The sequence below is a fragment of the Ambystoma mexicanum genome, chromosome 4p (genome assembly GCF_040938575.1).
Source record: "Ambystoma mexicanum isolate Mex_15411 chromosome 4p, UKY_AmexF1_1, whole genome shotgun sequence".
Classification (NCBI taxonomy): Eukaryota; Metazoa; Chordata; class Amphibia; order Caudata; family Ambystomatidae; genus Ambystoma; species Ambystoma mexicanum.
Window position 1 is genome coordinate 305,578,374 of NC_090927.1, and position 520,114 is coordinate 306,098,487.

The following is a 520,114-nucleotide window of genomic DNA, read 5'->3' on the forward strand; positions in this document are numbered from 1 at the left end:
CACTGTGCCTTACAAGAGGAGAAGTATTAATTTGCATAATGTGTATATCAGTCTGGCCCTGCCCACAACGACTGTGCAGCACAGAAATCCTAGTAAATCCTCCCCCAAAGATAGGTACCAAGAGCAGCCCCACACACGCTTCTGACTTGTGGAGCCTCACATCATCAGTGAGGTGAAGCTATGTCTCTAAGCACAGAGAGCAAGCAACCATGTCTGATTTACCCTTCATAATGTAGGGTTAAACCCTGAGCCTTTTGAAAATAGGCCGAATTGTGGGAACCACTCTACGGAGGACAAACACAGCTTACATTACCTGCTCTATGGCAAGGGGGCCACTCAGGAAAGTCTGCAGTCACATTTCTACCCACAGTTCCATGTTAATGAGGTTGGGGAGCATTTCATGATCCTGTAAATGTTTGGTGGAGGGTAGCAGTACTGAGAAGGTTCTGGTAAAGTTGCCAGGGGTAATGTTCCTAGCGCTCCTGAAAGATAAGGATGGGATTCTGCTAAGGTGGTTTGCTTTGACTTTCTGGGAGGAACAGCACTTTGCTAGGGGTCAGTATGTGGCTTGTAACGTTTGGGGGGACGGAAAGCAGAAAAGGCAACATAGGAAATGGCTGAGGCAGACCCCTAGACTCAACAGTGTAGTTAGGAAAGGGAGATGGCATCAAACTCACATGAAAATGGGTTCAGTTGGAGCATTGTGCAGCTCCTACAACAAGCTAATCAAGAACGAGTCCACCTTTCCCCATTAACCTGTAACCCTGCTTTTAACCTTCTATATCCCCTCTCTCCATGACCTTCTATTAACAGTGACAGTCTTTACTTCCAATTGTATACATATGCTTGTACCCTATTAATGTATTCCCTTTGTGCTCTGTTGATTCACAGTTAGGTTGGCCCTATATAAGGCTAGCATATAATGGCACACACGATTAATGTTAGTGGAGACCAATGTGTGAGGGCATGTGCATTCATTTCAATGAGAGCATTGACCCACTGGGCGAGGCCCAGGTTGGATATGTTGGTGAGGAAGACCTGAGCTGCATTGTTTTTAATATCTTCAATTCACAGAAAGATGCCGCTTACCAGCAGCTGTCTGTGTGTCCAAGCTATTTAATGAGGAAGGAGGGGCTATAACCTGGGAGGCAAATATGGTACTACTACTACTGTGTTGGATAATATGTGGCTCGTGGCTCCTTTAATAAAGAGCTCCACAAGTAAGGGAATGCCTTCAGACTTGATAAAGGATCAGGTCCATCAGAGGGGCTATTTTGCCTGTTCTGTTTCTCACCAGATGGTTGCTTAGTGACTATGGATGCTGTATAGTGGTCCAGAATCCAGGCTTCAGTGAGCCAGAGCAGGCCTTGCTTTTGATCCTAGATTAGGTAGAGCATGTTAATGATATTTTTTAGGGTAGATCTTGTGTTTATGAAGACAAGGTTTACCACATTTCTGATTCTGTACTATTGTGATTATTCCGTATAAAAGGAGTTCCCTCTATCAAGTCCTAAAGAGATGTAAATGTTACTTGTAAAACAGATTGTGGTAACACTCTTCAGATGCCGGCTGCCTTCACCCACAAATTTGCCTCATGTGCCAAAATGTCACAAAATGGAAGCGGTCTTCGATGGACCATTTTCACTTTGCAGATTGTTGCTGCCTTCTCCGGTCAGCTGGTATTCCTTCACATTCCTTGTCACTGCACAGTTCATCACAAACAGTGGTGGCCCACACCTATGGGTGGGTGCTGCTTCTGTTGCCTCAGACCAGCAAAGTGAAACCATTCAGCGCTCCTTCCCTGTCTGGTAGTGTGTCTATGTTGTATAGAAGAGGGGAGGACCATTTGGTCCTAAGTGCAGGTAAAATAACTGTATTTCATTTATTTAATGTGTATGTAGTTATGTTTGCATGTTGGTGTTATGCAAGTTGTTCTATGAATGATGTGTGAATGCACAGGTGAAAGAATGTGTGTCCAAGTGTATTTGTGTGTGCAAGTGTATATGTGTGTCAGCCCCGACTGCTATGTTTAAGGATGTGGGTTGCTGTGGGCATGACATTCATGTTTGCTTTACCCTTGATGCACAAAACCATGCATCAAGGGTATAGCAAAAATGGTAAGTGAAATGTTAATGCACAGTTACTGTGCATTAAGGGTAAAAGAACATGATAAGTGTCATTACGAGGATAGACTGGCCTACATTGAATGCAGGCCAGTCTAACCACATAATGACACTTATCATGTTTGTTTTACACTTGATCCAAAGTTACTATGCATCAAGGGTAAAGCAAACATGATATGTGTTATTATGTTTCTGGACTGTCCTACTTTGTGGTACCAGTCTACATATACTTTCATATTGTAGCATAGCATTCTGTACTTGGCATCAATGGTAATGCAAAGATGATAAGTGTTATTACCTGGCTGGACTGGCCTATATGTCATGTAGGTCAGTCTAGCTAGATAATAACACTTATTATGTTTGCATTACCATTGATACCAAGTACAAAATGCCATCCCACATTACAAAGGTATGTGTAGACTGGCAATCTCAGTGTCAGTCTGAATATACTTTCTTAATGTGCCATGGAATTGTTTACTTGGCATCAAGGGAAAAACAAACCTAAGTGTTGTTACGTAGCTAGACCTAGCTACATTAGTAGTGCTAGTCTGCATTTACTTTCTTAATGTGGCATGATATTTTTACTTGATATCAAGGGTAAAGAAAGCATGATACATTTTATAACGTGGCTTGCTTGACCTATGATGTTGGTTTGCATTTACGTCCTTACTGTGATATGGCCTTTGTTACTTTTTAACTTGACATCAAGCGCAAAGCAAATGTGATGAGTGTTATGGAAGGAAGGCATGGTATCAAAGCAAGACAGACACAAATGATCACAGTTCAAGGGTGTTTATCAGACTGCAAAAATGGGTGAGATAAACGCCTAAACTAAACCTAAATCTAAGATGGGAGCAAGCTACGACCATCAAATAATAATAATACATTCCTAGTGGAGTCTAGTCAAATAAAAAGTGCCTATACTAAGAAAAACCTATTGCCAATCCTTAGCGCTATGCTGCAAAATAGTGTGGGATGAAGTTCACAAAGAAAGAAAGAAGTGTTCTCGAATGATAAGTCAGGATGTTATGGTCGGGGTCTCACTTCCTCACGTTTGAAGCACGGGACAAGTCAGGAATTTCGAGCACAGGACACTTCTGGGCTTCCCCGGCCAGAGTTTACAGTTCCTTTTTCCAATATCAGGGCCTTCTGTGCCCAAGACTCTTTTATGCAAACTCTCTTGCTTCAGAGGACCTGATGTATCACAAACAACAAACAAAAGTTCCTTCTATTAATCTTCACATTGGGTGATTACTCTTCACGCATGGATCCCCCTCATCCGGGCTCTGATCCCCTTCACAACATCAGCCTCCCACCATCGGGCTCAGACCAACAACTCACTGTGGACATCCCTCATTCGGGTTCCCGTTTGTCACCACAATGGAGTTCACTTAGTTTTTCAGTTCACAGCATCATCATCTTGTAATATTCAGGAATCTTAATGTCTTTTTAAACAATCCTCTGAGTTACCTTCTCCACTTTTGTTAGGTCCCCCTCGTTCAGGCTCAGACCTTCCTTCACCTGCCTCCCAAAACAATTGCCAATTCTCACAGAGACTTCCAACGGGTGGTTATGCCTCGCTGGGTCACTCCATGATTCGTTGACAAGTGCAGGTTTCACACTATCACACATTTCCTGGTGTTTCCCTCAGTAACACAGTTCACTTCATTTTCACAACATGTCAAAGGCCTTCAACTGTACGAGGGGTTTTGACTTTACTCTAGTATGACCACTTTGACATCTCTCACTGGCCTCCCCTAGGGACTCTTGGTTCCTTTAGTTTTCTCAGCTCAACATATCCTCCTTGTTCAGGAGCGGGGCATTCGTTAGAATCTTTGGAAAGAGCGCCTATGCAGCGCCGGACCCCTCTAATCCTAACACCTCAGTTGTTCACAAAAGAACTTGGTCTATTATCTTCTTTTCTTTTACGCAAATGTTGCCACTGCAACTCTGAGCTTGATACAGTCCAGGCCACTATCGGTTTCCTCTGACTCACCGGCTGTGCTGAACTCGTTGGCTTTTCTTCCGCTGGAGTGAAGGACAGTATCAAGGTGGTAAGCTATTTTCCCCGCCCTGGCTATCAGTGCAGGAGGGCCCCGTGTACCGTTGACATCTGTCACACCAATCGCCAGCTGCAACTCCCAGTCATTCTGTTCTTTTATTGAAGGCTTTGCAACTCTGGGTTGGAATGGGCAAGGGTAATTCCCTCCTTGATGTCCTTTCGGTTTCCACCTCCGTTCTCCTCCGTTTGAACTGCCGCCCCAGAAGAGCTGCCTCCTCATGCGTTCGGCCTCGCTCAAACTGTGCTCTCATGCTCTACCTTTTATCCCTGTGGGGAAGGGAAAGGGCGTCAGGTGTGTGTAGTTATCGGCAATTGCCTGACTCTGCCTGACCCTTGTGGTGGGACATGTCAGATAAATGGCTCTGGTGTTAGTTTGTTGCCTTTCGCAGTGTGAGAAGGTGTTTGTGTAGGAAAGAGGGGAGGAGTAGATTTTCTAAATATCCGATGGGGCTGGAAGGGGAAAAGGTGTCATAAGGAAGGGGGTACTGTGTCTCACCCGTCAGCGTCCCATTTCACTCCCTGAAGATCCCCTATCCAGGTGATCCTCCCGCACTGGTCCACCCTCAGGAACTGGAGCCAATAGCAATGGCCATGCCCTGGCAGCCTGGATGACAGATCCCCGGGACTAGCAAGTGAGACACCTTCAGGTTTCTCACAGTTATTATGTGGCTAGACTGTCATACAGTCTCTGTGTGTCATGGCATTTCTTTACTTTGCATCAAAGGTATAAGCAAACATAAGTGTAATCACTTGGTACAGCTAGTGTTGATATACTTTCATTCTGTGGCATGGCATTTTTTACTGGTGGGAGTCCTTTTATGGTAATACTGGCATTCATAGGTGCGCTTGCATGGCCATGTATAGGTGCTGCCAGCATGAACATGTTTCATATACTGGCATATGTTGTGGGTAAAGACATAGTGAAAATGTGTTGGAAAATGGTCCTATACATGTTTGGTAACTTGCATCTATTGGGTCTTTTCATGTGCTAGCATACAAAATGTATTGCAAACTGTGTTTTTTCACATAAAATGCTGTAAAATGAAAAATTTTAACACATTGTTTTACAAACTTTCTCGGATGGATAACCCCCAAACTTCCTTTGGATAGTTTGCATGCCTTGCTGTGGTCAGTCCCTCCCACATATTACTCACATACATTTATGCTCCTTCATTCATAAATTCTCCAGCCACCACTGGTCGCAAAGCACTGTTCGATGTGAGTCTTAAGGAGGGGAAGATACCTAGTATCTTACCATTTTCTGCTCGCGGCTCAGAGTAATTTTCTTTGCAAATGTGGGCTTTTCATCGGCAAAGTCACCAGATTATTATAATACAGCTTTTGCAAATGCAAACCTACTTAATTTGTATTTATTTGTATTTATTAAGTGTATATAGCAATTTACGCCAAAGCGCTTTACATTGTAACAACAAGAATACATTAGAATAGCATAGAATCATAAAATTACAAAATCATGAAACAAACCATCAAAAATAGTATGTAGAACAATTTACCAAGGTCGAAAAAGAGGCATACAAGCGAGGGAAAATGAGAGGGAAATGGTAAGGGAAGTCAGGGCGGGGGTAGAAGGAGAGATTTCAGGAGGAGGGAAGGAGGGATGAGAGAGAATGGGGATGGTAGGGAGATGTAGGAAGGAGGGAAAGAATGGTGCAGAAGGAGGATTAAGAGGGAATGGAACGGATATAGAGAGGTAAAGAGTTCCAATGTAGGGGGGCAAGGAGCTGAAAGGATCGGAAATGAGAAGAAGCACAAGGGGATGGTGGAACCGTGAGTAAGAAGAGATCAGCGGATCGGAGGGAGCGAGAAGGATTGTAGAAAGAAAGGACAGGGGCAAGGTATGGGGGCGAGATCATGAAGAGATTTAAAAGCGAGACAGAGGAAGTTAAATTTAAGTTGGGAGTGAAAGGGAAGCCGGCCAAGCAAGGAAAGGGAAGAGGATACATTTGGCCTCTGATTGTTTAATGGATTTTTCACATTAGCGCGCAAAGAGTCCTAAGCATGGCACTGACTACCCAGCTGCTTCCGTCTTTTGCACTTGCGCTATCGGAAAACCCCCAATATAAATGGATGGGCAGTTGAATGAAGAACAGATACTATTAGTTTCAATGTAGGAGCTTTGTGAGCACCACCACCACCCACCACTACACAGCCCCTTCCTTCAAACCACATCTAATTGAACCGTTGCTTGCAGATACACAATTACACAGAATATTTGCACAACTTTGTTCAGAGAGTATTTTCAGAGTCCATCAGGAATGCGGAATTGGTCAAATTCCATGTTTCCCATTCATTAGTGAAATTCACTCCCATTCTTAGTCGTAATGAGAGAGTGGGTTGTTTTGGTAGCACTGGGAAATGGGTCAGATTTGCATTTTATAAATAGGAGGTCAGGGTGACTCACTGCAGTGTTAGTGTCCAGGTGAAGACCAGTTGAATCACCAATTCTTCAACACGATGTTGGTTGAGCAATGACGGCCATTTTTGGCCAGGGTGCAAGTGATATTTGATCAGTGATACACCTGAAATGAGTACCGTCTGGCTATCCGATTTCTTAGGGCATGATAGAAGAGCTGTTCAATCATCGTCATTCATCTGCCCAATGCCACCTAGCCATATTAGACGGGGCTGCATGTCCCTTCATGGCCAGGTTGGGCTCTGTACCACCAGGTTCCGGTGAAGTTTCCCTGCCCTCTGCGACTTTCAGGATTTGTCGCTCATCCCATGTTTATTTATTTTCCCATTTGTATAGCGCACATACAGCCCAAAGGCATCACAGCACTGTTGCGTGTGGCAGTCTTAGTTACAGAAGAGTTACATGCATGTGATGATAACATAATTCAGGTATACAGAAGTACAGTTTCAGGGTTAGAGTAGATTATGCCTTCATTATACCATCATTCAAATAAAGATTTCAGCTTAAAACATATTATGCAGGTGTCTAGGTATGCTTATTCCCAGTGTGAAGATAAGTAGAGTTCCTGTCTTGGATGAGTTTTAGTTGAAGAGCATAGTTTTCACCACTTTACGGAATGCTAGGTGGGAGACTTCTGCTCGCAAGGGTGGTGGTAGAACATTCCATTGTAGCGCTGCTAGGTATGGGAAGCGGACCCCCCCGCTCTCGCTCTCTTGACTCTAGGGATCGTGAGCATGTTTGCATATGGTGTTCTGTTCGGTCTGATGGATCTAGTGGGGTGGATTCTCTCAGAGAGGTAGGGTGGGGCAGTGTGGTGGATGCTCTTATGGGTGAGGGCAAGTGCTTTAAAGAGGACTCTTTCTCTTACTGGGAGACAGTGTGCCTGTTTCCTAGCTGCCGGCTGTGATGTGCTCTTTCTTGGGTATTCCAATGTCTACTCTCACAGCGCTGTTTTGTACAGTTTGAAGTTTGGTCATGTTTTTGGTGGAGGTGCCCAGGAACAGTGCATTAGAGTAGTCAAGTCTTGATCCTGTGATTGCTCTGGCAATTGTGATGCAGTTATCCTTAGATAGGAAGGGTCTGGCTGCTGTCAGCAGTTTGGCATGGTAGGCTGCTGTTGAGATAATGGTGTTCACTTGCCTAATCATCGTTAAATTCGAGTCCAGATAGACACCTAGTGTTTTTACTGAATATGCCACTGGGATTTTAATGCTGTCAATCGTAAAATGACTGAATTGGGAGTCAAGGTTCTAAAGTGTTTCCTTAGAGCCAACCATGAGTGGCTCGGTTTTGTCTTGAGTTGAGGCATAGGCCATTAGCTGCCATTCATGCTTGAATTGTGTTGTATATGTGGTTTAGTGTTTTAGAGTCAGTATCATAGTCTCCTGTTAGGGTGAGGAGGATCTGGGTATCATCAGCGTAGTTTGTGTATGAAATACCCAGACAGTCAAGGATGAGGAAGAGGGGCCGTGTGAAAATGTTGTAAAGGGTGGCGAGATGCATGAGCGTTGTGGGATGCCGCATAGGATAATGGTGGGCGAGGCTGAAGCAAGGTCTGAGAAAACTTGCATGGTCCCCCTTTGCAGGAAGGAGGCGATCCAGGCGGCGGCGTTTGGGGAGAGGTTGGCTGTAGTGGAGAGGTGGTGGCATAGGATTTGGTGGTTGACGAGGTCGAATGCGGCCGATAGGTCTAGGAGGAGGAGGAGAGCGGGTTTCCCTTTGTCTCTCGCATCGTCCATTTGGTTTTTTTAGGTCAGGTAGGGCTGTCTCAGTACTGTGACCTGGGCGGAAACCTGATTGACGTAGTCCAAGAAGTTTGTTCTCCTCAATAAATTGTTGTACCTGTAAAATGTTTCTCTACTCTCCCTCACCCACTGTACCCAAGGTTACCAACAACATTCTGACTCCCCGTATAAAACAGGACACCCAACTGTGAGTTGTTACAAAGTAAGGGAATTAACAATATATTAGCGCTCAGATTTACTCTGGTATCAGATGAGCTTGATCTGATTTCTGTCATCTCCAGTCATTTTAAGTTTCTGGAGTTTTCTTCAAGTTCTGTTTAATAGAATGTTTCTTTATGTCATCTAGTGTATTTCCTGAAACATTTAGGCCTGTTATTCAACAGGTTCCATTGAGATGGGAGTTTTGCGGAAGTGCTTATGAGATGTCTGACTTTTTTATATGTTAACAGCTTCTGACTGTACATGAAGGCTATGCAATGGTTCTTCAGATGTTTTTGATGTATACCTGTTTTATTCATTCATGTTTTTCTCTGGCGCCTGTGCTCAGCTAGCATGTACCAACCTGGTGGCAGGTTACAGGAAAGCAGTTCTCACCTCGAGGCCCGGGCCTTACTTCATACATGGTGCAGAAGATTTCACCTACATTTAACCCTACATATTGTGTCTAGTTGTGGCAAGGTAGTGCATACGATTCATGAACTGATAGTATCTGTTTATAGGAGCCTGAGCTTGGCATATCATGGAAGTAACTTGATATTTCTTGCTCTTCCTTACACATTATGTCGACTCTTGGCATATGACACTAGAACACGCATACAATGGCAATAGCGGCACTTGGCATACTATGGCAGTACTTCGGAATGTGGGGCTGTATTTATAATATGATCATACTTGGCATATACGCCTTGACCAGCCATGCAATGGCAGTAACTGGCTATGGGAAACTAGACTGGCATATGAAGGCAGTGCTCCTGGCCTTTGTTGTTGTTGGGTTTACCCGTGTGATATCAATCCACACATGGTTTATCGAGACAGCGCCACTTGGGCCTGATTCACAGAAGGCTTGTATAATGGCACAATCCCATTGAAAAATGCTCTCTGAATCAGGCCCGACATATGTTTGGGACCTAAAATAGTCATGTGTCTACATTGTTTGTTTGTCTACATTGTTCATTATTTTATTGAACGGTTTTGCATCCGCAACGCCACTTTCTGCATCGCCATCAGAGCCAAAGGCCATCTGAGGGCACTTTTTGTGACCTCGTTGGTGGTGTGAAAGGTCACTTCCTGGGGGCGTGCGCACAGACACACGTCACAGGCATGTGGATGTTGGCATCCATGGGTTCTTATTAGCATGCATAATGATGAATGGTGCAGCCAATCAGTGACTAGCATGGCCTGGTTTGGGTCACTCTGCACCCCGCAGCCGAGCACTGGGATGGGGGCCTGTGCAGGCTTCAGCACCAGACGTTCAGCAGTCGGAGCAGTTTTCCTGAAAACAAGTGCTCAGGCAGATGGTGTCTTATTCGAACATTTGAAAAAAGCAGAGGCATGACAGATTAATTATGGATATTTGTATTGCTTATTTGGGAATACAGAACTTTTGAACTGAAACCTTTTTTGTTTGAATTTTTTGCGTTTGAGTAGTTCTTGTTCTCATTCCATTGACAGTGCAGGTTGTTGAAGATTGCAAAATGGACAATTCACCTCTCTCTCTGCCCCCTGGCAGCCTATATATTGCTATAATTTCAATAAGTTAAATTCCCTTTCTTAAGTAGGCATCAGGCACGTGTATTGTGTTGGTGGGTGGATTAACATTTTCTTTATACGCATGCGTGATCAGAATATCGCTGTTCGTTTCTCCCTGCAAACATTTAAGATCCACTCTCAATTCTGGGAGAGATGCAGCTGTGACATGGCTCATACAGGCCGTGCACACGTGAGTGGCGTGTCATGGGGCTCCAGCATGGCTGTGGTGTTGCGGTGGGGGACGTTGATGAGGGCCCCAGAGGTTTGTCCGCTGTGTGACTGAACAAGGTTTACCAGGGAAGCAGCACATAATCAATGAGTGAAACCTGTAGTTGGGCACCACTCTTGGCAAACCTTGTTTAACGCACTGCTGTTACAAGATGACTGGCACGATTCGCTTCTCCGCTCTTGTTCCCACCCTTGCAGCCATGCCTGAGGGGTCTATCTAGTACTGGACTTTCATATCAATGTATCTGGAGTAGTACTTTAGTGACCTGGCGGTTCTAGGACTGCATTTCAGAATGATCCTCTCATCCAGGTCCTTTCTGAAGTCTTGGCAGCCTGCATCCGTTTTGATGTACAGTTTCCCAGGATTCCTCACGCTGCTTCATCTCCACCTTTGCAGATCAAGGCTGGGCGGCGGATGCTGGACACCGGCACCCGGCAGGCCAGGTTTAGGTTTAACATTCATCCCACCTGAGGCACGAGATCATTCATCAGATGTAAAGCCTCCTATTCCATCATCATTTCTTGATCATGGTTCCTTGTCCTTAATGTCTAGATCAGCGTCCCATGCTCCAGAATTCCTGAATTTAGATGTTGTTCTGCTTTTCAGAGTTGTCCTGATTCCAAATCCTTCCCTTCATGGCAAACCCTCTTGGTGTGTGTTCAGCCAGCACCTTTGCAGTGTTCCTTAAAGAGGAGGTATCCTGAAATGAGATATTTTAAAACATTAAAGTAATTGCCAGTGACAGCTTGGTGAATTATACTGCCTTCTTTTATGATATGATATGGCATTTATAATGCGCCTATACACAAGTGTTTCAAGGCGCGACGAGGCAAGGCAGGGGGAGCCAGGGAGGACAGAGACAACGATCTTACTAGGCCAGGTGACATTGAGATCACACAAGAGCAGGGTGGGGGGAAAGGAAAAGTGCAGGGGGAAGGCGGGAGTTCAGTACATGGGATCAACAGTAATATAAATAAAAACCAATAAATAGAAAGTGAGGCCAGCTGGTGGCAAGTGCAAGGGTAAGTGCAGACATCAAGCGTCAAGTGCCTTGCATTGTGCTGTGGCTCTGGTCACAAAGTCTCAGTGGTAGACTAAACTGATCACAGGAGGACACGTTTACAACCAGAGGGAATGCCTGACACTGCAGTGTATCAATCATGGACTTTCATTACCTTTCATGGTTTTCGAAAGTACCTGCATGCATCAATTAGGCATCAATGAGTGTATCAATCATTGTCTAAACGAAAACCATTTTCAATTCAACTCCATGCAATCATACAATAAATAAACGGATTCATTCACAAGCAGCACACGTGCAATGCTATTTTGCAATGACACTGCGACCCTCTTTCCACAAGCCTTTGCTTCTTTCCATTCTGATTTCATTCTATTCCTGTTCTTCTTACTTCATATTTCTTTTTTTATATCTGTTTCTTTTTCCTTTCATTATTCTCTTTTCCTTTCTTCCCTTCCACCTATCCTTCTCTTTCCGTCCTTTTCCTTTTCTTTGCATCTCCTCCATTCTCATTTCAATTTCGGTGTCCTTGAGGTCGTCTCTCTCTTTGTTTCTGCCTTTCTTTCATACATTCAATCCTACTTGCCTCATGCAATATTTTCCTCTTTGCTTTCCTTGTGCCATTCTTTTAATTTCCTTCTTTTTCTCTTTCTCGCACTTTGTCTCACTCTTTCTCTTTCTGTCTCTTACATGCTCTTACTCATTGTCTCTCACTTCTTTGTCTTTCTGCCGTGCACTCTCTCTTTCTGCCTTTCACTCTCTCTTTCTCTTTTTCTCTGCTTCCCTTCTTTTTTATTCTTTCTTCCTTTCGGACTTTAATTATTTCTCTTTTATTTTTTCCACCATTCCATCTTTCATTCGTTCTCTAATTCCTACTTTCTATGCTTTTTTCAACACAGTTGAAGCTTTACCATGTTTAAAATTCTTGCAGCTGTTTTCTGTGCGATGTTCCTAGTGGACGAAGCATTGCAGCATGGGAAATCGAACTGAAATAACGGAAGACCAACCTTACTTCCGGTCCCTGGAGATCCTGATGCGAGCACTCAAGAATCGGCCCTTTCCAGCACTGGTGACCAAGTCTCTGCACTCCTCCAGCCTGGAGGAGCCCATCTCTGGAGTGAGCCTATTACAGAGGGAATCACTTCACAGGTCACAGCATCCTCTCCTATTGGTCATTATGCCACCACGATCAGTTATTTTTCGGAACATTTATTTTTCTCATTTGCTCATGAAAGATTATTAACGTTGTGGCTGAATAGTCACCCTCACATCAGCTGGTGAGCGTGATGGAAATGTTTTCATTGGCCATTCAGTGAGCCTTCAATGGTGATGGGAGCGGGGATTTAAATGAAGTCTTCTGGTATTATTTTACTTTAAATCCTCATTTTTATTTGTTGTCATAGCAACAAACAATGGTGCATTTTGAGTGGTTTCTTTTCCAAACGTCCACAATGGCATGTCCGTAGGCCGCGGCTGGGGGTAAATGCTAGTTTGGCGAGGACCCACCTTACCACAAAAAATAGAGAACATATGTCCATCCAGTGAGGCTGAATATCTGTGTTAACTATTGCACTATATATTCTGCTTTTTATTTTAGACTTAATACGTCCCCTGGCATCTTATTACGGGTTGGTAAGCAAGGTTGCTCTTACTTTTCGAAAAATGTTTGACAACGGTTTCAATTTGGTTTATCAGATTTTCTAATGTGTCCTCCAACAGATAATTGCACTGGTGGCAAGAAAGTTGAAAGTGGTGCAGCTGGTATTACCAGTTGAAAGAGAAAACGAAGAAAAGGGAGAACAAGGAAGCAAGAAAGAGTGAGAAAAAAAGAAAAAGAGAACGTGAGAACATTAAAATGAATGGAAAAAAGAAAGTAGGAGAAAAAGGAAATAGATATATGGTTAGAAGGTAGAAAGGAAAAAATAAGAACAATAATTGGTAGATGGAATGAAAGCAAGAAAGGAGGAAAAGAAAGAAAGGTGATAAAGAAACCAAGAAAGAAAGAAACAAAGAAAGAAAGAGAGAAAGAAAGAAAGTGAAACAAGAAAAGAAAGAACAAGTGTGGTGGAAGGAGAAAAGGAAAAAGGAACAATGCCACTGGTGTCTTCAAAGAGCCGTGTTGTCTGCCTCTTCAGCGAGCATCATGTTCAAGACAGCCCGCTACACCCAAAAAGTAGTCACTACCAAAGCACCACACTACCAGCAGTGAATCCTACAATCCCTGGAGGCCAGGGCACCACCAAAAATCTCATCATCCTGAACTGGAAACAAAGAATTGCAAGGGTGAGAAAAACATGAAAGAAGCCTTTTCTGCTCCACACATCGTCTCTGGGACAAGTTACCAATGCAGATAAGACTGGACGCCTCCATCATACACTTCAGGAAGGGCAGTTTAACAACATCTTGCCAATCACTGTTCTCAATACTACCTATCCTCAGTCTGAATTCCCGTCCCTTTCTCCCTCTCCTGCATCCCGCACCCATGCCAGCCCTCTGCCATGACTGCACCCTACGTGTCACCCCCCAGGGGAGGCCCCTCTGTACAGCACTCCCAGCTAGCTAGCTTTATGAATCCTATATATACAACGAAAGAAAGAGGAAAAGAGAGAATGCAAGACGTAAAGAATGAAAGCTGGAAAGAACTAAAGGTAATGTATAGAATACAAGATGAAAAAAGGAAGAAAATAGAGTGAAAGAGGTAAAGATAAAGACACAATGAAGATGTGAAGGAAGGAAAGACTGTGGCAAAGAAATATGGAAATGAGGATTGAAAATATAAAAGAAAGAAACAAAGGAAGATGGAGGGAAAAGCATTAGGGGAAGGTGAAATGAAGGAAAGGACGATGGAAAGAAAGATGTAAGAAACTACAAAAAGTAAAAAAGAAACACATAGATGGAATTAAGGAAAGAACAAAATTAAAATGAAGAGCAGATGGAATGGAGTGAAGAAGAATTACATGAAAGAAAGACAGAAAAAGGAAAGAAAATGGTAAGATGGAATGGGAAGGAAGGAAAAGTGGAAAGAAAAGGTAAATAAGGGAAAAATAAGGATAGATGATACAAAAAGGAAGGAAAACAGAAAAGGTAGAAAAGAAATGAAGAAGCCGAAAACTAAATCATTGAAAAAGGAAAGAAAAATGAAGATAGAATATTTAGAATGTTATATAGGTTGAAGGAGTGTAAAAATATCGTAAAATATGAATTTCGGAGTTGTTTCATTCCACTTCACAGTTGTGAAATGGTTTCCTATAGTCAAGTTTATTATTGACACATTGCGACAGCAGCCATTTTATCTCATTGTTGTGTGAAATGTCTTTCAGTGATTAGTTCAGCTTTTTTTTTATCAATACCTTCCAATGGGAGACATGGCACGATGTCAGGCAGTGAGAAAGATGGAAGTCCCAAAGGGTCAACTGGATGGCTCCTTTTTAGGGCTATTTAGCATTGTTTATTTCCCTGTTAGCGTTTGTGTGTCACTGCCTATTACTTTATTGTTGGAAAAACTAAACATTTCATATCAGATCCCCTTTAGCACTGTGGACTAGCACCTATCGATGTATTTTATGCGCAGAATAGAATTACCATAATAAATGATCTTGGACCCAAATAACCCACAAGACTCAAAGAAAAAGCAAAGTACTACTTTATTGTCAGCTGAAATAAAGTACGGAAATCTGGCAAGCATAACAAGTCGCAGCTTACTCCCTCTCAGTTACTTTTCCATTATACAAGGGCTTTATACCTCAATGTACGTCAGCTATGATGTCATCCTACGTGGCAAATAATAGAACACATATACCTTTTCTATGCATAAGTGTTAATAACACCATTGGCTGCACCTTGTCTGGTAGGCACGCCTTGAACTACCTCTAAATATGTATAAAACAGATTATAGACAACCAAAAACAGCGGATTGGTTTCTGCAGCATTGTATAGCATGCTGCATACATAGCCCCTTATGATTGGTTGGCATACTCTCCTAACCTTGGACATTCATCTCATTGGTAGCACATAAGTAAAATGAAACCCAGGTGCACGGAACAACGTCTGACCACTGCCCACTTTGGTCAATTAGCCTACCATCTCTCATCTGTTAGAAAATGAGCCAAGACTTCTCCTTTGTAGATGACCTTGCTGGCTGTTCTCTTCTCTGGGACTTTTAATCGTGTATAGGCACATCGCTATCTTCAGTTCGAGCTTAATGCATAGGCCTTGTTTTTTAATCCTGCAACACGTGTCAGTAGACCACGAATTTGTCAATTTCGTCCTTATATTTAGTGCTATTTGATTTAACTATGCTGGGAGTTATTACTCATTTTGGCCTCTGGACACGTGGTCGCTCCATCTGATATATACTTTCTGCATCCTTGATTGTTCAATGCTTGGCACTTGCAAATGTTTTTGCTTCTGCTTAATCTAAGAGAAATATGTCCTTCGTTCATAGCTTGTCAATGTTGACTCCCTCTGTACCTTCCAATTATTTCTTGATATATCATCCTGAGCCAAACAGATATCCTTTGTTCCTTGCATGAAAATTGTTTCTTCAGCGTCTTTCAGCCTTGGTTTGTCTCTGAGGTAGTTTTGACACAATCCGACGTCCATCTTTTCATCATGGCCACTTCCCTCATGTTTTAGTTTCTGCTGCAGCAAGCTTCTATATATCTAACCTACCTTATATGTCTGGCTATATACTTTCGCTAAGTTTTATCTCACTTGTCTTCTCAGCATACATGATCTCTCCATCTCTCTTCATTCGATTACCTTTAATTCATTGATTACATCTTCATTCTTGAAGTATCTGCATATCGTTTCTGTGCGTACTTGTGTCTTCTCCTTACAATGTCTCTTTACACTTGTCAGTTTTTACTTACAGCTCCTCTATTTCCAATGGTGTGAGCCGACATCCTTCTACCACATTAGTGCAGGGGTACATTCAATTTGGTTGTCTGAGTGAAGAATACCTACCATATCTTCGATGCAGTGTGATGCACTGAGTCTTCCTGCTATTCTTCCAGTATGACGGAGGTGAGGGGGCGGGCACTAGAGATGATGTCATCTGCTTCTCTTCATTCCCCCCTCTGGTCGAGTACTCTACCACCTACTCAGTTTTCTCCACTATCTCTCCACACTGGGGTTTCTTTGGAATCCATATCTTCGTCACCCCCCTCAGGTGACCTACATTTTGTATGTGTTCATCCACACTCCAAGTCATATAGCAGCACTCCCCAGATGGTTGACAGAACACCCAACGTCCTATATATTTCTTATGATCCTTAGGGTAGTAGAACTTTGTTCCTGGGGGTGCCAGAGGACTTCCCTTTATATTCTCATGGATGGTGCTCTTGTTATGCACATTTTCACCAATTTCAGCATTTATGTTGATCATTGTCTTCATCCCAACAACTTTCTTTTCTGTTTTCTAACACTGTCCAATGATGATTTTCACAAAGCAGAATTCCAGCATCACCAGCACTAGTATTGCTCCTGGTAGCTCAAAGGCATTTGCCATCTGGGGCGGAATCCACGAAATCAGGGGCGAGAACCAGTCATCTCCTTCAGTCTTGTCTACTTCTTCTTCCATTTTCGTATGTAGGCTTGACAACATCGTTATTGCCACTGTCAGAGTTCCATTTTATCCATCATGCACAGGTAGTATGTACAGCAAGAAGGTCCAATCTTGGCAAAAACACCTTTTATTGTTGTGTTAATTGTTTGCAGCAGCTCCCATCTGGTGATTTGTAACCACTTGGCATTCACTGCAGTCTGGAGTCCTGGCATGAATATGGATGTAAGTATCATTGCCATTTTGACAAATAGTTTATGCTAATCTGGAATATTGTCATAAGCTTTTATCAATTTTGCTGAAAAATAGTTCTCTCTCTTCAGCCGAAGGAGGTTGAGCGACTTATTTTCTTCTTTGATGCACATCCATTTTTGAAAAGTCTTCAACGTGGAGGTAACTTTGAGGAATCACCAATGCAGGAACATGTATGACCACTATATAACACATTCATCCCCAGTTTTTAGGTAACTGCATATAAGTGTTCGATCCAGAGATCCAGTAGTGGTCCATCAGCCCGGCAGTTCCTCCATTCATTCCTGGGACATCAATTATCTGTTTGCATTTTTTATTTTATCCAACTTTAATCAGTCCCTATTTTGGAAAAATATTGTGGAATTCTTCATTGACATTATGGATACAGGCCCTGTTTCATCCTGGAAAGAGAGAAAAGATTTCCTAGGTAGGAAACCTGCATCCCCTGCACACATCTATTTGGCCAAGGCCTGCATGTGTATTTGTATTTGTGGGTGGCTCTGGTGTTGCAGACTCCAATGTAGGAGCTACTAATCAGACCTTTCTCATTTTCTGATTAATGTTTTCATTAAGATTTTAGACATTTATAACCTCCTTAACACAAGGTAATTTCAGAAATGACACAATTATCATTTGACAACTTTTGAGTTATGTTATAAAACAAGTATTTTTATTATACATTTGATGTAACTAGCCCAATGCTTTTTGAGTTTGTATTACTCTTCTTCAGGGGCAAACATTCATTTTCATACACATTTCTACAAGAAAATAAAACATTTAAATGTAAATTTGATGTATCAACTCATATTTCATCCATTCAAATATAAATTCATCACATTTCAAAGATTCACATATAAATCAAACGACATTATGTCCACTTATAACAGGAAGTAAAATAAATGCACCTAAATGATGAACATGCTTATGCTGGTATCTTGATAATACGGGAGGTTTTCCTGACAACAATGTGATTTTTTGCGTAGTTCTTCATAATTTAGGTTTATTGGTTTGTGCCATATGAGATTTGGTAGTTGCCTCGTGGTGTCCCAATCATATTAGGTAATAGATATTATAGTGCTTACCAATATGGTTCTAGTCTTGTTCTTCTATTGTGGGCTTACAGATAAAAGGAACCCTGTGTCCTCAAACGTCTGTGGAATCTGTCGAGGTAAGTACCTAATTAGTGATCTAATTTGAGTATAACTCTTCTAGCAAGTCAACAAAACTCTAGAAAATGCTGGTGCACCTACCAAATTGAAGACCCATATCAATAACCTTGAATATTTGGCCCATGATTTCAGGCATTAGTCATTCACTATTTTCACAATCTGCACTCGTGCTGTGATCAATAAATGTGGGCTGCAAGCTAGCATTCCATCTTCCCATCCTGTGCTGGTTGTCACCCATCCATATACCAACATCTGAGGTCTTTCCCAACATCCTGGAAATCCTGGTGTTTCCCAATTGTCTGCACAATTCAATCATTTCAGTTCGACGATTCTTATCTGGTCTCCGGTTATGCCACTGTGTTCATACAACAGCATTTGGCTCACCCAAGCTGGATCTTTCTACATCTTCTGCGTTTTTACATATTCATCATCATATGGGAATGTCTTCCTTGACCTCCATCTTAGAATTGACAATTTTCCATTGAATTGTCCTCTTGTTGTGCAAGCTGCTAGATGGCTGAGACACTTCAGATCATGTAAAGGTATTTCTCTTGCAATACATGTTATGGCTGTGCTCATGGCATAAGGGATGAAAGAACACATGTAACAGCTTTCCTCCGACGTTCTCCCCCCAACCTCCCTCATGTGCTGATACCATATATTATTCTTTAAATGGGCAGAATTATCAAGATATGAGTTTATGTCCTCATTATCTTCCTCAGCATCTCTCTTTGCTCAAACAATTTGTTCAGAAACATTAGGGAAAATATTGTTTGTACCTTTGTTAGGGATAACCATTGAAGTATCATCACTTAATATTTAATCCCTATTATTAGAAATCAACTGTTGAAGGCCATAATAATGAGGAAGAAAAGACAGATCATTTTACAGAATGACAATACAAGCATCACTCCAAATGAACGTATTGGTCTTCTCACTGACATTGTATCTCTTGTACTCTGCAACATTCTCATTCTCTTTTTTCTCAATATATATACTTAGGTCACCTTTATGAATGATTCCTTTCTATAAGAAGATGTGCAGAATGATCACAATGAGAATTCTGAAAGTAATAGGACTGTTTTAGGATTCCCGAAAATGTCACAGCATCCACGTGCCATCTTACTGAAGTAGGGTTAGACCAACGAATATAGATAAAAAGAGCATACAGAAATGTGTGCAATGTTATAATTATGGATAACATGAAGTGTTATATATGTATGTTTTCTTGCTTTGTTTCTGGCACATTGTTCATTTTTCCTAACTAAACGTGTTCTGGAATTACTGCAATGTTCACTTCCCTTCAGACTTGGGAATGGCTGAAAAGTTCAGAAATGTTCTTTGTTCTGATAAGTCTTTGTTTTGGCCCTTGGCAGCCACTCTTGTTGTCATTCGTGGTACATATTCTCTTCCCTCACTGTCATCGGTTACTGGAGGGGTAGGGATATCTCCTTTGTAGAGCTTCACATCATTCAGATGCAACCAGGCTCTTCTGTTTTTTAATTTAACTGCTGTAGGTATGGTCCTTCAAAGCAGGGCCTAGCACATGGTGTCCTGGGTACAAACTATGCTGTTTTAACAATTTAACAATTTGCTGTGATCACCAGTTTGGCTGTCTTCTTCAATCTTCTTCGACCCTTCCCTCTGATGTTTGATCTGTTGAGAAATAAAAGAAACAGAAGCAGTCACACTTGTTAAATAATCATGCATCTCATCAACTAAAGTGTCTTCTACACTGTGGGCATCAGTTTCTGTTCGAGTGCGAGGAGCAATGGGTATTCTCATGCGATGTCCAGGCACCAACTCATGGGGAGTCAGGTGGTGATCTGAACCAGGCTGGTTTCTTAATGAAAATAAAGCGAGGGGTAGACAATGTAGCCACCCCTTTTTCAGAGTCATGTTTATTTTAGCTATTCTTTCTTTAAGATGTCTGTTTAATCTCTCACAGATACCATTGGCCTGTGGGTGATAAGCAGACAAAAACATTTTTTATGCCAAATAGAAGGACTATCTGGTCAAATAACTTGTTTACAAAATGCAGTCCATTATCAGACCACAGGACTTCGCACACACCCAATCTAGAAAACACCTTGTACACAAGGAACTTGGCCTTTGCATGTGGCATCAGGGTGCGTGCATGGACCTGTCTCAATCCATCTGGAAAAAGGAGAAACTATCACTAACATGTACCTGTACCTGTTGCATTTCCACATAATCTATATGTAGATTCATTTATTTATTTAATGTATTTATTTGTTTATATCGTGCCGTAGCCTGCACACATCAGGGAACTACAAAAACTTAAAACCAGATACAAACATATACATATGTTATATACATCTTTTAGACAAAAAAAACAATAAGGACAAACTGTTATTCAATTTGGGCTGATATCAAGTATCAGAAATTATTTCAGAAGCTATCACACCAACATCTTGATGTGCATGCCAGTGAAGAAGGCAAAAACAATACAGTCATCTCCGCCCGAATCAATGTTTCTGTGAAGGAACAGGGTCAGCAACTAAGTTCATGTCTGAGGTAGCACTACAAGAAACATCAATAAGAGAAAGGAAGGACGGGAGATGACTTTTACCACACCCCACCAAAATGCAGTGTCTGCCAGGCTGGACACACCACTGTTTGATCTTAATCCTTCTGATAAACTTAAGGTTACACATTCTGACCACACCAGGTCCAGTTGGCGATTCCAACCAAATACCTTGTTCCTTAAGGCATCCAGGGGTTCATAGCCGGCTGGAGACTACACATTGGTAATCACCATATCTCTAGGGTCCACTACTCTCTTTCTCACTATTTCATCAGTATTTTTGGGAATAGACGTTTTACTGGTGCGTAAATGCCTAGATGCTGACAAGCGCCATTAGGCCTTGGGATTGCTCCTCTCACTATCCTTAAGGTGTGGCCTGCTGTGAACCTCTGGCATACAATACAGTACGCAATAAACTGTGCCACCTGTTCTAATACATTTGGTGAGAACCAGTCTTCTGCAATCATGGCATCAAGATTCTCTCTAGTTGTATGTGCAGGACAGTGAAGCTGCTCCAGCGCCACCATCAATAATGCTAGAAGCATAACTGGCTTTCCTGTGCTATGTTGTCTCCATATAACCTCAGTGGGGGATAAAGAACATCACCAATTTTTTCCATAAATCCTGTTCTTCCTGTGGCGTTCGACCTTGCAGCTCAATTAACTTTACAATGGATAACGTGTTCAAGCCTTCTTTCATCTGCATGCAACGTCCTGACAATTGCGCAATACTCTCTACTTCAAAATCGGAAATACTTGGGAAATATCTTGCCCTTTTGAATTCAATGTCTGTGGCTTCGATACCACGAAAAATCAAATCTGTCTTTTTAGTATGGGCTGAGCAATTCACCACTGTGATAGCCAATGGAAGCTTCAGTACTGTAATAAGCTTATCCAATAGTGGTGCATGTTGCACTGGTGAGCTGTCTGCACAGAGGAATCCCCTCCTTTTCCAGTGTGACAATCCTGCATGTACGGTTGACGTCACATAGGCGGAGCTACAGTACACTGTCACTTCCTCATCCTCATATCTCTGAAGTGTAGTGATAAGCGCCACTTATTCTGCAGCCTGTGTTGAGTAATGTGAAGGCAATCTCGCACTGTCACTACCTCAAATTCACCATCCTTTTTCAACTTCACTTGTGCCATCCCAGTACGCCATTCGCCCAGTTGTTTGGTTCATTTTTGAAGAGCCATCAATAAAGAGAACTATACCCCCCTCCAAGGGGATTTTCTCTAAAATGGGGAATGTCGTCATAAAACTCAATATTAGATCTGCAATCATGTACATAATCCTCTTTCCCTACCAACTCTGCTAGAAATGTCACTGGATTCACTATTCTACATCTAAGAATTTTAATAGCTGGACTTGAAATAACTACCTCATATCCTGATGCTCTTTGTGTAGTCAATGTACTTTTAGGCTTCTCTAATATAGCAAGTAGGGAGTGCTTGACAAATAACATCATTGAGCACCCCATTGTAATACCACCTTTTCAATTGCAAAAGCGGCAGCAGCTAAAGCTTGTTTTCAAGGGTAATGTCCTTTCATCACTGGGTCTAAAATCTCTCTGTAGTTAAGGGTTTGGGTCCATGTCCTAAAATCAGTTTCTGTGTGAGGACTGCTGTCATTACCTCTCCATTTGAATGTGAAAACCAATAAAACTCTTCATAATAATCTGGGATTCCTAGCACATGGGCTGTGTAAAACGCCCTTTTTAACTCTTTGAATCCTTCAGTCATGTCATCTGTCCATATTATCCTGTTCTTGCCCACCTCTGTTTCGTTGAGTCCTTTTAAAAGTGGTCAAGAATATGTACTGTAATCAAAATCCCAGGGCCTACAGTAATTGCATTGGCCTAGAAATTGTTACATCTCCCTTACTGTCTCTGGTTTAGGAGTCTTCTGAATTGCCTCTGCTCTCTCAGGTGTTACTTTTCTCCCATCTTGAGAGATTACCTGTCCTATGTACAGGACCTCTTGATGACAGTATTGTACCTTCTCTTTGTCTACCTTATATCCTTTTTCTGCTAGTATGGTTATGAGTTGAACAGAGTCTTTTCTGCATCTTTGTTCTGTATCGCTGCACACTATTATAGCATATACGTACTGAATAATTGCACTCTCAAGCTGTACATTCCCTGGGACCATCTGGAGGACCATATTAAAAATTGAGGGGGACTCACAGTACCGCTGAGGAAGTTGAGTATGTTTTAGGTGCTGATTTCTATTAAAAAATGAGGTTGAATCCTGTGAGTCCTCATGAAGGGGAATTGAGAAGAACTTGTTTTTTGAATCTATTACTGTAAAATATTTCGCTGTGGCTGGACTATTACATAATATTGTAGCTGGATTTGGAATTAGAGGAATCTCTGCTTCGGCAATACTATTGAGAGGGCGCAGATCCTGAATAAATCTCCACGACCCCCTTTCTATTTCTTCACGGGGTACACAGCCGTGTTACCTGCGCATTCTGATAGCACCAATAGTCCATGCTCCATTTAATGGTTTCAAATATACCTTCATCCACTTCTCTGGACATGGGGTACGGCTTTACTCATGGCAATATAGATGCAGGCCTGAGCTTAATTTTAATTGCTCCTACTCCACTCAGCAGACCTACATCATAAGGACTACTAGTACACAGGTTTCACGTCACCTTTTCTAAATCTTCCTGAAAAAATGACGGTTTCTTTTTCACTCATGCCACTCTCTGTGGTATTTCTCTGCCCTCTATTTTAATCCAATAAGTAAGAATAATCATCTATGAACAACTCCTTGTCTGTCAATCTATATCCTTCACCGAGGGCTATCACTGCTCTCCATCCTCTTCCCTCATCATCTGTCCCATGGACAACCACCCTTCTTCTCTTACAGCTGCTGCTTCTAACTCTATGGGAATTACCTGTCTGTCTTCACCCTCCAGAGGTATTTCTGGTCTAAACAAAAATTCCTCAGGTGTTCTCAATATTTTACCTACTTTTCTGAGGAGCCATGTTAACAGAACAGTTACACTGTACAAAATATTTTCTGGGTATAGGGGAACCCCTCGTAATGCTTTTTGGTCTGCAAATACCACTATTAACTCGCTTACATTCAGAAGATATATTCCCGTAGTGGAACACACAATCCCTTTATCAGTAAAAGATATTGTCATGATTAATTTTGTCATCAGATCATGTCCTAATATGTTAACTGGTATCTGTCGAGAAAACAAAAGTGGCATAGACACATCATGTACTCCTTTAGAAATTGCCAACTCATCAGTAAAAGGAACTAAATTTGCATCCCGTGTGAATCCATGCGCATTCATGGCATACAATGGGTATTTTCCTGCTCGAACACAGGAACAAGTCGCTCCAGTGTCTACAAGAAATGAAAATGTCTTGCTTCCTATCGTTACCCTGACCCTTGGTTCCTCTTAGGGGTCCAGTGTCACGGATGGTACTGAACACATCAGCTCACTTTGCGGGCTGTGCTTTTATTGATATAAATTCATCCCAGTACCAGTGAAAGGATTTCCTCCTACCACTGTCACACTCCCTATCCTGGGTGTGGATGCTTGTGGGACTCCTGCATTCATATTCCACTGTTGTGCCATTGCTTGCTGGGTTTGTACTTACAGGGTTTGTATGGGTGCTTGCTGTAGATTCCCTTGAGGCATCTGCACTTGTGCCGGGCTTTGCTGTGCCTCCTGTATTTGCAGCGCATGTTTCTGATTATGTGTGAGATCTTGGGCACAATACTCCTGTGGTTCTGTATTATACTGTGGAGAATAGCCCAACCCCCCTCTTGGAGCCTGACAATTCTGCTGCATGGCCCCTCTACTTTACACGTTCGGGCTATGTGTCCAATTCTATCACAATTCTAACATTGCTGCAGTTGTCCTCCATTAAAGCCTCCTCCTCCATGGGAGTTTTAAAATCCCCCTTGTCCACCTCTAGATCCATTCCCTCTGCTTTGTGGGCAGAAATTAAATCCACATTGATTTGTAGGATAACCTACATTGCCTGACTGCACTGCTGTGCTCCTTGTGTTACCACACCTTTGCCACTTGTCAATACTGTTCCCTCTTTAGCAAATCTGGAGAAAAGAAATCAGAACTAATTTTGCTTCGTCTTGCATTCTAACCTCAGCTTTCTTCTGGTTCTTCTCTTGGACCAATCTACAATGATGTACAATAGTTAACTGTATTTCTGGCCATGGCTTCGCTTCCATTCCTACCTGTTTCTTCATCTGCCGTTGTGCTGGCTCGGGCAGTCCCTGACATAAAATATGATAAAATGATTGCACTGTTTCATGCCACAGTTCTCTCGTCTCGAGACGCCAATGTTCCTGAATCTCTTAAATAAAGGCAATAGGATCTTCATCCTCACCCCTTTTGCATGTCATAATTGCACCCATGTCTGATGTGTTGGGGTACTGTACTCTAAGCGCTCTCCATAAACCTGCTCTACAGTTGTTAAATGGCGCTCTGTCATGTGCGGTGTCTGTGTCGTTACACTTGCATGCCCTGCTCATCTCCAAATGTCGTCAGCTCTCTCTCATAGAATGGCTGCTAGTAGGCCATTTGCATCACCCACTGCTAACGTCATTCCCGCTGTCATTCTTTCTAACTCATAAATCAATTTTCCTGTATCCGCAGTCAAACTAGGAAATGTACATTTCCAATTGTTTTTATCCATTTGTGACCATGGTATATATTGCTGTCATCCTCCCCTTTCGCTAATAATGGGAATTGTGCATACCCTCGCCCATAAGCATACTCACCTAAACTTCTTATTTTCCAGGTGGGGCTACTTTCACCCGTCTGTCTTCGTCCTGGCAGTGACCTTAGCCTGCTCACATATGGCTGGGATATATCCCCTGCACTGCATGATTGTGCTGGTGGTATTCAGAATATGGTGTTGGTCCCGGTGTTTTCTCTTTAGGATCTTCTAAGTTTGACCATTTTACCCCTTTTTCTATGCTGGGTCTGTCGAAAAATCACATGCACCTTCTCTCTGTGCTTTATCATTTTGCTCCCTTTCTTCGTCTGACATTATTATACCCCAGCATGTATGACTATTCTCCCTTTCGTCATCATCAAGATTTAACCCACTCAAGAATGGCGCTCTATGCTCATCTGTCATTATCTCATCCAATCTAATTCCTGTTCCCTCTATTAGAGATCCTTCGATATTCCTTTTATTTTTGTAACCATCCTTATCCCACATTTGCCTATATAAATCCCCTATCCTTTTCCCTATATCTTCTGCCTCAAGCTCATCAGCCCATGTCTGTATTCTTGGTATTCCCTGCAACTCCCTACAGGACAGTTGTGACCCTCTTTCTTCTTCTCACCATTCTCGTGCTTCAACTGGCACCATGCATCTGTTAACAAGATAGTCTATCTCATTTTGTTCCCTGCTCCTTTTAATTTCTTCTTCCCTTCTCTTCATCTCCATTTTCTCTTCTTCCTCTCACCTTCTGTTCAACCAGTGTTCTTTCATTCCTTGGGCTTCTATTTCACTCCATTTCTTCTCCTCTAACTTCTCTTTCTTTTGTTTCTCATACCTTCTTTGTTCTTCCTTTTGCTTCCCCGCTTTTTCTTCTCTTCTTTATATACTCTTTCTTGTTCCTTTTCTTTCTCTTCCCACTCTTCTCTTTCTTCCCTCTCTCTAACCATCAATATCCTTTCCGTCTAACTTGAGTAATATTTGTCCTCCCATTCATTCATTTTGCACTATCATCCCTTCCTTCGGTCTGCCATTCCCGTCTTTTTATCTCTTAGCTTCCTCCTCTACTTCTGTCTACCTCTTTGCTCATCACGCTCCTTATGTTCATCGTGTGTGGACATATATTTACGTTCTTTATTCTTACTTTCTTCCATGTTGTGCTCACTATTATAAGCGGGAGGTGCGTATGTTTCATTAACATACCCTGCCTTTAATTCCTTTAGAGGATAAATTCCCTGTTCATCTTCTGTCGTGTTATATTTTTTAGGAGGGGAAAGAGCAGCTGAGACGTTACGTCCTCCTCTTTATGCTGATTGAGCATCCACTCCTTCTCAGGCGGGGATGATTTCTCACTTTGATGCATCTTCCATAGTTCTAAAACAGCTAACCTTTTTGGAGCTTCTTCCGCGTATATGTAGCATGCAAACATGTTGTCATGTGTCGCAGTACCGTTTTTGATAATGAGCCTTCTTGGGGCCATGGCATGAGTGTTTTATTAGTCGTGCCATTTACCCATTCAGCGTGGTACTTCCTAATTTTAGGTGTGTACATTGGTAGTGCCCTACATAGATGTAAAAGGGGAGTGTCCCCAATTATGACAAGTCGATTTCGACTGCCAATACGTACCAGGTCCTTCAGTCACTCAACACAAAAATCGATTTGGGCATGCGTTATCAATCGCCGCCCTTTCTTAATTTGTATCCTCTGATTGACGTCAATCACTTGATCTTAAAGCCGAATAATCAATACATTTTATTACTATTGTTTTTTTATATTTTTCGGTTTATAAACAATAAAAGTTTTATACTGATATATTTATAACCCCAAACAAATCTCCACTTTTCTTTTTCTGCGATTACCTTCCTTTACTTTTCTCTCAGTAAATGTATCTCATCTCGATATTTACTCCATTTTGGAGTGTAACACGCATGCTTCATATTGGAACTTACCTCAGAAATCCTTAACATATACTCTTCTTAGAGTTTAATGCATATTCTTCTGCCCCCTTGGAACCAGGAATCGAGCTATCCCTCTATCTCTTTCAAAACAAATCCTGTTGCTATATATTTACAGTTATACTATAGTCCCTCCCCTTTATTTTCACTTTCAATGCTCTACTTATATCCGTTGCTGAGCTCGAGTCCCTCTGCAACAACTCTTCCCCAATCAACCAGTTTGCCTTCAGTCTGCGGGGCACCTGCAGGGATCAGACAGGAGTTTCTTCGAAGGAGCACCTGCCAAACGATTCTTTCCACATGTGTGTTATGTACACTACTCTCCACAGGAAGCTCTGTGATCTTCTGGCTAATGGTGAAAGTCATCAATTGTACGAGAGTCTAGATCAGGGTCCAGTTAACTGAATCAGAACCATGCTCAGCTATCAAAATGTGCACTGGCACCTTTGGGTGTATCTTATGCACAGAATGGAATTACCATAATAAATTATCTTGGACCAAAATATCCAAAAAAGACTTTAGGATTATGGCAAAGTGCTACTTTACTATCAGCTCAAATAAAGTAGGGAAATCTGGCAAGCATAACAAGTCACAGCGTACTCACTCTCAGTTTCTTTTACATTAAACAAAGGATTTATACCTTGATGTACGTCATCTAAGACGTCATCCTACGCAGCAAATAATAAAACCTTTAGAGGGGAGAGATTGATTAGGGGGGACACATATTCCTATAATATGCATAAGTGTTAATAACACCATTGGCTACCACTTGTCTGGTAGGCACGCCTTGAACTATCTCTAAAAACATATAATACAGATTATAGAGAAACAATAACAGCAGATTGGCTTCTCTAACATTGTATAGCATACTGCTACATAGCCTCTTATGATCGGTTGGCATACTCTCCTATCCTTGGACATTCGGCTCGTTAGCAGCACGTAAGCAAAACGAAACCCAGGTGCAGGGAACAACGTCAGACCACTTCCCACTCTGGTCAATTAGCCTACCATCTCTCATTGGTTAGACCATGAGTCAAAGCTTCTCCTTTGTAGATGACCTTGCTGGCTATTCTCTTCTCTGGGACTTTTAAGGGAGTGTAGTTGCATCGCTATCTTCAGTTGGAGCTTAACGAATAGGCCTTGTTTTCGAGTTTTGCACCACGTGTCAGTAGACCGCTATTTGATTTAATTATGCTGGGTGTTATTACTCATTTTGGTCTCTGGAGACTTGGTTGCTTCATCTGACAAATACTTTCTGCATCCTTGATTGTTCAATACTTGGCAATTGCAAATGTTTTTGCTTCTGCTTAATCTAAAAGAAATATGTCCTTTGTTCATAGCTTATCCATGTTGACTCCCTCTGTACCGTAAAGTTATTTCTTGATGTGCCATCCCCAGTCAAGCAGATATCCTTTGTTCCTTGCAAGAAAACTGTTTCTTCAGCGTCTTTCATCCTTGCAGCCTTGGTTTGTCTCTAAGGTAGATTTTTCACGAACCAACGTCCATCTTTTCATCATGACCGCTTCCCTCATGTTAGAGCTTCTGCTGCAGCAAGCGTCTATATATCTTATTCACCTTCCATTTCTGCATATATACATTCTCTACGTTTCATCTCACTCGTCTACTCAGCATAAATGAACTCTGCATCTCTCTTCATTCGATTACCTTTACTTCATCTTTATTCTTTAAGTATCTGCATATCGTTTCTGTGCCTCCTCGTGTCTTCTACTTACGACATCACTTTACTTGTGTCAATTTTCACTTATAGATCCTCAATGTCCAATGGTGTATGCCAACATCCTTCTACCGCATCAGTGCCAGGGTACATTCGATATGGTTGTCTGAGCGAATAACTTCTCTCATATCTTCGATGCAGTATTGGGATAATACCTGGTGTCATGCACAGAGTCGTCCTGCTATTCTTCCAGTTAGACAGAGTTGAGGGGGCGGGCACTAGAGATGATGTCATGTGCTTCTCTAGAGCACAGTTTAAGTGTATGATACAGATGTCTTTACCTTGCTTCCCTTTGCAGTTCAGCCCTATTTCCTGAAACCTCCCCCATTTTGATAGATTTCCTGTTTCTAGGTCCCTTCTCTTTTCCTTTCCTGGGCTGGTCTGGAAGGTATTTGGGATTTTTCCTTGGTTTTCCTTTCTGCGTGATCTTGTAAAGTGTGCTGCTGAGGCTCTGAGTCTGCTGCATGGCTGTTGTTGACAACTATGTTTCGATCTAATCAATTGATCCAATGCATCCAGTTCTGAGTTCACTGCAGGGCAACTTGTGTAACATGTTTACCCATTTTAGAGGTTTTATTGACCATGTGCAGAAATTGAAGCTGAAATGCATATTGATAGGTTGTGGCACAACGATGGTTGAGTTTTAAGATAGTGTGTTAATAGAGATACGCATTCACACTCGAAATCACATTGCCAAATTCCAAAAAGGCCAACTCAGCCTTTCTTCTCTCTGAGGTTGATTAACCTAAGAATACACATTTTGGCAATATTAATAACTAATGTGATAAAAAACAACAATGGTCCTGCACCAGAAAGCCACAGTTATAATATAGCCTAAAATAGCACCAATGTAGCGGAGGCCTAGAGCTTTGTCGTTCCAAAGAAGGGCTATATCGGCAGAGGTTGCTTGGTAGCCAAAATGGAGACAATGGAGCCAAAGTGTCGAGGCTCACATTCCGGATCTCCCACTGGGTGGCTGTGTATTTTGTACAGATCATTTTATATCACTCTGCAGGTCTGTGGTGTCCTTGTTAAAACAGTGTGTCTTCTCGCATTCTCCTGGCATTCTTTAGCCCATTGTCTGCTCTTTTGTTTGATAAGGGCCATTTAAGTGGAAGGGGCCTGAGCCAAAAGAAAGCCACCCAATTCTCGCACACCTCTCCTTTCATTTATTCTAGAATATTTAAAACTCCTCTTCTCATCATGATTAAAAAAAAGTATGTCTGTGCCAAACAAAAAATATATGCACAGTTTCTTTTGCAGGGAATATTTAAATCTGCAATAAGCAGTAATAAAACCCAGATAGGATTTTGAATGCTTGCATAGATAAGCATTTTATTTATTTATTTATTTATTTATTTATTTATATTGTGATTAATTTTTATGATGGAGAAAATTTAGGCTAGCATGCCACTTCCGTATAATATGTTTGTACACGCATTTTTAAAAATGTCAATTTGATTTACCATGTGATATATCTATTTTTAAAGTCAGGTCTACAAAATGGTAGTATTGTAGTTCAGGAGGGTCAAACATTCACAAATAATTGCGCCATGGAGAACAAGTACTTCAAAACTATGCAGTCAGGTGCTGGTGACTAGGCTCACATTTCATCTTCCCCACTTAACCAAAATGTGTGAGCTTGAGCTACTCATTTAATCTCATAGTGCCCAACTTCTCAAAATGGTGACTCACTAAATGTTGAAAAATGGTCAGTCCTTCAGAGTGAGTCACATCTCAATGTATGTTCTTCACACAAAGTCTCACTCATGGTTTAATTGGCAACAGTGTTTCATCATATATAATAATAGTGACCATTTATCGACTGCACGTCACTTGCATGGATCACTCATGGCGCACACACCATGCTCCATTCCCAGTATATGTGTCGGATATGTGCACCTTCCTGGTAACTTCTGATCCATAGCATCTATGCGCAACTTCCTGTCTCCCACATCCATCCTTGAGCAGCTGTGTATTTAGTGGGGCTGCTACTCTGAGTTCTCTATCGAATTTGTGGCTGCTGATCTGTGCCCAGAATGCACTGGGCAGCCTGCATAGCTTCCTAATGTTTTTAGAAGGTGTCCAGTACTTATGCTAGAAGCCATTTCTCTCTAGTGAACCGCTGTTTCCCTTGAAGGGGGACTTGACGTGAGAGCCCATGCTTTTTTAATTGCAGCCTGGGGAGTCTATCAAACTATGGGTTGTGGTTGAAACAAATGCGAGTGGGGGCAGAGCAGAGGTTCATTGGTCCCTTCATTTCTTTTGTTTGAGGCAGGACACATGTTTCTGTGTCCTCGGCACCAAGAGCCCTAAAGATGGCCCTGCCTGCAAGCACTAATTTCTCCCCTGTCTAGTGCCCTTGTGCATTAAAATACCCACCGTTTACTGTAACAGATTGTTTGAGGGCCCTGTTTGATGGCCAGGGTTTGTGGAGCTTTGCTGGAATTTGATTTGATGTTTCTTCTACTGAATTTTGCCTTTTTCACAGACCCTGTCATTGCTTGCCCAGTATGTGAGATATTACACAGACAGTAATTGTAACAGCAATTGTGGGTGACGAGTTTACTGATATTCTGTGTTATAACTCGTAGTTTCTGACTGCTTACGCCAAAAGTTAATGTTTCAACTTCCACAACCTAGTGGTTTACGTATATGCATCTTGGCTCCTGAGCCCATGCTTTTCCTAAGTATTAACTCCCTGTGTGATCTTGCACATATTCTCCATGCCAGTATGCTTTGCCTTGTGTTTTTCCTCGACAAGAGCTGGGTGTGTCTTCCTGGACTACCAATGCAGACAGGCACACTCTTGAGACCTGTCCAAATACTCTATGGCAACATTCAAAATCAAGGTATTAAATGTGTGGCCATAAGCAAAGATTGTGTCATGGGTACAAAAAACAGAAAGAAATGGATAGTATCAGTGGACACATGGGGCCAGATTACAGAAATGTTACACCGCTGCAAGTGAAAAGATGCACCGTATTAACACTAGAGCAACGTTTGCCCTAGTGCAAAAAACATTGGGGCCATATTAAACACCAATTGCACCATGACAAGTAGTTTTCCATGTTATAATTAAAAATAAAAAAATGTATTACTTGTTTTAATTGAAATTTGAACAATTTTTACAAGGACCCTTTCCTGAGACTTCCCAAGTATCTTTCCTCAGTTCATAAAATCTTGTTAAAATCCAGCTTTAGAAGTTTTGTCTCTTGTCCTCCAAAGGCCTTGCCTCCACTGAAACGATGCAAAGAGATTGTAATCAGCCGATCTCCACTTTCAATTTTCTGTAGTATGTCTCTCCAACAGCCCGGTCTCTTGGAAAAAGCCAACCACTGCGATTACCCAAGAGGTTTTCTCTCCACTCAAGAGCCGACACCACCATTCTTCTTCGTCATAGAACTGAAGATTTTTAAACAAGTTGCCTAGATGACGATAGCGTATCCCAGTCAGGACCCGACAACCCAGTAGAAGATGTTTTATAGTTTCTTTCATATCTTTCTGGGTGCAGAAACGGCAGTCAGGTGAAGGACTACGTTTTCGCCTTGCAAGGATCTCGTTAGTATGCAGAATGTTCAGACGAATATGCAGGAAGTTATCACAGAGCTTCCTGTCTGGACATTTTGCCAAATTGGTGCAGGTTGTATTAACTTTCGTTAACTCGATTGGGAGATCCAACATCGACTTGACTGCACTGGCATCTTCCAGTGTTTGAATCCAGTCTGTTTCGACAATCTGTTTTTTTACCCGTTCCGGATTCTGGATAAGTTCTACTTCGGAACTGCCAATCTTTTCCAGCTGTAGTTTATTCCTGGCTGCCCATTCGCTTAACATTTTACAAGAACCTGCTTTGATTTCTTTGCCAATTGCCTTGAGGATGTAAGGTGGGGAGGGCAACAATATTTTTCTGTATAGCAGAAGTTCGTTCCTGGCCACTATAGAGCTTAACATGCCACAATAGAGCTTAATGATTGAAGTGATAGCTCCCGCCTGATCACAGAAATTGGAATGGATACAGGCAAATTCAAGCTTTTCTTCCAATATAAACCTTCCAGCTTTGGCCATATTTTCTCTGGAAGGTTCGGCATCGCCTCCGTTCCATAGGTGAGACTAGGAATAAAAAAGAGAAAGGGTCAGGTGCGCACTCTAGTTCCCAGTCTTTTTAATCCTTAAACTAGTAATAACAGGGTTTGATCCCAGCAATGTTCAACAACAAATATACCAGGGTTAAATCCCAACTGCCACAAATTGTTCAAAAAATATATCAGGGTTAAATCCCAACTGCCAATTCAAATGCACAAAAGTTCTGCTCCTCCAAGTACTTTCAAGTCTCCAACTCTATTCAGGGAAGTTGTGTTGCTTTTCAGCTGTTGCCAATTGCTTTTTTAATTACAGTCTCAAGGAATTCTGGTCTTTGTAGTGATGGCACAATGTTTTGTTCAGGAGACCAGGAACTAACTCCCCTCCTAACACACACATCTTACCCAAAATTGGGCGAGGGGAAAAACCATGATTATGGTTCTCTAAAGTGAGGGCATGACAACCCCCGCTTCTGCTGCCTCCAGGTGCCGGGCTGACTGCAATATTAAGTAAAAAAGAGAAAGGATCAGGCCCACACTCTAGTTCCCAGTCTTTTTAATCCTTAAACTAGTAATAACAGGGTTTGATCCCAGCAATGTTCAACAACAAATATACCAGGGTTAAATCCCAACTGCCACAAATTGTTCAAAAAATATATCAGGGTTAAATCCCAACTGCCAATTCAAATGCACAAAAGTTCTGCTCATCTAAGTACTTTCAAGTCTCCAACTCTCTTCAGGGAGGCTGTGTTGCTTTTCAGCTGTTGACAATTACAGTCTCAAGGAATTCTGGTGTTTGTAGTGATGGCACAATGTTTTGTTCAGGAGACCAGGGACTAACTCTCCTCCTAACACACACATCTTACCCAAAATTGGGGGAAGGGGAAAAACCATGATTATGGTTCTCCAAAGTGAGGGCATAACAACCCTCGCTGCTGCTGCCTTCAGGACCCAGGCGTCCTGCAACATTAAGTAAAAAAGAGAAAGGGTCAGGAGTGCACTCTTGTTCCCAGTCTTTTTAATCCTTAAACTAGTAATAACAGGGTTTGATCCGAGCAATGTTCAACAAAAAATATACCAGGGTTAAATCCCAACTGTCACAAATTGTTCAAAGAATATATCAGGGTTAAATCCCAACTGCCAATTCAAATGCACAAAAGTTCTGCTCCTCCAAGTATGTTTATTTTTATTTTTTTTGAGACCAGGAATAATTTTGGATTTATAAAATGTCAGAAGCAGAGAGATTGTGAATTGACCATATTTCCTGTTGATGGTGTTTGTCTGAGGGATCAGGATGCGTGTTTTTCGCTCCAAACTTTCTTGCATTGGAACCTCTTTGATGTAATTGTTTAGGAGTACACCTAAATATTTAAAGTTTTCCACTAGTTCGAGTGGGAGATTATCAATTGACCACGGGAAGTGCTTTCTTCTGGTCTTGTACTTCTTGAAGATCATGATCCTTGTCTTCTCACGGTTCAACTGCAGATGGTTTTCTTTCAGATAGATTGCCAGGTTGGAGATTTGCCTCTGCAGACCTATTGGCGTGTAATCAATTAAGATAATGTTGTCTGCGTACAAAAGGCATGATATTTTTGCATCTCCCATTGTTGGTGGAAAGGAGCGAACTCTGTTTTTGAACTCCCCTAGATCGGCAATATAGGCATTGTATAGAGCCGCGGCCAGAGGGCACCCTTGTTTGACGCCCTGGTCAGTTTCGATCCAGGAAGAGAGTAAACCCATTTGATTTAGCCGGACACATATTGAAGTGCCTGAGTATAAGGCCTTGATAGGGTTCAAGATTTCGGAGAGGCAGGCTCGATGTTCAAGCTTTTTCCAAAGAGTTGGTCTATCGATCTGGTCAAACGCTTGAACCAGATCTATAAATGCGATGTATATTTTCGGCCGTCCCTCTAAAACCTTGGCTTTGAATACACTCAATGCAAGGATGTTCGCAGACGTGCCCAGATTTTTTACAAAACCGGCTTGCAGTGGGTCTGCCGTGTTTGAAGCTGTTGTCCACTGTTGAAAGTTATTCAGAAGCATAGGACCAAAGATCTTCCCTATTGAGTCAAGGAGTGCGATGGGGTGATAGTGATTAGGGTTGTCCCTGGCCTCTTTTTTAAATATCGGGACCACAATTGCCCTTTTCCAAGTTTGGGGGACTGTTGCTGACTCCACGCATTTTTTGAAGACTCCAGAATGTTATAATGAGTATAGCAAAAACTGCTATAGTCCAAAAAACATGTATTTTTGCACAATGAAAAGTGTGCCCTAGTGCTAATACGGATTGGTATTAGCACTAGTACAAACTTTGCCCTGGTGCATCAATGCACTGAGAGTGCATGTTTTTTGCACTATGGGAATATTTGTGCTAATGCTTATTCCATGAAAAGTTGCATTTGGCATTTTGCAAATGTTTTCTAATATGCCCCGAATGATTTTTGCACTAGGGCTAACATGGTGCAAGTTTGCACTTGCACCAGTGCAAAGTTTCTGGCATCTTGCCCATGGATGGAACAGTGATAAAATAGCAGCTAGAACAATGATGCCATTAGATATGTATGGAATGTATTAAGGTAATGTTGGCATTCTCTACCAATCTTATATTGGGCCATAGGAAAAGGCAATATTGTGAGGCTTATAACTTTGGCCACCGTGGACGGAAGTGGATGTAACCATCCAAAACAATTCTGTGTGACACTTTGAATACGTTTGGAAAGTTTTGTGAAATTCTGTGCAGAGGTAAAATATAGGGTAGCCCCCCTAAATAAACTTCCATTCAACTTCCCATAGGGAAGTCATCATGAGTATAGTATAACACCTGCTGGATGGATGGACACCAAAGCAGGATGAGATGCTGGCAGATTGAGTCACTGTGTCATAGCACTGCAGGAAGGGTAGCTGGGCAAGGGTCATGGCTACGGGTAATGCCCAGCAGTCACTGAAGGCAAGGTCACTGGGATCGGAGTGGTCAGAGTGACCACTGGGCATGTCCTCAGGGTAGCTGTAGGATAGCTGTGGTCAATGGGCACTACAGGCAGGCTGCTGTAGAGGAGCAGCTGCATGCTTCTGCAGGAAATCCTGCCCCTTTACATCCTATATGTTGGAAAGCGGAGATCGTGCCATGTTGACACCAGCAGTTGTGCCAATACGCAGCGAATATTCGAAAGAAGGTATCCACTGAGAAAACCCTATTGAATGTATCCCCGAAGAAGAGACAACAATCTGAAGAGGAAGTCCAGCAATATGAAAAGAAGCAAAGAGAGAAGCTAGTGATGTCACAAGAAACATGTGTGACGCCCCGAGAATACTGGCTGAAGATAATGCATGGATCTTACAGAAACTGATGACGAAATTAAGAATCGAGTAAACTTTCATATGCGAAAAGAAGATTGCACATGTGCGAAGTGCTGCATAAAATCAACCGTTCAATAATTGTATAGATGCAAGTAGACCAAGTCATCATAGAAGCTGGCTATATGTATTGAATAGACTGCAGGAGAGGCCGTTATTGTATAGGAGCTGGACATCGGTGTCATGAATTTAGTAAGCTAGGACCCATGGAGAGGAAAGGCAGAGAATTGTGTCACAGCAAAAATAAGCTGAGATCGTGGAAGCGTATGGTGAGGCTGTCTGGCCTGGTATCAGCCAAGGTCAGTTATCTATTCTTGAAAGAAATGAATGTGCGAAGGAGGAATCATACCTTGTTAAGATGCAAAGAAAGAACACCAAGAGTGCCAGGTTTTATTCATTTAAGACATTAAAATGCTGCAAAATGGACCAAATTGTGGTCTCCTGTCGCATGAGCCAAGGATGAAAATAGAGTTGAGCTTGGAATGCTAGAAGAACGATAGTGAGTGCCTGCATTTCCCTATCTTCCCAGAGACAAGGATACTTTGCAAGGCCAAGTTCAAAGACAATCTTCATGGCAGAAAGCATGGGTGATGACAGATGTTGGACTAATTGGGTAGGGAGGTAAAGTCAAGTCCACATCCTGGGATCTGGGTCTGAGCTTACGTGCTGCTAAGTGAACCGAACGTTCCAGTCATGACACGAGCGTGCCAACCAATTGTAGAGGCCCGTATAACAAAGGGCCTTATAGTTTCAAAACCAATGATAAACCGTGTACTTAATAGTGTTGAAGATGACATGTTTTAGAGGTAGGCATAAGTTGTCCACCTGACAGTGGGCAGCCAATCTCAATCCCAGTGCCTATAGAAAGTATACTTAGATGTTTCCCATTTTCAATCCCTCATAAGTTTTTCTTATTTGCCACATAGTATCATGTCACCTCTGACGTATTTGTAGTATAAAGTCTATGTTTTCTGAGAACATCGTTGAGAGCTGAGCGAACGTCCGTTGATGTCTGTTGTAAACTCCCTGTTTTAGATAATTGTTAATAAAACAGCAACTTTGCCATCTTCCTGAGTTGGTTTGATTATTTGGAGTCTGAGTTATTCTGCCTCCCCATCCAATGCATGCACGTTACTAAAGGGCCATGAGCTCACTACCCATCCCCAGACATGGCACTAGGCATGCTCCATGCAGGTTTCCCACTGGGACACTGAAGATAGGGTTGCTTTGCCTGGATTATGGCTGCAGGCCATGCCTAGCGGGTGCTGTCTATAAGGTCGCGTGCAATATTGCCAAGGTCCATTCCTCATGCATAGTGGTTGATGGGCATGCACAGGGGACACACAGACAATGTCTCTCTACCTGGGGCATGCTCAAATATGATGCCTAGATGGCACTCTAAGTAATTGAACTGTGAACAGAGCATGGTCAAAGACTATGCCATGGGAACAGCGCCTGCTTGCTAAAGCATCAGGCCATAGGGCCATAGGTACGGACACTCTGCCTGGGGCGTAAACGTATACCTCAAATTCCCTGAAGGCCGTGCCTCAGTCAGAGAGCCAGGTGGACACGAAAAATGGCAAGTAGGGTATGCAGCTGGAGCATGGCCAAAGAACACACACTTCTTCTGATGACACAGACAACATCCCTCATTTGCAACATTGATGACATCATTTTTGAAACCATTGATGTATGCATGATGTATGCAGCATTGTGTGTTGGGTACGCAGAAGATCAGAGTAAAGTCCTCAGGCCATGGGCAGTAAACGGAGGCTCTCTGAGTAAGCTATATGGGGCATATCCCAGAAGGAGTACTCAGTGGGCACAGCTGACTGGACATGGCCTAGCCACAGCACCTCCATCCCCCATGGCTGTTCTCTTCTGAGATCTCATGTGTCACATCATAAGCAGTGCATGGCAGGGGCCAGTTATAGTTGCCCTGTTAACCATAAAAGGTGAATGTCAGTGTTTCTCAGATTCACATTGAAACCAAAACATTCCATTAAGGGAATTAATGTGTTAATATATAGTACACATACACTTTCTACACCACTCCAAAGACATGGGCATGATAGTTCAGATGGGGAAGGAGGTATTGTTAAGAATGTGGCAACACTTATGCGTGAGTCTTGCATAGCGAGACCTGGCCCGCTGCACAAATGTGTGGGTTCAGTGAGTCACTCTGCAGACTGATGGGTGCTGCTCCTTCCCACGCGTGGAACGTGCTTTTTGCAGCTGAGTGGGCTGCTGGCTGACTAAGCAGAGTAGGAGGGAGTTCATCCGGAGGAACAGAACAGTTTCTGTCCTAAATTGAATGGTTAAGTGTTCTCAAGTGAAGGGCGATCATATTGGGCCTGTCCCTAAAATCTGAGAATGTATCTTCTCCCAGACCTAAACCCTGGAAGCGCTTCATGAATGATCAGCACCACCCGTCTCTCGAAAATTGGAGGCCTGTGAATGAAGAACTGGGAATGTGCACAAGTCAGTTCTGAAGGGCTGCCTAGATGGACCACCTCTGCACTTCTGCTGAATCCTTTGCCTCACGTGCCAGGTGGCGATCCGTTTGAGGCAGCAAAGTGAAGCGATGATCAAGGTATGAGGTTGGAGTTTCGTGACAGAGAGCCTACGTAGAGTCCTGTGCCTTAGGGTAGGTTACAGGAGAAATAGTAACACTGAATTCAAAGCCATTGTTAAAGTGTTGTTAAAAAGAAAAAATGAAATTGCATTCTAATGCAATGACATTTCACCGGGAGGTGATTGCCAACTCACTGAAAAAGTAGAATCCAGTCTGGTTTTCAGGATAGCCACCATAAAGGTGTCAGAAGAAGGTTGCCTGTACTGCATTTCAGTGGAGATTATTACCATAGGTTTTGGGCATTATAGAATACAAATTGAACTTGTTATTCATTGAGCATACATACCCATTCCTAAGCAGTGACACTATTTCCATCAAGACTGATTAGATATTACTGGTCAACCCGGTTCCAAGACCAGAATGAAAGGTCCGTTTTTACAGCCTCAAAACCATTTGAAGAAGTATTATCGGCTGATCGTACTCCACAACGAATGCTAAAATCTGGGAGAAACAACAAGGGATTCTGGCCCCAGCTCAGATTGCCTGACAGACACCTGACAGACACCTGACAATTGTTGTTTGTTACCTCAATGGAAAACAAATCCCAGCAGGGTCCACTGTGCAAGACACCTGAGTGTGGCTTAGGACAGTAGTCAGCCATGCAACCAACATACTAAGCCAGGTGCCCCCTCTAATCTGACAACTCACCGATCCTTGATGCACACAGTGCACAATATCTCTATTTGAGTGAGAAAATCTCGAGAGAGAGAGAGCGAGGGACAGAGTTTGACAGTGAGAAAGTGAAATAAGATGTTTCTAGAAAGCCCAAATGGTAGGAGGGGAGGCAGAGAGGATGCCAGGCTGTTTTGCCTTGTAGGATTTTCAATGCTCTGCTATAAATTCTAATGTTTTGTTATGCCTTTTATGAATTGTCATGCCCTTACTATGCCTTGCTAGACCATGTTATGCTTTGCTATATGTGGCTTGATTGTCTGTGCCCCTCACTAACTTTCTCACCATTCTAATTCTTTGGCTTTATGCTATACTGCTCCCCAAGTGCCCCACTGTGTTTCTCCTCAATGGGATTCAACCATCAACCAGCAGATGGGAGCGAGGCATACGGGTACAGCTGTGTTGGTTCTTGTGGATGAAGAGTACCGGGTCAGATTGTAGAAATAGTTGTCTTCTCATTACTCTGCGCAAGCAGCGTAACTGGTAGCACTCACAGAAGCGCTAGAAATGAGCAAGGGAAGGCGGTTCCTATTTATACTGATTCTGCATAAGTCACCTCCACTGTCCATTCTGTGTTATCAATATGGCAGAGAAGAGGGTTAAGGAGGTCTGATGGGTCCCCTGTCCAGCATGCTGCGCTGCTATCCTGATTATTAACTTTGCCAGCAGAGATAGGTTTAGTTAAAGGTGCTGCCCACACTAAGCGCACAAATTCAATAGCTCTCAGGAATGATGCCGCAGACAAGGCAGTGAAGGAAGCAGCATATTTACCTTTTACAGATTCCCAGGAAATGAAAACCGTGTCCCAACAGGTACAGTTACCAGGCCTGTAAACCGCAGTCCTGGTGCTTCAGATAATAGAAATTAAAGGGAAAGCATCTAGAGAAACAAAGGAGCTCTGGAAAAAGAGAGGATGTATTCTTTCGCCCACGGATTTGCTCTGGAGCCAAAAGGTGATGGGGAAGGTAGTAATGTCTGTAGAGCTGCTTATTTTGGCTCAAGAGCAACTACACTATCCATCACATTCTTCTCAGTGGCAAATTGCAGCAGATCTACAGGAGGACTGGTTTAACCCTAACTTACAATAACAGGTAAGTAGATTTGTAGGGGATTTTGTAGTGTGCAAGGAGTTTAATCCCAGATATACCATGAGGTCGGTGAGGGGGGTATTGCCTGTGCCCTCTGGTCCATTCAAGGAGTTCCATATTGATTTTGTGGATATGATCACAAGGTGCAGTAATTTCAGATATTTAATCATGGTAGCTTGTCCATTCTCCTGGGGGCTTGAGGTTGGTCTCTGCATACATTCTGATGCTAAATCAGCACTGGGATATCTGGTGAGGGTGATGTTTCTGCAGTGGGGAATTTGAGAAGTTTTCAAATCTGACAACGGAACCCACTTCTTTAATGCTTTTTTCGCAGAAATCACTTTGCTTTTACGAATAAAGCATAGGTTGTGCTTGGTGTACCACCCGCAGGCCAACAGGACAATGGACAGGCTAAATGGGGTCCTTAAGGCCCAGTTGCCAAATTGTGTGCAGAATTGAATACATCATGGTATGTTTGCCTGCCACTGCCGTTAATTGATCTAAGAAACCAGCTGGGGAAGGACCATCATTTGAGCCCCCATGAAATCGTGACAGGGTGTAGATCGCACACACCTCTCTCTGCCCTACATGCATGGCATCAGACACTCACAAGACCACAGCGGTCCTAGGAGAGGAGGTTAGGGAGTAATTTAGGACTTTAACGAAAAGTGTTAAAATGATATCTTTACAGGTTGTGTCTTCTCAGCAACAGACAACAGGAGAAAACTGCTAGACTACAGACAATCAGCACAATGCACAGCTTCTCCCCGGGGACCGGATTAATATCTGCACTTTCATACATCATTGGAACGATCAGCATTTCCATGGGCCACGCCAAGTTATCTATGCGACTCTGGCTACTGTGAAGGTGGAGTGCAAAAAGACTTGAATTCATCTTAGTGATACTTGAAGGGATACCGCCAGCCCTCCATCCGCACAGGAGCAGGCATAAAAGTAAAGTACGCCCTGGGGATTCACTGTTTGTTCAGTACAAAGGGGGTTGCAAATAGAGATCTGGAATTTAAATAATTTTGTCTAGGAAAAGAAATATCTAGATTTGTACATTTTGTGAAAATGAATGCTCTTTTGGTTTTCTTGGTCCTTGTGTCATCATGTTCGATGGTGGCAACTAGTGTAAATATAGAAAATTTAAAATGTTCTCGTTTTATGGAATCCGGGGAGAAAATGTTAAGAGGAAAAATAAATGTTGACAATGATCTTTTTGAAAATGGTGATGATGAACTAGATCCCACAATGAATGCTCATGGTTATGCAGCAGATAACATTTGGTATAGCCACATGAGGAAGGTGGGCAAAGAGAGATCCATAGGATATTGCTACATCTGCTCTCTCATCCCCCATGCTTATGGTGTTCCTAGAGTGAGGTAGGAGATAGCAGATACTTATGTCTGGTGCACCTGCCCCTGTGCATGGTTTGAGGGCATTTTAAAGGGCTGTCCATTATGGAATCAATCTTACCAATTGAGGAAAATTGTTCAGTGGCTGACCAGGCAGAGCAGAAAAACATAAGGTATGTCCAAAGAGCCCAATTTACTATTTCATCTAAGAATCGATGGGAGCAAGGGGTGAAGAGTTGCACGGCTGGAGGAATAAGGGGTTTCTCAGAAGAAGGGGTGGCATGAATAAATCAAGAATGTATTCATGGTATGGAGAAATAATTACCAATATTTTACGTGGCTCAAGGAGCCAGAAAGACCTGTTAAGATACAGACACCCAACCATATTTCTCTGTGTTTTAAGGGAGATGGCACGGTGCCCGCTAGCACAAATGGGAAGTGCAGCTGCACCCTTTTGCAGACCTCGTTAGAGGTATGGCTGATCTTTTTGATAGTTTTTGGACCTGTGGCAAGCATCCATATAGGCAGTTGCCTCCAGCCTGGCGAGGTGTGTGCAGTGTATCTACCCTTCATGTGCTCATCCTAGTAATCCCTGAAGAACACCTCTCATTTTGCCCCATCCAAAGCACAAAGCTACATCTGTGCCCCCGTTGTGCCCTGTGCCCCTTGCATCCCTGTCATTGCCATGAATGGACAAACCAAAGACTATGTTTGAGGGTGAAAATCAGGAACAATTACAACAAAGGAGTAGATCTAACTACCTTTCAGTAGCAACATTACAGGATTTAGCAGACATTCCCAATCGATACCGGCTGTTTAGCTACACTGAGACCTTTTTTGCTTCCCTCCTGGCACCTTGCGTCCAAGCAGCGGACAATGCCAAGTGGTCCCAGGTGACCAGATATGAACTATTGCTCTTCGTGAACACTTCCAAATCAGCGTTTATTGCCGTTAGGGAAGAATTGAAGGCACTCAGACTTATGAGTCTGTAAAACCGGTATATTTTTGACCTCCTGACAGCAATGCAGGGCTGAGTATGTCAAAAGATCGGGAGTGCCTGCTGCACGTTTGTGCCTCCCAATGACACAGAAAATGGTACCCTCACACTAAATATTGCTGCCTTGCATAAACCGAAAGTGATCATGGAGACTAAGGCTGGAATCAACAATGATTCATGGATAAACTCCTTGTTTTTGTGGATACCTTCTTGGTTGAGCCTCACTGTGGAGATTTCTTTTAACAATTTCTGTCTTTTCTCTCATTCTTTTCTGTTCCTGCCAAATGCTCTTATGATGTTGCTCTGCCCAGGTACCAACAGCTGCTGCCATGATGACAGTAACCCTGTCCAAGGCTAGGTTCTCCACCACTACATCCCATATGGGTACTCAAACTGAAGTTGTTTTGTGTCCACCAATTGGCATGTTTGTGTGGAGCAGCGGGTAGCTTGCAGGAATGGTGGGGGGACGAGTTTGGTTTGTTCGGCAGAGGAGTATGACCATATTGAGACCTGTGTGAAAAATAGTTGTGGGATTGTTCCCCAAGAAGATGATTATGATTCAGCGCCACGATGCCCAAGAACCGTTTTGTACACTTTTATAAATAAATGATTTGTTAGTTAAGGGGGAATGTTGAGGAGTCCCCATGATTGCGAGGGGTTCATGTTGCGCGTGCCATATTGATAACTGGGGATTGCGATGAACTTGGTGCCATGTTGCAAATTCATATGTATCAGAGTGTAGTTAAAACTGTTTGTCTCAAATTGATACATATTAGCTTGCATGCGCACGGAAAGAGAAAATGTTAAACCCACCAAAATGTAAAAACATATATGCACCTTACAAAAAAAGGTAGCAGGCGCACCTTTCTAAAAAAATCATGGCATGATAACCTGTTCTGTAGTTTTTTCCCACTTTGACAGTACACAGCCATCGCTTTTTGCTCACTGTACTTTTTACAAAGGAGCAATAACCATTTGCATATGAGTCTTTGTCCTGCCCAACCGGGCAGTCCAGCACCGAAATGCCAGGCAAACCTCCTTTGTGAAAAGTACAGTGAGAAAAAAGTGATGGCTCCGGACTCTCAAAGTGGGTACAAAAACACAGCACAGGTTATCATGCCATGTTCTTTCTAGAGAGGGGTGCCTACTACCTTTTTCGTATTTTTGCAAGGAACTTGGGGTTGGTCACCCTAAATTTGCTAGGGGAACCCAGACGTGGACCCATTGCTCACTGTGCTCAGAGAGGCACAGCTCCACCTCACTGATGAGGTCCGACTAGGCCGAAACGGTTTGGGTCTATTTGACCTAAAACATTTGACCTAATCACATTTGATTGACTTTATTTGACCTTTTTCTCGGTCAAACCACCTACTTCCCCCAACCTAATCTATACCCTTACCGACCCCTATATATATATATTACTCGGCCCACGGTAGTGGCCGTGTAGTTATGGTTAAGTTGCTAAACCCATAGGAAGAGCACTTTTTGGGCGGCTTATAACTTCGCTCCCCCTGGACGAATCCACACCAAACTTTGCAAAAATAGTTATGGCCCAGTCTGATTTTTTTAGCAAAGTTTGGTGAGGTTTGGTCCAGGTGGGGTAACGTAATAGGGGGGTTCCAAAATGTATTTTTTTCCCATAGACTGAATGGGGGAAAAAACTTTGCTCACGCCTACAGCCCAAACCACTGGATGGATTTTCACCAAGTTTGAAGCAGGAGCAGCTGCTTGCTCCCAAAAGCGTGCTTTTGTAAATTTGCTGAAAATACATCCAGTAGTTTTTTAAAAAACGACCATAAAGTAGGTCACAAAACATTTGTGATATCTATGTCCGCTACGCGGACACACTTCCCTGTTCGTTCCGCGGACAGGACACTGATTGGTTAATCGGGTTGCGTGATGTCCGCGGACATGCAACGTGTTCGCTGATTGGATGGTGAAGAGCGTGAAGTGCGTCAGAATTTTGGAAATGCCCGCCATCTTGGATTTGCGGATTTTGCTGCTGTCCGCCGACATCGCAGTAAAAAACACAACATTGCACTTGTCAAACTTATCAAATAATCTCTGGGGAGGTGAGGGGTGATGAGGATGATGAGGATGGGATGGGATATGGCTGCAAGAAGCAAAAAAAATGGGTGTTTTGACACGAAAGTCCGCAAACAGTTTGGATGTTCGCGGACAGTCCTGAAAAGTTTGCGGGCACCTCAGCATTACACAGTTGGTGAAATACAGTTCTTGGACGGCTTATAATTTTGGCGCCACTTAATGGGACTGCATGAAATTTTGCATGTATATTTCTGAGCTGATTCTGAGTGAGTATGCAAAGCTTGGTGGGATTCTGTCATGAGGTGGCAGAATTAGAGGGGGGTTCCAAAATAATGTAAAGACTTATAAATGAGGTGCCATTTGACGAATCTACACTTAATTTGGGAAACTGATAATACATTTAGATATGAATGTTTTTCCGAAGTTTGATAGGATTTTGTGAAGAGGGGGCAACATTAGAGGGGGGTCCCAAAATAATGTAAAGGCTTATAAATGAGGTGCCATTTGATGAATCTACACTTCATTTGGCAAACTGATAATAGATCAAGATATACATGTTTTTGCAAAGTTTGGTGGGATTCTGTGACGAGGGAGCAAAATTAGAGGGGGGTCCCAAAATATTACTTATACATGTGGTGCCATTTGACAAATCTTCACAAAGGTTTGCAAAAAGATTATAGATCTAGATATAGATGTTTTTGTAAAGTCTGAATGGATTTTGTCAAGTGGGGGCTAGGTTATATGACAATTGTATGTGCATACATTTGACACCTTAGAAAAAATAAAACACGAGTGGATTTCCAGCAAACTTGCATAAGGAGCATTGGCAAGGACCTACAAGCATGGTTTTGCAAATGTGCCAGTGGTTTATTATTTGACAAGTGTGATAATGTAGCTACAAAAAATAGTGGTATACCTTTAGTGACTGAGGGGTAGCCTGTGGCCATGGACAGTGGCCAGCTTGTCCGGGTCATGGAATAAGGTCATGATCCGGACAATCTGGCGACTGGCCATGACCAAAAGGGACAAAACATAGAATTAAAGTGGACATGTCCACCTGGGACTGGCTTTGTGGTAAAGTTATTCGAAATTAGGATAGATCTGAAAGGGAAGAAAAATGTGCTTGTGGTAATATGGTCATAGGTTTTTCTTTTTGCTTTCTGCAGGCTGTCATGCAAAGCGAAGAGGGGCCCTGAATGGAACCCTCGCCTTCCCTTTCCATGGTGGCCATCTTGGAAAAGGATGTTCCTTCCTACAATGGTCCGCCACAGGCGTCCCGGTGTAGGAAGTAAAATTCTCTTTTTTAGCACCCCGGGTTCCCGCTTTGGGAACCTAGGTTGCTAATGGCCTCATCCCCCATTTCAGGGGCTGGAATGGGGGGATAATGGTCCGGAGACCTCGTTATCCACCCTCACTTTGCTTGGGCTGATAACTTGGGCTGCTGAGCTGGTATCCACCGTTCCAGTCCCTGGAACGGAGGATGAACGCCACAATATTCCCATTAGCATAACACAAAATGCAAATGGAAATGTTGGAATATCTTATTGAGTCTATGTACTTTACTGAGAAATATAAAGTAGATGGAGTCTATACATGTTTTTTTTGTTCTATTTTTTAACTGTGAAAGGTGGTTCCTAAAGGAATATGTCTTTTGTTGTTTTTGGATGTATTTTTTTGCCATGAGATCTGAGATTGAAAGGTGGGGAGGGAAATGAGGGAAGAGGAACCAAACACTAACATGGAGGGGTAGGTGGACAAGGGAAAATGTTACGCGTGTGTTATTCCTAAGGTAGGGGGCAGTGTTTCTCATGCTCCTTGATTACAGCAGTGGTGGTGGCTCTTGGGGAGGAGGGATGGCATTAGCTGATGCCATTTTAAGATAAATAGCAGTTTTGCTAAAAGTATGTACTGTGTACTAGATTTTTAATGAATAATGAGTAGGAATAGGTGTTGGAGCTGTGCAAGGGAAATTTTGAAGTTGAAAGTTCCTAGATCAGTAGAAAATGCAGTTCTGAACTGTCCGTGAAGCAGAGATTTTATCGTGAAGTGCGGACGGGTTCTCGGACACGCCATCATGCCGCGCGCTAGCGTATGGTCATGTGGCACTGTCCGGAAGGTCCACATAGAAGTCAGATGTTCGTAGACGGCTACAGATGAAAAACTAGTTGAATTAGTTGCAAAAAGTGTATAGAAGTGTTAAAAATGATTCCAGAAGGTGGGAAATGGCAGGGTTTTAAGGTGACACTTTGTAAATGGGACACAAATATTGCTATATTGGGTAAGTATGATATTAGTAAGTTGTAGGAAAATAGCATGCACTGGTAAAGAACTATGAAATTCACTGAAACAAACTTGTTAAAGGGGCGTTATGGTTAAGTTGCACCAATAAAAACCTATGAAATTCAATGAAAAACTTTGTTAAGGGGACGTTATGGTTATGTTGGACTAATAAAAACCTATGAAATTCAAAGAAAAAACTTTGTTAAAATGACATTTGTGATGTCAACTTTGATGTCCTGGGTGTTAGTCTTAGCAGTGCACGGTGGTGGCGCGAGTTATGGTTGTTTAGCTTACCATAACGGACGAATTTCTGGGGTTTTTGATTTTACTTGAAACCATAACGTCCCTTAAACAAAGTTTTTTCTTTGAATTTCCTAGGTTTTTATTAGTCCAACATAACCATAACCTCCCTTTAACAAAGTTTTCGAATAACTTTACCACAAAGCCAGTCCAAGGTGGAAATGGCCACTTTAATTCTATGTTTTGTCCCTTGTGGTCATGGCCAGTAGCCAGATTGTCCGGATCATGACCGTATTCCATGACCCGGACAATCTGGCCGTCTTCTACCTTTTTTGTATTTTTGAAAGGAATTTAGGGTTGGTCACCCTGGATTACCTGGGGGCATACAGACATGGACCCATTACTCACTGTGCTCAGAGAGGCACACATCTCCACCTCACTGATGTGACCAGACTAGTTCGAAACACGTGTCTGGGTTGCTGTTGACACACTTGTACAAAGGAGGCTTGGCAGACATTTAAGTGCTGGACTGCTTTTGTTGGTGGGACAAAGACTGATATGCAAATGGATATTCCTATTTTGTTTGTTTAAAGTACTTTGAGCAAAACACAATGGCTGCGCACTCTCAAAGTGGGTAAAAACCACATAACAGGTTATCAGGCCAGGTTCTTTCTAGAGAGGGGTGTCTGCTCCCTTTTTTGTATTTTTGCAAGGAAGTTGGGGTTGGTCACCCTAAGTTACCAGCGGGAAGCCAGACGTGGCCCCTTGCTCACTGTGCTCAGAGAGGCACAGCTCCACCTCAATGATGAAGCCTGACTATGCCGAAACACATGTCTGGGGTTGCTGTTGGCACTCTTGTTCAAAGGAGGCTTGGCAGGCATTTTGGTGCTTTAATGCCTTTGTGAAAAGTACATTGAGCAAAAAGCGATGGCTGCGCCCTCTCAAGTGGGTAAAAACCACAGAACAGGTTATCATGCCATGTTCTTTCTAGGGGGGGGCGCTTGCTACATTTTTTGTATTCATGCACAATAATAGGAGGTCATCGGCATATGAATCCCCATGTATGTACATGGGGATTCATATGCCGATGACCTCCTATTATTAGATTATACACCCAAGGGACTCCAAGCAAAGTTGGATGAACTGGTAAAGTTTGCTGCTGCGAAGGATCTGGTGATGAATATAGATTAAACTAAAATAATGAAGTTCAAATATAAAACCCTGAATAAAAACAAAATTCTAAGATTGGTGATAGACAAGAGACAGATCGAAGTTGTAAACAAATACAAAAATTTGGCTGTAATAATAGACAACAAGCTTAATTGGAAAAAAATTGGAGGGAAACTAAGCGAAAATGTATGATAGCTACCATGGCATTTAGTACATTTATTGGATGCCCAGGGAATTTTTCAGTGAGTACGGTGTTGAAACTATATTCTGCTAAAATTGTATCCTGTATGGTATATGGTGCAGAAATTTGGGGGAGTCATTTTAAAAATGAGTTGGAAATATTTGAAGCAAAATTGTTGAAGATATTAATGAGAATGGCCACAAATCGTTTGTATGAATACATCTGATTAGAATGTGAGTTGCCAAGTGTTACTAGCCATATTTAACTGATGGTGGCTATGTTGTATGTTAAGTTGACAAGACTTACCAACGGTACCTTTGTGGTAAAGTTAATGGAACAATGTGGACGGGGACATTACAAGGTTGACTTTGTAACCCAAATAGATGGAGAGGGGTTTACTATAAGTGGATCAAGAATGATAGTGTTGAATGGCTGCAATATTCCATTGTACAGACAAAGCGGAAACTAAAAAGTCTGATATATGATCTGGACTATGAACAAATGCTAATAAACCTTGGGACAAAAGCAAATAGTAGGTTATTTTTTAGTCATCAGGCTATGAGAGAAAGCAAACCAACTTATCAATGTGCATATTCAGATTGTATCACGATCCGCTGGTACCTGATGTTCAAATTTAACATATGTAATGACTTAGAAATCCTAAGAGCTAAACTCAGTATCCAAAAAGAATTTAGCTACTGTAAATTATATGGAGTAAATACTCTTGAAACAGCATACCATATAATATGTGAGTGTGACAGTCTTGCCGAGCTATGATGTAAATGTTTGATGAAATATAATAATAATATGCATTGATGTTTTATGCATGATACTTGGCGAAGACTGCTTGATGGGAATGATATGAATTTAATTTTTTATATGATGACATTTTATGTGATGACATTAGATATTTAAAAGAGTTATCAAATGGTATGTTGGTGTTTTAATTGTGATGTGTTGACTTTTTAGTGGCTGACTGATCAATTTTTATGTGAATCCATGTGATTTTATATGCACAACTTGTTTGTTATAAGCATATTATTAAATAAATAAAATACATGTGGATTTATGAATCTCAATATAGTGGGCCTTTAGAAATGAATCAAAACCACAGCAGTCAGGATTGATTGCAAGGTGAACTTTGACTGTTAAGTAACTGATTCTGTGAGGTTTTAGAAGCCAGGGGATGGGTGCATAAGTAACTCCATAACCTACACGGTCAGCGCAGGTGCAGAAACTGACCATCAGATTTTATGGTTTGATAAATTTCACAGATGGCAGTGGTAATCTCCTGATGAATGGGAGTGTGACAAAAGGAGTTTCGCTGTTTGTTAAGGCTAGAAGTGAAACGCGGGGTAAGTCAATTCCCAAAGCTAACTAATAAGAAACCAGGGGTTACAATTGTATTGTCAGATGTGCTATAAGTAATAAAGCGGCAGGGTATTTAGAATAGAATTTTCCCCTGAAATCAATGACCGGGGGCATGTGATAGCATCACTAGCTCAAACAGAAATTATTTACCCAGCCTTCCTTGTATCGCTGGGAATATTCATGGGCACCATGTGAAAATCAAGAGTTAATGTTTAAACATCTTAGGCCAGTTATTGCTAGTAATTAATTATGTTTGCATATAAATTTTTTAGTAAATAATGAAGTCATGACTCACCACAACGAGCCCTAAGTAGAGGTGTGTTCTACACATGAGCTGAAGATGATAGTTAAGATAGTTAAGATAAAACTGGCCAATGAAAACATAGGAATTGGAGAAAGATGGGATTTCTTTGAAGAGGGTTTTGTCCAATCGCAACACTATCTAACTGCTCCCTGGATAACTGTAGAATAAATTTGATTCATGTACAAAGCACGCACTCATTATTCAAGAGGTGGGCCCGCTTGGATTGAGGTGATTAAGGGTCTCACTCCTACAAATTTGGAGAGCCAGCCAGGAGCCCAGGCTTTCTGAGACATTGGGGGTCTTCTGTCCGCACCACTCAGCTGCAGCACCTCACTGCTACCCAGAGAGGTGGTGCAGTGGCAGAGCTGTGCAGGATGACTTGAGGGAGCTTCAGTGGCTTCGAGTTCTCATGAGTGCATGTTTGGGGTGCAAAGCAGGAGGGGAAATAGGGGTAGAAAAGGGCTGATTTAAGGTGTTTGGTAAGGGTAGACTTGGAGTGTGGGTTTGAAATTAGTTGCAAACCATGCACTCATTCTTCAAGTTGGGGCGGCTCGCTTGGGTTGAGGTGATTAAGGGGCCCTCCCCTACAATAGAAAAAGAACTGTGACAAATCAACTTCTGGGGCACCAGTGGTCCAGGGATGAATATAGTTTCAAAAACATCAATGAGCCCCACAACTCTAGTACATCAGAAGGGATCCGAACAGATTGGAAACACAAGTAAATTATAAACCCGCTGGTCCAATTTTGGTAACGTGGACAGAATGGTAGGCTTATCTCCGCAATGTCGAGGATCATTGGTTAGTTGCAACACAGCGAAAATACAATTATTACCCAATGATAAAAGGGACTGTCCAGTGAAGGTTGCATACAAATATCTACTTTATTATTATTACAACAGACAGTGCTAGCACACCACAAAATACAGCCCAAACTGTAAAGGAACACAGAGGACACAAAGGAAAGGGATGGTACTGACATGAGGGTAGTCAATCAGTCTTAACTGTTCAAGGTTATTTGGTTTCAGCACCAAGAGAGCAAGAGGTCTAAATGTCACTAGGGGCCTTCGGAGAAGGACCAGGGAGACCGAACTACAATGTACCTGGTGCTTGAGATGATCTTGGTACTCACAGAGTTCAAGATGGGTGACAGCTACTGGTATCAGGCGGCAGGCAGTTCGGCAAGTGTAGCTGGATGGACGGCTGCAGGCTGGCCTACATGGAGGCTCGGGGTCAAGAATCATTGTCTCTGTGCTGGTAGGCAGATCTAGAATGCTGGTTGAGGTGTCTTGGGTGGCATTAGTGACTGCAGCGTGACAACAGTGAGTGGTGCAGTCGGTCGCGATCGATTCGAGGTCTCGACTGCGTCTACTATGTCCTTAAAAGATGGACACTGGTTGATGCTTGTTGTGGCACTCCTCCCAGCTTCTTCGCAGGGCTTGTGTCATCCTTTAAGGCAGACAGCCCAAAGCTGAGGAGAGTGTTTGCAGGCAACAGCCTTGTCCTTTGTTCAGAAACTCTCTGGAACTTCCCACCTAGGAAGCTTGCTGGCAGAACCTGGCTGGGCACGCTATGTGCTGGCTGGGCACTGGTTCTGGAGCTGCTGGACAGGTCCTCTGAGGTTGGTATCTCCCTCTGTTCCCTGGGAGATGTTTAGGGGAGGGATCTTGCTGCCCTCCTGTAAATCCTGGTCTTGCTTCACTGGCGGAAGCTGTAAGGCAGACTGTACTTTCAGCCACGGTCCAAATGAGTCCTTTTTCATACCCCTTTCGAAGTCGTCGGATGATCTGCCAAAAGAGGGGCTCAACCCGCTTTTAAAGCCAAATGGGCCCCAGTGATTGGTGCAGGCTATCCCCACCAACAGTCTTCTGTTATGTGTGAGGTCATAACCAGCGTGCTTTGCAACAGGAAAGGTAAGGGGTGACAACATGTACTACTAAGTCCCACCCATCTTCCTGTCTGTTGTGGATCAAAGTGTCTCTCTGGTTAATTGAGCTCTCTATGACTCCTGATCAAAGAGCAGCTCTCTCTTGAGGTTTATGGCGAGAACTGACTTTCTGTCTCCATCAAATCACATACTTCTTCCCTCTGAAAGCGGGTTCCCTGCAGGGGTTGCCTACTGTAAATAGTTGTCCCAGACATGATATTCACTGTCCTTCATACAGAGGGGAGGGAGCTAGCTTCAAGTTGACAAATTGCATATCAAAGAGGTGTTAGTTTCCTGTCTGTTGTGTTAGTTCTGTGACCAGGCCTCTTCGCAGGCCTGCTTTCGTTTACTCTCATCAGTATGCGCTGCCACCAAACTGAACTTTGACAACTGAATAGAGCGGATCCATGGAGCCTTTGATATTTAATGAGGCTGTCCATGGTAGTAGGAAGGTGTTGCCTTCCCCCTTCCTGAGATGCTTTGATGTAACTATGGCTGTCACATTCCAGCTAAATGTGACAGGGAGGAATGCGCATGTAGGCTATGTTCCCCCGGAATACACTTTGCTATATGTTTGTTGTGCGGCGAGCAGGAAAATATGTGCAGATCTGACCCAGACATTCTCTGAGGATGATCTCCCATCATTCTATTTCTTACAAAATTTCAAAATAGCCCAGGCGAGAACACACTCCCCCATGCGGATGGTCAAATTCCTCACAAGAACTTAATATGGTGTACGGTTCTGGATGCTAAAAGGCATTGCTTGCATCATAAAGACACGAAGGCTGGAGTACTTGTAAGATTTACCTAACAATACCGTATTTCCGATCAATACTGGACACCATTCAAGAAACACAGAGCAATACATGTAGACTCTGATATTTATTGGTCAGATCAGGGAGTGGAAGGATCAATGACTCACAAATTATGTTCTTTTGGCAAAATCTGTCTGTTCAAATCAGATGTAATACTGAGATTAAATATGATACTTTGCTTCTTTATCCATCTTTATTCCAAGACATCCCTGGATGATGATACTTGGATTAATTTCTGACAGCCTCATGATCAATTTCACCTAAAATGCCTTTGTCAACTCACAGAGTTGCCAAAAATAAATTCTAAAACTTTGCAAGGGCAAATTAAACTCTAAATTTAAAACTGAACACATGAGATGGTGGACTTAATGGGCTTCATTACGAGTAGCCCGGTAAAAGCAGGTTCATTACCGGCATGCCGGAATGAGTGGGTCCGTGCTCGTATGAACCCGCTAAAAGCGGATGATTACGAGTGCGCGAGCACGCGCGTTCCCCCATGCCGGTAATGGCAATACCACCATGCCGCTAAAGGGCCTCCAACTCCCATATACCGGCATCGCGGGACCCGCCCATAGCGGTACCGTCTCATACCAACCCCTAAATACCGGCACGGAAATACCACCATGGTAATACCGTGTTTGCAAAAAACGGACCCGGAAATTACGTCATCGCGCAGGAACGGGAAATGGGCCGGCGGCCATCTTTAAAAACACAATCCATTGCCATACTCCCCAACCACCAGTCCATTTGTGTTGTGCTGTGGCAGAAAATAACCAGGATGTCCAAGGCAACCAGGAAGATGACCCCCAGGAAGCGCAAACAGCATTTTTCAGACGGTGAGCTTAGTATGCTCGCTGACACCCTGGCCCAGCATGCGGACACCATCAGGAGTACCGACATGAAATATGCGGCCCAGACCAAAAAGAAGGAAGTCTGGCAGGAGGTCGCACAGAGGGTGTCGGCAGTGGGAACCACCCCAAGGAGTGTGCGTGACTCTCGCAAGCGGTGGGATGACCGCCGCCTCAGGGTGAGGAAGATCCTGGCAGACAACAGGAGGGCCGCCATGGCGACAGGCCACACTCACCAGTGAAGTTGACTCCATGGGAGGAGACCGCCAGTACCTTTATAGACCCAGAGTCCATAGAGGGAATGGGAGAGCAGGAGGTGGGCACTGCATCATACCAAGAAGAAGGTGAGCGACCCATCACATCCCTGTAGGGTAAACCATGATGTGGCACAAGTGACGTGGAAGTGAGACTAGGCAAGGTAATGCATGTCCCAGGCCCACATCAACATATCCAGTCAAGAATGTGTGCCACACCCTGCCACACACAAATGCATGTGGAGTGCCAATCCCAATCCCAACACATGTGCAACATGGCTTAACCGTGCCCATGTAACTCACCACACAGACACCATGCCAATGCCATGCCACCAGCCATGCATTGATTGCCCACATGCCCCCTCAGAACACCAAATGCCACACCCCTGTAAGAATTGGATGCATGAATGTATGAACATATCACAGCGCAATAGATTATCGCTGCCATGTGACACCATCACTGATGACCTGCATCTCTTCTATCCCCCAGGCACCAATGTGGAAGATGGCAGGCAGGACAGGGGTGCAAGTGCATCTACTTCACGGCAAGGGACCACGGCCACCGCCACCGCCACCCCTCAGCCCCACAAACTGCCCCGACCAACAGGCAGTGTGCCACACCGGGCAGAAAACCAGCAGGAAACACCTGCAGCCAGAGTCCAGCAGCAGCCACCCACAACAGTGGGAGGCGTTTCCATTCCCGCTCCGCCAACCACCGCAGACGTTGTGGATGCTGATGTGGAGAACGAGGGTGACACAGTCATGTCCACCACACCCACCCCAAGCCCCATTACCAGCCCCCCCCCTACAAAGGCTGAGAGCAGCGATGATCCATGCCTCCACGACTCAGACCTTGGAGAGTCTGACATATGCCTCTTTGAGGAGGACAGTGCCCTGGGCGTGGGCCCCACTCAAGTGCCATCCACCACCCTGCCTACCACCACCCTGCTTCCACCACCCTGCCTACCACCACCCCGGCCACCAGCAGTCCTGCTGCCAACGACTCCTTCGAGGCTCGCCTGTCAAGGGTTGAGGCACGACAGGAGTCGATGCTTGAACTAATGCGGCAACAAATTGCCGATGGTAATGACTCCATGAGGGCCATTGCTACAGCGATCGCTGCTAACACTGCTGCTGTTGAGGCATCCACAACTGCCATGAGGGAGTGTCTGGGGGCACGTACGCAAGCCCTGATGTCAAACCTGCCTCAAATGCAGCGCCCACACCTTGGGGCAGGCATGGGACCTGCCACTGACACCTCCACTGCCACAACCCTTTCGACCTCAGCCCAATCAAGCCCCGTGCGGATGACGCGGAGGAGTGCACGGCAGACAATGCCATTGGACAAATGGACGTTGGTCAAGGGAACAGTGTTTGGTGTACATTTGGGGACATTTGGGGTTTGTAGGGTGGGTGAGGGAGTTCACTGGGGTATTTTTGGGGTTTATAGGGTGGGTGAGGGAGTTAACTGAGGTATTTTTGGGGTTTGTAGGGTGGGTGAGGGAGGTCACTGGGGGTTGTGTGGGGAATATGTTTACATTATCACGTGTCTGAAAAATACACCCGTTGTTTGCAAGAAAATCAATGGCTGGACATACTTCATTTTGTGCATGTACATTTAATGTGTGATGGTGTAAAGTGGCGAACTTCTAACAAAACAAGTGTGCATGTCCACATGCAGCCAGTGTGTCACGGCACATTACTTTCATGGTCCCTGCGTTTCAAAAGTATTTTTCGATTAGTGCTTGGCATACAGCATGGCCATCCCGAGCATCACGTACTGGCAGGGGGGCTCCTTCGCCTCCATCTCCATCCCCTTCATCCTCACCCAGCCCATGCATGTCAATGTCAGGTGGCAGTAGTACATTCCTCCGGACGCACATGTTGTGCAGCATGACACAGGCCATGGTGATCTTTGCCACCTTCTCAGGCCTATAAAGGAGTGCCCCACCAGACCTGCTTAGGCAGCGGAACTGCGCCTTCAACAGGCCAAAGGTCTGCTCAATCACAACACGGGTACAAGTGTGCACACGATTGTACTCCTCTTCATGGCTGTTCTGCGGGTTCCGCACAGGGGTAAGTAGCCACGGCCTCAAGGGATGTCCTCCATCACCTGCAAGCAGATAGGTGTGTGTCACTCTGAACTGCCACCTTCAGGGAGCACAGTCATGGCAGCAGCTATTTGGTGTGGGCATGCACATGTCCCTGTACGTATACAAAATAGTCACCTAGATGCAATGTATACTGTAATGAGGTGTGGTACACTGGATGGGGTTAAATAGATGCTGCAGGGTGTAATCATGCTTGCTGAGGCAGATGTGCTGTGGTAGTGCGACAATGTTTAGCCTCCAATTCATGCTGTATATTCTTCACTATGCATGGTCACACTAGCCACATTGCCACAGTTGCCATCCTGTTCAGTCATGCATTGCTTGCCATCACCATGGTGGCCTGGTTGTGCCTCTTACTTGTTGTCATCCATATGCATTATTTGTGATATGTGGCCCAGTGATGTGTCATGTTCTGTTTGGCTGGTTCAGGTGAGGAGTGTTTAGCTCTGCATGCATTCTCCACTCACTGGCTATTGCCACCCAGGTGCACTATTCCCCCCCTTTCCCACCCTGGTGAACTATTCCCCCCCTTTCCCACCCTGGTGAACTATTCCCCCCCCTTTCCCTCCCTGGTGAACTATTCCCCCCCTTTCCCATCCTGGTGCACTATTTCCCTCCCTTTCCCACCCTGGTGAACTATTCCCCCCCTTTCCCATCCTGGTGCAGTAGCCCCCCCCTTCTGTGTCCGCACACATCAGTACCCCACAGCACAGCCATGGGACAGTTGTGCAACTCACCAAGTAACCAGGCACGTGTTCCAGCATGTCGCTCCATGTGACGGGGTAGCGTGGAGTTGCGCAAGTACCATGGCATCATGTGTGGATCCCGGAAATCGGGCGCAGCAATGGGTGATGATCTTGCAGGTTAAATGGGCTGGGTCTGGTGCGAGGGATTGGTGGCTGCCTACGAGGCACTGGTGGCTGCGCTGGTGGTAATTGCTGGGCCTGTCTCACCCTCCTTCTCCTCCCGCGTCTCCTCTGTGCTGCCTGCTGTTGCTGCTGTAGTTGTTGTTGTTGCTGTTGTTGCTGTAGTTGTAGCAGTATAGGCATGTCCTCCAGCGCCATGATTGCAACAGCTAGTGCTAGCATTTTGGTGTAGGAAGGGGTGTGGTGTGTAGGTGTGCTCCTTTTGTACTGGGCCAGCCTACATTGCCTCCACCTGTGGGGGGGTGTGGTGTGTGGGTGTGCTCAGTTTATACTGGCCCAGCCTCCATTGACTCCACCTGTGGGAATTGTATGCACCTGTGGCAGCTGCCTTGTATCCTGATTGCTGTTTGCGGGTGGTCCGCGATGCCTGTATGGCCGGCATCGTGCAGCCCGTGATTACCGGCTTTGCGATGCCGGTATTTGCATGTCTGCGTAGGTTGGGATTTCCCCCTATTGCCGGCATGCCAGTATTTGCTCCCTGAAGGGGCGCGTGTACGCGCCTACGCCGTTATTAGCGGCACCGGTATTTAGAGTGCCGCTAATACCGGGTTTGCGGGTCGGAATGCAACGGGACGGTAAACGATGCTGGTAATACCATACCGGCATCGTTTTTGTCTTACCGGGCAACCTCGTAATGAGGCCCAATGAGTTGCCAACTATAGGCTTGCAGACTGAGGAAGGGGACATTATCATGGGATACCTGTTACCAAGTTATGGCCCAAGCGATCATGACCCCTTCCAAGGTCTATACGGCTACAAGCATATGGAGGTAGCAGCAATACATTTTTGGGAGTTTTGGTGATGAAGTCAAAAATGGTGCTTTAAGAGTGTATAAAGTAAATAGAGAAATTGAGTTAGTACAATATATGTGGTTTTATTTTGTAGTATGTAAATAACATGGTTGCCTCCATATGTTACATATTTGTTTTGCAACTTGGTTGAACTGGAACAAGTTTAACATGAGCATGCATTAGGTGGCACATAATAGTTCCTCTATAAGAACGTGAAGGGCCTCCTAGAGAGGAATTGTCTTCTTGAAACAAAATCGTGCCTGGAAATTGCCTGGTTGTTTCCCTGTCTGCTTTTGAAGACAGACGGGTCAGAATACAGTCAATACCAGTAGCTATTGGCTGCACTCTTTTTATTTATTGTTTGCTTGTTAGGTGCTTATACAGCAAGTACAATACTGTTTCAAAGCACCCACAGGGCGAGGGGAGGGAACAAGGGAGTGAAATGCATTACGAAACACAATAATTGATAAGAGCTGTGGAGGGAAAACGAGGAAGGGCGAACCTACTATGCCTTGTGAATATTCAGAACGTGCAAGTGCAGCAAGAAAAAACATTCTGATTGGCTGAGAGGAGATCAATAATGATTTCCATGTGCTGACAGACGTGTATGACCTGATTTAGTCTACTTCTTATGATAAATCTGATTTACATAGGTTTGTGTTGAAACATGTTGTCTAGGAATAAGATATGTGCATTACTTTACTTATGCGAGTTCCTCTTTTCAGTTACTACACACATCTAATGCCTTCCACCCTCCCCACCCCCTTTTCCCAATAACTGCTCCCTCCTAAACCTGGGCCTGGATTGTTGCTTTCAATTATCTTTTTCGTTTCACTTTTTGCAACTGCTTGATTACAAGTTGTTTAAAATAGAATATATTATATGTATGCACCTTAACTGTTGCTCAAAACTCTTTTACTAGAAGATTATTTGGAGCATGGGCAATGTTCGTTTTTATGTTCATTGTAAAACTCCAATGAGTGCTATTGAAAGAAAACAAGAATTCCCATATGATCTGACACCAATGTAGGCCTGCTTTTGCCTGGAGTTATAACTTGGGGCAGCCAATTATCTCAGCACAAATACTGTCACTGCCATTAATAAGTCAACATGTTGAGCTGCCATTTGGCCACATGCTATGAGGGTCACCTTCTTCTGGGCTTTAGAAAGGGACCTGTAACTCGCCTTTTCCCATTAATAGCATCCCAGCATGCAGCGTGACGAGACTAGTCTGGAGCTGATGGTGGTGACACTTGTGACAATTGTCTGCCTTGGTTATTCCAACCACACTGCCATGAACTGATACGGGCTGCCCTTTTTTAAGCTTGCAAGTAGCAATTCTGAACGTTACACAGAGCTGAATAGCCGATTGTTTCACTTTTCAATCTGCCACCATGACAATTGGGATTCAGTTGCATTTTACAAACCCAGTTTAATGGGTTATATACGAATTGTTCGAATGACAATTGGCCGAATGACAATTGACATTCTGCACAATTGACCGAATTTAAATGGTCAATTAGGATATATATGCGGGGGGGGGGGCCCTGAAACCCTCCACCCATTCCAACCCCCTTAACCGCCCACCCAATCCCCTTATATTATTATTACCCCAACCCAACCCATTATATATAGAAAAATAACCATACAGTCAATAATGCAGAAGGTCAATTAGGACCACTGTAATACGATCAATTGTGGAATTCGGTCAATTGTACTCAAACAATTCGGGAAATGCCGTTTAATGTTGGTGATAAGTGTGATCTTGGCTAAGAAATGCTTGCGAAGGTTTCAGCGTATGAAAATACTGCGTTTTGTAGCTTGACATCCTGTAACATGTGAATACCTTGTTTGAAGATTTGCAACAACCAGGTCCTATTGTAATTGATCACTGTTCCTATTTAATAATGACTATCAGAGAGAGAAATATTCTACACTGCACTGCACACCAGATCACCGCTATCATGGGGTGTCTTCCATTTATGTAACAGTACAGTTTTCCACAATATGTCCTCGTAATTTATTTAACAAAACAAATAATATGACAAAGAGCTAGAAGCAAAAATGAAATCGGGAACAGAAAGACTACGTAAAAAGTTAGGCAGCGCTCCAGATATATTGCACTGCGATTCCCATGATTCCTCATCATTGACTATGCCGGCACTGACTCATTGGACTTGTAGTTCAAAACATCTAGCGAGTCAAAGGTTTAATGGGGGCAAAATATGAGGTTTATTAATGTACAGTTTAAATGGTGGACATGCCTGAAGGTGCATAGCTGCCAGGTGGCTCCAGCAATAAGTGACACCTCCACTGTCATGATGCATATAGTTACATGGCATGACCGTGCCACACGCCATGCAACACAGGGGATAGACCGGGAGTGGGGAGAGCAACAGTTGGGGAAAATGGATTAGGACGTTGGTGGTCTCCATTCTGTATAGGCGTGGGCCAAAATAAAGGAGTTGGTTCACTTACTTTGAGTCAGTCACTTCGTGAACCACTACATTGTGGTGACGAGGATGGGATCTTACAAGCACACAGACCTGTTTTGGAAGACAAACTCTGAAGCCTAAAGGGTTTTGTGCATCGTATTAAATTAAAGCAAGGTGCAGTGTCAATGAAAAATGGAGATCGTGAAGTGACATTTAGCGTGCAAAAAGAACTAGTGGCTTATTTGGACCCTAATCGTGGAAGAGATAATTGAACCAATTGCGTCGCCAATGTGGTTATCACTAAGAGTGGTGGCAAGGATGAAAGGTTGAGACATTTGGTTGTGTGTGGACGTAAGAGGACTGAATGCAGTAATCTGGGTGGACTATCACCCTTTGCCAAAGATTGAAGATTTGTTGACTAAGGTGGTGAATACAAAGTATTTTTCAGCACTTGACTTGAGAGCAACATACCATCAGGTTTTATTAAATCCTGACTCTAGGCCGTTTAATAAAATCAGTGTAATACAAAACGTTTTTAAATTATTAAATAATGTATTGAACAAGCTCCAGGACTGAAGTTATTCCAAAAGGGCATACCATGCTCTTGACTTTCTTTAATATTTTGAAAACTGTTCTCCCTCACCTCATTCCATTCATACTTTACTCCCTTGTGCAACAACTTTCTTAACGGCTCTACTGTTGGCATGCACAGGTGAGCAGAGCCCTTGCATCATGACTGGTAAGGTCACTCCAATGTTATCCAGATTAGCATCAAAACATCATGAATATGTGTATCAAATGGAGTATGTGCCTGTAACCAGAAATGTCAGAGCTGATTTTTTGTGTCAATTGCCATTACCAAATGATGGATGAAAGGGGAGGAGGATAAGGAGATGGTAGCATTTCTAGGTGATGGGTGGTGTGCAATTGCTAGTGAGGAGTGGAAGCGGACGACACAGCAATATAGAGTGCTGGGGGAGGTGATCCAAAATGTGAAGAATAGTTGGCCCAAGCAACACAATCTTGAGTGTGAGTTGCAGGTTTTTGCCAAAATTCAAGAGGAGCTGCCTGTGGAAGATGGTGTACTTATTCAGGATCACATGGTCCTACCACCTTTGAGTGTCAGAGCAAGGTTGTTGAGAATTGCACATGAAGGGCGTGGTGCATCTACACAACAAAGGGATGTGCACGTAAAATGTACTGTGGCCATAGATGGACAAGGAAAAGGGTACTGCATTTACCAATGTCAACATCCATGCCAATCTTGCATTTTGATTTGGGGTTGATTCCATTGTCGATATGTGTGTTGTGGAAGAAATGTGTTTTTTTTCGAAAATGTTTATTGGGAATGCATTTGAACAATATTTTAGGTGTAGTGGCTCATTACATGGTCAGTCATCTCATCCATTTCCTTCGAATTGGAGACGGGAAGTTCTAAATGCCTTGTCCGATGCAAGAGTTACTCTACAGGTTTTATTAGAGAATCCAACACAAGCTAAATTGAAGCTATATCAATATAGCTGGATTATGAATAGGGAGAAATGCTTATTATATAAGGATTTTTCGTCAGCTCTGTTTGGTTTTAAGAGATTTCGCTATATGTCAGACTATTTGGCAAAATGTCCTTCAGCATATATAAGAGGGAAATATTTGAGATTCAGACTAAATTTGTGGCCTACAAATGACATCATGGCGAGGAGGTGTAAGATATCTATAGAACTAAACTATTGTCGGTTTAGTAAAAAAGTGGCACAAAGAGAGACCCTAGAAAACATCATAGTTTCTTGTCCTAAATTAGCTGTCCAAAGGAACATTTTATTTGCTAAACAGCTTTGCATATTTAAACCATCTGGTCTGGATGAAATTTGGCAGCTAATTTTTTCTAGCACAAAATTTGTCGTGAGAAAATGGTTGAGATTTTTGAAATATTTGTGCTAGAAACTTTGAATGAAATATGATTATATGTATGTGTAAAGATTTTTAATGTTTTAACGTATGTGAATATTTTATGTGAAGTTTATTTGTTTTTAAGCAATTTTGTAAAATCAAATTTGAAAGGTTGATGCAATTAACCAAACAAATAAAACATTTTTTTTAAAAAAAAAGACAAGGAAGTGCATTAGTTATCGGACAGATGTGGTGTGTGCCAAGCAGCTGACATAGATATGCAATGCAGAAAGTAGCATTATTAATTGTTGATTGGCCTAAAACACCATTGACTAAATTTGCAGTGGAGTTTATAGGTCCCAGGCATTGATTGAGCCCAGATGAGCAATATACGCAAATAGATACAGACAATGTGGCTTGAGGTATAATTTATGGCAGTTCCTACCACTGCTAGTGTGATTGAATTTGTATGTGATTCGTTTGGGAGAGAGAATACTGCAGAAATGTTTATAACAGATAATGGCGTGTGGTTTACATCAAGGAAGGTGTAATGGTTTATGAATGAGTTAGGCATCAAAACTTGGACAGCAGCCCTACATCATCCTCTGGCTAATGGTCTGGTAGAGAGAGCCAATGGGGCTATCAAGGGATGCATTCAATGGGCTATGATGAATTATGTACCCATACAGAGAGCTATAAGTGATATGCTGTGGGAATTACGTACCAAGCCCCACTTGGTAACACGAATTTCACCATTTGAATTACTGGGGAGAAGGAAAGCGGTTTTGAAATTGGTGCCTGCATGGATAAGCCATTTAGCAGGAGTACACCAAAGATGTGGGGGAAATTCATGAAAGAGTGTTGGAGTTGCAGTGGAAGAACAATATGCACTTTGAGAGCCCCAAGTGCGTGAGAGAATGTAACATTGAGGTAGGGGATATGGTGCATGTGAAAAAAACATTCAAGGGAGCCAAAGGAGAGACACAGTATTTTGACTCGGATGTGGTCACTGACACTAGTTGCAGTGCTGCAAAGCTTGGAAAGAGTGGATGGTGGAATAAGGAGCGAAAAGTCAAGGCGGGTAGAAAGATGGAAGCATTGGATGGCAGTGGTGGTAGTATGGATTTTGTGAACAAGAGCAATTGGTCAACATCATGGGCAGAACCCAGTAGTGAAAACATCAGGGGAAGTGAGTGTGTTGAATGGCACTGGGGACGAAGACAATGTTGAGGTGAATGACTGACAGCTCGATGAAGTTGTGGGAGAGGACGAAAGAGGAAGTAGGTAAGATATGAGAGATCAACTCAGATGCAAGGTAGTTTGGCCTAGTAGGTACAAAGACTGTCACACCCCTGGAGTGTCTCGCAACTCCTTCCTGACCACAGAAACCAAATGCAGTTGACCTCTCGCACCTTGGTGGACACTGGCTCCTGATTCTAGTATACACAGGAAACCTTGAGGTAGCCAATGGGGCGGGGGTTAGGGAGAAGTTGTGGATAGGTAGCGGGTGTTTAGGGTAACCGGAAAGAGGTTTAGGATTCTTTAATTGGATAGGTTTGGGGGATAACAGGAAAAATCATGCACATTATGGAACACAGTCATGTCACATGAAATACCTACTGCACCTACACCTTGCAGCACTACAACACCCTTCTTAATTAGGATATTGCCCCTAAAACCTGCATCACACACCTTTCATTCCTAATCCAGCGACTAACATATGTTATCAGAATAACCTCCAGACAACAGTTATAGCACACAGTATGAAAAGGAACATACAGAAGAAAAACACTATATACATTTACATATATCAAAATAGCAGCCCAAGTGGTTCTCAGGACACCTCTTGTCTTGCCACCTGGCAGAGGTGATTTCCATAGGATGCACTTATGAATTGTAATGTGACTTGAACATACTTTCCCCCTTAGGAGTTGACAAGAGCAAGCAGCCACGAACAATACATTGCATCCCCTCAAACTTCAGTTAGCATACAAAGAACGTTCAGGACCTAAATCTCTGCTTTCCACGGCTTCCACAAATTAGAGTTCCTGTGATAGTGCTACTCCGTAGCGCACGTGGAAGCAAACAAACACCCAGTGCCTCCGCACTCCGCAGAGTGCACTAATTAGCGTTCTTGAAAGAAATAGCATGGAGACGCTCGTAACATAGGATTGAGTCACAATGTTCACTGTTCCCAGATCACCCGCGTGCACTTAACTGAGGCCTGGGGGGGGGGACAATGGCACCTCCCCAGGCAATCCATCTCCCGCATTCAGAAGCCACACCGCCATCACCATCAGGCTGTCTTGAGCCTCCGGGAGGGACAGGGGGGAAGCCGAGGCTCCACCAACTCCATCAACCGTGTCCTGCACCTTCACTCACCACCGGCGACCCGGGTTCATCAGCTCCGCAACCTGCTCTCCTCTGGCCCCTGCCTGCAACACCAACAATCACCAACAAGCAGCACGGGCCGGGGAGGGGTTTAAAAAGCATACAAGGGCATGCGCATGCGCGCATCCTCCAAAACCCCATGTCCTCAAGCGAAATGTAGTCTTCTGGCTTTCACAGCACGCAGACAGGCCTGCCGCGCCCCAAAACAGCCCCTTTTCCTCCCAAAGACTATTTGTATTATGATTAATACTGTTTGGCATTTGGTTTTGATATTAAGGTTAATTCATTCAGTGTTGAGTAGTTGAAAGGGAGATGTGTCATGATGTTTAGTTCCATGGCGTAAGTCACGTGACCATGGGACGCACTATGGAATACAGGGGATTTAACGTTGGGAGAGGTAAAAGTGACAGTTGGGGGAAGGCAGATGGTGCCTGGTTGCCATTATGTATACGCATGGGCCCAAATAAAGTCGTTTGCTCACTTGCTTTAAGTCTGTCACTTTGTGAAATGCAACATTCACCCAGTTCTGACCTTGTTCATTGCATGCTGGGAGTTACCGTCATGCAATGGGTCTATTTGGCAGCAATACACATGTACTTTGGGTGTTTTATTCATACGTATTGATGTACTTATTTATAAAGCACAACTAAATCACTTATAGGTCTCGTAGTTTAGAAACACCAACCCACACAGAATCAACTTGCTATATTTAAAAACGATGGCAAAACTCCAATACAAAATGAAACGATGCATGGGTTCATGGACATCTCCCATATTCTATTTGTTATTTTCTGAAAATGGCCGCACGGCTATGCCACTTTTCCATGTGGTTCAGTAAACATAATTGTTTTGAAGCCGGTAGTTATTGTCGCTTTGAAGTGCGTTTCCCGCCTGAATGCGCCGGCGACTGGCGAAAGAGACTTTGCATGCTGCAATGGTTTAATCAATGTACGCAGCACAGCTGCAGAACAGGCGACAAGTGGCAGTTGAGAGGCAAATGGACTGAAATTGAATGACATGTCCTGGCCTGGAAAGGATGGGTCTGAAGGACTAGGAGCCCAAGGAAGAGCCAGCGTTGGGGCGGTGTTCCCACTCCACCTCTGATAGTCACGCCCAATCCTAACTCTCCTCAAAGACCGAGCCAATGATGTGGGACAGGCCGGCGCTCTGCGCTATTGATCTTTTCATGGAAAATTATACTCACGTTCAGTCTTCTGATATGGGGCAGACCTGGCTCACACTAAGGTGGAGAGCTTGGAGTGCTTCTTCAGCAGGGGTGGGTGTGGCTGAGATCGGCCTATAGAAACCAGGGAAACCTGTAGTTTGCAGAGCACTATTTAGCATGTTTACAGATGTCCTTTTTCATAATTCCATTAAACAGATTTCCATTTGAGTCACGTGGATTTGCCCAGAGTCGTGGATTTGTTTTTGGTCATGTGACTATAACCCATGTCTCTGCAAGCAACATACAGTAGATCAGAGTCCAGACCCACTTTCCTTTACCTCCCTATAAATTGAATTTTTCAGACATGCAGTGACAAGTATATATGTACTAAATCCATTTTCTTGGATGCACTCATGGCTTCTAGCGAATTAATAAAGTGATTGGTGCGCATTCATATCACCACTGTTCTTTTACTATCTCGATATGTCACAGCATCTCTCATGCCCGAGCCGGTTAGTCGGTTAGTGCCAAGCAAAAGGGATGCGACCAGTGCTTAATTTGTAAAAAAAGAAATAAGTGCCAGGGCCTAAATATGTTCAACTACTCCTGTGATGCATTGGGAGGGCAGCTGCCCACCACTGTTGCCACCACCCCTGGCAGCACCCCCACAGTGTCAACATATTTGGGATTAAAGCTGCAACCGGCACTGGCTCATTGGGGCTGATGGTTGCCTGACTGTAGCAGCTATGTGATTTGCAAATACCAATCAACATAACATAAACCACCATAACATACTGGCTGTATCCTGAAACACAACACATAATCATTGTTAACATTTTCCTATGATTCTATGAGTAGCACTTATAGATATGGACGTCATTTGGGGGAGCCAGGTGTGGCATCTGCGACCCCTGAGGCCCCTCTTGTTTCCCCTGGGGTCTCCCTTGGAACCCCTAAAAAAATGTTTTGCATTCAAATCTTTTTTTTTTTTAATTGAAGCTACTGGGCTATGGCCAGTGACATGTGGCTCTTTCTTTCTGGAGAGGCTGCTTTTTTCGTTGAGGTCTCTTAAAAAAACAGGGCTTCTGGAAGTCAAAAACTTTGAGCAGTGACCCTAAATAAGAAAGAATAGGAATAACAAACACTTTGGGCCTCATTAGGACCCTGGCGGCCCGGAACGAACGGTGCTGGTAAGGGACCGGCACCGTTCATTCCGGGCAGCCTCATTATGAGGTCTGCTACGGGTTCCGCTCAGGTCCTTAGCGGGACCCGCTAGCAGACCAGGATGCTAACAGCGGGCCCGTTGTTAGCATCCTCCCCATTCCCATTGATCCCTTTGGGGCTCAAATGGGAATGCCGATTAATTTTTACCGGAGCCCAGAAAAGGGCAATTACCGGGTCTGCCAAGGTCGGTATGAGCCGGTTATTGCCCTTTTCTGGGCTCCGGTAAAAAAATCATTACCAGTGGCAGCTGTGCCCTCAATAAGGGCACGGCTACCGCCAGGGTCGCAATGAGGCCCTTTGTCTTTCTGGATTTCTTTACAATAATTGTTAGACCCATTAAAGGAGTGAAAGTTTGCATTCCATTGCTTCCCTCGGGTCACTTCGGGTTGGGGCCAAATGACATCACTTCTTGTGATGTCATCCGAGGTCAAGGGCCGTGTGATGTCACTTCTGCTACCCCTATATGTATGAAGAGGATACAGGCTACCCCTCCCTTCTACACCTATAGGTCTGAGTAATGCACACACCACTATTGCAGATACATTAATTAATCTGTATTTTCTATGAAGCAGACCATCACTTCTTGTTAATTGTAAAAACAATTTTGTCATCAACCAGATTTGTTACATGCACTCAGTTTTTTTTTAACTGAGCCACTGCAGAACAACATATTAACATTCAGATGGTGCTTAACAGCAAGCTCTTTGACCATGCAGTACAACTGCGAGGTGTTAGTGAACCATGCAGTACAACTGCGAGGTGTTAGTGAACAGTAACTTTATGTGTTGTTCTTCTTTCAATACAAACATAGAGTTTGCGCCCCCTTCTTGAATACGCATGCGCGTGTCTGGAGCCAATTGACAGCATGTAATGGATATGTATTGCGGAGCAATATTCGGAAATTAGAGTCCCCATGTTTCGCCAACACTTACTAATGCACTTTGATGGTTTGATCGTGCCGCGATGTTAGACTAGCTTTCAGCTGCACGGACCCACACGAGCCTCTCAGTCCCCTCCCCCTTTCTTGTGTTAATAGAATCCAAAGAAGACTCACCCAGCATCATGACCACGCGGCACATCCAATCAGAAACTAGTAATAAGTATCGAGCCCCCCCCATCTCGAGTATGCATGCGTGGTACTCGTGAATGGAGATAGAAGCCACCCGGCTCACGATCAGTAGATAGGATAAGTAAGTTGCAGCCCTTTTAAAACCCTTTTTAAATATTAAATCATTTGTACAGAGACTGAAAATGGATCGCAGTAGATTCACACGCAGATCCACAACACACCATCAAGCGTTGGGCCATATTCGTGCCAGGGCATGGAAAACAACAGCGCTTGCTTAGCAACGCGGTTGTACGGCATATACGCTGGCATTTTGTTAAACTGAGGCTCATTAATTCACCTTGACAGAGCCGTTTTAAAAGCATGTAACGTCCCCTCCATAGTTAGTGTTCAAACCATTGTTATTTTTTTTTATTTTAATAATTTTTATTGTTTAAGGTAATAATGATAATACATAATATATCATTTACAGACTTTGAGATGAGTTGGTGTTAAAATAGAAAGTGAACAGAAGTTGATTGTTATGTAACAGATAGTGACAAAACCGTTCTCATCACATTACAGAACCAACCAGAAGATGTGAGAAACAGCGCCATCAAGAAATTGAAAACAACAAAAAGGACCTAAGCCAACCAAAATTGTCATACTGGTGCATATGAGACACTGCCAAAAGAAATACTGCCCAATACACCAAAAGTCCAAGTACAGGTATGAGTAGCAGCCATTTTTAGTTTGATAAAGCAAACATGTGCAGATACACTTTTTTACTAAATGTCATAATTTCCAGTATGTTTTAGCGTAAATAAACCCAGGGTCCCTTCATTTTGGATAAGAAGACATCCCCCCGTAAATTCCAGTCCTGAGGAAAGCATGAGAAGAGCTACATTAACAGCCATGCAGACTCATCTCATGCTGGAAACACCAACAGTGTTGACTTGTAATATGTATTTAAAGAAGAACAACACATAAAGTCACTGTTCATTAACCCCTCACAGTTGTACCACATGGTCAAAGAGCTTGCTGTTAAGCAGCATATGAATGTTAATATGTTGTTCTGCAGTGGCTCAGTTAAAAAAAAACTGAATGCATGTAACAAATGTGGTTTATGTTATAGTGCCAAGCCTGAATGCAGGTTTTTTAGAGTGTATGATGACAAATAAAATCGTTTTTACTGTTAACAAGAAGTGATGATCTGCTTCATAGAAAATACAGACTAATTAAGGTATCTGTAATAGTGGTGTGTGCATTACTCATACCTATAGGTGTAGAAGGGAGGGGTAGCCTCTATCCTCTTCATGCATATATTTCACATAATCCCTCTAGATACAGGCTCCTCGATAACAAAGCAGAGGGTGCTCTACCCCAATTCATTGAACTTCTGCTACCCCTGACATTTTTGTGAAAAGTCCCTGATAGATATCCACTTAAATTAGGGCAAAAATGCTATCCTCCTACGGTCAACTCATGGCCAAATGCAGGCAAAATCATTGAACTGCTTAACTTTCTTGGCAAACATTGCAGCACGATTCTCTTGTGTAGACCGTCACTCAGAACAGGCACTCCTTGGCGATGGCCACTTCCCTAGGATGCCCCCCGTGTTGGTGCTAATGGCTGTTCCTGTTGTTGTCAATCCACCCTGCTGTGGAACTGCTGACCGTTATTACAGTATTGACGCTTCACCAATGTCATGAAGGCTGACTGGAGTAGTGTGCTGGGATGACCAGCATGAGCGACCAGCATTACAAAAAAACAACAAAGCTTGTCCCCAGAGGCAGTGATATAAAGGTAGTGTGGTGTATGAATTACCTACACCCCCACCGTTTTGTCTCAACACAAAAACCGCAGAAATTGGATATGGATATGTTAGTCAATATTTACCAGATAGTGTCCTATTGTTGACTGTATATTCAAGATAACATCATGTATATACAGAATCCCACCAGTTGTACCTTATTCTGAACCATTTCCATCAGTCAAGAGAAAAGGACCTTCACTTAACATGAAGTTTAACAATAAACTGAAAATTGCTTTTCATGGTTTATTACAAAGCTTGTACCAATTTTTTGTATACAAAATCTCACAGAATATTGCAAGACATGTGACAATATTGTTTAAAACAAACTCAACTTTAAACATACTACAGAAACACAAAAACAGCAAATGAAAAATCTTATCAGAAAAGATTTTTTGATAACAAATAATAAAGTAGAAAAAACAACAGCAAACGAAAAGAAAACTTTCCAATCTGCATGTAAATTCACTGAAAAGTCATAACAATTAAATGTGTGTCCTACAGTGAGAAATGCTAGAAAATAATTAAAGCAGATGTATTACTATCCAGGAAAACCATCCAATTAACATGACATTAGTAAGCTGATGGTTTTCAGAACACAGTCTCAATAGTGGTCCAACTCAATTTCAATTTTGAGAGTTGAAAGCATCTCACAATAACAAACAGAGGTTTTTTAATTATTTTTGTTGTAGGACTTGAGATTGAATCTCTCATAGAAACTAGTTCATGTGTGAACACTATCGCTCTTTCTTACAATTCTGCTAGAGGTCTGCTGGTGTATCCAGGCACATCACTCACTCCTGCTAGAAAAGTCAAGGTGGCGTGGTGAAATACGTTTCGGGGTGTTGATATGAAGGTAACCGCCTTCCTCAGGGCCTAAGGTCAGATATGTAAGAGCAATGTCCCTGTGACAGCACAGAGCGCAGTCAGCCCACTGTAGATTCTAGTGAGGTCCATCCAATTCTGCGCTGAGATGAGAGCATGCTAGAGTGCAGAAAATTGGGCTGCAATAAGTGCAGACAACCAGCACAGCGGCAGCTTTTGTTGTTGCTTGTAAAGTAGCCAAATTAAGCCTGCATAAGCACGCCAGGCATACACCTCCTCGGGAAAAAGCAGCGGGTGCTCCCGAATGTAAATCTCGTGCTAGAGAGACGCTGAGCCAGTGGACAGATTGTCTCCTTGCTAAAGATCCAAGTTGAGAGACCAGCATTGTCACCTTCCAACTTATTGTTACTCATTCAACTGCCTAGCCACAATGGGCCGCCGGGTTCTTGCATTACAATGACCCGGCCCAGGATGCAGAGATCGTGGTCAGGGCACACTGTTGTTGCTTGTTGTCTGACTATTACTGACCGACTGTTAAAACAATAAAGTTTCCAAAAATCCATATCAAAATCTAACTAAGGCTGAGACAGAAAGTGCTGGAGCTCATAAATAAGACGCCCACAAAGTAAGCACTGGATGTAGGGACGTCATTTAGGGGTCGCCAGGGGTTGCGCTTGCGACCCCTGAGGTCTCCCTTGCTACCCCTGTGGTCTCCCTTGCTACACCAAAAGAAAATGTACAAAAAAGAAAAGAAATCAAAACAAATTCTTTTTTTTTTACAAATTGTAGCTCCTGGGCTGTGGCCAATGCCATGTGTCTATTTGAGCTATTTGTATTTCTGGAATTCCATACAATGTTTGCTAGACTCATTAAAGGTGTTTTTCAGGTACACTTCAGGGGGTGAGTCATGGATTTAGCCTGTTCATAAACACCTCAAATTCACAATGCAGACACAATCCTCCAAAAAACATTTAGCTTTTCACAAGTTGCAGTTATAGCATGTTTTTTTTCTGCTGATACATTTGGTGATCCATTCTTGTACGAAATGTATATCACGTTACAGTATTATTGTAATCATATTTTTCATAGTGTACTTAGAAACAATGCTATGTGATGCCACTTCCTATTTTGTGAAGGGGTAAATGGTCATGTTCCACCGCTTGCCGCGATGTCACTTCAGGGTGGGGACAAATGAGATCGCTTCCTGTGATGTCATCAGATGTCGAGGGTCATGTGATGTCACTTCCGCTACTCCTGACCTTTTGGTGAAATGACGTCCCTGACTGGATGTGACCTAGCAGATCGGGCTGGACTGCCGCTTTTGAGATGGGAAGGTGCCGATAGTCCCATAGACTTTCCACTTCTATAATGGCATCGCAGGCTGAATAATGATGGGCAGGAGGGCCCAGAGAAATGTCAGTGGTTAAGATTCACTAAAAACCTCAAGCCTGGTGCTTTAAATGGATCAGTCTTAGCCAGCATCAATCCCTGCATTTAATATTTTTGCCAATATTGAGGATCAGCACTTCTCCAAGCTGAAAGACACCACTGGTACTCACACATGTGGCTATCAGCAAGCTCATAACACTTTATTGAAAGGTGCTGAATGCAGGACAAAGCTGCTGCAGCCTTCTCTGCTGGAAGTCATGCTCACTCGCCTCTCCCGCTCTCACCCACTCGGTGTCCCATCCTTTATACCCCCCTCCCAACATTGCATTACAAAAGAAGAAAAATACACATATGGGACCACAGACGAGAATAAACCCTGTACTTCCTCGAGAATAAACCCTGTACATCATCCTGAAGGTATTCACACACAGATAAAGCACAGGTAGGGTTTACTGGGTGGGTCAAGAAAACTGCTATTTCCTAACTTATGAAGCCCGCCAATCGTGACTAACTGAGCCCTGAGTGGTGTGACAAGCCCTAGATAGCGGTGGATCTCGATATGTTTTTAAAATCTTTCATAACATAATTGTGTAGATTCGATTGTTTGGTAACTAAAAGGGAACAATAATTCCCAACCACTTTTTTTAGACTCCTATCTGAGAGAAATTTAAGGCAAGATAGAGGAACACAAATAGACACTATTGAGACAGCCATACGATCCTCGGGATAGTCCTTTAATTGACATTCAAACATCAGCCCAGGTACTGGACACTGTTCAGGTTAATAGCACTACTATATTGTTGGATAATTCTACCAATTCTAATATCAAACTGTACAATAATCTGATAACAATTATAGTCCAAATCAGAAATCGCAATCAATGACAAGTGATCATTTATACGCCAAACTTTCTCCATTGATTACAATCCTTACTACGGATCTGGACAAAGCACAGATTTCTAAATTCATAAGTACTAGCATGGAAATTCAAAACCTGGCACCAACTACCGCCTCTACTTTACCACAAATAACAAAGCAACTATCTGAGGCTCTTAAAGAAAAACCCAACCAATGATGGAGTTTGTAATAACAGTCAAACAAATGATGCTTAACTCTCTTTCATAATAGATGACATGATAAGAGACATAAAGTAATGGCTTGCAGACATAAACAGCAAACTACTACCGAACCCCCAACAGGATATGGCCCACGATATTGCCTCTGTATCTCCAAGGACAACTAATATAGTATCTCAGCGCAATAAAGACAAGGAGAGTGTACTGCGTTGTGTCATGGCATATAGCTGTGCGATTGTCATACTCAACAGCCAAACACGACCCATCTCAACCCACGTAAGTGTTCACCTCCAAGAGAAATTATGGTGATGAGGAGATGCTCAACATACGTCCTGCAGCAGCACCCTTAGTAGAATAATCATTGATACCTCTATTCTTACTCAGGGTACCAAAGAAACTACTGCTTCTTTGATCCACAAAGCTACACATTAGATCAATAGTAGGTTGTAAAGACCAGTCCACAAGGGATCCTTATGGCTAGAAGGGTTGGTTGGCTAGTTAAGACATCCAAAACTAGCAGGGGGGATTGTATAGTTTGTAACCCAAACTTAACAGCTTATCTGACCAACTCTAATCTAGCTAGTTGTCTGCAAAATGGTCATCTTAACCATCAGATAAGATTGATCGCTTTTTCCTTATCCTATCCTCCCACCTTTGTCCCCTCAAGGGTCTCTGTAATAAAATTCAATCTCAAGCTCCACACATAGAGATAACTCAAGCATCTGTAGTGAAAATGGGTCCCCTAAACTCTCTGGAGATTTCCACTGATTCTAACCCCAAGCAAAGAGGCATATGAGGAAGTTGGGTGGAACAGTGGTTATTGGCAATAGATTAGGCATCTTGTCTACCATAGACGAGGATAAATGACTAACGGAGGTGACGTCCCATGTCTCGTCTGATCAGTTGATCACCTCACCCAATCCATTACCAACCCTGACTACTGCCATGGATAATCTCATAATGATCGGATATTCTCCTTCAGTTGCTTTGCTTTCATGGAACATTGCAGGTGCATGTTCCAAATTGTTAGATAGAGAAAAGATGGCTTTTTTAATGACTCGAGATCTGGTATTAGATGGTTTTTCTACCTATGCCATTCATGCTTAAAAAAACCCAAGAGGGTGATATTGTAGGGGCCTGACCATTATTTTTAGGGCTTCTTTGAGCTTTTGTGTCTAGAATTACATCACCAATCTGAATTTTCTTCAGATGCTAGTTTTTGCCTCTAGTTCTGGTGAAAGTTTATGAATTGTGTATTTTTATAATAGCCCCCAAAAATATGCAGAGGTTTTGCCACTTTATGACAGAAACAGTTCCAAAGGAGTTCAAGCCTGGTCCTGTGATCATAGGTGGTGATTTTAATGCTAAAATTGGGAATGGACTTTCTTTAGACCTATTTGATGAAACCGGAGATTTAACCCGTAATTCTAGACCTTCGATCTTGTTCTAATAGTTTACTTTTGTACACATGGTTCACAGGGTGGGGCATTTGTCTCCATAAATGGCTGTGTATCTTCAGATAACCCTGCATAGTATACCTTCAAAAGCCATCAGGGCACCAACACTATGGATTATTTTTACATTACTGTAGACAAGTGGCATATTATTGAAGAATTCAGGGTGGTTAAAGATGTTTACATTTATCACCACTCAATTTTTCTTCACATTAAATGGCAACCTGGTTTGAAAAGTCCAAACGAGACTATACAAATAGAGGGAGCAAACATCTTTATCATCGGCAACAAAATAATTAAATGAAAATAAATGTAGAAAATAACTGTTAATTGGGGAAACATAGCCCTTAATCTCGCCCATTTAATTATAATATTTAATGGAAAGTGAGACCATTTTAGCTTAATTTAATGAAAAGTTGGTAATGACCTCAGAATATTTCAAAAAGAATACGGGGCACGTAAAAACAACCAACTAAGGGGATGGTTTAATGATGAGTGCAGAATAGCAAAAGAAAATGTACTTACAGTATTAAAAAATGCAGCCTCTCTAAGAATAGAGAAAACTAAAGCAAGGCCGACATATAAGAAGGCCCTTAAAGAAATCGAATTGGACCAAATAGCCTGGGATGAATTAACATCCACTAACAATAACTCAAAAATGCTGGGACTTAGTGGCAAATTGACCCTTATATAAAAGAAAATTAAAGGGTACTGAAACAAAGATAACGGATAGAGCATGGATCGAGCATTTTAAAACTCTCCATAAAGGCGTAGAAGAGCAAGAGATTAGCGTCCAATCACATTCTCTGTTGGAATTTTTGGTGAAAGAGGGGACAGAAGCAATCTTCGCTCAGGCCCACAATTGCCCCCCCACCCCTGGTGGAATACCAGCGGACTGCTTTCAGGACTTGATTGAGGTCTAGGCCCTTTTGCTCACCATTTCATTTAACACTATCTTGAAGTCACGTAGAATCCCTGCATCTTGGAAATTGGTGATCATATTTCCTGTCTTCAAAAAAGGCAACAGGGATATGCCGTCGGCCTATAGATCATTATCACTTCTTGACACTAGCTTCAAGATATTTGGGAGGTCAATACTAGCAAGAATAGAACATGGGGTACATTCAGAAAACATATTGGCTGACATACAACTGGGCTTCTGACCAGGACTAGGGATGGGAGAGCAAATCCTGAATTTGTGTTTACTGGCCACATATTCCATTTACATCAAAAATGAGCCAATATATTTGGCGTTTATGGACCCGAGCACAGCTTTTGATAAAGTGAATAGGGCAAAACTCTGGAATGTACTCAGGTCCTTAGACTGCCCTGCGGATCTTACAAGTGGGTTGATGGAGATACACCTTAATAATTATGCTTGTGTCAGAAGTGATGCTCAGAGCCATTGTACCCAATACTTTCCCATAATGTCTGTAGACCGCCTGGGTTGCGTCCTAGCCTCATTATTATTTTCACCATAAATAAATGCACTACATGATGCTTTGGTGGAAACCAACTCCGATTTTATCAGGCTGGGCACTAGAGAGTTACCCGTCCTGGCCTATGCAGATAATGCAGTTTTAATTACCATACATCAAGGGCCTTGCAAGAACTGATCAATGCCTACACACGATTAATGAACAGCTTGGACCTTTAGATTAACAGCAAATAATCGGCATTATGGCATGTCAAAGAGGGAAGAAATTGACCAAAAGGCTCAAGATGTCAAGTAACAGGTGTATTATACCAAGAGTCTCGAAATGTGACTATTTGGCCCGCTTTAACTCAGGTATAACAGGGAGGCCCATATTAAGAAACAGGGTTCAAGAATGAAACAAATGCTAGGGGGGGGTTTACTTGTTTTTTGGCCATGTGCAAATGCCATCTACTTACTATGATTCTTATAGTGTATTGTACACAAACAAAAGCAGCTATGAAACAAGGTTCATTGCTTTGGGCTTTTGTAATACTGCTAATCTTCAAATAATGGAAAATTGCTTTGCTAAGAAATTCTTGTATCTCCTGAGATCAGCCTCAAATTACGCGGTACATGATGAGCTAGGCCTAAGTTTTCTGAAGGGTGATATCTGTCTAGAACCAGTTCTACATTGGCTAAGGATCTGGTCAAACCATAGGGCAACATTGACTCAATGCATCATTAAAGAAATGACGAATAGAAAGGGCAACATCGACATTCCATGGTCCCAACACATAGAAAAATGCTTAACAGGAATTAATGCACAAGAACCTTTGTCATCCCCTTACCTGACAGATAAAACACATCAGATACACTATACGGCACTTTTTATACTTCTTATACCAAAGATATATGTGCGACTCGAGAGCTCTCAACTAATTTAATCGTAGGTTTGTTGTTTATTCTAGTCCCGATACACAGCAAGATAATTTTACCTGTAGTAACAAGATCCATGACAGATGTCTCATTACCAGAGCATGTTTTTATTGTTTTCCTCTAAAGGCCATTGCTGCAAAATGGCAAGGCCAGCCTAGGGACATCAGTTGCCATCATGCAATGAACCTATAGAAGATCTGTTACATTTTGTTAGGGTTTGCCCCATGGAAAGAGAACAATTTTATTAATCTTAAAACAGATTCATTTTTCCAATGTCATTCAGCATTGTGTTATCTTATTACGGCCAACTCACCCTGTACTTCATGGGCCTTTTTGCAATACCTTAGACAGGCAACCAAGATTAGAAAGAATCACAATGCGTGAAGGCATCATGAAGTAGACACAGACAATAGATTCAAGTTTGGTTCACCAAAAAATGTATTAACTTAAAAGACAGGATGGAGTAATACCTAATTTGCCCTATGCTAAGGTGGGATTTCCCTACCTAAAGAAAACTAGGGATAGTCTGTGTCAGGAAGTCCAAATTGAATGTCTGTATGTGTCCAAAACCTATACTTGCCCCCACAGCCAACTCTATACCATGTGCAGGGGTGTCAGCACCAAAATGAGTAGTGTTCAAAGTAAAGTTCAGATCACAGCTTCTTCTAGCTATTGACTTGTAATCAGCATCCCTTTCCCCAAGTTCAAAACAGTTCACAAAGCATCAGGGTTCCCTTCCCCAAAGGTTCAAATCTTCCAGCTTTTGAAAAACAACACAGTTCATTGGGAAACTTCCCAGCTCTTTGGAGATTGGCACTCTTCACTATTTCAGATAGGAAACAGTCAAAGTTAAGAAACAGAACTGCCTATCAGCAAGGTGCCACTGCTTCCATTTGGCAGTGGTGATTGATTTATCCACCTGTGTCACACTCTTAACACTTTACCGTGGCTTGATTGGCCACCATGCATTTGTTACATTTTCTTGCATTTTTCTGGCTCTTGCCAATGCAGGCATTCTCATAACATGCAGTTCCTTGGACTCTTTTGGCTGTTGCCCATCCTCATTTCTTACAACATACCCTTCTTGATAGTCTCTAGACTTTGCCAATAATACAGTTCATGGTATCTGCCAAATTCACCACCTTTCTTTCACTCCATTCAGTATTCACGATTGCTCAAAACTAGCTTTCACGCTGTTCTGTATTCAAAAGCACTTATAATGGTCCTCATTTCATTCAGCATTCAAAAGTACTTGTAATTCCAAACTTCATACGGGCTCAACCGTTCCCTAGCAGTGCCTTCTTCTCCAGGCAGACTCACTGGTTTATGAGTACAGCGGTTATGCGGGTCTCCCACCTGCCATGGTTCATTATCATTATCATGATAATACGTTTATTATCATGATAATACGTTTATGGGTTTTATGATGTCAATGTGTCATGGAAGACTTGATTCCACAATAAACAAATTGATGATGATGATAAACGACATAAAGCAAACATTGGAAGGTGCTTTTGCACCTGAAAGCAACATCGCAAAATGGATCCCGACAGCCTAGGTAACCATCTCCCCATCATCCATCTTCCCTTCCTCAGTAAGATCATCGAGAAAGCAGTAGCCACACAACTGCATCTACACATCAACAACAACAAGCTCCTCCAAACCTACCAATCTGGGTTCTGACCCAAATGCAGCAGAGAGACCACAATAGACCACCAGGCGCTTACAGAGACCCTATATCGGCAAATGGGGATCAGAAACCTTGTCCTTTGTTGGTTATAGTCATATCTCGCCAACTGCTTGCAGTTTGTTCAGATGGACTCCTCTAGATCGCCGATTCTACTGTCAACCATGGAGTCCCGCAGGGTTCCATCCTCTCCCCAGTGATATTCAATCTTTACCTGGAGCTGCTGAGAGCCTGCCTAGCAACACACAACATCCACATCGACCAATACTGATGACATACAGCTATAGCTCAAGATCAACTGCATCAAGGACATCCATAGGCTCAAATCCTGCCTCACGCTGGTCCAGTAATGGACGTCAAGTGCATACTTGAAGTTCAACCCCTCCAAGACCGAATTCCTACTCCTCACCAACAACATCAAACACCCAGACAAATAAACCTGGATATCCACCATGAACACTGAGGGTTTCACACCCGAGCTAACCTCCTACTCCAAGTCCTTCGGGTTCCACATCGACAAACACCTCTCCTTCAAGACACAAATAGCTAAGAAAACTCAGACAGCTTGGTATCAGCTCTCCTTCCTGTGGAAAGTCAAGCCCTTCCTGCCTCTGGAAAGCTTTAGGTCCACTGTTCATGCACTGGTCCTATTCCACCTAGAAGGGGGCAATGCGCTCCTCAAAGGCCTGCCCTCATCCTCCCTTACATCCCTCAGAAGTGCCCTACACATGCCTGCATGCCTCATCAAGGGTCTAAGTTGATATGACCACATCACCCCGGCCCTCATCGACCTTCACTGGCTCCCACTGCACGCACAAATCACCTTCAAGTCTTGATGCATCATCTATAAGGCAGTCTCCCTCAAGTCACCCAGCTACCTTGCAGAGAAACTCAGCATCTCCAGCATACAGCACACCATCAGAAGCAAGGACCCATGCAGACTTGAAATCCGCCTCTGCAAAAAGGAAAGCAGCAGACCGCAAGCCTTCTCTGCCTATGCCCCAAGATTAAGGAACCCCCTCCCTGTCAGCATCAGACTCGCCCCCACTCTCCTAACATTCAGAAAAGAACTCAAGACCCACCGCTTCAAGGAGTCTCTCCTCCTCAACACCTAGGGCATCACGTCGCCCCTTGCACCACCTGACTCACATGACGCTGCCTTCTCATCTGGTATTGGTATGGTATGGTATGTTATTGTTTATTTATAAAGCGCCTATACACAAAGCAACTCTTTCAAAGCGCTCAAGGAGGGAGGGAACAAGGGGAAAAACAGTCATTCAAAGCCCTTGAATTTCTGAATGATACAAGTCTGCACGGGCAGAGTGGGTGCATGGAAAAAGTGCATATAACACAATCAATGGTGTAGATAACAGCAAATAGGTCTGACAACGATTCTGCAGTGTTCCAAGTGCATTGAGGCACCACCATGCAAGGAGGGGAGACAAGAGAAAACAGATAGACCGTCTTCAAGGCATGGTTCATTCAGATCGTGCAAGTGCGCGAACATGTGCAGGAGAGGGGAGGGGAGAAATGTGCAGGGGGAACCAAGTGCGCCCGGTCAGTCAAAAGCTGGGGTAAGTGCCGAGAGATGCCACTCTCCTGGGTCATTGGCCAAGTGTACTAACAATGAGGCAAGTACAAGGCCCAGAGGCAAGTGCGAGAGGACTGGCGAGGGTGCCAAGGACCTGTGAGACTCTGAGATACACCAGGCAGCCAGTCAGCAGGCTGCGCAGAAAAGGAGGCAGAGAGGGGTAGAGCGGAGAGCTTGGTTAGCAGGGTAGAGGGAGGGAAAAGGAAGAGAAGAAGAGGAATATCTTAAGGAGTTTCCGGAACATAAGGAGAACAGGCTCAAGATGGAGTGCGACAGGGAGGCTATACCAGAGGGAGGCCCCTGCAGAGGATAAAGATCACCCTCCAAATCTCTGCTTGGAGAACCGGCTCACTCGCAGAAGGTTGGAGGTAGGTGAACGGAGGGCTCGGGAAGGACAGTATTTAGGTAGGCATCATTGCAGATAGGTAGGTCCCAGGCCCCAGAAAGCCTTGTGGACAATGCAGAGGGTCTTGAACCTGATCCTTGCAGCCACGGGGAGCCAGTGGAAGGATTTCAGCGCCAGAGCGATGCGGTCCCTGGGCTTGAGGCCAAGGATAAGTCTTGCGGTTCTGTTCTGGATGGGTTGTAGAGGGCGCAGAGCAGAGGCAGTGAGATTGAGAAAGAGGCTGTTGCAGTAGTCCAGCCTTGAGAGAACCAGGGCTCTGGAGACAGTGAAGCGCTGGGGGAAAGTGAGAAAAGGAAGAGTACCTCTGAGGAGGTGTAGCTGGTAGTTGGACTTTTTAGAGATGTCTGAAATGTGAGTGGAAAAGGAGAGAGTGGAGTTGAAAATGACCCCAAGGTTTTTTGCCTAGCCGGTGGGTGTGGGCGCAGGGCCAAGGGAGGCCAGCCAGAGTGAGAGTGGGGAAGCGGGAGCAGGAGTCCCAATGCGAACAATCTCAGTCTTTCTGGCGATGAGGCAGAGGTCGTTTGCAGCTCACCATGACTGAATTGCGGACAGACAGTCAGATATGAGCGAGGTAGAGGAGGTGGCTGAGGGTAGCCTGAATGAGAGTTGCCTGTCATCCGCATAACACTGGAGGTTAGAGATGAAAGTGGCAATCACACATGCAAGGGCAGCCATGTAGATGTTGAAGAACCAGGGGGATAGGTTAGAACCCTGGGGAACACTGCAGGTTTAAAGAGTGATAGTAGAGAGAAAGACCCCAAGTTCCACCTGGGATGGGTGGTTTGAACGGAAGGAGGTCACCCACGCCAGAGCCTGACCTGTGATTCCCAGGGTGTCATGCAGACGTGCAACCAGGATGTTGTGGTTTACCATGTCAAAGGAAGAGGAGTGGTCAAGAAGAATGAGGACGGAGGGAGTGTTAGTGCTGAGATTTGAGAGCAGGTCTTCACGGGTGTTCAGAAGAGCGGTTTCTGTGCCTCTGAATGCTCTAAAGCCAGACTGATGGTTGTGGAAGCAACCAGCAGTTTCAGTGTGGAGGGTAAGCTGAGAGATAGCCAGCTTCTCCAGGAGCTTGCCTAGGAAAGGGGTGATAGAGATAGGGTGGTATTTTGCTGGAATGGAGGGGTCGGTAGAGGGTTTCTTAAGTAGAGGGTGGACAAGGGAGTTCTTAAGAGAAGTTGGTTAATCTCCAGTGGCAAAAGAGAGATTTCAGAGATCAGCCAAGGCTTGATAGAGAGAGAATGAATGTTGTCCTTCATGGTTTTGGAGGGGTAGGGGTCCACCTGTTTAAATGAAACCTTCATAGACCAGACTTTTTTGGCGACCTCATCGGGTGTGAGGGCATTGAGAGAACAGAGGAGAAGTGGTGGAGGGGCCAAGGGAGATCTCCAGAGGTGTTGGTGAATGAGGTGGTGTGGAGGAGAGAGAATAAAGGATGTCTTGGGTTCTTGGTGTGAAGTGTGCAGCAATGGCCGAACAAAGGTCTTGGGTGGGTGTGCTAGAAGAGAAAGCTGCTGCAGGATTGGCGAGTCCCTTACAGACTTTGAAATGTTTGGCTGTGTTGTTTGATGCCACAGAGAGGTGGGCTTGAATATAGACTCTTTTCTTGGTGTGGATGCAGAGTCGATATTGCCTATGAATGAGGCGGCAGGCCAGTTTGTCAGAGGGTCTGCCTGACGAATTCCATTTCCGCTCAGCTGCCCTACACTTGCGTTTAAGGGCAGCCAGATCGGAGTCGTACCAATAGTTGCACATTTTGGAAGGCTTCATTCGAACACTCATGACAGGGGCAAGAGTATCAGGGGTGTTAGAGATAGAGAGATTGAAGTTAGCGAGGGCTGTGTCAGGGTTGGAGTCAGCCGCAGGAGTAGGAGGCCGAGAGTAGGCGGAGGCAAAGGCAGCTGCAGTCACTCTTTTCATGGGTTTGGTGACTTTGAGACTGAGTGGCCAATGCAAGAGGAGATGAGAGCTTCAAGTGTGATGAGAGAAGAGAGTTGTCTGCCCAAGAGAGAGAGGTAGTCATAGGGATAAAGAGAGGGATGTTGAGATGAAAGCATCCAAAGAGTGGGCTACTGTGTGCGTGGAACCAGAGGGTAAGATAGAGAGGGAGAGAGAATTGAATAGGTTGCATAAGGGTCCTGAGGAGTCAGGAGAGCCCAGATGGATGCTGAGATCACCCAGCAGGAGGAGTTGAGAGCAGGAGGAAAGTAGATAAAAGGCCAGGTGGGCCCATTCCAATAGGAAAAGAGTGGACTATCCTGGTGGTCGATAGAAGGTGGCCATAAGGAGAGAAGATTCAGGAGAGAGTGAGAGCCTGCAGACTAGGCACACGAATGAGGAATAGGCCTGAGTAGGGAGGATGGACACAGGTATCCATTCTGGGAAGATCAGGGCCACTCTCCCTCCTGTCCTCTTGGGCCTGGGCACACAGAGGATCTTGTATCCTTCAGGGAAGAGTATGTCAAAGCTTGTGACAGAGCTGTCCTTGAACCAGAACACATCAAGATCCATGAGTTCAAGGAGGTTGCAGATGTTAGACGAGTGTTTGATAGCAGAGCGAGAGTTAAGCGTGGCAATATGGAGCAGCTTGCCATCGTTGAAGGTCTTCTGCGGGTGGTGCAGGGGACAGTGGTCCCCCCCGAGGGTCGCAGGAGAGCCAGAGGGATAATTGAGGGTGTCTGAGGAGCCAAGGCTGACAAGGGAGCCCCGACAGTGAGGAAAGGTGAGGGAGCCTGTGCAGAGGAGGAGGAGGGCACAGTATGCAAGGGAGCCTGTGCAGAGGAGGAGGAAGGCACAACAAGCAAAGGAGCCTGTGCGGAGGAAGAGGAAGGCACAGTAGGCAAGGTAACCTGTGTGGAGGAGGTGGATGGCACAGCAGGCAAGGGAGCCTGTATGCAGGAGGGGGAAGGCACAGCAGGCAAGGGAGCCTGTAGCTAGGAGGAGGAAGGGCCAGTAGGCAAGGGAGACTGTGCAGAGGAGGAGGAAGACCCAGTAGGCAAGGGAGCCTATCCAGGGGAAGAGGTAAGGTTTGAGAGGTGAGGTAGGAGCCTGTCAAAGAGGAGAAGGTTGGGTTGAGGACCCTGAACCATGATGGTTCCATTCAGATAGACAATAACGATGACCCTGGAAATAGCGAAGAGGTCAAGGAAGAACTCCCAGTGGGTGCCACCACTAATGGGAGAAGAGGGGCTAGGAGAGATAAAGGCGACCATGTGGAGAGTCCACAAGTAAGGTGAGGGAATGACAAAGAGGATGTCGGTGAGAGTCTCTCTGGCGGAAGCCGCAACATAGGTGTCTGCAATGGGAAGGCCTGGGTTGGAGCTCAGTATGTCCTTCTTAAGTTTCTTCTGGCCAGATTTAGTGATAGGAGAGGGATAGGGAATATAGAAGCAGTTAGAGAAGATAGGAGAGATAGTTAGCAACATAGCTAGCTATACCCCAAAAACGTTTTTAGATGCGCAACACTGAATGCAGATGGTGCACAGGGAAACAAAAGCCCTGATATACATGTATGAAAGAAGTGGATGTAGTAAAAAGGAATGAGGTTAATTAAGAAAATGGATTGAGAGTACAGCATTGGCAATGCCTCAGGAGAGTTAATATTGATAGAACACTCAAACTCACAGTCATTACTGCAGGGGTCATGGGATGCCTTTGATCCAGAGACAGAGGACCAGTCCAGGAATTATTCTGGTAGACGGAACAAAGTTAGAATAGAGTTTGCTATGGCACTCCATGTCCTCCACAGCCCGGACAGGCACAGGCAGGCTCCTTAAAAAGTGGTCCGTTGAAACAGTGACCGGCTAGAAAGTAAGTAAGGGAGAGAGTGACTTTGACCACAGAAGCGGGGATGTGTAACAGAGATGTGTGTGCTACATCCCTGAGTGTAGATCAGTGAGCAGAGTACTATATCCCTGCGAGTATAAGGATGATAGGAGGGGAGAGCAACTGGCCCTGGAAGAGGGGAATAAGGGAAGAGGGGAATAAGTAACAGAGAGAAGGTGAGCCCCAATGAAGGGGAGGACTTTCAGGGCCCTTGACAAAGGCAGGAAGCCCTAAATCCCAAGAGGGACTGGACATCTTGTGGTCTCCAGAAGTCTTGGAGATGAAATGTAGAGCAACATAAACAGAAGATCTTCCTGTCTGAAACTTTCTTAATGTCTTTTTGCTTGCTGTCCTTCATTTCCCAAGACACCTTTTGTTACAGCCATCGTGACCCAGTTTCCATACAATAGTCTCATGTTTTACTTTTGTTTAATAAAACCCTTTAAGCTTATTCTGGTGTAAGTAGTTCTGCGCTACCTCAGCCGTGTGACCAGTGGCGGAGCCGGGAGTGTGCGGGGCAAGAAGGGTGGTTGCCCCTCCTGGCTCCCCACTGGTACCCGATGCACCCCCCAGTAGCCTCTGTGAAGGCTGGCGCTCTAAGTGCCAGCCTCGATTTCAAAGAAAAACAAAAATCACCCTGTGAGTGGCACGGTCGGCCGCACAGAATGGCGCGTCACTCACAGGGTTGTTTTATATTTAATATCAGCACTGGCTGGCTGAGGAGCACCAGCTAGCGCTGATACAACGTCAGTGCAGAGTACCACTCTTTGCCATGGTTCGTGTGGCGATGGCGCACCCCGGAAAGACTTGAATCATTTCGGTGCGTGCCATTGTTGCACGCCAGGTCTGGCTCATGTGTGGGGGAGCAAAAACAGTCAGAGGAACCAGGCACCCGCCACAAAGGCCTCCAGACAACATAGTCTGTCTGCGTCTCCAAGGGCCCTGGCAGACCGCAATTGACCTGTAGATTGCAATGCATCATGCTAAGGAGGCCTCACAGTGGGTGAGCTTCCACGGAGAACCAAGTGGGAACTGTAAGGCCTAGGGTGATGTCTGTGCAGGAGTGTTGTTCTTACACTAACATTTGTTCCCAGCCCGTAAAGCTGATCTACTGAGACACCATGGCTGTACATAGGTGCAGGCAGCTCAGACAGGCCATCGGAGAACAAGCAGTAAAGAGGGTATGTTTTTTCTCTCTCACACACGTACCATTTAAAAATGTACGCTTGGTCCACAGAGGTGAAGCAGTCTACGGCAGTCGCCTTTGTTTTTCCTTTTTCCTTTCGTGCAGTCTTTCTACAGTGCCTCTTGCCAGGAGGAGGAGCTGCTTAAAACCCACATATCCGCGCAAAGCGGTACGCGGAATGTGTCCGCAGAGGTGAAGCAGTCTACGACAGTCGGCTTTGTTTTTCCATTCGTGCAGTCTTTCTACAGTGCCTCTTGCCAGGAGGTGGAGCTGCTTAAAACCGCAATGCCGCGGGAAGCCATGGGAGACATGGACCCGACGGAAGATCTGCACGTGTTCCACCCTAACAAAAAAAAAGACAGATACGCTGACAAGCAGGTCCCCTTGGACCAACCTAAGAGCCCATCGGACCGAGTACTGAGAAGTCAGTATGCGCGATCAGACCACCCAAACGGGCAGAGCAAAGCCGTGGACTTACAGCATCAAGAAGGGAGGAAGTGACTGACGCCTTTTCGGCCTCGACTCCCGTCAGTTTGCAAAGTGCTCGCCCTCCATCAGGGGCCATAGATGAAGAATCGAGGTGGATCCGGAGCCACGTTCAGGAGGCACAGGGTGAGGTGAACAAGGTGCTCTCCGATAGCACTCCGGCCACCGCAGCGCCTCCCAATTCTCTGCACCTACCTTCAGGGAGAACAGAAGAAATAACTCCCGAAATAACTTCCGCCGAACAGCATGCGTCAAAAAATGGAACGTTGGAGGCGGTAGAAGGTCGAGCGGAGTCAATTTCAACGGGCTGGCAAGCCTCCGCTGCAGCGAGTGGGGACATGACCGGTGGTGTCGAAGGACGCCCCCGCTCTGACCCCAGCATGCCGGCCAGGTTGGAAACCACACTCACAAATTCTGATGAGTTTGGTAGCTTCGAACCACAAACTCCAACAGAAGAACAATCGGAACAAACAAGAATGGATAAAGACGCGGCATTAATGACTTCGACTCCTTCTTTGAACAAAGGTCGAAATCAGGACAAATCAATAATAACAACTAATGCAGAGGTACATAAAATGTGAAACGCAAGGGTTCCCGACTTGGACTTGGTAGAATTAGAAATTGAGGTGGAAGTTGGCTGCCTCCACCAGTGAACAACACAATTGAACTTTTACCCAACCTCTCTTTAGTTGATAATGTTGGAAGCAGGACAGGCGGAACATCAGAGATATACATCACCGCGTTTGACAAAACTCCCAATCAACGAGCCATATGCACAGAAAAGAGAAAAAGCAATTGAAATTCTCAAAAAGAAATCTCTCTGTAAAAGAAAAGGAACAGAGACACTGGAAACAGTGAATAACGGAACTCAGCACAGAAAGCAGCATGCCATAACCAAAAAGGCAGACGCAGGAAAAATTACTTTCCCGAACCCTTTAATGTCACATGCATTAAAAGACTTAATTAAAATTAGAAACTGATTCCGAACTCTCAGACGCCAGAAATCCTAGATGCAGTACTGGAAATACCATCAGCACCAAAGCAAAGGAAAACAGCTGACAAAATTCACCAAAATCCACACGTAGAAAGTCCAATACAAACGGAAGCTAGCCCACGGAAAGAGTTGAGTATAGTCTACCCCCCATTGGAAAATCTTGTAACCCCAACTCTTTCTTTGCCGGGAGCTATAAATCCATGGAGGGAAATTTGTATAGACCCCCCCCTCAAACTTAGAGTTAAACTCTGACCTTCCCAATGCTACAAATGGGGCGCAAGAGGATGCAAGAATAGAACCAGACATGCACAAAACCAAATCCACAGTCTCGGTGGCCTCGCAAGAAAGGACAGGAAACAGAGAATGCTCTGAAGCCTTGAGTTGCAACAGGTTGGAAAATGACCCAAGAGAGTCTCTAATTCAAGCGCAAACCTATGAATTCGATCGAAGGGGTAAGCGACCATATGTATCCGACCACCCATTGATGGTACCACCTAGAGCGAAACCAAAGGCCATCGACCTTTCCCAAGAGAACTTGCGACTAGATAGCGATTACCAAAAAGAAGACCCCACGCCAGTAAAAAATAGAAGGTCGAGTGAAATCTTTGCAACCACTCACAAAGATGCTCCAAGCAAGACACCCGACTTACTAACAGTTATGTCAGCTATAACTATTGGTCTAGCTCCTTTTGTCAAGCTGTTCAAATCGATCAATGACACAATAAAAGACTCACTCACATTAGCGGCCATGACAAATTCGAAAGTAATCTTTGTAGAGGGGTACATAACTGCTTTGGAACAAAACATGCTGACCGGGAACGATATTGGGACTCAAAATTTGCATTACTGGAAATCAGATTAAATTAAGAAATTTAACAAACGCTTCTTCAATGAATCAGATAAAGACATCAAGAGGAACACAAACACTGTCTGAGAGAATCGTTGTTGAACATACTGATGTGGTGGACAACACTGCCAACCCCTCTCAAAGACACGTTGGGACGACCCAAATATCAACGATAATAGTGCCAGGCGCACTGCGACGAGGCGACCCTGAAATTTCTACACAGGCTCCACAAAAAAAAACCTCCTAAAAAAATCTGGCAATATTTAAACCATTAAAATTATCGATGACAACGCAAACAATAGCAGCAACAACTAATCCATTGACTCGGAAGTCTACCCCCAAAGAAATTCAACAGCCGGAGTTAGAGATAATTGAGTTGGATAAATCACTGGCAACGCCTCAAGATTTTATGGTCAATTCATCACAAATGAACTTAACCATTCACAGTGACCAAGTTGAAGACATCGAGTTATCTCTCAATCCACCAAAGATTCTGGAACCAGTGCCAAATGTAGAGCTACCATCTAGTGCCCCCAACATAAAAAATAACCGGGAGGCTAGTTCCACCGTATCAACAAATCCTTATCAGAATCAAACAGCAAGGGACCAAAATCTGCCGGCATATAGAGGGGAATCAAATCCGACCTCACCAATTAAGAAGTGCAAAAAGCCGGAGCTACATAAACTCAGTGATTCAGCACACCAAATCGAGGTGCAACAGACAGGTAGCCACTTAGATAAACAAAAACAAAAATCACATATCCCCACATCGTTACAGCAACCTCAGACTAAGCAAATCCGCATTTTCAAGATGGAGCAACTAGCACCAGGTAAAACTACCAGGATTTAAACAGAAAATCAGTGCTAAAAATACTAGCCAAAGTACCTAAGTTACAAACACTGAAGACGGCAGATTTCATCCTGATTGAGCCGTATCACAGGGACAAGAAAGCTAAAGCATACCCCCAATATAAATAAATCAGCGCTACAGGAAATCAAAGAAGAAGTCTTCACTGATCTGGAGCAACTGGGTTTCGGTCTATCGGAAATACTTACCTCCCTAGCCCTGCCCAGTAAATCGGCTATCTCAAAATATTTGGATGGCACGCGCTACCATTCTAGATCTAGAACTGAAGACCTTTACAAAAGAAAAAAACAGCCATTGGGAAGAGGGCGAACACCGTCGACCGAGACCTCAAGGAGCAGACAGATCACGATTCGACAAATCAAATTATCTAAGAAATGAAAAAGGGGAAAATACTAAAAAAAGAAGACTGAGATCAGACAGAAACTATGCACCTGACAAATTTCCAAAAGACAAACCAGAGCTGAACCAAAATAAAGAACATACACCGTCAGGACCTTGGAAATGGCTCAAAAATGTTTTGCAACCGAATCAATCAAACTAGCAACGAACCACATTAGAGTCGCAGCTAAGTGGTCAGTCTAATCAACACGTCGAGCAGGATACCCCAAAACTACTAACAATGTGCTTGTGGAATACGAGAGGTCATGAACATCTCTCTAACCCCAAGACTCAAGATCTAGGTTTATTTGACATAATTTGTCTCCAAGAAACGTGGCTATTGGAAAATCTTGCCCTGGATGGTTATGAAACACAAATATCACCAGCGTTAAAAGGCATTTTAGGCCGCCCGTTATCAGGTTTGTTGACAGCAGTCCATGCTGGATCAGGAATCACCATAAAAAAAGGTGGAGGAGGCCTATGGAATCTTGGCTCTTTTAACTTCCTGGTGTCACCCAGATATGGGGCACACGGGCGAAAGGGAAACAAATTTAGCAATTATAAACCTATATTGGAATCCTCTAAGAGTGAACAACGCGGACTTCTGTGACTCAGTGATTGAAACAATCGACAACTTCATAACTGAACTAGAAACTAACAATATTATCATCTGTGGTGATTTAAATGCTAAGTGCGAAGTATCAGCTAGAAATATCACAGCTACAGCGGCGACGGAAAGAGGTTGCTCTGGTCAAATCTCATGGATGCAAGAAACTTCCATAACATTGCAGTACTTCAAGGACTCCAGCCAGCACTTCCAACATGGGAACGAGCTGATTCAACAGCCGCTTTAGATTACATCTTTGTGACCCATACCCTACTCCCCTATATTGACTCTTTTGAAGTCCACAGGACAAAAGAAAGTGATCACAATTTGCTAGCTATGTCATGGAAAACTTTAACTCCTCAAAATGAATTTTACAAAACATGTATAGAATCCACCACCAACCAGTCTTGCCTTAGACTAACAGGGGACAACATAAGAGACATAACAAATAAATATACCTCAGATACACGGAACAACAGTGAAAATTCAACTAGACCGAAATATTTGCCGCTCCTTTTAAGTTACAGAACAAAGTCAAAGAAAGTAAACACCATAAAGAAAAATGGAACTTACGAGTACGACAAAATCTTAGTACATAAGAGAAGAGAGCTAAGAAAACATAGGCAAATCTACAGACTCTCTGACCTTGATATCCATAAAAACATCTTAAAAGAAGCTACGAGGAGTTATAAATCCTGGCTAAAGCAGCATAAAGTCACAATGTATCAAAACGATGCAGCATAAATGCTAAAAGTCTTAATCTCAAAAAGCCAGAGAGACTTTTGGGCATTGATAAAGAAAAAAGAACTGCACACGGACAACCAGCTGATAAATTCTGTTTCTGAAGCTGAAAGGATAAGATTGTTCTCGAAACAATTTGACCCCCTGCGACTAACTGCAAATAAGTGTATATTCCATGAAGACTCTACTTGGGTGGACCTGACTGATCGTGAAGATATCCAAAGAACGATTTCCAAACTCAAATCATCCAGAGTTCCTGGCCCTGATGGGTTAACCAATATAGACCTGAAACAGCACCCCTTGGAATGGTCCTCTCTTATAAGCAAAATTTTTGAGCAATGTCAAGCTACCAAACAAATTCCTAAAACATGGACAGAAGCGGTGGTGGTCCCCATCTTTAAAAAAAGAAAGAGAGATGATCCGGTTAATTATCGCCCAATTGCTCTACTTGACATCATGGCCAAAACTTTCATAACCCTCCTTTTGGCGAAATTCCAAAAATGGGCAAGATCATCTCCTTGTTCAGATCCCCTACAAACAGGTTTATTAAAGAACACCAGTACCAGCGTAAACATTCTGATTCTGAACATTATAAAAGACAACATCAAGAGGGGAGCGCTGAGAGTTTTTCTTGCATTCATAGATTTGTCATAAGTGTTCGACAAAATCAGTCGACCAAAACTATGGAACAAGCTAATCAACTGGAAGTGCCCAATGGAAATCTTGGAGCCGGTGTTCGCACTCCACACTGACACCAAGATCAGGGTCCGACTAAGCCAGCAGGGCCGATTGTCAGACCAAATTAAATCAGAACGCGGAGTGAAACAAGGCTGCCCACTCGCTCTGGCGCTCTTCATTGACTTTTTGGGTGACTACCAACATACAGAATCATCAGTCCGATCATTCCCTCCAAAAATCGGAAATAAACCAATGCCAAGAATTCTTTATGCTGACAACCTGATCCTTATGGATCAAATGCAAATTGGCCTCCAGCGCCAATTATGCAACTTGGCGAATGATACAGGAGTCAACGATCTGGAGATCAATACATCAAAAACAAAAATTCTGCTGATTTAAAAAAACAGTACCATAATCAAGGGAAAATGTCATTGGTCACTCAACAACACAAAGATTGAGGTAGTGTCTTCCATCAAGTACTTGGGAATAATGGTGGATTCTACGAAGACTGAAAAGGCGATGCAACTGGAACTGTGAAACAAAATAAAGACCATGACCTCTCAAACGAAATTGGTCGATAAGGAATACGGGAAATTCTCTATTGTACCGGCAATTCAATTCTATAAATCGAAAGTAGTGCCCTCTTTGATTTATGGAATGGATGCAGCACTAAATATTCAAGCAACCATCTGGCCGAAACTTGAGGGTTACCTCTGGAAATCTGTCCTGCGGCTTCCAAAATCAACTTCTATATCAGCAATCATGCGTGAACTAGGCCTCCTGTATTTAGCTGCATCATTTGAGCAAAGTCAAATCAATATGCTCAGAAAGATTATAATGCCAGAGAGTCTTCCCATCTATAAGCCGATTCACTCGGAACTCCAGCAAGGCCAGTGCAAAGCACTGAAAACCTGTGAACAAAATCTGAAGAGCAAGCTGACTGAATTAGCATGTACACAAGAGGATCTGGTCCACAATCCTGAAAGAGTAAAAACTAAAATTGGACTGCAAGATTGGATCAAAACATGTGAAATTGCAACAGCAAACAAACTATTGGCACATTTGCCGCCGACGATGAATAAACTGAAACTACCGCTGGCTTATTGCCTAAAATTTCCGAACAAACAGTACCAAAAATCTTTTATGAGAATTAGGCTAAATTTGCTACCAACTCAAGAGATTCGGGCTATTCGATCATTATCAACCTCCAAAGCCTGCAGACTATGTGCCGAAGACTCTGCGGTGGGAACATTAAGACATCTGTTGACAAATTGTCAAAAAACAGTATATCTGCGTGAAGCCTTTTTCTTGCCGCTCTTTGGCGATACCACGCTCAGAGATGAAGAAACGTGGTGGCGCCACTTAATTGCAGGTGAAAACTCCAGATGGGCTACAGCAACAGTAAAGATGCTGGAAGCAGCGATGAAAATGGCCACAGAGATACAAAATGTTTGACCAAAGGATTGTGACCCGATGCCCTCTCTCAATCCTACTGGGCTCAACACACATATTCTTGTACAGTCATGAACCAGCAAACATCCGAGGTCAAACTTATTTGGAGTCTGTATAAATGGAAACATTGTCTTTTCTATTCTTCAAATGAAAAACTTGTAAAAATCTTTTTTAGATTATGAACAAGTAAATAAAATAAAAATATGTACTCTTATTTGATCACGCGGGTGTACGCTTGGAGGGAGGTCCCTTATTGAGAAGGCAATGTCACTTCTAACCGTGTGGTAAAACAGTGAACATGCCTCAGAATGTATTGTTTCACACTTAAGCAGTGCACACACAATCTGATTAATTTCTTTGCTATTCTAAGTACATTTTATTTTTCATTCATCGTTTGCAGCTCTAGTAACTGTGGTGTCAGTGTTACCCATTTCCAAACACAATAGTGCTCATGCCATTCAGCCTCAGAAGACAGACAGGCAAAGTTGGCCCTGAAGGAATTTGAACCTGAAGTGGTTAATCACTCAGTTGATATTCCACTAGCATTTTTAAATCTGATACTTTTTTCTTTCCCATTTTATGAAACCGGAACCACAAGTACCAGAATGCATACAAAACATGAGCCGGAGACACCTCCCACTTGCGTACGTCTACTTGAGTTCTGTGATTCGATAATCACAATGATTTTGGGCTTTGTTTACTGAGTTTTAATGTGTGTTACCTGTCAGACATGCATCATGAGACGGTAGAGCACTGTTGACTGTGCTGTCAGTGCTGTTCTTTCTGCTGCGCTGCTGGTGTAGTGGAGATGCAGAGCAGGTTGCTGAAGATCACAAGGCAGTGCTCCGTCTGTCATCCTTTTCTTATTATTTTCCTCTGTATGGTCTACGGGTAAGACATCTAAGTTTAAAGACATTCTAGGGCTCTGGGATGGGTAGCAAAAAGGAAGAGACTGCAGTAGCACTGATTAGGTGTATCTCACATGTGACAGTGTTAGAATGGCTACTGCCATTGGAACTGAAACTGCACTAGTCACCTGGCTACCCTCTGATCTCGGGCCCATGTCCCCTCCCCGCCAGTTGCACACCTGCACTGCCCGCTGGCAGCCCTTGCACTCGGGGGCTGTTTCAGTATCCCTACAGTCCCCTACTAGCACTTGACACTTGATATTGCACTTACCGTTGCACTTGACACAAGCTGGCCACATTTTTAGTTTATTGGTTTTTATTTATTTGCATTTAAAATTTACTGTTGATCCCATGTAGTGCACTTCCCGCTCCCCCTTTCCCCTCCCACTTTTCCCCTCGCCCTTCCCCTGTACTTGCACAATCTCAATGTCACCTGGCCTAGTAGGATCGTTGTCTCTGTCTTCCCTCTGTTCCCCGTCCCTTGGCTTGTCACACCTTGAAACACTTGTGTATAGGCACGTTACAAATGCCATATCATATCATATCATATCCCCATGGTCCCATGTATACGTGCACCAGTGACCAGGAAGGGGAGAAACATTGAACAGAGAAGGAAAAAAAGGTGGATGACAGACTGAAATAATTTAAGTGAGAGTGTGAATTTAAGAAAAGGGTCAGAGGGGTGGAGAGACCAAGTGAGAGAAAGAGGCAAATGGAAGCAAAAGTGAAAAAGCTGGAAATAGTGAAGGGGGAAGTATCAGTCAGAGGAATCCTTTTTTTATAAAAGAACTATTAGCACTTGGAAGTCATTACTGACCTCCTCTGAACCAATGAAAATGGTCAGAATGTCATCAATAACTAGTACTGGTACTGACTGCATTCCAGACCTGGTGACTTCAAAAGAAAGCAGCATATTTCTCTACTTTCAACAAACAGCAATGCAATGTCCCAGCAAGATTTCCTTCAGCAATGCAATCAATACATCCAAGCGAAACATAAAACATGAAACAATGCTAAAAACTGTTCACTTTACCTTTGCACCTAAAGCAAGCTCATTCTAAAACCGTTCCACTCCTAACAAGTTTAAACTTCAAATACTCACCTTACAAACCACAGTTAATTTACCAACACATTTTGTGCACTTTACTCGCTATTAAGCTTACACTTCACCACCACAATTAAAAAACCTTTATAGCCGTAGGCTATCGGCCTCGGGCCAACATTTGGGTTCCGGTTATTATCCTGCATTAATGACCCTCCCTTGGTCTATAAGGCTATATTAATTTGAGATATAGAAAATAGACATTTGAATAGACATTTGTAGTCTAATTTCTATCAGTGATGTAGGTACTGTGTAAATATTCTCTAAGGCTCTCTGTACATTGCTGACTGGGAACATGCACAACCCCATGCGGGCAAACATCCCTACACTTTCCCATCGCAATGAACCCATCCCTTCTAAAATTCTGCCAGGCTCATAAACCCAGAAGGCTCTTCTAAGACTGTCGCAGCCATTTTATCTTAACCCAAATGCTGAGGCGGTCTTTATGAGTTTGTATGGACCATCTCTGCAAACACTTTAATGTCAGGGTAAGTATTGGGAAAAATGAAAGGATCACCAAACCCAGTTTGCATTTGGTACTTTGTGATATAATCATAAAAACCATTTAGTCACACATATATTTGCCAACTATAAAGATCTTTTGTCATTTTTATGTCCCCAAAATGCTTCTTTTCTGAGAAGCAGCCAAGAACCCTCATTGGTGCTATTGGTACCATTCCCCTGTCTCATGGAGGTATTTCCAAAGAGTACAATAGATGTGTATCAGACTTTCCTCCTTTAAATGAAAACCTTGGATCAGAACATAATTTATATGTCTAGTCTAGGTTTTGATAATGTCCTTTGCTCAGTATGAGAAGTGTATCATTCTTATTAAGGCTAGAATATATCCTGGAAGTGAGCATTATAAAATAACATTTTAACAAGTGCAAGTACCCAATGTTATCACAACTACTTATGTTTCTTATTTAATAGCTTCTTTTGTGGAGAACATATTCGATGTTGCCTCTCAATGTGTCTTTCCTTCTTGGAAAGGGTCTGGCTAATATTATAACCAATAATCTGTTTCTTCATTGAGCAACAAGGCAAAGTTAATTTTGAATGCTGGCCACTGATTGGTTGGTAGTCCTGCAACACGTGTGCATTTGTTACAGTATGTACAAATATTAATAGTTAACACAAAAAAAGACAAACACAAATACAGAGCTGGTCCTCTGGTCCCTAACAAGGTCTATCAGAAGCCCAGCCCCCTCAATGAGCCTCCCATTTCACCAACCCGAGTATGAACAGTGTGCCCTCAGTGCAGGAGAAAGGCAGAGTACAATCATTATTGCACACTACATAACACAATAGAATAAACAAAAACATTCTCATGTATCAAGCTCACGGAGTGCATGCTGTTAGGGAGAATTCTCATTTATGGCTAATTTCCCTTACCTAGTGAGTCCCTCAGCAGCTTTGCTGGATTTCTGGGGTTTATTTTTTTCCACCTGGTAAGAGTGTGAGCCTTTTTCCCACTCTACCATGTGTATTTCTACTGTTTGTGTGATCTAGGGCTCTGGAGCTACACCACTCCGTGAGCCCCACTTTTTGTGTGTGTTACACACCACCTTCAGTGCAGTGACACAGTGTTGTCTTTGAGACTTCCCACTGACTCCATTTTTCTGGGGCTGACTACTGTCCCCCAGAAACATGTAAAGTTGCCATTAACTTTATATAGTCATTTTAAACTACAGACCCAGTGCACCCCATCATGCATGGAGTATTGGAAAGGGTTAGTGTCATGATTTCTGCCCCTCATGTCCCCAGCCCTCCAAGATGTCAGGCTGGAGCCAGGCCACAATCACCTACATGGCCCTCGAGGGCTTTTCCATCCCTCCACAGACCCACTTGGAGTCAGACTTGGCGCTTGTGGCACCAGACTTACTCACTCCCATAGGATAACATTGGGGATTGGACTTGTAGTGCATTGATGGGGACAAGATCGATGCACCCACATATTTCGGTTCCCAGAACTGCATGTGCGGTCTACTCTTTTGGGTGTGGTTCAGCCCAGAGGCACCTGGGATACCCAGAGACTATTTAAGCCACACCCAGGCTGAGAAACATGCTTTGCGTTTTCTATACCTGCAGTGTGACACTCACCGTGTTCAGATCAGTCTCCAGCAGGCCTGCATCTTTCTTCTGCGCTCAGCTCCTGCAAGAACAAGAACACTGTTAGGAACAGCCTTACCTTGCGGCGCTTCTGCCCATCAGTCATCGCTCCTTCTGTTCTGCGGGCATCTTCGGCGGTGTCATTCCCATCCCGGCATGCCGTTTCCTAAGGAAAAGGGAAAAGAACAGAAAAAAGGCATTAATAAGCATTCTGCAAATCTTCGCTTATTTTTAAATACTGTACGAGCTTCAAACGTTTATCTGAATCCCAGCCACTCTGGGGAACTCTGTCTCCGGAACTTCTCATCCATTTGCAAGAGGGAAAAGACACTCCAGGTTAGCGTGGAAACATCCAGAGGCACCGCATAAAGCGCTTACCCACCGCATTTGTTCTTCATAACCGGCATCCACGCTGATAACGTCGCAGCACCTAAAAGACACAGAAAAATAACTCAGTTCAATGCAAATACGAAAGCGGTGCATCGCGCTCTCACTCACCTTCAGCGCTACTCATCTCAGCAGCACGCCGCCATCCCCGGACGCTGGCCATCATCTAAGGAAGGAAAGGAACGAAGTTAGAGAACTGTTCAAAAGACTCATTATACTTACCTGTCGGACTCGTGCCAGTGAAGTAACTAGGCAGCAACAAGCCTGCATCAATCAACGTGCCCCTGCGCTGAAGGAAGGATGGAGAGCACCCTATCCAAGAAAACAAGGTGAGCTGTGGATCAAAGGGAAGGGTTGGACCCCGGGGAAGAAGGGTTCAAGCACACAGAGACAATAGGGAGTTAAACTCTACCAATCCTGTGTTTCAGGCCCAGTCTCCAGTCGAATAGCCTCCAGGGAAGGGTTCAAGGTCGTAAAAGGTCAGAACAGGCTGAGTGACGTCCCCGTGGATACCAGGTGAGCGTTACAGAACGCAAAGACCCACATCAAAATCTACCTGGGCATCATGGAAACGTCAGAAACCGACCAGTTAGCCCACATGTTGGGGCAGCTACGTTCCGAAGTACATGCAGCCAGGCAAGAGACCAACACCCTGAGGAGAGAGCTGATAGTAGCCAAAGAACGCACTGATGATTTAAGCCGGCAACTTCTCCAGTCACAAGCACGGCATGCACCATTGCCGGGAAGCGTGCCCTCGATGCCAGCGCCATCAGCCAATCCCGTTCAGATAACCCTTCCTGGGGCAGTTCCCTTGGCCCCGCCCAAACGATTTACGGGGGATCCCAAGAGGTTTGCAACGTTCATGAACCAGTGCCGCCTGCACTTCCTTTGTAGGCCAGGGGCCTTTCCGAATGACCAACCACGGGTAGCTTGTGTGCTATCCTATCTGAGTGGTAGCGCCGCGGACTGTCTGTACCCTTTGTGGTCCAAGATGATCCTTTGCTGCCTGACATCAGGGGCTTTCAGCAGGAGATGGAAAAGCTGTTCGTCCGTCGTACTCATGGGCAGACATTAGACAACAAACTTCTGTCCCTACGCCAAGGGAATCAAGACTTATTAACATACATGGCCACATTCAATAGACTCGTAGTTGAAGCAGAATGGCCAGTGGAGAAGAGAACCACGTTATTTCATCAGGGGTTGCGGGGGGAGGTCAAGAATGTTCTCGCACAAGTAGTGAACCCCCTGAAAGACTGCTCAGAATTCATTGACCTTGTTGTTGAACTGGATCATAGGTTGCAGGACCGAAGAGCAGATCGAACCAGACCGGACCATCGCCCTATGTATGTGCGTTCAAAGGACAATACTGCCCGAACAACGGAAGGTTCAGGAGAACCAATGTAAATCGGGGGGGTCAGATCCCCCTTGACTAAAGCGGAAAGGGATAAGAGGAGACAACAGTCTGTACTGTAGAATGTCAGGTCATTTCCTTAAAGAGTGCCCTGTGAAGCCACCGAGGAGGACGGTAGGGGCCACGGACAAGGAAGATACCATCAAGGAATTGGAAAACTCCCCAGCCCGGCAAGTGTAGGGGTCTACTTATCGAGTGAAGAAAGTGAACTACAGACCTCCCATTTTGCACTATCTGTCGTCTTGATCAATCACCAATGACCATCTTGGATGCACACAGTAAGAGTGTACATAGACAGTGGAGCCGTTGGGAATTACATCGACCAGGATCTTGCAGCAAAGATGGGGCTCCGTTACGCCCTAAATCAACCACCGACACTGTTACCACAGTCGACGGCATGGAAATAGCTTCTGGTCTAGTATCCCAATGCACTGCAGCTTTAACCCTTCTGTGCCAGGATGGACACCAAGAATCTATCGTTTTCGACCTCATTAAGGCACCACAGTTCCGGTTGATTTTGGGAATGCCATGGTTGGTTTCTCCCAATCCTCAAATCGATTGGCGAGCAAAAGAATCGGCCTTTCCCGAGACTTGCACCCACACATGTTATCGCCAAGAGAAACAACCAATAGACACCAGAACCTCCACGCTTCCGACTGTGGCAATAGTCACCCTACCAAGTGAATACCAGGACTTTCAAGATGTCGTTCAGAAAGAACAGGCTAATATCCTGCCACCGCATAGACCATACGTTTGCCAAATCGACCTGATACCCGGCGCACAAATCCCTTGTGGGCGAATTTACGCACTCACTGAACCAGAAAAACTGCACCTGAAGGCCTATTTTAACCAATACCTGGCCAACGGGTTCATCCGTCCCACGAAGTCTCCAGCAGCCAGTCGTCTATTCTTCGTACCGAAAAAGGAGGGGGACTTGAGAATGTGCATCGACTATCGCGCACTGATCCAGATTACCATAAAAAATCGCTACCCCCTGCCACTGATCCCCGAATTGCTTGATAAAGTCAAAGATGCCCAAATCTATACAAAACTATACCTGTGGGGGGCATATCACCTTGTTCGCGTAAAACAGGGGGACGAATGGAAAACCGCTTTTCGCACCAAATACGGCTTGTACGAATATCAAGTAATGCCATTTGGCCTTTGCAACACGCCTGCTGCATTTCAATACTTCATGAACGATGTCCTACGGGAATTGATTGATGTCTGTGCTCTAGTGTACATCAACGATATCCTAATATATTCCACATCAAAGCAGGACCACGTTAAACACATCCGATCCGTATTGGAGAAACTCCGTCAACACCAGCTCTACCCCAAGCTCAAAAAGTGCTCATTCCACGTCTCCGAGGTGGAATTCCTGGGCTTTATTCTCAGCCCGAATGGAATCCGAATGGATGTACACAAGGTAGATGCTGTCCTGAACTGGCCATCCCCAAATTCATTCAAGGGGGTTCAAAGTATGCTGGGTTTTGCAAACTTCTACCGCCGGTTCATCCCAGGATTTTCGCAAATCGTGCATCCCATCATGTCATTACTCAGGAAAAGCAACAAAAAGTTCCAGTGGACAACAGAAGCCGAGGAGGCTTTCCAGGAACTCAAAGCAAGATTCACATCTGCCCCAATCTAACGCCACCCTCGCCCTGATCTCCCATACCTGGTGGAAACGGACGCCTCAAGCATGGCTATGGGAGCCGTCCTCTCACAAAAGGACCCCAAAACGGGCCAGTTACACCCTGTTGCCTTCTGGTCGCGTAAATTCACACCCCCTGAACTCAGTTACGCTATCACAGACAAAGAACTCTTAGCCATTAAGTCAGCCTTTAAGGCATGGCGGCACTACCTCTTGGGCGCCAGACACACAATCACCGTAATAACTGACCACCAGAACCTCCAGTACCTAAAAACGGCAAAGGCCCAATCCTCACGACAACTACGTTGGGCTCTTTTTTTTGCTGAATATTACTACGTGATTACATTTCGACCAGGGGTGAAAAACGGGAAGGCTGATGCCCTTTCCCATATGGGGATGGAAGAGCAAGGGTATCAGACCCCTGAACCAATAGCAATCATCCCGAGTGACAAGCTCCTAGGAATCACAGCACCCATAACTCAGAGATAATTACATGAAGAAATCCAAAACCTGATGAGTCTGGAGCAATTACAAGCGTAGAGTGCACAAGGAGAACATTACATGATAAAAGATCAGTTGCCCTACTTCAGGAATCGTTTATTCTTACCAAACCAAGAACCACGAGAACAAGTCATGTCCGGTTATCATGATTCCTTGATCGAGGGCCACCAGGAATTGCTAAAACCCTAGCCACGGTCAAACGAAATTATTGGTGGCCCATGTGGCGTAAAGACATTATCCAATTCATCCTATCTTGTGGAGTGTGTGCTCAAAACAAGTCATCCAAGCAGAAACCGGCTGGGCTATTACAACCATTGGAAATCCCACCAGCACCCTGGCACACGTTGTTCCTCGATTTTATTACTGACTTACCACCCAGTGAAGGGTTTAACACTATTCTTGTGGTTGTGGACCTATTTTCAAAAATGGCCTCTTAATGGGCTCCCAAATGCTTCCACTCTGGCAAAGGTGTTTCTTTTTTTTTAACACTTTTTTTTATTAGTGGTTCAGAAGATATATAACACAGTTACAGCTAGAAATAAACATGACAAAATAGAAGATCGGTACACATATCATGCATCTCATCGAGGTGTTAAGTTTACATAGCTTCATCTTCGTCGGAGATCATATCACACAAAAACATTCTGAAGGGCCCCCAAATGTCATTAGGTCTGCTCGCCGATGGACGGGTGAGGACAAACTGTTCTTCAGCCTCATTTACATATGTCAATTCCCGGAGGAACTGCTTTACAGTGGGTGGCGCAGCATTCTTCCATTGTTGTAGAATACATTTTTTGGCAACTGCGCACGAGACATTAAACAGTCTTCTGATTTTCCCAGAGCACTTGCCTATATCTCCAAATAAATATTTCTGTGGGGTCAATGTCGGGGGAATTTGTGTAATTTCTTCAAGGCTATCCGCCACCTCCCTCCAGAAGCCAGCCACCATCGGACAACTCCAGTACATGTGGAACGAATCCGCCTGATTCGCCTTGCATTTGGGACATTTGCCTGGACTATCTGGAACAAACTTGGCTATTTTGGCCGGGGTGTAGTGCAATCTGTTTATAATTTTAAACTGTATTAGGTGCAGTCTAGTGTTCAGGGAAACACTCTTGGTAAGGGAACAATACCTGTCCCAGGTCTTGTCGTCTGTAGGGATTCAGAGATCATTTTCCCATTTATCTGTGATCAGGTTAGTCGAGGGTGAGTGTGCCTGTATTACAGTGTACAGACTGGACACCCCCAACCGATCGCCAGCCGTTATCATCTGCACGCAGGGATGCGTAGGGGGTTCATTGGGGAAAGACGCCCAGCACCTCTGGAAGGCCGATCTCATACGATAGTTCTGCAGTGTCCTAAGTGGGCCCCCGCCAAATGCCCCATAATCAGCTGAAGGGTCGCAAACTTCCCATCAATAAACATATCTCCCAGTCTCATCTCTCCATCGGGATCCCAGGCCTCATGTAGGCTGGCGTTGTGTGTCAGTGGCATGTCAGGGTAATTCCAAGGGGAAACCTCTGGATTTTAGGGGGCCAGTACTCCCAGTCTTTTAAATATAGCTTTCCATGCACCAATCGTACAGCTCACCGGGTTGAAGTCGCATGTGCCCCTGTAGTGTGCATCAAAGATTACGGACTGTATGTTCGTGGGGGAAGTGGTGAGCTCCTCTACCTACACATGGGGGGGACCCTCGCCTTTGGAATACCAATATTTCGAGAATTGGGCCTGGGAAACATAATAATATAGTTCAAAGTTAGGTGCTGCTAAACCGCCTGAGGAGTATGGTTCAGTCAGTTTTTCCCACCCTATTCTGGGAGTCTTCCCATTCCAAAGAAAGGTTGTCGCCATTGACCTAAGTTTATTAAAGAAGGGTCTTCCCGGCCATATTGGGATGTTCACGAATAGGTATAATAGCTTGGGCAGGACTATCATTTTAAGGACTGCTATCCTACCATGCAATGACATCGGCAGGCGGTCCCACAACAGCAATTTAGTCTTCAAGGCCTGTAGTGTGGAATCGTAATTGTCTGTGTACAGCGTGTGTTTCCCACGTGAGACAAGTATCCCCAGATATCGGATGGACTTCCCAGACCACTTCAGACCACATAGGGAGCCGGGGCAGCTGGCTGACAGTGTGAGGGGGAAAACCTCCGACTTGTCTCTGTTTATGGAATACACCGAGTGTGCGGTGAATTCTTGAATCTCCGCCATAATAGGTGCTAAGTTGTTTTCTGGTTCACGGATATAGAAAAGCGTGTCGTCCACGTATAGAGAGATTAGCTGCGTAGCCCCTTTAAGGTTGATGCCCCTGTTGGAGTGTCGCAGTCGTACCGCTATAGCCATTGGCTCTATTGTCAAGGCAAATAGTATGGGCGAGAATGGGCAGCCTTGCTTAGTGCCCCTTCCCAATAGAAACAGATCCGAAATTGACTGGTTGGTCAATACCCGCGCCCCAGGTTCCGTGTAGAGTAGTTCCACGTATCTAATGAAGTTAGGGCCAACACCAAATGCCTCCAGTACTGCCAGCAAGTAGGCCCACGACACAGAATCGAAGGCCTTCTCTGCGTCTAATGATACGGCTACCGCGTTTCTGCCTGGGTCTATTTGGGCCATAATACCAAAGAGCCTACGCAGGTTAAGAGCCGTAGATGTAGTGGGGATAAACCCATTCTGGTCAGGGTGAACAAGTGTAGGAACTGCCGACAGAAGCCTACTGGCCAGTACTTTGGCAAATATCTTAGCATCTGTGTTAATAAGAGATAGTGGCCTATATGACGACATGTCCTGGGGCGGGCGGCGCGGTTTAGGGAGAACAGTTATCAGGGCCTCTCTCATGGACGGGGGCATTATTTTACATTGGAGGGATTCCTCCCAAACGCGCAATAGCAATGGAACCAGTTCTGCACTAAACTCCTTGTAAAACTCAGCACCCAGGCCGTCTAGCCCTGGAGCTTTATTGGATGCCAAGTCCTTAATCGCCTCAGCAAGCTCATCAGCAGTGAGAGGTTGGTCCATTGCCAGGCGGGTCTCTTCAGGGAGTTTCGGCATTGTCAGTGTCTCCAAGTATGCCCTGATTTCTGTGATCGTCTTAGTGTCTCTATTGCTATACAGCTGTTGATAAAATTGAGCAAACTCAACATTGATCTCACTCTCATTCAGTAAAATCTCTCCGCCAGACATTTGTATGCTAGTAATTCGATTAGGGTGCCTGTCCTGTTTCAGTAACTTAGACAGTGTCCTTCCCGCTTTGTTGCCCTCACCATATTTAAGGGCTTGGACCGGGGCCGCCATGTACTGTACTTCCTAGCAGCTAGTCTGCCAAATTCCTGGAGATGTTGCTGTATTCCAGCTAGTATGGCCTTATAATGTGTACGAGCATACTCGTCCTCCAGTTTCCCCAGTTCGTCTTCAGTCTGGGTCAGGTCAGCTCTAACCCCTTTCAGGAGACCCACGGATTTGGATAGCAACGTCCCCCTAGTCCAGACCTTCAAGGATTCCCATACCATGGAACATCTATCAACTGAGTCAATGTTAATTTCGAGGAACTCCGCGATTTCGGTGTGTAGCCCCTCTACCACCCCAGGATCACTCAGCAACCCCCCGGGCATCCTCCATCCTCTGGGAGATCCAGGGCAGTTTTAAAATGTAACCTCAAGTGTTATCGGGGAGTGGTCAGACAGTGTACGGGACAGTATCTCACACGACTTTGTTACAGCAAGCATAGCAGTGGAAACAAACCAATAGACATTTCTGGACTGGAGTCGTGAACCGAAGAGTAGTATGTGTAGGCCTTTCCTCTCGGATGCATCACTCGCCAAGCATCTTCGAGGGAGAGCTGAGAGAGGACATGCCACAAAGTAAGAACAGCCCTACTCGGTGCTCTAACGACCGTGCTGGATCTGTCCAGTCTAGGGTCCATAGCAATGCTGAAGTCCCCACCCCAGACTATAGTAGGAATATCAATGGCAGAAAGAAATTGGTATATATTTGTATAAAAGGCGGGGTCATCAATGTTCGGGCCATATGTGTTAACCAGTAGCATCTGCTGTCCTGCAATCGAGCCCCACACCAGAGCATACCTACCAAGGGGATCTAATTTATGGCCATCGGGCCGGAATCCCAGATTTGGATGTATGAGCGTGGCGACACCCCTGGACTGAGATGAATAGCTTGTACAGAACCTGGATTTGCCCCAGCCGGGCAGTATGCACTCATTACTAGTATCAACATTATGCGTTTCTTGTAGCATAACAATTTGAGCGCCATGCCTGACAATATAATTTCCAACCTTCTTAGTCTTCAACCGATCATTCAGTCCCCTTACATTCCATGACAATAGTTTAATCCTCAATGCGTGGTCCAAGTCTTACATCGAAATGTTTGAATAGCATCTCCAAACTCTTGGATGTATCTTTCAAATATCATGGATCGTGTCAGAATCTCACAGACCACTTGTTTAAACAGTAACGTATAACCAATTCCCCCGATAACACCCTCAGGGCAAAGTGCCATAAGATGGGGGGCCTTTCCCAATTCAAACCATGGGAAATTATATTGCCAACAACCCCATCCAACCGCCCCACAACCCTCATCGTCACCCCCAACTTGACGATGTCTGTCCCTTAACTTGTGGAATATTCCCGGGGTAGTCATGTTGCCTCACACGACCGCCATCCCCGGCTCCCAACCACCACCAAACACAGAAGATGGCCATCTTTTGTGTCAGTTTACCAGGGACCCTGAAGTAAGGCCCATACTCGCTGCAACCAGATCAGAAAAGTATGTACATCTTAGTCCGCCGGCCGGGGTCTATTGTTCGGCGCAGGTTGTTCCCCTCTTGGAGGGAGGGGTATAGAGGAGTCAATATAAAATAGAGCTTCAGATGGGTTTTTAAAAAAGTGTGCCCTTCCTGCATACTGAATTCTCATTTTGGCCGGGAACATCAAGGCCTACGTGATCTGCCATGCTCTAAGGAGTTTCTTAACCGGTTCATAAGAGCGTCTGTTTGCCTGGACAGAGGCTGAGAAATCTGGGTATATATGTATACGGTTTCCCTCATATTGCAATGTACCGGCCTCCCTTGCCAACCGAAGAATTGTATCTCTGTCTCTGTAATTCAGGAGGTGAGCAATTATTGTACGTGGCGGGGCTTCTGGTTTGGGTACTGGTGCTAGAGTACGATGCACCCTCTCCACAAGGAAATGCTCAGAGAGCGATTTGGGCCTGAATAAGGATTTGAAAAGTTCTTCCACATGTTTCTCCATTTGGCCCCTGCCGAAGGATTCCGCCACTCCGACCACGCGGACTTTGTTCCTCCTTGACCTGGATTCGAGGTCCTCACATTTGCTCTGTAATTTGTTCATCGTGTCTTTGATGTAGGATATATCTCGACTGTGGTGGGCAATAGTATCTTCGTTCACACTTATCCTGTTCTCAGTCTCCGTGACACGTGCACTCTCCTTATCTATTCTGGCTCTCAAGGAGCCGATGGTGGCAACTATTTGGTCCAGTTTAATGTTCACTGCAAGGAATCCGTTCTGTACTAGTGCGGTCAGTTTATCCTCTCTATCCATCCCGTCTTGTTCGCCCTGAGCACCCTCATCCGGATGTATGTCCACCGTCACAGCGTGGCTAGCCATGTTGGTAAACGTGTCCATAGGGCCCTTCTTCCTGCCAGCGGGGGTTTTGTATGCCCTGTTTGACTTGCTTGGCTCCCCCATGCTTACACTGAGTCGCGTGTGTATATTGGATTTGTCACAGAAGCTCAGGAGGGTCTAAACCTCAGTCCGTGGGTGAGGGCCAGCAGTACTCCCAGGCGCCACGGCCAGTGTAGTAGCACCACAAGGTTTGACCAAGCTTGCAGGGCGTATAAAGAAATGCCGTGCAGCAGCGGTATGGCGGAGGCGATGCACCACTTCAATCAACTGAGAGCTGAGCCCGCCAAGGTGCCCGGTGCGCCCCATTCGGCTTCAGAGAGTATTTGAAGGCCTAAAGAGGTGGGCAGGGATCAGGAAGTCCACAGCCCTAAATTAGCAGGTCTCGTGTGTCATTCCGGAGAATATTTCTGAATTGCGTCCCCCCACATGAACAATGTCAACAGAGCCCACTCCTGGGCACCTCGCCCAGTTTGTAGTATGCCGGGTGTATAAGAGTCTGCGGGTCGTCCAGAATGCGGCAGTATGTCAGCCGTGTGCCGACCCTGGAACCCCCACAAGTCCACAAGGGGTCTAATCCTTCAGACTGCTGTGTGTTTGCTAAACGATCCCGCACAATTTCTTGCAGGCGCGCCCGGAGGCGTCAGGAGTTACCGAGGAATCTGAACATTTCATAAATCACAATGCGGTAGTGAAATGTCTGCCGGGAGCATCCAGTGCACAGAAGCGCTTCATATGTTGAAACACGGCAAGGAGCGGCAGGACCGGCACACCGTGTCCCCCCTTCCCCTCTCGCTGGCCGCTAACTTGGTTGTCCAGCTCCGCTGCCTGCAGGTCTATGTGCGGGCGGGGGCTCCGATACTCCGCGATCAGGGTTAAGGAGGCGGTCGAGTATCAAGCAGGCCGCCGCCGAGGGCCAGGATAGAGCCGGACCATCCACAGAAGAGACAGGCACCTCCAAACGCCACCTCGTGAAGAGCGCGGGCCGGCTAGCAGGCTCCGCCCAATCACGGCCTGCAGCGCTCAGCAACCACGGCCGCCGGGTGAATTCTCCTGGTTCCGTGCGTCGGCACAACGCCGCTGCCCGCGTCAGCGGGTCTGTTAACAGCCAGATCTCAGCAGTCCGGTACCGCAGCGGGCTCAGATTTTCACAAGTTGTGGATAAGTACACCGGCAACCGCTCCAGCAGGTTTTAGCCCTCTATACGGCCTATGAGCGGATCTTCAAGCGCAGGATCTTGAGGTGATGAAGGAGCAACGGGTTTAGGCGGCTATTTTCTACGTGCTCAACAGCGCCCCTCGCAAAGGTATTTCTTGAAGGCATCGTACGGCTCCATGGGTTTCCTTCAGTTTTGGTCTCAGACCGAGGTACTCAATTCGTATCTAACTTCTGGAGAAAATGCTGCTCTATGGCCCAGATCGACATCCGGCTATCCACCATTCACCATCCCCAAACGGATGGTCAAACTGAGAGGACAAATCAGACGCTCGAGCAGTATTTGCGTTGCATGTTACACCAAGCTGAAGGAAGCTGGTTCAACTTATTATGGATAGCTGAATATGCTTATAATAATTCCCTACACACCAGCACTGGGCAGACACCCTTTTATACCATGTATGGCAGGCACGAACGTACTTCCGAGTTGGACGTTCCTAAAACCCTGGAAATTCCAGTAGTCAAAACCTTGCACACAACCATTTCTCAAACCTTTAAAAGGGCAGCTGAACACCTACTTCAAGCTAAGAATCGCCAAAAGAAGTTTGCGGATCAACACCGAGCAAAGGCCCCCAACTACCAAGTGGGAGACAAAGTCTGGCTGGCATCTAAACATGTGTCCATTAAAGGAGCCCAAACTTTCCGTCCAAGATACCTGGGTCCATTGACCGTCACCTGCGTGATAAATCCTGTGGCGGTCAGACTAGCTTTGAAATCAAACCTGCTAATTCATCCTGTGTTCCACGTGTCTCTCCTTAAACCTGTTCAACCTGGGACTCGGGTAGCAACGCCACGGCAGCCAGTAGTAGTCGCCGGGGAGCCAGATTCGAAGCCAAGGACATCCTAGATTCAAAGTACGTCAGATCCAAATTATACTACTTAGCAGACTGGAAGGGGTATGGTCCACAAGATAGGACATGGGAGCCTTGTGAGTACATCCATGCACCTTGCTTGCTTAGATAATTTCATCAAAACCATCCAACCAAACCAGGACCAGACAGAAGAGCCACCTTGAGAGGGGCCTTGGGGGGGGAGTGCTGTCATGATTCCTGCCCCTCATGCCTCAGCCCTCCAAGATGTCAGGCTGGAGCCAGCTCACGATCACCTACATGGCCCTCAAGGGCCTCTCCATCCTCCAAAGACCCACTTGGAGTCAGACTTGGCGCTTGTGGCACCAGACTCACTCACTCCCATAGGATAACATTGGGGATTGGACTTGTAGTGCATTGATGCCCCACATATTTCGGTTCCCAGAACTGCATGAGCGGTCTAGTCTTTTCGGTGTGGTTCAGCCCAGAGGCACCTGGGATACCCAGAGACTATTTAAGCCACACCCAGGCTGAGAAACATGCTTTGCGTTTTCTGCACCTGCAGCGTGACACTCACCGTGTTCGGATCAGTCTCCAGCAGGCCTGCATCTTTCTTCTGCGCTCAGCTCCTGCAAGAACAAGAACACTGTTAGGAACAGCCTTACCTTGCGGCGCTTCTGCCCATCAGTCATCGCTCCTTCTATTCTGCGGGCATCTTTGGCGGTGTCATTCCCATCCCGGCACGCTGCTTCCTAAGGAAAAGGAAAAGGCAAAAGAACAGAAAAAAGGCATTAGTAAGCATTTTGCAAATCTTTGCTTATTTTTAAATACTGTACGAGCTTCAAACGCTTACCTGAATCCCGGACACTGGCCATCATCTAAGGAAGGAAAGGAACAAAGTTAGAGAACTGTTCAAAAGACTCATTATACTTACCTGTCGGAATCTTGCCAGTGAAGTAACTAGGCAGCAACGAGCCCGCATCAATCAACGCGCCCCTGCGCTGAAGGCAGGACGGAGAGCACACTATCCAAGAAAACAAGGTGAGCTGTGGATCAAAGGGAAGGGTTGGACCCCGGGGAAGAAGGGGTTCAAGCACACAGACACAATAGGGAGTTAAACTCTACCAATCCTGTGTTTCAGGCCCAGTCTCCAGTTATATAGCCTCCAGGGAAGGGTTCGAGGTCATAAGAGGTCAGAACAGGCTGAGTGACGTCCCCGTGGATACCAGGTGAGCGTTACAGTTAGTTTCTATCCCTTTTTGTCTGTGCCACTCTGAGTTTTATTTTGCTCTCTTAACACTAAGACTTGGCTGGTGGCAGTGGTATCTACCCTATCTTTTCTACCACAATTATACCATATAAATGAGGTACTGTTTTGGGCTATTATATCAGCCTCAAACTTAAACCCGCTTGACCAAATACTTTTTATTTTGGCTCCGGTCAGGTTTTATCACCATTTCTTTTTGTTAAAGTCCTTCTTGTGTTTTACTTTGCGCAGCAAACCAGGTTTGCCTTCTTTGTTCGCCGACCTTTGGCGGGCTTCTGTCGAGAAGCCCTCCTTTGGCATCTGGGTGTCTAGGTGGGCTGAATGTGAGGGAGGGGTTTAGTCACCCCCTGCACAGGGTCTCCTTGGAGACCCAAGTCGCACTTTGTGTCGATTGGCTGAGGTGGTTGTCCGGGCCGGACAACCCCCCTGCTGAGTGATTGACAGCCAGGCTGTTTGAATGGGGGATTTTGGCATAAAAGGCAAGACTCTTGGGCTGGAAGTCAGAGTCGGCACTGGAACTGCAAAGAACCGAAGAGAAGCAGAGAAGAAGATGGCTGCTGCAACTCCCGAGTCCCGGTGAAGCCCTGCTGCAGTTCTGAGCTATCTACCCTTCAACGACAAGAGAAGATCCAGTCTGGAGTCTTCTTCCCTTGAGCCTGGTGGGATCAACCAGCTCACCTTCCACAGTCTGAGGACCCTCTTCTTGGTCGAAATTGCTGCACACAGCTGTAGTTGTCTGGATAGGCATCTGAAAAGCCTCTCCTGTTTTAAAGGAGCGCACCTTTTATTCACCGTTGCTTCGCTGCTGCTGGCCTCATCCCTGGGTAGTGCAGATCGCTCCAGACGTCCTCCTTGTCCCCACGACTGAAGCTCCAGGAACCATGAGTCTGCAGGAACTACCAGGAACAACTGCTGTAGCACCAGCTTTTCTTCAAACGAATAAGGTACCGACTTCGAGGAATTGGGGTCAACCCTTTCTCCTCACCCAACGATTGCCTTTGTGTTCCTTCCCTCTTATAACGTTTGCTTCCCTTGTGACAATATCCAAGTACTCCTGGCATCTCGAATCGTGAACTGTTCGAACCTTGTGATCCTCGACAAGAGGACCCTGTCCCATTTGACACTGGCGCAGGCCTATTGACTTTTATCTACATTTTAAAAAGTGTACTCGGATTCTAACTGTCTTGACAAAAGTATTGTCTATGATTTTTATCCCCTATTCTCTTGTGTTAATTCATGTGCTAAGTGTGTTCGACTACAGTAGCATTTCTTCTCGCGGGTACGCCTTTCTTTGGTAAAACCGAACTGTCATTACTGTCAAAAAGTTATCGCGTATTAACCCACGGTAACATCTTTGTTTCACAACACTGGTCTGTCAAATCCAAAAGTACTTACCTTGAATTGTTCTGCACAAGGGGAATTAGTCGTGTGTAGTATATTTGAAGTGTGGTTTTAATTTAATAGAAGTGAATTGTTTTGTGAACAGATGGTCTAAAAATAAATGTACTTTTACTTTTTAAAAAGAAACCTTGAGTCAGTGTTTGCTTGAGTCACAGTAATTGTAGTCCTTTGTGTAATCTCTACTACTGCTAATTTGCTCTTGAGATAAGTCTGGCTGCTCAGCCATTGCTTCCACTTTTTCTGTGTAGTACGGGCTTGTACCAAAGGTGAAATTGTACTACCACTTGTAGCCTTAATCGTGTGTAGTGGTCCCTAAGGGCACTGCACAGGAGTCTGCCTAACACATGTGTTCTGCTTTCTAATGTACACCCACTATTTTATTTCTTGAATTAGTGACTCCACTGCCACAAAAGCATGTAAGTCACTCATGTTCTGATGATTGGTTGGTCATTGGGGTCCCAGTTGGGATATCTTTCTGGAACCTGTGGGTTGTAAGTGATTTCAACCCGGCACTCCACCTAAGTCAATGCCTAGCGTGTGATGCACAGCTGGAACCCTTAATTATATATTTGTGTCTATAAGTTCTTTTATTTCTGAATGATGTTCCCTTATATCACGCCCCTCTCTTTGAATCCCCCCGGTCTCACTGAACCAGGAAGCAGGCTGTTTTGCAAAGTTAAAAGATTTATTTTATGAATTTGAACAATATATATATCACACTATTAATATTTATACAATGATCACCAATGGGTGATGTTACAATCAACAATCTCTTTAATCAGAATGAGTATGGATAGGAAAAATAATGCAGCACAGAATAAAACTTTGTGTGGGTTCAGTCAAATGCAATGTCACTCTTTCCCCCTGCACACTACTCAATCCCCCCCAATATGCAAGATAAAGATATGGAAGGAGAAAACACAGGTTTCAGGAAATACAGAATTCAACAAATACAGTTTCAATCCCAATTTCCCCCAGCAAACTCAGAGAGAAACAGGAATGATTTCAAACAGGTCAAATGCCTTTGAATGGCTTTGAATGAATGGTTAAAAACACTGAAAAATGGATTTAATTCACTTAATTGGATTCAACACTAGTGGGAGCCGCTTTGTATAGTTTCAGATAAACACTAGCAATGATTAATAAATAACTAGCAGATTGAGAACTGAATTCTGAGGTCAGATGCAAAGAGCAGCTGTTTTACACGTGATGAAATTTAGCCAAACGCAAAATTTGTAGCAAACTTTTCTGCGCGCAAGAAACGCAATTGCGGGAAAACTATAAAGAGTTGGAATGCGGTTTTGGATGCGTTGGAAAGCTGAGAATGTTATGTTCAATTTGACACTTACATCTTTTTTCCAGCATGCATGGTACGGAAGTTATAGAGGCTGTAAATGAGGTTGGTTTTTCTCGGAAAGAGTCAAGATTTTCAAATGAAAGATGCGCTTTTGAATTACAAACAGGATTTTCTTTACACTAGGGAGTCTATGAATATACAAGATACCCAACGGTACAACCACCAGATCCGTAACACCTCTGTCTGGCTTTTGCCCGCCAAGACACTTGTCTTTCTTCAGCAATTATGTTAGCGCAAAGATGATATTATCACTACCATTACAAAGGGACTATAGGAATGAGAGAAAGACTCAGGAAAGACAAAAGGATTTTCTACAATGCAGTTCCGGATATGATAGAATTGGTTGGATAGGATTACTTAAGGATAAGAGATTGGCTATGGACAATTCTATGCTATAGAAACTCACAACTACTGTTTGGAATAGGCCCATCAAGGATCTGGTCAAAGATTTCTGGACTGGAATTCTGCTAGCCCACTGGACAGGATTCAGGGCGCTCGGTTCTGCACTCAGCACGGCACTCTGGAAACTGCACGGCCCTCTGGACTGGATCCGATGGGTTGGTTCTGGGTTGCAGCTATATGGTTACATCTCTGCTCTACTGGTTTGGATCTCTGGATTCTAGCAAGAGTTCTTGGAAAGAAAGCAGAAACAGCACAGCAGGCTGTTCTTTTTTGTGTGCCCCTTGGAGGTCTGGGGTAAAATCAGGTTTCAAGAGTTTAAAGGCCAAGCTGAGAAGGGTTCAGCTTTGGAATTAGGCCTCTCTGCTTTCAAAATTCTAGAGTCTTGGATATGGGTTTCTCCTGCAAAGTGCTTCGCCAGTAATCAGTTGATGGGTGAATCTGTGTGTCTCTCCAGGTCCTAAGCTGTCTCTATTTATGTATTTCCCTAAGGGGTGGGTAGGCTGAATTATACTAGGCACACCCTCTAGGAATCCTATTGGTTAGGGTCTGTCCTCTCTCCTGATTTGAGAAGGAACTCTGGTGCCATGATGATGCTGTATTTCACAATCCAGGGAGTCCCTCCCCTTTGTTTCTGTACAGTAATGTCAGATCTGTCCACATTTTTCTACATATATGCGCATGACATCTGGGCATAATCCTGTGAAGTTTCATATTTCTATCATCACCACAATTGCTACAAAAGCACAATTTCTGAAGTCCTGTCTCTGAACATAGCACAGAGTTCAGAGTAGTTTGATAATGTGAGCAGAATTTTCATGTTAACAACCTATATTTTACAGATTGTTACAAATTTTGCATAGTTCTCTGTGAGTCTTTTTCAAAAAGATACTTTCTTGTGGTTTAAGATACACATATCTGTCTGGTCCCGCCCCCATGGTTTTGCTGGCCAAGAGCAATTCAGGCCTCTCTTCCTGCTGGCAGTAGTTTCTGTTGACACTTGAATTTGCATTCCCTTTCAATCCAGGAAGCCTATTGTCTCTCCCCAGAGAAGCAGAGCAAAAACTCCTCCTCCTTTCATTAGCATCTAACTGAGAGTTCCTGGGCAGAGAGCAAAAGGAAGGCACCTTTGTTTGGGGCACGGTGTGGAATTTTCCTTTGAAGTTCTGGGGCTGGCATCAGAGGTTACTTTAACACACTTTGTTTAAAATCGTCTTTGATAAAATAAACTTACATTTCAAAATAGGCAAACAGATCTCTAATTCCAGTCTTTTTAAAACATAGAGATTAAATAGTGGCAACCTATATTGCTTTTGATGGCAAGTCACTTCTTTTCAACAGTTTGATTTTAATGTACAAGTTTTAAACTGCCAGTGTAATTAAATGGCAGCTTTGATACAGGCAGGCGGTGGTACTGCGCCCATATCCTGACAGATTTTTCCAGGCAAGCACCTTTTTTAATGTGGATATTCTTGTGATGAAATCTGCTTCTCCTGACATTGTGCCTAGGTGGATTCTTTAAATAAGGTGATGGTTAAAGGATAGTTCCGGGACTTTTTTTTTATTGTTCCTATGGTTCGGCCATGTGTTTTTAAGCATAAATCGGTAGATCGTAGAAAACTTTCCTATGGACCTTACCCGACTTTTCGTCCATTAACGCACTCGAAATCAGCCGCCATTTTCTGATAATCCTATCATTTCCCCCCATCGCCCTGGCTCACCTGCTTTTGCGGCACTAAATCAAATCCCCCGCCCCTGAAACAGACTTGATCAAAACATTCATATTCCCCGCCTCTATCCGTGACGTGACTGAGCTGCGTAGGCAAACGCGCCCAGGCGTCTTCTACGCGACTCCACACAGAACCAGGAAATCAACACAGATGAGCTCACACAACACAGCGCGCCACAATTGGGAATATGAAACTGTACTTTTAAATTAAACCGCAAGATTGTAAATTTGGTAAAGTACATTTATTTGACATCAAATGTTTTGAGAATATTCAGCGATTTGCATTTTTATTTGCTCATGTTCCAAAAAGTTCGTCTTGAGGCACACGATGTTCCTTTGCTGTACACAGGGTCTTAGATCATCTCACAATACAGCGCCACAATTCGGAATATGAAACTGTGGTTCAAAAGCAAACGGCATTCCAAGATGGCCGCCGGGATAGGGAGACGCACATAGGTCGCGCTCCGCCCGGGCCGCCGCAGAATTGATTATAAAGCACCTCGGAATCGTGGAATCTACCGCGACAACATTCCCGGAAATTGCAGGGCAGCACTCGGCAGCGGGAGACGACCTCGCATCAGTGAGGGACACCCAGACGTGGCGCGCGGGAGCCGAGCGGAGCGGCCGCCCCTCCCCCTCCGGAGCCGCTCACGAGCTCCCGCAGACGAGGGGAACCATCAGGGAGACTCAGGCGGCCGCTGCAGCGCCCGGCCCACGGCGCGGCACCCGGACAGAGCACACAAGGGAGAGGGAGGGTGCCAGCACGGCCCCCCCTCCCCCCCAAGGAGGAGACGAACAGTGGCTGGGGCGAGGGTCGGCAGAACACCGCGCGGCCCACGCAGAAGAAGGAAGGCCAGGCACCACGAAACTCATCATCGGTCGCCCGGAGGCGCACAAGGTGAGCGCACCCCCCCTCCACAACACCAATAGACTCGGGGGGCCACCCCCCAAACATCATACCAGCCCAACTCCAGGGCCGAGAGGAGAGGGGGAGCGCCAAAGAAGGGGGAAAACAAGGACAAATCAGGCTCGGCCGCCCCTCCCCCCCCGGAGCCGCTCACGAGCTCCCGCAGAAGGGGGGGAACCAACGGGGGGGCGCGGGCGGCCGCTCCAGCACCCAGCCTACGGCCCGGCACCCGGACAGAGCACACGAGTGAGAGGGGGGTCCCGGCAGGCCCGCGCCCCCCCTCCACCCACCCCCCAAGGAGGAGACGAGCGGTCGTGGGGGCGAGAGACGGCATAACACTGCGCGGCCCGCACAGAAGAAGAAAGGCCCGGCACCACGAAACTTGACATCGGTCGTCTGGAGGCGCACAAGTTGAGCACGCCCCCCCCCCCCACAGCACTAATAGACTCGGGGGGCCACCCCCCCCCAAAACATCATATCAGCCCAACTACAGGGCCGAGAAGAGAGCGGGAGCGCCGAAGGGGGAAACAAGGCCAATCAGGCTTGACCACAGACAAAGCCCTCTCGAGGGCACCCGCCTCACGCAGGAAGACCCTCAACCCCACCAAACAACCCCACATAACGGGGGGAAGCCAGCGAGGACTACAAGCAAGACACACCCCCCGAGGCCTCCCAAAAGCACACCGCCATTCCCCATACCGGGAGGAGAAGGGGATCCCCCAAGGAAGGCATGTCTAAAACAAAGGGGAAGGGGAACACGGTACTCCCGAATTCGCAGTCCTCTAAACAGGATGCGAACCTTGTCCAAATGTGGTCGGCTGAATCACAGATCCACACCAGGGGGAGACCCCGGGAAGACTCCCCAGAGGACCGCAACCACACCAATGCAACTCCAGCGCTTCCATCAAGGGAAGACATGCACTCTTGGTTCGCGGAGCTACAGGAAAGGTTTATGACCACGGTCCAAGACCAGTTCACCTCAATGCGAAACGAAATGAAACAGGTAGTCCAAGAAGTGAAGAGAGACATCGCCCAACTGGAAGAGAGAACCGACACGGTGGAAAAAATAATCCAAAACCTAGAAGAAGAGACAATCCAAAACAGTGAGACCCAGGAACACCTAGCACGCCTAACCCACAACCTAGAGATCCAGTGCGAGGACTTAGAAAACCGATCACGCAGATCTAACATACGGATCAAGAACATTACGGAGGCAGTACTCGACAAGGACCTCAAGAATGCAGTACAGGAAGTCTTTAGAGACATTCTGGGGGCACAGGAAACGGACACCATAGGGATAGACAGAATCCACAGAGTGGGCCCAAAAAGAACAGGGGCGCCCGGAGAAAGACCCAGAGATGTTCTAGTAGCCCTATCTTCATACCCACAAAAAGAACTTATTTTAAGAAAGGCGCGACAACTGGACCACATCAGGATGAACGGGACGGACATACAACTGTACCAAGATCTAGCCTCAATCACACTACAAAAAAGGAGAGATATGGCACCACTAATCAAGGTACTGGTGTCAAAGGAAATTAGATACAAATGGACATTCCCTTTCGGCCTACTGTTCAGCTGGGAAGGCAAACAACGAAGAGTGACAACATGCGATGAGGGACTGCAGATAATGGACATACAAACAGAGGAAACAGCGGAATTGCACGACAGAACAAGGGGCGGCTTGCAGAAAAGGCCGAGAGGATGGGAAGAGATACGGAAAAGAAAGAAGCAAAATGGGTAATCATACAACTCAACATTAGTCCACGGAAAACACAAATTGGCGGCCCGGGAAGGGCCCTCTTGGGATCGCAACTCAGGAAAGTCTGAGATCATGCGGGGTTTAGGACCCCCCGCGAAACTGTTACCGAGCTCTTTGAGGGCCGGGAGCGATAGGCGTAACGCCCTAGCAACCATAGGTACCCGGGCCCTCCTCGGGAAGTTATACGTTCAAAAGTTGGAAGTTGGGGGGTCGGTGAGGGAGGGGGGGAGTGAAAGATTCCGGAAGACGCAAAGTTCTCACATCGTAAGGAAATGGGATTCTCCCAATCTCATAGTACGAAATGGGAAAACTTAGAATCCTAACATACAGCGTACGAGGATTGAACTCCCCGATAAAGAGAAAGAAAGTGGAGTCCCTGCTGAGGAGAGAAAAGGCGAACATCCTCCTGCTACAAGAAACGCACATCAAAGCACAGGACAAGCAGAATATACGCCTCAGGGGATATCGGATATGGGCACAATCGAATGCCACGGACAAAAAAGCGGGAGTCCTCATAGCCATTAAAGAAGGGGCAAAGGTCACTCTAACGGACAGGCACACGGATAAAGAAGGGAGACTAGCAATGGTCAACGTCCACCTGGACGGGTCCCATCTAACTCTGGCCACAATCTATGCACCAAACACGGGACAAGACGGATTCATTCGAGAGGCTCTGGAGAAGCTAGAGGGCTTCGCTAAGGGAGAGGTGATCTTGGGAGGAGACCTAAACCTGGCATGGCAGCCACAAATTGACAGAAGCACAGCGGGCCCCTCCACACAGGGCGCCCCCTCCAAACGACCCAAACAAAAAATGGACCAACTCGCACTCTGCAATGTGTGGAGATTGCAAAAGGGCCAGCAGAGAGGCTACACCTACTTCTCTCACGTCTACAATACGATGTCAAGAATAGACTATTTTTGGGTTTCGGTGGGTCTTATGGGGAAAATCCAAGATATTGAAACATGGTCGATATCCCTGTCGGACCACGCCCCACTGAGGCTGGAGTTAACAACCCCATAAAAAGGAGGAGGGCTGTGGCGCTGGAGGCTACCACAGGATATCCTACAGGATCCAGTAATGGGAGAATCGATTAGGGACAAGATAACGGAATACTTCTCACAAAACGACACAGGCGAGGCCCCACTAAGCACGGTCTGGGAGGCATTCAAAGCAGTGACCAGAGGCAACTTCATAGCCCTGAAAGCCTCCAAAGACAACCAAAGACATCGCTGGGAAAAAGAACTCGAAAAGAAAATTTCGGACATACAGGAAGAAATTATATCCCACCCTACTAGAGCCTCAAAAAAGCCCCTAAAACACACACAGGGACAATTGGAAATGCTTCGAACAAAAGTAGCAGAAAGATCCCTCCAATTTCTAAAACAACGGCTATACATAAAAGCCAACAAGGCGGACAGATTCTTAGCAAGACAGCTGCGAGAGAAACAAAAGTCAATAAACATAATGAGCATGCAGGACAAGCAGGGAGAACTACATACACAAACCTCAAATATAGGGAGAATCTTCAAGGATTTTTACCAAAATCTCTACACCTCGGAACATCCGATCGAAGCAGACCAAGACGCTTATTTGCAATCCCTCCCCTTAAAAAGAATCCCAGAGGAAGACAAAATAGCACTAGAGAACCCGATCACGGAGGAGGAAGTAAAAAAGGCAATTGCGGCACTCCCAACAGAGAAGGCACCCGGACCAGACGGTTTCACCTCCCCATTCTACAAAAAATATGCAGATTTGCTTACCCCCGTCCTCACGAGACTTCTAAACACCTTTAAAGAACAGGGCAACGTGACCCAATCAATGAATGAAGCAAAGGTCCTGGTATTCCACAAAAAAGGGAAAGACCCATCCCTCCCCAGTTCATACCGCCCCATAGCACTGATTAACATTGATGCAAAAATATACACTAAAATTCTGGCAAACAGGTTATCCCCACTTCTCCCGTCTCTAATAAACCCAGACCAATCAGGATTTATCCCAGGGAGACTCACGCATGACAACTTGAGAAGAATAATACACCTGGTTGAGAAGTCCGAGATCACCCAAACACAAGCAGCCCTGCTCTCATTAGATGCCGAGAAGGCTTTCGATCGGGTGGAATGGTCAATACTATTTAAAACACTAAAACATATGGGTTTCGGAGACCAGTACATAAAAATGGTGAAAGCCAACTATACTTCCCCGTCCATCAGGATAGCCATTAACGGGGCGGTCAGGGACAAAATAGAAATAACACGAGGCACAAAACAGGGAAGCCCACTGTCCCCTCTGCTATATGCCATTTTCCTGGAACCACTTCTAACTAGAATAAGGGAGACAGAAGCCATTACGGGAATAGAAATGGGAGGCTCACAACACAAAGTAATAGCATACGCAGATGACATGCTGCTAGCCCTTAGGAACCCGGGAACAGCACTTCCCCAAGCTATTAGAGAGCTAGAAACCTTCGGGGCGATATCGGGCCTCAAAATTAACAAGAACAAATCAGAACTCTTGCTCTTGTCCGGAGGGGGGCAGGAAACGGAAAGAATAGCAATCTCGCAAAACCTGAAAATAGCCGATAAAGGAATTAAATACTTAGGGGTCACACTAACCAGTAAGATAGAAACATTATATAATAAAAACTACCCCCCCCTGATGAGAAGGGTAAAGAGAGACCTGGAGCGCTGGAACCCCCTAAAGGTTTCATGGTGGGGTAGAATTCAAGCCATAAAAATGGTCATCCTTCCCAAAATGCTATACTACTTTCAGGCTCTCCCAATCAAGGTCCCCAAATCATTCTTTAGAGCACTGACTAAAGCCATCTCATCCCATATATGGAACAAAAAACCCCCTAGGATTGCCAGAGCGACCCTCACTGCCCCAACAAAGGAGGGGGGAATGGCCCTTCCACACTTTCGCAAATACTACATGGCCGCGCAACTATGGGTCCTGAGAGAATGGCTGGGGGACAATCAACAAACAATATGGGTGTCACAGGACAGAGCGGTAGCTAGAGCCCCATTGGAGGAAACACTATGGAAAGCAAAACAACATAGGCACCCCAACCTTCGCATAAGCAAAATCATGACAACCTCCCTCGAGGCCTGGGACGAGCAGACAAGGAAGGGCATCATGACCACAGTGGAGGGGCCTTTCACACCCATCTGTCGGAACCCACTGTTCCCACCGGGAATGGAACAGGGAGCCTACGAGAAATGGGAAGCAGCAGGAGTCACAAAGATAGGCGAAATGTTCCAAGACAAAGAAATAAGGACTTTCGAAGACTGCAGAGAATTAATAAATCTAACGGAAACAGACAAATACAAATACGGACAGCTAAGACACTGGCTCACAACCTCAGACATCAAAACGCAGCCACAAGGGATCTCAAGCCATTCGAGAAGTTTCTAATCACCAACTCAGGAACAAGAAAATTGATCTCCTCGCTCTACACATTCATTAACTCCACTGGGGAGGAACTCAAATGGTCATACATGGTCAAGTGGACGAAAACATTGGGGGAGGAAATCCACAAAGCCAGTGGGAAGATCTATGGAACTCCATACCGAAAATGACCCGATCAGTCCAAAAAAGAGAAATGTGGATAAAAATAGTAACCCAATGGCACTACACTCCAGAGAGACTACACGCCATGTACCCACAAACAACAAACACGTGTTGGAGAGGCTGCCAGGAGGTGGGCACATGGAGACACATCTGGTGGGACTGCCGGGAAATCAAAGCCTTCTGGTCTGAACTAAAGGTGGAAATTGTAAAATTTTTCCAGAGGCCGAATTCCTAGGCGAAAAAGTATGGCTTTGCGGATTCAAAGATCAGGCAGCTAAGAAATTCAGGAAATCACAATGGCAGGGCTTCATGGGTCTACTAATACCCGCCTGGGCGTCAATAGCCCAAAACTGGAAAAAACGAGAGCCCCCACTTATGTTCACTTGGCTCCAGAAAGTATGGACACAACTGACCATGGAGAAGCTAACACATACATTACAAGGGACGAAAGAGACCTTTACAAAGGAATGGGGAGAAATACTTGAATATCTGCAATCAGATTACATGGAGCAATGGTGCCCTCATAATATAAGAATATCGGACTTATTGAGAACATAAACCTGCACAGAAATGAAGAACTAACGAGAACCTTCCGGGGTGGGAGGGGGGTGGGAGTTGGGGGGGAGTTGGGGAACGGCCTGGGGTTCACATTGTTGTAATTGAAAATGTTAAATAAATCTTTTAAAAAAAATAAAATAAAAGCAAACGGCAAGATTGTACATTTGGCAAAGTACATTTATTTGACATCAAATGTTTTGAGAATATTCAGCGATTTGAATATTCAGCGGTCGCACTGATAATCGCATGGCTGTTCCAACAACGAGGCACTAGGCCACCACAACGGTCTGTATGTTGCATCTAGCCGTTAGTACCGCGTAAGGGCATACTTGTACTTGGCGATCGTCCCATAAAATGGTCAGGGTGGTAACGTTGTTCACGCGGAGAAGCAACTGGCGGTTGAAAAACCCATCCGCCGGTGTCTGGTACTCGTGACACAGACAATAATGGATGATGTACCTGTTTGACAAACATAAAAAATGAAATTAGTCTCACCATCAGATCTTTATTAAAATTATTCATTTTATATATTAGGTCGGGAAATTATTTCATAGCTAGGACAGTGCAACTGGGTATTATACGTCAAGTGGGGGCTGTAGGATACTGAGACAGTCCCCCAGTGCAGGGGTTGACAGGGAGGCAGTGCAGGTGGAGAGTGGAAGGGGCCAGGACCGAGGTCGCAGACAGTGGACCAGTTGTAGCAGGGGAGAGGGAGAGAGAAAGCAGAAGCAAAGAGGAAGGTTTTGAGGTGCTTCCGTAAAAGGAGATGGTTCTCCTCAAGATAGTGCGCCGTACAAAACAATATGCCACATAGAACGAACAAGTACAACTTAACCCGTCTTTAAAGCTACTGTATAGTAATTAAATTGCGGTATAAACTCATCTAAAGAGTTACTTACATTATATTTGCATTTTCCATTGTGTCTGTGCGTAGGGCAGCCCCGAAATACCACTCCTTCTATGCCGACGTTATTTCTTCTAATGAACGAACATGAAATGGCTTTCGTTTCTGAAATTATATTCATTATCGTTTCTTATGTTATTGCCCCACACCCCCAAAAAGAAGTCTTTCGGGATGGTCCCGGCCTGTCAAGGTCAAATAACAATAGAACCTTATACTGAGTCGTGGGCCATTCTGGCACCCGAGCAAAAAATCAAAGCAGCTGACCTTCACTTTGAACGAGCACACATTCCTAGTTAGCTACATTCAGTGTAAGGCCATCTCACAGGACTTGAAATTTACACTCCATCTTTGCATTTTGTCTGCGTGCTTTGCAGCCCCAGAGAACCATAAATACGGAGACATTCTATATTTTTTGAAAAATGATTTATATTACTGTTTGGTTTAATTTAATGTGCAAATGAACAAGGTTGGATAGACACATTGCATGTACACTGAGCAATCACTTTTATTTACACATTACATAGATACACATATTCAATTGGCCTGCGACATGAGGAGACTCGAGAGAACAGACAATCAAATTACAATCATTTAAACCGTGATGTGTATTTCTTAATGAGCTCTTATTTAGGTGGACATGGAACAGAGGCAATGTTGGGTGGCAATGCAGTTGTCCCCTGCACAGGTTCGTTCACAACTCCATTTATGTGCCTATCTAGGACGTCAACAATAAGTCTCTCAATAAACTCATATTGCATATCCTCAAACACTGGTTTGATCACCCATTGTTTACTTCTTTTAGTGAAGGCCTTATTGTAGCGAAGCGTCCCTAAAGTTCCGATCGTCCTACCTTGTTGACGGCCAACATTATGGTTATGTGCCAAGACCGCTAGAAGAGTCCGATTTATCATGCCCTCCATGCCAAAATGCAATCGTTTTGGCCTGTACTTTAGGCACATATTGTGGAACACCTCCAAATCTCCTGTGTGGCAGAATTCCGTGAGTCCCCTCAAATCTCTTGTTATAGTTTTATCAAATACAATCTTTTCAATGGCTTTGTGAGTGGGTGATGAAGGAATCAACCACTTCTTCTTCCGTGCCTCCTCTGTGGACAAATGGCCATGTTCACAATTGTGGAAATGTTGGTTTGTGTTCCAACGGTGAACGTTGGTACAGTGTAGCATTACTGACCGCCATTTTTCCAGTAGAATTTCCAACGACCCTCCACATGTTTTTGAGCTCCACCAAAGATGGTTGCTGATTGACTTGGACCACTGTGAAATACCTTGCATTTCTTTTTTTTTACCTGCAGCCGACATTTTTTTATTGATTGTTTTTGCAAGATGCCAAACGTCAAATTGGTGATTTATATTTTTGTACTCTTCTCTCATTGTCTTGGCAATTGAAACGTGTCTGTCCGTGGCTATCAGGTCGATCACCATTCCCCGCGATTGTAGTTCTTGCAATGATGCTACAAAGCCAACTTTGTCCATGGCCACTGAGGATGTACTTTGTGACACCTGCACGACCACCGAACTCACAATTTTCTTACTTTCCATGTCCTGAAAGTGGTAGGTGCAGTACTTGGCTGAAAATCCTGGGCTGTCGCACTGTCCATCACCGGCTAGCCTGAACCGTTTGCCCGCGAATGTACTATCAATAGACATTTTTTCCATTCTCCAAGCTTCGCTAATGGCTGGAAATAGATAATCGGTTTGGTATTTGTAGAACTGAGTTTTCGCAATGAAATGGATTCCCACAAACTGAAAGAAAGACTCTAACTTTTTAAAACTTGAACCACTAAAAAGTGCAGCCGCTGCACAAAGTAGATTGCCTGCTGGCAGTTGTCCCAGCATGGGTTGTGCAGACCATGAGAAAGGATGATATTTTGTACAGGTGGCATGTATTTTAAGGTTAGTGCCTCGAATTGCACAAGTCACATTAATCAATGGCTCCCCACATACTTCCCCACCTACCGAATGCCCACATTTCAACCGAATAATAATATCAATCAAACAACTATCGAATACAATGAATTTGGCCTCTTTCCTTATACTGTCACTCTGCATCGCAGCTGGTTCGGCCTGTAACGTTGAGGACATGTCACTCACATGAAAGGTAGAATCTCTGATATCGTCTTCCGCTATGTTCAGTGATATTGATGGTGTTTCATTGTAGTCCACTTCATTCTCTTCCATTGCAGCATCTGTTCCTTCTCCGGCGATGGGTGAATAAGACAATTTCTTCAACTTTCTCGCGGTCTTAGTTTTTGCGGGTGTGGATTCTGTGAATTGATCTCCGACTGCATCTGAACTACCAGGAGGACATTCACTATCAATGGCTGGTGGTGGTATAGCTCCGTTGTCAATCACTTCATATTCTTCCCATTGGCACGATGCATCTCCAGTCTCAAGTCCCTGCCAAAAGGTTTGACAAGCAACATCTCTCGTTCGCTTCACTGTCTGTGTAGATCTAGTTCGTACACCCACTCGCAACTAGAGGACAGATTGGAAAAGGGATGTTCAGTTTAAACACAACTTACAGTATTGAACTATTAACAGTGAAAAACAACATAATATAGTGACCAGGACACTAACCTTCTTTTGCTTTCTTTTCTTTGAAACTTTCTTGCCTCGAACTTCAACATCAGGACGCTGTTGCTCCGACTCGTGTGTGCATGTCTCCACTTCCTCTTGCGCTGCAACGACTATATTTTCATGATAAGCACATCCATCACGCACTGACGCTCCATCGACTCCCTGAAACATAGAACTTTCATTAGTATGTATAATAATATCGAAAACACAAAATGTACTTGGGGACCAATACCCACGTACATCTCAATAGCAAAACACGAATGAACGCTTTGTGTAGAACATTCAAACGACAATTATTCACGCATAGTTGATCTAGTTAGATGGAACTGTCTCGATCCATACCTCGGGCTCCTCATAGACTTCCATTGATGATATTATTGAAGATGATGCTTCAGTAACTCCCTGAAACACAGTAATTGCATTAGTATGGTTTTCTATTTTGATAAAAAGAACAGAAACTTTGTGCAGGCGTCAACGGCTCATCTAAATAGACCTGCACAAATGATCAGTTGTCTAAAATAAATAATGGATATGTAAATATGATTCGATTTGCTCGATCGTTGGAAGTGTCACCACCCAGAGATCTGCATCAACTACTAGGGGTGATGTTCTTGTAGAAGAAGGTCCGTCATCTCCCTGAAACATAGTACTTGCGTTAATAAAGAAGGAAGTATAGCGGATGTAATCACGTCATATGATTTCGCTTGATCGAACTGTCAGTATCCATACCTCGAAATGCATAAGAACATCAAGGGACGATGTAACTGCGGTGCACACTTCTGCAAGCTGTTGCGCCGACCCGTAACTGCATGCTCCCCCTTCTTCTTGGACTAATGCTCCATCGACTCCCTGAAACATAGGACTTTCATTAGTAATGAACACAATATTGAAAAAAGAAGACACATAGGAGGGCGACGACAGAAGGACATATCAATGGCTAAAAACGAAAGAAACATTGTGTGTAACAATCACGCTACAAGAATGCAAGATCTGATGATCTCCATCGATGGAACTGTCCGGAAACGTACCTCGAGCATCTGAGTGACATCAACGGTAGTCGTCAATACGTTGGACTCCTCAGCATCTCCCTGAAAGACAGTACTTGCATTATTTTGGATAACAATAATTATAACTGAAAACAAAGACTAGAGGACGAGTACAAGGGTGTACCATTAGGTAAAATAATTACACGATAAATTAAAACTATTGATTTACATGCCTAAAACAAGTCAGTGGCAGAATAGCCAAGTAAGATTACCCGATAGGCGCTTGAAGTGGCTGATGACTGCAATAACGACACGGATGGAGAATCTTCCGCCTTCATATTGAGTGGATACATAAATGGGGAAATTATTGTTAGCTAATGCTACACACTACCGCAAGGCCGAGAGATAAATACGTAAACTTGACTCACCAGTGGAGGGATGTGGACGAATAGAGTGGGAATAGCGGTTGAGAGCAATTTTCGCCTCGCTCGCGGTGTGTTCTTCTTTATTAGCAATGATGTGGAGTACATGTCAGAGGTAAAGTGCCTGCTGCAGATGCTGTATCGATCACCCCTCTTGTCCGCAAAGACTTCTAGGACTCTACTTTCAAGCTCAGACGGTGGATATCCGCAATATCGGACCCATTCTCTTATCTGATCTATTGTCTTAGGGAAAACATGCATTATAGTACCTTCAGATTTATTATGGGTCTTCGAAGGGCAACCGCCAATGGAACAGGCAGGCATTGTGGAAAGTTCTGAAAAGTAAAGATCAACAATTCTCTATGAATACCAATGTAAACTCAGAACATGTGACTAGTTCCTTGCATGTACTGTCTTGAAAGAAAAGAAATTGGACGCAAAATGATTATGGTACATGGCCTTACCTTGACGAACAAACAGTTAGATGCAGGGATCAGAGTAGTTTCTTGTCGTAGAACAGGGAGCAGTTCACAGGTTGCAAACTGAGGAGTTTCCTCGAAGTGGTCACGGAAGTTCACAGAGACGAAGAGCAGATAACCAGCACCTTCACGGGTTGACTAGCAAAGCGCAAAGAAGTGCTCATTAGAAATATGAAGTGGGTTATAAAGGATTCGAAACAGGGGTGTGTTTGTGAATGAATGACGTGTATATGTCGTGGCATTATGCGGTTTGCAGGGGGGCATCCAGCGTGAGGGGGGATGCTTGGCAGGAGACACGGGGTCTGGAGGTAGACATGGGAACAACAACCCATGCTCTATAGACCACTTTGAAGTGTACATGGTCTTTGGCACCTCTTGGCCTTTATCGCTCCCTGACAGCTCCACTTGCCAGCACAAGTACCCCGGTGCGAACTGCCTTTGATAGGGCGGGGGGTGGATTGGGGCGGTGGTCGTGCAGACAAGACACAGGAAGACTCGTGAATGGAGACACACTTATGTGGATTGCAGGGGGGCGTCCAGCGTGAGGGGGATGCTTGGCAGGAGACACGGGGTCTGGAGGTAGACATGGGAACAACAACCCATGCTCTATAGACCACTTTGAAGTGTACATGGTCTTTGGCACCTCTTGGCCTTTATCGCTCCCTGACAGCTCCACTTGCCAGCACAAGTACCCCGGTGCTAACTGCCTTTGATAGGGCGGGGGGGGGGTGTGGATTGGGGCGGTGGTCGTGCAGACAAGACTCGCTTGCCGCAGGGCCTCACCAAGGAGAGGCCATCTAACTGCATGTAAGAGGCAGGCTGCAGGATCTAGTACATGGAAGGCAGGGGGTGAGTTTATAAATACCTCACCCTCCCAGGAGAAAATATGGGTGCAGTTCACCCTGGAGACCTTGGATGCCTAGGCAGTTAGTCAGCAGCATGCTGGCCTGTGGTGGCAAGGCGGCACAGGCCAGAGGGGGTCATCTCTGTACCCGGTGCCCAAAAGGATGATTTATTATGATCAACCATATTGATTATTTACCTATAACCATGTTTTGTGTCAATAAAATCCAACGGCCTTCCTTTTATTGCCAACGCTTGAACAAAGTGGTGTGGTAAGTATTTTTGGGGGAGGAGGCAAGGCCGGGAGGCTTGATGCCAACCCGCAAAATAACATATGTATGTCTGCTGCATATGGGTTCAACGGTTATGTGGATTGAAGGTGGGCGGCCTGCGTGAGGGAGGATGCTGGCCGGAGACATGTGGTGTGACAAGACAAGGCACAGGAAGACTATTCAATGGAGACACACTAGATTCATTTAAAAAATCAAAACAACCATTGTTAAAATATATGTTGGGTTTTATTTTAGATCTTAATTTCAATTGAACATAAATAATAAACATTACACATTATAAAGTTCCGGTTGCAGCACATCCAGGGAAAATCCGCGGTATTGTCCACTGTCGCTGGGGAAATGTTGTCTAATGGCAAGTACCGCACAGGCAGGTATTACTCTCCGAACGCGGTGTCCGAGCCTCCCGTGAAGCCACCAAGTGAAGCAACGATAGGCCACCAGCCTGTACCACCTGTGAAAATGAAAGATGCAAACTGTATTAAAATGACAAAACTTTCGTATCACTGTCGATTCAGGTAAAAAATGTCATTCTGCTTTGAAAAAAATTCTATCTAGAAAATGCACAATATGGAACCAATTTACATGCATTCGAATGATATGTAGATGTAATTTTATATGTGGGAGACGACCATGACATAGTAGTGGCATCACTGACATCACAACCAGAGTATACTTACTCGTTACTCGGATTACGCGGACGAACAGTGCCGCGAAGTTCGTGCATAAGCACCATCATCATCCTCAACACGGTCCGTGAGAGGCAGGCTTCCCTGAACTCTGGCAGCTCGGTGATGCATTGCGGACTTGGCTCGCCTTCCGAAATGTAGGCCAAGCACCCGGAATTTTCACGGCAGCAGCAGTTCTCCTCCTCAGTTGGCATTAGCTCGCACCGATTGCATGTGCACCAGGTGGAGACGCCGTCCATGCGACATGGTCCAGGCTCTTCATCCGTTGACTGGTCCTCCCAACTGCCGTCCGAATCCCCATCGTTTCCGCGTGCTTGCCTTTCCAGTAGTTCCTCCTCGGTGTACTCGGGCTCGTACATATACAGCATTATTGTAGCCATTGTGTGGTAAAGAAAGTAAAATAATTTACAGAGATGGTACAGGTGTTCACAAGGCCTAGAAGCGGCGAAGGTAGCTGACCAGAGCACTGAAACGAGTCACAGAATACTCAAAGTAACACAGAGAGAGGAATGGAATCGAAAATCTGCTGCTGTGTGTTGTGAAACGGTGTGTTTATACTTATTGAGGAAAGAGGCGTCCTGCCATTTCCATGGCGACACTTCATTAGCTGAGGCGCAGCGATTGTTGACACGAAACGTGCTTTGGCGTTGGGAAATGGGCGGTACGCGTCTGCTGATGTCAGGCTCAGGGGCGGGGGATTTGATTTAGTGCCGCAAAAGCAGGTGAGCCAGGGCGATGGGGGGAAATGATAGGATTATCAGAAAATGGCGGCTGATTTCGTTAATGAGTGCGTTAATGGACGAAAAGTCGGGTAAGGTCCATAGGAAAGTTTTCTACGATCTACCGATTTATGCTTAAAAACACATGGCCGAACCATAGGAACAATAAAAAAAAAGTCCCGGAACTATCCTTTAACACCCAACAAGGATGTTTGATCTTTTCTGATGTTTGGGAACCATTATTTTGCAATTTCAACAGCCAAGGAAAAACGGGTTTTAGAGCACTTCTGGGGTTTCCTGGCAATGAAGCACTGCCTTTTCAGGTAGTTCCATTTCACTCTGTGGGCAGCCCAATGACAGGTTTTGGCAGTGTGGTCTCCTGTTCTACCACTGACACAGGCAAAGTAGATTGGCAGCCTATTTTTCCGGTTTCCATGCGCACTTCTCAGAGGTTTTTAGCACGCATAGGGCTTTTTGGCGACCATTCTGTTGTTTCTGGTGAAAGCAGCACACAGTGATGTTGCAGGGCAGAGTCTAGTGGGTCAATGCATCATACAGGGTTTCATGTAGAATCGCCTTCCTTAAACGCCAACGTCCTAATCTTATCTCACCCCAAATCTAATTCCATAGCAGCATAAAACGGACTTGCCTAATGTGATCCTCACAATATGGGCAAATTGGCAATGGTGCACACTTAATGGTGAGCACAAGAGAAAGAAAACCATCCACACTACATGAGTGCACTGGCTCCAAGAATTAAACTGTATTAAACAAATTACAGCCAGATGTTAGAAATGACTAAAAGCCTTGAAGCCACCACTCATTGCCCGATATTATTTTTGTTCTGTTCCACGGCAACCTGAACTCAATGATCCCATTGCTGTAATGTACCCATGAAAAATGCACTAGTATGATACAAGGACCATTATTGCCATCTAAAAGGAAAGTACACGTATTCTCCCCCCACACATGCATACACGCGGATACACAGGCAACAAGCCTCCAAATGATACCGTCATTAAATATAAACAGGAGGGGCCTCCATATGAAATGGCACAGATACTTAACTCCCCACTCTGCGAAAGCCAATGTTCAAACCCACAGCAAAGACATCTGAAAGGCCCATGCTATTTCAATTCAACATCCTCTGAATCCAAGAAACCATCCATTTCTGCCACCCCCTGCTCCCCCACTCCCCGCAAAACCTTTAATTTAAATGACTTGATCCCCATTGGGTTGAAAACTCAACAGTGAGACCCACAAACAAGTCAGCAATTTTGAAATTCTAATTTATGGGCTCATAGGAAATCATTTTTTGGAGATGTCTCCATCAAGATCCCCACTGAGGTGCTCCCTCCAGCAACAAAATGATGCAGAGCGTTCACAAGAGGCAAATGTTTTACCACTGCTTTTACATAAAGATGACATACCCCACTGCATAGAGAGGTCAAACACCTACCCCATTGAAGAAGTAAACAACTACACCCCTGCACACAATGCCCCCCACCACCCTCACATACAGTCATCAGCTAAGCACATCGCCAGCAAACAGAGGCCCAGACAACACTGGCATTAAGACAGCCAATGGGCAAACAGGCAACAAAGCTAATAGGCAATGTGGATTCTCTGGGCTTCAAACAAATGATGCAAGAATGGTCTGGCACAGATCTATGTGATGCTACCGAATGGAAATGTCACAGAATGCTTTTCTACCGAACCCCTTTTTTAGCCCAAAAATATCAATGTATTTGTTTATATTTTATTTGGGGGGTTCCCCCTCCAAACCCCCCCATTTCCCTGTGCGTCTAAACCCTCCCCAAATCCCTACGGACCCCTTTTTACCCCACCCCATATACATTTTAATTAAAAATTTGATATTTATTTCTGAATTTCCGTTTTAGTCAAAAAGTTGTTCTCTGTTTTCTATTCGGCAACATCGCTGGATACTGTTTGGCACATCTAGACACACAGTGGACCTTTTGTTAATATATATTGATGCACAAAACTGAGTGATGCAACCTGTCATATGATTAGACCACTTAGCTTTCACCATATAGCTCTACAAACTAAATAGAGTCCGGCCAGCATAAAAATCACCAACCCAGGCCCAACCAATGGAGGAAGATTAAAATAGTAAACAAGATGGACTCTCTAAATGCCTAGAATGAATGCAAAGAAAGGAAGCAATATAGATGTGTTACTGCCGGGGTATCTTCCGGGAAGCCCTCCTGCGCAACATAACGGAGCCTCCTGATGGATTGGGCACACTCAAAAGACAGGCTACAAACAGAGAGAACTCCTACCAAGGAAGGAAGAGAACAAATTACAGCCAGATGTTAGAAATGACTAAAAGCCTTGAAGCCGCCACTCATCAGTGTTATTTATTTCACCCTGCGCAGGATGGGTGTACCTAGATGTGGCTCCCCAGCCGGTTGTACCTGGATACCTAAGCTAAACCTTGTTGTCTCGTGCAGAAGGGATGTGATCTAGGGGTTCGGTTAGGGCTGCCTCTTTTGGGGTGGGGCCAAGCCTGACATGCATTTGATCTTTCCCCTTGTGTAATGGCATGGTACTGGAAAAACGATGGCCTGCAGGGCTGCCCAGTGCAATGCCAGAGGTTATGATTGATTATAAATCTTCCAGCCATTAATGTTCAGTTTTGGTATAATTGACCTCACCCACCTCACAATTTCACATGTGCTGGCAACTCCATACATATTCAAGCCTTGGACATGGACAAGGTTTTGAAGCTTGCAAATAATATTGAAGTCCTCAGACTGGATGCATTCAATACCATCTGGACAATGCAGAGTGTCTCAAAGTACATGCTTGCAGGGTCTTAGGGTGTGTTGTTTGGGTCAGGCTGCTCCCCCTTCTGGCCACTACAAGTACCAAAATGCACATTTAAAACCGGGAATAGATGAGCTACTCAAACATGTCAATTTGAGAGCTCTCAGGAAAATAAAGGAGCTGTGGATGAAGCAAACGATATTTATGGACCGAACTCCATGAGGTTGAAAGAGAACGTCAATATGAGCGGGGGCTCAAGGGAAGAGCTTTCAAACACTTAATTTGGACTTCTTCCAGGATATTGATAGGTTCCCATGGCCCAACTGGACTCCCTGGGCCACACCTTGCAGACATGGCCCAGGTTGAGAAGTGCTGTGGGGTGCTCCCCACACTGCCTCTGAGTGCTGGGCTGCATCCGACATACGCAGTCCAGCCCATATAAAGACTTTTGGGGCCCCCACACACTGTTGCTGCTGCTGCCTGCCGTCCACTGCCAGAAGAGCCACCATCAAAGAGCGCAGAAAGAAGCAAGAGCAAGAGAGGAGCAAGTACCTTGAAACAGCCCATGCCAGGCTGTCTTGTAAGTAAGGTCTTTTAAAATAGTTTTTTAATACAAAGCACTGCATAGACCCTGTATATATTTTTAAAGACAGTATATATTTTTAAAGGATGCTTTATCTGTTTGGTGTTCTATAAGTAACACAGCTGTTAAGGGGTAATTTAAGTTGTATACAGTGTCTTGTGCTCTGCCCATTTTTGTGAAATAAACTCACAACACCCTGCTGGTGTCCTGGAAAAGTATAAAAGAAAACTAAAAAGAACCGTACACCAGCATTCCCTTAGTCCACCTCCCCTTTTGTGCTCCAGATACTCTGCTAGTGTTTTCTTCTTAGGGGTATTTGGGGAGCCTACCTGCCCTAACCTCTTGATCTTCCCTACCCTTACCTTCTTCCTATCGAAGCACACCAGGGTGATCTCCAACCCAGGAGAGTGGGGTTTGCAGAAAGGTAAGAGGTGCAGCAAGTTATAAGTGATGAGTTAAGCTGTATATTTTGTGCTTGCTTACACCTGTCTCCCTATTAGGTGCGTTGGAAGATCACCCCGCTACATTTTTGGGAGGCACTGTTGAGATCACCTTTTTTGTGTGTATACCCTCACTATCCTATCGACTTACCCTATATCTCCCCTTTTCCCTTCCTGGTGTAGTGTATAGTTTTCTAGCGTACACTTCCGTATTTTTGGATAGGGATTTGTATGTAGTATCACAATCACTGTGTTTTTTTATTTTACCGGATTTGCTCCTGATCTGACAGACAGGTACCATCCTCATAGATCTTCTTCAGGTAGCCAGCTGGGCTGAGGGTGAGGGGATTAGGCCTGGCCTTGCTTTATCATAGGTGACGTCCATTGGAGCACATCTCTACACCAGGTGCTCAGGCTGACGGAGTCCCTGGAGTCCCTCAATGGCCAGGGTAAATGCCTAGGTAAAGCATGTGGCCTAGCAGGAACCAGTATCCTGCTCTGCTAAGGGCCTAAGGAAGTTGATGCTGAGTCATTACCCCTTACCATCCATGGTGGGTGGACCCAATAGAGTCCTATCCTCGCTAGGCATTGAACATATGGTCAGGGTTGCAGGCTAGTGCACCAATCACGCCGGCCTCGACCAGCGCTGCACCCCATCACCCTGCCGCGCCCAGTGTAGATGCTATCATGGCTGCCCTCGTAAGCACCCCTATTCTAGCAGGGCCTAGAGCGCGTGCCAGTGCTACAACAGAGGATAGAGGCGCAACACTGATCGCTTCCTCCATGGCAGATGCTTTCAAGGACAGAAGGTCATCACAACACCATCTGAGCATGGCCTCTATGTCCACCTGAGACCCTCCTCTGGGGAGAAACCAACCCCAAGGGGTGAAGAGGAATACCAACTTTGAGTGGTCTAGACCAACCAGATGACCCACGACTGGAGAGCTACAGACCCGGAGAAGAGGCATCATTGAGAGTCTGCACAGTCCTGCATTGAGAATCATCCAGGCTTTGCGCCGCGCATTCCAGACCCCACAGCGAAGGACATCATGGACACGCTGGATGGAGTGTTTGGAGCCACCAAGTCCGGTGCAGAGCTGATGGTGAAGTACTATGTAACCCACCTCCAACAGGGTGAGTATCTCTCCGAATATCTGGCCAGTACTGAGCCGATTCTTCAGCTGGCTTTGCAACGGAAGGAGATTGAGTCAAACAGCCTCAACCTGGTCAGGCTGCAACAGGTCATGCGTGCAGCCAAATCTCTGCCGCTGTTAATTCTGCAGCCACGACTCCGAGAACGGACACAAAGACCCCAATACTTTGATGAACTGGTTCAAGAGGTGCATACTCTGAAGGACGAGAGGGAGGACACAGTGTACAGTTTACCAAGTCAACTGGTGTCTCCATATGCTGCCCCAGAGTATGATCTGCGACATCAAGTGGAGGAGTTGTGCCAAACCATCCAGGCAATGCAGCTGCAGAGGGTGCAGGCCAGGCCACCGCTTGTAATGACATCCCGGCAACCAGAGCACGGGAGAGGCTCTACACCACCACCCCGAGAGCGAGAACACCAGCTCTTCCGGCGTGCTCAAGGCGCGGCAGCCCCAAATGAACCAACGGAGTACTGTACCGGTACAACCTTGGCAGTTGCCATAGGTATGGAAGGGAGGGCCACACCTTCCATATGTGTATGAAGCAACCGGATTACAACCAAGTTGTGGCAAGGTTCTAGGCCTTGAATAGTCCAACACACACAATGGTTGTAAACAACAGCGAGGACCAGGAAGCAGAGCACCTCAATCCTCAATACTACTACGCTCAAACCGAGTAGAGGTGACAACTAACAGGTCTGCCCTACCAGAAGGGCCAAAGGCTGCAGTGAGACTACCGGTGGGCAAGTCATCGGACAGTAAAGAATTTGTTAATACGTTTTTCCATGCGCTGCCAAAATACATCATGACCCAGCTAGTGAGAGATTTTCATGAGAAAAGGTCACTAGACTGGATCATTGAACAGGCCACCGAAATCTATGAGGTGCAGAAGCCCATAGAAAATAAAAATAATGCTAAAAGCCCCACACCAACCAGCATCCCTGACGCTGCTAAGATGGCAGAGGTAAAAGGTGCCCCCATTTTAGATTTGGAAATGGGGGGGCCTAAAAACCTGCCTGCACAGAATAATCCCAAGCCCAGAAGGCCCTCGGGCCAGTCACAGACAGGGAGGCAAGAAGGTAGTCGCACAAATGGGGTCCCTCACTCCCCTGACTATATAAATCCCCAATACAAGGGGAACCGACCCATCCCGGGTTATGTGTGGACTCCTCCAGCCCAAAGTGGGGGATCCAACCAAGCACCTAACCCAGGGAAGTTCCCTCCTAACTTCTCCCAGGAGGGCAGAAATTCCCCGAATCCTGGGCAGAACTTTTTCCCCAGGTACCCACAGAACTTCCAACCCCAAAATCATCCATCCTTCTTCCCCACTTTCCTGAGCCCAGACAACCTAATCCAGGAGAGGGGAGGCCAAGGGTGGAGGAGTACCCAAATCTTCCCAACCCGGAGTACTACCAGAGAAGGGATAGCTACCCTTCCCGGGATCAGCCCAGGGGAGAAAACAGAACCCCGTATCAGCCTGAGCGGGTTTCACAGTTAGAGCGCCAGGTCCAAAACATGGCACAGTATCTGGGTCGCATGCTGAGGGCTCAGGAGAACCCTCAGATGAGCATGCCGGCACAGAATGCCCCAAACTCTGGACCTGGTGCTCTAGAACAATGACGGGGGCAGCACCCCGATAACTCACCAGTTCCCAAGGAGGAGGCACAAGGGGAAGGGGGGGTGTAAAGCCTTGGAGGAAGCTTCCTTCCCCACTTGTAAACAGCCCCTGGAAACCCAGGAACCGGAAACAAAATCTCCTACCCCTGAAAGACTTCCACCCAAGGAGCAGAGGGGGGGTAGGAGAAACAAAGGACCCAAACAGACCCATTTTGAGGAGGTGGTACAGATCCTCCAATTTGAAGGAGAGGGATCCTCAGAGGATCCTGGGAAAAGGATCTTCTCCTTCAGAGATGGGGGAACTCCTCCCAAAGAAAAATGGGTCCCTAGGGATTCAAATTCAGACTGGGTAGATGTGGGGACTGAGCTAGTGCTGCCCATCATCCAATCCCAGAACCAACAGCATCAAAATCCCCTGGTTCAAACCCATCCTGGTGACTGCCTCCAAAAAGGGAGCAGAGGGGGGGCCCACAACCGGAACCAGGGGAACTCAAAACTTCTCTTATCTGCAGTTGCCAACTTTTTCTTTTAGATTCCCAAGACTCTCCACAGAATTCTTCCCAAATCTCTTCCCTCTCAATGTCCAAAACAAGAAAACTAGCCCACCAGTTGTCCAAAAATTTGCATTATCTGCACCCCCTTGCGGAGAAGGAGGGAAGATACTATGGCCCGGTTCAAGTACAGGGGCAGGGTACAATTTTGGCACTGGTGGACACTGGATCCCAAGCTACCCTTCTGTCCAAAAAGGCCTTTGATTAATTAAATTCAGGAAGGGGGGAGAATTACCAAATTCCTCTCACCTTTCTTCCTGGACAACTTCAGGACTTTGACGGGAAGGAAATTCCCGTCGAGGGGTCTGCGGATTTGGACCTCAAAATTGGGCGACACAAGGTGAAACACCCAGTCATTGTAGTGACTCCGGGGGGCACCCCTTTTTTACTAGGGAATGACCTCCTGCGAAGGTTGTCACCCCAAATAGATTTCATAAACAAGGTCCTCTGGACCCAGACTAGCCGACCAATAAAATTGAAACAGAGTGTCAACCATGTTAGTTTAAACGGCACCTGCCACATGGTTGAACAAAAAGCTGACCAATTAGAATTTCACTTCCAGAACAACCAAATTCCAGACGTAACAGTAATAGCAGTAGGACAACAGACTGGTGATGGGCGGGTTCTCTCTATTTCTGAAAATCAACCTTCCTTCCAGTCTAAGGTGGCATTCCACACTGGAAGGAAACACTCTGAAATTCTTTACCAATCCACAATCAGACATTCCCACTCCTATAGTTCAGAAAGATGTGAAATCAGCTCAGAGCCTGGCTGATATTCAGCAAATTGGAGAGCAGTTGTTCATCCCTGTTCAGTTAAATGAAGGGAAGGATTCTGTTCTCGCCCGAGTGTGTGTGAACAACGGTAAGAGCTTCATCAGCAAAGCCATGTTCCGCCAACTCCCAAATGATCCAGCCATTCCCACATTTAGACTCATAGACAAATGGGAAATAGATCTGGAAGCACCCAATTCCAAACATCTCCTGCCAAGCAGGTCTATGCTCAAAATCTCCATAGGCAACAACAGCATAATCCATAACTTTGGGTCGTGCGAGACGTCGCTGCCGCCTTTTACTTAGGCAGTGACATTCTCAATCGCTTTGCCATTGGTTTGGACCTAATAAACTTCAAAGCTTGGTCCTGATTAGCGGATAATCCTATGGGCTTTGATGATCCAGAGAAAGCATTTAGGTCAGCTCAACTGCTGCCTTATGCAGTTGAAATTCAGATTGGAGAGGAAGTCACCATCCCAGAAAGGACCCGACAATTCTCCCTGGAAGTGAAAGTTAAAAGAGGACAGAAATTGAAAAACCCTGATGCCTATGTTCATCTGAATGCTTCTCTCCAACAGCAAGGGTTGGGGGTAAACCCAAAACCACTAGTCAATGTAGAAATTGGTGGATAACAGCGACTTAAAGAGTATCACTCTAGCCGCAGGCACCATTATTGGAATGGCGGTTGATGACTGACATTTTTCCATTGATCTAGGTAATGAACTGTTAGGGCCAATACCCAAGGACTGTTTTGACAGTGACAGTGATGACAACACATCACTAGACAGGTTCTTTAACTGGCATGGGGGGAACTTCCTGGTGTACACCTCCTGCCCTTATGTTAAGGAAGATTTGACTTGTGACTTCAGGAGGGATGAGGTGATTTTCCAGGTCCATGAGGGCTGCCTTTCCCCCCTGAAGCCACCAGTCCAAATCAGCACTCTGACTAGGGACTTCTCCACCCAGCTGGAGGAGGCCGCTGAGATAGCAAGACCAGAAGTCTTTCCAGGCTTCAGGCAGATGGTTGAAGAGAGAATCAACTTAGCTGATGCCTGTGAGACTCTGGAGCAGAAGCAAAAGTTGAAACAAGTTTTCTTGGATTTTCAAGATCTCTTTGCGGTGGACTCATATGACTGTGGTCGCACCGACATCCACACAACAACAATTCCCACGGACCCTGGCATGACTCCAGTGTTTGTGAAGCAATATCGCTTGCCTCTCGCAACAATGGAGTCCCTTACTGAAATCATTAAGAACCTTGAGTCCCATGGGATAATCCGTCCAGTCCACAGCACCTTCAATAATCCGGTGCTGGGGATATTGAAGCCAAACGGCCAGTGGAGACTCTGCGCTGACCTTAGGGAGGTCAACAAACGGGTCCATATTTCCCGGATGGCCTCTTCCCTACATTGACCAATGGCTGGTCCAGATCCAGGGGTCACAGGTATTCACTGCAATAGACCTGACCAATGGGTACTGAACTGTACCTGTCAGTAGGAAAGACCAATACAAGCTGGCTTTTACCTTTGGGGGCCAGCAGTACTCGGGGGACCCGGACTCCCCTCGGATACATAAACTCCGGCAATGAGTTCAACATTTTTCTACATAAGGACATGCCCGACCTGGGTGAGAGGAGTAACCTGGCTTATGTAGATGATGTCCTCATCAAGAGCTCAACTGTTGAGGAACACATAGCGGAGATCTGTTATGTTCTGACACAGTTGAGGACTGCCGGAGCAAAACTTTCCTTTCAGAAAGCACAGCGGTGCAGAAACCGTGTTAATTTCTTGGGGCATGAGATTCCTCCTCAGGGTCTCTGTCCCCAGGAAAAGAAAATGGAAGCCCTACAGAAACTGAAGGACCCCACAACTATGCGGGAACTAAGGAGCCTCCTTGGACTGACTAATTATAGTAGAAAGTTCATTGAGGGCTACGCAGAGATCACCAGACCTGTGATTCATCTTTTGAAGGGGGGGTCAAGTGGGAATGGGGTCCAGAACAAGCCAAGGCAGTAAGCAAACTCAAAAGAAGCCTCTCACAAGCGCCTTGCCTAGCTTACCCTGTCAGAAACAAGGAGTTCTTCTCAGAGACAGGGTTCTCTAATACATGCTTGACTGCAGTATTATACCAAAAGCATGACAAGGTCAATAAAGTAATCTCCTATGCGAGCAAACCTTTATCCTCTGTGGAGGAAAAATTCAATGATTGTGAGAAGGCACTCCTGGCAACGGTGTGGGCATTGAAGAATTACTGCCCGTTTATCCAGGGGGAACACATCATAGTGGAGACTCCACACCAGCCTCTGCAATATCTCCAAAGTCACAGAATCCGGGCCGGAAATGTGAGTAATTCCCGAATTACTTCCTGGATTCTGTCAATGCAAGGCTTTCCTGTGGAGGTCAGATATAGCCAAATTAAGAAGAGACCCCTCGCGCAAGGTCTGGCTGACTTGCATGATTGTGCCAGAGAAAACTGTCTCGAGGATGAAAGTCTAAAAATCAAGGATAACATGGAGGCATACCTCAATTCCCCACACAAAGTCTTTGAAGAAGACACGTGTGAGGGAATGCCCACTGTCTATGTGGATAGATGCTCTTACCATGTTGACAACGGGGAAAAAGAACATGTGGCCAGCGTAGGGAATGCATGGGTGAATGAGACCCCAGAACCCTCTGCTGGGTACCAGATTGGTCCCCGAAGTAGTCAAGTGGCAGAGTTTATGGCTGTGCATCAAGCCATCCTCACTGCTGTCCAACATCAACTCCACGAACTGGTCATAATCACAGATTCAGATTATGTACGGAACGGGTTCGTGGAGCACCTGGTTAACTGGAAAACCATAGGCATGCTATGTGCTAATAAGAAACCCTTGAAACATGGGAAATTAATTCCAAATATTGATGATCTGGTCACCTCGAATGGGATGACCATCTACTGGAAAAAGATCAAGGGTCATTCCAAAGTAGAGGGACCAGACAAAACTGGAAATGACTTAGCTGATCAGCTGGCCAAAACCGGGGCCATCCAAAGGGATCTAATTGAGATCGAGTCCCTGTTGGGGGAAATCCAGGTCACTGCTATCACTAGGTCCCAGACAAATGCTCACAATGATCTTTCAACTGCACAATGGAGTAAGGAGGCCACAGATGCTGATTTGATTACGGCTCAAAAAGGGGATCCAATAATTGGTAAGTTTATCAACACATTGAGGACCCTGAGAACTTTCCCCTGACGGATACCGATTACATAGGGAAAGAGGACCTCAGTGTGTTGATGAAATGTCCAAAAATGTTCCGAATCCAAGACGGTTTGTTGGTGAGGAAATCCCGTGCTGACCATGATCAGTGGGTGATTCCGAAGCCTGATGTTAAGTCACGCCCATGATGCGGCCCCAGCCGGTCATAGGGGGTTTCATACAACACTTGACATCTTAAGAGAGGTTGCATACTGGCCACACATGGGGCAGGAACTCGACCACTACTTGAAGGGGTGTCTTGTGTGTGCACAATTTCAGCCAGCATCCCTCACACACTGTGCGCCTCTCCAAAAGAGTGGGATGACACTGACATGGTCAGATTTGCAAGTAGATTTCATTGGGCCTGTGATTCGCTCCTCTAGGGGGAACATGTTGACCGTGACATGCTTGTTTACTAAATGGGTGGAATGTCTCCCGGCCCCAAACTGCAAGGCAGAAACAGCAGCTGCCCTGATGATCACCCACATCTTTTTGCGTTTTGGTCTACCCCAAAGGATCGAATTAGACAGAGGTAGCCATTTCACCAGCGAAGTAATGACAAAGATGTGGGAGATATTTGGGGTTAAAAGGAAGCTACATATTGCTTACCGGCCAGCCTCTAGTGGTGCAGTAGAACGATACAACAAAACCATTGTGAGCATATTAAAAAAGTTTGTGGCAGATTGTGGGCCAAGTTGGGATATTCGATTACCTCTTGTCCTAATGGCCATCAGATCTACCCCTTCATCTGCAACCAAAATGTCACAGTTTGAGCTGATGACTGGACGCAGGATGGTGCTTCCCCAGCATCTGCTCTATAGGACCCAAGAGCAGACATTGATCAATGCCTCCACAACTCATGAGTATGTTGAAAATTTAAGAAAACACCTTCAACATGCTTTTGCCTATGCTCAGCGAAATCTAGAAAGATCAGCCGACAGCATGAAGACCCACTATGACTTAAAGACTACCAGGAAAGTATACAATCTAGGAGACCGGGTTTATCTATACAATTTCCAAAGGAACCAGTCCAAACAGTGAACATTTCTGCCTACCTGGAAGGGACCTTTTGAAATTGTAGACAAGATCTCACCAGTCGCCTACAAGATCCGCATCCCCAAAGGCAGTTTGGCAGAGGGGGAAGACAAGTGGGTCCATATTAATCAGCTGAAGTGTTGCCATCCTAGGCACACTCTGCAGCAACTGGAGGAGTCTTCTGGAACCCCAGAGGGGGCCACTCCAGATCCATAAAATTCCAACCCTAAAATATTCCACATATAGTCTATAAAATACAATAATGCAAATGTCACCCGTCATCCTAGGGGAGAGAGAGAAAGAGAGAGAGATAAACCATGGAGACTGACCAAGGAGGAAGACCCGGGGACCGGGAGCAAAGATCCGAGGGGCCCGGAGTATCGCTCAATACTCCCATCAGGACTGGCGAGGAGAACCAAGCGATCCATCCCTGATGGAGGAAAAGATGCTGAATTTTGCCATTTGTGGAATCCGGAGAGATGAGGCTGACATCCCAGTCTTGCGAATTTCCATTGATTGAAGATCAACGGCCATCGCAAGAGGGCGGCTTGTGGGATGTCTTAACCCACTAATCCAAGCCCAATAACATCACTGAAACATCATAAAGGCTGCCGGAAAGCATGCTGCTCGCCAGAAATCACCAGAAAGTGCGCAGTGAAAACCTGAAAAATAGGCCACCATCTACTTTTGCCTATGTCAGTGGTAACACAAGAGACCACTGCCAAAACCCATCATTTGCCTGCTCACAGAGCAAAATCATTGCAAAAGAAACAGAGCTGGTTTCAAAAATCCGCTTTTATTTGGTGTCAAATTTGTAGAAATCATGGCTTACAAACCACCCAAAAAGATCCAACCTCCTTGTTGGGTGGCCAACATCATTCTCCAGCAAGAATCTACATAAATATAAGGTCCACAGAAGTGTATCTATATCTGAACAAAGTATACTTTTGAGAATTGCTTGCTGGAAGAAATCTGTCAAAAATGGGTGTAATACTGTTACTCACCTCTACCAGAAGCAGGCGTTTTAAAACCATTTTGGGTAAAGTTGAACATGGAACTCAAACTATGCCAAAGAAAGAGTTGCTAAAAGGTGGATACAATTTAAAACTATATTCTGAAAAGGCTTGAAGCAAATAATTGTTTAATGTATGTGTTAAAAATGTGAGTTATATTATAAGAAAAGACAATTTGTAGACATTGGGTTAAGAGTTAACGTTTCCCACACTGTGTTCAAATGAATTCCACACCTTCTCCCTGGACAAAGGAGACTTCCCCCTACCCTGGCCTGTTGTTCTCAGTGCAGACAAAGGAATCCTTGGGCTGAATAGAAAATGCTTATTCGGGTGTGACTGACAACAAACTGCTGGCAGGAAGGAGAGACATGTGACCTCTGAGTCAGCCCAGACCTTGGAGGCGGAGACAAACCATTGTGTGGATTCAGAAAGCACAGCATATCTATGTTTTAGAAAAATGCTTATAAAATATTGTACCAAACTGACAAAAATGTGAAACTTTGAGACTGTTAAAATGAATAATTCGCTCACAGTTGAAGACTAAACTGGACTCCATGCCATGTACTGAGACCAAACCCCGGAATTATTCATATTGTAGCTACTGTGTTTATGCCAGGAACCGGAAAAATTACAGAATTGTGCTCAGATGGGGTGTGCATGCATGTCTAAAAATTGGTGCAGAAATAATATTGAGAAACCCACCAAAAGCGCAAGAAGTGGTCATTTCTGAACCAAAGCTCTTAGGAAGATGAGAATTGAACAGACATGTACCTTAGTTAATCTGTGATGTGATTTATGTTGTATTAACAAGTTGTGCATATTGTAAATATGTGTTTTATGAAAAATAAGATACTCTGTACAGAGGCACAGGGGAGGTTTTTCCCCTAAACCATAAAGATGACACAGGATGACACGCTGATCTTTTCTCCAATCAGGGGACACGGAATCCTATGACCTATCAGATCCTTAGAGGGTTGGGCATTGTAGAATCAGCCTCCCTACCCACTTTGTAAATACATAAATAGGGACTGCTGAGGACAGATAGGACACACACGTTTCCACTACTCAACTGATTTCTTGGCGAAGCACCCTGCGAGAAGATCCAGACAATATCCAGACAGAAACTCTAGAACCAACTCTAGAACTCTGAAGCAGAGAGGCCTAACCCACAAGCTGAACCCTTCTCAGCAGGCCTGCAGAATCTTTAGCAACCTGATTCTAACCCCTAAACTTCCAAGGGGCTCTCACATTCAACAGCCGGGCTGTGCTGTGTTGCTATTCTAGCTAAGAACCCTGTGCTAGAACCAAGATCCAGACCCAGAAAGCAGAGCTGTATCCAGAACCCCTCAGATCCAGTCCAAGAGGCCGCGCAGACCGCAGTGCAGTGCTGAGAGCAGAACTGAGACCTGTCGGTGGCGAGAGAATCCCAGCCAAACCCTTGACCAGATCTTTGACGGGGCCCACTCCATTCCAAAGCCATAGGAGTAAGTATCTAGTCTAGTCTAGTCTAGTATCTAGTTGTACATAACCAATCACTTAGTTTAAAGTAATACTATTCCATCCATTTCAATCTGTCCAGAAGTGCATTACAAAACCTCTGTTGTCTATCCTAAACACTTCTCTCCTCCACATAATCCTTGATAATTGTAGTGATAATCATCTTGGCGCTAATATATATTTTCTGGAGAAAGGCAATCGTCTCGTTCAGACAGAAACCATCCGGAGGTGCCTCTGGATAGGTGGCTGGGCTGTCCTGTAGTTTGCGGCTCCATAGACTCTTTAGTGTTAAGAAATCTTTGTTTCTAATCTTTAAAGCGCATCTGTCATGTTTGAAATCTTGACTTTGTTTCTGAAATATCTACCTTGATTAAAACCTCTGTAACTTTTGAACCGAACGTCCTAGAACCGAAATGTAACTGTCATTTTAAAGCTGAGATCCTAATCTTTCCAACCAACCCAATTCCTTATAGTTTTGCTGTAATCACTTTTCCCGCACACGGAAAAATTGCCGCGAATTGCAATTTAGCTCCATTTCACCACATGTCAAAATAGCTGTTTCTTGTTTTCAACTGTTGAATTTCGTTTTCAATCTGATAACCATTCATGAATCATTGCTAGGGTTGACCTGAACCAATTCAAAGTAACTCTCACTGATCCTGAATCTCCTTTAGTGAATTAAAATTATGTTAGCATATTTTCCCATTCATTGCAATCACATTGAAAAGCATTTTTGGCCTGTTTTAAAATCATACCTGTTTTCTCTAAGCTTGCTGGGGAACTGGGATTGATCTGCATTATTGATTGTATTCCTGAAACCTGTGTGCCCTCATTTCCATCTCTTCATATTGCATAGTGGGGGAGTGAGTAATAACAGGGGAAAAAGTGATTATATTATCTTTTGATTGAAATCATATCTAGTTTATTTCTGTGTTGCATTCTTTCCCATCATTGCATTTCCTTGAACCATATAAAGTATTCTTTGCTACCTTATCCTTTCTATTCCTACTCCTAACTGATTAAAGAGATTGTTGATATTGTAATATTACCCATTGTTGATCACTGTACATATTCATATGTGTGCTATTCAGATATTATTCTATTAAAGAAAGTGTGATATATTGTTCAATTCTTCAAATAAACCTTTTAATTTGCAAAACAAACCTACTTCTTGGCTCAGTGAGGTCGGGGAGATTCAAAGAGAGGGGCGTTATATAAGGGTTCATCATCCAGATTTAACGAACTTTGACATAAAAATATATATAAATAAGGGCTTCCATTGGGCATCCCATACTAAGCATTGACTTAGTTGGAGTGCTGGATTGAAGTCACTTACATGGTTGCAGTGAACTGAAACTATTTGCCCTACCTCTGAAATAATTTGTGCTTTAATTCTTTTAACCTTGGCTTTTTACCCCTTTTTAAAGTAACTGAAGTGCCATTTTGCTCCCACTTCAGGGGAGATTAACTTGTTCAGAAACTGATTGGTTGTGTATTGTAGTATACTAGATTGTAGTATTGAGCTGCTCTTATTAGTGGAATGTTTTCCAACTGACTGTGTAAATAAATGTATATTATTTTACCAATAAACCTTGAGTAAGTGTTTGTTTGAACCGCTGTGATTGCTGCCCCTTTGTGTAATCTCTTGTACTGCTCACTTTACTCATGAGATAGGTCTAGCTGCTCAGCCACTGCTACCACATTACTGTGTAGTACAGGCTTGTACCAAATGGGAAATTGTACTTACACTTGTAGATATAATTGTGTGTAGTGTTCCCAAAGTGTGCTGCATGTGATTCTGCCTAACACTGGTGTACAGTGGTGAGGATAAAGTATAGTTGTTTCATTGAGAGTGCTGCTTTTACCTTTGTTCAAATAAACTTCACAAGGCTAAACAACACTAGAGAAGCAATTGTTTATCATGCCTGATATGGATAGCTACAGACAGGAGACCCTAGTCACGTTAACAGTTGATCAATTGAGAGAAATGTGTAAAGCTAGGAACCTCACTGTAAAAGGCAAAAAGGTTGAATTGATAAAAAAGTTGTTGGAATATCAAAGTCTGAGGAGTGGGTCTGAAATACCTACCCCTGCAGCAAATGTGGAAAATGATGATGAGGATGATAATGTTTCAGAGTCCAACTCAAATGTTATTGATGAGTTAGATGAGGCAGAAGAGTCTCAAAATGTAGGCCCTGTTTTACCTCTACCTGCTCATAGGCCTCAGCCTTTGGCCACAGGGACCCCATCAGGTCCAACACTAAGTCCTGAATATGTCTCTCTTGAAAGGATTAGACTTGAATTGGAATTCAAAAGAATTCAAGCCCAAAGTGAAAGTAAGCATCAAGAACTTCAGCTCAGTAAAATGGAGTTGAATCATGCCCTTGAAATGAAAATGTCTCTTGAGAATGGTCCTCTCCCAGAGTCTTTTAGGTCTTCCAATCCTAAGAGGCCTCGCATGCCCAAAGATGCAGTAAGTATGTATGAGGTTAAGCTTGATATTTTGGATTGGCTGGCACCTTTTGAATATAAGATATATATAGAAAGGACCTAGGCTACCCCTCCCTTTAACACTTACAGGTATATTGTCCACCCCATCAAACAGATGACCAAAGTAATCTGTATTTTACATTCAGGAGATCACCACTGTATTGTTACACAAAAATCACAAACATTTTTATTTAGCACATATAATTAAAAGGGCCTACTTGAGGCTATAAAAGTTTTTTAGCATGTATCACCAAAATGCAATCAATTATCTTGGTCCACCACGCGACACATCATATTATACAATCATATAATGTTCCTGCAGGGTGCTGAATACACAGTGAGAGGGTTAGTAGTTGAAAGTGACTTATAATGTAGGATTCATTGCAATACACATGTCAAGTCGACACATTTTGTGTTTCCAGCATGATCATAATCTCTACTGTTGTTGTAGTAGTTTTCATGCTTTCCTCAGGACTGGTAAAGAGGCAAGGGGCTCTTGGTGTTATCTTGCTCATCCAACCTTTTCTAAGCTAAAAATCAAAGGGTTTTAAAAATTGGAAGTGGGTGTATCTACATATGTGTCTTGATTCACTAAACATTGTGGGTGTCATTCATACCTGTATTTATTTAATCAGTGTCTCGGGGCCAACATTTCTTGCGTAGGGTGCCTTCTGTGGATCTTAAATTGCTTTCTATTCCTTGTCAAGAACGAATCACAGTGTTGTGATTAGGATAACTTGCGTTATTGCCATCTTGCAGTAAGTCTGCAAAACATAATGGCAAATGTTCAGGACCATAGACTCACTGATTATTATTGTCCAAAGCATATCTAATTATCCACCATTTTGTAAAGCTGGTGCCTTATATTGTCTGCTCTCTTAGTAACTGTCACTCGTTTTGTATTCATCTAAAGTTGTTTATTAGCTCGATTTATTCCGTGTCACGAAAGGTTGCTATTGCTTTCCTGTCCACGCTGTGCCTGATAAAACATCTTCTCCTGGTGTTTGTGATGACTAGATCAATGTCGCTAAGAGACAATGACCATTATCGTTATGCGTGTCTCGTGGCTACAAAAATCCTGTTGCTAGTGGATGTACTACAAGGTGGATACATTTGCTTGTGCCTGACTGGCCTAAGCTAAGTTGGCCCTATCTACTTCATTTATTTAATAAGGATATTGTGTGGACACTTACGATTTCTGCTGCTCATATCTGCGAAGGCGTGAAGGTGCCGTGTAACACTATCCGGGTACCACACATGCGTACTCTCGAGCAGGGGCTTGATTTCATTACAGAAAACTGATTCGGTGCACGTACACGCTGTGTTCGTTGCTAGGCACCGCGTCACAGCTATTTTGAGTACTGCTCATGCGTACTCTCGAAACGCTGCATGGTTTCGCTTTGAAATCTAATTGGATGCACTTACGATGTATGTTGCTGAGCAGTGCTGCGTTGCTGTTTAAATATTTAATGGCTGAAAGCCAGCTTCGGCGATAGTGGTGCATTCCACACAAGTGTGCTTGATGTCACATGAGGTCTACTTGTATTGATAACCTGGTTGCAACTAATGACTCTTGTGATTGTGTAGTGTGATGATGGAATTTACTGTTTTAACCAGCCTGTGAGTTGGATAAATGGACCCATATGTCTAAATGTAGGGTAGATTGTACATGATTGACTAGCGTGAACAGTTCATTATATACATCTCATAGCCATGTCTCGCACGGGCTGGTTTGTTACATAGATTTTAAAAACCAGTTTCACATTAAGTTATACAGATTTTGATTGAAACATCAAATAAGTTTTGTTGTTACATTCACAGTTGACTTAATCAATCTTTGTACATGTATGGTGCATTGCAAACTGTAGCATTATTCAGTTGTTTATAACCACAATACAAACTCCGTTTTCACTTATTAGGTTGACATCATTTGAATAATTCAGTATCTTAGTGTCGGTTAGACATTTAGTTATGCAAATATTGTCAAGAATACGGCAAAACGAGATCACTGTTATTTGCCCATTTTTGTCCACAGTTACCTTAATTGAGCTTCACATGTATTCATACATATAATTGTGTGGTTCTAGACACTACACTTTACACTTTCAACACATCAGAAGTTGATTTGGCGTGGACAGACAAATGACTTATTTTGTTCTTATTGTCAAGTCATATGTGATATTACATGTGGTTACTTAGTATATGGTGTTGTATAATAATACAATTTTTTGAAATTACATGTGGTACTAATATGCTATGATTTTTTTAATATACTTTTGCGAGTTGTTTAGAAAAAAATATTCCACTCTATGGAAACTTTAAGTACCTTTTTTACAGTATCCAACCGGTGGATCCATTTTTGTCCCAGTTTCCTCAAAGCGAGATCACGGTTTCAAGTCACACAGACATTTTATGGCGTAAATACTCCACTTTGTTAGACAATTCGGGAAGGTTTTGTATTTCCACATTACCCCTTTTAGGGAGATTTCTTTTTGGTGCTGAGTCAAACTGCAGACCGAGCACTTCCCACACCTGAAGTGTCCTATTGGCGGTGGGCGGTACCACAGATCGGTTTGTGTCCTTTTTTGAATTGCCGAGCTGGGATATGTATGGACTAATGGGTCTTTCAGATTTTGGTTACGCTTAAAGGCGAAGCAATGTTTTTCTGGTTGAAAGGTGTCTGTTTGTAAAAGACTCCATTTTGTGAGGATGACTCTCCTAATGTCATTACTTACTGGTGTAAAAGTGGTTACACATGTCATTTTCTCTTTATGTTCTTCCCTTTGGTGTTTGGTTAGACATGTGTCTCTGTTGGTATTTCTCACTGTTTTGCGTGCTTTTCGAATGGTATGCGAGGGATATCCGCGCGCTTTAAGGCGGTTCTCTAGTTCCTTTCCATTGCGGTCATATTCTGGTAATGTTGTACAATTTCTACTTATCCTTAAAAATTGGCCGAATGGCAAGTTTTCTTTCAATGCTTGTGGATGGAAACTTTTGAAGTTCAGCAATGTGTTTTTATCTGTTGGTTTCCTGTATAATGTAGTAGCAAAATTGCCATTCTCTGTTGTCTGGATATCCAGGTCCAGGTATGGTATATGAGTCATGTCCCAGTGCAAAGTGAACTTGATGCATGGATCTACACTGTTTAGCCATATTAGGAACTCTCGTAGTTTTTCTGTTTCTCTCCATACCGTGAAAATATCGTCAATGTACCGGACCCAGCCGACCATCTGTGTTTTGTATCAGTTATTGTCATTGTAAATGTGAACATTTTCTAGGCTGTTCATATATAGGTTTGCTACATCCGTGCGAATGTTGACCCCATGCTTGTTCCACGTATTTGTTGATAGTATTGTCCCTGGTCCATGAAGAAGCTTTCGGTAAGTGCAAGGCGAATGCACTCCAAGATGAATGATGTGGGAGTAGACTGATCCGTTCTTCGATCCAAGTAGAACTTCAGTACATCTATGCATTCCTTCTGTGGAATGCTGTATAAAGCGATTCGACATCTAAGGTGACCAGAATGTTGTTGTGTTCCAACTTGATGGTTGCTAGATGGTGTATCATTGCTGTCATCATTGCTGTCGTATCTTAAATGTAGGGCTTCATTTTCCTAACAAATGGTCGTAAAAATACATCTGTGTACACGGATAAGGGCTATAGAAGTGAGCCTATCCCTGATACAATTAGTCTCCCTGGTGGTATTGTCTCGTGTTTGTGCATCTTTGGGATACAATAAAAAGCAAGTGTCACGGAATGTTCTTTGATGAGAAAAGACCTTTCATCTTCATCTATCCACCCTTGTGTCTCAGGAAACAGCATCAGGATTTTGATCTCCTCTGCTATGCATATTGTTGGACTCACATCTAGTTTCTTGTAGAAAGGTACATCATTAAGGTGTTTCTGTAATTCAGCTTCATACAGTTGTTTACCCCATAGCACTATTCCCCCTCCTTTGTCCGCTGGCTTCACCAGGAAGTCTTCATGATTTTCCTAAATGTTCAAAGCCTTTCTTTTGTGTCTATTAAGATTGTCTCTGTAATGATTCTTGGTTTTAAAGATGGAATCCATTTCTCTTAACATTTTGTTTTCAAAGGATAAGATCTCTGGGCACACCATTAATGTTAACAGGGTAAATGTCGATTTAGGTTTTAGTCCAGTCGTTGTAAGATCCTTTGGTTTTTCTTGTGTGGAATCACGGAAAAAGTAGCATATGTGTATAATTCTAAAAAACTTCCTCAGACTCTACGAACAGTGGTCCCCAAACATCAACAGGAGGAAAACAGAGAGGTCAGTTTTTTCAAGGGCGAGGCAAACAAGGGAGAACACACCAGCAGGGATATCACGGACTGAGAACAAGACAGTGGGCACCTCCACCACAACAACAGACTTGGTGATACCCATCTTTAACTTGAGTAACTACAATCCTACCTCAGATGACATCAGTGTATTAAGTAAAGAATTGAGTTTTGTAACCAAAAAAAAATTAGTTTTCTTTGGATATGGAGTTTTAAAACAACTCCATAGGCATAATCTTTTTCTTGTGTGTCACACAGCACCTTCAGTGCAGTGGCACAGGGATGTCTTTCAGACTTCCCGAGGTTTAAATACCTTCTCTGGGACTGACACTGTCTCCCAGAGCATGTAAAGTTAAATTGACTTTACTAGTCTTTTTAAATTTACAGACCCAGCCAACACTATCTTCCTATAGAGTGCTGGAGGGGTTGCCTAGCAGCCCCTGAGTCTAAACACTCAAGTAACAGTCAAATGTTACCCTTTTCCCCTTGAAATGGCTGGTGGCAGTGGTTTATGACAAACTACCATGATTTTCCCAGGCCATGAACACCGGTAGCGAAAAATCAGGGCAGCCATGTTTTTCAATATGGTGCCCAAGACCTATCTGTAAAAACAGACTCCGGTCAACCTTTTTCACCATTTCTTTTAGGAAAGGTCCTTCTAATGTTTGTCTCTGCACGCCAAACCAGGTTTGGTCCCTTTGTTCTTTGGCCTTTGGTGGGCTTCAGTGCTGAAGCCCTCCTCTGGCGCCTGAGTGTCTGGGGTGGACAGGATGTGAGGGAGGTGCCTGAAACTCCCTGTGCTTAGTCTCCTAGGAGACCTGAATGCATGCTGGTGTGATTGGCTGGCTGGCTGTCTGGCAAGGACAGCCACCCTGCTGGGTGAGTGACAGCTATGCTGGAATGAATGGGGAAAACTGTTTAAAAGCAGGCCTCTGGAACTTGGAAAGCAGAGTCGACTACTGGAACGAAAGAACCGAAAACGCGCTGAAGGAAGACTACTGCTGCAACTCATGGTCCTCCTGTGAAGCCCTGCTGCAGGTCCGAATTGCCCGAAACTCCATCGACAGAGAAGCCCTTCAAGGTTAACTTCTTCCCTTGAGTTTGGTGGGAACAACCAACTCAGAAATCACCTGGACACCATCTCTGTACTGGTCGAATTTTCTTCATAGTGCTGTTGAAACCCAGATAGCCAGTGAGAAGGATACCAGTTTGTGGTCTTCAAGGCACTCATACCTTAAACCGACGTTTTGCAAAGCTTGTGGCCTCTTCGCTGGGCAGTGCAGGAACCTCCCGACGTCCTCCTTCTTGTCCCCATGACTGAAGCTCAGGAACAGCGAGATCTGCAGGAACTGCCAGGAACAACTTCCTCAGCTACAGCTCTTCTATTCTCAAAAGGTACTGTGCAAGTGCAGAAAGGAAATCCTTTCTGCCGCGGTGAAAGTTTCTGAAACTTTCCCAACTTTGAAGGCTTGTCCTTCCCCGAATCGACATATAACTTTTCATCTGACCAACTACTTCTAAAACTATGGCAAAAGAATTAACCATTTACTACCAGAACTGTGCTATCCTATCCAAGACTCTGAACCATTGACTTTGTCCCAGGCCTATTGAATTGAATTGCTGGTTGTAGGGGACTGAAACTATTTACCATACCTGAACATATTTATGCTTTAATTCTTTTAACCTTGACTTTTTACCCCTTTTTAAAGTAAATGAAGTCCCATTTTGCTCCCACTTCAGGGGAGCTGAACTTGTTCAGAAACGGATTGGTTGTGTATTGTAGTGTGCTAGATTGTGATATTGAGCTGCTCTTACTAGTGTGTTTTCAACTGACTGTGTAATTAAATGTATATTCTTTTACCAAGAGACCTTGAGTAAGTGTTTGTTTGAACCACTGCGATTGCTGCCCCTTTGTGTAACCTCTTGTACTGCTCACTTTACTCTTGAGATAAGTCTGGCTGCTCAGCCACTGCTACCACATTACTGTGTAGCACAGGATTGTACCAATGGTGAAATTGTACTTACACTTGTAGTCTTAATTGTGTGTAGTGTTCCCAAAGGCTACTGCATGTGATTCTGCCTAACATTTGGCCCCAAATTAAGGATGATATTTTTAAAGGATAAGGACAGAGCACAAATGATTGTAATCTCAGAATCTGGAACATTCTTCATAGATGAAGGAAAAAGAAAACAACTCTGATAGCCAAACTGCTGGTCAATTAAAAGCATACAAAGTTCATATGAGATAGAGTGAGCAACTCTCTGGAGGCCAAGAGGAGGAAAAGCACCCTGCATAATGAAATCAAATAGCAGTAAATGGAAGGCTGAAATTAACAAATTTGTGATCTCTTCACACGTGATTCAGAAGTCGAAAACTAAGGCTTTTTATTAGAGCCATAAACTAAGATAGTGGTGTGCTCACACTCCCTTGAATGTTCCAGGACAGCGAGCAGGCAACAAGGTCGAACTACAAACGGAAGACTTTTGCTGGTAGCCTACTGATGAGAGATGATGGACTAATTGGGAAAATGGGGAGTAATCTGATGGTATTAAAACACCTATGTATTGTTTCACATACCTAATGCTAAAGAGCCAAAAGTCCAAGTTTGGGATCGTATGCCAACCAATTAGTGGGGTCGAGGGACAACCTATCCACTGTTGTTTTATCAGTATTATACGTATTTAGAGGTAGTTCAAGGCATGCCCTACATACAAGAGGTAGCCAATGATGCACTAATCCTTATATATTGGATAACTAGATTTGTTCCATTAAACCAATCCCTTCCCTCGATAGGTTTTCTATTTTCCATGTATAATGACATCATAGATGATGCATATTGGGGTATAAGACCTTCATGTAATCAAGGTTCTATGCGATTATGCATACATCAGTCAGATGTCTGTTAGATCACCCTACTTTATTAAATTGATAATAAAGAAGTACTTTTCCATATTGTTTTAGTCCGTCCGATTATTTGGTCTGAGATTCCATCAGGCACAAAAGACGCTTTAAGGTGCTAGAGTACATTAGGGTAGAAATGCGTATGGTTACGGTCTAGTTGACCTAGGCCAGATCCAGACCCCCAGATGCTTGGTTACTCCCGCCATTAGCCAGAAGAACGCAGAGCTGCCTTAGGAGATCAGCGCGCAGAGTCACATGTGAAGAAGATTTGGTCGGCAGGACCCCCTTTGATAAAATTCCTGTCTGGTCCCCGCAGGTGCCCGTAGACGGAAGGCGTAAAAATTGTAAATTGAGGGAGAGTTGATGCCAGAGGACTTGAACTGAGTCACAGATGTAAGTAGAACAATGAAAGTGGCAAAATAAGGGGAGGGATTGTCTTGTAAATAAGTGTAAAAAGTAACAGGATTTTTCTTGGGGAAATTATAAAGAGAAATAGATGACTCCATTCCTGGTTACAAGGGGACAGAAGGGTACACACTAAATTAAAGGGTATTAAGGGTTCCTGAGGCAAGGCCCGCAGAAGAGTGCGTATCAAACTCCAGAATGGACTGAAATAGAGAAAAGATACATTTACTAAGATAGTAAATAAAGGCGTACACATTCAAAATTTAAAAATGCATATCTGTGGGGTTATGAAACTGTTAATATACATCTTTTGTTGTGTCTAGACGGATGAATATAAAACGATAGTAAATAATTAAAGTGATCAGTGAAAAATTTAGATCAAGAGACTGACTTCACTCAGGAAGAGAAAAATCAAAGGAAAGTAATATATAAACAAAGGAGAGACTTTTAAAATACTAATAATAAAATAATGATATAATAGAAATTGATTGAAAGTCTAAACGAAAGAGGAAACAGAATATCATAGCATAGATTTTTAAAATGAAAATAAAGTGAGCAGTTAAAATATTTCCTGATTGGGATTATAACCAGTGATTGATGGTGTCTGCGCCAATTGAGCGGCATGGTATATTTGATCAAATAAAGAATCAAATAAAACAACGGGTATATGGGTAAGTATTGATGATCAAAATCGATCCGTTATCATGGGGATACACCTCTTTTATATCGGAAATTGCCCAGATATACAGCGAAAATAAGGAAATACCATTTGGAATGGGTTTTAGGCACAACCAATAAGACACTCATGCCGTGGCTTCAGGGGGTTCGCTGTCAAATGATGTATTGCAGCATATGATGACATATTTGCATGCCACATATAGGGGGAAAAAAAACTGCAGAAAAGGCTTGCCAATTTAGAACTTTGGAAAATGAACCAGAGTGAGAAAGAAGATCCAGTTTACAGGGAGTGTATTTGTATTTTGTTCATTTATAAAGCACACCTGGCCCAAGGGCATCCAGGCGCATAAAATGTGATGCAGACAATATAGGCATTACAGATAATATACATGAGGCAATTACATAAAATATGAATGACAAGTGACAAATAAACCATAGTTAAACAATAATTATACAGTAAATAGACAACAACAATTCCATATGTACAAGCAGGAAGAGGACAGGTTGTCTAGGTGTGTGGCTGGTGAGCAGCCTGGCTCAGCGGAGGTACCGGGCAGACAGCCAGGCTTTAGCTTGCCCCTTGAATGTTGGGAATGAAGGTTCCACTCTGAGGGTGTTAGGTAGTGAGTTCCAGAGTTTAGACGCCAGGACGGGGAAGCTAGTTCCCCCAGATCTCTGGAGGTTGAGGTGGAGTATGGCTAGACAGTTGGTCTGGGCGTTTCTGAGGGGTCTGTTAGAGGTATGGATGGTAAATCTATTGGTGAGGTATCTTGGAGCTTGGTTGGGGATGCATTTATGAGTTAAGGCAAGGGTTTTTAGGAATTGTGTTACTGATAACCAGCAGAGACTTTGTCTAGTGTCAGAGATGTGGTGATTCCTACAAATGTTTAATGCAGCTCTAATGGCATTGTTCTGAATGATCTGTAACTTGTTAAGGTTACATTTGTTAGTGCCAAGATAGAGGGCATTGCAATAGTCAATTTTAGACATTAACGAGGTCCTGGCTCATGTGGTGCAGTTGGCTGGGAATAAGAAGGGGCGGCAGGCTGTGATGAGCTTGCATGTGCAGGCTGCTGTGGAAGATACTGCGTTGGTTTGCCTGGAAAGGGAAAGAGTGGAGTTGATGTTAATGCCTAGGGTTTTGGTGTCCTTTGTGACTTTAATGATGTTCCCATCAATGGTAAAGGAATTAAACAAAGGGTCGAGTTTGTTGAGTCTGTCTTTTCATCATTCAGACAGAGTTCATGTTGCGCCATCCAGGCTTGGATGACATGGTTGATAGAGTTAACAACGAGAGAATCAGCTGTGTGGTCTCCAGTAATGGGTATGAGTATCTGTGTGTCATCCGCGTAGTTGGTATAGATGACACCCAGATAATCCAACATATTGAAAAGTGGCTTTGTAAACACATTATACAGTTTAGGTGAAACACACGATCCTTGCGGTACTCCACATGTGACAGGTGAGGGTTCAGCAGATGCGGACAGGGAAAAGACCCTCATAGACCTGTTGTCCAGAAAGGAGCTGATCCAGGCCGTAGCTTTATCTGAGAAATGTGCTGTTAGTTTAAGATGTCGACAGAGGATTTGGTGATTGACTAGGTCAAACGCAGCGGATAAGTCGAGTAGGAGTAAGAGGACACGTTTACCCTTATCTTTCAGATCCTCGATCTGTGTTTTAAGATCAATCAGTGAGTTTTGGGTGCATGACGCGGCCGGAACCCCGATTGTCTAAGTCCCAGTAGTTTGTTAGTTTCCAAGTAGTCTTGGATCTGCAGATAGGCCGCTCGATCCAGGATTTTTAGCAGGAAAGGCACAGTGGTGATGGGCCTGTAGTTGGTAGGTATGTTGGCATCCAATGATGTTTTTTTAAGAAGCGGGATAACCCAGGTGTCCTTAAGGTTTTCGGGGACAAGCCCAGAGCTGAAGGAGGAATTTATAAATGCAGTAATGAAAAGGTGCTAGATTGTGAGAAGCCTCCTCGATAATAGTGGCCGGACATGGGTCTCCTTGACAATTTGAGGGTTTAAGGTTGCTGATAATATTTTCAACTTCAGAAATAGTGAGGGAGGAGAAGTTAAATGGTTTCTGGGTGTGGAAGTTGATGTTAGTATTAGTATAGTGAGATTTGTCTAGAGGATCGAATTGCAGGCTGATTTTTTTATTATTGATTTTGGTTTGGAGAGTGGCTATTTTACCAAGGAGTGTGTTTTGTATATTGGCACACCAGGAGCTGTCTTTGATACAAGTGGCAGGGGGAAGGACCAGCGATTCCAATTCTTTTAATATTATGAAAAGCTCTTTGGTGTTAGATTTAGCTTGTTCAATACGTTTGTCATAAGTATCTTTTTTCGCCTGAGGTATAGCCTCTTTGTAGTTCAACGTGGCTAAAGCTAAACTTGCTTTGTTCATTTCGGTAAGGTTACTTTTCCAGAGCGCTTCTAGATTATGTTTGTCTTTGCTTAGGACTCTCAACTGAGGTGTGAACCAGGAGTTCAGGTGAGCCCTTGGTTTCGGTTTTCTAAGTTTGATAGGTGCAATTTGGTCTAGCGCTTTTAGTATAGTCTGGTTAAACAGATCTACCATGACAGTGGGGTCAGAGCAAATAGAGACATGATCATTGAGAATAGGGAGGATAAGTGGGAGCAATTTAGCACATGTTATGTCTCTCTTATTTCTAGTGGAGATAGCAGGTACGATGTCAGTTTTGGTATGGGTGATTTTGGCAGAGATGCTGAATGTGATTAAATGGTGGCCTGTCCAGACGCACGGTTGAACAGAGTCAACATTTATTTTGCAGTTGAGGCCAGATACCCAGTCGAGGATTCTGCCCTTAGAGTGTGTTGGCTCATTAATATATTGCGTAAAACCTATGTTGGTAAGCAAGTTATTAATGTCGTGTGCTGGGGAGTCACTGGGGTCGTGTAGACCCAGATTGAGATCACCTAATATGATGATTTGAGATTTAGTTTTAGTGTTGGAGGCGAGAATGTGAGATAAGTCTTCAGCAAATGTGTAGATAGAGCCAGGAAACCGTCCACTTCAATTCGATATGGGCAGCTCGCTGGTATCGCCAGATCGGCTCCCTGGACTGGGAAGAGTATGGATGTACCCCAGTTTACTTGTAGTCCACTGAATGCTCTGTATACCTGCATTAGGTATGTCACAATAGGGCATGAGTGGGTTGGATTGCCCAGGTATATCAGTAAGTCATCTGCATAGAGCGAAACCTTGGGGGTCATTACGAGGTTGGAGGTAGTCATGGCGCTATTAGCGCCACGGCTACCCCCTTACCGCATTCCAGGTCCGGGTTCCCGGAATAGGGACTTAACGGGTCATTCTGACCTTGGAGGACCCGGTAAATCCCCATTCCGGGAACCATTCCCCATTCCCATAGGGCTCAATGGGAATGGGGATGGAGCTAATAACGGGCCCGCTTTAAGCAGGCCCGTTATTAGCTCTGACGTCCCTTAACGGGTCCCTTCCATAACGCCTGGTAAAACCAGGCGTTATGGAAGGGACCCGCTAAGGGACCTCGTAGTAGGGCGGTAAGGGATTACCGGCACCGGTGCCCTAACCGGTGCCGGTAATCCCTCACCACCCACCTCGTAATGATCCCCCTTGTCTTCAGTCCCGGTCGGCCAACGAAAACCTGCCTGTGATGTGTCTTGCCGAAGTAGTGTGTTGAGAGGCTCAACAGCAAGCGTGAATAAGATAGGGGCCAGAGGACACTCCTGATGTGTTCCCCATCCTAGCGGGAAAGCTGCAGAACAGACGTATGGCAGGCGCTCAGAGTGCTATATTCTGATACATCGGATATGGGTGCTATTTTACTAGGAAGATGGGCAAGGATGAAGATCATGTTGCCTTTATTCAAGATATTCTGGACAAATGGCAGCAGGAGACTTGTGAACCGTGGGATAAAACAGAAGCATTATTTGGTTGGCAGAGCCAGTGCAACGGCAGTTAAAACAGGTGGGAATGGAAGTGAAGGCATGATCAGAAATACAATTGACAATCGTTTATCACTGCTGATTAATGTAGGGGAAAAATATGAAGAAAGCTGAGAACAGAATGCAGGAGAAAGCAAAGTTATTTCAGAAAAAGTTGCCAAAATAGCAATTGAGGGAGCGGTTTTGACAAGTAATGAAGGAGGGGTGACACAGGAGATACAGTGAGTGCAGCAAAATAACACAGGATATACAGCAGATCAGAGTGGGTACAATTTCTGGCCAAGAGGAAGAAGGAAAGAGCCTAGAGGAGTAGGGCGAGGGGGATTTCAAAACTCTCAGGGAAGAGGAGGATTTAATGGTGGACAGCCACAACAATGTTTGTATTGTGGAAGAATGGTAACATAGCTAGGACATGCAGAAGCAGAGGAGGCATGCAACAGAATTGGAAACCTCCAAGAGGGGGGTTTGGTTATGCACCACAATATAATGCAGATCCAGAGTAATAGTAGGCCCAAGATCACACTTATGCTCAGACATATGCGCCACAATTTAAACAAATGCAGCCAGCACCGCTGCAAATGCAATTGCCGCAAGGACAACCACAGCAGGCACCCATGCAAACACAACAGGCACAACCGCAGCAAGTGAAGATACAGCAGACTATGGCAGCACAATGGAATATGACCCCACGAGTCCAACAGGCACCCGCACTCAAATTGGGGAGTGTGCCTGTGATAAGAGGACATCCTTTCACAGGTACAAAGATTAATTTATATCCACAATAGGACAGCCCACAGAGTGACTTGAAGTGTTCAGTACTATCAGTGACACCAGACCCCCAAGAGGAACCATGGGTTAAGGTGATGAGAGGATGCAAGACGTTTTCATTTCTAGTGGACCCTGGAGCCACTCATTCCTGTGTCCAAGAGGGAAAATACACAATGTCAGGTACTGGCAGGAATACTCAAAGATTCTCTGGGGCGATAAGTTTAGTTCCTTTTACAGACAACTTACCAATCTCTATAGGAGAACATGATATCTCAACACCGTTATTGCACTCTAGGCAGATGCCAGTCAATATATTGGGATGTGACTTAATGACAAAACTTAATTAGCCTGTACAGGCCAGAAAGCAATACGAAGAGTGCCTTCAGATCCAGAAGTATTTTTGTATGGAATGACTATCCTATTATCATGGTTACCCAGGTTGGTGGGCAACATATTGAGAATACCTGATGAATTTTTTTTCAGACCAGAAATCCCCACCCATGGACAATGATGACGGGCAGATCATTCCCTTAGAATTAGAAGCAGCAGTAGTCACAGAAGAAAGGGTGATGCTTCATGGGACAAATTCAAGGAAGGGGATGGAAGACAGTAATAGCCCTCAGTGAAGGATACAGGTTGACAGATTTAACAGGCAAAGAACTGTTTAGAGATGATTATTCTGATGATGAACTGGTGTTTCTTGTAAGTATCATTTATTGGATTAAAGTAAAGAATATAGAAATACTGCAGAGAATGGCATTGGTAAAAAGAAGACCGCCATTCTTTCAGGAAGACTTAGAGAAGGAGCCCATATGATGTGGGTTTATTAAAAGGGATAGGTGCAATTAAAACCAAATTAAAACCAGGAGCTGTTTTACCATGAGCAAACCAATACCCCATATCCAGAAAGAAGGATGAAGGTATATTTGAGACCATCTCCACTTTAATGAAGCAAGGTGTATTGGTGCCATCAGACTCATTATGTAACACGTCCATGTACACTGTGAGAAAATCAAAGGGCGGGTCGTGGAGATTTTTTCAGGACCTTCGCCCTCTAAACATTAAGTCAAAGCTGAGTTTCTTTTAGTTCCAAATCCTGCGACAAAACTGTGTAACATCCCATCCACGGCAAAATATTTTACAGTTGTTGATTTAAGTAATGCATTCTTTTTGTTTCCCCTACATGAAGACTCACAAGATTTGACTTCCTTTTCATATAGAAATACACACCTGAAACATAATAGTTTTCCCCATTGTACTGTGAGTCCCCTTCAATTTTTAACAGAGTCCTCCAGATGGACTTGGGTAATGTCGAACTCGAAAATGCAATAATTCAGTATGTTGATGACATTTTGGTGTGTAGTGAGACAGAGGAAAGATGCAGAGAAGACTCAGTTAAACACACAATAATAGACAGATGAGATGACTGAAGGGTTTGAAAAATTAAAAAAGAAAATCAGTACTGCTCCTGTGTTGGGAATCCCAGATTACAATGAACATTTTTATTTATTCTCCCATTCAAATGGATAGGTCACGACAGCAGTTCCTACACAGAAGACGACATTAGGACATGGAAATAAACCAGTGGCTTATTACAGTGGGATTTTAGATCTGGTAATGAAGGAACATTATCTTTGTGAGCAATCTTTAGCTGCTGGTGCATTCACAATTGAAAAAGGTTCAAGTATAACGATGGGGTGCTCAATAACATTATTTGTAGAACATGCATTATTTGCAATTTTAGAGAAGCCTAAAAGTACATTAACCACACAAAGAGTATCGGGGTAAGAGGTGATTATTTTCAACCCTGCAATTAAAATTGTTAGGTCTAAAACAGTAAACCCAGCAACGTTTATAGCAGAACCAGTAGGAGATGATGACTATTACCTGATTGCAAAACGTATACTGACTGTTATAATGACATTCCCCAAGCTAGGGAAAATGCCCTCGGGAGGGAGGAGATTGTTTTTATTGATGGCTCATTGAAAATTGACCAGACAACTGGAGAAAGGCACATTGGTGCAGCGGTAGTGAAACTGAATAGAGAAGGTGAATTTGAGGTAGTAACAAGTAAGAGGTTGTCTTTGAATTATTCAGCACAGGCTGCAGAACTAGTGGCGCTCATCGAGATGCTGCAGAGCTTCGAGGATGAGGAAGTGACGATGTAATCAGATTCCGCCTATGTGACATCTACTGTGCACGTAGGTTTGTCACGCTGGAATAGGAGGGGCTTCCTACATGCAGACAGCACTCCAGTGCAACATAGGGCCCTATTGGATAGGCTTATAGAGGCATTGAGTCTTTCCATTGACCGTAGCTGTCATTAAATGCCCAGTACATTCTAGACGAACAGACATCATTTCCTGCTGAAACAAAGTAGCAGAATTATAGTCCAAAAAAGCAGCCTATTATCCACCCCCATCTAGTTTAGAGAGAGAAGATGTTAAACAAATGACTGTCATGATTCCTGCCCCTCATGTCCCCAGCCCTCCAAGATGTCAGGCTGGAGCCAGGCCACGATCACCTACATGGCCCGCAAGGGCCTCTCCATCCCTCCAAAGACCCACTTGGAGTCAGACTTGGCGCTTGTGGCACCAGACTCACTCACTCCCATAGGATAACAATGGGGATTGGCCTTGTAGTGCATTGATGGGGACAAGATGGATGCCCCCACATATTTCGGTTCCCAGAACTGCATGTGCGGTCTAGTCCTTTGGGTGTGGTTCAGCCCAGAGACACGTTGGATACCCAGAGACTATTTAAGCCACACCCAGGCTGAGAAACATGCTTTGCGTTTTCTGTACCTGCAGCGTGACGCTCACCGTGTTCGGATCGGTCACCAGTAGGCCTGCAACTTTCTTCTGCACTCAGCTCCTACAAGAACAAGAACACCGTTAGGAACAGCCTTACCTTGCGGCGCTTCTGCGCATCATTCATTGCTCCTTCTGTTCTGCGGGCATCTTCAGCGTTGTCATTCCCATCCCGGCATGCCGCTTCCTAAGGAAAAGGGAAAAGAACATAAAAAGGCATTAGTAAGCATTCTGCAAATCTTCGCTTATTTTTAAATACTGTACGAGCTTCAAACGCTTACCTGAATCCCAGCCGATCTGGGTGAACCTTGTCTCCGGAACTTCTCATGCATCTGCAAGAGGGAAAAGACACTCCAGGTTAGCATGGAAACATCTAGAGGCGCCGCACACCGTGCTTACCCACCGCATTTGTTCTTCATAACCGGCATCCACGCTGAAAACGTCGCGGCACCTAAAAGACACAGAAAAAGAACTCAGTTCAATGCAAATACGAAAGGGGTGCATCGCGCATCGTGCTCTCACTCACCTTCAGCGCTACTCATCTCAGCAGCACCCCGCCATGCCCGGACCCCAGCCATCATCTAAGGAAGGAAAGGAACGAAGTTAGAGAACTGTTCAAAAGACTCATTATACTTACCTGTCGGACTCTTGCCAGTGAAGTAACTAGGCAGCAACGAGCCTGCATCAATCAACGCGCCCCTGCGCTGAAAGCAGGATGGAGAGCACACTATCCAAGAAAACAAGGTGAGCTGTGGATCAAAGGGAAGAGTTGGACCCCGGAGAAGAAGGGGTTCAAGCACACAGAGACAATAGGGAGTTAAACTCTACCAATACTGTGTTTCAGGCCCAGTCTCCGGTCGAATAGCCTCCAGGGAAGGGTTCAAGGTCGTAAGAGGTCAGAACAGGCTGAGTGACGTCCCCGTGGATACCAGGTGAGTGTTACAGAATGCAAAGCCTCACATCAAAATCCACCTGGGCGTCATGGAAATGTCAGAAACCGACCAGTTAGCCCACATGTTGGGGCAGCTACGTTCTGAAGTACATGCAGCCAGGCAGGAGACCTACAACCTGAGGAGAGAGCTGATAGTAGCCAAAGGACGCACTGATGATTTAAGCCGGCAACTTCTCCAGTCACAACCAGGGCATGCACCATTGCCGTGAAACGTGCCCTCGATGCCAGCGCCATCAGCCAATCCCGTTCAGATAACCCTTCCTGGGGCAGTTCCCTTGGCCCCGCCCGAACGATTTACGGGGGATCCCAAGAGGTTTGCAACGTTCATGAAACAGTGCCGCCTGCACTTCCTTTGTAGGCCAGGGGCCTTTCCGAATGACCAATCACGGGTCGCTTTTGTGCTATCCTACCTGAGTGGTAGCGCCGCGGACTGGTCTGTACCCTTTGTGGCCCAAGACGATCCTTTGCTGCATGACTTCAGGGGCTTTCAGCAGGAGATGGAAAAGCTGTTCGCCCGTCGTACTCATGGGCAGGCATTAGACAACGAACTTCTGTCCCTACGCCAAGGGAATCAAGACCTATTAACATACATAGCCACGTTCAATAGACTCGTAGTTGAAGCAGAATGGCCAGTGGAGAAGAGAACCACGTTATTTCATCAGGGGTTCCGGGGGGAGCTCAAGGATGTTCTCGCACAAGTAGTGAACCCCCCGAAAGGCTGCTCAGAATTCATTGACCTTGTTGTTCAACTGGATCATAGGTTGCAGGAGAGCAGATCGACCCAGACCGGACCCTCGCCCTATGTATGTGCGTTCAAAGGACAATACTGCCTGAACAACGGAAGGTTCAGGAGAACCAATGCAAATCGGGGGGGTCAGATCCCCCTTGACTAAAGCGAAAAGGGATAAAAGGAGACAGCAGCAGTTATGTCTGTACTGTGGAAGGTCAGGTCATTTCCTTAAAGAGTGCCCTGTGAAACCACCGAGGAGGACGGTAGCGGCCACGGACAAGGAAGATACCATCAAGGAATTGGAAAAGTCCCCAGCCTGGCAAGAGTAGGGGTCTACTTGTCGAGTGAAGAAAGTGAACTGCAGACCTCCCATTTTGCACTATCTGTCATCTTGATCAATCACCAACGACCATCTTGGATGCACGCAGTAAGAGTGTACATAGACAGTGGAGCCGTTGGGAATTACATCGACTAGGATCTTGCGGCAAAGATGGGGCTTCCGTTACGCCGTAAATCAACCACCGACACTGTTACCACTGTCGACGGCACAGAAATAGCTTCTGGTCCAGTATTCCAATGCACTGCAGCTTTAACCCTTCTGTGCCAGGATGGACACCAAGAATCTATCGTTTTCGACCTCATTAAGGCACCGCAGTTCCGGTTGATTTTGGGAATGCCATGGTTGGTATCTCACAATCCCCGACTCGATTGGCGAGCAAAAGAATTGGCCTTTCCCGAGACTTGCGCCCACACATGTTATCGCCAAGAAAAACAACCAATAGACACCAGAACCTCCACGTTTGCAACTGTGGCAATCGGCACCCTACCAAGTGAATACCAGGACTTTCAAGATGTCGTTCAGAAAGAACAGGCTAATATCCTGCCACCGCATAGACCATACGTTTGCCAAATCGACCTGATACCCGGCGCACAAATCCCTTGTGGGCGAATTTACGCACTCACTGAACCAGAAAAACTGCACCTGAAGGCCTATTTTAACCAATACCTGGCCAACGGGTTCATCCATCCCTCGAAGTCTCCAGCAGCCAGTCGTCTATTCTTCGTACCGAAAAAGGAGGGGGACTTGAGAATGTGCATCGACTATCGCGCACTGATCCAGATTACCGTAAAAAATCGCTACCCCCTGCCACTGATCCCCGAATTGCTTGATCAAGTCAAAGATGCCCAAATCTATACAAAATTAGACCTGAGGGGGGCATATCACCTTGTTTGCGTAAAACAGGAGGACAAATGGAAAATCGCTTTTCGCACCAAATACGGCTTGTACGAATATCAAGTAATGCCCTTTGGCCTTTGCAAAATGCCTGCTGCATTTCAATACTTCATGAACGGGAATTGATTGATGTCTGTGCTCTAGTGTACATCGACGATATCCTAGTATATTCCACATTAAAGCAGGACCACGTTAAACACATCCGATCCGTATTGGAGAAACTCCGTCAACAACAGCTCTACGCCAAGCTTGAAAGTGCTCATTCCACGTCTCCAAGGAGAAATTCCTGGGCTTTATTCTCAGCCCAAATGGAATCCGAATGGATGTACACAAGGTAGATGCTATCCTGAACTGGCCACCCCCAAATTCATTCAAGGGGGTTCAAAGTATGCTGGGTTTTGCAAACTTCTACCGCCGGTTCATCCCAGGATTCTCGCAAATCGTGCATCCCATCACGTCATTACTAAGGAAAAGCAACAAAATATTCCAGTGGACAACAGAAGTCGAGGAGGCTTTCCAGGAACTCAAAGCAAGATTCACATCTGCTGTCATGATCACTGCTTCCAAGGAGCCAGGACCAGCCCAACGTCCTTGGAAGCAGGCCCCTAACCCTAATCCTAGGCACCAGCCGGTCCCCACAGGGACCTTTTGGACCTTGTCCTGGCGCCGGTGGCACCAGGCTCATCAGAATCATCGGTCCCGGCACTGGAAGCGCCGGGCTCATAATATGTGTGCAGATGCTTGGGTGGACTTACCTGCAGCAGGCCATGCTGCTTACTTACCAGCCACTTAGAAGTCCTCTGTGAACAGGAACTACTTTCTTACCTGGGTGGGGCAGGCTCCACTCCCTGGATTCAGCACTGGAAAGCTTCTGGAACTGGAACTCTTTTCTTACCTAGGCGGGGCCGTGGAGGAAGACGCCTCATCACTCCAAGGCTATTTAAAACACACCCGATAGACGATACGTGCTTCGCGTTATTCTGCATCTGCAGCAGAACGCTCACCGAGTCTGTTCCAGCCTTTCTTCTTTCGATCCTGAATCTGCAAGAATCATACTCACCATTCCTGTATCCAGTCGACAGCAGCACCTGCAGAGACAAGAAACAGCAGGTTAGCAAGGCAGCCTTAACTCGCAGTGCTACTCACCTGATCCATCGGCTGCGGTCATTTCGGCACGCTGCACCTCCGCCTGTGAAGACAAAAGCATTGTCATTACTTACCGGCACTCCGTGAATTCTGGATTTCTTCACGCTGCATCGCCGCCTGCGGAGATAAAAGCATTATATCTACTTACGGGCATTCCGCGGACTCCGGCGCTGCAAACCAACTTCTGAAAGACAAAAGAAGAGACATTAGACAGGTAGTTACTTACGCCCATCACGCTCTTCGCAATAGAACGCCTGCAAATACTCCGGCGTCTCTTCAGCACGAACTACGCTGCAAGGGAAAAGACAGTTAGAGCGCTTGCATTTACTCACGCATTTCCAGGCGCTTCACTCCATCTTCCTCAAGAGTCCTGCAAGACAAAAGGGAGAAAAGCATTATACGAAGTCCTGTTCAATGTTAACGTGCCTTGCACCTAAAGACTATAAAGACTAAAAAGGTGTCTGGAAACTCACTGCTCGTGCAGTTAACGACGGTAACGGTCCTCTGAGTCCAAGAGGCCTATGTTTCACCAGTGAAGGAACTGGGAACAGCACCATGCACCAGACGCAGATGGAGAGCCCAGCATTCACCTATTTAAGGTGAGCACGTTGACCTGGGGGCTCTACGGAGAAGCTCGGGAGAGAGAGGAAGAGGGACATTGAACAACCCAGACCATTAACCCCCATATTCTTTCACCTGCAGAAACCTCACCCTACGAGTTCGACACACAGTGCGAAGAGGTTCGACCCCAGAAGCCCATCGAGTTCTGCACATCACCTTTCGAGTCACAGACACCTTCCTGCCAAGACCAGCGCCTCCGTGGGAATCAGGTGAGCGTTACAGAACGCGAAGCCCACTGCAAAACTCCTACCCAGGCGCAATGGAAACCTCAGACACTGATCACTTAGCCCAGTTGCTCGGGGAATTAAGAGCAGAAGTACATGCAGCTCGTCAGGAAACAAGCTCTCTAAGAAGAGAACTGATAATTTCCAAGGAGCGAACAGAGGACCTCGCTAGGCAATTGCTACAAACGCAGGCAGGACAGACACCCCTGCCCGCTCCAGGAGGAAGCTATCCTTCTGCATCATCTGTAAATCCAGCGCAAATCAATCTACCTGGTAATGTGCCCTTGGCTCCGCCCGAACGTTTTTCTGGTGACCCAAAGAAATTTGCAGTGCTCATCAACCAGTGCCGCTTACATTTCTTATGTCGACCAGCTGCATTCCCAAAAGACCAGACCAAAGTGGCTTTCGTGCTTTCTTATCTCAGTGGCAGCGCCGCAGATTGGTCGATCCCTTTAGTCCCCCAGGATGATCCGGTTTTACATGATTTCCAGGCCTTCCAGTCTAGCATGGAGAAACTGTTTGCAAGACATGCACAAGGGCAGGCCTTGGACAATGAACTTCTTTCATTACGACAGGGTAATCAAGACCTCTTGACCTATATAGCCTCATTCAACAGACTCATAGTGGAAACTCAATGGCCCGAGGATAAGAGAATAACGCTTTTCTACAGAGGCCTGCGTGGAGAGCTCAAGGATGTGTTAGCTCAAGTTGTGAACCCTCCACAAGAATGTTCAGACTATATTGACTTAGTCGTCCAATTGGACCACAGATTACAGAACAGGAAGGCTGATCGTTCTAAATTTGATACCCGAGTGTTTTCTAAACCACAGACTTCTACTAAGGGAGCTGACACTGTGGAACCCATGCAAATAGGGGGGATGAAAGCTCCTTTAACCCAAAAGGAGCGGGAAAGAAGAAGACAGCTGCAATTATGCCTCTATTGCGGGAACTCGGGGCACTTTCTTCGAGACTGTCCAGTGAAACCAGCTAAGAAGGCTGTAGGAGCCGCAGATTCCAGTACCACATGTTCTGAGCAGGGAAACGACCTAGCCCGGCAAGTGTAGAGGTCCTCTTGCCGAGCGTTAAGATCTGTCCCGTGACCTCGCATTTCGTGGTGCCCATGGTCCTCATTAGTCCTGCACGTCCGGATCGTTTGCATGCAATTGAAGCTTACATCGACAGCGGAGCAAACGGCAATTATGTGGACCGTGAAATGGCATCAAGGATGAATCTACCATTGTCCCTAAGGCAGTAAAAGACGTCATTACTACAGTGGATGGCACGGAGATAGCCTCTGGACCAGTAACGCACGCCACCCAAGAAGTGACGCTAGTGAGCCAAGATGGACACCGGGAGAAAATCGTGTTCGATGTGATCAAGGCCCCTCAGTTCCAGATCATTCTGGGAATCCCTTGGTTAGAGAAGCACAATCCTCAGATCAACTGGCGAGCAAAGACGGTTCAGTTTCCAGAATGTTTTACCACTTGTTATCCTCGGCCTGAAGTTTCAGTGGCGGCAATCTCTTCTGAGGTTCCCACATTACCTCCCGACTACCAAGAATTCCAAGATGTCTTTCGGAAGGATCAAGCTAACACCCTGCCTCCTCATAGGTCTTACGACTGTCAAATAGACCTGATACCTGGAACAACTCCTCCTTGCAGTAGGATTTATGCCCTCACCGAGCCAGAGAATCTTCACCTCAGACAATATCTGGACCAATACCTAGCTAACGGGTTTATCCGTCCTTCTAAATCTCCAGCTTCCTCGGCTTTGTTCTTCGTTCCGAAAAAGGAAGGAGACCTTAGGACTTGTATAGATTACCGCGCCCTGAATCAAATCACCGTTAAAAATAGATACCCGTTACCTTTGATCCCTGAACTCCTGGACCAAGTCAAAGAAGCATGTATATATACAAAGTTGGATCTCAGAGGAGCCTACCACTTGGTACGAATAAAAGAAGGCGATGAATGGAAGACGGCCTTTCGCACCAAGTATGGGCTATTCGAATATCAAGTGATGCCCTTTGGACTTTGTAACGCTCCTGCCGCTTTCCAGTATTTTATGAACAATGTCCTTAGAGAACTCATAGATGTGTGTGTTGTTGTCTACATTGATGACATCCTTGTCTATTCATCATCTGAAGAGGAACATCAGAGACACGTTAAAAAGGTTCTCGAGAGACTGCGTCAACATAACCTTTTTGCCAAGCTTGAAAAATGCGTTTTCAACGTAACTGAAGTTGAGTTCCTGGGATTCATATTGTCACCTAATGGGGTTCATATGGATTCAAAGAAGGTCGATGCAATCATCAAGTGGCCATCACCAACCTCGGTAAAAGGAGTTCAAAGCATGTTAGGCTTCGCTAACTTTTACCGCAGATTCATTCCTGAATTCTCTCGGATAGTCCAGCCCATCACCGCTCTGTTAAAGAAGAACAAACGTTTTGAATGGTCTACTGAAGCAGAACTAGCTTTTCAGGACTTAAAAGCTAAATTCATTTCTGCACCTGTTCTAAAACATCCTCGCCCAGAACTCCCCTACATCGTGGAAACGGATGCTTCTAGCCTTGCTATGGGGGCAGTGTTATCACAAAGAGATCCGGTCACACACCAATTACATCCAGCAGCCTTTTGGTCCCGCAAATTCTCGGCTTCCGAGATCAACTATTCAATTACAGACAAGGAACTTTTAGCTATCAGATCGGCCTTTAAAGCCTGGCGGCATTATCTTTTGGGAGCCAGACACACAGTCACCGTAATGACTGATCACCGCAATCTACAATATCTGAAGACGGCCAAAGCTCAGTCTTCCAGACAGCTTCGCTGGGCTCTGTTTCTGGCTGAGTTTGACTTTATAATTACTTATCGACCCGGCAGTAAAAACGGAAAAGCAGGTGCCCTCTCTCGGGTGGGGGTAGATGAACATTTGACCAATCCAGAACCAATACCCATAATCCCAGAACAAAGGATTTTGGGGTTGGTCAGGGCTCAATCCTTTGAAGAAATCAAGACTACAGTCAAGTCACTCCTAACTCCGGCCGATTTGCAGGACTGGCAATTGAAGGGAAAAGAATTCTCAGTGGATCAAGACCTACCATATTTCCAAGGGCGATTGTACTTGCCCTGTGAGAAAATGCAAAAACAAGTAATCTCCGGTTATCACGACTCTCTAATGGAGGGTCACCCTGGCATTACCAAAACCATGGAAAAGATCAAAAGACATTTCTGGTGGCCATCATGGAAGAAGGATATTAGAGACTTTGTAATCTCCTGCGGTGTGTGTGCCCAGAATAAAAGTCAGAAGGAGAAACCAGCCGGCCTTTTACACCCTCTGGATATTCCTCCCTGTCCATGGCATACCCTGTCCATGGATTTCATCACGGACTTACCTCCATGCTCAGGGTATAATACCATTTTAGTAGTCGTGGATCTATTCTCCAAGATGGCTCACTTCATTCCCCTGAAGGGCCTACCTTCGGCTTCGGTATTGGCCCGAGAATTCTTAGAAAACATCGTTCGGTTACACGGTTTTCCCTCGGTTTTAATCTCCGATAGGGGAAGTCAATTCATCTCCCACTTTTGGCGAAGTTGCTGTCGTCTAGCCCAAATTGATGTAAGACTTTCAACCAGTCACCATCCACAAACTGACGGACAAACCGAGAGGACAAATCAGACTCTAGAGCAATATCTGCGTTGCATGCTCCAACAAACTGAAAACCCTTGGAAGGATATTCTTTGGATCGCTGAATACGCTTACAACAATTCGACTCATTCTGGAACCGGGAAGACTCCCTTCTTCCTATTATACGGACATCATCCTAGAACCTCTAATCTGGATCCTCCCCAAGAATTCGAAACACCTGCTGTGGATCATTTACACTCTGAGATTACCCGTGCTTTTAAGGAAGCCACTGCCCATCTGCAAAGAGCTAAAGCTCAAGTCAAAAAAGGAGCAGATCGACACCATAAAGAGGCCCCTCACTACGCAGTAGGAGATCAGGTCTGGTTATCCACTAAGCACCTGCCTCTAAAAGGACCCCGCACCTTCAACCCGAGATACCTTGGACCCTACCCCATCTCTACCATAGTTAATCCGGTGGCGGTCAAATTGGAATTACCTGCGCATATGAAAATACATCCAGTATTCCATGTCTCCTTATTAAAACCAGTACAACCATAAACCCGATTGACTGAACTCCCAGAACCTGTTTTGGTAGACGGAGAACTCGAATTCGAAGTAAAGAACATCCTAGACTCCAAAATCTCCAAATCTAAGTTATATTATCTGGTTGATTGGAAAGGATACGGCCCCCAGGAAAGGTCTTGGGAACCCTCAGAATATGTCCACGCACCTCGTCTGGTCAAGAGATTCCATCTGAATCACCCCGACAAGCCAAAACCCCCGGAGAAGACACGCTTAGGAGGGGCCTTGAGGGGGGGTACTGTCATGATCACTGCTTCCAAGGAGCCAGGACCAGCCCAACGTCCTTGGAAGCAGGCCCCTAACCCTAATCCTAGGCACCAGCCGGTCCCCACGGGGACCTTTTGGACCTTGTCCTGGCGCCGGTGGCACCAGGCTCATCAGAATCATCGGTCCCGGCACTGGAAGCGCCGGGCTCATAATATGTGTGCAGATGCTTGGGTGGACTTACCTGCAGCAGACCATGCTGCTTACTTACCAGCCACTTAGAAGTCCTCTGTGAACAGGAACTACTTTCTCACCTGGGTGGGGCAAGCTCCACTCCCTGGATTCAGCACTGGAAAGCTTCTGGAACTGGAACTCTTTTCTTACCTAGGCGGGGCCGTGGAGGAAGACGCCTCATCACTCCAAGGCTATTTAAACCACACCCGATAGACGAAACGTGCTTCGCGTTATTCTGCATCTGCAGCAGAACGCTCACCGAGTCTGTTCCAGCCTTTCTTCTTTCGATCCTGAATCTGCAAGAATCATACTCACCATTCCTGTATCCAGTCGACAGCAGCACCTGCAGAGACAAGAAACAGCAGGTTAGCAAGGCAGCCTTAACTCGCAGTGCTACTCACCTGATCCATCGGCTGCGGTCATTTCGGCACGCTGCACCTCCGCCTGTGAAGACAAAAGCATTGTCATTACTTACCGGCACTCCGTGAATTCTGGATTTCTTCACGCTGCATCGCCGCCTGCGGAGATAAAAGCATTGTATCTACTTACGGGCATTCCGCGGACTCCGGCGCTGCAAACCAACTTCTGAAAGACAAAAGAAGAGACATTAGACAGGTAGTTACTTACGCCCATCGCGCTCTCCGCAATAGAACGCCTGCAAATACTCCGGCGTCTCTTCAGCACGAACTACGCTGCAAGGGAAAAGACAGTTAGAGCGCTTGCATTTACTCACGCATTTCCAGGCGCTTCACTCCATCTTCCTCAAGAGTCCTGCAAGACAAAAGGGAGAAAAGCATTATACGAAGTCCTGTTTAATGTTAACGTGCCTTGCACCTAAAGACTATAAAGACTAAAAAGGTGTCTGGAAACTCACCGCTCATGCAGTTAACGACGGTAACGGTCCTCTGAGTCCAAGAGGCCTATGTTTCACCAGTGAAGGAACTGGCAACAGCGCCCTGCACCAGACGCAGATGGAGAGCCCAGCATTCACCTATCTAAGGTGAGCTCGTTGACCTGGGGGCTCTACGGAGAAGCTCGGGAGAGAGAGGAAGAGGGACATTGAACAACCCAGACCATTAACCCCCATATTCTTACCTGCAGAAACCTCACCCTACGAGTTCGACACACAGTGCGAAGAGGTTCGACCCCAGAAGCCCATCGAGTTCTGCACATCACCTTTCGAGTCACAGACACCTTCCTGCCAAGACCAGCGCCTCTGTGGGAATCAGGTGAGCGTTACATCTGCCCCAATCTTACGTCACCCTCGCCCTGATCTCCCATACCTGGTGGAAACGGACGCCTCAAGCATGGCTATGGGAGCCGTCCTCTCACAAAAGGACCCCGAAACGGGCCAGTTACACCCTGTTGCCTTCTGGTCGTGTAAATTCACACCCCCTGAACTCAATTACGCTATCACAGACAAAGAACTCCTGGCCATTAAGTCAGCCTTTAAGGCATGGCGGCACTACCTCTTGGGCGCCAGACACACAATCACTGTAATAACTGACTACTGGAACCTCCAGTACCTAAAAACGGCAAAGGCCCAATCCTCACGACAACTAAGTTGGGCTCTCTTTTTTTGCTGAATATGACTACGTGATTACATTTCGCCCAGGGGTGAAAAACGGGAAGGCTGATGCCCTTTCCCGTACGGGGGTGGAAGAGCAAGGGTATCAGACCCCTGACCCAATACAATCATCCCGAGTGACAAGCTCCTAGGAATCACAGCAACCATAACTCAGAAAGAATTACATGAACAAATCCAAAACCTGAGGAGTCTGGAGCAATTACAAGCGTGGAGTGCACAAGGAGAACATTACATAATAAAAGATCAGTTGCACTACTTCAGGAATCGTTTATTCTTACCAAACCAAGAACTACGAGAACAAGTCATGTCCGGTTATCATGATTCCTTGATCGAGGGCCACCCCGGAATCGATAAAATCCTAGCCAAGGTAAAACGAAAACTATTGGTGGCTCACATGGCGTAAAGACATTATCCTATTCATCTTATCTTGTGGAGTGTGTGCTCAAAACAAGTCATCCAAGCAGAAACCGGCTGGGCTATTACAACCATTGGAAATCCCACCAGCACCCTGGCACACGTTGTCCCTCGATTTTATTACTGACTTACTACCCAGTTAAGGGTTTAACACTATTCTTGTGGTCGTGGACCTTTTTTCAAAAATGGCACATTTCATTCCTCTTAAGGGGCTCCCAAATGCTTCCACTCTGGAAAAGGTATTTCTTGAAGGCATAGTACGGCTCCATGGGTTTCCTTCAGTTTTGGCCTCAGACCGAGGTCGAATAGCCTCCAGGGAAGGGTTCGAGGTCGTAAGAGGTCAGAACAGGCTGAGTGACGTCCCTGTGGATACCAGGTGAACGTTACAACGACAGGACGATGCATGTTCATAAAGGAGGGCTTTAACATGCTGTCTATTGGCCAGTTAATTGAAATACAAGTTCGAGCTCCACAAGAATTACAGGATTTATGGAGAAAGCAGGGGTGTTCTTTATTCCCCAATGAGGCAATCTAAGGGCAGGATAGCACTGGAAAGCCAGTTATGCCTCTAGCATTATTGAGAGAGGCCTGGAGCAGTTTCGCTCCCCAGCACACATAACTCAATAGAGTCTAGCTGCAACAATTGCAGAAGAGTGGCTCTCACCCAATCTACTGGAGCATGTGGAACAGTTCATTGTGAATTGCATAGTGTGCCAGAAGTTTACCGCTGGGAACACTTTGGGAACAGTGAGAGGAGCAATCCCTAGACTCAATGGCCCATTTCAGCATCTACATATAGATTATGTAGATATGCTACACAAACGCAACAGCTACAGATATATGTTTGTCGTGGTATGTCCTTTTTCTAGATGGATAGAGTCGGTTCCATGCACACACCCTGATGCCCCGTGCGCTGCCAAGTTTCTTGTGTACAAGGTGTTCCCCAGGTGGGGAGTGTGTGAGGTTTTGCGGTCTGACAATGGACCGCATTTTGTAAATGAACATTTTGAACAGATAGTTCTCCTATTAGGTATAAAACACAAATTGTCCTCCGCTTATCACCCACAGGCAAATGGTGTCTGGAGAAATTAAACTGATTGTTAAAAGAATGTATTACCAAGTTAAAAATCACTTTGAAAAAGGGATGGCTTAATTGCATGCCCCTTTCCTTGTAGGCCCTGAGAAATAAGCCTGGTTCAGATCACCATCTAACTCCTCATGAGTTGGTTACTGGACACTGTGTGAGAACCCTATGAACTGCTCCAACTAGGGTATGAACTGACGCCCATAGTGTAGCGAGGCCATAAGGCGACGAGATGCATGATTATCTAACAACAATGATTGCAAGTGTTCCTTTCATGTTTCAACAGTTCAAGAACAGAAAGGAAGGTCAAAAGGAAGTGGCAAATACAATCAATCTCATGAAACAGAAGATTTGATGAAATCTCCAACATTGTATCCAGGCGACCAGGTGTTAGTGCGTTAGTGCATACATTTATATGCACCTGGAGTACGCCCCACCTTGAGGGGCCTTATGAGGTAGAAGAAGCTAGCCCCACAACAGTCAAATTGAAGGGGTGAAGTGTGTGGCTACATCTACACAACGTCAAAAATCATAAAGGCAAAACATCGACCCCTCCCGTAAATATCCTCAGTGAAGCAAGAGAATTAGTTCTGCATGTACAGACCCATTCAAGTGAATCAAGAGAAGAAGTTCCACTCATGCAGACCCGCCAGATGGCTAGAAACGAGAATTAGGAAAATGAAGTGTACAACAGTACTATAGATTAGGGACCAACGTTGCTTAAAAATCAACTAAAGACCAGAGTTTCTCAAATTTGACAGGTAGAAAATAGACTTGCAGATACCTTGGAACTCTTTTAGTAAGGCCTCAAGGAAAAATGTGAGAAGAGTCCTGAATTTGAAGAAAAAAGAAGATCGATGGGTATCATCGTTTATGATACCCATTCTTACACTTGTATACACACTCATGTCTGTTTTTGTTCCTACATATTACAGACTTATCCATCTTTAATACGAAGGGGAATACATATTATCATGTTTCTGGAAGACCCCAAGAATACCTGTATTGTCTGGAGAGTGATAATTGCAATTATACTCCAGTTTCTGTTATAAGACTGAATAAAGAGGAGATAACACATTTGCATACTAAAGTGAATACAAAATAGAGAGGATTCAACAGTTCAGAGATTCATTGCCATCCAGAAAATCGATAGGTTTTCATGGAATATTGATGATGATATCAGTTTGTATTATGATTTGAGTTTTTCTCATTATTATGGCAGTTCGAAATGTAGCGAATTGAGGGTATTAATGAAACATCTAATATTGTCCCTACTAATGGCAAAGACAGTTTTTTTCTCCAATATAGCTAGGAGTTTATTTCACGTTAAAAGGGATGTTGAGGAGGACCATGAAGATATAAATACATATGTTGATAATTCGGCTCATTTAAAAAATAACCTATGGTATCAGCATATGAAGGAAGTGGCAGAGAGAACATCAGATGAAAGCTGCTATGTCTGTTCCTTAATACTGTATGCCATGAATGCAACAAGGCCATTTATTGCAAAAGAAATACCTGTACAAGATGCAAGATGTCTCAGTCATTTAGCAGCGTGCACAATAAGAGGACAATTTGATGGAAAATGGGCAAACCTAGGATGCAGTTCGAGAATTACATTCCCATATGAAGATGAATACATAAAAATGCAGCAAATGGAAAAGGACCCAGGTTGGACTTGTAGGATGCTCACGTATTCCTTTAGTGGTATGACTGGAGAGCAGATAAGGATTTTCGAGCAGAAGAGACTAGGATGTACAGATATATGGGAGACACCAGGATTGCCAGGATGCTGGGAAAGACATCAGCTATTATTACATGGATGAGTAGCAACCAGCACAGGATGGGAAGACGGAATGCTGGCATGTAGGGCACACTTATTGATGACAGTATTAGTACAGGTAGTACAAGTGGTAAATGCGGAATGCCTGAAATCATGGACCAAGTATGCAAAACTACTAACATGGGTCAAGAATGAGGCAGGACCTGTGTCCATACTACCAATGAAGAATGCCACATTGTGCTTCAGAAACAGCAGACCAATTAAAATAGGAGAAAACAAGGAATACAAACAGATCATTGATGTCCCAGGAATGAATGGAGGAACTACTGTACTGATGGATCGATTTTGGGCCTGTGGATCCAGAGCTTACATGCAGCTGCTTCAGAATTGAGGAGGAATATGCACTATCATGGTTATACATGTTTCCTATATGTAATTCCCCGAAGTGATCTCCATATTGATGAATTTCCATAGATGGATGAGCATATGAGGGAGAAGATGTCGCTCAACCCCTATCGCAAGAAGAGAAGTCATTATTTCTCAGCAAAATCAATAGAGGCCTATGATAATATTCCATATGAGCATAAACTGTTTAGCAAGACGGGACTGATAATGACATCTATATTCCTGCCAGGACTCCAGAATGCAGTGAATGCCAAGTGGCAAAAGATTGCCAGATGGGAGCTGTTACAGACAATTATTGCAACAGTAAAATGATTCAATGCAATCAGGGAGGAATTAAGGGCCATCAGGCTGATGACTCTCCAGAACAGGTATGTGCTGGACTTAATTACAGCAATGGAAGGAGGCGTGTGTGCCAAGATCGGGCCTTCTTGATGTACATTTAACCATCCCATGATGAAGAGAATGAAACCCTGATAGAAGCAATAACTATGCTGACAATTTTGCAGACAGAGATGGAAGATGAAGCTGATGAGACAGCAGGACATGACTGTTTTCTCGTCTCTGTTTTCATGGATTCCAACCTGGCTGGGGAATGCCTTCAAATTACTTGGAGCAATACTAATGTTGATATTGCTAGGATTCTGTCTTATAAGGATCAACTTGGGATCATGCCAGAAGATATCAAAGAAAGCTATTGCGCTGAAGATAATGATTGACGCTGGAACGGGTGAGCAGAGACAAAATGAAGAATCTTCCCATGAGAATATAAACGAAGGTACCCTTGCACCTCCAGCTACCAAGTTCCATTATCCCAAAGATCGAAAAAGATATATGGGATGTTGGACATTCTGTTCACCATCTGGAGAGTGATGTCGCATGACCTGGAGTATGGGTGAACACATAAAGAATGCAGGTCACCTGAGGGGTGGTGACAAATATTTGAATCCCCAAAAAGAAGCAGGATGAAGAGAAGATGCTGATAAATGATGAAGAGGAGATGAAGACCATGGAAGAAGATAATTTGGTCAAAGAATCGAGCAGAGGGAGAATGTAGAGCAAAAGTTGGACGCTATCTTGCCAGTTACCAACCCCTCACCACCATCATATTGTAACAGTTGAAGAAAAACAATAAATGGGACTTTCTGTATTGTTCCTATACTGCATCAAGTGTATGAGAGATGAAGAAGCATGTTATATGGAAGGATATTGCCTGTCAAGATGTCTGAATGCATCAATAAATACTATGGACGGACATTAAAGTGAAATCTGACAAGGACAAAGTGATGTTATAAAGAAGATATATGAACCTATGTTGAAACGATATGAAAATATTTAGAAGTAACAATGTAACAGAAGCACTAAGAGAAACATGTACCTCAACCTAAAGTAATCATGGATCTAAAGAGGATGAAGTAACTCACTTACCAATAGCTGTAAATACGCAGTAACGAAAGGTAGAAAGAAAATGTATAGAAGCTTGCTATAGAGGAATATATAATGTGGAAATGATGGCCAGAGTAGTAAAATGGACGCTGGCTCAAGTTGAATTTAACCAAGCTACTTCAGAGACATACTGAGGCTGTAGAATCAGGAGACACAGAAAATCAGCTCTGTCTGCAGAGCCGACGATGAGTCAAGGTTGGCCCCGAAATAAAGATGATATTATTAAAGGATAAGTGTAGAGCACAAAGGGAGTATGTGCATAATCTCTGAATGTGGAACATTCTTACTAGATGAAGGAAGAAGAAAACATCTGTGAGAGCCAAACTGCTGGTCAAATAAAAGCATATAATGTACATATGACATAGAATGAGCAAGTCTCTAGGGGCCAAGAGGAGCAACAGCATCCTGCATAATAAAATCATATAGCAGTAAATAGAAGGTTAAAATTTAACAGTTTGTGGTCTCTTCACACGTGACTCAGAGTTCGAAAACAAATGCTATTCACAAGAGCCTTAAGCTAAGATAGTGGTGTGCTCACACTCCCTTAAATGTTTCAGGACAGTGTGCAGGCAACAAGGTCAAACTACAAATGGAAGATTTTGGCTGATAGCCTACTGATGAGAGATGATGGACTAATTGGGAAAATGGGGACTAATCTGTTGGAATTCAAACACCTAGGTTTAATTTCACGTACGTGCTGCTAAAGAGCCAAAAGTCCAACTTTGGAATAGTATGCCAACCAATCAGTGGGGTCGGGGACAACCTAACGTGCAATGTAGAATAGACCAATCCACTGTTCTTTTGTCTGCTATAATCAGTATTATACCTGTTTAGAGGTAGTTCAAGGCGTGCCCTAAAGACAAGGGGTAGCCAATGGTGCATTAATCCTTACATGTTCTATAAGTAGACATGTTATCTTAAACCAATGCCTTCTCTTGATAGGTTTTGTATTTGGCCATGTAGAATGACGTCATAAACGATCCATATTGGGGTATAAGACCTTCATGTAATCAAGATTGTATGCGAGTGTGCATGCATCAGTTCGATGTCTGTGAGATCACCCTACTTTATTAAATTGATAATAAAGTAGTACTTTGTCATATTCTTTGAGTCCGTCCGATTATTTTGTCTGAGATCATTATTGTAATGCCATCTAGCACAAAAGACGCTTCAAGGTGCTAGAGCACAGCTTAACATAGTTTCTGATGAGAGAGAGCTTAGCTTGCTTGCAGCATTATTTCAGGGGCCCTGATGTCAATCCGTGGTTTCACGATGCATAGAGAGTGCACTATCATAACAAAGTTCTGTTAAATGTTGTCCATTTTGTAGAAGCTTGTGCAACCGTGTCGGTTGCGGAGACAGTTGTCAAACACAGTTTTTAAAAGTTTATTTTTCTAGCATGCAACTTGATATAGTGATGTTTTTCACTGTTGTGCTGCTTAATACGGTGGTTAGAGGGTTTAATAACACACCTCCAGCCTCCCAATCCATAACAACTAGCTGCTCTTTGATCCAGAGGTAGATTGCATGTTAATTAAAGCTCCACCATCATGGAATCTAGAACCAGCATGATAATGTTTATGTGTGTGTGATATCTTCCAACTGCAGTATATAACAAAGTGATTGCATCAATGCATTATATCATAGGAGAACATTGTTTCTCTATGTCCTTCGTCTTTGAGTTGTGTGACATGTAATGTAACACTATATTGTAGTGAATGAATTTCATCAGCATCAATTGATACAGGCCACCACAAAATGATGTATGGCAACCTGCTTCTAGTTTATTGATTTCTCAAAGCCTGAAGTGCAAAGAAACTAAAATAGGAATTATTGGCACACCTGGAATGTTTAAAAAACTATATTCACTGCATGTTTATTTTAATACATGAAAGGGCAACAAAATCACAAATTAAACATACAAAACAATTTCTTCAAAGTACCCAGTACTTCAATGTTTTCTTGAAAAACAAAACGGAATAAATTCGGCTTTATGGGACAGCAACAATTTCCACACATGAAAATATTCAGCAAATTAGATACTACTGTTGATGCTACTGTTACACAATTGCATAACACAAGGTTGACTTGGAACATTGTATTGGTTAAGTTAAACTGCTGAAAAAAGACAACCCTGATTCATACAGCCTGCCAAAAATATGGACCGTCAATTATTGATGAATTAGGAGAACAATACTCATTTGCCACTTTGAATTTTTACAACTAAATGGGCCATTTCATACTGCATTTAAAGAGCATAGTATGACAGCTGTTATAATAGGATGGTGTCAAAGAGGGTGGGCGGTTCATAACTATAGCACGTGATGCCATGTGATCTTGGAATATGTTCAGAGGGCGTGTATTAATGGAGAGGAAAGGGAAGCAATCAGCACACGAAGATGAAGGGTTTCATTTCAGTGCAGCCTTGTGATCCTAGGCAAAGGATGAAATATAAACCCAGTTCTGGGAGATGGAGACATTCATACTCGTGTATTCCTGTGATCTTTGCCAGGCAGTACATGTTATGCTCTTGTGATCCAGGTGGAAGAAAGAGAAGGAATACGCACGGGGAGATGGAATGATTAATTAAAATACAGCAGAAAGAAAAGTAATATGCACCTGGAGGTGAATAGATCAAATGCAGTGCAGCCTTGCGCGCATCCCAGCGCAGTTCTTTGTTGAACAGTGTATTGTGACTTGGTGAAGAACGCAAACAACAGAGCATTTGTTTCTGGGGCTGGCGAGATTCACTACAATGCAGCCTTCTGATCTTGGAGAACACTGCACTCTCTTGTGCTCGAACCTAGAAGTAGAATTGAAGCAATCAGTGATGAAAAGTCAATGTTTTATTGGAGAGCAGCCTTGGGATCTTGGGCAATTAGTATAGTTTTGGCCCATATATTATATTATGAATCATGACACCCAACACGGCCAAGGAGCCTTTCTTCATGTGTGGGCATTTCTTCTAAACCTCACCCACCACTCCCCAATATTCATCTTTGGCATGGGGCCCAGCTTACCCACCATCCCCTGGGCACTGACAGTTGTTGCCCGGGGCAGGCTTAAGAGTCAGGAGCTTGCCTGCTGGACAGATTCTGTTTGCAGTAACTAAATCTGCAACTGCTCTATCTTCCATTGGTAACTTAGAAGGGCCCACAACATCCTTTTTTGTTCCTGAAATCTTTCTGTTTTCTGAAAACAGACTTTTAGAATTTGCAAATAGTTTCTTGGCAGCTGTGATTCTAGGTTTGGAGTCCAGGTCAAAAGCATTTATTTTTAGTAGCCCCTGGTCTCACATACGCTTATTTAAGAGGCATTAGGTCATGTTTAGGATTGGTCAAATGTACAATACTATTAAAAAGGCTTCTCTTGATCCAAACTGTTTGTCCAACTATCAGCTCATAACATCCTTGACTTTTCGGAACAAAACTATGGAGCATGTTGAATCGCTTCAGCTTAGTAGATGTGATACTGATGTCCAAGAACCTTACCAGTCTGGTTTTCATCCATGCTGCAGTATGGACACTGTGAGCCTGTGGATGAGGTTCTCACGGATGGCAGCTCTGCCTGTCACCATGGGTTGCCGGACCTTTCTACGGCTTTCAATACAATTGACCATGGGGTTGGCTTAACATCCTGAAGTACCAAATGGGATATGAAGGGACAGCCATTGCTTGGTTTCCTGCATTCCTGGGTTGCCGATCTCAGCTGGGTAGGTTGCGGGCGGGACGTAAGGCCTGTCCCTTGGCCTGTCCTGTCTGGTGCCCCCCAGGGGTCTATTCTTTCTCCTTTTCTTTTAAACCTTTGTATGGAATGGCTGAGGGATCTGCGTGCCAGGTGAGGCTTCTTTGTTAGCTATACCTGCCGCTGTTGGGTATCCGAGATATTCAGCTATTTAGAGATAGTAAATCACGGATGGCTCAGCATTTTCTGAAAAGAAACCCTGAAAGACTGAGTATTTTCTTGTCAGTGTTTCCAGATTTCGGGTGCATGATCAGGTGTGGATGCTGGAATTCACAGAGGATGGGACTGTTGCCATCTTGTCCCCGTTTGTTAAGTGTTTGGCCTTTCTCTGGACCCAGATTTATACGTGAGACTGCAAAACGCTATAACTGCCACCCCTACTCCCTGCCTGCCAGCCCCCCAGCCCTTTACTCCCTTTGCTGATCTTCCCACCTTGGTGCAGGCACTCGTGATCTCCCATGTTGATCTAGGCAACTCTATTTTGGCAGGGCCTGCAGCCTCCACTCTTGCACCTCTTAAGCCAGCATTCCACGCCACAGCAAGGGTGCTAACTGATGCAAGGAAGCCTGCGACTCCTTTGCCAAAACAACTTCACTGGCTGTCTCGCAAGTCTCGGATCATCTTGAATGTGCTTGCCAGACCTTCAGACTCTATAGTATTTGTTGGACACATTGCATGTTTCAGGGATAACTGGGCTTTGATGAGCAGAGATCATCTTCGTTTGGGGACTCCCAAGTGGCGAGAAATTACTAGATTAGAGAGCAATTATTTCCTCTGTCGGTTTTTCCTCAGTCAATTAAAAAGCCTATACAAAATGTCCAACACTTCAGAAAAAGTAAATGCCTGACTGTGGGCCTCCACCTTTGGTTAGTGGCCTTCTGCATTGTTTAACTGATGTTCCTTTTATCTGGAAAGGGGGGTCCTAAGTGCTGGCTGGTGTCTTTATCTTTTCTTCTATGTATCCTTATTGTTTTTCATTTTAACTCTTTTGTTTTTCAAAGAATGTAGAGCACTCTGGTACATTTTGTGTTTCGTATCTGCGTTATTATATTGAACAATAAATAAACACCTGTATCTAGGGAGAGCAGTGCATTCTGGGACGTATGGTTCACTATGTGGGCTTCTATCCTGAGCAAGACCGGTGCATTCTGATTCACCTAACCCTATGCAGGAATTTGCCCAGAGTGGGGCAAATGTGACATGGAACTTCAAGCAAAGTAGGGGACCTAAAATGAGTGAATTCATATGGGGACATCATTAATGAGTGGGAAATGATGCATTCTGGGACATGCAGTCCTGCCCCAACATCCACTCTGAGTAATGCAAAGCACATACTGGAGCATGCAATAACCTGGGGCGTATGTACTGGGTTATGCAGAGTGCACTGTGCGCCAAATATTCCTTAGTGAGGGTTAGTGTTCTTTTAGGAAATGTTGGGACTTCTGTACTAAATAACACAGTATATAATATGCAAAATATAGTCCAGCCATGACTCCGTACTGAGCGAAGGGGCTTGGATTCTGATATCTGATTGTGATACCTGGGCATATGGTGGCAAAAATGACAAAGCATGGTTTGCTATGAGTGTAGCCCTGGAGGCAGGCTCTACCTGATATGTGAGGCTACATTTGGCATCACATCCCTCATGTTACCACCACAGAGAAAGGTCTGGAAAACCAGGCCTAGGAACAATACATGTTTGTTTAAACTCGTTGAGACATAAAGGTTTTGCACAAGACATGTAGAGCAAACAAAAATGTAAACATCTTACACTCAATTTGAATAAATAGGAAACCAGAAGTCCGAATTTAGGCTGTAGAAAAAGAGTGAGGTTAATGACAAAATACACAGGGGTAGAGTCGACGGGCCTCATTATGAGAATCTCGCTAAAACGCAGTCATTACTGGCATGGATGTAATAGCGCGTCTGTGCTCCCTTGACGCGCTAATAGCAGCTGATTACCAGTGCGCAAGCCCGCGCGAACCCCCATGCCGGTAATGACTGCACCGCCATGGCGCAAAAGGCCCTCCAACCCCCCGATAGTGAAATCACGGGACCCGCCGATACCGCCTCCGCCAAGGAGCAACCCCTTAATAACGACCCGGTAATATCATCATGCAAATACCGGGCTCGTAATACCGGACCCGGAGGTAACATCATCACGTCGGAACAGGAAATGCGCCGGCGGCCATCTTTAAAAACACTATCCATTGCAATCCTCTCAATCCAGCAGTGATACAGAGGAGAGAGCAGGGCCATACCATCCAGCATGTCCAAGGCTACCCACAAGACAACCCCCCGCCTGCGCAAGAAGCGCTTCTCCGATGAGGAGCTAAACATGCTGGCTGATACCCTTGCAGCCCATGCAGATGAGGTTTTTGCTAACAACCTCAAAAGGGAAGTTCAGCTAAGAAAGAAAGAAATCTGGGAGGAGGTTGCGCTCAAGTTGTCAGAGGTTGGCACCACCCCCCGCACAGTCAAAGACTGTAAAAAACGATGGGACGACCTCCGTCTCCGGGTCCGTAACATCCTGTCCTCCAATGGCAGGAGGCCATGGCCACAGGCGGGGGTGCCCACTCACCAGTGAAACTGATGCGCTGGGAAGAGACCTGCAGCAAGACCATACAAATGGAGTCCATAGAGGACTTTGGCGAAATGGAGACGGGTGCCGCGACATCGGGAGATGGCGGTGAGTGACCCTGCAAACCCCAGTAGGCCAAACTATGGCGTAGTACAACTGATGTGAAAGTGAGCCAAGATAATGCATGGCCCATCATACACACATATACAGATCCATGTCCAGATGGAGGCCCAAACCCTGGCACAGTGAAATGCATGCTGCTGCCAAACCCATTACCAACAGACACCCAACACACAGGGACCATTTGCATGTCATACATCACACAAACCTCAATACAATGGCATGCCACCTGGTACGCATCAGTGCCGAATGGAGACGCCACGGTTTATGCCAATATGCACCCCCCCCTTGAAAGTACCCTGTGTGACACACCTGTAAGATTGCAATGCATGAGAAATGAAATACTATACAGCAGCAACTCATGCATCTTGCATGTACCATCATCACTGATGCCCTGCATCTCTTGTTCCCCCTGAGGCACTGATGCAGAAGGTGAAAGTCAGGACAAGGGCATCTACATCCAGGGCCAGACCACAGGGCACTGGGCATTCCACCTCCGTGGCTGAACTACGGCCCAGAGTGCAACCCAGGGCACGTGTACAGGCCAGGCAGTCTGATGAGGAGACAACAGCAGCGGACGAGACTGTGAATACTGAGCTGGCAACAACAGCTGAAGGTGAGGCTGATGGCACGCAGTCCGTTGCCACCAGTTCAGTGGGTGAGGCAGCAGCCACAGCCCCACTCAGCGATGTGGATGTGGAATCGGAGGAGTACGAGGACATTGACGGCACAATCCATGTTGAATGTCCCCACACCCCAAGCCCCCCATACACCCCCCAACACACCACTCAGGGCACACCGTCCAGCCCCATGCAGGATTCAGTGGTTCAACTGCACAGTCCGCATCTTACATGGTCCCCAGAGGCAAGCCCTGCAATGTCCCACCCAGCCGCAGCACCCTCTACCTCCACAGCCCCTACTGACAAGGGTAGAGGCCCGCCAGGACTCGATGATCGAGCTGGTGTGCCAGTATGTGTCTGAGGGCAAGGAAACACACTGTGAGATCCGGGAGGCCAATGATGGAACCATTGCGGCCATCAATTCAAGTGCCATTATGATACGTGACAGTTTGGGGGTCGTCACACAGGTCCTAAACAGCATGCTCGAACACATGCAGCGCCAACAACCTGCACCGGCGGTGCAAATCCCATCCGCATCCACCCCATCGTCCCCACCTGCAAGCTCCATGCCCTCAAGCCCTGTGCGGATGACGAGGTGCAGTGCAAGGCAGACAGAAATGCTGTCCCCGACACAAAAAAAGTCCGGAAATAATGTGGGATGACAATGGGTGAGGGGGGAGGTGGTGTTGGTGGTGTTGAGGGGATTAAGGGGGTATTTATTGAGGGGTAGGGGTGTTTGGGAGTATGGGGTGTTTGGGGGGTTGTTTGGGCGGATGGGGTGTTTGGGTGTTTTGGGGGAGGGCATGTGAGTGGTGGAGGGAGGAAGCACTATGTTGTAATTTTTCTTAATACACCCGTTGTGTTCAAGATCATTTAATGCCTGGACATTGTTCATTTCGTGTGTGTTCATTCTATTAATGACAGCGCACAGTGCCCAACTCCCCACACACCCTGTGTCCATGTCCACAAGATCCCAGTGCTCAGTGTAGCACTGACACATAACCATTAACGTCCCTGTGGTTCAGAAGTAATCGTCAATCAGTGATTGGCATACAGCACGGCCATCTTGTGCATCACGTACTGGCAGGGGTGCTGCTTCTCCTCCATCATCATCCTCATCATCCTCACCCGGTGCATGCATGTCAATGTCAGGTGGCAGTGATACATTTCTCCGGATGCACATGTTGTGCAGCATGACACAGACCATGGTGATCTTTGCCACCTTCTCAGGGACATAAAGGAGTGCTCCACCAGACCTGCCTAGGCAGCGGAACCGTGTCTTCAACAGGCCTGTTACGTGGGTTCCGCACAGGGGTAAGAAGCCACGGCTTCAAGGGATAGCCTCCATTACCTGCATGGGAGCACAAAGAGGTATGTGTGAGTCAATCTGAGCTGACACCTTAAGTATTAACCGCCATGGCTGCAGCTATTTGGTGTCGACATGCACATGTCCCTGTATGTATGCACACAGGTTCATTTGATGCATTGTGTACTGCACTATGGTCTGCTAGTGGGATTGCGTTGTACAGATGATGCAGGGTGTTCATTTGCATGCTGATGCGGATGTACTGTGGATGCGGAACAATGTCTTGCCACCCATAATTGTAGTGTATGCTACTCTGAACCTAATCACACCAGCGGCATTGGCACAGTTGTAATCATGTTTAGTCATGCATCGCTTGACATACCCATGGTGGCCTGCTTGTGCGTCTAGCATGTTGTCATTGATGTACGACATTGGCCTTATTTATGGCATTGATGTGTCATGTTCAAGTTGGGATGTTCAGGACAACAGTGTTTAGCTCGGAGTGCATTGTCCACTCACCGCCCAATCCAACCTAGGTGGAGTATGCATCCCCCCCCAATCCCACCCAGGTGGAGTATGCATCCCCCCTAAACCCACCCAGGTGGAGTATGCATCCCCCCACCTCACAACCCCAATGCACTACCATGGCCCAGTAAGGCAACTTACCGAGCAGCCAGGCACGTCATCCAGCATGTCACTCCATGTAGCAGGGTAGCGTGGAGTTACGCAGCACCATGGCATCATATGTAGATCCGGAATATCGGGCGCAACAATGTGTGATCTTGCTGGAGTCACATGCCATCTGCACATTGATGGAGTGGTATCGCTTGCGATTGCAGTACACCACCTCATTGGCATGAGGGGCCACCAATTCTACATGGGTGCAGTCGAGGGCACCGACGCAATTGGGCATGCCTGCCAGTGCATGGAAGCCTACTTTGGTGTCAGCCAGCTCCTGGCCAGTCCGTGGTAGGGAAATGTGGATGCTTGCATGCTTCAGGAGGGCATCAAGCACTTCGGTCAGCATGCGGGACAAGAGTGGTTGTGATATGCCATGCAGCTACCCCACTGTGTGCTGGTAGATGCCTGCGGCCAGGAAGTGGAGCACAGACACCACCTTTAGTAGAGGGGTGATGGCAGTGAGGATTTCTATCAGGCTGACAATGTCGTGTAACATGTCCACTATGGTGGTGATGGTGTCCGGTCCAACCGGTACAGGGTGTGGATCTGCTCAGGGGTTAGATTGAATGGACTGGGTCTGATGTGAGGGATTGGTGGCTGCCTACGTGATACCACTGGCTGCACTGGTGGTACTTGCTGGGCCTGTCTCACCCTCCTTCTCCTGCGTCTCCTCTGTGCTGCCTGTTGTTGTAGCTGTAGTTGTTGTTGTTGCTGTTGTTGTAGCATGTCCTCCAGCCCCAGGATTGCAGCAGCTAGTGGGATCATTTTGGTGTTGCAAGGGGTGTGGTGTGTTGGTGTACTCCTTTTGTACTGGGACAGGCTCCATTGACTCCACCTGTGGTGATTGTGTCCACCTGTGGCAGTTGCCTGCACTGCAGGTTGCTGTTTGCGGGTGGTCCGCGATGCCGGTATTGCCGCAGTCATGCAGGCCCTAATTACTGCCTTCAGGATGCCGGTATGTGGGATGTTCTGACCCACTGGCTCTGCCCTGCAACATTACTGTGTGTTGCTTTCATCAAAAACAACAGAATGGTGCCGGAAAGCATTATGCGCGCTAAAAATCGCAGAGAAGTGCGCAGGGACCTGAAAAATAGGCCGCCAATCCATTTTGCCTATGTCAGTGGTAAAACAGGAGACCACACTGCCAAAACCTATTGTTGGGCTGCCCGCAGAGTGAAATGAAACTGCTTGAAAAGGCAGTGCTGCATTGCCAGGTAAATCCAGAAGTGTTTAAAATCCGTTTTTCCTTGGCTGTTGAAAGTACAAAATCATGGTTCCCAAACAGCAGAGAAGATCCAACATCCTTGTGGGGTGTTCACCATCGCCTTATTTAAGGAATCCCCATAAGCACAATGACAGGAGAAGTACCTTTCATCATAAAAAAATCCACATTCAAAAGGTGCTTGCCTTGGAAAAATATGTCAGATATGGGCGCAGTACCACCGCTCGCCTGTGTCAGAAGCTCTCATTTACTTAACCTGTCAGTTTAAACTTGTCTTAAAATCAAATTGTGGAAAAGAAGAGACTTGCCATCAAAAGCAATATGGGTCGTTACAGTTCAATCTCTATGTTTGAAAAAGACTGAAATGAAGAGATCTGTGGGTATATTTGTAGAAAATGTAAATTGTATTTTAGAAAAGCCCAAGTTTAAGCAGTGTTTTAAAGTGAACTAATGTAGCCACACTGAACCAAAGAGGCTTCCCCCACTGAGAAACACACCACCCTTCTCCTTCCTACCAAAGGGCAGGAATTCTCAGTTGGATGTTAATGGAGGGTGGAGGAGATTTTCTCTGCTGCTCAAGGAAAGAGACAATAGGCTTCTTGAACTGAAAGGAAATGCAAATTCGGGTGTCGACAGAAAACAACTGCTGGCAGGAAGAGGCTCAGGTTGCTCTGGCCCAGCCAAACCTTGGAGGCAGGGGCAGACAGTTTTGTTTATTCTGAAAGCACAGAAAAGTATTTTTTGAAAAAGACTCATAGAAAACTGAACAAAATTGGTAAAAATCTGTAAATATAGTGTTGTTAAAATGAAATTTCTGCTCACAGTTTGAAACTACTCTGGAATCTGTGGATATTCAGAGACCGGACCACTAAAATGTTGATATTGTAGCAATTGTGATCATGCGAGGAATATGAAAATTTACAGGATTATGCCCAGATGTCATGCGCATGTATATGGAAAAATGTGTGCAGATCTGACACTGGGTAACCAACCAAAAGCGCGAAAAACTGTCAGTTTTGAACCGAAACTCTCAAGAAGATGAAACTTGGACGGATATGTGCTTTATTAAATCTGTGATGTGAATATGTATTATTAGCAAGTTGGTGATATTGTAAATATGTTTTATCTGAAACATAGATTTTCTGTGTAGAAACAAAGGGGAGGTGCTTTTCAAATCAGGGGAGAGGAAATTCTCTGACCAATCGGATTCCTAGAGGTTGGGCTTACTATAATCAGCCTACCCACACCTTTGGGAAATAGATAAATAGGGACTGTTTAGGACCTAGACAGACACACACATTCACCCATCAACTGATTTATTGTCGAAGCACTCTGCAGGAGAATCCACATCCAGACTCCAGAACTCTGAAAGCAGAAGGCCCAATTCCAAAGCTGAACCTTTCTCAGCTTGGCCTTTAAAATCTTGCAACCTGATTTTAACCCCAGACTTCCAAGGGGCACACCAAAATTGAACAGCCCGGCTGTCCTGTTTTCTGCTTCTTGCCAAGAACGCTTGCCAGAACCCAGAGATCCAAACCAGTAGAGCAGAGCTGAACCCAGATAGCTGTAAACTCCAGAACCAACCCGTCAGATCCAGAACCAGAGGCCGTGCAGGGACCCAGTGCCGTGCTGCATGCAGAACCGGGTGCCTGAGTCCTGTCTGGTGGGCGAGCAGAATTCCAGTCCAGAATCCTCTGACTAGATCTTTGATGGGCCTATTCCAAACCATAGTTGTGAGTATCCAGCATAGAATTGTCCATAGCCAATCTCTTAGCTTTAAGTAATCCAATCCCAAACCATTCTAGCATATCCATAACTGCATTGTAGAATCTCTTTTGTCTGTTCTGAATCTTTCCCTCATCCATATAGTCCTTTGTTAATTGTAGTGATAGAATCATCTTTGCGCTGATATATTTGCTGAAGAAAGGCAAGCGTCTCGGCAGATAGAAACCATCCGGGGGCATCACTGGATCGGTGGCTGTGCTGTCGTGTAGCTTGTGGCTTCATAGACTCCCTAGTGTAAAAAATCTTTGTTTAAAATATTCAAAAGCGCATCTTTCATTTGAAAATCTTGACTCTTTTGAGAAAAATTGACCTCTACTAAAACCTTCATAACTTCTGAACCGTACATGCTAGAAACGAAACTGAAGCTAATATCCTCAGCTTTCAAACGAACCTAGAACCGCATTCCAACTCCTTATAGGTTTTCTGTAATCACGTTTCTCGCGCGCTGAAAAGTTTGCCACGATCCTGCATTTGGCTCAATTTCATCACATGTAAAATAGCTATTTCTTGCACTCAACCGCTGAATTCAGCCAGTCATTCAAACATCATTGCTAGTCTTTACCTGAAGCTATCCAAAGCGGCTCCCACTAGTTTTGAATCCCATTTAGTGATTTAAAGTCATTTTTCAGTGTTTTCCCTATTCATGTAAAATCACATTCAAAACCATTCGACCTGTTTTAAAATCATTCCTGTTTTTCTCTAAGCTTGCTAGGGGGAATTGGGATTGAAACTGCATTTGTAGAGTGTTTATTCCTGAAACCTGTTTTCTCTCCTTCCATCTCTATATTGCATATTAGGGGGGATTGAGTAGTGTCAGGGGGAAAGAGTGATACATTGCATTTGATTGAATTCATATCAAGTTTTATGTCTGTGCTGCATTCATTTCCTATCATTGCATTTCATTGAACCCACACAAAATTGTATTCTATGCTACATTATTCTTCTCATCTGTACTCCTATTGATTAAAGAGATTGTTGATTGTAATATCACCCAACGCTGATCATTGTATAAAAATAAATAGTGTGATATCTAGATATTGTTCAAATTCATAAAAGTGTGATATATATATTGTTCATTTCATAAAATAAATCTTTCAACTTTGAAAAACAACCTACTTCTTGGTTCAGTGAGACCGGGGGGGAATTCAAAGAGAGGGGCGTGATATAAGGGTACATCATTCAGAAATAAAAGACCTTTAGACATAAAATATATAATTAAGGGTTCCAGCTGGGCATCACACGCTAGGCATTGACTTAGGTGGAGTGCTGGGTTGAAACCACTTACAGGTAAGTGCATACCCACGTAACTTGTGATGTCCTTCTGTTAGCAGCATTCCGGTATTGGCGCTGTGAAGGGATGCATGTATGCGCGCATGCTGGTAAGAAGAGGCAAGGTATGGGCGGTGGCGGTATTGGCGGGTTATTGGCTCGTAATGGCCCGGACCCGTTAACGATGCCGGTAATGCCATTCCGCCTTCCTTTTTTCCTTACCTCCATACTCGTAATGAGGGCCGACGGCTCTAATCACTCGCATTCTAGAGGGGTCTCAGCCAAGGAGTATCAGCTGTGGGCATTTAACCATGTGTCATAGTAGTCGGTCCCGAGAACACTAGCCTCCTTGGAATATTTACCATGCCATAGCCTCTGGGTTCCATTGCAGTAGTCCCGGGGGTTGACATTGTGCCAGGAAACTCAATATACCTCTAGCAGAGCCTGGATCCCTAAAACCAATTTGAATAGAATCAAGGTTATTGCTCCCCTGCTGGCAAACCCTGGTGCAACTCTGGATTTGTTCCCGTGTGGCAAAAAGACATCCTGTCGTCGCCCGGATGCAGGGTATGCATTTGTTGACCAAGGCTTCCCTGGATTCGCAACACATTGGATACCAATTCTGGGACCCTATGCAAATATAAAGAGCCCCCTGTTCGCGGCAATAGTTGCCTACCAGCTTTTACATTGGGGTTGGTTGAGGCGAGACAAGCATAATCAGTAGTTCTTCCTGCATTATCACATACAGGTTTGGACCTGGACCCCCTAACAGCATCCAGGATGGCATTCTTCATAAAAGGTCAGGGGAGCTTGTTTTAGGTCGCTCCCACGATGGGGTATCAGGTAATGAAATTGCTGCCAAAATGTCGCCGGTAAAACAAAATCGCGGCAAAAATGCCATGTTTTGACCTGGTAAAGGTGTACCCCATTATACCATTTAAGTGGAGCGGGGGTTGAGGGGGTGTCCCCCGCACCCTTTAAATGGTATAATGGGTCCAGGGGTTGCAGAGGTGTGCCCCGCATCCTTTACATGATTGTGGCGGCAAAACCACAGTATTTTTGCCACAATATTTTGATTTCACAGCCATTTTTGCCACGATTTTAAGACATGGAACCCACAATGGTTATTACTCTTAGAAAAGTCCTTTACAGGCGGGAACCCTTTAGCCGCATGTGCCGGTACAAATATAGGGATGATGCTCAAATTGCTCCCAGTGGACGGCCCCGTCACCCTGTCCCAACCCCATTAATAATGGGAGCTATAATGGCTTCAATCTCGCTAGGGCGGATTTAAAAAGAAAGATGGCAGCCCTGGTACCGCCATAGAAGGTGGAGCCCTTTTCTCGTTTTCCTGGATGTTCTGTGGATCACCCTTGATCAAACCCTTCCCAACAGTATCCACCACTGACAAGACCAGTTTTTTAAGGATGCAAAGTTCGCCAAGAGGAGTACTACTTTGGCAGCCTGTGCGCACTACGCCCGCCTTGCCAGTTTGCATTAGAGAATGATTGGCCCCTTGGTCGCAGGCTGGGAATGTGATGGAAGTCCCTCTCTCCATGCCGGCATGTCTGGATTCTCCTTCCAACTTCCCTTAGGGCGGCTCAGCATTAAGAGAGATATTACAGGGATTTTTATTTTAACAACGAATACGGGTCTAATGCTGTGGGCAGAACTGGCTCTGAAATGCAGCGTTATTGTACTCCTCCCCTCCTTGTTTCACATCTAGACAAACCAGCAGCCAAAGTGTATAAATAAAGTGTTTAAATCAATAAAGTGTGTGAGCCAATTAGACTTGCCTCAAGTGTGCGACCTCCAGAAGCTGCACAGCGACTTCGGCAGTAAAGATGAGTTCCGCCCTCACTTGAATCCCAGGGAACGGGGGCCCTTAACCCCAACAGGCTTCACCCAGGAAGATTTGTGTGATGGTGGGCTGGGCCTCGCGCCACATCAGATGCAGTGTCCTCCCAGCACCATCTCTCGCGCCATTATTAATCCCCCCCACCCCAAACCCCCCCTCATCCTCGTGGCCTACACAATATCCACTCGGACAAGCCTTAGCTTTGGGAGACCACTATGGGGGTAACAGGCTCATAATAAAGGCCTACTGCATTACATCACGTTTCCTGTGAGCTACTTGTGGGCATATGATGATCGTAACTGGCAAACAAGGTTTGGCATGGGCTGGCTGTACATGGGCCCATGAGGCTGCCCCTGGCATACAGTGGCAGTTCCTGGTTGTGGATGCTCCTATTACATGATGGCCGCCCTGGTGCACGTGAGGCTTCCATAGGCATATTAGGCAGGAGGCAAGCTCATTAAGGACATCCAGACATGTGTGCTTGATTTACTGTTTCAGCTGCAGAGCTGCACACATTTCATTCCCATTGAATCACTACAACGGGCTCCCAGATGGTTTTTGAAGTCAATAAAAAAAAGAGGAGGCTATGTTCAAGTTAAATTCAGATCCTGTAAAGATTGCCTTTTATTTATTTATTTATTTATTTATTTATTTATTTATATATATAGCGCTCCTAACTCCAGGGTATGTGGGCAAAAGTCAAGTATCAGGGCTGTAGGCCATAACATGCCATGCATGCGATAAATAGCACCACTGTTCCCCATTCACTAAAGACGAAGCGGTTCTTGTGCTCATTTCAACTACGCTGCTATTTTAAGATCTGATTTACCAAGGATTCCTAAAAATAGATGCTTTAGTTAATGTCAGTGGAGAGTAATTGGCTAAGCCCAATTACGCATCGCAGTGGACCTTCAGTTGCTGTCAGGAAAACACAGGCTGAAATGAGCTTTGCAGGGATTTGCACTTACCGGAGCGGCTCAAGAAGTCAAACTGGCAAAGGAAGGACTTCACAGACTCGTTGGTGTCTGAAAGAAGCAGCAGCCTGCTAAACCGCCCCGCCGCGGAGCGAGCATGCTGGCTTGCTGCCGTTTGCGCGTGGCTGACTCTACCGGTTGTGTTGGCATGCGCGTTTGACATAGAATGGAACTGGGGAAGGCAAAGCTGCTGAGAACTGGACTCAATGCCCTGGGCCGTGCCTTCCATCCGGTGCATGGTTTGGTCTGGACCGACGGCAGGCGCGTGGTGCTCACCGACCTACACCTTCAGAACGGAGAACCAAAGTTTGGAACCTCAAGCGTCATTGGAGAGTTTGAACATGTTCATGGACTCTCGTGGGGGCCTCTCGGCACCCCTGACGTCCCAGCTCTGCTCGCTGTCCAGCACAAAAAACACGTCACTGTGTGGCAGGTGCAGACCATCCCAATGGAAAAGAATAGGCTTCTGCTCTCCCAGACATGTCAGAAGGGGGAGCCATTTCCCGTGCTCCCTCAAGGCTCAGTGTGGCATCCACAAAAAGAAATGCTGGTCATATTGACCAAACAAGACGCTTCGCTCCTGCATTCTGTGCGTTTTGACAGCTCCAACATAAGAGTGGACTTCAAGAGCGATGGGTTCATCCATTGTGCATGTTGGACTACGGATGGCAATCGCCTGGTCATCGCTGCTGGAGGCGCAATTCACTCCTACATATGGGATGACACGCAGAAAACTCTGAACGTGTGTATGTTTTGTCCTGTATTTGAGGTTGGTGGCTACATATGCGCTATTGAATCGACTCTGGATTCCGAAGTTGCTGTAGCTACTGAACTCTCCCTTGGAAAGGTCTGCGGATTAAGCATGGGCTCATCATTTGATGTGCCAGTGTCTGCTAAAACCTCCTCTTTAAGCCCACAGTCTTCCCTGTTGTACTTGAGCGAAAGACTTGCCAGGGACTTGAGAAGAAACTCTATCGACTCAGAGCAATCCATAGCTACGGATTCAGTGGTTTCATCCTCATCAGGTCCAGTGGATCTCACGCCTATACTTGCCAAGCATCGAAGCTCGGACCCAAGTCCGCTTATTCATTTGAGGCGTCCGGACTTCAGGAGAAAGAACCAAGATGCTTCATACCTGATTCTGGTGACTTTTGGGAACAATGTAACCACCACCCGTAAAATTCACATCCCTGCTCGCCTCATGCCTGACATCGTGACCTTTGACCGAAGAGGCCAGCTTGCGGCAGTGGCTTCCAACACCTGCAATGTCATCTTGGTTTACTCCTTAGCGCCATCCACTGTGCCAAATATCCAGCAAATTCAGCTCGAGAAAAATGAGCGCTCAAAGGGATTGTGTTTTCTAACAGATAGCAGGTTGCTGGTTTTGGTGGGAAGGCAGAAGTTCAATGAGCCTGCCTTTTATCCCTCGTCTAGCTCAGAAAAGTACATCGTCCGCTTGGTGATCAAAGAACTGATGCTTCGAGATGGTTCTTCAACAGTGTCGAGTGCCTGCCAGAGTCTTCTGATTGACTTTGACGCTACTGTGAATGAACCAGACGGTAGACTCTCCTTAGAAAATGGATCAAGAGAAGAGTGTCTTGTAAGTAGAGAACACCTAATGCCGAATTGTACCACACGCCAGTCTCCCAGTGCCCAGCAAAGGCTGATAGAATTAGTGACGTGCAATAGTTCGGGTGGTGACCAAAGTCCAATATCGAGTTCTGGCGACTTTGATGACAATAAGATATCTATGGACTCAACGGTGGTCGTGGAAACCCTAGATACTGAACCCATCAATCGCTTAATGGCCATGATAAACATGGGGGCAACTTCCAGGGCATCGAGCAGATATTCGTCTTCCAAGACTCCGCTGAAAAAACACAATAGACCGCCTTACGAAGGTGCACACATTCCTGGAGATCGCGAGAGACTATGTGGAGGATGTGCACGGTTGGAGCAACATCTACCGCAACTCAAAGGCTCTGCCAAAAATGGGAAGACATTTCCTGCAGTTTACCCATCAGTGCTGGATCCCCCATATGTGTTAATCAGTTTACAGGTAATTTGAATCGGCTTAATTGAATTGTTGCCTTAATTTAAGGAGAATTGTATAATGCTCGCGCCTATGCTACAGTGTATCTGTGAGGGAACAGCCATGTAGTGCACCATGCCACCTCTTTACATGCTTTTGCTCATGCACATTCTCAAAAGATATCAAAATAAATACATCATTACAGTGTGAAAGAGACGGGCTCTGAATAGGGAAGTGAAGTGAATGTACAATAATTCAACCAGTCTATTTATGATAAGTAACATTTTAAGACCACTGCATTGGCACATTGAACCCACAATATGGTATATAATAGTGTTGGTGAGAATCTGACAATAGCCACTCGGGTCACTAATAAAGGTATGGAAATGAAGCAACCATTTCCTCAATGACATAAATGACATAAAATAAGATTGTACAGATACCCGCACTATAATAGGCAGGGTATCTAGGCCTTGTGCTCTTACTTAGGCCACCTGCACCCCAGACATTTTAGGTCATGTCTCTCTACTCGGCCGAGCGCACCCCTTCTTTCCTCAGCTGCAGCGTTCCCGCATTCCCCGTGGTCACTTTCCTTCCCCTCATCTTAGCTCCCTCCCCTGATCTCTTGTGTACTGTTATTGACGTTTTGTTCTCCATGGTTGTTTGCTTACATTGCACTGCCTGCATTCCTGCTGTGTTAATTCCTTACTTCTAGGTTCCTTTGGTAATTATTCTGTGACTTGTCATGTTTGTTTCCCCAGGGTTGTTTGGTTAAATTCCTGCTGTGTTAATTCTTTATCTTGGTTCCTTTGGTGATTGTTCTGTGACTTGTCGTTTATATGTCTCCCGTGTTATTTGCTTACAGTCTACTGCCTCTATTCCTGCTGTGTTAATTCCTTACTTCTAGGTTCCTTTGGTGATTGTTTTGTGACTTGTAATTTTTGTTTCTCCAGGGTTGTTTGCTTGCATTCCTGCTGTGTTAATTCTTTACTCTCGGTTACTTTGGTGATTGTTCTGTGACGTTTTTGTTTCCCCAGGGTTGTTTGCTTACATCATACTGCCTGCATCCCTGCTGTGTTAATTCCTTACTTCTAGGTTCCTTTGGTGATAGACTTGTCTATGCATTGCACTTGATTTTCTGTCCTTTGTTTTGTCCTCTGTGTGTACCTCCTGCTTCAGTGTCCTCCCCTAGTATTTGCCTCCTGCCTGCCTGATACCCAGCGCTATCCCCCCTCTCTGCTTGGGCCCCCCATTCTTCTTGACCTAGCTCTTCCTCTCTGCTCCCTCTATGGTGCTCTCTGTCTCACCTATCCTCTGCATCTAAACCTAGGAATGTACCCTTACTAATAATTCTTCTTCTAAGAGAGTAAATACAAACATATAGGGTGGACAGATATCTGATTCTATAAATCTGTCAACTGGTTTTAAATAAAGTTTCCTTAATGCGGAAATCTTAGGACTTAATCTGCCGCAATTCAAAACTTTCCACTCATGAGATGTGCTTGCTGTATATTTCAACGACAAGCATATAAATGGGAATGACAAATCTTAACAGGTAAATGAACACTATGAATAGAAAGAAAAAACAATCAACTCTAAATTCATAAAAGGTATGAATCATATATTTTTAACAAGACAGTATAACAAAAAATCAATCAATCAATATGGTTAAAGTCTCAACCAAGGGCATAGGAGGAAAATAAATATATCCACATTGTACATACAGTAAAAAATTCTAAAATATTGTGAGAGAAACATGAAAAAAGCAGAAACAGTAAAATAAAAGAACAATGTCATCTAGTTGATTCACTAAGAGAACATATATAGCAAATAATGGGATGCAGAAAGGAAGAAACAGATGCCTGATAATGATTCAATAGATATTTGGCATCATGGCTCCCAAAAGTGGGGACTTTTTCTTAGTAGTCCCTTCTGTAATTGTTTCTATGCAGAGCAGTTAATGCTGCAGGGTCTTTGGATATAAGATATCTTTTATTCTTGCGCTGGGGGTCGCGTAACTAGTTAGCATGGAGGAGTCTCGTTCATTATCGGAATTAACCAGACAAATCGCTCCACCAACTAATAACGGCCATGCACCACCACCCACAGAATCGAGAAAGAGCTATCAATCTGTCAATCCTTTCCGTGTCCGGGCCGGGTGAGGTTTCCCGTGTGTCACCTATCTTCTGAAACTGCTTTTCTATTGACTATCCTATCCATCTCACTAAGTCTGGCAGGAAGAAGCTCAAAAGGGACATCCTGGTCTCCAACCCAGGCCTCGCTATCGCTGATACCTACACCAGTGCTTCCTTCAGACAGACCCTTACTGATATCCTCTTTGTTGTTCCCTCTTCAGGCCGATGGACCCCCCATATGGTCTCTGTTCTCTCTCCTTTTTTCTCTTCGTTCATTAATGTGGCACCCGGTGAGAGGCCCTCCTGGCCCCCTTCCACTCCTCAAAGACCATCATTAATGTTTGCCTAAACGGCCCTGTCTTGGTCCAAGGCCCTCAGGCCAACCTCCTACGTTTTGATAGATGCTTCCCGCGCCTTATCAACTTCCTTTCTTCTCCTGCTGTCCCTTCTTTCCCCTCTCTGGCTCTTCTGCCGCCTCTATCCCCTGCCACTTCTACAGCTGCCTCTGCTGCTTCCACCCTGTTGACTCCTTCCTCCGCCACCCCTCCTGCACCCACCTCCTCCTCCTTCCTCCACAGCCATCCTCGGGAAACTGCAACACTTCCGCAAGGCTCTGACCTGTTCCCCTCTGCGGAACTCCTTTAAAGGGGACAACCTGCTCCACATTGCTACTCTCAACTCTCGCTCAGCTGTCAAACACTCCTCTGACATCTGCAGTCTCCTGGAAGAACTCGATTTGGATGTGCTGGGTCTGACAGAGACTTGGTTCACGGCCAGCTCTGTGACGAGCTTTGACACTCTCTTTCCTGATGGCTACATGATCCTCTCTGAACCCAGAACCAACCATCCCGATGGGGGTGTAGCCCTGATATTCCTGGAGTGGATCCCTGCTTCTATCATTCCTAAACTACTCCTCCTTTGAATGCCTGGTCTGCAGGCTCTCTATCTCTCCTGGCCTTTCTCTTACTGTGACCACTATCTACAGGCCGCCTGGCCAGCTCACCCCCTTCCTCAGTGAGTGGGCTGACCTCGCCTCCTCTCTCCTCACCTCTACCTCTCAACTTCTCCTCCTCAGAGACTTAACATCCACCTGGATGCTACCTACTCTTCTTCAGAACTCTTTCTCAACCTCTGCAACTCTCTCTCTATTCTTCCCTCTGGCCCGACTCACTCTGCAGGGCACACCCTGGATGTTCTGATCTTCTCAGACCTCCCCCTCTCCAACTCTCTCTGACCACTCCTCTCTCCTAGAGTGATCACTTTCTCTTTTCCTACCACCTCTCTCTCTCTACCCCTCAGGCCAAGCTGACTCCAGCATTGCCACCTACCTTCTCGGTCATCCATCCCATGAAGCATGTGTCAGTTGAGGCTTTTACCACCACTTTATCTCCTCCTGCTGCACCTTTGGCTGACTCACACCCTGACACAGCCCTCTCTAACCTTCATCTCTCTATTTCTATCATGCTTGATGTACTTGCCCCTGTCATGAGGATCCGCTTGAACTCCAAATCCAAGTGCAACTCTTGGTCATGACTACGACCTCGTCACCCTCAAATGCAAGTGCAGGGTGGCTGAGAGGAAGTGGAGGGCATCCAGTGCACCCTCTGACAAACTGGCCTGCCGCCTGCTCCAAAGACAATGCAGACTCTCTGTCCTTGCCAAGAAGAGAGCCCACTGAACCCCAGGAGCCAATCATGGAGACACTTTTTAAAATAGTTTTCAGGTGAACTTACCAACAAAGAACATGTCATTACCTCATGCCTATGGCCTGCTTGCAGAACGCTTATCAGAGTGAGAACTGTCTATGCGTGGTACTACTCTGCCTGGCACAGTCACATGCCCCTCCCAGGCCCTCTGTACAGCCTTGTCTTCTCATTTCATCACTAAAACTCAGGACATCCTGTCCACTCTCTCTTCCTCTTCCTCCTCCTCCACTCCTGGCCCGCCTGTGACCGCCTCTCCTCCTCCCTTCTCTGCTTCCCTTGTTGACCCCAGACAATGTTTCTAGACAAGTCTGACCTATGAAAATCTCATCAAAGCAGGTTCTCCCCTGTTCACCCAGAACCATCAAGGACCACATTGAAACCCTTGTTCCAGCCTTGGCTGATTTCTGCAATCAGTCCTTTGCCACTGGAACCTTACCCTGCCCTCTTAAGCACTCTCTTGTGCACCCCCTTCGAAAGAAGCCCTCTGCCCATCCTTCCTCCCTGGCTAACTATCGTGCGATCTCCATCGCTCCTTTCCTGGGCAAACTCTTGGAAAAGCTGCCCATCTCCCAGCTTAATCTGCACACTGAATCTGTTGGTTGTCTCCATGACCACCAGTCTGGCTTTAGATTTGCCAGAAGCATGGAAACTGCTCTCCCGGACACCTGTGAAGACATGCTCTCTAGCCTTGATTCTAACCTTCCTTCTGTCCTCATTCTCCTCGATCTTTCTTCTGCCTTTAATATGGTGAACTATGCCACCCTGCTCAATCGCCTACGTGATAACCTGGGTATCACTGATCAGGCGTTGGCCTGGCTGATCTCCTTTCTCACTGACTGATCCTCTCAGATCTAACTGGGGTCTTTCCTCTCTTCTATCTCTCTCTCTACTTGTGGTGTTCACCAGGGGTCTAACCTCCCCTCCTGGTTTGTCAACCAATACCTGGCACCTCTTGCCTACTGCATCGCTGCCTTCTGCTCCAACTTTCAGTGTTATGCAGATGACACCCAGCTCTCTTTCAGGCTCCCCTCAGCTGCCTCATCTCCTTCTCTCATTCTAGATTGTCTGGCTGCAATTCAGGAATGGTGTGCCGACAATGATCTCTGCATTAATGCCAGTAAGTCTGAGATCCTCCTAATCGGATCACCAGCTCCCTCCTTTCCTCTCTCTCTGGCCGCCCACGCTGGGCCCTCTTCCTGCTTCTACCTGTGAGGCTAAGAACCTCGGGGTCATCTTCGACCCCACCCTCTCCTTCTCTCCTCAAATCTCTGATGTCTCTAAGAAGCCAAACTATCAGTTAAACCTCCTCAGAGGTATTCTTCTTTTCCTCACTCCCCCCCCAGAAGTTCACTGTCTCCAGAGCTCTGGTCCCCTCTAGGCTGGACTACTGCAACAGCCTCTTTCTAAATCTTACTGCCTCTACTCTCCGACCTCTACAACTTATCCAGAACAGGACTATGAGACTTGTCCTCGGCCTCAAGCCCAGGGATCTTCTCTCTCCAGCTCTGAAATCTCTTCATTGGCTCCCAGTGGTGGCAAGGATCAAGTTCAAGGCCCTATCGTCCACAAGGCTTTCTGGGGCCTGGGACCGCACTACCGCCAACTCTCTCTTCCTAAACATCTCCCTTCTCGAGCTCTCCACTCATCCACTTTCAACTCTCTGAGGGTCAGAGGCTTCTCCAAGCAGAGAGTTGGGGCCAGATCTCTATCTTCGTCTGGGGCTTCTACCTGGAACAGCCTCCCTGCCTCTCTCAAACTTGAGCAGAACCACCGCCGGTTTGGGAAGCAACTCAAGACCATCCTCTCTGCTTATGCTTTTTCTCTTCATCTCCCCTGCTGATGTCCAGACTGCTCGATGCACTGGTAACCTGGCTACCCTCTGAACTTGGGCCCAGGCGCCTGCATGTCCAGTTGCACTTCGCACTGCCTCTCGGCTCCCCCAGCACTTGTGGCCTGTATCTCCAACCCCACAGTCCCTTCTCACTGCACTTATAAGCCACCCGTTGGATGCACTTTTTGAGTTACCTGTACTAAGCCACACGCTAGCTGCACTTTTTGAGTTACCTGCACTCCTCCCCCCTCCTCTCGGAACTTCTCCCCTTCAACTCCCCTGCACTTGCGCGATCTGAATGTCACAGGGCCTAGTAAGATTGTTGTTTTGTCCTCCCTTTGTTTGCCCCTCCTTGTCTTGTCGCGCCTTGAAACACTTATGTACATCTGCGTTATAAATGCCATATCATATCATATCAATAGATACAACCCAAAACATATTTCAAACTTCTAATTAGAATAGAGAGCCTCAAAAGATATCCGAAGTTAAGCAGCTTTCATTCAGTATAATGTCTAATGCCTGTGACTTCTAAGCATCAGTACATGAATAAAATTAATATTAATAAACTACCTATCATACAATCAGTCAGTAGACCGTATAATCATGTATTTCCCATGTGATCATATTGTTTATTATTTTAATATGCCGAGAGAGAGAATTGGAGGGTACTGTGTCCTTGGTTCGGCTCTAGTTTGGCTCTGCATTCACCAGACCCTAGAGCCGAGCCAGAGCCAGACATTTCATTTCATCCAGGATCGAGGCTTCACTGGCTCACCCACCTCTCCTCACTGGCCACTGTTAAGGTTCGTGAAAATGATGAATAGACAAAATATAGAATTGCTATCTTTCCATTATAATTGTAGCAAAATCGAAACTGGAAAATGTAATATTTTAAAAACATAAATTGTTGCTTTAACCTCTACTCTACTTATTTTTACCCTTTCTGGGCTTGTTTTTTTCAAAATCAACAACTTCTTTCACGTGGCAACCCACCTTACACTAATTATAGCCATTCACCCAGTACTGTCCCTTTCTATCTCACACGTGCCATTTTCATTTGAAAACTTGTGTTTTTTGTTTATTGCACATTTTGAAATTCGAAGATTTCGAGGAGTTTTTTTAGATCCTCAATTCTACTTTTTTTTTATTCGCATTTGTTTAGCGCACATGCAGCCCAGGGGGCATCGTGGCGCTTGTTACAGATATGATTTGTTGTACATACATTGAAGTCATTAATTAGTTGCAGGAGAAGATTGCAGCTATGAGAAATGGCTAGTTGTGTATACATTGAAATCATTACTTAGTTGCAAGGGAACGAGAAGTAGCTACAGGAGAGGAAGAGAGGAGAGGAGATAGATGAGGAGAGCGTAGCGAACTAGAAGAAGAGGAATTAGTTAAACAAGGTGGTTAAACGTAGTTAATTAGTTAAACTTTGTCAACCTTTTACCTTTGTCTTGATATATTTTGAGTAGTTGCCAAAGTTCATAGCAGCATTTGCTCCCCACATATGTTCCTTTGTTGGGAGTTAGGACGATTCATTCATTGCTACTTTATTTGTTAGGCGGGAAGTAGCCGACAGGCTTTTCGTGCAAGTGCTTCCATGTTACTTGATGGTGCACACCTACTGAGAGCAGGAGAGCGCTGGAGAATGTTCCACAGAACCTTGCTTTCATGTTTTATGTTTTTCTTCATGAACCAGAGCCATTGGGGCGCGAACCCCTGCCAGGGCACTCTGAATGGAGCGGCGCAGCCAGGTCTGTGGGTGGGTGATTGATTTGGATTTGTAAGGCGCCAAAGCCCGCAGGCATCAGGGTGCAGAGAACCCAACAAGAGTGGCAAAAGCTAACAGCGAGTAGGTATAAGAAGCACCTAAGCTACTCAAAAAGAACGGTCTTTAGCCTCTTCCTGAATCTCAAGAGGTTTGACTCAGACCGTAGCTGCTTGGGCGACTGATTCTACAGGGTGGCGTGTTCCTCGTTCTTCTACTTATTGGGACCGATAAGCGCACTGACTCACTTGCTCTAGTAGATCTAGCATGATGCGGTATCACAACACAATCTGCAGTGACGTCAGAGTGAGGAGATAGGAACTTCGGAAAACTGCACAGTCTTTCATAGCATTCAGTCGACTCTATACACAGCATAGGGCTTCTAAAATCGGAAAAGTGCAAGATTAGACAGCGCACAAAAAAGCAGCCCCACTTCGTGGAGCCTGACAACATGTTTATCTTGGCCAAGCAGATTCCAGTGTGATGGCTGCTCCAAGTCACGAACGTCTTTTCACTTACTAGGGGATGACTGATGTGGGGGGTAGGGTGGGGAGGCAGAACTGCTATGATGAATGTGTCCCACAAGCAGAAGCACACCTGCGACTAGAGTGGCACAGAAGTAGCAAGGTGTAAAGGACATCTCAAATGTAATATTCCCGGCTGCCAGCTGCAAGACACGTGTATTCTGCAGACAATTCAGGCCACCGGTGTACCACTGCCACACTGCAAGACCTTACATGAGGCCTAAATGGTTCCATGCAGAACCAGGTGGGGAATCGGGCAGAGCAAGATGCACACAGGAAGTGAGGAGAGGGGCGCGCGGGCCAGCTGCTTTCCAATGCAGTCCAATGTGCACGAGGTCTACTCAGAAAAGGCATTATAGCTCACGTCTAGCCGCTTGAGAAGCTCAAGATTCAGGCGGGCATCTCACAAAGTCAAAGAGCGGGTGCATTCAGTACACGTTTCTTCTCTGTTTACAGACAACTGCAGCATTTTACAACTGATTCTCAGCTTCCCCTCGGACCAGCAGGGGGTGAGTCCAACAGTGGCAGTGTCTTCACACAGTGTGTTTAGGAAAGCAGTTAGATTATCAATGGGTGGGGGGGAAGGATTGCAGTGCATTATAAACATGTGGTCTTGGGCAATGATTACTATTTTTGATCTCTTGCATTCTAGACGAATAAATTCCATCCAATATTAAAGATATCATTAATCAGTGCCTAGCATGTAGCAAGCCGCATTATCTTTACTTGAAATCGATCACATTGCAATCAATTGCCAGCCCTCTCCTCCTCAGATACCCATTTACATTTGTAAAAATAACCCCTTTGGGGCCCCACCAATGATGATCTGGACGAATGATGGTATTTTGCTCATGTACTTTGGATAATAAAGGGCTTCTGTGTTTCCAGCCGGTATATACTGTAATCAGTGTTGAGGGTAGTTGTGCCTGACCTTGTAGCGCCAAGCAATGCATATCTCCAACCGTCCACAGTATTGTACGCGGCTCGCACATGGCGGAATCTACACTGAAACCGCTGCTCGACAAAATAGATTTGCATGTTGATGACTGCCCTGGGCTGAGGTTCTATACGTTATCAACGCTGGGTGGCCAGATGGTCCGCGAGGGTACCGATGAATGCATTGCATTCTAGTACGATACTGCAGTAGGATGTCAGTGGCTGTTCGGCACCCCGGTATGTGGCGGTGCTGGAAGGCTCCCTGTGCTACTCTGAGGTAGAACATTGTCAGTCAGGCAGTGCGGGGATTACTAGAAGAACTTTTAATGCAATTGAAACCCCCATACAGTATTCAAAAAAGGCTAAAATAGTTGCATTATTTCTCCCTACCCTACTGGAGGCATTTGGTGCCCTTTTGCAGATGACGCAGGATCCAATTTGTGTCCCACACCAACAGGAGTCATCGCAATCATCCTTTATGATGGCACCGATTGGGCCATCTTTTATGGGGGCCAAGCCTGCCCCGAAACATCTTGTCTCCAAAAGAGAAGTAAGCATGTTGACTTCGTACACATATGATACCTATTGTACAGTAGCTTGTCTCGATGACATTATGTATGGCCTACAATGTAAATTATCTGTAAAAATACACACAGACAAAACAGAAAATAAAAAAGTGAAAGTGGTCGGGGGCATCGAGTACTGTGACCAGCTGATTGGGGTCAACCAATTTATGAGATGCTTGCCAAATTGGCGGGCAAGCAACCGCCTCAAATCTATTTCAGGGAAAATTTCAGCCGTAGCTCAAAGCCATCGCCACCACTGACCCGCGCATCACTGGATATTGGAATGAATGAGGACTTGAATGGACATCTACATCACACGGTCCTGCTACTCACACTGCCCCCGAGGTCAGTCCAAGAAAGCACAGGTGCTCGGACAACATTCAATGGCAACCCCCAGTAGCGAAATGAAAAACAGCATCACGAAAGGTTGTGTACGGCCACCGTCACTGATAGATTGGGGCCACATCCTCAATAAAAGAGGTGCCCAAGGCAGCTTTTCGGCTGATAAAAGCTTCAAGATTTTAAGAACTCAATCACACCAACTGTAGGCTTATTTCCCCTTGTAGTTGCTGTTTTAAGGACATCAGATGGGTGACTCCATGTCACAGCGGCACCACTTCCTCACCCCGACACTTTCCTTGAAAAAACATTATAACATTCTTTGCTGGTACTTATGGCTAATTAAAAATCACTAAGGTTACAATTTCCAGAGTGTTCAATTTAAGCTCAGGATTGCAGTGTGGGTTCCTGGGTGACAAGGAGTCAACTGGCCATTGGTTGAAGTTAACTGAGAGACAGAAAGAAAAGTGTGCACAAGTAGGGTAAGAAAAGCTATATTTGTACCCCTTGTGTTTGTTGCTGTTCTTCAAGTTTTCGGCAGAAAAACCACCAGTTTTAAAAAGGTCATATGAATGGCGTACAGAAGATGAAGTTTAGAGGTTTCACTGTGTGTGCTTGAGGTGATAAAGGAATTGCCTACAGAAGATGAAGTTACAGGTGTGACGGTGTGTGCTTGATGTGATATAGGAATGGCCCACAGAAGATGAAGTTTAGAGGTGTGACGGTGTGTGCTTGAGGTGATATAGGAATGGCCTACTAAAGATGAAGTTTAGCGGTGTGACAATGGGGGCTTGAGGTGATATAGAAATGGCCCACAGAAGATGAAGTTTAGAGGTGTGACAGTGTGTACTTGAGGTGATATAGGAATGGCCTACAGAAGATGAAGTTTAGAGGTGTGACGGTGTGTGCTTGAGGTGATATAGGAATGGCCTGCATAAGATTAAGTTTAGAGGTGTGATGGTGGGTGCTTGAGGAGATATAGGAATGGCCTACAGAAGATGAAGTTTAGAGGTGTGACAGTGTGTGCTTGAGGTGATATAGGAATGGCCTGCAGACGATGCAGTTTAGAGGTGTGACAGTGTGTGCTTGAGGGGATATAGGAATGGCCTGCAGAAGATGAAGTTTAGAGGTGTGACGGTGTGTGCTTGAGATGGTATAGGAATGGCCTGCTGAAGATGAAGTTTAGAGGCGTGACGGTGGGTGCTTGAGGTGATATAGAAATTGCCCACAGAAGATGAAGTTTAGAAGTGTGACGGTGTGTGCTTGAGGAGATATAGGAATGGCCTACAGAAGATGAAGTTTAAAGGTGTGACGGTGTGTGCTTGAGGAGATATAGGAATGGCCTACAGAAGATGAAGTTTAGAGGTTTGACAGTGTGTGCTTGAGGTGATATAGGAATGGCCTGCAGACAATGCAGTTTAGAGGTGTGACAGTGTGTGCTTGAGGGGATATAGGAATGGCCTGCAGAAGATGAAGTTTAGAGGTGTGACGGTGTGTGCTTGAGGTGGTATAGGAATGGCGTGCTGAAGATGAAGTTTAAAGGTGTGACGGTGGGTGCTTGAGGTGATATAGAAATTACCCACAGAAGATGAAGTTTAGAAGTGTGACGGTGTGTGCTTCAGGAGATATAGGAATGGCCTACAGAAGATGAAGTTTAGAGGTGTGACGGTGTGTGCTTGAGGTGATATAAGAATGGCCTGCAGAAGATGAAGTTTAGAGGTGTGACGGTGTGTGTTTGAGGTGATATAGGAATGGCCTATAGAAGGGCAAGTTTAGAGGTGTAACGGTGTGTGTTTGAGGTGATATAGGAATGGCCTGCAGAAGATGAAGTTTAGAGGTGTGATGGTGTGTGTTTGAGGTGATATAAGAATGACCTGCAGAAGATGAAGTTTAGAGATGTGACGGTGTGTGCTTGAGGTGATACTGCATATTGTTTGGTGTCAGTATGAGGAGGCAATTTATTGCATCTGCTATCAAAAATGTATGTGCTGTGTGTGCACATCTGGAAACCAAGCATTGAACACTACAACAGATTTGGCCTGTGTATGTATGTATCGCTGCAACACACTGTCATCACACTCCCAGGTACCCGCACGGTATTGCATTTCCATCATTTGTCAGGTTGTGCCATGATGTGCTCACATATTCACACCCTATGAGGAGTACTGCCATCATATGGCAAGGCACTCACATTTCCCATTGCTCTCTCACTAATGGATAGCGGTTGCCCCTGTCAGTTGCTCTTCGGCACTAACCATGTAAAATAACTTTACTTAATACATCTTGACACTGCCTCACACAGCACGGGGGCATCAAGGCGCTGTTACAGGAATATGTCTCTTACCTGCGTATTTATAATACGATTAATAGACGGAGGTTTCTAAGCGCGGACCCGGCGAATCGAACCTGTGTTTCTTTATGTCGTCTTGTTTCTAAGGCGAACACGTTGCTGCTGAGCTACCCCCACAGAACAATCCTTTCCCATTCTTATTTTGTCGCATTCGGAAAGTCACATATTTACTTTTTGATCAGCTTGGCTGCATTTCCAGGCACAGCTGATAATGGTGAGAGAGATTCTAGTGCATTCAAACTTATGAAAACGTGTTCACGGTATTCACTGGAGCAAGAGAAGTCACTGACTTTTGCCATACTTGAACTTGACAGCGAAATGGTCCGAAAATTCGATTAGCAACCATAAATGCGTTGGAGGTGCTCTTCGGTTAGAGACTACATGAATACATGTATGAGATAAACTGGGATGCAGTGTGGGGTTTATGGCACGAGTGCAAGGTGTAGGGGCGACTGCTAGCATTTGCCTCTGGGCACCGCATTGCCCAGAAACGTCCCTGGTTCATGTACTGCTGGGGCAAACAAACTGCAGTCTGCCATTTCAGTTCCGAACAGTTCACACAATCAGATTATTGTCATTGCAATGCAAGAAAATACACTGTATTCTCGTCTGACTAACTGAACCCCAGGAGCCAGTCATGGAGACACTTTTAAAAATAATGTTCAGGTGGACTTACTAACAAAGAACATGCCAACCTCATGCCCATGGCCCTGCTTACAGACCCCTTATCAGAGCGAGAACTGACTATGCGAGGCACTTCTCTGCCTGCCACGGTCGCATGCCTCAATTCTCACTTCTCCAGTTTATGTCAGTTTCCTATATGATATGACATTTATAACGCGCCTATACACAAGTGTTTCACTCTCACGGGTCTGTTGATGGCAACTCATACATTTTATGTAATTGTCTACCACCACAACACCAAGCACTCGCACGCACTGCAATACTACAATCAATAATACACTTAGAAGGACACATCTAATTGTGGCTTAGAATGGCCTTTTACTTGTTCATGGAATTCAAGTCATCTTTGTGATCCCTTAACCTGGGATGAGAGAGGTTCAAGCTTTACAGACACCAGATTCCACTGGAGTGCTTATGACTGGCAGTAGATATTGTGTGTGTGTGTGCTGCATCATTTTAAGCATTGTTTTTGGGATATTATGTTACATGTGAGTTGTAACAGACATCTGTCTGAATGTGGAGGGTCCTGTCGCTTTAATCTTCCCCAGCACACTTGAGGGTGTTGTCAGTTTGGGGGGCTGTGTGTGGTGTCCATGGGCATGATGGCCAGAAGGTTTGGTCTGCAGAGCGGAGTAGATTGCAGGTAGTTCTCTGATTTGTGGGGAGCCAGCGGGGACCCAAGCGGGCAGGTATGACTCCAGCTGACAGATACATCCGCTTTGTTCCAGGCCAATGTTCCAATCACCCTATCTTCCAAGCATGATGAAACTCGCTTATTTTCTCCCATGGTTGGTTGGGGGAGAACCGCTCTCAGGCCGAGGGGCTGGAAGTTAACTATATTTAAGATTGCATGACTTTCTAGTTGGAGGAAGAAGGTAAAATGTAAGGTCACCACACTAGATGTTGACGTTGTCCACCTGGGTTGGTTGGAGCTCTAGCCATAGATCTGTGTGAGGGAGAAGATGTGGGGTTCTCTCTATTGGAAAGGGTGTCTGATTGATAAGGCTCTTGTTAGGCATGAGAAGATGCAAAGTTGATCAGATTTGACACTTAGGTCCTTCTCAACAGTGGTGTGGATCCATCTTTGGATTAGCCACTTATATTTGGACCTTTAGGTTATGTCGGCTAATCAGCCAGTTATGGTGACTTGTGCGTTCAAATGTCTAAGTTATGTTATGTTATGTTGATTTATACCAGGCAGTGCTACCACCCAGGGGCAGTCTCCAGGCGCTCCCGTGGCTCTGCAAGAGAAGAGGGCGGGGTGTGTTAGCGAGGATAGGATGATAGGATAGGTTCAGAACCAGGAGAACCTAGTGCCTGTGTGCGTTGACTTGCACGTGGGAGATGGTTGAGAGTCCTGGTTTGTTGTAACCATAGGGGTAGGACTCAGCGCCTCGGAGGCGTGTGCTAGTGTTTTATGTTAGATGTGTAGGTCGTCTGCGGTTAGGGTGGAATGATGGTTGAGCACACTGGTCGGTTGTTTCCATAAGGGGAACCAGGGTGGCGGATGTCTCTTAGGTGTTTGATTGATTGTGTTGGTGTGTGCTTGTAGTGTGTATGGATTTATGGATTATGTGCATTGGTATGTTCCATCTAAGGTCTCAGAGAGCTAGTTGAGTGTGAGAATTAGATTAATGCTAGTTGTGTCTATGTGTAGTGTGGGTAGCCCATATTAATGACTATTGGCCTAGGTTATGTTGGAGGGGCAGGATACGGGGGATTGGTTAGTACATCGGTTAGTTTTGACAGTGCTTCGGAAGCATGTCTCTGGTTGCCGCTTAATGGTACCTTCCTATTTGAAAGGTATGATTCAATGTTTCACTTTTGGGTTCTCTTTGAATTGGATCTGGAATTCAATGTGTTCAATATGAAAAGACGCATTGCTTTGAGTTTTCTGACAATGTCCACGTGGGTGTTTGTCCCTTGGAACCCTAAACAAATAATGACTTCCTGTATCTGTGATGGTTTGTACACTTGATTGGCAGTTCTCTAGTTTAACTCTCCTGTAGGCTTCATGGCCAATGTCCATGTATTTTTAAGTTACTTGGCCATCTATTCAAATCTTTCTCTTTTGTTTTTGTCTGGGAAGAAACCCATCTCTGAAGGAGCTGTGATAGAAAACACAAGAGCTGTTCTTCTCTGCGATGGAAAACTCCAGCTGAGCACAGTCCAGCACATCTTCCATCTGACAGTGATGGAAATCAAACACGGTAAGATGGGCAGGTGGAGTCCCCCCTCTGTGTCAGGCAGGTAAACTCTCCCACATTGGGTGCTTTACTCTCTCTCTCTCTTTGGCACTATGTCACTCTTCACAAGTCTCAACTAAACCATACATTGCATAGAATCTCACACCAGGTTATATGTTCTGTTAAAACATCTTTGGGAAGAGAATTAACCCTTCCACCACCGGCACGCCAATACTTTCTTATGGAAATTAGAACATACATTAATTCATCCAAAGAGGATTAAATGGGCTAGCTGCTTTAAATTCATTTAGTCCTCCATCCCAAGTGAATATGGTTCATTTCAAAATTGTGGAATGTATAAATAAGGTTGAATTCCTGGGTGGGGCTTCATACTGGCCATTGCTATTAACCCCCTGGCAAAACATCTGGGGTGCTAATGGTTTATGTGAACAAAGGTTATTTGTGATGAACAGACGTATGAGGGTGAGCATCTTTTCATAATGGAAAAAGAAGTCCAAAACAAAATGGTCCCCCTGGAAACCAGAAGAGAGAGCTAATAACAAAAAGAGACCCTTTTCTATTTTCATGACTATGGCCCATGAGATATGGTGTGGAGTAGAAGGTAAGTTAAAGCATTTTGGGAGACGGGTGGAAGATTGTAGAGGGCAGGTGGCAGGGCAAGAGGGGAAGGAGTGGGTACAGCCAGCCTTGAGAATACTCAGAAACTGGTCTTGCACCCGCAATTACAGTTATGATCCAAATTTCAGTTGGCCATTTTCACACATTGCCTCATACAGGTTCTTGTTTGCATTGTCTATTCCTTCTGTGGAGTCTTCTAAATGTTTGATTTTCTCTTTTTTATGCAAAACTCTTTGGGACATATTCTCAAAAACAGGTGCATCTAAATGAGAAGCGCAATTGGGCAAAGGCACACCTGCACTCCTGCACATCACGTTGGGGATGGCAAATTCACAAAGAAAATACCCCAAAATGTCCAGTGCGGAAAGTGTGGTGTAAAAGAGATGCAAATAGGTGGGCATTTAAATGCACATCTGTTGAGATGCACACGTTTTTGGGAGATCTGTCAGAAGCCCACTTTTTATATGTGCAAATGCTGACATGAGCATCACTTTGTGCCAAACACATGTCCATCTCATCCGATCCCCCCCCCCCCCAAAACAGTGTGTCTACCCTAAAAACGCAAGCAAAGTATTTTGGACTATTTGTTTGAAGTCCATTCTCTTTTTTTGTCTTATGTGCACAATATGTTTGAGAATAAGACAATGCATATTTCTTAACTTCAGCTTTGTGGTGAGTTTACTTTGTACAGTGGATCACTTCCCATGGGAGTAAGTGCATATCATTGAAATGTCTCTGGTGGTAGTTTTTCCAGGGCATTCAGGAATGTCATAGAGCGATGTCTAGGACTGTATTGATGTGTAGTAGTATTATGCATTCAATTCAAATAAGTGCGTAAAGACTGGCAGTGTGATTGCTAGACACATGGAAAGTGTTCCAGTGTGTAATGTCCTCTCATTCCTGTAGAAGTGTTCTATAGTTGCGGGGCACGAGGGCACATGGGTGCAAGCAATGGCGACACAAACTCACAGTACCCAGCTATGTGCTAAAATGCCCTCACTTATCCTGCCCTGGCACATGTATAATGAGGTATGCCTATATGTATCCTGGAAGATGTAAGCATCATGTTGAAGACCTTGTGTAGGGACCGTGACTGTGAGGATTATGATATCACCACCATGACACTACTGGTGATCTGGAAGGAGGCTTCGGAGAAGAAATGCAGGGCTGTCAGTGCATTGCCTGGTGGCAGTGTAGCATGGGCTGCCATGGGAGTGCTAAGGGCCCCCTCTGACTGACGCACCATCCCCAGTATGATACGGGTGGGATGCAGTTCCCCTGGGTGACCTCTTCCTCGGCCACTTGAGATACAGTGATCCTCCCATGCATCACTTCCATCCTCATCAGTCGGTGCAGAAGCATGATGACTTCTAGGTTTGCCAATGTTGGGAATATGTGCTGTTCTTTTATACTGTGTTGTTGTTTGTGATTGGGCTGCACTGTGTGCTTTTTTCATTGGATAGGTCACTTGCACTCTTTTCCGGGCCACTTGCTCCACTTTTAAATGGAGAAAATGTTGAAAGGCCTGTTTTGGAGCACAATCTGTGTTCTGGTTCTGTACACAGGATTGTGGAGCATTTATGTGGTCACTCTCCCGTTGTATGCTTAATTTGGTGTATTTGCAAGCTTTCCTGTCCCACTGTGTGCACTTTTGCGCCCATTTTGCGCTCCTTTTCAAAAGTGCTGCTTCTCTGAGATGAACACTTCCATGATTTAGGCGCACCAATGTATGGCGCATTGGTGGTACATCTTAGATTTGCACATGTTTTTATTTTTGCAAATCTGGTCCCTCGCTTTGAATTTAGAAAAGTAACACTGATATCAGATACGTGCATCCTATTGGATGAGCCAGTGCCATACATCTCTTGATGCGAATGGTTAATCCATGCGGTAGATGGCGTTTAAAATGTATGGGCTGCCTCCCTGAAAAACAGTGAGGTATTTTGAAACAGTTCACAATTCACTTGCCTAGGACTATCATCTTGATTATAAGGTAGACAGCAATGTTTATGTAGCGAATGCATATGGCTACAGCTGAATTCACTGCTATGAGTAAAGTTAAATATAATCAGGGCTCAAGTAGAGGGTACACGCAGGGGGACGGAAGTCCACCCACTTTTTTCAGAGCGTGGACTCAGTCCCCCCAGCTAAAATGAGAAGCAATTAATGTCCTCTTTGAATTTATGCATTAATGCCAATCACGGGTATCGAACCACAGTCAGATTTGTAGGCCGGACACTTCACCACTGCACCACTGATGAAAAATTACAAACAACTAAAGGTAACATGTCCCATTTCGGTAGTGCAAGTGCCAGGGAAAACATTTGTATTGGTTCTTGGAGTTTAAACATGCACACCTTTTAACGTGTTCAAAAACACTATTCGAAGAAAAGAAAATGTCCTCTCTTGGTTGTGTGTGTGTGTGTTGATTTTATGAAAGGCAAATGCCATTCGTCCTGTCCAATTTGCCTGGTTATGCAAAGCCAATTTAATGAAATGTGCATGTTTCACTTTGATATGCTAATCGACGTCACATCCTATTGCATTTGTTGATGAGTCCCCCCCATTTTAATTTTTAGGACTTTGCCCCTGAATATAATCTAAATAAAAAATACATCAACGGTCGGTCCACAACGGTTTGTCACATCTCGGGCGCGGTGACAAAGCTTGACATCTCCAGGGATCACTGGCAGCATTCCATTTCCCTTTCGTCAGAAACGCGCAGAATGGCGGCGGAACCCACAGACCTGGGCAAGCTGTTCCTCCACGGGCGCTGCATGCCACGCTACACAGAAATATCTGCGCAGATTTTCCCACTTCCGCGCCATATGCGCGCCTGTTTTCTTGTTCCGTGTGGGAACAGAGGGGCTCCCTCTGAAATGACTCATTCTCGAGCCCGATTGCCCACAGCAATCTGCGAGCTCTTGTCTCTCTCGGTGGAAAAAGCCAGAAGCTTTGATAAACCTGTCAATCATCGAGAGAAGCTGGAAGGGGCCTCCTCACTTAATCTCGGTTTCACACTGAAAAGAAACACGAAAAATGCCTCTTAACAAAGCACCAGCTTTCATGCCTGCAACACACATATCCTCTCACCTCCAACACATATTTATTAGTTTTCTCTCATTTTGGAAGAGGCTTGTTGCTTTTCTGATACAGACCCAATTGAATCTGGCCTTCTCCCGCCCCCGTGTACGCCGCCTTGAGATATGGGGGTGGCCTCTCAGCTCTGCATCACAACAAAGCCTTCATTTCCTGCAAGCATTTCTTTGCCCCCATTATGAATTGGCTGCAGCAGCAGCACTGCCTTCTGCCTTTTTTGGCACTGCACCCGGTGTCGTGCTGAAGCTACATTGTAGGTGGAACCAACAACATGTACCTAATCTGCCCGAGCACGCAGAGGTGGAGTAGACAATCTTAAAAGTGTAACTTCTTGGTGGGCCTCCCGGGTCTGTGGTACACGGCGTCATGTAGTAATACAAATATAAAAGTCAGAACAGTGGCGTGGACGGTCTCTCTTTCCGCAGAGATTCGACCTACAACTTCCAATTTATGAACAATCTACACACAAAAATCGAAGAGAAGGACTCCACTGGCTGTTGGCGACCACACAACATCCACACATTTAACCACGTGGCGGAGGAGGTAGGGGGGGGGGATTGCCTCAGATGCTTCAGGGAGAAGTACAACTTGCCAAATTTGAGCATACTTAAGGTGAAAAGGGGCCTAGAGGCAGTTGTATGGAGATTCTAAGGCATGGCACAGAGGCTCTGATAATGAGGCGCATTCTTTATTATATTTCAGTGGCAAGAAACAAATAAAAATACTGCTCCCACAACTCCCTTCTCTTAGTTCCTACCAATCATGTTCCAATCAATTGTCACTTCCTCCCATTACACCTTCTCCTTTAACTGCGTCCTCCTATTTTCTTTCTGCTCCGGCACCTACTTGGGTAGGGTATTTTTCTTCAAATATAACGTAATGCTGTGATTTATGTTGCCTACGTACTAGGGGCTGGAGTGCTGAGCACAGTATAGAACAGAAGCACAGTTTGTTGAGCATAGCGGGTTTAATGCATGGGTGCTGCAGCAAAGGCGTCAGGTAGAAAATGGGGCACAGCCATGATAGGGATGATAACTAAGCAGTGCAAGGTTCTTAGAAGGTCCTGCAAGGTAGTCACAGGATATTCTCAGCAAATCATTGCACTGCCCGCAGTGTGCTGATATTCGTGTCCCAGGTTAGAGGAAGGAACCCTATGAAAGTCTGTGTTCATAAAGGAGATAGCAATAGGACTATCATCAGTTGTAAGGAAGAGCTGGCTTTGCCAGGATGGAAAAGAAAGAACAGAAGAAGGCCAAACAGATAGCTGAAATAAATTTGAGGATGTAACTAGCCCCTTTCATCCAATAGACTGAGGTCTCTGCAGTCCAGAAAAATGTGGGTGCTCAAGTAGAAAATGCTATAAATGTTTCTATGGCCAGTCTATCTTAAAGGTTTGGAGTGGCAGTTTCTACTGCAGTGTCAGGGGCCCTGGCATGGAAATAATTTGGCTCGAGTAGGTAGTGTTGAGTTGACATGGGGCATGTCTCAGAGCATAAGAGCCATGCTGAATAAAGGCATGAGATAGAAATAAGCCAAACTACCAGTGATTGTAGGATACAGTTTGCATGCCTCAGTACTGAGTATCCACTTAAGAGAGCCCGGGATGGATGCAGCCCTGTGGTAGAGTGCTGCGGGCTACCAACTACTCCAAGCTCTATGTTCACTTTACCGCTAGTTATTCTCCCTGACTCCTTTGATGTTGATGATTAGGCCCAAGTACACCGGGCGTGATAGATTGGACAGGGGAACCAATGTTCAATCCCCTGGGTTTGACTCATCTTAACACCTTTGTTCTGTCTGCCTGATAACATGTGGAGTATTTTGCCTAATATTATTTAAACAGAATTTCTTTAACAAGTGCAGGAAGAAAATTAAGGTGGAGTGTCCTATGCTGGCTATGGAGGGCAAACAACACACCACACCTGCAGTGGACCCCAAATTGGCTATATTTTTTCCTGATATGAAAATGGTAGAGTGAAAGGGGTTGTTAAAGCATAGGCCTCATGAAAATCATAGCTATGATTGAGGGGGCCCACAGTAACGCGAGAACCACAGGATCCAGACATAATAAGTGGACAGGCCCAGATGGTGTTATGTTTCATTAGGGATGTGAAAGCATCCATCATTCAAGAAATGAGGAAGGGTATCCCCATGAAGGTTAACCCTATGTTGGGGGGTCTTGCGGGGGCACAAGAAGATGACAAGGAGGTTGAAGTGTTATTTGGGCAAACTGCATTGAAGTAAATTGGTCTATTTGTATCCACTTTTATGGCACTAGATAAAGCCCAGACATCATTGAAAATATTGATCCAGCCACAGGTGTTCAGCATTTCTGCCAAGGTCAGCTCAGTTCAACAGAAGGCCTGAGAGGGATAACACTTATGGAGCCAGTCCAGGTGTAACAGATCAACCTTGTAGGAATATAGTGATCGACGGCAGATACAAGGAGTAGGGGTGGAAGATTGTTGCAACATCATAGGTTCGGTGGATGACCGCATTCAGTTCTTTCTGAAAAACTGGACTTTTACACAACAGGGGTTTCACATAGATTTTGTCCACATCCAGTTCAAAAGTACTGTCCACTGATCTTTCACTGGTCAGAAGAACAGGCTCAGGCACAAGGCACAGAAATTAGACAATTATGGGAAATAAGAGATTCATTTGAGGTGTAGCATCCAGGCAATGTCTCCAGCAATATTTTTCTGGTCAAGAATAAAGACAAAGGTTATAGAACAGTCTTAAAATTAAAGTTTATGAATCAGTTTGTGAAATTCAATCACTTCAAGATGGAGACAATTGCTCTGTTACAAGACGTGTGGAAGCCAGGCAATGTGTTGGTAGGTTTGGCTGTCAAGACGCCACCTAACAGTTCTGTAGCTCAGGAATACAGGCATTTTCCATCATTTCATTGGCACAGTTGAGTATTTCAGTTTGGTGCCTTGCCCATTGGTCTTTCATCAGCACTGTGGTGCTTTACAAGTCTTCTAAGTTCATCAATAGGGTTTCTGAGAAGCCAGGGCATCGGTTTATTTATATATTTGGATGATAGCCTCATTAGGGACCAAAATCCAGATACTGCTTGGTTACACAGAGATTTCCAGCTATTTATGCAGCAACTGAGAGAAGTTGGCCACAGGATCTAAGGCCCAAAGTAAAACATATGGCGGTTATTAGCTAGACAGGTGATCACACAGCGGCATCTCGGCCAAGTGATAGGTCTTCTCATGGCTTCCATTCAAGAGAAATTCCGGGTTGTCCTTTAATACAGGGCTTTGCAGGTGTTAAAAACAACCATTAAAACAAGGAGAAGATTACTCAGATTGGGTGCTACTTTAGCAAGACGTCAGAGGAGAACTAATGTGGTGGTTAATTCACATGAAGGCATGGAACGGAAGGGCAGTTTTTCAGGAGCAGTAGTTTTCTTTGTTTCTTGTGGCTGAAAAATAATAAAGAAAAGAGTGTATTGCATAATACGCTGCTCCATGCTATTAATAGAATCACGACTGTCGATCGTAACCTACTAGGGCAAGTCAAAATTCAGCATGGCCTCCAAAAACTGAATACGATTTACCACTGTGACCACTGGAGCCCAAGTTGGAGAATCAAAATCCTCAAACATATACTAAATTATGCAATATATATATATACTTTAAATGAATGATTGTGTTAGATCTCCCCCAGGAAAAAGTGCAGATGGTATTGGGAGCAATAGTTCTGAAAAGCAAAATAGCAGACAAATGGCAGGGGACGCGCCCAGCAACGGAAGGACTTGGTGGATGTTGCCTTAACTGTGGCGCACGACAGGCCTCCGGAGGACCCTGCCCCCCCAAGCATATGGTGACACCAGAGGCAGACATAGGGGTGCCAGGTAAAAAGGAAATGGGTGGGGATGAGGGACCCTAGATGAGAAAAGGGCCGAGAAGGGGAAGTGAAGCAAGGACTGGCCAACGCACAAAAGGGGTTTAAAACCCAGCACCCACAGGCAGACACCCTCTTTTCCGGGATCTGCAGCTGAGGACAAGTGAGTATGAGAAGGTGAACAGAGGCCTCCAGCCTCTGTGGGTGAGGCATGAGTTTGCATCATTGTGACGCGCTCTCTCTCACCTGTAGATCGCACGCGGCTCTGAATGGTAAACGGTACCTGGTATTGGCTAGCTTGTTTGCCTTTCACGGTTCGGATACCCCTTGTCAGTCGAGCCGAGGGTTCTGTGGGTGTTCGCGTGGTGGTAATGCGCTCTGGGTTGCACGTCATGACATGCTATGGGAAGAGCCATATCCACAGCGATGCCCCTGAGGGCAGGTGCCGTCATGTTAACTGCCCACAAAAACAGGCCTAGGCTCCTAATGGGAATGCCACTTGTGCACCAGGCTAAACGGGGACCCCCGCAGACCATGAACAACACCCCACCCCGCATCCTCCCGCTCCGTGAGCTTGTTAGACACCGATCAATGGGTCATTGTTGAGGGGAAAAGGGCGCTCTGGGATTGGGCTGGGGGACAGACTTGATAGGTGCCGACCCTCGCGTGGCAACAAAGGCGCGTTAAAGATCAAGCTCTTTGTGTCCCCGGCCCGGGGAAGTGGCCTGCTGAGATATCAGGGAACAGCAGAACTGTATGGGACATAGCCACCCCAGTGTTAGCTCATATGATGGGGGCTGAAAGGCGACAGCCCTTTGCCATACACTACACACGATGGGCATGCACCGTTCGGGCAGCTCAAGCGGTTTGCTGTTACCAGCAGCCAGTGCCAGATTGTGCAAAGGGACACATAAGGAGCAGAATTAAAAGATAACCTTGTATACCCACCTATGGTCTCTTGCAAAGGCAACATGACAGGGAGGCAGCAAGTGTGTCCAGCGTAGAGGAGTACTGTCGAAAGATGCAAAGAGCCTGCCTGGCGCTGGGGAAGGTGGTGGGATCAGGTGAGGGGATGCGAGGAGTGCACAAAGGGCCTATGCACCATGCGGCATGGCGCGGACACAACACACAAAGTGGGGAACAAGTGGTGAGGAAGTGGGGGGCGCGGGCTAGGTCATAGGTCGGACACAAAGCGCAGTGCCGTGGGCGCAGGTCAAGCTGCCGTACACCCATATGAGAACCCTCTGCCGGGGCAAAGGGCAGCAGGGCGGTTCGAACACACCACGTGCACTGGCCATTTGGAAATTTCTCGATGCAGTCCCCCCCCCCCCAAAAAAAATATTTAAGAAATCAAATATAACAAAATAAATAGGGACCCATGGCACCCGCGCGTTCTTAGAGAGCGGAAAGGGGGCAGGTTTAAACGAGCAATTGTAGGACGTGGGCACAAAACAAAAGCCACAGAAAAATAACAGCAAGTGTACATATGTATGGCCTTACCATTACATTGGCAAAAGACGGACATTTGAGCACCGCATTGCGCGCCTGATATCATTTAATTGGCATCGATTGGGATAGCGCCATACAGGGGTGTTGCTAGGACTGGAAAAGACCCAGGGCTAAGAACTGTCGGGACTGGGGGCTAGCTAGCCTTTTGGCTGTAGCTCCTGAGATTCTATCCGGGGCTACAACCAAAAGACCAGGGGCTATAACCCCCTTAGCCCCCCCCCCCTCGCATCGCCTCTGGCGCCATACATGCACGAATGAACATGTGCTTTCTAATCAGTGATGTCCAGTTCAATAGATCGTACAGTGGCAATGGTGAGCATGAGTGGGGCGAATATCTCAGTTAACGTGTATGTACTAACTCATAGTGAAGGGCACTGATGGGGTTAAACCCAGCATCTTTCATGCTGTGTTCTCTCTTTCCACCCTACACGGAAACACAAGCCAGTCACCTGAGGAATGCCATTGCTTTGACGTTGCTGGTGTTCGCTTTGAATAAGAAGGAGGGAATGGGGCGGGCACATACATCCAGCATGTGCAGCCGCGGGCAGATCAGAAAGCCTTCTGTTGGCACGCCCATAACCGCAAGGGCATTTTAACATTGCATGAGCATATTTATGATTTATAACGCACCACAGATGCCGCTTCTCTTTACTGGCGGGAACCCGTGGGAGAGAAGGGCATTGGGAGATTCACAGGATCTGACTGTGCATCGCACTCTAATGGGTCTCCACAGTCATACCATGCAAGGCCTCCTCCCTGGGGTTTCAAGGCATAAAGGTTAACATAAGTCTTTAATGGAGTAGGTGCCCTGGCCGGAAGGGAGAAGTTCATCAGTGATATTTTCTTGTCAACAGAATGCATGTTTAAACAGCAGGGTTGTGTAGTAGCACGAGTGCGTGCCTACCTCACCCAGCCTCCCTGCATCTCTCTCAGGCCCTGACAAATCTCACCCCCAGTCCCAACACCTTTTCAAAGGGAGGATTTTTGGATTGCGCCGCTCTAAATTCAATGAGGTGGAATTATTTTTTTAATGCAACGCGTCAAGCTAGCCATTGGTGTTCGATCAACAGCGACTATATGTGGAATAGATGTGTAAACATCAGTTCCATCAGGGAGGGTGGCCAACTTTGTCAGATCCTTTTGCGGGACACAAGGTGGTGGTGACGTCACGGCGTCATTCACCGGGCAGAATCAATGCATTGCACCCGCAGCTGCTGTTGCCGGCCTGCAGGCCTGTCACGTCAGCAGCTGCGGGTGTAATGCAATGCAATAGGACTCTTATTTACAGATTAGCTGCCACTTGGCAGCCAATGTTATTCCCATACCCGGAAAATGTATCTATATGACCACCTTCCCGCTCCTATTATAGGAAAAAGAAATACATACATTTCTCGCGAATGGGAATAACAGTGACTGGCAAATGGCAGCTAGTCTGTGAGACAGCGCCCTGCAGCAGCCGACCCCAGCCCCCAGCATGGCTAATTTTTTACTCCTGACTTGCTCTGTTCGAGCACAAGTCGGGACAACCTGCGTCCCGCAGAGCCACTCGGCAAACTACGGGACACAGGCCCCAATTGCGGGACAATCCCGCAAATTACGGGACTGTTGGACACCCTAGTTGGCAGTGGCAGGATTTATCAAAGCCCCAAACCTGTCAAATCCTGTCTGACGAATTGCTGAAGTCTTTTTTTTGCAACACCACGATGACAGTTCTTGTGCTTACCTCCTTTTGTCTTCTACTGTACTGATGAATGTTATTTGAAGTTTTATCGATTTGTACTGGAAGGTTTTTGTGAATCCTGTTTGATGAATTACTGAATGGCAATTTTAATCTTTTAAACACTAGTATGTTTTTTGTGATGAACTATTGTATAATTCTGTGTGTGTTATTGTACCATCGGGATTTTTTTGTACCATCGGGATTTTTTATTGTTTTTCTGTAATAATATTCTGGACCTTTTAATAATATCTGTGCTCAACATGTTAGCATTTTGGATTTTTATGGACAGTTTTGTGTTATCGAAGGACGTATTGATTTGTTTTTTGTTTTCGCTTTTGTAAAGGTTTGTTGTAAACCAATTGCAAATAAATGAAAAGGGAGGGCGTTGCTCGGAGTGAGCAACTTGCTCCTGTGTAACACCCTGTTGCGACTCCCTTTAGTAGCGGGATGCAAAGAGGGTCTGCAGGGATGGGCGTCCAGTAACAGGTGAACATAGGGCGCACAGCCTCGGACAGTTGGGCATGAGAGGGAGAGCCGAGGACCTGCAGAGGGCAGCATGGGGGGCCTGGGTCATAAAGAATCAGATGATTAATCCCCCTCCTGTCTCCTTCATATCCTGAGAAGATGTTCTTCCCTCTGTGACCCTCATTCCCTTTGCACTTTGTTGCCTCGGAATTTGCCCCAAAAGCATCCCCCATCACCACAGAAAATCGTGGCCTGCAATGCCTCATACGCCTCCAGTGTGCACTTACTGCTACCTGCTGCACCCCCTATTCCCCACCTGGCTTCCCACACCCGTCTCGGTGTCCTTGCGGGCCGGTGTCCTGGTGCACTCTCTGTCGTCGGATGTAACACGTGGTTGGACGCTTGGTTCCCTGCATACCATTAACACACCCTCCCGCTCCGTGCCAGGAAGTTCCTCCATTGCGCTTACTACCAGCAGCTTGCTACCCCCGCCCCCTTAGAGGCTACAAATACCAGAATGCAATTGGCCAAAATGCAAAAAATGGTCTTTGGGTTTTTTTTAAACAACCCACTGCATTCTGGGATGTGTGGTTTGTGCAGTGCCCAAGCAAAGTGGCCTAAGAAGTGGCCTGTTGAGTCTGTTGTTCCCGCTTGACGAGTTCTCAGAAGATTTCAGAAGTATCCCGAAGTTTGTGTACACTCCACAAGGATTATAGATGGACTTGTCTTGGTGAATATATCATTCAAGGACTTTAAATTAATTCAAACAGTCTGTATCTTATAGCAAGTCACTAAAACACTACTATATCCATTATTTACTTAGGCCACACCCCCAGTATTGGTGAACAACCTAAAAACGGACGTGCGCGCGCCCATGCGAAGGGGCCTTGGAAGTGGCCTGTTGAGTCTGTTGTTCCCGCTTGACGAGTTCTCAGAAGATTTCAGAAGTATCCCAAAGTTTGTGTATACTCCACAAGGATTATAGATGGACTTGTCTTGGTGAATATATTATACAAGGACTTTACATTCATTATCAAACAGTCTGTATGTTATAGCAAGTCACTAAAACACTACTACATCCATTATTTACTTAGGCCACGCCCCCAGTATTGGTGAACAATGTAAAAACGGCTGCGTGCCCGCCCATGCCCGTCGCCCATGCGAAGTGGCCTAAAAAGTGGCCTGTTGAGTCTGTTTGGTCTGTGCGGGCTAGAGGGTTAGCGGGCAATATTTAAGAGTAAGTGTACTCAGTTTCACAATGCATTATGTGTGTTTAAAGTAGGCCTAATGTACCGCGAAGTAGTAAATCGTAGATATAATTTCACCGAGTGCAATAAAAATTAGAGTCAGAGAACTCATACAAAGAGGCACGTAAGGCATCTGTATAAGCAATGAGCTCGAGGAACGTGAAGAAAAAAAACATCAATCTATTACCAAATCTAACTATTACTACCCGTAGAGCTAGCATGGCGCAAGCAGCAGCAGTTGCAACGCCCATACCAGGGCAAATCGACACTGACGACTAGATACTGCAATGCGCCCAGGCATTCTCGGCAGGTGATGGATACTTTAAGGAAGGTGAGAAGGAGGCGAATATCGACCCTCCTATAGTGGAGGTCCCAGATATGGCCTGCACTCCAGCCACCCAGTTTGAGATACCAGGAACATACTCGCCAAGATATGTGATGTATGAGGAGCAAATAAACCAACAGAAAGCAGTGCTAGGGCTCTGCCCAGTGCCCATCAGAAGAGCAATACCTGTTGACGTGCCTATAACCAGACAACCGTGGGCATCACGTTACCCGTTGAGACAACCGTACCAGCAGTTGACACAAAATGAAGACTACTTACAAACTGTCCCCCGAAAGAGACCCAAAAGGCCTTAATGGAAGACGAATGGTGATGACACAAGGGCCTTGACAGGCGTACTAATGAACGAAACGACAAGCAAGGAACGACACGTAAAGACGAAATATAAGGAATAATGGCGTAATGGACTTAAAAGAAGAAACGATGTTGCAACACAAAGAACGTAACCACGAAAGAAGGATGAAAATTTGCAACTGGCTAAATGCCAGTTGCAAGAAGCTAAGGAAACGGTACTGCTTGCAATGCTTAGTAGAAGGATAGAGTGGCAAGTGCCAACTATATATCTACCTCAAGAAGCACATTATACAAGTGTGACTCCATTTTATAAAAGCAGAATTAAGCCCTGGATGGTGGAGGAAAAACAGGCCAGGATTCATATACTAGCTCAAAGACAGACGGAAGAGCAGAATCGAAACTCAGTAAGAAGCAGCTCATGCCTGGGAATTCGAGGTCAACTCTAGGAAGGAAGGAGAGCGGCAACTTCGAAGAAACGAAAGTTAAGAGCATAGCAGCCAGCCAGTGACGGTCGAGATAAAGAGGCCCAGGCAGGTGGCAAGGCTAAAGGAAGAATCAAATACAGAAATAGAGGGAAAATGAAGCAGACTCATGGTGAACTAACACGTGACCAGCCAAGCGCGAAGAGGTACCAACGTCTGATGTCACCCAGAACCCAGAATGTTGTATACGTTTTCCTGATAAGAAGCTACAGTTTCTAGGCCATCCGCAGCCAACTAATTGACACATAGCCCTAGGTACTGATTGATAGAAGGGAGGCAGGGTGAATCCTGGGGCACACCACATCTGGGTGTCCATTCTGCATGCTGCTAATTAAAGAGGAGATTTATGTCTAGGGGTGTAACCTACCCAATCACTATGGACCAAATAATCTAGGGTCCTATAGCTAGTAGAACCAATGAGACGTCGTACTTGTAGTGACGTCTATCACGAGTGATGTAGAGGGAAGGGCGTAGACACCCACCCGATAAGAGTTATCCAATCCTCACACTCTGTTACCATATACAGATATAGCACCTATACTTAAGTTACCTTTTCCGGCCAATAGAATTGCATGACAAACTTATGAGAGTAATACGTCAACGATGACGAAAATCTGCTATAACTGTTGCTGTCTGAAGGAAGAATTTGGAAGTTGAAGCGAGACGGGCGATCGCATCATTGTTGATTTCCATTTGTTTCCCTGTTTTTTGTACTTGTCATTAAACAGACTTCCCTTTGCCAAACCATTGACTTGTCCGTATTGATTGGTGTTGGAGTAAGAGAGTGCTGCACCCCATCGTCCTCAAGGTGCAGCTATCGCGTCTTAAAGTACTTGAGGGTGAGCTCCGATCCCATGGGCCCATCAGAGGTCACTCCGCCCTCATGTACACTTGGAAGCGGAGAGGGTGGTTTTGACCTTCAACTATTGAATATTGATTATTGATAAGACACCTATTGACCGTCGATACGAAGTAACTGTAGGTCTTCGGCAATATCACAAGTCCTTCGCCATTTTGGCCGAGTAGACTGTGAAGCTTCCCGTGGACAATAATATCTTAAACTTGACCAGAAAACTGCAGTGGGTTTGAAGACACCCGTTTTACAAACATAAACCCTTCCATTCATACGGGCAGTGGATCAGACGAAAGACTAAAAAAGGCGGTAACAGAGGTGGTGATCCCCAGGGTCCAGAGAGGAACGAGGCGAGCGGTGAGTGAAACAAAAAATGGATGCTTTGCCAAATGTAGGCAATAGAAAAGGTAACGGAGGGAGGTGGAGAAAAACAAAATAGTCAGAAGTAGAGAGGACTGTATATATATATAAGGGGATAGTGACTCGAGAATAACTGAATAAATAGTGAATACCGGGGTGGACACCTGAGATAAAAGAGAGAGAATGCCGGGGCCGATACCCGAGAAGAGAGAGGATACGCATTGTTCCTGTGCTTTAATATAGCGGTCAGAAGAAACGTGAACTCATAGTCCCACATAATAGGGAAAGACTAGGCTACTACGACGTTTAAAGAAGTCGTAAAAGGAGTTTGTTTAAACTCCATGTCGGGGTATTGATTAGAAGGCAGAGATATCTGTGTCCAGCTGGTGTCTGTCTAGTCTGTTTAATGTTTGTCATACATGTTATATTGATGTGTCACACGCAAGGAAATTTGTCTCCTTGTTTGAAATTGATCAAGGGATTTTACGCGATTCTATAGTTGAGAGGGAATCGCACATGAATTGATGTTGTTGAATAAATTGGTGATATAACATTTTGGTGGGAAAAGATTGAATTGGAGCTTGCGGTATTGGTGCTCGCTCATATTATAAGGAATGGTGAAGTTACATGGAAGTATTGTTAGAAACAGGTTTAAGCATGGAAGATATTACTCCACTAGCACACTTATGTAAACAACTGCCTAAACATGCACCCAAGCTTAAAAAATACAGTACCTAGTGGGTTAAGGGTACCGCCCACAAGATGTTTATGCCGTGGCCACAGAATGGGGCCTTTTCAAAAGCCGTCTTACAACACATGACTACTTACTTGCATGCCACATCTACAGGCAAAAAACTAGAGAAACGCCTCGCTATTCTAGAACTTTGGAAAATGTTCGAACAGTCGAAGGATGAAGAGCCACCTGCTGACTGGATATTAAACGTGTGCACGGAGGGGGGTGAGACGCCTACCGTGCCACCTGCCCCGCCTGAAATAGAAACCGAGGGAAGTAAGTCAGAGGGAGTATACCCATTAAGAGAGCTTAAGGCAGCCACGGGGTATAGCAACCCCGCATATGAGTCACCTACATACAGTAGTGACGAAAATAAAGGGAAAGATCAGAATAAGAATCTTGCCCCCGCAGTCCAGAGGGACAGGGAGAGACGCGATGATGAGAGGAAGGATCAGGCACAGATTAGTGCACCTCTCGATAAAGATAGAGAGGGAAAGAAATAGAAAGGAAGTGAAGACAGAACTGATGAGATAGCATTCGCAAAAGACGAATGGATGGGAGGACAGATATTGTTGAAACTTGATGGAAAAGGAAGTGATGATGTGAGACCAAGAGATAGGTCTGATGAGGCACAGAGAAGGGAGAAGGAGAAGGAAAAGGAAGTAAGGGACGAAAGGATAAGAAGGAAAGATAGGCTGAGGCGAGAACAGCTATATCGCGAGGAGCAAGAAAAGCAGCTCGACCACAAACAGAAAGCAGCCTATGACCAGTACAGAAAGAATCAGAAAAGGTTGGAAGCAGAGTAAAGAGTGCATGAAAAAAGAATAAAGAGACAAGAAGATGAGGAAGTTAGAAGGGCAAATGAATGTAGAAATGAAAGGAGAAGGGAAGTAGATAAGGTCAGAGAAGAAGCGAGGAAGCGCAAAGAATTTGATGATGATATTGAACGTAAGCGTAGACAGAGGGCACACGATCTGGAGCAGGAAGTTAAAAAACCCGATCCTGTTGTAGAATGGGAAGACATTGAAGAATTATTTCCTGCGCATGCAATTCAGTACCAGGCACGAGTGGGGCAAATATTGAAGATGACTTCGACACCAGAAGAATCGGGGAAACGATCGCTAAAATATATGATGAAATGGGGCTAGAAAAAATATCCCAAGGGGAAGACGAGTGCTTGGAAAGCACTCAGCTGTATGACACTGAGGACATCACCCGAAGTAGTGGGAGCAGGAGGCTGTCCCTGGATAGGCTAGAAACCAGACACAAGGAGTTGCATGAATTGGGAACAATCAATGTCCGACTCCGGAAAGGAGACGGAGTGCGAGGCAAATGAAGAAGGGAGATGGCTCAAAACAGCGGCTCCGAAGGGACAAAGGGGTACGATGGTCAGATGCTAGTGAGTCTGCACCGAGGGCATCAGAGTCTGCCTCGCAGCCTGACCGGCATGAAGGAACACCCCATGGTCAGAGGGGGGTGTCAGCACCCGCATATGTAGACAGGTTGAGGACATTGCCAGGCAGACGGCGATGCAGGAATGTTACCCCAGCGATAGAAAGAAGAGCTATGGGGAAAGAAAAAGAAGGCTGCACATTCCAATTTCCGTTGTTAGAAAAGGGGGGAGCAAGACCACAATATATCCCATGGCCACACATTGATCGGGAAAACCTGAAAAACAAGCTTCCAATTCTGATATCGGGAGCCGGGAAGCGGATACACGAGTTAGAAAAAATGACAGTGGGTGTCATGTTAGCTATAGGGGACATTAAAGGTCTCCTGATCGCCATACTCGGTGAGAGAGCAGACGATGTGTGGAAACGGGCAGGATACCCTGGTGTAACCATTATTAACACTACACACGACGGAGCACCATTTAATAATTGCAGAGCAGCAGTATGGAAAGCGCTATAAGTGCTTTACTCAGACACTTCCGATATGGGAGCTATAATGACTCGAAAAATGAAGGAGTCAGAAGATCCGTTGATTTATATACAGAATTTCCAAGACGCATGGGTGCTCGAAACGCATGAATCTTGGACAAAATCTATACCTGTATTTTACCACATATTGTGCCTGGGTTTACCAGAGCCAGTACAAAAACAGTTTAAGAAATTGGTAAGAGTTGAGGCTAAACCTTGGGCCGAAATACAGTTGACTATTGCACATTACTGTAGATTGTTACAAGAAAAGAATCGGAAAAAGGAGGCAACTCGAAAAGGTGAGGAAGCGAAGCTTGTGCCAAAGAAATTATCAAAGTATGTTCTTAAAGGAGCCATGCTGACCAGCCCAGCTGAACAGAACATACAACAGGTGGCCAAACCACAGCAGAACAACCAGGGTAATATAGGATTGTACCTAAGGGGAAGGGGATTTAGAGGAAGAGAATGGCAGAGTAATCAGGGAGGTTTCCAGAGTAATCAAGGAGGCTTTCAAAATGTGCAGATGGGCAGTCCAGATATTTGAAATGGACAAATAGCCTGACCCGCGCCAGTGTGCTGGCTGTGTGGATTGACAGGGCATCTGGTGCGCTCGTGCAGAAGCCAAGGCGCGTGGTAAATTGTCCAAGGAATGGGAGCAGGCACGGTGAATCCGCCTGCAATCTCCCAACAGGGCGGTGCACAGAATCAAACAGTGCAGCAGCAAGCGCCAGGCATGCTGCAAGGTGCGCAACAAGGGGTTCAACCCCTAACGCGGGGAACCTGCCGCAAGGGCAATTCCAACAGGCACCACCACAAACTTCTCAGGGCACAAACTCCGGAAGGGGAGGCAACCCTGGAAATGGAGAGAATCCACAAGTGTACAGTGTACCAAACATATATTTGAACTAGGACAGCTCACTGGGAACCCTGATGTGCTCTATCCTATCAGTGACACCAGACCCTAACAGGGAACCGAGGGTGAATGTCATCATAGGGGGTAAAGATTATTCCTTCTTAGTTGACATGGGTGCAACACGCTCACGCATACGAGAAGGAACACTTTCCTAGTCCGGCAATGCCATAGATGCTCAGAGTTTTACAGAAGCTCACAGTCGAGTTCCCTTTTACAGACACACTCCCAGTCTCTGTAGGAGGGTGCGCAATGAATGTACCTTTGTTGTATTCACGTCAGACCCCAGTAAACATTTTGGGTCAAGACTTAATGACAAAATTGAATATGACAATCTCGTTCACGGAGGAGGGCATAGTATACTCCACTCCAGGAATGCATTATTCGAATGTGTGCGAAATAATCGGGGCATACTCAGGACACATAGCCATGAGGGCCATGCCTCTAGAGCCAGAGGTCTACGCATATGGCATGCGTGTGCTTATGGCAGGATTGCCAGTCCTCACAGATAGAACTATGAGAACCCCTGATGAGTTTTTATTCAGACCAAGAATACCTATGCATGAAGAGGAGGGACAAGTATTTCCCTTGATGATACATGATGCAGCAGTGTGAGGGAAAGTAGCATTGGTTGAAGGATACGACGATGAAGGCAGACAATGGTGTGCAATTATCGCCATTGAAGAAGGGTATCGAGTGACTGACGTCACGTATGACGATCTGTTTGAAGAACAACCAGACTCAGAAGAGACAAGAGTGGAAGTGAGTCTCATATTTTGGGTAAAGATGATTAAAAGAGAAGTACCTCAGAGAATGATGTTGGCACTGGTACGTCCGGAATACTTTGATGATGACATGGCCCAAGTGCCTGTCTCAGTATGGACTACAGATCCATATGACGTAGGCCTCCTGAAGGGGGTGGGAGAAGTGAGAGAGCGCGACAATATCCCATGTACAGAGAGGCGGATAAAGGGATCGGCAAGACAATTTCCGCCATTATGGATCAGGGCATCCTGGTGACGTCAGAGTCACCCTGTAACACAGTGATCTATCCTGTCAAGAAGTCAAAGGGAGGATCTAGTCGTTTAATCCAAGATTTAAGAGCATTAAACAATATTGTTGAAAGCCAAGTTCCCTCTAGTCCCCAATCCATCTACAATCCTATGTAACATACCCATTGAGGCAAAATATTTCACAGTGATTGACTTGAAAAATGCCTTTTCCTCAATCCCATTGCACGGTGACTCTCAAGATCAGACGTCATTTACATTCAGACAAATGCGTCTGAAAAGCACGAGGTTGCCACAGGGGTACTGTGAGTCCCCATCCATATTTAACAGAGTCCTACAGATGGACCTAGGCAATATTGCATTAGATAGTGTTGTCTTGCAGTATGTGGATGACATCCTAATCTGCAGCACCACTGAAGAGCAATGTAGGTGCGATTTGGTTGAGCTACTGACCATACTGGCTGAGAAAGGATATAAGGTTGACAAGGAAAAGCTACAGTATTGTCAACAGGAAGTGCTGTACATAGGCCAACTCATCTCGCATGAAGGAAAAAGGTGACCCCAGAAAGGGCTGAAACTATCATGAACACGGCAAAACCACTCACGATAAAGCGAATGCAGAGCTTTTTAGGACTGTGCAATTATGTTAGAGCCTTCGACAACAGCTCGAATACCAAGCCCTTGCTCCAGGCGTTAAAGAAGGTCCAGGTGACAAAGGGAAAGATTGAATGGACCGAGGGAATGGAAAAGGGGTTTACAGAACCCAAGAGAGCAATTTACAATTTGCACAGCTCCAGTTCTCGGGATCCCTAATTATGCAGAGGAATTCTACCTATTCTCACACATGGATGGCAGCGTTATGACGGCAGTACTCACTCAAAGACCCTCGTTGGGGTACAAGACCCTGGCGTACTACAGTGGGAACCTGGACCCAGTCATGAGAGGCCACTTCCCTTGCGAACAAAGCTTAGCTGCTGCAGCGTTCACCATAGAGAAGGCGACTACCATTGTAATGGGATGTTCCATGGCGTTATACGTCGAGCACTCATTGTTTGCCATCTTAGAGAAACCAAAGGGTACGTTGATATCTCAAAGAGCTTCCGCCTATGAAGTCATCATATCTAATCCATTGATCAAAATAGTCCGATGTAAAACAGTAAACCCAGCTACGTTCATAGCTGAGCCAGTCACTGAAGGAGAGCCGATACATGACTGTGCAAACTATGAAGAATTCTATGATGAAATCCCCATGGTGAAAGAAAATTCCCTGGAGGGAGGTGAGATATTTTTATTGACGGTTCTTCGAGAATCGACCAAGAAGATGGACAAAGATATACAGGCGTTGCCGTAATGAAACACACAGCAAACAGAGAATTTCAAGTACTCATCAGTGCACGAATACCATCTCATTATTCAGCATAGGCTGCAGAATTATTGGCGTTGATACTCGCCATTGAGAATCACGCTGACCAGGAATTTACGGTGTACAGTGACTTTGCCTATGTGATGTCTACAGTGCACGCAGGCCTAGCACGCTGGAAAATGAGGGGCTACTTCCGAGCGGACAGCACGCCAGTGCAGCACGCAGCCTTATTGGACAGGCTGATAAAGGCACTACAGCTCCCAGTGGGCATAGTGGTCGTGAAATGTGCTGCCCATACCAAAGGGACAGATTCGTGTCACGCGGAACCCATGCAGCAGACACGGAAGCCAAGCGTATGGCATCCAAGAGTGAGACAATCATGGAAGTAGAAGTGGCATGCACCCATGAATGGATGATGATAGCACGAGCCACACCAGAAGCCTATAGCAATATGGGGCAGACACAACTGGTGGAGCTTCAAGGGGAGGCACCTCAGGACGAAAAGAATCTGTGGAAACGTCGGGGGTGTTCCTTAAACCCCTCTGACAGATTGTGGCAACAAGACAGCACTGGTAAACCAGTAATGCCTGTAGCCCTACTAAAGATAGCATTGGAACAATTGCATTACCCATTTCACATGTCAAAAGAGAATCTAGCAGCAACGCTTGCAGAAGACTGGTTTATACCGAATTTAGCAGAGCATGTTTCATTCTTCATGGTGAACTGCATAATCTGCCAGCAATTCACCGCTGGGCACACATTAAAAGTAGTGAGAGGAATCATCCCCCGGCCAAATGGGCCTTTTCAGCACTTACATATCGACTACGTTGACATGATTCAAGTGTGTAACGGGTACAGGTACTTAATTGTAGTGGTGTGTCCATTCTCTAGATGGATAGAAGCAGGTCCTTGTACACACCCAGACTCAACCTGTGCGGCCAAATTCCTGGTGAGGGAAGTGTTCCCTAGATGGGGGGTATGTGAGGTGATGAGATCAGACAACGGGGCTCATTTTATTAACACAGTCTTTGAGCAGATCAGCTTGCTGCTTGGTATAAAGCACAAGTTCTCGTCAGTGTATAATCCGGAAGGTAATGGCATTTGTGAGAAGCTCAACGGTTTGCTAAAGGAAAGTATAGCCACGTTGAAGCTTACTCTAAAGAGGGGATGGTTGCACTGCCTTCCACTGGCATTGTATGCTCTTCGGAACCAACCAGGCTCCGACCATCATCTTACGCAGCATGAGATAGTCATAGGAAGAAGAATGAGTGCCCCCCTTACCCCCTGAGATAGAGCTAGATGTGATGCCCAGTCAACCCGAGAGGTCCTGCGAACCGAGTTAAAGGAGTACCTGAACTGCATGACATCCAGCCTTACTGTAATTTCAGACCAACTACAGTGACAACGAAAAGGAGGGAGCACAAAACACAGCAAGAGACGCTGAAACAGACGCAGTTCAAAGTCTACGTGCTCCACTCATCTTTCCTGGAGACGCTGTGTTGGTGAAAAACCACACGAGAAAAAGGTGGGACGAGCCAACATTCAATGGTCCCTTCACCGTGGAGGATTGCACCCCTTCGGCTGTCAAACTGCAAGGCAGAAGAGCATGGATCTTTCTCAATGACATTAAGCCCTATATCGGAGAAAGCCCTCAAGCTGCACCCCACCGTGAAGAAATTACTGACAACGGGGAAGAACCTCAGCACGTGCAGACGAGATCCATGACGAGGAAGAAGAACGCATGAGCAGCAAAATCTAGAAAAAAGAACCCGTTTGCAAGTTGTGGCTTAAACTGAACATTTCCTCTAAGCAAAAAAGGGGATAAGGACATAACGGACACTCTGTGTATCCTAGTTGCAGGGTGAAGAAGAAGATTGCGCATGTAAGCCACAACACGTTTGTTGACACAAACTTGTAAATCAATCACACTAAAGTGTTGGTGAGAAACAAGACTCAAATAGATTGTGATCAAAGACTTGTGCCTAAGGAACTAAATGCAGCATCCTCAATCATCAAAGAGCAAGATGTCGCTTTGCAGCATTTATGGTGTCTCCCAGCAGAAATATAACAAGCGATGTGCTAACCTATTTCCAGGTAGTTCTAGTTTCTCTCCGTCACTTGTAGGGAGAGTCACCAGGGTCACAGACTTCATCCAAGATCCTGCCAACAAGAAAGTAATCCGGCAACTGCTTACTGTCATCACGGAAGCCTTCATTGTGTTACCAGAATACAGTGATAAGGACACAAATGCTTCCACTGCAGGCAATTATAGATGAACTCGTCAAAACGCTCTTCTTTCGCATCATAGAGGAGTGCCCAGCTATTGTCGGAAGAACCACAGACACTCTCACTTTCATTAGAGATCCAGCAAACTCTGAACATTTGAGCCAACTGTGGACTAAACTAAATTACTTAGTCGCAATCCACGCAGCAGGAAAGTACAAATGTCCCTGTTGCCCGAGAACAGCCGACTGGCGCATAACGTCCTGTTTCACCTAGTCACTGACTTTCCAGAAATGGTGGGGAGACCTATCGAGGTTGACGTCATCACCTTCATCAGAGATCCAGCTAATGTTGCTCATATGGGAACACTCCTCCATGGAATTATGCTGCAAGTGGAGCTGTCCAACTTTCAGAGAGATTATATGAGGAGATTCCAATGAAACTTTCCGCCGAGGGACAGATCGAGGGAGCAGAGACAAGAACTTCACCTTTTTATTATTTTTTTGATTTTGATAAATTGCCATTTTTCCATTTTTCACATTGAACAGGTTCCAGCATGTCCTCAGGACTGAAACAGATTCGGTGGGTGGACTGGGAACTCACCTATTTTAAATATGCACAATGAATGTGACTCACCAAAGGTGTTAGTGTAATCTATTTTCCATAGTCTAGCAAGGGAACTGTATCCCATATCCAGAGACAATCATCACCCGCAAGAGGGGGGACACTTGCGAAGCACCAGACACTTTATGATACAAACTTTCTGAGAAACAATAATGGAGTAAGTGAAAAGAATAAAACATTGACATTTGTTATGATTAAGATGGGGGCCCAGAATAGTAACCTGGTCCTCCCACAAACAGAGGGGCGCCCCTGCTTGCCTGGAAGGAAATGCTGCCACCTTTCATACTGCACGATTATGTGTATATGTATAATGATTATCATTGTCTTTCTGTCATTAACAATCAGAACTGCATTCTTTATTGGTGCACGAAGCGTTCCAATTTCAGTGCTTCCAATTTCAGTGCAACCACCGGATAATGTACACATAGGTCCCACAAAACCACCCAGACCCTATATAGTTATTCCAGTCCCGAGAAAATCTGATGGTAAGGTAAACAAACTAAAATTGAATGAAATTAGCAGTGATACATACACACTTGAGGTAACGAATGAAGAGAAAAGCTGGAGACAGGGTCAGCGCGGAATGAATGAAAATGTAGCACTGACCACTACACACGCACACACACTGAATGCACACGAACAAGGGCAAGTGTCAATGGCCACAGAACCTCAAGCGAAGACGACAGAGAGCACAAGACTACCTACCAAACAACCAGTCCCAGTAAACAATGAAAGAGACCAAAAAGAATCCAGTGAAAGACCAACTAAAGCAGACATAGCAAAAGCTCTGAAGAAGACAGAAGCAACTACGGGAGAATTCACTGCAAGGACACAAATGTTGATAGATCATTTATTCCCGTTCATAGCTAGAGCGAAGAAACTACATGAGGAACTGAAAAATAAACCTGCAGAGGCTGTACTGACAAGCACATCAGTTCCAACACAGGGAACAAGTACCAAGCCAACGATGCAGCCTTACGTTGGGCTGGTGAGACAGGTGGTGGTTAAAGGCACTTATAGAGGGCAGGAAAAGAATGCAAGAAGAGAGGAAGAGATTTGCAAAACCTCCACCTATCACATCGATGCAGATAAAGAAACCTGCTCCACCGACCAGCATGCCCGAGAGACCCCCAGCAAAGAAATGTCACACAGACGCGTTTAGAGATGTAGTTAAAGCTAACTACAGAAAGACACTAAGAATCAAGAGAAGCCCACATGAAGATAACAATGAACTTAACGATTACCTGGACAGCACAGCACATCTAGGAAACAACATTTGGTACCAACACATGAAAGAAGTTGGGAGAAGGAAATCAGAAGGAGACTGTTTCGTTTGTGCACTCCCACTGTACAGCATGGGAAAATCCAAAATCTTTGTGGCAGTAGAAATTGACATCCCGACAGCACACTGTCTTTCACACGTAGCAATGTGCACCACCAGGGGACAGTTTATGGGGAGGGACGCCTCATTGATATGGGCAACTGAAACGGATTACCCCGATGAAGATAGCTACGTCCAGGACACTAAGACGAGAAATAGAGCTCATACTAGGAATCACATGATCATGTATGCAAACCCTGAAGTTAAAGGAACAGAAATAAGATGGGAAATAAACCCAAGACTGAACATCCAGGGAAAAACCCCAGAAGCAGCTCAAATTTGGAAAAACAGAGGCCAAATGCATTTTGGGGGACAGTGGTTTCCCCAAACGAATGGGAAGAAGGAGTGGTGATCTGCCGAGCTTGGATGGTCCTTGGAGCCTGCCAGGAAGCAATAGAAAACTCACAAGTATGGCCGAAGTTGGTAAAGTTACTAACATGGGTCAAAGACAGAGGAGGACCCTTGCAGATAGTGCCACTGGAAAGCTCAAAATTGTTCTTCAGGAACAATGGCACGAGGAAGATGGGAGAGAATCAGAACTGTGGACGAATCTTCGAAGCCCCAGGAATGACTCACGGAACTGCAGTAATTATGGATCACTACTGGGCGTGTGAGTCCAAAGCATACATAAGACTGCCGAGAAACTGGGGAGGCATATGCACAATAGTGAATGTCCACGTTCTTGTGCTGGTGATCCCGAAAAGTGACCTGAAAATTGACATTTTCCCAAAAGCAGATGCTCACCTGAGGAAAAGGAGATCAATGGAGCTGGTATCCTGAATGAAGAGAGGCAATTACTTTTCTGCCAAATCTGAAGAAGCATTCCATGCAATCCCATATGAACACAGGCTGTTCAGCCTCACCTCATCAGTGTTCACAACAACCATCATGCCAAGATTCCAGGTTGGAGCAAACACTAAATGGTTGCAAATAACCAGATGGGAATTATTACCGACCATCAACACCACCATAAAAGGATTCAACACAATTAAAGAACAACTAAGAGCAATCCGATTGATGACTCTCCAGAACAGATATGTACTTGACAATAAAAAAGCGGAGAATCATGTTGCACATTTATACCTTCGCATGATGAAGAAAATGGAACTTTAACAGAAGCCATAAGTATGCTGACAAACCTACAGAACCAGATGATCTGTGAAACTGATGAAGTAGATGATGACAGCTGGTTTGGAACTCTATTCTCATGGGTTCCACAATGGATGGCAGACATATTCAAGTTTCTGGGAGCCGTGCTATTGATGATACTACTAGGATTTTGTGTTATCAAGATAATCATCACACAATGCCAGAAAACTGCGAAGAAAGCCATTGGGATGAAGATCATGATCGATGTCAAACCAGGATGGAAGCCCAGAGACCTGACTGATGAAGAAATAAGAGACTTTGTGAAGGCCAACGAATTTGCACCAGAAGGAACAAAGTTTGTGTATCCCAGAAAACAAAGAAAGTATGAAGGAAAATGGATCTATTGCAGCCCAAATGGACAGTGCCAACTTATTACCTGGAACAAAGACGAACATGTAAAAACAGCAGGAAGTCTGAAAGGAGTGATAAAAATATGGACTCCAAAGAAACACACGTTCACACCATCATGTACAAACCCAGAAGACGATGAACAAGATACAGAAGAACCAAGTAAGACAAATCCGAAGGAGGAAGCAGAAGTGGTCGATGAACCGACCAGAGGGGGGAGTGTAGTGGAGGTCCCAGATATGGCCTGCACTCCAGCCACCCAGTTTGAGATACCAGGAACATACTCACCAAGATTTGTGACGTATGAGGAGTAAATAAACCAACAGAGATCAGCGCTAGGGCTCTGCCCAGTGCCCATCAGAAGAGCAATATCTGTTGACGTGCCCATAACCAGACAACAGTGGGCAGCACGGTACCTGTTGAGACAACCGTACCAGCAGTTGACACGAAATGAAGACTACTTAGAAACTGTCCCCGAAGAGACCCAAAGGGCCTTAATGGAAGACAAATGGTGACGACACAAGGGCCTTGACAGGCGTACTAATGAATGAAACGACAAGCAAGGAACGACACGTAAAGACGAAATATAAGGAATAATGGTGTAGTGGACTTAAAAGAAGAAACAATGTTGCAACACAAAGAACGTAACCACGAAAGAAGGATGAAAATTTGCAACTGGCTAAATGCCAGTTGCAAGAAGCTAAGGAAACGGTACTGCTTGCAATGCTTAGTAGAAGGATAGAGTGGCAAGTGCCAACTATATATCTACCTCAAGAAGCACATTATACAAGTGTGACTCCATTATATAAAAGCCGAATTAAGCCCTGGATGGTGGAGGAAAAACAGGCCAGGATTCATATACTAGCTCAAAGACAGACGGAAGAGCAGAATCGAAACTCAGTAAGAAGCAAAGAAGCAGCTCATGCCTGGGAATTCGAGGTCAACTCTAGGAAGGAAGGAGAGCGGCAACTTCGAAGAAACGAAAGTTAAGAGCATAGCAGCCAGCCAGTGACGGTCGAGATAAAGAGGCCCAGGCAGGTGGCAAGGCTAAAGGAAGAATCAAATACAGAAATAGAGGGAAAATGAAGCAGATTCATGGTGAACTAACACGTGACCAGCCAAGCGCGAAGAGGTACCAACGTCTGATGTCACCCAGAACCCAGAATGTTGTATACGTTTTCCTGATAAGAAGCTACAGTTTCGAGGCCATCCGCAGCCAACTAATTGACACATAGCCCTAGGTACTGATTGATAGAAGGGAGGCAGGGTGAATCCTGGGGCACACCACATCTGGGTGTCCATTCTGCATGCTGCTAATTAAAGAGGAGATTTATGTCTAGGGGTGTAACCTACCCAATCACTATGGACCAAATAATCTAGGGTCCTATAGCTAGTAGAACCAATGAGACGTCGTACTTGTAGTGACGTCTATCACGAGTGATGTAGAGGGAAGGGCGTAGACACCCACCCGATAAGAGTTATCCAATCCTCACACTCTGTTACCATATACAGATATAGCACCTATACTTAAGTTACCTTTTCCGGCCAATAGAATTGCATGACAAACTTATGAGAGTAATACGTCAACGATGACGAAAATCTGCTATAACTGTTGCTGTCTGAAGGAAGAATTTGGAAGTTGAAGCGAGACGGGCGATCGCATCATTGTTGATTTCCATTTGTTTCCCCGTTTTTTGTACTTGTCATTAAACAGACTTCCCTTTGCCAAACCATTGACTTGTCCGTATTGATTGGTGTTGGAGTAAGAGAGTGCTGCACCCCATCGTCCTCAAGGTGCAGCTATCTCGTCTTAAAGTACTTGAGGGTGAGCTCCGATCCCATGGGCCCATCAGAGGTCACTCCGCCCTCATGTACACTTGGAAGCGGAGAGGGTGGTTTTGACCTTCAACTATTGAATATTGATTATTGATAAGACACCTATTGACCGTCGATACGAAGTAACTGTAGGTCTTCGGCAATATCACAAGTCCTTCGCCATTTTGGCCGAGTAGACTGTGAAGCTTCCCGTGGACAATAATATCTTAAACTTGTCCAGAAAACTGCAGTGGGTTTGAAGACACCCGTTTTACAAACATAAACCCTTCCATTCATACGGGCAGTGGATCAGACGAAAGACTAAAAAAGGCGGTAACAGAGGTGGTGATCCCCAGGGTCCAGAGAGGAACGAGGCGAGCGGTGAGTGAAACAAAAAATGGATGCTTTGCCAAATGTAGGCAATAGAACAAGTAAGGGAAAAGGTAACGGAGGGAGGTGGAGAAAAACAAAATAGTCAGAAGTAGAGAGGACTGTATATATATATAAGGGGATAGTGACTCGAGAATAACTGAATAAATAGTGAATACCGGGGTGGACACCTGAGATAAAAGAGAGAGAATGCCGGGGCCGATACTCGAGAAGAGAGAGGATACGCATTGTTCCTGTGCTTTAATATAGCGGTCAGAAGAAACGTGAACTCATAGTCCCACATAATAGGGAAAGACTAGGCTACTACGACGTTTAAAGAAGTCGTAAAAGGAGTTTGTTTAAACTCCATGTCGGGGTATTGATTAGAAGGCAGAGATATCTGTGTCCAGCTGGTGTCTGTCTGGTCTGTTTAATGTTTGTCATACATGTTATATTGATGTGTCACACGCAAGGAAATTTGTCTCCTTGTTTGAAATTGATCAAGGGATTTTACGCGATTCTATAGTTGAGAGGGAATCGCACATGAATTGATGTTGTTGAATAAATTGGTGATATAACATTTTGGTGGGAAAAGATTGGATTGGAGCTTGCGGTATTGGTGCTCGCTCATATTATAAGGAATGGTGAAGTTACATGGAAGTATTGTTAGAAACAGGTTTAAGCATGGAAGATATTACTCCACTAGCACACTTATGTAAACAACTGCCTAAACATGCACCCAAGCTTAAAAAATACAGTACCTAGTGGGTTAAGGGTACCGCCCACAAGATGTTTATGCCGTGGCCACAGAATGGGGCCTTTTCAAAAGCCGTCTTACAACACATGACTACTTACTTGCATGCCACATCTACAGGCAAAAAACTAGAGAAACGCCTCGCTATTCTAGAACTTTGGAAAATGTTCGAACAGTCGAAGGATGAAGAGCCACCTGCTGACTGGATATTAAACGTGTGCACGGAGGGGGGTGAGACGCCTACCGTGCCACCTGCCCCGCCTGAAATAGAAACCGAGGGAAGTAAGTCAGAGGGAGTATACCCATTAAGAGAGCTTAAGGCAGCCACGGGGTATAGCAACCCCGCATATGAGTCACCTACATACAGTAGTGACGAAAATAAAGGGAAAGATCAGAATAAGAATCTTGCCCCCGCAGTCCAGAGGGACAGGGAGAGACGCGATGATGAGAGGAAGGATCAGGCACAGATTAGTGCACCTCTCGATAAAGATAGAGAGGGAAAGAAATAGAAAGGAAGTGAAGACAGAACTGATGAGATAGCATTCGCAAAAGACGAATGGATGGGAGGACAGATATTGTTGAAACTTGATGGAAAAGGAAGTGATGATGTGAGACCAAGAGATAGGTCTGATGAGGCACAGAGAAGGAAGAAGGAGAAGGAAAAGGAAGTAAGGGACGAAAGGATAAGAAGGAAAGATAGGCTGAGGCGAGAACAGCTATATCGCGAGGAGCAAGAAAAGCAGCTCGACCACAAACAGAAAGCAGCCTATGACCAGTACAGAAAGAATCAGAAAAGGTTGGAAGCAGAGTAAAGAGTGCATGAAAAAAGAATAAAGAGACGAGAAGATGAGGAAGTTAGAAGGGCAAATGAATGTAGAAATGAAAGGAGAAGGGAAGTAGATAAGGTCAGAGAAGAAGCGAGGAAGCGCAAAGAATTTGATGATGATATTGAACGTAAGCGTAGACAGAGGGCACACGATCTGGAGCAGGAAGTTAAAAAACCCGATCCTGTTGTAGAATGGGAAGACATTGAAGAATTATTTCCTGCGCATGCAATTCAGTACCAGGCACGAGTGGGGCAAATATTGAAGATGACTTCGACACCAGAAGAATCGGGGAAACGATCGATAAAATATATGATGAAATGGGGCTAGAAAAAATATCCCAAGGGGAAGACGAGTGCTTGGAAAGCACTCAGCTGTATGACACTGAGGACATCACCCGAAGTAGTGGGAGCAGGAGGCTGTCCCTGGATAGGCTAGAAACCAGACACAAGGAGTTGCATGAATTGGGAACAATCAATGTCCGACTCCGGAAAGGAGACGGAGTGCGAGGCAAATGAAGAAGGGAGATGGCTCAAAACAGCGGCTCCGAAGGGACAAAGGGGTACGATGGTCAGATGCTAGTGAGTCTGCACCGAGGGCATCAGAGTCTGCCTCGCAGCCTGACCGGCATGAAGGAACACCCCATGGTCAGAAGGGGGTGTCAGCACCCGCATATGTAGACAGGTTGAGGACATTGCCAGGCAGACGGCGATGCAGGAATGTTACCCCAGCGATAGAAAGAAGAGCTATGGGGAAAGAAAAAGAAGGCTGCACATTCCAATTTCCGTTGTTAGAAAAGGGGGGAGCAAGACCACAATATATCCCATGGCCACACATTGATCGGGAAAACCTGAAAAACAAGCTTCCAATTCTGATATCGGGAGCCGGGAAGCGGATACACGAGTTAGAAAAAATGACAGTGGGTGTCATGTTAGCTATATGGGACATTAAAGGTCTCCTGATCGCCATACTCGGTGAGAGAGCAGACGATGTGTGGAAACGGGCAGGATACCCTGGTGTAACCATTATTAACACTACACACGACGGAGCACCATTTAATAATTGCAGAGCAGCAGTATGGAAAGCGCTATAAGTGCTTTACTCAGACACTTCCGATATGGGAGCTATAATGACTCGAAAAATGAAGGAGTCAGAAGATCCGTTGATTTATATACAGAATTTCCAAGACGCATGGGTGCTCGAAACGCATGAATCTTGGACAAAATCTATACCTGTATTTTACCACATATTGTGCCTGGGTTTACCAGAGCCAGTACAAAAACAGTTTAAGAAATTGGTAAGAGTTGAGGCTAAACCTTGGGCCGAAATACAGTTGACTATTGCACATTACTGTAGATTGTTACAAGAAAAGAATCGGAAAAAGGAGGCAACTCGAAAAGGTGAGGAAGCGAAGCTTGTGCCAAAGAAATTATCAAAGTATGCTCTTAAAGGAGCCATGCTGACCAGCCCAGCTGAACAGAACATACAACAGGTGGCTAAACCACAGCAGAACAACCAGGGTAATATAGGATTGTACCTAAGGGGAAGGGGATTTAGAGGAAGAGAATGGCAGAGTAATCAGGGAGGTTTCCAGAGTAATCAAGGAGGCTTTCAAAATGTGCAGATGGGCAGTCCAGATATGTGAAATGGACAAATAGCCTGACCCGCGCCAGTGTGCTGGCTGTGTGGATTGACAGGGCATCTGGTGCGCTCGTGCAGAAGCCAAGGCGCGTGGTAAATTGTCCAAGGAATGGGAGCAGGCACGGTGAATCTGCCTGCAATCTCCCAACAGGGCGGTGCACAGAATCAAACAGTGCAGCAGCAAGCGCCAGGCATGCTGCAAGGTGCGCAACAAGGGGTTCAACCCCTAACGCGGGGAACCTGCCGCAAGGGCAATTCCAACAGGCACCACCACAAACTTCTCAGGGCACAAACTCCGGAAGGGGAGGCAACCCTGGAAATGGAGAGAATCCACAAGTGTACAGTGTACCAAACATATATTTGAACTAGGACAGCTCACTGGGAACCCTGATGTGCTCTATCCTATCAGTGACACCAGACCCTAACAGGGAACCGAGGGTGAATGTCATCATAGGGGGTAAAGATTATTCCTTCTTAGTTGACATGGGTGCAACACGCTCACGCATACGAGAAGGAACACTTTCCTAGTCCGGCAATGCCATAGATGCTCAGAGTTTTACAGGAGCTCACAGTCGAGTTCCCTTTTACAGACACACTCCCAGTCTCTGTAGGAGGGTGCGCAATGAATGTACCTTTGTTGTATTCACGTCAGACCCCAGTAAACATTTTGGGTCAAGACTTAATGACAAAATTGAATATGACAATCTCGTTCACGGAGGAGGGCATAGTATACTCCACTCCAGGAATGCATTATTCGAACGTGTGCGAAATAATCGGGGCATACTCAGGACACATAGCCATGAGGGCCATGCCTCTAGAGCCAGAGGTCTACCCATATGGCATGCGTGTGCTTATGGCAGGATTGCCAGTCCTCACAGATAGAACTATGAGAACCCCTGATGAGTTTTTATTCAGACCAAGAATACCTATGCATGAAGAGGAGGGACAAGTATTTCCCTTGATGATACATGATGCAGCAGTGTGAGGGAAAGTAGCATTGGTTGAAGGATACGACGATGAAGGCAGACAATGGTGTGCAATTATCGCCATTGAAGAAGGGTATCGAGTGACTGACGTCACGTATGACGATCTGTTTGAAGAACAACCAGACTCAGAAGAGACAAGAGTGGAAGTGAGTCTCATATTTTGGGTAAAGATGATTAAAAGAGAAGTACCTCAGAGAATGATGTTGGCACTGGTACGTCCGGAATACTTTGATGATGACATGGCCCAAGTGCCTGTCTCAGTATGGACTACAGATCCATATGACGTAGGCCTCCTGAAGGGGGTGGGAGAAGTGAGAGAGCGCGACAATATCCCATGTACAGAGAGGCGGATAAAGGGATCGGCAAGACAATTTCCGCCATTATGGATCAGGGCATCCTGGTGACGTCAGAGTCACCCTGTAACACAGTGATCTATCCTGTCAAGAAGTCAAAGGGAGGATCTAGTCGTTTAATCCAAGATTTAAGAGCATTAAACAATATTGTTGAAAGCCAAGTTCCCTCTAGTCCCCAATCCATCTACAATCCTATGTAACATACCCATTGAGGCAAAATATTTCACAGTGATTGACTTGAAAAATGCCTTTTCCTCAATCCCATTGCACGGTGACTCTCAAGATCAGACGTCATTTACATTCAGACAAATGCGTCTGAAAAGCACGAGGTTGCCACAGGGGTACTGTGAGTCCCCATCCATATTTAACAGAGTCCTACAGATGGACCTAGGCAATATTGCATTAGATAGTGTTGTCTTGCAGTATGTGGATGACATCCTAATCTGCAGCACCACTGAAGAGCAATGTAGGTGCGATTTGGTTGAGCTACTGACCATACTGGCTGAGAAAGGATATAAGGTTGACAAGGAAAAGCTACAGTATTGTCAACAGGAAGTGCTGTACATAGGCCAACTCATCTCGCATGAAGGAAAAAGGTGACCCCAGAAAGGGCTGAAACTATCATGAACACGGCAAAACCACTCACGATAAAGCGAATGCAGAGCTTTTTAGGACTGTGCAATTATGTTAGAGCCTTCGACAACAGCTCGAATACCAAGCCCTTGCTCCAGGCGTTAAAGAAGGTCCAGGTGACAAAGGGAAAGATTGAATGGACCGAGGGAATGGAAAAGGGGTTTACAGAACCCAAGAGAGCAATTTACAATTTGCACAGCTCCAGTTCTCGGGATCCCTAATTATGCAGAGGAATTTTACCTATTCTCACACACGGATGGCAGCGTTATGACGGCAGTACTCACTCAAAGACCCTCGTTGGGGTACAAGACCCTGGCGTACTACAGTGGGAACCTGGACCCAGTCATGAGAGGCCACTTCCCTTGCGAACAAAGCTTAGCTGCTGCAGCGTTCACCATAGAGAAGGCGACTACCATTGTAATGGGATGTTCCATGGCGTTATACGTCGAGCACTCATTGTTTGCCATCTTAGAGAAACCAAAGGGTACGTTGATATCTCAAAGAGCTTCCGCCTATGAAGTCATCATATCTAATCCATTGATCAAAATAGTCCGATGTAAAACAGTAAACCCAGCTACGTTCATAGCTGAGCCAGTCACTGAAGGAGAGCCGATACATGACTGTGCAAACTATGAAGAATTCTATGATGAAATCCCCATGGTGAAAGAAAATTCCCTGGAGGGAGGTGAGATATTTTTATTGACGGTTCTTCGAGAATCGACCAAGAAGATGGACAAAGATATACAGGCGTTGCCGTAATGAAACACACAGCAAACAGAGAATTTCAAGTACTCATCAGTGCACGAATACCATCTCATTATTCAGCATAGGCTGCAGAATTATTGGCGTTGATACTCGCCATTGAGAATCACGCTGACCAGGAATTTACGGTGTACAGTGACTTTGCCTATGTGATGTCTACAGTGCACGCAGGCCTAGCACGCTGGAAAATGAGGGGCTACCTCCGAGCGGACAGCACGCCAGTGCAGCACGCAGCCTTATTGGACAGGCTGATAAAGGCACTACAGCTCCCAGTGGGCATAGTGGTCGTGAAATGTGCTGCCCATACCAAAGGGACAGATTCGTGTCACGCGGAACCCATGCAGCAGACACGGAAGCCAAGCGTATGGCATCCAAGAGTGAGACAATCATGGAAGTAGAAGTGGCATGCACCCATGAATGGATGATGATAGCACGAGCCACACCAGAAGCCTATAGCAATATGGGGCAGACACAACTGGTGGAGCTTCAAGGGGAGGCACCTCAGGACGAAAAGAATCTGTGGAAACGTCGGGGGTGTTCCTTAAACCCCTCTGACAGATTGTGGCAACAAGACAGCACTGGTAAACCAGTAATGCCTGTAGCCCTACTAAAGATAGCATTGGAACAATTGCATTACCCATTTCACATGTCAAAAGAGAATCTAGCAGCAACGCTTGCAGAAGACTGGTTTATACCGAATTTAGCAGAGCATGTTTCATTCTTCATGGTGAACTGCATAATCTGCCAGCAATTCACCGCTGGGCACACATTAAAAGTAGTGAGAGGAATCATCCCCCGGCCAAATGGGCCTTTTCAGCACTTACATATCGACTACGTTGACATGATTCAAGTGTGTAACGGGTACAGGTACTTAATTGTAGTGGTGTGTCCATTCTCTAGATGGATAGAAGCAGGTCCTTGTACACACCCAGACTCAACCTGTGCGGCCAAATTCCTGGTGAGGGAAGTGTTCCCTAGATGGGGGGTATGTGAGGTGATGAGATCAGACAACGGGGCTCATTTTATTAACACAGTCTTTGAGCAGATCAGCTTGCTGCTTGGTATAAAGCACAAGTTCTCGTCGGTGTATAATCCGGAAGGTAATGGTATTTGTGAGAAGCTCAACGGTTTGCTAAAGGAAAGTATAGCCACGTTGAAGCTTACTCTAAAGAGGGGATGGTTGCACTGCCTTCCACTGGCATTGTATGCTCTTCGGAACCAACCAGGCTCCGACCATCATCTTACGCAGCATGAGATAGTCATAGGAAGAAGAATGAGTGCCCCCCTTACCCCCTGAGATAGAGCTAGATGTGATGCCCAGTCAACCCGAGAGGTCCTGCGAACCGAGTTAAAGGAGTACCTGAACTGCATGACATCCAGCCTTACTGTAATTTCAGACCAACTACAGTGACAACGAAAAGGAGGGAGCACAAAACACAGCAAGAGACGCTGAAACAGACGCAGTTCAAAGTCTACGTGCTCCACTCATCTTTCCTGGAGACGCTGTGTTGGTGAAAAACCACACGAGAAAAAGGTGGGACGAGCCAACATTCAATGGTCCCTTCACCGTGGAGGATTGCACCCCTTCGGCTGTCAAACTGCAAGGCAGAAGAGCATGGATCTTTCTCAATGACATTAAGCCCTATATCGGAGAAAGCCCTCAAGCTGCACCCCACCGTGAAGAAATTACTGACAACGGGGAAGAACCTCAGCACGTGCAGACGAGATCCATGACGAGGAAGAAGAACGCATGAGCAGCAAAATCTAGAAAAAAGAACCCGTTTGCAAGTTGTGGCTTAAACTGAACATTTCCTCTAAGCAAAAAAGGGGATAAGGACATAACGGACACTCTGTGTATCCTAGTTGCAGGGTGAAGAAGAAGATTGCGCATGTAAGCCACAACACGTTTGTTGACACAAACTTGTAAATCAATCACACTAAAGTGTTGGTGAGAAACAAGACTCAAATAGATTGTGATCAAAGACTTGTGCCTAAGGAACTAAATGCAGCATCCTCAATCATCAAAGAGCAAGATGTCGCTTTGCAGCATTTATGGTGTCTCCCAGCAGAAATATAACAAGCGATGTGCTAACCTATTTCCAGGTAGTTCTAGTTTCCTATCCGTCACTTGTAGGGAGAGTCACCAGGGTCACAGACTTCATCCAAGATCCTGCCAACAAGAAAGTAATCCGGCAACTGCTTACTGTCATCACGGAAGCCTTCATTGTGTTACCAGAATACAGTGATAAGGACACAAATGCTTCCACTGCAGGCAATTATAGATGAACTCGTCAATACGCTCTTCTTTCGCATCATAGAGGAGTGCCCAGCTATTGTCGGAAGAACCACAGACACTCTCACTTTCATTAGAGATCCAGCAAACTCTGAACATTTGAGCCAACTGTGGACTAAACTAAATTACTTAGTCGCAATCCACGCAGCAGGAAAGTACAAATGTCCCTGTTGCCCGAGAACAGCCGACTGGCGCATAACGTCCTGTTTCACCTAGTCACTGACTTTCCAGAAATGGTGGGGAGACCTATCGAGGTTGACGTCATCACCTTCATCAGAGATCCAGCTAATGTTGCTCATATGGGAACACTCCTCCATGGAATTATGCTGCAAGTGGAGCTGTCCAACTTTCAGAGAGATTATATGAGGAGATTCCAATGAAACTTTCCGCCGAGGGACAGATCGAGGGAGCAGAGACAAGAACTTCACCTTTTTATTATTTTTTTGATTTTGATAAATTGCCATTTTTCCATTTTTCACATTGAACAGGTTCCAGCATGTCCTCAGGACTGAAACAGATTCGGTGGGTGGACTGGGAACTCACCTATTTTAAATATGCACAATGAATGTGACTCACCAAAGGTGTTAGTGTAATCTATTTTCCATAGTCTAGCAAGGGAACTGTATCCCATATCCAGAGACAATCATCACCCGCAAGAGGGGGGACACTTGCGAAGCACCAGACACTTTATGATACAAACTTTCTGAGAAACAATAATGGAGTAAGTGAAAAGAATACAACATTGACATTTGTTATGATTAAGATGGGGGCCCAGAATAGTAACCTGGTCCTCCCACAAACAGAGGGGCGCCCCTGCTTGCCTGGAAGGAAATGCTGCCACCTTTCATACTGCACGATTATGTGTATATGTATAATGATTATCATTGTCTTTCTGTCATTAACAATCAGAACTGCATTCTTTATTGGTGCACGAAGCGTTCCAATTTCAGTGCTTCCAATTTCAGTGCACCCACCGGATAATGTACACATAGGTCCCACAAAACCACCCAGACCCTATATAGTTATTCCAGTCCCGAGAAAATCTGATGGTAAGGTAAACAAACTAAAATTGAATGTAATTAGCAGTGATACATACACACTTGAGGTAACGAATGAAGAGAAAAGCTGGAGACAGGGTCAGCGCGGAATGAATGAAAATGTAGCACTGACCACTACACACGCACACACACTGAATGCACACGAACAAGGGCAAGTGTCAATGGCCACAGAACCTAAAGCGAAGACGACAGAGAGCACAAGACTATCTACCAAACAACCAGTCCCAGTAAACAATGAAAGAGACCAAAAAGAATCCAGTGAAAGACCAACTAAAGCAGACATAGCAAAAGCTCTGAAGAAGACAGAAGCAACTACGGGAGAATTCACTGCAAGGACACAAATGTTGATAGATCATTTATTCCCGTTCATAGCTAGAGCGAAGAAACTACATGAGGAACTGAAAAATAAACCTGCAGAGGCTGTACTGACAAGCACATCAGTTCCAACACAGGGAACAAGTACCAAGCCAACGATGCAGCCTTACGTTGGGCTGGTGAGACAGGTGGTGGTTAAAGGCACTTATAGAGGGCAGGAAAAGAATGCAAGAAGAGAGGAAGAGATTTGCAAAACCTCCACCTATCACATCGATGCAGATAAAGAAACCTGCTCCCCCGACCAGCATGCCCGAGAGACCCCCAGCAAGGAAATGTCACACAGACGCGTTTAGAGATGTAGTTAAAGCTAACTACAGAAAGACACAGAATCAAGAGAAGCCCACATGAAGATAACAATGAACTTAACGATTACCTGGACAGCACAGCACATCTAGGAAACAACATTTGGTACCAACACATGAAAGAAGTTGGGAGAAGGAAATCAGAAGGAGACTGTTTCGTTTGTGCACTCCCACTGTACAGCATGGGAAAATCCAAAATCTTTGTGGCAGTAGAAATTGACATCCCGACAGCACACTGTCTTTCACACGTAGCAATGTGCACCACCAGGGGACAGTTTATGGGGAGGGACGCCTCATTGATATGGGCAACTGAAACGGATTACCCCGATGAAGATAGCTACGTCCAGGACACTAAGACGAGAAATAGAGCTCATACTAGGAATCACATGATCATGTATGCAAACCCTGAAGTTAAAGGAACAGAAATAAGATGGGAAATAAACCCAAGACTGAACATCCAGGGAAAAACCCCAGAAGCAGCTCAAATTTGGAAAAACAGAGGCCAAATGCATTTTGGGGGACAGTGGTTTCCCCAAACGAATGGGAAGAAGGAGTGGTGATCTGCCGAGCTTGGATGGTCCTTGGAGCCTGCCAGGAAGCAATAGAAAACTCACAAGTATGGCCGAAGTTGGTAAAGTTACTAACATGGGTCAAAGACAGAGGAGGACCCTTGCAGATAGTGCCACTGGAAAGCTCAAAATTGTTCTTCAGGAACAATGGCACGAGGAAGATGGGAGAGAATCAGAACTGTGGACGAATCTTCGAAGCCCCAGGAATGACTCACGGAACTGCAGTAATTATGGATCACTACTGGGCGTGTGAGTCCAAAGCATACATAAGACTGCCGAGAAACTGGGGAGGCATATGCACAATAGTGAATGTCCACGTTCTTGTGCTGGTGATCCCGAAAAGTGACCTGAAAATTGACATTTTCCCAAAAGCAGATGCTCACCTGAGGAAAAGGAGATCAATGGAGCTGGTATCCTGAATGAAGAGAGACAATTACTTTTCTGCCAAATCTGAAGAAGCATTCCATGCAATCCCATATGAACACAGGCTGTTCAGCCTCACCTCATCAGTGTTCACAACAACCATCATGCCAAGATTCCAGGTTGGAGCAAACACTAAATGGTTGCAAATAACCAGATGGGAATTATTACCGACCATCAACACCACCATAAAAGGATTCAACACAATTAAAGAACAACTAAGAGCAATCCGATTGATGACTCTCCAGAACAGATATGTACTTGACAATAAAAAAGCGGAGAATCATGTTGCACATTTATACCTTCGCATGATGAAGAAAATGGAACTTTAACAGAAGCCATAAGTATGCTGACAAACCTACAGAACCAGATGATCTGTGAAACTGATGAAGTAGATGATGACAGCTGGTTTGGAACTCTATTCTCATGGGTTCCACAATGGATGGCAGACATATTCAAGTTTCTGGGAGCCGTGCTATTGATGATACTACTAGGATTTTGTGTTATCAAGATAATCATCACACAATGCCAGAAAACTGCGAAGAAAGCCATTGGGATGAAGATCATGATCGATGTCAAACCAGGATGGAAGCCCAGAGACCTGACTGATGATGAAATAAGAGACTTTGTGAAGGCCAACGAATTTGCACCAGAAGGAACAAAGTTTGTGTATCCCAGAAAACAAAGAAAGTATGAAGGAAAATGGATCTATTGCAGCCCAAATGGACAGTGCCAACTTATTACCTGGAACAAAGACGAACATGTAAAAACAGCAGGAAGTCTGAAAGGAGTGATAAAAATATGGACTCCAAAGAAACACACGTTCACACCATCATGTACAAACCCAGAAGACGATGAACAAGATACAGAAGAACCAAGTAAGACAAATCCGAAGGAGGAAGCAGAAGTGGTCGATGAACCGACCAGAGGGGGGAGTGTAGTGGAGGTCCCAGATATGGCCTGCACTCCAGCCACCCAGTTTGAGATACCAGGAACATACTCACCAAGATTTGTGACGTATGAGGAGTAAATAAACCAACAGAGATCAGCGCTAGGGCTCTGCCCAGTGCCCATCAGAAGAGCAATATCTGTTGACTTGCCCATAACCAGACAACAGTGGGCAGCACGGTACCTGTTGAGACAACCGTACCAGCAGTTGACACGAAATGAAGACTACTTAGAAACTGTCCCCGAAGAGACCCAAAGGGCCTTAATGGAAGACAAATGGTGACGACACAAGGGCCTTGACAGGCATACTAATGAATGAAGCGACAAGCAAGGAACGACACGTAAAGACGAAATATAAGGAATAATGGTGTAGTGGACTTAAAAGAAGAAACAATGTTGCAACACAAAGAACATAACCATGAAAGAAGGATGAAAATTTGCAACTGGCTAAATGCCTGTAAATAGGCTTGGAACGCAAGAAGCTAAGGAAACGGTACTGTTTGCAATGCTTAGTAGAAGGATAGAGCGGCAAGCGCCAATTATATATCTACCTCAAGAAGCACATTATACAAGCGCAACTCCATTTTATAAAAGCAGAATTAAGCCCTGGATGGTGGAGGACAAACAGGCCAGGATTCATATACTAGCTCAAAGACAGACGGAAGAGCAGAATCGAAACTCAGTAAGAAGCAGCTCATGCCTGGGAATTCGAGGTCAACTCCAGGAAGGGAGGAGAACGGCAACTTCGAAGAAAAGAAACTTAAGAGCATAGCAGCCAGCCAGTGATGGTCGAGATAAAGAGGCCCAGGCAGGTGGCAAGACTAAAGGAAGAATCAAACACACAAATAGAGGGAAAATGAAGCAGATTCATGGTGAACTAACACGTGACCAGCCAAGCGCGAAGAGGTACCAACGTCTGATGTCACCCAGAACCCGAGGATGCCATAACTTTTCCTGATAAGAAGCTACAGTTTCAAGGCCATTCTCAGCCAACTAATTGACACATAGCCCTAAGTTACTGATTGATGGAAGGGATGCAGGGTGAATCTTGGGGCACACCGCATCTGGGTGTCCATTCTGCATGCTGCTAATTAAAGTGGAGATTTATGTCTAGGGGTGTATCCTACCCAATCACAATGGGCCAAATAATCTAGGGTCCTATAGCTAGTAGAACCAATGAGAAGTCGTACTTGTAATGACGTCTATCATGAGTGATGTAGAGGGATGGGCGTAGACGCCCACCCGATAACAATTATCCAATCCTCACACTCTGTTACCATATACAGATATAGCACCTATACTTAAGTTACCTTTTCCGGCCAATAGAATTGCATGACAAATTTATGAGAGTAACACATCAATCTGCTATAACTGTTGCTGTCTGAATGAAGAATTTGGAAGTTGAAGCGAGACGGGCGATCGCATCATTGCTGATTTCCATTTGTTTCCCCGTTTTTTGTACTTGTCATTAAACAGACTTCCCTTAGCCAAACCATTGACTTGTCCTTATTGATTGGTGTTGGAGTAAGAGAGTGCTGCACCCCATCCTCCTCAAGGTGCAGCTATCTCGTCTTAAAGTACTTGAGGGTGAGCTCTGATCCCATGGGCCCGTCAGAGGTCACTCTGCCCTCCTGTACACCTCACAATCATTGTTTTGTGAGGGGGAGAATAGCAATCCCTTTAACGAGTTGAATTCCCAGTACTCTAAGAGTATGTAAACAAGCGACCTGTTTACAGATACTCCCCCTATCTTTGGAACAGGTGACATGTCCCTGTTCTGTTTTACGCAGCATTTAGAAACCATGGAATGGTCCAATGACTGTGATTGTATCGCTTCAAGTGATAAAGACAAGTTTGATATCATGGTTGAAGAACTCAAAGTGCATTCAGGACTCCTTAAAGAAATAGTCATGGCTTTAACAGCTTTACCAGACTTATGTAGAATGATGATGGCGGAATGGCGTATCGTACCCAACCAAGAGGCAACTATTGTGTTAAAAGATAGATCACTGTGGTTGGTTTATTAGGTAAACCCACAATAAATGAGGCTCAGGAAGCATTAGAAGGGACCTCACCTGATACAAAACAGAAAGAGGATGGGAGGTTAAGTGTCCTTCAGAAGGATGTTATTGACTATGGAATTCCGAAAAAGCGTAAGACTATATTAAGTGAAAACCGGAATCTTCCCGAGTCAAAAACAACTAAGAAAAAAGAAAAAAAAGAGGCCCTGCGAAAGAAAAACATGAATGCCATCAAGAATCAAAACATGTCTTCCAGGAAGTTTATGCGTGGCATGGACTTGAGGGAAGACATGGAAATGTTTATCAAAGAAAGAGAAGAGCAAAAAGTTAGTAAGGAAAGGGAGGAGGATACGGATTCAACGTCTGATTTGTTAAATAATAAGCCCAAAAGTAGTGAAAATGTTATAGAGATGAATGATGATGGTACTTATATAGATGGCACTGAAAACCTATTTGATGTAATGAAGCAGAACAGGATGGAGACGAGAATAGAAAGGAATCTAAAAAAACTGGAACGAGGGATGCTAGATATATTTGATATTTTCAAAAATCCAGAGGCTAAGTCCTGACCTAATACACCCATATCGGCTAAAATAATATCACCTCTAACACCAATAAATTGAAATGGTAAAATCATAACCTTGGAAGATGACCCCCTTTCTAGAAGAGGTTGAAGTTACAAAGTATGAAAAGGGGGCGGGGGATTCAAAAGGCATTTCAAACCCAGTAAATGAAGGCACTAGAGATTTTCCCCAGTCACCTATAAATACATTTGAGGAAACAAGAAAAAGTGTGAATGTGGACAGATTGATTGAAGAAGGGGCATCTAAGAATGCTGATGGATTAATGAAAGAATCCGATGAAATATTATTGAGTGGAATGATAGAAGCCATAGTGGAAAAAAAACTAAAAGAAAGTCGAACTGAAATAACTTCAGGGTCTTCTAAGGCTTTAGATAAGATCTCAGCCAGTGCTAACTTTAATGATGACTTTCGGTGAGAAGAATGGAATCCGAGGGAGATTCATTGCATGTCAACTCAAGAAGGTATTGAGAATTTATGTCCTGTAATGAGTAACCCAACCCAAAACTCTAATAACCCTCACGGTGACATCCGGCAATCTCCAACAGATAGCGATACTGATGCCTTTAGGGCCCCTATGTTCCCAAATGAACTGAGTCTTGTCCTCTATTTTGTGTTTGAGGAAGGTGGTCCCCGGTCCCTCAACAGGTCTTATATGTTAAAAATGTTCAGTTCCATACGCGAACTTAGTCTGATTACATTGTCAGATATTCAATTAGTGGATTATATACATAACTATCGTTATGACTATGTTAGATTGATAATACAATCCCCTTTAGTAAGAATTTTACTTCTGAAAGAGGCCGGGTCATTGCAGAAAAAGGGGTTCGATATCTTGCCATTTATAGTCAATCATTCCACCAGTTATGGAAAATCCAGTACATTAAGTGGAACAGACATGAAAAGTAAACGTGAACATCCTATACTAACCAGCCTGAAGAGCATAAGTATGATGAAGGGATCAAGAACCAATTCAAGGACATGAAGGAATGGCGTTGGTTGGCAATATTATTACCGGATTCAATAGAAAAACTCAAGAAGGTCCAAAAGCCCCTTTAGCAAAGACCATCAGTTGAACTTAGTGTCTTGGAATATTAGGGGGTTAAGCACGTTTGATTTCATTATGCTTCAGGAGACTTGGGCGTTAGGATACCTCTCCCTAGATGGGTTTTGTACTATATGTCTACATGGAAATAAAGGAACATGGGGGCGCCCTAGAAGAGGTCTTGCATTAGCCTACAGAAATAACCCTGAAATTATTCTGGAGTTCTCTGAATTGGTTATGGAGTGTGCAATCTTGGCCAGTTTTAAGTTAGTTAAAACTGACTGCATGATTCAAATACTATTGATTAATATTTACTGGAATAGTTGCATGGCCAAAGATGATCAATTGGCAGTTTTCTTTTTGGATTTAAATACGAGAATTGGATTAAGGTTGGATGAGAATCCCTCAGCAGAAATTATCATTGCAGGAGATATGAATGCCGACTGCAACATAGAAAAATATGAGATGATTACTGTATCGTCAAATTTTCGCTTGTGGAATCAAAAGGAATCTAGTAACAAAATAAGAGGCTATTTGTGGGTAGAATTTGGCCATGCTGGGGACTGTCTCCAATGTATAACAGTAAGTCCACCTGGAAAGCAAGAGGAGTTCAGTCCATCATAGATTATATTTTTGCAAGCAACAAAGTAATATCAACAAGTAGCAATATAGAAGTGATTGAACAAACATCTAGTCACAATGCAATTCTGTGCTTGACTTTGCCTTGGAATTTAGTGTGTGTGGAATTGGTATACTTTAAAGAAGGGGTAGAAGTTACAAATCTTTGTGAAAGGGTAAAATGGACCCCTAAAAGAATTGTACAATTTAATAAAATGTTGATCCATGACTATGCCTGCTCAAATTATGATAGTAAAATGTGTATGTATTCAGTAGGGATTTTTACAGACTACATTGGCATAACAGACCAATGAAGTAAGGTCCTGAGCAATGGGCATACTAACAATATAAAAGCACACATACATAGTTATGACCAGGAAGTAAAGGTGGCCAAAATAAACAGCAGAAAAGATATACGTGATATAAAAAAGAGCGATGCTGATATAGAGACGAAAGAAATCATGGTAAAACAACGTAAACAAACATATAGAAACGGGAACCTAGCATATGGATCTTTGAAGTTCCAAAAAGATGGCAAAAAGATGCTCATGGCCATGAATGAGAATAACTCAAGGAGCTACTGGTCGATCATTAATGGGATGCAAGTAACCCAATCTCATGTCCAATTAAATCTGATAGATGGCTCTATTTGGTCTTTGGCTACATCCATTGAAAACATAGGGAAAGCTATTAGGAAGACAAAGCCTACGACGACTCCAGGTCCCAATTTGCTTTCCTTTGCCACTCTGAAAAGTAGTGTGGAAATTTGGTCCGTAATACTTTATATATTATTTGTGGATATATGTGTGAAAAGGAGGATTCCGGGTTTCTGGAAAATGTCGTATGTTGTGCTGATATATAAAAAAGGGAACAGGTTATGTCCAAATAACTATAGCTCCATCAGCCTTATGAATACAGAAGCCAAAATCTTTGCTGCCTTGGTGCTAGAAAAGTTAACAGCATGGATGGACCAAAGCTCAATCTTTGACAGGAGACAGATTGGTTTCAGGAGCAAAATGGGTACAGATGCAGGCGGGCTCTTAATGATGCAACTACTGAGTCATACTAGAATAAAAACTATGAGCAACTTACACATAGCAGCAATGGATCTTACTAAAGCATTTGATTTGGTGGACCGCCCCAAATTATGGTAAACCCTAACAGACCTAGGCATTGAAGAAGAGGTACTTAACATCATAATTGCTCTATATACTGATACAGTCATGAGAGTCAGATTGAATAATAGGGGTCTGATGGCAAACGTAATTGTAACCCAAAACGGTTTAAAGCAAGGCTGTAGATTAGCCTCAATCCTCTTAACATCAATGTTTCGCAGGCAGGAAAGTCATTAAATCAACAACAAATTGGTGGAGAAGCGATTCAGTGCGTAGCATACGCAGATGACTTTCTCTTGCTTGACTTTACTAAAGTTGGGCTACAGAGAATGATTAGAGCTTTCGAAGAATTTATCTCAGAAAGAAAATTAGTAATTAACCCAAGTAAAACTAAACTACTATCTTCTCTGTAGGCAACACGAGTGCAAAGCAATCATCAATGTCCTGGGTCTGCTGTGGTGAGAGAATTTATGCACAAACATCACTACATTATTTGGGTTATCTCTTTAGTAGTAGGAATACATTCATGATCACAAAAATGAAATGATGGTAAAAGCAAAAGAATCAATTAATCAAATAGAGCTATTGAAAGAAAATTCGGGAAATTCACTCTGGAACCTTATATAAAATGTTATAGGCTAAAAGATATACCCAGACTGACATATGGTGTAGAATTCTGGCCCATTGAGCTTAGCCCATACCTGAGAAAAATGTAATCAATGATCTGGCGGAAAATATTGTATTTCATACCGAAATGTGTAACATTAGAACTGATAAGATATGAATTGGGGCTATACTCTTTGCTCAGCCTGATGTATATGAAGAAACTAAATCTGTTGAGAAAATGCTTACTGGCTGAAAAGGACACTTTGTACTATCATCTAAATGCTGTGTCAAAGGACACTTTTGTGGTTACATTGAAGGCCAATTGTATGAAAATTCTATCAGATATGGGTCTATCATTACCAACTTTGATTAGAAATCCAATGAAGGTGAAAGAAATTATCAAAGGGTATGACTGGATAGAAAATAATGTAGTAATTCTGAACTCCCGATTATATAGCCAAGCTATATCTTTTTGGAAATGGTGCCCAAGGCCTGAAGCATATTTACTGAAATACCAGTCAAGAGTATACAGAAACTGGTCGATGCGTTTTAGGTTTAATGTTTTAAACATAAATCAGATTTTGAGTATTCGTAATGCTGAGATGTTTATTATGTGTCATTTTTGCAAAGAAGATGCAATAGAGTCCTTATCACATCTGATCTTAGTTTGCCCAATTCTTCTACAAGAGAGAATAAAACATTTTGCAAAATTTGTTAAAGATCAATCGGAAGTTGATAGAGAAAAACTCTGGGGAGAGATGCTCCATGGAAATTCAGTCTCGCTAAAAATAAGGGTCATTGAATATCTTATAAATGTATGCTCTCTCACGTGAAAATGTCTCACTGTAATGCCAGCTGCAATAATAGAGGTTGGAAATATAATGTAATGTAACTGTAAATGTAGTAATATATGACCTCAGTTGAAAAATCCTTGAAAACTGTGATTAATTGGGATAATTGGCAGAAGTGTGATTGTAAAACATTGTGCAAATTGAAGAGTAGTATAAAGACGTATAAAGGAAAAAAATGAATTTGACACATTTTTGGAGGAAGATGAATTTATAAGTAGCGACAAGGTTTTCATAGTTATGATTAGCTGATCTTCTATTAAGGAATCTGCAATAAGTGTGAATCTTTGTAAATGATTCTTAAGGTGTATTTTTAGTCTTGTATATACTAACTGTTTTTCGAGTGTTTTGTGATTTTATTGAAATTTTTTGCAATTTTGTAGAGGTTTATATAAACCAAAACAATAAAAAAAATATATATGTTTGTGCAGGGCTGGTAGCTGTGGGGCCAAAATGTGCTTTTTGGTATTCTCACAGTGCAAGGGCCCGACCCTAAAGGACATTCGCCTTGGTGGCATAAGGGGTCAGATCAATAGACGGAGTGTGTTTGGAACTTTGGAAAAAGTTAGAAGGTTACAGAGATGAGTTCCGTTGAATATCGTGGGGATTCTTTACTGAACAGGTTTTAATTAGTGATGAGGGAACGTGCTTGTTGGGACTACCTCTTCAATTGTTTCATGAGGTTTATACCGCTTTAACTGTTTCATGGCCAGCTCCTCCATCAGGACTGAACCCACTGCTGCCCTGCCCTAGGCCTGACCCTGCCCCAGCCCCGCCAGCAGGACTGAACCCACTGCTGCCCCGCCCTAGGTCTGACCGTGCCCCAGCCCCGCCAGCAGGACTGAACCCACTGCTGCCCTGCCCTAGGCCTGACCCTGCCCCAGCCCCGCCAGCAGGACTGAACCCACTGCTGCCCCGCCCTAGGTCTGACCGTGCCCCAGCCCCGCCAGCAGGACTGAACCCACTGCTGCCCCGCCCTAGGTCTGACCCTGCCCCAGCCCCGCCAGCTGGACTGAACCCACTGCTGGCCCGCCCTAGGTCTGACCCTGCCCCAGCCCCGCCAGCTGGACTGAACCCACTGCTGGCCCGCCCTAGGTCTGACCGTGCCCCAGCCCCACCAGCAGGACTGAACCACTGCTGCCCCGCCCTAGGTCTGACCCTGCCCTAGCCCCGCCAGCAGGACTGATCCCACTGCTGCCCCGCCCTAGGTCTGACCCTGCCCCAGCCCCGCCAGCAGGACTGATCCCACTGCTGCCCCGCCCTAGGCCTGACCCTGCCCCAGCCCCGCCAGCAGGATTGAACCCACTGCTGGCAGAAATGGGTTTGGGGTGGAGTCAGATGGCGGAAGGGATTAACATCCCAATCCTGAAACCTGTGCTCTCCTACAGAGCTATGCCCCTGATGCCTGCGACTTCTGTGACTCTGCAGGTCCTTAAGGTGCTCAGGTCACACACATATTCCTTTTATCAGTGGCAGAGGCTTTCATATGCATGATGATTCCACATTTCCAACTCAAAGAGCTTGTAAGCACCGGATACCCTGCACAACTGTGAGAGTTAAAGTGAGCACACGCAGCAGCCAGTTAAATATGTGTTTATATCCATGATCTCTATCTTGACATACAAAATAAAAAAGTAGTTGCTTCATGACACAAATCAAATGTTTTCGACATCAGCATATCTACCCGAGTTTATTACACACCTTCTTTTATTGCATGGCTTAAATCGCTGACAGCATAGTGGGCTTAAATGAATCTATGTGAGTATTGCGACCCTCACAAATGCCAACCTTTTTTTTTTTAAAGCCCCTTTACACCACATATATATGCGGGGGGAGACCCCCGCAGACTCGCCCCATATTAATATTATATTCTATACCCCCCCACATATATATGTGGTGTAAGGGGGGGGTCTAAAAAAATAATTCTGCAATTTCGGCCGTCGTAATTGTGAGGGCGACATTTTGGTGCGATTCTGCTTAAAAAAAGTTCATGGTCGGCATTGTCTTGCATTCTGAGACTCCTAGTTTACCATTTGGGGTGGAAACATTAAAGCTACGATGAGATTCTTTAGCTTAACATGTTGCTATAGTGATTTACATGTTGTCACGTGGCTTTATAGGTAAACTCAATAAGACATGATTGCTGCAGGCCTTGAAAGCCAAACTAATTGCACTGAGTAAAGCTTGGAAGGTATGTGGTTAAAAGTGAAGAGCGGATTAGGATCCCTGCTTCACTGTTCAGCCAAAGCTTGGGATCCTGGTGCAGCCCCCTCACCCCATGGCACATACCTAGCAGATTAGTACCTTGGGCATTTCGGGAAGGTTTCCTCGCGGTTTGCTTGGATTATATTGAATGGGGAAAGAATAGATGAGGAAACGAGGGATGCCTGCCGCAGGGCAGTGGACTTGCCCAAGGTGGTGGGCTCAGGTAAGGCCGCACAGCAAGGCTCCAGAAACACAGGTAAAGATGGGCCTGGCCCGCCGCAGGTGGAATGCATGGCGGTGACGTGATGCACCATACGGTAGAACAGCAGAGTATCAAGTGCAGGCACACATTTGGGGGGGAAACAGATTAGTACTAAGTCGTGTTTGGTGTAGGGCGCTTCGGTTGCATCCCTTTCTCCCCTGGCAAGTGGGTGCAGGGGAGTGGGGTGCTCTGGCCAGCGCAAACAGGAGGCGGGATGAAGTGTGGTAGGCAGTGGGGAAATGCAAGGAAGTAGGAAAGCTATCAATGCAGGGTTGGTACAGAGTTATAAGTACAGAGGATGGGAAGGAAGGGGAACAAGTAAGGATAGGAGGGTTCGCCGCCGAAGAGCGCGTTGGCTTGGGGCAAGCAGGTAGGGTGCACTGGATGCCCAATGCTCTAAGAGCAATCAGAAGGATGACACAAATGGGGCAAGGGGCTAACCTTTTTCCCCATCCAGAAGGGATGTTGTAACTAGGAGGCGGGAAAACAAGTAGAACCTCCAGAAGAGCACTATTAAAACTTGGAAGACAGTTGTAAGTCTGTCTCACCTAGTAGACTGTGTTTCTTTCCATTTGATTATGGTTGGTTAGAATGAATCTGGACAGCTATGCTTACGGTATTGTCTTCAGGATATATTTATATATATATATATATGCTAATGGTGTATTTAAAAAAAACATACCTTTAACCCACGACTCGGGGACACATAGTGCTGATTGTCAGATGAGTACATTTTCAGTGTTGATGACTGATGTTATCAACATGAACACGGACTTCCCTGGCAAGCAGCACTGCGTGACGCCAGGCTGCGGAATAAAGGTACGTTTCTAGGACACCATTAGCACCCGTGTAGGAAACTACTCAGATGTTGTGTGGGGAAGGGAAGCGGTTTCTTGCTGTGCAGGATGCTCAGAACATGGTACCATACAGTAGAGCCCGCGTTCTGAGCCACCTGAATGGCCAGCACCCCCACCCAGGGTGCTAAGTAAGACCCCACTCTACCATAATTGGCATTATTATTATTATTTGCATTTTTAAAGCGCTCAAACAGCCGGCGGGCATCGAGGCGCTTTGACAGGAATTGTGTTGTTTTGTTTTTCAGTTGCTTCATTGTTTTTTGTTGTTGTTGTCTTAGATGCGTATTTATAACGCGCTTAAATACCCAGAGGTTTCGAAGCGCGGACCGAGATCGAACCTGTGTTGCTTCGTGGTCTTGCTTCCAAGCCGCGCACGTTGCCGCGGAGCTATCCTCCCGGGACACTGCTGCTAAATGTGTTGCCTTGAGACCCAGAGCCCCCCCCCAGCCCCCTTTCATTATACATCTGCATATTCTGTGTCTCGGCGTTTTTGAGTAGTGCGTTTGTACTGCCGATGTAATGAAAGTATCCTCTTATTGTAGCACTTGGGTGGACTCACTTTTATTTTGATGCCACAGTACTAGTGTGTTAGGACTGCTTCTGTGCTGGCTCCGGCCCACCGCCCCCCTCCCCGAACCCCCTGAAGAGTATAGCCTCCCCTTGCTACCCTAAAGAGGAGATGGAGGCATACATGTCAGGCTGTGCCTGTTTCACCTTTATGGCTGGCATCACTGCAGGTTCAGTAGGAGTTTTATCCACTACTCATCTCGGAGCCGCAGTCATTTCATCACAAACACGATGACTACAAAATAGCCATTACATGGACATTCCCAAATACTTTCTTCACATGGCTACAAAATATCCAGAACACAGCAGCGTCGCGCCACCCTGATCGTGGCTGCACCTGACATGTAAAGCAGTGTGCCTGCTTTATAGCTCACCGGGCAGTTAGAAACGAGGGCCCTGCGTTCACTAAGACTGGATGTAACCGGTCCCAAGACGGCCTCTGCGTTTGGAACATTCCCAGGGCACGGCTTGGAAGTCGTGCCTTTTCATTAACTGCAGCCAAGTGGTGGAACACAATTTAAATGGCATTTAGACCTACCTCGGACCACTTGGCCTTTTGGAAGGTTTTGGAAACCTGCCTGTTCAGTAAAAATATGTCAATCTTTCTTCACAGCGCCATGAAGCTTCCTTGGAAATAACATAGCACCCTATGCAAGTACCATAACTTGATGTCCACTATCTTCTCTTTAAAAAGGGTTAAAGGATGTGTTCACATAACAGCACACATATGGAAGGAAGCCCAAGATAAACCTACTCTACCGACAGCCAACTAATACATACTGCAAATGCTCTTGTTGTATAAAATTGTATGCTGAGCTATTTTCTTCTTTCCTATGTTGTAACTAAGTCGCGCTATTCCTGTAACCAGCGCTATCTCTGTAACCAGCGCCACGATGCCTCAGGGCTGCTCCTGTGCGCTTAACAAATACGAATAAATAAATAAATAAAGGCGTGCTCATGCTTTGTGCTTCCTCCCAGGGATTGCATTTATTAATATGGCCCCCGTTTTAGTGGGTTGGGGTTAGCTGGGATTAACCGCAGAGGTCACACATATTGATAGCAGCATGGAGAGGGCACTCAGGGCAACGTGGTCTCATTGGTGTCCCACTATCTCTTTTTGTTAAGCATTCCTGGGGCTGTCTCTTAGGTCCCATTGCCAGCCACGCGAGACCCGGCCGCAGCGCCCAGGCCCACTACATAGCAAACATTATTTAAACAGAACCCAGGAATGCACACTCCCTTGGGGGTATCTATCCCCTTCGATAACGGAGGCTTCCATGACCCAGTTCTCGGGGTCATTCCTAAATTAATCTACATGGGTAGGGTGCTCCCAGGGAGTAGGAGTAGAAAGAAACCCCCGCACACGCAACTTGTGAATAAAAAATAACAGTGCTTTGGAGTAGGGCGAATATCGGAAAGAGGCGCTATTTGATAAAAGTGACATTATAATTGTTTACATGGCCTTTTGCGCATCAGCAGAAGCTAAGAGGCAGAGAAGAGTTGCCTTGTGGCGAACATTGCACCTGTGCCCCTACCGACGGGCCTGTATTCTAATCGCATTTTCCCCATTTGAGGAACTTGTGTGATCCTGGGCAGATAATTCACTGCAAAAATAACTGCGACCTGAAATGACTGTGCGGCCATTAGACGGGCCAGCATAATGTGCTTCACTATGTTTAACACTTCTCCGCATGATGGGGCCTTGGAATGCAGCAAAGGATTCAGAGACCCTGTGCCACACTCGGGCATGCATCCCTCATGGACTGCCATCGTCTCCCAGAGGGTGTGTCGCCTTGCTGCAACGTATGCGTCTATATACAGGCATCTGCCACGGTGGGACCAGCTGGAGCGAGGCCCTGGGAACTCTCTGTCACAACACTGGCTATTTATGCGGCATGTTGAGGTGTCCCGGGGCATGACTAAACCCTCGTGCTGAAATCTTCTGGCGGCAGCTCATCTCCTTATCGGCTCAACGTCTGGGATGTCATTAACGCGAATCTAGCTGGCTACCAAGAAAGCGCTGCACACAAAAGAGGTGGGGACCGGGGGGCGAGGGGGGCTCCATTCTAATGATATGAACGCGGTTATGTGTAGGATTTCTCCCGCTTCAAAGCACCGTAATAGTAGGTGGTGTTATCTATGTGCTCAGTGTATCTAAATTGGAGAGAGGCAGAGGGAGAGGGAGAGAGAGAGAGATGTTGTTGTGCATTGAGTCTGAGCAGCCATCTTTGCTGAGGTCACCCTATCAGAGCGTCCTGCTGGGAACGCAAGTGCCTTTTCCTTCTTTCTGCTTTGCACCATGCTCTAACAAGTCAAGGGCTGCCCAGTACCAAGCAACTGATGGGAAACGTGTCACGAGGGTAATGCTCATCTCCAGTGATACCTTTTTGTGATTACATTCAAATCTTTGTGAAACGTGTAAATGAGGCAATGTAAACCGAAGGGTCGGGCCATCCCTGCCAGTAACGGCCCACCCCCCAAGTTAAGGGCCCAGAGTAAAGCAAGGGTCCCTTAACGACATGGGCGGCCGGCGATTATAGGCAGTGGTCGGCCTGACCTGAGGGTTATATTGCCATTAACACCCATGTAGTTTGAACGCAGGTTCTAAGGGTGGTTTGACTTTAAAAAAGAAAATTTACCTTGCAGTGCAGTGCCGCGTGGTACTCCCATGTCCAATTTCTGTGTCGATGAGTGTGATGTCATCAACAAGGAAACTAACTTCAGAAACTACTGTGCTGCACCATACGTTTTAGACGCACCCTTAGCACCGTGTGTGAACTACACTGGTGCAAAGACGCGAGAAGGGAAGAGGGCACTTAGCAGCAACACTCATCCTGCTCGGAACGAGAGTTTACATCAGAGAATATAGTCCGCATTCGAGCTTTGGGTGCTAATGTGAATTTTGTTCAGACTGTGATGGGCCATCTAAATTTGAAAGCCTAATTCCCACCACAGTCTGAAGTTAATAGGATCATTTTTTGAAAGAAAAGCTAAAATAAATAGTTTATAAAATGTACAACAGCTAGATCATCTGCGCTGTGCAAGCGCTGCACATGCAATCATTGGGATTGCGCTGCGCAGCATGACCTGCACATGTGACTGCTTGCTCACGCTTGAGCAACCCGTCCAGTCCAGATTTTATTTTTTCTTTGCATTCTGGTACCTCTAGCCTGGATTCTATTTTTATAAGCATTAAGTATGGGTCAAATGTTAACTTGAGCAGGAAACAATCCCTCACTGCCAAAGGGCTGGGCTCCATCCATCGGAGAACACACCAGCCATCCCGGCCCAAAAGAAGCCATCAGCCGAGGAGACAATCAGGGTGGCTTATCAACCTGAGACCCAAACCTTCTATCTTGACGCCATCCAAAAAGCTGTCAAGTGCTTGGAAGCAATCAGAGAGTGGCATGTAGCACTCAAGAGAACAGCCAAATTAATAAACAAAACATTTAGAGCAACGCATACACCATCAAGAACGAAGATCTGAGAATGCAAGTTTGTTAAGCTGCCTCTGCACCCTGGTTGGATCTAAGGGCAACCTGCTGCCCTCAAGACCGGGCAATGGAACTGCATCCCAGACAGAGAAGGCTAGGAAAGGCTAGATAATGCAGGTAACCACCAGAAGAGCCTCAACCTCAGGAGAATTGAGCCTCCCACACCACTATAACCGGTTCTATGTACATTCTTTGCCCGTTTTTTTTCGTGGCACTTTTTGGCAAAAGTCTTTCACTGAAAAAAAACGTACTTTCTTTTATTTGGAGGGGGTCCCACCAATCCCCCCTCTGCTATTATGTATTCCATATACACCCCCCAACCTACCCCTTATACACCCCTACCCCATATTTTTCAATGTTTTTTCGGCAAAACCTGGCAAAAAGTGCCGTGAAAGTAAACAGGGGGTGAATGAACGTCTTACCCTATAACCATCCCCATAGAGCTCAGGGAAGGCCTTCAGTACTTCCAGGCAGCCGGTCCAGGCCTTTGCTACCAGAGAAGCCACAGTTCGAGCCTTGCCTTGCCCACCCTTCCTGCCTGAAGAACCTGGGCCGGTCAGAGTTTAGGAAGTCAGCAGAAGTGAATTTACTCTTCTCTGCATCAACTCAACCATCCCAAACCGCTAGCAATTCTAACACCCCGGCATCACTGAAGACCTAAAAGGTAACCACCCCTTAGCCAAAGACATACTCACATCCTACTCTACGGTATCGACGAAGGTGTAACAGTGACTGCCACTTTGGGGAAACATTCTCTGAGGGCAATCCACCCCAGGCCAAATAGCCTCTCGCCTCTCGGACAGCCATCAATGCAAAGAAGCCACAGAAATGCAGAATATTGCCCTCTTACAAATATATCAAGATAACATACAAAAGACCCAAATAAATAAATAAACCTGCACACGGTATTTGTGTCGTCAATCATCTAAAGGCGCACACAGTCCTGTGCAGCTGCACTCCCCCAGCGTATGCACTCACATTGTGTCCTAGCATCCCTATAACTCAAAAGAGCTGTGCAGTTAAACTCCTACCATGTGTGACATCAACATCACACATTTAGAGCTGCGCATGCACCATTTCTGTAATGCGCACTTTCCTGTGCGGTTACGCAAATGTAAACTTATGGTTTTATATATAGTTTATTCCACAAATATTCCGTAAACCTAATACATAGCAGATAAAATATTTAATTTAAAGTTGATCGAAGGAAATCCTGTTAGACACTGTGGGCCAGATTCTAAAAAAATAATGAAGGGTGTAAACATGAGCTGTGGCATATTTATATGCCCCACGTTCACAGAAGTGCGCATCGCAGAGATGCGCGAGTTTATAGAAGGGGCACAGAATTTGGGCAAAAGATGCACAAAGTGGGAGGAAGTTATGCAAATACACCAAATTAGGCATGAAGAGAGAAGTGACCACAGAAAGTGAGCAAAGATGCACACAAATCCTGGTTCCCATAATCCGACCACAGAAGTGACGCCAAAAAAAGCCCCTTCAACATTGGCTCCATTTAAAAGTGGAGCCAATGGCCCAAAAAAGAGTGCAAGTGACCTATCCAACCAAAGAGGGACACAGTACACCCCAATTTCAAGCAACAACACAGTATAAAAGCACAGCACACATTCCCAAAATTGGCAAACCTAGAAGTCATCATGCTTCTGCACCGACTGATGAGGATGGAAATGATGCAAGGGAGGATCACTGTATCTCAAGTGGCCGAGGAAGAGGTCACCCAGGGGAACTACATCCCACCCGTACCATACTGGGGATGGTGCGTCAGTCAGAGGGGGCCATTAGCACACCCATGGCAGCCCATGCTACACCACCACCAGGCAATGCACTGACAGCCCTGCATTTCTTCTCCGAAGGCTCCTTCCAGATCACCACTAGTGTCATGGTGGCAAGTACACCAGTGCTGCTGGGCCTGGACACCCGCCCCGGGGAAAACCCATCTGCTCTAAAAGTCCCTATAGGTTCAATGGAACCTCCTATAAATCTGTCCATTGGCACCTCCCCAGGGAAAATTAAGGGTAAGGTAATCCTCACAGTCACAGGCCCTATGCAAGGCCTTCAACATGATCCTTACATTTCCCATGGGATATTTACTGTAGATTAAAGTGCTATGTAAAAAACGATTCTTATTTTATTACATGTACCAGGGCAGGATTAGGGAGGGCATTTTACGACATATCTGGGTACTGTGCTTTTGAGTTGGCGTTGATGGCACCCATGTGGCTCTCATGTCCCCGCTTCTATAGGACACTTGTAGAGGAGTGAAAGGACATTAGGCAGTAGAGCGCTTTCCATATGGCATCATCCTACTCTACATCAACACAATCCTAGACATCGCTCTATGGCATTCCTGAATGCGCTGGCACAACTACCACCAGAGACATTTCAATGATATGCACTTACTCCCATGGGAAGTGATCCACTGTACAAAGGGGGTGCTAGGCACATTCCGGCCGCAGGGAAGGGCCAGCAGTGTTTTAATAGTCTTCCAGCCATGCTGTGGCCAAATGACATCCTTCCCTCAGTTTTACACACCAGATAATGAGGCACACAATGTGGGAGTTTGAGGAGAGCGCCGAGGACAGCACACCAACAACATTATCATCTACATTGCTGTCACGGGTTCTCTTTTCATTCAAAAATCAAATGCAATTTAAACATACATTACGAAATGCATCCAACTACAAGAATACAAAAAATCATGATTGCCTGAAACAATGGACATAAAAACACAGAATGGATTTCATTTCCCTTCACAACAATGAAACAAACCACGCGTAGCCTCGCACACAGCATATGACAACTACCAACCAAAAAATCAAACCTACGCTCAACGAACGGTGTAAACAGAAGTGAAGCTGCCAACAGCACATCACCACTCTCTTGCACTTTTCCCGCTCAGTCCTACTAACTTACCCTACCCTCTTGCTGTTCAGATCCGCCAGAGCGCCAGGGGACCACTCGGTGGAGAAAGTGCTTGGTATAAATATCCTTTAACATACCATCTGAATTCCCACTTTTCCAAATTTTAATGCATAAATGTAGTCTCTTATGCAAGGGCCTGACCATCCTCTAAATAGTATTTTGTTCTCTCGCAGTTTCTGGAATTGTCACGGGGGTGGGGGACATTTACGGTTTGGGGTATTTTTTCCTGCCTGTTGTTGGTCGCTTTAAAAAAGACAAACTTTTGTAGCCCGTCTTGGAGTGGGGAGATTTCCCCCCTTAAGTCCCATGGTATATGCCTCTGGTCGCCCCCTCCCCACCTCACCCTCCACCCCGCAACTTCCGCCCTTCCTTATTAGGTGACCCCAAACCACACATGCGCCTAGCCCTCTGCCCCCACCCTGCCCCACCCAAAGAATACTTGAACCCCTGTTCCCATGACCCGCCACTCCCTAAATCCCCCCATCTTGCCAACCCCCTCATACACCTACCTGCTCTACTGCGACATCACACTTTCTGTTTTAGGTGCAGGTCCAACGGTATGCAGTCTTCTGTAGGTGGCATTTCCTTGGCGGCCTCATTGAGAGGTGGCCCAGGAAACGCCGTGTAAAGACTGCATCTCACTTCAGCCATGGCCCGGCTGAACTATCCATAGTTCAAATCAGATCTTCTAGTGCCCCTGTATATAGCCCCAGTTCTTCAATCATCCATAGTCATAACCAGAAAAGTACTGCTTTAAGGCGCTCTGCATAATCTATCCCGTTCAGCCCCACTCCCATCTTTGCTGGGGTTATTGTGTCCCCTTAGGCAGGGGCAGGAACTCTCCCATGAATGCATTCTCTCCCACTATTGAACCGTCGACCTTCTCATGTCCTCCGAGCTCTGCCCCATCCAGCGCTGCACTGCGGCCTTCATTCAATAGACTTCAATAGATGAATTTACACTCCTGACCCCAAGTCTTTCAGGAAATGTCAAGGGGGTGCCTGCCCTTCTCTTCAACTTCAATTCACGTTTAACTATTTAATTTTTCTAAAACCCATTTTTGCTCATCCAGATGCTAAGATAATGAAAACCTCTCACCAGCCGTATCTCCGTGGCACCCACATGTATATGTATCATTAACTTCCTTTTTACATTGCTGACCTTTGCACATGCCCTCTTCACATTCCTTTCCTGGCGTTGCTTCTCGCAGAAGAACTGTAGTAAGTTGAATTGTCTGACGCTTTTAGAAATGAGAAGAGCATTGTCCACAAACAGCCCAATATCAAGGGAGTCATTTTTGCCTTGTAGATAGCAATCAGGGAAGAGATTCAGTACACCCGTGCTCTGCTGCAAACATTCTGATGGCCCCTATTTGCCAGAAGACTTCCACACAGATTCTCTCCTACTGTAAATTCCTGTTCAGTGTATGGTCGATGATGTCTCAAAGTAGTTATAATATTAAACTTTTTCTAAGAGGTACTCAAAGAGCCTCCAAGAAACGTTTTTGCTCTGCTGTTTTTTCCCGCGATGAAAGGATAGAACCTTGGACTTCTTAATAGTTATAAGATTTATTTTGCTCTACACCGGTATTTAACCTATTTAGCTCAGCATTGAAGGCCCTTTGGAGTAATGTCCATGAGAATAAGGTCCCCTGCATAACCCATCCACTACAGATGTTTGTTTACCTAATTTAGATTGGAACTTATTTTTGGAAGCTAAGACATTTGTTAAATCACCCAAATATACATTAACAAGTATGGGGGCTAGTATGCAACCCTGTTTTAGCCTATAATAAGTAGGTACAGTCTCCGTCAATTCACCAGTTTCACCCAATCTAACACCGACTGTGGTATTTTGGTGTAAAGCCATATTCATTTGGAGGAGTCTGCAAGGGATACCCCACTCGCACAGTTTATGCCAGAGTTTGCCATGATTTACAGTGTCAAAGTTGAAGTCAATGGAAGCCACATATACAAGCGGTCCATAATGGCTGGAAGCACACTCAATAATAGTCATTTGAGGCAGGATATTATCTAAAGTCGAAGATGCTTTCCTAAAGCCCGTTTCATTAAATGGCAAAATCTGATGTTCAGTCACCCAGTCATTGAGTTCTAGCAAGAAAACTCTGGCAAATATCTTAGCTGGGGCATCCATCATACCACCAATAAGATCATTCTTGGGGTCCTCCCTAGGGCCCCGTTTATATTTGAGGACAATGATGCTTTTAGTCCAACTCTCAGGCAAATTCCCAGTTAGACTAATAGTGCGGAATAAATGAGGCACATTTTTTTAAATTAAAGCATTACATATGCCATCCGGGCCCAGGGCTCCAGAATCCTTAATTTATTTGAGGATGCTAATGACACTATATGGCGATATAGCCATTTGCATCCATCCGGCCTTATCTGTGAGTCTCACCTGAAACTGTCTCGGTGGGCTTGTGGGATGTATTTACCCATGCATCCAAGCCGTACCTCAAAACTGTGCAGTACTGACATGGAAAACATCATGATGGCCAGAGCTTCCCAGAAAATGCACAGGGAAATGCATGAAGAATAGGCTGCCACTCATTTTTGCCGATGTTATGGGCACAGAAGGACACTGCCTAAAACCACCAGTGGACTACCCACACAGTAGTCTGAAACCATTGGGAATGGCAATGCTGTTTGCCAAAAGCAAACCCATAACTGTTGGGAATTCATTTTCTTAAATCCCAAAAAGGGGTGCAGTACCAGTACTCACCACTATCCAAAAGCCGGCGTTTTAAAACCAACAGATTTTGTAGAAAACTGAATAAATGAACCCAAAACTTGCCAAAGAAAGACATTTTAAGAGGTGGATCCAATGTAAAGCTATATTCTGAAGTGACTTGAAGGTTTATAACAAGACTGGCTGAGCTGGGGATTTCAGCAGTTTAAGTAAATTTGGACTGAAAGACATTAAAAATCTCAAGGTTTAAGAGAAATGAGTGACCTACTTTGAGTGTCACATAGGTTGCAATTGTTTAAATGTCATAGTTTTGAACTTAGAATCAGCATTCTAGCTGCATATGTAAAAAAAATTGTCTTGACTTAAACTGGGAAACAAAAAGTGACATTTTATCTGTAACCTGGCTTAAGGAACTGAATTCTGCCTGGCAACTACCCCCATCAGGAGTGAAACTTGAGTCACAGCTGTGTTCCCAGGCCTAGCTGCCCTTTTGCTGCTCACACCAAAAGGGATATGACACTTCCCTGATTGAATTACCTGGGCTTTGCAGGAAATTGAACAAAGCCCTGTCCTGACTCAGGCAAATGTTTTATTGGCGGGAGTCGTAAATGGAGCTTCCTCTTGGCAGAAGCTGGGAGGGGCAGGGTCTCTGAGCTTGCCAGAAACTTGAAAGACTGGTTTCTGTACCATGTGACATGAAAAGACACACCTCTATAGCCAGAATATGGTTTTAGAAAAAGATGAATAACTCATAGAGCGGACTTGTGAAAATTATTTAAATGACACCATAATTCTTGTGATTTTTCTGCCCACATTTTAAGAGGTTTTTAGAACCGGTGGCATGTTCAGGGGGGTTTTAGCGGAAAAGAGGATATTACTCAAAATGTGTGCATGTGAAAAATCTGACACTTCATCAACTAATGTCCATACTCCTTGCGCACATGTGTGTAAATTTGGGGTAATGTCCGGGATTGCAAACCAGTTAAAAAGTGCAAAATATCGCTATTTCTGAATGCAAGCCCCCAGGAAGAGCAGAGTTTGAACAGGGTATACCTCCTGTGATATGTGATGGGTGCATGTAATTTCAAACCACTGTGTAGTTATGAAATATGTATTTGGTTCAAATCTAGATTTGTGTGTAAGTTGACAGGAGGAGTGGACTTTCTGCAGGCTGTAAAATGACATCACTCTGACACAACCTAGCTCCCCCAATCAAGTGAGAAATGGAAGTTTGACCAATTAGAAGCTGAGAGAGAGGTAGGGTCAGTGATGCTAGAACACACCTACATTCTAAACACATAAAAGCAGACAGACAGGACAGATAGGGACTTTTCAAATCCATTTGCAGCTGGAAGCTCTGCCGGGAAAATCCATACTTTACCTCCATCAATCTCCAGAGAAAGCTGTGCAGAAAGATCCAGACTTTAAATCCCTCAATCTTCAGAATCCAGAGAGAGAGCAGACCCAGATCACTGTGAAGTGCAGAGACCAGAGTCCCGTCTAAAACCTGACCAGATCCATGGCGAGGCCCATTTAACTCAAGAATATAGTGTGAGTACCTAGAAAACTGTGCAGAACCAATCTCTTAGTTAAAATAATATAATTCAATCCTATTTTAATCTAAGTAGAACTGTCTCCTAACTGTCACTTGTCATTTGTAAAGCTGTCACTTGTCATTTTCTAGTTGCAAGCTGCACTTGTCTTTTTGAACTTTAAAATTTCAAATCTGAAAAACGACCTTTATTTAATCGCTCATATCTCCGTGACCGTTCGTGCTAGAGACTTGCAGTAACTTTCATCTGGAAGCTGAGATCATTGGCTTTCCTAGGACCCCAAAACGATAGTGATAGTCCTTGTAGTTCCTCTGTAATCGCGCCAGACGCATCCGCGAATTTTGCCGCGATTTGAAAATTTCTCCACTTGCAAAAAGATAGCTGCTTTTGCTTTCCTCTGAAAAAAAATCGTTTGCCTCATAAAAACTATCCCTGAATCACTGCTAGAGTGAGCCTGAGCTAATATTAACTTGATTTCACTCACCCTGAACCTCCTAGAGGGAATTAAAAGCATTTTAACATATTTTTTTCTTCATTTCCAGCACATTTAAAAGCATTTTGCCTGTGTTTTCAACTTCTGTAGTCTAAGTTGCTGGAATGAACTGAATCACATTTGATTGCATTTCTGAGAACTGTGTGCTTCCCTCCATTTCCTTGCATTGCATAAAAGGGGGGGTGAATTGCCAGAGAAAAGGGATTACATTGTTTTGTTGAAATCATATTGAGTATTTTCTATACTGCATTTCATTCATTCAACCTTGCATATTCTTGAACCCTATAAAACATTCTCTTCCACATTATTCTTCTGTCCCTATTTACCAGTGTGCTATCTTATCCATTTCATGTCAACTCCTTAGTGATTATAAAGAAGTGTGCTAGTGCCAGATTCTCCGTTGTTAATCTTTATCATATCAGATTAAGTGTGATATTCAATTATTAATTTATTATAAAGTCTGATATATATATCTATTGTTTAAATTATCAAATAAACCTTTTACTTGCAAAACAGAACTACTTCTTGGCTCAGTGGGGTCAGGAGGATTCCAAGAGAGGGGTGTTATATAGGGGTAGTCATCCAGAACGCATGAACTGGACATAAAGATATATCAATAAGGGTTTTCATTCAGTATTCTAGACTAGGCGTCGACTTGGCTGTAGTGCTGAATTGAATCCTCTTACAAATTGGGGGCTCGTCTGGGACGTTTGGGTTAGATTTACCATTTGTGCAGATTAATACAGCGTGCCAGCTGACCAGATACACATATCCAGTCGGATCACCACGCTGCATTACGCTGTGAAGCATTCCTCAAAAGGGACACTCCAAGAAAAGTTCTGTTCTGCAAAAATAAAATACAAACTTCTGTAAGTCAGGACAGAGACCAATCTCTAGAATGACGACCTTAGTAGACATGAAAATAGCCAGAGAGCACCTCTTGCATAAGCTATTTGTGAGAGGTGAATGGACCGAACAGGGCCAGGATGCGTGGTTGCAGGCCATCACGCGACAGGTCACTGAAACAGGGTCAGACTTATGGAGAGATCAGGGTCCATTACATGTGGCCCTGAGTGAACTATATATGGCTCCTAAGGCCAAAGATGAACACGACAAGATCGTTAGGATAGCGGCATATTTATATTTATATATGGGAGCCATACAGAATAAATGTGCTGAAGGCCATGATCTGGCAAAAAGACAACAGATGGCGTTAGAGAAGGCCCAATCTGATCTGGACTCTTCTGAGCAAAGGCTGCACAGAAGCCAGGAGTCAGAAAATGAGACCAGACAGTACATCACTAAAATAAAGGAGGATATGGATGTGCTGCAAAAGGAAAAGTCAGAACAGGATACCAGATTTCTGGCCTTGCAGAAGGAACACCAAGAAGGTTTGGACTCCCTACTGCAAAGCCAGAAAAAGCTGGAGCAACAACTGGACTTCAACAGGGTATGTGCTGAGCAGGTAGTCACCCTGCAAGGCCACCTAGATAGGGAAAAGGCAGAAAGCAATAAACTGATTCTGAAAGACCTGGATACCCAGGCAGAGTTTGATGAAGAGCGCCGGAAAGCTGGTGCCCTTCAAAGGCAGAGGGACGACCTGGCAGCACAGATGCAGGCTCTCAGTCAGGAAAGAGACACTTTAGGCCAGGAAGTCTGCCACTTAAAAAAGGAAATTGAAGAAAATCACCTGGCCCTCCAGGGGCTGGGTGACCTCCAAAAAGAAAACCAGAACTTGGTAGAGCACACCAGAAGGGTGGAAGATGCTCTGGCAAGAAAGGAGCAGGCCAGTAGGGATGGGACTCAGGAGGTAAACCTCCTGCAGCAAAGACTGGCCCAGTTCTCCAGGACCAACCAGGAAGCACAGAGGGAAAATGAGGCTCTCTGCCAGCACAATGAGAGGCTCCAGCAACAGGTAGCGATGCAGGAGAAACTGATAGAGTCGAGTAAGGCCTTAACAGAGGAACTGAAAGCACAAATGCAGGCTCTTGCATTGCAACAGGGAGCAGTGGCGGATAGAGATGAGGTCCGCTGGGAAAGAGAGATTCCTGACCATAACCGCAGGAGCCCTAACACCAGGGGCCTTCATCTCCCCCAGTCCCTGGACTCTACCACCCCCATGTACCCTGGCGCACATGAGCACAGGGCCACAGGGATGGCAGATTACTATCCAGCTAAGAGTATGGGGCTCATAGGCCAGTACCACTCAGGAATGGAGGGGTGGGCATCCGGGTATGGGCACCCAAGTACAGTACAGTTCAATGGGGAACCCCTGGAGAGTAGGCCCATTAAGGGCATCCTGAAAACCTCTGCCCAGTTAGGTCAGTGGAGGGGGTACCCATCAAATCCTGGCAGCAAGGAGGAATCTGAAGACTCCTCTGAACTGCGCAGGACACAGGAGACCAGGTCCCCACAGTCTGCCAGCCATTCCCAGGCTCGCAGAATCCGGGAAAACCTGGAAGAACAGACGGGAACCTCTGGGAGCAGTGCCTCTGAGTCCGAGGACGAATGGACAAGGATTACCCGAACCAAAAAGGCCAATAAGGCAAAAAGGGCCTTGCTTAAGGACCCCTTAAAGCAGATTAAGGCGATCAGGAGCGTCATCACGCCTTACCATAAGAACGCTAAGTATTCTGTTTGGGAGCACTTAGAGTTGTTTGAACAAATGATGGAGACTTTCCATTTGAAGGACAGCCAAAGCTGTATTCAATATGTAAAGTGGATCTTCTCCCCGGAATACTCCAGTTTCTTTGCGGGGCTGGAGGACCAAAATCATTTAAGATGGTCCACCTATAAGGCGGCCATCTTGAAACATTTTTCTGTTCACAGAAATCCTCAAGAGGCTCGCAAGGCAGCCTACAATTTGCAATGTGGGGAGGATCAGGCCCCACAAGAATTTGTGCAGGAGTTAAAGCGTGCTTTTGCACAGACCACAAGAAGGGTGCGCACGGATAGCAGAGAATTTATTAATACGTTTTTCCATGCCTTGCCCAAATATATCATGACCCAGCTCGTGAGGGATTTTCACGAGAAAAGATCTTTAGACTGGGTCATTGAACAGGCTACCCGGATCTATGAGGTGCAGAAACCGATAGATAGCAAAAGTAATGCCCAGAAAAACCCCAAAGCCAACAGCACCCCTGCTGCTGCCAAGGTGGCAGAGGTAAAGGTCACCCCCGTTTTAGAGTTGGAGATGAGGGGGCCTAAAAACCTACCTGCACCTAATAATGCTAGGCCCAGAAGGTCCTCGGGCCAGTCACAGACAGGGAGCCAGGGAGGCAGCCCCACAAATGGGGTCCCTCGCTCTCCTGATTATGTAAGTCCCCGTTACAAGGGAAATCGACCCATCCTGGGTTATGTGTGGACTCCTCCAGCCCAAGGGGGGGGATCCAGCCAAGCACCTAACCCAGGGAACTTCCCTCCCAACTTCTCACAGGAGGGCAGAAACTCACCAAACCCTGGGCAGAACTTCTTCCCCAGGTATCCACGCAACTTCCAGCCCCAAAATCCTCCATCCTTCTTTCCCCAATTCCCTGAGCCCAGACAACCTAATCCGGGAGAGGGGAGGCCAAGGGTGGAGGGGTACCCAAATCTTCCCAACCCGGGGTACTACCAGAGAAGGGATAGCTACCCTTCCCGGGATCAGCCCAGGGGAGAAAACAGGGCCCCGTATCAGCCTGAGCGGGTTTCCCAGTTAGAGCGCCAGGTTCAAAACATGGCGCGGGATCTGGGACACATACTGAGGGCTCAGCAGAACCCTCAGATCGGCGTGCCGGCGCAGAACGCACCCAACTCTGGACCTGGTGCTCCAGAACAATGACGGGGCAGCACCCCGATAACACACCGGTTCCCAGGGAGGAGGCACAAGGGGAAGGGGGGTGTAAAGCCTTGGAGGAAGCTTCCTTCCTCACTTGTAAACAGCCCCTGGAAACCCAGGAACCGGAAACAAAATCTCCTGCCCCTGAAAGTCTGCCTCCTAAGGAGCAGAGGGGGGGTAGGAGAAACAAAAGACCCAAACAGACTCAGTTTGAGGAGGAGGTACAGATCTTCCAATTTGAGGGAGAGGGATCCTCAGAGGATCCTGGGAAAAGGATCTTCTCCTTCAGAGAGGGGGGAACTCCTCCCAAAGAAAAATGGGTCCCTAGGGATGCAAATCCAGACTGGGGAGATGTGGAGACTGAGCTACCGCCGCCCACTATCTCATCCCAGAACCAACAGCAAGAAAATCCCCTGGTTCAAACCCATCCTGGTGACTGCCTCCAAAAAGGGGGGGGCGGCCCAGAACCGGAGCCAGGGGAACCCAAAATGGCTCTGATCTCCAGTTGCCAACTTTTTCTTTCAGATTCCCAAGGCTCTCCACAGAATTCTGCCCAAATCTCTTCGCTAGCGATGTCCAAAACCAGAAAGTTAGCCCACCAGTTGTCCAAAAATGTGCATTATCTGTGCCCCCTTGAGGAGAAGGAGGGAAGATACTATGCCCCGGTACAAGTACAGGGGCAGGGTACAATTTCAGCGCTGGTGGACACGGGATCTCAAGCTACCCTTCTGTCCAGAAGGGCCTTTGACGAACTGAATGCAGGAAGGGGAGAGAATTACCAAATTCCTCTCACCTCCCTTCCTGGACAACTGCAGAACTTTGACGGGAAGGAAATTCCCGTCGAGGGGACGGCAGACTTGGACATTAAAATTGGGCGACACAAGTTGAAACACCCGGTCATAGTTGTGACTCCAGAGGGCACCCCTTGTTTACTGGGGAATGACCTCCTGAGAAGGTTGTCACTCCTAATAGATTGTGTAAACAAGGTCCTCTGGACCCAGACTAGCCGACCAATAAAATTAAAACAGAGTGTCAACCATGTTAGTTTAAACGGCACCTGCCACATGGTTGAACAAAAACCTGACCAAGTAGAATTTCACTTCCAGAATAGCCAAATTCCAGACGTGACAGTAATAGCAGTAGGACAACAGACTGGTGATGGGGGGTCCTCTCTGTTTCTGAAAATCAACCTTCCTTCCAGTTTAAGGTGGTATTCCACGCTGGAAGGAAACACTCTGAAATTCTTTACTAATACACAATCAGAAACTCCCACTCCTATAGTCCAGAAAGATGTGAAATCAGCTCAGAGCCTGGCTGATATTCAGCAAATTGGAGAGCAGTTGTTCATCCCTGTCCAGTTAAATGATGGGAAGGACTCTGTTCTCGCTCGAGTGTGTGTGAACAACGGTAAGAGCTTCATCAGCGAAGCCATGTTCCGCCAACTCCCAAAAGATCCAGCCATTCCCACCTTCAAACTGATAGACAAATGGGAAATGGACCTGGAAGCACCTAATTCCAAACATCTCCTGCCAAGCAGGTGTATGCTCAAAATCTCCATTGGCAACAAGAGCATTGTCCATAATTGTTGGGTCGTGCGAGACGTCCCTGCCGCCTTTTACTTAGGCAGTGACATTCTCAATCGCTTTGCCATTAGTTTGGACCTAATAAACTTCAAAGCTTGGTCCCGATTAGCGGATAATCCCATGGGCTTTGATGATCCAGAAAAAGCATTTAGGTCAGCTCAATTGCTACCTTATGCAGTTGAAATTCAGATTAAAGAGGAAGTCACCATCCCAGAAAGGACCCGACAATTCTCCCTGGAAGTGAAAGTTAAAAGAGGACAACATTTGAAAAACCCTGATGCTTACATACATCTAAATGCTTCTCTCCAACAGCAAGGGTTAGGGGTAAACCCAACACCATTAGTCAACATAGAACATGACACCATTCCAATAGAGGTGGATAACAGCGACTTAAAGAGTATTACTCTAGCCGCAGGCACCATTATTGGAATGGCGGTTGATGACCGACATTTCTCCATTGATCTTGGAAATGAACTGTTAGGGCCAATCCCCAAGGACTGCTTTGACAGTGACAGTGATGACAACACAACACCAGACAGGATTTTTACCCGGCATGGGGGGAACTTCCTGGTGTACACTTCCTGCCCCTATGGTAAGGAAGATGTGACTTGTGACTTCAGGAGGGATGAGGTGATTTTCCAGGTCCATGAGGGCTGCCTTTCCCACCTGAAGCCTCCAGTCCAAATCAGCACTCTGACCAGGGACTTCTCCACCCAGCTGGAGGAGGCCGCTGAAATAGCCAAACCAGAAGTCTTTCCAGGCTTCAGGCAGATGGTGGAAGAGAGAGTCAACCTAGCTGATGCCTGTGTGACTCTGGAACAAAAGCAAAAGTTGAAACAAGTTTTCTTGGATTTCCAAGATCTCTTTGCGGTAGACTCATATGACTGTGGTCGCACTGACATCCACACAACAACAATCCCCACGGACCCTGGCATGACTCCTGTGTTTGTGAAGCAATATCGCTTGCCTCTCGCATCAATGGAGTCCCTTACTGAAATAATTAAGAACCTTGAGTCCCGGGGAATAATCCGTCCAGTCCACAGCACCTTCAATAATCCGGTGCTGGGAATATTGAAGCCAAACGGCCAGTGGAGACTCTGCGCTGACCTCAGGGAGCTCAACAAACGGGTCCATACTTCCCGATGGCCTCTGCCCTACATTGACCAAGGGCTGGCCCAGATTCAGGGGTCACAGGTATTCACTGCAATAGACCTGACCAATGGATACTGGACTGTGCCTGTCAGTAGGGAGGACCAATACAAACTAGCTTTTACCTTTGGGGGCCAACAGTATACATGGACCCGGACGCCCTTCGGATACCTTAACTCCGGTAATGAGTTCAATATTTTCCTACATAAGGCCATGCCCGACCTGGGTGCAAGGGATAACCTGGCTTATGTAGATGATGTCCTCATCAAAAGTTCATCTGTGGAGGAACACATAGCGGAGATCCGTTATGTTCTGACCCAGTTGAGGGCCGCCGGAGCAAAACTTTCCTTTCAGAAAGCACAGTGGTGTAGAACCCGTGTTAATTTCTTGGGGCATGAGATTACTCCTCAGGGCCTCTGTCCCCAGGAAAAGAAAGTGGAAGCACTTCAGAAACTGAAAGACCCCACAACTCTGCGGGAACTAAGGAGCCTCCTTGGACTGACTAATTACAGCAGAAAGTTCATTGAGGGCTACGCAGAGATCACCAGACCCCTGATTCATCTCCTGAAGGGGGGGGTCAAGTGGGAATGGGGTCCAGAACAATCCGAGGCAGTAAGACAACTCAAAAGAAGCCTCTCACAAGCGCCTTGCCTAGCTTACCCTGTCAGAAACAAGGAGTTCTTCCTGGAGACGGGGTTCTCTAATACGTGCTTGACGGCAGTATTATACCAAAAGCATGACAAGGTCAATAAAGTAATCTCCTATGCGAGCAAAACTTTATCCTCTGTGGAGGAAAAATTCAACGATTGTGAGAAGGCACTCCTGGCGACGGTGTGGGCATTGAAGAATTACCGCCCGTTTATCCAGGGGGAGCACATCATAGTGGAGACTCCACACCAGCCTCTGCAATATCTCCAAAGTGACAGAATCCGGGCCGGAAATGTGAGTAATTCCCGAATTACTTCCTGGATTCTGTCAATGCAAGGTTTTCCTGTGGAGGTCAGATATGGCCAAAACAAGAAGAGGCCCCTCGCGCAAGGTCTGGCTGACTTGCATGATTGTGCCAGAGAAAACTGTCTCGAGTACGAGAGTCTAAAAATAAAGGACAACACGGAGGCATACCTTAATTCCCCACACAAAGTCTTTGAAGAGGACAAGTGTGAGGGAATGCCCACTGTCTATGTGGATGGATGCTCTTACCATGTTGACAACAACGGGGAGAAAGAACTGGTGGCCGGCGTAGGGAATGCATGGGTGAATGAGTTCCCAGAACCCTCCGCTGGATACAAAATTGGTCCCCGAAGTAGTCAGGTGGCAGAATTGATGGCTGTGCATCAGGCCATCCTCACTGCTGTCCACCATCAACTCCGCGAACTGGTCATAATCACAGATTCGGATTATGTACGGAACGGGTTTGTGGAGCACCTGGTTAATTGGAAAACCAGAGGCATGTTATGTGCTAACAACAAACCCTTGAAACATGGGAAGTTGATCCAAAACATTGATGATCTGGTCACCTCGAATGAGATGACCATCTATTGGAAAAAGATCAAGGGTCATTCCAAAGTAGAGGGACCAGACAAAACTGGAAATGACTTAGATGATCAGCTGGCCAAAACCGGGGCCATCCAAGGGGATCTAATTGAGATTGAGTCCCTGTTGGGGGAAATCCAGGTCACTGCTATCACTAGGTCCCAGACAAATGCTCACAACGACCTTTCAATTGCACAATGGAGTAAGGAGACCCCTGATGCTGATTTGATTACAGCTCAGAAGGGGGATCCAATAATTGGTAAATTTTACCAGCACCTTGAGGACCCTGAGAACTTTCCCCTGACGGATACCGATTACATTGGGAAAGAGGACCTAAGAGTGTTGATGAAATGTCCAAAAATGTTCCGAATCCAAGACGGTTTGTTGGTAAGGAAATCCAAAGCTGGCCACGATCAGTGGGTGGTTCCTACCTCATTCCGAAGCCTGATGTTAAATCACGCCCATGATGCGGCCACCGCCGGTCATAGGGGGTTTCACACAACACTGGAAATCTTAAGAGAGGTTGCATACTGGCCACACATGGGGCAGGACCTCGACCAATACTTGAAGGGGTGTCTTGTGTGTGCACAATTTCAGCCATCATCCCTCACGCACCGTGCGCCTCTCCAAAAGAGGGGGATGACCCTGCCATGGTCAGATTTACAAATCGACTTTGTAGGCCCTGTGATTCGCTCGGCTAGGGGGAATAAGTACATGTTGACTGTGACATGCTTGTTTACCAAGTGGGTGGAATGTCTCCCAGCCCCAAACTGCAAGGCAGAAACAGCAGCTGCCTTGATGATTAACCACATCTTTTCCCGTTTTGGTCTACCTCAAAGGATTGAGTCAGACAGAGGTAGCCACTTCACCAGTGAAGTAATGACAAAGATGTGGGAGATACTGGGGGTCAAGAGAAAGCTGCATATTGCTTATAGACCAGCTTCTTCTGGGGCAGTAGAGAGATATAACCGAACCATTGTGAGCATATTAAAGAAGTTTGTGGCAGATTCTGGGCCAAGTTGGGATATCCGATTACCTCTGGTCCTAATGGCCATCAGATCTACCCCTTCTTCTGCAACCAAAATGTCACCATTTGAGTTGATGACTGGGCGCAAGATGGTGCTTCCGCAGCATTTGCTCTACAGGACCCAAGAGCAGACACTGATAAATGCCTCCACTACTCATGAGTATGTGGAGAATTTAAGGAAACACCTTCAACATGCTTTTGCTTATGCTCAGCGGAATCTAGAAAGATCGGCTGATAGCATGAAGACCCATTATGACCTGAAAACTTCCAGGAAGGAATATCAGGTGGGAGACCGGGTCTATCTATACAACTTCCAAAGGAACCAGGCCAAGCAGCGCAAATTTTTGCCTACATGGAAGGGACCCTTTGAGATCATCGACAAGATCTCTCCTGTGGCCTACAAAATCCACATCCCCAAAGGTCCTTTGGCAGCGGGGGAAGACAAGTGGGTCCACATAAACCAGTTGAAATGTTGCCATCCCAGGCACACTCTGCAACAACTGGAGGAATCCTCTGGAATCCTAGCGGGCACTGTCTCAGACTAATTCAGTTCCAACCATAAAACATACCACATCTAGTCTCTAAAATATTGTGATTTGCATGAAACTGTCTCTTAGTTATACTGGTTTTTTTTTCAAAATAAGAATGTAATATTTTGTTATGATGAAATGCATATGCTGCCCCACTATCTCAACAGTGGTGGAAAAACGTCTATGAGTAGGTATTGCCGCTTTTGCTTTATCATCCTAGGAGAGATGAAACCATGGAGAATGACCAAGGAGGACGATCCGGAGACCGCGAGCAGAGACGCAACGGGCCCGGGGTACCGCCCAATCTTCCCATCAGGACCGGCGAGGAGAACCGATCGATCAGTACCGGATGGAGGAAAAGATGCTGAACTGTGCCATCTATTGGAAGAAGATGAGGAAACATCCCAGGTCTTGCGAGTCCCATTCGTGAAATAGAATGGCCATCGCAAGAGGGGGGCTTGTGGGATGTATTTACCCATGCATCTGAGCCATACCTCAAAACTGTGCAGTACTGACATGGAAAACATCATGATGGCCAGAGCTTCCCAGAAAATGCACAGGGAAATGCATGAAGAATAGGCTGCCACTCATTTTTGCCGATGTTATGGGCACAGAAGGACACTGCCTAAAACCACCAGTGGACTACCCACACAGTAGTCTGAAACCATTGGGAATGGCAATGCTGTTTGCCAAAAGCAAACCCATAACTGTTGGGAATTCATTTTCTTAAATCCCAAAAAGGGGTGCAGTACCAGTACTCACCACTATCCAAAAGCCGGCGTTTTAAAACCAACAGATTTTGTAGAAAACTGAATAAATGAACCCAAAACATGCCAAAGAAAGACATTTTAAGAGGTGGATCCAATGTAAAGTTATATTCTGAAGTGACTTGAAGGTTTATAACAAGACTGGCTGAGCTGGGGATTTCAGCAGTTTAAGTAAATTTGGACTGAAAGACATTAAAAATCTCAAGGTTTAAGAGAAATGAGTGACCTACTTTGAGTGTCACATAGGTTGCAATTGTTTAAATGTCATAGTTTTGAACTTAGAATCAGCATTCTAGCCGCATATGTAAAAAAAATTGTCTTGACTTAAACTGGGAAACAAAAAGTGACATTTTATCTGTAACCTGGCTTAAGGAACTGAATTCTGCCTGGCAACTACCCCCATCAGGAGTGAAACTTGAGTCACAGCTGTGTTCCCAGGCCTAGCTGCCCTTTTGCTGCTCACACCAAAAGGGATATGACACTTCCCTGATTGAATTACCTGGGCTCTGCAGGAAATTGAACAAAGCCCTGTCCTGACTCAGGCAAATGTTTTATTGGCGGGAGTCGTAAATGGAGCTTCCTCTTGGCAGAAGCTGGGAGGGGCAGGGTCTCTGAGCTTGCCAGAAACTGGAAAGACTGGTTTCTGTACCGTGTGACATGAAAAGACACACCTCTATAGCCAGAATATGGTTTTAGAAAAAGATGAATAACTCATAGAGCGGACTTGTGAAAATTATTTAAATGACACCATAATTCTTGTGTTTTTTCTGCCCACATTTTAAGAGGTTTTTAGAACCGGTGGCATGTTCAGGGGGGTTTTAGCGGAAAAGAGGATATTACTCAAAATGTGTGCATGTGAAAAATCTGACACTTCATCAACTAATGTCCATACTCCTTGCGCACATGTGTGTAAATTTGGGGTAATGTCCGGGATTGCAAACCAGTTAAAAAGTGCAAAATATCGCTATTTCTGAATGCAAGCCCCCAGGAAGAGCAGAGTTTGAACAGGGTATACCTCCTGTGATATGTGATGGGTGCATGTAATTTCAAACCACTGTGTAGTTATGAAATATGTATTTGGTTCAAATCTAGATTTGTGTGTAAGTTGACAGGAGGAGTGGACTTTCTGCAGGCTGTAAAATGACATCACTCTGACACAACCTAGCTCCCCCAATCAAGTGAGAAATGGAAGTTTGACCAATTAGAAGCTGAGAGAGAGGTAGGGTCAGTGATGCTAGAACACACCTACATTCTAAACACATAAAAGCAGACAGACAGGACAGATAGGGACTTTTCAAATCCATTTGCAGCTGGAAGCTCTGCCGGGAAAATCCATACTTTACCTCCATCAATCTCCAGAGAAAGCTGTGCAGAAAGATCCAGACTTTAAATCCCTCAATCTTCAGAATCCAGAGAGAGAGCAGACCCAGATCACTGTGAAGTGCAGAGACCAGAGTCCCGTCTAAAACCTGACCAGATCCATGGCGAGGCCCATTTAACTCAAGAATATAGTGTGAGTACCTAGAAAACTGTGCAGAACCAATCTCTTAGTTAAAATAATATAATTCAATCCTATTTTAATCTAAGTAGAACTGCCTCCTAACTGTCACCTGTCATTTGTAAAGCTGTCACTTGTCATTTTCTAGTTGCAAGCTGCACTTGTCTTTTTGAACTTTAAAATTTCAAATCTGAAAAACGACCTTTATTTAATCGCTCATATCTCCGTGACCGTTCGTGCTAGAGACTTGCAGTAACTTTCATCTGGAAGCTGAGATCATTGGCTTTCCTAGGACCCCAAAACGATAGTGATAGTCCTTGTAGTTCCTCTGTAATCGCGCCAGACGCATCCGCGAATTTTGCCGCGATTTGAAAATTTCTCCACTTGCAAAAAGATAGCTGCTTTTGCTTTCCTCTGAAAAAAAATCGTTTGCCTCATAAAAACTATCCCTGCATCACTGCTAGAGTGAGCCTGAGCTAATATTAACTTGATTTCACTCGCCCTGAACCTCCTAGAGGGAATTAAAAGCATTTTAACATATTTTTTTCTTCATTTCCAGCACATTTAAAAGCATTTTGCCTGTGTTTTCAACTTCTGTAGTCTAAGTTGCTGGAATGAACTGAATCACATTTGATTGCATTTCTGAGAACTGTGTGCTTCCCTCCATTTCCTTGCATTGCATAAAAGGGGGGGGTGAATTGCCAGAGAAAAGGGATTACATTGTTTTGTTGAAATCATATTGAGTATTTTCTATACTGCATTTCATTCATTCAACCTTGCATATTCTTGAACCCTATAAAACATTCTCTTCCACATTATTCTCTGTCCCTATTTACCAGTGTGCTATCTTATCCATTTCATGTCAACTCCTTAGTGATTATAAAGAAGTGTGCTAGTGCCAGATTCTCCGTTGTTAATCTTTATCATATCAGATTAAGTGTGATATTCAAATATTAATTTATTATAAAGTCTGATATATATATCTATTGTTTAAATTATCAAATAAACCTTTTAACTTGCAAAACAGAACTACTTCTTGGCTCAGTGGGGTCAGGAGGATTCCAAGAGAGGGGTGTTATATAGGGGTAGTCATCCAGAACGCATGAACTGGACATAAAGATATATCAATAAGGGTTTTCATTCAGTATTCTAGACTAGGCGTCGACTTGGCTGTAGTGCTGAATTGAATCCTCTTACAGTATTCCCATTCCTCTCTCGACACCCCCTCCATCAAGCGGGAGCAATTTGTTTATCATATATCACCTCCCAGAATAGATGAGTGTCATTCAGTTTACAGATTTCAGATTGGGTTTGCCAGAGTTCCATTTCCATTTTACACTGGTGGATGCTAAGCCATCTTTCGGAGGTTGATAACTGCTTACATCACTTGGCCGGAGCCTCCCCTTGCACACATTTCTCCTAAGTTCCTTTTTCTCATTTATAATGTCAAGGTCAAAAGGATGGCAATGGCCTCTGTTACATTCTGGATCTAGAAATCTATTGTTTATTGCATGTTTTATGGAATATGTGCATTGCACAAAATTGCTCAAAGGAGACACATATGTATCCCAAGATAATGTGCAAATGAGTGAAGTTCCTCAATAATGATTGCTAGATCCAGGTTGATTAGGGCCATTTCCCTACATTCCCGAGGCAGAATGGTTAGTAACTCTCATTCCTTATCTGTTAATAGTGCATTAGCTCTAGTTTAGGGGATTCTTCAAATAATAGGGTTTGCACCCAAAGTGGCCCCAACGTTAGTGAGGTCTGCATATTTAGCTTGTGGTTCTGCCATGCATGTCTGAAATGCATAGCATATGCATAGCTCTCCCTGCAGGCCCTGCCAGTGCTATAGAGTAAAGAAGTGTGGGCTTCCTCCAGATTCACAGATTCCTCCTATTGCCGCCAGTGCTATAGCAGTGTGAGTCTCCTCCACAGGCACACTCAGTGCTATGGGATGTTAACAGGGCCGGGAGGATGTTCATTGTTTGAGATGGGGCCCTGTATCAATGGCTGGGACAGCCGGGGGAGGGAAGAACCAGAAGAAGAAAGGTAGGGACATGGCATTATTTTGACTCAGGGAAGAGGAGTGCAAGGGTGTTGCTTCCAAGTACTTGTGACTAACCTGAGGCGGAGCCCTCCGTATAGGTGTCACTGAGAGCAATGGGGGTCACAGGCAGAATAATGCAACCATCAAAGCGAGGGGCTTTGACCTGATCAGGGGGTGCAGCCTGTGGAAGCGGTGAGTGGTGATGGACAGGATTGAGAGGAATGGGTTCTGCTGAGACCTGCATACTGTGCTAGGTTCCAAGCTGCTGGTGCCTGCACTTACTAAGCACATTCAGAGAATCCTCTAACTTCAACAGAAACAGACATGCTACCAGACGTGCCCGATTAAATAGCAGCAGGTTGCTTGCAAAGGGAGAAAAAAGCAGCTATGGGTTTACAGGCCCAGAAACTCAGGCGGCTCAAGGGGAATTTGCTGATCTCCAAATTGCCCAAAGCACCTATACTCTAAACCTCCTGTGATGCTAACATCTCTAAATCATTGTCGTCCTTTGCCTTGTAGGCGGACCTCCAGACAACCAGACGAGAGAAAATGCAACCCTCTAGGGAAAAAAGTGTGATACGCCTTTTGCAAGGATAACAAAGTTTTCATTCTCATAAAAGTAAATGCATGCCAGTAGGGGCATTCAAACCCTATTGCCATGGAGCGCACTGACTGGTTCAAAGCAGACAAAACATTTTAAAGGGCAGCAGCGTCACTCATGACACAAACACTATAGAGTATTATCTCATCATTCTCATTGGTAAGGGCCTATTTACATGTGGTTTCTTTCGTAGCACGCACCAGCTGATTGGCCACTGCTCATCTTGTCAATCTTCTTCCACGTGTTCTTCGGCCTTGCTGGCTTTCGGCCCTAGCAACACTATTGGTTCATTAATTAGAAAAGCTACACCTCCCACATATTGACCATGTGACGTGCACCTCGTAATTAGACATGAGCTCAGTGGATACTCTCGAGATCAGATAACTATCTGAAATGTGAGGAGCCTTGTTCGATCCCCGACTCTCCGGTGCCCCCTCTAGATCTCCCCATCATTTGCCTAAATTTGTTATTCTCACCCTGTGCACCTCGCAGGACAGATCACATAGCCTCTTGCTTTGGCTCCCCCCTTGGTATTTGCCCCCTCCCTGGCCGCCTCAATAAGTGCACTAATCACTAGAATGTTGAGAGATTTAGGGGTTCCAAAAGTGGGCTTTAGGCAGTTCAAATAGAATGGTGGTGGGCCTGGGGGCATGGGCACTCTAAGTATGAAATGGTTGTTTTGGCAGATCCAGACTTCTGTCCTGCCTCCAATGTGATCATCCTTCAGGGACGGGCGCAGCCCTACCTACCCGTGCTCTGCTGTTCGCATTCCTTTCATGATACGTGGGTCTGCAGTGTGAAACAATGAAGGGCTATGTCTTAATTGATAGAATGGCCTTTGATTCTTCTGCCTGGGATGAGAGTGTGAATAGCAGCGTGCACTACCGCTGTGGTTCATACCTATTATTCTCTGGTGGGAGGTCCTGGCCACTAGGCCTAGCTTCTAAAATTGCAGCGGCTCAGTGTATATTTCACCACTACAAATACCTAGTTGCTACAATCTCTACACTTACTACTAGCTCCAATATGCAACTGTCCCTTGTGTATACCTCCCCCTGCTGCCTCGTGTTAGCATCTGCAAAATGCTCCTAACTTATGGCTCTCAATCTAAACGTCTTGGGCGGCAGGGGATCTAGGCATGCATGCCAATAGCCTTGACTTCCGAACTGTAATTTCATTCATCACTTTAGCGGCCAGTGGACCACATATATGATACATTCATTCTTTAAGTCGTTGCGGCCCATTTCCTCTCATTGACCTCGCCTTTCTAATGGCTGCCCCCACATGCCAGTACCTTTGCTGCCTATCTCGCCTGCCACCTGTCTTCCTCTCTATGCATTGCAATATGACCTGGGCTCTCGCTCAAACCATTTACATATTCATACAAAAGATTGAACCGTTTCAGGAGTCAGCAAATAGCCAAGATTTCCACTGACCTCTTATCCTGCAACCCTTGCTTCTGAGGTTCTGAAATTAATTTTAGAAGATGCAGTAAGATTATATATATATATATATTTATTTTTAGATTTGTGGTGCGCTGAAAACCTCAGAAGAGGCACCAAAGCTCAGAATAGCCAACAGGCAGCAATTAAAAAATATCTAAGAAACCCAAGAAAACAAATCTGAGTAATGAAGAGATAAACACAGCGGAAGGTCAAGACAGAAAAAGCAGTCCCATCAGAAGAGCAGTGGCTCGAGTCTCTTCTTGAAAGTGGGTAGCTCAGAGATGAGCCAAAGTTCAAGAGGGAGCTGATTCTACAAATCGGGTGCTTTAACATCAAAACAGCGGCCTCCACAGTGCGCCAGCTTAAAGCGTGGAAAATATAGCGGTGCTTTAGTGGATGAGCACCATTTCCTGCTAGCGCTATAAGGAATGATACGATCCTTAAGGTACTGAGGAACGCTATACACTTATGGACAGTGATCAATACAATTGTATATAAACAGTTTGCAATTGTAAATGTGCAATGACAGCATCATTTCTATACAATTTCACTGCTTTGAAGTATATTATACGGATTTAAAAAGATCACTGAAAATACTTTGATTCATTAGTAACCGGCGCACCAAACAGAAAATTAAATCTACGCTCTGATTGGAGTGATTGCGAGCTTTATAATCCTGATTACATTGCAGTGCGTCCAATTCCTTTCTCCCGTCAGGCCGCCATGGAAAGGGAGAAGAGATTACACATAGTCCCTTCTCCCTTTCCATTGCGTCCATTTTTTTTTTAACTTTTTTTTCCATTGGATTAAATGGCCGCCATGGAAAGGGAGAAGGGACGACTTGTAGTCCCTTCTCCCGATGTTTGGCGGCCATTGGTTTTGCTTTTCTTTTCTCACGAAAAATTGTAATTAGTACCCCGGTACGACATGCCGTGGTACTAATGGCAATATGACCCTTGGAGTGGGGCCATTACGGGTTGGGTAATGCCCCAGAGGCTCTGTTAAAACCCTTGCTTCGCTCTGGCTTCCAACTCTGGCCCTGGGGGCTTTACCCGACCAGTAATGGCCCCTCCATATGCCTAACCTCCGGATTTCTCCCGGAGACTCAGGAATTTTAACCATTTCTCCGGGAAAAATCCTGGAATCTCAGGAATTTTGGTGGGAGCTTTCACTGATTGCTTTTTTTGTTTGTTATGCTTGCAGGACTGTGCCGCCTCGACTCCCTGTCTGAGTGTGGCTTTGTCTCTGCAGCAATGACTGTAACGCTTCCAGCTCATTAGCAAAAAGAATGCAGGTGAAGCAAAATAATAACGCGCGTTTATTTTGCTTCATCTTTCATTCTTTTTTGTCGACTTACAATGCAACGCGTGTTTCTCTTGATTTCGTTATTTTTGCCCAGGTTAGGGTGGCCCCATTGAACCACAGCCATCAGGTTTGCAGGCTGGACAACTCACCACTGCACTACATAACCTGATGAAATACAACTAAGGTGAAATGTCCATTTTCGGTACTACAAAATTCAGGGAAAACCTTTGTATTGGTTCTTGGAGTTTACATGTGCACATTTTAACGTGTTGATTTTATGGAAGGCGAATGCCTTTTGTCCTATGCAACGTGGGTGGTTGTGAAAAGGTAATTTAATTAAATGTGCATATTTCAATTTGAACAGCACATTTCTGACGTCACATCACAACAGAGTTTACCTTTTGACATGTGGGCGGAGTAATGTGAAAATGGGCAGCATTTTGTGTGACTGTGGGTGGGGCATAAATCTCAAGAATTTTGATTTTCAAATGTAGGCAGGTATGCCCCCCTCCTCGGGTCATATTGCCTAAGTAAATGTTCAAGTGAAAAAGAGCCCTGCTAAATGATCCTGGTTTATTAACAGATGGAGGGATTTACTTATGTGTGTGTATTAAAACATATTATTTCCCACATGCACATGAAAGTCTACAGCACATGCCCTTCCAACCACAACATTGCCCCGTGAACGTTCGTGGGGTTTGCCCCATGCTGGGTGTACCTGTTGGAACAGTTCAAAGCAGTACACATTTGGTGCGAGCACCCTGTCACAGCATGCACACTTCGAGGCACGGAGTACAGAACTCTGCACAGCCCTTCCACTTCCAGCCTCTTCCCATGCCATCACACACATTACTCAGGTGCATCTGGCCCTGTGTGTCCCACCCAACAGCGCCACGCCGGCTGCTCCTCTGCTTCTGTGTGCTGCTCAGGGGAGTTACAGGGAGATGGGCCCGTGGCCTGAGGTCCATGCAGTCTGTGAGCCGAGCGATAATACAGAATCGAGGCACTTGTGTTTTGCCCACACTGTGCTGCTTCTGCGCCATGCCGGGCTGCTGCACCCGGTCTGCGTGGACACTTATCTTTTTGGGGTGTCAGGGAACGAGAATGCTGGAATTGTTAGGGTCACTTTAATATCTATTATATTGATTGGAAAGCTCACCAGTTCATCCTTCCGAGGCCAATGAAGTGAGCGCTATTGAGCAGACTAACGGCGATGAGCAGTGAGAGGCAGTGTGTTCTGAAGAGTCACTGTAATTATTCTGATTGATATTATTACTAACACGATCATCATCATCATTATTATTATGTCTTCTTGCCGAAAGCTTGTGATTAGTACTACTGCTTCCACAGAACACATTGTTCCCGTTTACGCAGTTCATGGGCGAGTGCGTCGTCATTCTTGCACCAAAAACCGGTGCGCTCTTCACACATGGCCTCTGGATGTCAGCGTCATGGATCTACATGTTCAGATGCCACCCCCATAACCTGGGCATCTGTCCATTTATTATTCCAACATACATCACCCTTGCTCATTCTTCTGGCCCTTCTTTTTCCCCTCAGTAGGGTGCAGAATGAGATATGTCTTCTTTTGGCATAAAATGCCGCAGATTTATTTTCACACATAATAAAACACAGCAAATAATAGTGAAAATAGTTCCGAAGGTGCGGCGACTGCGCCGTGTCCCAAACCTGCTTCCCCCTTTTCCCTGCAAAGTCCATAATAGGCACAACTCCCCCAACCCTTTGCGCCTGAGACCCGCCTGCCCCTGCGGGTGTTCCTGGGCTGAGAGAGTGCCGTTTGTTGGGGGGGAAGCTGAGCCCTCATTGCTACCACCAGATGCCCCCGCCGCTTAGGCTCCCAAGAGGTGCTGGTCCAAAAGAGCGAAGACCCTTCTGGCTTTGCAATGGCTTATTCGGAGTCTGTCTCTTGTCACTGGTCGCCAAATGGCCGCCTCGTCGTCCCGTAACGTCAACGGCCAGGCTTGCCGTAGCTGTTCCCCATGCAAGGTGGTTGGGAGGAAAACAAAATCCTCTTCCGTGGCGGCGAGCGTCCTCCTGTTGGAAGCTGAAAGTTCTTTCCAGCAGGACGCCCGCTACATATATGGGGCTTGGCCCGTCCCTTTCTTTTGTCACCCTTTCGCTGGCTTTTCCAGCGCTTTGGCGTGCTTGTGTTCATCCCTCCCCCTTACCCAGGGGAGAGGGAGGAGGAGGAGGACCCTGCCCCGTTATCAGGGTTCCTCCTCCATTTTGTTGTATTTTCCGTCGACACCTTCACACCCGTATGTAAAGCAGGGTGCGGATGGGGGCATTTATGTGCATTTTAAAGTGCTTCCTGAATTCACAAATCAGATGAGCTCCAAAATGTACATAAAACAGAGACAATCCCCAGCGCCTGTTTGGAACTATCAAGAGGGTGGAGGTTTAGGTGGAGGCATGCATAAGCCTTTCATTTTGGACTTTTTCGTAGTTTATTTGTTAAGTGGAACTGCAGCGCAATGAACCACTGATGTCCCACTTGCTTTTGCATGCCTTAAACGGGGGAAGAAAACACTTGTGTTGCTGCATTTCAGAACGATTGTCTTCCCAGGTGTGCTGACAGCACCCATGTGAGCGCTGGGAGCCAATCTCAAGCCAGTATTGGGCGCATGCTTCTGACAGCGGGGCAAAGCAGGTCAGAGCATATTTTGCACACACATTCACAGATCACATCTGCTGATAAGAGGACAAGCACATTTATTAAATTCAAGCAAGTAAAAATAGAGCATCTGTGTCCTTTTTTTGGCTTGATTTTCCGAAAAGCAGGCCATTTGCATCTGCAACTGCCTCACGTGCTCCAGTGCGGGTACTTGTTTATCCTGGGATGCGCACATGTCTATTTCAAACATTTCTCTCAGTATGGTGGTCGCGCCTTCTCGGTGGCGGCCGCAAAAGGGTGGAACAACTTGCCCCTTCCCCTGTGGGAGACTACCGACCACCTCACATTTCAGCGGAACCTGAAAATTCTGCTCTTCTAATAATGGCGCCCTGAAACCATATCCCTCACAATCTTCTCTCTCAGCGCCATGATGCCCTTGGGTGTACGTGCGCTTGATAAGTGCTATTAACATAACATAACATAACATAACATAACATAACATAACATAACATAACACAACGAATTGAGGAACACATCACCCTCATCTAATTTACTGCTCAAACAACCATCTGTCCTCCCATTAACATCCCGTCCCCATTGCCACCGCAACACGAAAGCTCACCTTCTTACCATCACATTGATGATGACAAGGGACCACATGATCCTGTATCCAAGTCACAAGCCTCACACTTGCGACATTCCAATTCTGTCTGGTGTGAAGACTTGTGTGTAGAAAATGGCACTTTGATCAGCAGCAAAGAATAAAAAGCAATGGTAAACTTCTAAGATGATTCATTTTGGGAATTCTGTGAATCCCAGTTAAAAGAGGGCACCCACACACCAGCCGATTACAAGCTCAACACACCTTGAAACCCACTTGGTTGGGTGGATCCTAATACAATATCACCTCACTTACTAGAACACTGATCCCCTAAAGGCCATGGTTTTACTGAATCCAGCTCGCTCTCATCTCTGCCCTTAGTGCTGCAATCCCTTATAATACTCCATGACAATATTTGTTACGAGACTAAAAAGCATAGAGCCTTTTTGTGTGAAACGCTTCGTTGAAAGGATCAACTAGAAACACTCCTCGAATCCAAGACTCAAGGAGGGAGAAAAGAAGGGTGGGGCACAACATTTCAAAGGGCCAGTTTGCACGCCTGTGAACATAACTTGGTGACTCTGACTATTTCTTCCAGCCCTCAGAGTGCCCAAGTCTCAAACAAACAAATTGATATGGAAGTGGCATTGAAAGTTGTGCAGTGCATGGATTTCAGTAGCATAACGACCCAAGATGGCCCACAAGTCCTACATTACACCATTAACGATGACCAACAGGGAACAAGGATATAGAGTCTATGCAAACTAATCCAACAACACAATGTGATCCACCGCCTAGCATAAAAAACAAATGGAAAAGGGGCGCAGAATGCACATGGACCTAGGAAGAGAGGTTCTGGGAAACATTTTGGGTTGCTCAACATAGAGACAACCAAATCCCTGCTGTGTTCGAGGCAGTAAATCCCAAAATGGTCAATGAACCATCATTCAACCCAGGCAGAAATGAGCAGCAACTTCGATCAAAGTAGAAGGCACAGCCACCAAGTGCGACTGTAAAGGCTGCCCCCTTCACCAAGTCCCACAACACAAAAATATAATTGTCCAAAACATTGTCATTTGTACTTTCTTGCAACAGATAAGGGTTGCAGAAACGTACCTGTTGCAGATGACAGCATGCTAAACTCTTCGCTATCACTGCACTCAATAAACTTATCAACCCGCTCTATGGAAGTGGTGGTTTCTGCCGAAGATATTCATTACGTAGATCCAGCGCCCCAGCTTGCTACCAGAACTGCACAAAAGATACCATCAGTGAAAGGGACTTTGGACAAAAGAACTTATGAGTTTACAGAAATGAAGAAATCCAGGTTCACACCAAACATACAAGGGGACAATGCCATTGACATTTTTCAACAAGCTGTCACTCGAGACTTACACACCCTCGAGGACAACATGAGACATCAACAAGGAAGTAGACACTGCAACCTCACAACAGAGGAATTATGAGCATTGAAGAAACTAAGGCTCAACACAACGATAATCATCAATAAGCGGGTAAAGGTGGCAATATAGTAATCCTAGACAGACCAAACTACATCAAGATGGCAACAACACACCTGGCGACTAGAGGATGCTATGAAGCTCTAGTAACCAACCCGACTGCAACCATTGTGGCAGTCGGGTTGGTTACCACAGAACCACAGAACCAATTGCTAAATATATTAACAATGTAATTGCCATTGAAGTCCGTAAAATACCGAGCTACCTCATGGACATCATGCACACATAATTTATCTCATAGGATGTGATTTGAAAACCTGAATACTTGTTCTTGACCCTGGACGTTAAGGCACTCTACACTGCCATTGACCATGCTCTGGCTCTTGAAGCCATAGATTCCACATATGCCAAAGCCTCGGCATCTTTCTGTTCTCACTTAGAAATGACCAAAGAGTTCTCCCTAACAAACAATGTATTTATCTTTAATAGGCATAATACAGACAGACAAAGGGAATTGCAATGAGGGCAGTATATGCCCCTCCAATGGCAAACCAATTCATAAACTATTATGGACAGGTTCATGCCTTTTCCAATCCTTACTTTAACTGGTACACAAATGGCACAGATACATCAATGATGGTTTGATGAAATGGTCAGGTACATCAGAACAACTTGAGACCTACAAGGAATACCTCAACAATAACACATTTGGGATTGAACTAACGGGACCCATAGTGATCACACCATTGATTTTCAAGACATTAAAATCATGGTTCATAACACTGGACTACACACTACCACTTACAGAAAACCAACTGAAGTCAACTCGGTCTTGTTTGCAAGAAGCTGCCACCGGAAATTTGTGATAGAAAATATCCCCAAGGGGGAATCCATACGAGCTAAGAGAAAGTGCAGCATCAATCAGGCATTTAAAGCTGAATGCAGTCTATTAAAAGATAGATTCACTAACAAAGGATACAAAGAGAAGTTTATTGAATCAGAAATCTCAATGGCCACCAACAGGGCCAGGAAGACACTACTGACTCCCAAAGCTAAGTCAGAACGAAAGGAAGATGACATAATATAAGTTACTAGGTTTCACCAAGATAGTCACCAGGTTCAGAAAATTCTCAACAGGCACTGGCATCTATTAGACATTGACACGGATATCCAAAATGGATTCCCTCCAGGCCCCAACTCTCATTCACCAAAGCACTCAGCCCGCCTCACCTCAACAAAAGCCTCAGGTTTCCACTGATGTGGAACATGCACCATGTGTCCCCATGCCTTGAATGCTAAGTCTATCTACTTCAGCGAAACTCAATGTCACAAAATCACTCAATGGGCCTCATTATAAGTTTGCTGGTCCGGTATTAACGGTACCAGTAAGCTTGCCGGTTCCGTTGTTACCGGACCGGCAAACTACGAGTTCTGCTCGCAGGTGCCTTTTCTCCCGCCAGGTCTAACGGAACGGCACCCGCGAGCAAAGCATGTCAGATGCACCCTCACCATTCTGAATGGTGCCGTTGCATCTGATCTCCCCATTTCCATTTGAGCCCTGTGTGGCTCAAATGGGAATGGGGCGCATTTCATTACAGCGCCCTCGAATGGGCAATTACTGGGCCCAGTAGGGCCGTAATGACCCGGTAATTGCCCATTCGCGGGTGCCGGAATTATTCGCAAGTTTGGCGGCAGGCTGCCGGTTATACCACCAAGGCTACCACCAAACTTGTAATGAGGCCCAATGTATTAACTGCAAGTCTAAATATGTCATATATGTGATCATCTGCACATGTAATTTGAAGTATATCGGGAGAACTCAGAAAAAAAGACCAGAGAACTCCTGAGCCTCCTAAATTCACAGGACACCAGATGTCCATTGACATTACACTGGCAGGAAAATCATGAATTTGGAAAGAAAGAGGACATCAGATTTGTTGGACTTCAACTCATCAAATGCGATACCAGAGGAGGTGACCGGGAGCTCAGGCTCTGTCAATGTGAAGCCAAACTCATCTGTAAATACAGAAGCGTGAGCCAAGGCCTCAACTCTGATCATGAACTAAATGTGTTTCTTTTGAGCTTGTGGACATTAACCTCAGTCACCCTCATGACTAGAAACACATTAATCTTACCCACTCCTCCCTGGATACGTTAAGCTGTCCTCATGTACCAAACCTTGCCCTCTCAATCTCCCAACAACTCTGTCCAACCTGAGCTCCCTAGCCAGAACACTTGTACCATACCACCCCCCCACACACATACATATGTACTACACACATGCCACACCACTCCCCAATACAGTCTATCCAGCAGTTTCACTGCATTCCTATATATCTCTCCACCACTGGGCTGATCTCCACATTGGCCCCCTTTACCAGTAACTGCTGAACCTTCTGTTAACAACATCGCTATCAGATAACACATGGTGCTATATATAAATGTGCTAAATTGAGCGCCACAGGCACACTAACTTCAACAATTCCCGCCTGACTTACAATTACATCACTTACAACCTGCAGTAACAGGATGCCCTACTGGCAGGATCGAACTGGGACAAGAAATAGTCCCAGACACTCAAGAAAAAGTGGCCCACACCTTGCCTCAAAAAAGTGGGCCGCCCCTCACCTCACGACCCTTGACCTCTGATGACATCACTGCAAGTGATGTAATTCGACCCCACTGAAAAGTGACATCGGTACTGTTCTGAGTGTAGTAGGTATAGTGTTCAATAACGTGTATGATTCAATAACCATCACTCGCGCCTCACATCGCTTAATTTGTCAAATGTTACTCTCATGCAATTATGTCACTTGGCAATGTATGAAAATGACTGCAATTGAGGGTGTAACCATTGGCGAGTACACTTGGGCCACTTGAAATCTGAAATGTGGCAAGCTGCGTCTCCGGAACCAAGGGGTCCAAGCACAAAAAGCCCCTTTCTCGCACTTGGCAATGTACACTGTCACAATTTGCATTGCTACTCACGGCCGATTTCCACTCTCCACACTACAATAATGTCAAACTCACCACGTTATTGTAACACAACCTTGACAAAGACCTTATCGAAACACGTGTCACCACTCTTCATGTGAATAGGCACTAGAAGCGCACTAAGTTCCTGGCAACCATATGCCAATAAAGCAACATTTCAATTAAATTGAAGCAGCTAGACTCATCATTTACTCGCGTCTGACGTACTAGCTTAACTGGTGATAATATTCAAAGTCCAGCGCTGCAACAAACAGGGTTCTTACTAACCTCTTCTATGAGACATTCCAATGGCCTATATCAACGAGAAAGCATTAGTGATCATTTTAAAAGACACAATGAGGCTGCCAATCATACCCAGACTACACGTAAGTCTATAAAGTACCCAACTGGTAGAGATAATCATTCCTTAACGCTAGTTTTTGAAAGTCTTTTAATGACCCTGATTGCACTATCCTTAATCAAAGATTCTCTCAATTTTTACATGTATCCCAGGCCTGATAGTCCTCGAATCCAGAGATCTGGAGCATATAGAATTAATTGATGAGTCTGAACACAATCTTGCAGTTCTGCACTTGAAAGCAAGATTATTTCTGGAGGTACTGGTATCTCCTCTTCTCTCAGCATTTTTGGGATCCTCTAATTTTCTTGATCCCTTCCAGTCCGGCTTTCAGCCGGGCAGAGGCACCGAGTCTGACCTAAACTGAGTAATGGACGGCTTGTTGTGTCTGGTTGATCAGGGCAGTGCCAGGGCAGTCCTGCTGTTAAATCGTCTGCTGCCTTTGACACCGTCGACCACTCTATCCTCATCTCCCGGCTCGCTGAGGGTGGGATTTCTGGCCAAGTGCTTGACTGGTTCACTGCGTTCCTTGCGGATCACTCTCAATCCGTCTCTCTCCATCCCTTCCGAACTGCCCCCGCCCTCCTATCTTGCGGAAGTTCCCCAGGGATCTGCACTATCCCCTATTTTATTTAATATCTATATAAGATATCTCCTGCTCCTCATTACAGCACACAGGTTCAGTTTTTACTCTTATGTGGACGACACTCAGATCTTGATCCGTGTTGATCTCACTAAATCTGAAACAGCACCCCGTCTTAGACGCTGCTTCGAGGAACTGAGAATATGGATGTCGCAGAACTGGTTGAAACTTAATGGAAGCAAAACCGAGTTTCTTATTGTGGGTACCTCCAGTCATCTATTATTCTGCACAGCTGATTTTTGGCCATCGTCCCTCGGTCCCTTTCCTATACCAGTCTCGTCCGTGCGGAATCTTGGTGTGCGGATGTCGGCCACACTGACCATGGACGAACAAGTCAGTGCGATATGTAAATCCGGCCATTTTAAACTTCGGATTCTCTGAAAGGTTCTTCCCTTCATTCCGACAGTAAACCAGGCACCAGTGGTTGCTGCGCTGGTTCTGAGTGTTCTGGACTACTGCAATTCACTATATCTGGCCCAACCTGGCTATCTGACTGGGCGGCTGCAACTGCTTCAAAACGCCACGGCCAGATTTATCATCCGTCCTCCATTTATCTCTGGAGGAAAGCTCAGCGGCAACGTGCACGCCTTGGAAGCAAGACGACACAGAGCCACACAGGTTCGATCCCCGGTCCGCGCTTAGAAACCTCTGGGTATTAAGCGTGTTATAAATAACCTATCATATCATATTTGGTGCTCACATGATCCCTTTGCTGAGGAAGTTGCACTTGCTCCCCGTTGCTCAGCGGATTATGTTTAAATCCATGTGCATTGTGCATAGGGCCTTCTATGGCACTGGAGCTGAGTACCTGCAGGCCAAATTTCCTTGTTACCTACCTACTCGTGCTCTCTGCTTACAAGCAGCCTTTTCGAGTGGTGGTGCCCTGCTTTAGGCTAATTCGCAAAGGTGGTTGCGCCTTCTCGGTGGTGGCCGCAAAAGGGTGGAACAACTTGCCCCTTCCCCTGTGGGAGTCTACCGACCACCTCATATTTCAGCGTAACCTGAAAATTCTGCTCTTCTAATAATGGCGCCCTGAAACCATATCCTCAGCGCCATGATGCCCTTGGGTGTACGTGTGCTTGATAAGTGCTATTAACATAACATAACATAACACAATGAACTGAGTAACACAGCACTCTCATCTAATTTACTACTCAAACAACCTCTGTCCTCCCATTAACATCCCATCCCCATTGCCACCGCAACACGAAAGCTCACCCACTTACCATCACATTGATGATAACAAGGGACCACATGATCCTGTATCCGTGTCACAAGCCTCACACTTGCGACATTCCAATTCTGTCTGGTGTGAAGACTTGTGTGTAGAAAATGGCACTTTGATCAGCAGCAAAGAATAAAAAGCAATAGTAACCTTCCAAGATGATTCATTTTGGGAATTCTGTGAATCACAGTTAAAAGAGGGCACCCACACCCCAGCCGATTACAAGCTCAACACACCTTGAAACCCACTTGGTTGGCTCGATCCTAATACAATATCACCTCACTTACTAGAACACTGATCCCCTACAGGCCATGGTCTTACTGAATCCAGCTCGCTCTCATCTCTGCACTTAGTGCTGCAATCCCTTATAATACTCCATGACAATATTTGTTACGAGACTAAAAAGCATAGAGCCTTTTTGTGTGAAACGCTTCGTTGAAAGGATCAACTAGAAACACTCCTCGAATCCAAGACTCAAGGAGGGAGAAAAGAAGGGTGGGGCACAACATTTCAAAGGGCCAGTTTGCACGCCTGTGAACATAACTTGGTGACTCTGACTATTTCTTCCAGCCCTCAGAGTGCCCAAGTCTCAAACAAACAAATTGATATGGAAGTGGCATTGAAAGTTGTGCAGTGCATGGATTTCAGTAGCATAACGACCCAAGATGGCCCACAAGTCCTACATTACACCATTAACGATGACCAACAGGGAACAAGGATATAGAGTCTATGCAAACTAATCCAACAACACAATGTGATCCACCGCCTAGCGTAAAAAACAAATGGAAAAGGGGCGCAGAATGCACATGGACCTAGGAAGAGAGGTTCTGGGAAACATTTTGGGTTGCTCAACATAGAGACAACAAAATCCCTGCTGTGTTCGAGGCAGTAAATCCCAAAATGGACAATGAACCATCATTCAACCCAGGCAGAAATGAGCAGCAACTTCGATCAAAGTAGAAGGCACTACCACCTAGTGCGACTGTAAAGACTGCCCCCTTCACCAAGCCCCACAAAAACAAAAATATAATTGTCCAAAACATTGTCATTTGTACTTTCTTGCAACAGATAAGGGTTGCAGAAACGTACCTGTTGCAGATGACAGCATGCTAAACTCTTCGCAATCACTGCACCCAATAAACGTATCAAACCGCTCTATGGAAGTGGTGGTTTCTGCCGAAGATTTTCATTACGTACATCCAGCGCCCAAGCTTGCTACCAGCACTGCACAAAAGATACCATCAGTGAAAGGGAATTTGCCCACAAGAACCTATGAGATAATAGAACTGAAGAAATCCAGGTTCATACCAAACATACAAGGGGATAATGCCATTGACATTTTTCAACAAGCTGTCACTCGAGACTTACACACCCTGGAGGACAACATGAGCCATCCACAAGGAAGAAGACACTGAATCCTCACAACAGAGGAATTATGAGCATTGAAGAAACTAAGGCTCAACACAACGATAATCATCAAATAAGCGGGTAAAGGTGGCAATATAGTAATCCTAGACAGACCAGACTACATCAAGATGGCAACAACACACCTGGCGACTACAGGATGCTATGAAGCTCTAGTAACCAACCCGACTGCCACAATTGTGGGGAGCATTTCATTACGGCGCCCGCAAATGGGCAATTACTTGGTCCAGCAGGGCCGTTATGACCCGGTAATTGCCCATTCACAGGTGCCGGAATTATTCACAAGTTTGGCGACCGCCTGCCGGTTTTACTGGCAAGGCTACCGCCAAACTTGTAAGGAGGTCCAATGTATTAACTACAGTCTAAATATGTCATATAGGTGATCATCTGCAACTGTAATTTGAAGTATATGGGGAGAACTATCAGAGAACTCAGAAAAAAAGACCAGAGAACTCCTGAGCCTCCTAAATTCACAGGACACCAGATGTCCATTGACATTACACTGGCAAGAAAATCATGAATTTGGAAAGAAAGAGGACATCAGATTTGTTGGACTTCAACTCATCAAATGCGATACCAGAGGAGGTGACCGGGAGCTCAGACTCTGTCAATGTGAAGCCAAGCTCATCTGTAAATATAGAAGCGTGAGCTAAGGCCTCAACTCTGATCATGAACTAAATGTGTTTTTTTGAGCTTGTGGACATTAACCTCAGTCACCCTCATGACTAGAAACACATATATCTTACCCTCTCCTCCCTGGATACGTTAAGCTGTCATCAAGTACGAAACCTTGCCCTCTCAATCTCCCAACAACTCTGTCCAACCTGAGCTCCCTAGCCAGAACACTTTTACCATACCTTCCCCCCCACACACATACATATGTACTACACACATGCCACACCACTCCCCAATACAGTCTATCCAGCAGTTTCTCTGCATTCCTATATATCTCTCCACCACTGGGCTGATCTCCACATTGGCCCCCTTTACCAGTAACTGCCGAACCTTCAGTTAACAACATCGCTATCAGATAACACATGGTGCTATATATAAATGTGCTAAATTGAGCGCCACAGGCACACTCATTTCAACAATTCCCACCTGACTTTCAATTACATCACTCACAACCTGCAGTAACCGGATGCCCTACTGGCAGGGTTGGACTGGGACAAGAAATAGTCCCAGACACCCAAGAAAAAGTGGGCCACACCTCGCCTCAAAAAAGTGGGCTGCCCCTCGCCTCACGAACCTTGACCTCTGATGACATCAACAGAAGTGATGTCACTTGACCCCATTGAAAAGTGACATCCGAGGAAGCAATGAAACACGACATTTCACCCCTTGACAAAACAGGAAGTGGCATCAAATAGCATTGTTCCTAAGTACATTACAAAAAATATGGTTATGATTTCACTAATGCGATATACATTTCATACAAGAATGGATTACCATATGTATCATTAATATCTGTGTGTATAGATCCATATATTCAAATGACTGTGAATGCAAGCAGACGCCCAAGGCCAGATGATAATATGTTATTGTATAGCACTTACGCTTAAGATCTTTTTTTATAGAACAAACATGCATACAATATCACCCAACCTGTGCTGGTACTTATTTATCAACCTCAGGAGAATGAAAGGCGGAGATGGCATTGCTGGGATTCGAACCTGCAACCTGCGGATCACACACACATCGCAGCAGCGAGCTCGCAAAACACACTGAGCTATCATATCAGCTACAGTTAAATTAGCAATTATTCTGTGGTGGATACCATTAAACTGGTAACTGAGATTTAACAGCAGACCAGTTAAGTTAATCTGCAGGTCTGGTGAAACGTTGGCAGCATGTGAAACCTGCGTGCATCTAATTTCAGACTTCAGAGGTTGGCAAAATAGGGAAAGCAGTGCACTCACAGGGCATCCCATACTCTGAGCACTCGTTACCTCATAGTCTATGAGGTAACGAGTGCTCAGACTATGGAAATAAACATCTTGTACAGCATGCCAGGGAGATGGGAAAGATAGACACATTACAACAAAGCATTCATTGTGGCACAATTAAGTTAATGGCCACTTGATGTGCTATGGTCAAATATTTCTACACTGTACAGAAGCTTTTAGGCACAAGGATTTTGTCAAGTGACCGAGGACACCGAGATGGAAGGTCTTGTGATGACCGTAACAGTGACAATGGCAAAAAAAAAACATGCTATTACTATAACTTGTGAAAAGCAAAATACATTGTTCGAAATGTAAGTGGTCGTTTATCACTAATATCACTAATACATATTTATCACTAATACAACAGCACAGCCACTCCAGGGGGCACCATGCCCCCTGGAGTGGTGGTATAGTGACAGCCGCCGGCCCGGCGGTAGGACTGGCCCCTCATCGTTGCATGCTGCAGCAGCATGTGAATGATGCATGCATCATGATTTATGATGCACACATCATGCATGCAAATCAATCATCAAGGGAAGGTAACATGTGTTTCTTTGCTTTGATGAGTTATGCTGTTGCGGGTGTTATTTTTTTCTCCGAATTATTGTTATTTTTTTTACAAATCTTTTTTTTTTTTTTTTTAAACCGCCCCAGTCGTGAGCAGAACCCAGCCCCCAGGGACTACACATGATTTCGGCCTGGCCACGGGGTACTACATATACGTTCTGCTTCTACCCCTAAACGTCATTGGACATTTTTGCTATAATAGTATACATAGTTCTCCCACACCATGGACACCATGGACACAGTGCCTCTCCCTCTCCCCATTTTCACACAATAAACTTGTGTATATTATTATGTGCTTATCATGCACAATATTAACCACACCTCCACCCTTCACCTTTCAATCGTGTCACTGGATTAGTACATCCCGCCACCCGAGTCTGCACTAATTGCAAATCCTATGACCAGCCCAGCCACAAATCAGAGCGCAGCATACAACAGGCTCACAGCCAATCAGCATTCAGGTATCTTATTTAATGCAATGCAAGATGGCGGCCGGGTTCGAAAGATCACTGCAACCGCACATTTACTTTCCAGACGACTTGCTGGCCTTACAGGTTAGCCTGCCTATTTCCCTGCATTGTTCTAGCCCTGTTAATCACTGGGGTACCGTGTCGCACACAGACGCTGCAGCAACTATTTTAACCTATAACGCTAAGGTCCACATGGACTTCCTCTTAAATATTTATAGCAGCCCGCTACCAACAGGCCCGGCGCTCACAAATGCAGGCACACGTTTCATTATACCACAGTGATGTTCACCCTTAGGCCACGCTCCCACCACCACCTAGAACTCTCTCACATCTCTCTAATCTCACAGGGGGGATTCACACGTGCAAGATACACCAATTGCCCTTTCCTCATTTACACAGATAACCCCAGTATTTACTACAATTAACTGAATTTTTTCCAATACACCCAGCACGAATGGCCAACATTGGCATTAATAACAGAATAGGCTTCTCGACCTAGTGGCAAGCAATTTGGACATCTTAGTCTGCACAAGCCCAAAGGACGGTCATGCCCACCATCCATCTGCAACAACGCACACCCTGCTTAGTACCCCAGCACGGGTTCCCTCTTTCAATCCACACAGCCGCATGGCAACCGCCATGAGCCAGCACTAAACCAGCCATTCCAACCTTCTACCACACTGAGAGACACCAGGCACTTGCTGACCATGGACGATTCAGACACCTACCCACCCCCACAATGCCAGGGGGCCTCAGCATGCATGCATGACACCTACCTCCTCCCGTGCAGCTGCAATCTAATGGGGACCCCTGCCCTAAATGAATCCCACCAGTGACCAGGCTATTTTTGAACAATTAATTATTATTATTATTAGTATTATTACTAGGGCATACAGCAGATTACGCTCAAATAAAAGGGTAGATCAAGGAAACAGGTGAGGAGTGACAAGTGCCGAAGAGACAGGCCGCAAATAAGGCCTGGGAGTATGTTAGGTGGATGAGGTAGATGAGTCTATCTCGAAGAGCCAAAGTTTGATTTTGTTCTTGAAGGAGTGGAAGGTCGGTACTGTTCTGAGTGTAGTAGGTATAGTCTTCAATAACGTGTATGATTCAATAACCATCACTTGCGCCTCACATCGCTTAATTGGTCAATTGTTACACTCATGCAATTATGTCACTTGGCAATGTATGAAAATGACTGCAATTGAGGGTGTAACCATTGGCGAGTGCACTTGGGCCACTTGAAATCTGAAATGTGGCAAGCTGCGTCTCCGGAACCAAGGGGTCCAACCACAAAAAGCCCCTTTCTCACACTTGGCAATGTACACTGTCACAATTTGCATTGCGAATCACGGCCGATTGCCACTCTCCAGACAACAATATTGTCAAACTCACCACGTTATTGTAACACAGCCTTTATAAAGACCTTCTTATCGAAACACGTGTCACCACTCTTCATGTGAATAGGCACTAGAAGCGCTCTAAGTTCCTGGCAACCATATGCCAATAAAGCAACATTTCAACTAAATTGAAGCAGCTAGACTCATCATTTACTCGCGTCTGATGTACTAGCTTAACTGGTGATAATATTCAAAGTCCAGCGCTGCAACAAACAGGGTTCTTACTAACCTCTTCTATGAGACATTCCAATGGCCTATATCAACGAGAAAGCATTAGTGATCATTTTAAAAGACACAATGAGGCTGCCAATCATACCCAGACTACACGTAAGTCTATAAAGTACCCAACTGGTAGAGATAATCATTCCTTAACGCTAGTTTTTGAAAGTCTTTTAATGACCCTGATTGCACTATCCTTAATCAAAGATTCTCTCAATTTTTACATGTATCCCAGGCCTGATAGTCCTCGAATCCAGAGATCTGGAGCATATAGAATTAATTGATGAGTCTGAACACAATCTTGCAGTTCTGCACTTGAAAGCAAGATTAGTTTATATCTTGATTTTGAATCAAACCGCAGATCTACTGTCCCCAAGTATCAACGTCTTCCTTTTCACAAATAGTATGCTTAGGAAATCTTCCTTAGCGGACAGTAGAGCCAGAATACTGTGTACAAGGGAAAGAATCCATGAACTACTGCCTGTTAATTGCACTTTAAACAATAGGGGCATACCTTAGATTTCTATAATCCAACATGAGAAGGCGAAGGAGTCATCCCCACCCAGGTGAGGTGACTGGTCCTGGTTTCCAGGGTTACTCTCATTCAACAGGAATCCGTGGGTGGCGACTGACTGTAATCTTATGAAATAGAAGCTTCTGTCCTGGAACACTCGCGGCTACAACAGTTTCATTAACGAGGCTGCGGGCAAGTTCGTTTTGGCTGACCACCACATCCTAATTTTCCAAGAGGATTGGCTAACAGACATGCTATTATGAGATGGATATATTATCATACTGAAAGAGCCATAAAGAGAAGCTCAGGGCTTTTATGGAGGTCTATTAAATAGTTTTGATAATGCTTACCGCTATGGGATACAAGAATGGTCCTCGCAATGCAATGGAACTGTAGCCGCAAGTATGTCATGGAATGGTGGCATAGTATTGTTTATAAACTTATACTTCTCAACATTTGCAATTTACTCGATAACGGCCCTTCTGAATGACTAATACTATATCACTGGATCCACCCAGGCAATCATAGCAGGAGAGTTAAACTATACCTAGACTGTACACTACACATTTAACAAATGTTAACAGCGATCATGCACAGCTTGCTCTGACCCTCAACATGCTCAATGTGCCTCCAAAATCCCTTCCTCAAACAATCTTATGGTTAATCATTCTGGGAACAGACTACATTGGTCCCGCCGTTTATATGAGAAATTCTATGAGAAATTGTTTATTATCTTAGAAACAAGTAATGAATAATTGACTACTGCGAATTACAACAAGGTAATCAGGGAAATCATGTCTAACATCAGCATCAATATTAGAACTACCAAAACTAATATGTGTAAACCATTCCAGACTCAAATAATTGGGAGAACCGCTAGGGGGCGCAGAGAAAATGGCTGCCTAAAGTGACTACTCCCGACCGACCCCCGCTCAGATCCATTGAATCATCCAACAGACAAGAGGCAGAAATCAAGACCTGAAAACAGGCACCAGAGTGGATGTGGAACCGGTGAAGCGTGGCTCTGGTGCAATCAGAACATCGTGTTCATCTTAATCGTCGTCTGGTAGCAGTGCAGGATGAACAGAGGGCAGCTCCCTCCGGCAATGAAAAGCCGTTGATTGCATGACTGGCCCATGACATCAGGGGGCGTGCAGCAGAGGCGTCAGCGATGTGCACACTCTCTGAGCGGAGTCTTGACGGCCTCGCTCGCCCCCATTCTCCTGAGCCGTCGGCTTTGCCTGGATCACCTGTGGGTGCTTCTGGTGATCTGCACCATGGGGCTGAGGCCCGGTACACCGGGCGAGGCGAGGAGGAAGAGGAGGGGTTCTCCATGAGAGAGGCACCTGCTCAGCTCCCAGAAGCAGCAGGGAAAACGACACAAAGCAGGAGAGGCCCCAAGGTGAGCTGGTGAGAGGGGGGCGCAGCATGGAATACCAGGACAAGTGGGAGGAGCTGGTACTGAGGGTCCCGTGGCATAGTGATACCAGAGGAAAAAGGTGGTCAGGGACTCACAGGGGAATGCGAAGGGGGTGCCCTCCCACATAAAAAGGCTAAAGTTAAGGCAGAGGTCCTAGGAAATGGACTGGGCCCTTAGGAGTAGATGACAGAGCCAGAAGTGGCCCAAGACATGAAGCCTTCAAGACTGATGTTGTGCACAGGAGAAGGGTGGAAGAGTGGGACACAAAAGGGGCACCCAATACAACCGGGATTGAGATATGGTGAGAACTGGAGGCGGACCTGGAAATGCTGGAGCCCCAGCTTTAAAGAAGTGAAGTGGCCGAATGGACTCCAAGTGGAGATGAAGGACACTGACTGAAGCCATGAGAAAGGAAAGGGTGGAGGGCCGGCCATGAGCCTATTCTTGGAGCAATGGATTATAGAGGAGCTACGCCTAAAAGGATTAACACACTATAGAAAGGGTGCACATGGTCTGGGGCAGGCCACCCCCACCAGGAGCTCTGCCGAGACCAGTAGTAGCAAATCTGTTTCATTTTCGAGACAGAGACACCATATTGCAGGCCGCAACAGCCAGGGGTTCCATCAAAGTTGGCAAGCCAGAATCATGATTTTTCCAGATTATACCCAACAAGTCCAATGGGCAAGGAGATCCTTCGAGGAAGTCAAAAGACAACTGCACAACAATCATTTCAAATAAATGCAAATATTGCTTGCGAAGCTGAAAGTCATAACGGGAGAGAGATTTTTTATTTACCAGGAACCTGGAGAAGCCTGGGACTGGTTGGAGAGCAGAGGAATACAGCTGATATGTTCAATGGCAACAGCGAGGAGGCCATCAATCAAAGGAGTCGGCGGAAGGGGGGACGTACCTACCGGAGAGGGGGAGGACAATTACCGAAAGAGGCAACAAGACTCCGCAGCAAAGACAAAAGATTCAAGGTGGGCTCAGACGGCACAATCAACAGAATCCAATTGCGCACGACCGTGAAGAAAGATGGTGGCCTCCCAGGCTATGGAAGTGGCCGGTTGCGCGGCGGACTGAGAGATCGAACAGATGGGCCCTTGATTTGAAATAGCCACATAGTCAGGTGGAGGACATTGGAAAGGTGGTGGGAGCATTGATGGGGCAAGTAGAGGGTTAAGATGAAGTAGGAAGGGAGGGAGTAAACAGGAAGAAGGGCAGTCAGGGGAGGGGGTAGTGAAGGTTGGGAAGTAGGTAGTGTAGTTTTGTGGGGTTTTGCAGGGCTGACAGTCACTTCGCAGTTGGGGAGCAAGTATGGGGAGGGAAAAGTGGGGTACAAACGGGAAGGGAAGTCAAGGGAATGGGAGTTGGGGTAGGTTTAGTAGTCAAACTAAAAACACAGTAGGGAAGAGAGACAAAAAAGGGAGACCAGGGATGCAATACAGATTGCAGCTCTTTCAGTGTACATAGCTCAGGTACGAAATATATCTCTTGGAATGTTAACGGACTTAACGATAAATATAAAAGAAAAGCAGTGTTCCAGTACCTGAAACAACACAAACCAGATGTGACCTTGCTCCAAGAAGCACACCTATTGGGGGACTGTTGTGGTATACTGGGAAGGGGCCCATATAAATATGTAGTGCATGCAGGGTTCACAAGGGGATCTAAGGGAGTAGGGATACTCATCAAGAACTCATCGGTGATCCAGATCATGAAAACTGTCCAAGACAGGCGGGGAATGGTGGTGGAGGTGTCTGGGAAAATAGGGAAAGAAAACATTTCCTTCATTAACATGTACGCCCCTTCCACGCTGCAGTGTGACACATGGGAGGATGTGAAACAGGTGGTTCTGGAGAGGCTACCTGGAATGACAGTAGTGTCAAGAGATTTTAACGCAGTGGTGCAGCCCACACTGGGTAGGTGTAAAGGGAACTCATGGGAGGACAATAGGGATACCAAACTGGGGGAGTCCCTAGAGGCATTGGGGTTAGTGGACATGTGGAAGGTGGGCCATCCGGCGGGTCAGGACTTCTCTTTAGCGGCGCATAAATCCTTCTCAGAAAGTGATCACGTTTTTCTCCATACTCACACAGGCACAAAGGGGGGGGGGGACTAACCCTATGGGGAATCTCAGATCATGTGCCACTGATGTGGTAAATCCGGGTACATGGAAGCTGGGAACCTTCAATTTACATGGCAAGGAAATAGTAACCGAATTAAGGGAGGAAATGGTGCAATACTTTCACCTAAGCAAGAACACTGTGGAATTAAAACAAACGCTATGTGAGGCTTAAAAAACCTTGCTGAGGGGGTTGGCCATGGCAGGGACCTTGGCCAAGGTGAAAACCAGAGAGAGACAGTGTGAGCATAAAGAGGCCAAAGTGAGAGAACTAGAGGGAAAATGGAAGGAAGCCCAGTTAGAGGATTTATTACGGTAGCTCAAGAAGGTGAAGAAAGAGGTTAGAATCAGGACGCTGGAAGGGGCCAAGGTCCGATGGTGGCAAAAGGGGGCGTGCATGTATGAATGGGGGGACACAACCAGTAAACTACTAGTTTGGCTAGCACAGAGAGAGGAAGGGGGCTGACTGATACATGAAATTAGAAAGGGAGAGGACAGGGGACATAACAAGGGAACCACAAGAAATTCACTAGGTCTTTGGCTCATACTATCAGACTTTGTATAAAACCCAGCTGATCATCCCAGTGACAGAGATACAGGGGTCCCTAGAGCAGTTACCCATGGCCCACCTGTCAACTGAACAGAGAAAGGGGACTGTAAGGATGCAGAAGGAGGAGACCGACACATAGGTAGCATAGGGATTTCTATAGACTTTTATTTGAGATGAAAATTAAGAGAAAACCTGCCTCTCCCTATATCTATGAGGGGTTCCCCTGCCTCAACAAAAGTGCTAATAGATCTGGCAGGATATCTTATTAACTTAAACAGTCCACGGTCCTGTGTCAAAACGTCCCTATCTCTGTCCCTTCGCTTATAACGTTTTTGGTCCGGGAGAATGACTCCCTCCTCCTGAACTAGGTGCCACAGTTCTGGTTGAAAGCTCTGCACCAGGGGGGAATGACTCCCTTCCCCTGGTTGTAGTGCTTCACAAACAAACAAAAGGGTTGCAGGCCCTCTAACACTCTGCGTTAGAAGGTTCAATACTTTGTATCCCAGGGGGAATGACTCCCTTCCCCTGGATCACTGGTTTGAGCCTCCTTCAGTGGTTATTTGTGATCTTACCGACCACAATTACAGAGTGGTAAATTTAATCATGGATAAAATACCTTATAACGCCCCCCCAACCCCATCCTTTGCGTGATCTGATTAACACCTGGACTAGTAAAATCGTTGTCTATCTTGCCTCTGTTCCCCCTCCCTTGCCTCGTCGCGCCTTGAAACACTTGTGTATGGGCGCGTTATAAATGCCATATCATATCATATCATATCATTATAACCCTTTACCCCACTACCCTTTATTTATTTTATTAGTGTTTGCAGTGTTTTTTGGTATTATGGTCCACTCTGAAATGTACCACTCTGTCATTTTTTAGATATATTGGGGGTCATTGCGACCCAGACGTTAACCATGGCGCTATTAGCGCCATGGTTGACGCCAGTATTTTACCGATTGTGCCATGGTGGATAGCAGAATTACCGCCCCATTCCAAGGTTGGCGGGTCGGTAATTCCCCATTCGCCATTGGCCCTTCCCCATTCCCATTTTTGCCCCCATAGGGCTCAATGGCAATGGGGAAGGCGGTAATTACGGTACCGCAAATTGCGATACCGTAATTACCTCAAAAATCCCTTTCCAGGTTCCTTCTTTAACGGCTGGTAAAACCAGCCGTTAAGGTGGGGACCCGCAAAGGGACCTCGTAATTAGGCGGTAAGGGGTTAACGGCGCCACCACCTTTTACGGAGCCGTTAACCCCTTACTGCCTGGGTCGTAATGAGGCCCATTGACTGGATACCATTCCCAGCACTAGGGGGAATGACTCCCTTCCCCTGGCCTTTCTCAGGATCTATTTTAGTTCACAATACCAGGGGAAATGACTCTCTTCTCTTGGTCATTCCGAGCACAGTTCACAACACCAGGGGGAGTGACACACTTCCCCTGGTCTTTCTCATAAAGCAAAGATCCAATTGTGATGAGGGTCCTAAACCCAGGTTTCTCTTCTGCCCCCAGGAGTACTTGGTATGCTCTCCTGCCAAGTACTATAATGTGGGGAATTATTTGCATTCTCCTCTTCCTGTGGGTGCGGGTCCCAGACCCATACTTCTTTGTGACTTGGTTTTGGCAGACCTTGCTCACTCTCCCGCCAGGTGCTTCCAAGAGAAAATTGACTTGCAATATACTTTCTCTTATTATCTGCTTCAAAAATGGTTTGCAACCGACCACTGAACCGAGGAGGATGACTCCTGAGGCACTCTCTATTCTGGTTATCTTTAGTAGTGGTATGTGACCAACCACTATGCTGAGGAAGATGACCCCTGAGGCACTCTCTCGCTTCTTTCACTATTGCTGTTACACCCGGTCCCCATCCTGACTTTCTCATTCTCGAATCACCTCTTTCTCGGGAGCTCTTTGCCGGTTCTTGATGGGTCTGTAGGTCTTGCTTCGTGCTGTCTCTTTCCGTTCAGTGTGCTCCTGTGCGGCTCTGCTGCACGATGTTGCTGGCGGTCATGGTGTTCTTTGGTGACCATTCGGTCCACCCGCTTCTGGTTACGCCTCTGCCTTCTTGCTCCCAGCTCTGCTCTGGACTTGTTCCATGCCAGCGAACCAAGGATTCCCCTCTCCATTCTCCAGTCTTGGAGAGCGGGTTGCTTGCGTCTTCCTTGGTGTCCTCTCGTTGAACTTCCCAGGCTGGACTGCCTCTCCTGCTGGCTCCTCTCATATAGTCCTTTGTCTATCTTTATATTGGCTGGTTGGCAATGGTTGGCATTATGTTTTAAGTCCCTTTTCAATGTCGTTGGCCCTTCGATCTTTATTCCACTGTGTCTCCTCCTCATCCAACTACTTCTATCATCACTCTCCCTTGGGAAGTCTATGTTCTTCCTCACCTCAATGGAAGTCATGTCTATGGACCTACATAGGTACATGGGTTGGTTTGGTATATGACTGGGGTTTACAAAGTGAGGCGGTACATAGAATGTGGGGTGAGGGGATTTATACCACATCTCACTTAGATGGTTGTGCTTGTCCCTAGAGGAGAGTCTCTACCCATGAGATCCTCCTGCTGAGTACCAGCCCCAGGGGGACTATCGGGTAGCAACCTCGACTCCCTGGCCTCAGGGGAAGGGACTCCCCTTGGGAAAAGTGCCAACATCCAAGGATTCATCACAGAAACTACAGATTGAGGAAATTGAAGCGACTATGTCACAATTGGGGAAAGGGAAGACAAAAGGACTGAATGGACTCACAGTGGAGCTCAGGGTAAAACTGAAAGGGGACACATTTGGCCCCATGAAGCAAATGTTGCAACAACCGTGGTACTCCTGAAGGAAAGGAAGCTGAAGGATCAGTGTTGGTCCTACAAACACATCTCTCTAATCAATATTGAGACCAGAATTTTCACCAGGGTACTGGCAAATAGATTGCAAAAGGTAATATCAGAGACTGTGAGAGATGACCAATGTGGGTTTATCCCCAACAGATCTACAAGAATGAATATCTAAAGTTGGCCATTGGCATGGCAAAAATCAAACAATAATCACTGTATATACTAGCACTAGACGCACAGAAGGCGTTCAACTCAATTGAATGGGAGTACATGTTCGCAGTAATGAGGAGAATGGAATTTGGGAGGGTTTAATTGGTTGGGTTGCAATATTGTATAACATCCCGAGTTAAAGTAGAGTCTGTTATCAGAAAAATTCACCTTCAAACGGGGAACCAGGCAGGGGTTTCCCCTATCATCCATGCTCTTTGCAATTGCATTAGAGTCACTGGCGGAATGGGTCAGGAGAAGCCCAGAAGTAATGGGCTACTGCACAGTGGATGGAAAGGAGGAACAAAATCTCTATACAAACATGATATTTTGATGTATCTGATGAACCCAGTACACTCGATACCAAGGGCTCTGGCCATTATAAAAGAAATTTAACGATATTTGGGCCTCAGAATAAATTGGGGCAAATCTATCCACTACCCTGTGGAGTGGGGGAGGGAGACCAGAGACGATCCCCACTACTGAAAACGAGTTGCGATGGCTTTAGGTATCTAAGACAGGACAAGGATGGGGAAAGGGAACCCACAATAACGATTTTACCAGGCCTTGTGTCATTCAGTTTGCACAAGTGTGCGGAAGAGGGAAGGAGAGAAGTGCCAGAGGGGAGGGGAAGTGCAGTTAACTCACAAGTGCAGGCAGCGGGTGGCTCATAAGTGCAGAGAGAAGGGACTGGTGGGCTTAAGATACAGGCCCGTAAGTGCTGGGGAGCCCAGAAGCAGTGTGAGGGCTACTGGACATGCAGGAGCCTGGCCCCGAGTTCAGAGGGTGACCAGGTGACCAGTGTGCAGAAGAGTCAGGTACATCAGCCAAGAAGAGCATGAGAGAAAGGAGAAGTGAAAAGGAAGTTCTTGAGTTGCTTCCCGAACCGGAGGTGTTCTGCTCAAGTTTGAGAGAGGTAGGGTGACTGTTCCAGAGGAAGGCCCCAGCTGAGGAGATAGATCTGCCCCAACTCTCTGCTTGGAGAGGTGTCTGACCCTCAGAGAGTTGGAGATGGATGAGCGGAGAGCTCGAGAAGGAAGATGTTTTGGAAGAGAAAGTTGGAGGTACAGCGGTCCCAGGCCCCAGAAAGTCTTGTGGACAATGCATAGGGTCTTGAACTTGATCGTTGCACCCGCGGGGAGGCAGTGAAGAGATTTCAGAGCTGGAGAGATACAATCCCTGGGCTTGAGGGCAAGGACAAGTCTCACAGTCCTGTTCTGGATAAGTTGCAAAGGTTGAAGAGTAGAGGCAGGAAGATTTAGAAAGACGCTGTTGCAATTGTCCAGCCTTGAGAGGACGAGAGCTTCTGGGGGAAAGTGAGAAAAGGAAGAATACCTCTGCAGCTGATAATTTGACTTCTTAGAGACATCAGAGATGTGAGGTGAGAAGGAGAGAGTAGAGTAGAAGCTGGAACCAAGGTTCTTTGCCTCATATGAAGGGGGCCCAGAGTGTGCGGTCAGAGAGAGAGAGGAAAGGAGGGAGCAGGTTTCCCAATGAGGAGGATCTCAGTCTTACTGGCATTAAGGCAGCGATCATTGGTGGCACACCATCCCTGAATTATGGGCAGACAGTCTGTTATGAGAGATGAAGCAGAAGTGGCTGAGAGGAGTCTGAAAGAGAGCAGAGTGTAATCCGAATAACATTGAAAATTTGAGCAGAAAGTAGTGATGCAGTGGGCATGAGGTGCCAGGTAGTGGTCTAAGTGCCAGGGAGAGAGGTTAGGCCCCTGGGGAACACCACAAGTAGAGAGAGAGATAGAAGAGAGGAAAGACCCTAGTTGGACCTGAAAGGGTCGGTCGATGAGAAAGGAGGTCAACCAGACCAGGACCTGATCAGTAATACCAAGGTTGTTGCAAAGGCGATTAAGCAGGATGGCATGGTTGACCAGTTCCAAAGCAAAGGATAGATTGATGAGAATGAGGACAGAAGGCAGATTAGAGTCAAGATGGGAGAGGAAGTATTCACATGTGTTCAGGAGAGCAGTTTGCCTGCTTCTGGCAGCTCTGAAGCCAGACTGGTAGTCATGGAGGGCACCAACAGATTAAGTATGCAGATTAAGCTGGGAGATGGACAGCTTTTCCCAGAGTTTCCCCAGGAAAGCAGTGATGAAGATTGGGCGATAGTTAGCCGGAGAGGAAGGATCGGCCGAGGGCTTCTTTAGGAGGGGTGCACAAGGGAGTGCTTAAGGTGGAAGGGGAAAGTTCCAGTGGCAAAGGAGTGATTTTAAGACTATCACTTGCCTGCCATCACACCACCTGTACTCCTACCCCATCTCGCCAGTGATGCTATCGATTTCCAACACTCCATGTGTGAAGCCTGCTTGTCTGTCTGGCCTTCTCTTTCCCAGCCAAGTATTAAGGAGACCTGGATTAATGGCTTAGGAGTGGGCCTGAGACAGGTCAGTTGGAAGCAACTAGCAGGTCTCAACCCTGCGCTCTCTTTTCAAATGCGCTGCTACCTGGAGGAGGACAAAGGACAGCATGCAGACCCTCAGAAGGGATGGGGGCTCTGAACCAGACTATTTCAGGCCTTTGTGATTGGCCACCTATAGAGCCATCTGGTCCACCACCAATCCCAGCACTTTTTCATGGCATCCCCACCACTTCCAGTGATGATAAGGTCACTTCTGGTGGCAACTAAAGAATGCTATTCTATCCCAGAAAATGTCAAAGCTGAATCTTCTGACACTGTTAATAGCTGGGATAGCCCACTCCACCATTTAATATCATGATAAGCAGTCAGGTGCAATGGCGATCATTTTTGGTGAGGGCGGGTTTGAGTAGGAAACGCAAACTTGCTAATCAAAAAGATAATAATGACTCATTTGAAAACAGCAAAGGAAGCTGGCTCAAAAGGGAATAATTAGGCCTGATGTATGTTTCTATGGCCACATAAAAGATGAAGGGGGACGCATAGCTAGAAACCATCGGATGCAAAGCAATGAGGTTCATGTATGTTTATCTAAGGAGGGATTTGGGAATCACGGGGGTGGGGGAAAGTAGGGTAAATGAGAAAGTGCAGTCATTAGCCATCTTGGAATGCAGGCATGTACCCAGGGGTGGACTGGCAACCAAAAGAGACCTGGAAATAATTTTCAAAGTGGTCCCATATTACAGATTTTCAGCAAGCCCAACATTTTTCCTATGGGAATACCACACAAAAGAGGCCCAGGCTGCAAAGGCCTTCCCGGGAAATCCTTGGAGTTCCCTATAGGCCAGTCCACCCCTGCTTGCACCACCAGATAAAGTCTGTCTGTGGTGTGAGGTTTATGATTGGTTGGCAGACACTCGGAAGGCACTAATAGAATGATAATCCATTGCGGGATAGGCCATCCCACCAGGTAATGGCCCGTAAGTGCTAGCATACTGAAGGCCCCATAACGCGGAAAGTACAGTGCAGTTACCACCCAGGAAAGTTGTTCAGCCAAATATTATCAGCATTAGCAGCTGCTGATAAAGTGTTTAAAACAATACTGGGTACCTCAGTAGAAAACAGTCCCTTTTCTGTTTCTACTACACTGAAACCTAAAAAGGACTGTTTTCCTCAGAAGTAATCATCTTGTTCCATGTACGAAGGGGCATGGAACAGCAAAGTACCAAGAAAGGACATGGCAAGAGGAATCGGGCAAGAGGGAAAGTCATTTGTCTTCTTAAGTATTATTTTATATATAATAGGGTGTTGAATTTGAAGGGAGTGGGAATCAGTGCCCATCAGCCAGCTTGGCATGTAGTCATTGATTGGATGACCCCCCCTCACTCAAAGTGATAACATAAAGTAATAAATATTAATCACAAACAAATTGGAGGATTTTAAATGTTTCTGCATTTTTGTGTTTTAGCAGTAGAACCCTTTACTTAATATTTATCATGGACTAATTTTCAACAGCTGGCAAAGAAAACAAAGAAACTAACACCAACACCAACAAAATACTTGTTGTTCTTATAGAACTTTAATGTCACTTATAAAATGCAGTCCTATACGATGAGAAAATATATGATACTCATTCTTTATTAAAGTGAGCTACGAAGAAAGGATTCCCCCAGATGAAAGGTGACAATACAACCTTTAATTTCGAAAGAATGTACATGCAGGCTACAGCTTAACATATTTACTCGTTTGCTGCAGAAAGCTTCTGCTTTACTGGGCGGAAGCAAGGGTGGCTAAAAATAACATCATATCAGTGCCTGTCAGGCTTCCAAAGGGGATCTTTGCACTGACTTTGTGCAATAGACGGAATTAATGCTTTCATTGGGGTGTTAGTATTTACCATGAATGTGCTTAAGTGAGAGAACAATAAGGGAGCCTTAGGTAACCCCATTCCCCACCCCGAGAAATATTTGTTAAAAAAATTGGTTAGCAGACTTAGGGACAAATTCACAGAAGAACTCCATTGAAAAGCACTCTGTGAGTTAGGCCCGTAGTCATTTGTGCCAAGTCAGACACAGTGCAGCGCCAGTTCAGAGCCAAATGGGCAAGGCATTGTGGGTTTGCAAGTTAACTCAAGTGACAAGCATTTGACCTGGAAAATGTCTGACAATAGGGCAGTGCTACTTTATACATTGCATTTGCCACCCCAAGACAGATAGCTCTTAAGGTTTTAGACAACTCCAAACATGTTTCACCCTTATTAGTGTTGGGGTGGTCAGGAAAGGTCCCAACGATAAAGAGGGGTTCATGTTGCATGAGCCATATTTGTGAATGGCGGTGCGGCGAACTGGGCGCAATGTTGCATTTACATATGTATCCAGTGTAGTTAAATGTGAACGGGCTGTTACTTAGTGTTACTTTTTGGTTAAATTGATCAATTCTAGCTTGGCACGTGCATAGGAAGACAAATGCCCAAAGCACCAAATGAAATATCAAACACGATCAACAAGGAGTTTTCTTAATGCGCATGCAAACAAGAGGACTGGTCATCGGGAACCCACTGGGAAGAAAATATGACAGTTAAACATGCATGCACACTGATATACATACACTGGGAATTTATAAAATCTACATGCAGTGGGCCTTTTTTTACAAATGGATTAAAACACGGCAGTCAGAATTTGACTTTGAGAAACTGGTTTTGCAGAGTTTCAGAGGTCAGAGGATGGGTAAATATGTAACTACGTCCTAGCCAATGGCCAGCTCAGTTAATGACACCAGTCATGTTTTTTATGGCTTGGTCATATTGCAGAAAGCAGATGTAATCTTAAGTACATGGGAGCATGAAGAAGGGTTTCAGCTATTTGTTTTGACCCACAATAAATATGGGGTGAAATAGCACCCAAGGCTAAAGTGATTAAAACCCAGGAGTTTCAATTGCAATCTGTGCTGTGTGTGATGAAATGTCAGTTATTTAGATTAGACTGTTTCAAAGGAGCCAGTAAGCTGGGGCAGATGGGATAGATATCGTCATTTCAAAGAGAACCTTTATACTCAGCCTCCTCCATATCAATTGAAGTAGCTAGGCAAACCTTGTGCAATTAGGATGAAGGTTAAAGTGCTCAGGCCAGTTGTTACTAGTAATGAATTATGTTTGCACACACATGTTTAACTGTTCGATGATGTCACGACCTACCACTGAGGAATCCCAAGAAGGGGTGTGATAAGAATATGATCTGAAGATGGTAGTTAAGATAATCAATGACCAATGAGAATGGAAGATTTGGAGAAAGATGGGATTTATTTGTACATGTTTTGTACAATCATGTGTGGGACGTGGATTGTAATAAAAGATATGGGAGTGTTTTAACTGTGGCAATATTGTATATAATGTGTCAACATATGTGGTTAGTTGATACTTGGGTTAGTTTGGCTCAGTAGAGACATCAAGCTCTTCCCCAGATGATTGTACAATAAACTTGAATTACATACAAACGTGCACTTGTTAATTAAGTGAGGACCTGCATTTGGTTGGGGTGATTAGGGGCCTGCCCCTACATTAGGGTTATCAGCAGTACAGTATAGTCTGAACACTTCCTCTTCTTCTTCTTCTTCTTCTTCTTCTTCTTCTTCTTCTTCTTCTTGGGAAGGCTCCTCAAGGACCAGGACCGGCGATTTCTGTGTGGAGAGATGATGTTCACCATTAGTCACACTTGCCAGCCGTACACCTTTGCTAAAGCTCCTCCCACATCCCAGTCTCCCTAACATACTGAAGGAGGAACCGGCACAGCTTATCCTCTGACCCCATTTTGAGGTGAAACAAGTCAGGTATACTCCTCACTGATACCCTGGTGTTACTGATCCTGGCTATCAGCAATTCCCTCTGAAGTCTGAACATTTTGCATACATATGTGATACTACTCTAACTACCCCACTTTCCTCATGACTCTGGCTACATGTTTGTTTGTTTTGTTAGGTGTGCACCCTAAGGCCCATGGGTATGTCACCGAAATATGAAATGAAATAAAATAAATAAATCCCATCATATAGTGATCGACCGTTTCTGAGCTTCTGCATGCTTCTGCACACTTCACAATTCACAGAAGTGACTCTACCCATCTTAAACTTCCATCCTCTCAAAGCTGCATAGCCCACTCTGAACCGGTTCAAGATAGTTCCCTCTCTGCGTCCCAACTCTGCAATCCCCCCACATCTCTTACACTGAACTTTCCTTTGTACCGCGTACAAGTGCCTCCCATTGTCGCTGGAGAATTGCGGCTCATTGAGCAAACACCCGCAAAGCTCTTGTGGGTTTAAAATGCTTGAAAAAAAAACTTCCACCTGAAATGTGAAAGCAGAATCAATCATTTGAGCCACAGCACAGCGTCACCCAGTAGCCATCACAGGAAGTGTAACTCCAGTTCAAAGCCAAATAAGCAATGCATTGTGGGTATGAAATTTTGCTCAAGTTCCAAGCTTTTTCTCCAGGAAAATGTCTTTGTCTATTGGGCAGTGCTACTTTATAGATAGCATTTTTCAAATCAAAACAGACAGCTCTCGAGGCCTCACACAACTGCAAATAATTGGTTAAAATTATGCCTTTACAGCATATATTGTGTGAAAAATTTGACAAAAAGCCATTAATTAACATTCAGAATGTAGGGCAACACATGTGAAAATGTAATAGAAGCCAGGTTGTCAACACCACACAGGAGAATTGTCATGATGCCTTTGCCAACAGTATATGCTAGTGTAATAGGACATTTTCATGCTGGCTTTGCCTAATAATGGCAGTGGGGCCACTGTAATAAAAACACGTCCATGCTAGCTATGTCAATGTATGATAATATCCCCGCAAATAAACATACTCATAATGCCACTGCAAGAACACATGTCCATGCTGGCTGCAGCAATATATGCAAGTATCCCATTTAAGTACACACTCAAGTTGCCTTTACCCATAAGGTATTTACACCATTGTATGAAAACCCATGCCTGCTGTCCGTGTTTCAGTACAGATACCAGTTGGTAGCACTATCTTTCCCGCCATTCCCTCGCCCCCACTACAGCTGCATTGGGTCCCTCTCCACAAAGACCCAAACACAAGTAAACACTGCAATAATTCACACGCGCACACTCAAAGGCTACACTCGTTCACATGCTCCAAATTTACAGTCCCACGTATTCAATGTGTCCACTCACAGACACACACAAACCATTGCACACATGCATAGAGCCATACAATCTTCTACATGTACCTGCCTAGCACGGCACCATCCCAAAACCGCACTTCTGCGCCACACACCACGTGCTGACCAGTATGTCTTCCCTCAGCTGTTCACTGGCCCAGTGATGCCGCTAATGCAGAGTCAGAGAGGCAGTGGGACCAGACCACTGGCAGCCCACCAGCCTCCTAATGGAAATACCCAGAGCACACCCAATACAATACTAATGAAATGTTTGTGGTGTGGGACGCGCTCATGCTCTTCATCCTGCCCTGCCTGCTGCTGACAACCGTCACGTGATGTCCCTGTGTAGGGCTAAACGATAGCTGGGTACAAATGTAATATGTAAGGTTTGAATGAATTGGAATCAAACGTTTTATCTTCTTTTCTCTTATAGCAGAAACAAGGGGGCTGGTGACCCTGTGCCAAACATACCAGCTGCCATTGCCAGTGCAATATGTTCTTTTGAAAGTACATTGATCAGATGGTCCGACCAATATGTGTATTGCTGCAGTAATGTCGACCCGAAATTAGCCTTGCATTCAATTAATGGGAAACGTGTGGGCTTCTTAGTGGGCATTAGATTTCAGACCCATTTAGAGATACTCTGACGCTTCTACACAAGTGTTGTATTATCTCTGAATTCCGGATCCAAGGGAACAAGAAGCCCCTCCATGCCTGGGTCAGCATGTTGCAGCCATTTTACCCTCCCATCAGAATCCTGGGGCTGCCTGAAGGAGTACGCAAGCGTCATGGATATACACACTTTACTGATGAGGAAATCAGCATGACGCCACGTGTGCATCATGTATTTAGTGATTCAATCATACATCCCTTTTAGTATGGACATAGTTTTCGAATATAAACATATATTGCAAAAATACGATTTGATTTCATGAAAAGCAGTCAGAAATCCTGAGTGGTGTTATTGTACTCCTCCCACTTTCTTAGAGGGGCATTACAAAAGAGAAGAATGTGTGTGTGTCTCAGGAAGTATGTTTCATTGCTTTTATTCCATTTCTTTTAGTAGCTTCGTTGAACAAATGAGGAACGTTGTTATTCTAAGATGGTCAGTCAATCTGATAAGAACCTATTGGGGATTCCAAGATTGGCTAATGTGCTTTCCTCGGTATGACACGTGCAACATCCTTATTATGACTATGGTGTATACTGAAAGTGATCATTGCAAACAAACGTTGTAAAGGATTCGTACAATTAAGCATATATACGTTTCAAAGACTTTCTTCCGAGAATGCACGCCATTTTGTCTTTCAAAATGTCCTTTATTCTTGGAAGGGTTCATGTTCAGATAAAAACCGACGATCTGCTTCTTCTGCAAAGACACAGGCTATTCCTAATGGTGCATGCTGCTTGTTTGTAGTCCTGCTGAACCTGAACATTTGTCACAGTACAGTTGCTTTGTGGAAATTAGTTCGAAAATAATTTCACTCACCCTATCACATCCCTGTCTAGCCCCACTCCCATCAAACCCACAGGAAGTCTAATCACATTCTAATTCCATTCCCAGCACTCTGCTCTATGCAACACCCTCTCTTTAATCATCAATTGGATCGTTTTGCTAGCGTTTGGTGGTTTTGCTATCTGAGGCTGTGGGAGTGAGCACGGCTTCATGAGAGGCATAATGTTCTGTGCTTCAAATGTTTCATCATAGTATTTCTTTTTCTATGGTGATTGTGCATGTTTCTGAAGTATGTATGAGTTTGTATTCCTGACAAGATTGTGGTTTGTGTATGTGTGTGTTATCTATATACGTGTGTGACTGTGTGATCTTGGTTGATGTGTGACTGTGAGATGAACATCCCTGTCATGTGACAGTGTCTGGTATATGTGATTCAACTCACCTTACTAATCATTTTTCATCAGACTCTGAACTAACCAACAATCTACTTACGAACGTACCCCCATCACCAGCCGTCAAATTAACCTCCAAGGGCCGTGGAGCATTTTGATTACTTTCATGTGCTGTACCAAACAGTTTCCTAAAAATAGAACGTGCTCATGCCTCCCACCACACACCCCAAGCAGTGCCTAATCGTGCAGCACTTCAGATAAGCACCGCCAGGGAAAAACCATCATGAAAGAAGAATGCAGCCAAATTATTAGCGCCAGCTCAGAGTCTGCAAGGGGGTGGTCAAACTGTGGAGTCAGTTATGAATGCTGTCTAGCCAGCCATTGCGCCTCTCTCACTTTGGGAGGGGAACGCTAAGCGCTGCCCGCTATCAGCGTACACTCCAACACCAGATGTGTCTAGCAGTTTAATTTATTTTATACTTATATTCTATTATATGATATGAGATGTCATGTATAACACGCTTGTACACAAGTGTTTTTAGGCGCGACAAGGCAAGGGGGGAGGGGTCGGAGACAGAGGGAGGACAAGACAAACGATCTTGTTAGGCCTTGGGCCTCATTCCGAGTATGGTGGTAGTCATGGCGCTATTTGCACCATGACTACCTCCCATACCGGTACTGACTCCGACTTGGTTCAATGGGGACTTACCGGTGTAGTCCGACCTTTGCGGGACCGGTAAGTGCCCATTGAAAAAAAAAACATTCCCCATTCCCATTTGAGCCCCCATAGGGCTCAATGGGAATGGGGAAGTAGCTAATAACGGTACCGTAATTTGCGGTACCGTTACTAGCTCTGAAGTCCCTTAGCGGGTCCCGTCCATAACGCCTGGTAAAACCAGACGTTGAAGGAGGGTCCCGCTAAGGGAACTCGTAGTAGGGCGGTAAGGGATTACCGGCACCGGTCTTCTTAATGGTGCCCAGTATCCCTTACCGCCCTACTTGTAATGAGGCGCCTTGTGTCATTCAGATCGTGCAAGTGCGACAGCGCAAAAGTGCAGGGGAAAGGAGAGTAGGGAAGTGCCACGGAGAGGGACGCCTTGTGTGACGGCTGCGGCCACCAGAGAGGAAAATACTATTAACGGATATGTGCAATCATGTGTTGCCATGGAAAGGAGGAAGAAGTTCTCTCTAGTGATGGATATCAACACTGCCTTTCTCTGTTCATCCCTGAATCTTTTTTCAATAGTATAATTTCTAAAATAAAGAATGCAGTCGACACAGCAGTTTAAGGAGTTGTACTAATATGTCATTGTAGATTTACACCACTGTATTAAAAATCCATCAGGGCAGTGATCATTGGGCACATGCAAATGACAGCAGATCAACATTTGCATATCATCCTTTGCCAGTCTCCAACCATGTTGCTTTGAATAGCGAATTCTAATTGAAACAAGTCTGTGGTGTGTAGGTGCCAATGTTTCTGAATGAGTCAAAGTTGCTTTCATTCCAGATGTTGACCATGGTGGTAATCTTCCTGACATTTGGAAGCCAGTTCAAAATTAGGTCATCCCCAAAACCGAGGGATGCGAACATATTTTCATTCCTTAATATGCAACTCTAATGTCAGGCCGTGATATATTTTCCAATTGTTGTCTTTTAATAGTGGTCAAGTCTTCATCTGCATTTCACAGCAGAATCAATATTGTGACACTGTAAATAACAGTAACCACGTGCAGGCAAATCAGCATTCATGAGTCCATTGTCATAACTGAGATCAGTTCCTCACTAGTAAGGAATGCCACTTAATGGTTACTGAAGAAACCGTTGTGCGGTAGAATAAGACAGGACAAGTCTGCAGGCACGGTCTGTGGAATTCAAAAACAGAACAGCAGTTACCCACAGAACCATGCCTTTCCCCTCCCTCAAAACATATCAAACACGCGTCTTGTAACTAGTTAGTAGCTCAACACATTGCAAAGCATTACACCTGGTGCCATTCATTGTTTCCCCATTGTATGCTGGGACTTGTAGGCCCATGCTTACAATGGAAATGATTCAACTACAAGTCCCAGCATGCAATGGTAAAGATGAGGACTGACTTGAGGTGTCACACATGGCGCAGGGCTACTTGGCAGCTAGTTAGGCAGTGACTAATCAACTGTTTTTTGAAAACACATTTTCAAAAAAATATTTTCTGTATTTAGACAACAGTAACGTATCCATTTCTGTAGTTTCTCTCTGGTGCCTGCCCACTCTCAAGCCTTTCCTAATGAATTGAAATACATATTTTTCTTGTTCTCATTCCTTTGGTCTACAAAAAGTGCATTGTGAATCCCGCTAGTTGGTACATTTCTATGTATTATATAAACCTTCAACACTCCCCGCCACCTTTCGTATTTCATTGCTGGGACTTGGAATCCCAAGGACAGGACAGATATAGAAAGCGTCATTTTTCTCCAATGTAACTTCCTTCTCTTAGACGTGAATGCCAACACCTGCTATTCACCAGCACGAGATTCTAACAGCACATTGTATGTTGCCACTTTTATATTTAGATCCCATTAATAAATTAAACGAATAGTGTTTCATTCAAATTAACCAATCCTTCAAAAGTAGCAATGGTGGGTTTTTAGAACCGGGACATGGCGCGTCTGATGAAGTTATTTGCAGGAGCACAACACTCGATGCTGCAATGAGCCTTGAACTGTTACACCAATACATTTCTAGTGTAACCGGCATGACCCTGCTAACCACAGTGAGAACAAGAACTTTCCGGCATTTCAATACATATGTTCTTATGTGACAAGCATGCACAACAGGGCATATCAGGCAAAAGCCCAAGGAGCACTTCTCCTCCTTTCACGTCCATAGAGCGTCAAGCCACATTTCAGTATTTATTTTAAAACCGTACTGTGAATGCATCATGAAGCAAGACACCGACAACAGATTCAATGTTCATTTATTCATTATATTCATTTTCCCCCTTCTAACCTTCCCATCTGCACCCATGCTCCTAATTTAGGCATTCACTTTGATTCTTCCCTCTCCTTTACCCATATTTCCCTCACTTCTCGCGCATGTCGCTAACACCTCTTCAATATTCGTAAAGTCCACTCTTCTCTTACCTTCCATGGTACCAAACTCTTAATCTCCTCCCTCATCTTTTCTCACCTCTTCTACTGTTCTTCTCTCTTCTTCGGACTCCCCGCTTGCCATCTCGCCGCACTCAAATCCCTCTACCACTCTGCCATCCGTACCCTCTATCTTCTCTCTCCTCATGACTCCATCTCCAACTCACTCTCCTCCCTAGGCTGGCTCCCCTTCCACTCCCAGCTTACATTTAACTTCCTTTGTCTTGTCTTTGAATCTCTTCATGATCTCGCCCCCCATATCTCTCCTCTCTTCTCTCATTTTACACCCCCTCTCGCTCCCTTCGATCTGCCGATCTCTTCTTACCTTCTGTTCCTCCTCCCCCTTGTGCTTCTTCTCGTTTCTGCTCCTTTCAGCTCCTCGCTCCCCTACACTGGAACTCCCTACCTCTTTCTATCTGCTCCATCCCTACCTATTCCTCTTTCCCCTCCTCCTTGAATTGACTCCTTCTTCATTCTCCACCCTGACACCTTTCCCCCTTCCCCTTTCACCTTTCTCTCTCACCCCTCTTGTACCCCTGTCTTAATTCTCTTTACCTTCCCCCTTCTCTCCTACGTCCTCCCTTCTTCCTACTGACTCTCTCTACTCCCTTCACCTTCTCCCTCTTTCTTTCCTTCCCCACCTCCTTCTCCCTTCTTCATTCTCATATGCACATTGTTCTACATGCTGTTTTACTGGTTTGATTCATATATATTGTCATTGCTTCTACTGTTCATGTTCTATGTATTCTTGTGTGGATTAAAGCGCTATATAAAAACAATAAATACAAATACAAATACAATGCTCTAAATAAAATACTTTTATTTACTCTATATGTCAGGATGATGTAAGGCCTATCTTGGCCAGTGCTAAGGTGGGACTTCCCTCCCTAAAGAAACTATGGATAGTCTGAGTCAGCAAGTTCAATTTAAAAGTCTGTCTGTGTCCAAAACCTGTACCTGCCCTCACAACTAAAGATACACAATGTGTAGGGATGTCAGCAACACATGAAATAGTGTCCCAAATACATTTCTGAGCTTGTTGCAGCACTTAGCTTATTTTCCAGGTCCCCTTCCCCAACAGTTCAACAAGGCCTCAGGGATTCCTTCCCAAGAAGACAATACAGTTCCAAAAAGGCCTCAGGGTTCCCTTCCCCAAGGCATCGGTTCTTCCAGCTTCTAAACTTACAATCACTTAATCTTAGTTTTCAAAACCAGTTCCAGGTCAACTTTATAATCCTACAGGCTCTTCAATAGTTCATACAGGTTGCTCTCTTTCACATTCACTTCAGCAATCATGTTCCAAAGGGTAGATTCTTATCTTTACTTTCCTTGGCTTTTTCCAAGCAGGATATCCTCGGTCTAGGTGCAGTAGTTGGACCACACAGTCTACCCATTACAGGTCACGAAACTGATAACCCACGGCACTCTGCTAGCTTTCATTATTCTTTAGAGTTTCTTGCCAACAGGTTTCTCTCTCACTGCACCTGTGTTTTGGTTTACATTAGCCTTTGACTTTCCTTGGCAGTCTCTTGGCTTTGCCACAATGTGTTCTTCCACTCTGTGGTGCTCACTCTCTTCCGCCGCCTTGCTTTCACAGTATTGATGAGTGCTCATCACTTGCATTTTACTTTATTCAGAAAGATTCATCAATTGCCTTTCAGTGTTCATCACTTGCTCTTTCACGTGGTTCAAAAACATTTACTTCAGAAATGTTCATTACTTGTGTTTCACGCTGGTTTCCACTTCATTTCTCGGTTCATCAGAACCTTCCTTTCATTTGTTATTCAATAATACTTGCTTTGCATTCAAGTTCATTTAAATACAATTTGCAGCTTGCTCGATATCCAAAAATGCCTCACTTTGGGTTCAGCATTAACTGTTACACGTTTCAGTTAATTTGGAGTAACTATATGCACAGCTGTAGCCCCAGCAGCACCCCGGTATGAGTGCTTTCTCTATTTCCATCACCGGTTCTCGGCAGCTCTTCTGGGCGTTCTCTCTCTTCTTTCTTCTGGCATCCTTCAGCTCTGCGTACCCTATTCAGGAGCCCGGCGAGCCTCGCTGTGGGTTGCTGGTAGCTCCGCTCTTCACTCGTGGATGCTACTGGTGGCCTGCAGTGCTTGGGAGTCTTCTGTGCCCCACAGATCTGGCTGTGGGCACAAGGCAAAGGACACTCTAGCGATCTCGACCCTCTCACGGGTCTGCTCGGGCCCCGGTCTGACGGTCTCACCTCTGCAGTAGAAGGCATCCTGTCCTCCAGGCAGGAACCTCCTCAGCAGCTCCCTCCTGGGCAGGATTCTTCCCCTCTCAGGCCAGTTCCGCTGAGGCCTGTCTCTCCCAACCCAGTTTCTCTCCTGCCTGTTTTCTCCTGCTTGCTCGTAGTTTCACCTTTTATGCACCTGTGGCCAGTTAACAGGTTGCAGGTGCAATACCTTGATTTCAATTGCCTGGCCACAATTACTTCGATTCTCTGGACATGCCTGACCCTCGCAATAATCTTCAAGTCTCTTCCTTGTTTCATTACCAGAGTGGTGTAAATGAATGTTAGTGTGCACAACTCCTAGTCGCCCCTTCCTCGTCCCAGTACTAGTGACTGAGTGGAAGTAGGCATAACTCCTGATTGCTTCTTCCCTATTTTGGCCTGATATCTCTCTGAAATAATACTAAGGGTTTGATATGTGTTTATCCTCCTATTTAACCTCTTCCTAGTGACAGTATATCGATGGCATTTCCTGGGGTCATTGAGAAGGGAAGAAAAGGGGAAAGGATGAAATCATCCCACAAAGGCTGCTGGGACTAAAGGTTCATCGTGAAAAGGGAATTAGGGACACCATGTCTCACCCATGGACGTCCTCGCCTCACTCCCCAGATCTCCTCCGTGGTTCTAGGTCAAAGGAGCGACAGTAAAAGGGTCGACAGGTCAAAGGATCGACACCAAAGGGTCTACAGGTCAAAGGACCGAAAACATTTTTTCTGTTTTTTTCACATTTGTTTTGGGGGGGGGGTTCCCTCCAAACCCCCTTTTTTTTGCTAAAAAACACTTTTTCCCCCCAAAAAATAAAAAATGTGGAAAAAAAATAACAAAATATGATCCTTTGACCTGTCGACCCTTTGGTGTCAATCCTTTGACCTGTCGACCCTTTATATTCGGTCCTTTGACTAGACACCTCCTCCGTCCAGGTGATCGTCCCTCGTATATCCACCTCCAGGGTCAGGATCCAAAAGGATGGCCTTTCCGTGGCCACCTGAGAAGAGGATGGTTGGGATAAGAAAGTGAGGATGCCTTCAGGTACCTCACAGTGCACAGGCCTGGATACACACATAATACAGACTATAAGAGGGAAATCATTTGCAAGTGGTGTTGCCACAAGTGCACGTTTGCGTTGTGCAGCATACTAATGGCCATTATTATTATGTATGGACCAAATTTATAGGGTGATAGTTTTCTGATTGCCTACCCAGGAACAATATTCACTCATAGATTGTCACTATTATGACAGATTCAGTGTGTGGCAATTTACACAACTCATGGACCATGCGACTGAATGAGATGCACAGGATCATACAACTTGGTTCTGAGGTGACTATGCCATTTCATCCTAGTCAACTATTTCTGCATGTGACCATATTAGTCTCCCACCTCTTGTTACTGCAAGCCGCAATTTGTGACTGTTTTACTTCAGTAATTACCTGTTTGGTATGCATGAATTTCAAACTGCACAAATCACATAATAAACAATGTTGATACTATTTTAAAAACAATTCGGAGGCAGGCCTATTGGGGAATGATTGCACCTAGTGTTAAACACACTGAACACACATGCTTGCCGGATGCTATTCATGATGTGCAGAAAAAAATGAAATTAAACAAGGAGCAAACTGTTGCTTGTTCTAAAAATGCAGCAATACCAGAGGTCTGAAACGTTGCGTGGATCATGTCCTACCCAAAACCCATTCCCCTCAAAAGGCCTACTTAAAACAAAGAGCATGCACAGTGCTGAAAAATGGAGTAAAAAAGTAAATCAATAAAGCTTTTCACAGGAGACATCACTGTGCTAGACAGTGCGATAAGACCATTTTAACTTGTTTATTGTATCATGCATTAGCAAAGGCATGATAGTGTCTGCTTGCTTCCCATGCATGTTTGTTGGCAGCAAAGTGCAGAAGTGAATCCCACTTATTCACCAGTTTGTCTTCTGATTCATCCCAATTGCGAGGACTCCACCAGAGATGATTATTTATTGACTTTTACCAATTTATTAGTTCTTTACAATCTTTTTTCCCTAAAGCATTTATTTTCTTGGTAACTGACTTAGACAAAAGAGGCCTGATCTCGCATGGCTTTGGCTATACCTAAATATCTGTCAGTGGCAACCAGTCAATTACTAAACCTCTGGTTTGAAGAAGTTCAATCAATTGTACAGACCCATTCTCCTCCATCACAACGGAGGAAGGACATTCTGTAACCTAAATCACCACAGAGGTTAACAATTTTAGTGCACTAACCCTGGAAATTATGAGCACAATATTTTGCACGAAATCCAGGACTGTCACCCTCAACATCACCAGTCAACCATTTTCCTGCAAAAGCATTGTTCGGTGATGCCTGCCCTTGTCACCATGCCTCATCTATTGCAGAGAAAATGTATTTTCTCTGGTGTTTAAAGTAGGAGTTCTTTGTCATGAACTGTAGTTCCAAAAACACCACATTTTGGTGAACGTTGAACCACTAAATAAAGGTGCATGTGAACTTAGAGGATTTCCCACTGCGACATTGCCAAGGAGAGGTTGAGAAAATTATGAATGTCTTCAGAAGCATGTTGAATTGTGAAGTTGGTAGAAATTACATGTTTTTAATGAAATCAATGGTTTGAACCCTCATTCCATAGGGTGCATTTCAGCATATTTAAAATAACCAGCAGATAGCCCTCACAAACAATATATTTAGGTTCCCACAACATGCCTTTAATTGGCAATTCACTTTCTTTTGCCTCAGACCTGTAGTAATTTCTCTACCCTAGAAATAGAGTAGTCTGGGTCAGGGGAGGACTGGCAGTTTTTGGCCTGGGGTGCAAGTATAATTGTATGGCCCATGGCGCAATGCACTGACCCAAATCCATAATACAGAAGCCCCGACTTCCAGAACAAGTAAACCCAATACCGACCTCTCCCCCCTCCCACACATTCTCAAGTACATATAGTGGACATTGGTGACCTTACTTTCCTTTTCTGAAACATCTTTCAGTTATGTTTGTGGTTTCTTAGAGAGCCAGACCCCTGGAAACTCTCCCCCATACCAAGCATAGTACACTGACATATTTTAGGAGTACATTGTATGATGGTTTGGATTGCTGCAACATCAAATCTTCCCAAATCAATGTCGTTTCACATATTGCTTCCACTGTTTGAGGCGTGGTCTGTGTTTTTTTCGGTCCTTCTTTTCCTAGACCTTCTATGAGGAGGTAATGCAATACAAACATTGTGATGTCTTGAAAATTTAAGTAATACCTCTGAATAAAAACACTTTTTTTAACACAGTAAATATACTTTAAAAAATGCTTAACAGTTTACTCAACAGCGTAAGCATAGTAGATAAAGTCAGAAAAAAAGTTCCAGTGCCGTTTCTCGGTACTCACCCTTGTTATTTTGGATGATGGGTTGGTACAAAGGGACTTTTCTCCTGTGGCAGCATGAGACTACAATAAAAATACTAAAATGAGAATTATTCTTATAGCTGTAGTGTCTGGCTTGGTATGCTTTTTATTATGCACCTACATTGAATAGAGCCAAAAGATCCAGAAGATTTTAAAGGTGTTTGCTAATTTGTTGGAAAACAGTTGCAAGAACTATTAAAAATGCTAAACATTTACACAATTCAAGCTTTATCAGTGAAAGAGAATATTCTCATTAATGGACAAAGCAACCATAACTGGCATACCTGTTGTGTTAGTGTGGGAGGTTGTGGAGAAAGCACCGGCTATCCTAATTTCCCCATGTAGACCCTGTCATTAAATTGGCCTAGAGGAACAAGAACTGTTATGACAATAGAAAATGGGAAGGGCAATATATTCCACTCGGCGTAGATACTACACAGACAGACATTAGTGACATGCTTGCTTGCAATGCTAAGCCATGAGACCATTCACACAATGCAATTGAAACTAGAATACAGCAGCCTGGGATGTGTACGAGGGTGAGGAGAAGGCATTGGCCATCCCTCGAGGACAAATAATGAAATGCGCCAAGAGGAAAAGGCACAATGATGAAAAGAGCAAATGGGATGGGGCAATACCTTCCACTCAGCCTAGACACTACACAGACAGAAATGAGTTACATGGCTGCTTGCAATTGCAACAAGGAGACCATTAATTCGAATGCACACAGCAACCATGACTGGCATACACGTGTTGGCTGCAATGTGTAGGATGGTAACAAAACAGCACTGGACACCCCTGTCTCCTCCCGCAGAAAATAAAGGAAATGTGGCAACATGCAAAGTGGAAATTGAGAAATGCAAAGGTGCAATACTCATGCCTTTAAACCATTCATCTATATTATACTCACAGGCCTACATTGAAGTTGAAAGGTCATTGGAACAACAGCAGCAAGTAATCTCTTAGTCAGTCTGGGATGGCACTTCTTTGTAAATATCTCCAACTCGTACACATGCACACTGAACTACGTGGAATCGATTTCCTCCTTTCTCTACAAAGACTTAATTCTTTCATCTCTCAGTGTCAACTTGTTGAATGCCAAAGTTGAATAGTCATTCTCGGATCAACAGAGTGGACCTCATTACGAGGTAGGAGGTAGCCATGGTGCTATTAATACCATGGCTACCCTCTTACCACATTCCGGGTCCAGGTTCCCGAAATAGGGACTTACCGGGTCATTCCAACCTTGGAGGACCCGGTAAATCCCTATTCCTGGAACCATTGCCCATTCCTATTCGAGCCCCCATAGGGCTCAATGGCAATGGGGATGGAGCTAATAACGGTACCGCAATTTGCGCTACCATTATTAGTTCTGAAGTCCCTTAACGGGTCCCATCCATAACGCCTGGTAAAACCAGACCTTAAGGAAGGGACCCGCTAAGGAACCCCGGAATAGGGCTGTAAGGGATTACTGGCACCGATGCCCTTACCGTTGCCGGTAATCCCTTACCACTTCCCTTGTAATGAGGCCCAGTATCTTTTGTAAAATGCGTAGTATTGTCCCGTGCATCTCGGTATGTGCAGTGTTGTGACATATGATGGTGATGCAAGATGGCATTTTATTAACAAGAGCAACTTCTTGAATGAAAACGGTCATTTTAGACTACACTTTGCAATGAGTAAAATAAAAGCACAGAATATAAAAATTGTACAAATATTTATACAGCTTTACAAAGTCCAAATGGTCATTTTTAAAATTGTAAATACAAGTTACTGTACACTTTTAAGTAACGTTTGGGCACTTTTATAATTTACTAAAATTAATGATGTGGAGGACTCTTAGTTCGTGGAACCATCTTTAAACCAAACATTACATTAGAAAATACTAACTTGCCTTTAGTGCTATGTGTGATTGGAAAATGCTGCCATGGCTGTCAGTGGGGGTCATTACGACCCGGACGCAAATGGATACCGGGCACCGGTAATGACACCGGTGCCGGTAATCCCTTTGCGCCCTATTCTGAGGTCCCTTTGCGGGTCCTTCCTTAATGCCTGGTTTTAGCAGGCACTAAGGACGGGACATGCTAAGGGACTTCAGAGCTAATAACGGTACCGTAATTTACGGTACTGTTATTAGCACCCTCCCCATTTCCATTGAGCCCTATGGGGGCTCAAATGGGAATGGGGAATGGTATTTTCAATGGGGACTTACCGGTCCCGCAAAGGTCGGACTAGACCGGTAAGTCCCCATCGAACCAGGGCAGACATGGTACCAGTAATGGCGCTAGTCATGGCGCTAATAGCTAATAGCGCCATGACTAGCATCAACCTCGGAATGAGGCCCAGTGTGTGCCTAATTGAATCTGCTGTAATGATGGAATATATGAGTCAAATGCTATTTTATATCCCTGTGCTCTGGAAATGTGCTTGCGAAATGGGGGCAGACACTATATGGGCAGGCCTTTGGTTTTTGTGTGTGTGACTGTTCTGCATTTGACCTGCCAGACACACAATCTGTCAAGATGATGATGACTGTGTGAGGACAGATTATGGGATGTCTTTGAATCTTTTATAACAAATGTACCTACATGCTCAATGTCATCAAAAGTTACATTATGTGATCAAGTTAAGATGGTGACCAAATGGCTGGTGTGCTGATTCCAAAGACTTGTACCACACCCAGAAGACCCACACCCTGATGGGACATCCTGCTCAATTTGATTGGAAAGATCTATTGTGAACAGTGGTTTCTTTATTTAGTTATTTCAACCTTTAAGCAGACACAGGATGGGATGTTTTTTAAAATGTATCCTGAGCACATGGCTTTGCTCAGCAAGACAAACCATGTAAAAAAGATGTTTCTGGTGTGGGAGGGCAGATTGTGGCATGACATTTAAGCTTTCATCCATTTGAGAAGGACATTGACAATGGAAAGAGGATTATTTTCCCATCTTCCCTAGAGGGTCATCCTGCATAATTTAACTAGCAAGTTGTAGTGTGTATAGTGGACTCTTGATGTAGTTATGCAACATGTAGGCGGAGGCCGGATGGTCTGTTTGTTCGTTTTTGTGTTTCTTGATTGTGTACCTTTGTCCAGCTTGTCACCTCAAGTGTCAAGAAGCCCAAGGCTGTGGGTGGGCAGACTGTGGAATGTCTCTGAAGCTGATATAATTTTGATAAGCAAATAGAAACAAAAGCACAATGTGCAGAAATAATCAAATTATCACATAAAGCTAAGATGGTGCAAGGATGGGTGTAGTGTGATGTATGAAGAGTTGCCCCACAACCCAATGGAACATGTTGGCCAATTTTCAATTTTACATGCAATACACGCAATATCCGATAACAGAAGTTGATAGTGAAAAACATCCAGTTTGGGCAACTGATCTTCATGTTTGTCTAACCAGCGGCAAACACACTGGCCCCGATACATCAGAGTTAAGGTCAGAGAACTGACCAGAGTGTCAACTCTTTGATACTGAGAAATGTCTTATCTCATTGAAAATCACAGCTATCATGCTATCGTACAGCCAATGAAAACGTTGCCATAGGTAACATTTTACAACTTCTTTCAAATATGTAAGAGCATTGTGTTCTCAGTAGAGCTCATGGTTTTCATAGACGCGGAATGTTGAGAAGGTGCTCCAGGGCATTGTTCAATGAGAGCTGATGCCACACATTGCTCCCACCAAATGCCATGATGTGAAGCCTCCAAAACCTCACATATTTACATTTCTTACCATTGCTGTGTCATCTTACGAAAAGAGTCTGCAGCCTTCTGGTGCATACAATATTATAGCCTCCTCGCACCACCCCAAAATACCAGTTAATCGGATGCTTATCATGGCAGTGGATCGCTGAGCCAAGTAGAAACAAGCTACACCATTGGACCTTATCCCCAATTTGGAATAAGAGGTAATCTCTTTGAAAATAAAACTATCATGCTAAACTATTCATCGACTTGAACTTGTCAGAACTAGTTGGATGAACATAAAATTTCCTATTGGAATACACATCCTCTCCTGATGAACCATTGTTAGTAACAATGGGGAAACACGTGTTGAGAGAGGTGCAGTAAGGCAAAGTAAACCTGCAAAAATTAAGGATTTAAAAAAACTACTTTTTTGAAGAGTTATCATTCCATATCAAGTTGCATTAAGGATTGAATAATCTATGTGGAAATTATACAGCTGTCTGTACTAAGGATATGTGACTAATTTATGTGGATATTATAAGGTGTGAAGAAAACACCTAATTTGAATACTTTTTGTTTGTACATCCTTTAACAAATTGTGAAAAATATAAAGTAACAACAGGTCTGAAGAAAACACCTAATTGGAATACTTTTTGTTTGTACATTCTTTAATAAATTGTGAAAAAGAAGAAATAACAGACTCACCTTTGAACAATATTTGAAAAAGGATGGCGCATTTGAGCAACCTCTCCAAACCTTTTCTCTTTACTTATATTGCATCTGTGTAGCAGCCACACAGTTTTGGAGAAACACTCATGCTGACAACCTAGCACAATTATCCCGAATTGTGCATTTGACTAAATTTATTTAACACTATAATTGGCGTTTGCCAAGGGAACACTTCTTCACTCAAGGCTGTAAAAGTTTTTTCTAAAAATACCACAACTGCTTATAAATTCTACAGAGACACAATTCTGTATTTTGAAAGTGCCTCACATAACTATACACTGCATCCCATGCCACACATTACCCACCATGGACATTATCAGTGCTTCCTTTTGTTGCTCGGGGTGGGGGGTAAGCCAGTTTTGCAACCATTTCCATTGAAACACAGCCCTAGCAGTGTCCCAGTGCTTTAACTCTTTGTGTGTGTCAAGAACAGCTCAGATGTGATGCTTTGTACATACCAGCTGTGTGAGAAATCCCAAGATTTTGACAAATCCAGTAGGTCTGTGTGGGTGAGGAATGGATGCAGAGTGCAGACACAACTTGTGAAATGTGTTATCAACTAAAAGAAATGTGTATTGAATGTCTCCACCAAATGTGGATGAAAGGCTGACACAGTAGAGTTAATAGTCAAAATGGCAACCTGATATCACACATGCGTACTGGGTTTAACTGGTCGATATGGTAGTATAACAGTTCTCAAAGTGGCATAACATGTTGCTAGAGTATTAAAAGCGTTTAGAGATATTGGTTTGACAATGATTTATGTCTATGTACTGTACAGTTGCTACTTAACACAAATATTATAAATTATGACAATTGGCACATCCAATTCACGGATATGCCAGTAGATTAGCTCCTCCTTTTAGCAAACATAAACTGTATGCGTGTTTGAACTTGAGGTCCTGTTTTAAAAGAGCAGTGAAGAGTTGGTGAAAAACAGGATGCTCCAGGAATAAACTGAAATCTTTTTTAATAGCCATTTTTTCAATGGTGATAATTGTCACTTTCACATTGACTTGTTTTATGTAAAGATTAAGAAAAATCAAACAACATTCAATGTATATGCGTTTAAAAAATACTTTTATCTTGGCCATGCTTTTTGGACATCCTCTATACTATAACCACATAACACCATGAGGAACTTGTGAATCCTTTGTGGATGGAATGTACAGGGCAGGCATGGAGCACTCGACGCATTTTAGTTCCAAGTCTGCTACACATCCACCAAGTGTATGCTCTGTATACCACAGGATGGCACCATCTGTTGAGAGGGTGTACAATGTTCAAGTGATTAAAGAGATATGCAATTGATGATGCTTTTAAAATATTTTTTTTAAGTATTAGCTATGAGACATTTTCATTATTCAAGTCAGACATCCCTTCCAAGGCCCGCATATAGCCTTACTGCACACTGCAAAGTAAGATGAGGCTGTGGCTGGCATGGGGGAAAACACGACAATGAAGAAAGTGCAGGGCCACTGTGACAATGCGGGTCTGGTTTTCGGTTAAACTGTGCAATTTTAATAAGTTGCATCATTGTGTATCCACAATTGTTGACCATTCTAGATGAACAAATATTTATATAAATTCACATTACATGAAGAATTGTATACAACAAAAAATCCACATATAGCATTACTCCAACAGTAGCTTCCAAATGTAGTAATTTGACATTTACAAGAGTGTGCCACTGTTTGATTGAATAATGAATTAATTTTAATATGACAGTGAAAGAAGGCTCAGGGATAGCTACACAACAGTTTAAAAAAATTAGACTTTGATACATAGACCTGCTAAAGTCAAATATATCTTCATAATATAGTTGTGGATGGAAGGAGTGACGTCAAGTGCCACACTTGTGCGAGGATATGTGTTATTCATATAGAACATAGTCCGATACCATGGAAAAGAACACATCCAATCAGTTTGATGAAAGTGAAGCCATGTTTGTAAATTACATTTTAATTAGGGGTGCACTGAACTTTGGCTTCGAGTACGTATTCGGCCGAATTTTGGCTGAAAGCCAGCTATTCGGGTTCGGCCGAAGGTTCCTGGATACTTACTCAAAGCCGAAGTTAAAAAAAATAATAATTTTTCAAAAAATATTTTTTTTAAAAGTCCTCTTTCGATGATTGCCAATCTTCTCTCAGTGTGATTACTGGCTGCTGCACGCAACACAAGCAAAAATACCCTGCACAGCGGCCGAGAAAGGAGCCGGTTCCTACAGGAGGGCATTGTGTCAGAAGTTTTTTTAATTTGTTTTTTAATCACTCCCTGAAATAAGTCACTCCCGGTCTACAATAGGCCTCGATAAAGCATCCTGCGGGCGGCATGTCCCCGGGTGGAAGGCGAAGCAGTGCAAAGACAGCGTGCAACAAAAGGGCTGCTGCGGAAGTGGTGCATTAGCGCTTCCGTGGCTTTCGTTGCAGCCCGCGGCACACCAATACGCGTTTCCAGCTGGCTGTCTTAACTCATGGACTTAAGAAGCTTGGGAATTTGTGTGCAGAGGCAGAAGAGCTGAGCCGAGCCAGGGGCTCTGACCTGGCTCCCACAACTCAAAATCGAGCATAGTCCGGAAAATGGACATGAAAACGTGGGGTGACATTTTGCAAATTACTTGGATAGTTGAACAAACATGAACTTCTGCTTGAAAGCTATGCTGCTGCTGAAACAAGGGTCCGGAGATGGACCAAGAGTCTGTGCACTAACCTACAAGTTGAGAACGTTCATGTCACCAGCAGCTTCAGTCCACTCACTGCTTGTCTCTACTCCTCTATGCCTCTCATACCTCTGCACCATGGTAGTGACCCCCTGTCCTGCCACAGCCAATTAATTCTCTGTAGAGGTGGCAGCAGAGTGGGGCAGGAAGTCATCCATCAGACCTGTAAGTGCAGCTTTTTGTTCAATATCTTTCTTGTGGGGCACGCAACAAACCTCCCTTTTAGGGCAGATGGGGCTCATGGCTGGACTCCTGCACCGACCCAAAATGAGAGTTGGCTTACAGCTCCCATTTTGGTCCGGGCCAGCGTGAGCGTTTACAGGATCACCCAGCTCCTATTTTCACCCTATTTTTTTCTTGCTTTCATCCCTCTTCTTGTGTCATTACTGCTCCAGTTTATTTTGTTGTGATATGTGCATTTTGGGATTAATGCTCGTTTGATGAGGTGGAGGTGGACGCTAGGGGCTGAAAGAGTAACACCCCAGCTTGAATGTAAAGAAAATTAAGTAGTGCTCCCTGCGCAATGACCATTGGGCAAATGGGGCTTTAGTTCTCCCCCAGAAATTTTGGGCCATGTTTACTTGACCTGGCTGACCTAGAGGTCTGTGATTAATCAATTTATGGAATACCAGTGGTCCAGGGGTGAAAATCGGTTTCTAAACCATCAATTATCCCCACACCTCTAATACACCAGCAGGGATCCGAACATATTGGAATAACAAGCAAATTATTAACCTCCTTGTCCAAGTTTGGTAACGTGGACGGAACGGCAGGCTTATCTCCGAAAGGTCGTGGATCATTGGCTAGTTGCAAGGCAGCGAATATACAATTATTACCCAATGATAAAAGGAGTGCCCAGTCAAGGTTGTATTAAAAATATCTTGGAGGAATTCGACCATCCGCACAGTGGGTGTGTGCTCATCTCGGCTTTTTTGAAATTGTGTATGAAATTGAATTATGATAGATCATCCTCTGGAAAATGTGTGACAATATCACCAGGGGCGGACTGGCCGTAGGGAACTCTGGAGATTTCCTGGTAGGCCTTGGCACACTGGGCCTCTTTTCTGTAGTATTTCCTAATTTTCCCATAGGAAAATGGTTAGGCTTGCTGAAAATGTGTAATATGGGGCCAATTTTAAAATTATTTCTAGGGCCTCTTTTGGTTTTGCAAATGCTCAAATGGGGTTGAAAAGGGCAGCTGAATGTGTGCATCCATGATGTGTGCATTCACATGCTCTTTACTGTCTTGCAGAGCAGTATTTCTCATGTGCTGGACAAACTATTTAAAAAATCAACTATTCGGCTCACTATTCGGCTTCGGCCGAATAGTTTTGCTAACTATTCGGTATTCGGCCAAATAGTAATTTCACTATTCGGTACACCCCTAATTTTAATAATTTCATGCATACTCACTCATTAGTAGGGACAGGGGAATGAACAGTGACTTGAATGTCATGCATTAGTACCATGAGCATACGAAGAACCAAACAGGCAAGACATGATGCCCGAAATGCCTTCTGCAAAGCATTGCAGTGTTGCGAGGGATCCTCTTTAGATATGTAGATCCTACACGGTATTTGTGTGGTAGTCCTACAAAAAGAGAAACACTTGGTTCAGGTTCTGAAAATGCACCATCAGTGTTACTGCTTTGCACCAGTAGTAGTTGACTTTTCCTTGCTTCCCTTTCTTCAGCTGTATACTCCGGTTCCAGCAAGAGTGCATGCAGACCACCCAATGTAAATTTGAAAATGTCTTGGTAGAAAAAATTGTAATAGTGCTTGACGACCAAAAGACGCTCTCAAATTGGTATGGATAAAACATGTATTAGCGAAAGTTATTATAAATGATTGAACAATGGTAGTCAAATAGTTTGTTAAATAAACTAGTCAAGTGGGATATAACCAGGAAATGTGTAACACAAAATGATTTAGCACAGTCTATATCAATGTAAAAAAACCGAGTGAAATGCAGACAAGACAGTGAAACATTCTTTGTTTGTTAAAACAAAGATCTTGTTGTACGTTGATGCACCTTTAGGACTCTCATAAACCCTGCGCGGGAAGCGCCAGGGGCAGAAAGGAAGGGGAGGAGTTTGGGAAAAGTTCATCAGTTCCTGTCCCTATTTAAACGAGTGCAATCAATCTATTGCTGTGTTGAAGCATTCCTCATTGGTAGCTTAACAGGTACTTCAAAATAATGCCATCAGAGCAGCCCTCAGTATCCCACGAAACGCCCACATCTCCAGCTTCAGACAAGATGCTCACTGGCTCCCAGTACGAGACAGAATCTCCCTCAGATCCCTCGTCATCGTCCATAAATGCCGCTCTAACGACGCACCCAAATACCTGGCAGACAAGTTCCACAATCACACCTCAACTAGACCAACTAGAACTCCATACGCACACTGCCTCTCTGTTCCCAAATTCTCCCTAAAAAAAGCAGGCGGCGCCAGCTTCCCGGTCCTAGCTGCCAAACTATGGAATGCTTTGCCACCATACCTTAGAGCAGAACCCTCATTTTGGACTTTTAGAGCCAAAACAAAAACATGGCTTTCCAACAAAAATGCCGTTTAATGCACTTTCTCTCTGCTTGCCTCTGTTGACCACCTGTAACCCGGTCTACTAAGCTGTTGTTGTTTTTTCACAATCTGTACTGTATATTTTTGCCATGCTGTAACTGTTTTTAAGTCTCCGGCGCCCAGCTACCCCAGGGTTCGGTGCGCGGTACAAATAAATAAACTAAACTAAACTAAACTAACATATATAACAATAAAGACTTATTCTAGGAGATGAACAGGACGCTTGAGTATCTTGTAATGTTACCAAGATGTAGAAAGTGATCCGATAAGCAAAATATGTGTTTGAAACACTATGGGGGTCATTACGACCCTGTCGTTAAGGGTTTAACGGCGCCGTAAAAGGTGTCGGCGCCGTTATACCCTTAAAGCCTGATTACAAGGTCCCTTTGCGGCTCCCGACCTTAACGGCTGGTCTGGACCAGCCGTTAAAGTAGGGACCCGCAAAGGGACTTCCGAGGTAATTAAGGTACCGCAATTTGCGGTACCGTAATTACCGCCGTCCCCAGTCCCATTGAGCCCTATGGGGCAAAAATGGGAATGGGGAAGGGCCAATGGTAAATGGGAAATTACCGCCCCGCCAACCTTGGATTGGGCGGTATTTCCCCATTTACCATTGGCGGACTCGTTACAATACCGGCAGCAACCATGGTGCTAATAGCGCCATTGGTTAATGCCGGTGTTGTAAATAGGGCCCATATGTATTGCAGGCAAAAGCTCTTTGCTCTGATCTCCACAGGCCTCACCAGGCGGGGTGCATGGCCAGGCTTGCGTGGCCTGAGCAGTCAAGCCAAATTCGCCCGTGTCTGACTTCAATTTACCACAAGTTGGGCGTGGCAAACAAGGGTAGGTTGCAGTGATAAGTATATTGAAATGTAAATAATGCTCCACAGAAAGCACACTTGTCACTATGCAGAGTGGGTCTAATGATGATTCAGTGAGAAAATGTGCAGTGGTGACCCTTCCTTTAATCCGTAATGTGAGTCAGCTCATGCGACTCCTGCACTAGGAAAAGCAGAGATGATCCCATTATTCAAGAAAAGTGTTTGCACACCCATTGTCATACTCCTATATCACATCATCTGTTTGCATCTGACCTCCCTCCTGCCCTCCTATCTAACCCGAAGCACTGTAAGTGAGCCAGTGCCACTGTGGAAAGTAAAGGGTTCATGGGGAGAATACTGGAGTGCAGTGATTTTCCAGAGTGAGGGGAACCGGTAATAGATTTAGGAAATGGAATATGAATGATCAAGGTTAATAGAGGGGACTGGGAAGCATTACCCTGAGCAGAGGTGGTAGGCATTCCGGTTGCTCAGAACAGATGCCAAATATGTTGATATTTATTAGTCTGGTGTTCCGAGAGGCTTGAGTGCTAAACTCCACACGCCAGTACTTTTTCAGCATGCCCCGAACAGCAGCTGCATTCAGATGCAGGTGCAAAAGGCGAAATTAAATGATGAAATGAAAATTAAACTCAGCTTTTTTCCTGCAACGATGCATCTGACAGTTGGAGTCTGTTTTCAGTGTTGATTACAGTCACAATGAACACTAAAAATGGACTGCATCGGCCAGAAGTGTGCTTGGCACAAGGAAAAGTGTGTTTTCTTTTCTTTTCTTTAATGTAATCTCAACTTTAGCACGTGCATGTGCACATCGCGGGACCTGATTGCAATATAACCAGCAGTGTTGGGGTGGCACTGCCACTCTCACCACATTCCAAGAGTGTCTAATATTAATCTCCCTTTTTGATATTTTCTCCATGTTCTTTGGAATAGTGACTGTCAATGTCCTTAGTTCAAAAAGTCTGCATTTCAATGCAATCAACACACATTCTTACCATGCAAAATCAAGGAGTCTCTTCACTTTGCTTATTTCTCTGTTTTTGGTGACAATTTGATTCGAGGGGAGATTTCAGACCGTGCTCTGGTCCCTTCCTAGTACTGTAAAGATGGCAAATTAAAATGAATATCTACAGCCTGGGAACTCTGCCTCTGCTCACAGAAGGAACCAATGTAATTGCTCGCCATACCCATGTGCTGAATCGTGAGCACCGGGCCTATTCTGGACAACCAGAGCATTATGGGAGTCTAGTTCTCCAACTGACACATGTGGATGAGCATCTTGTGAGACAGTACATGTATTCATGAAGGGAAACACAGCTTAATTGTGTCCTTTTCAGTGCCTCCCACAAAATTGCTGCCGCCAAGGATACCATACTCCACTCGTCGAATCTTCATTAGGCGGAACCACTGCCACAGTCCTGCGAGTAACCCCCTCATCAGACGGGCAGCGCCCATATGGTTTGTCTGGATAGAGTTTTGGGCATTTTGTAGTCATTTTTTTTAGCATGAACATTATGATAGGGTCCCAAACAGTGATTCACTAAAACATCCCTGCTTTAATCCAGCAAATAGCATATATGTGTTCCAGGTGCGTGTGAATCTAGAATTTGCAATACCTTATATTCCGGTTCCCAACGTGTTAGGAACAGTGGTGCTCAAGGAGTTTTCACATGAGCTGGAGCAGGTTTCAACAACGAAACATGAAATACAGGATGAAACTTGAAGGGTTAATCTTTCGTTGAGTTATAAAGAAAATATTACATGTTAGTTGGAAATTAAGAGGTCATTTATTGGAGGTATAGTTCACCCACACCTTTTTACCACCATGATAGTCAAATGCCAGTCTTGTTTTCTAATCCACATGTACTTTGCATGTGCAGTCTAACTCTGGCAAGGTCATCTTGACATCCTGTGTGAGAGTGCAAGGTCATCTGGACATCCTGTCTAAGAGTACAAGGACAACTTGGAGTGCAAAGACATCTGGACATCCTGTCTAAGAGTACAAGGACAACTTGGAGTGCAAGGACATCTGGACATCCTGTGTGAGAGTGCAAGGACATCTGGACATCCTGTTTGAGAGTGCAAGGTCATCTGGACATCCTGTGTGAGAGTGCAAGGACATCTGGACATCCTGTTTGACAGTGCAAGGTCATCTGGACATCCTGTGTGAGAGTGCAAGGACATCTGGACATCCTGTTTGAGAGTGCAAGGTCATCTGGACATCCTGTGTGAGAGTGCAAGGTCATCTGGACATCCTGTTTGATAGGGCTTGTGGTGAGTAGTCATGATTTGTAATTTGCCACAGGTGGCAAATCAACTAACAGGATTTCTGCATTTGCTCAGCCTGTTTTGTTTGTTCTGGCCTGAAAGGGACACCACAGGAGTTAATGGGCCATAACTGTCACTGGGGTGTGGGCCATCACCGTTAAAAGAAGGCTTTCTACATGCTGGACACACTATTGTTTTCAAAATGTGCATCTTATACTTTCTTTAAATAAAACAATAATAATTTCTAAACTCAAAAATGCTGCGTAAACTTGTTTTCACTAGTTTTCTTTGAAATGTGTTTGTTTTTGTTTTGTAGGACTAACACACAAATACTCCGTGATTTGTGTGCCCCTCCCTTTGTGTTTTATCATAGGTTATATTTATAAAGATGTGATATACTTGTCAAACTGATTAATCACAAATAAATGCTTCTGTTGTGTGGACAGCAGTTATTAGGAAATTAAACTCTGGGTTCATGGGCGCCAACTTTTGATTTTCACTACAGGGACAGAAATACCCCCCCACCTCTGACCTGAATATAAGCAAGCGACTAACCCAACCCAAACCCTGGCCAAACACATTTTATAGCACTTGTTTTTAATTGCAAAAAGTGATGTGATGAACACGCAGTTATTAATATATAACATCTCAGCAATGGTCTCTCACCTGCTGAGCTACCCCGATAGCCCTCTACTGTAGAGTGTGTCTATGGATCCCTTAATTTACAAAAGAATCACTGCATTAACAACAGTATTTTGGGAGCACCGCTGCCATGGAAGTGACTTCAAGTGGAATTGATGTACAGTGTGGAGTTTGGAAAAAAAGCAGCATGATAGAAGTTGCCCCATTTTAAAACTATTATTTTGAACATTTCCTTTGAGCGCAGTCCAACTGTGCCCCCTTTGAACACGGCCCCCTCCTTCAAACTCTGTCCCCACCGTCCCCTTGTGGGACCCGACCTTTAGATATTTCCCGTTTCCACCACTGGCTGTGATGGTATCATGGCACCAGCATCGGGTCTTTTCTTGTAATGATTCAGTGGGATGTATAACCAGGAAACGTGATATGAAAACACATCTCTAACTGGCCAGATATCAGCTGCTTCTGCCGGGAAACTCGGCTCTCCTTATTATTAACATTTTCAATTATTTGAACTTAAAAAGTGAGTGTGATGGAACTGAACATATATTTACCTAAAGGGCAGCTGTGTGTACAACTTTTTTGTTGCGTGCACACTCTGAATAACACACCAACAAATCAGCTTGTTTGGTTGATTCATTTCAACATAAATGATTACGATGTTGTAACCAAGGAAAATGGATTCCATCTCAGATGGCACCTGCTTAAATTCTTGGCAGAACTAAAATAAGGCAAATTGAGAGATCTGTGCGAAAGTGCATCATATGGTGTGTTCCATGGAATGCATCCATCCTCAGAAGGCTTCCTTAATTGGCAGAAATGTTTTATGCAATTGGATAACTATTATTAATATTAAATAGTTGTATATCATGAATCTAGCTCCAGAGCAATGGAGAACTGTCCCGGTTAGAGAGCAGAACATTGATAGCAAGAATTTAACAAGTCATCAAGTAAATATCAGTAATAATTGTCACAGTACAATATATGGATGGCAGTGTGTACAAGATAAGCAGAGCCTAGTTTACATCAATGTATTGTTAGAAGAGCCAGGTCTTCAGATCTTTCCTAAACTGAAGGAGACTTGGAGCAGTCTAGATTGCCACCGGGATGGAGCACCAGAGGACCGGAGAGTACCATGAGAAGTACTGTTTCCTAGTTTTCTTCTTGCAAGTAGTCTAGTTTCCAGTCTGGAGATGTTCTTATGGTGAGATGACTCTGTGCCGCCCAATGTTTTTAGTTTGGCTGTCGGGTAGTGTAGCGTACTGGCAGGGGGTGCCATATAGGCGAGTCACACAGTTTTGAATCAGAGCCTAGCCAGGATGGGGAGCAAGTTTAATTAACTGGTAGAGAATGATGTAAACATTTCCTTAAACTGGTGATGAGGCAATCTGTGGCCTGGTGGGCCACTTTAAGGGGGGTCAAGTGAGCTGATAGGAGCCTTGATGTTGGGTGTTACCCCTATTGATATGCAAGTTCACTGGAGTCAGCAAAACTGTTCAGAGGTCCTTGGGTGGGAGGAACAGTTTGACCTTGCAGAATAAAGAGATCTTATACCAAGCCACTGGAGCCTTTTTTGATATGTATTGTTTGAAGGATATATTGCTTTCCACAGTAAAGCCTATGGATTTTGCTGAGGAGGTGAGTTGAGGATTGGCCCCCTCCAAGCACATTTCGTCCAGCCATCACTCAGTGGATTCCTGCTTTGAGGGGTAATCCAGGAGTATGAATTCAGTCGCTTTGGTGATAAGCTTTAAATAGGCACTATTGTGTATCATCGTAATGTTGGGGTCATCATGTGGTGAGCCTAGCAGCTCCATATAGAGGTTGAAGATGATTGGGGAGAGAATAGAACCCTAAAAGACTCTACAGCTGACAGGGCATCATTCGAGAACTGAGGGAGCCCATTTGGACTACCTGGCATCTGACAGATAGGTAGGATGTGAAGCATTTCAGGGCAGTGCCAGAGGAGTCCATCCTTTGTGGCAGGAGGGTGAGTAGTGTGTGATGGTTGATGTGTCGAACGAAGCTGAGAGGTCATGAAAACTAGCAGGTACGCATCCCCTTTCTCCATAATCGGAAGGGCGTTATTAACCACATGGATGTTCGCTGTTTCCGTGCTGTATTTGTGGACGGAACCCTGATTGGTAATCCGTAGCAGATAAACAAGAAGCTAGCAAATTGGTAGGTCTTTCGGGTTGAGATTTTCAGGAGTGGTGATATAAGCCCTGTTTTTAGGACATCAGGGACTGTACTCTCATTGAGGGAGGGATTGACTATCCTAAGAAGAGCAGTAAGGGCAGGATCAGTACATGCTTTAAGAATGGTGGCAGGGAGGATGTCATCAGTGAAAGAGGTTAATTTCAAAGATGCATCTCTGTATAAGTGGTTCTCAGAAGAGAGATCAAAGAAGTCGATCCTGAGTTGAAGCGACCATGGTGGGGATTGTGGGAGAGTGGAAAGAGGATTTATCTGTATGTAACCAAATTGGAGTTGTAGTAAATGGGGCTTATTACGGGGTTGCCAGAAAAACCCGTCAGAGTTACCGGCAACTCCATAATACCCTTGCAGCCACCTGATATCCTGGTGCCACCGGGATATCAAAAGCTGCGGCGGTAACGGTAAGTCCAATAGGACTTCATGGAAATGGGGTCAGTGAAGCACCAGCACCGTTGATAATGGTGCCGGTGCTTTAGTGACAACCATGCCGGTAGGCCGGCATTCTTGTAGTGTGGTGGTCCAGAAAGGGTGCCAGTACGTTGCTACCAGCACCTTTATTTCCAAACCGCCATACTTTTATTTTCTTTTTTTTTAATACTCTTTATTGGGTTTTTTAATAACATTACAAGACAAACGAGCATAACATATAACATGTAACTTGACTGGCTGCTTAGCACTCTGCATAAGTGTCCCTCCTCTCTACGTCTCCGAGTGGGCAGGTGTTTCTATCATTTGGGCTTCCCTTGTCCTTGTGCCAATTTGGCAATTTGGCAGTTCTATTTTGCCTTCCTGCTCTGGGGGGTGCCTCGAGTGTCTTCTTCTACTGTTTTCCCTCCCCTCTCGGGTCTTCTTCTTCACTGTCCTCTCTTCGTTCAAATAAGTCCTGCATTAGGGAGTTCAATGCCATCATTTTTTGTCCTATTCCCCCTTCTCCTTTCTGTGCTACCCTTATCCACACCGCTGTTTCTGTCACTGCCCACTTTTTAAAATCTGCCCACCATGAGTCTATGCTTGGGCCCTCTTTCGAGTTCCACGGCATTGCTATCCGCCGTTTGGCTAATATGCATATTAGGTCTTTCATTTTTGCGAGATGTGACCCATGTCTATCTCCTCTTGGGAAGAGGCCCAGCAGGTAGAGCTCAGGATTTCCTTCTTGTATGTGGAGTCCGCTTCCTGCCACCCTGTGTCTGATTTCGTCCCAGAAGACCTGTATCACTGGGCAGGTCCAAAACATGTGTATCATGCCTGCCTGCTCCTCTGGGCAGCGGGGGCATGTATGGGGGTCTCCCAGCTTCATTGTATTCATCCATTTGGGTGTGAGGTACGCCCTATGCGTGACATATAATTGTGCTTGCCTGAAACTTGCGTTCCTTGATACTTTTTTGGGATATCTCAACGCCCTGGCCCATTCTTGGTCGATGAGGGGTCTCCTGAGTTCTTCTTCCCAGCTTCCTTTTGTGTGCGACGCCTGTGAATTATTGGATCTTAGCAGTTGTCCACATAGCCTCGAGGTTGTGTGTCCCCCTTCTGCTATATCGTACCATGTATCCAGTTTTCCTTCTGTGTCCTCTTGTTCTGGCCATTCTGGCCACCTCTTCTTGATTGTTAGTATCATCCTGTTATACAGGATGTATTGGCCTTCGTGTATGTCAAATCCCTCCACCATATCTTGGAACTCCGCCCATTGTTCATCTATCCTCAAATCTCCTATTTGTGCTACTCCTTTGGCTTCCCTTTGGGATCTGTAAATTACAAGCGTATTTGGATCTGTGCCCAGTAACCCTGCTAGTGGAATCTGTGAAGAGCAGGGGTCTTCAGCCCTCTGGAGTGTCCACGCCCTTGCCCACACTTTCATTACGAGCTTGAGTATGTTTGATAGGGTCTTCCATAAGGATTTGTCTAGCCGTGGGATTTCTCGTAGGTAGTATGATTTCAGTGCTGGTTGAAAGAGTGTTTTATCTATTGATTTGTCCTCTCCCAGCCATTTAACCACAAATTGCAGTTGCCCTGCTAAATGGTATTTTTCGAAATCAGGTAACCTAATGCCCCCTTCCTCGTACTCTCTTTGTAAAGTTGTCATGGCAATCTTACACCTCCCCCCTCCCCACAGGAACCTTCCCGCCATCGTGTCTAACTTTCTGAAGAAGACTCTGGGTATGGCATGCGGGATATTTGTAAAATAGTACAACAGTCTCGGGAGTACCACCATCTTCAAGATGGCCGCTCTTCCCATCATCCCCAGTGGGAGTGTCTCCCAGAAGCTCATAGCTTTTTGTATTTTGTCAAGTGCTGCTTGTGTATTGCGGTCATGTGATTCTGTAGTGGTGTGGTGTATCTCTATTCCTAAATATCTAAAGGAGTTCGGTGCCCATCTCAGACCCATGTCCGGGAGTTTGTCTCGGGGGACTCTCTTTAGGTCGGCCAGGGGGAAGAGGACAGACTTCTCTTTGTTGATGGCTATCCCTGAGAGTCTAGTATATGTGTTAGCTGCTTCTTGGATGCATGGTAGGTTAGTGCCTGGGTTTTCTACGAAGAGGAGGATGTCGTCTGCATATAACGAAATCTGATGTATCACTCCATCTATGTCTATTCCTGTGTCTCCGTATTCAGCCCTGAGGAAAACTGCCCACGGCTCCAGGGCCAGTATATATAACATTGGTGACAGTGGGCAGCCCTGTTTAGTACCCCTGTACATTCTCCAGGCTTTTGAGATATGTCTTCCTGTTTTCACTCTTGCTCTAGGATCTTTGTATAATACCCTGATCCATCTAAGGAACCCTTCTCCTATACCAAAGTGGGCCAAAACACTCAGCAGCCACTTCCAACTAACCAAATCGAATGCTTTAACGGCGTCTAGTGACACCACTGCGCATTCACCTAGTCTTCCATTCGCCTGCTCTATAACGTGATGTAGTCTACGGAGGTTCCATGATGTGTTGTGCCCTGGGACATATCCCGTTTGGTCTGAGTGGATCAGTGTGGATATCACTGTTTTCAAGCAGTTCGCTAAGACCGCTGTGAGTATCTTGGTATCCTGATTGATAAGGGAGATCGGCCTGTACGAGGCACATTCCCTTGGGGATTTCCCAGGTTTAAGGATAGGTACAATTGTCGTTTCCAACATGCCATTTGGTAATTGTGTGTTTTCATATGCCTCCTGGTATGTTTCTAGTAGTTTCGGGGCAACAGTGTTCTTATATATCTTATAAAACTCTCCCGGGAGTCCGTCTGGACCCGGGGCTTTGCCCGAGGGGAGCTCAGAGATCACTGTCTCGATTTCGTCTAATGTAATGGGGGCATCTAATAGTTGGACCTGTTCTGCTGTTAGCCTTGGTAACCTTATCTCAGCCAGGGCGTCCGGAATATCCTCCGGTTCCACTTCCGGATTAGGGGCATAAAGCCGCTCGTAAAAGCGGGCAAATAAGTTGTTTATTTTCTCTTGGTCCCTGACCTCTGTCCCTGTTTCGTCTTCTAATACCACTATGGGGTCCCTTTTGTTTTCTTGTTTAGTGAGCCATGCTAAGTGTCTGCTGGGTTTATCCCCTTCTGCATGCAGTCTCTGTAGGTATTTTCCATAATTTAGCTTCCCCAATTTCTCCCAGAGTTCCATACATCTTGTTCTTAGTATTAATAATTCCCTGGGTTCCTCGCCTGCCTTTTCTGCCCTTCGTTCCTCCTTTTTAATTTCTTTTTCTAGTTTGTACAGTTCCTCCATGACCGCCCCTTTTAACCCTCCTGTTTTCCCAATCGCCGCCCCCCCTTATTACTACCTTGAATGTGTCCCGGAGCGTGCATTACTCCCTACGATTCCCTCATTGTTTTCAAAGTAATCTTCTATCACTTCTTGTAGGTATTCTTCCAGTTCGCTGTCCCCAAGCGCTTCTGCCCGGAGGCGCCACGTTGGTATCGGGGCTTTCCTATGGGTGTGTGCCCATGTTGCTATTATCAGGGCATGGTCTGATAATGTTCGTGCTTTAATGTCAATTCCCGTAAATTCTATTAGGGATTCGGCGCCCGTAAATAGGTACTCTATTCACGTGAATATTCCATGGGGTGCGCTATAGTGTGTGTACCCCTTCCCACCTCCATGTACCTGCCTCCAGACGTCCACCAGCTGCAGGCGTACAAGAGTCCTTTGGAGTTCCTTAGCCGGGGGTGCCGGTCACCTGTGCTTGTCGTCCGACCTGTCGAGGAGTGGGTCCAGGGTGCAATTGAAATCTCCTGCCCAGATGAGTGTAGCCTCTCTATATTTGGCCACTTTAGGCGCCACATTCCTGAAAAACTCAGTTACGTCGTGGTTTGGAGCGTAGGTGTTGATCAGGCATATTTCCTTGTTTTCTAACATTCCATGCACCAGCACTAGCCTCCCTTCTGAGTCGTTTTCCTGCTTTATTAGCTGGAACGGCACTCCCGGTGCAATCCATATTAGTGCCCCTCTAACATAGTTCGAGTATGTAGTGCTGTATACTTGTCCTCCCCATTACTTGCTCATCTTGGCCTGTTTTTCTGATGTCAGGTGGGTCTCTTGGAGCATCGCTATTTTAACCTTCATCCTGTTTAGCCAGGCGTACACTCTGAGTCTCTTAACATAGGCGTTGAGTCCCCGCACATTCCAGGTTGCTATTTTAATCTCGTCAGGGTTCATGTATGTGTTGTTTACTTCGGCTCTGTTGTCCCATAGCCATCTTTTCGCCTATCGCCCTGCTTTTTCTCTTTCCTTCCAGTTCTTGGGGCCTCCCTCTTCCTTCCAAGTTTTCCCGCCTTTTCCTCTGGGGTGAGTGCTCTTGATTTGCTGCCGTGTATCTCCTTGAACATTGCCCACTCGGACTATGCTGTGATCGAATGAGTTGTCCTTTCCATCGATGGTGCCGTATGCCAGTCGGCTGTACCTATTGTTAACCAACACATAAGCCATAACTACCTTAACCCAAACTTCAACGTTGAAACTAATGCCCAGCCACCCTCCCCCTGCTCGGGCCTCGCCGCTTCTCTCGTCTTACTCCTCTGGATAAAGCAGACTCGCCGCAGCGCGATGCCTTAAAACTAGCATCCAAACTCGCATTGCGCTCTTCTTGGGGCTTTGGTTCTTCTTGGCCTGCGCATCTGCGTGGAGCTGGTCACTCCTATCTATTTGCCGTTAATCTCCCGACTCCCTTTGTATATTGCATGTTTGGCGTCATTGTTCCTGGTTAGCTGCGGATCCTTTCACCGGGGTTGGTCCCTTCTGTTATTGGTGTCCCTCTGCCCCAGCTGGGGGATCCCCTGCGCGTCTTCCATGGATTCAAAAAAGCATGATTTCCCTTTGTATATCACCTTCAGCTTTGCCGGAATCTTTGTATCGTATCTCCGCTCTCCTGAAACGTTCTTTCGTGGGGCCGAACTGGGCTCTTTGTTTCTGGACTGTGGCTGTGTAATCCGGGTATATTGCGATTCTGGAGGAGTTCCTAATGATCTCACCCCCTCCTCTCGAGAATGCCAGTATCCTCTCTCTGTCTTTAAAGTTCATTATCTTGGCAATCATAGCTCTCGGCGGAGCCCCGGGACGAGGTTTCCTAGCGTCCATGACTTTGTCCAGTTTTTGTTCTAAGGATGCTTTTAGGGCACCTAGAGCCATGTCCATTTTGTTTTCCAGACTCGTCTTCATGGAGGCGATCGCCTCTAGGATTTCTCCTTTTTCCCCCTTTTCTGGTTGGTGTGGGGCACTCGCCTCTGATGTTGCCAGGTCCGGTGGGTTTGATTGCTTGTTCCCGGGTGCTTTGGCAAAAGTATCCATGCTGGCCTGTTTGGTCTTCACTTCTGTTTTCTTATTAGGCATTGTTAGTATGTGGGTGTCAAGTATGGCTCCTCTCCTGTTCCCCCCACGCGCAGCCTGATGTCAGCTTGAGACTACTAATGTTTTATCTGGAATCCAGCTTCCATGAGGGGTGAGTTCCCCCTTAGAATTTCAGTCAACTGTGGCTGCTGGATTGGTGGGCGGCGTAGACTTGTCTGTGTTCGTTGCCTGCGCCCTTATTGGGATGAGGGTTGTGGGAACAGATCCTGCCCTTGCTTCACCGGAGGATGCGTGGTATTGTGTGCGGTCGTAGATTGCCAGGGGTCGCCCAGGTCCTACTGTCACGCAGCCCAGAGGGGAATATCCACTTGCGTCTGGTGGTGCTACTTAGTCCCTCCTGGGGTATCTTCCTGTGCCTGCCGCCCCGCGGGAGCATGTGGCTTTGTCAGGGGTGAGGGACGGCAGCCGCCCACTCGGTGCCACAGGGTGTTTTGGCAAAGGGTGGTTTATTGTCCCCCCGGACCGCGTTGCAGCTAGGGGGGGACAGGAGCGTGTGCGAGCACCAATCCTCGGCCTGTTTCCCGAGCGATTCGGGTCTCCGGGTACCTGTGTTCTGGATGCGGCCTCGTAGTCAGGCACTCCAGGGACGCCTCCGCCTTCCTTCACCCTCTGCCAAGCTTGCGTTCCGCCCCCCCGGAGCCCGGCACCTCGGGGGTGTGTCCAGGGGGCCGCTCGATCTCACCGTCTCTGGTCGCGGGAGGCTCCGTCTCTCGCTGCGTCCTGGTTTGCTCCCTGCCACCCCCGCTCCACGAGTCAGCTCCGGGCCAGTCAGCCGGCGAGTCAGCGATCGCTGTGGAGGGCTGCCCGAAGCCGTGCTCGAGCCCAGAAACTGCAGGGCTCACCTCTTGCTGCCAGCGCACAATCGGCTCACTAGGCGTTCGGACCAGGACGACGGTCCGCCTGGATTTACGCGCCTCGGGGAGCCTCGGAGAGCCTACGGCGCCATTTTGGAGGACGCAGGGGGCTCTGCAGAACAGCCGCTACCGTGGTTTCCCTGGTCCGTTTTCTTGTCGGAAGGGCTCTGGAGTGTGGGAAAATGGTTCTGCTAGCCTTTTTTGTCTTCATTTAATGTCGGATAAGTCTTAATCTGCCATAACAGGATCTGTTGCAGGATCTCAGACGGGAGCCGCGTAGATCCACGTCTTCACTCCATGCGTGCTGGCCACGCCCCTCACCAAACCGCCATACTTATGATGAGGGCCAAGGTCTCTTTCAGAACCGAAAGGCTTTTTGTCTTTTGGATCCTACTTAAGTAGTGTTCCTTCATTGAGCAATCGGGTGGCAGATAACTTTTTATGAAAGGAATATCCCTTTTCCAGATTTGCAAACAGATGATGCTCACATTTTATTTCAAGGACACTTATAAAAAGGGAATTATGTTTACAATCTGAAGTCGGAAACATGAGAATATCAATGATTTAAGCAATAGCAACTAGATCCAGAAAGTCACATGCCACCTCTTTAGTAAAACTGCTATGTTGTTGCAAAGACCAAAGAGTATGACCTGGCATTCAAATAGGTGAACCATATTTTTGAAAGCTGTTTGTCACTTATTCCCATCACACATTCATGTTCAGTGGTAGGCATTGCCTAGGTCTAATGTGGAGTACATTACTACACAGTGAACATGGTCTAATAGCACAGATATCCACAGTAAATGTAATCTGCTCTTACTGCTTACCCTATTCATTGCTCTATCATCTATATAGGTCCTAAACTCTGCTCCCTTCTTTGGTTCACAAAATGAAAGGGGCAGCACCAGGAGACTTTGAGTGTCTTATGAACCCAATTGCTAGTTTGTGTCCTACGTATTGCTTTGTTTCCCCTCCGTGGGTGAATATATTTGTGTTCACAAGATGGCATCAACTAGGCTCCAGATTTAGCTATTAAACAAAGGAGTAATGAGGTAGAAAGATAGTGTTTTGGTGAAAATGTCAAGACATGATAGAGTTTTCCAGGGCATGTCTGAAATATTTGCACATTAAAATGGAAGGAATATGGCCAAATAATGAATTTTAAAATGATGATTTGAAGCATAAATCAATGGCAGGGTTCTTGTGTGCATTGTAGTTGGTCCGGATATTAAGCTAGATCTAGTCACAGACAGTATGGTTCCCATCTGGCTTTTAGAAATCACAGGGACAAGCAATTTCTGTGTACTCAGTATTAAAAAAAACGTAAGCCCCACCATCAATTTATTGGGGAACAATTTCATAGCAACCCATATCGTGAAGTTCTGATCCATTAGGAAGAAGAATGTAAAGTTTTCCTAATGCTGAATTTGGTCTTTTTGAAAGAGTTAATGGATCCACATTGATTTTGATTTTGAGCATTTGTAACACACATAAAACAGACTCATCCGTATAAAGGCGCAACTGATACACAAGAAAGAAACCATCCGGGGACTGTGCAGAGATCCAGTTCACAAAGAACGAAAACACCATAAAGACCCCAGAACCTTCCCCTCATTTGAGCGCTCCACGGAACTGATAAACAGAATCAGGGGCTCTGATTTCTCGAGGGACACCGTTGCAGAATCTGGAGACGTAGACTGCAAACCTTCTATCTCGTCTTGAGACAAATGAAGAAGGGGGAATTGTCAACAACTATTGATCTCCTAAACGTAACAACCTTTTTGGTTAGTATTGGCTGCTTATTTCCCCCAGATCAGCAGGGACAAGTCAGTTCAGGCATTTATAAATCATACATGCCACCTTAAAGTTGATTCTATACTCCACAGCCAGCCAGTGAAGTGTTCAGCGGGAAGCCGAAACATGGGCGGACTTACCCAGTCGCCAGACCAACCTTATGCCATTATTCTGTGCTTTTTATAACCTTTGTAGATGGTTAGCAGGAATGCCAGCCAGAAGGCTGTTGCACAAATCCAGGTGTGGATTCACCAGTGTACTGACCACATCCACATGGTCCACACCTGGAACAAATGGTAAAACTGGCTGTGGAAGACGCAATGAGCAAAAGATCGCCAGCACCTCGGCACTAACCTGGCCTTCACTGCCAAGGTTATCCTGCCAGATGCAACCCCGATTTTTTATCTTGGTAACGAACTTCAGCTCAGTACCCAGGAAGCTTGGGACATGGGGGAGCTTCCCTGCAATAAGTAAGTGTTTGGGTCTGAACAAAGCCACCTCAGTCTTGGTCGAGGTAAGTTGGAGCAGGTTGTACAACATCCATTTGCTCACTTCATCGAGGCACTGTTTGACCCTGAGGAATGTTTCCTCAACATTTCCTATTTTAATAAAGACCTTGGTGTCATCGGCATGGTAATTAGAATTCACCCGATGACTCCTCAGGATATCCATTATAGACCAAGAATAAAGATTGGAAAGCAATGGTAATTATGAGGAGCCTCGTAGTACTCCACACTCCAGCGATATGGGGTCTGAAATGAACCCCCCAAGTTTAACCTGTTGTTGATGGTTGGATAGAAAGGATCCAAACCGCTTGGTTGCTTGCTCAGAAAGGTTACCTATCTCTCTCAAGCAGCTGAGTAGCATGTGATGATCTTTCATTTTAAAGGCCATGGAGAGATCCAGCATTACCAACAATGATAACTCTCCTCCATCCGTGACCTTTAAGAGGTCATCCTGTATGGCCCATAAAGCCATCTCGGTATCAAACTTGGGCCGAAATCCAGTTTGAAAGGAGTCCAACAGCCTTCTCCACTTAATCTTGCAGCTGACTGGTAACCACTTTCTCTAGAATTTTCCTGGGCCACGGGAGACCAGCTACCGGCTGGCAGTTCTGAAGAGTAGCTGGATCGAGATCTGTTTTTTAAAAAGTGGCATAACAATAGCTTTCTTTAGATCCCAGGGCACTAAGTCCTGCTCAAGTGATTTATTTATGGATTGAGTCATAAATGGAGTAATCTCCACAGCCAAACAACCAGCAGTAAATGCTGGCTTGGAAAAACGTAATCATTAGTAGGGTTGAGTGTTGCTATTAAAGATTGGACATAGTCCTCTGAGACAGCTACACAATCAAATGGAGCAACATAACAGAGGGTCTCAGCTTGCACAGGTGAAGAAGATGCCACCTGTCTAGGTGTGCTGTTTGAAAAAGATTGAAGGCTTGTACGAATCTTTTCTTGAATGATTTCCATTTTTTTCCTTAAAGAAAGTATTAAATGCATTGGCCTGTTCTAAAGGAGGCTCGATGGCTGAGGACACATGGCTCAGATGACAGAACTTTGATATAACTGAGAACTACTCTCTTGAATGATTTTTCGCGACACCAATTTACTTGTGAAGAAACCCTGCTTTACCTTGAAAAATTACTTGTTGATATTCCTAAGGCCAATTTGGTCTTGGAAGCCCAATAACTTGTTCTAAGCTCCCTCCATTTCCGATCTCTTATTCTAAAATGTTTATGCATGGGGCCTACATTTTGGGTAAACCATGGTTTAGCTGATTTTGTCTTTTTAGGTTTCAGGGGTGCTGTTTCAGAGCATATCTCATTCATAATCGTAGCACGGGAAGTGAAAAAATCATCGCTTTGTAATGAAGGATCAATGATGGCTAAGGCATGGTTCACTTCAGGTCCTGAAATATGAACTAAATCATTGAATTTATGAGAAAATAACATAGGCCTACCTTTGGTGAGTATTCATTTCTCCATAGGTTGACTCAATGAGAATAGTCAGCAAAGTGATCTGACCATCGAATAGGCAATGTGTCAGTCAAAGTTACACTATTTCTTCTCACAAACAAGATGACTAAACAATGGCCTTTGATGTGAGATGGAGAAGTATCCAACGGTGTCAACCCGTGATTATCTATAATCTCCCAGAGTTCCTGGGACTGCGGAGTAGAATGGTCATCTTACCAAACATTAAAATCACCCATGCAGAGAAAGTCTTTGTGTTTGCTCCCAATGAGGGAAAAAAATAGATCAAACTGCTCTAGAAAAGCTCTGGCCGGTCCTGGGGTTCTATATCCCAACACAATTTAAACCGAGGATGTAGTTGTCATGTAGTAGCTGTCAACTGACCAAATTATGACATATCGTCCCACACGAATGCCTCTAGGTGAGAAATTTGTAAAGAGGGTCTATAAAGTACCACTAAGCCTTCTACCTTTTCCCCACCCGGGTTACGGACTGTAATAGATAGCCTTCTGGTACTAAATAGTGGAGAGTGGCCTAAGAAGTATCAGAAAACCAAGTCTCTGTGATAAAAATAATGTTGAGTTCATATTCGTAAAAAACCTCAGACACTTCCATTTCATGAGCAATTTCAGACTTGGCATTAATCAAGGTTGCTTTCATTAACAGCTTGGCAGACGTAGTAGATACTGGACACATGGTGGTTAGGTGGATCCAAAGCCCCAAATCCCGTATTTTGTTCAATGCACAGTGAGTGAACCTACCCACATTATTGTTTAGTTGTTGCAGGGTTGGACTGTCGTATTTGTAACCCACCATATTTGTCACTGTCACAACTAGGCGCAATAAGAAGCTCAATTCCATGGCCTGACCCATCAAGGCGTCCTGCACCCAGTTCAGAAGATCCAGAACCCCTGTAGCTGAGAACAGGCAGCGTTTCCTGCCGACTTCCGTCCCGGCCCCAAACAGGACTAAACAGGCTTGGCATCAGCGTTTTGTACTGACGCGGACCAGTTAAAGCCTGCGATGCGTAAAAATGACATGTCGGCAGAAGTGCCCGGAGCAGTCCCAGGCACTGTGTCGGGTCAGCCGGCAGTAGTAAGCCGGTGATCCCTGAGGATGTGAATTGCGGGACCAATCTCGGAAGCGCACAACTAATTAATAATTGTTGCACGCATAGAGCATTAGGTTGTTTCAATATTAGAATATCTAAAAAGTCAAGCTATTTTTAAAATAAGCACACACACTCAACTTAAATATAATAAAAATTATTATTTCTGTTTCTAGTTCCCATAAACTGGCTCCTCACACAGTCAATGGGCCTCATTACACTGTTGCGGTAAGGCAACAATGGCGCCGGTAATGTCGTTGCCATGCCACAACATTACGAGTTTGCTCGTGGGTGCTGCTCTGGGCGCCTGGTCAGACCAGGCGTGCAGAGCGCCACCGCGAGCAGACAAGGATGGTAGCAACGGTACCATTATGAACGGTACACCTGCTACCATCCTCCCCATTCCCATTGAGCACTATGGAGGCTCAAATGGGAATGGGGACATACCGGGTCCTGTGAAAGGGAAATTACCGGGCCCTCCAAGGTCAGAATGGCCCAGTAATTCCCCTTTCGCAGGACCCGGAGCCGGACCCGAGTTTAAGGGCATGGCTACCTCCAACCTTGTAATGAGGCCCAAAGTCGCCAACAGCATGGCAACCAAAGATCACGTTAAGTTTTACAGTGCATTTAAAGAATGCACAGTTTGTTAAACTTTCTCATACGCCCTTACCTCTGAAGTGCTTTGGCCCCTCATGCTACTCATCTGCACTGGTTCACCATCATGTGGTTTATCTGTAGTCTCTTTTGATTTATCTAATGCATTGTAATATGTCAGAAAATGTTGACGAAAGCGTAACTATGCGAAAATGTTACTTGACTAGCCACCCTGTTAAACAATTCTCGTTTACTCTTGGCTTAACGATGATCCAGGCAAAGGACTTGATCACTAAGTTAAATTGGCACCACAGGATCCAGATCAATGTGTAATCACATGACTTCTAAATCATTTCAGAGCCCTTGATGGAACAAGGCCTCGGGCCCTTCTGACCTCATCGAAAGATGCTTGTAATGAGTAGAATAAGCGACTAAGGTCCTAATTCACCGAAACATTTTATGATAGCAAAACCCCACTTGGGGAAGAACACTATATGAATCAGGGCCTACACATAGTGATCGCTGACCAAGGTTCTTCGTCCACAGTCAATAACACTCTCCTTCAATCTAATATGCAGCCAAAATCAGTCTTAAGTAGCTTCTAGATGCAAAATACTGCATTGTCCTTGTGGGCCATTGTAAACCCACACACAGCAGCATCTCCAAATCCATATGAGATAATAAAGGTAGTCTGTACTTGAGAATCTGTGAAGGTAGTTGGAGACAACAACATGCTGCTGACGCCGTTAGGAACAGGTTCTTTGGAGTTCCATTGTAGAATGCTGGAGTTATTATTATTACAACTGTGGCCAAACGCACCACAATATCAGTGGAGCTGTTTCGTGTCATCGCAGGAGGAAGAGATGCAGTTTGAGGAGCAGGTGGATGTTGATCTGATGGAAATTAGTAACTTGTGCAGTAAAACCATGTGTTTTCAAATTTAAGTTCTCACCTGAGCGCTACCAGTTCCTCCATTTAATTCACCCAAGGGGCAACCACCTCCATTTTGAGCATATAATAGATTTGACACATTTCTATTAACACTGCATTTTTGGACAAAAGTGCCTGGCTGGTGTTTATCACTTACAATTCTGCTAGGCTCCTACAACCCAACAGAAGCTTTATGCATTTGATCTATTCTATTGAATTTACAATAACCTGGAAGTGAGATAGTGCCTCTGAGGAAACCATGGATGGAAAAACACGGGTAGGGTTACTGGATACGTGTCGGACAGTTGGGGCAAATGGACGTAGGTTTAGGTAAAGCAATCTTTCTGTCTAGGGAAATGACTGTTATATGTGATACAACAGGACAGGGGCGTGTCAGTTCATTTTGTCAGGATAGTGGTAGGGTTTTTGAGTGACCCCAAAACCCCCTAACCCCACCCTCCCCAGGCACTGAACATGTTGCAAAGTCTCTGTGTTTACAAAACATCTATGGGTAAAATTAAAATATATGGCACTTGCAATCATCAAACCATGGTCCCTTAATGGGATATCTTCTCCCTTTTCCCTCGCTCACAGTCTGGGACGTTGGAGGTGCTTATACATTCACCTTGCCTCCTCAATGTGTAGATTCAGGCCCTCTGCCTCCTGTCCTTGTCTCCTGCGAACCTGCAAAAACCCTTTGTCTTGGTCTCATGTCCTTGTTTCCAGCTGCACCTTAGGATGGCCAGTGGCGATAGCTAGGGTCGAATGAAGGGGAAATGCCCCCTACCCCTTCAAGAACTTCCTCCAAGAGGTTGGCCACCTGAACTTCTCTACAGGTTTGGACAGGGTGCATTCTTCACCTCCTTCTCTTGAGGTCTTGACTCCAGTTCCCAACGCCCCGTCATTGGCTACTTCCTAGATGGGTTGCATTTGTTTTGTAGATTTCCTGCATCTCCTGTTCTATTCTCTTTTCCCCCTTATTTCCATCTCCTTATTGTCTTGCCACAGAGTTGCACCTCCAATCCTATTCCACTTATTATACCCATCAGTTTGGGGGCATGTCAGCTCCTCTCTCACCTTCTTCTTCTCTTATTTTGACTAGTTTCTTCTCCTTCCCCACTCTTCTTATAACCGTCTTCATAATACACTGTTCCTCTTCGTTTTCATTACCATCTCCAACCTTCTGCTGACACACTCCCCCTCCTCTCTGCCTTATGCAATCTTCTGTACATGCTTTCCTCCCTTCTCTCCTCCATAGATCACCCTTTCACCTCCTCACTCCTCCCATTGTTCCTTCCTCCTTAACATCTTGTTTCACATCACCACATCCTCACTTTCAACCTCATTACTCTTTACCACCCCCTTACAGTGGTTAGACAAGATGTGTGTGGACTGAGAGGCAAGGCCTGCCCTCTATTCACTAGCACCCATACTGTAACATTTGATGCTGGGAAGGCGACGACTGAACAGTGAGAAACAGCCCTGCTCATGATTTAGTTACAATATTGATCAAATTGCACTGAAAAGTGAAAAACCCTGGGAGGGGCCGCTACCTGGTTGCCTGATACAAAGAAGTCAGTGCTCATTTATTTTTATAGAAATGAATAAAACCAAATGATATTGATAGTGAACTGCTGAGGCCCTGAACATGCTGCCTGGCTGTTATTGACAGATAAGGTCTGAATTGATCAATTAATCCTGCAACGCATTCTGAAATCACTGTAGTTGATACAGTGTGTGTGTTCACCATACCACAACTTATGTCACATTTTCAGCTTTCTTTGGGGACTACATCAATCACGAGCAATAACCACTTTTGAAATATTTGTTGATGGGCTATGGGTCAGATGATTGCTCAGTGTGTCTAGCACTTGTTACAGAGATCTGTGTTCATATTCCAGATCACATTTCAAAATCACTGCAAGGCAGAATTAGCCTTTCTTAACTCGCTGAGGTTAATAATCTTGAGTATATAAACTCTGGTGATAGCAACACCTACTATGCTACAAAACAATGCACTGCTCAGAAAATGCTAGTTATAAAAATAAACATAGGATCAGTATGGTGCAGGTCTAGTGCTTGTTTCTGCAAAAGAGGTTTGTAAAAACTGGGTAGTGTAAGGAACTCATGGTGGCAACAGTAAAGGCAGACACAAGTGATCCTGTGATCCCACTTTGGCTATCAGCGCGGGGGAGCCCTGTGTGCCGTTGACACCTATCACACCACACACCAGCTGGACTTTCTGGTTTTATGATTTCCCTTTCAGAGACTTCGCAGGTCAGAGTTGAAAAGGGCAAGGACAGTTACCCTTTCATCATCCTTCCAGGTCTCGCTGCCTTTCTCCTCAGTTTGTACTGCCAGTCTGGTGTAACTTGTTTCCTCTTGAGTTCGGCCTTTCTCAAAGTATGCTCTTATGCTCCGCCTTTTATCCCTGTGGGGAAGGAAAAGGGCTGTCAGGTGTGCGTTGTTATTGTCAATTGACTGACTCTGCCTGACCCTTGTGTTGGGACATGCCAGGTAAACGGCTCTGGTGTTAGTCTATTGTCTTTCATGGTGTAGGAAAGTGTTGTGTTGGAAAAGGGGGGGTAGAGCTTCTAATTATCCTATGGAGTAGGATGGGGAAAAAGGGGTTCGAAGAAAGTGGGTACCATGTCTCACCCATCAGTGTCCCACTTCCACTCCCCAAAGACCCCCCCATCCAGGTGATCCTCCCCCACTGGTCCACCCCCAGGAACTGGATCCAATAGTGATGGCCGTGTCCTGGCCACCTAGATGACAGATCTCTGGGGACTAGCGGGTGAGACACCTTCAGGCTTCTCACAGTAGCCACTCCCAATGAAGAGTGAAATGCATTAGTCAAAATAGATCATTAGGTAGCTAAGACAGTGAAGAAAAAGTGTCAATCATCATATCTGTGCTTTGCCACTGGATGATACTGTGATCCTAAACAGATAATCGTGACTCACTGTATAACACTGTGCTGTGTTTGGTGAAAGAACTTGCCTTCTCACATTCCGATGGCATTGTTTAGCCCATCGTCTGCTCTTTCTTTTCAAGTAGGCCATTTGAGAGGAAGGATAGGAGAGAGCTGACCAAATGTCACACGCCTTTAGCAAGCTTATTTTAAGGTCTGCTTATTTGACACAAAAACAGTTTGCTTTATTGTTTACAATTTCAAAACTTCCTGCTCACATCATGTATAACAACCTGCACGTATGTGTAAAGAAGTAGCTATAAGCTAAAGAGATAATGAGAAAGAATAAAGGACTGGAGAGTGCAAGAAGGAACTGCAGACCGTAAGGTATGATTTGGGAGTCTGCCTGTGAGCATAGTAGGGCCTGGAGAGTGTGAGGTTGCGACTGGCTAGTGTGACAGTGAGTAATTTCTTGACTGGCAGAGGGAGAGGTTTGGGTTTGTAAATTGTGAAGGAGAATCTGTGAGCGTGATCAGTGTTTATGAGTGGTGGGAGTGACTGGGGATTATCAGAACAAAGATGGAGAATATTTTCACAATTGCAAGTGATAATGATCAATATGGTTAATTAAATAAAATAGACACACCTGCCAAATAAAAAAAGGTAGGGTAAAACGCAGTGTTCTATCAAGCCTAGCACACCTGGGACTTGTCCCATTATACGAAAGTTACAAATAAAGACAGTGTGGCTCTCTTCAATCCTCACACACACTTTCTCTTTCTTCTGAATTCTTATACCCTGGTTCTCTCAACAACTCCAGTAAAAAAAAATGTGCTATAAAATTGCCTCAAAAAATATCATTTTGTGCTGGAAAAAATGTGCTTTTTTGTGCCGCAAAATGTTTACTTTCATACCAGAATATCATGGCTACATGCATGATGAAGTACATCTACAGTCATTCCACTTTTTGCACAGCATATTTGCACACATAAAAATAAAGGGGGTAATTCATAGAATTCAGCGCACAAGTGGCGCACGCGGCTGGCGCACAGTGTGCGCGTGCGAATCCCTGCGCCAGCCGCGTGCGCTAAAATCCATTTCCGCGCACAGCGCATTCATGGATTCCAGCCACCAAAACCAGCCGTGGCGCACAGTGGCGCAGCGACCCTGCAGCAGCGCCAGTTACGCCCCCAAGAACGCCTCTCGCGCAGGGAAAAGCCATCAATATACGTAATCCAGCGCAAAGGGCTGCGCTAACCCTGTACCAGCATGGCAAGCGGGCTACGTGTATCACTGGGGTGCGCGGGAAGTACCTCACGCGATTGGCCCTGTGCGAGCAGGTACGCGTATTTCAGGGGTGCGCGGGAAGTTACACACGCGATTTCCGCAGGGTACGCATATCTCAGGGGTGCGCGAGAATTTCCACACGCAATTGGGCCCGTGCGAGCAGGGTACGCGTTTCTCAGGGGTGCGCAGGAAGTGCCACACGCGATTTCAGCAGGGTACGTGTATTTCAGGGGTGCGCGGGAATTTCGACACGTGATTGGGGGTACGCGTATCTCAGGAGTGCGCGGGAAGTGCCACACGCGATTTCAGCAGGATACGTGTATTTCAGGGGTGCGCGGGAAATTCCACACGCGATTTCATCATGGTACGTGTATTTTAGGGTGCGGGGGAAGTTTCACACGCAAAATCAGCAGGGCACGTGTATTTCAGGGGTGCGCGGGAAGTTCCACACGCGATTCCATCAGGGTACGTGTATTACAGGGGTGCGCGGGGAGCACCACACGTGAATTGCACGTGTGGGTCCTCCCAGGTGTTCCCTCTACACCCTCCACGGCCCCTGCAGGTGGCTCACACCACAGGGGCCTACCCTGCACATGTCCTGCAGGCACACCATCCACCATGGCCATGAGCCCCCAGCCAACCCACATGTCAACTTCCACTACTGCCCACCAACGCATGTCCCCCTGCACCCCCAGTCACCAGGGGCACCCTCCACCAGGCCCCCACCCATGTCTCCCACCACCCCCACCCCCCAGCCACCAGGGGCACCCACCACCAGGCCCCCACCCATGTCTCCCAGCACCCCCAACCCCCAGCAGTGCAGGGGCAGCCTCCACCAGGCCCCCACCCATGTCCAACTCATTTCTCCCACCACCCCCACCCCCCAGCACTGTGGGGCACCTGCCAGCAGGCCCCCACCTATGTCCAACTCATGTTCCCCACCACCCCCACCCCCCAGCACTGTGGGGCACCTGCCAGCAGGCCCCCACCCATGTCCAACTCATGTTCCCCACCACCCCCACCCCCCAGCACTGTGGGGCACCTGCCGGCAGGCCCCCACCCATGTCCAACTCATGTTCCCCACCACCCCCACCCCCCAGCACTGTGGGGCACCTGCCAGCAGGCCCCCACCCATGCCCAACTCATGCTCCCCACCACCCCCACCCCCCAGCACTGTGGGGCACCTGCCAGCAGGCCCCCACCCATGTCCACCTCATGTTCCTCACCACCCCCACCCCCCAGCAGTGCAGGGGCACCCACCACCAGGCCCCCACCCATGTCTCCCACCACCCCCACCCCCAGCACTGTGGGACACCTGCCAGCAGGCCCCCACCCATGTCCAACTCATGTTCCCCACCACCCCCACCCCCCAGCACTGTGGGGCACCTACCAGCAGGCCCCCACCCATGTCCAACTCATGTTCCCCACCACCCCCACCCCCCAGTCACCAGGGGCAGCCTCCACCAGGCCCCCACCCATGTCTCCCAGCACCCCCACCCCCCAGCCACCAGGGGCAGCCTCCACCAGGCCCCCACCCATGTCTCCCACCACCCCCACCCCCAAGCAGTGCAGGGGCAGCCTCCACCAGGCCCCCACCCATGTCTCCCAGCACCCCCACGCCCCAGCCACCAGGGGCAGCCTCCACCAGGCCCCCACCCATGTCTCCCAGCACCCCCACCCCCCAGCCACCAGGGGCAGCCTCCACCAGGCCCCCACCCATGTCCAACTCATGTTCCCCACCACCCCCACCCCCCAGCACTGTGGGGCACCTGCCAGCAGGCCCCCACCCATGCCCAACTCATGCTCCCCACCACCCCCACCCCCCAGCACTGTGGGGCACCTGCCAGCAGGCCCCCACCCATGTCCACCTCATGTTCCTCACCACCCCCACCCCCCAGCAGTGCAGGGGCACCCACCACCAGGCCCCCACCCATGTCTCCCACCACCCCCACCCCCAGCACTGTGGGACACCTGCCAGCAGGCCCCCACCCATGTCCAACTCATGTTCCCCACCACCCCCACCCCCCAGCACTGTGGGGCACCTACCAGCAGGCCCCCACCCATGTCCAACTCATGTTCCCCACCACCCCCACCCCCCAGTCACCAGGGGCAGCCTCCACCAGGCCCCCACCCATGTCTCCCAGCACCCCCACCCCCCAGCCACCAGGGGCAGCCTCCACCAGGCCCCCACCCATGTCTCCCACCACCCCCACCCCCAAGCAGTGCAGGGGCAGCCTCCACCAGGCCCCCACCCATGTCTCCCAGCACCCCCACGCCCCAGCCACCAGGGGCAGCCTCCACCAGGCCCCCACCCATGTCTCCCAGCACCCCCACCCCCCAGCCACCAGGGGCAGCCTCCACCAGGCCCCCACCCATGTCTCTCAACACCCCCACCCCCCCAGTCACCAGGGGCAACCCCCACCAGGCCCCCACCCATGTCTCCCAGCACCCCCACCCCCCAGCCACCAGGGGCAGCCTCCACCAGGCCCCCACCCATGTCTTCCACCACCCCCACCCCCCAGCCACCAGGGGCAGCCTCCACCAGGCCCCCACCCATGTCTCCCACCACCCCACCCCCCCAGCACTGTGGGGCAGCCTCCACCAGGCCCCCACCCATGTCTCCCAGCACCCCCACCCCCAGCAGTGCAGGGGCAGCCTCCACCAGGCCCCCACCCATGTCTCCCAGCACCCCCACCCCCCAGCCACCAGGGGCAGCCTCCACCAGGCCCCCACCCATGTCTCCCACCACCCCCACCCCCAGCAGTGCAGGGGCAGCCTCCACCAGGCCCCCACCCATGTCTCCCAGCACCCCCACCCCCCATCCACCAGGGGCAGCCTCCACCAGGCCCCCACCCATGTCTCCCACCACCCCCACCCCCCCAGTCACCAGGGGCAGCCTCCACCAGGCCCCCACCCATGTCTCCCAGCACCCCCACCCCCAGCCACCAGGGGCAGCCTCCACCAGGCCCCCACCCATGTCTCCCACCACCCCCACCCCCCCAGCACTGTGGGGCAGCCTCCACCAGGCCCCCACCCATGTCTCCCAGCACCCCCATCCCCCAGCAGTGCAGGGGCAGCCTCCACCAGGCCCCCACCCATGTCTCCCACCACCCCAACCCCCCCAGCACTGTGGGGCACCTGCCAGCAGGCCCCACCCATGTCCAACTCATGTTCCCCACCACCCCCACCCCCCAGCACTGTGGGGCACCTGCCAGCAGGTCCCCACCCATGTCCAACTCATGTCTCCCAGCACCCCCACCCCCCAGCACTGTGGGGCACCTGCCAGCAGGCCCCCACCCATGTCCAACTCATGTTCCCCACCACCCACACCCCCCAGCACTGTGGGGCACCTGCCAGCAGGCCCCCACCCATGTCCAACTCATGTTCCCCACCACCCCCACCCCCCAGCAGTGCAGGGGCAGCCACCACCAGGCCCCCACCCATGTCTCCCAGCACCCCCACCCCCCAGCCACCAGGGGCAGCCTCCACCAGGCCCCCACCCATGTCTCCCAGCACCCCCACCCCCCAGCAGTGCAGCGGCAGCCTCCACCAGGCCCCCACCCATGTCCAACTCATGTCTCCCACCACCCCCACCCCCAGCACTGTGGGGCACCTGCCAGCAGGCCCCCACCCATGTCCAACTCATGTTCCCCACCACCCACACCCCCCAGCACAGTGGGGCACCTGCCAGCAGGCCCCCACCCATGTCCAACTCATGTTCCCCACCACCCCCACCCCCCAGCACTGTGGGGCACCAGCCAGCAGGCCCCCACCCATGTCTCCCACCACCCCCACCCCCCAGCAGTGCAGGGGCAGCCTCCACCAGGCCCCCACCCATGTCTCCCAGCGCCCCCACCCCCCAGCACTGTGGGGCACCTGCCAGCAGGCCCCCACCCATGTCCAACTCATGTTCCCCACCACCCCCACCCCCCAGCACTGTGGGGCACCTGCCAGCAGGCCCCCACCCATGTCCAACTCATGTTCCCCACCACCCCCACCCCCCAGCACTGTGGGGCACCTGCCAGCAGGCCCCCACCCATGTGCAACTCATGTTCCCCAGCCAACATGTCATCACAATCTAGATCCCTGGTCCCTATGGTCAGCCTCCAAATGCAAAACACCCACCCGAGTATTGCATCCACCCACTCATAATTTGCAATTACATCACAGAACACCAATTGCAAGTTCCGAAACAAACACATTTCCCTCACATACACCCAATGGGTGTCAGTGAATCTCAAAACACATATCATGAAATGCATGAAACCAATGAGATACCACACATTGAAGTTCACCAAAAAAAATATGTATTAAAGGAAACATAAATAGAATAAAAAATGAAGAAATAGAAATGTGAATGTACAAAAATGAAAAGAAGCATGTCCGTGAAAAAAAGCAAAACCAAAAATAAACTTCCAAAGTAATGTTGTCCAAAGTCAATGTCCACAAAACAAAATCCAATGGGAAATAAAAAAGAAAGCCATTGCTCCATGGTTAAAAAGTGAAAAAATATACAATCCAACTGTGAACTATGTACATGGGAACAAGCCAGGGTCCATTATCCCAACAAAATAAAGGAAACCTATCTAACTACACTAACTAATAAAATAAACTATATACAAAAATGTGGCCAATGTCCGAAAGGTCCAAATAAAATCAAAACAAAAATGAAACCTAACACTACCTACATAACTATGTACAAGGGCAGCGGGCTAGTTTCACGGCTCACTTGTGGATGTCCCGGGCCAGGGCATCATCGAACTCCTCCTCAATGTCCCGGAGGCGGTCCTCCTCCATGGCCCCGAGGGTCCGCAGGGCCGTCGACGTCTCCACCTCCAAACCCCTGCGGATTGTCTCGAGGCACTCGGCCCGCCTCAGGGCCCTCCGCATGGAGTTCTCCGCCCTGACCATTGTGAGCCGTGCCTCTTCCGCCCGCTGCCGCTCCGCATCTATGGCGTGGCCCAACCGCTGCCACACGGAAGACACTCTCTGTCCTGGGTCCTCCTGCCCTCCGGCCGATGCCTGCCCCTCCGATGTTGAAGGCCCCGAGCCTTCATGGCTCCCACCACGTTGCTGCTGCTGCTGTGCCTCTGCCCGTGCACTGCCTCCTGCTGCCTGCACATCCTCCGCCGGCTGGGGTGCAGTCGTAGATGTGGCCACCACTGCTGGATGTCCGACTCCCGACTGTGGCAGGGATGCCTCCTCCACCAGCCTGGCCGCACCGTCAGAGGCAGCTCCACAGGGCACCCAGGTGACTGGTGGGTGGGAAGATGGCACAGAGGACGACTGGTGCATAGGGGGTCCAGTTGAGGAGGGGGTCGTAGCAAGCCCCATCAGACGGCGGAATCCGGCCTGGGTGACCTGTCCCAGCAGGCTGACATGGTCAACGAGCCATTCGAGATGACGGGCAGTCTCTTCATGAAAAGACTGCAGGTCACCTCGCATGGCCCGTTGACGCAACGCCACACCAGCCAGGACAGGCTCAACCCGGACCTGGATAGCCACGTCCGCAGGCAGAGGAAGGCCAGTTGACGTGAGCTCATCCCCTGCCTGAAAACGGGTCTGGACGTAGGCATCCCTGCTGGTGCAAGATGATGCAGGGACAGGATCAGGGACAGGATTTCACACAGGCACCTCCGTGGCGGCCTGTGCTGCCTCCTGTCCCTGGTCCTGCACTGCACCACTAGCACCAGTGGGATCCCCACCTCCAGACCCCGTCTCTGGTGCTTGCACGGCCTCCTCCTCCACCAAACCCCACACCAACCTGGATGACTCTGTGCCATCTTCCCCTGTTGGGCCCTGTGGGGTCCCAGCTGCCCCTTCTGCTGCCGAGGAGTCCAACTCCAACCTCCGCCTCTTGGACCTCCCCCCGGCAGCTGCGGCCTGGGACGCGGCACCGGACTCCTCACTCCCCGACGAGATCACAACATGGGAGGGGAGCCGGGCCTTGCGTCTCTGGCTGGCGGTGGGATCCCCGCCGCTGTGCTCCACAGCACCTTCTCCGCCCTCTTCATCAGTTGACGCTGCAGACAGGGAGAAACAAAACACAGGCATCAGGGCACTGTACAATGGTCACATACACACATGACAGTTGTACATGAGTGGCATTGGCAAACCTCAGACATGTCATCACAATCCCCAACACACATGTCATTACAACTCGCACACATGAGCCATACCACAGCCATATCACAACTGCCACCACCATCCATACACATACAACAGCATGAGCAGCCAAAGGTGAACCAGACATCACATGCAACACAGGAAGTGCACCACACATGTACACACACCACCACACTTGCATGCATGTGTACACCTCTGCCAAGTGTCGCAGTGTTCAGACGGGCATCCATGTCACATCTGCCAATCAGGCTTCCACATACCGCTGTCACATGCATCCATGTTGCATCACTGTTGCACCCTTGTCAAATACACACACAGGCACATGAACACAGTGCTGATACATGCAGCCAAAAACAACATACATGCGTGACATCATGGACATGTCTACTTACATACACATTCATCCAAACATGCGTGCCCACACAACTGCATTTGGCATGCAAGCCTACACACACAAGCACCATCCATGTCTCACACATTCCAGCCCTCGCATGTGTCAGCCCCACAGCCCTGTACACCCCCACCCATACTCGACCCCATACAAACAGATGTGCAACCTGCACACTACTGAATAATCACCACACGCACTGCTCACAATCAGGATGCATGTACACTCACCGCTCGACTCCAGACGGGTCTGCTTCTCAAGGACCTGGACGTGGAGCACTGGGGATATGCGTTCCAGGACCCTCATCTGTTCTTCCGACAAGTGGCCCCGGCGCCCCTTGGCATCCGCTGCCTTCAAGAGGCGCCGGGCCTTGTTCAGGGTCCTGGACCTGAAGTCCTCCCAGCGCTTCTTGACATGTTGTAAGTCGCGGACTGCCACCCCCTCCGCGTGGATGGCAGTCACGATGTCAGTCCAGATCCGAGTCCGTCCTTCCTTGTCGGCGCGGGAACTTCCGAAGAGGGCATCATACTGCCCCAGGACTTGCTCCACCAGGACACCAACTTCGGTGGCACTGAAGCTGGTGCCCCTCTGCCTCTCTGGCCAGGGGTTGTCAGTGGTCCCAGATGGTGTTTGCCCCGACATGACAACCCCAGAGGCAGGAGTGGGTGGGCAACTGGGTCCTGGGGCTGGGCTGTGGAGCGATGGAATCCCAGTCGGGAGTCATTGGTTCCAGCAGGGGTGGTCACAGCAACAGCACCCCTGGCTGATGTGCAGGCAGCAAATGGCAGGGCACGTGGGCAGCAGGCAGTCTGGCAGCAGCAGATGGCAGGTGGGAGCGTGCTCGGGGCTCTGGGGGACAGTAGTTCGGCCTTCTGTGCAGGAGCGTGGTCTTCCGTGTGCTTACACGTGGCCAGCTTGATACGGAGTGACTTGGCACGTGAAAAATCTGCACGTCAGCGTGTAATTCGAGGAAAGGCCCTTAGTGCGTAAGCGCGTCTGCACGCATACGCATTTTCATTGGACAGAAGGCCCCTCAAGCGCAAGCGCCCCTGTGACGTGACGCGTACAGACGTGCATGGGCATTTCAGCGCGCGTGAAAAACTGCACGTCCGCGTGTAATACGAGGAAAGGGTCCATGCCCGTAAGCGCACGTGGAAAACTGCACGTCTGCGTGTAATACGAGGAAAGGGCCCATGCGCGTAAGCGTGCGTGGAAAACTGCACGTCCGCGTGTAATACAAGGAAAGGGCCAATGCGCGTAAGCGCGCGTGAAAAACTGCACGTCCGCATGTAATACGAGGAAAGGACCCATGCGCGTAAGTGATGTGACGCGCGCATGCGTTTCCCTCAGCACGGGTTAAAGGTGAGCGGGCCCAGCAGTTCGCTGTACGTGCCTTTCGTGGAGACCGACGTGTGTTGCTGCTTCCTGTTGTTTCGCGCGCCATCACAACTTCACAGCTATCAAGGACGTATCTTTTCTTTTGGCGGGGGTATTGGCTACGCGTGCTTTTCTGCATCGCGCTAGTCAGACGGTGAGTCGCACACGCTCTTTTTCCCACTGCGGGTGCCCCTGTGTATCGCACCCATTTTCGATGTCATAGTAGCCTGCGTGTCCCACGCGTACGCGTTATTCGTGTTACTGGGTGCCACCGCAAACTGCGGGAGGTTGAATCCACGCACGTAGGCTGCAGGGTTGCGTGCACGGTTTTACTGCAGTTTTGGGGTGCCTGAGCGTTGGGTGACCCGTCACCACATCACCGGGGTCACATGCAGCCTTGCAGGTGCAGGGGGGCTGTTAACATCTTGCTTCCCACCCCCTTCACCCCAATTGCCCAGGTCAATTGTGGTGTACACTTCCCATTGGCACCACTCCATCTGTGCCAGCACTACTACATCTATGCCATGGTTGGGAGGCCACAAAAGGTGAGGGGCGCCTCAGCTGGGCGTACTCCTCATGGCAGGCGTGGTCGGGGACGTGGCCGTGGTGACCAGGGAATAGGGGGACTCCAGGGTGTCCAGGGCAGCCACAGAGGGGGAAGAGGCAGGGGTGCGCCACTTGAGCACAATGTTGTGCCATGTGTCGGTGCAGCCATGCCACCACCCCCTGTGGTTCCGGGGGATGCAGCTCCTGCATCTGGCACTGGCACCCATATGACCGGGCAGTCCGTTCCATCGACTGCCACGGGTCCAAGGGTAGTGGTAGCTGCAGGTGCAGCTGTGGACACCGCCACCCAGGCTCAGGGTCTGCCAGCGCAGGCTGCGTTGGCACTTGAAGAGCCCTTGGTAGATCTCCAACAGGCCAGGGGGGAAACCATAGGGGCAGGCCAGGCTGCTCAGACCAAGACACGTGTCCCTGGGGCAGTCATGTCATCTGCTGCCCCGAACAGCCGGGTGTTGGCAAGTGCAGGGGCAGATGCACCCAACAGCACCCCGGTTGTGAGTCTGCCAACCAGGACCGTTGCGGTCAATGACCCTGCCACAGCTGATGTTGCTGGGCAGGGTCCATTAGTGGGCACCCAGCTGCCACTGACACAAGTCAGGCTTTTGGTCATCCCTCCACCTGCCACTCCCTTGGCTCAATCCACCGAACCCACTGGCCATACTGGTCAGGGCGGCATTAGCCAGCCAGGGTCTGCGCCACAGTCCAAGAGGAGGAAGGTTGCACATGCAGCACAGGCTGGGACCCCACACACAGCCACGACCTCCTGCACGTCGAGGAAGAAGCCTTTCTGTAAGCAGGAACTGGACTTCCTCGTGGACTACGTGCGGGGCCACAGCCGTGACATGCTAGTGGGTGCCAATAGTCAGACTACGGCTGCCCAACGTGACACCCACTGGAAGCATGTTGCGGAACATGTCAGTTCATTCGGCCATGAGGTGCGCACGGCGCAGGAGTGCAAAAAGCGTTGGAATGACATCAAGCGCAGCACTAAGGCCAAGCGTGCCTCAAATTACAACTTGACTCTGGTGACTGGCGGTGGGCCTGCACCAGAGGAGGAAGAACTCACTCCGCATGAGGCTCTCGTTGCGGAGTTCATACCACCTGAATTGGTCGAAGGAGTGGGAGAGATGCTGGACTTTGATGCCCAGTCCAGTGAGTGTTGATGCGTGTTTGTTGAGGACGTGTGTGTTTCACTTGTGGGATGTGTTGTGCATGATTGCTGCTACATGTGACGTGTACATGGTTCTGATGTGTAAGTAATGCAATGCTACTGTCATGCATGTCTCCTCTGCCTGCATGCGGGACTCCATTGGGCATGCTCCCTTGCCCCTCCTCCGCCACTCTGCACTCCAGTTCCACCTTTGCACTGGTCTGCTCCAATCTTGCCAATGTGTAGTTTATTGTTCATGTGTCCTGTGTAGATGCTAACTTCCAGCGTAGAAACTGCCAGACATATGCCATGTGGTACAGCCTTAGTACTCGATGCAGGGTATCTCACTTGTACTGTGCATGGGTCAGATGTCCCGCAGGGACATGAGTGCCCATTCATGCTCCATGTGCATTGCATGCATGCCCCTATGTGTCCTTGACTGGATGATCACTGTAATATGAGTCCTTGGTTACATACATTGCCTGCCATCTCATCGGCCTCCCCATGTCAACTGTGGCTCAGTCCTGCGTTGCACACATGTTTAGGCCCTGACAATCTGTGTGGCTCACAGGCGTCAGCCTGTTCAATGGCCAATGACTCTGTCCAACTCTTGTGTCTTCTTCACACGTGGGCGGCCTCCGGAGTTTCCATCATGTGTCCTGCCCACTGTCCCAGCATCATTTGCAGTGTTGTAATTTGAATCACATTAAGCTGTTGATGCCAGTCAACACTGCCTGTCAATACACAGGTGTATGGTCAGCCTTTTGATACCATGCTAGGCATCCCTGCTTTGGTACTGGGGTGGAGGGGTGCTTGGCTTCTAGACATGGTACACATTGAATGCACAATGCACGTGATGTCTGAATTTGACATTGCACTGCCTTCACAATTCCTGGCACACACCATGTAGTGCTTGTACATGTAGGTAGTGAGTGGCGTACACATTTCCTGCACTGCATAGACCCACTTCCATGGAAACTGCCACCTTTCAACAGGTCTGATCACAGAAGCTATTCAAAGTAGACCCAGCATGCATGCCAGGTCATATGTTGTGTGTCACATGTCTGCCGGATGCCTTTGCTGTCGGTGTGTGTGTGTGTCGTGTGCTTCTGACATGTGTATTGACCTTTTTCTCTCTATTTTTCAGGTGATGACGCAATGGAGGCAGAGGATGGTGTTGTCATGCCAGACACAGGGTTGGTAACACCACATCAACCCGGCACTAGTGGGGGTCGTGGGGTGGTAGGCCACGAAAACCCCCAAGTGCTGCAGTCCATCTTGTCTCTGGCTGCCTATGAGTCCAGCCTTGATGACGACTCTGACGTCCATGTTGAGTTGGATGAGCATCAAGTCCATGTGTCAGGGGTGAGTGATTCTGATGTGGACACTCCTCTGTCTGCGACACCTGCACTGAGGGATCACACAGTCTTGGTTCCTCCGCCCGTGGTGGATCGGGACGCAGGTTCACCCTCCAAGCCAGTCACTGATGTGCCTGGGACATCACGTCGACGGGGGCATGTAGTCGTGCAGCCGCAGGCGGTGCCAACACAGCGAGGACCCCCGGTCCTTGGGTCCCGCAGGGGTCAAGCCCGGCAACGCGGTCGCCGCGCGCAACCGCTGTATACTGAGTGGGAGCAAGACATGACTGCCAATTCCGAACGGCAGGGGGCAGCAATGGAGAACATCGCTGAGAGCATGGAGCGTGTGGCCCGATCTGTGCTCCCCCCTGCTAGGCAGGTGCTTCTCCAGCAGCAGGCGGCACGGTCCACGGCCCGCTTGCTCAGGCTGGGCATGGCAGCCTCAGACAGGGCACGTCAGGCTGAAATGTCGTCTCTGCATCAAGCAATTGCTGCTCACGCAGAGGCGCACATGGATGCCCTGAGGGAGGAGTATGCTTCCCTCAGATCCACTCTGGGTGTCCTTATGATGTCCCAGAGGCAGCAGGCAGAGGAGAGGTTTGCACAGCTTGAGCGTACCATCTCGGCTGAGCTACAGGCTTGCCGGGAGGTGCAGCGGTTGTCCAGCCAGGCCTTGCAGGAGGAACTCCGTGTTACACGTGCTACCTTGCAAGAGGAAGCACGTGTATCTAGTGAGGTTCTGCATGCAGACCTACGTCACATCGCCACACAGAACCAGGCTCACCCGTCCGGCAGACTTGCTGCCGACGAGGGGCAAGCTGCGGCTAGGCGCGGCCAGGCTACTGTGCCACGTCCTCCTTTCCAGGATGAGCCAGACTCGGACGACCATCTATCTCCCACATAGGTCGTGCTGTGCAGGCGTTGAGCCCATGGAGGATTTTTTTTTTGGCTCAGCATCATCGCATGTGGATGTTGAGCAGCACCCTGTACCTCCCCCCTCCTGGGTGCCTCCCCTCCCCCCCAGGTCGTATGTGGCCATTTTTGATTTTTCTTTTAGTTTAGTTAGTTAAGTTTCTGTCTGATAGTTAGTTTAAATAGGTAATGTAGGTTTTCCATAGTTAATGTAATTAGTTAATAGTTGAGTTAGTTTAAAATTGCTAGTCTATTGTGCTTTCATGTGACGGTGCGGTGCTTTGTGGCTTTTGAAGGCATCCACTGTCTGTTCCAGCTGGGCCCTTCATGGTTGTCTTGTGTATGTGTTAGCTGCTTGGGGTCCTTGACTCACATATGCCACTCCTGCCTCCCTTATCCATGGGCTCGCAAGGATGGTTCGGTGTTACAGCATTTTACACAAGGGCTTTGGACTGTCATATCTGTGGCATGTCTGGTGCTGTGTGACTTGTGTTGACACCCCTAGTGGGGATGATTTTGGTGTCATTGTCCACTGTTCAGCTTTTGCTAGATGGGGTGTGTCATGATTAATGTGGACATTGATTGCTATGCATTGTGTAGTATGTTTCATATCTTTCCTGTACATGTGCTTGTTGCAATTCATGCTGTAGATAGTGTTCCACACTTTGGAGGTGAAAGACGGACTGATGGTGTGATTTGTGATGTGACTCTCTGACATGGTCAAGTAATGAGATGCCTGATGAGACACACACAGATGACTTTGAAGCATTAATCATGTGTTTCATGCCCTTTCTGCAGGGGGATGAGCCTCCAGAGCACCTTTGCCAGCAGACATGGCCCATTGGACGACGGAATTCTGGACACGTTTGTTGGTGCCCACATGCACATGTGTGAACAAGCAGAGGCACAGTGATTGCAGACCCACATCCTAGAACTGCTGACATGTTCCAAGGAAGTCCAGGCAAGGTGAGCATCACAGGGGGGCCACGACACAGCAAAGCTTGCACCAGGCGAGTTGCACATGCAGGCTTAGTCACAGCACTGAGGGTGAGCTTAGACGAATATTGGTGTTGACGCACACAATGCAGCTCAGATGTGTTTGTGGACTGATGGCTGTTGATAGTAGGGTTGTCTGGGACACATGCAGGGTCAGTGGCACATACCCTCCGGTACACCAAGGTCCATTGAGGCACTTGTATCAACCATGTAGCCTTCCGAGACATGGAAAGGGGCAGCTCACAGGGACATACAGCAAGGGACATACTCGGGTGCAGTGCATGTCTTTTCCACGTACTTCATGATAAATGCACTGCCAACTTTGTTTCGGTCATGGTGGTACGCAACTTGCTCTGTAGTCATGGATTGCTATATGGGTCTGTCTGCTTACCCAGGGAACATTGCATGTTGTGTGAATTATGACACATTAGTGTTCCATTTGCCACGCACCCACCAGCGGCTGACTTACTGCATTGACTGTGTATGACCTGTCACAGGGGTGATGTTATATATGGGTATGAAGCATCGACCACAGATTGTCTGTTTGTAGAGTAGTTTGTTGCTATGGGGCATGTTTGGTGTTGTGTTTTTGTGTAATTGGCATGTACAGCTTGTTGACTGTGGCTCTCTTTGCAGCATTGCAGTGCTCTTGTAACCGGACCTGAGAGTGCGCAGGCAGGAGGCCAGCACTCAAAACCAGAGCTAAGTGTCTTGTTGTTTTTCTTACGAACTGCTCTGCATAGGCTTGCTGGGGAGTGTACTGATGCATGGATGTATGTGTGGTTCAATTTGGTATGTTTATTTCTCCCTAATCACCCGTGATCCTATGCAATTTTGAAACCTGTACCCTCTACCCGGTGTTCCTGCTTCCCGTGCCTATCCAAGCAACGTTCTCTGACCCTCTTTCCCCACTGGGGTTGCGGATGCCTGTGTAAACCCCGAACTTGCAGGCACCAAAACCCTAGAGGGGGTGGTTGGTTCGTACCACTCCTGAGCCTGGACTACAGAAGGCCATGACAATGATGTCCAAGTTTGTTTGGATTGTGTATGTGTTCATGCAGGTTATACATTTTCGTGCATTCCCTAGTTTCATGTGTCATTCCTCCTCCCCTCTCCTGCCACTCATTCCAGTCATCCAGTGTGTCAACACCTGTCCCGACTGCATATCCCTGAACCTCATTCCCCACCAGGGTCTCAGGGGCCTGTGTGAGTTTGACCTTGCAGGCACCCGGGACATGGTGGGGGTGGTTGTTTCGTGACACTCCCGCGCCTGTACAGGGGACCTGTGAGAGTACACATCCATTCATGGTGCATCATCCTATGTCATGTACCACACAGGTCTCACATCCTGTTGTGACATTGTTTTGCTGTGCTACCTTGGTTGTTGCATCATTGTGGTAGTACTTGGCCTTTGTGAGGTACTGCTACGTCAAGTCATCTACTGGAGGGTGTTCGGGTTCGTTTTTATGCCTTGGATTTTGTGATTTTGGAAATGAGTGTGGATTCTGAGGGTTCAGGCATCTTTTTACACACAAGGTGGGAGATGGTGACGAAGGGTAAAGGTGATCCTGTGGCCAGGTGGAATTGAGGTTTGGAGGCTCCATGACCCAGGTGCAGTTGTTCAGGGGGTCATGGTCATTTGTGAGGGGGGGGGTTGTTGTTGATAGTTGCCTTGCCCTGCAGTGTGATGGGAACTCTGACATAGTAATGGTGGTATCCTATGTACATGTTGTGTTCTGCTGATCAATGCCTGTTCATGTGTTGTGTTTTCCTTTCAGGTGCGAGGGGATAGTTGTGGTTTGACATGCTGGGGTGTACACATGGTGGATGTTCACATGTGATGGGTAGGGAACACTGATGGTCACTTGAGTGCACATGCATATGTGGAGTGCATGTCCTTGCAGAACCACACACTTGCCCTCTGATGCACTACATGTACTCCCACCCTTGCATATCCACGTGTACACTGTTTGCCTTCTGGTGCCCACTGTGTCCCGGCAGCACATGTTCTGTGACCGATCATGGATCCAGTACATGCCTAATTTGATGTTTGACGTGGTCTGTCACTTAGATGTGATGCTCAGGGTGTGCATCACACACAATGGCTGTTCACTGTGCTGTGCGCTGAGCAGTGTGATGCAGGAGTAGGACACTGCACACATGAGCTGCAGTGTTGATTTTGCAATGCATAATGTGCATGTAGACAGGCATTCATTGTGATGTTACGTCTACGACTGTTGTAATGCATTTGGAAATGACTTATTTTGGGTGGGAGATTTTGTTGGTCTGTCATTTCATCTGATTCCGGGTCAGGCAGCAGTGTCCGATGCCACTGTACATTTAGGACATGGCAATGTGTACCTTATCGTTACTGCGTTGGTGTATGGGTATTGCTTGCCATGTCATGTTGATGTTTGGGAGGGTTTGAGTGACATGACAGTGATGGCCATGGCCTGTTTTGCAGGTGTGTGTGATGCACACCTTGCATGTCCGGGTCATCCGCTTCTCAGAGCAACTAGCTGGGGGTAGATTTCTCTCCGCAGCAGGGCCCTCCCCCTGGAACAGACTTCCGGCCGGAACCATCTCCAGTTCTGGAAGCACCTCAAGACCTTCCTCTTTGCTTCTGCTTACTCTTTGCCTCTCCCTTGCAGAATTCTTCACTGGAACTGCACAGGAGGTGCAACTGGGCCACTCTCACCGACCCCGGTCCCTGGCCCAGCCACTCTCCACTTGCACTGCCTCCCTGGCAACCCCTGCACTGCAGTACTGTCTCTCTATCCCTACAGCCCTCCCTTCCCAGCACTTGTCTGCACTTACCTTTGTAGTTGCCACCAGGCGACCTATGTATTATTTTTTTGGGCTACTTCCCCTGTACTGGACTCCCCCCCACCCTTCCCCTTGCACTTTTCCCATTCCCCCTACCCCTGCACTTTAACGATCTCAATGACACCTGGCCTAGTAGTACCGTTCTCTGTGTTCCCTTGTTCCCCCCTCCCTGCCTCATTGCGCCTTGGAATACTTGTGTATGGCCCATATCATGTCATATGTCATATGTGTGCCTTTTGGTCACACAGGATAGCTTGTGTTTAAGTAGCTAGGGATGCAGACAATGTGGCACTTCCATGGCAACTATCTCAGGGTGGTAGGGTTGTGACAGTTGACTGTCTCTTTGTCATCATCGATTGTCACCTGGTATGTGCCAGGCCTGTGTGCACTCCGCAGGGGTGAGAGTTTAGGTGAAAAATGTGGCCACAAGCTGGGTCCGGGCTTCCTCGCCACGTGCCCTGTCCCCTCCCATGGGCAGCGCCTGTGCCTGTGGTTGAGGATGTGGGGGCACCACCATGTCCACCGGGACGCCCTGCCGTGTTGCAACATTGTGCAGGACACATGCTGCCACAATGATCCTGCACACTACTGGTGGTGCATAGAGTAGTTGCCCACCAGAGCGGTCAAGGGAGCGGAAACGTGACTTGAGCACTCCGAATGTGCGCTCCACTATGCCCCTGGTTGCAATATGGGCAGCGTTGTATCTTACCTGGGGTGGTGTGGTGGGGTTCCGGATTGGCGTCATCATGTGGTTGCTCAGAGGGTAGGCACTGTCTACTGGGGAGGTGATAATAGTTGAGATTATTAGGGTTTGGATATTTGTCTGTGTGTGACTTGCATGCATGTGCAAGGGAATTTGTACTGACCTAGGAGCCATGTGTCGCCATGCTGCCCAGCTTCCAGGGCCCGGCTCAGGGCAGACATTCTGTAAATGAAACTGTCATGGGTGGAGCCAGGGTAGTTTGCATAGACAGGTGATGATTCCCTTTGCATCACATACCACCTGTACATTGATGGAATGCCAGTGCTTGCGGTTTCAGTAGATGTGCTCAATGGCCCTAGGTGGACGTAGGACCACATGGGTGCAATCTATGGCACCGAGCACTTTGGGGAAGTGTGCCACCCTGAAAAAATCCAGGACAACGGCCTGCCTTTCTGCGGGTGTTCTGGGCATGTATATGTGCCTGCGGACTGAGGGGCGCGCTGTCATGATTGCCAGTACCTGGTGTAGGCAGCGTGCATGCGTGGCCTGTGAGACCCCCCCCACTATGGCAGTGGTCCGCTGAAATGACCCAGTGGCCAAAAAATGCAGGACATTGAGCAGCTTCTCCAAGGGGCTCAATGCTTGGGAGCAAAGGGTGGGGGATGTGAGGTCATCTTCCCACTCCCTGACCAGGTCTAGGATGATATGGGGTGGAAACCTATACCCGCCGTAGACCTGGTCGTCAGGCATCCCAAAAAGGCTTGTCCGTGGTGCGAAAATGCGTGCACTGGCTATTCTCCTCCTCCTGCGGTGTCCCACGATCAGTGCAGCGACAAATGGGGCATTCATCGTAGCTGAATATACGCGTTTGTTGTTTGCGCACACTTTTATGCTGTGCGCGGGGACGGCTCCGCCTGCCTTCGTGTGGGTTTCCCGTATTCGGATACGGTCCGAGTGTCATCGCGTGTGATCGGAGGAGAGTGAGCGTACACGCAATTGGCCTGGGTACGTGTGTTTCGGGGTGCGCGGGAAGTTCCACACGCGATTAGCCTGGGTACGTGTGTTCCGGGGTGCCGGGAACTTTCACACACAATTGGTGGAAATCCACGTGTGTTCTGTCATCACGTGCAATGAGGGAAACACCTGCGCGCGTCACGTCACAGACGCGCTCACCCGCTAAGGGCCTTTGGTCCAATGAAATCGCATATGCGTGCTGCCGTGCATACGCGCTAAGGGCCTTTCCTCGTATTACACGCGGACGTGCAGTTTTCCACGCGCGCTTACGCGCATGGGCCCTTTCCTCGTATTACACGCGGACGTGCAGTTTTTCACGCGCGCTGAAATGCCCATGCACGTCTGTACACGTCACGTTACAGGGGCGCTTGCGCTTGAGGGGCCTTCTGTCCAATGAAAATGCGTATGCGTGCAGACGCGCTTACGCGCTAAGGGCCTTTCCTCGAATTACACGCTGACGTGCAGATTTTTCACGTGCCAAATCACTCCGTATCAAGCTGGCCACGCATAAGCACACGGAAGACCACGCTCCTGCCCAGAAGGCCGAGCTACTGCCCCCCAGAGCCCCGAGCACGCTCCCACCTGCCATCTGCTGCTGCCTGACTGCCTGCTGCCCACGTGCCCTGCCATTTGCTGCCTGCACATCAGCCAGGGGTGCTGTTGCTGTGACCCCCCCTGCTGGAACCGAAGACTCCCGACTGGGATTCCATCGCTCCACAGCCCAGCCCCAGGACCCAGTTGCCCACCCACTCCTGCCTCTGGGGTTGTCATGTCGGGGCAAACACCATCTGAGACCACTGACAACCCCCGGCCAGAGAGGCAGAGGGGTACCAGCTTCAGTGCCACCGAAGTTGGTGTCCTGGTGGAGCAAGTCCTGGGGCAGTATGATGCCCTCTTCGGAAGTTCCCGTGCCGACAAGGAAGAACGGACTCGGATCTGGACTGACATCGTGACTGCCATCAAAGCGGAGGGGGTGGCAGTCCGCGACTTACACCATGTCAAGAAGCGCTGGGAGGACTTCAGGTCCAGGACCCTGAACAAGGCCCGGCGCCTCTTGAAGGCAGCAGATGCCAAGGGGCGCCGGGGCCACTTGTCGGAAGAACAGATGAGGGTCCTGGAACGCATATCCCCAGCGCTCCACGTCCAGGTCCTTGAGAAGCAGACCCGTCTGGAGTCGAGCGGTGAGTGTACATGTATCCTGATTGTGAGCAGTGCGTGTGGTGATTATTCAGTAGTGTGCAGGTTGCACATCTGTTTGTATGGGGTCGAGTATGGGTGGGGGTGTACAGGGCCGTGGGGCTGACACATGCGAGGGCTGGAATGTGTGAGACATGGATGGTGCTTGTGTGTGTAGGCTTGCATGCCAAATGCAGTTGTGTGGGCACACATGTTTGGATGAATGTGTATGTAAGTAGACATGTCTGTGATGTCACGCATGTATGTTGTTTTTGGCTGCATGTATCAGCACTGTGTACATGTGCATGTGTGTGTATTTGACAAGGGTGCAACAGTGATGCAACATGGATGCATGTGACAGCGGTATGTGGAAGCCTGATTGGCAGATGTGACATGGATGCCCGTCTGAACACTGCGACACTTGGCAGAGGTGTACACATGCATGCAAGTGTGGTGGTGTGTGTACATGTGTGGTGCACTTCCTGTGTTGCATGTGATGTCTGGCTCACCTTTGGCTGCTCATGCTGTTGTATGTGTATGGATGGTGGTGGCAGTTGCGATATGGCTGTGGTATGGCTCATGTGTGCGAGTTGTAATGACATGTGTGTTGGGGATTGTGATGACATGTCTGAGGTTTGCCAATGCCACTCATGTACAACTGTCATGTGTGTATGTGTCCATTGTACAGTGCCCTGATGCCTGTGTTTTGTTTCTCCCTGTCTGCAGCGTCAACTGATGAAGAGGGCAGAGAAGGTGCTGTGGAGCACAGCGGCGGGGATCCCACCGCCAGCCGGAGACGCAAGGCCCGGCTCCCCTCCCATGTTGTGATCTCGTCGGGGAGTGAGGAGTCCGGTGCTGCGTCCCAGGCCGCAGCTGCCGGGGGGAGGTCCAAGAGGCGGAGGTTGGAGTTGGACTCCTCGGCAGCAGAAGGGGCAGCTGGGACCCCACAGGGCCCAACAGGGGAAGATGGCACGGAGTCATCCAGGTTGGTGGGGGGTTTGGTGGAGGAGGAGGCCGTGCAAGCACCAGAGACGGGGTCTGGAGGTGGGGATCCCACTGGTGCTAGTGGTGCAGTGCAGGACCAGGGACAGGAGGCAGCACAGGCCGCCGCGAAGGTGCCTGTGTGAAATCCTGTCCCTGATCCTGTCCCTGCATCATCTTGCACCAGCAGGGATGCCTACGTCCAGACCCGTTTTCAGGCAGGGGATGAGCTCACGTCAACTGGCCTTCCTCTGCCTGCGAACGTGGCTATCCAGGTCCAGGTTGAGCCTGTCCTGGCTGGTGTGGCTTTGCGTCAACGGGCCATGTGAGGTGACCTGCAGTCTCTTCATGAAGAGACTGCACGTCATCTCGAATGGCTCGTTGACCACGTCAGCCTGCTGGGACAGGTCACCCAGGCCGGATTCCTCCATCTGATGGGGCTTGCTACGACCCCCTCCTCAACTGGACCCCCTACGCGCCAGTCGTCCTCTGTGCCATCTTCCCACCCATCAGTCACCTGGGTGCCCTGTGGAGCTGCCTCTGACGGTGCAGCCAGGCTGGTGGAGGAGGCATCCCTGCCACAGTCGGGAGTCGGACGTCCAGCAGGGGTGGCCACATCTACGACTGCACCCCAGCCGGCGGAGGATGTGCAGGCAGCAGGAGGCAGTGCACGGGCAGAGGCACAGCAGCAGCAGCAACGTGGTGGGAGCCTTGAAGGCTCGGGGCCTTCAACATCGGAGCGCAGGCATCGGCCGGAGGGCAGGAGGACCCAGGACAGAGAGTGTCTTCCGTGTGGCAGCGGTTGGGCCACGCCATAGATGCGGAGCGGCAGCGGGCGGAAGAGGCACGGCTCACAATGGTCAGGGCGGAGAACTCCATGCGGAAGGCCCTGAGGCGGGCCGAGTGCCTCGAGGCAATCCGCAGGGGTTTGGAGGTGGAGACATCGACGGCCCTGCGGACCCTCGGGGCCATGGAGGAGGACCGCCTCCGGGACATTGAGGAGGAGTTCGATGATGCCATGCCCCGGGACATCCACAAGTGAGCCGTGAAACTAGCCCGCTGCCCTTGTACATAGTTATGTAGGTAGTGTTAGGTTTCATTTTTGTTTTGATTTTATTTGTACCTTTCGGATATTGGCCACATTTTTGTATATAGTTTATTTTATTAGTTAGTGTAGTTAGATAGGTTTCCTTTATTTTGTTGGGATAATGGACCCTGGCTTGTTCCCATGTACATAGTTCACAGTTGGATTGTATTTTTTTTTCACTTTTTAACCATGGAGCAATGGCTTTCTTTTTTATTTCCCATTGGATTTTGTTTTGTGGACATTGACTTTGGACAACATTATTTTGGAATTTTATTTTTGGTTTTGCTTTTTTTCACGGACATGCTTCTTTTCATTTTTGTACATTCACATTTCTGTTTCTTCATTTTTTATTCTATTTATGTTTCCTTTAATACATATTTTTTTTGGTGAACTTCAATGTGTGGTATCTCATTGGTTTCATGCATTTCATGATATGTGTTTTGAGATTCACTGACACCCATTGGGTGTATGTGAGGGAAAAGTGTTTGTTTCGGAACTTGCAATTGGTGTTCTGTGATGTAATTGAAAATTATGAGTGGGTGGATGCAATACTCGGGTGGGTGTTTTGCATTTGGAGGCTGACCATAGGGACCAGGGATCTAGATTGTGATGACATGTTGGCTGGGGAACATGAGTTGCACATGGGTGGGGGCCTGCTGGCAGGTGCCCCACAGTGCTGGGGGGTGGGGGTGGTGGGGAACATGAGTTGGACATGGGTGGGGGCCTGCTAGCAGGTGCCCCACAGTGCTGGGGGGTGGGGGTGGTGGGGAACATGAGTTGGACATGGGTGGGGGCCTGCTGGCAGGTGCCCCACAGTGCTGGGGATGGGGGTGCTGGGAGACATGGGTGGGGGCCTGGTGGAGGCTGCCCCTGCACTGCTGGGGGGTGGTGGGAGACATGGGTGGGGGCCTGGTGGTGGGTGCCCCACAGTGCTGGGGCGTGGGGGTGGTGGGGAACATGAGTTGGACATGGGTGGGGGCCTGCTGGCAGGTGCCCCACAGTGCTGGGGGGGTGGGGGTGGTGGGGAACATGAGTTGGACATGGGTGGGGGCCTGCTGGCAGGTGCCCCACAGTGCTGGGGGGTGGGGGTGGTGGGGAACATGAGTTGGACATGGGTGGGGGCCTGCTGGCAGGTGCCCCACAGTGCTGGGGCGTGGGGGTGGTGGGGAACATGAGTTGGACATGGGTGGGGGCCTGCTGGCAGGTGCCCCACAGTGCTGGGGGGTGGGGGTGGTGGGGAACATGAGTTGGACATGGGTGGGGGCCTGCTGGCAGGTGCCCCAAAGTGCTGGGGGGTGGGGGTGGTGGGAGACATGAGTTGGACATGGGTGGGGGCCTGGTGGAGGCTGCCCCTGCACTGCTGGGGGGTGGGGGTGCTGGGAGACATGGGTGGGGGCCTGGTGGAGGCTGCCCCACAGTGCTGGGGGGGTGGGGGTGGTGGGAGACATGGGTGGGGGCCTGGTGGTGGCTGCCCCTGGTGGCTGTGGGGTGGGGGTGCTGGGAGACATGGGTGGAGGCTTGGTGGAGGCTGCCCCTGGTGACTGGGGGGGTGGGGGTGGTGGTTGGACATGGGTGGGGGCCTAGTGGAGGCTGCCCCTGGTGACTGGGGGGGTGGGGGTGGTGGGAGACATGAGTGGGGGCCTGGTGGTGGGTGCCCCTGCACTGCTGGGGGTTGGGGATGCTGGGAGACATGGGTGGGGGCCTGCTGGCAGGTGCCCCACAGTGCTGGGGGGTGGGGGGGTGGGGAACATGAGTTGGACATGGGTGGGGGCCTGCTGGCAGGTGCCCCACAGTGCTGGGGGGTGGGGGTGGTGGGAGACATGGGTGGGGGCCTGGTGGTGGGTGCCCCACAGTGCTGGGGAGGTGGGGGTGGTGGGAGACATGGGTGGGGGCCTGGTGGAGGCTGCCCCTGGTGGCTGGGGGGTGGGGGTGCTGGGAAACATGGGTGGGGGCCTGGTGGTGGCTGCCCCTGGTGACTGGGGGGGGAGTGGTGGGAGACTTGGGTGGGGGCCTGGTGGTGGGTGCCCCTGCACTGCTGGGGGGTGGGGGTGGTGGGAGACATGGGTGGGGGCCTGGTGGAGGCTGCCCCTGGTGGCTGGGGGGTGGGGGTGCTGGGAGACATGGCTGGGGGCCTGGTGGAGGCTGCCCCTGCACTGCTGGGGGTGGGGGTGCTGGGAGACATGGGTGGGGGCCTGGTGGAGGCTGCCCCTGGTGGCTGGGGGTGCTGGGAGACATGGGTGGGGGCCTGGTGGTGGCTGCCCCTGCACTGCTGGGGGGTGGGGGTGGTGGGGAACATGAGTTGGACATGGGTGGGGGCCTGCTGGCAGGTGCCCCACAGTGCTGGGGGGTGGGGGTGGTGGGAGACATGAGTTGGACATGGGTGGGGGCCTGCTGGCAGGTGCCCCACAGTGCTGGGGGGTGGGGGTGGTGGGAGACATGAGTTGGACATGGGTGGGGGCCTGCTGGCAGGTGCCCCACAGTGCTGGGGGGTGGGGGTGGGGGTGGCGGGGAACATGCGTTGGACATGGGTGGGGGCCTGCTGGCAGGTGCCCCACAGTGCTGGGGGGGTGGGGGTGGTGGGAGACATGGGTGGGTGCCTGGTGGAGGCTGCCCCTGGTGGCTGGGGGGTGGGGGTGCTGGGAGACATGGGTGGGGGCCTGGTGGAGGCTGCCCCTGCACTGCTGGGGGGGTGGGGGCGGTGGGAGACATGGGTGGGGGCCTGGTGGAGGCTGCCCCTGGTGGCTGGGGGGTGGGGGTGCTGGGAGACATGGGTGGGGGCCTGGTGGAGGCTGCCCCTGCACTGCTGGGGGGTGGGGGTGGTGGGAGACATGGGTGGGCGCCTGGTGGAGGCTGCCCCTGGTGGCTGGGGGTGGGGGTGCTGGGAGACATGGGTGGGGGCCTGGTGGAGGCTGCCCCTGCACTGCTGGGGGGTGGGGGTCGTGGGAGACATGGGTGGGCCTGGTGGAGGCTGCCCCTGGTGGCTGGGGGGTGGGGGTGCTGGGAGACATGGGTGGGGGCCTGGTGGAGGCTGCCCCTGGTGACTAGGGGGGTGGGGGTGGTGGGAGACATGGGTGGGGGCCTGGTGGAGGCTGCCCCTGGTGGCTGGGGGTGGGGGTGCTGGGAGACATGGGTGGGGGCCTGGTGGAGGCTGCCCCTGCACTGCTGGGAGGTGGGGGTGGTGGGAGACAGGGGTGGGGGCCTGGTGGAGGCTGCCCCTGGGGGGTGGGGGGTGGGGGTGGTGGGAGACATGGGTGGGGGCCTGGCGGAGGCTGCCCCTGCACTGCTGGGGGGTGGGGGTGCTGGGAGACATGGGTGGGGGCCTGGTGGAGGCTGCCCCTGCACTGCTGGGAGGTGGGGGTGGTGGGAGACATGGGTGGGGGCCTGGTGGAGGCTGCCCCTGGTGGCTGGGGGGTGGGGGTGCTGGGAGACATGGGTGGGGGCCTGGTGGAGGCTGCCCCTGGTGACTGGGGGGATGGGGGTGGTGGGAGACATGGGTGGGGGCCTGGTGGTGGGTGCCCCTGCACTGCTGAGGGGTGGGGGTGCTGGGAGACATGGGTGGGGGCCTGCTGGCAGGTGCCCCACAGTGCTGGGGTGTGGGGGTGGTGGGGAACATGAGTTGGACATGGGTTGGAGCCTGCAGGCAGGTGCCCTACAGTGCTGGGGGGTGAGGGTGGTGGGACACATGGGTGGGGGCCTGGTGGAGGCTGCCCCTGGTGACTGGGGGGTGGGGGTGGTGGGAGACATGGGTGGGGGCCTGGTGGAGGCTGCCCCTGGTGGCTGGGGGGTGGGGGTGCTGGGAGACATGGGTGGGGGCCTGGTGGAGGCTGCCCCTGGTGGCTGGGGGGTGGGGGTGGTGGGAGACATGGGTGGGGGCCTGGCGGAGGCTGCCCCTGCACTGCTGGGGGGTCGGGGTGCTGGGAGACATGGGTGGGGGCCTGGTGGAGGCTGCCCCACAGTGCTGGGGGGGTGGGGGTGGTGGGAGACATGGGTGGGGGCCTGGTGGAGGCTGCCCCTGGTGGCTGGGGGGTGGGGGTGCTGGGAGACATGGGTGGGGGCCTGGTGGTGGGTGCCCCTGCACTGCTGGGGGGTGGGGGTGCTGGGAGACATGGGTGGGGGCCTGCTGGCAGGTGCCGCACAGTGCTGGGGGGTGGGGGTGGTGGGCAACATGAGTTGGACATGGGTGGGGGCCTGCTGGCAGGTGCCCCACAGTGCTGGGGGGTGGGGGTGGTGGGACACATGGGTGGGGGCCTGGTGGAGGCTGCCCCTGGTGACTGGGGGGGTGGGGGTGTTGGGAGACATGGGTGGGGGCCTGGTGGAGACTGCCCCTGGTGGCTGGGGGGTGGGGGTGCTGGGAGACATGGGTGGGGGCCTGGTGGAGGCTGCCCCTGGTGACTGGGGGGGTGGGGGTGGTGGGAGACATGGGTGGGGGCCAGGTGGAGGCTGCCCCTGGTGGCTGGGGGGTGGGGGTGCTGGGAGACATGGGTGGAGGCCTGGTGGAGGCTGCCCCTGCACTGCTGTGGGGTGGGGGTGGTGGGAGACATGGGTGGGGGCCTGGTGGAGGCTGCCCCTGGTGGCTGGGGGGTGGGGGTGGTGGGAGACATGGGTGGGGGCCTGGCGGAGGCTGCCCCTGCACTGCTGGGGGGTGGGGGCGCTGGGAAACATGGGTGGGGGCCTGGTGGAGGCTGCCCCACAGTGCTGGGGGGTGGAGGTGGTGGGAGACATGGGTGGGGGCCTGGTGGAGGCTGCCCCTGGTGGCTGGGGGGTGGGGGTGCTGGGAGACATGGGTGGGGGCCTGGTGGAGGCTGCCCCTGGTGACTGGGGGGATGGGGGTGGTGGGAGACATGGGTGGGGGCCTGGTGGTGTGTGCCCCTGCACTGCTGGGGGGTGGAGGTGCTGGGAGACATGTGTGGGGGCCTGCTGGCAGGTGCCCCACAGTGCTGGGGGGTGGGGGTGGTGGGGAACATGAGTTGGACATGGGTGGGGGCCTGCTGGCAGGTGCCCCACAGTGCTGGGGGGTGGGGGTGGTGGGAGACATGGGTGGGGGCCTGGTGGAGGCTTCCCCTGCACTGCTGGGTGGTGGGGGTGCTGGGAGACATGGGTGGGGGACTGGTGGTGGGTGCCCCACAGTGCTGGGGTGGTGGGGGTGGTGGGAGACATGGGTGGGGGCCTGGTGGAGGCTGCCCCTGCACTGCTGCGGGGTGGGGGTGCTGGGAGACATGGGTGGGGGCCTGGTGGAGGCTGCCCCTGCACTGCTGGGGGGTGGGGGTGCTGGGAGACATGGGTGGGGGCCTGGTGGTGGGTGCCCCTGGTGGCTGGGGGTGCAGGGGGACATGCGTTGGTGGGCAGTAGTGCAAGTTGACATGTGGGTTGGCTGGTGGGCCTGGCCATGGTGGATGGGGTGCCTGCAGGACATGTGCTGGGTAGGCCCCTGTGGTGTGAGCCACCTGCAGGGGCCGTGGAGGGTGTAGAGGGAACACCTGGGAGGACCCACACGTGCAATTCACGTGTGCTGCTCCCGGCGCACCCCTGTAATACACGTACTCTGATGAGATCGCGTGTGGAACTTCCCGCGCACCCCTGGAATACACGTACCCCGCTCAATCGCGTGTGTATCTTCCCGCGCACCCCCGAAATACACGTACCCCGCTCAATCGCGTGTGTAACTTCCCGCGCGCCCCCGAAATACACGTACCCCGCTCAATTGCGTGTGTAACTTCCCGCACACCCCCGAAATACACGTACCCCGCTCAATCGCGTGTGTAACTTCCCGCGCGCCCCCGAAATACACGTACCCCGCTCAATCACGTGTGTAACTTCCGCACGCCCCCGAAATACACGTACCCCGCTCAATCGCGTGTGTAACTTCCCGCACGCCCCCGAAATACACGTACCACGCTAAATCGCGTGTGTAACTTCCCGCGTGCCCCCGAAATACACATACCCCGCTCGCACAGGCACAATTGCTGTATGTTGCCACTTTTGTGATGCGCTGGGACTCTACCGCCTGCCTTCGTGTGGCGGACGTGTTTCAGCTTGTGCGTGTCTTTGGCTGTGCGTGGCTTTGCCCTATCCGATTCCATGAATACGTGTGGTTCGAGTGCGTGTGGGCGTTCTGTCTGCTTCCCTGCAGTACATCCCCAGTTACGCCCTTATTTTCGCGCGCTGTTCCCCATTCCGCGCGTTACGCCCTGTGTCCCGCCCACTTTATGGTGTATGCGCCGAGGTTGTGCGCTTTCACTGTGCGCGTCGCGCACGCCTTTCGGGATGTTGCAGTGACTTGTGCGCCATGCACGGGTTTGGCGCACATCCCGAGGTGTACACGCGCAGGGACTTCCATGAATCGCACGCGTGCGCATGCGCCTATTTTTTTCCGCTTGCGCCTGCTTGCGCGAAGATTTTCGGCGCACGTTTGTTCCATGAATCGGCCCCAAAATGTCATATTGGTTTATCATGTGTTTTGTGTTCCAATTAAGGTTTATAAAACATAGTATTATTTTTAGTTAATGAACGCCAAAAAATTACAAATAATTGCATGGTGCTGTATGACAAGAATTGGGAAACAATGTAGTCAAGTGCCAAAATTACAGACTGGGACAAACTTATGTGATCCTGGGCAACTCATTTACTCTAACACTGCCTAACCTGTCAACATTGCAAATCCCCACTATTTCAAACTTGTTAGCCCCTAAAAATGATTTAGATATCAGTGTGCTCTCTTAATAAAATTCACTCATGTGGTAAAATTAGCTATAGTGAAGCTTCATATATAGTAATAGTGAACTTCGGTATATTGCAAACCACTATTGGTTTCTTACCACATTCATGGCAAACTCTCTTAATACAAACATGGCCTCTTCTAATCTTAGTCTATGTTCGGGTACATGCACCTGCCTGATAACTACTGATAATGTAGCCTCTGCCTCTGGTGTGACATGTGTACATTACTTGTTGCTTCCAATCCTTTCCTTCATCTGTGCTTCAGCAGTTGTACATTCTGTGAGGCTGCCTATCTGAGTTTAGTTCCAATAATGGGGAATTCTTTCTTCCCTCTCCTACCCCAGAAGCTGACTGTCTCCAGAACTCTGGTTCTCTCTCTAGGCTAGACTATTGCAACAGCCTCTTTCTAAATCTGCCCTCCTCTACTCTCTGTCCTCTGCAACTCATCCAGAACAGGACTGGCACCACGGCGGCAAGCGCTTCCTCCCACTTTGGCAATCAGCACAGGGACTTGTCCTTGGCCTCAAGCCCAGGAAGCATATCTCTCCAACCCTGAAATCTCTTCATTGGCTCCCAGTGGCTGCAAGGATAAAATTCAAGACCCTTTGCATTGTCCACCAGGCCAACTGGGGCCTGGGACCAAAATACCTCCAGCTTTCTCTTCAGAATAATCTTCCTTCATGTGCTCTTCACTCTCCCTCCTCCAACTCCCTGAGGGTCAGTCGCTTCTCTAAGCAACGAGTTTGGGGCAGATCTCTCTCCTCGGCCGATGCCTCCCTCTGGAACAGCCTCTCTGCCTCTCAAACTTGAGCAGAACCATCTCCAGTTCTGGAAGCAGCTCAAGACTTTTCTCTTTGCTTCTGCCTCCTTTCTTCCACTTCCCTGCTGATCTCGTGTCTGGAAATGCACTAGTTACCCTCTGATTCACTGACCCTGGCCCTTGCCCTCCCAGTTGCACACTTGCACTGCCTCCTGGCAACCCTGCACTTGGGGCTGTATCTGCATCCCTACAGCCCCCCTACTTGCGCTTATCCAACACTTAGCTGCAATTAACCCCTGCACCATCACCTGTTGGCAGCACTATTTTCCTATGTCTTGATCCTATGACTCGCACTTCTCCTCCTTCCCTTCCCATTGCACTTTTCCTCTTCCCTCTTCCCGCACTTTCGCAATCTCATTGTTACTTGGCCTAGTAAGACTGTTAAAATCTCCTCCCTTGTTCCCCCCTTGCCTTGTTGCCAGGGACGTCATTTAGGGGTCACCAGGGGTCACCCTTGCTACCCCTCTGATCTCCTTGCTACCCCTAAAAAAAAAAAAAAACTTGTTTATTTTTTTTATGCAAGCTCCTGGGCTGTGGCTAGCGCCATGTGGCTCTTTGATTCTGGAGTGGCTGGCTTTCTTGTTGAGGCCTCTAAAAAAATAATAATAAAATAAAAATAAGACAACAGGGGTTCCACACAAGTCTAAGTGACCCTAAATAAGAAAGAACAGGAATACCAAATAATGTGTCTTTCTGGAATTCTATACAATAATTGCTAGACTCATTAAAGGTTTATTTAGGCAGACTTCAGGGTGTGAGTCACTCATTTAGTCTGTTCTTAAACACCTCAACTCAGCCTTTCATCCTTCTGAGGTCGATAAATGAGTACCAACACAGGTTGGGTTATATTGTATGTATATTTTTGCTACATAAAGCGCTTAAGCGTAAGTGCTATATAATAACACATCATTATCATTTGGCCATGGACGTCTGCTTGCATTCACGGTAATTTGGTAATATGGGCCTATACACACTGATCTTAATGATACATATTGTGATCCATTCTTGTATGAAATGTATATCACATTATAGTCATATCGTAACCATATTTTTCATAGGAACAATGCTATGTGATGCCACTTGCTGTTTTGTCAAGGGGTGAAAGGTCGTGTTCCATCACTTCCTGCGATACCACTTCGGGGTGGGGTCAAATTACATAATTTCCTGTGATGCCATCAGAGGTCAAGAGGTCAAGAGTCATGTGATATCACTTTGGGGTAAAGACGTCCCTGCTCGTTGCGCCTTGAAATGCTTGTGTATAGGTGCGCAGTAAATACAATATCATATCCTAATGTGTACCTTTGTCATACAGCTACTGAACTGATCTGTGGCTTGCATCTGTACTACAGTTGTATAGCTTCCTTTTGGCTTCTTCTCTTAAAGTCTGTCCTGTGCATATGCTAGAACACAGGTACTCTCCTCATGACCGGCTGCTGCCCTTCCATTGCCACTTGTTTATCATTCTTATTCCAGCCCAGAAGAAGTGAGTTTGGGAACATCGAGGTAGGTAGAGGGGAAGGGGCTTGGATGGCCGCAATCAGAGAGTCATGGATTCCCTTCATATTTTTGGTTCGGAGGGCGGGGAGATCCCCAAATTTGCATGAAATGAAAACATTTCACCAATTTCTGTGCACTTTCTGTGCATTCCACAGATGTATATGAAGCCTGGGCACAGGACTAAAAGCATGTCTAGATGGAAGCTATTTTGAATGTTAAATGAGCATGCAATAAGGTACAAGTGCACACATGAGAAGCACAACTGCTTTTTTAAATTTATTTTTTATCTTTTGCTCCACTTCTCCCTTCCCCCCACTGCACTTTCCCACTTTCCCCCTTCCCTCTCCCCTGCACTTGCGCTGCGCGTTCTCTTTGTCACTGGGCCTAGTAAGATCGCTGTTTTGTTCTCCCTTGTTCCCCTCCCTTGCCTCTTTGCACTCTGAAACACTTACGTATGAGCTCAATGCAAATAAAATATCATATCACATCAATATTAAGAACTCTTTCCCACATGAAGTTCTCCACCATACAAGAAAGAACTAGTGGCCTCTGCAGGAATACCCAGCTGCTAAAGCAAACACACGCAAAATCAATTGATATTCCTAGCTCTGACCCAGACAGTGGCCTTTGACTGGACGTTGGTAGCAAGGGTTTTGACAACTTTACCCACTAATTTACACATGTTTTGTGTATTATACACAGAACCAAGATACTTTAATTGGTCGAACAATGACTATAAGCAGTGTACTGTCACATAGACTTGTATGGGTTGTGTGTGAGTCTGAAAGAAGTACAGCCATACGTCTGGTGCTTTGCAGAGATCTCAAGTTGTGCTCTTGACGTGTGAAATAATAAACCAGTTCTAGCTTTTAGGTTCACTACATACTGCATTTGGATACATGTAGTCATGCATTCATAACATTTATACATATAAGCAAAATGGCATAGAATACAAATATCAGGACTTGCAGAAAATGATTTGAGAGATCTGTTTCGGCATATTTTTTTTTAAAACAGGAGTGTGCATGCAGGAATGATGCGAGTGGGTACACATATTTTGTGAATGTTCTGCATTTGTACTTTTGTATTTTTATTTTATTTATATAGCGCCTAACGCCTATCCGCTGCACATAGAACAAAATACGGTACAATAGTAATGAGAATGCAAAAACGAGACGAAAAAGGTTTAATGAGAGGGAGGCAGCAGGATATGGTTCTTGAGCCATGATTTAAGGACAGGAAAATGACAGAAGAGACATAGGAAGAGCATTCCAATGTTTTGCCGCTAATAGTGAGAAAGAACGGAAGCGAGAAGAGGTGCAGGGGGGTCCAGGGACCACGAGGAGAAAGAGTGATTGTGATTGAAGGGACCGAGAAGGGGGCGTAGAATGTGAAAGGTGAAGAGAGATAGGAAGGGGTGAGGCAGTAGAGACGTTTGAAGAAAATACAAAGAAAGTTGAAAAGAAGGCCTCAAAAGAGAGCCAAGGAAGAGGTTGCAAGGATGCAGAAATAGAGTCACAAGAAGAGAGGGCGCAAAGAACAAGTATAGATGAATAAGATAGAACGACGAGGGGCAAGCTAATAGGCAGGATGACCAAAGAGGAGACTGGAACAACGGAACAGACGTGAAGAGACTAGAGAAGAAATTAGAAGCTTAGTGGCATCAAAGGTGAGAAAGCGATGGCCCTTCTGGATATTAAAGAGCTGGTAGTGACGGGATCTAGGAATAGAAGCTATATGTGGGGTCAAGGAAAGAGAGGTGTTGAACATAACGCGCAGATTATGGACAGAAGCCAAATCAGAAGAGAGGTATGAGGAAAGGAAATCGACTAGGGTGGAAGATGATTGGGAATCTTGGATGTAGGAAAGAAAAGTACCTCCGTTTTACACGGGTTAAGATGGCAGTAGTGAGATGACATCCAGTCAAGGATAGAAAGCAGGCACTTAGACCGGGTAAAGAGAATTTGCATATCATTTGCAGAGAGATGATAGATAAGATCGAAATAAGTGATTATAGAGGTCAAGGGAGTAGTGCTTAGGGAGAAATGTAGAGGACCCAAGACAGAGCCCTGGGTAACTCCATGAGAGAGGGGAAGCACAGAAGAAGATTGCCCAGCCCTGATGTCAGAACAGGTATGGTTAAAGAGGTGAGAGCAGAACCACTCGAGGACAGTATGACGAAAGCCGAGCTGGCTGAGAAAGGAAAGAAGGACTGAGTGATAGTCGGTATCGAAAGCGGCAGATAGGTCGAGAAGAAGGAAAGAGAGTTTAGAGTAGCAGGAGGATAGAAGGCATTCAGAGGCAGCCAGAAGAGCACTTTCAGTAGAGTGTTGGGCCTGGAAGCCAGACTGACAGGAAGGAAATAGTGCATTTAGAGAAACAAAGCTAGAAACCTGTGAGTAGACGGTATGCTTGAGTAGTTTAGAGAGAACGGGAAGAAGTGAGATTGGGCTGAAATTAGAGGGGCGCGAAGGATCAAGAGTAGGTTTCTTAAGAATGGGGGGATAGGTGCATGCTTGAAAAAGGGGGGACAGTGGAAGAGCAGAGGGCGGAATTAAACAAAGCAGTGAAATGGGGAGAAGTGAAGAATACACCGAAGGGATAAGAGATGAAGGAAGAGGATCGCGAGGAGCAGCGGGGGATGGGTTTGTGTAAAAAAGATAAGGTTTCAGGTTCAGAGACAGGGGAGAAGGAGGTCATATGAGACAGAGGAGGGGGGTATGGAGAGGAATCAGAGATGAAGAAAGAATGGAGGGATGAAGAGAGAATTTAGAAGAAAAATAGTTAGCAAAGTCAGAGGTGGAGAGAGAGGACAGAGACGCAGGATTGGAAGGAGTAGGTGAGTGAATATGATTAAGATTCAGAAATATCTGCCAAGGGTGGGAGGAGCAAGAGGCAAATAGATTGCTAAAGTAACTTCGTTTAGCAGTAAGATGCATATAGTCCTCGAGAGAATGAAGTGAAGACAGGAGTCAGATCAGAGATCGCCTTGGATTTATGCCACCGCCGCTCAGGCCTACGCAAAGAGCAGTGAATGGAGCGAAGAGGCGTGGGGTCACCTAAGGCTGAGAAGGTTGACAGGAGGGAACAAAAGGGGTAGAGGGGTAGAGAAGATCAGGAGTGCCCGCAAGACTCAAAGAAAGCAGAGCAGAAGCAGAATCGACAGATAAGGAGGCAAAGACATCAGTAGTGTAAAGGAGAGAGGAAAGTGCAGAAGAGAAAGAACAAATTTGAAAGGAATGGAGATCACAACGACGAAAGGTTACGCAAGAGAGGAAGGAGTAGGGGATGGAGGAAGAATAAGTGAGAAAGAGGGAAGAGAATGGTCAGAGGAGTAGAGAGGTAACATAGACACAGAAGAGGAGGCAGGAATTGAAGAGAAAACAGGATCCAGATTAGACCCAGAGGTGTGTGAGAGGTGTGTGAGGGAGGAGTTGGAATTTGGAAGAAATTATATGCCTCGAGGATAAATACAAGGGAACAGATGAGTGAGATGATGACAGATGGAGATTACAGTCCCCAAGAAGAAAAAGAGGTGAATTAGAAGGAAGAGGAGTGAACAGCATCACTGTTGATGGTCTTAGAGAGAGCCGATAACGGCGTCTTAGAGAGTGCTGATAACGGCATCTTGGAGAGAGCTGATAACAGCGTCTTAGAGAGAGCTGATAACGGCGTGAGATTGTCCAGGTTGCGGTGAGAGTCGGAACTGAATGGAAGATGGCTAGAATAGGCAAAGGAGCTAGATTAAGGCATAGGACAGGAATGAAGTAAAGGAGTAAAAAGGAGGAACCCGAAGATACTGGCATAAGGATGGGTATAAGTACATTGAGAGGGTAGTGAGGGAAAAAGACCTCCAGCTTAAAATGGAAGGTATGGGCAGGGGCTGGCTGAAGTCCTGATCAAGAGTGGGAGTAATAAACAGAAAGTGAGAGGGGGGACGAGGAAGGGACAGTCTGCGAGGTAGCCAGGCTGCACCGCAGAAGTAAAGGCAGGCATGGTGGCACTGGAGATGTAGGCAGCTGTTGCCGGTAAGCAGGGACATAGTAAATACCAGATGATAGTACCGAAGCAGTACAGGCTGGAGCCAAAACCCAGGGTCAGGCCCATGCGACCCCAAAGCACGCTGCACAGTCTCAGCAGCAAACAGCAGAGACTTGGCCAGACTGCGCCCAGGGCTTTGCCCCAGGCGGAATGTTATGACTTCTGGAGGTGGAGGGCGGGTCAGCGAGGGGTGTGCCAGCAGCTGAGGGGCTGGAGAGCGGGTCAGGAAAAGTCCACGAGGTAGCCGGACAGCACCGCGACAGGGAAGGCAGTCAGGAAGGCCTTCATCAGGCTCAAGAATGTTCCTATTCAGCAGTTAGTGTGCATAGATTGTATTATTCTGCACAAGGAGAGAAGCTACACATATGACAGATTTCCGCCAGGACCAAAACTCTTAATGTTATCTTTAAGCAGTTGATAAAATAAATACTGGTAAGTTAGGCAATATTTACAGGTACTATTTAAAATGTTGCAAAGCTACTGGTATTCATTGTTATGCAGTAAATTTTACTACTTTGCCTATGACAAGTCCTTCTGGTAATTGTGAATGTTTGAGTGATTCACACTGCAACAGATGCTCCTGGTCTGAAAGTCCCCCCTACCTCATTGAACAAACTAATCTTCTAAAACAACAAATTGAACCACAAAATAAACCCTCTTTCCTGGGTAGTTGGTTGAACTGTGTATTTTGACTAGTTAAAAGTATCCACTGGCTTAGAACAGTTCAACCTTTAGCCTCCTCTGCAGAAGCTTGCAGAAGAAAATAACTCAATAAAATACATGTATCTGCTTTAGTTGCAAAGCCCTATCCCCCGGGCCAGCCTGTATTATGTGCAGGCCCACCAGGCAAGAAATCCTGGCTACACCACTGTCCCCTTATTCACTACCACCTCCAACCTTCTCTCCTTGTCTCTGGCCACATCTCACCAGCCTCCTTCCCCCCTCCTCCAACTTGTTCTGCTCTCACCTCCAACACTCTCCAGACCGCCTTCTCTGTCCTCAAAGTACCACTCTGCATGCCGATAAGAGCCGTTTACCTGGTGAATGGCTTCTCCACGATTGGCTGTAAGGATCACATGATCAGCCTGAGCGTAGTCACTGGGGTTCCCTACAGTTGTTACCCTTGGGAGGAAGTCTTCAAATAGGCAAGCCGCCATCTTTAATCTCTGCTAGCATGGTCTGCCAGTGGATGGGCCACATCTGCTATTTTCCATCCCAGTCTGTGACTGGGTCCCCCTCTCCAGCTTCAGTAACTTCTGGTTCCTTCCTGCGGCCAGTGGGTTCATCAGTGGGCTCTTGACTCCTTGTCAGTTCTGGGGAGGCTACAAAACTGCTACAAAACTGCTTCTCCTACATGTGGTTTGGTGTTGGTATTTCCGCCATCAGTTCCAATTAGGGGAGGGGGGTCTGGAATGGTCTCCCGCCCCATTGTGCCTGCAGCTGTGATGGAGACAAGAATGTTCCCCTTCCAAGTCTCTTCTTAGCGTGTGCAAGAGGTTGAGCTTTCTCCAGATGCCCGTTTACTTCATATGTGTGTGCCGCGCTTCCTTTTCCCGCTCTGGTAGTTAAATGGGAGAGGGGCACAGGTTTCTTCATGACTGTCCTCGTCAGGAGATGGAAAACACTTTTGTGGAGCTCTCAAGCCCTCCCTGTAGTATTCTTGCTCCAGACCTGTCCGTATTTTTTCCTAATCTGGTCTATGATTTCCCTCTGTAGAAGAAATGGATTATGGGAGATAGAGTTCTTCTCAAAGGTACAGTGTCCTTTCATCACAGTGTTAACAATCGCTGGTTTGTTTTTCGGGGACATTTTAACGAATGAAAACTCGTCGAATTGTTGGGGTGGTTAAAAATATATATATATATGGGGTGTGGGTGTTCGAGAATAGAAAAAACACTAAAGTGGATGGGGGTCTGGGGGGTGAACCCCCCCCCAAAATAATTCTGCTGAGAATAATTATGCTAATTCATCCCGCAATGAAATGACATGGAACCTTCTCAAAGTGCTTTGTCAGCTGGGACTGGCGTTAGGAATATGGTCCCCATTTCCATACTAACCTTAATGACCTGACTTGGGTTTCTCCATAGTCCTCTTCCTGCCCTGGTTGGCCCTCCTGAATCTGGTCCACGATTTTACCCCTTACAGAAGGGCAAATCTGGGAGGTGTAGATCTTTGCATGCTGGGTTTCCAATAACAGGCAGGCTATGTAGCCTGGTAATGTAACACTCCGGGTTATAGCAGGCAGATCTGGGGATTTCATGCCTAGGTCGATTTGAGGATCATAAAAAGGTCACTTCATCTTAATGTGTTGAGGAGGCAACGATAAAGGTTGTCACATTTAATACCAGGCACTTTGTGATCATTTAGTAGCATTCATGCAGTTTGCATGGTTAGCATGTTATTCAGTGGCTTCCATATTATTGCCCATTGATATCGATCACACGTTTACCATATTCTTCAACCACATGTGATATTGATAGATTGACAGAACAGTCACATCTGTTTTTTGCTTATAGAAACCTCATGCGCTTCCAGAAGTGTGCCTAACAATTTGGAGATGCTCCCATCTGCAGCAAGCAAACATCACGCCAATGCGTCTCGGGCCGCACCAATGGACCGCCCAATCCCTTCTGACCCACACCTAAGTAAGATCGAACAACAGTCATTGGATCCCTAACTATAAAATCGGAATTAATTTCAAACAGCCTGAGTTTAAGTATCATCTTTCACTGCTCTACTACTTACCATCCCTTCACTTATGAGTCCTGAAGAAGCCATAACTGGCGAAACACGTGCTGGCTCTCGGACTAGGAATCAGTTCCCATGCACCTGAAATAAAGGCATTTTTTAAAAATCTTTTTCAGGAATTATGAAGACAATGGCTCGGATTTATGAAGCGTTTATCAGTGGCAATTTCCCATTGGAAAATGCGTTTGTAAATCAGACCCAATGAGTCCCGAATTAAGGCTCACATTACCTGCAGAGCTACTCCCGTTCTACCATAAAACTGCACTCTGAGTGAGAGACATGAGGCTCTCTCATTATTTCTTTGGGAATTAGCGCCTGACCATCGTTCACCATCTCCACCTCATACTCGCGCAGATGCGTTTGCAGTCAAATCTGACCAATAGCAAGGCAGCAGCCGCCAAACTCATTCAGCCGCAACAGTACAAGCAGGCAACACTACTAAACATTAAGTCCAATGCAATAATGAGTAATGTCTCGGCAAATATGTTGATTTTCTCCTGAGAAGTTCCGTTAGAAGCGAGTGTCCATAGGCCCTGGTGATATCAAGTGTTTTTAATATTGAATTTGTTAAATTGAAACTCCCTCTAGTGGCCACATTTATTATAGCACTGCTGACATTAATTAGCTTGTGGGACGGGGAGTGCTTTCGGCTTATGAAGGGGGGTCCATGAGGCGTTCTTTTTTCTGCCTGATAACTACAAGGTTCGCTCATAAAATTAGAGTCGGCCGCCTTGAAAATCTGGTGCAACTTGGATCGAAAGCCACTGCAACTGCTTCAATTGTACTTGTTCCGAATTGGGATCACAGGTCATGGCTCAGATGGTTCTTATATAGCCATATCATGGCAACGATGGGCGCCACAGAGTCATGGGAATTGTAGTCCTTAGTCTCCCATTGCCACAGATGAATACGCATCTTTCCAGTCACTATTTGTAATTCTTGAGAAGAAACCCTCATAATATGTGCACACGTTTCTGTTCCTCAAACACAATCTCCTCTAAACATATCTCCATTCACCAGCCAGCTCTCCATTCACTCCTGGCACCACCAATGCTGACATTTTATAGTTTAGTTTTGCAACGGACACACGGAAATAGGAACACGGATGGCCACCAGTTAACACAGTACTTGCAAAAAGTGGACATGGGTAGGTTCTGCAATTTATTTGTTTATTTATTTGTTTAGATCAGTGCAACAAAAATAGGGTTCCCATTCGAGGGGAGGGACCAGCGCCTGTTGGTTGAGGGGCATATATTATAATAACCTAGTCCCTGGGATTTTGAATGAAGGGAAGGTATGCCTGCCTGGGATGCATTGGTAATGACGCATACAATCAGCTACTACCAGGTGTTTTGATGTGATATAAGTAATTTATAACACGCCTGTTCACAAGTGTTTCTAAGCGTGACAAGACAAGGGAAGGAAGACAGGGAGGACCATACAACGTCAGTAGTTGTGACATTCAGATCGTGCAAGTGTGACAGCGCCAAAGCGCAGGGGGGAAGGAGAGGGGGAAGTGCCAGGGTGAGGGAAAGGTAGGGGAAGTGCGATCAGAGCAGCAATGCTCTGAGTAAGTGCATCCAGGGCAGCACAGCTTTGAGTAAGTGCAAGGACGCAGGGAACCGTTACAGCCCCTAAGTGTGCGGTGGCCTGGAGGCAGTGCAGGGGAGACTGATCATGGAGGGGCCTGGTACCCATTATGCTCAGAGGGTAGCCAGGCAACCAGTCGGTCTGTCAGACAGGTAGTCAGCAGGACAGGGAGAGAGAGAAAGCAGAGGATAATGGGAAGGTCTTGAGCTGCTTCCGGAACTTCAGGTGATCCGGCTCAATTTTGAGAGGGGCAGGGAGGCCATTCCAAAGGGAGGCACCTGCATAAAAGAAAGATCTACCCCCCACTCTCTGCCTCACGAGGCGTCTGACCCTCACAGAGTTAAAGGTAGATGAGCGAAGGGCTTGTGAAGGAACGTATTTTGGAAAAGAGAGTTGGATGTACTGTGGGTCCTGGTCCTGAAAGTCTTGTGGACGATGCAGAGGGTCTTGAACTTGATACTTGCAGTCACAGGGAGCCAGTGGAGAGATTTCAGTGCTGGAGAGATACGGTCCCTGTTCTTGAGGCCAAGGATAAGTCTTGCAGTCCTGTTCTGGATGGAATCGTACCGGAATGTCACCCTCATTTGTGCACCTCCACAGTCACTGCGACTTTGGGGGTGCACAAAATGAGGGTGACATTTACTGTGCCCAAGCAGAGCAGGGATTGCGGGGGTGTGCCCTGCTCTACTTGGGCATTGTAATGGGAGTCGGGGTTGCGGGGGTGTCCCCCGCTTACCATTCTGGTAAGCGTGGGACAAGAAAGAGAAAAAAAACAACAAAAAAAGCACCCTGCTGCGTCAGCTCTAACCCATGTTAGTGGGAGGAGCTGACACTGCAGGGATAGCAGGGTGTAGGTAGCACACACAGCAGTGTGCGGCCGTAAATGTAAGTGGGTTGGGAAGGGAAATGTGGGCCGGGGATGTGGGCACAATGATCTATCTGATCACTGCGCTGCGTCGTAATTGGCGTCAACATTTTGTTTGGCGCAGTTACGGGTGGTGCAGTGATCACATAGATTCTTCTGGATCAGTTGCAGAGAGCGGAGAGTAGAGAAAGGCAGATTGAGAAAGAGGCTGTTGCATTAGTTTAGCCTAGAGAGAATCAAGGTTCTTGAGACAGTGAGCTTCTGGCGGAAAGTGAGAAAAGGAAGAATACCTCTGAAGAGTTGCAGTTGGTAGTGGGACTTCTTAGCAAGGGCCGAGTTGTGAGGAGAGAAGGAGAGAGTGGAATCAAAGATCACACCAAGGTTTTTTGCCTCACAGGAAGGCGCAGGAAGAGGGCCCATGGAGGGCAGACAGAGTGAGAGGGCTAAAGTGGCAGCAGGTGTCCCCAAGAGAAAGATCTCAGTCTTAATGGCATTAAGGCAGAGATTGTTGGAGGCGCACCCATCCTGAAACTTGGAAAGACAGTCAGGAATGAGCAAGAGAGAGGAGGAGCCTGAGGTGAGCCTGAAAGAGAGCTAGGTGTCATCCATGTAACACTGAATGTTAGAGGAGAATGTAGAGATCAGATTGGCCAAAGGGGCCAAGTAGACATTAAAGAGCCAGGGAGAGAGGTTAGAGCCGTGGGGGATGCCACATGTGGAGATGGAGGTGGTGGAGAGAAAGGACCCAAGTTGGACCTGCGAGGGCCGGTCCGAGAGGAAGGAGGTCAGCCACTCCAATACCATATCCGTGATGCTGAGGTTCTCACAGAGTCGATTGATCAGGATGGTGGGATTGACTGTGTCAAAGGCAGAGGAAAGGTCAAGGAGGAGAAGGACAGAAGGAAGGCTGGAGTCAAGATTAGAGAGCAAATCTTCACAGGTGTTCAGGAGAGCAGTTTCCATGCCTCTGCCTGCTCTGAAGCCAGGCTGATGGTCATGAAGACAACCAGCGGTTTCAGTATGGAGAGCAAGCTGGGAGATGGCCAGCTTTTCCAGGAGTTTGCCCAGGAAAGGTGTGATAGAGATTGGGCAACAGTTGGCTGGGCACGTAGGATCGACACAAGGCTTTTTAAGGAGGGGGTGCAAAAGGGGATGCCTGAGGAGAGAGGAGAAGGATCCAGTGTCGAAAGAGTGATTGCAGAAATCGACCAATGCTGGAGCGATGGTGTCAATGTGGTCCTTGATGGTTCGAGAGGAGCAGGGAAGCACCTGTTTGGACGACACTTTCATAGATTGACCTTGTCTAGAAACCTTGTCAGGTGTTGTCAGGGAGAAAGAGGAGAAAGGAGGAGGAGAAGGGGAGGCGGCCGGAAGGGGGCCAGGAGAGGTAGAATGAGAGGAAGAGGGCAGCGAGGAAAGGATGTCCTGAGTTTTAGTGGTGAAGTTAGCAGCCATACAGAGAGCCCCGGAAGGAACAGTAAAGGTGGAGACTGCAGCAGGATTGTCCAGCTCCTTGCAGATTTTAAAGAATTTGAATGTGTTGTTAGAGGCTGCAGAGACGCAGGCTTTGGTGTGGACTCTCTTCTTGGACAGGACAGAGAGTCTGTATTGCCTTCGGAACAGGCGGCAAGCCACTTTATCAGAGGATATGCTCGAAGCACTCCACTTCCTCTCAGCCACCCTGCACTTGCATTTCAGGGTGGCGAGGTCAGAGTCATACCAAGAGTTGCACTTGGAGGTAGGCTTCAGGCGAATTCTCATGAAAAGGGAAAAGATGTCCAGAGTGTTGGAGATAGAAAGATACATGTTAGAGAGGGCTGTGTCAGGGTGTGAGTCAGCTGCTGGAGTAGGGGGATCAGAGAAAGCAGCGGCAAAGGCATCCACTGACACATGCTTCATGGGCCAAATGACAGAGAAGGTAGGTGGCACTGCTGGGGTGGTCTTTGTCTGAGGGACAGAGTTTCAGATGAGAGGAAAGCAGAAAGTGGTCAGTCCAATAGGGAGGAGTGGTGAGAGGGTTAGAGAGGGGGATGTCTGAGGAGATGAGGACATCCAATGTGTGTCCGGCAGAGTGTGTCGACCAGAAGGTAGACTGGGGAGAGATAGAGTGTTGCAGAGGTTGCGGAAGAGACCAGAGGAGGGATCAGAAGCATACAGGTGGATGTGGAGGGCTCTGAGGAGGAGAAGTTGGGAGGTAGAGGCAGGCAAGGAGAGAAGAGCTCAGCCACTTTGAGAGGAATAGAGCAACCTGGCCTGTAGATGGCGGACAAAGTTAGAGAGAGGCTGGGAGAGATAGCGAGCCTGCAGACCAGGCATTCAGCTGAGGTACAACCAGCGGAAGTGGTAAAGGGGCCAGAGAGTGGGCAGAGATGGTAGCAGGAGTTTGTATCAGAGCCACAGATAAGGAAGCAGGTACCAGAGAGGCGGCAGCGGAGAAAGGAGGTGGCAGAGGAACCAGAAAAGTACTGGAAGGAGTAGCGGGGGAAGGAAGGAAGTTGATAAGATGCAGGAGACGCCTATCAAAAAAGGAGGAGATTGGGCTCAGGCTCCTGGACCAAGACGGTGCATTCAGATAGGCATTGGAGGATTGGAAGAAGGCCAGAAGGACCTCCCACAGTGTGCCACCTTTAATGTCAGAGGAGGATATAGGAGAGAGACCTGAGACCGTGTGAGGGGTACATAGGTCTGGTGAGGGAACGACAAAGAGGATGTCAGTGAAAGTCCATCTGGAGGAAGCACTGGTGTAGGTATTAGCGATAGGGATGCCTCGGTTGGAGACCAGGATGTCTCTCTTGAACTTCTTCCTTCCAGACTTAGTGAGAGGGATAGGATAGAAGATTGAGTAGCAGTTAGAGAAGATGGGGGAAATGGAAAGCACCATAGAGGGTGCTAGGAGTAAAGTAAGAGGAGGAGGTGGGCAGAGAGATAGTGAGGCTGGCGCCTAGTGCCTCACAACGCAGGCTGCGCAGCAGGGGAGGGCGAGGGTCAGACACTAGGGAACACACAGGAGGAATAGACAGGTGATGCAGAATAGTACAACAGAACCCCAAGTGGGGTGGGGACCTAGAGAGTGGGATCAGACACAGAGGCAGCAGACAGGACGTGCCGATGAAACATAGTAAACAATACCCAGTTACCACAGACAAGTGGATTCAATTTTCCTAAAAAAGGCCAAGTTTCTAAACACAGCAGCAATGGAAAACACCCAGATTCAACTTTCCTAAAAGGGGAAGGAAAAAAGGCCATGTTTTTAAACACAGCAGCAATGCAAAGGACAGTGATTATCCTAGGAAGAAGTTCGGGAAAGCTAAGTAACAGATTACTAAGATGCTTCTGTGTGGTTAGGAAGATGGCGAGAAGTGTGAAGGGGAGGTTGGGTCAGTTTAGAGGGGCGCAGTGAGTGCTGCACCCCCTGACCCCTCGCCTGACCCCTTACGTTTGTCTGAATTTGTGGCAGAGGGCCTGTTTGATGTCATTAATCCAAGATGGCCACCGTTAGGGATACTAATTTATTTTTTAGCTATAACTGCTTTTAGGGTGGTTCTATGGCAAACATGATCAAAGGAATAGAACAGTTCATATAAGGAATTATTTGATATCTTTTACCATTTCCGAGATATACTCTCATAAATTATTGCTACTTCATTAGAAACCTTCGACTGTGTGCTCACTAAATTAGAAAGTTTGAAATAATTTCTTGTTGGAATATACTATTTATTAAAACTACTATAGCTATTTACATTTCAATAGAGAAAGTAAGGTTTTACAGGTCATCTTCTGAGGCCCAGAGAACATTTTCATCATCTACAAAATTGTAATCGCAGAGCTCTTCGTGCCACCACACTTACACAGATCTGTGCACCCTAGTGACTAAGTTTGATATTTGCAATGCACAGCACACCACCCTTTGACGCATGCACACTGTACCAGCTGTATTATTGATTGTGGTGCACATGGAACCATACACATAGTAGGAAAATATTGATCATCTGTCTTGTTCCACCCGAACTGTGATGGCTCTGGGAGATTCAGGTGTTGTTGATCAGCGCATCGCTTCTCCATCACCTAGTAATGAGTCCTTAAGATGTATGGTATTAGAGAGGATCTTGTTGGCGGAAGATTTTCACTTTGCATCTCTTTTTTTGTGAACATCCACCAACGCAGTTGACCAATGTCTGAAATCTTTGTTCCTGGCAAGTAGACTTGACAAATGAATCGCTCTATTAATTGTTAATCTTCGTTCTTAAATTCTTCTAGACATCCAAGACTTCCCAAAGCTTCAAGAATGTATTTTTCTGTCTTGAAAACTTTCCAGAAAGATAGTTTTCCTTTCTACGTAAAGCACCCGGTAACATCACACCCTGAAAGAGCATGAATACTTGGTAATGCCTGCACTTTTGTAAGCCCTTAGCAGGAGCACACACGTTTGAGATTTATAAATCTTATATCAGTTACAACTCCTGTGACAAACCACCTGTCAGATGGGTAAAACCGTGACCACCACAGTGAAAGGACAAAAACATCAGTGTCAGGTGAAAACATTTTGAGGTTAGTAGCATGACTACGTGATACATGAATGGAGTGAAAAAATATGTTTGTATCTGCCTCCTGACGTGGGCTTTCAATGTCTCCAACATCATTTCCATCTGATGACTTGGCTTCATTTCTACAACTGGCGACCAGGTTTCTTTTTTTATCCTTTGTGTATGCAGAAATGCTTTATTTGAGAGATAAGCTGTTAACTCATCTTTAGTTTTAGAATGCAATAAGAGGGTTCTCATGGAAACATTTTGAATATTTGTAAAATCCGTGATTTTGACTTAACTGGTTTTGCGTTTCTTTCACATGGGGTTCTTGAGTGAATCTTCTACGTAGGAATCAAATACTAAATGAGTTTCATTTTACCTGAGCAGATAATATTCTATTTTCTTGTTTAATTCAATTGCAAGGTCAAAGCATGTCTTCACATATAACGGTTTCTGCAGTGCTTGCAATTATGCCATTCCATTAAGGACAGCTGCTGAATATATTTGCTCTGGTACAGGTAATCAGTCTTCAGTAATAAAGGAAGAGACATCTGTCCTGCTGTTAGAAACCTCTGCATGTTGTTCCTTTTCCAGTATCTTCATCTGCTTGCTTTTGTTTGCAACTAAACTCATTGTATCATCTAAGTTGAACATTGAAAGAGGTACTGCAGAGAATTCGTAATTACTCAAGCATTCCTGCAGATCAAGGTCAGTTTGACTTGTGAAGCAATCAGCAAACATGTGAACAAAGAACGATCTGCGTTCAACTGCACATTGGTGTCTGATACTTTTGTCTTAACAACTTTGCGTGCACTTTTACACAGCTGAAAGTTTGTATTCTTCATTGGTGATCACAGGCTACAACTGTCTGATTCAATCCTGTCTTCTTTAAAGCTGTTGTACATTTGGTAAATTTGTTCTGTCATTCTTGATGTGTAGTTCTGAATTTTATCATCAAAAACTGCCTTTGTCGAAATGGTGACGAGTTCCTTTCCATCATAGTTCACAGGATTAGTCAATGTCATGATTGGGTTGTAGATCTGTTGAACATCTTCCTTTTGGCAAGTTGCTTTGGCTGCTTTTATGTGGTGATGTTTTGGCTGTTCGTAATCTGTGATTCCTAAAATTTATTTTGCTTCTGTCGAAAGCCTTGAGTGCTCAGGAGCAGCTAATAAGAATCGTGCTAGATCCTGTTTCTTTTGCATAGTATTAACCACACCACCAAGTACTTTCATGCTTGCGTTGTAAGCTTGTGGTGATAGCATTTAATCTATAAACATCTATGACAATTTAAGAGCCCTGTTCATTGCAGTGCTAACCTGCTTTTCTGAATAACTTTTCATATCCATCTGTCCTTGACAGCACCACTTATAAAAATAACAACTTCCTTTGGAACAACAGCTGCCAAATTCACTTCTTCAAAGTTTCCAGTGAATTTCTATTTTTTACAAGTTAGCACGGCTCTCTGTAAAATCATAGCTGCTCCAAGAAGGGATCTCATATTTTTCTCAAAATCCTCAAATTCTTCTTCTACATGTGATAGTGCAACATCTGCTTTTACTTTCAGTGAGATTTGTTGTGGTTCAGTTAACCTTTTGGGATTACTAAAAATAATACCAACACATTCAGGCTCTTCTTCTATGAAACCTCTGATTTGTTTTCTTGTTTTTATCTGTCCATCTAAACCATTGTTAGCTGCAATTTTCAGGTAAAGCTTTTCAATTCCCCCTATTGTTGTTACATTGCCTTCAAGCAGAAAATCACTGATTGCAGATACAAATTCAACGTTTGCTGCTTTGTAAGACAGTGAATTTGGCTGCATCTTTCCGCTTAGTTTAGGCTTGCGTCGTAAAACATTCACTACATGTGTGTTCCAACATGGCTTGTGATATGCAATTTCACTTGCATGAGGGTCACCAGGATTTGTACAATCACTAGGCCGAATCTTCAATGTGTCATTGTTAAACAGTTCTACTGCTCTCTTCAAATGGATGTTTGCTGAATCATTTGCTATCAAATATAATTGATTTCTTCTTTTTCCTTCTTTACTGCAAAAGAAACATTTATTTCTAACGTACATGGGAATGTTCGATCTTACAGTGTAGCTTTGTTCTACTTCTTCATCTTCTTCATGGCTGGAGATATAGGACTTTGGCTCACATAACTGCTTCGATACAATCTTTTGCTTTGATCCATTTTTCCCTTATGGGTACTTTGCTTGTAGCATTCTGAATGCCATGATGATTTTTCATTTTTCAGTTCTTGTTGCCTAATTGTAGACTTATGTTCATGTATTCATTATTGTTCCACCGGGCTCTCTTTTAATATACTGTAAAACCTTTCATCAAATTTTGGATTACCCAGGGGAGATTTCTTTCTTTGTTGACATAAGATACAAAAGGAAAAGTCCATTAGCCATTTTTTTTTTTGGCTGATGGTGGAAGTTCTACTTTTAAATGACTTTCGATATCTGGGAGCATTGACATTTTGATAAAAAAATGATTTTACTGGAAGATAGAATCAAATTTCACGCTTCATCTGCTCTTAAATAAATTTCTAATTTTCTTTCCAATTTTCAGAACTTGTAACAAAATTGAAAGAAAGAAATGTTAGAAATCATGAAAAAAATGACTGCGAACAGAAACTTCTAAAGAATAATATATAAAATTATTTTAAGGACCTTCTTTATTCACTTGTTATGGTGAACAAAAAAGGTCTGTAGAAAATATTTGATAGGATCATTCTGAAAGTTGTTATAGATGAAATTCTGATTCATAAATTTTAGTGGTGGACATCTTTGATTAATATATACCATCAACAAAAGGAAGGGATAAACAACATATAAATGACACAATAGGTAAGCCCTTTGCAAACAGTCTCTTTACGCAACCTCCCAGCAAATATGGGCTGTGCACCGTGTGTTCAAATCCAAACTAGAAGTTTCCTAAAATATAATTGTCATTCATTTTCTTATTAGAGCACAAGTAACAAAAACATTAAAAACACATATACACAACATAGCAGTATACAATCATAAAATTATTCCATCTCACAAAAACACGTATGAAATACTTGATGTAAACACAGTGGCAACTTAATTCATCTTATTCCCTAAGTATTACAAATAACTGGACATTCTTCAGGGGCAGAAATTTGTCTTGTGCTTCAAGTAGATCTTTTCATTCCTTTAAACACCAGATTCCTATAACCAAGAGCACACAAAAGACATACACATTACTATACAGGCATTTTGGGTCTTATTATTCAACCTAGCCAAACCTTAATCACCAATAGGGTGGAACGGTATAAAATCAATAATATACCTGAACCGCTAGTCTGTAGAGATGAGTATCTTCAAACTAATAGCAATTCCAATTCTTGCTCTTCACTTTCCTAGCAGGATGTGGGTTTCACTCAACAACCAGGTACCTAAAACCAATTTTGAAAAAGACTTTCCTTAGTCTAAGATGGTATCGCATTCTCCACACAAAAAGTGGAACTTAGTAGGCGGGAGCAAATGACCCAACAAAACAAACTGTGCTCACCCGTACAAGTAAATATGCATCTTCTCGTAGAGAAAATGGGTGGGGAGTCTTCAGATGTAAGTCGGTGTCCCTCAATGATAGACGATCAATTACTAAAAAGGACAGGGATGACACATCACAAAAGTGGCGAATGACGTCATCACGTAACGTGATGATGCAATGCTTTTTTCCGCATTCTCGCCCGTGGGTGTTTGTTTTATACAGTTACACCTGGGCTGACCTGGAAACGCATCATAAAACCTGTTAACCATTTTGAAGTTAGTGAAGGTAAGAGATGGCCAAATCCTTTGATACAGAACTTGGCTGTTTAGATGTGTGGCACCGTGTTAATGGTGCCGGCAGGGACGTCATTTCACTAAAATGCCAGGGGTAGCTGAAGTGACATCACAATACCACACCCCCAAGAGTGGCATCACAGGAAGTGATGTCATTTGACCCTGCCCTGTGTGATATCACAGGAAGTGATGTCATTTTACCACACCCCACGTGACATCACAGGAAGTGACATCATAAAGCATTACCCCTCAGTACACTATGAAAAATATGGTTATGATATCACTGTATTGTGACATTTCATACAAGAATGGATCACCATATGTATCATTAATATCCGTGGGTATAGGCCCATATTACCAAATCACTGTGAATGCAAGCAGGAATACAAGGCCAAACGAGAATTATGTGTTATTATATAGCACTCACGCTTAAGCGCTTCCTATAGAACAAATATACATACAATATCACCCCACCTGCGTTGGTACTCATTTATCAACCTTAGCAGGATCAAAGCCTGAGTTGACCTTGCTGGGAGTTGCCCCGGCAACCTGCAGATCACACACACATTGCATCAGCAAGCACTCAACCCAATGAGCTATTTTACCGGCTTCTTAGTGGCATTCATCTGCCAATGTTCAGGTCAGCTCTGCTTGTGTGTTGCCATAGCTCCTAGAACTAGGCTGGTTTTACGGCTTGGCACACTAGGGCAATAGTATATAGTATATGTTGAATCGAGACAAGCAAGGTTGCAGGTTTAGTTCCTACCCTGGGATGCAGTACCAAACTGATTTCTTTATTACTCAAGGGATTAGTTAACCAGATGGTTCACTTTGAGTGTACAACGTGCGCTTGCAACGTTTGGAGGTGGGGGATTTGAGTTTTACTTTTGGCTCACGTGTTACAATTGAATAACCCTTGTTGAGTGCTAGTTTCACCGTGCAGACGGTCTACTATGTACGATTATATGCCTTGTAAAATTATACTGATAATAGGGCACAGGGGTCAGCCGCGTGGTTAATGACGGCATTAGGGAAAAGTGTCAGGGCTGCATGGTTCGGTGGAAAGGCTAAGACAGTTGGCAAGGGGTAACAGTGATCCATTGTTTAGCCACATATTTAAGAGATCTGAATCCATGCTGATTGTCCAGAAGGAGCGTTGTACACATTTTAGAATAACACTAACAAGATTGTTGGTACGTTTTGGGTGCATGAAGGGTATGGTATGGTATGGCGGTTTCTATGTAACAATGCAACAAGGTAAGCCAAGTCGGTAATTGAGAATTACATACAAGGATATCTGAATTGCAGGGAATAGGCAACAGGCCACTTGGTATTAATGAGGAATAACACTGCAATGCTGTGAGGAGGAATGACTATCTTTCTGTCCATATGTTTCCGGGGGGCCTGAAGGGCCACGGTGCCGCCTGGGGCAGGGAAGCCACAGGATAGGCGGATGGGTGTTATGCGTGGTCAGAGTAGGGGGGCAGACTTGCCAATTACGCGTCCGGAGGCACAGTCTGATAATAAAATGTGCCAAGGATCACACAATGCACGAACTGACACGTCACAAATGCGCCAGTGTACCGTTATTACATAGATAGTTTGATGGCATAGTGCACAAATGGTTGGACGATATAATGGGATCTGCGGTCAATGTGTCACCAGATGTTTCATTATATGCAGAGAAGCCATTTGTATAATAGGTAATGGGAGTTCATGCTGTGTTGCGTGGTCAATGTGCCGCATTATGTTTCACGTTAGGCCAAAAAGTGGTTATACAAAGAGCAATTTTGCGTTCATGCTGTGATGCAAGGTGAAGGTGCCACGATATGTTCAAATCTATGCTGAAGCAAAAGCAGTGTGAGTAACATCATTGAGTAAGGACTACGGTATGGCCGATACGGCACGTAGGATCACAGCGTTTAGAGGGAAGTATTAGTATAGCTGCACAATTCTTGAATCACGGAACCATTACCGAAACACATGGCTTGTTGTAGGGTGCGGAAGGGCCACAGGACACATTTAAGTTACGTACGACGAGTGCATAGACCGTCGCAAAATCAGGGAGCATGGAGGAAGGGGCAAGCTCAAAAAGGAAAGGGTGCCAGCTGCCGCACCCGTGGGAGTTCTTTCTGGCCCAATTCAATACCTGGCTCCAGAGTTAAGGAAGTGGGAGGAGCGAGGAGTCAGGCGACGCAAGGGATTAGGATGGCAATATGCCACGATATGTTGTTAAACTCAACGTAATATAAAGGCTGTTATCCTTTTGCTGTAACTCAATGATGTAAATGCCACATCTTCTGCTACAACACTACGTAATGTGAATGTCCATAATTATTTGTTCCAAGCTCAACGAAGGCCGCCGAGCCGTATGGGCCAGTTTAATGAAGCATGGGGTACATGTGCACTCATTATTGGCTAGAGACTCTCCACTCCAATGTGACTTTTGCCTGGGCTTCAGTGGCTCTGGGGCAGTTTTCGAGTGAACACGTTAAAATGTTTTCGATTTTTCTCTAACGGTGGGGACAGGGGCCAGGGTTACACAAGCTTGAAGTGGCCAACTCTGGGCTTCCTGCTGTGCCCTGTGGCGCGAAATGCCCCCAGGCATGGAGCTGGAAGCCACAAGTGGTAGGAGTGTGGCAGGGCAAAACGGGTTATGGGGGCTAGTGCAGACGTACCCAGATGCATTTTCCCTTGCAGTGCTCCAAAGCACTAGTGCAAATGCCATGCAAAGCTGAACCTGAACTTGTGCCAGGTTTCTGTAATTTAGGGCTCGATCTCTGTTCTCTTACAGGACATTCAAACCTTACCTGTCCTGCACCATTCCTGCCACACTATGCTTGGAAGCTCAGCTCACTCCGTTGCGCCCATGCTGCAAACCGTCCTCAGTGTAGCTGGCTGGCTGCTGCAGTCATCGCTCTGCTCTTCAGCTCTGCTCTTTGACCCTGCCCCGGGCCCGGATGAGCTATGGTTGCTAAGCAACCTCAAGTAATAGACATGAAGGCACCGGTGCCTCGCTGAAGGCACCAGGGCCTTGTTGCTTAGTGCTTCCACTGGCCAGGCCTGGGGTGGCGTCAGGAGCTTGCTGGTTTTTTATAAATAGTTTCAAACTATTTATAAAAAATGCAAGCTCCAGGGCTCCAGGCCAGGCCAGAGGTCGCAAAATTATCCCAGACGTCGCTGGGGAAATGGCAGAGGTCGCTCCCCTTGGATGGTCCTATATGGAGTGAGAGGCACTGGAGACTGGAAGTCCCCGAGTGGTGCTGGACTCACCTACTGTAGTATAACAGCAAGTCTGAATAAGGTAAGAGGAGCGGGTTTGTTTCCGGTTTTTAGTTGTAGAACTACCCGGTGACAGAGAATTTATCAAGTGCTTTTGTGTCATCCCTGTCCTTTTTAGTAATTGATCGTCTATCATTGAGGGACACCGACTTACATCTGAAGACTCCCCACCCATTTTCTCTACGAGAAGATGCATATTTACTTGTACGGGTGAGCACAGTTTGTTTTGTTGGGTCATTTGTTCCCGCCTACTAACTTCCACTTTTTGTGTGGAGAATGCGATACCATCTTAGACTAAGGAAAGTCTTTTTCAAAATTGGTTTTAGGTAGCTGGTTGTTGAGTGAAACATACATCCTGCTAGGAAAGTGAAGAGCAAGAATTGGAATTGCTATTAGTTTGAAGATACTCATCTCTACAGACTAGCGGTTCAGGTATATTATTGATTTTATACCGTTCCACCCTATTGGTGATTAAGCTTTGGCTAGGTTGAATAATAAGACCCAAATGCCTGTATAGTAATGTGTATGTCTTTTAGTGTGCCCTTAGTTATAGGAATCTGGTGTTCAAAGGAATGAAAAGATCTACTTGAAGCACAAGACGAATTTCTGCCCCTGAAGAATGTCCAGTTATTTGTAACATGTAGGACAGAAACTTATATAAGTTGGGCTTTCTTGACACAATGGGGAATACGATGAATTAAGTTGCCACTGTGTTTACATCAAGTATTTCATACTTGTTTTTGTGAGGCGGAATCATTTTATGATTGTATACTGCTATGTTGTATATATGTGTTTTTTAATGTTTTTGTTACTTGTCCTCTAATAAGAAAATGAATTAAAATGATATTTTAGGAAACTTCTAGTTTGTATTTGAACACACAGTGCGCAGCCCATATTTGCTGGGAGGTTGCGTTAAGAGACTGTTTGACAAGGGCTTACCTATTGTGTCATTTATATGTTGTTTATCCCATCCTTTTGTTGATTATATACATTGTATCCCCGCTTGGTAGGAGGGATTATCACCTTAGTGTGGGGCAACCCCAAAAAGAAATAACATCTTTGATTAATGACATCACACAGGCCCTCTGCCACAAATTCAGACAAAACACCTAGTAATACATGATTACATGCTTCATTTGCAATGCACCCCGGTAGTCATAACTTCCCTTCATTCAAAATCCCATGGAATTATATGTGCCCCTCAACTGTATGGTTTATATCCCAGTTGCAGTGAGTGGGACTAACCATCTTTTCTTATTGCCTGAGCTTACACCCTGGACTGGCTTTTGTTGTATTATCTATCTGGGTCTGCCTGCTTAATCTGCAACCATTCACAGCATGTTCAAGAGATGGCCAATATAGGCTATGACTGTAGGCTTTTCAAATGTCCGTTTGTATAGTAAATCATTAAACACTATGTGGCATTGGTCAGCAATGCTTGCCTTCAATTATCTGAGTTCATACACCAGGGAAATTGCCAGGAGCTGGGAGCTATTTAGCACCTGCTTTTAGCCTAGAGGATCATGGTTACCTTGAAACCAGCAGCTGCCAGGAGCTACTCTTGACTCACCAGGCTAACGTGTCTCTTAGGAGGATACTTATGTGACATTACCTATGGGTATTAGGAATTTGTCTAAAGGATCATCAGGACAACACTATAAAACATTTAAACCAGAATGGGTCATATATAAATCGTCAAAAGTTTATAGTTTGCATCTAATGTGGAGTTTATAATGGCAGCTCCTTAGATACAAGGTCCTTGTTACTGGGTGCTGTCAGATACCCAGAAGCTGTTTTTAGCTCCTGCACAACAAATCCTTATTTCGAACCCTGATAGACCTTCTTGAAGTCTGGAATTCTAGTGTGTTGATTGTTCCTCATAAAAAAAGGTGCTAGGCTGCTCTTACTTACCAGGGAATAATTATGAATTTCTTTATTAATGTAATTAAGGAAACTGTTAGCTAAGACTTAGGATGCAGTGAAAAGCCAATTTGTTTTAAATTCTGTGATTCTGTGATTTCTTTCCTCAGGTTGCCTTTGGTGTGCGCTCTGAGACCAAACATTGCACGAATGTGACACATATGCATACTTCTGTGAATCCACAAATGGGAACAGGGTATAGTGTGTCCAAATGCGCCGAGACAGTTCTAATTTAGAGAAGTGGCATGCCGGGTGGCTAGTGGTTTATGGCTAACCCTTAAACCAAAAAAGTATTACGAGAAATACATTTAGTATCCCCCAGCACTTCACGCGTAGCCTCTGCTTTCAAAGGCATTGTTTTGCCTATAGTTCTATAAGACAGTCCTTCAAAGAAGTAGTGCTGAGTCTTGAGACTGTTGAGTCATGCTTTTAATCATTCAAGGTATGTTCAAAGATTACAATAATTTGTACAAAATGTCTGTCTATCCTCTTTCTTTTTTCCCCCTGCATCCTGTCCCATGGTATGTACCTACAACCGTGATTGCACTTAATAATGATGATGCTAATTTTTATATTCATTTTCAATGCATTTTACATTTGTATGCAAACTATGATGTGAATGAAACATCGATGTATTTTTCCAAAATGATTGTAATCTTTTAACAATCAGCCTTGAAAAAGACTGTCAAAACACATGTTGGCTGTTTCAACAACTAACAACCATACCTTCAATGATTAAAACCATCACTTAACACTCGCAAGAATCAGCACTACTTCTTTGAAGGACTGTTTTATGAAACTATAGGCAAAGCAATGCCTTTGAAAACAGAGGTTATGCGCGAAGTGCCAGTGGATACCACATGTATTTCACAAAAGGGAACATTCTGTTACAGCTCTGCTTCTATTTGCAGCTGTAATTGTAAACTCATTCCACAGGAGGGGTAAAATGAGTTCAATGTCTTCTTTTCTACTCAAGCCGCTACTAACTGTAGAAAAATACACGTTATGTCCTTGTATTCTAGAGATGTTCATCTCCCATTATAACTTCAGTACACATTCCTTAGTCATATAGCTATAAAAGATATTAGAATTATCCTATTATATGCTTTTTGATCAAAGATTCCTGCCACTTTCCGTAAGAAACTATGCAAGCCTTAGTCAATAGCACACAGAGATAATCTTTTGCCAAGGCCACAAGCATATCAGGAGAAAAAGTCACGAAAAATGGCTATATATTTTTATATATATATATATATATATTTTCAATGAACATTTTTTGTTAAAGGGACGTTAAGGTTAAGTTGTGCTAATACAAACCTAGCAAATTCAGTGCAAAAACTTTGTTAAAGAGACGTTATGGTTACTTTGCACTAATAACAACCTATCCATATTATGGTTACAGTTAAAACCCCAGAAATTCGCCAGTTAGGGTAAGCTAAGTAACCATAGTTTTTGCCACCACTATGCACTGCTATATATATATTATAGGGCGGCGGTCGCTACCCTATAGTTAAGGTGAGTCAGAGACACATAGGAACCCCTCAAAATTCTATCGTTAATAGTTAATAACATTTGAGTAATGGTTTTGGACGAAATTCTGAAAGTGATTAAAGACCCGCGGGCCCCCCAGACTGCAGAGTTACATTAAGATTTGTTAAAAAATAAAATAGTTACTAAGCGTAAAACAAAATATCAAAAAGTGTGGCCTACTTCCCATTCATTTTCCTATACACAAACAAGGTCATTTTTTGCCAATGCGCACAGCCCAAAAAGCTGGACGGATTTGGACCAGGTCCAAAACAACTTGGGCACGAAGCATTGACTTGCGATCCATGTGTGGTTTGGCATTATTCTGTGCAGTCGTTTTTGAAATATTGGACAGAGAAGGGGGTGCCCCTTTCCAAAAATAGATAGAGATATTTTGGGGATTTACCTAAAACCAGGTGTTTTTAGAAATGAAACGACCACCATCTTGTTTTTCTCTCGATGCAAGCGATATTCTTGGCTATAGCCAAAGATATGGGAAAATGAAAAAAGCTATTCGCAGGTCAAAATCATGGAAATGCCATGAGGCTAGGGGTGGTGGGTAGGGGGGTAGAGGGCACCAAGTGACATTTTGGAGTTGGAGGGGGTCTAGGGACTGAGTTTGCAGCACAAAGCTTTCGGTATCCTCAGCTATAACTGCGAATAGCCAACATCTGAAAGCAAATTGCGCCACAGAAACAGCGTGTGTTATGGGGGAAAAGGGAGAGGGCATAGGAGGCCATCTGGGGAGTGGGTGGATCCAGCACAGATTAGGGGCCCACTTGGTGAGACACTGGGGGGCAGGAAAGGGTTGTGTTTCCGGCCGTTTGGCGATAATCGCGGCTATATCCAAGGCTACAAAGGACTACAGATACCCGCGGTTACGAGGAGTTCTGTTCCCACAGCTTTATATTTTGGGTTGTCAGGGGTTAATTTCTTTTTGAAAGTTATTTCTACAGGCATAGTGACGTCAGGGGTGAAAAATCACTGCCCATGGCCAAAGGCCATAGTCAGCGATGTGGTAGGTATTTGGGACTCTTTTTTTATTTTGCCTGTGTGTTTTCAGGCTTTTTTATATGTGAGACTTTGGAGAAAAAGAAAAGAAATTAGTTTAACAAAATGAATATAAAAAGGATCAATTGTATTCTTTTTTTAGATGCCCCCTACAATGTATTTTAGGTTGTGTGTTATTACGTATGGTATTATGTTGTATGGCTGTGGAATGTTTGTTTATCCGGTTTACTGTATGTTCTGCTTGCTTTATTTCCAGCTACTTTATATAAGTACATGAGTAGTGTTGTACTGTATTGATTTTTTTAAGTTGTATTGTAGTATCAACCTTTAAGGCTCCCTTTTTATCCAATGTATGGATCTGTGTTTATGATGAAAGTCAATGAAATGTAACCGCAAGTATAATAAAAAACGTGTTTTTGTTCATTTAATTGTATTTGCGTATGTAAGGCTACTGAGTAGCTATCTAGTGTGCAGCATTGCTATTCCATGGTAGACATGGTACCCTGTGCATTTGCGGCTATTTTAGGGCAAATGGAACATTATGTTTTTGTGGACATGTGGTAGCCGCGGTTATGCAACATTTTGTGTGGAGCAGCATCATAGATGTATTGAGTGTTTTGGGGTATTGGGAGAGATCAGCGTAGTGGAGGAGGATCATGAGGTTTGGAAGGGGGCTGGCATGTGTGCTAGGGACACTTGTTTGGAGTTTGGGGAAGTGGAAGTACATTTTTTAATTTGTAGTTCTTGTGAATAGCTGTGGGTAGCAGCAAACATCCATGTTTGGGTCTTATATAACAACGTGTATAAAATGCATGTGCGTAGGTGCGTCAATGCTTTTCGTCTTTTCATTGGTTGTCTCTCTAGGTGCGGTTTTATTTATAGCCGTATATATAAATATACATTTTTCTGCGCAATAATCTTATTGTTATGTGGATAATATAGCACAGAACTTTATCTATGTGTATTATTTTGTCTGTTTAGGTGTTGTCTTGTCTTATTTAAAGTTTTGAAGGTTGGCTAACTTTGGTTTTTAGTTTGTAGAAAATGTACGTGTACCCACAGCTACAGGTAAGGTTTGTAGCTGCGTTGATTATTCGCAGCTACTAGTGATTCTGGGGAGGGTTTTGTATGTGTTTTGTTGTTTCTAATTGGCTGGTGTTCATGTTTTAATTGTGAACTTCATTGTGATAGGTTGCACCGAATATGTCGGACATTTTATAAGTTTTCTTACAATAAAGTCCTCGTTTTCTGGTTTTGATTTTTGGAAAGTATGAAACTCCCCATTTTGCCTACTTTTCTCATTTTGACTGCAGAACTCAAACTGTGCAGTTTATGTTACCAGTGATAAAATATGATTGGCATCTGTCAGTTCTTGTCATTGGGCCTCATCACGACCCTGGCGCTAAGTGAAAAACGATGGCGGTAAATGGTTACCGCCATCTTTTTCCGCCAGGTCCGATCATGACATGTGACCGTTAACTACGATGCCATTAGCGGCATCGTAGTCAACGCTGCCGCTAACTGCGACAAGGGTCCGCGCCCGCCCACACCGTACTTAGCGCCATGGCGGAAAGTTACGCAAATCCCGACCCAAGCGGACATGCACCTAACGCCATCACCCAGCCCGTTAAATACCTTACCACCATGGTGCTAACAACGCCATCGCGAACCAACCGTAAAGGGCCATGTTAAGTGAATGCAGCTGCCACAGGTGCACTGAAACAGCACAGGTGAAGGCAATACAGACTCAGGAAGTACAAAAAGAGCCCACCCCACCCCTTCCCACACCCAGACACACTCCACAATGATACCAATTCGAATGGCAATGTTGGGGCTGGAGGAACTGATAGCAATGCATGTGCTACAACAGCAACTACAACAACAACAACTACTACAACAGCAACAACACCAGGCAGCACAGAGGAGACGCAGGAGGAGAAGGAGGGCAAGGCAGGCCCAGCAAGCCCCACCTGCACAGCCAGTGCCACCACGCAGGCAGCCCCCAATCCCACGCATCAGAGCCAATCCATTCAACCTCACTGCTGAGCAGATCCACACCCTGTACCGTTTGGACCGGGACACCATCACCGCCATCGTAGACATGACACACAACGACATCGTCAGCATGATAGTAAGTCCAACCGCCATCCCCCCCCTACTGAAGGTAGTGGCTGTACTCCACTTCCTGGCCACAGGCAGCTACCAGCACACAGTGGGGCACCTGCATGGCATTTCACAACCATTATTCTCGCAAACACTCATCCAAGTGCTCGATGCCCTCCTCAAGCACACAGACAACCACATCTCATTACCACGGACTGCACAGGAGATAGCCAACACCAAAGTGGGTTTCCATGCACTAGCCGGCATACCCGGTTGCATTGGTGCCATCGACTGCACCCATGTGGAATTGGTGGTTCCACGTGCCGTGGAGGTACCGTACCGCAACCGGAAACAGTTCCACTCAATCAACGTGCAAATGGTCTGTGACTCCAACAAGATCATCACACATTGTTGTGCCCGATTCCCCGGATCAACCCATGATTCCATGGTCCTGAGGAACTCCACAATACCACGCTACATGGAGCAACATGCAGGCCCAAGATCCTGGCTACTCGGTGAGTCCAATGTAATGGAAGTGGGCAGGTGAATGACGTACCGATGCATACTCCACCTGGCAGAAAGGGGGGGGGGAATGCATACTCCACCTGGCTGAAAGGGGGGGGGATGCATACTCCACCTGGATGAAAGGGGGGGGGATGCATACTCCACCTGGCTGAAAGGGGGGGGATGCATACTCCACCTGGCTGAAAGGGGGGGGGATGCATACTCCACCTGGCTGAAAGGGGGGGGGATGCATACTCCACCTGGATGAAAGGGGGGGGGATGCATACTCCACCTGGCTGAAAGGGGGGGGGGATGCATACTCCACCTGTCTGTGAGTAACACGGAGATCGGAGACAGAGGATGGGCACTTACAATGCACACAACCCCTCTGCATACATTGGGTGATGGCATGCAAAACAGGCCATGGAAGCCATGAGCATATACAGGTAGCATTGTGTGAATAAATTAGGTCATGTAGATGTGAGCCAAATTAACAGTTGGAAGCAAGCCATGATGGAACATCATGTTCCTGATCAGACAACATGACTGACACATACATTCTCGCCTACATACAGGTGATGCTGGCTATCCCCTGAAGAGTTGGCTCCTTACACCAGTCCGGAACCCGCAGAACCAGCACGAGGAGGACTTCAACCGTGCACATACACGTACTCGTGTGGTCATAGAGCAGACATTCGGCCTATTGAAGGCACGGTTCCGAAGCCTCAGTAGGTCTGGTGGGGCACTCCTGTATGGCCATGAGAAGGTGGCAAAGATCGTCATGGCATGTGTAATGCTACACAATATGTGCGTCAGGCAGAATGTGCCCCTGCCCCCTGACGCAGAACTACAACCACCTGACGATGAGGATGAGGAGGGAGCAGATGGGGCGGCACCCCATGGAGGAGGCGATGCACAGGAGGGGCATGCAATGCGCCAAACTATCATCGACCACTGCTTCTAGCACACATGGCTGGTGTGTGTCATATGGTGACTGCACTTGGGGCACTGTGTGGCACCGGGACATGCACACTGTGGACTGTACACCAATAAAGCACACATGCGCAAAGAAAAAATCAACACACTCTGGGTTTTTTTTCAAGGTAAAAGTGTATTCAAGACATGGAACGTTGTGACCCACCACCTCCCACCTCCCCCCTGCACACACCCCCCCCCCAAACTCCCCCCTTAACTCCCCAACACACCTCCCCGCCACCCCCCTGCACACCCCAACACACCCACTCCCCCCTCCACCCTCCCCCCACCCCCTGGAATCCCAACAAAGGTGTGAGTTAGTCTGTGCAGCAGTGTCAGAAGTAGGATTCCTACACTGTCCGGCCACTATTGGCAGCCCCCTCCACTGGCCCCCGGGGCACCCCTGCCTGTGCTGCGGAGGTTCCTCCCCGATCGGCGGATGGGGCTGCTCGGTGTCGAGCTGGCAACCGAGGAGGATCCTGCCTGCTCATTTGGACGCATGGCCCGTATTGTCTGCACAAGGTCAGTGATGGCGTGCCGCACAGCAGCTAGTTCCGCGCAGATGTCCTTTGTGGACGACTCTATAGCTGCCTTCACTGTCTCTGCACATTTCTCCATTGCTGCACATGACCCCCCACATTCAGCAACATGTTCTTCGAGCAGCGAGGAAAGTTGCTGCTGCCGGGTGGCAATCGCCTCCAGAGAATGGTTGGTATTCTGGCCCATGGCTAATGGCAGTGGTATTCCCATTGGGCTGATCTGCCCCTGCAGCGGGGATGGAGTGGCTGGCCAATCGTCATCCTCTGGCTGACCCTGTGTGGCATCCGCATGCGGGCTGCTTAGGGACAGGTAGGGGGAATGAGGGTGGCCTGTGGGGCTTCTGACATCACTCTCCTCAAAGATCCCTGCTTCGCTGTCGGAGGAGGCAGCAATGGCAGCAGTTTCCCCAATTGTGCTGCTTGCAGCAGAGGCTGTGGCTTCTCTGGGCATGATTTGTGTGATGTCTGCTGCTGCTGCTGCTGCTGCTGTACTGCCTGCTGGGGTGGCTGTCTGTGCCCTGTCCTGTTTCCCTTGCATGGATTTTGGCTGCTGTGGGGTTTTCCTCGGGAGGGCAGAGGTGGAGGGTTGTGGTGTTGGCACAGTTGGCCTGGCCCTCTTGGTGGGTGTGGAGGCAGTGGTGTCCTCTTCCTCAAGGTCGGAATTTGAGCCTGTGGTGGGACAGAGGAGGGAGAGTGTTATTGATGGGTCTGCGGACATTGGCCGGGCATTGTGGCGACTGGCATCTTATCAGTTAGTACATGTGGCACATTTCATGCAGGGGAAAAAAGTTGTCTCCCTTTTGTGTGGAAGTAGCATGGAGGTATGTGGGTGGCTGCAGTTAGGGTGTGCATACTGCATGTGTACAGGGTGCAGATCAGATGTATCTGTGGGCAGTCTCCGGCTGATGTGTTGCATTTACACTATGGGCCAACATTGTACTTCACATGAATGGACTTAGGTGAGATTTGCATGCCTTGATTTGAGCCACTTACCTGCATCGCCCGATGTCGGGGCTCCTCTCTCCATTCCTCCTACTCCTTCAATGCTCTGCATTCCGATTGTGGAGGCACAGATTTCCTCCCATGGCTGCAATTTTATAGGGGACTCCGATCCTCCCCCAGTTGCCATTGCCAGGTTCATGTTAGCTGATAGTATGCTCCTGACTCTGAGCCGGAGATCGTCCCACCGCTTGCGGCACTGTTTGACGTTGCGGGGTGTTGTTCCCACGGCACTGACCCGCTGAGCTACCAGTGCCCATATGGCCTTCTTCTTGGATATGGCCGGTCTTGTCAGTTGGTTGGAGAATACCACTGCAGCGTTCTCCTGGAGGGTCTCCGCTAGCATGGTAAGCTCCTCTCTGGAGAAGCGGTCTTGCCGCTGGCGGTCACAGGCTTTTTTCACAACTTTAGGCATCTTCCTGCAGGTAGAAGGTTGAAGCCGGTATTTGCGGGGTCTCAGGCTCGGATGTCCAGTGGTTTCGGAGGATGGCAATGGATTGTGTTTTTAAAGATGGCCGCCGTGCTCTTTCCCGTTCCGCCGCGGTGACGCTACTTCCGGTTCCGCTTATCTACGGTCAACGCTAATTGCGGTGACCGCTAACTACGGTCACCGCTATGTACGGCGGTGGCGGTGGTGCACCTTGCGCCGCATTCGATGCCGGTAGGTGCCGTTTTGGGGGCACTACCGCCATGGCGCAGTTTACATTACCGCCATGGCGTAATGCTCGTGCGCGATGGGTCGTAATGTGGCGCCCTTTACGCCATCGTCCCACGGCGTTAACGTTCATTACGCCATGGCGGTAATGACGGCGGATTACCGCCAGGGTCGTAATGAGGCTGATTTGATAATATGTTGATAATGGGGCTCTGTGTTTACTATATTTGTTAACAATGAAGTGGTTCGGCTGTATATGTAGAAAATGGGTGGGAATATTTATTGGAAGTTGTTTATTAGGAAAGAAATTGCATTTTAGTAGGGCAATTATATAGAATCATGAAGTATACTTGTTGCATTCAAAATAAAAGAATTATCACAGAGCATTAGAAATGTGATTTTATTTACAGTGCTTTCTTAATCACGTATGTTTGTGTTAACGTGATTTCTGGGGTGATATAAAAATGTGTTTGTCTTAAAAAGATTTTATTTTTTGCTGTTGTGGTGTGATTTGAAAATGTGTGTTTCAAAACTATTTGGTTTGCTGAAGTGTGTTACTGTGTGGTTATGCATAAGAGAAAATACATTGGGCCTCATTAGGATTTTGATTTTGATTTTGGCGGTAGCCATGCCGCTATTGGGGAATGGGGAATTACCGGGCCATTCTGAGTTCGGAGGGCTGGGTAATTCCTCCCTCCAGGAACCCGGGCCTGGACCTTCCCCATTCCCATTTCAGCCCCCAGAGGGCTGAATGGGAATGGGGGAAGGAGGAAAAAACGGGCCGATTACGAGCGGCCCGTTGTTTGCTCCCTCTTCCCCTCGCGGGACCCGGTAAGCACGCCTGGTTTGACCAGGCGTTACTTACCGGGTCCCGCGAGCGGAGCTTGTAATGAGGTGGAACAGGTTTAACGGGTCCGCCTCCTTTAGCGGGTCCCGTTAACCCGTTCTGCCTCACTTGTAATGAGGCCCATTGTGTTTATTTGCTTGTTGCTTTGTGAAACCTAGTGTTTAATTTCATGAAAAATATGTTTGATTGGTTTTATTTTTAAATATATATTCATAAAGAATATACGAATTGTTTTAGTTGTGGAAACTGCTATTATGTAAAAAAGAAATGGATGGATTTTTCGGTGCAAATTGCCTGAATAAATGCAGGCGGCGCAGTATGTGTTCAGCAATGCCATTTTAGTACATAAATTACAGGTTGTAAAATTTGGGATGGTTTATTGGAACTTTAGATAGGCGCCATTTTAAAATAGGAAACACACTGATTTCTTGTAATGTTCTTGTCACTGTACTGCTGATTTTTACACACATAATGTTAGTTGTCAATGGCAGTTTACTGGGCATACTGGTTCTTACGTGGAGTTAAGGCAAATATTTAGCATGCCCATAGTTAAAGGTTCTAACTAATGTGAGGGCTTTAATAAATACCTTGGGGCATTATCTGATGTTGGAATACCCCCCTGGCTTTGGGCTTATTGCTATGCAAACTCCTATTATGTAAAGAAGAAATTTAATGTTTTTTCCAGTGCAAATTGCTGCAATAAATGCAGACTCAGTATGTGTTAAGGAATGCTATTTTAGTACACAAATTAGAGGTTGGAAAATGTTGGGATGGTTTATTTGAAGTTTACATGTTCAAAAGTTTAACATAAGAAACACTGTTTTTGTTTTAATGTCCCTGTTTATGTACTGTTATTTCATACAGAAGTACCGGCAGCTGTCAATGGCAGTTTACTGGGCGCACCAGTTCTTCTATGGAGTTTAGGCAAATATTTAGCATGTCCATAGTTAGAATTCTGACCAATGTGAGGGTTTTAATAAAGACCCTGGGGCACTATCTGATGCAGGAATGCCACCCTGACTGTGGGTTTATTGCTATTAGGACTGTGTTTCTTGAGAGTGGAATAATAATAGTGTCACAAACCTCTGTATATTTCTTTTATTTATATTAATGTTAATGTTAATTAAAAAAGAAAAATATATAAAGAAATCAATGGAATGCAAAGTCTGTTCACCCTTTCAGTGGTTGCTTGTTAATACAGGAGGAGGTAATGTGCACACTTTGAGACCTCAGAATATTTGCAGGCAATATTGTTGATCTTGTCCATGCCTTGGGAGAATTTTAACTAATTCTGTATGAGGGATTGATGCTGTCAACTATAACTATGTAACTTCTTCTGGATGGTGGGGACCATACTTGGTTGTGCATTCTGAAAGAAAACACTAAGGTGTGGTCCTTCTAATGTTAGGTCATAAATGTTGGGAATATGCAACAGTTTAAAATAGGAAACACACTTATTTTTGTGTAATGTTCTTGAAACTATACTGCTACTTGATACAGAAATGCTGCCAGTTCTTCATGGCAGTTTACTGGGCACACTGGTTGTTTCATGGAGTTAAGGTGAATATTTAGCGTGCCCATAGTTACAGGTCCGACTAACATGAGGTCTTTAATAAAGACCTTGAGGCACTATCTGATGGCTGCTATTAGGACTGTGTTCCATTAGACTGGAGTAGTAATAGTGTCTTTATTTGCTCGGAAGACAGACCGGAACTTTGCAACTGAGAAAGATTTCTCTCATGGAATGGGATAGAAATTCTGTTCACTCTTTCAATTGTTGCTATTTAATACAGGAGGATTATGTCTCAAAAAATCACTTAATGCATGTTTTTCTTTTACATTGATTTCAATGGTTGCTATGGAAAGGGTGGGCATTTTTTTTCTTTCGAGTCGAGACATGGTCCCTCTATGCAAATTTGTCTACATGTCTATTCATGAGATTAGCAGCAGCAGAAGCAATGATAATACCATCTGGGTCCCCAATCCATAAACACCAGTAGAAAGTCATAGGAATAGAAATGTGTTTAGACAGTTGGAGACATTAAGGTCAACGAATAGTGCTTTAAAATGGAGGCGGAGGATGTCCAGGGTACATAATGGAAGTAAACACTAAGATGTGGCCCTTCTAATGTTGTGTTTTAAATCTTGGGGACATCAATCATGATAAATTATCTGGTGCAAGTTTCCTGAGATGATTTTTGTTTATTTGTTTGTTTGTTTTTATTTATTTATACTGTGCACCAGACCCTAGGGCATCAGGGCGCAAGACATAAGAATACGTTCAGCTTGGTTACAAGGGTACATGATATACAACGAGGATCATATAAGACAACGCAATTTACATGAAGGACTAGTTACAAAGTGGTAAGAATCAATACACAAAATAAATGTCCAGTGAGGACTAATTACATAGTAATAGGAGTCAATATACTAAAAGGTGTATAGAGACAAAGAGCATTACACAAAGGAGCATCAAATCATGAAATGGTGCACAGTATAGCAAACGTAATTGGGCTGGCATCTGGATAGTGGGGGCCACTATGGCATGGCAAATTACTTGTCGTTTTATTCCAGCCAATCAGTCCTGTTCTGTCTTAATTTGGCGAAGGTCTGGTGTTCTCTTAGGGAGGGAGGAAAGGAGTTCCACAGTTGAGCTGCCTTAACTGGGAAGCTAGATCCCCCAATGGTGGATAGTTTGAAGCGTGGTACAAGGAGGCAGTTGGAATTGGCTGATCTAGTCAGTCTGTGGGATGTTTTTCTGATATTCCTTTCAGTTAAGTACAGTGGTGTTTTATTGTTTAGACAATTATGGGTAAGTGTAGCAATTTTTAGTCGAATTTTGTCAAAGGTTGAAAGCCATTTATATTTTCTCCTGGTGGAGGAGGTGTGTTCCTTTCTTTTTATGTTTAATGCTGCTCTCAGTGCGTTATTCTGGAGTACCTGTATTTTTTGGATGATGTGTTTACTCGCACCAATATACAGGGCATTACAATAATCCAGTTTGGAAAGTATGAGAGCTCTGGAGAGAATTAGACAGCTGTTTGTGGATAGGAATTGTTTGCCCGCTCCGATTAGTTTACACATATATGCTGTAGAAGATGCCAGGGAGTTAACTTGTTTTGTAAAGAAGTTAAGGGTGGCATCTAGGTAAAAGCCTAGGGTCTTCACCTCCTTGGCTACTTTGATGACATTACCATCAATGGTGAAGTATACATAGTCCGGACTTAATTTGGATAAGTGAGCCGTGGTGCCTAGGATGATGACCTCTGTTTTATCATCGTTCAGACATAGTCCATGTGTGGCCATCCATGCCTGAACGATGCCATACATTTTATTCACCAAAGCCAGGTCCAAGGCGTAATCTCCGGTAAGAGGTAAGAGGATTTGGGTATCATCTGCATAATTCGTGTAGTCGATACCCAAATGGCCCATTTCGTCAAAGAGGGGCTTGGTGACTAAATTATAAAGAGTTGGCGACACGCAGGAACCCTGAGGTACACCACAGGTAATAGGGATAGGCTCTGCTGATGCCGAGGGTGAAAAGACTCTCATAGTCCTATTGTTCAGGAATGATTCTATCCATAGTATGGCTGTTGTGTATTGGAAATTGCATGAGCACCACAAAATAAAAATGCTTGGGGCTCACGTGTTATGTGTGCGGAAATTGGTAGCACGTCGAGTAGGTGATTCCACCAGTGAGATGCCACCAATAGTTAATGAACCCTTGACTTTGACAGTAGTGTCAACTCCACATGTTCCAGTTTTACCGTCTGCCCACTTCTAAGTGTTCTGAAGAATAAAAATCCTCTCATTCTAAAATTGGCTGCATGTTTGAACTATCTTAGCCAAGAATAAATGTACCCTAAAAATAGCACAATCTCCTAAAACTACACCTCACCCTCATGTAATAAATATGTACCATGTAGAAAAAGTCTTAATAGAAAAATTATATAATATAATCAACAGTTTTCTTGGCAAATATAAACATCGCTCAAAAAAATACATTCTCCGATAGGTTCAATAATTCAACAGCATCTGATGTACTTGACATGCTATTGGCAGCTACCCACGACATAGACAATGAACAATGAATAACAAAGTTGATATAAATATTCGATTAGCTGTTCTCATGTACTATTTTTCTATTTCTAATTCCAATATTTGAAGTGACAAGCAGTATTTCTAACTACCACACTAAAGCATAAAATGACATGCAATGGCTGGAGGACAATTATCCTACAAAAGAAATCACCACAAAATAAGTTGTTGAACAAAAAGAAGCAAAAGGAAATACACCACATGCAGCATTTTGTAAGTCCATACTTTATGTATATGGTAAACGAGACTAACAATAATATTGTAAGGAAGAAATATTAGTCACCAAACACATATACTTTGTCTGCCTATTATAAATTGTTTATACAACCACAATTATTCAAGATGAAGAAGTTATTCAAGTATGATGAAGAATCAAACAAGAAGCGCCACAACAACAACTCACAAAACTAATGCTGGATGAATTAAAATAATTAAAATGACAATTAATGTTGGTAAAGAAGTACAATCAATCAAAAAGGGTATTGAACATTTAAGAGAAATTTTGGACAGTAAAAATCACATTGTGTAAGAAAACACAAAGATGTGGCCCTTTCAATGTTCTGTCAGAAAGCTTGGGAACATCAATTATGATAAATCATCTGCTGTGAGTCCTCTGGGATGATGTGGATGAAACATATTGGAAATTGCATGAGATGGTCTGGCCCATACTGTTCTGTAGCGTTTTCTTGGCTTATATGTGGTCTTGTATCTTCATTGTAGCTGTGAGCGGTGGTTTGCATAATCAACACCCACCTATTAAAGGTGCTGCCAGCAAGAGCTAGAGATTTGAAACACCTGCAGCTCCAGAACACTAATTTTGAGGAGTTATTAGAAATGCTAGAGCGGTTCAGAAAGGAGGCTTTTCATAAAGTTTTTACAGATGTGCTGCTCCTATCTCCAGTAGTACCACTTGAATGAGCGAGAGGCCTTCCCAGCATCTTTTCTTTATGATGCAATGCATCTGTCAGAGGTTTTCATCCACTTCATCCCGGGGTACTAATAGTGTCTATATACAGTTGAAGATACTCCGGCATGTTGCAACTGAAAAAATAAAAAAAGATGTCCACCATGGAATGGGATATGAAGCTTGGGAAAATCAATTATGATAAATCATTTGGTGTGAGTTTCCTGTGATGATGTGGATTGGAAATTGTATGTGATGGTCTAGCCCAGGGGTCGCCAAACGGTCGACTAGTAGCTCGCCTGAGCCTCTTCAGTCACCCGCGCTGGAAATACTGAAAAAGAAACACTTTTTTAAAGTTAAATATCTCAATGCTGTGTTTTTGCAGTTATTTTCCTTAACCAGGATCCGAACCCTGGACATCCCAATTGCAGGCGGGGAGCTTGAATGCTGTGCCACATGGAGTTGCTTGTAAATTACCTGACAGATGTCAGTATCACATTCTGCTTCTGCAGGCCACCTGCAGTACCAGAGTTGGCCTTGTGCACTCCCGACACTGTCTTGCTTAAGCAAGCTGCTCTTGTTTGCCAGAGATGTCAGAGGGGTTGGGGCAGGATCAGAATCATTGTGACCACGCAATGAAAATATCACAGTAGCACTGCTGCTCTCCTGGTAATGTTCAAAATAATATTTTAAAAATGGTGCAATTTCTTTCATGTGGCTTCTTTCCAAACTCCACACTGTACATTTGCACTTTAAATCACTTCCATGACACAGGTACACCCACTTTTAGTACATTAAGCGAACCATAGACATGCTGTAAAGTAGAAGCTTACCAGGGTAGCTCAGCAGGTTGACAGACCGATGCTGAGATGTTATATATGCAAAACTAAATGCGGTACCATATCATATCATAAGTGTTTCAAGGCGCGACTAGGCAAGGGAGGGGGGAATAGAGAGAAGACAGACAATGATCCTACTAGGCCGGGTGTCATTCAGATCGCGCAATTGCATGGGAAGGGGGAAGGAGGAAAGTGCGGGGGCGAGGGGAAGGGGACAGTGCAGTACATGGGATAATAAATAACAATCAGTAGCGTCTGGCCAGCTGGTGGCAAGTGCAAGGGTAGTGCAGACATCAGGTGTTAGTGGTGGAACTGTTGGGGTACAAAACAGTCCCTAAGTGCGGGGGGTTGCCAGGAAGGCAGTGCAGATGTGTGACTGAGGGGAGGGGGGCTGGGTTTGAGAGCAGGGGGGTTGCCAGGTGACCAGTGCAGGTGACCTGTGCAGTTTCAGTATCGGCCAGGAAGTCAGCAGGGGAGAGGAGGAGAAAAGGCAGAAGCAAAGAGAAAGGTTCTCAAGTTTCAGGGAGACAGGGAGGTTGTTTCAGAGGGAGGCCCCAGCCGAGGAAAGAGATCTACCACCAACTCGTTGCTTGGAGAAGCGACTGAACCTGAGGGAGTTGGAGGCAGATAAGAGAAGAGCTTGAGAAGGAAGATATTTTGGAAGAGAGAGCTGAAGGTATTGAGGCCCCGGGCCCCAGAAGGCCTTGTGGACTATACAGAGGGTTGTGAACTTAATTCTCGCAACCACTGGGAGCCAGTGCAGAGATTTCAGTCCTGGAGAGATACGATCCCTGGGCTTGAGGCCAAGGACAAGTCTTGCAGTCCTGTTCTGGATGAGTTGCAGAGGGCGGAGAGTAGAAGCAGGCAGATTTAGAAAGAGGCTGTTACAATAGTCCAGCCTAGAGAGAACCAGAGCTCTGGAGACATTGAGCACCTGGGGGAAGGAGTGGAAAGGAAGAATACCTCTGAGGAAGTGCAGCTGGTAGTGTGACTTCTTAGAGATGTCAGAGATGTGAGGAGAGAAGGAGAGTGTGGAGTCGAAGATGACCCAGAGGTTTTTAGCCTCACAGGTGGGAGCAGGAGGAGGGCCAAGGGAGGCCGGCCAGAGAGTGACAGGAAAGGAGGGAGCAGGTGTTCCAATGAGGAGAATCTTGGTCTTACTGGCATTAAGGCAGAGATCATTGGCGGCACATCACTCCTGGGTGGCGGACAGGCAGTCAGAGATGAGGGAGGGAGAAGAGCTGGCTGAGGGTAGCCTGAAAATGAGCTGAGTGTCATCCGCATAACACTGGAATCATAGAAAAAGTGCTATAAAATGTGTTTGGCCAGGGTATGGGTTGGGCTGGTTGCTTGCTTATATTCAGGATGGGGGTGGGGATATTTCTGCCCCTGTAGTGAAAATCAAAAGTTGGCACCCATGAACCCACAGTTTAATTTCCTAAAAACTGCTCTCAGCACAACAGAAGCATTTATTTGTGATTAACCAGTTTGACAAGCATATAACATCTTTATAAATATAACTTGTGCTAAAACACAGAGGGACACACAAATAACAGAGTATGTGTGGTGTCTGACAAAAAAAACATTTAAAAGAAAACTAGTGAACACAAGCAGCATTTTTACAATTTGGAAATTACTTTTGTTTTTTTATGGAAGTGTGAAATGCACATTTGGAAAACAAAAGTGTGCCTAGCATGTAGAAAGCCTGCATAAAACGCAAAGGAAGGGCACAAAAATTACAGGATATTTGTGTGGTAGTTCAACAAATATCTGTCTTTTTGAGACAGCTACTAATAAATAATAATTCAACAAAGAGGTTTTTGAAGTTCGTAATATAATTGTGAAGGCATATGTTATTCCATCTGTTTATAGAGAGGAAATAATTGGGCCAAAAAGATATTGGTAAAAATTGAGAGGTTTATAAATATCCCCACTCCGATATCGCACGCTAGTAGCTCTCCACTGTTGGCCTCCACTACAATTAGCTCTAGCTAACGGAAAGGTTGGAGACCCCTGGTCTAGCCCTTGCTGGACCGCAGTCTTTTTTGGCTTATATGTGTTCTTATATCTTCACCCTAGCTGTGAGCGGTGGTTGTACATAATCAACCTCCACCCATTAAAGGTGCTGCTAGCAACAGAGTCTTCAAACATTGGCAGCACTGAATCCCTCTATTTTAAGAGTCATTAGAAATAATAGAGAGGTTCAGAGAGGGATTGTCTTTTTAGAGTGGTAATTTTCGTTATTTTATGTTTTGCTCACGAGTTCGATATTTGAACATGTGCAACATTGTGCAAGGAAACAATAAGACGTTCCTCTTGTAATTTTCCATCAGAAAGTTTGGGAACATCAAATATGATAAATTATTAGCTGCATTATTCCTGGCATGATGTGGATGATGTGTATTGGAAATTGCATGAGATGGTCTGGACCATACGGGGCTGCAGCATTTATTTGCCTATATGTGGTCTTATATCTTTACTGTATCTGTGAGTGGTGGTTGTGCTGCATCAGTCTCCATGTATTAAAGGTGCTGCTAGCAACAGTTAGAATTTCTGAACATCTGCAGCATTAGAACACTCTATTTGAAGAGTTATTAGAAATGAGAGAGGTCACTTAATTGTTTGTGGCATTGTCTTATTAGAGTTGTCATTTTTGTTGTTTTATATTTTCATCACCAGTTGGACATTTGAATATGTCTAACATTGTGCAAGAAAACAGTAAGACATGACCCTTCTCATGTTCCCTTTTTAATTTTTTGAGGCATTGGGCCTCATTACAATAGTGGTGGCCATAGTATGAACGGTGCCGGTAAGGCACTGGCACCGTTCATACCGGGTGCGCGCATTACGTGTTCTGCTCGTGGGTTCCTGACAGCCCGCCCAGTCTTACCTGGAGGGCTGTGAGGCACCCGCGAGCAGAACTCGTGATTGCACTGGCACCGTTATCAACGGTGCCGGTGCAACCATGCTCCCCACCCCCCCATTGTGCCCTATGGGGCAGAATGGGGATCGGGAGCCCGGCATTACTGCCTCCCGTGAATGGACAATTACTGGCCCTTTCATCTCGTAATGGGTTGTTTATTGCCCAATCGCGGTGCCGGTAGCGAGCATGGCGGTAGCTGTGCCTGCCATACATGCACGGCTACTGCCATGCCTGTAATGAGGCCCATTGTCTTTTTCAAGTTGTTATTTTTATTGTTTTACATATTCCTCTATGGTTGGACATTCCAACATGTCCATATCACGAGAGTACCAGCAGTGATGACGTTGTCATTTTGGTTTACGAATTCATTGCCAATGAGGAAGAACGCAACTAGGAAGAAAAGCACTGCTGAGAGTTGGTGCTTCTTTAAAGTTAAAAAACACTGTTTCAGAAAAGAGGCAGAGGAAGTACTTTGTACATTGTGCAACAAAACTCTGCGCAGTGGGACTTCCAATGTTCTGTCTCAAAGCTTGGGAACATCAATCACGATAAATCATTTGGTGTGAAATGATGTGGGTGATGCATATTGGAAATTGAACGAGGTGATCTGACCCATAGTGGGCTGCAGCCTTTTTTGGCTTACATGTAGTGTTATACGTTTACTGTATGTTTGAGCAGTGGTTGTGCAGAATCAATCTCCACCCATTAAAGGTGCTGCCAACAACAGCTAGAGTTTTCAAACACCTTCTTCTTGAAGAGTCATTAGAAATGCTAGAGAGGAGGCTTCATTTTATGTGACATTTTCTTTTTAGAGTTGTCATTTTTGGTCATTTTTATATTTTCGTCACCAATTGGACATTTGAATATGTCTAACATTGTTCAAGAAAACACTAAGACATGGCCCTTCTAATGTTTTGTCAGAAAGTTTGAGGACATCAATCATGATAAATCATGTGATGCAAGTCTCCTGGGATGATGTGGATGATGTGGATTGGAAATTGCACATTATGGTCTGGCCCATACTGGGTGGCAGTCCTTTTTGGCTTATATGCTTATATGTGGTCTTATATCTTCACTGTAGCTGTGAGCGGTGGCTGTGTAGACTCAACCTCCCCATTAAAGGTGCTGCCAGAAACAGTCAGAGTTTTCAAACACTGGCAGCATTTGAAGAGTTATTAGAAATGCTAGCAAGGTTTGAGAGGAGGCTTTTCATGAATTATTTACAGGTGTGGTGCTCCTATCTCCAGTAGTACCATTTGATTGAGCAAGAGGCCTTACAAGGATCTTTTCTTTCTGATGCAATGCATCTGTTGAAAGTTTTCATCCACTTCATCCCGGGGTACTAATAGTGTCTTTATTGGATTGAAGACACTCCATCATTTCGCATCTGAAAAAAGAAAAAAAAAGATGTAGGATATCAAGCTGGGGAGTCAATTAATATAAATCATTTTGTGCGAGTCTCCAAGGATGATGTGTGTTAGAAATTGCATGAGAGGATTTGTACCATAATGGGCTGTAGTGTTTTTTGGTTTATAGGTGGTCTTCTATCTTCATTGTAGCTGTGAGTGGTGGTTGTGCAGAATCAACTGCCACCCATTAAAGATGATTCTAGCAACAGCCAGAGTCTTCAAACACAGGTAGCACTGGATCACTCTATGTGAAGAGTTATTAGAAATGGTTGAGACATTTAGAAAGGAGCCTTTTCATGAAGTGTCTACAGATGTGTTGTTCCAATCTCCAGTAGCACCCCTTGGATGAGCGAGAGGCCTTCGTAGGATCTTTACTTTCTGATGCCATGCATCTGTCGAACGTTTTCATCCACTTCATCCCGGGGTACTAATAGTGTCCTTATTTGGTTGTAGACATTTCAGTATTTCGCAACAAAAGAAGAAAAAAACAAAGATGTGGTATATGAAGCCTGGGAACATCAATTATTATCAATCGTTTGGTGCAAGTCTCCTGGGATGATGTGGATGATTTGTATTGGAAATTGCATGAGATGATCTGGACTATACTGGGCTGCAGTCTTCTTTGGCTTATCATTGTAGCTGTGAGCGGCGGTTGTGCAGAATCAACCTCCACCCATTAAAGTTGTTTCTAGCAACAGCCAGAGTCTTTAAACACTGACAACACTGCAACACTCTGTATGAAAAGTTATTAGAAATGCTAGAGAGCTTCTGAGAGGAGGCTTTTCATGAAGTGTCTACAGATGTGCTGCTCCTATATCCAGCAGTACCACTAGGATGAGCTAGAGGCCTTCCCGGGATCTTTTCTTTCTGATGCAATGCATCTGTCAGAAGTCTTCATCCACTTCATCCCGGGGTAGTAATAGTGTCTTTATTCGGTTGTAGACACTCTGGCATTTCACAACTGAAAAAAGAAAAAGGATGTCCACCATGGAATAGGATAGAAAGTCTGTTCACCCTTCAGATGGTGGCCATTTAAAACAGTAAAAAAAGAACTAAACAAAGAAGATAGCCATCATGGAATGGGAGAAAGGACTAGATATAGGCCCTTATTACGAGTTTGGAGGCAGCCATGGAGCTATTAGCTCCATGGCTGCCTCCAAACCGGGCTCCTTTACCGGGTTCCTGCAATGAGGAATAACCGGGTCATTCAGACATAGGAGGACCCGGTAATTCCTCCTTGCAGGAACCATTCCCCATTCCCATTTGAGCCCCCATAGGGCTCAATGAGAATGGGGATGGTGGTAACAACGGGCACATTACAAGTGTCCCGTTGTTACCTCCCTGTTTCCCTCGCGGGACCCGGTTCAGACACCTGGTTTTACCAGGCGTCCGATCCGGGTCCCGCAAAGGGAAGCTTGTAATCGGCTCTCCCGTAATGAAGGGGGCCGGTCCCGTACCAGCCCCCTTCATTCTGGGAGCGCCAGGGTCGTAATGAGGCTCATAGTCTCTTTTCCCTGTTCATGGGGGCTATTAAAAGATTGTATGTATTTGTTTGTATAAGAACGAATTGACACAAATGAGGCACTTTATTTTTGTAGACACTGTTGGATTTTGTAATGAAACAATTATTTCTGGAAGAAGAGTTTTGAATGGCATATAGGGCCTCATTACACGGAAGGCGGTGGTCCAGGGTGCTATTAGCACCCTGGACCCTGCCGGTAAATTACCGGCACCGCCTTGGCGGAAAGGGGATTTACCGCCCCATTCCAAGGTTGGAGGGGCGGTAAATCCCCTTTCCGCCATTGCCCTTCCCCATTCCCATTTCTGCCCCATAGGGCTCTATGGGAATGGGGAAGGCGCTAATTACGGCACCGCAATTTTGCGGTGCCGTAATTAGCTCCGAGGTCCCTTAGCGGGTTGGATTTTAACGCCTGCAAGAAGCAGGCGTTAAATCCTCCAACCCGCAAAGGGACCTCGTAGTACGGCGGTAAGGGTTAACGGTCACCGTTGCCATTAACGGTGACCGTTAACCCTTACCGCCGTCCGTGTAATGAGGCCCATAGTGCTTGATATCTCTGTTGTGCTTTACAAATTGAAAATGTTTGCAGTGATCGCATTGTAAACTGTTAATCCTTTTTGAAGTTAGTGTTAGATTGAAAACAAAGATGTCAAGCTTTCCCAAAAAAATCGTTAGTGCAAGGTGTTAGAGGTAAAGTTGTAAATTTACTTCTCATTTTGGAAGAAATGTACTGGAACTGTTTCTGGACTGACAAATTAAGGGTTTGCCAGTAGGGGCATGGAACTCCTGCCACGCTTGATCTGCCTGGAGTTTAGGTCAGTATCAGGAGTGTTTTCACTGAAGCACTGGCACCGTTATTAACAGTGCTGGTCCTTCGATGACTACATTCCCATTGAGTCTTCTGGTACGCCACGGGAATGAGGATTTACTGTTTCCGCTATCTGACATAATATTTCAGTGGTACCAGAAGTTAGGCAGGTGTTACAGGGTTGCCGATATCCCGCTGCCTACTGGTAAGTTTTACCGGCAATCCAGTAATGAGGCCTAGACAGTGGAGTAACTTTGCTGAAAATGTTGGGGAGACATGACTTCTGAAGAAAAGGTGCCCCAGTCAAATGAATAGGGACAAAATGGTGTGCCATGAAAGTTGGGGGGGACAAACACCCATGTACCCCCCTAAAATTACGCACATGGGCCTAGCGTCTTGAAAGAACTTCAGCACTTGAGAACTCCATTTCAAGAGTTATCAAAAAAGCTGGAGAGGTTCAGTGAGGAGGCTTCATGAAGTGTCTCCGTATGTGTTGCTCCTATCTCCAGCAGTACAACTTGGATGAGCGAGAGGCCTTCGCAGAATCTTTTATTCCTGATGCAATGTATCTGCCGGATGTCGACATCCAGTTTATCCCAGGGTAGTAATAGTGTTTTTATTCGGTTACAAGATACTCCGGCATTTTGCAACTGAAAAAACAAAGAAAAAATAGATGTCCACCATGTAAAGGGATATGAAGTGCATTCAACCTTTCGATAACGGCTATTCACATTTGTTATATATTTGTTTGTAGAAGAACGATTTAACAGAACCGAGAGATTTTATGTTTGTAGACACTGTGTTGGGTCTTGTAATAAAACAATTATTTCTGCAAGAAGTGTTTTGAACGACATGGTAGTGTCTGAAGTTTCTGTTGTGTTTTAAAAACTGAACATGTTTGAAAGGATTACATTGCAAACTGTTTATCCTTTTTGAAGTTATTGTTAGATTGCAAACAAACTTACCAAACTTTTCTAAAAAATCATTAGTGCAAGGTGCTAGAGGCAAAGTTGTGAACGTACTTCTCAATTTGGAGGAACATGTAATTATTCTAGGAGTAAAGTTTGACATTGCAGATTTTTTGTTTGTTTCATTAAATGGTGTTGCCAAAGAAGATAAGAACATTTGGCAACAACTTATAGATATTGGAAATGTGTTTCTATTGAAGCACAATTATTTATACAATGGCAGTGTGACTGTACCAGACATATGTATGTTTGATGTTGAGTTAACAAACTAAACCTTTTTTTGTTGATGGCTTCCATTCTGATGAACAGGGATGAATGAAAGTGTCTGGGTCAATTTTCCTTTTGATGGTATCTTTGTAATTGGTGCCAAAACATCCGGTAGCAATGTAATGGCACTCTTTCTGGACAGAACGACTAAGAGTTTGCTGGTAGGGGTTTGGAACTCTTGGCAGGCTTGATCTACTAGCAGTTCAGGCCCCTGCCGGTAGTGGTTTTAGTAAAGCACCAGCGCAGTTAGCTACAATGCTGGTGCTTCAGTGACTTCATTCCCATTGAGTCCTATGCGAGTCCACCAGAATGGGGATGTACCATTTCTGCCGCATGCCACAATATCTTGGTGGCATCAGGAAGTGAGGCATTGGAAACAGTGTTACAGGGTTATATTTTCAGTGTAGCTGTTAGCGGCGGTTGTACATAATCATTCTCCACCCAGTAAAGGTACTGCTAGCAACAGCCAGAGTATTCAAACACTAGTAGCACTGGGACACTCCGAAGAGTTATGAGAAATGCAGAGAGGTGGCTTTTCATGAAGTGTCTACAAATGTGCTGCTGCTATTTCCACCAGTATCACTTGGGTGAGCAAAAGGTCTTCCTAGGATCTTTTCTTTCTGATGTAATATCTCCCGGAAATGTTCATCCACTTCATCCCAGGGTACAAATATTGTCTTTATTCAGTTGAAGACACTCTGGCATTACGCAACAGAAAAAAGAAAAAAAAGATGTTCGCCATAAATGGGATATGAAGCTTGGGAACATTAATTATGATAACCATTTGGTGCGAGTTTCCTGTGATGATGTGGATGATGTGTATTGGAAATTGCATGATATGGTCTGAACCATACTGGGCTGCAGCCCTTTTTTTTGGTGTGTATGTAGTGTTATATCTTTATTGTATCTGTGAGCGGTGGTTGTGCAGAATCAACCTCGACCCATTAAAGGTGCTGCCAACAACAACACCTGTGGCACCGGAACACTCTTTTTGACGAGTCATTAAAAATGCTAGAGAGGTTCAGAGAGGAGGCTTCATTTTTTGTGTCATTGTCTTTTTAGAGTTGTCATTTTTGTTATTTTATATTTTCTTCCCCAGTTGGACATTTGAATATGTTTAACGTTGTGCAAGAAAACACTAAGATACTGATTCATGGATCATTTGCGCCGAAAAAAACAGGATTTGTGCGCCATTCTGCCCTCAAATCCCCATTTGTTAAACAGGGATTTGCGGGCAGAATGGCGCACAAATCCCGTTTTTTTCGGCAGAAATAATCCATGAATCAATATGTAAGACGTGGCCCTTCTAATGTTCCATCAGAAAGCTTGAGAACATCAATTATGATAAATCATATGGTGTGAGTATCCTGGGAAATTGGGATATTGTATTCGAAATTGCTTGAGATGGTCTCGCAAACAGATCAAACGTTGCGTTGATGTGGCTATGCGGCTTTGCGCCTCTTCACACCAGCCAATTGCATTGTGAGCTCCTGTCTTCCGTTGCTGCATCAACAAAGGAGTCAGTGGCACACCGAGATTCATTTATGTGACTACGCCCATGACGTTCCACAACAACCGCGTGTGTAGAATCATCCAATAGCATGTTGAATTACATTGACACAGCTATGCTTCACGCCTGTGCATCATTGCTAGCCGTGTATACAGACAGTGCAATCACACGTTTGGATGTATTGACACCGCTATGCCCACGCCGTGTTACAACATATCATGACATCCGTGCCTACGATACCATGAAATCGGCGGGCACGTAAGTCTGTAGGCACGACTAATCACCACACCCACAATAAGTTTACATTTATCATTGCTTTCTGTACTTGCTAGTGAGAGGGTTTTTCAGTAACTGCATGCTCTTTTGGCACTTTATCCCTTAAATTCTTTATTCTCTTTACCCACGTTTCCCCTAATAATATTTTCCTTTGTCTTGTGATTTGTTCAACCTCTCTATTTTTTGTTTAACTTTTTCTTTATTTAACTTTTTCATTTTTTGAGGCAATGGGCCTCATTACGAGGAAGGAGGTAGCCATGGCGCTTTTTGCAGCATGGCTACCCCCATTCCGGGTACCGGGTTCCGGGTTCCTGGAATGGGGAAATACCAACCATTCCAGCCTTGGAGGGCCCGGTATTTCCCCATTCCAGGAACCCAGACCCTGTACATCCCCATTCCCCTTTGAGCCCCCACAGGGCTCAATGGGAATGGGGAGGATGCAAACAACGGGCCCGTTAACGACAGGCCCATTGTTTGCATCTTGGTCTGCTCGCGGGACCCGCTAAGGATGCCTGCTTTTACCAGGCGTCCTTATCGGTTCCCGCGAGGAGACCTCGTAATGAGGTGGTAGGGGGTTAACGGGCTGGCAGCTCTACCGGCCCAGTTAACCCCCTACCGCCTTCCGCGTAATGAGGCCCAATGTCTTTTACTTGTTGTCATTTCTATTATTTTACATATTCCTTCCCGTTTGGACATTCCAACATGTGCGATCGCGAGAGTACCCGCAGTGATGACGTTATAATTTTGGGTTTCTTAATCCATCGCCACTGAGGAAGAAGGCAACTGGGATGAAAACCACTGCTGACACTTGGCACTTCTTTAAAGTTAAAGAATACTGTTCTAGAAAAGTGGCAAAGGAGGTACCTTGCACATTCTGCAACAAAACTCTACGCTCTGGGCCTTTCAATGTTCCATTTTAAAATCTGGGAAAATCTATTATGATTAATCATCTAGTGTGAGTCCACTGGGATAACATTGATAATGACTATCGGAAAGCGCATAAACATAATGAAAGAAAAATGCATTGGTCCCATTCTTTGCGTAGACGGACATCAGTACCACCTGCAACACTTCCATACACCAGTGCAACAATATTACAAACTGCAAATGAAGCTCAGCTTCAGCAGTGGTGTCAACTGTACAGACTCCTGTTTTATCAACTCCAGATCTTTCCATGATGCAAGGCATGTGTAGATTATTGTCTCAAATGGGTAGTCAAGGGAGGTGCTACATTTGCGGAATGGCAGAAGCTACTCCATGAATACCAGATGACCTGCCATTCACAGTTTTTTGTTTTAAGTGGCACATTTTCCCCCTTTTTTAAAAACAATTTAAAAATGTAAATATATGTTGCTCTTTATTCTAATTTTCTTCGTTATACCTTATGTGTTTCCTCCCTTTTCCACCCCACTCATTATGTCCTCCAAAACAGCCCTTTTAAGGACCACCTTTTAAGTTACAAAAATAGATCAAATTGAACACAGACTGCAAAAATATATTACAATATCTACTGTGATTTATTTTGTGCAGTTTCAGTAATTACAATCTCCCAATTGTTTGTAGCTGCGGTTACACTGTTAACAGGGGCAGTAGTGAATAAAAGCACTCCAGTCGTTGCTCGAGGTAACCGCGCACGCAAAATTCTGCAATTCATTGGCTGATGCTTTTGCTGCGGCTACACATAACAATATTAAAAAAATACAACTCTGTGTCTGTACATATGTGCCTTTCACATATACATATTCAAGGAAACAACTTTAGTTGCAAGGACGTTAAGGTGAGAACTTAAAACCTCTGAAATTCAGCTAAAGCCACCTTATGTTCGCGTCCCTTGTTACACATCCTGTTACCACAATGATGACATCCCAGATCACATCACTGATGAACTGATGACAGCACTAATTACATAACAACAGTAACTGGCATTAAGCATGGCCTTCAGCCATGGTCAGTGTGCAAGGCCAAATATATTTTTAACACATGAATGGGTGTCAGTTATGGACAGTGCTCACAACCTTCACCCATGTTCACTGAATATTTTAAAACACTAACAGGCTACCAACCATCGATTCTGGCCTTTACCAGTGGATGCAGCATTCAACAGTGTCCACTGTATATTGTATGCACTGGTCAGACACTAGCCAGACTTTAGCACAATATTGGCCCGTGGCCACAATCTTTGGCTGTGCCCACTATATATTTTAACATATAAATGAGCCACTAGCTATGGCCTTTGACCTTTGGCAGTTTGTAAATCTTTTCATCATGTCCACTGTAATATTTTAAAATAATAAAATGTAATAAGCGATGGCCTTTAGCCGTGCCCAATGTGTATTACACAACAATAACCAGTCACTAGTTACGACCTTCGGCCGTGCCAACTGTATATTATATAGACTAACCAATACTAGCCAGTGGCCACAGCCTTTGTTCTCATACAACATGTAATTAGTGATGTGATCTATGATGTCATTGTGTTCATAGGATGCGCAAAAGGGGGCGCAAAGTTAAGGTGGCTGTAGCTGAATTTCAGAGGTTTTATTGCGTTAAGTTGTCACCTTAACGTCCCTGCAACTTAAGTCCTTGCATATATATATATATATATATATGTATATATATATATATATATATGTGCATATATATTAATTCCAAGCAACCTCTATACATCTACACCTCTGCAATATGTATAAAAAGCATATTTAAGAATATCTCCCTGTTTACTGTGCATCATTAACAGTTGGTTGAGATATTCAGATGAAACCATTTTCTGGACCCTGAGCGCAGCTTGGATGAAAAATGGAACATTATAGAAATATTATCACTGATATCTCATAAACAGCAGCTGATGACCCACACAACCATCTGACATCAAGCCGCAGGAAAACCTAACCAGGTTGGAACATTTCAGGATTCAGCGTGATTCACCTTTTGTAGTCATCTAGCCAGGCAAGTAGCTATTGTTAAATACAAGGTATGTTTAGCAAACTTTGGGTAGCCCTTACATGTAGTGGAAATCTTTTTTCACAGGCGTCAGTGAGACATTACCTCAATCGTTTGCTGTGTTATTGCAGCCAGTATTTTACACGTCTGCCCTTTCAACGTGTAGTTTTCACCGCAGGCGTTTTCGCAGACTTATTTCTTTTAAAATACAAATGTGTTGTGAGTTTGGGGTAGGGGTTTTGGTGGTTGGTGGGTTCCAGGGTAAGGTGGTAAGGTGATGGGGTGCAGGGCCGGTCTTTGCGTCAGGCAGTGCAGGCAGCTGCCTGACGTGTCCGCCGCTAGGGGGCGCCGGCCGTACCAGCAGTATGGAGGCCTGTACCAGGAGTGTCTCATAAACAAATGAGTGAAAAAATAAATGAATACTGTTTTTCACTTGCGTACATTTTTATTAAGTGACACTGTGCCAGTCAGACCCGGGACACAGGGCCAATCTGAGCGCATGCAAGCAGTCTGACCATTTCGGGGTTGCAGTGCTTCTGCAATGGATGTCAATTGATGCAGAGACATATTATAGATCACCTTCGTCCAAATTTGTATTTTCGGCTTTCCCATAAATGCCAAACGCTAAGACATTTCCAACGGTGCGTTGTAAGATTTTAATTCGTTTTAGCGATATATGCCCCCAGCAATAAATACTCAAAAATGTCACTCTGTTTTGTGGATATCTGGTTGTAGTTTGAGACCTACTGTGGCATTATTTTGGGATAACCCATTTAGAGTGGCGATATAGGGAAAATTAACGAACCCAGTTCTGTGTACCCGTTAACGACAATTAACAATTATAATGATTCAAGAGTGCCCCATCGGGACTTCTTTTCAGAGATAAGTTGCTTGTCCAGGTGACATAACTGGATGATAAGTCACTGGCCCATTTATCGAAAGCCAACGGATGTTAACCCCCCCCATTAATGGCGTTTTGAGGAAGTGGCAGGCAAGGTGGCATGAAACAGCTGGCTGCAGATGGCACAGGCAAACGACCCCATCCTTCCAGAAAGGCACGCCCCAGGCCCAGGACTGCCCAGAGGTGTGAATACTTTTGAAGTCCCTTTATAGCTCCCACATGGTGCTTTGGTGTTAGAGCTGTAAACAAATCCCTGGGACCGCCATATAACCCTTCCCTGCGGTGCGAGCCCACTGGCTGTCCCCACCCACCCCCACCCCCCCACCGCTATTCATGTATCACTATGCCAACCCGATAGCACAGCGATTAGAGCGCTTGCTTTAACATCTGTGCAGATCCTGCTGACGTAGGTTCGAATCCCGGCAGGGCCAAATTCAACCTTTCATCCTTCCGAGGTTGATAAATGAGCACCACACACTGTGGGAAATAATAAGCAGCGCTCAGAGGCCTGAGGGGTCCTAGACCTATATATGCTGAATTATTAAATTATTACTGTCTCGCAGGACCCATCACTTGGTGCAAAAATAGAATGCTCTGTGGCCCTTCAGAGCGAACTATGAGTGAAAAGCTGGAAACAATATAGGTCCTGCTTTCTAGTAAGAGTATGGAGGGTGAAGCAGGTATAGCTGGCACGGCTGATGACACTCATCTGCATTCAAACTCAAAATGTGTTTTTTTCTGACCACTTCACCATCTCCTGGAGTGGACTATTCTGCACAGAATATGAGCGAGTTCCTGGAAGTCCAGAACCGCAGAGGGAATTGCTTTAGTCCAATACCATCCGCCGGGGCAATTCCTGGAAGTCCAGTAACTCTGAGGTGCAATCTTTCACAACACTCAAGTGTCAGTCTGCAGAAAAATCTGTAGCATTCCCCACAGCCTGCAGCCCCAGAGAAGCCGTGACAAGTTATTAATGAAAAGGAGAACACAGGGACTGCCAGCCCATATTCCATCCAGCCCTTCTATTTTGACACACAAGCCATAATCTTCGAAGTAACCTTTTCTCGCTCGGAACCGATTCCTACGAGCACCCCACCTACAGCGGAAAAATGAAAGGCAGCAGATGTCAGGTGCATACCGTGACCAGATTTTACTAACCAAAAACCCGGGCAATTTTGTGAAGTCAAAAAATGGGCGTAAAACAAGGACATCAAATGGTGAGCACTGAAAAATATATATGAGAACGGCTCAACCCCCACCATGGCACAGAGAGACTACAGCAGGAGCGCTGCTACATCAGATTTCTTTTTGATATTCCAACAAAATTTTGTGTTTCTTTGGATTCACCCTGATGTTATAATTATTTCAACCATTCATGGGCAATTTGTACAGTTTAACCCTTTTCGGGAGATGTGTGTCTTTTTCTAGAGAGTATTTGGGTGCACTTATGATGATGATGGTGGCACAGTAAACCAATATTATGAGCACATTTTCTATCACCCGCATGCCTTCAAAGAGGACCCTGGGGTCGGCAGAGTCTTGGGAAAGGAGTGAGGAGACCAGGGACAAACAGGAATAGACGTGAGCAGCTACATATTGTAGAGATGCATTCTATGTGCTCCTCTGCTGCCACCTTTTAATGTTCCCACCAGCCCCCTCCATCACCTGGTTCATGCATCATCCATAATGGCTATTCTCCAATATGGCTAAGCACCCAGCAATGGGACTGTTCCGTCTACCAGGTGAGACTGCGTTCTGTGCTTCTAAGCACTACGCTCATTCACAAATAAAAACACAATGCAAAATAAAATACTGCGTGTGCCACTTTGAGTCAATCTAATTCCTCTGACCAGAATGGACAGTAATAATTCACAAATAGAAAGTATTTATTTTGTGCTTGCTTGGGAGGGGAAGGTGGGTCAAGGTGACTTCAATGTCCAACTTGCCAGCTAAATCTTCCATCGGGTACTGAAAAACATTCAGTTAAAGTGCTTTAGCCTCTTCTTCCTCAGAATGAGTTTGCTGCATTTTATTCACATACCTGATCGTTAACTCGTAGGCCCTGATTCACAGAGCATTTTCCAATGGTGTTTTGCCATTATACAACTCTTCTGTGAATTAGGCCCTTTGTGAATTAGGCCCTTAGTGTTAGTAGCAGGCAGCATTCAGAAAGTGAGTTTCCCCCCTATAAATATGGAGCTATGGACCACAAACTTGGCATCTTCTTGCAATATTATTACTCAATACTAACAACATCTTGATAAGTGTTGCTGCAAAAGGTTAAGAAGAATCAAGTACAAACTAGGCTGTTCACCTGAGCTAGATGGCTAAAACTCTTTCGACATAACTAACTTGAAATGCGTTTTTTTTAAACATCCATTTTTATGTACCTAAAAGCCACGAATGGTGAATTATTTCACACCTGACATTGGAAAACTAGAGCTCTCCTTAAACTGTCCTCTAGATCTTACTAAATTTAAGACATAGACAAGCCCAGAAGAACTTTAGTGATAACCCCATCTGCTTGCAGCCATTATTTGACCAATGTATGCATCTTCTTGTTATGAGTAAAATACAGTATTTAAAGTGCGTACCATGAGTTTGATGCGTTCATTGGAAAATTCCACTAATAGAACTCTGATCTCCGCCCGCTATGCTACAACAAGAGTATACCTGTTATGGATATAGCTCAGCTGGTTGGATTAGGGGGGGGGCGCCAACGATGCTTCCCGCCTGGGGTGCAATCTGGTGTAAGACCGGCCCTGATGGGGTGGCTTAGATGGGAGGTTGTGGGAGAACCCACCCCATTTCTAAAAAGAGAAAAATCGATGAAAACGCCCGCTGCAAAACCTGCACGTTGAACATGCAGACGTGAAACACTCTGGCGGCGAAAACACACATGGTGTACAGCAGTCCAACAAGTCACCAACCCTAGTGAGGAAACCATACTGCAACACAGGATATGGGACACGAGCCCTGCACATGTAGGCAGGCCTATAGTCTTTACGTGTTCAATCTAATCATGTAGGGTCCTATTATAAGTTGGCTGGTGCAGTGAAAATGCAACGGCAATACTGTTACTGCTGCATCACCACCTGCCCAACTACGAGTTTGCCGGGGAAGTGGAGGATTCACCACCAGCTAAGAGCTGTAGGATCCCATCACCTTTCTGCCAGAAAATGGCAATTTCGTCAGAATTACCGGCGGCGGTTATTCCACCGAAATGCCCCACAGAGTTCTATGGACTCCAATTAATGGGGACTTACACCAACTACCACCACTTGTCATCCGGCAGTAATACCACTGGGCCAAGTGATGTTAACAGTAATTCCGTTTTGGTGGTATCTTGGCAGATTTACCACTGAGATACCAGCAGCCTTGTAATGAGCCCTGGGTAAACCCCAACTTATCGAAGGACTTAGTAGGCTCAAGAGACCTTACCGGACTCGTTGCAGATGAAAACAACAGGGTTTGCTGGTGCAGGTTCCCCTTCACCAGGCCAACCTGGAGCTGAACGGAAGAGTCAACAGGCTTTGAGGAGGTACGATGACTATAAAAGGCCAACAACATTACATTTTATATATGGTCAGAAGATTGGGGAGGTCAGGGTGCATACATAGTGAGACCTTTTAACCTACGGATGACAACAGTTGGTGTCATATTAGGCAGATGTGCCGCAGCATACTGTCGACAATAAGTGAGCCATGGAAGGTCTTCTGCACGTAAGGGAAACAGGGAAGGCAAGGACAGAAAAACCTGACAACAGCACAACCATGGCCAGGTGATTAATCAGAGATGTGGTTCATGCAGCCACAAACTAAATTGCTGTGATGAAAATAGTGCTGTCCTGATAAACGCATTAGGACCAAAACATATCATGTTATTACGTTGGTTTGAAGATTTGTCTGCACTCTTCTGTAACTGCGGATGTGGGCGGAGCTAACAATGATTCCTTATGGGAATTCATGATGATTATATATCACACATTCGGTTCTATGTGCCAGCCCTAGAATGCTGCTGGTAGAAAGGCTGCTGGTGGCATTACCCAATTTTATTTGTTTTTGTTTTACATAGGATACCTACCCCTGCACCCCCTCGCTCCATCTATAACAGGGGTCTGCAACCTTTGGCTCTCTGGAAGCTTTATTCTATGACTCCCATGATCCCTCACCATTGATTATGCTAGCTATGGTTGATGGGAGTTGTAGTTCAAAACATCTGGTGAACCAAATATTGCAGATCCCTGATCTATACCTTTAGCACCACCCACCCCCTACAATGGGGAAAAGGGCATTTACCTTTTTGTGCAGTTGTTGCCATTTCATAACACTGTAAAGCACATGCGTTCCCATTGTCAAATTGCGAGCTCCTGAAATTGTCAATATAGGATTGATGAACGGCCGAGCATTGTTTATTGTTGTTATTTAACAACGTATTACCTTTTTTTGATCAACTTACATTTTGTGTGATGAAAATGGATAATAGCCAAGGCAGTAGCCGGTGGTGTAAGGTAATACTGCCTAATGATGATATTGCATCTCCTATTAGAAAATGCATTGGATGATGGTCATCGTAAAACAAATATGGAATACGGTGTTAAATTCGAAAAGGATCATCTGAAAGATTAAGATTTGAAAACGCAACAGTTTGAACTCTAAGAGTGAGAAAAAGAAGCAACCAGTAAACAGGTCACATGGTTGCAGGAAGGAAACAGCAGTGTCTCAGAATTTTTATCTTAAGAGAATAACTTTTGAAAAAAGAGCAGAAAGACACGTGGATTGGCTCCAGAGTGGCAACAAATGTGGGTACAGCAGAAGAGTCAAATAGCAATAGTGCATTGGTTGAAAGCGATGTGAGGCCTGGCGGAGCTATACCATTTCAGATGTTCTTTTAGGTAAATAGGAGCATTATCAAATAAGGCCTTCTGGGTGACAGTCAAGATTTCTCACTTTTATAGGCAGCCAGTTCTTTTGATACTGGCAAGATATGATCATGCCTCGGAAGAGTAATGATGCCACAAGCAGCCATGTTCTGGTTAAGCTGTGTTGGGATGCATCTGTAGACAACTGCCCCTCCTAGACGATTTAGATTGCAAAAAATATATTACATTTTGGAAATGAACACGGAGCAGTGTGGGGAGAGGTGTTATGGGACAGGGTAATTAGTGGGAATAGGACAACCATAAAAGGGAAAAAGTTGATTGAACAATGTCATGATTCAAATATGTAGTGTGCCCCATGTTCTTGGTAGGGACCGTCCCTTCATTTACCCCTGCAGATTTGGCCAAAGTTCCGGAAAAGTTGTGGACGAACAATCCATGATACGCATTACTCTGAAACCTGGTGATGTGTTGCTGCGAGTAAAACAGTATCCCCTGTCAAAGTCAGGAGAGGAGGGGATTTACAACACCATTATGGCCCTTTTACATCAAGGCATTACAGTACCTTAAAATTCACCTTGTAATCCAGCTATCTATCCAGTGAAGAAATCTAAACTTACTAGTTGGAGAATGATTCAGGATTTACACCCTCTTAATGACATTGTAAGGCGGAGTTCCCAGTGTTTCCAAACCCCACTACAATAGTGTGTAATATACGTGTGGGGGCCACCCATTTCACTGTAGTGGACTTGAAAAATGCTTTTATCTCAGTGCCCTCGCATCCTGATTCACAGACCTTACTGCATTCACATTTGCCGGGAGCCGATTCCAACATGCTAGGCTTTCTCAAGGGTACTGTGAGTTCCTGAGTATCTTTAATAGGGTGCTAAAGGAAGATCGAAGCAACATCTCTGTCCCTAGTACTATATTCAACTGGTGGATGACTTATTGATGCATAGTAATACGGAGTACCAATGCAGGGAAGAGTCTATAGTGTTTTTGCAATTGTTAGCGGACAAAGGGTACAAGGTGGACTGAGCAAAACTGCAATATTGTCAGCAGCAGGTGTTGTACTTAGGACAGTTGATGACTGTGAATGGCAAAAGAGTAATCCCCGAGCGAGCAGCAGCAGTGCGTGCCATGCCCCAGCCAGTGACATTGAAGGATATGCAGAGGTTCCTGGGCCTTTGTAATTATTGTAGAGCATGGATTTTTTATTATATATCATGTAACAAACCATTGCTTCAGGCCCTCAAGGAAGCACAATGTACAAAAAATACAATTATGTGTACTGATGAGATGATTACTAAATTTCAAGATCTTAAAGATGGTATGTCTACAGCTTTAATACTGGCTACCCCATAATATATGCAAGAGATTTATCTCATTTCACATTCTGGTGATCAAATGATGACTGCTGTACTGGTGCATAAACCTTTGGCCTATTACAGTGGCATGTTAGATTCCATTATGCAAGGTCAGTTCCTGTGCGAACAAGCACTGGCAGCTGCTACCTTCACTATTGTGAAGTCTGTGACTATTGTCATGGGTTGTTCCCTAACATTGTATGGGGAACATACAGTTTATGCAATACTAGAGCGATCTAAATCCAATTTGACCACACAAGGGGCTTCTGCATATGAAGTAATATTGTCAAGCCCATCTTTTCACATTGTACATTGCAAGACAGTAAACCTAGCTACCATTATGACAGAACCCATTACTGACGATGACAAGGTGCATGCATGATTGTGTCACCTATAAAGGCCCAGAGGATGGTACTCCTAAGGCCCGTGACTCGACCCTTGATGAAGGAGAAGTGTATTTCTTTGACTGATCCTCAACTATCGACCAGGAGACGGGTCAGAGACATACTTGAGTGGTGGTGGGGAATCTGGCTAAGGGAACATTTGAGGTTGTCTTGCAGCGGAGGCTGCCAGGTCATTATTCAGCACATGCAGCAGAACTGATTGCCATTATTTAAGCACTTGAGGCAGCACAGGGATGCCGAGTAACGATATGAACTAGGCGCACATTATGATGACTGTCCACTCAGGATTTTGAAGATGGATAAGAAAAGGGTTTCATAGAGCAGATGGGTCTCCCGTACAGCATGCCGCTTTATTGGACATACTGATTTCTGCACTCGTACAACATATACTTGCCGCAATTGTAAAGAGAGCTGTCCACACAAGCTGAGTAGACTTCATCTCCCTCTGGAATTAAGTGGCAGACACTGCAGCGAAACAGGCTGCTTATTTGCCAGTACCAGAGATACCTGAGCATCCAGCATTTGTGAATATGCACCTCCAGTTGCAGGTGACGTACATGGCTCTCCCTGTTACAGAAATTATCGAAATCCAAGGCCACGCATAACAAAGTGAATTAGTGTGGTAAAAGTGAGGGTGTACACAATCTCCAAAGGATTTGGTGTGGAGTAAAAGGAGTACAGGGAAGGTCACAATGCCTCAAGCATTGGCATTAGTAGCCTTTGACCAACTCCATTGCCCTGCACACATTTGTAAATAGCATATTGCAACAGATATTCAGGAAGATTGGTATGTGCTTCATATTCAAGAATTGCTATCCTTGTTTACATCCAATTGTGTGGTGTGGCAGACTTCTAGCACACCGCAAACTTTGAAGACTTTAAAAGGCACTTTACTACGTCCTGTTGGTCCATTTCGTGATTTACACATAGATTTTGCTGACATGGATGAGAGGTGTAACTCATTTTGGTATTTGATAGTGGTTGTTTGTCCTTTCTCCCATTGCATTGAGGCTCGCCCATGTGCACATTCTGATGCCAAATTGGCCACCAAGTTTTTGGTGAGAGAAGTGTTTCCTCGATGAGGAGTGTGTGATACTTTAAGAAGCAATAATGGCACCCACTTTTCCCATGAGCTGTTTAAGGTGATTGCAGCTCTTTCAGGAATAAAGCACAAGTTGTGTTCTATTTATCATCCTCAGGCCAACGGGATTGTGGAGAGGATGAACTGTTTACTCAAAACAAAACTGTCCAAGCTGTGTGGACACCAAAAAGGAATTGGGTGCACCGACTCCCCTTGGCCTTGTTCAGTTTAAGGACCCAGCCTTGTAAGGATCATCACCTCTACCCCCATGAGATTGTGATGGGGAGATGTATGGACATGCTTCTAACTCCTGTGCGGAGGGCGTCAGATGCTCACAGGGCTCTGCCGATCCTGGTGGCGGGGGGAAATTTCATTTGTATTTGACTCAGTTAACCAAGTGTATTAAATACCTTTCTCAGCAGAATGCTTCACGAAGATCAGAAGACACTGATAACAGCGCTACACCGTAAGCTGCAAGCTCGCCACCATTGTAAGTGTTCCCAAATGACAAAAGAGAAATGTGCAAAAGACAACATTGCCCCCCAATACAAGCCCTGGCTATTCTGAAGTTGGATGGGGTGTTGTTTATATCGAACAGATGGGAGAAGGCAGTGGTGAGCTATACATCAGGGGCTTTCCAGGGTTTGGAGAGGAAGTTATATGGAATATCAATAAGAACTGTTTCGAGATATGGTCTGCAAATAAATCTAAACTGACATGGATTGAAGCATTTTAAACACCGGTAAAAGTGCAAGCGAAGGATAAATATCAGTTTTGCTTTCGAGGGCATGGAACTGTTCCAGTAGGCACTAACACTAAGTGCAATAAGAGATTGTCCATTCCAGACCTTGCAAATGAAACATCAGCATTGATGGATATGTATTGGGTATTCTGTCAACAACAAGCATACCTGCACCTTCCAACCTCTTGGCGAAGCACCTGTGCTTTGACAACCCTTCACTCAGCTATCCTGATGGTGCCAGAACTGCACTCCAATAAGAGGTGGTACATTCAATTTTACCGCCTATCCAACCCCCCAGGTGAAAAAGAACTGGTGGTCAGTGAAGGTGAGAAGAAAGAGATCAAACTTTCTAGCAGAAGAATCTGCTTAAGGCAATTCCAGATAAGTACTGCCTGTACACTAAAACAGAAGTGTTCTTCACCTCCATCATGATCCCAGGAATACAGGCTGCAGCAAATGCTAAGTGTCTACAGATTGCAGATTGTTCAGTGGGAAGTGATCCAGTTGGCGAATGACACCGAACAAGGCCTTAATGATATCAAAAGTGAACTGAGGGCAAGTTGGCTGATAACGACTTGAAAATAGATAAGTTCTAGATCTCCTAACAACAATGGAAGGGTGTGTGTGGCAGAAGATCGGGTTGTCATGTTGCATGTACACACTCCCAAATGACGTGGAGAATGGATTCCTGACGCATGTTATAGGGGCCTTGCACAAGTTGAAGACAGCAATGGAAAATAAAGCAGCAGTGCAGCCTGAAGATTGGTTTGACACATGGTTCTCATGGGCATTGTATTGGCTTGGGGCACCGGTGAAGTTGCTGGTTCCCATTGTGGTGTTCCTGTTGGTGGTGGTTTGCATGTGCCAGATGATGCTTCGATACTGTGGCAAGAATATCCCAAAAAGCGCAAAAATGATGGTAACTTTAGGGGCAAGAATTACTCTCCCAGGCACAAAAGAAGGGCAGGCCCAAACTGAGGATTTGAATAAACCACATATGGTTAGGGTTGAACAGCCCCTCCAAACCCTGTGAACATTAACATCCCCCCACCAGGCCCAGAGAACTACACTGAGCACTGGGTGGATTTAGTGGCTGATGGGGATTGTATATATCTCACATGTACCCCAGAAAAGTATGTGCAAGATGGAGGTAGCTTGTGCCATGTATGCAGGGTATGTGTTCCCAAGGATGAAGCGGATTGGCGAAGAGAAAGAGATAAGTTATTTAATGAAGGATTAACTAAAGGCGGTAATGTTGGTATGCATGTCCAGACCACCACCCCTCTTAGACGATTTAGATTGCAAAAAATACATTTGATTATGGAAATGAACACGGAAGGGGTAGAGGGGTGGCGGGTGTGTTATGGGGAAGGGTAATTGGTGGGAATAGGAAAACCATACAAGGGAAAAAGTTGATTAAACAACATCACGATTCAATTATCTAGGCTACAGTATGCTTATACACATGATAATCTTAGCACAAATTTACATTGCATTTACAAGTAGGCCTGAATCCTCGCAGGCCGTGTTTCCACAGACAACGCAGAACAATGAGACCTCTTCTTTCGTCTCACCATTGCATCCCAATTCCCGAGCGCGGCAAAAGTAGCACACACAGGCCCCCACATCAGTTAAGTTCTTTGAACTAATTAGCTAGGAATGTGTGTAGCTGAAGAAGTGAAGCGCTGCAGCCTATTACCAAGGTAGTTTTCCTGAGAACGAAGGCCGAGGTTTCGGGCTGCCTAAACATGAACCAAGATTTAAGACATTAGAACCCCCCAAAATGATGGTCACTCCATCTGAACTACCAGGGCCCTAAATCCGTCATAAACTGGATTGACTAGTGCGACATTAACTTCACTTTTTGGGAGGGAAAACTGATAAACAGCAAAACTGAGAACTACATGATCTACGTTTTATGCCAGGGAGAGCTAACAACTAATGCCCGTACAGTGGGGACGGCATGATGGAGGTGCCAATGCATCTGGGATGAGAAAAGGGCTCCTTTGTGCGCAAAGACCAAGCTGACCTCAAAGAGTCACAGTGAGTTCATATTAATAACCAGGTGCAAGTCACGTGGGTAGGATAAAAGGTAGGGTGGTGCCAGTTGATGTTAACCAATTGCTTTACAGTATTCCATGATGGACACAGACGTTGCCCACGTGTGGCGAAGGTAAGTGAATAAACAGCTGAACCAATTGAAGAGGGGGGTGTATGTAATCATTGGCAGGTAAATAGCAGCATCCAATAACGGTGGAGGATTAATACTGTATATCGATTACATCATGAGTGACGATTTGTGTATTTAAAACTCGAACCTTGTACGGAAGATGTCAGAGAGTTGTGGCCGTGGATTTATAATACCCTGTCGCCTTTTCTTTTTTGTATACAAAATAAACCTGTTGTCTTTCTCAAAAGTGGGTGCACCAAGTCTTTTTCCCTAACAGGTTGTATTTTCTTGGTCTAATCATTGGGTATTTTCTCGCAGCTGCAAGCAATATATAGAGGCTTCAGTGGCCCCAGAATGTACTGCACACAGTAGACAAGTCTCGTGCCCACCATGGCTTTTGCCACCGTGGTGCAATAAATATCAGATAAGACCTAATCCGTCTCAAAATCATCAACTGAAAATTAGATTAAAGTGTATTGTTGACTTGTGCAAGCATACAAATAGAAGAGTCTAAAATAATACCTATAATCTTGACTGATATTTGGGAGTTAATTACACACTCTGGTGCATGCTCAAAGACTTATCATAGGTTGCTGGAGTACTAAAAACTTAAACTGAGCCAGTTCATGGACAAACAGGACTCAATACATTGAAAGTTGCTGAGCACACAAGAATAACTAGCTCCAGTGCCACTACTACAGACCACTGCTTTATACAACTAGCTATTTTAATCCAGTGCAGAGCGTTAAATTTAGGCGCAAGGGAAGAGATCGATAATTCGCTGCAAATATTGACCTGTATAACGAGGGGAAAAAATTGAATGCTGTGATCCAAATGCAACCACTTGACATTAATGCATGGGCCAACAGAATTAAATGGAAACCCCCGAACCTGGAGAGTGCTGCCACCTGAGGCAATGCAGTTTAGTGGTATGCGTCTGGAACACTTGGGAGTTGGAGGTTGACTGAAATGGCAGAAAGTTAACATATTGAATAAGAAGTTCTCATACATTAAATGATGGTACTTTTGCCAATAGCCCCTCTACCAGAAATAGATTGGAACTTTTGGATAATCATAGGCTGGGACCAATAAAACATAATTTTGACTCTCGGATAAGAGGCATGAAAAGGTGTTTAAGAAGTTACTTGCGGAAGCCTATTAATGCTCAGGAGGAGATCAAATTGCAAAACCCTAAAAAGAAACTATTGATTCTGGTTAAATCTCCATAGACAGGATCAATAACTTGAAAACTGGAGAGCCTTATGAAATATAATGATTCAAGAGTTTTCTGGAACATCATAAATAACCAGAATTCTAAACATCAGGAGCAAATCGGTCTCTCGGCTGAGTCATGGAAAAACCACTATACTATGTTCTTTTCGTCGGCCCTTGCGAAATGCTCATCAGCCAATTGACAAAATCGATCTTTAACAGCAAAGGTGTGCGTGCCTCAGGTCCCGATGGCATATGCACTGCATTGCTAAAATTGAATCCTGCGAGATGGGCCCAAAAATGTTATAAACTATTTGAGGCCTTTATCATAACCAATAGTCTGCCAGAATCATTCAAGCGTACAAGTGTGGACCCTGCAATGAGACCTCTTTCTATACTATTTTGGCTACGCTAGATGTGCCAGCAGAACTCCTTGCTAGGGTACTTCTATCTGAGATTGAGGAATGGGCCGAATGAACCTGGATCTTACCATACAACCAGCTTGGTTTCAGAAAACAATGCTCCATAGTGGATAATCTTATGCCACTAACAACAGCAGTGGTCCTTATGTAACCAAGCAGTATACGCAGCATTGGTGGACTTAAGCTTTGGGTTTGTCACTCTTTGGAAGAAGCAAGATCACTGGGGACTGCCGAGAGGTATACTCAATATCATCAGTTGCCTATATTCAAGGACATTCGTTAAAATTAGAATGAACAATAGAGGTTCTCTACCTCCCTCCATTAACACCTCCACGGGCTTGAAGCAAGAATGTGTTCTGGCTCCCCTGCTTTTTTATTTATATATGGCTGACCTTTTTGTTAACATTTTATATTTTTTTATTTATTGTGCATTTGTAAAACGCTTTTACATCAAGTAAATTGTGTTTCAATGCACCCACTAAGTGTGAGTGACTAGAGCTCAGTGACAACTGGAGTGTGATTTGACAGTTGGATACGATAACATTTTTGCCATTAACCATTCCAGCTATACTCTTACAACTCTCATAAAAGTTGACCAAATGAATATCATGCCTAAACTATTGTGTGGCTGTATAGTTGGGCGGGGGCGGAGAAAGCACTTAGGAAGTTGGAGAACTGCAGTGGAATATGCTAGAGATTAACTTAATGTTGACTCGGCCTGTGCACTGCTATCAATTCACCAGGCCAACTATTATAAAAAAGCACAGTACTTGCAATTTAGGTCTTTGGAGCACTGCTTCAGTCTCAGCCACTATGATCCTGCTAGCGTGAAGAAGCAGGTGGCTTGTACTTGGACCCCTGATCCATGATGCATACTGGAGACCACTGTGTATCAAAAAGGGCCATCTCCCTTCCTCTAATGGGCCAAAACCCTGACTCTCTCTCACCCAACAAGTGCTTAGATTCCAGATAGGATTGCATTGGCAAAGATGCAACTTTATCAAGCACTGTGAATAAAAAAAGCTAATTTGCTGTAGGGTGATAATTAGACCACTCTTTTCGATCTAGATTTATTTTTTCAACAAGGGACTGACCTAAGATTGCTTACGTTCACCATACCACTCCATACTGAAAGGAGGCGTTTGAATCCAGGCATTCTTTAATAATGTAGGGTTCTCGTCACAATTGGTAGGTCTGAGGCCAAGAATGTATTTTTTTAATAGCATCTGTCGATACACTCTAAAACTCAATTAAGTGACTCACTGATTCTGCATATGAATAAAAAATTGTTTGAGAATATGATTCATTATGTTGGTTTCCGGAAAACACTAAACAATAAACCCTAAAGTAATTTGTCTTCAGGATGTAATACAATTTATGATGTTGTTATCTGTGAAATAAGCCTGAAGAGAGTTACACAAAATCGCTGTATGCATTTAGAGTGTCCACTAACTCTTTAAACTGTCTCGAATCTGATATAGTTCTCTAGTGGAGTTAGCTGCTATGTCAATTTGTTGCACAGACAAAGGGCCTGATTCATGAAATTGTTTGCACGATGCAGAGTGGCTTTGCACTGCCAACAAGCATGCTGATTCACAGAGCTGTGCAAAGGGTATTTTTGCAGTTGAAAGTGACATTGCACCAGTGCAAAGTCAGTGCAAAGTCACTTTGCACTGCAAAAATACAGTTATCAACGCTCTGTGAAGCCGGGTGTTTGTTGGCAGTGCAAAGTCACTTTGTACCAGTGCAAAGTCCCTTTGCACCATGCTAACGGTTCCATGAATTGGGCACAATTGTTTTTGCCTCACTGATTGCAGGCTTGTGCTTTTGAAGAACCAGCCCAAGAAAGAAGCTATTATCATTGCTGGGAATTCTTCTCCATCTTTGTGCTAACTAGTGGGAAAGCCCGTATACACGGGTTAATGTGCTTAAAGGACGGCATTTTCAGAGTGGAAATATAGTGCGTGGTGTATTTGAACGTAATTTATGTTTTTACAAAAAATTGTAAAGGATCATGCGCCTTTCACACAGAGGAATAGTAACCTCAAACAAAATGTCACAGAATCTGTTGAAAGTTCTGCTCCTCATTGTCTTGGATTCAACTTACAGGTTTTGGACTCAAATATATAATGTTGAGGGATGTCATAGTAGTACAATTCACGTGCAGCATGATTTGAAGTAGACAAGAGATCATAAAATAAAGTAAATTGATGTCAAATAAAGTTTAAAATGTACATGAAGAATATTATTGATATATTACATACCAAGAAATATTACAATGGATAATTACATAATACATCACTACATAATAATTTATTTTGTTACAGAAATAGTGCTTAATCAAATGAATTTCTGTTTCTATGTTTAAAAAAAATGTATATATGTTCTTAGTGTATTCAACTTGAAGGATGCTGTTGAAGTGGTATGCTGTCTTGTGCTTCTTTTTTCAGCAGCTATTTGCATGTTATCATTGTTAAAATACACATTTTGTTTGCCTGGAAGATGAATTTGAAGACTTATTATATGCGTAAGGCAACAGCTCCCTTTAATGGTGATAATAGGCAAAGCAGGCAGGAAGGCTTTGGACAAACCTACATCTGGCCTTTTATTATATAGTATGATTTACATACCCCCTTTGATTGAAGGCGTAGATTTGCTGTGAACCATTTATTAATTTTGACTTTCTTCAGTTGATTAGGTGCAGACTTATCCATAATGTAAAATAGGCAAGCATGGTATTTGCTGACTATAGAACTTGACATGGCATCCTCAATTGTATTAATGTTTAGTTCAGTTAAAGACGGTCCTAGTTTTTTTTTCACAGTTAATTTCCTCTTATTCCTATACAAGATTGTAATGGTATCATCACATAAAGATGGGCCTGAAGGAGACAATGTTAGGTGGAAAAATATTAGAGCATAGTTGGGCCAATGAACTGATAATGTCAGATGTTTATTTGGCATGCTATTATAAGTGATAACCCAATCTAACATACAACGTTTGATGTGGGTAGTCTCTGGGGACATGAAGATAAAACCAAGCCATAGAAGGGAAGAATGGAAGGAGATTCCTATAGTATCATTCAGATCTATAACATCCATGTTAATATCCCCTAAAAAATCAATGAGGTGTTTGGTTTCATATAATAAATCATACATTCCTAAAGTAACCATGTACGATGGATGTTGCAATGAGGTGGTCAATGAACAATTAGAAGCTGAGAGAAATGAGGGATTCTGACATTCAGAATATCACATTCAATGACTTCTACATGGGGATTACATTTGGAATGAATAGGGTCTCTGCAGAGTATTAAATGGGGTCTGCATGACATGCTTAAGTATTTAACGTCTTGCTCCATAGTACTTAGACTTTTTCACTAGGTTATGCCATCGTCATTGTGCCTCTGTGTGCGAGTTATGCTGTGTTGGACCCCGTGGCACACCGGGCGGTGGCTCTTGATTGCATCATGTTGGATTGTTTAGGGGTATGTGAAATTGGGAGGATGAGTGGTTTCTTTATCACTGCATGTTGGGGAAAGCAAGGGTAGGTGGGGATGGATTATACTTTTGGGAGATTTGTAGGCATTATACAGTTTAACAATGGTGACAGAAAAGTTCATATGCCGTTTCAGATACATATGTGTATTTTGTAGGTCCCCAGTGTAGGTAGAGTTAGTAGAACTCCAGACTCATGTCAAGATTAACCTCCTATGCATCAATGCTCCATACTTAGCTGGGATGCGTGTGGGCACAACAGAGTAATTAAAACCCACAAGGTTCAGGCTTATATTGAAAGGCAGGCTGCTAAAATAGTAATGATTCAAGAATCCTATTTAATGGGTTGGAGAAATGAAATGTCTGCGAGAGTGTGCGGCTGGTCACGTCATTACACTGCTTACTCCTCCAATTCATAAGGGGTGTTAACATTGATCCATACAAATCCTGTTTAAACTGTCACATTAAATAGGTGCAGATGAATGTTTTGTGGTCATCTCTGGGACCTTGGCAGGCACTATATTAATGCCGGTCACGTCTTTGTGCATTGTGTACAACTGTTGTATGCTCAGCCCCTGGCTAAAAGTTGTGTGATGGGAAGAAGCGGTGCTAAGTTCAAAATAGGTGGCGGTAGGAAGCTGGGTTGACCCCTATCACTGCTCCTCTTTGCTTAAACTGTGGAACCTTTGCAGTCAGGATGAGGCAATTTCAGTGTCATCGAGGTTTGGCGATGGGTGGTCAAAGAGAAATGATCTCCCTTTGCTATCCCACTTACACAGGAGATAGCAAAGGTTGGATTACACTCAGGGTTGTGGGTTAACTGGTCAATATCCTCTCTTCTCACTGACCGATGACACTCACAAGCCTGATAATATAGACACACATAAATGGGAACCATCCTCTGTGAAGTACCTTGGAACTCAAGTGCAGAGACCATTTGCTGCTTTTAACAGATAATCATATGATGTATTTAGACTCCCCAATCTATAAAATGTCTATATGGGGTGAGCCTCTCCCACATGCGGAATGTTATCACTGTCAAAAATACATTTTGTTCCCAAGATTTTGCGTTTGTTTCAAAAGAATTCAGTTTAGCTGGGTAGGATATTCTTCAAACATATACGGTCACGTTTGGTATGTCATCCGAATACTCCAGATAAGGTGGAAGATCATGCCTCCTCCTTCCGAACAGGGGCACTAGCAGCTCCAGATGTTGAATTGTACTACTTAGCTGCCCAGCCCTAATTTGGGTCCAGTTGGATAGTTGGCTCCGTACCCTCTCCGTATGTTTGAATTGAATGTTCCTCGGTATACCCGTATTCGTTGATATCATTCTTAACATTTTAGACTTTCCATACTCTCTCCAAATCACCCTATGGGAGTTAAGAATTCGAAGCCAACATGAGGATTAAACAGTGCTGGTCTTTGATGGGTACAGTAAACATAGGTGCAATGTATCCTGAAGGGCGCTTTGTTATGAAAGAACAATATATAAATACGGTGGGAACGGATTTTCGTTTTATATTCCAATGCCACCGTATGAGTGACTCTCCTCTACTTAAATACATTACGACTCTGCCGGGATGCAGATGGTTTGTTTTCACATTATGAAAAGTTGTATAGGATTTTTCTCCTCTGTTGTTTCCTTGAATAAAATCTCAGTGGGAAATGGATGTTGTGGGTCCAATCATGGGCTCAGAATGGAAAGAAACTGGGTATACACACAGTCACCGAATCTATTAATGCAATGTATGAGTTAATACCAAAGGTGGACCGGGAACCATAAGAGGCCCTGGAAATATTTTTCATAGGGGCCCCATATCACACATTTCCAGCAAGCCCAACCCATTTCCTATGGGGAAATTCGGAAATAGCACACAAAAGAGGCCCATGGTGCAGAGGTCTACCGGGATGTCTCCAAAGTTCCCTACAGGCCAGTCCACCACTGGTTAATACAGTTCAGGGTACTGCAAAATGTGACTCCTCAATAGAAGGGAAGTGTCCTAAATGTTATGCAGATAATGCAGTTTTTTTCATTAAATGTGGGCTTGCCCAGCAGTTCATACATTCTGGTTGACAATACTCAGTACTACTCCTAAGCATTTAAGCTGTGAAATTCCCTCAGATCCAATGTGCAGTCTGCTGGGAGGGTTTGAACTGCTTTCAAAAGACTGTCGTAGATAGTTCTGTATATTGCTGATCTTGGCAAAACGTTCAATCCCTTTGTCTGGGAATAAGATGGCACCTTCAGAACAAGCCTGGCTGAACGATCTTACCCGGTGCTACGCGATTGAGACACGTTTTTTGAAATGTGCCAGCAATGAGGCCACAACCTTGTGATGTGTCCTCCCAACCCCCCATTTAGACAGTACCGTTCCCGGTGGGCGACCCCAGGCCCGAGCAGTGAAAAGCCGTCCGTTGGTGATCAGCACTATTTTCAATTTTAAAAACAAGGTGGACCATTATTCGTTTTTCATGTGCCTTTGAGAGTTCCGCTTGGTGAACTTTAGTGTTGAAATATCGATGTTGTTGTTGTATGAACTGTGCAAATCAAAGATGTTTAGAGATGAATGATTTATGCTGTATGCTTTGATCATTACAAAAAAGGTTTGCCAAAACATAATAAACAACGGCCAATACAGAAGTGCATCAGCTTTCTTATGACAACAATGAAGGATATTCTTCTGAGTACATTGCATAAAGAGCAACCATATTCTAAACCTGAAATAACTACAAAAAAGGGATGCTTTGCTAGGAAACATTTCATACTCAGACAGGCACTTAGTACATGAGTTCAGACTATGCGGCTATGCGGATGATACCCAGCTCATTTTCAGGCTACCCTCGGCCTCCTCCTCTCCTTCCCTCATCTCTGACTGTCTGTCTGCCATCCAGGAGTGGTGTGCCGCCAATGACCTCTGCCTTAATGCCAGTAAGACTGAGATTCTACTCATCGGCACACCCACTCCCTCTTTCCCTGCAGCTCTCTGGCCGGCCTCTCTTGGCCCTCTTCCTGCTCCCACCTGCAAGGCTAAAAACCTTGGGGTCATCTTCGACTCCACACTCTCCTTTTCTCCTCATATCTCTGACGTCTCTAAGAAGTCACACTACCAGCTGCACCTCCTCAGAGGTATTCTTCCTTTCCTCTCCTTCCCCCAGAAGCTCACTGTCTCCAGAACACTGGTTCTCTCTAGGCTGGACTATTGTAACAGCCTCTTTCTAAATCTGCCTGCTTCTACTCTCCGCCCTCTGCAACTCATCCAGAACAGGACTGCGACACTTGTCCTTGGCCTCAAGCCCAGAGATCGTACCTCTCCAGGACTGAAATCTCTGCACTTGCTCCCAGTGGCAGCGACGATTAAGTTCAAAACCCTCTGTATTGTACACAATGCCTTCTGGGACCTGGAGCAACAATACCTTCAACTCTCTCTTCCTAAATATCTTCCTTCTCGAGCTCTTCGCTCATCCGCCTCCAACTCCCTCAGGGTCCGTCGCTTCTCCAAACAAAGAGTTGGTGGTAGATCTCTCTCTTCGGCAGGGGCCTCCCACTGGAACAGCCTTCCTGCCTCCCTGAAACTTGAGGAGAACCATCTCCGGTTCTGGAAGCACCTCAAAACCTTCCTCTTTGCTTCTGCTTTGTCTCCCCTGCTTCCCTGCTGAATTCCTGACAGAAACTGCACTGGTTACCTGGCCACCCTTTCTGATCTCGGCCCAGGCCCGGCCAGTTGCCCACCTGCACTGCCTCCCTGGCAACCCCTGCACCTGGGGACTGTTTTCTGTAGCCCTACAGTCACTCTATCAGCACTTATGTCTGCACTTACCTGGCACTTGCCACCAGCTGGCCGTTTTATTATCTTATTTATTCTACTATCTCATGTACTGCACTTTCCCCTCTCTCTTCCCCCACATACTTTTCCCTTTCCCCCTTCCCATGCACTTGTGCAATCTGAATGACACCTGGCCTAGTAGGATTGCTGTCTGTCTTCCCTTGTTCCCCCTCCATTGCCTCATCACGCCTTGAAACACTTGTGTATAGGCGCGTTATAAATGCCATATCATATCATATGATATCATATCATATCAGGATAGCCCGGCACTCAAGTACACAAAATAGGCACTGTGAACATCAAGACAGGTATTCAAAAAAGCCCCTTGGAATGGCACTGGGAAAATTGGCAAAGCATTCACAACATCAGAACAGGGCCCTCAAGGAAATCACTCAGAACATCAGAACAGGCACTGTGAGAAACCTGAAGATGTCTCTGTAGCTAGTGCCCGGGGATCTGTCATCCAGGTGGCCAGGACATGACCATCGCTATTGGATCCAGTTCCTGGGGGTGGACCAGTGAGGGAGGATCACTTAGATGGGGAATCTTTGGGGAGTGGGACGCTGAAAGGTGAGAGGTTGTATCCTGCTTCTTTCAACACCTTTTCCCTTCCTACCACGTAGGATATTCCAAAACACTGCCCCCCCCTTTTACGACACAAACACTTTTGCACAACACGAAAGACAATGCACTAACACCAGAGCCGTTTACAATACAAGGGTCTGGCAAAGTCAGACAATTGACCAGAATCACACACACCTGATGGCCTTTTCCCTTCCCTACAGGGATAAAAGGTGGAGCACAAGAGCAAAAGATGAACCAGGCAGACCACACAACGTGAGAGCTAACCCAGCACACCAGTTCAAGAGGAGGACAAAGATGGCGCATACCGAGAGGGTGACAAGTAGAGAAGCGACCTTGCCCTTAAGGCCCGTGAAACCTCAGTGGAAGGAATCATAAAACCGCGAACAATAGCCATTGTGTGTTGCAGCAAATGTAAACAGTACACAAGACCCTCCTCTGCTGATTACCAAGCCGGGGAGAGATGTTTGTCTCTGTGGTACCAACCTTGACTCCAAAGAGAAAGAAAGCCAAGCGGTTCATCACATCCAGTGAGTCGAGGGGAGAGTCGATGAGAAACTGAACTGTGTTGAACAAAAGTTAGCCAATGGCTAATTTGAACTTTGAAAGGTTTAAAGAAACTATTGATGAAAGAGGGGGAAAACCAGCAACAGAGGAGTCCAGCACCACGTGGGTGCTCACGCAGGAAACTCTGGCCGATTGACCCGATGGTAGAGACTACCGTAATCAGAAGGCCTTGGGAAGAGCTGAAAAGAGTTCAAAGTGGTCATACAGGGGTCTTGTAAAATCCTTAGTACCGTCGAAAAATTATTGTGAAAGAAAGGGAAATTAATCCCGCTTGGTGGAATTAGTGCATGAACAGTGTGTTATAGAAGTTGGCAAGAGTGAACCCGGTAGAGGGAAGCCAAAAAAAGGGGTGAAGCCTGAAGACCTGTTTAAAAATACATTAAGATTCATGAATATGTGAAGTATTGGAAGACCAGGGGAAGTGAATTATCCCTCTTGTCATTTGGGTCAGAGCATGGTCAAGGGAGATCCAGGGGTGAAAAGTCATCACCCAAAGTCCATTTGGAAAGAAACTCTTTGTTTGGTTGTTTGTTGTTGAATACAACAGGCTCTCGAAGACAAGAGACTTTTATTGAAAAGAGACTTAACCATCGTAGAACCTGATAGCTGGAGCAGAAATGAAGGCTGGTGCAAGGAAAACTTGACCGTGTGCTGTGCTCCCAAGTCCCACCTTGTCCAGTGCTGAAAACCTGGGGAAGGGAGACCCGGGGCAATCACATCCTGACTTATAATTTGTGAACACTTCTTTCTTTATTGAAAACCCTATCCCGCACTCTTCCTGTAATTAGTATTAAGGATTTGACAAGAAGCCACAAGGACTGCCTTATTTTTCATTTGATGGTCGAAGCTTGCTCCCATCTTAGATTTAGGTTTAGGATAGCCATTGTTCCACCCTGCATTTACAGTTTAATAAACACCCTTGAACTGTGATCACTTGTGTCTGTCTTTACTGTTGCCACCATGAGTTCCTTACAGCACTCAGGATGTCAGGTTAGACACTCTTAAAATCAGCAAAGGGAAACCATTCTCTCGCACACATAGGCATGTAGAACTTTATTTTACATTAGTACCCGGCACGACCTGTGCACCGGGAATACTATGTGTGGATTGGCTCTTTTCTGAGCCATACCACACGGTATTCCCATTTACGTTAGTGCGTCCCGCGCGTGCCGGGTACTCTGTTCCTGGCGAGGGGCATGGCAGCCCTTCAGCCAATGAGGAGGCTCGAAACGGGGGAATCCCCGCTCCGAGCCTCCCCATGGCAGGAGGCTGCCTTCGTCCCCCGCCATGGACTCAGGTAAGTTTTTGTTTCCTCTACCCCCAACTCCCACACACTATCCCCTGCCCGCCGACCCAACCTCACTCACCTTCTTTTTTCTTCTTTTCTTTGGAGTGAACGCGCTGCAATCACTTCTGTTCCCAGCGCGTCCGCTCCCGATAACCGCCATGGAAAGGGAAAACGGACTACCTTTTCCCTTTCCTGGTGGCCATTTATTTTCAACTTTTATTTGTTTTCTATTTTTTTCTATTTCGGAACCTGGCCCTGATCTAACAGGCCGGGGTACTAATGGCTATAAGACCCTCAGCGGCGGGCCAATAACCCCCACGGTATTGCCCCCGGGGCTTCGTTAAGGCCCTTGCTGTGCTCAGGCCTGTAACTACGACCCTAGGGGCAATTACGGTATTGGCCCACCGCCTCGGGTCTTATTGCCCCACTAATGAAAGCAACAATCCATTACCCACCTACTACACTAAGGAGACAGGGTGGTCGACTACGAAAAAGCACGAGTAAGGTGCCCTTGCCCGCAACTGCCGGACCTGACTTATAGCCGCTCTGGCTTACCCTAACCTAATGTGCCTGCAACTACCGAACGTGATTTATAGCCTATGTGCTATTTGTAGAACCTTATGTGTCTGCAACTACCGGATTTGTCTCATAGCCTTTGTGCTATATATGTTACCTAATATGCCTGCATCTAGTGGTCTTGACTCATAGCATCTGTACTATACATGTAACCTTCTTTCCCCCAACTACAGCATCTGACTTATAGCCTCTGTGCAAAAAGTGACACTAGAGCAGAGAGGGACACAGGATATCAGAAATGTAATAACGCCACTTAAAATGCTTGTCTATAGGTCTGGCTGCTTTTCACTAGCGGGATCTCTGTCTGGGTCTGGGGCAGACTCCATGTCGAATGGTTATAGCCATATCAGGTGGTTGCTGGAGGAAAACAGACTTAATATTCAGACAGCCTAACTTAAATTGGTTATGTGTACCCATTGGCAGCCTATGTAGTTGACATAATACAGGAAAGTTATAATGAAACTTCCAGGTGCTTCTAACCTGCAGATTGAAACACGTTTTTCAAGGGGAGTAAAATGTACTTGTGTAAGCCTATGAGAAGGGAATTACTCCTATCATTGTGTGAGAGGATGAGTTATTTGACCACTGCCCCAGCATATCAGTCAGTAAAGAAGACAATAACAGGCAAAGAAGAAAGAGTTGCTTGCTATTGGTCCAGTCTTTTGGCAATGTTCAGTCTACAAGAAATCCCAGGGATTTCTTTGAGTAAAGTATTTGGGGTAATCACATTCTTATTTAAGTAAGAAAGCCAGGACTGGATTGTAGCAAGAGCAACTGTCCTGCCAAGCAAGATAAGCAAACCTTCCCTAATCCCCCGCACACCTGCTGGGTTAAATTTCAGGTTGGCTGAGCCATTTAGGCCTCAATGAACAGGAGACAAGTTTCCAGGTGTTGGCGATCGCCCTGCAATGACACACTATGATAATGTGTTGTTAGATAATGAGTTAACTAATGGATGGAGACCCTCACAGATAGCCAACAGATCCCCCAAAGGCTACATGAAGAAATAAAATAGCATGGATGACAGGATGGGGCAACCCACAACCCAGAGGGAGATGGCAAGTCCTGGAATGACCTCACTGGACACACTGAGTGCACTTAGAGGGGAAAAGGCTGAATACCAATGGGTTGGAAGTTTGCCCAGAGCAATGCCAGTAGATAAGGTTGATTCATGAACTTCCACCCATAGTTATAGTTTGTCTCCCTAAGTGTGGGAGTGGATGACCAGTTATAAGTCAATTGCTCACCACGCCATAGGGAACAAAGCTGCGCCCCATTGATGGGGCCCAGAAATGTCAAAGGATGTCCTTGGTTGCTTGTTTTTCTGTGCAGAGGGGATGGGGCCTAGCAGCTGAGGTTGGACTGCTCCTATTGGTGGAAGGACCAAGAATGATTTGCATTTGCTTCAACACCATGAACTATGGCAGTAGGTGGTATACAAATGCAAGATAACATAACATGACACTGTGGCACACTCACAAGTCTGACAAATGAGGATAAAATGACATGCTTTGTGTCCCAAGCACTCTGCCCAGAAAGGACTACCTAGGGTTTTGGTCCAAAAAGAAAATCCTTGCGGTAACCATGACCTTACCGAAGAAATACCTCCTACAAAAAGAATAGCAGCTCTTTTGTGCGCTTTTCACAGAGCTCGTGTGACACTGGCAACTTCAGGATTCCTGACATACAGCACCTATAAAATGTTGTTGGGGGCCATAGGGAACTAAACAGATGGGTTTTGCTGCCTGTGTTTTCCTGGTAAGGCTACAACATGCTCAGGCACACCATGACACTGTATGACACTGTAGCACACTCACACCTGTGAGGGGTCAGTAATGCGAGGCGGACAACTGTTTGAAGATCTTTTCATTTTAAAAGAAAATGTTTCAAAATGCCTCACTTTCCCTATTCTGTTGAGGAATTCCCTGCCTATTCTAAAGCTAAGGGGACACACTCTAACATAGGATAACTGGCCCTCACTCTAAATAACAAACACATAAATAAAAGGGTTGGCAATTCAACATAATATGAACAATATATGCATTTCCTAAATAACCTTCTGAAGTCCTGAGTGATTTCCCTTCCCCGGGATTTAAAGTCAAAGTAAATGTTCATCAACAAAAAGATCCAATGGTAATCATTCTCCTCGTTTTAACAAAAGTTCCATTAGGAACAAATCTCCTGCTTTTGGGTGAAGTTTTCAATTTTTCACTTCAAGCACAACAGCCCCAATGGTAATCCTGGCCATGATGCTTTGTCAATACCAAAGGAAGATCTGCCACAGTTCAAAAGAAAAATCCAACAAAGTTCCTGGTAAATGGTATATTTGTCAGGACAACCTCTGAATACTGCTGCTTCTACTACAATAACTATAGTTCAACTTCAACTTAACGTTGGGCTACTGCTACACCTTCAAAGGACTTTGAGACAGATTTTGACAAGATGTATTCTACAATTGTCAACTTCTTCAGGCAGGCTAGGCACTCTTCCTTCAAACTACTTTCATCAAAGGGTCTGCCTCTCAGCCTCTCTTGTCTTAATATCAACAATGATAACCTGTATCTGCCCCCTAGACTCCCTTCTCTCTGTCCTCCACAATCTTGGGCCTTACAGGGTGAATCTACAAAAGAAAAACATTATTGCAGCTAATTCCACTTCCCCAACTTTGCCTGCACCTTTCTGCCAGCTTTCAGCACAACAATTACCCAGAAGCCTTAGTGCCACTCTCTTGGCCTCAGATATCAGTTGTATACTTGTTGGTTTATGCCAAGGAACTGTTAGTAACTTCACAGTATTGCTGGATTGCGCTAAACTCTAAGAACGGGTCAGTTTCACTCTCAGTATGGGGTACCTATTGGCTTTAGGCAATGCTTGTTCTCTTCTTCCGTCTTTTATACTGTTATGAATACTTGTATACAAATTATAAGATTCGGCGTTTCTGGGAATCCCACAATTAGGCATAAGCGACCACTCTTTGATGTAGTTTTCAAGCTTTGAAAGTGATTGTGCATTTGTATTCCCATAGAAGCAAGGGATAGAGTACATGCATCCTTGGGGAATCACAATAAGGTACACGTGACCATTTGTTAATGTAGTTTTCCCATGGGAAAGATTATAACTGTTCTATAATGGTCTTTGCTGCATTCCATTTTCTAAACTGAGGACACGCGAACACTGTTACATTGCCATTGTTCAAGGGCTTTCGAATACAGCGGTCTACTTTTACTCGCTGAAAGTCTTACCTGAGTGGCAAAGGTACTGTTACCGGCAAGGCTCACAAAATGCTTTAGAACGTTGTGCTTACTCATCAGCTTCTGAAGCTTTTACTCTGCGGGTCGCACTGCTTTCCCAACTTCAACTACAACTTCCAATACTTCTGGCTCGCTGGGGACCCACACCATTCTCTTGAACAGGTGTCTGTGGTCCCGCCACATGCCTTGGGCATTTCCTCTGCGTCTAAGACCCTCAACTTGACAAGTGCTTCTTGACTCAGTTTTCGACACACCAGCAACTCAGCATCCACAGCAATTAGGCTCACATGGGGAAAACTGTTTCTCCAGCACGTCTTCCGCTGCACAGCCTCTGCACCTCAGATTTTGGGAGGCCAGGACTCTCTCAGGTGTAATCTGCTGTTTCCATGTTCCGGCGATCTTCTTGTTCTCCCACTTCTGGTATTAGCACTCGCAAAGTCAAAACACATTGAACAGGGCACAAGTCAAATATCAGAACTCATTCTTACAGATCTCCAGTTTGACAACATTTTTCTGAATGTCATCATTCTGTTGCCCAAATGCAGGTAGTTATACGTCTCAAATCACCTCTCAGAGGGGGAGATCTAGAAAGAATGCTACTTCAGGAAGAGATAGCTTGGATTGAGAGATTGGACACTTTTGACTCCTAGAGGGATGAACACGGAATATGACTTGACCTGTTTCCTTTAGGTTAATTATAAGATCACTTATCAGCAATTGTTATCAGTTACCTGAGCAGGATGTTTTAAAATATGGTATTCTATGTATGTTGTTGCAATTTGACTTACATTTTTTGTTACCATTGTAATGTGTGCAATAAGACGTTAAATTCCATCAAGGAGTTTTCAAATATAATGCATCAAAAAGAAGAGAGTGGATTTAGTCATTTTGTAATTCAGTATGTTGTACTTAGGCTGGAATATCAGTGTAGTTTTTCATCAATATCCAAATATAGGAATTCATGAATGTTTATGTTAATTCACTTATTATATGTAAGTATTCCATGCAGCTTTCTCATTAAGGTTTTCCTACGGACAAGCGCTAATGTAGGTATTTATTTAGTATCAGTGCGCTTAGTTTTTGACATCATAACATTTGACAAGCTTGAGGGACTTTTGTAGTTAACTCATAGTTTAAAGTTCATGACACATCTAAGATATTGCCTTAGAGAGAGAGTCATGATATAGCAAGAGAGTTGACTCGTTATCTGAGAGGAATGTTGACTATCAATTACAACATGTGTGGTCCGACTTCCATGCACGCTAAGGGAGACGTGAGTACAGTCACGTGACCACAGCGAGATGCATCCAGCGTGCCCACTACGTCACGGTTAATGTTTATTTGGAAGCAAACGCGGGACAGGCGGTTGTGTCTATGCTGCTTTTCTGCCTGCGTTCTGCTTTCATACCAAGTGAGGAGGTAAGAGTGGAACATATCTGAGACACCTACTTATTTCCAGCTGTATGTGAAATCACTTCATAGCAGCATTCCCTGACTTATTGTTATAGGGCCAGTTATCTCAGTTACGTGATCAGCAACATACAATTTTCGTTTCTACTGAGGGATATCATCATTTTCTGTAGGAACAATTGAGAACAAGTGTATCTCATATACTGCAGTGCCTTATATGAGCAGTGTATTATATTGTTAATTAATCACATATCTTTGGCACGAATTTAAGGTCTGTTATCATATTTTTTGGGTTTATAAATATTTCTTGAAATTAGATTTGTGTTATACTTATTGAATTTTTGTAATGCTTATTCTTGTTTCAATTATAATTAAAATGTCCTAGGAGTTTTTCCCATAAGAGTGTACTGGTATTCCCCTGATTGGTTTCAGGGGACAATTTTGTGTATTTCTTGTTTAGACGTATCCTTTTAGCCAGGGATATCTTTACCAGTTGCACAAGAAATTGTATTTACATTATTAAATCATTTATCAATTTTGGGATCTCTAGTGCATCCCTCCAGCCCTGTTTTGTGCACTCGTATATGCCCATGTCTTCAGAAAAGACACATTGTATTTTACAAAAGATACTACATCAAGTTTTGGACGTAAATGGGATGCATTTAATTACAGGAAAAATTCACACAGATTCTGATTGGGACCCCATGTGTGATTTTCCATCAAACATATTCGGTTACCATGACGTTGATCCTTGCAGCCCTGTCGACCCACCAGCTGCCTGTTTGGCCTATTAGCTGTCTGAGCTGTCCCAGGTTTACTTGCAGAATTCAATGTCCAGCCAGACAGTCCAACGCACAAGCCTGGGCTACATATCACCCAATGTGCAACCCGAGGGCCACCCCCACCGTCTATGCCAGTTTAACTTATTGGACGCGAGTGGACCCACAAGCAGGGTAGCAAATTCATAGTTCATCTTAGTTCAACCCTTTTGGTCATGGTCTGAACATTTTCATAACCCAATGTGTAGGTGGCCGTCAACAGCGCCAACAAAATGCAACACCCAAATTAACACACAATATAATTGCACATTCTGATCTACATAACAACATTGGAAAATTATCAATAAACCGGTTCATAGCTATCAAAAAACACTGCTAGCATAAGAGGTTGGGAGGGTGGGCTATCGTTGTTCTGAGGCACAGGCGACGACAGGAAGAGGATGATGAGAGAGCTTGCCAAACCTATATACCCAAGCCCACCAGATGCAGGTAAGGCTGCCACTCACCTGCCCTTCCACCACCGCGCCCTTCTGCCTTTCTCTCCCCCGGAAGCCACAGAAGCAGCGCAAACAATTGTCCCCCTCGCCATGGCCCAGGAGGCAGCCCCTAATGGCACCACTGTTGTAGGACCATGGTGGCACCTCCAATCTCTAAGAACTGATATAGGAACTGCTAGAAGGCAACACACAGGACGAAGAGTGGGATTGTATATCTCCGTGCATTTGTGAAATGGTTTGCTAACACACAGGGATACCAGGTTAGTATGAGAGAAAGGGGAGCAAACATGCTTTATTTGAAACAAATACACTCAAACAGCTCCCAATCTCTTACGTTATATGGTTAGAAGTCTCTAGGAGTTAGGAACTGAGAATTAATCAGATTGTCGCTCCATAATATTTGTTTGCCATTGCTGTTGGAATATTCAACCTAACTAACAAGGGTTACTATACTTAATGTGTAGAAATTGATTCTCATTTATTTAATACAAAAAGTTTAAAATACATATTCAATTAAAACCACAATGAAGTGACTCGTGCTTGATAAAGTGACCAGGGCACACCACCTTATCTATGACTTTGTGTACAAATATAGTCAATTACACACAAAGGTTATATTGCATACTGCGTGCTATAAGCCACTGATTCAGTGTTACAGACCACAATTCTTGTTTGAATCAATAACGCATGTTCAAGATCTAATCATGAATACATGTAAGGGCTTGATTTCATTTGCGTGATTTATACAACCAATACCATAACATTTGGTATTACTCAAAATTGTGTCTTGGAAAAAATGATACATTTTATTGCAGTTCTCAAGGGAATGTGGCAGAGGAATAGGATGGGCGCATATCTTCACCACTTGAAATGAGTGCCTTGGATGTATTCTAGTCATTGGTAGTCAGGATAGAAAAATAGACAGATGTATCTTCTTTGATCAGGAGTTTACAGGTACTATGGGCAACAGAAGTGTGGTAGAGTTGAGCTGTCAGTGATGAACTTCTCGATTTTTAGGGTTCATTGCTTGGGAATACCAGGGGTTCTTTTTAACAGAATAAGGACATTGTAGCTGAAGGAGAGATGCCTAAAGAGCTTAGCAGAATCGTTCAATTTCTTTACAAATGAAACAAAAGACTGAATGGGATCCTGATATAGGATTAAAGCAAACACCACAGATCAAAAAGAGGGAAGTGTGACACTGGAATAGTCCTGGGACAGGATCCGAGGTCATTTTAGTTGGCTCTAGAACTCTGTCGAACTAGCAACTCAATTGAAAGGTATGAAATAATGAGTCAACCCGTCAAAAGGAGCAAGATTTGATGCAGAATGATTGTCAGTATAGGGGCCAAAATACGTTCTAATATATAACCTTGAAAGTAAGCTGCTAAAAGACTCCGCAATAACACATTCTAAGCAGAGCAATAATCAAAAAATGTATGGTGCATTGCAGTTAAAGCAGGTGTTTTGGGAAAGTTGAAATTACCCACAAAAATATTGATGGAGTGATACATACTAGAAATTGCAAGAGATTCAGTGAAATTATAAGTACATTTCACACAATGGGGGTCATTACAAGTTTGCCGGTCCCGTAGTTCCTGGACCGGAAAACTATGAGTTTTGCTCGCGGGTGCCATTACGGCTGCCAGGTCTGCACCCGTGAGCAGAACATGTCGAATGCACCGGCACCATTCTCAATGGTGCCGGTACATCCAACCTCCGTATTCCCATTGAGCCCCATGGGGCTCACTGAATTGGGAATGGGGAGTAATGCATTACGGTGCCCGCGAATGGTCAATTACCGGCTGAGCCCTAATGAAGCGGTAATTGCCCATTCAAGGGTGCCGGAAAAAATTGCAAGTCTGGTGGCAGCCTGCCGGTTTTACCGGCAAGGCTACCGCCAAACTTGTAATGAGGCGGAGGTTCAAAACTAAAATGGCAACCATCTTGCACACAAGGTGCAAATAGTAGTGTTCTAATAACGAATCTAATAAGGGGATAAAGACACAGTTCGAACAAGACTTAATGGGCCTCATTATGAGTGTGCCGATTCGGTAACAACGGTGCTGGTAAGTTACCGGCACCGTTGTTACCGGACCGGCATACTCCGAGTCCTACGGTCGGGTGCCATTGTGCCCACCAGGTCTGACCTGGCGGCGGAACGACACCCGCCTGCAGTCTTTGACAAAAGGACCGGCACTGTTGAACACAGTGCGGGTGCTTCCGTCCTCCCCATTCTCATTGAGACCTATGGGACTCAAATGGGAATGAGGAGTAATTTTTCCCGCCGCCTGGCTATGGGGAATTACTGTGACCGCCGGGGCTGTAATGCCCCGGTAATTCCCCATTGCCAGGCCAAAGAAAAAAAATGACTCAGACGGCAGCTGTGCCATTTCCACCGGCACGGCTACCACCAGGGTCGTAATGAGGCCCAATGACTCGAAACTGTTTAATGTTGAACTCAAGAAGACTGTTTGATGAATTTGATAAATTTGATTTTAACATATAGGAGGATTGCATTGTTTTGAAATGTATGGAAACAGATTCTTTTATGTTTGTAAAAATCACAAGTGCAATTTAATCAACGGAAATAAAATAGTAGTGTTAAAACTAAGAAAACTGTGAAAGGAACAAAGTGGTACAATTAATGTGATGTTTACACATTATATCAATGCCACCCCCTTCCTTAAGGGAAAAGTCTATCTGATTTTCCGGCAACCAAGATGTAGTAATGCATCTAAACAGTATATAGCAGCAAGACCAAAACAGGTTCCACTCAAAAATATAAGGTCACGCTTGCCGGAAGATGCCAGATCGGAAATGTCATGAACATAAGCCAGAGCAGAGGGAGAATGTGAATGGATGAAGAATCCTTGCACAAGGGTAGCCTCAGGCATGGGAACAGTGGGGGTCTGGCTGGGAGGGGGTCCTAGGCATTAGCATGTGCTGCCCGGACTCTGCCAGGTTTAAAGCAGTGGGTATGGAATGGGAAATATACATTGGAATGCAATACTCTATGATGAGGCACATTGTTGGGAATATGTGTAGAAAGACCTCGGATCACAAGATCAAACAGGTCATAATAGGCAGAATAAAGACCCGGGAACAAAGACCCTTGGCAAGAAGCCTGGACTGACACCCTGAGACACTGGGAATTCGTCTGTGTGTGTGGGGGCTGGGGTGTTTGACTCCCGGGGACTGTACACTGACACCCTGTTCCTGCTGTGGTGGACCACCAGGTTAAATCTCACTCAAATATAAAACAACATTTTGATGATGTGATATGTTATGTTATAAATTAAAGTTATAGACAATATTGTTTATAATATTTTTCAGTACAACACTTTGCCTGTCTGTGATTGGAGCTGAGGTAGAGTGTAGTTTTGGATCCCCATCTAACATTTGGAATAATGTATTCCTCAGTCCCTTCCCTGATGGAACTCAAGCCAGCTGGTGTCTTCCCAGCCTATTAAAACCTTTTTCCAACCCAACTTACACAGACACTCCTCTTCTATTTGTGAAACAGGAATTTTCAGGGTTGCTGCTGAGCCTACAACAGACCCCTGGGCTTACAGCAGAGAGTTATTCAGGAAAGGAATTCAGATGCTGCAGCCTTGGATGCAGAGAAGGCAGGAGTTAGGCTAAATTAGGGCTGACTGGAAACTCAAACTTAACAAGGATGTGCACCTGCCACCTAGAACCTTTGCAAAGAACAAAGCATCCTGAGACACTTGCGAAATGAGGAGGTCCCAGTTGGCAGATGGCCTCACTGGGCCTGAAAGGGGGACTGTAAACCAATCGATTCTCTGTGAATATTTTTGAAGAAATGGGGTGAGCAAGGCTCACACTGGTTGTTTGCTTCGATGGGAAAAGAAAGCGGGCGACACTTCCCTTAACGCACCATGGGAACGAGAGGGGCACTTACTGGAAGAACTAAGGAGCTTGCCCGAAGAGGTTGATTGTTTGTATTTTTAGTCTTCATTTCATTTTTAATTTAAGAGTTGTATTTTGAAATAGGCTTGCTTTTACATTCCTTTTCTTTAGTACTTTATTTTTGGGATGCTTCCTCACTGCTACATAGGGCAAAGAAGGTTTATTAATTACTTTTGTCCCTTGGATCTCTGTTATTGTAACACTTCTGGGCCAAGGTGTGTCCACGTTCGGGCATATTACTTTAAAGGATGCACCGGCCTTGTACTTTATATGGGCAGTAACAATTTAATCACAGTAAGTGATTTGGGTAATCTTGGCTATTTACATTAAGTCTAATCAGTGACAAAATCATAATATTTGGTACTATTTCTTTGTTCATTACTAGAAATCCACATAGGCTAAATCAGTGTTGGTGCGTCATAAAATACATGAACAACCAAAAGAACCCTTCAAGCAATCATGCACGAGCCATTCCTCATTAACGAAAGCGGTCCAGCACTTTGGTTATTCCTCAAACTCTGACTCGCCTTGCTATGACGAGGCCGTGCAATGTCTCCAGCAGCCGCATTCCATATTCATGGTCCTGGTCCTGTCCTCACAAATATGTGTCTGTTTTTGAGACAACTGGACCTATGATTGTCAGAGGACTAGATAAAAACCTCTTCACAGACTTGTCTACATGATCCCTAGGAATCAGTTTTGACTTCCCGGTCCTGCGCTACTCGATCACAAGGTTTTGTACCAATCATCTATTTGCTAAAGACTATTTGTGTAAAAAGTATCAATTTTTCCGAATGCAATATGCAACAGATCTATTGATGCGGATCATGGTCGGCATAATGCAAGGTTTGGTAGGATTTTACAGAAATACATGCATTTGAATCTTACAGCACACCATTAAATAAACACAAAACAAAATGGTAATGTTATCTGCAAAATCTAAAATTGCCTTAATCAATCAATTAATCAATCAACATTATTTCGAGGGAAGACCATAAAAGTGCAATAAAACAACAATTTACGAAGAGAAGGACATGTGACAATTAGATTTTTTGCTTAATAATACATACATAAAACATTAACGATATGCAAATCATAAAATCATTGTGTTTAAAATGCAAATCTGCTGTAAGTCTGGCACATGTTAAAAGGTTCCAAGCTAAATCAAAACCAAAAGGTGAAGGCTGGAAGGTTTTGAACAAATCATGACCACGGGCATAGCTCTGGGCAACCCTCAAGAGCATTGTTTTTCAGCCTGCCAATCCATTACAGGAAGGGAACCACCATATGCAAATCAGGCTTGGACCCACCCCACAAGGGGCAGTCCAGCGTGAACTGTTAAGTCACATCCCTTCTTCACGATGCATTTGAGCGAATTCACCAAGCCCTGTGCAGAACGTTTAAAACTGTGAAGATAACCTGATGTTCAGTCATTTTACATAGGGTGTACACATCTGCTACAGACGGGACGTGGTATTTTAGAAAGATCGGGAGAAGCCATCTTGCGTGCAGATTTGCATAGGTTGCACAGAGTAGCAAGAACTCTGTGTCAGATTCTTCAACAGTTGGGCAAAAGGGACTGAATTTTCAAGATTTCCGGGGTCAATTGCATGATAACTGTGCTACTGGGAGGATGTTCAGTCTGAATTTAATGTACAATGCACTGAACGAATTGCGGAACACTTAATTAAGGTATGGCTCGGGGACTAGCCTGGATTTGAACACTACATAGAACCGGAAGCTGAATAGGCAAATTCAATCAAAAAACAGTAATTCTACAGACAAAGTTTCTAGTTTTAGTTTAACTTCTCTTATTATCTCATCCATGACCTGCGTCCTGTCGTCCAATAAGAAGAGCATCTAAATTCTGGCTAGGACACCATACAAGTGCCTATACCAAGGCCATGATTAACCATTGTAAGATTTTATTACATCTTGGAAAGTTTCATAGTGAATGGATCCAGAATTGTTCATATGTAACCAGAGGCAAACAGGTCTCGTCATGGTCAGAAATCTGAACAGGCTTACACCAGATTCCATCAAAAGTGAAACTTTTAGGGTACTTGTGGGTAGGCTAATTGTTTTTTTAGGAATTCATATTCTGTGACAGTCAGAGATGAAACTGCCTCAGATCCCCATAACCCACTGGAGTAGATGGCAGCAGGCCATCTACGCCGCCACATCTACGTCGACACCATCTGTGTCGCGTATACATCTAACACCTTCAATGGGAGACGGTGGCCAGTTTGTGGATGTATTTTGTACATGGCTCCAGAGCATCTTTTAGGTATGAGATCACTTTTGTCCACTTGAAAAGACCATGTTACATTAACATTATCCTGAAATCTGACACCCAGATAGTCACAGATATCGACCTACTGGAGCCGCCCACCTTCAAAACAGATTTTAGTTTTCATTTGTTTTTTCAGGATGCCCATCTTAGTTTTGGAAATTACAATAAAATGCCTACCTTATGATTTGCTTATGCTTAAGATTCTTGCAATTAAATCGTTAACATAAATTAAGAACAGAAGGGGAGCAAGCATGCATCCCTGGTGCACTCCTTTTTCTACTGGGAAAATACTTGTTCTTTCTCCTCCTTGGCCAAATCCAACTGAGGCAGAGTTATTTTCGTAAGGTTTTCTTAAGGGACGTACAAGGTTTTGGGGGATTTTAAGATCATATAAATATTGCATTAAGTATTCCTATCAACGGAATCGAATGCAGACTTAAAATCAACAAAAACCAGAAAAATAAATTCTTTTTTAAAACCGCAGACTTGCTTAGAATGGAAAATAAACGAAAAGGTTGCCCTATTGTTCTATTAATATACTCTGCCCGCCCCTCTTTTGAACCCTACTTGGACATCAGAAAGGATACTAGTATCTTCTACCCAGTTCTCCAAGCATGAGAGTATCAATTTCCTGTATTCCTTGGAAAGCCCGTCTACCAAACTGGTGGGCCTATAATTACTCAGGACTTGAGTAAGGGTCGCCTTCTTTATAGGTGGGCACTATCTCTGCCTGCCGCCAGCTGGAGTGGACATAATCAATTGTGTCCAGTTAGTTAAATAATACCCCATCCCAAAGTCTGTAGGAGTTTCTGCAGCCCAAAAAGGCTGGACTAACTGGGTCTCACTACCTGAGTCATGGGATGCATGGAGGTCATACAGTGTGGGATCTGCACCGTTTCCCCTTCTATTTTCAACATCCTCCCCAATTGTGGTGACCTATCCTCTGACTCTGCTAAAGTATATTTACTGAGCTTTTGTTTGAGGTCAGATGAAGAGGGTGCAAATGCCAGCAAGATCCCCACTGTCACTCGTTAGACAGGCTGCAGGGTACATCTGGACAGTCCTGACTCCAAAAACCCATTCCTGCGGTCACCTTAGTCATTAGGGGCTTCTGTTGATACAACCCTGCAAGACAGTCAGATGATCTGCAGCTGGCTAAGACACCCTGTGGTCCTGTGCTTCAAGAGGGACCTTTGTGGGGAAAAGGAAGTGATGGCCATGTGATCTAAAGGCTGAGACCGGGAGAAATGTCTCAAACAAAGCCACTGTGTGGGATCACGTGTGGCAGTAGTAATCCACACGAGCATTCACCAGAACCTGAAGGGAAACCAAGGCATGGAAGACTGCAGTGTGAGCAGAGATCAGAGTGCCACTGAAGGGCTGCAATCGACTGTAGAGAAAGGGCGACAACTGTCTACCTCAAAGATGGACATTGTGAATTTTAAAGCATAAGGACCATGCAGACCACTGTTGTACCCGGTGGCAAGCACCATGTGGAGAGAGCAGAAGCACTGAAGGGCTGAAGGATGTTCAAAGGCCAGAAACAGTTTGAGGGTCAGAGAGACCAGAAGGATCTGAAGACGTTAGAGAAGCTCAAAAGCCTGACCAAGCTTGTGACTTTGAGCCAATAATGGAAATCCTAATAATCCTGAGGGGACTTGGACTGATGAGCACTGAGAGGGGAACTATATTCCTTATAAATGAAATGAGCACTAGAAGTTGGTATTCCTTGAAAGCAGGAAGAAGTAAGTCAGGCGCCACCTTCCTGGGTGGATTGCAGATAGCAAGCTGGTCAGTATATTCCTGGGACTGTGATTGGAACAGAGAAGTAAGGTGGGAGCTATGGACTAGAGAAGCAAGGTGGGAGCTACAGCCCTTTGATGGTAATTGGACTAGAGAAGTAACATGGGAGCTTTGTGCTTGTGATTTTGGCAAAGAGGCAAGCTGGGAACTCTAAATCTCGGAGTATGATTGGCTCCAAGAAACAAGCTGGGCAATATATTGCTAGGACTTTCTCGAGAGTAGAGATCTTGAGAGAAAGCAGTAAACATACTAAGAAGGGAAGCCTGACCCCTTCAACCTGGCCACTTCAAAGATAGAAACACTCTGTGCAATTTTAAATAAAAGGAGGAGTAACCTGAAAAACAATTACTTTACTAGGACCTAGTTGACAGATGACAACCGGCTAGTGAGGAGCCAAGTTAGTCCCCACTTAGATAAGAAAACACAAGATGTGTGTTTGACTATGTTACCGTCCAATTTACTATTTTCTTTTCTTGGCTACACAGATTTAGGGGATACATGTGAAACTGGATTTCATCTAAAGCATATACCCAAATTACAGGAGTTGCACAGCATCATATCGGCCCAAGGTGTTGGAAGCTAGGTCCTCAAAACTATTGAAGTACCAGTACAAGCAACAGTATATGTTAACTTGACTTTCACAATTGATGTATCCCCAAATATAGGGGAGGTACAACAGCATTTCTGCTTGGAGTGATGAAGTAAAAGCTCTCTCAAGTACAAAAAGCAGCACATACACACACACACACACACACACACACACACACCTGTCCATTTCTTTGAATGATGATTTGCTTGCACACACAGTAAACTGCCCAAGCTGTCACACAAAGGGAATCGCACAGAATCGCACAACTCAGTCATCCATCCACCAACACAACTGCTCACAAACATAAACATACATTCACCCACGAAGTCATCACACTAGCAAGCACATAAACACACAATCTTATCCATCAATCTACCCAATAACTAATCTGTATAACCACAAATGCACACAACTATCTCACTTGTCCTCCCACCCACAGACCTATCCACACAAGCAAACAAAGGACACAATCACCCATTCATTTATTCATCCAATCCGTTACCCATCCATACAAACACACTTAAACGCACTCATCCATCCAGTCAACCCAATAACCCTTCAAAACAAGCATGCACAAGCACATATAAACTCACCCATCCCTTCACACGCTATCCCATCCACATAAGCACCCACATACGATGCAACCGATCAATAAAAAAACACTTTTCCTCCGAGCTATAGCTAGTCTTTTTAGCTCTTAAATGTTTTCACTCTTTCATTTGGGATGAATGATTGAAATAAGTAGTCAAACCAAGATATCAAAAATCTGAAGAACACCACCTAACCATTGGGAGCCTGCAACATACTGGCTGCCTCAATCAGGTGTAATATTTAAACAGACCTGTCCAATAAATATTGACACACAGATTCAAAGTCCCATCTGTCTAACTTCTAACAATAATTGCTTTTAAGTGTCATTTGCTCGCTAACCTCTTTAAACTTGTTTGATGGTTCCTCAGGACCCTCGAGGGATGCTTAAGTGAGTTATGGTCCTCACTTGAACTACTGACTAGTAAGGCTATACATCAGCTCTAACTCTTTAGCATCATGACTGAGCAGAATAGGCCATTTCAGTTAACAAACCACATGTGTCACCGCGCCCGCAAGTAGCCATGTCTGGAAGTTCACCTCCAGTTCAGAGCTAAAAATACAATGTATTGTGCATATGCAATGGGAGGGAATGATGGTGTTAGGTATTGTATGACTGTCCCTTTTTGCAGTTCAACAGCTGACACTTGCTAAAATGCGGACCACACTTCCATGATAGATAATCTGGGTTGCATTGCATGCAGATCAGTGACTTGTTGGACTAGTATCAAAGGTACACTACAGTAAAGAATATCTCTCTCCTCTTTTTCTCAATCATAGGTTCCTCTTGGATTGTCCTCACAGCAGACAGCGAAGGGTTTATCCCACTGGCCTTCCGAGCTGCCCAGGAAATTACCATTAGGAATGCAAGTAGCACTTCAAGGATCCCCCGTGGCAACTCGGCTGAAGAAGAGGAGATTACCAGCTCTGGAGAGATATACAGCACCACTGCTCTGGAAGTGATCGAATAGCCAATGGCATTGGGCTTCTGATTTCTGTCGATCCAAGCTGTAGCGGTGGCACAAACCTCTTAGCAAATTCTGCACTTAAGTGGGAACATTCATTTCATAAACTTGTGTTTAAAGATCATATATGCATGTGCATATTTTCATAGTAAAATCCACAACTTCTGTTCATAACATTCTAATATATTTGAAGATCTGGCTTGCAAGTAACTTATTAATTAGCCTCTCATGCTAGTATATATGAATAGAAAAATAAGTAAATAACTTTTATATTCAAGCGGCAAATACATTTGTTCAGCAGTGCTGCAGATCAGATCATACCTGATATCAATGGGATTCGATTGTGTGGTGAGATTTTCATAACAACAGCAAGGGCATATATCATGCCTTTGTGCTAGTGCAAGGCATAGTTAAGGTTAAGATGAAGTCTGTAGGGTGTTTCAGAAAATGACATTTCTCAATCACATTCACATTCACATCCACAATCAATCACATCACGTGTGGAACTTCCACATACCACCATGATTAAATTTTAAAAAATCTGCACAATTTCCATTATACCCAGTAGAGCGCAACTGTGCGCTTTTTCTGCCCAGAAAAACGTCCTCGACTCGACAACAAGAGCCGTTTGAATGCACTGTGCTTTGTCTAAAGGCACACTTCGTTTTCCATGATGGCGCCGTGGTTTGCTTGATACAGAGAAGCCCTGCAACTAAGCTGCTGCTGATTGGTGGCACTCGGCCATATCCCTCCCACCTCTCCACCGGTAAGCGGAAGCTGGCCCTCGTATCTAAGGCACCGAGTACAAGGCTCCTGTCCTGAGCCTGTCGTGAGCTGTCAGAGCCTGGGCCAGGATTGCTGCCCCTTACCCCGTGAGCTTCCTTATGGGTCTCATTCACATCTGGAGCACTTCATCTGGGGAAGGCCCCCAACTAGATTATGCGTTTATAAGACTTTCCCCATAACAACCATTGACACTATCCTTGTAACAATCATCTATAGCACGCATTATAACAATGTCGAATGCCGTACAATACCAAGCATGTGCCTGGCCCACCTTCACCTCTGCTGCCCTACTGCTGTTGTCAGAGCACCTCTAGCAGATTATGCCTTATGTGCTCACCTGAAATATTGTACCGCTTTGTTTCGATGTATATTGCCATTTAAGTAACACGTTAAATGCATTCCGTGCCACTGTGTCTGTCTTAGTGTCTGACCGCTGGTCAGACTATAACTTGAACAATAGGTATAGAAATAGACAAGGAATATGCATACTGTTTCTAATATCCTGCCTATGTTGCAATTGAATTCACTAGGCCGTCTCATCTGAACCGCCTAGCTATTTCCGTTTGCCTTTTATTAACTGACTTAGGTGCACAATATTTTACAGTCTATGAGACCATAGCCCTATACTATCGGTTTGTGCCTATTATATGAGACCTACTGTCACATGAGTTGTGCACTCAGGCTAATGCGCTTGTATATTAGATTGCCTCTAGCCGATTGCGCCTAATATTGGATCCATCTAGCTCACTGAGGCCTAATATCGGAGTTGTTCACTATCCTAATGTACCTGTATCTGAGCTCACATCTAGCCTATTGCTCCCTACTATCTAAACTTAGTATCTAGCCTATGAGGTATGATGTGAGCCTGTACCTAGCCTACTGCATTCTAATACTTAAATTGCGGACTCAGCTTATGTTGCCTTGACTCCTGACTGGTATACCTAGCCCAATATATCTGCATTTGAGTCTTGCCAAGTTTATCGTACCAGATTATTTGATTTATGTATCCAACCTATTGTGCTTCATTTGAGTCCTGACTATGCCCTCACCTAGTCTACCACACCTACACCTGAGCGGTACATCTAGCATACTATGTACTAATGCTCGAGCTACATATGTATATTAATCTATGCAACCTTCATTTCAGTTCCTACTCTAGCCTACTGTGCCTCACACACTATTTATGGACATAGCTCCAGTACACTACTACTTGTTAGCGCAGTGAGCACCCCATCTTGCCCCAGCATGCTCACCTCCATTACTATGGTGGCGACACTACTCCTGGCAACTAACATTGTAAACTACCCGAATGAAATCCTAATAGACAAACTGGAAAGAGTACTACATAGTCAACAAAACATGTCCGACATGAATCTTAACCTTGTTCAACTTAAATACCCTTACGATATGGGCATGGGAAACTATGCCTCTATCCCATGTCCTACTATGACCAGAAACATCAAACTTCGTGCCAGACTCTTTAAAATGCATGAACCCCTTACTAGATCTCAACCACCTATAAATAAGAGGACCAACTGTAACCTCAGCACGTATTCCACTACTACCAACCGATCTACTCCTTCCTTTAATCTTGGCTCTACTACGAATCAGACTAGAACAGCTAGCTCTAAGCATAGTATCTCCAAAAGCACCACTCCCACCTGAATCTTAGACAAAATAGTGCACCACTCCTCAAGGGAGAACTTCTTAATGCTAGATCCCTCGTGGCCCACGCTATAGACATAGCTGATCTCATTACAGAAGAGAACCTGGATTTCCTTGCCATAACAGAGTCCTGGCTTCACAACGCTGCAGGACCTGCCCTGATGCTAGCTTTAACAAATGGCTATACTATCTCCAGACAAGATAGAGATGGTACCCGAGGTGGAGGAATTGCTATGGTTTCTAGAGAGAGCCTATCTTTGAGATTAGTCCCACAACCAGCACAGCAATCATGTGAAATTCTCACAACTAAACTCACACTAAATAACTCCCCATCACAGACTATGTACCTAATATATAGACCTCCAGGACCCCTTGGTACATTTGAGGAAGATATACAGAATATTCTTGCTACCAATCTCAAACCAACCTCCCAAGTTTTGCTACTAGAAGACTTCAACCTAGGATTTGATGATCCGGCGGACAAATGTGCCATAGATATAGCTAATACCATTAATGCTTTGGGCCTATCGCAAAGAGTTAACAAACCTACACACATAAAGGGTAGAACGTTAGACCGGATAACAGACTATAATTGCACAAGTACTATTACTGCTATCACGTCCTTACGTCCTTACTCTGGACTGACCACTCACTGGTGACCATCACATTATCAACCACTAGACCCCAGCAGACAACCCCACAAAAGGCTCCACCTTGTTTAACCAGAAACAAGAAAAACATAACTGTAGAGAAAGTGATTCCTGCTATCCTCCCTACTCTAAATACTCTACCCAACAATCTTGACCCGAGTAGCTTGGTGCAGGAATACAACAAAATAATGCTTAGCACACTAAATAAAATTGCTCCATTGAAACTAAGAGCAAGTAAAGCTAAAGCTGACCTTAACAAGTGGCTCACCCCACAGCTAAAAGACCTCAGACTTCTAAAGCGAAAGTGCGAAACCAAGTAGAGACTTTGCCCCTCCACTGAGAATAGAAATAAGCTAACAGATACCTCAGCGCTCTATAAAAAAGAAGTTTGCCAGGCCAAACAAAACTCCTATAATGAACGTATTGCCAAATCTAATTCTAGTATGAAGGAACTATTTTCCATACTTAAAGAATTGGAGTCACCGATCTCTACCCCTGACACCTGCAACAAAAATAAAACCTGGTGTTCGGAAATTCAACAGGCACTAGCTAGTAAAATTAACAATCTCCAAAATAAAATAAAACTAAAGAAAGATTCTCTCAATCTACCACAGCCTGACACTCCCACCCCACTTAATGACACATCAATTTATTACTCCAACAGATTCTACTTTACCAAAACAACTGTCCTAGAGGTGGAAAAAACCATCCTTTCCCTTAAACCATCAAACTTCAAAGGAGATATTTGCCCAGCACAGATCATAAAAGACGCTGCTAGAGAGCTCTCCCCATTTATATTCAAACTGGTCAATGCCTCATTCTCCTCCAGCACTATCCCTGCTAACCTAAAACAATCCTGGGTAGATCCACTTATTGCCACCAATTACCGACCTATCACAACGGTACCATTTTTATTGAAGATACTTGACAAAATTGCCTATACACAGATTCAAAACTATCTTGAGCTACACAAACTACTGGGGACTAGACAATCGGCTTCTGTCCCTTACATGGAACAGAAACTGCCTTGAGTGATCTAAAGACACAGATTGACGAGTTGAGAGATAAAGGGAACACAGCACTACTCCTATTACTTGATCTCTCAGCTGCATTCGACCTGGTGGATCAGAAGGTCCTTTGCAAGCATTTGGACACCACTGCCCACTTCTCCAATGAGGCTATCAAATGGATAGAGTCGTTCCTGAGTGAGAGAACTATGAGGGTGTTCTCCCCTTCAGCAGCGGCTGACCCCTCACTGATCCTCTGTGGCGTACCCCAGGGCTCCTGTGTTTCGCCCACCCTATACAATATATTCACCAAACCTTTGTTCGATGATTTGGACCTTCTGGGTATCACCTACACTAACTATGCGGATGATACACAGATTCTCCTCCCACTTTCTGGGGATCACTGCAAGGACTTGGCGTTGGTGAATAGGGTATACCTCATCATTCAGGCATGGATGGCCACACATGGCCTATGCCTGAAAGATGACAAGACTGAATTGATAATTCTAGGCACTCAGGTGAATATTATCAAAAAAGGTCACAATTATTCCTCTTTTACCATCGATGGAAACGTCACTAAAGTCTCTAAAGAGGTAAAAACCCTGGGCTTTTATCTTTATTCCACTATGTCATTTGATAAACAGATGAAATCCTTGGCCTCTACTACTGCTTAGAGATGCAAGCTGATCAGAGCTGGCAAGCCATTCTTATCAAATGAAAGTTGCATTATCCTGTCTAGAGAATTAATTCTATCTAGGTTGGATTACTGTAATGCTCTCTACAGTGGTGCCAAGAAAGCCATCATTCAGAGACTGCAAATATTGCAAAACAATGCCTTAAGAGCAGCACTAGGCATGAACAAAAGAGTTTGCATTGCCCCAACCAGACACCATTACAAGTGGCTATCCACCTATAACAAAATACAGTTATAAATGGCCTCCTTGGCCCACATAGCCTTAAACGATGCTGCTCCCAGTTATCTAATAGATAAACTAACAAGAAGAACCTCTAGCAGGCCCATAAGAAGCAGCAATGCTAACTGCCTAGTGGTTCCAAGATTTAGGCTGACTAAGATTGGCGGCAATAGCTTTCCTGTTAAAGCCGCCAAACTTTGGAACGCCCTACCCCATGACCTGAGAGCTGCCCAACCATACTTACAATTCAGAAGAAAATACATCACCCTTCTCAACTCGACCACAAGTTAGGCACCCTCCTTCCTTCTATTATCATCTTTGCCCTTTTGCAACTCAATTTCTGATACTGTCCTGTACATTCTATGTCTATATGATTTGTATATAATGTGATCCCCTACTCATCTTTTGTTGTGAAGCACTCCCACGTGTACATATATGTGCTCATTTTCTTAATTATTTGTAACCATGTAAGCTTTGCATCTTCTTATTGCTGCACCCTGTTACCTTTGGGTTTAGTGAGTATTAAAAATAAAACAAACAAACAAACAAAACAAAAAATTCAAAGGCCTGCATGAAACATTCAGCAGTGAAATTTGGAGGTAGCCGCCTGTGCATTCAGAATTTCAGAACGGTTTCATAGTTTTAAAAATGTTTACATTGATCGCGTTTTGAACAGCTTTTAATATGGGGCTTTCCCACAGAAAAGGAAAATGTTTGGGCCAAAATATCTAAAAATTGGCTGCTTCAATTTTCACAATTATTTGCAAGCGCCTCGATTTCTTCTGGAATTGGTGCACTGAAATTTTCTTTTTTTAAATTGACTTGGTCAGTTTTGAGATATTAACATTTTAAATGTATCTATATACAGCATCTACATACAGCATACAGACTGAATGTGCAGATTTCATACGAACTGTACACAAAGTGTATGAGATTTACAGTTTGTACATTACACAAATAACAGGTAGTACAATAACACAATTATCATCTGCAAACAACTCACATCAAAGGCAAGTCACAGCTGCCTTTGTGCGGAAAAAGTGTCCTTCAGCACATATGAGGACAAGATGCTGAGCCTACAGATAAGTTCTATAACATTTGCTTTTTTTCATACACTTTTGATGAGACAAAACTACAGAGAAGTGACAAATGAACTTATATCCAAAGTTATTTATTAAAAAAAATATAAAAAAGCAATGTATACGAAACAAAAATGAATCATTCAGAACGAAGAAATTGAGGAGTAGTAATTGAGAAAGAGAATTTTAAAACAGAAATGGAACCTCAGTCTCAGATTTCTAAATGAAAGTCATAGACAGAAAACCTCAGAACAATGATATATGCAGAATGTAAACCAAACTCCACAAATTACACTGACATCAAGATCAAATTTAAGGCCATATAAAAATAAAGTTTAAAATAATGAGGCAAACTTGTAATACAAATGTTTAAGGGAAAATGATGATGTCTACGAACTTTGCTGCAGAAACCCTTGAAGGTTATGCCCTCGAACATAGGGTCAGCCTACAACGCACCAGCTATAGTTTGAGGAGATATGACAAAAGGGAGCATCCTTTTCCTGTATCCTGGCCTATTTCAAAGCATCCCAAAATAAAACTAATGAAGGAGATATAGTATGAGAGACAAGCATGTAGGGTCTTAAAGAGGTTTTTGAATTTTTCGTTAAACCCAAACTTCTCAAGCATATATGAAATGCAAATCCTACCCGCTCGCTCAAATGCTTTCTCAGCATCCATCAACACAATTGCATGGGGTGAGGGAATGTTCTTGTGAAGGTGGATGATACCAATAAGCTCACCCGTGTTGTCATTGGGCCTCATTACGACTCAGGCGCTAATGGGTTAAAGGCGTCGTAAAAGGCTGCGGCGCCGTTAACCTATTAACGCCTAATTGCGAGGTCCCTTTGCAGGACCCGACCTTAACGGCTGATGTAGACCAGCCGTTAAAGTAGGGACCTGCAAAGGGACCTTGGTGCTAATTACGGTGCCGCAATTTGCGGCACCGTACGTAGCGCCTTCCCCATTCCCATTGAGCCCTATGGGGCAAAAATGGGAATGGGGAAGGGCCATGGAGGAAGGGGGAATTACCGCCCCGCCAACCTTGTAATGGGGTGTTAATTCCCCCTTCCTCCATGGCGGAGTCGGTAACTTACCGGCATGGACCATGGTGCCAATAGCACCATGGTCTTCCGCCAGGGTCGTAATGAGGCCCATTGTCTTTTCTATTTCTGAGGACACCTAATTGATTTTTAAGAACAAGGCCGGGTAATATTCCATCCAAAAGATGGGTGAATATCTCTGGAAGCAGCCTCACATCGAAGTTTAGGAGGAAGATGGAAGGAAAATTGGCATAATCCATGTGGGGCTTGACGGCTTTTGGGACAGTGTTATCAAGTCGGAGGACATTAAGATCAGAATTTGCTCCCCTCCCCCCACCAGGAGTGAATATATATATGCTTTTTTTTATTAAAGTGCAATTATTGTTAAAATAATAAAGTATTTTTGCACTATTTACATAAAAACATTCAACAAACATATAAAACCATTCTCTTACGATGTAATGCTTTTTAAAAAGTGTTAAAATGATTTCATATTCTCGTTACACATATAAAATGCTACCAACGTAATAACTAAAGACTTTCCACCTAATAAAGTGCTCCAAAATGGATCTCCTTCATACGGTTCTTCATGTACAAATCTACTATACGCCAACTGTCACAACCTTATCTCCCTCGTATGGTAACGGGACCCGAAAGACCCTTTTTGGCCCCCCTCAGATCCCTTGGAGCCAGTCCTTGTGCCATTGTCATCAGACTCACATGCCTGGATGGAGTTTCAATGGGCAATGGACAAACATGGCTGCCCCCATGAGGACCAATGCAGAACTGCAAGAAGCAGTCTAGCATCCAGGGCGGGGCCCGCCACGAAGGCACCTGGGATACCTGCTGGGTATTTAAACCACGCCCGGCTCGAGGCACGCGCTTCACGTTATTCTGCTCTAGCAGCGTGACGTTCACCGGGTCCTGCTCAGCATCCTGGCCTGCACGGGCGAGAGAAGACAAGAACCATCATTGTCCTTACCTGCCCCTATCGCAGCCTCTATTCAACCGAAGTCTCCAGTCTTCTTCATCTTCCTCCGGCTACATTCCAGGAAAGAGAAAGATCGTGTAAGCTACCTACCTAGGCCATCTGTACGGCCTTCGCCACCTTCACATCCACCGTTGGCTTGGAGTTACGGTTGGTCCAATCTTCCTGGATTCTTTCAAGACCTGCAAGAAACAATAGTACAGTTTAGCATATTGCAAGGATGCTCTCTGCGCCGCTTAGCGCATCCATCCTTACCTTTTTGAACTCTGCCTCCAGCATCCGCTCTCTGCCTGCAGCATCTGCAAGACAAGAGGAGAAGGTTATTTGGTGCATCAACCAATACAGACATTATTCTTAATCTTAAGTCTTACGTGAAAAGCGGAGTCGCAGCCAGTCTGGACTCCGGGCCCACGCCAGTGAAGAAACTCGGCGGAACGATGCCACTTACGACGCGCCCCTGTCCAAGGTGAGAGAAGCCCCAAAGGAAACCACGAAGGGAACACTGGGAGGTGGGTCGCGAGGGAAGGAATAGCAACTAAAATTTAATCCCCTGTCTCCTAGAGTTGATTCACGGCAGCGCAAACCCCAGGGAAGGTGCGGAGTCCCAGGAAGCATTCCAGGCCAGTTGAAGGGCGTCCCTGTGGATACAAGGTGAGCGTTACAAAACGCGAAGCCGTAACACTTAATAATCCACCCGGGCGCTCAACATGGAAACCTCGGAAACAGACCAGTTGGCCCAGTTGTTGGGACAGTTGAACGCAGAGGTCCACTCAGCAGGAAACTAACGCCTTGAGGAGAGAACTAATTGTGGCAAAGGAAAGGACTGATGATCTTGGCAGGCAGCTCCTTCAATCACAGGCAGGACAAGCGCCGTTGCCTAGAATTAGCCCGTCAACGCCAACCCCAGCCAGCAATCCGGTCCAGATCAATCTACCAGGAACAGTAGCACTAGCTCCTCCGGAGCGATTCTCTGGAGACCCCCGACGATATGCGACCTTCATGAACCGTTGTTGCCTCCATTTTTTGTGCAGGCCTGGGGCGTTCCCCACTGACCAATCATGTGTGGCTTTCATGTTATCCTACCTAAGTGGGAGTGCAGCAGACTGGTCTGTGCCGTTTATCAGTTGGAATGATCCCCTGTTACAGGACTCTGACGGGTTTCAGCAGGAGCTGGAAAAACTCTTTGCTGGACGTTACCATGAACAGGCTTTAGATAATGAGCTTTTGTCCCTTCGTCAAGGGAGCCAGGACCTTTTGGCGTACATCGCCGCTTTTAATAGACTGGTGGTCGAGGCAAATTGGCCAGAGGACAAACGAACTACATTGTTCCACCGGGGTCTGCGAGAGGAGCTAATAGATGTTTTGGCCCAAGAGGTGGACCCAACCCGGGATTGCGCCGAGTTCATCAGTCTGGTGGTGCAACTGGATCGGCGTCTGCAAGATAGAAAGAATGACCGTAGTAAGTCGGATTCATGACCTTTATTCCTGCGACCCAAAGATCAAACCCCGCGGGGTTCCGTTGGAACCAGTGAACCCATGCAAATAGGAGGAGTCAGGCCTCCTCTGACCCAAGCCAAACGAGAAAAGAGGAGGGAGTTGCAGTTGTGCCTGTATGGTGGAAGAGCCAGCCATTTCCTAAAGGAATGTCCTGTCAAGCCACCAAGAAGAACTGTCGAAGCTACAGATAAGGAAAACCCTGATGAGGAGTCGGGAAACGACCAAGCCCGGCAATTGTAATTGTCGAGTGAGGAAATCCAACTACAGACCACCCATTTTGCTCTACCTGTGATCTTGATTACCCACCAGCAGCCATCTAATATGCACTCTCTGAAAGCCATATTGACAGCGGTGCTGTGGGGAATTACATAGATCGGGACCTTGCAGCAAAGATGTGGCTAGCTCTTTGCCCTAAACCAACTGCTGAGACTGTAACCAGCGTTGATGGCACCGAGATTGCCTCGGGCCTGTGTCTGAATGCACCATTGAACTCACCCTACTGTGTGAAGATGGTCACCTTGAAATCATCGCCTTTCATCTGATCAAGGCCCCACAGTTTCGCCTGATCTTGGGAATTCCATGGCTGGTCGCACATAATCCATGGATTAACTGGCTTGCTCGCAAATTGGTCTTCGTTCACAGCTGCACGCACACTCGCTACCGAAAAGGACGGAAGGGGAAACACGCAAGCTCTCCTGTTCGTGAGGTAATGGTAAATGTCCTTGAAGGGGTCGCTACTCTGCCGATAAATTACCAAGACTTCAAAGATGTTTTCCAAAAGGAGCAAGCAAATACGTTACCACCCCACAGGCCCTATGATTGCCAGATTGACCTGCTACCTGGATCCCGGATTCCTTGTGGGTGCATTTACGCACTCACTGAGCCAGAAAACCAAAACCTGAAGACTTACCTGAAACAATAGCTAGCCAATGTATTCATCCGCCCGTCCAAGTCATCGGCCGCTGCGCCGTTATTCTTCGTACCGAAAAAGGAAGGTGATTTGAGAATGTGCATTGACTATTGTGCATTGAACCAAGTGACCATCAAAAACCGTTACCCTCTGCTGTTGATTCCAAAGTTATTGGACCAGGTCAAGGAAGCCCAGATCTATACCTAGTTGGATCTGAGAGGTGCCTACCATCTAGTGCGCATTAAAGAAGGGGACGAGTGGAAAATGGCATTCCTTACCAAGTATGGCCTATATGAATATCAAGTAATGCCGTTCGGCCTATGCAACGCCCCAGCTGCATTCCAATATTTTATGAACGATGTCCTTAGAGAACTCATAGATGTCTGTGCTCTAGTGTATATCGATGACATCCTGTTATATTCAACATCTGAACAAGAACACGTTAGGCATGTTCGGGCAGTCCTAACCAAGCTCCGAAAACACCACCTCTACGCCAAGCTGGAAAAGTGTTCATTCCATGTTACGGAAGTAGAATTCCTGTGTTTTGTCCTCTCACCCAAGGGCATACGAATGGACACTCACAAGGTCGACGCCGTCCTCAACTGGCCAGCGCCGAATTCAATCAAGGGGGTCCAAAGTATGTTGGGTTTTGCGAACTTCTACCGTTGGTTTATTCCCGGATTCTCCCAAATAGTGCACCTGATTACTTAATTGTTAAGGAAATGCAACAAGACATTTTGTTGGACAGAGGAAGCAGAGAAAGCTTTCCAGGAACTCAAGACGAGGTTTACCACCGCTCCCATCTTACAACACCCACGTCCCGACCTTCCTTACGTTGTGGAAACAGATGCGTCTAGTCTAGCAATGGGTGCAGTTCTGTCTCAAAGGGACTCACAAACAGGTCAACTACATCCAGTGGCCTTTTGGTCACGAAAATTCACGCCAGCGGAACTCAATTACGCCACTACGGATAAGGAGTTATTGGCCATAAAAGCTGCCTTCAAGGCCTGGCAACACTACCTGTTGGGAGCCAGACACACCTTCACCGTGATTACAAACCACCGAAACCTCCAATATCTAAAGAGTGCAAAGGCTCAATCATCGCGGCAGCTGCGCTGGGCCCTCTTTAATGCGGAGTATGACTTTGTAATCATTTACCGACCCGGGGTTAAAAATGGCAAGGTGGACGCCCTCTCCCGCATGGGTACCAATGAGACGGCGCACACTCCTCCGGATCCCATGGCCATCATTCCGGGAAATAGAATCCTAGTTATCACAACCACCATGACCCAGGGCGAGTTCCTATATGAAGTCAGGCAAGTCATGACCCAGGAGCAACTACAAGAATGGGGTTCCAGAGGGGAACACTACTGTGTAAAAAACCAACTACCGTATTATAGGAAATGACTGTTCGTGCCTGTGAAAGAACTGCAAGAACAAGTCATCTCCGAATACCATGACTCCCTCATTGAGGGCCACCCAGGACTTGCTAAGACCCTGGCTAAAGTGAAAAGGAATTACTGGTGGCCAGCATAGCGTAAGGATGTCATTGAGTTCATTTCTTCTTGCGGTATCTGTGCCCAAAACAAGTCCTCCAAACAAAGACCAGCTGGGCTCCTACAGCCTTTGGATATTCCACCGGCCCCATGGCACACACTATCATTAGACTTTATTACCGATCTCCCTCCATGTCAAGGCTACAACACCATCCTAGTAATCGTAGACCTGTTTTCCAAGATGGCTCACTTCTTCCCGTTCAAGGGTCTGCCCAATGCATCCGGCCTCGCCAGAACATTCCTTGAACATGTAGTGCACCTGCACAGATTCCCTTCAGTTTTAATATCAGACCGGGGAACCCAATTTGTATCCAGTTTCTGGAAGAAATGCTGCTCATTGGCCCAAATAGACATCCGACTGTCCACTAGTCACCACCCCCAAACTGACGGTCAAACAGAGAGAACAAATCAGACTCTCGAGCAGTACCTGTGCTGCATGCTCCACCAGGTGGAAGGGGATTGGAGGGAACTTCTATGGATCGCCGAGTATACCTATAATAACTCTCTGCATAGCAGTACTGGGCAAACGGCGTTCTTTACGGTGTATGGAAGATATCCACGCACGTCTGAGCTAGACGTCCCCACAACCCTGGAAATGCCAGCCGTCAAAACCCTGCACACGACCATCTCTCAGGCCTTCGCAAAAGCTCAGGAACACTTGCAACAGGCTAAGGTACACCAGAAAAGGTGTGCGGACCAACTCTGCGCCAAGGCTCCAGACCACCAAGTGGGAGATTTGGTGTGGCTAGCCTCCAAGCACATACCTTTAAAAGGGACGTGAAAGTTTCGCCCACGGTTCTTGGGACCATACCCTGTGGAAGCCATAATTAATCCAGCAGCCGTGAAGCTGACACTGCCAGCCCACATGCGAATACACCCAGTGTTCCATGTATCTCTCCTGAAACTAGTCAAGCCGGGTACCCGAATAACCACTCCACCAGGGCCGGTTATCGTTCAGGGAGAACCTGAATACGAAGTAAAAGAATTCTGGACTCCAAGTACGTGAGGATAAAACTCTACTACTTAGTAGACTGGAAAGGGTACGGACCACAGGACAGGACATGGGAGCCCAGCGAGTATGTCCATGCTCCACGCCTGCTTCAGCGTTTCCACAGAGAATATCCCTCCAAGCCGGGGCCGAACCGGAGAACCACTTTGAGAGGAGCCTTAGGGGGGAGTGCTGTCACAACCTTTTCGCCATCGTATGGTAACGGGACACGAAAGACCCTATTTGTCCCCCCTCGGATCCCTTGGAGCCAGTCCTGGTGCCATTGGCATCGGACTCACATGCCTGGATGGAGTTGAAATGGGCAATGGACAAACATGGCTGCCCCCATGAGGACCAATGGGGAACTGCAAGAAGCAGTCTAGCATCCCGGGCAGGGCCCACCCCGAAGGCACCTGGGATACCTGCTGGGTATTTAAACCATGCCCGGCTCGAAGCACGCGCTTCACGTTATTCTGCTCTAGCAGTGTGTCGTTCACCGGGTCCTGCTCAGCATCCTGGCCTGCACGGGCGAGAGAAGACAAGAACCATCATCGTCCTTACCTGCCCAGTCGCAGCCTCTGTCCAACCGAACTCTCCAGTCTTCTTCATTTTCCTCCAGCTACATTCCTGGAAAGAAAGAGATTGTGTAAGCTACCTACCTAGGCCATCTGTATGGCCTTCGCCACCTTCACATCCACCGTTGGCTTGGGGTTCCGGTGGGTCCAATCTTCCTGGATTCTTTCTAGACCTGCAAGAAACAATAGTACAGTTTACAGGTTAGCCAATTGCAAGGATGCTCTCAGCGCCGCTTAGCGCATTCATCCTTACCTTTTCGAACTCTGCCTCCAGCATCCGCTCTCTGCCTGCAGCATCTGCAAGACAAGAGGAGAAGGTTATTTGGTGCATCAACCAATACAGACATTATTCTTAATCTTAAGACTTACCTGAAAAGCGGAGTTGCAGCCGGTCTGGATCAGAGCGGAGCGGAGTCGCAGCCCGTCTGGATCATCCTTATAGAAACCAAGGTGAGAGAAGCCCCAAGGGGAACCATGAAGGGAACACCGGGAGGTGGGTTGTGTGGGAATGAATAGCAACTAAACTTCAATTCCCTGTCTCCTAGAATTGATTCACGGCAGTGTGAAACCCAGGGAAGGTGCGGAGTCGCAGGAAGCATTCCAGTCCAGTCGAAGGGGGTCCCTTTGGATACAAGGTGAGCGTTACACCAATTTATATTTCTCCTTTAACATTCTACACAATCTACAGATACGTTCCTCTCTTTTTAACGTTATCCATGCTCGTGCGTATTCGAGTGTAGGTAGTATATTTAACCTCAAAAAGTGATGGACTTTCTCATATCCTTATTACAGAGCTTAGTGAGGTAAGTGCAGGGTTTTCTCGGCTGGAAGTCTTGTCAGCTATACTCCTCATATCTTTTCTTCTTAGATAAACTGTCTATATTACGGGAGAAGTCCCAAATTCTTGTTAAATACAGGTAGTGTACTTTCTTCATGGAATTCCAGATCTATATTTTTTAGATGACTTAGGGTCGACATTTCCAAGTCCTAAAATAGGTCATTACTATGCTTATCACTATTCTCTTTAGAGAAAATATGTTGCAAAGTATTATTCTTTGCCACAGAGTTCTTAAGTAGAATATAGAATTCACTTCTACGTATACTCCAAATTGCGGACAAGGAAGGGACACCCAGTTCAAACCTGAGTGCTTCCACTGGTACTGCCTGTGGAACACTCAGGATAGAGTGTAGTAGTTTGCCTTCTAGGCTTTCCAGCCAGGTTAGCATTTTAGAAGGGAGAATCTCCAGGCCACACAAAATACACAGGATCATTCCTGTTCTATATATCTCTAGTAGTCCCTCTATGTTAGAGTCTCCGTTACTTGTAATGTAGTTTCCAAGAGCTAGCCATTTTCTACTTACTTTAGTTCTCACATGGTCTCCCACGAAAGAAAAATGCATACTAGCCGTTATCGGGATTCCCAAGTAATATAGGAATCCACAATTTCGAGTATTTCACCATCTATCTTCCACTCGAATGTTCTATTCCTGCATCTCCCCTTATTGATTATTATAATCTTTGTTTTACCAGTATTTATTTTCATATTATTAAGTGTAGCATATTTTACCAGAATATCTAAGCATCGTTGGAGTCCTATAAGTGTCAATTCTAGCAGGATAGTGTTGTCGGCATAGGCCATGCATTGGACTGTCAGTGCTCCCACTTTAGGAGGGAAGCACCTCACTGTTTTCATATGTATGTCCAGGTCTGCCGTGTATAGATTATAAAGTGTAGGTGACAGGACACAGCCTTGTTTCAGTCCTTTGTTAGTTCTTATGGGAGACGTAAGTGGGCCTTCCACATCCAATCGTACTGAATCTGTATTATTCATGTACATTATGTACATAATGTTCCAGAACTCTAATTTGTGCTGAGGTTTGTGTTGTATCATTCTGTCAATAGCTCTGGAATAATGCACATAGCACAAAAATAATGTCCTTCCTTTAAAACAATGGCTATTTGCTTTTTTGCTTTTATGTAGGTTAAGACATACAGATTTTCAGTGGTATTACAGCCACTCCTAAATCCTGTTTGGTATTTAAATAGAAAGCCCTTCTCCGCTATCCATATATTCAATTCTTCCAAAAGAAAACTTGCAAAGTTTTTGGGACTGGAATCTAGCATTGCTAGTAATCTGTATGCTTCCGAGTCAGATCTTTTTGCCTTTTTGAAAATTGGGATATTTATAGATTTTTCCCAGCTACTAGCAAAAAATATTCATGAATAATGCAGTCAATACTTTTGCCCAGGGTTATCAGGGTACTCAGGGTTATTCTTGAATATTACATTAGCTAGGTGATCCGGACCCGGAGCTCTCGATCCTTTCAGTTTAATAACCACCCTATATATCTTTCTCCTCCTAACCACTCCATCCATATGCATCTTAATGATTACTTCCAAGTCAATTTCCACTTGCAGGGCATAGTAATTTATGTGATACATTTCAACCACACATCTTCTGCAATGGGATTGAGTATTTTGGGGGACTCTCTTGATAAGTACTTTCTATAAGTATACCAAAATTTTGCGGCTGTCGTTTGACTTTATCATAATGAATATCCATTTCCACTTTGCATTCAAGAGACTGCTTTTATGGTTTCTCAACCAATTTGTATATCAAGTCTGTTCACTAGCGATCTTATCTTGTTTCTCTTTAGAGGTTAACTCATTATCTCTTTTTATTTTTCTTCGATATATCTATTTCCTATTATCTACATGTACATCATGAAGACCCAAGGCCTCATTACGACTTTGGAGGCAGCCATGCCCCTAATAAGGGCATGACTGCCTCCAAAACCGTGTCCGGGTCCAGGTTCCCTGAATGGGGAATTACCGGGCCATTCCGAGTTCCTCCCTCAGGGAACCCAGGCCCGGACCTTCCCCATTCCCATGTGAGCCCCCATAGGGCTCAATGGGAATGGGAGAGGGTGCAAACAACGGGCCGATTACGACCGGCGCGTTGTTAGCTCCCTGGTCCCCTCGCAGGACCCAGTAAGGATGTCTGGTAAAACCAGACGTCCACATCGGGTCCCGCAAGGGAACTTCGTAATATTGCGGAATGGGTTTAACGGGTCCGCCACCATTAGCGGCACCCGTTAACCACATTCCGCAAATCTTATAATGAGGCCCCCAGTCTGGATTTACCAGAATCATTTTTAGCAATCACAAATTTCGTTACTGTGTCTAAATTCCACACGTTCTTTTCCATTTGTTTTTCAATATCAACCATATTTTCTGTAATGAATGTATTCACATTAGTAGCACTCCACGTCAATCTAGTCCCTTGCATGTTTACATCAACTTGTATGCTGCTCCTATTAAAACGTTCTTCTTGAGCTTCTGACATAGTCCATGTGAGCATTGCATGGTCACTAAACCCTGTAAAGACACCTTAATTGTAGTAATTAGCTTTCTCATAAGGGTGCTAGCTAAAATGTAGTCCAAAGGAGATCTTGTTCTCCCATTTGTCCAAGTGTATACTTAATTTTTGTCACTAGTCAATAGAGCTATCTGTTTTTCTCCCTCTTTTCCCCTCTTCTTATACAAAGCCACTTGGGAGGACGCCTCAAATTCCATTTAATTATTCGCGTTTGATTTCTGCATCATTAACATAATCCATAATTAGGATATTTTCATTAACGATATTAATATTTTGCCAGTATTTTATTTTGTATTTCTCTGGTTTTAACACCCCCTGACGGGTCATCAAGATTAATGATTAATACCTTTTTCCCATTTAGCATTAGACCTTCTATTTCAGCACTAAGTACATACAGACACTTTTGTTTAATGTTTACTTCACTTACAGTAACACAGGTTTTTACCCCTGTGCAAAGTCCCGCTATAGGTCTACCTTGAATTGCGTCAATAGCTGGTTGCTGCAAAATGGTATATCCGTCAATCACAGATTTCCTTGAGGAGAATGTTTCTTGTAATGTGAATACATTGATTTCCACCGACGCTTTCAGACCTTGTTTATTACGTAAGAAGGAGCGGTATCCTCTCGAATTCCACGACAGGAATCCATACTTTCTCCCTATAACATGTCATTGTCCAGCATTTCCCAGTTCGTTAGGCATCCCATTAGATTGTTTACAACAAACCGTCAATTTATAACCCAGTTTTAACAGAACCCCAGCATAGGAGCATAACAATGATACAATAGCAGGGGATGTAAATTCAGCTGTCCCATTTCAGAAGTTATATGCATAGAACATCATTGCTGCTGATTGCAGCTAACCATGGCATAGTGTCCTACATGGCCAGCAGAAAAGATTAATTTAAGAAAGGGCTGTCCGCCTTAGGAGATATCTCTTCAAATGTGGCCATGTTTCCCAATGCAGAGACTTCTCCAGGGAAAGTTGCGAGGTTTTGATGTTGTCTCAACTAGATATAGTTGTCACGCAACTCAGACCTATTTTCCTGGAAGGGCCCCATCTGGTTATACATGACGGCAGACTTATGGGGCTCGGTAGTAGCAATTGCTGGATTGGATAAGCAGTGAGTCGATATCTAGGGTGCAATCATTTATCCATAAGCCCTCGTAGTTCATCCCTCCCCGCACTCTAGTGTACGTCGTTGAGCTAGAGTGAAAAAAAGGACCATTTTCGCTCAATTCGTTGTATAATAGTAGGTTGAGATTTCTTGTTTATAAAAGCCACTAATTTCTTAAATTTATGAGATTTGCATTTTGATTGGCATTTACCATCTCTTTTGTCGCACACCTTATACGGGCTACTTGTCATTGAGAGTTCAGTGCTCAAGGCTTCGATAGCATATTCTTCAGAGCAAGCAACGATATTTGAAGAATCCTGAATCTCCGGTCTAGGATCCATTATATCCACTGCTCGTACCTTCTGCGACAGAAGAAGCAATCCCATGAACTTGTGGAAGAGTATTTGCAGGTACACACTCCTGACTTTGAGCACCCTCACCCCCACCCCTATCTCATCTGGGAGCCTTGTATTAGAGTCAGTGATACAGTTAAGAATGATATCCACCACTTTCGCCATGATTCTCTTATGTTCATACTGCTCTGCCACCATGTTTGTGCAAAGCGTGAATAAAGCATCCATTTCTGATAGTAAAGTGTTAATGAGCGATGATGTGGGGATTTTATCTGCGAACAAGGCTTCCTTCCATGGCCAATTCCATTAATACATTAGTTTCATCATCAATCGAGGGAAGTCTAAGTCCCAAAAAAGGCAGGTCCTGCTTTAGCTGATATACACACACGTGGTGGGCAATGTTCCCTCTAATTATTTTCCTCTATGTGCGGAACCGGATGGCTATTGTGCGCACATTATTTTCCATGTGCGTAACTGACTAATGAGGAAAACCACTTTGTGAGCTACCGTCGCAGAAGAGAGTTTGGAAAGGAATTTCCTTTTCCCACCCACAGCAATTCTTTTAATATCTTACAACACCTTTGTCCAAACATATAGGCTAAAATAAAATATGTCATTTGTGAATATACAGAAAACTCATCAACCAGTCCAAGCCTTCAATATCTGCAACAGTACCTTGCAAAAGTACTTCTGCGCAGATAAAAATGTCGGCCTCATTAGGAGTTTGGCGGTAAGTGGTAAAGTTGGCAGTAACTCCATTACCGCCAACTTAACCACTACGCCAAATTACGATTTCGGGCCTTGAGTGGAGGATTTGCCTCCAGGAAAATCCTGGAGGTAAATCCTCCAACTCAACACCGAAATCATCGGAATTTCCGCTGCAATAATTCTGCCAAAAAAGCCACATTGAGTCCAATGGACTCAATATGGACTTAATATGAGTGGGGAATTACACCACCACCACCAGTTGTAATCCGGCAAAAATTCCTCTGGACCAAGTGGTAGTAACAGTAATTCGTTTGGGTGGTATCTGGCAGATTTACGCCGGTATACTGCCCCAAATCTTAATGAGGCCCATATTATGCCACTAGAAAATCACTCATTTGTATTACAAAACACAAATATCTTTTGTCATAACTGATGTGGCTGTCAAGAAACTCAGACAGAAAACATTTGCAGATGGATTAATGTGTCAAAAACATGCTGAAAGGAGTTCAAGTGCCACTTTAATGAAGTAATTCAAGGTCCAGGAGAACATGCTTCTAATAGTTTCTGTAAGGATGATAATTGCATTAGAATAACTGAATGTTAGAATATGATGATCCAAAATTGCTGTGCCTCTGCTTAGTATCCACATCATGTTCTCCTGTGGGTAGTGATAACAGCAGCCTTAGAGCTAGGAGACATATGCTCCATGCGTTTTTACTCCCTAAAAAAGAAAAATGTGCCTAACAAAAACGAGAAACAATGAACATATCATTGCTTTAAACCACAAAGCTCTACTGATATTGTTTCAAATTGGTGACCAGTAGCATAGGATGGAAGGAAGTCAAATAATATTAATGCCCGATCTCAAAAGGAAATTTATGGGGAAAGCAGAAAGTATCCCTATTGTCAAAGCTAATTACTTTTTTAGTCCCTGAAAAATCATTTGACTCCAAGTAGGGAGCAACATCTGATTAGAGTCCTGTTTGTACCCCTGACATAGGGAGTGAAATGACAGAGCACATAATAAAGTGTATAGTTTTGCCCACCCTTCCACACCACAGCCTAGATAAAATTAAACCAGAGCCTTACAGAGGTTTATTATGGAGCCATATTGAAGAAAATCACACAGATATGCCTTTTAAGTTAATTGCATCAATTCATCAGAGATACAACTCAATGAGTGCCTTTTTCTGTAACTATGGATTCCTCTTGTGTAATTCTTTGTGATCAGTTAAATAAGATGCAGGGAGATGCTAGAGACTGCGCACACAGTACACATGGTTATATTTAAAAGCCCTCCGCAGTTGGGCATAGAAAAAACAAGAAGGTGCTGTTGTCTAGATGGGTACTAGAATTTCCTATCCTTTAGCAAATATGCAACACATTTCCTTCAGTGCACTGCTGAAACGTCTGACTTGGTCTATGAAATTTGCTGCTTTGTTCATCACCCACACGGAGTGATGCTTCCACCCAAACCCTTCCCCGGCCCGTGCTTGCCTCCAATACTAGTTTATAGAGCACTGTAAAAAGTGAGGGATTGTAGCAGTAAACACTCACTGGGATATTTGCAGACCCACAATACTTTGCAAGCAAGGCATATTTAAATGTCTCAACATACGATATGCATTTTAAGAATGTCATGACTGCATTTACACAATTCTTTTGCTGTACATACAAGATTGTTTACAACATACCCCACCCTGATATAATTGCGTAGGATTACACAAGTGCTCAGTGAAACTGTTTTTGTATAGAAGCATGTTGCCATATAATGTGTGAAGGTCTATGCCGAAAGGAACTCTGAACACTGGGAAACGATGCACGTTGTGTGAAAAGCATTCTTCTGTCTGAATATCCGGTACCCTGATACTATGGACGAGTAATCCCAGGCATAGTCCATACCCATTATCCTGTGTAGGCCAAGTAAATGATATTGCAATGTCACTCTCCACTTATAGGGTAATGTTAGTAATGCTAAAGTAGGGGACGCTGAACATCACATTTGTCTTTTCAAAATCTTTAGTGGGCAAATTCATATTTGAGTTTTATAAAGTTGTTAACTTACAAGGGGGCCACTTCAAAGCACTTGCGTGACATATGTACAAAGAAGAGGAAGTATGAGATTTGGTTACACATCCAAGCAGCCTGCCTACTTACAGTCAGTATCCGATATTTGAGCTGGTATCTCGATTATATAGAGTGGGTGACGATTTTGGGACGGCACAATGAGTAACAGACATTCTGGCGCGTGAACGTTATTCATCTTACAACAAACAAAACAAGTGGATGTAGGTACACGTCTGCTAACCTTTCGCAAGGCCAAGAGAGGAAGAGTCAAAGTTGTCAGGTAGTATCTCAATGTACTCTGGGGCAGAAGTTAGATTCATAAGGTAAGTGTGGTAGAGTGAAGTTTAGGAGTCATGGGTGGGGAGGGAACATGTTTGCTTAATGTGTGCAAGCATATCTTGGTTAGATTCTTCTGTTCATTTAGCCAATTTTTCATATTCGTTTTTGACCTCTTGTGTTGTATTCTGCTGTTAGGGATTTTAGGTGCATAGTAGTGTAATGCAAATTAGCAGAATAACAATACTAGTTGCTTAGTTTAAGAGAAAGTAAATTTCAGGTAATTGATGTGGCTTCTGCCTTATTAAATCTTTTTCTATAGGTGAGAATTGTCTGTGTGCGCTGCTAAAAATCTTTTGAGCGGCACTCAGAAGGAAGCTGGGCAAGCGCACATGCGCACAGCTTAGAGGGAACATTGGTGGTGGGGAGTGTCCTATATGCTACGGTGGAGTAGGACAGGAATCTTAAAAAAATAAAACAGTTCCACCTTGATAAAGAAAAAAGTTCAATAAATCTCAAAAGTAATTCTTTTTGTTACAGTGTTATAATCATTTCACTGAGGTTCTGATGTGGGCCAAATCACAATTCTGTAAACCATCAAGTAATTTTTATCATAAATAACGTCAATTTATTCCATTATACATAAGTAAACTTTTGTGGGGGGACAAAATTGCTTAGGGACAAACAACATATTTAAGACCTAGTAAAAAAAGGAAAAAAACATATTTTGAGCAAAATGTTCAAAATCACACTTGAGCATATATATAATATTAGAACAGAAAATAGATTTGAAACAAGAAAAAGTGTGGAAACAAACATTTGGTGTAAAGAAAAAGAGAAGGAAGGGTGATTTTCTAAACTTCTAAATTCTCAGTTTAGTAACATGCTGGTGTCCAAAACGGACATCTGCCACAAGTTTCGGCAATAGTGCCTCCTGCCAGGCAGTGGTTTAAAACGATGCCTTCCTCAGGGCGAGTTTTCCCCAATAAATGGGGCTGGATCTGTAGGGAACAGGCCAAGTGAGACCAAAGTGGTTCATAGGCTGCAGTATAGGCAGGCAAGCTGGTAACAACTCAGAGGTGGTGGTCTAGGCCGGTGCTTCCGTTACAAGTGCAGTAATTCAATTCACTGAGGGTTTTGAATAAGGCTCAGTTCTGCGATTTATGGAATATGCCGGTCTGTCCAAGACTCAAAGGTGTATTAGCAGGTCTGTCTGTTGAATACAACACTTTGTTCGCAGAGTGCTTCTTAGCTGCATGTCATTCGTCTGCGCTGTGCAGCAGACAATGCGAGCGTATCGACATTTAACTCCAGCGTCACGGCATCTGCGTTTCTCGACAGACAGGCATACAATGGCTTGAAGGGAAGCCGTGTGGGCGGCAACAGGATTACACTGATATACACTGCTGATGTATTTGTGGAAGAATTTGGTGATCGTGGAAGTGAGGACTTTTTCCCACTAATCCATTAAAGAGATCCACTTCCTTAAATTCTCCATCTGTTGTAGCTGACATGTAAGAAGCCAAGCCGCCTGTCCATAGCTTCCCAATGCCTGACGAGTTTAGAGCACTGACCTTTCTACATAGCTGTACTTTTGTAAAATGTAATTTGTTCCTACCCTCACCAAGATCTACCAGTTTAGGTTTGTTAATACCAGCTATATATCTTTCCTCATCTTCCCTTCAATATGCCTTACTGTCCTTATTGACCTTGGAAGCAAAACTAATAACACTGCATTAAATGCATGCCTTATGAGTGTCACAGAACATGAATTCACCCTCCACTGTGATGGAACTATCATCTAAAAAGTGTTTTCATCCTTCAAAAATTCAACACATGTGTCATCTACCAGCAGCACAGTGTTCAGTCTCCAGATATTCCCCCTTCTTAGGCCCACAAGATAATTCCAGGGCAAGATGGAAGCATGCATGGTCAGAAATTACAACACGTTAAGCACCTGAGAGGGGAGTTAATTATGGGTGCAGATATACAAACATAATCCGTCCATGAGTGGGAAGAATGTGGGGGGCAAAAAAGGTAAAGCTTTTCTCGGCAGGGGTGAGTCCTCAGCGTGGGTCCTCCAAACTCGATATTTGCTTCAGGCTGACAATCTCTTTTAACTGTCTGTTTAATAACCTTTCCATCAGAGATCTACCCTGCCTTTCCTCTGTAACAAGATGAAAGTCCCCTCCCCATATGAACGAGTCCTCAAGCCTCAAGAAGTCTATGTCATGAGTATCAAAAAGTGCATGCAAGAAAATATTGGGTGCATAGCTGTTTCCTAAAATCAAAAGGGGTCCTACTATTACTGCCACCAACAACAGATACCCCCTCCACTGTCTGATAATTTGACCAGGGCACTAGCACGGGTTCTGGTGGAAAAGTATGCCAACTCCTCTACCATTACTGCAATAGCATCTGTAAATGCCTTTATTGGACTTTTTTTTATTTCAGATACAATCACTTTTCGCATAACAGGTGTGGCTCCAGAAAGACAATGAGCTCTGCCTTTTGTTCAGCAACGTGGAATAACACCTTTTTGCATTTGTATTGGAGAGTTCAGCTCCTTGACATTCCAAGAAGAGATATGTTTGGGTTTCTCAGAGCCCTGTATGGAAGCCATCTACCTTAAAGAGGGAAGCAGCAGGAATATGGTCAATGTTTCAAAAATGACAATAATATGGCGCCATCAGTCCCACATGTTTCACTGTGGATCCATCTACCCAGCAAAGTCAGAGGTCCAAACATCAAAGCTTTAACAATGACCAGGGTCGGACTGGGATAAGAAATAGGCCCGGACACCCAAGAAAAAGTGGCCCACCCCTCGCCTGAAAAGAGTGGTCCACCCCTCGCCTCATGACCCTTGACTTCTGATGACATCACCAGAGGTGATGTCATTTGACCCCACCCGAAAGTGACATCCCGGGAAGTGATGAAACATGACCTTTAACCCCTTGTCAAAAACAGGAAGTGGCATGAAATAGCATTTTTCCTAAGTACACTACAAAAAACATGGCTATGATTTAACTAATGTGATATACGTTTCATAAAAGAATGGATCACCATATGTATCATTAAAATCTGTGTGTATAGATCCATATTGTCAAATTACTGTGAATGCAAGCAGACGTCCAAGGCCAAATGATATGTTATTTATTTGTTTATTTTATTTATTTATTTGGATTTATAAAGCGCCAAAGTGGCCCAAGGGCATTGTGGCGCTGATACAGATTATTCACTTAAAGCACTGAATACACGTTAAGAACGGTCTTACAGAAGCAATCATACAAATAATACAAAAATGACAGGTATTACTTAGGTGAGACTACAAGTTGAAAAGTCAGTGCTGAGAGTGTTCCAAGGTTACAGTGGAACGGTGTTAGGGGCAGCACATTCAGAAATGGTTTAGTTGATTAGATTAGTTCTTAGCACCTTTCTGAAAGTTGTGAGGGAATCTTCATTTCTTGGCCAGCTTTAGCTCTGTTGAATGTTGGTATTGAAAGGAGTTGTGAGTATTGGTCACGCTTTGGTCTGTGCGCAGGAGCCTGGTGTATTCTTTCTGTTAGATAGGCTGGGGCAGTCTGGGCGAGGCATTTGTGTGTGATTGTGAGGGCCTTGAAAGTTATGCAATCTTTGATTGGGAGCCAGTGGGCGTCTTTCCTCGTCTGGGAGATGTGCTCTCTCCTCTGGATGCTTAAGGCGGCTCTTAGGGCACTGTTTTGTGCAATTTGTAGTCTGTTCATGTTATTTGCAGACGTCCCTAGGAGTGGGATGTTGCAGTAGTCAAGTTTTACGCCAATCGCGGCCCTGGTGATGTTAAGACAGTTCTTTGGTGACAGGTGAGGTTTTACTGCATTTATGATTTTTGTTGTGAGTGCAGCTGAGGATGAGATGGCGCTGACTTGCCTGTCCATGGATAGGGTAGAGTCCAAATAGACACCAAGCGTTTTCACTACAGTAGAGGCTGTAATGATAGTGTTCTCAATACTGAAGGAGTTGTATTTATCGCCTAGTTTGTTTAGGGATTCTTTCGGGCCTACCAGTAGAATTTCCGTTTTTTCCCCATTTAGAAAGAGACCGTTAGCTGCCTTCCAGGCCTGGGTGCACGCATAGGTCTTCTGGAGGGTGTTGAGGTCTTGTACGTAGTTTCCTGTTAAGGCGAGAAGAATGTGTGTGTCGTTGGCATAGTTAGTGAAAGCTATGACAAATTCTTCTAGATCGCTGAACAGGGGAAGAGTGAAAAGATTGTAGAGAGTGGGGAAGGTACATGATCCTTGTGGTACTCCGCACTGAATGGGGATGTAGAGGCAGAGGCCTGGTCGGAGAAGACCCTCATAGCTCGGCCCTCCAGGAAGGATGTGATCCAGGCGGTGGCTTCTGGGGAAAAGTGTGCCTTGTCTGTGAGGTGTTTACACAGAATCTTGTGGTCAACCAGGTCAAAGGCTGCCGAGAGATCCAGGAGTAGGAGTAGTGAGGAGTTGCCTTTGTCCATGGCTTCAAGTAGCTGGTTCTTGAGGTCCAGTAAGGCTGATTCTGTACCGTGGTGCGGGCAGAAACCCGATTGCCTTTTACCTAGGATATTGTAAGTTTCCAGGTATGCCTGGATCTGTAGGTAGGCAGCTTTGTCAAGGATTTTAGGCAGGAATGGCAGAGTGGTAATAGGGCGATAGTTGTTGGAGGAGTCAGGGTCAAGTGTAGGTTTCTTTAATAGTGGTCGCATCCAGGCTTCCTTAAGGGAGGGATGGACGGTACTTTTAGTGAAGGAGGCATTTATGAAGGTGGTGATAAATTGGGCGAGGGCCAGTGCACAGTCTTTGATTATATTGGCTGGGCAGATGTCCTCTTTACAAAGCAAAGGTTTGATATGCTTCATGATGTGTAAGACTTCGGAGGTTGTGACTTCCCTGAAGGCAAATGGAGTGGGTTTGTTAGTGCCCTGTGGGGCGTCTGCACCTGGCGAGGTGGCAGAGGGTTGAGTTGCGGGTGGTGTGCTTTTAGGCAGTTTGTCAAATTGAGTCTTAATTTTGTTTTGGAGTGTTTTTATTTTATTTAACATAGTGAGTTGAATGTTGTTACACCAACTTCCGTCTTTCTTGGTAGGTTGTGTGAGAGTAGGGGGGATGGTGAGCTCTTTATAAATGGCAAATAACTCTTTATTGTATAGCACTTATGCTTAAGCACTTTTTTATAGAGCAAATATGCATACAATATCACACAACCTGTGTTGGTACTCATTTATCGACCTCAGAAGGATAAAAGGCTGAGATGGCGTTGCTGGGATTCAAACCTGCAGATCACACATACATTGCAGTAGCGGGCGCTCAACCCACTGAGCTATTATATCGGCTATAGTAAAATGAGCAATTATTCTGTAGTGGATACCATTAAACTGGTAACTGAGCTTTAACAGCAGACCAGTTAATTTCATCTGTAGGTCTGATGCAAAGTTGGCCGCATGTCAAGCCTGCGTGCATCTACTTTCAGGCTTCAGAGGTTGGCAAAAGAGGGAAAGCAGCGCACTCACTGGACATCCCATACTCTGAGCACTCGTTACCTCATAGTATATGAGGTAACGAGTGCTCAGAGTATGCAAAGAAACATCTTGAACAGCATGCCAGGGAGATGGTAAAGATAGACACATTATAACAAAGCATTCATTGTGGCACAATGAAGTCAATAGCCACTTGATGTACTAGGGTAAAATATGTCTACACTGTACAGAAACTTTTAGGCACAAGGATTTTGTCAAGTGACCAAAGACACCGAGATGGAATGTCTTGTGATGATTGTAACAGAGATGACAGCAGAAAAAAACATGTTTTCAAATTCTTTTTTATTTTTTTCAAACCGGCCAAGGCCTGGGCAGTAACTGGCCCCCAGGGACTACACATGATTTCGGCCCGGCCATGTACCGAGTGGCTGATGGGCCAATCCAACCCTGACTGCAGCCTGCTGCCCGCCTCCAATGTGCTTTAGGAGCAGGTATCTAACATTATCTTCTGCTATGCCCCCCCATTCCAGAGTGCCTCACGAGTTTAGCCCACAATTTCCCTACAAGAGGTACACCACTACCAGGACATTGGCAGGGCCAAACCGAATGCCCAAAATGCCCATCAAGGTCTCCACTGACTGCTCCCTGCACTAATATAATCAAATTCTATGTTGCAACACCCAATACACATGCCTTCAAAGTTGTCCACACATGGCAACTGAACACCCCTAAAAACAGGCATGAAACATCTAATCAAGTTGAACATCACAGTCCCGACCAACGCATCCTAGTGCTGTGGGCCCAAAGGGCACTCCTTGGGCATTGGAGGCTTCCCTCTGGACACAGGTACTTCCATTGCTCTCACCATTAAGTGACTAGAAACAGATCCACACACAGTACCCTGGTACATCCGAACTGCTTGCATCAACAAAACAGCAAACATTCCTGCATTTTACCCATGTCCCCACTCACCAAACCCAGCCCTCCTCTCTGTCAAATCCGCCAGAGTGCTAAGAGACCATGCATATAGAGGCGGAATGCAATTGGAAACTGAACAACAGAACAAAGCAAATGTAATGGTGGAAATAATGAGTTCACACAAAGTATTTGTATGGCTTTCACGTGGCATTACTGTTGGCTAAGGGGACTTAGACTACCAAATAAATTCACTTAAATATAAAAAGAAAAAAAACATGATGCCAAGTTAGCACAGCAAATCCTGAGTCTATTTGCCCCAGTTAACATGCACAGGGCCTTATTACAAGGTTGGAGGTAGCCTTGCCAGTAAACCCGGCAAGGCTACCTCCAAACTTGCAAGAAAGTCCGGCACCCGCGAATGGGCAATTACTGGGGTATTCAGGCCCCGCCAGACTTGGTAATTGCCCTTTCGCGGGTGCCGGAATCGGGTGATCCCCATTCCCATTTCAGCCACTAGGGCTCAAATGGGAATGGGGATGCCTGTAGCACCGGCACGGTACATAACGGTGCCTGTGCTACAGGCATGCTGGGTTCGCGGGTGCCTTTTATTCTGCCGAGGTCAGACCGGGTGGAATGAAAGGTACCCGCGAGCACAACTCAGAGTTTGCCGGTCCAGATGCAACGGTACCGGCAAGCTTACCGTTACCATTGTATCCAGACCGGCAAGCTCGTAATGAGGCCCACAGAATGCAAAGCTTCCATTATTGCCAGATGGCACAGTCAGGTCTGATTCCGTTATGCCAATTAGCACAACATAACCATACAGTCTCCGGAGGATAGCCCAGGGGCAACGTGCTCGCCTTGGAAGCAAGACCACACGGAACAACACAGGGTTGATCCTCTGGGTATTAAGCACGTTATAAATAATCTATCATACAAATTGTTCTGTATGTGATTGGACCTGCAATTACGCCCTTGTCTCCCAGTCCCCGGACAGGGGACAAATGGAAGAACGTGTCATGAGTGCTCGTGCTTAATCCCTGCCCCCAAACCACCTCGCTAATTTAGCTGTCATGGATCAGTAAGGATGGGCAAGCAGACAGGACCGTGGATGCCCGCAGAAGATAGGGAGGCGTACTGGAGGAGAAAAGGTGCCCGCCTCCCTCCTATGCCACTTTCAGTGAAAGAGGGACGCAACATCCATGTGCTCTCTCCCTTGTGGCATGCTCCCACACATGCATTTCTGCAGGCACTCTGTCGCACCTTTTGTGGTTTGGCTGCAGGACATTCGCGTGCGGAAACAGATGGGACTAAGCAGAAATCCACAATTAGAACAAGTAACCAAGTCTGTGAGCTCCTTAAGAATCTCTTTTCCTATCTGCCCTTTCACTTTGATGAACAGACAATGGGTGTTTCTGCATCACCCTAATATGTACCCTTGATTGCTATCTTATCTAAATGATATATATTCCTGGAACGCTAATAACTCCTTTCAGGTGTTCACCCACTTAAAAGTGATTAACGCTTTTAAATGATCAGATTACTAGTGGAGAATACAGTGTAAAAACAACCAGCCAAAAATAGGCATCTTTACCTCTGTTCCATGGAAGGCCTAATCCAATTAGCACCCCTTTAGGATCACATGAATTGCCTTCCAGCATTTCAGCTTCTCATGGCTTCCACAGCTGACTCCATAGCTGTTTTTCATTAAAGGGTCTTTGAATGTGCTGTGCATTTGAGCCCACTGTCTCTGAGTCACTCACAGAATTCCTGCGGATGATATGGGCAGGTGGTATATATTTTCTTTTGCACGTTACTGAAGACCAGCCTGAAGTTTGAGAAGGAAAAGACCAGAAAGCACGTCCTTTCTGCCTGCGCCCCAAGACAATGGAAACTCCTCCCCGTCAGCATCAGACTCGTCCCCACGGTCCTACAATTCAGAAAAGAACTCATAACGCACCTCTTCAAGGGGTCTCTCCTCCTCAACACCTAGTCCATAGACGCTGTTCTCCCCTCTCCTCCACGCCACCCAGTACAGCTGTACCCCTCCTCTGTGCCTCTCTGTATCATACCCCCAGCTGCACATCTATTCTGTTACTTCTGAAAAGCCCTCCGTTATGCATCTGTACTGTTGTATACCCCAGTTAAGTGCTCCATTGTGTATCTGTATTGTTGTATACCTCTGTAAAGCGCCCCGTTGCTTCTCAAAGCTGGGTCCGGGCTCAATAAATACCATAATAATAATAATAATAATAATAATAATAATAATAATAATAACCAAAAAAGTTGCATGACACAATTAAACCAAATGACCCCTTGAATATTGATTATCAATATTGCAAGACAGATAGGAAAGGGGGGATTACAACCCGGCTCTCTATGCATGCACAATAACAAACAACCAGCTCCTACGTGTGGAAGGGCTGGTGTAGCTGGTCAGCACCTACAGGCCCAGTATTAGGCACAGCCTGCTCCCACCTGTGTCCAGTAATGGGTACAGACAGCCCCAACCTTTCCATTAACAGGTACAGCCTCCTCCCACTCACGTCCAGAAACAAGTGCAGGCAGTTTTCCCTCATGTCCAGTAAGAGGTATATCCAGCCCACTACCATATTTGTTTTTAAAAAAACTCTCTGGATCCCACTTGCCCCAACAACTACCGCCCCATCACCACAGTCCCATTCCTCCTCATAATTCTTGATAAAGATGCCCACACACAAATCCAACACTACCTGGAAGCCAACGCCATGGCACGGCACAGAAACAGCTCTACTGGATCTCAAAATCCAAATCACCAACATCATGGATAAGGGCAAACCAGCCCTTCTGCTTCTCCTTGATCTCTCAGCCGCGTTTGATCTGGTTGATCACAACATCCTGACCTCCCACCTCTCCAATGCAGCTCACACTTCTAAAGAAGCAACCTCTTGGATAACCTCCTTCTTAGAAGATAGAGCCATGAAGGTCTACTCCGACCTGGCCAATGCAGCTCCTGACACCATTCACTGCGGAGTGCCCCAAGGATATTGTACGGCACCCACCCTATACAACCTATTTACTAAGCCTCTGTTTAACTTACTCAACTCGCTCGGCATAGCATACACAATCCATACCGATGATACACAAGTACTACTCCCCCTCTCTGGTGACTATGGGCCTCATTACGACCCTGGCGGTAAGGGGTTTACGCCAGCGTTAGCTGCGCCGACCCCTTACCGCCAATTACGAGGTCCCTTAGCGCCATGGCGCTTTTAACACCTGCTTTTAGCAGGTGTTAAAATCCATGGCGCTAAGGGACCATGGAGTTAATTACGCCACCGTAATTTACGGTGGCGTAATTAACGCCTTCCCCACTCCCATTATGCCCTATGGGGCAAAAATGGGAATGGGGAAGGGTAAATGGGGATTGGGGACTTACCGCCCCCGCCAACCTCGGAATGGGGCGGTAAGTCCGCCAACCACCATGGCGTAAACGTAGTTTACGCCATGGTGGTAAAGTCACGGTCCAGGCGGTAACTTACCGCCTGGGTCGTAATGAGGCCCTATGACCAAGTCGCAGCAGCCCTCCACAAAATTTAAACCACCATCCAAACGTGGATGGCAATCAATGGTCTCTGCCTTAACGGGGACAAAACCGAGATCATATTCCTTGGCCCCAAAGAAATTCTGCCTAACCTTAACAAAAAATATGACAACTTCACTATCGACATCACCAACATTCCTGTCTTCACCTCCATAAAAACCCTTGGTGTCTACCTTGACTCGACCCTTTCTATGATGTGACATTTTAGCGCCATTGCTTCAGCCCACACCACCAAACTCATAAATGCCATTAAACATTTCTTAACCCCCCAAAACTGCCTCTCTATCGCCCGTGCCCCAATCGGAGCCAAGCTGAACTATTGCAATGCCATCCTTGCAGGCACCTCAGCCAAAAACCTCAACAGGCTCCAAATCGTGCAGAACAACGCGCTCCGTGCAGCACTCAGCATTCCCAAAAGAGTACACATCACTCAAGCCAGGCGAGCTGCTCACTGGCTACCCATCAATGAACGTGTCAATTTCAAAATCCTAACCATCACGCACAAATGCCTGAGTCACACTCCACCACCCTATCTAACTGATACCATCAACAGAGTCACCTCTACCCGTCCTAAAAGAAGTCAACATGCTAACCAACTGCAAGTCCCACTCATGAAAAGAGTTAATGCCGGAGGTCTAGGCTTCCCCCACACAGCGCCCAAACTCTGGGATGCACTCCCCAGTGAGCTCAGAGTAGAAACTTCCCTCCTCATCTTTCGCAAAACACTCAAACCTACTCTGTTCAACTAACTCCTCAGGCTCACCTAACTCACCAAGCAGAAACTGTAACATTACCGCCCTGCTTCCCAGGTAACCGCTAAGCTTAGCATGTAATTAACTTTACTGTATCTTTTGTAACCACTATGCATATTATGTCCTGTAACCTCTAAGCTAAGCTGCTACATTGTAACCACCAAGCAAAGCTGCTGCCTGTAACCGCTATGTACACCTCTTTCCTGTAATCAGCAAGTCTTCCTGTAACATCACCACAATGCCTAAGGTCTGCTGTGCGCTCTATAAATCCTAATAAATAAATAAATAAATAGCCAATCTTTTCTGGAACTGGCACAGCTACAGCCAGTTACTCTATGCCCTGTAGCCTGGCAAATCCACAACCTTCAAGCAAAGGTGCCATTTCGGATGGATCCATTAGGCTTGAGTTGCTAGTTGTGTTTTATTTTGGGATCCCAGCCGGATGGAGTGAGTAGATATGACATTGTGTGCTGCCGGAATGATAACAATCACTTATACAGTGTGCCTTGCAAGTCCCATCTTTGCTGCTGTATGGAGACCCACACCAATTATCTATGAAGGTGGCCATTGAAGAGCGAGGTAGTGGATTCCGGTGCACTTCAACCTTGTGATCTTGGGCAAAAACATATGCTCTGGACTGTTCTGTAGTAACGCATTTGCAGAGCAAACACATTTAAGATGTGATAATGCAGCTTGCTTAACTACATTTTATGATTAAATTAAGTGGATTATTATGTAGTTAAAATGCCAGTAGCGTTGTTAGCAATTAAATCAGTTATGGTTCCTTTGATCGCTCCATCTGTTACTTGGATAACTGTGGTAATTCTAGAGCTAATGCATGCGGACAAGCGCTG

At 45.5% G+C, this 520,114-nt stretch overlaps 1 protein-coding gene and 1 long non-coding RNA gene across 2 annotated transcripts; one reads left to right on the forward strand and one right to left on the reverse strand.

Moving 5' to 3' along the window:
* Positions 1-9,923: 9,923 nt before the first annotated feature.
* Positions 9,924-65,534, reverse strand: LOC138453222 (uncharacterized). The gene is made up of 2 exons (XR_011260376.1): positions 65,452-65,534; positions 9,924-11,042 (listed from the first exon to the last, which is right to left on the reverse strand). It is a non-coding gene; the product is annotated as an uncharacterized lncRNA (long non-coding RNA).
* Positions 65,535-195,651: 130,117 nt separating this feature from the next.
* LOC138453223 (WD repeat and coiled-coil-containing protein-like) lies at positions 195,652-487,204 on the forward strand. The gene is made up of 3 exons (XM_069605870.1): positions 195,652-197,655; positions 212,557-212,677; positions 486,778-487,204. The coding sequence occupies exons 1-3, from the start codon at positions 195,763-195,765 to the stop codon at positions 486,966-486,968; spliced, it is 2,205 nt and encodes a 734-aa protein (XP_069461971.1). The 5' UTR covers positions 195,652-195,762; the 3' UTR covers positions 486,969-487,204.
* Positions 487,205-520,114: the final 32,910 nt, after the last annotated feature.

Coding starts and splice junctions, on each gene's coding strand:
- LOC138453223 (XM_069605870.1), top strand. CDS start 195,763: ATGGAACTGGGGAAGGCAAAGCTGCTGAGAACTGGACTCAATGCCCTG. Junction 197,656..212,556: donor ATGTGTTAATCAGTTTACAG/GTAATTTGAATC, acceptor TTGTCTGGGAAG/AAACCCATCTCTGAAGGAGC. Junction 212,678..486,777: donor AGTGATGGAAATCAAACACG/GTAAGATGGGCA, acceptor TCTCAATCATAG/GTTCCTCTTGGATTGTCCTC.